Here is a 574,136-nt window from a genome sequence, read left to right as displayed (position 1 = left end):
TTTTGTAAGGCACTCAGAGAATCTGACAGGATAAGAAACTTGCTATATTGCAAGCTTAAAGCGTACTTGACAGCTTCTCTGATTGCAATGCATTCCGCTGTAAATACGGGTGCATTATTGTGCAATTTGTACAATCTTTGAGAGTCGTTGTTTTCACAATATATGGCCGCACTCGTCTGAGATGGCGAATCTGACCGAGATCTATCAGTGTAGATAATTTTCTAACCTATCCATCTTGACGACCGAATACGGTTGAATGTACACCGGGGCTGTAGGTGGCTTTCAACTCCGAATGTGAGTTCAATATTTGGGGCGTATATAGAAACATTAAATGGAAAATGATAAAGGGGAAGAAAGTCTTTAGGGTTAATGTTAAATTCAAAAGATTTGTAAAAATTAAAACTGTTGACTAGTAAAAGGGGCGGTTTATAGAACCAAAAGAATGGTGATGTCACACGGTCAGAGATGGGCAGAGTGGGGCATCAGAAACCTCTACCTGTAAAGCGTTAATTGGAGAGGACTTCATTGCTCCGATGACTAGTCATTATGAGACAAGTCTCATATCTCATACAACATGCAAATAATATTATTATATTGTATTGTATAATTGGGACGAGAACCCTTTTGTGTCCATGGTTCATTTCCCATTGTGCCCCCGGGGAGGGAACCAACACTTGTTTTTTTGTAGATAAATAAGTAAATAAACGTTCAAATAGACAAATAATGAAGTTATTCATTTCAAACTCTCACAAATTGCAATCGAAGTTTAGCTACCCCGTTTCGCCCCGGGTTCCCCTACTTCTTTTTATTTATTACGAAATCATAGACAGTAATCACGTGGAAAAATATTTTGATTTTGAACGAGGGCAATATGTGTAACAGAGATTTGCTTTACTATATAGATTATTTGATAGTTTGACGTGTGTATAATCTGTGGTTTGACGTTTGCGTTTGACGTTTATTGAAAATATTTTTCAAAACAAAGATTTACGCTGGTGGTTTAGATAGTTATTTTTCAATCATTTGTATCAATAGAACTCGTTTCACAATCCTTTAATACTATTAATATAAGATAAAATATTTTTCGAAAGGATATGGGTAATAATTGAGAAACACAATGGTTAAGATTATATTTCTTCATCCCGATCTCGGCATAGGTGGCGCAGAGAGACTCGTGGTAGATGCAGCGCTCGCATTCAAGAAAAAGGGACACGAAGTGAGTTTCTACACTAATCATCATGATAAAGGGCATTGCTTCGCGGAAACAAGAGATGGAACGTTTCCAGTGACAGTGGTCGGAGATTGGCTTCCTAGATCCGTTTTTGGAAGATTTCAAGCGCTTTGCGCTTACACGAGGATGGTTTATGCAGCGATATACTTAGCTTGGTACGTTATTCCAATTCTCGAACCGTCACTGATATTCTGCGATCTTATTTCGCTTTGCATACCATTGATAAAATGGGCGAAAGGAAATTTCAGAGTGGTTTATTACTGTCATCATCCAGATAAACTTCTAACAACTAAAGGTGGTTTCATGAAACAGTTGTATAGAATGCCACTGAACTGGCTAGAAGAAGTTAGCACTTCCAAAGCTGATAAGGTGCTCGTCAACAGTAAATACACTGCTCGGGTATACAGTGAAGCTTTTAAAAAGATTTCCGAAGTTCCCGATATCTGTTACCCTTCTATCAACACGGAATTTTTCGATAAGTCTACTGCGAAAAATATAGATAAAGTTTTGCGAGTTCAACCGGGGGCCATATTGCTGCTTTCCATAAACAGATACGAGAGGAAGAAAAATTTAGGACTCGCGTTGCATTCCCTGCATTCTCTTCAAGAGCTACTTTCCGAGGAAGACTGGAGGAAAGTGCATCTTGTAATGGCGGGTGGATACGATCCGATAAACAACGAGAACTTGGAACATTATGAAGAGCTGTGTGAATTAGCGTCGAAGCTCAAATTGAATGATAAAGTCACTTTTTTGAAGTCACCTTCTGATACAGACAAAATTTCTCTGTTGCATCACTGCAATATTCTAATCTACACACCTTCCAATGAACATTTTGGTATTGTGCCTTTAGAAGCCATGTATTTTGCCAAACCCGTTGTAGCTGTGAACTCCGGTGGTCCTACGGAGACGATAGTTCAGCAGGTAACTGGCTTCCTGTGTGAACCGGAACCTGCGAACTTCGCAGTAGCCATAAAGAAATTGGTCACCGATGCTGACCTCCGCGAAAGGATGGGTGAAGCCGGGAGGAAAAGATTTGAAATGAAATTCTCGTTTGACGCCTTCACCGACCAATTAGATGGAATACTCAAAAGACAACAACAGTGCTTAATTGCCGCCAAACTCGTAAAGAAGGAAAAAAAGAACCAGTAGAATAACTGTAAGGAAGAATTAACTTAAAAGTACTTCCAAATCACATTGGTATATTGCTCACTAGTAAAACACAAAAGAAGTCAAAAATACTCATTCTGCAGGAAACAGCTTTGGAGTTGGAAGAAATTCTGGCAAATAGGCAATATGTACATTTTGTATGATTTTTAGCAACTGATTTATTTTGAAAGGTCATTATACCACGGATAATTCATTATCATATGATTTTTTTTTTAATATGTAGTAACACAGCAAGTCTGGCGTTACAGAAATAATTTTATTAGACTCTTACAATGATGTCTTTTTCTTGTGAAAGTGTTTTCCTACGTGTGCGATATTTTGTGAAAATCATTAATTAATAGCAAACGTTCTATGCCTTAAATTACTGAATAATTTTGGTTTAAATTGAATGGTCTTCATGTTGAGTTTATCACTGTATTTCAGATGTAAATATTTTTTTTTTTAAACTCTCAAACTAACATAAATTGTTTATTGTAAATATAATATTATTAATTCAAGTAATTTAAGTCAAAGAACTTGTAATGGAGAAATCTTCCAAAAGTGTGGGACTCAAATGTAAATAACACCAAATTTACCTTTTTTATAATATGTATGTATTATTAAATGTGATATATTTGAAAGCATTTGTGATCATTTTACATATTAAAAAATATATTACCATTTATATGAAATATAGTAAAATTGTAAACACTAATTTAATCAATTTCCTTTGTTTTGTGTGGTTATAGTAAAAAAACTTGCCAAATTCCTTGTGTTTTATGTTATAAAATATTGTTTAATATTTTTCATAAACTGCATTTTTAAAAAAAGAAAATCATATTTGATACATACCTGTTTTCTTCTTTTTATTTGATGCCCTCAAGAATTTATATTTTTAGAGCTACATATTTTACTTTCTTAAAAAATGAGTGTTTTAAAATTAATTATATTCTGGTGTGTATATTGTTTTGGCCATGTCTTAATTTTATTGTATTTATAAGGAAAGTGTAAATATTTTTAACTAAAATTATGTACATGTTGCATTATTATTATTTATATTAGAATGCCCTTGTATTGTTTTTAATTAGATACCAGTAGTTCAATCACAAATAACTATCGACGTGCTAATAAGCGACGTGAAAACAATTTTTCACCATGGTTGTTTATCGTATTCGCGATCACAATGGAACATCCGTGAAAACCTTATATTAAATGTCAAAATATTTACGTTTCGCGACGTATAATCTGCTGCGCAATCACATATTTGAATTTCACCGGTGTAAATTTGGAAAATATTCCCAAACTGTTTTATTTATTTATTTTTAATCATGCTATTCATTGCACGTAGCCGGCGGTTGGCAAGCCAAATGTCAAGAAGAGCAGTCTCCATAGTAATTGTAATTTAATTTTCACTTTTTTGTGTTAGATACTCCTTACTATTTTGCAAATGCAATATCTTGTATATTTTTTTATTGTAAACGCCGATTTTTCGCCAATTAACTGTATTAATTTACGAGGAAAACAAAAAACAAACCGACACGAGCGTTGACTTATGACTGCGATAACTTAAGCATGTTCATTGTTCATTATTGTTCATTGTGATCGCTCAAATGCTTAGCACGATTTTAAGCACGGCGATAGTTATTTGTGATTGAGCTACAGACCAATAATAAGTTGCATTATGAGATTTACCTCAAATTAATAGATACATTCCATAATCATGTAGAAATCAATCTACATAAAAGTATATTCAGTGAAATCCTTGTTCAAAAAGAAAATAAAATTATCCTGGGACATAAAGGATCTTGCTTTTCTTAACAATGACAAGCATATTTATTCTAAATGTGAAAATATCTATGAACAAATTCAGAGAGAAACATCACCATTTTTATTTTTGTCGTCAGAAAATGTTTATTGTGATGTATTTTCTGTTGATGATATTAATAAATAATGATCAACAATTATTGTGTTTCTTTCTAAATACAAGTTTCCTGAAAATCTGTAAATAAAAAAAAATACGAAAGGAGACATTTCCTTAAACTTTAGTGGTATATTTAACTAAAAAATGCAGATTCACGACTTTAGCATTGGCACAACGATAAATACATATTTTTTTGGTGATTCCTACACTATTTAAATACATATAAATAAAAATATGAGATTTTTAACTAATTTAAAAAAAACTTTCATTGGCTCTTCTGTAAAATTGGCTACTTGTGAACTTTATTCTTTCCGTCAATACACATCGAAACACGTTTTTTGCATGATTAATATGATAAATGAAAGGGGTTTTTTTTTTTTTCATTTAATTTATTTTGTACAAAGGCATTTATTTATTTTGTTTATATTCAAATGTTAAAAATACAAAAACAATATTTTTCAAAATAAGATTTATAAATAATATAAAAACAAATCCAACACACAAGGAAGTTAAGCCCTACAGGAATTAGGATATAAAAAATGTATTTTCACATGCGGTAAAAGTTAGAGCATTAAATTGTAGGGTTTCTTGAATATGTATGAAAAAAATTAATGAAAATGAACTACTTTGCATGACGTCACTAATTCTTCTAAATTAACCAATGATAGAGAGTTGCGATAGATTTCTCAGTCATTTTTCTAGTCAACTGACGAATCAGCAGAACTCATTGAGAAAAAGGGGAATAAAATTTGAAACCTCGCATGCGAAGTAATTTAAAAAATATACAACTTTAAAAAAATCATAGCACTAATACGATAAATAAAAACTAAAAAAAACTGCATTGTGTTGTTGAACACATACAATGTACAATATTTATCTCTGCTCACATAGGTTGCGTACTGTGAACCAGTTTGTTTATAAAATAATTCAACGTGACATTGGCAAAAGCATACAATTTATTATGCAACGCCATTTTATTTAAAAAAAATAAAATAATTAAACATTCCAATTTTGTATAAATTTGGATTACTAGCATAATCTTATTCAAGATTTTAAAATAAAAAATACCTATAACCGATATCACCAATTCAAGAAGAATCCACAACTTTTGATAACATTGATTATATTAGCACGTGTACTTTGTTTTGTGGATTACTTTTAATAATGATTTTATGTACATAAGAAAAATAAATAAATGTGGCGTTAAATACAAACATTTACCTTTTATAAATTAGTCATATGTGTTTTGCGCACTTTTTTTATATTTTATACCAGTGATTGGGTTTCATCATCATTGACTTAAGACTAGTGGGAAGCTATTGTTCTTATGTATATACAAATTAAGGCAGGAGTTAACAACCATGATTTTAGAGTGATGACGTCGGATGCTACAAAACCTCTTTTGCTGCTCAATACAAAAAAGTGTTCAAAGCTTATATCACACATTTTTGTTTGAAAATTAAGGGTGCAAATCCATTAAAAAAATGACAGTAGTTCCTCAATTTCTATAGTGTTTGTTTATTTCTCAGCAGAGGGGATAAAGGAGATGAAAGACTGATCCCCAGGAATTGGCTCTATTACGTCCAGTTGGATATTGTATTGCTGATCAAGTCCCAAATAGCAATCACTCATGATGTACAGAGTAAGAATTGTGCGACCTGCAAAGAGACATTAATCTTTAAATTGTATTTTTTATTTTTTTTAAATCATCATCTTTGTTGAATAAAAATAATAAAATGGAGCGTATCTCGATCATCTGTTATTCTGCTTTTATTGAATCTTCTAAGAGCTTTTGTTTTTATGCCCCAATGCCTAGAATGTGTAGATTAGTCAATTCGTCACACAACTTGGAATTCTTTGGGATACATCTTCCGGCTTAAATATAGATGTTCAAACATAGGCTAAATGGTGAACGTTACACAGCGTGTGAAGTGGCCACGTAAACCAGCCAATGAGAGGTCATAAGCCCTGTAAATGCCTAGACTTCTATATTCCCTTCTATAAAATGTTCTTCATCTCTGTTGTAATATATAAAGATTATTACCTTGTTTAAATGGCGTGATGAAACTGATATGTTGCACAGAACGGGATCCTCGAATTGTGGCCCTTTTGAGCGCCAGCACTTCTTTGAACTCCACGGAGCCGAGGGTCAGGAACCAGCCCTCATCCTTCCCCCGCGGGAACTTGGGACAGTGCACAGCGCTGCTCTTACCGCCACTTCTAGTCAACTCCACAATCAGTGTGTAATCCTGGAATACATAAAAGGAAATTATAAATGTCGTAGTTTAGTTTTAAGGAGTTTTTGCTTATTGATGCAGGGACCTTCTACAACAATTGAAGATGACGTAAGAAAACGATGTTATCCTTCGATGTGCATTCATTCATCATCATTCCCTTTCCACACCTAATGGTGCATAGGGCACTGTATTGGTGCACCAATCGCAGCGTATCTTGATCATTTGTGTTACATGAAGGTAAGTTGATCAGTCTTACGCTTCAGGTACCAGTCTAGGGACTATGAAATATTCTAGTGTAAAAACACCCTTTTAAATAGTATTTCATATCAACCATGTAGGGAACCAAACCCGATACCTCTTGCATGGTAAGCAAATGCGCTGACTATGTTGAATAAAATAGAGTATTTGGCTATTAAGCGCGAGAGTAATGGCGATAACTGCATTGAACTGGTCTGAATTAAACTCTACTGAACTACTCGTGGTACCTAAGGGTGCTACTGCTTTTATTTCATTCCAAGTAGGAAATTGAGGTCATCTTCTATTTCCCTTATTGTCAGCAATTCGACATCTGTGCTAGGTAAATGAATGATGTTTTGATTATTTTGTTGTGTACGCACAGGAAATGCATAATACACCATCTGCACTGTCCTTAAAACGATATTAGGTCAAGCGACAGTGGGCAATAGTTTCCGGGTGAGTCCCATTTCATAGTTAAATATATCCCCTAAACATCACAAAAAATCAAAATTTCGGGTAGTAATAAACTTCATCTTGCTGATCGTATCGACCTATTTGTTAAGCTCTTAAAATAAATAAGTATAAATCATACCTGCTCGCTATGTACTCGTATCCAACTAGATCTATCCTGAGGTTGGACGACAGGGATATTCTTCTCCATTGGACTATCACTCCAAATCCCCCGTATGGCAAATTTCACCCTAAGAGTTGGCATATCACAGATAACCTGAAATAAATTTTATACATTCATTTGGTATTCTTTTGATGAAAAAGTGATCTAATATTGAAAATATCGTTTGAAATTTTCATACCATCATCATTATCCCCTTAACCATGCCTAATGGTGTATAGAGCACTGCTTCGATACTCAAATCACGAACATCGATAATCGTACTATGAAAATAGCTTTTTACATAGTAAAAATTTATGAACGTTTTTTTGTAGCTTACCTATAAAAAAAATACTGCTCGCCACTGTTTTCCTTATACAAGATTTTTGCCTGAGAGTAGCTACCGAGTAGAAAATACTCATTCAGAGTTCTGGACATATTTCACAAACATACATTTATTCAATATTTTGCTTGGACACTGATACTTACACAGGTTCAAATTACCTTGTAAATCTGCTCGATTTGATGGTCGTCGAATTCATTTCTCAGTGTCCCGGCCAGGGCTTCGTAGTTCCCGAGGCAGGCCATCTTGAGGCCGGCGGGAACGGTGCAGCACTTGGCTGTGGCGCGCGACATAGCCTTCATCAGGTACAGGTGGTGAGGCTCCACATGGGGGAGGGTGACAAGCGGCGAGTCCCCGACCCACCGAGCCTGAATTACCATCTGCATGACTTGCTGCGCGCACAGAGTGGCCGCCAGCCAGCCGCGCTCGGCGCATGTGTCGATAATAGCCTAGATGTAAATTGCGGTAATTAGAAAAGATTGTACCCAAAAAACTGAAAAGATCCATGAGAGCCTAATCTGCTTAATAGTTTTGTTACTCCTGCTATTGTACAGTTAACACCAAATTTTTCTTATATGTAATTGCTGATGTCGCACACCCCCAGAAGTACACTATCGTAAGTCTAAATTTGGCTATTTTGAGTTATGAATTCAGTTTAACCACTTTTTTTTTCGTTTTCTTAGGAGACTACTGACATTCTCTATGATTTTTATTTTAGGATATCACGCCCTCAGAAGAACACTGTGGTATGTCTAAATTGGCATTTTGAAGGAGAACAAAAACAAACATTTTAAAATTTGTTAATTCTCATAAATTAATGTATATTAAAGGTCAGATAAACTGTTTTGATCAGATGCCAGTCCCGAAACTATAAAAATTTGCAGCGAAAAAACACTTTTGTAAATATTTCACATCAACATTATTGGGAACTAAACCCAGAGCCTCATGCTTAGTAGTTAAACACGCTTACCGCTACACTTCGAGACAGATAAGGATTAAACTTGTCTTTTACATTAGAATATTATGAATGCAAATGAACACCTACTCTAGGAGCATCACATTATTTGAAAAAAATATATATGTGTTAATTAAATATACAATTGAATTTTGCAGCCGTTCTTCATGAGGCGATTTTTTTAGTCGTAGATAATTGAGAGTTAGCGTCAATAGCACGGCACATTAACCCATCTCATTAAACAAAGTTATAACTATGCGTTCAACCAATAAGTAGTATAAATATGTAATATAATTTACAGACCTGAAGTATCCTAATAGACTGATCTAAGACTGACTTCAGATCGGTCAAGTAATCTGTAGAAGGAAGATGTAGTCGGGAGAAATGTGCTTGGAGCAGCAGGAAGGTTTTAGTATGTGAAGAGTCGAGAGTTAGAGGATCTACATCCCACTTGCAAAGTTTAGCCAATTCACTGGAAACAAAAAATAGAATATTCACATGCACACTGATAATTCATTTTTACAATATTTCTTTTTAAAACTTTCAAAAATAAATAATCTACTCTCGGGGAACCTCGTTATCAAAATGCGTTAAACATAAAAAAGTGATCGTAGAGGTGGGTTGTACACAAATCGACTAATGAATAAAAACATCATCATCATCAAAGTCTTATACACACACAACGGTACATAGGGCACTGCATTGTAAAAATAAAATGCAGCGTATCTCGATCATCTGTTGCAGGAAAGCAGGGTGGTCAGTCTTATGCTTCAGGTGCCAGTCCAAGGGAAATTAAATACTTCAGTCTAAAACCACATTCGAAGACAAATATTTCATGCTAAGCTTCTCAGGAATCGAACCCGGGACCTCGAGCGAATGCGCCAACCTCCACATTACGAGGCGGACTTTTCTCCAATCGATTTCCTTATTCAGGATTTTTACCTGAAAGCAGTCATTGAGTCCAAAACACTCGTCCAGAGGACCGATTTTATTACACACACGGAACTGTTTTCATAATCCACCCAGACACAGACCATGAATGAAATAAGTACATAAAAAATCAATTGTATTAGGTACACTTATGCGAAAAAACAAAAGAAACGTAAAGAAAATAAAACAGTTTTAACAAGAAATGACTAATCCTTGCCAAGATTTCTATATCTGTGTAAATCTAGAACCTCAAAATATATATTAATGCTTTTTTTTGTGGTTTATAAAATAGCAAGTATTGATACCCGTTTAATCCATCTTCATTGTGTCTGACGGGAAGTGTGCTGTACTCGTGGGCATCACACAACACACGAAGCATGTCTTCCAGGCCGATGTCCGGGGATAGCTTGTCGCAGAAGTGGCGCATGGTCTGATGGGACAGGTAGTAGAAGGAAGAAATACGACCCACCCACGTACTACTGATGTTACGCTCATCCTAGTATACATACATATACAAGTCATTGATTGGTAGAGAATTAAAAGTAAATTTAGATCAAATATTTTAGTGCCTCTAGTCAGCCACTTTGAGAAATTTGTCAAGAAAACATGTTTGTCAGGCGTATGTCAAAACAGTGTTTGGCTATTATTTTTTCTTTCTTTTAATTCAAATCTACAGTCATTCACAATATCAACAAATTTTGAGTTCGTTCGAATTTGTTTTTATTTAGAGCTGAAACTTTTATTGATGCGGGTGAGATTTATCTGACTGAATAAGGAAGTTCAGTGCTATAGAAAATTGGATATAAAAATGTTTGAAAAAGTAATGAAAATACACTACTTTAAATGAATGTCACAAATTCTCCTAAATCAACCAATGATAGTGTTGTGATAGATTTCCGGTTTCCGGGAAGCTAACTCACCAAAGAGAACTAGTGATGTCACACACAGTACTTAAAAAATTACAAAACTTAAAATGTAGCGATATTATTACAATACATAAAAAAAAATTGATAGTCTATGAACAAAAAAAATTTAAAAAAACATTGAACTTTCTTATTATTTCATCGGACTGAAAATAAACAGTTGAAAGAATTGAAGAAATATAGATGTTCAAACATAGGCAGAATGATGATAATGTTACGCAGTGTGTAAATATTTAAATAAAAATATATAGATTCAAACTCGACACTGGCTAGAACACCCCAGTGGGAGGTGAACAAGCCATTTAAAAGAAAAAAGAAGTGGTCATAAACCCTGTAAATATCTAGACTTCCATATACCCTTCTCTAAAATGTTCTCCATCTCTGTTGTTACATGTTTGTTATATAGATAGATGAAGCCGGTCCATGGGCACAAGACTAGCAGCAACAGTTTTGTATTATTTTTATGCACAGTTATAGGAATAAATACATATGTAATAATAAAAATATATGAATTCATAGATTCATACCTCGTGTATTTCTATGCAGTTAGCTGATGCGAGGGTGTCGAGAGATGTCTGAATTAAATTGGACAAGTATCTATTCACATCCACAGCCTCTAAGGATTCTAGATTATAGTAAGACGGATTCTGTAACAGTCTCCTGAAGTAATATGTCCAGGTTAAATAATCTAACAAGTCTTGCTTGGTTTGTACAGTTCCTGAAAACATAAATCCTATTAATTCCGATAAAACATCATTTTATAATTTAAAATCACTTAATAGGATTAGTGTCAATACATTTTCATCACTAATTTTTACAAAACAATACTTCAAAAATCTAAAAACATCATCATGCTGTTTCTCCGTGGGGGTAAACAGAGAGCATAGAACGCCATATCACTCAGTCTTTGTTTACAGACTTCCTCTTTATTCATACATCTTCTAATGCACGCGCGACGGTTTTTTCAATTTGTCACGTCTCCAAGTATTTGTTGAATTTGGTCATGCCATGTCTTTCTAGGTCTACCTCCTTATTTGCATCCATCAACATTTGCATTGTAGTCACAGTCGTTTTTTTGTTGTCCATTTGCTCTATATGTCCAAACCAACGCAGTCCTTGATTTTGTCAATAATGCTTGTTTCAGCCTTACACAATGCATGGATCTCGACATTTCTGCACCTTTCATACATAGTTTTACGTGCGAAGCAGCAGCAAGACTTATTACGAGAGTAAAAAATATCCTCACATCTCACAACATCTTCGAGATTTGCACTTGTTAAAAAACCCAGAGTGTATTTAAATCCCTTAATGAAATGGCTCCAATATACTTATCGGACCTATGTATTAGGGAAAATACATGTGAAAGAAAATCTACTCTTAGGTCAGCATTTGATTCAGGCAAAGGAAAACTTGTCAAAATCCGGCGCTGCCCAAACACTAGGTTTGGAGATTGTAGTTTTGCCGTGGCCGTCCCCTCTGCCTGGAACCAATTGCCTTCAAACTTGCAAATCATCGACAGTCCCAGTCAGTTCAGATCTTATCTAAAATCTCAGTTTTTTAGTTTATCATACACTCAATTTTAAATCAGAAAATATAATATGTAACTTCATCTTAGTTAGAATGTAAGTTTACATATAAATTGTAAAGCGCCCTTGAGGAGATTTTTCTCAAAAATGGCGCTATGTAAATCAGCCTAATATTATTATTATTATTAGTTTTATCACACATTCGCCTGAGAGATCGCATTTCAACAGCTTTCAGCCTACTTTCATCCTTGTTTTTCCAATTCCATACTTTGCTCCATACCCATACACAAGGGTCGGCACTAGGACTCCATTGTGAACGGCTAATTTTGCCTTATCGGAAAATCTAATTACCAAGAATTAACAAATATTTTCATGCATTTAAAAATAATTTCATTATTAATATTTAACACATAATACAAAACGGCAGCCTTCGTGGTGTAGTGGTTAAGACACTTGACTCACGCACGGAAAGTTCTGAGTTCGATTCAAATGTGATTTTTCAAAAGCCTGGGTATTCGCACTGTAATTCACCACTGTAATAGGGTGTAATTTAAAAAATATTTATATAATAAAATCACTACTAGATTAAAGTAGCCATTTTTTTTTTCTTAGTATCATGGCCTGATATTTAGGTGCTGTTTATAAAACCTTTAACAAGAGAGTAGAACACGTCAAAGAAGCTGTAATTATCAAACTAAGCATTAAAAAAAAAAGCTTACAATTACATATATATTGATAATTTTTTTTTGGTATATCTTATCCTAATTGATTGTTTCTGTGCGTGGTAAAACTAACCTGCTACAATCTCAGCATTGAGGTGATCTGGGAGAACGGCAAGGATACTAGATTCAACAGGAAATGGTTCATAAAGGAACTTTTTGTAAAAGTTTTTCTTCACGTCATGCACCAAAACAACGGCAACTCCTTCCACATCGAACTGTAAATCAAACAAATCATTATAACTATCACTAAAATATAAGTTCTAACCACAGTATTATTTTTTTATGTGAAAATCCATGTAACATGGAAGTTTTTCGAGGTACATTAAATTTTTTTTTTTAACATTTAGCATTTGATTTCTGGTGTACAAACAACAAAAATATGTACCTGTGGTCTGCCAGCTCTTCCCATCATCTGCAAAACATCAGTAATTGGCATATCGACATATCTTTTTTGTTTCCCATCAAAATATTCTGTTCCCTTGATGACAACCAAATGGGCAGGAAAATTAACACCCCAGGCTAGTGTTGCCGTACAAATAAGAATCTGGAAAAATATCATAAACAATGAAATAACAAACAGCTTTTCCAAATTAAAAAATAAAGAAATTAAAACAATTAAGGCACTTACCTGAATTTTTTGGTTGACAAACAGTTCTTCAACTGTCTTTCTGTCTCTCTCTTGAAGACCAGCATGATGGATTCCAATTCCAAATGCTAAAGTGAGTTTAAGATTACTTTCCTTTATATTAAGAATTATTTGTTCCATTTCCTCTTCTTCCATATGCAAAAATTGCTTGGGATCATCTTCAGCTGCAAGATACGCTATTAAATCTAGAGCTGTCAATCTAAAATAACACAAAATTTTTAAATGTTACTATTAGCATTATTAAGTACATAGTACACAAGCAATAGTTCATACAGAATATGTTGGCACTTTGTAAGAATATTGTAAGTATATTAGATCACCGCCTCCTTTTCCCAACCATAAGACATTAGGACCAAACTCTTAAAGGCAGAAATTATTCTTCAGAGGAGTAACCATTTCTATTGGCCATCTCCAAACAATTTTCAACAACTTTAAAAAATATATTATAGAAAAGATTAATGATATTTCAATTCACAAATTTGGAATAACCAGAGACCAGTTTCATCGCTTTTATGACATCTTTGAGACTAGTATATTTAAGTGTTAGTCTCGAAGATGTTCGATAGCGGTGAAACCAGTCACTGGTTATTTCTAATTTGTGGATTCGCGTATCACTTGTTATACTTTTATTTCTATGAATAAATACAATGAACTTCCATCAAGAATTTTCACTAAGAAACTGGAGCTTTTTTAATAAGATTTTTTCAAGACTTACCTTGTTTGTCGCCTACTTGAAACAAATACTAATGCAGGAGAGTCTGGTGAGTGCTGTCGAATCGCTTGGAAAGTTGGTTTGTTCATTGACATCATACGAGGACAGTAATGTCTGCCAGGGTGTCCTGATATATGCACCTGGTATAAAGAAACACAAAATTGATAAATAAATAAACAGACATGCACAAAACATACAGCAATTTACAGTTTTCTGTAAATATATATTTTTTTAATTGCTTCTCATAATACTAAATTATTAATAACAATTAAATTTAAAATAAAATCTTTTGACGACAATTTGTTATAAAGTTATTTAAACCGTTATTATTCTTACCTCTAATGGAACCGGCCTTACAGAAGGTCTGAAGTTATATAGTCCCATTTCACCAATCCCTAACCAGTTGGCAAGATCTTTGGCATTTGCGAGAGCCGTTGATAGGCCGACAATACGAAGAGTTCGAGATGTGTGAGATGCAATGAAGTTTGTTCTAAAAAAGTAATCATAAAAACAATAATATTTTGTTAACTATTCAATATTTATGGCACTAATCTTGTCAATGTATAATATACATGATTGTATTTTTTTTTTGATGAGTGGACAACTGGTTTTCACCTATCAATAGTGATTAGCTTTACGTTACGAGATTCCGCAAAAGGGTTCAAACTGCAAATGGCTATGGACTTAAATCCTTTTGCCAGAATGTGTATGAGACCTACGCAATTGGTTTAAAACACATTTGAAATAATGAAACTGCTTTTCCCAAATAGTGGTTTGAAACCTATATCCTGAATATGATTAATAAGCTGTTTTATATTTTTTTTAAACTAACAATTGACAACTGTTGCTTTATATTTTTTTTAAATATCAAGTTAACATACTTTTTTACCGTTTTAAATAATTTAATTAGTGTGCTGCACTAAATTATATTTTTTTCAAATTTCAACGCACCTCGATACAATAACTTCCAAAACAGGTCCCCTGTCTTCTCCCAGGAGGTGTATTTCATCGATGATGATCAGAGCAACATCCTTCACATAATTCCTTGTCTGCCAAGAACGACTGATACCGTCCCACTTCTCAGGAGTTGTGACTATAACGTGAGACTCTTTGATGGCACGAATGTCGGGGGAAACGTCACCTAGTAATAATAAAAAACATGCATGATACTTGTTATCATCGTCATTCCCATATCTGCACCTTAAGTGCATAAAACACAGCATTTGAACACCAGACGTGGCATATTTTGATCGTTTGTTGCATGAAGGTAGTTTGATCAGTCTCATTGTCAGTTCAGGAACTATAAAGTATTGCAGTTAAAAAATACAATTTTTATTTTATCTATAAAAATATATTTATTTGTACAGAGACGCAATTGCCCGTTTCAGATTGCTGTTTCCATCATTTATCTGTCAACTCTATCAAGCGCTTTGTGCAGATCGACAAATACGCAGAAAAGCTATTGGTTTTTAGCAAGAAAGATTTCTGTCATGTTTCATAAAGCAAATATTTTATCCATACATCCTCTTCCATTCATAAAACCGAACTGTATATCCCACACTATCTTTGGTCAATTTTCTTACCCTCTCATTCAGTATTCTTTCATACATTTTTCCAAGAGCGCTTAAAAGGCTAATAGCTCTATAATTTTCGCACTCCACCCTAGAGTTTATTTCCTTGTATAGAGGGATAACAACAGCCCTTCATAAGTCTGGAGAAGTATATTCCTCTTCTAAACACTGGTTAAAAAGCTTATGCAGCCATAGAAGAAATAGTGGATACACTAAAACTTTAATATTTAATAAAATTTAAAACCCACCTGTTAGCTCAACAACTTTTTTTCTAAGTCTCTGTTCTAAACGAATTTTCCAATCATTTATTCTTTCTCGGACAAGAGCTTTCAGTGGGGCGATGTATACAACCTATAATAAATATTTTTTGTTAGCAAATGAACACATAATATAAGACGAGTTGTGGTTCCGCGGTAGTGTTGTGGATATATAGAGAAGAAGTCTGATGTTTGAACCCGCTGTACTACAATCTATTGCTCATTTTCTAACACAGTTATTTACAACTAACAGAAAATGGACTCAAATTTAAAATTTAGGTCAATCATCATCATAATCATACACCTGTCGATTCAGGATTTTTGCCTGGGAGTAGCCATCGATTTGAAAGCACCCATCCAGGATTCTATTTCACACACAGAATTGTATTCTTGAACCGCCTAGGTAAATCATGAGAACACAAATATTTATTTTGATAAATATAATATGTAAAGTTAGTAAAAAAACTTATTTTGGAATACTAATATTGTGAGTTAACTTGAAAAATTTTAGGATTTAAAACAGTCTAAAGTAGAAGTTTCTCTGTATATACGAGTATATCTAAAATGTTAATTTTGAAGTTACCTTAGCCTTGGGATACTGTTTAAATACTCTGAACATAGCTATTTCTGCGGCAATAGTTTTTCCTGAACCAGTTGGAGCTCCAAGAAGTACATTGTTATCTGTGTGGTACAGGCAATGGAAGATCTGTGTCTGTATTGGGTTGAAATGAGTAAAATTATACAGCATCTCAAACTGGGCTTCCTTCAGAGCGGTGACGGGAAGAGGTTGTAATCCCAATAAGTCTAAAAAATATAATTATTTCATATACATACCTACATAAAATAATTAAACAAAATTTTCAAAATGTTTTCCAGAGATTTTTATATGGCTGTATAGTGTAAATCCTCAAGATTGGTTTGCAGAAAACATCCGCATCTCCTCCATTCATCACGGTCCTCAACGACTCATTTCAACTGGCCATATGATGTATATCAGACATCCTTTGATTTCATCAAGTTACTCTTGGCGGGGTTTTCCTCTACCCTTTTAAAATATTTTCCAAAATGTGGCCAATCCTTAATTATTTTTTAACATGCCAACTTAGTTAATATTGTTTAAATCAGTTTGACATTGCTTTTGGTATTTATTTATTTATTCATATTTTTCGCTTACAAACTATAATTAATAATAAAAATAATGTGACCTCACTGGGGTTTCCCGTGCCGAGGACACTTAAAAATTTAATTTTTTAAAATTACATTTGAGAATAAACAAAGAAGACTAACTTAAAAAACAAACATAATTAACAAATATTCAGACAGTTTTAAAAACAAGGTATTTAGACAAAACAAGGTACATCTATATTATTTATATTACAAAACACACAATGAAAATAACAAAAACCTAACATAAGCTATACAGTTTTGGAGCAGTTGATTCAGCATTGGTATGGGCGAATGAGACAATCCATTAATAATGATGGAAAAGAGTAACCATAGAATAATTATTATTATTATAGAATTAAGAGTAGTATTTATTGATTGGTGCCCACTGCCCTAATGATTGTGTGACGCGATTTACTAACATTCACAGCTTTATACTGAGGAGGGTATAATTTATTAGTCGTTAATTTTTTTACCTGTATGTGGAGGGTGGCTTTCTGGTAAAATAAGATGCTGAAAACTAACAGGGAGACATGTTTGGGCACCTAACCATCTGTAACATAATTTTTATACATTAAGAAATTATCTTAACAATTTACATTTTATTTGCACAAATGTCATTTTAGTCAGAGATTTTTTTTTTCAATGCAATGGATATGTGTAGGAAAAAAAACTCTTTTTATATTCCTATATCTTTCCTACTCTTTTACATAAATCTGATAATTAATTTTGTCGTCGCTTCATCAAATGCATGTTTTTTATGTACTATATTAATATGTATTTTGCTATGTAAATAATATGAGATGATATTACCGATCCGAAATAGCCCGAATGTAGTACTGAGGAGGTAGTGGCTCTACAAGGGGTATTGTGATGACAAGCTCTTGAATTTCTCCAGAAAACACCTAAAAGATTTATTTATCCATATTAACGCCCAGTGGGCATTTGTAAGGATGATAATATTCTACATTGTAAAAAAATATTCAAGTTCCTTAAATAAAATATCTGCATTTTTATGTCATAAACTAACCAAAAAAATGTAATGGTTGTGTTGAATTTAGAATGACACTTTAACTTCATCTTGACTCTAGCCACTACTTCCCTACGTAGCAATAATATTTTTATTGGTCTTGTCTGGCGTGCCCTCAGAGTTATAATGCGCTACAGCTGTAGAGACGCTATTTCGCTCTATCGCATAAAACAACAGGGCTGCAATTTTTTGGTTTAACAACAGACATGTAATGGCTGGTTTCATCGCTGCATTTGTGATTCTCAACCGGAGTACCTATGGCGCATCGTTTTGCTCTAAACTATAGCTAATTTCGTGATTGATAATCCTAGAATGATTTTTGTCCGTATGCAGGGCTCTACAGCGGTAGCGCCTATTACTCAGAGGATGAGCCATTTACAGTAGATAAATAATTAAAATTTATTCAAAAGATTTGCTTACCTGTTTCCTTGTGAGAAGGAAATACTCAGAATGATATATGAAATTTGTTTCCGGATCATCAATCCAAATCCAGAAGGCTTCAGAAGTTTTACCATGGATTTTGTCATTCCACCTTTAATTTACATATTAAAATGCAAGATGACTGATTTAATATTTAATAACATCTATTAGATTTATATAAGTAATCTGATCAGCCTACCTAAAATTGGCCCTTATTTGCAGTTTGATCTTGAGAACAGTTCTGGTGATAGGATGGAGACTGGCGTCCATTTCAACAGTTGGGAATTGTTCTGCACATTGCTTTACTTGTATGCCCATCTTTGGATTGCGGAGTAATTCCCCTTAAATTACAAATAAAAGTTGTGATGAGCATCAATATTTTATTAAATCTGGACTAATAAAATTTTCTGCAATTTCTATTTACATCTTTCACTGGACACATCTATATTGAAAGAGTTGACAAATTTACATACTAAACACTTCATTCATATTTCTTAACAAACAATCATTATGTATTAACAAAATACAGCTACCAACAAAAACAAAATTGTTTGTAAGATGTATGTATCTGTAACAAACCTAATTCTCTAGAATCCATATCCCTTATCTTATCTACACTGATATTTCTATGTTCTAATTTTTCAATTATAGATATAGGGATGGTACGAAATTGCCTCAAATCATTCTGTTTTTCCCACTGCTGAAGTTCTAACATTTTCGACAACGCCAGAAAGCGAGCGGCCAATTGAGAATTGTTTTTTCTGAGCACTATTTCAAACAACGCACGAGTTATTCTTACAGCATTCTGCGGAAAAAAAAGGTTTCATTATTGAAAATGAGTAACAAAGTATTTTAATCATTTTTAAATATTATATTTGATAAGGATGTGTTTATTACCTGTGTTATGTAAGAGAGATCCGATATCAAAGAGAAGGATTTCACTTGCCCTCTGGATAAATGGGTCTGAATAAGAATATTGACTTTTCCGTGCAGATTTTCAGTACCTCCCTTCACATTTACTTCACAATTGTCTGAAGACAGTTCATCTAACTCATCCAGTTCATCATCTCGGACCTTCGGAGAAAAAAAAGTAAATCAATAAATACATTTTTGAACACTAAAAACTAATTAATAAAAATATATGATATCCATTTAAATATACAAAACTGTATTTATAATTTATAAGTCTTCATTCATGATTCGGGATATTATCTGAATATGAAAGTAAACATTTCCAGAATATCATCATCATTGGCTCTACAACCCGCTGCGTGTCGTGGCCCCCTCCAACATTCGTCGCCATATGCCTCTATCCTGGCATGTACTCCTCCAGTCCCTGGTGCTAACAGCATCCACATCCCGGTGCACTCCATTCAGCCATCGGAGTTAGGGTCAACACAACGTCTACCTTCGGGCTTAGTGTGAAATATCTTATTGGTCACTCTCTTTTCACTCGTTCTTTCTACACGCCATGCCCATCACAGCCGTTTTCTTGCACAGCTCTGAATATCTTTCATAGTATTTACTTCTCAAATATGAGGAGAGATGTCTCATCCTTTTTACTAAATACCTAGCATTGAGAGCCATACGTGAGTACTGGGCATAATAGCGTTTTGATGACTTTTGTTTTTCGCAACAACTCTCGAGATGCGAGAGTTCTTTTCACGTGGAAGAAGCATCTTTTTGCCATGAATATTCGGCATTTGATCTCGGTGGATTTTTAACGTGTTCTATTGTATATGAGCCTATGTTGATCATAGTTGGGGTCTGGTTATTAGTATTTAGTAAAGTCATCGCCAGATAATAATGCCTATCTTTTACACTGCGGTCATTATTTAAATACTAAATAAAACATAAATATGTACCTTCAATTGCTGGAACTCTTGAGCATGTGAAACCATGTTCAATATTTCATTTTCGTGCATAGTTGAATGCATCATTTCATTGAATACTTCCACAGTATCATACTTAATGTAGTAATGACTAGCTGTTCTGCCCAAATCTAAAATGAATACATAATATTACCTTTCTTTTAACATGCCTATAAAAATAGTTTCCTGTGACTTTTGATATAATATATGGGCATAAGAATAAACAGTGACATACAACATTAAAAGTTAGCGAAATTTTTGAGAATCCAAACCTGTGAAATGTATTCATGTAATAATTGTTTTTTTTTCTGTCCTAATAGTATATTAAATATGTATTTCATGCATATGTTATCCTACATAAAACGATTAACTACTTTTGAGACTTGATCACTAAATACTTTGAGAAAAGCTACAGAATTTATTCGGTCTGGCCATACAAAATATAAATCAGTTACATAATCAAAGTTTACCTGTGATGTGAAGACTGCCGACTCTCTCGTCATACCTGATCATACATGCCTTATCCAAGGCCAGTGCAGCAGTTCTAATTAAATCTCTTCTCTTCTTTTCCAATGATGGATCTTCTTGCACATCACCATAATTCATCCCATAAACCTAAGACAAAATAACAAATATTATTGAAGATAAATAATCACATAATTATTTAATTTGGAAGATATTAGAAAATATGTATGTTAAAGTAAAGGATGACCGTGGCACATTGTTATGTGTGTCATTTTGTTATGAGCTCTGCTGCTGTGTAAAGAAACTTCATGTTTTTATTTTTTTTAATACGATAGATTAATACATTTTAAAACAGCATAAAAACACAAATTACCTGTGGATTTATCTTCATTCTAACAAAGAGATAAGTATAACTTAGCCATTCTATCGCCTCTTCTATGTTGGAAATGGTTCCCAAAGCCACCTAATAAAATTCAAGATATTTGATTACAAAATAAGTCATTACACTTGTATAAAAGACAGATTAATTTAAACAGAATTCCGATGTTTTTAAATACCTCAGCATTGAGATTGTCAGCTAGGCAATTGATGAAATTACTCTCGATAGGAAACTGATTGGTAAGTAATGAGAGGTAATGTGATAATTTATCATGTCCGGTTATAATAATTCCCGTTCCTGATTTGTCAAACTGCGGCCTTCCAGCTCTTCCGAAGATCTGTAGAACATCTAGGATTCCTATATTGACAAAAGATCCTTGTTTGGCATCATATATTTCGGTCCCCTAAAAAATATACACACATAATATGAATGCTGAAAGAGAAATGATGTATAGTTTAAGAACTTTATAAAGCATACAATGATATTTTATTTACGTACATAATATAAATGATTTTATATAATAAATACCTTTATGATAACAGCATGAGCGGGTAAGTTAACACCCCAAGCTAAGGTAGATGTACAAACTAATACTTTGATATATCCTTGGGCAAAATATTTTTCCACCATGTTCCTATAAAATTTATTGTAACTATCAAAACATGTAATGAGAGGTGAAAAATATAACATTATACATTTAAAAATAAAAAAAAGTAATACAGAATACACATTTTTTTAAATAACAATATTCATACCTAGTGAAAAAAAAAAGCTTGTATTTAGAGAGGGACATTGTTTTGAAATACATATATTTTAAATTTGTTTCGGGCCTAAAAATTGATCAATAGTAAACATTTATTAAAATACCTGTCACTTCTCAACATTCCTGCATGATGACAGCTAAAGCCATAAGGGAAGAGATCAGCAAGTTGTCTATTTTTTCCACTAGCAATAGAGCGTTTAGCACTCAATAAGCCGACACTGTCTTCAGCTTCAAAAGACTTCATTTGTCCTTTGTTTTGTGCCATTTCCTTCAGTACCAGAGCAGTCCTGGCGGTCGCGTTCCTGGCATGAACAAACACCATCACTTGATGACCTTTCTGTACCATGTCGAAGACTTTGTCATAGCAAATTATGTCCATCTCATTCATCTAAAAGAAAGATGTCAAAAAAACAATATGAATTTACATTATTTCCTATATCAACAAGTCATTTCTCTACATAGATAAGCTTTGGGGGTTGATTTGTAATCAATGCTAGTTTTATGTCCATTTGAGGGGGTTAAAAGCAAAGACGCAACTGTCCATAATCACTGTTTTTGAGAAGACCAACAAAACCAATAGCGAAAAGACTATTTCCTTTAAGTTCAATGCGCAACATGTGTGTGGTATAACAAGTAGCGGAAAGACTATTCATTTTAAGTTCAATGTGCATATTGAACTTTAAACAAACTATTATTTTCACTACTGGTTTTGTTTGTCTTCCCAAAAACAGTGATCATGGACAGTGGCGTTTTTGCTTTTTTTTTCGTTTTTGCGTTTTTGCTTTTGCTCAGTGGCGTGCTTGCTTTTGGTTGATTTTTTTCCAAATTCAGCAAAAAAAAAAATATACAAAACTAATATTAAATACACATTTATGGAAATACACAAATAAACATTTTATTAATGATTCAATAAACCTTTTAAAAGTTTTAGTTTTTTACACAGTACCACAAATATAAAAATGAGTTAGGAGTTTAAAAAAAACACACAAAATAGAAATGTAAGCATATCAGTAGTAAAATAAATGTACATTTTTACCTGTTGTAATGGTTTAGTAGCTTTGACTCCGATGAAAGTTTGAGATAAAGGTACAGGACGAAAACGGGAATCAAAATAAAATAGACCAATATGAGGATTCACTCTTAAAAACCTGAAATATATCAATTAAAAATTGTTATTAGATGTTATGTTTTAATTAATACAGATGAATTTTACTAAAGGACAATTTACTGATGAAAAGAAGCACTACCTGGCAACATCAACATAATTGGGCAAAGTAGCAGACAGTCCAACAATGCGAATCATGCTCTGGGAGGACTCCACTAGACGAAGAGTTCTGGCTACAAGTGCCTCCACAGCGGGCCCTCGCTCTCCGTGCAGTAAATGGACTTCATCAATAATCAATAGTCGCACTAATGATGTCAATGCAATATCACCTGAAATTCAATGAAGTTCAATAAAAGGATAAGTTAAAAGACAAATTCTCATAAAAAGATATGTCCCTTTTCTAAGTCTTATACCCGTATGCAGAGGCAAAACTTAAGGTGAGGAAAGTACATTCTAATTTCAAATGCAGAGAATAACCCGAAGGTGAAGACAATAGAATGTACTCTCATCACCTTAAGGTTTGTCTCTGCATACGGGTATTAGTCATTAGTTGGGGTTAGGGTTTTCAAAAAAGCACCTTTAACTGTATACAATAAACATCCTATTATAATTTTAATATTAAAATCAAACACTGATTTGGTTTATTTTATTTTAAAAAAAACGAAAAATCCGACAATTGCGTACTTATGTATACGCCAAGCATGATGCCTTCAATTATTACTAAAGTACCTAGACTTGTATTATTTATTGTTCTAGCATTTACTTTGTGGAAAACGTTTAAAATATATTATAAATAAAACACTTAGCGGATATGTATATACCACACACGAGTTCAAAAATAGTTATAATATAACTAGTTTCAGGTATTCAGAATTACTGACATCAATCGACATTTGCATGTGTTGAAGGTTAATTCAGAATACTTGAAATTAGTTGTGTTATAACTAATATTAAACTCGTGTGATATATACATACAAAGTGTTTTATTTATAATATGCTTAGACTTGTATAATGGTATATAAGGACCTTCAGTCTACTTTATTTTCACATTCCCTAACAAGGCAAAACAATTAGTCGTGACGGATGTGCGAAAAATGCGACATTGTCTTTTTTTAATATTTGATCTTGAAAAGGTTTTTTAAAAGCTTTATATTCCAGATTTGAAAAAAATATATACATATATAACTAACCCGAGCATCAAAGGATGTACTTTTATACTTATCAAGGTGTGAGATAATGTATAAAAAAAAATTCAACCGCTCTCATGAAGAGTTGAAGAAAATCACAGGCGTCGCTGTTCTACGATCATGAGGAATTGTCCAATTTTGTTAATAAAAATAATAAAATTAGTAGACTTAAATAAATTTTAATATTAAAATTATATAGCAACCTACTGTGTTCTACAAATGTCTTCAACTGTTTAAAAACCTTAATTTTAGAGAATTACATACCTGTCCCTTTTCTAGTGACAACATCCCATTTTTCAGGAGTAGTCACTAGCATTTGTGTTTGCATTATCTCGGTTTTAGTAAGCTGCATGTCTCCTGTTAATTCCTTGACAACTATACCTAGCGGACTGAGTTTCCTACCAAAGTTTGCTGTCATTTCAGCCGCTAATGCTTTCATTGGAGCTATGTAAACAATCTGAAAAATAAAAAGTCATCTAATTTGAAATTAAGTTGAGTCACATTTCTAATTAAAACAGACCTTAGAAAAAAAATTCTTCTGAATTCCCTGAACTATAAATTACAATAATGCAATATACATAATATTATTATGTATGTACATACCTTGAATTTGTTTCTCATAATGACATCATTTTCAATGTGCTGATTTATTTGGTGTACAATGGTCAACATTGCAATATTGGTTTTACCAGCACCCGTAGGAGCACAGATGAGCAGGTTCTCGTTGGTATTATACGCTGTTTGATAAACCACAGATTGTATTCTGTTCAGGGATTCAGTTCCGTCAAACGCCACTCGGCCAATCTGAAAATATTAAGAGGAAACACATTACATTATAAAAAGCAATTTAGAAATTATTTCAAACTTCATAGAAAACAAATGAACATTGTATAAAAAGATCATAACATATATTATCTTTAATATTAATACTCGAGAATTGATTTTGTGTATCCCTTATACTCGCGCAAAAGAATTTGAGCCTTATTATCAAGGTATCAACGCTTAAAATTGGGGTCATTTTCGTCTGTTAAAATTGTATAATCTAAAGGAATAATAATAATAAATTATCTCTCTATATTTGTATTATTTATCTCAATTTATTAATAAAAAAAACACTACGATAATATATTTCTTTAACTATTATTTGGACTATGCCTATATTGCCTATAGGCAGAAAAACATTTGATATTGATATCGATCCTGCCAGGGAAAATATCCAGATTTTTTTACAAAGATTTGGATATACCCAAAATGTTATTAATTCAAAATACTTTACTTTACTTGCTTAATGCGGAAGTTCAGTGCTACGAGAATTTTCGAGAAAAATAAGAAGTTTCTCAAAAATGCATGAAAAAATATTAAAAATGAACTTCTTTAAAAAGTAACAGGTTCTGGTGAACAATAACCAATTAATTATAGTGTTAATATGTGTTGTGATAGATTTCTGGGTTTAGAGTAGCCATGTTTTTCAACGTTTAGTGTATTTTGACAGGTACAGGGTTCTCCCTTTAAAATATCAGGAAAACTCACCGACGAAGTGAAAATTCATGGCGACATAATTTCAAAATTACAAAACTTTAAAAAAATTAAAGCGATGATAATATGATGCATAAAAACATTTTTTTGTGGCTTAGTTTGATAGTCTATTAACAAATATAAAAAATAATCTCTGAACTTCCTCATTGGCATAAGTTAACTCTTTCACCGCATCTTTAGATCTAACCAGCTGCATCTGTACATGGAAATGTTTTTAATTAATATTTCTATGCCATGCCCACAGTAAACAGTGCTTGTAAGGTATGGCATTTAAATAAATAAAGCAAGTAAAAATACAACACCTACCTCATCTAGTGATGCGACAGGAACTAAATTTTTTCCAACTTCCAGTGGAGCGGGTTCACTCAAGGGAATTATAACTTCTTCATACATCTTGTTGTCTATTCTCTCCACTCCTTCTGGCAACATCATCTTTGTTCCACAGATAAAACCTACAAAATGGTGGACACAATTTAAAACAGTAAAAAAACTTTTTTTAAATACTACAATTGCCTGAAAAAATTTTTGAGACTAGGACTGTTTAACTTTTTCGCAGTGCCAGCTATAGCCGTCACAATTGTGTCTCTCGTTTAGGAAATGATGGCCATAGCCATCTGTCCAAAAGACGTAAGCGGTGAAATGGCGGCTGGTCTTTGTGAAACTGAAGTAATGATATGGCAAGAGATGTTGTCTATTCAATTCTGAACTATCCTAAATGCAAAAACATAAAATGTACTGGAAAGTGATTTTTTTTAAATTTGCAGACGGTACGTTCCAGAGTATTGTTAATGCCATTTTAATTGAAAACATTTTGAAAAATTGGCATTTAAGATAGTTCGGAATTAATAGACAATATTATGTCCCTATAAAAAACATCAACAAAAGTGTCTAAGTATATTAAGTCAAATAATATTTACTTCAAATCAATTTACGGTCTAATTGGAAGTGAAATATTTTTTTAAAATGAGAAAGTTATGATATGTGTCCATATGAGTGGATCCTATGAGAAAAATGTGTCCGCAAACAAGTTTTTTTTCAATTGGTTAATTAAGGCAACCCATTCTAATAAGGATGATTTGTGCCATATATTTACATGCTTGAAATATTTAGAAAAGAAAATGCTCAGATTAAAATTTTTTAAAACAATAAATTTGGACAAGTGCAAAACTACTTCTGGGGATAAGAATAACAAGACATGAGATGAATTTTGTACCAAATCGCAGCAAAGTTTTCAAATATCAATTTAATTAAAATCTTACCTGCCAAATGCTTAGCTTGAATCTGTGAATCATAGACATTGGGGTAGATAACTTTAGTAGGTAAAGCTCTTTGGCGTTCAAGTCTTGTACTGGGCATTGTAAGTAAATTATTTACAGGAGTAGTAAGAGCCATTTGCCTGAAAAACGAGAAATATTAGGTATGAAACTAAGGAGCGGACATGGAATGACAATGATAAAATTTATGCTAGCCAATGTGCACTTTTTGCAGAACTAAAATATTAGGTAAATCAATAAAAGATATAAATTCTTAAGAAGGGGCCTACGATAGGAGAGTTATTAAAGTCAAGTATGATTAATATATAAGCCATTTCAACTAACAATTAAAAATAATAAAAAATAACATTACCTTTTAGCTCGTAAAGCGGCAGGATTGAATTCTAGTTCATCATTATCATCATCATTGTTTCTGTTATTTTTTCCTGATTTCTTTCCATCTTTCCGCATCTGTTTTATTACGTTTTTTTCTTGTTCTGATTGGACTGTTACTTGGCAGAGATAGTTAGGATTTTTGTTTTGTACTATAAAAAAATTACATTATGAGCAAATAAGTGTTTCTGATAAAAGTGTTCTAAAATATTAGATTTTTTTAAACTATGTTGAAAGCAACTACATATGTTGAAAATAAGTGATATGATTTTGTTGCATTGAAAAAAAAACAATTCAACCATTTCGATTAGATGAAGGCAGTAGCATAGTAAATTTTACACATTTTATAAAATAGATGAGTAAAAAAATTAATTATTACCAAAAACGTCTATTTTCTAACATATTTAAAATTGTGTATTGTAATTTTTATTTTAGAAAATAGAAAAAAGAAAGAAATAGAAAATAAGAGAGTTCAATATCAAAAATTCGGTGGTGAACAGTAAAAACAAAATTATTTATTAGTTAGTACCTTCGGAACTTTTGGCTGCTGGTTTTATCAAAGTAGCTCTATGTTGTAGGAGTGTTTGGATGAATTCAAATCTATCAAATCCAAGTAAATCAAAAAGCTCATTTTGCAGTTCATCATTTGACTTTAAGGATTGTAGCATCTTCACAATAGAATTAAGGAATTCGGAACTAGACACTCCAGATGGGTTACTACTTGAATAATACTTTTGTAATTCATTTTCAAGCCATATTAAATCATACTGAAAATAATCAACATGAGAAGGAGATATAGAGTAATTTTAAAAATAGCCATTAATTCAGTAGTAGTAATGTTTTTTTCTAAATCTACAAAGCAGTAAAATAAATTATAGTGATCAATATGTATCTGTTTTGGGTAAACCTGTGTAAGTTAGATTCGTTTCGACATTTCGGCTACCATTGCAGGAGCCATTTTCAGGGTAACCTGTGATGAGATGGCTCCTGCAATGGTAACCAAAATGTCGGCATTAATCTAACTTACATTTATTAAAAAGATTATATTACGAAAAAAGTTTTCTTGCTGATAGTGATAATGGCCGATGTTTCAAAAAAATAAAACAGTTTTGGTAAAATTATTTTGACAGAACTCGGAACTACATATTTCATGTTTTTTGTATATAATTTTTAAGCAAAAACATACTTGTCATTTTAGATGTATTTTTAAATTGAAAATTTTATTGTAATGGAATTTTAAAATTATTTTTAAGTAACTTTTTATCATGTACGTGAGAATCAACCAACCTGAACATCGTACCCAGAAGTTCCAGGGAGTGATCTGCTGTTTGTCAGTCTAGTATCAGTCTTGTGAACCTCTTGAGAATTATCATACTTCATACTGAAACTGTTCATGGCTTTGTGGATTGCCGATGCTTTGGGCCTCATGTTCGAGAGGTGGGAAGTCGGGCGTGTGTAAGGAGTACTTGAAGGGAGGTTCACTTTTATATGTTCTCCCCATTCCTTTGAAGGTTCCCTAACTTCTATTACATTTTTCTCTATCATATTCTTACATTCATCAGAGATGTTCGATGATATTTCCTTGACAACCTAAAATCATATATGTATTACCTCAATTTATGTTATCATTATTGATGGAATTCTATTGTAATTGAATAATATTTTCATTTATTAACAATTAATGAGCAACACCCGTCACACACAAATAATTATATTACTTACACATATATAGATTCTCACTAATACACCCCTCATCAACCCAACATTCTCACAACTAAGCAAACAACTGTTATATTATATTTATTACTTATTTTTTCACTACTTTGCAGTGTTGCCAACTCGTCATGAGCAAATGTCGCTAAACGGAGGTTCAAAAGTCGCTAGATCTTAAGTCGTTAGAAGTCGTAGGACGGAGGGGGGTGTTGGAGAAGAGGGAGGGGGGGTTGCTGATGGGAGGAGGGGCAAGGATTTTTGGTGGCAGTTTGCATGATTACCTTCAAGTATAATTAATACTTTTAAGTAATTAAAAATAAGTTAAGGTTTTTATTTAATAGAAATTAAACACATAAAAGTAAGTTATGTCACAAGTAAAGGAAATTGAAGAAAAACGTGTATATTCTCGGTGCTACTGATAAAAATATAGTAAGAAGTAAATGATTCTTACCTTAATACTAATGAATAAAATATTTAATTATAATGAAATACTCTCAATTTAAAAAAACAGACACCATATATTATATTCTCCAAAAAACTTAAAAATACGGAACACTTTTTCTATGCAAAATAGAGAAAGAGCATCTCTATAGCCATGTGCATTATAACAAAACGGTATAAATACATAATATATTTTAATACCAGTGTAAAAATAAAACAAATATTTTTTCTTTTTATTAAAAGCAAGTAATGTCACTTAATATCAAAAAACAAAAATTACTTTATTCTTAGTGCCCCTGAATTAAATTTTTTAAGAAATTACATGTCAAATTTATGTCAAAAATATTTTAATTTCAATAAAATAAACTTGAAATGTCTGTCTTCCCATTCCTTCCTATATTTTTGGGAGTAAAATGTCTTCATCACAAGTGATTCCATTTTTAATATAACTTTTGACAGCTCGATTAAAATTCGCTAGAATTTATTTGTCGCTAAAAAAATTAAAAAGTCGTTTTCAATGTCAAATTGTCGCTTAATCTAGCGAGAAAGTCGCTAAATTGGCAACACTGCTTCTTTGTAAAAACTACATATTATAACAAGATAAATCTGTATTTGGCTTATTGATCATATTTTTAAATTAGACAAAATGAATACTAGGCAATAGGTTTTTTTTTATCAAAATAAACAGATAAGTTATAAATTAAAATACTTAGTATTCTTCCACTTTTACACGTGTCCACTTTTAAAGATGTCAACCTGTCCCGACTCGCTAGAAAATCTGTGTTGAGTCGGGGCACTTGCAATGCATTCATAAATATACATGCACATACATACACACACACACACTTATAATAATTTATACATAAATATTTAGTTTGTATATATCATACTACATTAATACTTATTAAGGATAAACATTTGGTTTTGTGTAAATGATTTTAACCCTTTAATTTTCATTTGTCTGAAGATGCCCATTAGAGATGAAAAAAAATGAGTAAAATAAATCAATGAAAGTGTAAGAGGAAATTAAACTGTAAAGTGTGGGTGTGTGCAAAATATTGTAATATAATTATTTATGTGTTAACATATTAAGTCAGTTCATAACATCTTAAGAACTTATTTCATTTTATAATAATACATCAAGAATATTTTTTTTAATTAAGAAGTTCAGTGCAGCGGGAAACTAGATATAAAATAATATTTCTAACACATGGTGAAAATTAGAGCATTTAATTGCATAGCAAAGTTTATCAAAAATTATTGAAAAAATTCATAAAAATGAACTGCTTTGAACGACATCACTAGTTCTCCAAAATCAACCAATGTCAGAGTGTTGTGATAAATTTCTGGGATGCCAACCCACCAATCAGGACAATTCGCCGAAGAGAACTTGAGACGCCACAGGCGGAGTAATATCAAAACTTTAAAAAATCACAGCGCTGATTATGATACATAAAAAAAAATTGGTTTTTTGAGTCAATTAACAAATAAAAAAATGAACACACAAAATGAACTCTGAACTTTATTATTGATTTGAAATATTTTAAGGCTTTCCATTTCTTTACTTATATGGGTTATATACACAAAGCACTAACAACCTATTTTTAAAATATTTTTTTCTGAGATGTAAATCTTTCTCGTAAAATTTCTAGTTACTAAACGCACATGATAAAATAAATTCTACGAGTTGCACTTTACCTCGCAAATTTCACTTGCTACAGAACTTGGAAACTGCCCGAACATTTGTTTCATTTTAGAAATATGTCGGAGTAGGACAATTTGTTCATTGAGAAAAAGTCTAAGTAAAAATATGCAAGTGTCATCTACAATTTGGGGAGCTTGGTCGTTTCCTGTAATCTTTTCTGTTAATTGCCTCAGTGTTTGCATTTTCTTTACAACATCTATTCCACATTCCGTATCCTTGTTTAAGTACATTAAAAGATCCTTCCATGATAATGTTCTGAAATTAAAAAAAACATAAAATATTGCCTAGAAATACTTCAATAATCACTATGTATACTATCAAAATTGCATTTTACGAGGTTTACAGGAGAGCAAAAAGAAAGTTTGAATATTTTTTTAAAAGCTATCAGATATTGTGGAATAGCTAAACATGTGTCTATTGTATTTTTATAGACGCTATCAAATTATCAAGCTTTTTACTAAATTTTATTAAATAATTGTAAGTAACCACTTACCAACTTTTCTGTCTACCGGTTTTGAGACGTACCCGTCTCTTCATCAGGACACCAATTAAAGCAACATGCTGAACCCACTATACACCTTCACCATAGTTGTTGCACAAAAATATAAAACCAGTACAATTTTTTAAATTTGTAAAAAATTGGTTACTGGGTTTAGGTCGAGAAAAATCGGAAAATTTACTCAAAATACATTCTTAAATGAGGAACTTCAGCCCAACGGGAAATTGGATAAAAAAAATATTTTCTTACGCGGGGTAAAAATTAGAGCATTAAATCGCATCGCATTAAATCGCATCGCATCGCAACAAATAATAAAAAATATTTTGATAAAAACGCACTACTTTAAATGACGTCACTGGTTCATGTGAATCAACCTATGATCTGAGAGCCATGGAAGATTTCCGGTCTGCTTGTCGCTTCTGGACCAATGGGAAGAACTGAATGAGAATAAGCGGAAATGAACCTCTGACGTTAAACGCGGAGTTATTTCAGAAACACAAAACTTTGAAAAATCGTAGCGCCGATAATACGATGTATAAAAATTTAAAAAAAAAAAAATTGATTTAGTTTAACAGTCTACTAACAAATAAAAAAAATTTTAAAAACCACTGAACTTCCTCATTATAAATGGTAAAAATTAATACTGTATAACTGTATAGTAAATTAACTAGTAGGTAGTAGTGTTATTGTTTATTTTTGCATAAAAATGTCTGCCTTAAAACAGGTTGCACCTAGTTAGGCAGACTAGACACAATCCAGAGAAATCTATTACCTAAGTATGTATGTAGTAGATAAAGTAATTGTCATTTTGTTAATAAACTATGATGATTATTATTATTATTATTATTAGTACGACATGCATATTAATAACCATATGCACTGATTAGGACAATCATGCACTGATTAGATTTTTTTTTAAAGGCTAAGCCTTTATTTTGAGGCTTGTCAGCAGGTGGGATAGAGGGGATATGGAAGGAGGTAATGAAAAATACACCACAACACCCAGACCAATTGAGAAAAAAATCTTTCTTGGATTTTTTTCTTGCAACTGGCGGGAATCGAACCCGTGACGTTAGTTTCACAGTTAGCCGTCTGAGCAACTGCGCCACGGCGTCTGTTATGAAAATATTTTATGTTATTTAAGAAATAGCTGAAAAAAAGAGGGAGAGTGGAAGGAGGAGCTTGAGTTTAATAGGTTTATGGTGACCATTACAATGGAACATCGTATAACAGGCTATATTGAAAGGTTGTTTGATTATTGATCAAAAGAAAATTCTTTTTTAAATCTGTCCTGATGTGAAATATTTCTATATTATTTACTTTTAACCCTCTATTATTATTTCATTTAAATTATTTATTGACAATTCTTGATGAAATTCCATTTTAATGATGTAATAACTTATATTTCCGTATAAGTTATTAATTTAAAAAATACTTGGTACACTTCCACTTATTTATTTTGACCAATTAGCTCTATTATTAGTATGTAAGATTTTAACTTCCGTAGTTTTATTAAAGTCATGATTAAAATTGATTAGGTGATTTGCGAATTCAGAGAAATTGTTATTGTGAAGACACCTCATATGTTCTTTAACACAAACATCAAAATTTCTTGATGTTCTTCCAACGTAAACAGGACAAGAATTGCATTTTTATTGCTAAACACTTAAATTATTTAATAAACTATGTCGTGTTGGTTTTATATTTTTGTGCAACAACTATTGTGAAGGTTAATAGTGAGTTTTACATGTTGGTTTAATTGGTGGTAATCTCCTGACGAAGAGACGGGTACGTCTCGAAACCGGTAGACATAGAAAAGTCGGTGAGTGGTTATTTACAAATATTTATAACATTTAGTAAAATGTTTGACCACAAAGTTTATGCTTTAAATATTAATAATATCAAGCTTTGTTTTTGCTTTACTGTCAACCTCAAAAAATGCAGTTTCAATAGTATACATTCTGTCAAATATATACCGGAACTGAGTAATTTAAAAGGCCAGCATAAAAAATGTACAATTATTGTGTGTACATTGATTGTTCTTTGTAATTCCAATTCTAATATGAATAAGTAGAAGATGCAGTGGTTAGCCAGATATATTATTTAACTCATTCCCCATGGCATGCCTTTAAAGCGCCCATGACAGCAGCACTACGGGGTGCTCACAGCACATGTGAGTAAATATTTTCTAAAAGGTTCGTCGCTTAAGTATTCATCAAATAAAGAGGTTATAAATTCTAAGAAAATAAGCATTTAAACTATAGTTCCTAAAATATAGCTTGATTAGAATGACAGTTGTCAGCAAAAGAGACAACATAACTTTGTAGTAACGTCTAAGGAGTGATTTATATTGACACACGAAAAATCATTAGTATCTGGCATGTTAATTTTTTTTTAAAATATAATGCTTGACATATAAATCAACATAAATATATAAAATCAGATTTAAAATTTAAAAAAAAAACGTTAGAGATGGACAAGCTGATCAATGTAAATTGATCAAATAAAAAGATAATTCATTTGATGTTGTTCATGAAAAAAGTATAAATGTCTAATTTTTTGGTGAATAATTGTCTTAAACACACTATAATAGGCTTGTTTTTGCGTTTTTATATCAATTTTCTGAAACAGAGTTTCGTGTTTGCATGAAAAAACTGATAAAATCGATTTGATCAGTACATGATCAGAAATCAGTAATTTCCCATAACTATTAACATTAGTTTGACAGCTGTCATTTTAATCAAGCTATATTTTAAGGACTATAATAGATGAAATATGTAAAATACGCGTTTAAACTAATAAATAAAATATCAATCCAAACGCGGTGAATGGGTTGGATACAATGTTTTTTTATTTTTTAAACAGAGTAAAATAACACTTAAGACCCTTCCACAATTGTGGATATGCCAATCAGGAAACTAATTGTCAATTTGATCAGTTGTTAATTTTGTAAATAAATTAAACATTATAAGTATAAAATTTTCTTTTAGTGGAAGCAATATGGAAAGAAAATCAATCGGAAATAAAAATATTTATTTTACATCCAGGTATGTGTATAATTTATTTATTTTTTGTAAATTCTAAAATAAATGCATATAAAATGATAAACAAAGTAAAATAATGGCTGAGGTTAGTAATAGAAACAGATATTTATATATTATCAATCAACGTCATCACTAACTTGTTTTCGAGGTTTGATCTATTTAGTATTTTCCTGAGTACATCTGTCGTCGGTTTTAACTGCCTGACAGGGGCCAGCGGAAGATGAGCTCTCAAAGCCCTAGAAATTCTTGGCAGTTCCATATTTCCAACAAACTTTGATTTGAAATGTAAACGAGCTTATCTTGTGATATTACACCAAATTGTGAAATACCAAAATAAATAGATTTTTAGTGAAAATGCGATCGCGTTTGCTTAAACACGTGAAGCAATAATATAACTGTATATTTTAAGTAATATAATTTATATCACACATTACTCCTGAACTTTTTGAAAGCACCGGAGTGGAGTTAGTAGAGTAGTTCTTTTTACTTTTTACACAGCAAACAGCAAGATTCGACCACAGATTATATGATTGGACCAACATTTGACACAATCTTGACAGTTCAACCACAGAAACGGAAAGAAAACTAAGAAGTGGTGAAAATCAAAATAAACAATTAATTTTATGCAAAACATGGCCAATTCGTCAATTGGTAGTTATTATTAAAAAAACATATTACCACAAGCTTCGCGTGTTATTAGCGAAAAATTATTTTATTTCGTCGTTTAACAATAATGTATTGTTTTGGGATAATAAGTAGCCCATATCAATTGCCGGTCCTGCCTTGCCTATCGCTTTAAAAAAATACGACGATCTCAGTCTATGGCATAGCATTGTTATTTTGTATCAATGTTAATTTATTTTTTGCTAAGAATTTTTCTTTTGATTACTATGAATAATTTTTCTCATGCCCAATAAAGAATGTCTAAATGGGTTATGGCCTAATGGGCCTCTCGGCCATAAAGTGTAATGGTCAGCAGACAACAGAGGCCTCAGGTTCGATTTCCGACATGGTTGATGTGAAATATTTATTTAAAAGGGTATTTTCACACTAAAACATTTCATAGTTTCTGGACTGGTGCCTGAAGCGTAAGAATAATCATCTTACCTTCATGTATTAAAAATGATCAACATAAGTTGCGATTGGTGTACCGATGCAGTGCTCTATGCACCATTAGGTGCGGAAAGGGAATGATGATGATGTTCTCTCCCAATCAACAATTATTTAAAATTTGATCTAAATATCTAGTTATAAATGGTATTAAGTTGTAATTACACAGTCATAAATGGTATCTGGGATAAAATATATATATGATATATCCGTATATATATATTTTAGAAATAGATAGAAATATATAAAAAGATAGCTATAAAAATGTAAAGTATATGCGAGATGAACCCAGCAATGCTTTGCTATTGCTAGATTTGCGTCATTTATTTATTTATTATGGATAACTTATATAGCGCCATTTTCGTAATAAAATACCTCAATGGCGCTTTACATGGTGATTCTATTGTTAAGTTAATTTAATTGAAGCTTTTAAATAAGTAATTAAATTAAAATAATTTATTTTGTTGTCACGTGCTACGGATTTATTCAAATGATTTAGAGAACAAGTGGGTTTTAAGTTTTTTCCGAAACATCACTTCACTTTCACAGCCTCGCAACTCTGCTGGGAGAGCATTCCATGCCATAGGGCCTGCGACCGCAAATGCGCGTTCACTAAATTTAGTGCGCTGTTTGCGTAGAGGTATAATAACTTTTCCTCTCACCGTAGACGTAGCTGATCTAAGCGTGAGACGCCTGTCAGCTAGTTCATCTGGAATGCATAGTTCCCTTAGATATTCCGGAGCCGAGTTGTGCAGTGACTTATACGTAAGCCAACAGAGTTTGTATTCGACCCTCTGTTGAAAACGTAGCCAGTGTAGTTCCCGAAGTAGTGGAGTGATATGACTGAACTTAGAGATTCCGAAAATAAGTCTCGCTGCGGCATTCAATACAGATTGCAGGCGAGTCATACTCGTATATTTATATTAAATTAACACAATCTAAAGTTTGATATAAATTAGGATTAAAAATTTGATATGTACATAATCATTATTATTTTTGTATTTCTGTGACGATATGCGGTGATGGGTAAATTTGATAAATAGGTAATTGAACAATATTTTCCTGTCACTGTCTTGAAGATGACTCCCCGATGCAATGCGGAAAAGACAACTGCATTTTATGCCTAACTAAAATAGGCGAAATCGACGTTTCTTTGTCCCATTTTTAGCACCTCAAAACTGAACCAATTTTGCGATTTTTAAAATACTGAGTATCAGAATAAAAAAAAAATGTATCGGTAGGTTTTGAGTTTCTCATAAATAGTTATCATATATTTGTATACCGTGCGCCCAAAGACCGCAGATAAAACTGGACGTTTTTATGGAGTTTTAAATGGTTTTAATTCCCATAATAAACTATTCATCATTAAAGCAAATTTATTGAGAGAAGCCGATGGTTGGTAGGAGGAATAATAAAGGAAAAATAAGCCTTTTAAGTCTTTGGAGAGATTATTTAAACTTTATCTTTGGGTTTTGAATAGCATAGAAAATTAGAATAGAATGAAAAAAATTCGTCGAGAAGCGGATCAAGTTTGTGGCAGTGTGTATTAATGGTTTTTTTTTTATGTTATGATAGTAAAATTAGCTTAAAAGGCCCATTTTTCCCTAGAAATGATGGCCCCGATCCCAAATACCAGGACCACTTCCAATAAGTGTTGCACGATATGCATCAAAGCTGTGAAATGGTTACCAGTATTATTTATAGTGACAATCATGGTATGGTCATATTACGCCTATGTGGTTCAGTTGTGTTTTCGTAAGTGCTTAAAATTGACAATTTAACTCGTTTTGTTAAATGAATTTTCCAACTTCATTCTACTGTGTTATATTTTTGTTTTAGTGACGGTACCGAGTAACTTCGAAAGGGCGATTTACTTGGTAATATACCATTTACTTTTCGCAATGTTTTGCTGGTCTTATTGGCAAACAATTTTCACGGATATCGGGCGTGTTCCATCCAAGGTAAAATTAATGATATATATTTTTTAATACAAACGTCGCATAGGAAAAAATATTCTCTAATATGTCAAGATTAACACGCGTCTAATGTTTACAGTTTAAAATTCCCGATTCCGAGATGGAAAAACTACTTGCAGCAGAGAATGAGGAAGCTCAAAGGAGATTACTGGAAATATTTGCCCAAGAATTACCAATTTATAACAGGTAAAAATTTATCCGTTTTATAGGCTCTTAAAATTATTTCTTGCATGTTGATTGTCTCCAGAATGTTTATCTAAATTACAGGATAACGTGATTAAATAGGGCTCATATTTTTCCACATCTTGATATAGGAATGAAGTGTTAAAATCTCTACAAATTTATATTGATAAATTAATAAAACTCAATGCATATTTTTGATAAATTAATAAAACTCAATGCATATGTAAAGATTAAATATAATTTTTTCCTTAAATTGTTTATAGAGTAAGCATAAAATACATGATTTTTATTTTATTTTTTACTTACGTTCTTCAATTTCCCCTCCCAATAAGAGTGGATGAGTCTATAGTTATTGTGCTAATTCAATGTATTTTTAAAATGTCTATCAAACATTTGTAGATGTGTAGACTGATGATTAGAAATTAAAGTAAAACATATCAATATTCTTTAACAGAATTATATTATTTATAACCTGCAGACAAGCATTTTTCTGTAAAAACTATACGCAATTTTGTGCATAAATTCATAATCGCGATGGGTTGTGATCCTTTGGCAGTGTCACAGATTCTGGATCAGGAAGTCCGAGATTCGAACCCAACCTACTGAACTACCACAGCAGGTTTCCCATTTTCTAACACGGTTATTTATAAGTAAAGAATGTGGCCCCAAAATGGAAATATTTGAGTAAATCATAAACACACACATGCTCCCCGGGAGTAACAGTAGTACAACTAAAAGCATTTTTCAAACTGGAATACGGTTCCTACGATACCTGCGCTATCAGAAAACTATCATTCATTTGCAAACACAAATGTACGTCTTACAGTTCACTCACTTGTGCCATCTAGTTTTTAAAGTTTTCAGAAATAATAATGGCATAATAATCATTGAACAATGTTTGATTATGTCCAAATGCTTGCAGACTGGCTGGATTTCCTCCCTAGAGAGTTGTTCATATTAAAATTTATTTCAACAGAGAGGGAAAACATTTTTGAGAAGGGAATATGGAAGTCTAGGCATGTACAGGGCTTATGACCTGTCATTGGCTGGTTTAAGTGGCCACTTTACACACTGTGTAACATTCACCATTCTGCCCATGTTTGAACATCCACATTTCCTCAACTCTTCCATCTGTTGACCTTTGTGAAGTAAAAAAGCTGAAACCTGTTGAGGAAATGTGGATGTTCAAACATGGGCAGAATGGTGAATGTTACACAGTGTGTAAAGTGGCCACTTAAACCAGCCAATGACAGGTCATAAGCCCTGTACATGCCTAGACTTCCATATTCCCTTCTCATAAATGTTTTCCCTCTCTGTTGAAATAAATTTAAATAATAATCATTGTTTCATTTTTATTGAACTAGAAATTTTTACTTTTAGAGCACCATACGAGTAAATATTTTTAAAAATATGCCATTTTTGAGCAGACAGAAAATATATTTAAGAACATTTTTGCATAATGTACTCCAAAATTCGAATTTTGGACTTATGCATCGCTCGGGTGCGATGCATATTAAAAATAGATAAAAACTATTCAGAGATTTATTTAAATCTTCAAGTACGAAGAATAATTACTTTGGCAGACTTATTGCTAAAAGCAATATCTTCCAGCCAATCCAAAATCAGGCTGGTCGAAAATTTGTACTAAAAAATGAAAATATATATCAAAAGATACATACATGAAAAAAAAACCTAATTAATTCAAAATAATGGCTGTTTTTTAATGGGGAGATAATGTTTGCACATATTAACTTAATCGAAAGTACATTATATATCTTAAAGTATGAGGAATGTGGATAATGAGTTTTGAAGGAGAGAGAAAGAGGAACCAAGGAAAGAAAAGGGATAAAAATATATATTTAAAAAACAGTAAAATACAGAGAGGTTAGGATTCTAAGGATATAGTAATGTTTCGGGCGTTTCTTGAACGTGGCTAGAGATTTAAATATGAGTTTTAATAATATTCTATTTTCTTGGGTGCAATTTTGTATAAAATTGTGGCCTAACTAAAGAAAACCTAAATAAATGTTATCAAAATCTACCTCCATGCTTTGATTAATAATTTTATGTATAAAAGTGTTTTTGTAAAAGTTCTCCATGATAGTCAAAATAAAACTCATTGTATTGTACTAGCCAGATGATTACTAATCAAATGATCGTAATTTATGATTTAACTGTTCATCAAAATTATTTATCAATGTTTGAGGGTGTTAAGCCGTACATGTTAAATGATAATAAGATTTTCAACATCAGAGCATTATCTTCATTATCAGTGGTTGAAATTATATTATAGTGCAATAAACCAAGAGAAAAAGTAACCATATATAAAATGAAAAATAAAATTTCTATCTTAATTAATACCTGTGTATTATTTAAAAATTTAATTTATTTATCTCTTCCACTAAGCCAAACATGTTTTACCTTTTCAAAGATACTTAACCTTTAATTTGGTATGCAATAATGTTGATTTATTAAATTCAAATGTTAGTTTGGTCAAGTCTTTTTGTGTTAAATTTTAATAATTTTTGTATTGATACTTTCATTACATCTTTTATATTTGGTTTTTAATATTTTCTGTGTTTTTTTTCTTTATCTTTTCATATCATAATTTATCAGTTTAATAAAAGCCTTTAAAGCCTATCTATGTATGTTGAAACTAAAATATTTTTTATAAAAATAAACTCTGCAAAACTAGTGTTACCTTAATATTATCACAAGAAGGATTTTTTGTTTGATTATGCACTATTCACTTCCTTTAACCATTTATTTATTATCTTTTAAATTTTAAAGATTTCTATGCTAAGCATTGTGGAATTAAATAATAATCATGGTTTTTTAACAAAAATTACAATTTCTTTATCTACTACATACATACTTAGGTAATAGATTTCTCTGGATTATGTCTAGTGTCTCTAAATAGGTACAACCTGTTTTAAGGCAGACATTTTTATGCAAAAATAAAGAATAACATGACTACCTACTAGTTAATTTATTATAAAGTTATACAATAAATATACCATTTATTATTTTAGAATGTTTTTTTAGTAAGTTTTCCGATTTTTCTCTTCTAATTGCCTTTTTTACACATATTTTTTGCAATGTTTCTTTAAGATTGAGCCAGTCAGGTATGAACCTATAATAATTTTGTAAAACGCTAAAAGTATTATCTACATAATATATTGATAAAATACTATGCGAGTTTTTATAATGTTCAATTAATTTGTGTAACTATCGTATCACATATATGAGTAATTTATTTCTGTTTCAATTTATTATAGATGAGCTGAACCCGACAATGTTTTGCTAGATTTGAGTACATACTTGTGTATATATATGTAAAATTTAATATAAATTATTGTATTTCGTTAAATTCGATATGTACATGATTATTTTTGTGTTTTGGATTACATAAATTGTGAGAATATGCGGTGATGGGAATTTTGAAAAATAGGTATTTGTACATTGTTTTCATGTCACTGTCTTGAAGATGCCTTCCCGATGCTATGCAGAAAACACAAATGCATTTCGGACCTTTTGCCTTATGCCTAACTAAAATAGATAAAATCGACGTTTCAATGTCCCATTTTCCGCACCTTAAAACTTAACTTATTTTGTTATTTTTTAAAATTACAAAATTGGTTCAGTTTCAGACTATCCGAATGGAATTTTCTGTCGGTACGTTTTGTGTTTTTCAAAAATAGTTATCATATTTTTAAAACTGGATGTTTTTTTTTTATATTGGTTTTTGGATGGTTCCAGTTCCCATAATAAACTATTAATCGATGCTTAATATTTATAGTGTCATAATCCAGGGTGAAAATACGTGAATACGTTTGCATAAAGAAAAGTCAGACCATGTTTCCTCTTTTTCCTTTCGACATTTAATTCGAAACCGAAATGCTTGGTTATTTCGTGAAAGTGTGTAAAAACCTTTTGAATAGACATAAAAAGATTGTTCAGCTTTTCATTGGTAAGTAGGTACCTAGGTACTTGTTTATGATTGAATTCTAGAACTTTAACGTCAAACTCTGCTCTTCCCACCAACAGGGGTGCACTTTATTTAGGAATGCGATTTTCAAAAATGTATTGAATGTCAGTCAATATTATTTCAGTATTACCAAAAATCCAGTAAAAAGAAATAAATAGGTAGAAAGTATATAAAAATAATCCATTTTGATGGGATGATGATGATAATTGGAATCCATAAAAAACGTATGTTGTTTGTAAACATTCAAAAACATTTTTTTTATAACTCAAAAAATAACAACTTTACAATTTTTTTTTTGTATATTCCTTCTCGGCAAATGCAGCCTTGGTGAACGATGAAAAAAACATTTAAGCTCCTAACTTTTTTTTTACTAACAAATCGAAGATTTTAAGACCTATAAATATGCTCATGGCAAAGATCTACATTTTCCTGAGAACCGCACTTAAATCGGTCCAGTAATTATTCAGTCTATCGAGGACACACATATGAACATGGCCTTTTATATATATAGATTAGAGGCATTATGTACTCTTCATAGTGAGCCAATTGCGATAATTTCATTTTTAAGTGATTTATCAAACAGTGTTTGCGAAAATAATTGGAAATTTTTGAATTTTACTAGTCGTCAATTACAGTATTTATTCCATTATCTAATAGTGAGTTATTTACAACTCGTTGAAAATGGCCACCAAAATTGAAATATTTGGGTAAATTATACAAACGCCAATATTTCTTTTTAAAAAAAAAATTGTTACCCAATGTTTCTCTGTGACAGCCATCGACAAATATAAATAATTAAGATAAATTAAGTGTGATAGTTATAGTGTCTTTTTTTTTTATTCAGTTAATAACATTTTGAAAGGCGAAGTGGTATCTTGTAAAACTATGTGATAATCTCTTTCGATTATCTTATAATAACAAGCTATATCTTGTGTCAATATATGATTGTTTACATAGTGCATATTGTATTATGCGGAGAACAGTGTTAGTATTACATGTCAAATGGATTGAATTTCACAAAAAGCTTGTATTTTTATTATCTATGTTATCCACACCTAATGATACATAGGACACTGAATTATTCTTATTTATAAAGCAATTCAGCATTTATTTATTTATATTTATTTATTATTTATTTATTAATTACATTATACATACATTTGTTAAGGACAGAGACACAGTTTATAGCGACACAATCAGGAACGACCCATGTCTGTGAACTTGCTCCGACTCGCTAGAAAATCCGTGTTGAGTCGGGGCACTTGTAATGCATTCTTAACCATACATTCATACACATATGTATTCGCACATACATATTTATATTATATTTTATACATATATATTAAGTTTATACACATCATTGATACTTTATACATTATTACATTTTACATTTAAATATACATATTAATCATTTACAAGTTAGCCCACATTTGATCGCAGAAATCCATTCCCGTTCGAGCAAACCAGTTACTCAAACCAGATTTGAATTTCGAAAATTACTCAGATTCCTTTTTTACCTGATCTAGTTAATTAAAAATTCTTAATTCACTATCTTCTTTATCATCATTTAATTCTAAATAAGAAAGATAAATATTTTTGTGCCTCATACAAGTCTGCAGAGCCAGACTTAAAAGTTTTGGCTGCACTTAATTAGAACATCCTGGCATAAATTGAAACAAATAACATTAAAAATAATCATATATGATATTCATATGACTATAGTATAAACAAGTATATACACATAGAATTAAGAAAAGTCCAGAAACCGCATACGCAGATCAAACAGAAGGTGACTAAACTACTCATAAATGAGTAGGTTTACGTTTTGCCCCATTAGTTTCTTTGTAGACGTCGCTCAGTACGAAACTCCCGATTTGAATTCAACTATGCCGTGTTGTGTCCTTTTAATGTGTAGAAATACTGCTAGGATCTTAAAGAAACATGATGCAATCACATTTCATGTGTAATTAGCAAATGAATGTGTATGTAACAAATGTATTAAGCCCATTTTATATTTGTCAGTAAATGGTACAAGATTTTGTGCAGAATTTGATCCAATAAATATTGTGTAGTTAATACACAGATTGTATGAAATATGTGGTCAAATTCCAAAAACATAAAACACGTCCTATTTTTCAAACAATATTTGAGCCAATATCTGCGCGCGCATCCCACTATAATATTGTTCAACTGTCATCTGTCAACTTCAATTTTCAAGGTGTATTAAATTATTTGTTGCTTGTGTAATTTTATTTATTTAATTTGAATTGGATACTAAGAAAGATTATTATAAAATAAACTATTTATTAAAAAAACAAAATAAGTATATAGATATCTATGAGTACCTACATAATGTTTTTTATGTTTTCTTGAATTGTATTATTTTCTAGATAGGTATGAATATAAATCAATGCTCGTGAGGGAAAAATTATCGAAAATTGTAAAAAGGCGATTAATACGGAGCATTCCTTTTGATTTTTTAAAACCGTAATCTAAAAACGCTGTGCCAAATAATACTATTCATCATCATTCCATATCTGATCCCTAGTTGGATCATATAGTGTCCATAAAGAGCCTCCGGGCATTTCTGTCAGCTCCCAAATTAGGTTCACGTCCTGTAGTTCTCAAAAGCTGCTAAGAGCAAATGTTCACAATCCATGTTAATTTAGAAGCCTTATGTTGGTTGTTGATCGCAAAAATAATAATATATTGTTAGTTGTCATTAACGGCGTCGTCACTAAATAGCTCAGTTTGCGAACTGTCAAATGTCAAACAGCCAGTAGTCTCTAATGGCGTCGATCACTACGTACTGCGCATGCTTATGCGCAAGAAACTGCCCAGTGTAAAACAGCTAATAAAATGGCCCCAGATTTGGCACAATAATTATTGTTCAAAAAACTGCGCAAGAACTTGTACAAGATCTTGTACCATTTTATGTTCAATATAAAACGGGCTTTACTTAAAAATTGAATTATTTTTCCATCTGTCAGATTTTCGAAGAAACAAAATGAACATTTCGCTAGTGTTGCCAGGGTAGTAATTTTTTTTACCGTACTTTGCTCATCTAATGAGAGAACTAATGAAAATTGGATCTCGGATTAAACAACTCTATCGTGGACATTTGACATTAGGTTTGGGGTTCTATAGAAAGATACTAATGTTCTAGACGTTTCATAAAACTACTTTAGGACGAAGCGCATCTAATGGAGAGAGGTAGGTCATTCCAAAGACGAACAGCTTGTACAGAAAAAAGTTACTAAAGAAAGATGTATTCAAAAAAAATAAAATATTACAGTAACAAATTGTTTCAGAACTATATATATTGTTATATAAGGTACTGCGACCCATGTGTTCATGTCAAGCCCAATAGGACACATCACTGCAGCGTGTGCGGAACAGGTGTACTAAAGATGGATCACTACTGCCCATGGGTTAACAACTGCGTCTCATTCTACAATTATATTGTTTCAGAACTATATCTGGTGCTATAAGGTACTGCGACCGATGTGTTCATGTCAAGCCCGATAGGACACATCACTGCAGCGTGTGTGGAACATGTGTACTAAAGATGGATCACCACTGCCCGTGGGTTAACAACTGCATCTCATTCTACAATTATATTGTTTCAGAACTATATCTGGTGCTATAAGGTACTGCGACCGATGTGTTCATGTCAAGCCCGATAGGACACATCACTGCAGCGTGTGTGGAACATGTGTACTAAAGATGGATCACCACTGCCCGTGGGTTAACAACTGCGTGTCATTCTACAATTATAAATATTTCATCCTTTTCCTGGGATATGCATTACTGTACTGCATATATATTGCTCTTACTAGCATGCAGTATTTTGTTATATTTTGGAAGGTAATCCATCTTTACTTATATTGTAATCATTTATGTCATTAAAAATATTTCATTCTACTGAACTTTATTCAACAATATTTTGAGTATGTCCAAATCTTTGTAGACAAATAATATATATTTTTTTAATCTCAGAATTTTATCTGTACATAAAAACAGAGAAGAATAAATTATTATATTCCCTTGTTTCTTTTATAATTTTTTATTTTTATTTTGTATCTTATTTTTCATTTTATTTTTTGACATTTCCTAATATGTCTGTTGAAATATTTACAAATTATTTTTATTACTTTATTTTCTAGCAATTTTTAATAAATTATATTTATACCAACATTTTTAGACACAAATCTCAAGTCTATGCATTTACAGGGCTGATGAACTGTTATTGGTGATTTTCATAATCACTTTATGCACATAGACATCCATATTGACTTTTTTTTTTTTTAATTGGCAATGTAGTTTTTTTTGTGAAGTAAGAGTTTTCTGAATGAACTGATTAAAAATATATCCATTTGTGTTGAGATATCTATTTATCCTGATAAAATTACCTTAAAATTAAATCTATTATTAGGCTAAGAAAATTGGACATACTATATAACAACACAGAGTGGAAAATAATAAATTAACGGTGCTGTTATTCTGGCTTTCCTCTTTATTAAATATGTACGAGGGCGGATTGAAAATGAAGCTACCTAAGTAGGAAAAAACTTTTTTTTTTTAAAAACCATTTATTTCTCAGCATAGTCTCCTTTTACTTCGACACACTTAGAAAGACGAAATTCCAAATTTTTTATACCATCTGAATAATACGATTTTGCGAACCTCTCAAAATACGCATTAGTTTCGGTAATCACTTCTTCATTTGAGCTGAATCTTTTTCCTGCGGGCCATTTTTTCAAGTTTGGAAACAGGAAAAAGTCACTAGGAGCTAAATCTGGACTATAAGGTAGATGATCAACCAATTCGAAGTGTATTTTTTAGTAATTTTAGCGTCATATCTAATGCTGTGTGAACCTTGCGTTGTATTGAAGAAAGAGCACCTTTTTCTTCTTTAAATGTGGTCGTTTTTCCTTGATTGCATCATTCAATTGATCCAATAATGCACGATAATACTTTCCTGTGATTGTGGATCCAAATAGGTAAAATGTGTGCACTGTTTATGAAATTTTTTCTATTGATCTATATAAATTGGTTATGTTTTTTATGAATATTTTAGTTTTTTATTGTTTATTATGTTAACTTTGTTAAATAGCTAATCTTAGGCATGTTTCACATTTTGTAAAATGTTTCCCTCGGCACAGGACACCCCACCCCAGTGAGGGAACATTATTCTGTTTAAAAAAAGAGAATACAAACGATGTAAAAGTATAAATAAATAAAAATTGATGAGCAATATTCCAAGTGCATCCCAAAATACAGTGGCCATAACCTTGCCAGCCGATTTCACTGCCTTTGCCTTCTTCGGAGCACTTCCACCAGCTTCCACCCATTGTTTCGATTGATTTTTGGTTTCAGGTGTATAGTGGTGCACCCACATTTCATCAACAGTTATTAATTGACACCAAAAATCAACAGGATTACGCTTTATCATGTCCAAACACTGCTGTGAAGTGGTCTCTCGAACTCGTTTTTGTTCGACACTGAGCAAACGCGGCACCCATATTGCCGATATCTTTTTCATATGCAAATGTTCTTGCAAAATGTTGAACACACATTCATATTAGATGTTTACCACTTCAACAATCTCACGCAACTTCACTCGGCGATCATTCATAATATTGAGGATTTTCTTGATATTTTCTTCAGTAACTTCAGCATTTTACATTTTAACAGCTGCCGTTTGACAGATTGCAATTTGGAAAAAATAAATATTTTTTGTGTTTGTGCTGCCATCTAGCGCTAGGTAGCTTCATTATCAATCCGCCCTCGTATATATAAATTATTATTTTTTGTCTATGATTTTATTAGCTTTTGCAGTTTGAGCTTTGTATCATATTTAAACCGCAACTCTGTTGCCATCAAAACAATTGAACTGTATAAGCTCAGGTTGCAAATTTTATTTGTTTTGAAGGTTCTAAGAGTTTTTTTTCTTTCTTTTAAAGGATGTGTCAATGTTTCAGGGCGAACTGGAAGGAATGGGACGGTTTCACATCCTTTTCCTTTTCTTCGTCTCATTAATGTTTGCCATTAGTCTTGTGTCATTCTTCGGCTACCACGTATATTTGGTCATGCAGAACAGATCTACCTTGGGTATGTATTCCTATCTTTATTTATTCAAAATATACTATGTATATAAATTATCATCATAATATATCCGTATAGAGTACTACGATAGTTCACCAATTGCAGCGTCTCTTAATAATTTGTTACTGAAGGCGGAATCAAATTTACACTTCAGTTGCCAGTCCGGGAACTGTGAAACATTGCAGTAAAATAAAATTTACATTTAGTTGTTTATTTTATGTCAACTTTGTCAGGAATCCAACCCAGAATCTTATGCATTATAGTTAAATGCTAACTATCAGGTCAGTCCATAAGTTTGTGCGCATTTATACCATATATGGGATTCCCTATGACTCCTACTTAGAACAATAGATTTTCAAACTTGTCGAATCTTGTCATCGATTGGTCAGTTTATCACCAACTTTTTTGAACATCAGATGAAAATAAGTAGCCATAGAAAATGAATATCGGTAATCAATACGAACGAACCAGATCTGCAGCTTTTTTTTCGAAGATTCGGTTAAAAATTTCAATATCTACGAACACACACAACGCAAAGATCTACATTTCGCTGAAAACCACACGTAAATCCGTTAAGCCGTTTAGGAGAAATTCAGTGATATCACGCGTACAGGCAAATTATATATATTTATGTATACGGCCTAACTAAGCCAATTACAACAATTACATGAAGAAACATGAATACAAGAAACTAAACAAAAAGAACATAAAACTATGTAGCAAAGACAAACAAGGGCAATACAATAATGGTATACAATATATTCATAAAAACAAAAGACTGTGTCATCATGATAATGCTTGGGCCGCACACGGCTCAGAAAATGCTAAAAAAATGACTAAATTTGATTGGGAGCTTTTGCTGTATCCTGCTTACTCCCCAGACATTGCTCCAAGTGATTTTCACCTATTTCGTTCCCTTCAAATTTTTTTCTCGGGAGAAAATTCCATTTTAAAGATGAAGTACATAAAGAACTTTCAAGTTTTTTTTTGCATCGAAACCAGAGTCTACACAAATGGAATAAAAAAGCCACCTATTAAAAGGCGAGAAATTGTAGATAGTTTAGGAAAATATATCATTGGTTAAAATAATAAATTGTGTTTTAATTACACTGTTTAAACATTTTTTTTAAATGCGCATGAACTTTTGGACTGACCTGATACTTTTATAAATATTTAAAGCATTAACATTGCCGAAAAACATTTCAATAAATGTTCACAAATATTTGTATACGATTGCTTACCGACTTTTCTATGTCTACTGGGTTTGAGACATACATATCTCTTCATCAGGATACCAATTGTTTTAACATGCTAATCTCAGAATAATATAAAAATGTCGGTAAATGGTTATGTACAAATATTTACTAACAACAACAAATTGAAAATTACATAAATTATTATTATATTTAATGTTCAAGGAACTTTAATATTCTATGCAGAATATAATATTACAAAATAAGGTTTTATCTCGTTTATAAAATAAATCGATGTATTTATTTAATAATTTATGTTTTTTTTTTCGTTTCGAAATTGTAGCTGTAAAAAATTCCTACTGGTATTATGATTTATAATTTATCGGCCTCCTGGACAATGGTTACGGCACTTGTCTGCGATGCACAAAGTCTCAGGTTTGATTCCCGATATGTTTGACATGAAATGTTGATTTGAAAAGGCGTTTTTACACTGCAATATTCCTTTGTCTCTGGACTGGTACCCGAAGCGTAAGACTGATAATCTTATCGCCATGCAACAAAAATTATATAAATGCGATACGATTCGTGTACAAATTTGGTGCCCCTTGCACCTCCAAAGTGCATACAATTGAGTGATGATGATATTATAATAACTATTGTCTATTATCGCTTATTTGCATAATAATCCTTATTTTAAATTCTAATTCATCTAATTCGTAATATATTATTTACAAATGAATTATAATTTGTATGTATTTAAAAAAAATGATATTCGAAATGTTGTAACAGTCTTTTAACTTTCTCAGAGGCATTCCGAGCCCCGATCTTCCGATCTGGGACAGATAAGAACGGCTTCTCATTAGGTCGATATAACAACTTTCAAGAGGTGTTTGGAGATAATCCTAAGACATGGCTGCTGCCCATATTTACAAGGTAAGTCTCTTTTATTTCCTTTATGTGACAATCTTATCTCTGTATTTGCACTAAACCGTACCAATTGATATCTGATTACGGGCCCATACATACCATTATCAACTTTACTTTCTTACGATAAATATCCAAGCGTTAATATGGCATACTAATGATTTAACATTTTACCATATTTTATTGGTCTATAATTATAATTTGGTAATACAGAAGCCACATGGTACGTCAGCTCGATTTTGAAATATTTTTTTCTAGATGTATTTTATTTGTTGAATTTTTAATAGAAATGATAGTTCACTGCCTAAAAATGAGGTACTTTGAAATTTTATTGTCAAATTGCTACTATCAAACTGCATTTTTCCTTTCAAATATTATTTGTAGCATTTCAAACTTAACTAGGTACTAAAAAGTGGTGTTTCTGTTTTTATATTCTTCAAGTAGTCTTTTTTTACAATATTTTTAGTGTGTCAAAATGTTAAAATGTTCTCCATCTTTGTTTATTTATTAATAATAGTATTTTTTATTTTTGAAATACTTGCCATTCTTTAAACCCACCTTGCTTTTTATTAGTTTATCGAAACCCCCAAGAGCCGCTTGGAATTTAAAAGTATAACTTTTACCATATTAACAATTATAAAAGATGATAGTATCACCATGCTCGTAAAAGTGTTGTTACATTTAAGAAGATAAAATCTCTAAATATAATTCTTAAGTAGGTAGTAAGAAGACTGACAAGGAATCGTTTGTTTTTTAGTTGCTAAGTTGATTAAGCAGCTAATTTGATATCGGGATGTCCCGGGTTCGAGACCCAAAGCAAACTGTTAATTTTCTAAAAACAATTAGTTTTGTTCTAATGTTTCCTCCTTTTTTAAATGCGTGCAGTTTTGAATCACTTTTATTCTATCTTGAATTTATAAAAAATAAGAGAAACAAGGACCATAGATCAAGTAATGTAAAATTTTTAAATAAAAAATGTTTAATTGATCAGATTGTTTTACAAAATTTACTCACTTTTGTGTGTAGATAATGAATCTTCATTTTATCGGATGAACGGTGATAATTATTGCTTAACATTTTTTGTGAAAGGTTTTTGAATGTATTCCCCTCGTTTCATTGACTTTTTAAAATTTTTAATTTTTTGGATTTTCACTCATATGACTTTATTTTCTATAAATAACAATGGTAAAAATGTTCATATTGATTTCATAAGATTGTTTATGTTTTCCAATATATTATAATATCATGTTTGTAAGGTGTAAGGTGAACCTTTATATTATTTTTTATGTACCTTGTAAAAAAATTCTTTACATATCTATATTTCAAAATATGCTTAGTGGTCAGATAAATAAGGCAAGTATTTTACCATAAAAATAATGAGGAAGTTTGGTCCTACTGGAAATTGATTATAAAAAATGTTTTCTTACTCGCGGTAAAAAAAAGAGCATTTAATTGTACGGAGAAGCATCTCCAAAATGTATGAAAAAATTAATAAAAATGAACTACTTTGAACTACATCACAGGTTCACTCATTTCACTGTGATAGATTTCCGGTTTTCGAGAAGTCAACTCATCAATCAGCAGAACTCTCCGACAAGAACTTGTGACGTCACATGTGGAGTAATTTCAAAATTACAACAATTATAAAAATCGTAGCGCTGATTATATGATACATAAAAATATATTTTTTTTTAATTTGGCTAAGTTTGATAGTTTATTAACAAATAAATAAAAAAATAAAAAACCACTGAACTTCCTCATTAGGTAAAATATTTTTTATACTAGAAATCTGATTTTATAAATTGCAGAAGAAATAGTAATACATGTTTAATGTATACCCAATGCAATCTATAAAATCAAAAATATTTTAAAACATTAAAATATGTTTAGGTATTTTTAAAGTTAAAAAAATGGTATTAGAAATTCTTTAATTAAGAAACACACAGTTCTTTGAATTTAGTTTCAACTTCTGGCTATATTTATATTCACGTAAATTTGATTCAAATTGCTGTTTTTATTAAAATATTAATTATTAACCCAATACTATTCACTTATAAGTAAATTTTACAGCTGTGATAGACATTTATTACCAAAATATCCAAATATGTATAAATTTAAACTTGTCTAACAATTCTGAAAAGTAGCATATTTAAGGTTGGTTGATTTATATTATCTGTCTAATAATTTCTGCTCTTATATTTATAACTTGTAAGGAATTTATATAGGCTCCCAAGATGCTTATTGGAGCCCTTAGGTTGTCATTTATCGGTCGGTTTTATCAAACTGTAGGTTTGGAGATCACACTTTTGCCGTCTCTGGTCCCTTTGTCCGGAACCAACTACCACGCCTCTTATACATACACATTACACTTGAAAGACATGATTTTGGAGTTCGTAGTGTAAAATAGTTTAGTAGGGAGTGCTAGATTTTCGTAGGTTAGTATAGTATGTTAGAGGTAAGGTAGTGTACATAGTTAGCTCTAATTATTATGGTAGTATATTTGTCTTAATATGAGTTGAAATAAATAGTTAAAACACTCTAAAGCAACTGTGAGGTGAGTTCTCACAAAAATGGCATTATAAATTAGCCAAATGTTATAACATGTTCAGTTTTAGAAGCATGTATAAAATTTCTTCTAACAGTTATGTGGACGTGTTCTGACAGCATAAATAAGTTTTATGAAGCAAACGTTCCCTTTTATCCTTTCACGCATCTGTACCAATACCACATATTTATTCTTAACAGTATTATATGAGGTTTATATTTGAAGTTGATTTCATTACCAGTTATAATATGTCTACCTGGACCATGTTGTATTTAGTATATTTTTCTAAATATTTGCATTGTTTATGCTGTTTAGGTTATGTTTCTTTTTTATTTTAGTCAATTATGAAAATGTACAGGGTTTTTTCCCCCCATCGATTACCGAAATATAAATAGTAGGGAACATGCATATGGGGCGATATCAGGCACCCGTCTCACGTTTGTTCTGTGTAGTCTGGGTGACGGTTCAGAGTTCCCGGTGAGTGGGATCCACCAGCAGCCCACATTGAGCCATTACGTGTCAGCAGGCGGCGCTACCGTCAACCAGAGAACCTACAACTCCACTGGCACCACGAGACCAAGGTCAGACATCTGAGGGAACCTCGCACGCCACTAATTGCATTACACTTAGCTTCTATTGGTATTTTGAAACATAAACCTGCAGCTTTTTTATGCGCTATTTCTCTCCTTGTAAACGTGTTCTGAATAATAGAAATTGTTAATTAATATGACTGTGTATTTACTCTATGTGAAATCACTAAAATAAATTTAATATGCCGACCGGTTTTAGAACATGACTGTTCCTTTGTCGAGGCTAAAAAAAAGAACACTAAATATTTTAAATCTTACCAAATAAACAAGTACCTAAATACATCATGTGACAACATGTGTTCAATTTTTTACGTCCAGGCTACAAATCCTCAAAAGAAATAAGGGGCAGGTAGTAGCTATCTGATTGGATGATATTTTTTTATGCATATTTTTATTTTATTAAAGAACTGTTATATAATAAGTCTTTATTATGTATTTGGGTATCTATGTATTTGTTATATGGTAAGATTTAAAATATTTTGTGTTAGTTTAATTTTTAAGCCTTGACAAAGGAACATTCATGTTGTGAAACCGGCTGGCATATAAAATATATTTTAGTGCTTTTGCACAAAGTAAATAAGTAGTTTTATTATGGAAAATCACAAAGTTAGTATTGCAAATATTAATTTTATTAATAGAAAATGTGACTGACATAAATAATGAACATTTTGCTATTTTAAGATGCATACACAATTATTTAAGAATTTAATACACAAGTTTCAGATATTCAATATTATCTATCATTACAAACTGTAATTTGTATAGGTGTGCTGATAAAAAATAAAATATACTGGTTTGATTCTTCTAACCAACAAGTAAATATTATGCTTTATAGTTGCAATATTACACATATTTGTATGAGTCTCATAGATATTCACAGGGTCTAAAGTGTTTTTCTATAAAAAAAAATACATTTCTAAAATATTTCTAGAAATGTGAAAGCGAAAGAGCTCATAAATGCCATTACGTTAAGACTTGTGTGCTAATATTCGCTTGTATTAAGTTTAAATTATTTGTGATATTTTAAATGAATTAACGCTGACCATTTGCACAGAAAATTAGGTAATATTATCTATATAACATACATTGAACACTTTTCCAAAGAGATAAATTGTCCACCTATATGTTGAAATCATGTTTTACAAAAAGCTAGTGGGTTTAAAATTTCTCTCTAAGGTTTCAAAGGTTCATCATTAGCGTGGTTCTTGGATATAATTGCATAAAAATGGTTGTGGATATTGTACAATAGATACTATATAATATGTATTTATGTTATTTATCTTTTATAAATACTTTGACAATACAATATCAAACGGATTGACATTGACTATTGAAAATCACACAATATGGACACCGGATCAACTACTTATAATTTGGTGATTTTTATTTAGTATTAACATTTTAGTGCATGGTTTTACTTCAGCAATTATGAAGATATGAGAAAATATAATGTTCATTTTATTTTAACTCACGATCAAAGTAAAAACATAGGCAGAATGGTGAATTTTACGGTGTGTAAATTGGCCACCCAAACCAACCATTGACAGGTCACAAGTCCTGTTACTGCCTAGATTTCCATATTACCTTTTTTCCCCGGTGTATTTGCATCTAGTTTTATTTTGTCAATTTCAGTGCTGCAGAACAGCGTTTATTTGGTATTTTTAGTAACATATTATAATTAATTACCCACTAAGTCTAAAGACTTTTCCGTTGGACACTTTATATTAAAGTTACATTCTTTCCAAAACATGTTAAAATACGCAGTATTTTACTAACTTCTCATGTTTTCATATTCCCTTACTAGGAGTGATTTCTGATAATTTAGATTAACACCATTTTAAACATGAACAAAGTTTCTAATGTTTTTATTGTAATTATTCTAATTATTTTGTCGTTAAAAACTGATACAATATAGGCAAACTGATGAGATCAAAAATCAGTATATATCTTGTGTACTTTCGCTTTAAACACAAGGGTTGAAATCATTCTTTAGAATCAATACAGATGTATCAGTCAAAAAAGTTACTTTGTACACATTATTTTTCTTTCACTTACATTTTCATTTAAAATTTGTTGTTCATATAATTCCTCATATGTTTGAATCTTATTAGTAACACAGTTTTTTCTGGAATTTTGTTATATTCATTGATTTACTGCAAATGAATGATTAGAACTTACATAATTTATTAATTTAATTAAATGTTCACATATTTAATCAATAATTTAGTATTTATTTCATGGTGCTCATACTAATGATACGCTTTAGCTTTTAAACTATTAAAAAAATAAAAAATAAAAAACTGACAGCAATATCAATGTGTATGTGTACATAATGTAATATTATACTGCTAAAAATTGGTACAGTAATGAAGAATTACAATTAATAAGATTGCTTGTGTTAAATATTTGAATAGTGTTTGGATTGTGTTTTTTCCCGCTAGTATTGAGCTGTGGTAGTTGCTGGGGTGATTAGCGTTTAAAACAAAACTGAAACAATTAGTGCCTTATATTAGATCGCATTCCCGCTGTAGGCATTGCTGTTAGAATCCGCTAGATTTATTGTGCCGAGCACTTCCCAAAGTCTTATTGACTTTGCGACTAGCCATGAGAAGAACAACCAAGAGCTGCGGGTGCTCCAAACTACGCCAGCCATGCAGGAGAAAGTTTCGTCTGAAAAATCACGATGGCAATATTCCAGAAGCTGCTTACAAATATGTATATTAATCCACATCGAAACAAATGTGACTTGTATAATATGCAGTTTGCTTTAAAATTTGACTTTAAAATTTTCCTAATGTATAGAATTAAATGTATTTGGAAAATGGCTTTTTAACAACGTGTACAAACTAGTGAGTAAATATTTTTTGTACAAAACCAACGCGTAGAATAATATAAATAGAAAATGTAATTAATAATAGTTTTCCAAGAATTTCGAGGGAAATAATACATTTTGGTGAATATTGGATTTTCACCTTTGGTGGTATTAATTTATAAGTAGTCGTGTAGCATTATATTATAATAAGGGTCCGAAACACCAATAAATTATGACTAATAGTTCTCTAGGTTGCTTTGCGGGAACATATATTATGTAATAACAGAATAACAGCTTTAATGAATATAGACACTAATAATACAGGCTTTGGAGAATTGTGGTGAAATGTATACAAAGTAGTAATAATTTGATTTATTTTACAACAGCTATCCAGACATACTAGAAAATGAATCGACAAGCCTATATCCGAAGCCGCCACCGTATACCAATCCTAAGATTGTATAAAAACAGTAATGTTGATCTTTTTTCATATTTTAATAGTTTCTAGGCAAATGAATTTATCTATGACTGATAATATTATTTAATAAATTTTAAATACCATAATTATTACCTTGTGTATAAAGAACTAGTTAGTGTCACCCCCCTTAATAAATTAATGGTGTCCTACTTTTGATTCTGAATATATATTAGTACTTTTCTTTCAAATGAGTAGTTTCAAATATATAGATATAATATAAAATAATCTTGTTTATTATTCGCATACCAGAACAGTAGATGCATCTAAACATGAATTACTACTTTCTGACTTATTCGTGTTTATTTCATGGGAAGAAGTATTATTATTTTTGTACCTTTAAGATTTTTTTCTGTGATTAATCATTACATTTAAAAAATACACAATATGTATTAAATTACGTCGTTAAACAAAATAATAATTCTGAAAAATGTAATTACAAATTAACAAATTACAACAGGGATGGAGGTTTTTAATTAGTATGTATTGTAAGGACTTTTATATAAGTTTTGTTATTATTAGCAGAAAAAATCACATTATTGTGTTATTTTGCGTAAAGTAGGTCTTTGTGTTTATTTATAAATGTTTTTTATGCTAATTCTAATAGCATTAAATTGATTTTCCTACATAATATTACTTACTAGAAAACTGACCAGAATTGAACACTGCCTTTGTCATACATATTTGTATTTTCTAATTATTTTTACTATAAACAAATCATTGGGGGGTGAACAATCAATCCAATCCGAATTCAATATGATAGAATTTTTTTAGTATTCCATTGTGAGTGCTCAATTGTATTTACTAGCTAGGGACATTCAGACAATTTGGTCTCCTGTAAATCGTATAATGGGAATCATGTTTTTACTTATTGTTTATTTTGATACAGAATTATAGAGCAATAATTTATTACTTATTAAATAAAGTCACAAAATATTAATGTTTTCCATTATCTGTATTTTTAGTCAGTTATTACTGAAAACATAGTTTATTTCCTCTATTCAAACCTTCTCATTAATTTAATGAATGTTAATTATGTTGAATATGTTCAGTTTAATCTTTTTTATGATTGCTTCGACATATTACTGTTATCGAATTAAATTTTAAAAATCAATCTTCTTTACCAAGCTTTATTTAGTAATAAGATTTTCATATATAATTGAAAGAAGAACATTGTTCTTTATTCTCTTCTCAAAGTTAAACAATTGCAATGAATTACTTTAGCTAGTGACAAATAAAAGTATTTTCTTCTTCTGTACAAGTTAATCTCGGAAAATTATCAAATTTTTGTTATTTTTAAGTATAATATTTTAGTAATTGTATGTGATACTTTTTTTAATTCAATAAAATCTTAATTAAAATCCGTTATAAACCTAGGATTACTGCGAATTATGTATAATTAAAAAAGGCGAAGAATTAGTTTGATTATAATAAATTTTCACCTGTCTATATTTACAATTATTTATGATTATCTTGGGCACATGTATTTTAATTTGTTAAGCTTATTGTTTAGAAGAAATGGTACGATACCTTAACAAACCTCGAAGTTAATTTTGTTGCGAGGATAAATATATTTATAGATACACTTATAATATAAGAAATCAAACACTGATTTGAGTCTACTGAACACTTTATTTTATTTTTACAAATATAAAAACAAACATTTAGTTTGAAAACATTTGTTTGAAAATGCCCTAACAAGGCGAAACAGTTGTCACGAAATTGTTGTTTTTATATTTGTAAAAATAAAATAAAATGTTCAGTAGACTCAAATCAGTGTTTGATTTCTTATATTATGAGTTTAAATTACAAAATAAACACCAAATCAATCAATATTTATGGATCTTAATTGGTATCTATCTATTCCAGAAATCACTATGACTCGACATTATGTACAATTGTTTCTAACCCCATTAAATATCTAAATAATTTTATGGTTAATATTTAAAATGTTCGATGTTTTATCCATTAACATTTTTACCATTGTTATTTGTTTAAATATATTTTGTTTTATTATTCTTTTTATACTTATAGTGAATACAAAAGAGTTATATATATAAATTATTTTGTTTTCATTAGATCCTGCATGCTCCTTGTGTGTGCCTCATGTGATAAAAACATGTTTGTGCGTGCGTGTGTGTGTATGTGTGTGTATGTATGTATGTATGTATGTATGTATGTATGTATGTATGTATGTATGTATGTATGTATGTTTGTTTAGGTATGTAGTCAGCCTAATATCCATATTTGTTTTTTTTTTATATTTTGAACACTTAATTTACATCTGATATATTTTGCCCTCAATTTGAAGCTGTTTTGAAATAAATCCTCTAATTAACCAGTAAAATATAAATTATATGTACTTCTTTCTAAGACACAGATTTTTTTAGCACCGCAAGAGCCCCAAATACAGTAGGTTCTAAATAAATAAATTTGTAATGTTTTAAATAAAATATATTTGGAATCTTTATAAATGCAATGTTCTGAACTGATTTTTTCTATTGTATTAGGTGTTGACACAAGTTTTGTCTATTTTTTTCCAAATAAAGAGAACACTTTTGTTTCCTTTTTCCTTTGACAACAAAAAAAATACAACAAATTAGTCAATAATGTATTCTCCTTCATCATTTTACAACAAATTAATTAAGAATTCATGGAATCTTCACCGTACATTGTGCAAATATCGCGAGCAGCTTTGGCAGCTTTTTTCCTTCGATTGAACGTGAACAGAAGGTGTTGAAAATGCTCACTTTTGTCTAGTTTCATTTTGAAGTTAAAAGCTAGTAATCAAATAAAATAATATATGTAACTTAAAAGCAAACAATTATGTTGCATTATGCAAACAAATATCTTGTAGAGCGAACACAGTATCTTTCGAATGATGTACCCTTACCATTTTTTTAAAAACTTTCGGTGTTTCTGTTTATAAATTTGGAAAAAAACGGATATAACTTATGTTGACACCCAATACATGACTTGTTACTAATTTGTTTAAACAACCATTCTTTATTCTTATTTCTAAAGATTAAAATAGCGGCTTTTTTGTCCCAAAATCATTTAATTTTGAGTGTATAATATAATTAGTGTTTGTTAAAGTGTGCATATGCTAGCCACATTTTTCCTATTTGTGTTGTGGCTTCCCAAGCTTGGCACCTATCCGCTTGACTAGTTGAGTCCAGCTTGACTCGAATTGTGTGATGATGTATGACGTGAAATAGCAGAACACAACACCAAAACACCACCAACCCGAACCGTGTCTAATTAAAAAATACAGAAAACTAATAAGACTATTGTATAGATGGAAATACCATAGCTGAATAATATGACAAAAAAGGTATGTCTTCAAATCGATAGCAAATACATCTTCTATTAGAAGAAAAAAAATAGAATTCTAGTTCTGTAGATTGATAGATATGTTTTTAGTTTCTTTATAATGCATTCCAGAAATTAAATTAATATTTAGTAATATGGTTATAAACTAAATATGTAGGTGTAGGTAAGTGATGTTTTTAAAAATATTTTTGACCTTAAATTATTAGATTTTTTTAAATCACACAATTTTCTTTAATTATTAAATTCATTATGAAGATAACACAGTTTTTGTCCATTGACTGTAAATATATTTTTAAAAAATAAAAAAATGAAAGACAATTGGATTTCAGGTACAGGGAAGCTTCTATATTCCTCAACCCCCCCCCCCCCATATTCGATAATCGTTACATTTTAATGTAAATTTTTCCCCCCCGTATTCGTCGTCTCTTCCACCGCCAGTACTGCCTCGCAACCCTATGATCTTATGAGATCAGAATTGGAATTACTATTGGCTATTTTATTAATTGATAGCAACTCTTGTTCTTCCTCAACTTATCTGTATGATAAAGTAGTTTTTTTTTTCAGGTACAGATTAATTGAATTTCAGTTATTTCTTATGGGGAAAAATTATTTTTACATATTCTATATTCGTTAGAACCCCAAGAACAGATCAATGACAAATATGGAGGTTCTGCTGTATTTAAAAAAATATATATATTTGAAAGGTAGATCTTATCTTTTAAATGGCATTTAAAATTAAAATAAATTTATAATGTATTATACGAACATAATAAATAAAAACATATTTTGCATTGGCATCAACGCTACTATTGTTTTAATAATAATAAATAAAATAATGCATTGCTTTATTTAATTCTTACTGTGTTATTATGAGAGTTTAATATTTAACAACGAGATGGAATTAAAATAAGGCACTGTTGAAAAAATATTTAAATGAACAGTTGTGGAATTTTCAATGTGAAGGATTTACCAAACACTTTGAGAATAGTATAGGGACAAAATTATCGAAGACTTATAAAACTATTTCATTATTGGGTAGTTAATACAGATCTAAACTAGCATGAATATCCTTAATGACCAAACATATTCTATAAACATTAAAACACAAGATGAAATTACATTCTCTGGCCATTGCTTTTAATATGTACAAGTAACTGATTGCAATTTTCTTGGTTATAAAGTGCCAAGCGTTGTCATGCTGCAAAATTACTTTGTCGGGTGCGAAATTCCAAACGTACGAAAAGATTAAAAGGTTTCACTGCATTTAAAAAGTGCTACAAGGAAGCGGTGTGATGGTTTGTTTTACTGTTTTGGTTTTATTAAAAAAATATTTTTACAGTGCCATAAAAATAATTCATAATTATTACCTCAAGGGTCTATATATACTATACATAACAACACAGTACTAATAATCCAAAAAAATTGCTATCATTTTTTTAATATGACTAACAATTGGGTTTCTCGAGATTTCAAAAAATTTTTTTTAATTTTTAATTTATTGTTTATAGAAACCTGCTATGGTTTTTTTAATATGAATACGTATCTTATATTTGTGTATTTACAAAAAAAAACTAAAAACTAAGAAAAATAACCTTTGCAAAGTAATTTATAAAGTAAATATTTAGTGATCCAAATACCGTCTAAAAAATAAGTACTTTGCTTACATATCATAAACAAAGGCTTTGAAAATTTCTTAGCGACAATATTTTTTTCCAATAAATTAAGAAATTATTTAATAATAAATGCAAAGGATATTTTTTTCAATATTAAAAAAAAACGTTTTTTAACAAACTTCAACAAATATGAAATCAGTCAGATCAAATTTTGTTATTTTGCTACAAAAAACAGCTAAATAAAATATTTTAAATAAGGTAAAATTATATAATTTTATCTGAATATTTCATAAATAATTTCACACTTTGAGTACCTAAACCTGATTAAAATACTTTATCAGATATAAAATTAGAGTCCAAATTGTTGTTTTCTGTCCCTTACTAATTTTTGGATGCTGACAGCATGGGCGATGGAATCACATACCCGCAGAGACACATCGAAGAAGATTCAGAACTCCTTCTAGGATCTGACCAGTGGGCTGATCATCCGCCATTTTCTTCGGCATCAGCATCTCTGCTATATGAAAATTAGGTAAGGTAAAATTTAAATTGAGGAATCCTAACCTCATCTGTGTGTGCAGACATTCCATAGTCAATAAACTCGTGAACTTGGTAGAAGAATGAATAGTATACATCTATGGACTTGTGAATCCAATAAATTCTATTTGTGTAAATACATATATCTGTAATAATCACTTTGCTAGCAAAAATAAAAAATATGACTGAGAATGTAACTAGAGCCTTAAAGTATTTTTTTAATTACTCGATGTTGATAGAGTAATATGCAATACTACATAATATTATATGTAATGTATGTAAAACTTTGTTCAAAGTGATTACTATAGACAACATAGAATCAATTCAATCCCAGTACTTAGTCAAATAATAGAATTGATGTACGGACTTGCAAATCTCGTGATTCATGTTTCATCAGCTTGAGCTTTTCACAGCACGCACAAACAACGCGTGTAAAATATTATTATTCTTGCCAGATGTTTAAGACAAGTTATAACACCATTTATAAAAGTTTTCCAGCATTGCAATATGTACTTATGCATTTTGTAAAAACTTAAATGATTCCTATTTGTTTCGCATTTTTATATTAAATCACTAGATATATCTTAATGTTAAGTTGTGAGCGAAAGTATTATAATATGTTCTCAAACATTCCAAAGGAGTCCTTTCTTTGCTATTAATATAAGGTTTTGAGCAAATCTGTAAATAGTTTGATTGTGGTATTATAATAATACGTTTTTCAAGAAGGCCAGAAAACTATATTTTTAAAAATAAGCATAATATTTTAAGTGTTGTATCCGCTTGTTTACTTGTATTTTTTATGACATTTATATATTTTTAATCTGTCGACTATATATTTTTTTGATTGGTCATTTTTGTAAAACAAAAACAAAGTATTTTATTTTCAACTATTGTCGCCTAAAATAGGCTTAACAAGAATAGGGAAATATCACTTTTTTAAAACATTTTTAAAGTAATAAAGGTCTATGAAATACTGTCCAGTAAAAAAAAATTTTTTTGCTAATTATTAGTAGCATGAAAAATACTTTTAAATTAGTAATTTTAAATTACTGCAAAAATGGTCATTCCATTGGCCACGCCCTAATTATGTCACGATTCATGTTCATTTGTTCCTGCCATTAAAATTTGTGTAGAACAATTCCATGAATCTTGGCGTCACAACAACCAACACGTTGCGTTTTTCTACTAACATATTTTTATTGAATTTCTTTTTTACATTTATGTATGAAAACATTTCTCTACAATATCCACAATAACTTTGAAATTACAATTAATTATTCTAAATCCATTTCATATATTTTTATCGGTAATCGTAGTATGTGATATTTCTTTATTCCTTGGCTTACGTTTACAATTTTAGCTAGTTTTGCATATCACTCCACAATATAATCTTTTCATAGATTTATAAAAGCAGTATCTATTATTTTAAACAATTTGAAGCTGGATGGATGGGTTTTTAGGCATCTCTAGTGATTAGATACTCTGTAGAAGAAATATTTATTTTAAGAAAATGTATTTATATGCTGAGAAATGATGTGTTAAATATCCATGGAATTGCATTAAACTGTATTTTATTATGATTTATCTATTTGTGTTGCTATATTTGGCTGGCCAAATGTTAAAGACAATATAAGTTTGTCCGTTGTATATTAAAGTTAAAGTTATCAAAATTTCCCAACCTTTTATGAGTGGTAAAAATACTGTTAAAAAACCTTATGACATACAACACTGATTGAAGAAAACACAAAAATCCCATTCATGAGTAATTGTCAAATGAGTTCAAGGTGTAATATACATGATAATATTTAGAATGTTCAAATATTTAATATGTGTTTATGTCGTGCATACTTATACTCAAATGCATAAGGCTCTAAATAAAAATTGGCTTTAATTCTGTTCCAAAATAATGGAAGAAATAGGTAAGTCAAGAAACTGTACTTTAATGAAGTAGACAGGTTGGGAACTCTTAATATTAAGATATTGGTGAAATTTTATTATTTTTATTTTGTAAAAGAAAGGAAAAATACTTTGCAATTTGCATAATTCGGTAGTGTGATGGTAAAAGGATCCGATACAAAGGTATCGGAAAAGTCCAAAACAAGCATTTTTACATAAAACACTCTAAAATCTGAATCTTTCATATGACAAAATCTATAGCTTCTTTTAAATTGACCATATTACAATATGGGGGTTCATCTGTTCTTTTCACATAGTAAGCTATGTAAATTATTTCCTTGTCCTGTATAGTTATATACATATATAAAATCGGTAGTAAATAATTTTAAATGCCGATATTTTTGCATTTCTCCCATGGTAACGCTTTAAAAATAGCAGTATTGAAATAAAACATTGTGAATAAATCAAATAATAATAAAACAAACCTTCAGAGGTTTGCTCAACACTATAAGTAGTGTTGCCAGTGGAAAAATCAGTTCTATCTAGTTCTGATTTTTACGCAGGAATTGCATTCAAGTTTCATATAGTTGTTAAAATTATGTTTGAAATTTATCTTAAAGAAATATTTTCTGTTTTTAAAAAAAGGAAAAATTTTTGCAACACAATTTTTTTAAGTATTGGACTCTTTTTAAAATAAGTTAGGTACTATCTTTGAACGAGGAATTCTTAATATAATTTATTCGCTCTAAACGTGTTATTATTGTAATGTGAAGAACATCTTCCAAAAGTTTTTTATGCTTTTAGCAGCGAGCATAATTTCTCTTGTGATATTAGGAGTTACGTTGGATTGTATTTACTAATAAAGTTTTTTAATTTTTACTGACAAATGTAGTCACTATAATATAGTCATTATATTTTAAATCATGTGAATGATTTATCAAATTGAGATTCTTATATTTGTATTAAAAAAATGTATTTATTCACTAGTGGAAAATCATTTTAAATTAATGGATTAAGAAAGAAAAGGTGTGTAAAATGAGATTGCCAGATTCTTTCCAGCCTAAATGTTTTCTCAAACGGTTATTTACTGAACATAAATATTTTATACATTCTTGTGTTCCTTGACAATATAAAATACAGTAAATGTATTTTCTTATTATTATTTTAAAAGCTACACTAAAATTTATTATAAAAAAAAAATAATAACTTGAAATTCACATATTGCCGCTGAATTTCTTGTGGCCGTTTTATTTTTAATTTTTTTGTTCAATTTATTAAATGAAAATAGAAATAGATAATGTATCGGCTTTATATATTAGTGTTTATTTTTTATTTTATCAATTTTCTGTATTAAAATATTTGGTTTTATTATAGACGTGAAAAATTATCACACTTTTCTCATGACATTTTTGTTCGAAATAATAACTGCACTAAGATTTTTTAAATTTACAAATTTTTAGTGCTAAAATATTATTGTACACTATTCAAAATCCATACACATTTTTGTACCATTTAAAATTCCTACACTTTTTTTGCATCACATTTTTAATACTAAAATATTATGTAACCTAAGATAAATCAAAAATCAATCATTCACTTTTTTTCTGCCATATTATTTGCTTATATTTCCAATGAATTATGTAAATCAAAATCTGTAACTCAAACATTGCTTATCAAAATTGTATTTTTAATAAACAACGAAATGTGTAAAATTAGATATAGATTATTAAAATGTGACACTGGTGTGTCCATTATGTGCAGTTTGTGTATTTTGAGAATAAAAAATATTCATTCACATTTAACTTATTTTACTATTGTAAATATCCTATTTGAATGCTTAAAATATTTCAAAGAAAATTTGGTCATTGTTTTTAATAGGAAATCATGCCTTGGAGCAGTAAAAATAAAAAACGAATGGCATAAAAAATATTTTTATTACAAATATTATTTTGTGAATACGAATATTGTGACGTGAAATATTTTAACACGATGAATTTATAATTCTTACTTAATAATACTACATATGAAAACGATTGTTAAGTTTTGTACTTTCAGTTTTTAATCTTAATACACAAATGTAAAATAATGGTTAAAATAATTGGTAACATACACAATTAAACATTACGGACTACATAAAATATAAAGCTGAATTTAATGACACAACACAGAGGAACTATTACTCGTGATAAAGATAAGTACTAAAATTATTACACAAAAAATTAACAGTGGTAAAAATTGTGGCAGTTAATTTACAATAAAATATTGACTTTAAATTACAATAAAACTGCAGGTAAATCTACTTATTTTAAAGTCAAATCAGAAGGTTACCAAAATACTATTATATCTGGTTCACACATAATACATTTTCATTGGTGTATTTGAAAAAATCTAAATGAAACCATAAATGCCAGATTTTTATTCTCTGCTTATTTAGTTTTCTGAAGTTATTAATAATGAAAATTGAGGTGATGATGTTAAATCAAGTAACTACAGAATAATTTTAACATGAAAAGTGAAAAACAAACCAATCCCATAGCGCATTAACTGCACAATTCCACCAATTTTCAAATCGTATACAAAAATATTACATTTCTTTTCTAAAATGTAACCACAAATATGAACAATAAATTCAAACAATCAGATCTTTGAGAAATAAATGATTTGATATAAAATCTCACAGTATCATATTTCTACACGAGTGCAAAAGCTCCCTCAAATTTTCTTCCTCATTTTTCGGCTTAGTCCCGCAGAGTTTCTTAAACATGGCTACAAGACTGGCTTCCTTTTCCATTTCAATTGAGACCTCGTGGGCTTTCCTGGTGATGGAACGGCCAATTCCCGCGAGACGAGCGGCATTAAACCCATAGGACTTTGGACACGCCCCAGCCGACAGTTTGTACATGAAGGTTACCGTTTCTTGAGTCACACTGTCGGCATTTTCAGGTGCAGATTCATCCGTTTCTACCATACAGGCCTAGAAATAGAGAGAATTATAAAATGGTAAAAGAAAATGAAGATGAAATAATTATTTAATCACCTAGTGCTATAAAATTGCGTTCATTTTTCTTTTAAAAATGTGACAGTTACATATTTTTTATTAATTGTACATAATGTACATGATAATTTGATATTTACCAAAACGGTTATTATTTTTTTTTGCAACACAAAAGTGGCGCATAAGGCACTGCAATTGAAACACACTTGTTGATAAAACCAGCTGGTCCAAGGAGAAGTATAAAAAATGAAAAATATTTTCAGGCATTGCCACTGCCAGCTGTTTAGAGTAGCCAATCAATAATGTGTTTTGATATATTTCCGGTTTCCAGGAAGACACGTTTAGCGTGTTTTTATACGTACGGGGTTCTCTTTTTAAATATCAGGACAACTCACCGATGACATTTAGGGCGGAGTAATTATAAAACTTAAAAAAATCATAATGATGATAGTATACATACTTTTTTTATTTTTCCTTAGTTTCTAGTCTTAAACAAATACATGTATTTTTTTAAAACCGCTGAACTACATACTAATGTAGGTGAAATAATTAAGTCAGATGAATTTTACCCGCATCAATAAAGATTTCAACTCTTTAACTTCACAAAAGTCAAAAGATGGAATAATTTAGGGAATATGGATGTTCGGACATAGGTAGAATGGTAAATGTTACAGTGCGTAAAATGGACACTTAAACCAGCCAATGACAGGTCAGAAGCCCTGTAAATGCTTAGACTTCCATATTACCATCTCTTAGATGTTCTTCACCTCTTTTGTAATATATAAATATAGGTATTAGTTATGTATTTTACAGTAATAATACTGACCATGTGCGCTAGAGACACCGCAGAAGAAGTTTTGAAAGATTCCACTAGCATGTGATAGTGGGTGGAGAATATGGTTCTACATCTCCTGTGACAAAGGTCATCCAGTACTGCTGCAGCAATGGCAGTTCCATCGTAAGTTGATGTACCGCGGCCTACAGAAGACAACATCTAGTATGATTTCCGTATTCAAGAATGTTGTGAATCCAAGATTTTAAAAATAATACTTCAAAAAATAATATCTGGACAAAAACATTTTTTTTTTATGTTTCCTATTATATTATATTTACCTGTATTGTTTTTGTTTCTATATTTATTTAAAACATAGATCATTGGATGTATTTATACGCATCAGTTTTAACGCTGGTAGGATATCTAATAATAATAATAATTAATAGGTTTTAAGTAAATCAAAGAAGTTATTATTTCATCATTTATATATATATATATTTTAATGTTCATTTGTATTCAAAAGCGTAATTTTTAAAAAAATACACAATGCGGAAGTTCAGTGCTACGCTAAGATACAAAAATTTAATCATGTTGTGGTCCCGTAGCTAGTGTCTAGGACTCACGGCTTAAAGGTCTATGGTTCGAATCCCACTCTACACCAACTTGATTCCCATTTTCTAATAGTGAGTTATTTACAACTCTCTGAAAATGGCCCTTAAAATAAAATATTTGTGGAAATCATAAGAACATGCGGTAAAAATTAGAGCATTCAATTGTACGATGAAGTTTCTCAAAAATGCATGAAAAAAGTGTTTTCTTACATGCGGTAAAAATTAGAGCATTCAATTGTACGATGAAGTTTCTCTAAAATGCATGAAAAATTTAAAAACTTTAAAACGTCACAATTTCTAGTGAGCAGCTGTTTAGAATAGCCAATCAATAATGTGTTTTGATATATTTCCGGTTTCCAGGAAGACATGTTCAGCGTGTTTTCATACGTACGAGGTTCTCTTTTTAAATGTCAGGACAACTCACCGATGACAATTAGAGACGTCACGGGCGGAGTAATTACAAAACTTAAAAAAATCATAACGATGATAATAGTATACATTTTTTTTCCTTAGTTTAATAGTCCATTAATAAATAAAAATAAAATGAAAAACCGCTGAACTCCTTCATTCAAAGACTATCATAAAATCAGTTAGTGGATATTTAAATTGATTGACACGTATTTTATTACAATAGTAATTAATCTCTAATAAAATATAAGTTCACAAGTAACGTTGCTCTGGAAATAGACAGATTGTTAGGTGCAAATCATCGGATCTTTTCCCTGCAAGGGGTATTTATATTAAGGAAAATATATGTAGATTCCTGATATATTAAAAATCATGGTTTATGGACTTACCTTTTAAATTATAAAGCCACCGAATTATTGTGATAAAACAAGATTTTGAATTGGAAATACAGTCGAACTTGTTTATAACGATCGCGGAAATAGCGACATCTCGGATATAATGAGGAAACATTAGTTGACATTTTAGTTAGTGGTTTTCTTCATACATTTATAACGAGCTACTTCTCGGACATACCGAACAAAAAGTTGAGCAAAAACTCTTCAATTGTTTAAAAATAAGAATCTATGTAATATGGGGGGATCCAACTTATTGCCGATGCCACTGGGTTTGGGATCGGTTTACGTTTTATGATACTATGAGTGTCTAAGTACTTAATTGGTGTTTTCGCCGACAACGTTGACAAAGTATCACACGTATGGTTAAAATTGCGTGTTAAAAATCCAATCTTTGTGAACTCAGTAAGCACAGGCTCGGCACCTCATTACAATTTATAACTTTTTTTAAAAATGTTCTATGGTCAATGCATAATGAACATTACGAGTGGTTTATGTCAGAAAAGGTAAAACCTAACCCTTGAATTATAAACATGCCTACGTTAGTAATAATAAGAGCTTGTCAAAGCAGAAGTGTTTCAATTTGCGAAGAATTAGTAATTATTTGTAAAATAGAATGTGGTGCGAAATATGTTGAAGTGTGCAAAAAGTTTTCTCTATCCTTTATCACATTGTCAACATTGTGAAAAAATACAAATGTTCATTTATCTGAATTTGAAATTTAGAAAGTGGTGTGTTTGTAAGCATTTATTATAATTTTCAACAATGACCATATGCAACGGCGATTGGATTTAAAAAAACCTTTCTTTCTTTCTCTGGTATAACGAGTAATGCTTTTAACGAGCAAATTCAGCCGGTCCCATCTTTCTCGTAATAACCAAGTTCGACTGTATGTAAATAATGTTTACCGAGTTCATCTATGAGAATTAAAGAATGTGGTGTGGCATGCTTTAGTATGGCGGCTGTTTCACTCAGTTCCACAAAGAACGTGGATTGTCCCGTCATGATATCATCATGGGCCCCCAGTCGGGTGAATATTCTGTCTACTATTGTGATGGAGCATTCGGAAGCAGGAACATGGCAACCCTACAAAGGATTTTAACGGTTGAGTTTTGTACTGACTACTAAAATGATTTTATTTTTTTACATAAAAATATCATTACACAAAAAAAAAAGATAAGTACATTCAGAAAATAGAAATTATTTAAACTAAATCCCACCAACTCACTTTTTATGGTGGAGATTTAAGAAAAAATACCTACTTTATAACATTAAACCCAAATAAAAAGCAATTGAACATAAAGAAAGTCTGCCTGGTGTGTAGTGTTAGCGCATTCACCTACCATACTTGAGGTTCTAAGTTCAATTCCTGCCAGGGTGGATGGGAAATATTGGTTTTAAAGGTAATTCAACACTGCACTATTTTATTATTCCTAGACACTTGAGGTGTAAGACTGATCACCTTATCTTCTATGTAACAAAAATGATCAAGATACGCTGCGATCGGAGTACCAGTACCCTGTGTACGAGTAGGAAAATGATAATGTAAGGACTATTTGTTTAATTATTTCGTCTTACATATTATAAAAAACATGTTTGACAATTTTTTTTCAACAATACTTTGAGTTTGTCCAAATTTTTGTAGACAAGAACTGGATTCAACTCCCTGGGGAGCTGTTAATATAGACTATAGCTGCCTTGACTTCTATATTACTTTCTTCATCTCTGTTGTAATATGTTCATTTTTTTTCATGTTCAGATATAGACAAGTACGTACTAGGTTTGAACTCTCAAGGGATTTATCAGTATTTCAACAGAAATAGTTTTTTTTATATGCGAGTTAACCTAAGGAAGAGTTAATGTTTAAGAGATCACTTAAACCAGTTACAGATTGTAGCCCTAAAATTGTCTAGAATTTTAAATATATTTAAGAAAAAAAAAAAAATTTTCTATGTTGTAAACTCATCACTGTAATTGGGCTTTTCGGCATGTTGTTGTGTAAAAAACAAATTTTTCAAACGTACCATTTGTGTCATGATAGTTAGCAATCCTAACTGCCTCATGAGGGTCGACTTTCCTCCCATGTTGGGCCCAGTCAAGAGGATCAGGGAAGCCTCGTCTCCAACACCGAGGTGTGTATCATTAGGAATATAATCATCCATTCCCTCACTTTCCTTAGATGCTATGCACGGGTGGCGCCCGTCTGTTATGGATATAAATGGCTAAAAAGTAACCAAATGATCTATGTAATTTTTATTAATACACTTTTTTTTTAACAAAATTAGTTTAAGAATCCTCCTCACTAGGGAAACCTGTTCTAAGGAGGAGTGTACAATATTTTTTTATTTTTTTTATATATTTCACATTTCATTAAAAAAAATATTTCTTCTATCCTATTTTCTTCAGCCAGTTTTTGAGATCTCTTTTGAAATATTGTTTGTTATCTGTTAACTTGATTTTTATGTAGAAGCATATTAAACAATTTGGCAACAAAAGAATCCTTGGACCTTTGTCCAAATGTTGTGTTAAAAAGGGAGGAATATTGACAATGATATTATTTCTTGCCCTTGTTATATATTCATGTTCATGAGCAGGGAAGATGATGATGTCCATCTCCAAATCTGTCTAGCAGAATAATTTTAGCATATATTAGGCATATCTCGGGCACATCAAGGGCTTAAAATTTTTCTGTAGATGGGGTTTTTATTGGGACCTCGAGAATAACTTAATGATACCTTTTTGTACTTTAATAATTTGTTTAAGATGTGTAGCTGCAGTGGATCCCCATCCTATTAGTCCATATTCTAAATGAGTAAATGGTATATTTTTTTCATATAATTTTTTGAATGTTTCTAATGTACATTAATTTATTCTTAAAAAAATACATTAGCTTTATGAATTTTGCTAGTCGCGTTATTAATATGAGTGTACCATATTAAGTTCTCATCTATTTCAAACCCTGACAAGCCGGTTTTGCGGTTTAGTGGGTTTCATTATTTTTCCTTTTATATTTTTCTGTTAACCTTCTTAAATAAAATATTTTGATTTTTCTTTGTGGCTGTTAGTGATTGATATTTCCTTAATGACTTGCCATATTTTTCTCGGATCATTATCGCATCTGTCCAATTCCTTTTTATAGTTATGATTCCTTTGGCTTCCGGAAAATACTTGTGGATATATTTCTATATTGTTTATAATATCTTAATTTGAAAATATTATGTGGGAAAAGTTTTACCTTTTCGTGAAGATCATCTTTTTTATCAGATCAGTGAAATAAGTCCAGGCTAAGTTAATACCTTCAATGTTAATTCTGTATAGTCAAAAGTTTTGTAAATCAACTTGTTTTTGAGTCCAGTTAGTTGTCGATTTATTGATTGTTCTCGCTTGATTAATTTTTTATTTTGGATTCCATTGACAGAATTGTTGAATAGTTATCAGTTATAGTAGATTTAAAGACTGCATTCTTTGTAACCATGTTAGTCTTACTCATTATGTGGTGTATACATGATTTTGTAGTATTTGAATCTTGCAGGAACATTGATTAGACTTCTTAGTCCACGGTAAGATAAGATTTGTATGTATTCATATTTATTTGGATGTCCAGTGTGTAATATGTTCATATTTATATCTCTTAGAATATTAATATTTTTTGTATTTTTATTTAAACAGAGCTCATTTTTAATGTTTCTAAGAATACGTGTATGTTTGTCACCGAGGCAGATCTATATATCGCCAATAGGGTGGTATAAGGAACAATATATATTTTGAGACAGTTAGTCTGATATATTACAATTTTTGAAACCACAACATTTCATTTATAATATATACAACAATACTATCATTTTGCCTTATATTTAATGAAGTGGAATGAGTTGTATATCCATTTATTTTCAATTTCATATATTTTTTATTTATCCAACATTCAGTAAGGATATCTAAGTTTATGTTTAAACTTTTAATAAAAATTAACAATTCTTGTTAATACCATGAATATTTTTATGAAGAATATTATTGTTAAATGTTGAAATTTCACAGGACAAAGATGTTACTATTGTATCATTTATGATGATGTTTTTAAAATATATACATACTTGGTTTGAATTATGAAGTTAACCCGATTACTTAATTTTGTTTCGATCATCACTGTGTTTTATATAACATATTGTTTTATCATTTTGGCTCTTCCTCACCATGACTTTCCCATCTTTGTACCAAACATATAATTTTTGTTTTTATTGGCAATTTGGTTGGTTTCCCAAATATTTTTTTTTATTAGCAAGTAGTCTCTTTTATTTTTCAACAAATTTGAATAGTAGCTTTGGGGATGCTTTTTCTCTTCTATCTGGAATCCTCTTAATTTCCGTAATGTCCTCTGATTTTATTACTCCCCGACTGAGGCATCTACCCTTTGAACAATTCCTTCAAACACTTTGCCATTTTTTTTGCGGGATCCTTACTATTTCTAGAAATTTTTCTCTTGCTAAAACTTCTATATCGGTCAGATGAATATCCGTTTTTAATTATTAGAGCTTCAGTTTTCGGTACTTTTATTTCAGTGACCATTTGATTATTTTCATCAAGAGTTTTATTAATTTTTTAATGATTTCAACATACTGTGAACTAATAAATTTATTCCCCTTCATTGTCTCCGACATTTGAGTATCAATTTTAGAAATTATTTCTGCTTTTTATCGTTAAGTAGAAATATTTTACGCATTTGTTCATCTTTTTCAGCTTACAATTTGCCTCTTGTATTAGACATATCGGCTGTCAGGACTGCACAAAAATTAAAGTCAGATTTTATGGACGAGAAACACAAAACAGATTGTAGATAATACTTGTGTATACAGAAAACTAATTCACTTTTGTTATTTTGCACTTAGTTTCACAAAAAAAACTACACAAACCATTAAATATTATCATTTTAAAGCACAAGCAAAATTTCAGATGTTTAAAGTTTGACATGTGATTGTTGCAATTTTCGCATGCTTTGCAATATAGCACAAGCAAAATTTCAGATGTTTAAAGTTTGACATGTGATTGTTGCAATTTTCGCATGCTTTGCAATATACATACATGTAGTTCTTTTTTTTTTTCATAAGGCAACCTATGATGAATAAAAAGTATAATAAAATGAAAATATAGATAGCATTAAGGACAGATAAGTCACAATTTTAATATCATATTTGCATTCTACACAAAATATTATTTACACAGAAATTGTTATATGTCAATCATGTAATACACAAAAAAAACACATGTTTTTAGATTTGTCCAAAAAATGATTTAATGTGGTCAAAGAAAAAAAAAGCTCATGAAAACAAAAACAAAATATACATCAGATATTAGAAATGTAAATGATTCAAGAATGTACATATAAAATAGATTTTATACTAAATTTGTCTGTATATCAGGGATTTCAAGGTATTTTTACTTGAAAGAACAGAACGACCTCTAAATAAATGTTACAAATATATCTAGTTATTTTGTCCAAATGAAAAAAAACAACATATTTCTATATTTAAAGCAGAAATAAGAATATTGAAAATGCAAAGGTTAGAGCCAAATTCATTTTACTCTAAATTATAAAAATAAATGTTTCCTAATTGAACTGTTCCATTAAGAATTATAAAACGTAAATTTAAATTTAAAAAAAACCTAGTAAAAAATTATTGTACCTTAACATCACCAGTGACTAACTTCGGTATGCACATGTCACAGGATTGCAGCCGGGTGTATTCAGCGAGGGAAATGATTACATCGAGTATTGCAATACATGATATAGCTTTATACCAGATTGTGTGAGACTGACTGAACTTCTCAAAAATGCGACGACTCAAATCTTTTAACACTGATTGAAGGTGATCTTCCGCTGCTATCATTCGAGCTAACAAATCCTGTAAGATTAAATTTATCCACGTCATATTTTACTCAAACAGAAAGCCTGCTTCATCTTGGGAAGAAAGAAAACGAATCCACACTATTCATCCGCAATATAATACTGATTTATTTAATTTTTTTTCAACAGAGAGGGAAAATTTTTCTGAGAAGGGAATATGGAAGTCTAGGCATTTACAGGGCTTATGACCTGTCATTGGCTGGTTTAAGTGGCCACTTTACACACTGTGTAACATTCACCATTCTGCCCATGTTTGAACATCCACATTTCCTAAACTCTTCCATCTGTTGACTTTTGTGAAGTAAAAGAGCTGAAACCTTTATCACGTGGGTGAGATTCATCCGGCTGAAATAAATTTAAATATGAACAACTCCCTAGGGAGGAAATCCAGCCAGTCTGCAAGCATTTGGACATAATCAAACATTGTTGAATTACTACCTGGTAAAAGAAGAAGTATAAAAATTGGAAAATTGTTTACAGGCGTTGCCTAGTAGGTGATTTGGTTCAGCCGGATGAATCTCACCCACGTGATAAAGGTTTCAGCTCTTTTACTTCACAAAAGTCAACAGATGGAAGAGTTTAGGAAATGTGGATGTTCAAACATGGGCAGAATGGTGAATGTTACACAGTGTGTAAAGTGGCCACTTAAACCAGCCAATGACAGGTCATAAGCCCTGTAAATGCCTGGACTTCCATATTCCCTTCTCAGAAAATTTTTCCCTCTCTGTTGAAATAAATTTAAATATGAACAACTCCCTAGGGAGGAAATCCAGCCAGTCTGCAAGCATTTGGACATAATCAAACATTGTTGATTTATTTATTTTAAACTTCAAGTACAAAAAATATATGCACTTTGGCGGGCTGATTGCTGAAAGTAATATCTTCCAGCCAACCAAAAAATAGATTGGTCAAAGTTTATACTTTTGATACTTGGTGTAATGAGGGAAACCTTAGAAATCATAATCAGAAATCGAATTTGGTGTATAAACGCATAGGGCACTACATTAGTACACCAAATTCAGTGTATCTCAATCATCCGTTACATCAAGGTAAGGTGATCAGTCTTAAGCTTCAAGTGCCAGGTAGGCAAACGCGCTGACCTTAATCGACCGTCCTGGATTCTGGTTCTATTTCACGCACAGAACTGTATTCTTCATCAAATTGAGCATGGACTACGAAAGGCAAGTCGATATCCATATATTTGAAAGTAAATGTCTTTAATAAACAGAGTGCATATATATATTTTTATATTTTGACCTCCAAAATCTCCAAAAATACCTTAGTTTCTGATGTGCTGAATCTCTTGAATCCTTTTCGCGTGCCTTCGAAGTTATAGGAGCTGCCTGCTTTAGAGCATTTGGATTCGGGGACTTCTAACTGAAATCGCTTTTTATCTGAGCCAAAGTAAGTAACCTGCAATTAATTTATTAGTGTTATATATTTTTTATTCCTGTACATACTTTGTATATAAGTTTGGGAGAATGGTAGAGTACATAGAAGGATGGGGGAGACTTGTCCAGGAGCATGGTGGTCACGATCCTCATAACCGAGGGGCCGACTAAGAAGAAGACATATTATGACTTTTCGCATACTTTTTAGATGCCTACAGTATCCAACAGATGTGAATTTTGTGTATTTTAATGTTTAAAATTTTGGATACCGTTTTGCAGTCATGTTTGAACAACACATTCACAAAAATCACACATAATACATTATAACCAGATAAAGTATACTGAAATAAAATTCAACACATTAGCAATTATCGCTAATGATAAAAAAAACACAACAAGCCAAAAGGATGACTGAAAATTTAATCAGCTTTAGAGACTGTCAACTAATTTAAAAACCGTTTCACAGTTAGTAGCATTAACAACAAATTATGGTGCAAGATTTTTTCAAAATAAAATTTTATACATTTACCAGCATCATCTTGCGCCAATTAAAAATGAAGAAAATTGAAAGAAAAATTTTAATTTTTACCTTGCAGTTGAAGTATTTTTCTTGTTTGTTGAGATATTTGTCTAGTTCCGATTTGATTTCGCTGATGTCTTGTACTGCAGTGTCATATTCAGAATCCACTCCTTTCTCCGGAAGGATAGTGCCTTCTTTCTCTGCCAGGGCGTGGTCAAATGCGCCCTTAATACACAACAGTAATAAGATTGAAGAAATTATAAACAATAATCCAATGGAAGGGAGATAAGTTTGATAGTTTAAGACGTTACCTTAAAGAAATTGAGAATTTCTGCATAGTCAGGATATTGTCCATCGGGAGAGTACTGAGTTATTCTCTTTAGTAGAGTGGAGTTGGTATTATTAAACCTCTTCATCACATTAATAGCGGCTTGGAAACCATTCAATATGGATATAAAGTCTATGACCTTCCTCTTGGAGTATGTTTTCATTTCATACAGTATAGCTTTTGAGTCAGGGTGGTTTTTCGATCGATTTAAGTTGCCCAAAGTGTGAATTCTAGAATTAAGTGTAGGAATACATAGATAAATATTATATATGTGTAGAATTTTCTAAAATTAAAAAAAAAAAACACATCAATTCGACAACAGCAGAACAGAAATGAAACGTGACCTTGTATAACCAATAACAAAACAAGACACTTATAATTTGGTATAGCCAGCTTGTTGTAGCTTTGAGCTTTGTTTTTCAATTTTTGACAAATTTTACATAGATATTAGGATAAATTTGACTCATTTACTGTATCTCTGACTAAACTACTGCATCTGCATGGAGAAATTTTTTAACTAATAATTCCACGGAATCTCTATATGCCCCCAGTTTTGCTCGGTGTGATATTTATACAAGCCATACGCAGAGAACTTTACTTTTTTTTTTTAAACAATGGCATACTTTGTGAGCAATCTCTCCATGTCTGGTAATGTGTTCAGTACAGCTCTCACATCCTGAACTGCCGACTGATCCTCGAGAAGAGAAGAAATGGCCTTCTGGCGTTCCATGATGACTTCAACATTGCAGCTCGGCGCACACACCCACTGTTGCAGCAATCTGGAAATAAAACTGTAAGCTTAACAATCCAGATCAAAATTATTTAATTTTTAAGCGGTAAAAATTGAATTTTAAAAATTAACCAAATTAAAACAAAATATTTTGATGTCAACAATATTTGTATGGATGTGAGTGGAAATGCTTAGAAAAGTACGACAGCATCTTTAAATAATAATCAGTAGAAATTCTACGAGCCTGGTGTTCCGGACGGGCGATAGTAGAAAGTCCTAGCCAGTGACCCCGGTATCTGTAAGCTAAGTTCTAGACTCTCTAGGTAGTATGACCCCCTTTACTCTGGGCCATTCGGCGCAGCGTAACGGCTAGCTCCACCGAGCCCGACGCGCGACGTTTTTATAATGTGTGTTTTGTGAATGAATTAATCAGTTGAGATCCAGTTTCTTGACCACATGGACCAGGTAGAAAGTCCTTTTCAGTGCTGTTGAGGTTGACTTGTAGTCGGTGCACCCGTGCCCCTACCTGTGCTCTAGTGGTTGGCACGTCTGCCTGCCATGCTTGAGGTCCTGGGTTCAATTCCTGACAAGAGTAGATGTGAAATATTGATTTCAAAGATGGTTCAACAGTGGAATATTTCATTGTTCCTAGACTGGCTCCTGAAGCATAAGACACCCAACGTCTTAGATCGCCTAACCCTCAAGTAATAAATTCTCGAGATACGCAGCATTTGATATTCCAATGCGGTTCTCTATGCGCCACTAGGTGCAAAAAGGGAAATGAGGATGGCGACGTTACAAATAATAAATTATTCACAATAAGTGTCAAAACACTACGTAAAAGTAAAACACTACAGTAAAAGTCAAAACACTACAGTAAAAGGCAATACGTGCCTTGTATATTGATAAATATTTTTTTTAAAAACAATTAAAAAAAAAAAAACCTTTCAATTAGTGACATAATTTTAATTGTTAGCTGTGTCTGTTGATGCCAAACATCTGAGTTTAAAAAAAAAGATACAGTTTTCAAAGTTCAAAATACAAAAAAACATTTTTTTTACAAACTGAATTTTCCAATGAATTTGAATAATATATAGTAAAACTTGTAAAACTGACAAGTCCACAATGGTCAAAAATGATATTTTGGTGTTTTCTGTTAGGATTTTAAATAATATATGTATGAATAAATAATATAATATATACTCAGAATAATAATTCTCTAGAGAAACCCTTAAGCTCTGTTACATGGAACAAAAGTGTTCCAAATTTTTGGTTTGGTTTTAGTTTGGTTTTTAGTTTAACAACAAACGTGTAATGGATGATCTCAGTTCGCACTCGCAATTCTCGAAGTACCTACGGCCCAGGCCCGTTGTGTTGCTGTAATATGGAGCTAAGTTCGTGGTCAATAATCATGGAATGGTTTTCATCCATATGGGCGAATCTATTAGGTTATTACTCTAAGAATATATACCTAGTACATAAATGAATTATTAAATTGGACGACGAAGTTATTAAAAAATTAAATTACAAATTATAAATATATGATCTTAATTTTGCTATACCATGTATTATAAATAACTTATATTGTTTGATACATATGTATTAATTTTTATTATGTATTTTGCATATTGATGTGTGTCGTAATATTTATAAATCTATCTTTGTTTTTATCAGTTTTTATCAGTTTTTCTTTACAGTTGATATAAGAGACCTGGACATAAGAGAAACCTGGTTACGTTTGTAGACCTCTGCAAAAGAAAGCATGGATATAAAGAGAGACCATTTATAAGAGAAAATGACCCGGTCCCTTGGGCTCTCTTATATCCAGGTTCAACTGCGTAAGAGTCCTGACTTAACATAGAATCTTTTAGTAAGTCGAGACATGAAAATTAATAATTGTGTTTTCATAAATAATAATAATATATATGTGTGTAAAACTTGTATATTAGTAGTGTTCGACTTTTTTTTAATGTTGAAAAAAACTTTGGCACTGAAGTTAAAACTGTTTTTACTCTCCCCTGAACAAAAGTAAGTTTGGGACTTACGAGTTTTACAAGTTAGGCCGGTGATATGTATAATCTTACCGTTTTCCCATTGGCGTTGTGCAGTTGTCTAATTTGGACAAAAGTGACGAGTCGCTTCCCAAAATGTGCAAATTTTCCAGAGTAAATGAGTCCAGCACCATGTTGGTCGGTGTATTAGGAGTCTTGCCAGTTTTGGGAGACTCTGTTTCCATATCAGGAGGGAAATACGCCTCAAATCTTGCCATTCCCATGACCTGTATGTCGAGGAGCGTGTCAGTGAGATAACTAACACAAGCGCCCAACGCTCTGATGGACAGGGTTTTCTTCTCTGCAGGAGTTAGACCCAACCTGTCAGCTGAAAGATTTAAATTAAGTGCTTTTTATGATGTTTCTTGTCAAAGACATATGTTTTAGTGTCACATTGGTATGAGACTTGCGGGCATAGAGTTAACAAGACAGTAGTAATGAGATGATTAACTTACTGTCACTCAGCATGGGCTTTAGTCCCTCCGGCCAATTGACTCCTTTGTCCTGCAGAAAGTATTTGTCAGCCAGCACCTTCAGGGTGTGTTGAGCACTCCAGAACTCCTTCTCCGGAGCCAGAGCTTCCTTTCTGGTCGTGGGACATATGTCCTTCAAGATGCTTTCCGTGGTTTTAGTAATATTACCACGTTCGTACAGTATCTGAGACAGAAATTAAGAAATACATTTTTGAGAACAATATATATTTCAAAAGTTAAGAGGTTAATAAAAAAATAATAAATCCGGTGCTTGTTTATAAAGATTAAGACATACTCAATTAAATTAATCTTTATTTTGAATTAATGTGGCTTCTTACAAATAATATGTTAAAATAGTAAACTATTCTTCACTGGCGCCCAATGAGGGGCCCTAATCATATTATAATCTAAGCCAACTTTCTACATAAATAATTTAACTTTGAGAAACAAAATAAAATATAATTTAAACACTAATTAAAGAATTACACTACTGTAGTTTCGGGAGATAATTAATTTTCATTGACATATTAAATACTAATTAAAATGTAAAAAAATAAATCTAACCACAACATAAATAAATTAGTCATAGAAACTAATGTTACAGTAAAAAAAAAAACTAATAACATACATTTTATTTCACAATAATTTATCATTACGTTTTAAAAAGCTATTTTTCATCAAAATTAGTCTTTAGTAAAAAAAGTCATTTGAATGTAAACGAAGGGTACAAGATATAAAGGATGGATGTCAATTTTTACATGCTTTAAACTAAGAATGGCATCTAACAGCAGTTTACATGATCTACATTTCTGTTTAATCAAATTTTAAATAAAGGCTCTACTTTCCGAGATAATTAAACAAAAAAATGCATACTCGGGATAAAAGGTGGATGGCAGTTAAATACTGGAAAAAAAGAGATAGTTTAATATGAATTAAAATCATTTTAGATGGTATAAAACAGTATAGGCTATTATTTACATTAAGCAGGTCCCTTTATAGTATAAGTTTACTTTAATGTTAAAGAAGTGTGAAAACTTAAATACGCCCTATCTTTAAACTTCCTTTTTTGACATTCACTCTTTATATCATGTATCCTTCATATGTTTTTATGAATAAGAGACTTAGAAGTTGCAGTTTGCATCTTACTAGAGCTGGAGGATGATGAGCCACGGTAGTGAGGAGTCTGGAAGAGAAGTTGTCATCATCAAACTGTCCGAGATGGAATACTCCGATGGATGTGTCAACGAAGCAAATCCCAAATGCACTACAACCTTCATTCAAGTGCTGAAAGCCATTTTATATTCAGTCATAAATATATATACACTAAATTAAAACTTGAGTTACCGAAGAGGTTAAAATTAATACTGTACTAGTGAGAATAATTTTTTATCAAATTTATTCATTTAATTATTATTTTTTTAAATTTTCTATACAAATTAATTACTACTAACAACAAATGAAATGAAAATAAAGAAAAAAATTCTCCTAAAAACTACTTAATCCACCAGCATAATAATTTTAACAAAATTACGCAATACGGGGAGATATGATATTTATTTATTTGTCAATTATGTTTTTTTTTTCAAATAATGAAAGTATAAATTCTCAGTAAATCCAAATACATTTTTATCAATAATAGTTTTTAATAATATCGCAGGGTAATTTCTACAACTAGGTAACTTCAAAATCAGTAAAATCGGTATTTGTATATCCTCTTCCATGAATGCTACAAATAGCAACAAATAGCTTCACTGGGGTTCGATATTAACTCATTTAATATTGTCCTGTTATTTTTGTCTTTAGAAATAGATGGTCGAGAAAAGTTTGGCTTGAAAATAGCATAGCTGCATTTAGTCCCTAACAAAGGAGTTACCGTGACGGACAAACAAACATACATGTGTGTTTTCTGTTTTTTAAAAGAAATACAAAATAAAAGAGTTAAAGTTGAGTTGTAAAATAAAAATGTTCACATCACCATTAACTGCAAAGTATATGGGTTCTAAATTTGAATTCAATGAATACGATTCTTCAAAGTCACCTTTAAGAGGATATGCGGTGGCTAAAAATTTTGATGAATAGGTATTTCAACATTGTTTTTTTTTGTCACTCTCTCGCAAATGTCTCCCGATACTGTGCAAAAAAGACAACTGCTTGTCGGACTATGCCTAACTAAAATCGACGTTTCGCTGTCCCATTTTTTGCACCCCAAAACTGAAACATCTATTCAAAACCTCAAAAGATCAGTCGTTCTTTCGAGATGGTATTCGTATACTGCCAGAAAGATGGGAGAAAATAGTCGCTAGCAATGGACAATACCTTCAATAACATGTTCTTAACTATTTTATAAAAATAAAGCATTAATTTTCACAAGAGAACTTATTCAAGTCCCCAATAGTATAATAATCATAATCATTCCATGTCCCCTTCCTACTTTTAGCATAATATGCTTGCATACACCATATTATGGTGTATGCAAACAGCCTTCAGGCCTCCTGATGTTGAGAATCCTCGTAAAGTAGGCAAGCGTGGTTTAGGCTCTCAGAAGGCATTCGGAGTATATGGCCCAGCCAACTGTATGGCCTCCGCTTGGTTGTCAGTTGTCAGAGATTTTCAAATGGCGTATAAATTATCTTATAGCTTGTGATGTTTCACCTCTAAGAGAGTGAGTTTTTGAGAGCAAAAGTAGCTGCTGCAGTTTGTTAAAAATGAAAGAAATATACATTTTTCTTCAAAATATTTACACCAATCATTCATAGATGACATTGCCATGTTCTTTTAATGAATAAATTCAATGGAAGATTTTAGACAAGAGACACCGTACAATGCATGTCCATACTCCTTTGTGAATAAATTATTTGAAACACACATGGTATTTTTTTGAAAATGCATTAGCTTTATAAATTTATAGAAAAATATTGTGAGTCAAGCAGATTTAAATTGATTTATTAAATAATGAAACTTACTTGTTCGGAGATGGCCATCATATAGCTAGCTGATGACTCTGGAGGTCCACTGTCTAGTAAACCAAACACTTCTATCCCCTTACAGGTCACTTGACAAATCTCTCTTCTCACAACTTTTTCTTTCCCGGACACTGAAATGAACAATATGTATCACTATAATAATATTAATCATTCGATGGTCAAATCACCGACATGATATGCCAACAAATACAACTGCACCAAAATTTGTAGAGATAAAGTGTGTTCAAACTCAACATTGTTTATTGTTCCTTGATTGACAAATTGAACTAACAGATTATAATTGTACATTTTTTTTGCACAGCAACAGGGCAGGAGGCCCAACTGCAGTGGTGAATTACAGCACAGAGCACCCAGGCTTGAGAAAAATCACATACAATTTTTGTGTTTTTACTAGAAATCAAATCCAGAAACTTCCATACAGGAGTTAAGCATCTTCTTAACCACTAAACCACAGAGGTCGCCTACCTAAAGATATGAAGCATCTTTTTAAAAGAGGAGTACATATCTATCAATTGAATAATTTTCAAGGTAAATCATCAGTGGCACTACAGCCCGTTGTGGGCCTTGGCCTCTTCCAGTCTCCATTCCCTCCTGCACCCCGCGGCTCTTCTCCAGTTCGTCAGGCCAATTGCTCTAATGTCACTTTCCACATTATCCAGCCATCTTAATTTTGGTCTGCCTCTCCTTCGTCTACCTTCCGGAGTGGTATAAAGAATCTTTTTTAGGATACGATTATCATTAATTCTGTGCACATGGCCCAACCATTGTAATCTTCTTATTTTTATGAATTGTGCAATGTTGGGTTCACCATACAATGCCTCTAATTCATGATTAAACTGTCTCCTCCACACTCCGTTTTGGTTGACAGCACCAAATATCTTCCATAATATTTATCTTTCAAATACTAATACCATGTTCTCATCTTTTTCGGACATAACCCAGCATTTGGCACCATATGAAATGATCGGTCTAAAGTTTCAAGGTAAAGAAAGGCGTATTAATTATGCCATTTCTAGCTTCTTCCATATTCATACAGTCATACACGCCCTTCGATTTTGTTTTCTTTTGACAGACTAAAAATATTGATTTATCTGATCATGCCACCTCTTTCTTAGTCATCTTCATCCTACGTTACTATTCTGTATCGCCATATACCTACACCAGGGGTTGACAAATAGTTTTGGCGGCGGGCCATATGAATATGTCAATTATTTTCAGGGGCCATGCGATCATCGACTTCACTCGAGCTCATGCGAGCAGAACACAACTGATTTAAAACGAACGTGCCCAATATGCAATTAGAGAATTGCTGACAAAATAATACGATTTTAAACTATATTTTAATACAAAACATGCCCAGTACAACACTCGTTACCCTGAAAATTTTAATTTACGAAAAAATTAACTGTAATCCTTGATTGACGGCCGAATTGCATGTACTACTGTGGTCCGTACAGAAACTGAAGAGGAACCCGCAGGGCCAGAGGAGAGAACTTCTCGGGCCGGATTTGACCGCCAACTGCGGTTCGCTGACCTATACCATCTGTTTTATCATGTTTTTGTCATCTGTTCGTTCAACATAACCAAATCATCTTAGTGATCCATTCATCTTATCAATTATATCTGTCATAGATTTGCATTCTTTAATATTTGCATTAATTTAATAGTTAGTTTGAAAAATAATTTATTGAAAGGGTTTGTGTATTTACAAGGCTTATGACCGGTCAATGTCTGGTTTCGGTCACTTCGATCAGTATAAATGCTATTTAGAAACAATACTTTGAGATATCCAAATCTATGTAGACTAATATTAGAATTTAACTCTCTTAGGATTTTATTTAAAGTGACCGATATCTCAACAGAGACAAAAGAAAAAAGATTAATAGACATCTAGTGTCGGTCAAGATATAGAATTATTTATAAAGTGTAATAAATATTAATTACATTTCTTAGTGCGTTCTTGCATCATATCAGGTGTCTCTGTTTGTTCCACTCGCGCTACTTTGTATCCCTTTTGTACAAGGGAGCTCGCCATCCTGGAATATGCTGTTTCCGGGAATCCAGAATGAGCAAATTCTCCCTTAAAATAATTTAATTCACATCAGAAACAATTCAGTGAAAGCACAAAATTGAGGATATTTTTTAATTGAAAAAATGAGCAAAAGAATACCTTCATGTATGAGAATCCGAGTTCGTTTACGCCAACAGCAGCATCCATATGATACAGTTCATAAAATTTACCAACTTTAAAGAATAAGACACAATCATAATGAGACGATTTGATATCCCACCATTGTTTATGGGCCTGTAAATTTAAATGGAAAATAAGTTAGACAGATTACTTATGGTAAACATAAAATTTGTTAAATGTATTAAGGCACATGGAAGGAATGCAGTAATGTGTTCTCACAGAGCCGGGTTGACTTTCGATAAAAATCGGCGCATCGATATTCAAGAATACAATATATAATGTCTCAAATTATGTATGTAAATAAATAAATATTTGAGAATATCAACCAGTTAATTTTTATCTAAACTCTAGCGGACAGCGTCGCAACACACTATTGCAAGTCTTCCGTGCGCCTTGAACATAGACCCCGACTGTATTTCATTTCCAATAAATAATAAATTATCTCCATTAAGCGTTGTGTTTTTATTTATCTGAGTATTTATTTAAATGTGTGGACTTTTTTATAACGCAAGACAAATTGCTTTAAAAACATATATCTACTCCTGAAATAGAAAAGTTACTTTGAAAATACCACAAAAAAAAAAAAAGGAAATAATGGCTTGCAACAGGTTCAAATTTAAGGGTTAAATTTAGCGCTTTAGGTTTGTTACATGGAAAAATTTGGAAGATGCCTATATCTAGCAGTGGAGATAAACAGGCTGATAAGAAAGAAAGAACCTTAAACTGGAAGAAATTATGATAAAATAATGGTTCAAGTCAAATACTTGAGTTGCCTGCTAGTTGTTATTTATTGTATCTTAATTTTATTTGAAAATATTACAAGATGTGCACATTTCCTTTAACATCATTTTCATCACTTTCTCTCAGTTATGCATTGTTAAATTAATGTTAGGAAAAAATCACCAGTTTTTTTGACACCATTAAAAAAAAAATCCTTGTAAAACTTGTTGTTTGATCGGGTTGTCATCCCGTGGCTAGTATCTTGGACTCACGTCTCAAAGGTCCGTGGTTCGGATCCCACTCTACCCCAACTTGATTCCATTTTCTAATAGTGAGTTATTTACAACTCGTTGAAAATGGCCCAAAAATCAAATATTTGGGTAAATCATAAGAACTCTGAAGTTCGCCTCACATATTTTTTATTGTAATAATATGTAGCTGTATATATTGGATAAGAACAGTTATGCTGGGAGTGAGGAACTGGAGAGGAAGGTCAGCCGACCGGTAAGAGTGGAGGAAACTCTTGGATTCAGCCGAGGCCCACCCAATGAAGAACAGATACATAAAAATTGAATTTGTGAACAGCCATAAAATAGTGCTATAAAAATGGTGTTAATTTATTATTATTATAAAGAAGGCTACGCGTTAGAACCTATACCACATTGCTAATTCTAAATAATAATAATCAGAATACTATTTTATCAGTAACATGCATAGAATTAAGAATAGTCCAGAAACCGCATACGCACATCAAACAGAAGGCGACTAAACTACTCATAAATGGGTAGTTTTACGTTTTGACCCATTAGTTTCTTTGTAGACGTCGCTCAGTACGCAACTCCCGATTTGAACTCAACTATGCCATGTTGGGTCGTTTTAAAGTGTAGAAATACTGCTAAGATCTTAAAGAAACAGGATGGGATCACATTTTATGTGTAATTAGCAAATGCATTACTTAAAGATTGAATTATTTTTACCCTACTTTGCTCATCTAATGAAAGAAGTAATGAAAATTAAACAATGCCGTGGTGGACATTTGAACAACATTATCTTTAAAGCATCAAACATTATTTAACATGATATAAAAATATCAGTTTTATGTAAAATAAAATTTGTTTTTTATTTTAAGTTCAAAGTTCATTAATTCAATTACTCTTATTAAATGACCCTTTACTTATCTACTCTGTTGTGTCAATCAATATTTCCGCGTGCACAATAAAATTGTAGAGAAATTAACAAATGACTTTTTTTTACCTTACATTTGTGTTATGATTATATCTTTTCCCATCTGGCAACATTACGCGGCGACTTCACGAATGCGCGTGGCGAAAGTGGAGCAAAGTGGGGGGATTTTTGGACAGAGTCCGATGTATTCAAATATGATTCTACGCTCCTTCTGGACTATTCTTAATTCTATGGTAACATGTTCACAAACCGGTGTTTGCTTGCTTTTAAAATCTTCAGGAACGTAAAGAGTTTTAGGATCATAATCAGGATCATCTGGCTTTCTTCTGGCAGCATCTCTGAGTTTTCCCGGCTTGAGCCAATCCAATTGGCAATGAATCCAATTGGAATCGGAGTCGATTGCATCTGAAGTTTTTGTTTCTGATAGACTCGCATCTTTCGAACTGAAGATAACAAACATTTTTAATTTATCAAATATTTACATAAAAATAAATCGGAAATGCTTAAGAAATTAAAATACTTAAAAATAAGATAATTATTTAAGAAGCGAGCAGTTTATTCCATTGTTTCTATTCCTTATTACCGATACCACGCTATATGGATATTCTTCAAACTTAACGTTTTCATCGAGTTTCGTGTTTCGGCGTCATGGGACTTCTGTTCTGTGTTAAGTTAGAACGAAGTCACATAAAACATGCTGTTAAGTTTACTATATTTTTATTGTTATTTTTTATTTGCTGATTTTTTTTATTTTTAAAAAGCTGAATTCTTAGACAACATTACACTTTTTATCATACTTTTTGATGTTTTACACAACATTATGCATGAGCTCAGATGGTGGATGCTGCAACATAATCTAAAATCATTTCTGAGGTTCGAAGAAACAAGAATAACCAGCAGCACAGTAATCCAGCAAAATGTATTCCTTGATTTCCCAGCGCGGAATACATTATACACAAATTATATTCTGTTTTGAACTGCGAAATACCTAATAAATTTAATTGAATTGAAACATTATCAGCAATAGAAACATAAAATGATATACCTAGTGTAGTGAAAATAAGAGACTTCAAGAAAAGCTTTAATCAGCAAAAATGATGCATGGTTCAGACATAATAGACATAATGGAAAACAAGAAAAATAAATGAACAACAAGCAATATTTGTATATGTTCTAAATATGAAAACATTTATCACACTTGGATAACTTACTTATGTAATAAAATTGTCTTATAAAATATTAAGGTACTTACTCATTCAACTTAGATTTGTTTTGATTTTTAGATTTGGCAACTGGAGAGGAAGCTGGAGAAGATGACTTTGCTTCAAATTTAAAACTATTTTCCAATTTATCCCTTACGCTTATATCTGTAGAATAAAGTAATGTATGTACATTTAAAACATTTCACCACTATTATATTGACCGATGGCCAACAACGGGCTGATAAAAGTTGGCAATCTATAATATGACATATCGGTTGCTGCCGAATGTAATCTACAAATAATAATGGTAAATTTATTTATAAACATGTACACCATACACAACATTACTCAATAAAACGCAGAGCAATATTTAAAAAAATATATTTTCCCATTTTGTGGTATAATGTTAGTGTACCCAGTAGCGTGCCTAGGGTTTACGAGTAAGGCAAGCCCATATATATATTTTTAAATCCACATGTGGTGTAATTCCCTGGCGGCCTCATAGTATAGTGGTCAGCGCATTTGCCTACCATGCAAAAGGTCTCGAGTTCGATTCCCGACATGGTTGATTTGAAATTTTTTTTTTTTTTTTAAAGGAATAACCCGCTAAGCCTCTATTTTGAGGCTTGTCAGCAGGTGGGATAGAGGAAATATGAAAGGGGGTAATGAAAAATACACCACAACACCCAGACGAATTGAGAAAAAAATCTTTCTTGGATTTTTTTCTTGCAACTGGCGGGAATCGAACCCGCGACGCCAGTTTCACAGTTGGCCATCTTACCAACTGCGCCACGGTGCCTGTCCAAAAAAAGGTGTTTTTACACTAGAATGTGTCATAGTCCCTGGACTGGTACTTGAAGCGTAAGACTGATCATCTTACCTTCATGTAGCAAAAAAGATTAAGATATACTGCGATTGCAGTGCTCTATGCACCATTAGGTGCGGAAAAGGAATGATGATGAATTCACTTTTGTGAAAACATGATGTATGCTTTCTTCACTACAGTTGTACAGTCTACAAAGCATCCAAAAAGTATATTATGACGAATAACAATATTTTATGAAAATATGCATAGGATAATCTTTCTGAGTTCGTTTAAATAAACGAAATAAAGAAAACACAATATTATTTTATATAAAGTAATTCCTCAGATATCAACCATTACCAATAAGTAATATTAATAAAATATAGCATGCGTAGAGTTGAATAATAGTCATCGGAACCCATAGATACATAAATATAATAAAGATAAATTATAATTGATATAGAATATTGGAAAAGGAAAAGGATAGTAGATAGGCAAATAAAAAAGAAACGTCGGCCATCTCCGAATTCTTTTTATATATGACGTTTGCACAAAATGAAGTAAATTATCATTAATCTTAACCAGTACGGGTTTTTAATCAATGAAGATAAAAATAACCGTTTAAAATTATCAAATTCCGCAAAAAAGAGCATAATAAACAATCGTAAAGTTTGTTCGATACGAAATACAAGATACGCTCTCTGCCAACTTTACCTTAAAGAAGCTGGCTTCAGATTCCCATATAAAACTCAACATATACAGACAAACATTTTATGAGTTTACTGTTTGTTTACATGCGAATTGCACCGTGAAATAAGCCCCATAAGAACCCCACGTGCGAGAGCGAGATAAGAAGACATAGTGTTGTTCGCGCACACGTATTTCATACGGTTCGGATCTCGGGATGCGTACAGTACCAACGTCGAACAGATCTCTAATTCTCATTTGGCGCGAAATTTAAACAACGAAATGAATTATTTTTAAGCGTTTGGTCCAGATTTGGTAATTTTGAAATAAAATTAATAGGCAAGCCCGGCTTATGGGCTTCTATGGAAATACCGCCACTGAGTGTACCATATAAATTTTTCATTTGACAAAAGATATTACAGCTTCAATGGCATAATAACCTCCTTTCCTTCATGTAACAAACTAAATAATGTAATCCCTACTATTAAAAGTGGTGTAAAAATACAGTTTTGGATCCATCATTAGATTCAAACAAGGGAAGAAGACAAAAACTGTATTTATTTTTAGTTTTATATTTCTCACCCGGTACATCAGAGTTTTCAGTGTCAGAGTCAGAATCTTCAGAAATTAGACGGATTCTCTTTCTTTTCCGAGTAACTTCAATTTCTGGAATTTCATCTTCTTCTTCCTCGCTCAGTTTGGGTTTTTTTTTGTTTGACTCGTTGTCTGACTCAACCGCAGACTCGTTAGAACTTTGTTCTTTGATTTTCTCTGCAAAAAAATGCTTAACGAATTAGACAATAGATAAATGGCGACAAATAAATAGGAAAATCTTCACAACTACAAAATTACTTCAATGGCAAACTTTTATTTAAACGATAAGTACGTCACAATAATGTGGACGATATTTTACGTGATTTTACGAGTATTTAATACTATGACAATCTCTGACTGACAGCAAAACATGAACGAGCACGTCACAATTTAAATGTAAATTAAAATTAGCCGAAAGCGGCAAATGAAAATAACTCAAAAGAATAATAGAAATATGTATAAAGAAAACAAAACGTGGTATTCTAAACACAAACCTTTATTCTTCCGTTTTACATTGCCGTTAGATACGGTTTGTAATGGGGAGACCTTTTCATTTTTATTTGTGTCGGCGGCGGACTTTTGAGGGGTCTTTGAAGCCGGCGATTTCACAAAATAATTGAATAAGGTGTTAGAAGAGCCGGATGAACTATTTCGTTTTGACATTGTGAAATAATTACAAGAATCTTCCTATACTTAAGTTCACCCAAACCAAGTAAAAGAGGAACGAGCCGAGTAAAGAATGGAATCCTCTGTGGAAAGGACGAATCTGTCAAAATTCATGCATTGTTCACAAATCGGCGCGAATAAAATCCATAGAAAAACAACAATCGATGATTAAAAATGTGTTGCGTTTTTTTTCTCTTGATAATCTTTCTTTTTTTTTTTATCATCTCACCTTCATGTAACAAAAATGATCAAGATACGCTGCGATTGGTGTACCAATGCAGTGTCCTATGCACCATTAGGTGCGGATAGGGAACGATGATGATGATGATGATCTTTCATTGTTTTATTTTTATTTTAGATTTTCAATTTTTATGTCGAATAAACAATGTAGTTGCAATAAATTTACAATGTTTGAAGTAAAAAAACTTACTAGCAAATTGTATTGGGTTACCAAAAAAAAATATTTACAAAAAATACATGTTTACAGATTCCATATTATTTATAAATTTACACGCATAAAAAATTATTTCAATAACAATGAAAACTATTTGATTTATGTTGACAAACCTGTTTCATAAAAACTGAGAAGTACAATTATTTCATGATGGAATTCAAAATAGTTGAAAGATTATGTACGGGTCGCAAATAGTGAAAAATAATAGTTGTAACAATACAAACGTGCTCCACCAAAATACCAGTAAAACTAGTCTTTAATTGTTTAGTCAGAAAGAAGTTTTAATATTTAACATTTTAGTTTAAATATTCTCTATGAGTATTCTCAGACATAAATAATTTAAATTGAAAACAGGAATCAATTTGTGGCAAAGTGGGGCTGGAACCTCAGACCTCCAATTAGAAGTAAAATATCACGAGATCAAAACTTGGTTCATATTTAAGTGTTGAAATCAAGGTTAAATTATATCTACTAGACACAACAGCTTCAAGAAAGTAATAGAGAATTACCAAAACTCTGCATCATTTATCAGTGGAATTTTTAAAAAAATACTACTTATTTGAATTGTAAATAAATAAATAAAAATGTTAGAACTCCTGATTTAGCCAACTCTCAAATAGTTCAAAGTTTTATGTTTCGTAAAAGGTAGGTTTATAATGTTTCCATGCAAAGGTGTAAAATATTAAAAACGGTTTGAAATAAAAGACTGAATAATTTCAATAAATTTTTAATTGCGTTAAAATTAAAATACATAAGTAAAATTCATATTTCATAGTCTGTAATATTGTTAGTTCAATAATAATAAAAAATCCATAATACAATAATGATTCAATCATTTATTGTTTAGTTCTTATCTATCTAAGGGATTAATAAATTTAGTATCTGTCTACAAATATTTGGACATATCCAAAACATTGGTGATTAAGTTTTTTGTATTAGGATTTCAATTCCCATTTTTTAGGCCAAAAAAAAAAACAAACACCCAAAAATGTATATAGTTGGAAAATATTGTAGACTCATTGACATTGAAAATGGTCAGTACGTTTGCCTACCATGCAAGAAGTCTCGGGTTCAATTCCTGACACGGTTGACATGAAATAATTATTTAAAAAGCTGTTACAACACAATAATATTTAATAGTCCCTGGACTGGCACCTGAAGCGTAATACTGATCATCTTACCTTAATGTAATAAGAATGATAAAGATACGCAGCGGTTGGTGTACCAATCGAGAGCCACGTGCACCATTGGATATGGAAAGGGAATGGATGATGATTAGCAATGAGACCGTACTGTGTGTAGTGCACAATGGGGAAATGTTACGTACTACAAATATCAATAAAAATATATTTAATGGAATGAGAATAATTGATTGTATTTTCAAAATCAATACAGATATTGTGGAGAAACGTTTTCATACATAACTTTAAAAAAGAAAATATAAAAAAACGCGACATGTTTGATAGTTGTGATGTCAAGATTCGTGACGATGTTCAATAAAATTTGAATGGTTTGGAACAAAGTTGAAAATGAACAGGAATTGTGACATATTACGGTGTGGCAAATGCAATGGCTGATTAGTGGGAATTCAAAACCACAAATTAAAAAATATTTTTTATGCTACTAATAAGTAGAAAATATTTTTTTTACTGGACAGTATTTCATAGGCCTTTATTACTTCAAAAGTAAATAAAAAAAAGTTATATTTCCCTATTGTAGTACTACAGTGTGTTTAAGTCAACGACATGCACACTTTTTACTTTGTGGATATTACAAAGATGTTTTGACACTTTTAAAACAGTGCATTTTCAGCCACACTCATAGTTTTGTGTGATAATAAATAATAATGTGATGAATTGGAGAAGAGAATTCGGCAGATCATTTTGTGGTTACTTTGTGAATTAAAACGTGTGTACTCGTACACCGAAATGTTGAAAAATCAATTTAATTAAAATACATAGAAAATCATTAATAATGAAGTAATATCGTCAGTGTAATTGCAAAAACACGAACTATGATTTTAACATAAAATTCCAATTTACTGTAAAATGGTACCTAGATGTAAAGGTGGTATCACTGATTACCACAATTAACACCTCGCAATAACTTCATACAGTACATTCTAGCTAACAACACCCTGAAGCTGACTTCACACAATACAATTTTAGTTAGTAAAACACCCGTTAACATTATACGTTTGTACTGCTCAATTGTGTTCATCCCTATCACTAATGGCGATTCTTTAGCATGGTGATTTAATTTGTAAGTTTTCTATGGATGTACATACTTAAACCATTCCTAAATTCATTATTACTTTAAAGAAGTCAATCTTTTACAATTATTTTTAAAAATCAACCCTAAAATATCAGACAAATAATTTTTAAAAAAATATTGATTAAAAAATACACCCAGTAATATTTATTTCTTAAAAGTTCGATAAATATTTACATTCATAATTTTAAAATACCTTAGTCTTAATAGTCATGTTGGTAACCATTTTCATTGTCTTTTTACTGCCTCTATGTAACACTTAGATCAACTTATTTTTAAGCTTATTTACAGATTTATGAAAATATGACAAATATTATACATTTAAAAAATAGCAATATCCCACAGAAGAAGTGTAAATAATTAAAATTGTTGGAAAATTGACGGAGAATAAACTTTACAAGCTCAGCAAAAATATTACACACAAAGAATTTAATCCATTAACCATGGTGCCCTTTGTCAGTATAATGCAACACAGATTTGGGTATACGTAAGTACATAAATACTTTCATAAGTCAATTAATGTTAGTTTAATTACTCAGCTTATAAAGTGTCAAGTCATTAAATTTTATTGAATATTTGGATTAGGGTATAATGAATTCCGGCACCATACTTTTTTAATGCAGACAAAGAGATTTAGTCCTAAGCAGACTTATTGTCTATGAGTTCTGATAAATATATGCAGGGTATACGGCTAACATGGACTCGTTGCATTTTTTTCAATTTATGAGATATTAATGTTAACCATACACTGCCCAATGTAAACGATCTGCTACATACCAATAATCAGAGTATAAAAGTAATTTCAAATATTTTTATCACTCATCATCTACGAGGGCGGATTGATAATGAAGCTACCTAGCGCTAGATGGCAGCACAAACACAAAAAAGATTTTTTTTTTCCAAATTGCGATCTGTCAAACAGCAGCTGTTAAAATGTCACCCAAATTAATTGATTAGTTTATTTGTTGTAGTCGTTTGAAGTAAACAACTTTTGTGTTTCTTGAAAAATGGAAAAAAGCGAATTTCGTGCAGTGATTAAACACTATTATTTGAAAGGGAAAACGGCGAAAGAGACAAAAGAAAAGCTCGATGAACATTACGGTGAGTCTGCTCCGTTAGATTACATGGTAAAATATTGGATTGCTAAATTTAAACGCGGCCCAAAAAGCACTGCAACATAACCATCAACAGGAAGGCCAAAAGAGGTGGTTACTGAAGAAAATATCAAGAAAATCCTCGATATAGTTATGAATGATCGCCGAGTGAAGTTGCGTGAGATTGTTGAAATGGTAAACATCTCATATGAACGTGTATTCAACATTTTGTATGAACATTTGCATATGAAAAAGCTATCGGCAAGATGGGTGCCGCGTTTGCTCAGTGTCGAACAAAAACGAGTTCGAGAGACCACTTCACAGCAGTGTTTGGACATGATAAAGCGTAATCCTGTTGATTTTTGGCGTCAATTAATAACTGTTGATGAAACGTGGGTGCACCATTATACATCTGAAACCAAAAATCAATCAAAACAATGGGTGGAAGCTGGTGGAAGTGCTCCGAAGAAGGCAAAGGCAGTGAAATCGGCTGGCAAGGTTATGGCCACTGTATTTTGGGATGCACTTGGAATATTGCTCATCGATTATCTTGAAAAAGGTTCCACAATCACAGGAAAGTATTATCGTGCATTATTGGATCAATTGAATGATGCAATCAAGGAAAAGCAACCACATTTAAAGAAGAAAAAGGTGCTCTTTCTTTAAGACAACGCACCAGTTCACACAGCATTAGATACGATGCTAAAATTACGTGAAATACATCTCGAATTGGTTGATCATCCACCGTATAGTCCAGATTTAGCTCCTAGTGACTTTTTACTGTTTCCAAACTTGAAAAAATGGCCCGCAGGAAAAAGATTCAGCTCAAACGAAGAAGTGATTACCGAAACTAACGCGTATTTTGAGAGGTTCCCGAAATCGTATTATGCAGATGGTATAAAAAAGTTGGAATATCGTCTTACTAAGTGTGTCAAAGTAAAAGGAGACTATGTTGAAAAATAAATGGTTTTTGAAAAAAAAAAATGTTTTTTTCCTACTTAGGTAGCTTCATTTTCAATCCGCCCTCGTATAAATTTCTTTGTATTTTTTTTTAATGATTTAAAGTTATAATTGTTTCCACAACTTTCACTTTTAGGTAAAAAGACGTTTATAAAAATATAATTTCTTATATTCTTGTATTTTTTAACTTTTTATGCCCGATGTAGCATATTGTTCACATACCTACATTGTATAAAAAGAAAACTGAATGTTGAAAAAAATATTTTCATTCATTTTCCTAGTATCTACATAAAAAAACAGACACAAATATAAATTTTTTGAAAGAATTAGAAAAATTGACCAGTAAAGGGTTAAGCGTTCTATAAAACGGAAAATTAAAAACCAACTAAATCAAAACGTAAAAAAATGATGTCTCATATTATCAGCGCTATGATTTTTTTAAGTTTTGTGATTTTGAAATTACTCCGCTTGTGACGTCACAATTTCTATTAGTTGAGTTCTGCTGATTGGTGAATTGGGTTCCCGTAAACTGGAAATCTATCACAACACTCTAATATTGGTTGATTCGGAAGAACTAGTGATATAATTTAAAGTAATTAAGTTTTTAATATATTCTTCATACAATTTCAAGAAATTGAACGCTTTAATTTTTAGCGCACGTAAGAAAACATTTTCATTAGGTCCGATTTTTTGTAGCACAGAACTTTCTCATGGTAGGAAATAAATATGAGGTTGTGACAGGCAAAAAATGACAAAATGCAAAAATATATTTTGCATTAAGGCGGTTCATCCAGCCAAACACAATTTCATTTTCGTTTTAAGACGGTAGTGAGTTTTAAAAAGAGACAGCAATATATTTGTCCGTGCGCGCGGGTGAGTCAAGCTTGGGTAAAGTTAAATACAGTATGCCCGCTAAGTACCCGCAAAAATGAGATTTTTTTTACCTGCATGGTCATGAATTTGAATTTGAGTTCCAATAGTTCCTTTTGAAAACTATAATTACTTTTGCAAGATAAATAATATGTATTATGTTACAGTACGGACTCACGGCTCAATTTATTTATTATATTTGGATTATAAATTTGTTCTCACCTATCATTAATTTTCGTATAAACTATTTTTTTTACATCGTTTTTGGAATATTATTTATTCCTTAGTCTTAATATATCAATGTGGTGGATTCGATTTAATGCATAAAAAGTATACAAAAAAAAACAATATTTTATCATCAGTAAATATTTTATTATTTATCCAGATACATATCCAATTACATTAACAAATATATTATTGCTGATAAAAAAGAAAGTAAAAAATACCATTTAATTATTAATAAAAGCACACATATTCTATCTAATACTTAACATATTTTTTGTTAAAGCTACACTTTATTCACAAACAACATAATAAAAGTAAAATATAATATACTTGTTATGTCTTTAAAAAAAAAACATTTATTGAAGTCAAAACACCGAAATTTGCATACAAGGAATATCTACCACCGATGTTAATTCCTCTAGATGAGAAAATCCGCTACCTATGCTCATAATTCCCGATACTATCGCGTGATTTATGTCAATTTTATTTGATTCATTACGATCTGAATGTATCGAAAATATTCTATTGCACATTTCACTTTTCACAACAAATGTGCTATAAAAACCTTTCCTAACTTCAGATCTAAACTTTAAATTTATAATAGAGCACTGTAAAGCATTGTCATGTTTTGCGATTTCTTGTAATTTTTCAAAAAAAAACCCTAAATCAATTATTCTTCGTCCACTAATACTAAAATGAGTATTGTCGTCTTCTTTTTTTTTTACGTTCAAACAATATCCAACATCTTCTTCAAGTATTGTTTCAGATACCTGTTGGAAAAATAAAAAAATATATATGGTATTTGCAATATCTAACAGTGCACAAGACAATAAAATAGGAAACATTATTTTATTATGTTCAAATTTTATTAACATAATTGAGTTTTCTAAGAAAAGAACCCTTAATGAGGAACGCAATTAGCTGTGGTTTTAATATGCATTTTCAATCACCAAAAAATCCGAGTTTGACTCAAATAAATATGTAGTTCCAAGAATCAACAGTGCTTATCATGGAGTGTGCATAAATGTTTCGGTGAATTCTATTTTCAATAAGCTAGTGATAATTAACTCAGTAGGTATATAAATTAAATGATTTATTTCATTTTTTGGTAATATTATTACTAAAAAAAAAAAACTTAAACCAGCACTGTATCCAGAATGCAAAGCTGAGATAAGATTTTTTTATTTTTTTTTATTTTCTTTTATTCAGGAAACATACAGTACAGTTACAAAGTTTAATATTTTACACAATTGGACTTAATTCTAATGGACCAGTGAAGTTTCCATATTAAAAAGCAATTGAATCTAATGTTAATTATAAAAGTATAAAAAAGAGAAGGAAAAAGAAAACATAAATAAAAGTTGTTTAAAAATTTAAATTTAAGTGAAAAAAAAATATATTTTAAGGTTTGTAGTTTGTAGTGAGTATTTACAAATGGAAATAATATTAAAAATGAAGAAAACTTGTAAGAGTAATTAAGAATTAAGAATGGAAATAAAGAATGAAAAACATACTCAGATGTAAAAATAAAATAAAATAGTAATAACATTTTTTTTTAAAAAAGGAAAAACATAAACACATATTTATTTTAAGGGATTCAAAGAAACGATGAGAAGAATCTTTAAGTGAAATATAAGACAGTAAATTTAAATTTAGGTCAATTTAAAAAACATCTTCAAAAGTTGTAGAACAAAATAAAAAAAAGTCTTTTATGATGGTTCGCTCATGCGGAACGAATAAATGATGGATGTAGAAGTCGATGAAGGTCGAGAAAGACGTGGCATGATCAAGTACAATAAATATTACGTTTATTGTTTAGGTGGGTAGAGGTATATATATATATATATTTTAAATGCACTAACAATCAACACAACATCAAGTATCCATCAAAGATGTTGCTACATTATCTCTGTTTAAATCACGTCTGAAGAAAAATCTCTTTTCTACTCCTTAATCTCTCCTCCTTCCCTCTTTTTTTCATTTTTCCCCTTGAGTAATAGTTTTGATCTAAGGTAATTTATAAACAAATACGTTTATTTCTATTTTTATATGTTCTGTAACTTGAATAAAAAAATAAAACTATTATTTTATTGGTTGGTTGGAAAAAAATGCCATTTGGCAATAAGCCCGCCAATGTACAAATAACATTATGTACAAAACGTTAAATAAATAAATATTTATTGGATAATTCAAGGCCTCAGAAAACAAATCAATCAGTTGGTAATGTCGTTTCAGTTTCTATGAAGCTCTGCGCCTCATATATAATATGCTAAAGAATACTCGATTCCGAAACACACTGTAGTTATACATGCGAAAATATAAAAAAAATTCTTACCTGTTTCTTTCTTCATTTATCTTGTCAAATCTTTTGGTCTTGTTACGATATTTATGTTTTCTTGTAAAACCTTTAGCTTTAATTGTTTTGGAACCCATTTTTAATTCAAAAACTTTAAAAAATCACAGAAGAAACGTCCCGAAAAATCCGACACAGAAAACACGTCCGTACTCGGTGAACGCCCGAGAGAACTGATACCAAACTGTACGTTTAATATATGATTGATTCTCAATGAAAATACATGATTTTATAATATTAATTACATTTATATTTTAGCATTTTTTGAAAAATAAAAAATATATGTAACTAGAAAAATGTGTGTTGTATAAAGAAATGTAAAAAAAAAAAACAATTTTAAAAGTAATATGCATAAGAAAGAGCCATTTAGTTTAAACAATTTAACCCAAAATGGACTCTGAAAGAATTGTATTTTACGAAAATTATATGCTTTTTTTCAAAAAACTAACTCATCATCGGCTTAGATAAATAATAGATCTTTCAATAACTACAATAAAACATATTACAATATATTATCTAAATATAGATAATTTGTGTTGAAAATGTTGAAAAAACGAAAAGTGCACTTTTCCTTGCAATTTTTTAGTCAAATAAAATTTTAAAAAGAAATTTTTACTTCATCAGTTTACTAGATAAATGTTTAATCTTTTATGTAGTTTTAAAAAAAAAATGTTATACCTTTTATTAGACTCTAAATTTTAGTTTGAAAACTGCCTTTTTTTGCTCCGCGCTGGATGGATCGCCTTAATCGAAAACATATTTTATTGAATAGGTGAACCCAGTGTCCAACAAATAGGGTTTTTATTCTTCTTTTTGCTTTCTTGCAAATTTTGTTATTTGTTAATGAGCTATTTTTTGTCGTGTACCCTTCATATATGTTTAAACAGAAAATCTATGCATTCATCCTAAAGAGAAACCAATTATATTTAGAATAAAATACATACATATTATCCAAAAAAGGCCTTAATTGGGTGTTAACATAATGATGCTCGCTTTCGGGTAGGTAAAACAACTCTTTGTGCTCATTTTACACATAGTATACAAAACAACAGGATTTGGGCAAAGATACGGGACACCATGTTTATGCGTGACATATTCTTCTTATTAAAATACAGCACAGTTGGCCAATGATGGCTTTATTCCCGGGTAACATATTAGCATAAATTGAAAACAATACGGCGATTGAGTTAATTTTTTATCTAGGGTTGTTATTATACAGGGCGATCCTATTCAGGGCACCAAGTTACTGCAGCCATCTTTCTATTGATTTCCTGTAGCAGCATTGAGCATCGCTGAAGCTTGGCGGGGTGGAGAGTCGGCTCTGGGGGCACACGATTGTTCTTCGCTTCTGGTCCAGGAGCCTTTAACTTTAGGGCTCTCCGTCTGGCTGCTCTCTGTGCTGTCGCTGAATAAAATATATATTTTTTAAAACTAAAGAGTTGCAATGCACACAATTTAATGAACCTGTTTTTTTTTATTGAAGTAAATAAAAGTAATCCTTTGGTAATGTATGGTCAAATTTTATTTATCTGTTTATCCCAAGTCTCACTGATTTGTATTATAAATATTACAATGTACTCTTATGTAAATTATTTTATCTAAAAAGCCAGTTGTTAACTTGTGAATATAAATGGATCAATTTAAATATTTTAATGAGAATGTTTGTGGTTCTCCTACATTATTTTATTTGTTGACAGACTATCAAACTAAGCCAAAAATTAAATTTTTATGTATCAAAATTACCCTATGATTTTTTAATGTTTCGTAATTAAAAAAAACCCCATCGTTACTTCAAAACTACACCACCCGTGAAATTGTGAGTTCAAATCAGTGAGTTTTTCTGTCATTTAAAAGTAGAACCCCATACCCGCCAAATGTCAAAACATCGACAAACATGGCTGGCCCGGACATCAGAAATATATCACAATATTATGCTATAACCTATAATTGATCAGTTATTGTAAACACGTATTCACATGAACTTGGGATGTTTCAAAGCAGTTAATTTATGTCAAAATCATTTTTATTAATTTTTTCATACATTTTTAAGAAACTTTTCGGTACAATTAAATGCTATAATTATCTTAATTTATTTTTAAGAAAACGTTTTTTAAATCCAAATTCCCGTAAGCACCGAACTTCTTTATTACTTAAATCTCCGTTCAATCTACATATTTTGAAAATATGTAGTAATTGGAGAACTTCTAAATTATTTTAAAAAATTCATTCTTACCGCTATCTTTGTTACTGTCTTTGGATCTGTCTCTAATTCTATCGTCGTCAAATGATCCCTGGGAAGCAGATCGTCTTTTGGGTGCCTGTAAAAAAAAAGAAAAAAAATTTATTCATATTCCTGATACGACCCGGCTAGAATTAGTTAAGAGTAATTTTCTCCGTTAACTTCTTTTTAGCACCACAATGGGCAACTTCACAATTAATAGGGGATAAAGATTTGATTTGTGATCTTACTAAAAATAAAACCAGTAACCCCTGTGCTAAGAGCGAGCAATTGGCTACTATCTTAGAATTTTCTACAGTATATCTCGTCAATGTGCTTATTATTAATTAAATTCACGGATATTTAAAGCGTAAAAAAATCAAACCTCAATATCGTGGGTATACTGGCTAAAAACATTAACTGGAAAATATGCAGATTAGACTTAATGATGCAGTTTTGTAAAGATTTTAACGCTCTACAAACTGGCAAAATACAATATGTCATATTAAATTTCATGTATCTGTAATTTTAAAAATAAATTTAAGGTTTAGTCGTATACCCGGTATTTTATTCAAGCTAAAAGGTTTAAATAACTTAATATTTACTTAATTTAAAATTAAGAAACGGAAAAATTAAAAACATGTTCTTAAATAAGCACTTAACATCCTACTATGTATATTTAAATATGAATATATATTTTTGCCCTAGCTTTCATTTTATTTAGTTGTATTTTATTTGATTAGTACCTATATTTATTATAAGAAATTGTATTTACCATCATTAGAATGGACTGCATAAGTCCGTCAAATAAATAAATAAATAATAAAATAAATAAAGATATAAAAGAGTAAAATTGGAACAAAACTTAAATGCTTGAATTCTCAAAACAGGGATTTGAGAGTTAAAGTTTTTTGCCAGTATACCCACGATATATAAGTCTATAAATATACACACTAGAATGTCCATAATTATTATTTACATTTGAGTCTGTGTCCAGGTGGATGGCGAGTACAGTTCTGTTAGTGGAACATAACTAGAACTTAAGACAAGTGTTTTCAAATCGATGACTTCTCTCAGGTGATCCTGAATCTTGAAAAGGAAAATCGAGTGGAAGGTGCATTCACCTACTATGCTTGAGGTCCGGGGTTGATTCCGGCTTTGACACCTTACTTTTATGTAACAAACGATCGAGATATACTGTATTTGGTGTTCCAATGCAGAGCTCTATGCACATCGGGTGCGTATAGCGGTATTATTTATATTATACAATATGCCAAAATTGTCTCAAATTGAACGGAAAAATTTGCCTAATGTACCGGTTCTTATTTGTACAGTGAAACCTGCATCATTCCTCAAATAATCGTTTTCCCAGCTGTGTTGGTTCTTTCTTCTAACTCTGAATTAATTTCATACAAAACACACAAAAATAGATCACATAAATCGTTACCCTATCCACCATTTTACCACATTAATTGTTTGAATTACGCTACATAATTTACATTGATGTCCCTAGTTTAAAGTATTGAAGCACCAAAAAGATGTATAAGATTGCAGTCTACCTTTGTTGTGGCGTCTAGTAAAAGGAATTATTTTATAGATTCTACATTTTTTCCATTATCTGTTTTTAAAGAAAAATTCTTATGGCAATAAAATCAAAGTAATTTACATTATTCGACTGCCGTAAAATTCATTCTGACTTTATCTATTTTGCTTACCTACACTTAAATAATCATCATCATCAACCGTCTCTTCTCCAATGGTGAACATAGGCCTCCACCTTAAGTTTCCACATTTCTCTATCCTGAGCTAACTGCATCCAACCACTTCCTGCAACCCGTCTTATGTTATCAGACCACCTTGTTTGAGGCCTGCCGACACTTTTTCTGCCTGTTCTGGGTCACCATACCAGGCCTTTTTAGTCTATCTAGAGTCTGAGGTTCTGGCTATATAAATATTACAAATAAATGTTTTGTCTAAATGTTTGACAGCACTCGCAACAATGCGTGGAAATTAGAGAGAGAGAGAGAGAATAACAGTTAGTCACTGGTACACTAATGTAGTGCCCTAAGCACCATTGGGTGCGGATACGATGATGGTAAAAAATTATAATCTTGTAAAATGAAAAAAATATTTGTAACTGGAGAGGTTTACACTGACCTTTCTTACCTTTTGGTAGTCCTGGCTGTCGTAGAAGTGGGGACGCGCGCGGCGAACGCGGCCGGTACGGCGGCGCCCTCCTTCTCCCGCGTGTGAGCCCCCCCCGCCTCCTGCCCCTATGGAGGGGCCCATGTCCCGAGTCAGCCGGCTCTTGGACGTGAAGAAGGAGTGCCCGCACTTGCAGATCTTGGTCGCTACGGCAACCTGAAAATAGTTTTATCATACAGCTTGCCCACTGCACACCGCATCTGAGGACTTGAGTTTATTTGGCAGTGCCCACCTACGAGGAAAAATTTCTTAAACGAACTTAATCCTTTCATAATCCCAGATAAAGTAAGTTAAATAATACTCTAAATTCATTAAAACCACTTCAAAGTAGTTAAATGTTGGAGTCACCTGTCTCCATACAAAATTGTATTTGAGTTTACCGCGGCGGCGCGCTGAAATAATTATGACAATATATTCATTCATTTGTCAGTTTGGAGAAATACTTTGAGCTACATGCACGTTGGGTGGGATGTGGGAGTGTGTAAATACATAAAATACCTAGAGTCAGTGAATCACTATTTTGTGTCTTGGCCTTTAATTGTATTTCAATGGCAGCGTTGTCTCAATCATTTTATTGTTACATGATATACCTATGAGCTATGCACCATTAGTTGCGAAAAGGGGAATGATGATGCATATCAGTAAAAGAAGAATAAAATGTGCAATAAACAAACCAAAAACCTAGAAGGCTGCTGATATATATGCATTATTTCTATAGAAATATGCGTTACAACTTATATTCATTTAAAAATTATCTCTCTTATAAAAATACATTATTTTTCAACCTCATAAGATCAGTAATCTATATATTTACAATAAAATCTATACGAAAGTAAATCTGAGATTTATTAAATCATTAAATTATAAAATATGTTAAGGTTTGAGGTTGGGTTTTAAGAATGTCGAGAATAAAAACAATAACGAACCTGTTGATCGCATTTTGGGCAGGATTTTGCTATCATTTTGTTTTTCCCCATGATAATATTATTAATTAGCTTCCACTAGACATTATAGGTGATTTTAACAATATGTAAACAACAAATTAATTATAAAATCAAGAATCTCATCTAATGTCACCTGTCACCGTGTAGATCACAGATTATATAGGTGTAAATCTAAAACCTTAAACCCACAGACTATATTCGTCATAGACTATAGATTTCCGTCATAGATTCTTCTTCTTTACTTATTGGCTCTTTCTCCTCCTTATTGGGGTGTTCTAGCCAGTGTCGAGTTTTAGATCAATTTACACATGTGTTGGTACTATATTACCAAGTTAGAGGGTTAGTATTTAATATTACGTCACGGAAGCTCTGGATGCAGGACATCAGGTAGACTGTTCATATAATGACTTCGCCAAGGCCTTTGATACTGTCGACCATGATGTCTTATTAAATAAGCTGTATGAGATCGGTTTCTCGGATGGTATGTTAAAATTAATGGCGAGCTACCTCCAAAACAGAAACCAATACGTCTCCTACGGTCTATTCGCGTCAGAGTGTTTCCATACTTTCTCGGGTGTCCCGCAAGGCTCTAACCTGGGTCCATTGTTGTTCTCAATTTTCATTAATAATATTAAAAATGTAATTTTGAACTCGCGTTTTCTGTTGTTTGCGGATGACTTAAAACTGTTTTTAAAGGTGACAACTTCTGACGATTTTCGTCTTCTCCGAGCGGATATATCTAATATATCTGAATGGGGAAGGCGAAACAAACTTGGGTTTAATGTTTCCAAGTGTTCGGTCACGTCCTTCACTAGGGCCCAAAAAACTCTTTTTTTTCGCTACAAAATGAATGACCAGAATCTGATACGAACATCGAATGTTAAGGATCTGGGCGTTAGATTTGTAAGCACTCTGACATTTCATGAACACATAGAGACAATCAGTGGTGATGCATTGAAGATGTTAGGATTTGTTCTGCGTACTGCCAGGGTTTTCGAAAATACCCGCGTACTGAGAACTCTTTACAACTCCTTGGTGCGAAGTAGACTCGAGAGTGGCTCGATGATTTGGGGGCCACATGAACTGAAGTACTCTCTTATGATAGAGAAAATCCAAAAGAAGTTTCTGAGATATCTCTACATGAGAGAGTGCGGGTATTATCCTTGGCTCTACCCGACCGAGTTTCTCCAGGGTATGCTTGGCTACAACAGTTTAGAGACTAGAAGGAATGTGTATTTGACCACACATTTTTATCGATTGTTGCGCGGTATGATCGATAATTCTGAAATTATGATGAGCATTGGTTTGTATGTTCCTGATAATTACCTAAGACAGCGTCAGCATAGATTGTTTCATATTCCGATATTCAGGACCAACCTGCCTATGGTTATGCCTGTTGGAAGAGCTACCGCTATGTTGAACAACATCGCTCTGGATATTGATCTGTTCCATGTATCCGAAGGGGTTTTCCGGAGCAGGATTCTTCGACTCCTTTGACATGAGTCTCTTTCGTGTATTTTTTTTCCTTTTTTATAATATGTACGTATTGAATATATTTTTGTAGTGTATATGTTATATTTAAAATAAATAAATTGAATTGAATTGAATTGAATTGAATTAAGTACACTGCACATATCAACATATTTACAAATTGATACAATTTATAACTAGATATTTACATAAAATGTTGAATACATGTTTATTGGGTAGAGACTAAACAAGTTAGAATATAAGTAGGAAATGGAGCATAGATATTAGAGAGGTCGGATTTGAATTCAGGATAACAATCATTTATTGGGCATAAAAAAACATGGTTTAAATTTTCTTCCCCAAGCTGACATTCGCACATGGCAGTCCCGTACATGGATTCTGAATAGGTGAGAACTATCACAGCAGTGCTCAATGCGCAAGGCTTTTCCATTACATTTGGTTTTAGTGGGAAAAAAGGTATTTCCTTGGCGTGGGAGGAGTCTACCGCATATTCTTGCCAAGTGTGAAGTTTCTTCTCCTTCATGCGGTGCGTTGAAGAGGTAGGTATTTACTTAATTGGCCAGAATAATACCAAAATTGTTGCAGTGCGAAATGAAGATGTAGGTATTTACTTAATTGGCCAGAATAATACCAAAATTGAGTAAAATAACCATCATCATCATTCCTGTACTCGCACATAAAGATGGATAATAGAGCACTGTATTGCTAAACCTACCAATCGCAACATATCGAGATCATTTTAGTTGCCTAAAGCTAATATGATCAATCTTTACAAAAGCAATGTCTTAACTCAATCGTTTTTCTTCGGATGTTGACATCTTTCATTTTAGTGAAAAAAAGTTCAGAGAGGATTTCCTTTAATTGCTGGGTATTTTTATTTTACTATCACTATTTTATTTTTTTGAGTATATATTTTTTCGTGTTATGTATGCCTTAAAACATTTTTGTAATGTTATGTACATTACAAAAAAGTTTTAATGTATAAAATATAAATTGTACAAAATAAAGAAATTGAAAATCTTACGCTTCCGTTGCCAATCGAAAAACTATGAAATATTTCAGTGCAAAAACACGTTTTCAGAAAAATATTTCACGTTGACCATGTCGAGATATCAAACTTGAGACCTCTTGCAAGGAAGGCAAATGCTCTGATCACTAGACCACGAGGCGGAAATTCAAAAAAAAAAATCACATAGGTACGAACGGTACAATATAGTGAGTAGATACTTTGCGTTTAATTTGTTCTCAAACATTCTTAGCATCTAACGCTAAAGTAAGGGCAGGTGATAAAAAAAACGTATTTTTAAATAAAATATTTTATTTACAAACATCACTGTTATTAATTTTGTGCTAGGTAACATAGAGATAAAATTATCATTAAATAATTTGTTTTATAATTAGATAAAGAACACAAATAATTACATATTGTAAGACTATTTTAAACATGAAGTAATTAATTTGATAAATGATAAAATCTATTTGGAGTTTGGTTTAACCTTAACAAATGCAGCATACAAAAATGTGATGGGCAGCATTAACGATTGCGTAAATATGTAACTTATTAAATATAAATACGGGTTTAAAAAATATTGTGCTTTAGAATTATGGGAATTAAATACGTAGCTGTTGATTTGATTTAAAATTAGGCCAGTTGAGTCAAATTTGAAACTCAATATTTTTTTTGTGAGTCAGATTTCAAATCAACATGGAAAGATAAATAATAAACAAAGTAGATACCTAAATTAAAATTAAAATAAATCAACTTTGTTTTTAACCACTTATTTTTTACCGACCGGTTTGGAAGCTACATAAGCTTCTTTATATACCTAGGTATTATATCTTGGTAAAGAGGGTTGTCTAGCTTCCAAATCAAAGTTTAAAAAAAAGTTGTTTAATTTTTATTTAAATTATAATTAATAACTTTAAAGTTAGCGCTTCAAATATATATTTTATAAGTAGATACCTATTATTTTGACAATGTTAAATACATTATATGTCAATAAAGTTACAATGTAAATCAGGTTTGGTATTTTTTCTTACGTATTTTCAGCAACTTGATTATTTTTTTGCGAGTAGTAAAACATAACGGATGAATAAAATTTCTCGAAAAAACACGAGAAATCGATTATCAATGCTACTTCTATCGTCTAGAAAACATAATGAAAATGACAAAAATACCCTAAGCGACATTTACCTAAATTTGATTTCGAAAAGGGAGGAACATCCAAAATAATGCGAAGTTAATAATTTTAGAAAACATTGAGTGCATGGCGCGTGAACTCAAACATATGGTAACAAGTGTAGTGTCCAGTGTCCATAGTGATCGCGCGGGCGCGGTAAGGCGCCGCGTACCGCGCTAGCGCCTCCGCAAAACGCTCGCCACTATGGCCAAGCACTGAAGGTCAATTAAAATAAAACGAAGTAACTATTTCTTTGAAATCTTATGCTATAACTTTTGTGCTATCACGTTTAGCAGTTTTTTGGGGGCACTAAATGTAAAAAAAATATGTTCCAGAACAGTATTCACATTAATTTGTTTATAAAAAAAGCATTAGCCATAAAAAGCGTCATTTTTTAAACCAAGGTAACATAATGTCACACAGTTTTTAAACCCTTTGCCTTAACACAATTTTGAGAATGCCCAAATGTTTGTAGATAAGGCTGGATTTGACTCTCTAGGGAGTTGAACCATTGAAAAAATGTGGATTTTTAAACACGGGCGGAAACACAGTGTGCGGAGTGGTCACTTTAACCGGTCAATGGCAGGTCTTAGACCTTATGAGGCTTATGCTTTGTGAATGCCTAGACTGAAATGTTGCAACAAATTTCAACCTTTTTATTTAGTTTATTTATTTATTTCTGAGCCAGAAAAAGTATGCTCTAATCCTTATGTTGTAATTGTATAAATTAGTATGCATTTAAATATGTTTCTTTTTTTGGGTGACACCGTTTCGTTTTCGTTTCGGCTAACATTGCAGGAGCCATCTTCAGGGTAAACTGAATGTTTTGTAGAAAAAAGTATGTGTTTAAGTACTAGTAATTTGTACCGTGTCGCAGTCGGCAGTAGGCTCATTTCTATTCGTTTCTGTAGTATGTAGTGCTGGGAACCATGTTGAGTTTAATTTAAGCCCGTCGTCTTTGTTTATATTATTTGGGTGTCTATGTATTTCAATTTCCCTTTTACTTATTCGTGCACTGTAATTACTAGGTTTATGTAAAATTTTCGGTTCGAAGGCGAAAAAATTTCCGGTGTGTATAAAGTGTTCCGCTATTGCAGATTTATCAGGGTGCCTAAGTTTACACGCTCTTTTGTGTTCGTCAATCCTTTTCTTTGCTGTGCGCCCTGTTTGTCCTATGTACACTTTATCACATCCTTGGAAACTTAGTTTATAAACAGCTTCCTTTTCCAGGGGATTCTTATTTTTTGGGTTTAATAAATGTTTTTTTATTTTTCCCACAGTCGCAAAAGTTGTTCCAATATCATGTTTCTTCAGTAACTGTCAGTAACATTCTGTGCATATGGTAGGTATGCAGTTCCTTTGGTAATATCCAACAAACACGGTATCACCCAAAAAAGAAACATATTGATAACAGTGACCGTGAAAACCTTCGCACCTATTTAATATGCATTTTATTTTAATAACTAATAATAAAGAAACTTGTAAAACTGAATATTTTCTTTAAGCTATAAATTAAAATAAATTAACAAACAATTTAAAAAATAACAATACATACTTTTTTGATGGAAATATATTTTAATTTAATAAGTTAAAACGAGCATTTTTATATTTGACTGTTTTTTCAAATTGACCAGTGACCTGGTTTCGTCGTAACCGACATCATCAGACTGATGGGAGGCTAATTTTTTTCCTGTTATATACAAATTACAAATTAAGGCAGTTGACAACCATGTTTATATTATATTGTATCCGTGGATTATAACGAATTTTAATTCAATACAATGACGTCGGTAATGATAAAACCCGATCATTGGAGAATATTCATAAAAAAGGTAACTTAAGCCAAAAATACGCGTGTTTATTTTAGTACAAACTTTTGTTTTTTTTTAAAGATTTTTGTCAATTTTAATAACGAATTTAGTGCTATGATAAACTAAAATTAAAATTTAAAATTACTACTTAATACTAGGTTTGTTACGTACTATTTTATAGATTTATCACACAATGAAATTGATATACAAAAATCTAAGTACTTTTGACTAGTCAACCAACATTTTCTCACAACGAAAATATCTGTCTTTTGATAAAAAAAATTATCCAAATCAACTTTTCTTTTGGGCCAAATAAATTGTTTGTTTTAAATTATAATGGTGACATTAACAATTCAGAACTATTATAATTTCGGTAACCGATATTTTTTTGTTGACGGTTATAAATATAAAGGAATGATAATTGGAATGATAGCTGTAAAACATTATTTGTACAGTTCAATACAAATAATTGTATTTGATTCACGATTAAATTTTCATGTAATTACTATTGTCAAAGTCATTGACGTCTAGTTGAAAAGACACGTTATTCAATGTTCAAGTATAGCCTGAAGAAAACGGCATTTCAATTCGTGGGTATTTGACTTCCGTGCATTTATTCTTTAAGGGCTTTATTCATCGACCAAATAATACACAGACATGCCCTGAGTTCTAAAAAATAATGACACTTAACTTATGCCACAACGCTCAGTGATGCCCAACGCGTATTTAGTTGTTATTCGACCGCCAGCCAGGTGTGACGTTTAGATTCGAAACCAAAATGCCTACTTGTGTCATGAAAGCGTGTAAAAACATTTCGGATAAACATTGTAAAAAGAATTGTTTAATTTTAATTATTATATATTTGTTGAGTGATTGCCAAAGTTTTTAATAATTCATATTAAAATAAAAATACGTTTTTTTGTAAACGTCAAACAACGCCTAGCGGCGCAATTGCGGAGCTCTTCTTATTTTTTAGGCGTACACTGATAGAAATACATTTTAAAAATATAATAAATATGAGTTAATATTATTTTTACATTCCCCAAAATCCAGTGAAAATAATTAAAGGGTCAAAATTATAAGGAATTTAATGAAATAATCTGATTGGGATCCACCAAAAATGAGCGTTGATTGTTAACATTAAAATACAACATTTTTTTTAAATACCAAAAATGAGTATCCTCCCCTTTTTGGTAACATATCCACGATCGTTGAATGCAGCCTCGGTATAAATAAACAAACTTCGTAACTATGTGTAAGTTTTCGTGTCACTACTTTTTAAAATATTTAACTCTATAAAGCGCGTCTATGTATTAATATGTCAACGAGGGCAACGCAATATTTGATATATTTTAGATTTTGCTAGCATTGGAGTAACGGGTCTATTGATTATAATACAGTGGTCAAAATAGCATTGATTTACATTAGATGATTTTCATTGCCTTTTTATTTTATAAATATATTACAGCAAAACTTCCTATTATCTGGGTAAATGCGTGCCAGGCGTTATCATATAAAAAACTTACAGTTTGTCCCGCAAAGTTATTGCTTTGACAAAGAAACGCGACGGCCGCTGACGCTCCTTTTTATTTGTTATTGTAACATCTTTTTTTATTTCATCCGGATAACTGGTCTTCGGATAAACGGAGTTCTATTGTACATGGAAAACCACAACTTATTAAAAACGAAAAATAAACAAAAGGTAAAATAAATGACTTTTCACATTTCTATTAGATTATTATTGATGCACACTTTTCGAACTTTTAATCATTGTCATATGTTGTTATTGCGATGCGGAAAATACGCTATACTTATGTAATATATTGAAACCATTTCCAGTCTTATACATATTAATACATAACTTATTGAATGAACATCTATATTTTTCGATAACAGTTGCTGGTTTTTAAATATTTTACAAAAGGTAATACATATTATTTGGTATATCGACTAGAAGTCACGAATGTTTAACGTAATTAAAATAGAATAGGGAAATATCACATATTACAAATACCGATTAAAATATATAAAAATGGATTTAGAAAATCGGGTTGCAGTCCCGTGGCTAGTGTTGCGGACTCACGGATCAGAGGTCCGAGGCTCGAACCCCACTCTACCCAAACTTGATTTCCATTTTCTAATAGTGAGTTATTTGGAACTCGTTGAAAATGGCCATCAAAGTTGAAATATTTGAGTAAATTATAAGAACGCTAATATTATTTTTTTTTAAATAAAAATAAATTATATTTTCGAAATCAATATGGATATTGTGGAGAAATGTTTTCATACATAACTTTAAAAAAGAAATTATTAAAAAAATATGTGCCTAGAAAAACGCGACATATTTGGCATTTGTAATTGTGACGTCAAGATTTGTGCTATGTTAATAGATATGTTCTATTAAAATTTGAACGGTTACAAAAAATAATAAAAATTAACATGAATCCTGAGGTATTAGTGACGCCGCCGACGCAATGACCGTTTTCGCGGGAATTCAAAATTATCAATCAAAAAATATTTTTCATGGTACTAATAAGTAGTTAAAGATTTTTTTACTCGACAGTATTTCATAGACCCTTATTGTATGAAAATGGTAAAAAAGAGATAATTTCCTATTTGTCTCTGTAATTTTGTTCCTAGGCAAAATAGAGAACACAAGTATGTTTTTACACGGTAAATTAACATGAAAATTGCCGCTAAACAACTTTAAGACATATTGTTAGACACTCTATATAAGTACACGATACATTTTATAATTTTACGGCTTTTCAGATGCTGATAGTTTTTTTGGGTACTTATGTTTTGTGTCACTGTCGTAACGTTAAGCGTCGCAACAGCAAAAGGTGCAAAAACATATTAAACCGAGGTTTTTGAAACATAATGTTCTCAGCGTACTTTGCGTTTCTTTTTTAATACATGAAAACATTTTAATCTGCTTCAACAGCGATAAAATAGTGATCACTAAATTTGACCGTTCATACCATAGAATCATATTATAATTCTATGGTTCATACATTAAAATACAATAAAGCAACGATGTCGTTATTCACAAAAAAGTTTTTTTTCATCATTGACCATTTTTAAATGAACTTGACGTCAAAAATCAAAGAATCAACGACATTACAGGATATTTTCTTTAAAATTATATTTTTTACAACAAATAAATAATAATGGTTTATTTTAAACGGAAAATTCAAACTTACAGACATGCGTATAAAATATTCAAATTGTACGCTCCGAAATCAGTAAACTGAAATTTCGAATAGGATCAAGATTTGTGTGATCAGTCACAGTTTTATTTTTTCAAGTGCCGATGCATGGTTTAGTTATATTTTTTCCTATTTGTAAATACATTTGTTGATTTTTTTACTAAAGAAATACATGCATGTACACAATATCGTTTCAGATTAGATAATGATGAGATAAGTAATTGGATTATTTAAAATTTAAAAAGGTTTTTAAACGAAATGCAATTTGTTTTTGAAATTAACAGTTTGAACCGTAAAATTGGTTAGTTAAAAAAAACATTTATAATTACTTTTTTGATAATTTTGTGTCACAAGTTAATAAATTCAAACACACGTAAGTAGATTTCTGAAGTAAATGTCCAGTTACAACTAAGCCAGTAGCTATTTTATTATTTAGACGTTTTCCAAAATAATATTAAAAATTGTGCATTATTTAAAATTTACGAAATAAAAAAAGAGTGCGTTTAGAAAAATGCCCTTAGATATGTAGAGAAAAATAGAATAGCACCAAAACTGGCATAGCTCTTTTGTACAACCGTAATTATTAAGTTATCTATGCGCTAAAATAAAAATAGCAATAGTGCGTGTTTCGAGTAATGTAAAGATGATTTTGTTTTGAGCTGCTAAGTTTTAACGTAATAATAAGTAATATTTTCTGACATATCATTATATATAAAGTTTAATGTAACTGGATTGTGTAAAGCAACTAGAGACTATTTTACCACAAATTTTAGATAAGAAATGAAAAAAACGTTTGGTTAAGTTAGTTATCTAAGAGTTTCACTAAAGCATAATGATAATCAACAACATCGTGCCCTACAATATAGAAAATAATTACAGTGCACTATAATACAAAATAGAAACAGTATCCTACATAGGTAGGTATGTCCAGGAAGTCAAGTCGAAAGAAATTTTCATCACAGTATAAAAAGAATTAATAAATAATGCTTTAACAATAAAATAATAAATACTCATAAAACAAAATTAAAATGATTGTACTTACAAACTGTTGTGTTCATACTAAGCACCTATGTAATTAACTGTCGATTTAGTGGGCGCTTATTTTGTACATAATTTGATTAAGCGTTTTGTACGCCGCGTTGACCACGTGTTAAAACTATAGGAAATGTTTGATTCAACATGGCACTATCACTTCCCATTCAAATATCGGAAAGCTACTGGCGTAAAACAGGCCAATTCACAATAAATTAAAAATTCACTAAATTGCCTCCAATTCACTATCGACTTTAAACACCTACACATGATTTAGCTTTCAAAAATACTATTTACAGCTTATCTTTTTCATGTCGTATTCTCTTTCTGAACCTATATTTGGTATAATCTGAGGTTAGTTCTCTTATCTCTTCGTATATTCTAGCTTTTTTGTTCCGCAATTAAAATCTGCCATCTTAGCTATTTTTGGTCTACTCGTTTTCGGAAGCTTCCTCTAGTTCTTGTTCGGAGTTGGCTTGACCTCTCTTTCTCCAAGATCCCGATGTGCAAATTCCGTTTCCTCTCCACCACTGGTTAATGTCACGGTAACTCTTGGGCTGGATATCGTCGTGTAACATTGCGCACACGCGACACCAGAAGTACGTGTTGATGAAGGTGCCCGTGCCCTGCGAAAAAATATTCAGATTGAGAAAAATATTATTGGAAAGCCTTCTAGATAAAGCCGAGTGAAACGAAAATCAGCAAAACTTCAAAATTATTTGTAGTTAAGAAAACTAATAAAGTATCGAGAGATCGTCGCATGAGATCCATCAAAACTGACCTTCCACTTGAAGTAAGTGTTGTAGAGATCATCGTCTTTGTCAAGTCGGTGGAGGTATTCAGCCAGTTCCCTCGGACTCTCGAACTCGTCGACATGAATGTAGGAGTTGTACGGAGCGGCCATCTCATAGTCTTCGGGACGGGCTCCCATCACAATTGGTAGAATATTCCGACTAAAACAAAAATAAACAAATAATAAGTGTTTCTAATGAAATAATAAGTGTTATTGATTCTCGAATTCAATAATTGAAAAATAATTGTTATTAATTCAGAGAATGCTCAGAAGCTATGTGTGGTCTGTACTCTTATGGAGTTAGTGGAGTTGAATCATGGACCCTCATAGTAAGTACCATGCACCGTTCAGAAGCGTTGGAAATGTGGGTACACCGAAGAATGCTACACATACAGTGAATGGATATGATCAGCAACACAAACGTTCTTCAGAGAGCTAGAGTGGATAGGGAGTTAATCTAGAGTTTCCTAGGACAGCAGTGCCCGTGTCTTAACGGCCGTAGTGAACGGTGATGCGGTAGACAGCCGTCGTAACGGTGACTAGAGAGTGGTTTCCTGGGAAAACGGTGTTGATAACACTGTTTTCCTAGGAAACCACTCTCTAGTCACCGTTACGACGGCTGTCCGCCGCATCACCGTTTTCTACGGACGTTAAGATACGGGCACCGCTGTCCTAGGAAACCCTAGCTTTACTAACAGACATCAAAGTCCAAAGTGTTCTACTAAGGCCATGTACTTAGAGGTAAAAATATGAGCTATTGCATCTTTTCATCAAGTGTGGGCCGAAGGCAGATATCCTGGCTTCGTAGTATTTGCCAATGGACGGGAATAAAAAGCATGGAGGAGCTATTCCATACTGCCCAGGACAGAAATGCATACTCCAGGGTTCCAGAGTGATAGTCAACGTTGGGGTGACCTAGCGAGACTCATTAAAAAGAAGAAAAATATGAATTCTCAGTGGAATCCCATTGTAACTAAGTAATAACTTATATTTTTATATAAGTTATAAATAAAAATGCTTGGCACACATCCATTTGGTAAACTTACACTTCCGTTATTTGAAACGCTAATATGAAGTTTTTGGGTACCTAACTTCAAATTGTTTTTTACCGATATAGTTGATTTTACGATGTAAATAAATAATAAAAACTCTTTTTCCGGCTTTAAACTTTTTACAATATATATCTACCATATTTTTTCAAAGCGATTTATTTTATTTTTTCATGGCGTAACGTAAGAATCCTATATTTTGACTCTGTTTTTTAATTTTAAAAAGTAATAGAAAAAAAAACATCAAACTTAAAGTGAATTTGTTTTATTTTAATATTTAATTCATTCTTTACAGTGGAATAATTGTGTGTAGAATCATCGAAACAGTTATTTTCAAATGCACACATATTTTTTATTTTCACCTCAATAACATCTCTCGGACAAAAAATGAACTTACCCCAAACCATTGACGAAGAATTTTTCCGTTATATAGTCTCGACAGTTGGAGTTTTCAAATGCCAGATAGAACTTGTAATCTTTGTCCAATATTTCGAAACACTTGTTGGCATCGTACCGTGGACACCTCATAGAACCACAAGCTCCATAGATATCCACCTGAATGTGTTTACTGAGCTCGTTGGCGTACTGGAGCCTGTGGTTACGTGCGCCACAATTGGATACGAACCAAGCTACCTAAAATTAAACATATTAACATTTATACCCAGAATAAAAACTACTACACCCGAAATTCTGACGGCCGGAATGAGAAACTTCAGCCCGACGGGAAATTAGATACAAACCAAGCTACCAAAAATTAAATATATTAACATTTATACCCAGAGTAAAAACTACTGCATCCGAAATTGTATATATTGACAATTATACCCAGAATAAATACTAATGCATCCGAAATTCCGACACGAAGAGACACTTCATCCCGACGGTAAATTGGATATAAAAAATCTTTTCTTACACGCTCGCGCGGTGAAAAATAGAGTATCAAATTATACGGCAAGGATTCTTAAAAAAATTTTTTTCAGTTCATATGAATCAATCAATTCTAAGAGAGACGTGAAAGATTTTCGGTTTAGTCATCATCAACGGACCAATTGGCAGAACTGACCGAGATGAAGCGGAAGAGAACTTGAGACGTCACACGCGGAGTGATTTAAAAAATTCGAAACTTTAAAAATTCAAAGCGTTGATAATACGATATATTTTTTTTTTTAAAAAAGGTTGGTTTAGTTTAATAGTCTATTAAGAAAAAAAACACACTGAGCTTCCTCATTTCGCTTTAGAGTTCGGTTCTATTTCATTCGGCTTATCAGTACTGGTTTCGGAAAGACAGGTTTTCAAGTACATTTTCTAGGAAGAGTTTTATTTGTACAGGTATACTATCCCTCTATCAGTTTTAATTTCTTAGAACCGTATGACGATTTTGAAGTTCTTGAGACGTAAACCTACCGTGATTAATAATTTCAATAACAACGCTCACTTAGTTTATTTTCGAACCTTATCACAATAAATGATTATTAAGAAGCCAAATATTCATTTTTCACTTATCAACAGATAAAAAGTTTGTTTGGATGCTAGTATTGAGTAAATATTATAATATTATAAAGATGCACACAAATTATCACTATACATATTATTAAAATCTTAAATTGCTAAATTAATATTTTAATCGAAATACGTATTACTGAAAAATACAGTTTTAACGCTTATTGTATTAATTTCACAGTATGGGTAGAAATAAAAGTTTTTTTTTAATTTACACTTTCCTTAACTGTTCTTTAATATACATGTATATATAAACATTTGTAATAGGCTTCCAAAGAAGGTCACATTGATTACTAGTAGCAACAGCTTCCGGGAGGGAATATGTACTAAAATAAATATATTATTCTAAATTATTGCGATACCTTTTTGGTTTTGTTGGTTGCGTAATTTCTGTCCATATTCTCATTCTGCGTAACGTGAGGGTTGTAATAGTACCACCTCTCATAGGGTGTCACTATATCACTATCCCTCCTGTATGTCGCTGTCCAGTTGAAGGCTTCTGGGTTCTTGATGTTTGGAGTATGATATGGACACTCCAGGTGGTACAGCATCCATATCTGAGAAAACAAACAAAACCTTTAAACAATGTCAAACTAAGTAAGATGTGAGAACGAGAGACAGGTTCATATTTTAAATTCTCCAGTGTTAAAAAAAGGCTGTCAAATAACATATTATACAGCTGCATTTTTCAATGGTCAATTTGAATAGACGAAATCGATAATCGAGTTATTTAAAGGATATACAAAAAATACATAGACTGCATTTAACTTGTAGCTCACCTGATTTTTTGGTCTCCCAAAATCTGGTTGGATAAAGTGATCTTTAAATATGATAGCATCAGCGTCTACTGCTTCTTCGTGGTCAGCTGTAATAGCGCATGTGCTTACAGGACACGAGTTCTGCTTGTAGAACACGTGTCTCCCCGCCATCACATTCCACGCGCCCAGTCCATTGGGTAAGAGGATCTTCTTCAACTTTGGTTTTTCCTGATTTGGTATGTACTCCGGCGGAACGAACATGAGCTGGTCCGGTATCCTGTCATCGGGAGATTCGGAAGGAAACAGTCGGGATATTCTTCTGTTTGTTTGCAGATCTCTTAAGGCACTCCCGGGTCTCCTGACGCCACCCTTGACGAACCACGGCCGCAAAGGAGGCTTGATGACAGTTTCTCCGATTGATCCATCAATGATATCGTACTCGGGAGCCTTTGTCACAACTTGTGCAGCCTAAATATGGTAACTTTTATAAGAAGCATTCCAGAAAATTCAGAAAATATTTTGGTTTGTCTATTAGTTGTACATAAAAAAATTGCGTCTGCTGAATAAATTAAAGAGCATATTACGTTTTTCGTGATTTCAAAATTACTTACATTTTCTATATTAACTACATTGAGCACAGGCCAAACATTGAGTTCTTCATCTGATGAAGGAACTATTGGAAGGATCAGATTGTTTTGCTTCCCGGAATTCCAACCGGAGAATATTGTATCCTAAAAAACATAATATTACAATTTCAATAAGAATCTTCGGGACAGTAAATTGTTGATTCTATAATGGTAAACAGGAATAAAATCGTTACCTGTAGAACGCTGATCCAGAAGAAACCGAATCCGAAGACCAGCATTAAAGCCAGGAATACCCGCCGAAGCGATACTCGTGGCCGCAGCATCGTGCATGACGGTCTTCACCCACACAACTCTTGTCCAACGAGGTTGATGATACAAATCAACCGGGTATCTTATTTCTGCCAATTTAGGAACGTTGCTGGATTTCTTACGCACATAACTAAGTTCTAAAAAAACAATTAGAAAAAAGGTGCTTTTCTGAAAAAAATCTGGTTGTTCTCTGTTGCCGATTCATTTACTCGTAATTCAATCGGATCCAAACATTATTTGATTGACGACTGGGTTATTTCTTTAATATTTATATGTTGTGAATCTCAAACATTCGATCATTCGTAGCATAAATATGCTTCTTGATCTTTAATTTATACAATTACTTATTGTCATTGATATGCCTTGATTTTCATTGGCTGATTTTCCAATTTCAAGTGTATGGTTCTTATTTTCCAAGGTTTGTGCTGGAGTTTCCAAAGGGAATCTGAAAAAAAGGTTAAATTAGTCTCATTCCTTTTCCATCCATTATGTTCTTATATCCTATATTGTGATTACAGAGGTGGGATTTTTTTCGATCAATATAAGTTCTCTATAAAACAGTTTTCTCAAATTAAGTTGAATCAAAAGACATATCAATTAGTAGGGTTATTAATTTATTTGTATAGCATAACGTTAAAAATAAGCAAAATGAAAAAAAAAGGTTTTATTTTTAGAAATTACGAGTACCTACATTACCATCCTATTATATATTTTTTAAAGCATATTTTTGTATAAACATTATTATTATATATTTAAAAAAAAAAAAAAATGAAAATTTATTTATAAACCCTTACGGATTATTACATTTATTTTACATAAAATAATATATACATTTTTCATTTATACTCTGTTGTTCAAAATAATATTTTTTACATCTTTTGAAAAGTTTGTCTGAGTCTTTTGTTTAGATTTGTCTGGTAGTTTATTGTATAATTTCAGTCCCTGGTTCATTAGTCTTGATTTTCCTTGTCTTGTTTTAGAAAGTTGTATATGGTATTTGTCTGATATTCTCGTATTATGTCCATGTTGCATACAATTTTTTACAAGTTTTAGTTCTTCGTCTACAATTACATTAGTGGCTAATTTATGGATAAATTTTAATGATTCTAGTTGAAAGAGTTCAGTTATATTTAATTGCTTAGTTTGTTTAAAAAGTTCTCTAGTTACAGTTAAATAAAATTATATGATTATTATTTTTATTTTTAAACAAATAATAAGTACGTTGACAAATTGATTGCGAAAAGCAATATCTTCCAGCCATCCAAAAAACCGACTGGTCAAAAGGAGAGTTAGTCCAAAATTTGTATTTAAAACGCTTGCTTTATGTAAAAATACAATCTAAAAATTTAAACATTAAAAAATTACATAAAGAATTAAAATGGTATGTTGTCATACTTCGTATTTAAACTAAGTACTTTTGCGGTTTAGTAAAGAAATTTGATGAAATACTTTTATTTTTAATGCAATGTGTCATAAGTTGACGCAAAATTTCGTTTTATAGAACGTATAAAATAAATGCCTGATAAAAAAGCACATAACTTAATTAGTCTTTTTTATTTTCTATTATGTTTTGTTTTGTGATTGTATGAACAAATAAATCAAATATATTTTACTATAATATGCGATAAACATTTTACAAAAAAATATTAATTATGTCTCGGAAATTTATGATATTTTGCTCTTTACGTAAAAAATAAATCAGTACGATATTGTTATTTATGTATAAAAACAAAAAAAAACAAATAGACCCATACGGCAAATAGGCTTTAAAAATATTTCAAATAAAGGTTAAGAAAAAATACGTAAAATATTTATTAAGTAAATATACGGGTACGGGTTAAAATAAATACAAATAAAGTGAGAAATAAACAATACGGTACTACATTAATATACCCACAGCGTATCTCGATTGCTATTGTTACATGAAGGTACCAGTCCGGGGACTATGAAATATTCTAGTTTAAAAACACCTTTTCAAAGAAATATTTAACGACAACCATGTCGGTAATCGAATCCGAGACCCTTTGCATGGTAAGAAAATGCGTTACCTATTTGAACAGGTGGCGGACGATAAAAAATAAGACTACATACAAAAATAGTTGCAGAAAAAATGAATGAAATATATTTTGGAACAAAAAGACTTGAAAGAATAAACAATATTGATTTAATCATAGAATTAAGAATAGTCTAGAAGGAGCGTAGAATCATATTTGAATACATCGGACTGTGTCCAATAATTCCCCCACTTAGACACACTTTCGCCACGCGCATACTTATGGTCACCGAGTAATATTGCCAGATCGCTAAGAATATAACCATAACACAAATGTAAGGTAAAAAAAAAACAATTTGTTAATTTTTCTAAAATTTTATTGCGCACTCGGAAACATTGATTGACACAACAGAGTAGATAAGTAAAGGGTCATTTAATAAGAGTAATTGAATTAATGAAGTTTGAACTTAAAATATACAACAAATTTTATTTGACATAAAACGGATATTTTTATATCATGTTAAATAATATTTTATGTTTTAAAGATAATGTCGGCCAAATGTCCACCACGGCGTTGTTTAATCCAAGGTTCAATTTTCATTATTCCTCTTATTATATGAGCAAAGTAGGGTAAAAAAATTAACTACTCTGGCAACACTAACGAAATTTCCATTTTGTTTCTTCGACAATTTGACAGATGCAAAAATAATTCAATTTTTAAGTAATGCATTTGTGACAAACACATTCATTTGATAATTACACATGAAATGTGATAGCATCCTGTTTCTTTAAGATCCTAACAGTATTTTTAAACTTTAAAAAGACACAACACGGCATGGTTAAATTCGAATCAGGAGATGCGTACTGAGCGACGTCTACAAAGAAACTAATTGGTCAAAACGTAAACCTACTCATTTATGAGTAGTTGAGTCGCCTTCTGGTTGATGTTCGTATGCGGTTTCTGAACTATTCTTAATTCTATGGAATAAATATAATAAAAAAGAAAAAGAAAAAGAAAAAAAAAATACGATTTAACCAAATATTCGAATTCCAACAATCCTTGAAAATGGCAATCAAGTTGCGATAAAGCAAATTTTCAGTTTTTTTTATTTCAAAGATTCTGGTTCTATTTTGCAGAAAGAACTGTAGTTTGCTGAGTTCATCTGCCTAGACACACACTTTAAAATTTTCAAATAAAATAAACACAAGAACCACTCACTACGCACTTGAACATGAAATACACTCTGTTTAAAGGCACTAATAAAACGTTTTTAGAAAATTCATTAAACTCCTTTCATATATGTAAAGAAACGAAAAATATAATACCATAATAAAAACATAAAACATAATTAGCATTATTTAAACTTTGACAGATTTTATTGCCATGTTTATTTTTATTAAAGATTTTCCTTATATTTTGAAATAAACACCTATTTATTAAAATAAGATGTCTACGTAAATAACAATCAACGACGTATATAAGGGCATAAGGGGCCGGGGCTTAGGGGGTACAAAGCCTTTCTATAGTTTACGCTAGATTTTTATGAATTTTTAAAACCCCATAGGCAACTGATACGAATTTTTGACTATTACCTTAATAATATGAGATACTTAAAAAACAAAGATCGATGAGAACATTAGTTTACAAAGTTATCATTATCATTCCTCTTTTAGCACCCAGTGGTGCATAGGATACTTCATTTGTAAACCAAATGCAGCGTACTTCAATCATCTGTTACATTAAAATACGGTGATCAGTCTTACGCTCCAAGTGCCAGTCTCCAAATAATAAAATATTTACAATCAATATTTCACATGCTAGGAATGAATACAGGACCTCAAGAATAGTAGGTGAACACATCAACCACTAAATTACGAGGCGGACTTATCTCCGCTCGATTCTCTTAGACATGATTTTTACCCGAGAGCAGTCATCGAGTCGAAAACACTTGTCCTATTTCATACACATAACTGTTTCTTCGTACGCCTGGACGCCCTGGACACAGAGAGGTTCCTATCGAGCCTTTTTTACTATTTTTCTAGAACCCCCAGCGAGGAAGCTATAAATACGCCCGTGATAACAACTAACTTTTTTTTACTAGATTGAAATAAATTCTGACAGTAAAAACCAAACGTCGTTATGGTACCTACGCTAGTACAAATGAACCACTCAGTTACTATGGATACTGGATACACAAAGAGTGTGTTTGTTTTGTTGTCCCGTGTTACCAAGATTTTTTTAAAAGTTCCTAAATAGGCATTGAAGATTATGTATCTTTTTTGGGTGATACCGTGTATGTTGGATTTGATCCGACGTTTCGGCTACCATTGCAGGAGCCATCTTCAGGGAAAACTGTGAAAACACAGTTTTCCCTGAAGATGGCTCCTGCAATGGTAGCCGAAACGTCGGATCAAATCCAACATACACGGTATCACCCAAAAAAGATACATAATATTGATAACAGTGACCGTGAAAACCTTCGCACCTATTTAGGCATTGAAGAGATTGCGGAAATTAAAAAAAATCTCTCGTCCATATTACCAAGATACAAAAATGCTTAAATAGCATTTTTGCTGGCCCCACCCCACGCAATTATACCATACTTAATCAGACTAAGTATCAGTACCTAAGTATTAGTACCTAAGTATTAATCTGTGTATATATTTTAATTTAGTTATATTTACACCTGAGGATGGGTAATACTGATTACCCGAAACTAGTCGTGTTATAATGTATTAAACTCGTGTGTGACAAATTTACAGTGTTTTTTTAAAAATAAATTCGAAATGTTTTTCCACAAAGTAAATGCTGAAACAATAAATAATAACTTAATTAGACTTTTACATTGTGAGAAATACACTTTTTCCGACGTTTTTTTTGTACAGAATGTTTCTTAGGGAGTTGAAAACTAACACAAGTTTTTAATTTTTTGTTGTTAAATTGTCGATTATGATACAAGCCTTGATATATTTCTCTTATTTTTTTTAAATGATGATGTTGTATTTTTTGTAATCTTCAAATGGACATTTTCACACCGGATTTAAAAAGTAAAATTTGCATAAATATGCAGGATTTTAAAACATTGAGGCGCGATGCAAAAGTCTACGCAAAAACCTATGCGACTTCGGATCGGTGATACTTCATAAAGAACTTTCACGAGAGGTAGTATCTTACATGGTCAAGTTAGTAGAGGAGATTGGTAAAATAAAACAAAGTAGGACTAAAAATGCCGCATACTCTTCTAGTGGAACGGAAGACCTGTCGATGATTGTCAACAGGCCGACTTTTTCTGAAGTGTTTTAAGTGGTTTTCTCTTCACTGGAGCACATGCTATAAAAATCCTGATTGGCCCACTATAGAATATCCCTCCTGATCCCAACACTTATTTCTTTTTTATAAGAAGAAGAAAAGTACTTATTAAAAAGTAGCTGTAGTACTCTCTTATGAGAGAGTGTGTGTATTATCCTTGGCTCTATCTGACCGAGATTCTCCAGGGTATGATTGGATACAACAGTTTAAAGACTAGAAGGAATGTGTATTTGACTACACATTTTAATCGATTGTTGCGCGTTATGGTCGATAATCCTGAGATAATGATGAACATTGGTTTGTATGTTCCTGAGACAGTGTCAGCATAGATTGTTTTATATTCCACTCACTCGTCTCATCTGCAAAGCATCAGTTAATTATTTGCATCCCTGCTCATGAGAAGGAATCATTTTTGTCATTTTTCGTATGTTGTCGTCTGTTTTTAAGGTCGATGAATGTCCCGACCGTTGATCGTCTTCAACCGACTCATTTCCGCTTTTAAATCGCTCATATGACTTATAGATGGTCTTCAGAATCTCCACATTTTTGCCATTCACTGATTTTAACATAATAATAATAATAATTTAATCATTTTAATTTCATAAGCTTCTCTGGCACTTTTTGCAACTTAAAACAAAATTTAGACACGGTAAACATGACCTCACTCACAAGTCACGTGTTCAAATTTGATACTGACTATCTCAACGGATCAGGCTATCGGGCCTATTACTTTAAATAGACGTAGCGTCAGCATTTGCTGCTATAAAAATTCTTTCACCATATTTTTTGATCAGTCCTTGTACGAGCATTTAAAATTGTTTTGACATTTTCTTAATTTGGAAATGAATATAAATATTTGAAATTATTGATGAATATTCTCTTGGTGAAAGAAAATTTATTTATTTATCATATCACGTTTTACATAAAACTTTAAAAAAAAATTGAATACCTCACTGGGCACAATCCGTGTCGAGGCATTCATTTACATGATTTTATATATTATACTTATAGTGTCTAAAAATATATATATCAAATACATATAAAATATTACATACTCACATTTAAATCCACACAGATAAATATACATATATAATCGTAAGAGAAAAAAAAATTAAAAAAGAGAAGAAAAAGAAAACAACATTATATTATTAGTACAACTCACACATTTAACTACTGTGAAATGAATGACTAGTGAGGAGCAAATTGTATTTATTTTAAATATAAGATTGGTAAAATATTATTTATTGACGGTAAAATCTAGTACATACTTGATCATAAAAAAATTGGAGATACAATCAAAATATTGTCTAATTAATATAAGCCTAGAAAGTATAAATACGAAATAAAGTGTAATCAAACGTCAAACATTATTCATAAGAAATAAATAAAGTAGAAAATTTAGTTAAAAATAATAAAGTATTATTAAAAATTTCGTTGAACACTAAGTATAAGGAGATACTCGAATATAGATAATACTGCTATTTTCATTAATTTACCTTTCTACCTATTCTAGTAAATATTTATATTTGTTACAGATGTAATATTTCTTTTTTGATATATAAATACTGTTAACCATTGTATACTATTCTCGATGTTTTTGTTCTTATTTAATATTAGTTTTTTTTTGTTGTATTTTTTTTCACGGGTTTTACTGTAATTATGTAAAAGGTTCATGAAACCGTAAATTAATAAATTAATAAATATATGTGTTATTATCAGTGTTAAGTGGATCTAATACATATAAAAATAAAAGTACTTATGGATGATAAATAAACGCAAACGTTATGTTTCAATCTGTCTGGTATGGACTGATATATATGTAAATATATATATATTTTTTAATATGTTTGCGGCAAGTGGAGATTAGTCGGTATTATGGTAAACTGTTTTAAAAAAAATATATATTAATGCTTTGATCAGTTAGTTCACAATATCTTAAGAACTAATATAAACTATTAAAAAGATTTTAAATATATCAAGGCTTTCCATTAATTTCTTTTATTTCTTCGGTATTATTTTTTTTTTAATTTGATTTAACCCCTGAATTATTTTATGAATAAAAATTGCTAAATGAAATTTGATTTGGTTAGTGCGTTTGCCTGCCATCAAATAAATATTAAAATATTGAAATAATAATACTGCAATTAAAATTAATCTACCCTATTTAATAAAATCGATCCATCTGGATTACCATCGGCATAATATAAAATGGGCCAATGGCACATTTTACACGTTTCGTCGAAATTCACACGGCACGGTAAAATTAGGGTTAATTGATATGTGTTATTTTATTTTGTATCTCTAAAAATTATTCAGCGGCTACTCAAAAGGTAAAAAATGTGCAAAAATAAATTGAGTAGAAGTTAGTCGTTAGTCATCAAATGGTGTACTGGTTATTGCATTTGACTGGCATTAATTAACTAAATATGTTTTTAAGTTTATATTTGAAGCACTAACTTTGTGGTTATTCATTATAATAAAATAAATAAAACAATTTTGTTTTTAACCACTAATTAGTTGCGTAAACCTTGACAAAGAAGCTTGTTTGCTTTGAAACCGGTCGGTGAAAAACTAAAAATAGTGGTTTAAAACAAAGTTGTTTTATTTATTTTGTTTAAATAATAAGAATACAATAATCCACCCTATGTTATTTTATCGTGCCTTGTAGATTTTTGCCATGGTGTGAAATGGGCCAATATCTGCTGAATGTTTAGATCATTGATCATTGATCACCTTTTATGTACTTTCTTTATAATTATGTACAGTGCGTTTGATAATGGCCTACATTTATGTGTTAGTGTCGAACCAAGTAAACATACAAATTTCGTTTGTGTTAGATCGCACATTAGAATATTTTAATTGAAAAATTTATATTTCGCACACATAAACAAAGGCCATTAAATATTTTAATGCACTAGTTACCATTTTATTTTATAAAAATAGTTTTTATTAAAATAAAACATTATTTTTAAAACACCACCATGTATATTTGTTGTAAAGTGATTCAGGATATAAAATAATTGGTTCTATGGTTACGATTTTACGAAATTATATCACACAATAAACACATGTTTATCATACTCATTATCAGGTTTACGTGTCGCTATAACGGGGCTCTGCTCTTTGTATTTTACCCAATCAGCGTAATGTTATTCAACGTTCACGTAGGTACGTACATGCTGTCTCCATTATTAGAGCTATTTCATGGGGGGACTTCAACAAAAGTTAAGTCTAACACCAAACCGACACTTAAAAAATAAAAAAATAACCTTGAATTACCGTAAAATGTATAATTTTTTTAGCGCTAACTACTAACCCATATTAAGTACTTACTTCGTGTCGGTTATTAATACTTGAAATATATGTCTATATAATATGACGGTTATAAAATTTATTTTGAAATCAGTTACAGACCTAGTCAAAAAGGTAGGTAACTGAGAAACTTAGTATTCCACAGATAAAATTATAAGAAATAAGTTGCAAAAAATGTAGTATATTTTTTTCTGTTACTAAATTCTTCTTCGAATCTTTCCTCTCGCGAGGTTGGACAAGGACTGAGTGCTTCAATGGAACCAGTCTCGCAAGTTCTTTAGCCAAAAGATGCGCCTTCTACCTGAACTGCGTCTTCCTTCAATCCTCCCTTGTAGAATGACTTGTAAAATGTTACATTTTTCGCGTCTCATCACAGGCCGAAATGCTCAAGTTTTCTTTTTTTTAAGGTCTTGAGTTCCTCTTTATCTTTTTTCATCCGTCGGAGAACGTCGTCGTTTCGGATTCTGTCCACCCAGGAAATTATAAATTTCCTCCTGTAGCATCACATTTCAAAGGCTTCTCTTCTTTTTTCAGTGGCTTAGGTGATTGTCCACGTTTCGACGCCGTAAAAAAGTCCCGAGAAGACGTAACATCGTACAATGCGCATTCGGAGGTCTGAATTAACGCATCTACTCCAAAGAAGGTCACGTTACTAAATAATTAAATAAATATACGTAATACGAACTTGAAAATGTTTTGTTTTCTAGGTAAATAATAGCACTATTTTTAAATATAATATTAATATTATTTTTAATCCCATTAAAAAAGCTGAACGTCTTTTATTTAAAAAAATAAAATAAAATGATATGATATGAAATAAAAAAGTATTTCTATTGATAAGTTTGCATGCGCGAACTCTATCTACCCACTGCAAAACAGCTATAATTTGAAAATTAATGTATTCATTATACTCGTATTCTGTACCTTAGAGAATAAAACACAGGAGTCCGCTTTTAGCCGTTTTGAAGTTGCAATGCAGAAATAAAATAAAAATGCAGAAATTATCGCAATAAGCTATTTTATTCTTCTTCTTCTTCTTATGGTTCCTCTCCCCGATGGAGGTTGGAAATCATCATTGCGATTCTTACTTTATTGGCAGCTGCCCTGAACAAGGACTGAGTGCTGCAATGGAACCAGTCGCGCAAGTTCTTAAGCCAAGAGATGCGCCTTCTACCTGCACTGCGTCTTCCTTCAATCCTTCCCTGTAGAATGACTGAAAATTTTTATATTTTTCGCCTCTCATCACATGCCCAAAGTACTCGAGTTTTCTTTTCTTTATGGTCTTCAGTACCTCTTTATCTTTTTCTATCCGTCGGAGAACATCATCGTTTCGGACTCTATCCACCCAGGAGATTGTTAATATCCTCCTTTAGCACCACATTTCAAAGGCTTCGATCTTTTTTGAAGTGTTTTGGGTGAGTGTCCACGTTTCGACGCCGTAAAAAAAGTACTGAGAAGACGTAACGTAGCTATTTTATACCTAAATAAAATACCAAAGTCTCCTTTCGCCATAAAAAACAATTTTTAAATTCAAATAAAAATATGAATTCCACTTTGTTTTAATGCAAAACAACATCAGTAATCCCAGATATGCTTTATTTATGTACTGTTATTATGAAACTAATCATTATTTTACATTGTAAGTTTTTTATAGATTGAAATGATCTAATTTGGTTAATAAGTTATGATATTTTGGAAATCGAACGATCATAAAGTCTTGTTTCCTGAACATTTCGTTTAATTAAATTCTCGCGGTTTATCCTTTACGGTACAGATATATATACACATTTACACGGCTTTTCAGGGCCAGACCGCGAAACTTCAGAGAAACATTCCTCATGTTAAGCTAAAAGATTTTTTTTTTTTTTTTTTTTATCATTCAGAAATTTTTCCAAAAAGTCTTAAAAAAATTAATAAATATATAATCTTAAAATGCAGTAAATCCTTAATTTCTCGGAAAAGCAGTCTCTCCACAAACATCTACCTCTCTTCTACCCAGCCGCTTCCCTTGTACACGTCTGGTGCGTATCGCTTTGTTGGTCAAATACGTTTTTATCTAAATTTTATTTTGTAGGAGAGAGGTGGGTTTGCGGAAGGGATGCTGGTCCAACAAATTTAAGATTTACTCCATTTTGAGATTATACATATACATATTTTTTTAATTTTTAAAATTACTTTTGGGAATTTTTTTATTAGTATTTTTTTTAAAGCTTACTGTGAGGAATGTTCCTCTAAAGTATCGGGGTCTGGCCCTGAAAACCCGTGTTTATGTACATATTTTGTTTTTAAAGTACAAATTTTGACCAATTTTTCTTTTAACCAGTTTGTGTTTTATTTAGCTAAAAGATATTGCTTCTAACATTTAGCCCTCCAAAGTAAAAATATTATTGGCACGTGAGGTTTTAAGTAAAAAATAACCTTAAAAACTAAAAAAACATTTGAAAAATATTCATAAGAAAATGAATACAACGTCAATAAAAAAAATTGCATGGAAAAATAAACAAATTCATAAATTTATACGGGGTTTAAAAAAAATAATACCTAAGTCTATAGCAAAGCGGTCTGATCATTATTTGTAGCCAACGTTTGAACAGGGTGAGGGGATCCTCTTTGCAGCGCATTATTGGGACTTTTTATAATAGAAAATTAATCAAATAATGTGTTGATGTTTATCTTATATAATATACACTTAACATATTTGTTTATTTTGTACGCCTTATCTTATCTGGCAGCAAACCCGACATAGATGTATTATTATTTTGAATGTCTTACTATCATAATATCTATCCTACGTCCTACATACGTCATCATATTATATGTCCCCAGACTCTACCGATTTGGAATAATAATTACGAGAAGGCAGATGATTGCAACTTGCGATATACACATTATTATGTAATATTCAGATTAAGTATGGTTTTTAATTAATATTTCATGCTGTTCATAATTTTTCATTTGTAACTTAAACACCGTTTTATATTTTTAAATTGCGTTTTTAATTCCGAATACTTTGTTTTATGTTTTTTTCTAGTGTAAAAGGCGATCAATGCCGTCAATGTAAACATAAATAAATACTAATTTGTATGGCAAAAGTCTCCGTTGTTTGAAAGTCTGATACTTTTTTATTCAAATGATCAAAAAACCAAACTTACGAAACGGGCTTCGGAGAGGTGTATATTTTATTTTTTAAAGGAGAGAAAATAAAATAAATAGTTAAAAGATTTTTAGATCTGAATGGTTTGTTTTATTGATAACGCAGACATTCGTATATAAAATTGTCGACGGAAATTTGAAAAGTTGTCATTGAAATTGTAAATCGTTGGACATAGTAGATTCAATTAAATATTTAGACATATATATAGATGGGAATTTAAGATGGAATAATCAAATCGAACATGTCAAAAATAAAATGAAAAAACAAATTTACTTTTTTAAAACTATAAGAAATATAATTAGCTTAAAAGAACTTGTAAACATATATTACGCAATAAGTCAATAAGTTTTGAAATATGGAATAATTGGATGGGGATGTACAAATGACACATTGATCAAACAAATAATCATTGCAGAAAAAGCTTTAATAAAAATTATCTTATGAGTCCCAATCAGAACTAGCTCCCTCGGTATATTCGTAAATCTTAATGTAACACCTGTAAAACAACTTTATTTAAAAGCTCTGTTACTGTACGCACGCAATCATTATTCCCTACCTTCCGTAACTCATTTCACAAATACAAGAGTTACTAGATACTCCTCTCTGATGCTGGAAAAACAATTAAAAATTAATACAACTTTCGATCAAAGAGAATTGGCCTACTACTCGGTTAAATTGTACAATCTACTTCCATTGTCCATAAGGACAATAAGAAAGTACTCACAATATAAAACTGCTATTAAGAAATGAATAGTGGAGGTGGGTTGTGCACGGATCGATGAGTGGATCAAGCCAAATAGGTAAAAATGTGTGTCCTGATTATGAAATTTTGTCTACAAGTCTATATAAATTTATTATGTTTTTTTAAATTATTTTAGTTTATGTTGCTTATTATGTATACGATGATAGATTAGATTAATTACGTTTTTATTTTCTTATTATGTTAACTATGTTAAATAACTGATTTAAGGCATGTTTCATTATACTTATTGTAAAATTCAACATTATTTTGTATAAAAAATATATTAAAAATTGTAAAATTATAAATAAATAAAGTATCGGACTCGAAAGTATCTCTTTGGATATCAACATCTTTCATGTTACTGAAAGAAAAGGAGATGATGGCTTCCTTTTACTCTGATGGTAATTACTGAGTATTTTCATTTTTTATTTTTTTTTACATTACAATTGTATTGTTATTTTTTTCGTGCTATGTATCCTTTGAAATATATATTTTGTAATGTACAAAAACTTTGTGTAAGACAACAAACAGTGGAAAGAAGGAGGCTGAATATTCGTTTGCGGGACAGAAAAAGAAACGAATGGGTTAGAGAAAAACTAGGGTTACAGACGTAGCGTATAAAACCGTCTCACTAAAGTGGAACTGGGCTGGCCATACTATTAGAACCATAGTTAATAGACGGACCAAAAGTACCCCGGAGTGGCGACCGAGAACCGGCTATAGAAATCCAGGTAGGCCACGAGCAAGATGGTCTGGTGGCAGGTCATCAATGGTTCAGACTGGCGATGGACAGATAACACTGAACGGGTAAAGACTGATGATGGTGATGACGAATGCACATAAGTGCATTTTATAAATAAATTAAAATTTAAGAAAAAAAAACTGAATTTTTAGTTTTTCTTAACATATAAATGGTTAGTATAATATTTTACAACAGACACTGCACACACCAGATTTAGATGTACTTTCCACACAAAAATGTGTTCTCATTAGTGTGATTTCATCTAAATGCCAAAAATTCAAGGATTTAAAAAAATATATTTAATACTTCGCCCGCTTTAAGTAAATTAAAAAAATATTTAAAGAACAACATAACAAGTTATTAGCAAAAACAATGTTTTAAATTTGATTGATGAATGTACTTTTCTATATCTGTTTATATAAATATGTGTGTGTATTTTTATTTTTTTTATTTCGGTATTAATTTACACTTGGTAACAATTAAATGGCATTTAAATATGTTAAATTATTGATGGAAGTTCATTGTAATTTATTATAGAAATAAAAGACGAGTGATACTCACGAAGGATGGGACACTAAAAATAAAACAAAATACTTAAAATTATTAAAAAAGCATTATAATATCAACTCATTAGTTAACCCGAATTTTTTTTATAGTGATCCCTTAGATAAAAATAACTTTATTTAATTTACTTTCATATCACTTTGAATTATCTATCCATACCTCTGTTTTGTATAAATACATTGAACTCCTTAATAAAGATACCAGTCTCGAAGATGTCGCGAAAGCGATGAAACCGGTCACTGGATATTCTAAATTTGTGGATTAAAGTATCACTCGTCTTTTATTTCTATAATAAATTAAATGGCATACTTTTAAATTACTTTTATTGTATCTTTTAAAACATATCTTTATTAACTTTACTGTTTAACCTATGTTTAGAAGGTATAACTGCTACCTATTATTTTTTGTACACCTTATTATTTATTTTGTAAGCAAATCTGTATTATAAAAGCCCTCTGGATGTTTTATGTATATAAAATTAAAATAAATCCAACGAAAATAGTTATTAAGATTTATTTCCTTTCTTTTTTGTTGTTGTTTAGAATTCAGAAGGATTTTGGATCGCCTAATATTCTATTTCAAAAAAATATCTAATTATGTAGATGCCCATGACATCCTCTCTCAAATTAACTGTAATTTACCTCACCGTAACTTGCGTACCAATTCTGTTATGCTGTAGGAAATTTTAGAACCAACGTTGGATTTTTTTCACCTCTGCCAAGTATCTACAAAACCGTTAACAAAATCTCACTAAACAGTACTGTCGATGTGTTTCTTTTAAATAGTTTCTAAGACTGTAAATATTGTTTAGGAATCAATATATTATATATTGTCGGCCTCGTGGTGTAATGGTCAGCGCGTTTGATTCGCGACGCCGGGTTTGATTCGCGACATGATTGAAAGGAAATATTGATTTAAAAGGGTGGTTTTAAACTAAAAATATTTCATAGTCCTTGGACTGGTACCTGAAGCGTGAGACTGATAATCTTACCTTCGTGGAACAAAAATGATCGGGGTACGCTGCGATTGGTGTGCCAATGCTGTGATTGTCTTTTTTTTATGTTCACCTTACAGCATTTAAACTTTCATTGTTCATAATAAAAAATTTATCTTTGTAATTTTATATGTGAGTTTTTATTTAAGTAAGCAAATTTGCAGCCATGTTCAAATAGAGTTACAGATAAAGAAAATTTGTCAAAACAGTAAAATTCCTTACCCGATAAAAGTTGAATACCCAAAATTATACCCAAAACATAAACATCACTTTATGTATTTTCACGAGAGAAATTTCACTATATTATGTACATATATTTTTATTTCACTAGACACTGTACAAAACGAACGTCATGAACCTTCAGAATAAAATATAAAATTGGAAGCGATATATTATGTCGCTTGTTGGGTCTGTTTCACTTTCTTATCTGTGTGATCATCAACGAATATGATATGATAAAATAATTCAACATTCAACAGTGTTTCGAGACAGGCTGGACAGGCTGGGGAGTTATTCAGATCTGATTTTGTTGCAACGGCAATGGAAAACATCCACATTTCCTCAACTCTTCCATCTGTTTAAACACGGGCAGAATGGTGAATGTTACACAGTGTGTAAAGTGGCCACTAAAACCAGCCAATGACAGATCATAAGCCCTGTAAATGCCAAGACTTCCATATTCCCTTCTCAAAAATGTTTTCCATCTCTGTTGCAAAAAATTAAGATCTGATAAAATAATATTTAGCTGTTTTAATATAGGAAAAGTAACCAATGTATGTGGTACAGCTTTCTAAATCGTAACATGTTCTGAAAAAAAAATTCCTTAAACAATATTTCTAGTACGTTCGAATATTTGTAGATTATTACCGGATTTTACCCCAAGGGAATATCAACATTCAACCTTCTTTAAATGACACAAATTAACGGCAAAATGAGTTTTATTTGCTGATCCTAAAGCTAGCAGTTGTTATTTTTAAGATGTGCGTCGAAGGTTGGTTTGATGAATAGGTATTTGAATATAGGGTTTCTGTCACTCCTTCAAGGATGCCTCCCCTAATACTGTGCACAAAAGATAACCGCACGTCGCGTCGGACTGATTATGCCGAACTAAAATCGTCAAATTTGAGGTCTCATATTTCCGTTTTCCGCACCCCAAAACTAAACTTTTTTTTAAAGAAAGAGTATTAGAAATATATTTTCTTTGTTTTTGTTTTTTTCATAAATAATCATTATATTTGAATACCGTACGTCCGAAAACGGCGAAAAAAACTAGACGCTTTAAAGGGGTTTTGGATAATCCTAGCTCCTACAAAAGACTATTTACTAAAAAAAAGAGTAGGGATACGCCAATGGTGGATATTTATAATAGTGTGTTAAGAATAATCGCTCTCATAATCCAGGAAGAAAATGCGAGAATACGTTTGTTGTAGAAAAAACCGACCACGCATCCAATTACGTGATACAATGAATTCATAGTGTGAATGTCATTTTTCTCTTTATTTAACTATATGGGCATTATCAATTATATCATCATTATCATCATTCCATGTCCGCTCCCTAGTTGGAACATTTGGTATCTACAAAGAGCCTCCATGCATCACTATCGGCTGTTAACTCCTTTGCGTCCTTCCATGTCAGGTTCTCGTCCCGATGTTCTGACATAAACTGCCGACAAACAGTCAGCAGTGGACGTCCAGAACGTCGAGAACCTGATGCTAAGCGTGGTTAAGGCTCTCAGGAGGCATCCGCAGTATATGGCCTAGCCAACCGTATCGCCTCCGCTTGACGACAGTTGTCACCGGAGTTTGCTGCGTCCGTTTTTTACAAACGAAGAGAACAAGATACACAACCACAAAAAAACACTACAGATTATATTCGAGTAAAATTGTATTTATAATATTTAATAATCATGTCGGAAATTCTGCAATGTGGCACGATTTAGGTTACTTACCATGTGTTTTTTTATCACCCAATTAACACATCAATAGATAACACCTTAGTAATACAGATATAGTATATGATAAGTCCTTAGTGATATAAAATTATAAAATATAATTTAATGTAGGGAAATATATAATATATTGTTGTTAAATTGTAACATTGTTACACATTTCATTAATAATAATATTTATTAATCCTGAACTAGATAACAGGTGATAAGACCTGTGAATGCCTAGATTTCCATATTTCTCAAAAATATTTTCCCTCTCTGTTGAAATAAATTTCAATCCTGAGAGTATGACATGTTATATATTACGTGTCAACATAAATTGTGTCCGTTTTGTCCAAATGAAGAGAACAAGAGACACAAAAAAAACAACAAATTAGCACTGAGGTATAATATATTATGTCAATGTAAATTAGTCAATAATTCACATCGAGGTATATTACTAGAGTAAACAAAAGCATTCGAAATATGTTCCCTCAACCTGCGGCCAATTGGTCTATGTTTTATAGAACGGACTTTAGTCTGTTGCGAGTGATCGCCAGCTACTTTTCTCCTCGAAATTAGTAAAATGCCTATATGTACGCTAAGATACTGCACAAATCGATCTGAAAAGCGATGGTATAACCTTTCACCGGCAAGTAATGTTTAGAATAGCTATTTTAATGTCAAAAATTTATTTATACGTACTTTAATGTCATGTCTCAGTTAGTTGGGCGTAAAGCGAATTGACAAACAAAGGTGACGCGTATGCGGAAGGGAGCGACTTACTAAATATAACTTACAGTAGACCGATGTAAAAAGTCCGTGCTTTTTACTGTACTACTTGTTTTGCTTGTCAAAGTCGACGTGACGATATTTGCTATCTCCGCTGGTCAATCCCTGTCCTTTGAGGACGACTTTTTAGCTCGGATTTGTGTATGGAGTAATATCTCTATATATTATATCTCAATGATAATTCATAAAATCTTCACCGTACACTACGCCAATATCGCGAGCAGCATTGGTAGCTTTATTTTCTAGATTGAAAGCGAACAGAAGATGTCAAAAATGCTCACTTTCGTCTACTTGACATTCCATTTTAAAGGCAAATAAAATAATACATGTAATGTAAAAGCAAACAGTCTACACAAATTTGAGTCTCAAGACGAGACCAAGTTTCGAAATTTTGAGACTTTTCGCGATTTCGAGTCAATTCGATACTACGTAACGATATAACAAAAAAGTGCATGTAGTTAACAAATCACATCATAGCATACTTTTAATTATAATTAATACTAAACATGTCCAGTATAAATTTTATATTTGAAGCACTAACGTTGTGGTTTTACATTATAAATAAAAACTACTCTGTTTTTAACCACTTATTTTTTAACACAATGCAACAGAGATGAAGAAAATTTTAGAGAAGGGAATATAGAAGTCCAGGCATCCACAAGCCTTATGACCTGTCATTGGCTGGTGAAAAAAAAGTGGTTAAAAACAAAGTTGTTTTTATTTATTTTACTAAACGTATCAACAAACTATCCCTATATCACCAAACAGATCAAAATAGCCTAGCTAAAATAACTAACAGAAAAATCTTCTTTAACCAACGAGTTAAGGGTGAAGTCGGATGGCCACCAGCAGCCATCATGCTCCGGACGCTAAGAGAGTATATCATTATTTTGTGCAGCTTCAGCAAAGGTACATTCGAGCAGTTCTGCTCGTTTGACCTGCGGTGCTATTCTGAACCGCTTTCGCAGCCGTAAAAAACACTTTTATCTCGCGTATTTTGTATGTAAATACGCGAGATACAAGCTTTTTCTACGGCCGCGAGAGCGTTTGAAATATCACCTCTGGCCGGCGAGTGTGTTTTTCGCTTTGGATTCTTAGTGTTGCCTGCGCTATAATTAGATTGTAAAGTTCTACTTTCATTTTCTTTATTATATGATATTGTCATGGTTTTATTTTTTAATGAGTATGTAAATTACTTGCTAGCGACGTGTTGTCTACTCTTAGAGAGCGTGTAGAATCATACTGCTGGTCTCGAAATTTCGATACTAGCGTCTCGAGTGTCGAGTCTCGAATGTAAGTCCTAAACACGATACATTATAGAGCAGAAATTTTTCTTTCGAATGAAGTTATCTTCACCATTTTGTTTTCATTTTGGTGCTCATTAATAAATCAGGAAAAAACAGACGCAAATTATGTTACTACCTTATATGTTTTATTAATAAATAAAAAGAATACCATGTTTTAGGCACTTGAAACGTGACTATAAAATAATATATACGTCATTGAATCAATCAAACAAAGATCACAAAAGATATATTTTATTTCATTATCTTATTGTCTATTATAAATCAATATTTAAAAAATACGCATATTTGAATAGTTGGGTACGTTAGTCAAGTTTTTGTAAGAATCTATGAATTTATTCATCGAGTATTTATAATATACGAGCTGAACCCGGAAATGCTTTGCTATTGCTAGATTTCAGTACATGCTCATTTATAGACTGAATGAACACAATCGAAAGTTCGATATCAAACATTGTTTTTCTCACCAACAGGGGTGCACTGTTTTTAAAATGCGGTTTTCAAAAACGTATCGAATGTCAATTGATACTATTTTCAAACATCCAGTAAAAATACATAAATAAGTGGAAATTATAAGGAATTTAAGGAAATCATCTGACTGGGATCCATAAAAAACAAATGTTGTTGTAGACATTCAAAAACAAACTTATTTACTCACTAAAAAATCACATCTTCCCATTTTTTTATTGTATGCATTCTCGTCGAATGCAACCCTGGTGATGGATAAAAAAGAACATTTACGCTCCTAATTTTTTTTCTACTTTATAAATTGAAGATTTTAATAGCTATAAATATGCTCGTGGCCAGGATCTATATTTCGCTTAAAACCGCACATAATTCAGTCCAGTAGATATTCAGCCTATCGAGGACACACATACGAATATTCCTTTTTGTATATAAAGATTAGTTTTATTGGAAATATAATTCACATCGTAAAACTTTTTCTGCAAAAAATGGTATAATTACCAATATTTTCCTTCTTCTTATTGAAATCATCTGATACATTAGGTTTTTAAGTGCATTTTTATTCCATTTCGGGGCCATTATGGGAGACAGTGTAGAGTGGGGTTCGAATCTCGGATCTGGAGTCCACAGCACTACCACTTATTACAAAGGAAATAAAACTTTGTACCCTAAAATGCTTCATTTTTACAATTTTACGTACATTCCCCCTTTCACCTACCCGCTAACGGGTTGCGTGACTTTAGATCTGTGTTATTCAACGTGTAGCAGCAAAAGGAGCGCGATGTCATATACCATCAAAAATGTATGACTTTCGCAGAAAACTTAAAACTTTTTTAAAGTCGTATTTAAAGCATTTTAGTTGAAGTATTCCTGGTACCTCCTCAGCAACTCGCCGTTTTTTTAACGCTCAGGCTAGGTCGGCTAGGAAAGGTTAAAAAATAAAACTCGAACTTCAAACATGGTAGGCAAATGCTCCAACCACTGAACTGCAAAGTGGATTACTGTATTTTGCGGACGATAAGACTCATCGGACCATAAGACGCACCTCAATTTTTGGTTGAAATTTCAAAGTAAAAAAGTACGTCTACGGTCCGCAAAATACGGTAATCTACACTCGATATCGTGTTTTAGGATTTTTACCTGAGAGTAGCCATCGAGTCGAAAATACACGTCCATGGTCCTGGTTCTATCTCACACACGGATTTTACTGATTTAGAATAGATTTAAATATTTTTTATGTATTTTTTTAATAAAAAGTGTAACGGTTCGTACTTAAAAAAATAATTATCCAAAATATCTGTACCTTGAAAGACAATCCACGGGAGTCACAATGAATGAAATGTTCAAGAAACGAGATTTTTTGATTGCGATTTTCAAAACCTTTTGAACCGAATGAGATAATTTGAATGTAAAACAATGATTATTTTGATAATAAGAGTACATTTAAAAAAAATGCATCTGGGACAACATTAAAACATACACATTTTTCGTTAAAACAAAGTGGACTTCAGATTTTTATCTTAACTATAAAAACCATTTATAAGACGAAAGTGGACTTCTGGTTTTATTCACGTAAAAATAGCTTATTGTGATAATTTATCAATTTTTAACTTCAAAATGGCAAAAAGTTGACTCCCGCATTTTACGCTCTGAGGTAAAGATATTATTTTATGTTCTACCACACTGTTAACAACTCTTTGTGCAAAAAAACCTTCTTAATAAGAAATTTAAACTGGGTACAAGTAGACACTCACAATAATATAGTTATGACATGCGAAGGAAACGTTAGTTCTGTGAAGTATTATTTGTTTACATACTTGTACAAGATATTAAAATTAAGAATGCACGACATTTTTGTGGAATGAAAAGGCCAGTACCGAATCGGTGTCGGTTGTAAAAATTAAATAACATTAAGATCTAAATTTGTTGCAATAGAGGGAAAACGTTTTTGAGAAGAGAATTTGAAAGCCTAGGCATTTACAAGACTTGTGACCTGTCATTGGCTGGTTTAACACTGTGTGACATTCACCATTCTGCCTATGTTTAAACATCCACATTTCCTTAACTCTTCCATCTGTTAACTTTTGTTATTATAATGGACATAGGCTATTAGATACAAGTAAATACAGTTTTTGCTACCATTCGTGTTTACAATATGGTCATGTGGATGAATGACCATATCCGACGAAGGCCCCCAATATAATTTGCCAAACTCACAGTGAAAGAAACAGTAAAAGCAGTATAGTTAAATTTAATAAAAATATCGGTAAATAAAATTGTACATTTTAAAAGACTAACTCGTTTATTGACAAAAAAAACATGGCTTTTTGTTTGAGAAAAACTGATAGAAAACCCACGGTCTTCAAAATGGTTTCTAGAGTTAAATTCAATAAAAATATTGATAAATAAAAATATATTTTTACTAAACTTTTTGTGCATAATGTTATTTATACATTAGCGGGCTTATTGCCAAATGGCAATTTCTTTCAACCAACCAATAAAATAATAGTTTTTTATTATAATTCAAGTTACAGACATACATATAAAGATTAAAAAGCTAAAGATACACAAAAATAGAAATAAACTTATTCGTTTATAAATTACCTTAAATCAAAACTATTAATCAATGGGAAAAGGAAAAAACAGGAAAGAGGAAAGGAGAAGAGATTAAGGAAGATTGTAGATTTTAAAAGAGTAACTCGTTTATTGACAAAAAAACATGGCTTTTTGTTTGAGAAAAACCGATAGAAAGACCCACGGTCTTCAAAACGGTTTCGGTTATGTGGAGGAATGTACTTTCACTCTTGACTTTTGTCATTCAGCCAGATGAATCTCATCAACATCAAAAAAGGTTTCAGCTCTTTTAATTCACAAAAGTCAATAAAGAGGAAGCGACGTCTGTATGCGAGATGTGGCGTTCTATCCTTTCTGTTTACCCACACGGGGAAATGGCGTGGTGATTCGTTGGTTTTAGATAAACAAATCATTAATTTATTTTATATGGATTTTTAATTATTTTTTTATTTACACGGGCACAGCCTAAAAAGCTTTAATAAATACGAGTATAATTTTGAATGAAAAAGTGAAATAAAATAAATCAATAAATATCAAACATTTTTAACTTTGTAGTATGACATTTTACATTTATTTGGTTATAAGTTTGGATAAACCACATTAATTTTTAGTTATACGTCTAACGGTTTTGAAGTTACTACTTCATCAAAATTAAAAATAATTAGAGCTGTAATAAAAAATTTCCCAAAACATAAAATGAGTTAACTTCGATTCCTCTTCTAAAATTATTCTCGCTATGATTAATAGCATCTTTTTTATCTCTTTTTTTAATTCTTCGGTTCTTTTCTGACTATATTTTAGTATCAATATAAATAGTAACGCTAGTGATTTAAAGTTAGTATAAATCCTGAAGATGATGTAGTAATCTCAAAACCGGTCGACGCATAACTAAAATTTAATGTAATTTATACAAATTATAATTATTAAGTGAAAAATGATTAAAATTATAGTAAAACAAGTATTTAGTATTCAATAACAAAACGAACACAACTAAATCAAAACTAAAAAAAAAAACAGAAAAAAGTAAATAAATAATGTGTGAAAATCACTAAAAAAGTGGGTCTCAGGCTTGTTTGTGTCTTAGAGAAAGCAGTTGGTATTTTCATGTGAAATCAAGACTTTACCTTTAAAAAGGTTTGTCTTCTCGATTTGTTAGAATAAAAAAATATTTTATATGAACTTGAAAACCAGTTAAATAATGGTTGCGTTTACATTTAAATTGACAAAATGTGTTTTATGAAAAAATGATGAACCCATTTCAACCCATTTTGAAAATGTAAACAGATCCGTGAAAATTTCAGCTGGATAAGGAAGTTCAGCGGTTTGATTTTTATTTATTTTTTATTTGTTAATAAACTATCAAACAAAGCCAAATTTTCATGTTATCTTTTCATAGTATCGTCGCTATGATTTTTAAATCTTTGTAATTTTGAAATTACTCCGCCTGTGACGTCACTAGTCATAGTCGGTGAGTTATCTTGAGTGGTAAGGTGGCTTCCCGGAAACCGGAAATATCCCACAACACTCTATCATTGGTTGATTCGGAAGAACTTGAGACAGTACTTTTTTTTCATACATTTTTGAAAAACTTCGCCGTACAATCAAATGCTCTAATTTTTATCGCGTGTAAATAAACATTTATTACATCAAAGAGAATGTTCAGCTCTACTGGAAATCGGATATAACAAATGTATTTTTACGCTCGGTAAAAATTAGAGCATTAAATTGTAAGGTGTAGTTTCTTGAAAATGTATGAAAAAAATAATAATAAAAAAGGTTTCGGCCTCGTGGTGTGATGGTCAGCGCGTTTGCCTACCATGCGAGAGGTCTCGGGTTCGATTCCCGGCATGGTTAATATGAAATTTTTATTTGGAAATGTGTTTTCTTACCAGAATATTTCATAGTCTCTGGACTGCTACCTGAAGCGTATAACACTGATCATCTTACATTCATGTAACAAAAATGATTAAGATACGCTGCGATTGATGTACCAATGCAGTGCCACGTGCACCATTAGGTGCGGAAAGAGAATGGTGATGATGAATAAAAACGAACTACTTTGCATAGCGTCACTATTTCTTTCGAATCAACTAAGGATAAGAAAGTTGTGATAGATTTTCGGTTTACGGTAAGTCAACAAATGAATCAGTAGATCTCAATGCCTCATAGAGTTAGGATACGTTATTATTTTTTTGTGAAATGTATCTTATATATATATAAATAAATAAATAAATGAAGGGGGAGATCGAGGGACCTAGAGGTGTCGGAAGAAAACAGCTTTCCTGGCTTCGAAACATCCGAGCATGGACCAGGATTAGAACTGTGGAGGAGCTGTTTCGCACTGTTCAGGATAGCGAAGCTTTCTCCCAAGTGGTCGTCAACGTCGGGGGGACCCGACATGACACGCGAAGAAGAAGAATACATTGCAATCGACTGTAGTTTCGGCCGTGGTTAGTTTTGGTTTCGGCCGTAAATTGTCTGACACCGAAAATCTTTTTCAGGCTGAATTCGAGAGCGAAACTTTGGTCGGTCGCTATACTTAATGCTAATGTTTGATAACTTTGTAAATTTTATATTTATAATGCTCTATTGAAAAATATTGTTTTTTTTTTCAATACAGTTGTGACGGGCATTAAGAGAGACTAGGGTAGAGAAATCGTGTATATTTTATAATTACTTCAGTCAAATGGTAAAACAAATATGTAAAAAGTTCATTCGTTAAAATGGCGTGGCTGACGTCCCCCAGGACTCTATAAAAGCTGAGTTTGGAGGTGGGTTTTCTCCCTTAAAAAAAATTACTTAATGCTTTAATATAAATACACCATTATCATTTTCGCAGATATTTTGTACTTCTTCTAAATATCTTCATCCAACCCTGGTAAACTAGTAAAAGGATCGGTCGTTTTGCGGTAGATAAGAATACCGCTATTGTAATAATGTAGGTATTTCATAGACGTATGTACATTCAACATACGAGTACTGCATTGACTTCATTCATTTATATGTTAAATTGTGCATACTAAAGAATAAAACTTCCATATTTTAAAAATAACGGAGCCACAAAACGCATTTTTTTAAAAGAGATATTTGCATTCTTACGATTAACACAAATATTTTAATTTTGAGGTCGTTTACAACGGTCATATATAACGAGTCGAGAGTAAATAATTTACTTATAGAAAATGGTTATCAAGTTCAGGTAGGAGTGGGGTTCGAACCAAGGACCTCTGATCCGTGAGTAGACCACAACCCGTTTCAATATTGTCTAGATATAGAAAATTATTATTTTATGTTTTTATTCCAATAAGGTTTTATTCAAATTTTTATGATTCTTTGAGGATAAACAGTTGAGGCTCCGATTACACGTATGCTTCTAGTATGTGGATAGACACGGTCAATAAAAAATATAATAAAAAGAAATTGGACTATTTAACGTCAAATTGTCTGGCCAGGTTTTGTAAGAGTTACGAACGATCTCTTTGGTGTTTATTCTTAGAGACTTCATGCCGCTCAACCTTTGAATCAAGGAACTTGGAAAGACCTATAAGGTCAAGAAGTCTCACTCTGCAAGACTTGCCAACTGACAGGTTCTATCAAAGAAACTGAAACTTTTTCTCACTCCCGCGGAGTGTTACCGGATGGACTTTGGTTTTAATTACAAAGTTCTGCCTGTCATGGAATGAATTGAGGATCTTCACTGATGCAGTTTCTTAAATGGCAAAATAGGTTTAGCATTTGCACCCTACGACGACGTGAGAGAAATAGCTGCCAGAAAGATTAAACTAGATCATTTCTGTTCTGTATTTCAAGCGAGACTATGTGCGATTCAAGAATTTTTCCTTTGTTTTTTTTTTAAACCGCCTAATAGACGGAAGCATAAATATAACGATTTTGACAGATTGCAAATTTGTAGTAATGCGATTGCGGATCGAAATTCGGTCAACCCTATTGTCATGAATATACGAACTTTACCATAAAAAACTATTACAAAATGCGTACATTATTTATTAATGTCATTTTATCCTTCAATTTTATTTTATTTATTCTATTATAAAGATACATATTACAAATATATATAACGTATCCCTAACTCTATGAGGCCAAGAGCCCTGTTTCGAGTTGGGATACAACAAAATAGAAAGTGGAAGCATGTATACTACAGACAACATAAATTTCAATAAAAATCTGGACAACACGCTTAATGGTACTATATATATCTCAACTAAGCAACTCTCAATTTCATGTGAAATAATTCAGTCAGATAAATCTCTTCACAACAATAAAGGTTTCAGCTCTTTAACTTCACTAAAATCAACAAATGGAAGAATTGAAGAAATATGGATGTTCGAACATAGGTAAAATGGTGAATGTTACACAGTGTGTAAAGTGGCCACTTAAACCAGCCAATGACTGGTCATAAGCCCTGTAAATGCCTTGACTTTCATATTCCCTTATTTAAGGTATTCTCCATCCCTGTTGTAATTTGTTAATCGTAATGACTCCCGAGGGAGTGAAATCCAGTCTTTTGTCTGCAAACATTTGGACAAACTCAAATATTGTAATGTCTACTGGGGTTTTAACAAAAACAAAAATACTTTTTATAGAAATTCTACATCCTAACTCATGTACTGGAAATCAACAATATAGATCCAAGCTTTCCCAATTTTCCACAAAAACGGTATGGCAACATATTGTGCGATAGGCATGTACGAAAGAGTTTATTTGTGTTGGGAATATAATACAAGTTTACTTCTGCGTGAAATATTTTTTTGTTATATTATACAGGGTGTTCTTTAAACCCTGTCACATCCGAAACCACGATGATCAGTATGGGCAAGAATACATATTAGCATATTTAAAACCATTTTTAAAACGCAGAAATTAAAAAAAACAAATGGTTGCTTACTTCTGCAGGGGAGAAGCGAGGGGGGCATAGCCATGTGGTTGACGGTGTATCAGACTCCCCCTCCCCTCTCCTCGCTTCTCCCTTGCAGAAGTAAGCAACCATTTGTTTTTTTTAATATTTTATTTTAAATTAAAAATTTATTTTGATGTTCCAATATGTCTTCTTGCCCATACTGATTATCGTGGTTTCGGATGTGACAGGGTTTAAAGAACACTCTGTATAACATGTCCACATATACCTATGGACAGGTGTGTTTTTTCTGAAATATTGTATTTGTTTATTTATTTATTTTAACACTTTATATAAATATATAGTTTACATACATTTGCAAAAGGGCGGGCATATTGGCTTAAGAAAATTTCTTCCTACCTACTCAAACCGTTTAATTGCAACAAGGAAGATCAGTGATTTTTTTTTATTTGTTAATAGACTATTAAACTAAGCAAAAAATTTTTTTCAATTTTTATATATCGTACTAGAAGCGTTACGATTTTTCAAAGTTTTGTATTTCTGAAATATCTCCGCGTGTGATGTCAGAGGTTCTCTTCCGCTTATTCTCGATAAGTTCTGCCCATTGGCCTATTCACGGCAAGCAAACCGGAAATCTTCCATAACTCTCTCACCATTGGTTAATTCATATGAACCAGTGACGTCGTTTAAAGTAGTTCGTTTTTATCAAAATGTTTAGTTCTTAATTTCCCGTGGGGCTGAAGTTCCTCATTGACATGTTCTGACAATTTCTTCCTACCTACTCAAACCGTTCAATTTGTAGGTATATTATAATATTTTCCGTGTAAAATAAAACGCTGATACATATATTACAAATTAATTTAATTGTGTAATCATACATATTTTCATATTGTTATACAATTAAATGATAATCCAATCCAACTCGAACCGAAGCAAATTCGCACATTGATCGTTTAGCTAAAATATTATTTTACCAATCGATAGACCTCATATATGTGCAATGTCATACATATGAAACTAGGGATAAAAAAAAAAGATTACCAAAGAGGAGAAAAACAGAGTTTCAAAACTCATTGTACAAGGGATTGAAGCTGTACAATGAGTTACCTGAAGAAATAAAAGGAATAGAAAGCATTGAAATATTTCAAATCAATTTGAAAAAAACATGTTCTTAAGAAATTGTCATAAAAATTTAAATGTTACTAAAAGCATATATTAGTTCTTAAGATGTTAATAAATAAATAGAAGAATCCATTTTCGTCAAAGAACATATTTTGTTTTTTTTTTGTAAATATTTCGCTTCGTGAAAACGGTCCGCAATCATTGTATTCGGCAAAAACGGGTCCATTAGCAAAAATATAGTTTTACAGGAGAGCAGATTTAAGAATAAAAACTAAATTTGTGGAATACTCCGTTAATTTTTTTGATAGGTTTTCCATTCATCTAAAATATATTTTTAATCGTTTGTTAGGTTTAATTTACTAATTGGTGAATTATGTTATAGAGATCTAATTTTTTTACATTTATAAGAGATTCAGTGAATCCTATGTAAAAAATAATATACTATTACTAATATATTCAATCACAGTAAAGAAACTAACAAAAACGTCTATATTCTCTAGATTTGAATAAATTTTAAAATCTCCTTCCTAGCTTAACTAGTTGTTTTGCTAGGGGTCACACCATTTTTTTTTCGTACAATTTATCAAAAAAGGAGCCACAGTTTGTTAGTTATAAATAATTTATTTTCCTGACCTCATTCAGGAAAAAAAATGGTTTAATATCTCGAAAGTTAAAAAAAATGCAAAAAGCCAGTTTATGGCGTGCACCCTTTAATTGATATGTACTTTAAAGCATATTTTTATACTTACATTGGAAAATCCAATAAGAATTCCAAGAAAATTAATCCTTCTTGCGCACTTTAAAACACATAACACGCTTAGAAATATCACAATTCGCCGCAAAATAGAAAGCACTAAAGAATCACTTCGGCGAGTCCATTTTCCAATTGACTATTTTTACAAATTGCTTGAACGTATTATTTACCGTTTAATTTAATTTTGTAGACTTGGTTACACTTTGAATTAGTATTATTGACATTGCTGGAATCGCAAAGGACATGGAGAGGGTGTGACATAAGAACATTTGGTTAGTCAGCATCCCGGTATAAAAATCCATAAGGAGAATGCGGGGCGGAGGGCGCATGCGTAAAGAAATCCCCTCCCCAAAGGAAAGAAATTCTACCCCATAAACCAAATTCTCATGAATACATTGCATTAGGTTGAATAAGATTTACTTTAAAAAAAAAATATTTACAGATTTCTGTAATCGGCGTGATTATTTTATGAATGTTATACTTATTGTTTTGTGTCGAGGCGGTTAAAGAATACAGTCCTGAACAATTGTTTTCGACTCGATAGCTGGTCTCAGTTAAAAATTCTAAAAAAAATCATGTGAAGAAAAGTCTCTTTCATGGTGTGTTAATTGTAGCGTTCGCTTACCATGCTTGTTGAGGTCCTAGGATCGATTCCTTTAGTCAAATATTTCATTTTTCAATAACTATTTTTAATTGGCTGGTTTATCTTTACACTTTGCGCACATTGTTTAACATTTACCTTCTTATTTAAACATCCACATTACCTGATTCGTCCGTCTGTTGACATTTAAGGAGTAAACGAACTGAAACCTTTATTGATATGCGGAATGTACATATTATTTTTTATTTTACAAAAGGAATCGCCTGAAATCACTTTATTATATTTTTTCTACTTAGCCCATTGGTTTAATCGAATATAAATACTGATTCATTAAATTTATTTTATTTTATCATACTTTTATTTGTTTATTTTAAGACCATCATATAGTTATTTATACATAATTCAAAATTAATTGTAATGAAATATTGTGTGAACCGATTACAGTATTTTTCATAATAATTATCATAAGCCCAAAAATATCAGATAGAAAATAAATCAAATGACTTAACAATATAATTTTTATATATTCATTTTTAAAAAATGTGTGTTAAAAAACCATTAAACCATTTATGAAATGATCCGATCACGTAGTATATAATTGATCTGGTAATGTCAAATTATAAGTCATGTAAATGACAGACTTGTACGGGGACCACGTAATGAGAAGAGCGATGGAATGGAAGGCTGGAAAAGAGGAATCAAAATTAGTGGTTGCCTAATCAACTACCTCAGATTTGCTGATGATACCACATTACTTGCTAAAGACGAGCTGGAAATGGCAGATAAATTGGCTCGGGTAGCAGAAGAAAGTCGCAAATTTGGGTACAAAATAAATAGAACTAAAACGAAGCTCATGATCGTTGACCGAGCTAATATGCTACAACCATCAAATAGACTCCAAGACCATGAAAAAGTGCTTAGTATATTTTTATTTTATTTAGGCTCATCCATCTCTGCGGGCAGTATATGCACATCAGAAATTAAAAGATACATCCTAATCGCAAAAAAAGCCATGACTCGACTCACTAAAATTTGGCAAGATCCCAAAGGAAACTAAAATGTTCATAGTGCGTACTCTCGTGTTCCTAATATTCTTAAATGGCGCAGAAACGTGGACAAATAAAACACGTGAGCAGGAGAGAATAGATGCCTTCGAGATGTGATGTTGGCATCGAACGCTGGGAATACCATGGACAGCCAGAAGAACATATATCTCCATACTGGAGGAACTCAATGTAAAAGTTCCCCTATCGGCCATATGCTGCCGATATATTCTGCAGCTCTTCGGACACATAAGAAGCAGGGGCAGAGCTGCAGCTCGATGGATCGATCAGGCGAAAACAACGCCACGGGCGAACCTATATGGAGCTGTGAAGAGGGTGAAGAGCCGTGAAGGGTGGAGACCCTTTGTCAATGGAATGGCTGGAGTGAGTACCAATGATCACGATCCTCAGAACTGAGGAACGACAGAGAAGAAGAAGAAATGACAGACTTCAATATAACCATTTCAAATAGTTGTTTCAATTTTTGTCTACCAACATTAAGATATATGTTTTTACTTTCATTCATATGCTTATCAAGTTAGTTCTAAAGTATCGTATTATCAGCGCCATGATTTTTTGAAAGTTTTGTAATACAGAAGTTTCTCCGCGTGTGACTTCACAAGTTCTCTTCAATGAGTTCTGCTGATTGGTGAATTGACTTCCCGTAGCCCTGAAATCTATCGCAACGATAAGAAACTTTAGCCCTACGGGATACAAAAAATGTTTTCTTGCACGCGGTAAAAATTAGATCATTAAATTAAAGAAAATATACGGAAAAATAGTAAAAAATATTTTAATAAACACGCACTACTTTAAACGACGTCACTAGTTCATATAAACCAACCAATGATATGAGAGCTGTGAAGGATATCCGGTTAGCTTACCGGAAACGAACCAATCGTAAGAACTGACAGAGAAGAACCTCTGACGTGACACGTGGAGTTATTTCAGAAATACAATACTTCAAAAAATCATTGCGATGATAATACGATATATATATATATTTATAATTAGCTTAGTTTAATAGTCAATTAACAAATAAATAAAAAATAAAAAAGACGCTGAACTTCCTCATTGGTTGATTCCGAAGAACTACTGACGTCGCGTCGGCGTCGTTCAAAGTAGATATTTTTTATTAAAATCATATTTTTTTTTTTCATACATTTTCAAGAAACTTCGCTTTGCAATTTAATGCTTTGATTTTCCCCTCGCGTAAGAAAACATTTTTGTATCTAATTTCCCGTAGCACGGAACTTCTTCACTATAAGAAAGATTTAAACATTGAATGAAAACGAGTGACGTCACGATTCAAGATGGCGGGGCGTCATGGCAACCCCGTCAAGGTCGAATAGCCGGGTACGGAAAAAGCTTTGAAAATAGTCTTTCCACCATTTTATAATACATCATAATTTATTATTGGATTGGATTGCCACTAAATAATTCCTAGTGTTTCCGACTACCCGTCAATAAATTGTTCACATTTCACCCAAGTTGTATTAAAATGGTAATTTTCTGCAAAGAAATTATTCACGAAAGGAGTGGAAGAAAAATGGTATATTTATTTATTCATTTATACATCAACGGTTCAAAGAACCTTTTACAACAAAAAAAATAATTTACAGAAATAATCACAGCAGTGCACAATAATCATGTAGTACATAGTATGAAATAATAGAATAACAGAAACCTATCACAACACTCTTATCATTGGTTGATTCGGAAGAACTAGTGAGGTCGTTTAAAGCAATTCGTTTTCATTCAAAGCCATTTTCCTTTTTTTTCTTACATTTTCAAGAAACTTCGTCCTAAAATTGAACGCTCTAATTTTTACCGCGCGTAAAAATACATGTTTTATATCTGATTTCCCGCAGGGCTGAACTTCCTCATTCAAATATCTACCCTTGTTTCTGATCCCAATCACGAAATGGTTTTATTTATTTCAAAAATGTTGTCAGTTAATTCTTTAAAAATTAAAAAAAAAAAAACTGTAATGTTTGTTATAATGATGGATACAGTTGAATTCCTATTATCCGAATTAATTGAGACCGGACCCCTTTCGGATAGTTGGATTTTTTCCAAAGAAGGGGTCTATTAGAATCAATTACTGTATGTATATATGTATGTTGAAAATTGGAAAAAAAAACTATTTTAAAGTAAATGAGCTTTCAATTATTATTATTATTCTTTTTTTAATATTTTTTGTTTGTTTATTTTTCCATACACATATTATTTACGTAGAAATATAATTACAAAAATACACTTTGGAAAAATACATCTTAAAATAAATTGAAAAAAAAATGCCTACAAAGACTACAGCGTCTAAGCGTGGGCTATTCCTAAGTTCATTCAAAAGTTCATAGCACATATATATGGTATGACATGACCACGAAAAGAAAAGAAAAGAAAAGAAAAGAAAAGAAAAGAAAAGAAAAGACAAGAAAAGAAAAGAAAAAGAAAAGAAAAACCAAATTAACATATGCTGAAATTACAAAAATATTATTTATTTGCAGTATGCATTTATTTTTAATTAAATGAAAAGGCAAGTGATGTACATTAGTTCAGTATGTACGTACTGTACTGTAAATGAAAATCATTGCTTGCTGAACATTTCAGTCAAAGTAAGCTGTTTAACTGTGATCATCCGTTCTCAGGCAGCCAAGTCGCACATCTCATCAATCAAAACGAACAGTTGTTAAGTAAAGGAGGACAATTCGCGGAGGAAAGGACAATAGCGCGCGTAGACAGAATCAATGTTTTGCGAATCGCAGTACGTTTCCATCTAAAAATTTTTTTCTAAAATTCTGAAAGCATTAAATATGCACAACACTCTTTCCTCTATCGTTCTTGCTCTAACTATAATGTATAACTTTTTTTTCATCTATTGATATATTTTACACGCCTCTTAATTTATTTTAAAATAAATTAAGACTCATTATTACTGGCTCCGATACGATCCCACTTACTATTTAATAATGCTCACACTTACACACACCTGAACACTTACTCCTATCTAATACACATAAACCCACATCTACACTTACGCTCATACAAATACACATAAACACACCCTTTTGTTGTAACGCAATTTAATAATATGTATGATTCTTATTTAGAAACTTTGCTGGTCTGTCTTTAAAGTGTATTTTTTTTAATGTTACTATATCATTTCGACTGTTTGTTTCTTTATAATAAATAAATAAATAAAGCGTTTCGGGTAATCAGTGATTCGGATGGTCTGAGTTCGGATAATTGGGGTTCTACTGTACTTTGTAATCGTGATAACTGATGTATATAATACCAATGTAACTAAACGTTTAACTTGACTCTGGCAAAAACATCTAGCTTTAGTGGATGATTGCCGTTTAAACAATAAAAAATAATGTATCCAAAAAACTTGATTTCTTTTTTGAAGCCATTTGTCGTTGATTTTGTTTGTTTGTAAACAATTTGATTTGAAAAAAGCTATTGCAAATTGAAATAAGGTGGCCACTGTGGTGTAATAGACGCTTACCCTACGCACAAATAAAATAGTAACAATTACATTAAATTAACCTATCAGTGATAACGATGAAGGAAAAGAAATCGCATTTCATGTTTTTTTATTATTTTTTAGCCAATCAACAGACTTAAGTAAGCCCTAATAGATTGGCATTAATTAGTATTACTTAATTTAAACATTCTTTAAATCTACTTAAATTAACAAAGTGTATAATTAACAAAATGTATGTATATAGCATAATCTAGGCGGAAATGGCAAGTGTGACATCGCGAGTCAGGAGAGACACACTGCTTGCTTCTTAAATGCCTGCCCTTGCTGTAGGAACACATCGACAGTACCGTTTAGTGAGATTTCGTTCACCGTTCTGAGGATCCTTGGCAGAGGGGAAAAGAATCCGATGTTAGTTTTATAATTTCCAACAGCAAAGACAGGATTGGTACGCAAGTTACGGTGAGGTACATTAAGGTTTATCTGAGCAAGGATATCATGGGCATCTGTACAGTTAGACATTAATTTGTGCAAGAATATCAAACCAGCCAAAATCCTTCTGAATTCTAAATTAAAGATAAAAAAGTACTCTAGACGAACATAATAGTTGATTATGAAAGTATTAGATCCTATTCTAAATATTAATGATTTTTAAAATTTCCGTTGCACCGATTCAATCCGCGTTATATGAATATTATAATTAGGAGACCATATTATATAATTAAATTCAAGCAAACTACGAACAAATGATTTATACAATGTAATTGCAATTTTCGGGCTTTTGAATGGCTTAGATATTCGCAAAATAAATCCACAGATTTTGGACGCTTTCTTTGAAATGTGGTCAATGTGATGGTTTATTTGAGTTTGTTATCAAAAAGTATCCCAAGATCTCGAATGTTATTATGTATCCAGTATATATAATAACAATAATAATATTTGACTGATTTATATAGCGCCATTTTTTGTGAAAAATCACTAAAAGGGCGCTTTACAATTGCATACTTAAACTTACATTCTAACTGAACTTAGAGACATATTATATTTTCTGATTTAAAATTGAGGGTATGATAAATAATCTAAAGAAGTGAGATTTTAGTTGGGATCTAAACTGACTGGGACTGTCGATGACTCGTAAGTTTGAAGGCAATTGGTTCCAGGCAGAGGGGCCGGCAACGGCAAAAGCGCAATCTCCAAATATAGTGTTTGGGGGGCGCCGGATTTTAACAAGTTTTCCTCTCCCTGAATCAAATGCTGACCTAAGAGTAGATTTTCTTTGACATGTATTTTCCCTAATACAAAGGTCCAATAGGTATCTTGGAGCCATTTCATAAAGGGATTTGAATACTGTCCAGCAAAACTTGTATTTTATTCTCTCTGGGCTTTTCAACCAGTGCAAATCTTGAAGATGTTGTAAGATGTGAGAATATTTTTTTACTCCCGTAATAAGCCTTGCTGCTGCATTGAAGTTGATATTTTGAGAGATCTGCGTATATTCCATTACAGTAATCTAGACGCGAAACGACATAAGCATTTACAAGAGCTTTAGTTGCGTCTGTAGAAATATTTCTCCACACGGAATATAGTCAAAAAGTGTTGGCATTCTTAAAATTTAATTATCAATATGTAAGCATAAAATAAATAAATTTTCAGGAGTATTTTACAGATTTGTAGTCATTGACATATTAATACATAGACATGCACTGAGCCCTCAAAAATGATTACTCTTAACTCATGCCTAAACGCTCAGTCATGTCCAACGCGTATTTAGTCGCTAGGCGTAACGTTTAGAATCGAAACAAAAATGCCTACTTGTGTCATGAGAACGTGTAAAAGCTTTCGGATAAACATTGTAAAAATAATTGTGTCACTTTTCATTGGTAAATATTTGTTTATGAGTGATTAACAAACCTTAAAACAATTAGTATTTAAATGTGAATATTATTTTTGTGAACGTCAAACTACGCCTAGCGGCGCAATTACGAATCTTTTTTTACTCATTGGGGGGGGTACATGAAGAGAATATATTTTTAAAATATAATAAATATGCGTTAATCATAGAATTAAGAATAGTCCAGAAACCGCATACGCACATCAAACAAAAGGCGACTCAACTACTCATAAATGAGTAGGTTTACGTTTACCATTAGATTCTTTGTAGACGTCGCCCAGTACGCAACTCCTGATTTGAATTCAACTATGCCGTGTTGTGTCCTTTTAAAGAGTAGAAATACTGCTAGGATCTTAAAGAAACAGGATGCAATCACATTTTATGTGTAATTAGCAAATGAATGTGCATGTAACAAATGCATTACTTAAAAATTGAATTATTTTTCCATCTGTCAGATTGTCGAAGAAACAAAATGAACATTTCGTTAGTGTTGCCAGGGTAGTAATTTTTTTCCCCACTTTGCTCATCTAATGAGAGAACTAATGAAATTTGGATTTTGGATTAAACAACTCTGTGGTGGACATTTGACTGACATTATCTTCAAAACATCAAACATTGTTAAACATGATATAAAAATATCCGTTTTATCTAAAATAAAATTTGTTTTATATTTTAAGTTTATAAATTCAATTACTCTTATTAAATGACCCTTTACTTATTTACTCTGTTGTGTCAATCAATATTTCCGCGTGCACAATAAAATTTTAGAGAAATTAACAGATTGCTTTTTTTTACCTTATATTTGTGTTATGATATTTTTTTTTCCCACCAAGCAACATTACGCTGCGACCTCACGAATGCGCGTGGCGAAAGTAGAGCATAGTGGGGGAATTATTGGACACAGTCCGATGTATTAAATTATGATTCTACGCTCCTTCTGGACTATTCTTAATTCTATGGCGATAATATTATTTTTACATTCCCCAAAATCCAGTGAAAAAAAAATGGGTCGAAATTATAAGGAATTTAAGGCAAGAACCTGATTGGGATCCAGCAAAAACTAATGTTAATTGTTAACGTCAAAACACAAACTTTTTTATGTATTAAAAATGAGTATCCTTTGATTTTTGGTAGCATATGCATCCTCGTTGAATGCAGCCCTGGTTAAACAGTACTTAGTAACTATGGGTACGTATTCACATTTTTTGAAATATTTTACTCTTTCGGGCGTGTCTATGTATTATATGTCAATGTTTGTAGTATTTCAATTTACAACTGTCAAAATAATTATGTCTATAAATCAGCAATCAATTATTTGTCTTATAAACCTACTGTATATAAATAAACCTTCATATCGAAAACAGATAATGCTATCCAAGTACTGATTTTATTAAAATACAGTTTATCATTTTTACACTTGCCAATTTAAGAATGTAATGTTCTCATTATGTACCATAATACGAGTATGTTCTTATTCTTAGAGGTGGGGGTCAGTGCTATGCAAGCTCCTGACGTCACTGCGACCTGCAAAGATCTATTTGACGGGTCCCCATGAATAGTTCTCACCCTCCAAGTCCAGGGCCCCGATTACAATGGGAAGTTAACAGAGTTATCTTCGACTGTCTATAAAGAAAAATCGATATTTGCGTGAGTATTTAAAGTATCTTCGTCGGTAACATGTTTAAAATAAAAAAACGTATGCATATTCTGCTTTTCATACATAAAACTTAATTTTACTTTGTAGATACAATTGAAGATAAATGTTAACTTCCCATTGTAATCGGGGACCTGGTTTATAAAGAGCCTGGCTACTGTGTGGAAGGCGAGAGTTTACATTTTGCTAAATCTATCCCGAGTATGTTAGATTTTTTAAAAATTCAAATAACGTTGAAAATATATAATATTTTTTAAGAGCCTTTTTTACGATTCTGATGATACCACTATCAATATATAAAAACTGGTTTTCATTCATAATTTTACGATTTAAAAACGAGCACATAAAAAACGGCCGGCATTTGACCGCGTCACGTTGACGTCACACGCAATGCCCGCCAAGTGCAATTCTAAAAACATTGCGGTAACGTAATAGGTGCCGTTTGTCTCATTGGGTGCGAAACGTCTGGTTTCCAATTAATTTGAAATATGCGTGTTTTAAACCATTGTATAAAATTTATCCGACATCGCACGGAAAAAAAATAGCCTATCTAAAAATATTTTTTTGAAAACGTGGAAACACCATATTATGCGTTGTTTTATTACATTACGATTATTTTTAAACAAGCATACGATATAATAACAAAAACTCACTGTTTTACAACTCCAAGAACTGCAGTATTGCAAATCCTTTATAAACAATACGTCTGTGAACATCCTTCCGCAAGGAAGTCCAAGAGGAAACTGAATTTTTTTAGGTTAGTAAATTATTTATTAATCCTTCGGATCTCGCATACGTAGCCTCGCTATATTCCATTATATCCATAGGACGTTGGTCCATAACCCAAAGGTTGTTTACAAGGAAAAAAATACATATTACTGTCACATACAGGATGTACAAAATGTGCCGAAGATATACAGAGGAACAAACATTAATTGATTTTTTAGGGTCATTAAATTCATTATGTATTTAATAACAATACGTTTTGTCCGCTTAGTAGCTTTTTTTTCACATTATTCTGGACAACATACAGTATAATTTACGTAATTTTAAAGTATACCAAATTTACTTATTTCTAATAGACCAGTGAAGTTTCCAGAATATATTACGTGCTAATGTATACATAATAATGAATTATCAATTAACTATATTTATTGTCTCTTTAGTCACAATTGGGTACAAGAATAATATTATAAGTGGAAAAAAACAATACTAAAAGTAATTTAAAAATGAAATTTAAAACATGATCAAGTAATTATAACAAAAAAACAATATTTAAAGGAACCCACAAATAATAAGTAGAAAAGTCGTATTAAAAGTTATCAAAATTTACATTTCTTTTTCTTCTTCTTCAGCCTATTGTCCTCCACTGCTGGATATAGGCCTCTTCCATATCCTTCCATTTTTTTCGGTCGGTTGCTGCTTGCAGCCAATTTTTACCCCCCACAGCAGCTATGTCGTCGGACCATCTTTTTTGAGATCTTCCGACGCCTCGTCAATTCTCCCAAGGTCTACATCTTAAAATTTTAGGGTTCCATCTTGTGGGGTCTTGTCTCGCATCATGTCCTGCCCATTGCCACTTCAGTCCTGCTACGCGATCCATGATATCCGCTATTCTGGTTCTGTTCCCAATTTCCTCATTTCTTATTCTGTCTCTTAGGCTTACAACAAGCATGGATCTTTCCATGGATCGCTGTGTGCATTTGAGCTTTACTACATTTCTTTTTGTAAGGACCATGGTCTCTAATGCATTAGTGAAAGTTTATTGGAAGGGGATATTAAAACTTAGTAAAAGTAATTTATAGGTAAGAACATAAGACATTCGCTCGTGCGAAAAGATTTTCAAAAAATAAGTATAACTTTTTAAGAATGTCAAGCAGCCAAAAGACTTTAGATTCAAATCTGGTTTGACTAATTGGTTTCTTCGAATAGGAATTGATAACTGTGATAGAATGTGGAATAACTGGTGATTGACCTGTATAGATATAGATTTATAATGTAAAAGAAATAAAAAGAATAAGTAATATACATGTTAGCAGTATGTTAATATGAAGGTGATTATTTGGGATATTTGCTGAATAAGTGGTTTATACTATGTATATGTGCCGCATGTAATGTATATGTTTGTGTATGTTTTATATGTGCGTTCATGTGTGTGTATGGATAGCTTGGAGTGTGCATTCGGTATTTTTATTTATTACCGATGATAACCTCCATGGAGAACGCCAATGTTAATAATTATTCTTTTCTCACTTGAGTTCTTATTTATTTATTTTTTTAGTCATATTGAATGTTTACATCTTTTGCATAATTTATGAATACTTAATTGGTCTTTTTGTGTTCGAAAATCGTTGTTTCTAATACTTATTTTGTATGACTGTATGTTTTCTGAATAAAATAAAATATATAAAAATAAAATATGTACACCTAATATTTTTGCATAAAATTTGTGTGTGTATATGCATTTTGCGTGTGTATGTGTGTGTGTATGTATGTGTTTATGAATGCATTTCAAGTGCCCCAACTCAACACGGATTTTTACAACAGCGAGTCGGGCAGGTTGAGTCACTATAAACTGTGTCTCTGTAATCAACTAGTGTATATATAATGTTTTTAATGAATAGTAAAAAAATAATCCATATATATAAAAGACAATGTTTGTATGTGTGTCCTCGATAGACTGAATTTGGCTGGCCTGATTTACGTGCGGTTTTCAGGAAAATGATGAGCTTTGCCATTGGCATGTTTATAGCTTTAAAATCTTCAATCTGTTCAGTAGAAAAAAGGAGCGTAATTGTTTTATTCATCATTCACCAGGGCTGCATTCGACGAGAATGCATATACAAAAAATGAAAAGATTTGTAAAAAACGTTTGTTTTTGAATTTTACAAACAACATTCGCTTTTTATGGATCCCAATCAGATTATTTCCTTAAATTCCTTATAATTTCTCCCTATTTATTTCTTTCTAATGGATTTTCAGTACTAATAAAATAATATTAACTGACATTTACATTTTTGAAAATCGCATTCCCACATGAAGTGCACCCCTGTTAATAGAAAACCAGAGTTTGGCTAACGCAAAAATAATTATTTATTTGAAAATGGGACAGCGATACGTTGATTTTTTCTATTTTAGTTAGGCATAAAAGGTCCGAAATGCAGTTGTCTTTTTCGCATAGCATCGGGGAGGCATCTTCGAGACGGTGATAGGAAAACAATGTTCAAACACCTTTTTATAAAAATTCCCTTTCACCGCATATCCTCAGAATTTATGTAATCCGAAACACAAAAATAATGTATCAGTATGTACATATCTGATTTGAACTGAACACAATAATTGGTATCAAACTTACGATTGTGTTCATTTATATATACGAGTATGTATGCAAATCTAGCAATAGCAAAGTATTGCCGTGTTCAGCTCGTATGTAATTAATTGCAACAGACAAAGGGGTAAGAACTTATTACAATAAGTGGTGTAGTAGTTGGTGCGCAGTTTTGATTCTTATTAAATTACAAATGTATTTTCCATCATAAATAGTATTAAAAAATATTGCAACAGAGAGGGAAACATTTTTGAAAAAGGAATGTGGAAGTTTAGGCATTTAAGGGGCTTATGACCTATCATTGTCTGGCGTAAGTGGTTATTTTACAGACTGTGACAGGCAGAATGATGAATGTTACACAGTGTGTAAAGTCACCACATAAACCAAATTTTAATCTTAATGACTCCCCAGGGACTGAAATCCAACCTTGTCTGCAAATATTTGGATTTATTTAAATTATTGTAGGCAAATTGTGTTTTTTTGTTTCATTGGGTTGTCATTTAAAGGGTCTACGTGAATATTATGTAGCTTTATTTTGATTTTCTACGACAAAGAGTAAGAGATCGAGAGAGAGTGAAAGATTAAGAGAGTTTAAGAGATCAAGAAAGCGAAGCGGCCTCCGTGGTGTAGTGGTCAAGACGCCTAACTCACACACGGAAGGTTCCGGGTTCGATTCCCGGTGAGAACACAAAAAATAAAATGTGATTTTTCTCAAGCCTGGGAGTTTTGTGATGTAATTCACCACTGTTATTGGGTGCAAAAAAATAAATAAATAAATAACCGAAAAAAAAAGACCAAGAAAGAGAAAGAACGAGTGATCAAGAGAGGGTAAGGTTTTTTTTTTTTTTTAAGGAATAACTCGTTAAGCCTCTATTTAGAAGCTTGTCAGCAGGTAGGAAAGAAGGAATAAGGTAGGAGGTTATAAAAAAATACATTTCAACACCCAAACCAATTGAGAGAAAATCTTTCTGGCGGAAATCAAATCCGCGGAGCCAGTTTCACAGTTGGCCGTCTAACCAATTGCGCCACGGCGCGGCGCCTGTCAATAATAGTAAGATCAAGAGAGAGTAAGATAACAAGAGAAAGAGTGAGATCAAGAGAGAGTAAGATATTATAATAAGAGGAAGATTAAGAGACCGAGAGAGTAAGGTTAGTATCTTATTCTCTCGGTCTCTTATCTTAGTCTTCAGTAAGAGAAGAATGAGAGATCAAGAGAGAGTAAGATAATAAGAGAAAGAGAGAGACCAAGATAGTGAATGATTGAAAGAAATGAAGATATAATGAGAGATTAATAGAGAGTGAGTGATACAGTTAGTAAAATACCAAATGAGGAAAAAAGCGTGGAGATAGTAAATTGTAATATTGTATTATCGCTTATTTAATGACAAATAAGATCAAGATAAATTTAATATTATTGTTTTTGTTTTGCACACCATGTTGCTAAAGCTCAACATTAGCGATTTGAGTATAATGGTTTGACGCACTAGGAAAACTACACTAATAATGATATTGAAATATAACATAAACAAACAGGGGGAATCCTAAAACTCAAACCATTTTATGGATCAGGATAACCCACGCTGTATCACAATGGACACATTTTAAACTATTTTCATCAGGTTATAAATAGGTTTTTACTACGTGACAAACTGATGATTCAATGACTAGCAGTGGATTTTTGAGTATGGAAAAATTGGCATTGGATTCGTGAAATCACTATAAAGTCAATAGCATTACCAACATTATGGTACCAAATATCGTAAATTAATATCACTTACGAAAAAACGAAAAGTATTGGATATTAACATATTATGTGGAGCTTGTTTTTTTCTAATTTAAAACCGAACACAAAAAGTAAAACAAAATGGTAATTAAAATTTGTTGCAACGGAGAGGGAAAACATTTTTGAGAAGGGAATATGGAAGTCTAGGCATTTACAGGGCTTATGACCTGTCATTGGCTGGTTAAGTGGCCACTTTAAACACCGTGTAACATTCACCATTCTGTCTATGTTTGAACATCCACATTTCCTCAACTCTTCCATCTTTATTGAGGGGAGATCCTTAAGCCTGTTATAGAGTTCTGGGCTACTCTCTGTCAACTGCGCATAGAGGAAAGTTATTATAAATATTCCTAAGGAATATAAACTCTATGCAGATTAAGGAGGAGGGAGGAGGATGTATGGACAGAGGCCAACACGTCGTCCCCACCCCTCAGGATCCCCTCAATGCCTCTGTTTTGTTTATTCAGAAATACGTATTTACACGAACAATTTACATAAATAAACGTATCTAAATATACAAAAACAATGACTTAAAACTATAGTAACACAACAAACATAACTAACACAACAAACATAAGTAAAACACGGATATTTACAATGAGAGAGCGGCCTTGAATAAAAAAGGACTCACTGGGTGGTCAGAGGCAGAGGATCCGAATACCACCCCCGTAAGGGGAGGACAAAACAAAAGAACGTGAAGTAAAAGAGCCGAGACCTTTATCATGTAGACAACGCCTGAACATTTTTTTTCCACATTCACAGTTTGTAAAGTAGCCACTTTAACCAGCATATGACAGCCCTGATAATGCCTAGACTTCCATATTCCCTTCTCAAAAATGTTTTCCCTCTCCATCGTAACAAATTTAAATATGAATAATTCCCTAGGGAGAAAATCCAGCCAGTCGGCAGACTCAAACTCATTCTCAAAACATTGGCCAAAATGATAATGGTTATACGTCATTCGAAAGAAAATTCTCTGCTCTACAAGAGATGTTACCATTTTGCTTCACTTTTGGTGTTAGTTTAGAAATGATGAAAAAGAAAATGAAACGAAATTTGATAGGCGCCGTTGTGCAGTTGGTTAAACGGCCAACTGTGAAACTGGCGTCGAGGGTTCGATTCCCGCTAGTTGCAAGGTCTGGGTGTGTGGTATTTTATTCATAACTTCTTTTCATATCCTTTTTTCCCACCTGCTGACAAGCCTCTAGAATAGAAGCTTAGCGAGTTATTCCTTAAAAAATAAACAATACCACACCAAAAATACAACCTCCAGTGATTGGTGTGGAAATAAGAATTTATTATATGTAATACATCTTAGTCATTTCTTATTGATACTTTCCTCTGGGTCCAGGAGGATCAAGAATACAGTTATGTGGTGAAATAGAACCAGAACCCTGGATAAGTGTTTTTAACTCGATGACTGCTCTCGGGTAAAAATCCTGTATATGAAAATCGAGTGGAGATAAGTCCGCCTCGTTTTGTAGTAGTTGGCGCGTTCGCCTACCATTCTTGAGGTCCTGGGTTCGATTACTGGCAGGGTGGAAGTGATATATTGATTTTAAAGGTTTTTTTTCAATTACAATATTTCATTATTCCTGGACTGAAAGTACATTACTCTACAAACCCGAAACCGTTTTAAAAACCGTGGGTCTTTGTATCATTTTCACTCATACAAAAAACCGATGTTTTTTTGTCAATAAATGAGTTACTTTTTAAAACGTAATAATTTTATACATCGCGATTTTCATTGAATTTAACTACTCTATAACTTCACAGTCCCTCTCACTATGGGTTTGGCAAATTAGATGAAGGGCCTTTGTCGGATATTGTCACCCGTCCTCACGCCCAGATTGTTTCTGGACTGGTACCTGTAGCATAGAATTGATTATTTTACCTTCGTGTAAAATGTTTATTGGTCGGAAAATATTGCCATTTGATAATATGTTCGCCAATGTACAAGTCATACTATGAACAAAAAGTTAAATAAATAAATAATAAATGATAATAATGGTTTTTTGTTACATGGTAAAATAGGCTCTGCACTATTTATAGCCTTTTTACTTGAATAAACATTTTTACTATTATAATCACCCAAAAATTCTGTCAAAAAAATGCCTCAATAATACATTATTAATAACATGTTTTTTAGAGCAATAAGAAAGCTTCAATTTTTCAAATAACATCATTATTTCATCAGTTGATTGGAAAAAGTTGCCATTTTGCAATAAATCCACCGATGTACCTACTAGTATTTATACTATGTACAAGTTAAAATAATTTTTAAAAATGTATCAAAGAAAACAAAGTTAAATTTAATAATAAATTTTAGAATAAATCCATTACTGTTTAAAAAAAATACCGAATGAGATTACATTTTAATTCATCAACACAATTTGTATTGAAAATATCGAATATTTGTTCACATTGATTTCCATACCTTTGTATCTTGGGTAAGTGCATTTCGAAGTTGGTTCGCGCATTGTTACACAAAGTACAAAAAGAGTTGCCGGTAAATAAATTTTAATTTTAATTTTAATATTATAAATACGGAATGATTTTACCGTGCCGTGTGGATTTCGACGATGCGTATGAAATGGGTCTTCCGCCATTTTAGTAAGAATTCATTTTTTCAGAATTTTGCATTTGGCAACGTGTTATTTATTAAGATAATCAGATATTTGTTTTGGAGTACTCGTAATGTGTTACTGTAAATAGAACCGAGTATTTTGTAAAAAAAGTTGGTTTCGCGTGAAGATAATATTATTTATACTATGATTAGTGATGTTTTGTAGTTGTACATTATATAAGCACATGCTAGAACTTTCATTGAAAATCGCAATACTTAGAATTATATTTAGTTTTTTTATATTCCAATATTTTTATAAAGTAGGGTTATTTACCATCACATACCTACTTTACTCACTAAAATATAAAATATGTACCTTATATGTGTATGCAAACCATACCTATAATTTTAGTGTTCTTTATTTATTTATTTTTGTTCAATTGCTAGTTTATATGGTTCAGATAAGTTGGAATTTGGGAGACAGATTTTAGACTTGATGTATCTTTATAATATAATTAATTGTAATATTGATAATACATTTTGTTTGAAAATGTACCCCTGAATATCTCCAGTCTGGCGATTGAGATCGTACACAACATTTTATCTTCCAACCTTCGATAATAATATGGCGCACTTTAATGCATTATCACGTATGTTAAGAGTATATAATTATGTGGAAAGTAATGCTGATATTGTTAAATAATTATAAAAGAACTGTAACGCAATTTATAAAATAAAATAGTCCCTTATGTTAGTTAGGTAAATTAATTTGCAATAACCCGTTAGTGTAATTTATTATAACTAACTAACTAACTAACTAACATCACGCCATTTCCCGGAGGGGTAGGCAGAGAGGATAGAACGCCACACCACTCTGTCCTGGCACACTTCTTTGCTTCCTTCACATTCATACATCTTCTCATGCACGCACGTCGATTATTCCGACTTTTCACATGACCACTTTCAAGAATTTGTACAATTATTATAGTAACTTTAATAATATTAATGGACTTTAATTAAGCTAGTCAATAAAAATATATATATATATTAGGTTGGGGAAAAGGTAATTTCGTATTTTTCGTTTTATTTCAATGCTTTATAAAAAGTGTTACAATCATCCGATTTAAGTCAAATGTGCGCCGTTCTGTTCGATAACTTGTTGCCAACGAGAATCCAACTTTGTCCCTATTGGCAAAAAACTTGGACAACCAATTTTCACAGCCTCTATTGAGGCCAAATTGTGCCCCCAAGCGCGTTGGCCATAGACAGGAACAGGTGGTAGTCACTTGGTGCCAGGTCCGACTATAGGGTGGATGCATAAGAACTTCCCATCCAAGTTCCCGGAGCTTCTGGCGCTACATCAAAGATGTGTGCGGCCTGGCGTTGTCCTGATGAAACACGATTCCTCTCCTATTCACCAATGGTGGCCGCTTTTGTTCGATCGCCAGCTTCAAACGGTCGAGTTGTTCACAGTAGAGGGCAGAATTAAGCGTTTGGCCATAGAGGAGCAGCTCATAGTCTGGCCGCTTTGTTGGCTTTCGACCAGGATCTCTGTCGCTTGACATTATCGTAAGTGACCCACTTTTCATCACCAGCCACCATCCGCTTCGGAAATGGGTCGATTTTGTTACGATTCAGCAGCGATTCGCAGGTGGAAATTCGGGTCTATGAGGTTTTTTTGCGTCAGCTCATGTGGCGCTCAAACCATCGAGTTTTTTTTTTCAATTCAACCTTCTGAAAATGGTTCGAAACGGTTTTAAAATCGATATTCAGCTCCTGGGCGATGCTACGACTACTAACATGATGGTCTACCTCGATATTTTCTATGATTTTATCGACATTTTCGACGACAGGCCTGCAGAGCGTTGTGCATCATTCACCTCCACTACACCAGAACGAAATCGCTTGAACCACTGTTGTGCAGCATGAACCGAAAGAGTATCGGCCCCGTATACAAAAAAAACGGCGATGTATACATCGCAATTTTTTTGGTCGCTTTCGACCGTTTTTCCCTTTCAGATAGTAAATGTAAAATATGTCGAATTTCTTCCTTTAAGACCCCCATACTCGACGCACGATAGTTCACGACTGAATCGACCAAGCGCAATACTGCCGAACAAGCGTTTGTAGTATACACTCACACCTTTACAACGCCGTATTGTATGATCCGATGTGACCAATACTGATCGAGATGACTTAGTTGAAAAAAAAGGGCGCGAAATACGAAATTACTTTTTTATATATTTTTTTTTTACTTATTTGTTCATGTTGTGTCTCACATATATTGATGAACAATAACTAAACATAACAAATTGGGATTATTTTACCAATGTCGTATGTATTGTTTATTGTTTGTGAACCACAACAAATAAAATAAAATAGAAAATACAGGCGCGTGGAGCAGTTGGTTAGACGGCCAACTGTGAAACTGGAGGCACGGGTTTGACTCTCGCCAGTTGCAAGAAAAAATCCAAGAAATATGATTTTCTCAATTGGTCTGGATGTTGTGGTGTATTTTCATAACCCCCTTTCTTATCTCCTCTTTCCCACCGGTTGACAATCCTCTGAAATAGAGGCTTAGCGGGTAAACCCTTAAATAATATATATATTTATAATTCATACTTTGTAATAAATAAAAATACAGGGAAGTCAAGAAATGAATGAACGGCCGACAGGTAAGCTCGCGTAACTATAACCAATAACAGAGATAATGTAGAACTATGACCAATAACTCCAGAGATAATGTAGAACTATTACTAGTTAATAACTCTCGTTGCGTCGAACGACAAGTGCAAAGTGTAAGCCCAATATACGACGAGCATCGGCTTTCGCACCAATCATGTGAAGCACCGGTACGGTTGACGTCACGTCCGCCTGACAAACATGACAAAATGCAAACAAATACACAGTTTAAGAATCCCCATAATGATAGTGAGAGAAAACTTGTTGCCATATGAATATATATTTCATTAATTTATTTGGTATGCCATAAAAAGAAAATAATGTTCTACGCAAAAAAATTTGTAAAAACAAAATGTTCGTATTTCCGGTAGATTAAAACCACGTCGTGGAATGCACAACTTTGGACAGCCCTGTTCTCAATCCTTGTTGCTATTGATTAATCTATTTGAAAGCTATGTATGGGATCTAGTATCAAATTTCATTGACTTCACAGGACCAATATAAATTTCCCAATTTTTCAATCCACCTTGACAATTTTATCGTGCCGTGTGGATTTTTACCATCGTAGCGTATGAAATGGACTATTTTAGTATGTAAAGTAAATGTTATTGCAAAATGACATTCATGTGAACTTTCGACATCACTTTTCGTCATCACGTAGAAGTAATAAAATCTTCGAGCTATTGAATGTCAACCAGTCAGTACACATAAGTCATGATTGATGAAATATAATTTATGAATAAATTAGCGGCTCATCTAAAAAAAAAGCAAGCTAAATAAAATAATGAATGCACCAATCATCAAATACGAGTGTAAAAGTTACAGTTCATTGGTTTGTAATTAGTTAAAATAAAGCATGTGCCATTTTTTTTTCTTTCAACAGAAATATCAATTTCATGTTTTACCCTGGATTAAACTGATCAGAAGCAATTGACCATTCTTCATAAGGAATAACGTTATGTTTTAAATTTAAAAAACAACCTACTATTTACAATATTTAATTATGAATTAAACTAGCCTGCTGAAAAGAGGTGTAATAAAAAATACAGATACCAATGTGGTACATTTTAAAACGCAATCGGTTAAATTAGTTTTTCTAATATTCACAACGATTAGTGAAGATTTATTAAAAAAAACAAATAATAGGTACTTGAATAAATAACAGGTTTATGCAGGTCTCCTGTCTGACGATGTCGCGAGAGCGATAAAATCAATAATAATAAAATGATCTACAAAATTACTAAACTGGATTAAACGTATCAAACGTATAAATGTATAAAAAAACTGGTAAAAATATTATGCTAGTACCTACTTACCGAAATGATGTTTTAAAACCAAAATGGAACATAGTGGACATGAAACGTTTTGATTGGCAACACTTAAAAAACCACCTAACACAATATTTTAAATCTTATTTAAAATATGTAAACAAAACACTTAGCACTCGTTCAAATCGTACACTGTGCAACTCGGGTCGCATTATAAAATTTACTGTAGATAATAACACTAGTAAAATAACTCGGTTAACTAAATGCATAATAGATAGCCATTAAAACGTCTAAATACACCGTGTTTACGCCCCTTTTCGACGTACATAAATAACAGGGTGACAATAAATTTATTGTATTACTGGTGCGAAATAATAATCTTAAATCTGAACCCGCGACACATGCGAATCACGTGTGACTTCGGACTGTTGTGATAAAATTGAAAATAATACTGAATAAACATTTTTTCCTGGCATTTTGATGCAATGTGGCCGTGAACTGGACTTTTGACTATTTACTTTACGAAATATTAACATCTGTAGAGAAAATAGTATTAGATGTTTGCTGGCCGCCAGCCGTTGCAACATAACGAGTATCGCTAAAAAAATGGGTATCTAATCAATGAGGCAGATTCTGAATCCCTACATTGAAAAATGATGAAAACCATTGGGAAATAAAGATTGCACGATTCAAAACTGTTGACATTTGAGTGGAAAATTAAATTTAGTGACGCGACGCAACACGACGTAATTTATTCAAATTCGTATAATTTAACGGTATTTTTATGGTGTATATCGATGTGATATTTTATTCTTTAATTTGGTATAATCACGGTATTATATCATCGTACTTTATATTATTATTAGAGTAGAAGGTACTCGCAATACCACTTGATGCAGTGCTGAGCTAAACATGTCTGGGTTTTATAAAATATTTTATGTTTGGTAATTTTTTTTTTCTAGACCAAAATCTCGCGAAACACATTCATTTCATTAAAGTCAAAGAGCATATTTTGAAAAATTAAAAAAACTTAAAAAGATTGAAGAAATTCAGAAAGGAAATTAAAAATCGCGAAAAATAATCGCAAAAACACCTAAAACGGTTGGTAACTGTGAACAGGGGGTGAGTAATTGAAGAATCTAAAACATAGCAATATATACTGTGAGTGTTTGAAATATAACAATTTCATTTATTTTCCGAGTGCTAAATCAATACTTTTCCACATAATTCGAATCGACAATAATAATTTAGATTACACTAGATTTTATTTATTTAGATTTTACTTCAAGGGTTTTGCCGATGTTAACCCTTTGAAACCTAAATTAAGACTGGAAATTGTAAAAAAATATTAGTTGCTTGATAACAGATAAGAAAAAAAAATTTAGTTTATTCTTTTATTTTTTATTTCTAATAGTTAAGTTATTCCAGTGTTCGTTTGAACACAAATTAGGTGTCAAAAGATTTTTTTTTAGTATGAAAAATAAATACAAATTGCAAATACATACTAAAAACCATTTTATCAATAAAAAAAACAGTTGTTATAAAAACATGCAATTTAAACATATTAACACTGTATGTCCAAATGCTTGTAGACAGGCTGGATTTCCTCCCTAGGGAGGTATTTAAATCTGCATTTGTTGCTGTCTCTGTTATAGAGGAGAAACATTTTCCAGGAGGGAATATGGATGTCTAGGCATTTACAGGGCTTGTGACTCCAGAGATCAAGTATTTTATCAATTTTGTCTTCCTTCTCCAGCTCAATGTTTGATATTTCGCCTTCTAATAGTAGAGCGATTTCGACTTGTATTTATCTGTAAGTTGTAAAAATATTCATATGATATCATTGTTTTGGCCATTCATGAATAAAATAAATAAAAGATTTAATATAATTCCTGCAAAAATTAGAGAGTTTCTAACGATAATAAAACATGAACAATCAGTCATACTTGCAAAAAAGTTACATTTGAGACCGAATGTTCGATTGAACGAACATTATGTTTCACTGTAAAATTCTAGTAAATAACTTTCAAAAATTGATGTTATGGCTTGTGGTATCGTAAGAATACGCCTTAAGGCAACAAAATAAATAATTATTGAATGAAAAAAATAGATTATATACCTTAAACAGTCAAAATAACAACGCAAGGAATTAGGTCATTAGGTGCTCTAACTAATGTCAATCTGTCAAAATTTGAATGCTGTTTTAAGTAAGATTGCGGATTGCAACCTAGCGGAAAAGATTTCCAGCAATTAGAAAATAAAAACCTGACATCATTTTTTAATTTATTATGGGATAAATAAAATCGCAAAGCTAATATGTTCGTTCGAACATACATACGGTCTCAAAGGGTCAAACAAACCAGAGATGGAAATCGTTTTTTTTTTTAACATTTAGCGTTTACGTGCTGAGGTATTTACATTAGCACGCCAATGAAAGGAAAACAATATTATTCGTTTCCATTACTAATATTAAGCTGTAGGACACTGTGAAACAGCATTTTGCCATAGTGCAAAAAAAGCAATATTTGGCAAATTCAGTGATTAGCATTTCACGAACTAAGTGCTAAGCTAATACCTATGCTTCGCATCCTAAAGAAATTAAATAAAAATAAATTTACAACTTTGTGGCCTTATGCTGTAACTAATTCGTTTCGTAAATAATTCAATCGTATCGTATAAGAGGGAACGAGAGCGAAATGTGGTTTTAACTGCGTTAGAATGAGATGGATATATGACGAACGAACTAACTTACGAAACGAAATTGTGACAGAATAAGCCTGCTGGTTAACACCTAAAATTTAAAATCTCCTATGTATACGTCAGAGATTTTAATTGTTTTAAGTTTAGTTCTTTTGTCCTTGATCTCTGTATCGTAAAAAATACAATTAAGCGACATTCGCGGATTGCGAAAACAATAATAAACGCCATGAATTGCATAGGTATGACTATGATATATGATAAAATAAACAGGTACCTACTTATAGATTTGTGATTTTGTGTAATGATCATCATAAAATGAAGAAAAAAAAAAACGATTTAACGTAAGACCACGGTGCACCAGCTTGCCCCACGCAAGGAGGGTTCAGAGTTCGATTCTTGGTGACATCACAATAATTCATTGTGGTTTTATTAAATCCTGGGTGTTATGATTAGAGTATTTTCAACAAACCGGGAATAACGTTGAAAATATATTAAATACCTAGAGCGGTTCTAATGATATAACTATCAATGTTTAAAAACAAATATATATTTTATTTACAAATTTCGGGTTTAAAAACATGCACCTACAAAACGGCTCGCAGTTGGCTTCGCGTCATATTCACTTGTACTATATCGAGGCTTTACTGACAGAATGCATTAAGTCATTAAAACAAGTTGCGGGATAATCGCATTTAAAGCTTTTTTATTATTTCAATGTATTATTTCTCTTATAATTATATAAATATTTTTTTTTTCAAAGCTTTAAAATAGTAATCTTTATTCCAGGCATAGCATAAAATTTGATATCAACAGCTTGCATCGATATTTAAAAATATTTGAAATTTATATAGACTGCATTCTGTCAGCACAGCCTCGACATATTTAAAATATACATAGGTGCAAGTTATTGGTGTTGATTTCAAATTTTATGCTATGCCTAGAATAAAGATTACTCATTTAAAGCTTTAAAAAAAATTGAATAAATTAAAATTATGGGAGAAATAATGCGCTGAAAGAATAAAAAAGCTCTAAAGGCGATTATCCCGAAACTTGTTTTAATGACTTCATGCATTCTGTCAGCAAACCCTCGATATAGTCAGTGGTCATTTTGACGCCATACGCCATACGTCGAGCCCGCTGAATCCGCTTCTAACATTGCGTAGGTACAAACATGGCACGGTAACCTTTAACCCCCAGGGCGCGAAACTTTTCCTTTTCAAGTAATTCAAAATATGCATATTTTAAACTACCTATTGTAGAAAATTAACCCAACAACGCGTCGCACGAAAAAATAGTACTGTTACTATCATACTTATTGTTTTGCTTATTTAAAAATAATAATTTAAAAACGTGAAAAGACCTTAGATGCCTCTTGTCAAGTTGTGGAGTTAAACAAATATTATAAAAAAATAAACGAAAACATGATAAAGGTTTCAGCTCTTTTACTTCACAAAAGTCAACAGATGGAAGAGTTGAGGAAATGTGGATGTTCAAATATAGGCAGAATGGTAAATGTTACACAGTGCGTAAAATGGCCACATAATCCAGCCAATGACAGGTCAAAAGCCCTGATCATGCCTGGATTTCCATATTCCTTTCTCAAAAATGTTTTTCTTCTCTGTTGCAACAAATTCAAAAGAATATATTTCAATTTAATTCATGTTATTTAGCTTAGTAAAAAATTTATCGTCATCATCATATCCCAATACCCCCCCGATGGTGCATAGGGCATTGCAAATGTAGTTTATCTTGATTATCTGATATAAGAAGGTAATGTGATTAAACTTACGCTTCAAGTGCCAGTCCAGGGACAATGAAATTTTGATGAGTAAAATCAGTTTTAAAACCAATATTTCATGTCGACTCCGCTAGGAATCCAACTCTGGTCTTCAAGCGTAGTAGGTGAACTCACTAATCACTGCGCTATGAGGTGTACTTAACTAAATGTTACACAATCTGTAAAGTAGTCACATAAACCAGTCAATGACAGGTCGTAAGCCCTGTAAATATCTAGGCATCCATGTTCCCTTCTCTAAAATATTCTTCCTCTCTGTTGTGATATGTTAACTTTGAGTTGGAAGAAAAACAGATTAAATTAATGGTTCTAAATAAAATTAGAACAAAAAAAATCGTTTTAATTCATACCCATCCATACATTAAAAACTGACAAAATCAAACCCTCAATAACAAACGGAAGATACAAGATTTATTGATATTTATTTGTGTCTTTAAACTGACAATTCAAAATTTTGGGTATTTATATTAGTAGCGTATATTCCAGCAAAATCAATTGAAAATACATATATTTATGTCAATAACTATGAAAATACGAGTTTACTATTTCGACAAAGATCGGTAAATCTCATTGTATTGAATATTTAGTTATATTCACGTATTGTGTATAACATAATAGAGATAACCTTGAAAATTAAAAAAGAAAACATCAATAGTATGAGAAGACAAACAATATATTGAGATGACATAAGACTCTTTAGACACGAACTGATATAATCACGACTCTTTCATTACCTACTCATTACAATTAGATTTTTTTTAAATATCCGTACTACTGGACAAATAGGTAAATAATATTGAATCGATTGATTGTCACAACATTCCCAGAGTCATATATATAAATATTGGATAGAAACTCTTCAAAAACAATTTTAACTCTTGTGTGGCTATGTCACATGAGTCTACATAGAATACAAGACTTGAAATTTATATCTCTTATTTCTTCGAATAATAAAGTTGTATTTTGCTGAAACAGGCCTAAATTAGATGTTCATACAATACATATTATATTTCAAAATATCTCGTCTTCTGCTTAATGTAACACGACATTTCAGCACTGTGTGCAGATTATTTTTTTAGCACAGTATTTTAAGAGTTAATGTGAAACAACAAGAATTAATATATACACTCAAAAGATGTACCTACCTAATGAGGACATCCAGTGGTTTTTCATATTTTTTTACTTGTTAATATACTATCAAACTAAGCCAAAAATGTTTATTTTTTAAAAATTTTATGTATCATATTATTAGCGCTGTGATTTTTTAAAGGTTTTTGATTTTGAAATCACTCCACCTGTGATGTAATAAGTTCTCTACAGTGAGTTCTCCTGATTGGTGGGTTAGCTTCCTGATAACCGAAAATGTGTCATATCACAACACTCTGTCATTGATGAGAACTAGTGACACCATTCAAAGTAGTCCATTTTTATGAATATTTTCATACGTTTTAGAGAAACTTCTTCATAAAATTAAATGTTCAAATTTTGACCATGCTTAGTAAAACATTTTTTATATCCAATTTACCGTTGCACTGAACTTCCTTGTTGTAATAAATCTATTTAATGGTCACGGGTGACTTTGAGACAAGATAAATGGATATTAAATATTACAATAACACATATAAAAAACAAATAAATTATTTAAACCTAGCAAATTTCAAAATGTATACTTAACGCAGGTTGTGATTTGTTGGTAGTATTTTGGTTTCCAGATCAGGGGTCCAATAAACACTGTAAAATAACTATATATTTTCTTTTAGCTTTTATTGTGTACATACTTATAATATTTTGAAAATAGGCCATAAATTTTAATATTTTTGGTGTGTCATGACAATCAATATTACACATATTATGATGTATTGTTTTACTACAGGTATAAAAACAAACTTTTACTCGCTTAAGATGTATTAAATGTGTATCATAAGCCAAATTTTTAATTGAAAAACAAGTTTTAAGAAACATCAAATAAATTAACATGGCAATTATAGAATAATATTATTGAAATATCCAGATTCTCGTGGTCTAAAAGATGAAAGAAAAATAAATAAAAGCGTATTTTTAACAAAAATATTTTAATTATTCCCATAAATACACACTTTGAGTCACATAAAATAACCTAAAAAATAAAAGTTAATTATTCTTAAGGGTAGTGGAAACTTAAACTATAAAAAATCTATGTTTTTATTTCTAGCCCCATATAAATAATACCCAAGTAATAGATAAAAACACTTACGATGACTGTTTCATTCATAACAATCCTAACTACAAAATGTTTCGTAAATATTGGCACCCAGCACCTTAAGCTTATCGTTCAACACTAACTGTTGCATGGCCGTACCCAGCACTCCGGAAAGGTCCCCTCCTAGGGGCTGAGATATCAACTTGTGGATAATAGGAATCAATTTGGCAAGTGACAATTCTACTTTATTCACGCTGACAAATGTATTCAGCTGAGACTTGTTAACAGAGCCATTGGATGTCCCTTCCTGGCTTCCTAATTCTACAATGGAAACCTTTCCATTAGTGTGAGTAGGCGGGTTGAAAAACTCCGCAATATGATCTACTACCAAAGCAAAACCACGGCTTACACTGGAAAGTCCTAACGATATAACTTCTTCACTCTCCAAGAGATCCATCGTTTCGTTCAATAATGTCTTCAATAATTCGTCATCGGATGTTTCGGTGTCTTCTATCAAATAAGAAATCATTTGTTTTAATGGATCAGAGTTGTCGATAAAGAGGGAGTTTTGGATTGACCAAAACATTTGTTCAATATCTTTAAGCGATACTTTTTTGTTCAAAGGGATCGGTTGTACGACGGGCTGTACTTTGCTTTCGATCTGTTTACATAACTTCTCAACACCTCCCGAGACAAAATAATGACAAAGTGATAAGTATTTTTGCTGGATGTTACTGTTAATTATAGGAGAAGAGTCTCTATTTGTCGAATCTTTATATAGATATCCACCAATGATATTTAATTGTATTCTTAAAGTAACAACGAGAATAGTAAATGCATAAATCATGGAGGAAATTCTAGCAAATGTCAGAATTTTCAGCTCGTCCCAGAGTTCTACCTTATTTTCTGGGTTGTTACGAAGAAGATCAAGAATTTCCTGTGTTTCCAGAGCTCTGTTGACCGCTTCACACACGGACGGGGCAAGCGACAATATTGTCTGATTACAAGTCCTTTCTGTACTCTCAAAATGGTTTTTCTTTCGGGTCATATCCATAAAGTTTCGTGTCTCTCTTTCTTGCCATTCTCTTAATTTCTTATGTGCATAGCTAATAGCCATCGCCGAACCACCTATAACAACACTTGTCACAATAAACTTTCTTTTATGTCTATTTAAAAAGCTTCTTAAACTTGAAAACATGTTAATGGATGAAGATGCAAATGAACAAAGGGGAAATACAAATAAATATTTTCAATATTCGATCACTTGGCCCCAACAAATGTCAAATACATTATCCTTTATATCACTTGAAGTTGTGTCATAATTCTCGTTAAAACTTGTAAAAGTCGTGGAACAATATCCATCAAATAGGTGCACAATATGATTCCAAGTAATTATCTGGATCTGGAAAGACAAAACAGCTAGATGTTTTATTACTATAATGTAAATCTTAAGAAATCAGCCCTGGTATCAAAAAAACACAACTAAAATTTTTACGCGATCACAAACACAGAATTCTAATATTTTATTTAAATACATAAATTACCTATAAATGTTTCGTATAAATAATAAATTTAGTTTCTCTAATGCCCGATCAATCAGTAACGAATCAATTAAGCTTAACACTACTTTGAACTTTCGGTTTGGGGAAAAGTACTGAAAAAATATAACTGTTCTTTTTCAGATCTTTGTATTAGGAATTATAACGACCACGATTAAGTCACCGCACTAAAGTTCAATTTTGTTCGAATTGCTTAAATTCCGACGATAACATTCTGTCATTTCTAATGTTTTTTTTATGTTGGCTGAACTGATTAGTGACAGATCGTGCAAACTTCGAAAAACATGGAGTGATATTAGGCACAAGTGACAAAAATTACAACCGGCTACAAGCAAGTTAGCATTTTTACACTATCTTCATGATAATAAAGCCAATAATCGCCATAATTCTACTTCGTTTACTCACGTGTTATTTGGCTTAAGAGTAAAAGAGAAAAACTTTCTGCCTAATTTCTGAATCATTCAGAATGTTAATGTTGGCAACCCGTAAACTGTTTATTTTGATATTTTGATTCGATATTGAAAATTGAAATAAGCTTCGTCATAAAGTTGACATAAAAAATTGCAAAAATTTTACTCAGTTCTTGCGTTCTGATTTATTTGTGTACTAGTTTTGTGTATCTAAGTAACGCCCTAGTTTTTTCGAACCTACCGAAAACACGATGTTGAAATTAAAACCCGACTTTGATTTTAATTTATACACTTTAATCATTCCATGTGTGTCCATTGGAAATGTTGGACAATTGACAGCTGATTTAGTGATATCATCCCTCCAAATGGAAAAAGTTGGCTCTGTGTGGCATCCAGCGATCGTTCCTATAATTGGAAGTGATCCTTATGACCTAACGTCGGGAGCTTTAATGGTTTCGTGTGAATTATATGCCAACATTACTAAAAAGATAGCAGTATTACAACTAAGATCCCCTTTAGCTAAGAAATATTCCCACGATTTTCTCACCAAAGTAGCAGAATTGGGAAAAGCACATTCTCTTCAGCAGATTGTAATACTGTCTAGTAGTTTTGCTTCTGAAAGACACAGTATTAGTACAGTTCCTTTCAGATACATTCATAACAAATATGTTATAAATCAAGATGTATTTAAGGCTTTAGAGTGGATAAATTTTTCTACTGATAAAGAAGATAATGAAATACATGGAGGGGGATTTGCTAAAAAGTTCTTAGAAATATGCACACAAGTCAAACTTCCTTGTCTTATTCTGTTTAAATATTGTTCTGAGGGAGATAACATACCTGATGCCGAAGAGATGTTGAATTATCTTAACAATTGGATGAGCCTTCTGAGTCTTTCTGGTAATCAGAAATATATCCATCCACCCTCATGGAGATTATTATTTGGAAATCCACCACCGCAAGATATATATTAATACATCGTCCATAAACCAATAATATGGAAGTCTGCAGAATATTTCAGGAATGGAAAAACTTGCTTTATCATTACCTCATGTTATTGGTACATTTTCAGCATAAAGTATTTTTATAAAGGATTTGCTTTTTATATTAAATTTTCAATAATATTTATAGTTTTAATTATTTTTTTCCATGCTTTATATTTAATGTGTGAAAAATATATCTAAATTTATTGCAACAGAGAAAAAAACATCTTGTAACCTGTCGTTGGTTGGGTTAAGTGGCCACTTTACACACTGCGTGACATTCACCATTCTGCCAATGTTTAAAAATCCACATTTCCTCAAATCTTTTGGCTGTTGACTTTTTGGATTAGATATGTCTAGCTGAATTATTTCACGCGATAGGTAAAACCTGAAAATAAATTTAAAAATTTATACCGGTTAGTTAAATTAACAATTTATTATTTCGAGTTGATCAAATGTTTGAAGACTGCAATAGAAAGGAAAAATGTTTTAATGACAGTCCTGCCAACAGCCCTGTAAATGCCTATATTTTTATATTCTCTCTTGGAAAATGTTTTTCCGCTTTTTTAATAAATTTCAATCTCAAGTGTTGAGTAAAATCGGGCCCTATCTACAAACATTTGGACATACTCAAAATATTGTTGAAAAATATATTTTCATCTTTTTTCATAAGAGAATACAACAGCCTATAATATTTTAGAGATACTTAAATACTATTAATTTTCTTTGTCATTTACAGTTTTCATCACATAAACATTTTTCAAGGGCTAAAAAAACTAAATAGGACATCCTAGGATTCTAGTAATTGTTATTTTTTTCTTAAGGGTGGAGGTCAGTGTTATACAAGCTCCCCACCTCACTGCGCCCTGTGAAGATCTATTGAGACGGGTGCCCTTAATAGTTCTTGCCCTCCAAGCCCAGGGTCTATAAAGAGCCTGGCTACTGTGTGGAAGGCGAGAGTTTTCATTTTGCTAAATCTCCCCCTCCATGCTCAGATCCGCAAAGTATCAGGCTATTAGGTAGGGGGTTAGCTCTTTAACATCCTCAGGTTTAACCAGTGATCCCCGAGGATAAGGCTCCTTTTATGATGTAAAAAATCACATTCACAAAGAATGTGTACAGGTATTTCCTCATTTGCACTTCAGAACCTAAATCTGGAACTTTCAGAAAGGTTCATTCTAGCAAGGTGTTTGTTTAATCTACAGTGCCCTGTGAGGGCTCTAGTGATAACTCTCACATGATTTCGGCTGATCTTTATTAGGTCGAAGGCAAATCTTTGCGAGTACCTCTTTATCAGTTCCTTTGCATGGTGCTGACCAGGTACTTATTGCAAAAGCATTACTCTCTGCCTCCTAGCCCATTACCTAAGCTCGTTCCGAGAAGCACATTTGGGCAACCCACGGTAGGGCTCAGGGCCTATTGGAGCTGTCTCCTAGTAAAGTTAGGATCCTAGTAAAGTACTTCTTTCAATTAAAAGTGTTTAAAGAGTTTTTTTGAAAGAAAACTTATAAATAATAAATATAACTTAATAACATAAAAACAAGTTTAATATATTACAATGTATGGGATTTTTTTAATTGCCTGCGTTTTTTCTTTTGTTCACAGTAAAAAAAAGGGAATAAAAATACCATTGGTACCTGATAGTAGGTACTATTCACACAATAATCAATATTTAGTTAAATTATTGTTCTACAAAGTGAAGCAAAATAATAATATGATCCAGAAGAAAAAAGATCTTTGTAGGTAGGTATAATAATATCTGGTTGAGCATACTCACTATTAAAATTTAGCAAAATAACTTACACCTGTGTAGGTGTTTATTTTGCTGAGAATTGCTCTAAATTTTGCCCAAGGAAATATAATAGTTGTTGACTAAGTATACACAAGTAGAGAGACCCCAGACCAAATGGTCCGACGATATCAGGAGGATTGCAGATACAAGGTGGCAAAGGGAAGTGGCTGACAAGGAATTGTGGATGTCTGAATGGGAGATATTTGTTCAACACTGGACTCAAGAAGAAGACTAAGCAAGTAGGTATATGCAAGCAAGACCTCTAGTGTATTCGCTTGGATATTTTGAGAGTTCTGAGTTAGTTCGTGATGACAAAAATCTGCTGAAAAGTGATTTATCTGGAGATTTTGTTATTCTTTTATACTTTTATCTTCTATCTATTTTCTTAAGCCTGAGTGTTCTGTGTCATAAATTCTCCTCATACTTTAGTAGGTATGTTTTAATATTTTTCTCTTACGATTAAACATAATTACGTAAACTTACAAAACTTTGATTAAAATCTTTAGTAAAAACCGTTAGGATAAACGAAAAAAAAAATTTTTTTGAACTTTTCATTGGTAAGTAGGTACCTACGTATTTGTTTATGATTGAATTCCAAATCTAAAAATAATGGACATTCAAAAATTTAATTTAAGTAGGTACCTAAGTACTTGTTTATGTTTGAATTCCAAAACATGAAATAATCTATTATTTTCAAATATAGAATTCTTTTAGCAAATGTCAAACTCTGCTCAGGGATGCACTTGAGTCAAGAATGCGATTTTCAAAAATGTATAGAATATCAGTTGATATTATTTTAGTATAACCAAAAATACAGAAAAAATAAATAAATGGGTAGATAATAAGGAATTCAACGAAATAATCTATTGGGATCCATAAAAAAACTAATGTTGTCTGTAAACATTTAAAAACAAACTTTTTAATACACAAAAAATAACATCCATCCATTTTTTTAGAAAACGCATTCTCGGCAAATGCAACCCTGGTGATGGATAAAAAAAAACACTTGGTATGCTCCTAACTTTTTTTCTACTCAATAAATTGAAGATTTTATGAGCTATAAACCTTCTCGGGGCAAAGATGTACATTTATCTGGGAACCGCGCGTAAATCGGTCCAGTAGTTATTCAGTCCATCGAAGACAACCATTTGAACATTGCCTTTTATATATATATATATATATATAGATCATAGAATATAGAATCTTAATTCTATGATATAGATATTGAAAAAGTTATATAAAGTACATAGAATTAAGACTATTTGAAATTCTATGATAAAGTAAATTTTTTCCAGGTCTGAAAAAGAACATATATATAAACATATATTTCACTTACTCACGTATCAAATGGTATACTTTTGCACTTATCAAGTTGTGAGTTGTGACATAGTGTCAAAAATAAATTCTAATCGCTCTCATGTAAATTTGAAGAAAATCACATGAGTCGTTGTTTTATAATCCCGATGATATGTGAATATGATAAATAATATTTCCTACTGTGCATGAGACTTGTCATCTCCATTACTAGTTAATACTACAAATATTTTTTATTTTTTTGGCAATTCACGAAGGATGATTTCTGCCATGCATGTGAATAATTTTATGTAGACTGGGATATTTACAGTGACGGATTTGCAGTCTCGGCCGATCTAGGCCGTGTAGTGTAGGTACCTAGTACCAGCCGCCCCTTTCAAGTGTAGTGATTCTGAGGTTTTCTAGATCATTCTTTTGCCGCATCTCTTCACCTGTATTAGTCTCACCAGGAAGTAGCTTACGCTTCCGAGTCGAAAATCTCTTTCATATTCCTGTGCATAGGACAGTTTTTTGGCTTTATTTTCGAAATCATCAAAGTTATCTCGTGTTTTGCCAATAAAATAGATTAGTACATCATAAAGTTTTTAAAGTTTAAAGTTGTACTTGTCAAGTTGATGCGATTCAGTAAAAATCCTCAAAAAACGCCGTTTCAAGACGTCCAGTTCCATACGTATACCTCTCTTTGCCTGTCATTTTCGATGGAGACTAATGCTCCATGGATTTCATTCCACGATTCGTGTAAACTTTTGCATGCATCTGCACGAGCTGACCAACGAGTCGTTGATAGACTTTTCACGGTAAAATGGGCTTGAAAGAGTTCCAAATGCTGAATTGACACTGCAAAAAAATGAATAACTCTTTCGAGTATGTAAAACGCCTTCCCTGCGTACGCCCATATTTTAATATTATAATATTTTTTTGTTACGTTTGGCCATCCCTAATATCTGGCTATCCTAGGCCTAGACCTACTTGGCCTTAGGGCAAATTCGCCACGGGATATTTAGAAGATCCAAGTAGGAATAACAGCCTCCTAAAAGTTTATACCATCTTACTCAGAAATTTTCCCATAAAAAAAATCATTTCAAAGGTTAAGAGAAGATAGAAGAGATGATATAGTGTGATGAATGTTTTCATATTTAGAACATAAAAAAATATTACTTGTTATTATAATTATAATTCAGTGCCTTATGCACTCTTGAGTATGGCTAAATAGATCACTATAATGATGACATAAGCATAAGGCATAGAATAAAAATAATTGAATGCCATAAGGCATATAATATTTTGAGTATGTCCAAACCTTAGTAGACAAATACTGGAATTTAACCATCTTAGGATTTTATTGAAAGCGATCGATATCTCAACAGAGAGGAAGGAAACAAATAACCAAGATGAAGGAAAAATTGAATTATTGGGGAATGTGGAAATAAGGTACCTACATATAATGTAAGTTTATATTTTTGTTTTTACTTCTAGAAGATAAAGGAGAAGAGAGGAAGAAAGGGGCAATTTTTAAAAGATGACAATATGACTACCATATTTCAACTAAATAATTTATAAAGAAGAATCAAATCTTTATCAAATCAATATTTACCGAGAGTGATAGCTTTGGCAAGCTAAGGAATTTTTTAATTCAGTAAAAAATAAAACGTAGGTACCTGATGATGGAATTTTAAAACTAAGTTTTCTGAATGAAAATAAATAATGATTGAATTATTGAAAATGTTAAAACCTTTTACATAGGTTTTGCCGATCAAACCATGATCAAACATTAATAAATATACCATCTCCGCCCACTCCTATCGAAATCAAAATAAAATTTAACAAATATTCCTATCGTAAAAGTACCTACTTTAAACTCCTTTACTTCCCTAAATCAACTAAAACCGTTTAAAACCTATAAAACGCATAAGTATTATATACTTATAAGTATGAGTATATACATGTTATAATTAATTGAATTATTTATCAATCAGACATAATTTAAGTTCAAGTTCAGCGTTTACGTGGCCTAGTAAATTCAAACGTCAAATCGTGGTCAATCCATAAATGGCCGACCAGTGACATTAGCTAACAAACAAGAAAGCTCAAAATAACTTAGTGAAATATAAGGCGTTTATTGTTTTGTGGAGTGAAAATGAGCGTTATTAAATGTCTTCATCCTTATATTGAGTTTTTCGGATAGTTAAATTATTCCATTATACATAAGGGTGTATTTATATTATTGAGTTTAGCGTCTTTTAACTTGTAACCTACGATTAGCAGGTACATTACCTTTTGACCTTATTTTACTCAAAAACGATCCTTATCTCATCAAAGTTCATTCGCGTAATTTGTGCGCTATTTTCTTATCTAGTTCAAATACTACTCATCATTACTCTGACAGTTTTATAATTTAATAAATTACATTTTTGTTTTGTTTACATTGTTGTCTACTCATAACTATCCTAAATATTTACATCCGCCTAACGTTGCAGTTATCGTAAAAATATTTTACATGTGGGAACTAGTTGACTTTTTTTGTTAATAGGCAAAAATAGTCTAGTGAAAATCTGGAAAATGGATTTATGTATAAATATATTCGCACTTGCTTTCTAGTATGTGCCAGTCGTGCCAGTGACACACATTAGTGCATACTTCTGAGAAATTAGATGGAGCTGAAGGTTTGGGTCGAAGGAATACAAAGGATAGTCTGTGGAGTTACAGAAGTCACAACCTGCCAGGTTTGTCAATTTGTTTATTTATTTTCAAGGTATCTGGTTTCAATTTTAACGAATGCAGAATCCTATTTTTAGGTTAGTGGAACATCAATGGAATTTTTCCTTTTACCACACAGTTTTAGCATTATATCTGTAATATTGTGGTGGCTATAGCATTCTATTAATCATAAATCTAATTTTTGATTAATAGAATGCTATAGCCACCTTTTCAAATTAGTACCTACCATTGTTAGTTATTTCAGTTGAATATTTTTTACTTCCTAACTCTCCTAATTAATTTTAGAAATCTATTTATTTACTGCTTATCATTGTTTACAGGATGTAGTGTTTGCTTTAGCTCACGCCACTGGTAAAGTTGGTCGCTTTACACTTATTGAGCGTTGGAGAAGTAATGAAAGACTTTTAGCACCTCATGAATTTCCGCTAAAGGTAAATTACAAAATGAATCTCTATATTTATTTATATTTTATTTCAGAGTATTGTTGCTGCTAAATGTTTTTTAAATGAGCAATATTGTATATTGTTTTTGTTTCGTTTCCAGATTTTAATGAAATGGGGAGAATATTCCAATGATGTCCAGTTTATTCTCCAACGATCCGATTCTATAAATACAAAGTCCAACCACCAACAGCAAGGCGGTATTGGCTCTCCAATTAATTACAGCAATTTAGGCTTAAAATCGCCTCCAGGAAATGCAACACGGTAAAATAAATTAATTATTATTTTAATTATATTTATTTTTACATAAATTGGGTAATGGGTAACTGGTTAATGTAATATATTTGCAAAGATGAAATTTTCTACGGTACTGCAAGCGTGTATAAAGTATTACAAACAGTGAGAAATCCTCCGTATAAAGTAAACTAACAATGTTTTGAGTATGTCCAAATGTTTATAGACAGGCTGGATTTCCTCCCTAGGGAGTTATTTGGAACTAAATTTGTTGAAACAGATAGGGAAAACATTTTTGAGAAGGGATTTTCAGGGCCTGTGGTGTGTAAAGTGGCCACTTAAACCAGCTAATGACAAGTCATAAGCCCTGTAAATGCCTAGACTTCCATATTCCCTTCTCAAAAATGTTTTCCATCTCTGTTGCAACAAATTTAGATCTAAGGTAAACTATTTTGCAAAAGTAACAATTTCATATTTTTAATGTTTGAAATTTAAATTTACGTTTGTATCTATAGGTAACGCAGCCTAAATTGAGGCGATCACAGTACCCTTACAAGTATAGATTTTAAATACAGAGTGATTCTTTTCTCTCCATATTATATTTTTTTCTTGAATATTTAATTTTAAATATTTTTTCTTTTATTTTAAATAAATGCACGAAGGCGATTTACAAAAAAAAATACAAAATGAAGTAAGCATACAAAAATATTAATGTGTTTATTTATTTAATTCAGAAGTATTCATGTTTATTTATTTATCTTATAAAATTTGTAATATGTAATACAATGAAACATTTTATAGTAACACGTCGGATACTATTTATCTTAATGTTAGGTTGTTTATTGGTATTGGTGGTTGATTATTGAATTCTTTGTAAGGATTAGGATTATTACCATAATGTTTGCCTCGTTATCAAAATCTAATAATACTGAATAGGCGGGAAAACCTTTAATTAACATTCGACGCATACGTCTAGTAATTAGTAATAAAAATTAGTATAATGTCATAATAAAGTAAACACCTATACCATAGCGAACGGATCATTCTCAAGCGTGCTCATAAGTTGAAACAGCGGGAAAAACTAATAGTTAATGATAAAGAGATTAGCAAATAGATAATTTGGACATACAAAACATATTTACTGCGTTTTCTGAAAAAACTAAATAAATATAAATTTGAAGCTAAATAAATGACAAATTAAAATCATCATTAGTAAAGCGTCTGTATACCTACTAAAAACAAAAGTATAAGATAAAAACCTTTGTTACTCATGAGATATCTATTAAAACTAATTTATTTACCCCAAAATGGTATAAAAATAATATGTTTAGTTTTCCAGCAGATAAAACGAAAAGCACCAAAATAATATATATAATACGGTATAGTGGTTAACGTGTTTGGTTGCCGTGCATGGGGTAAACGTGAAATATTTATTCAGAGTGATTTTACACAGCAATGTTTCGTGTTAATGCGGATATAATTAATGTGTATTCTTATATTTATTTATTATTTTGATTTTTATTCTATGTTTTATATTTATGATATTATATTTTTAATGCATACACCAAAATACTTAATTTTTTATTATTTACTATGAATCAGCACCAAAATAAAACTAGATCTACTTGTATTCACTGGAATTGCTACCGCAGCATAACCGTTCGCTATTATTACTATTTTATTTTATTATTATTTTGTCATTGTATCTCTCAGTAAATTATATGAAAAAAAGGGTTTTTTTTTTTTTAATAAATTCAAAAGTCATCCTGTACCTGAGTTACAATTACTCTAATCATGTCATAAATCATACCTGGAAATACGGGCCATTTCACACAGCTGTAAAATCCGCACAGTACAATAATATAACCAAAGGTGGGTTGATATTTATAGAATTCTGGTTATTTTTTTTAATTACATTTATTTATTTAATGTCAGGCAAACGCAATAAGGTGACTAATCTCCACTTGATTTACTTTTGCAGGATTTTCACCTAAGAGTAGCCCCTGAATTAATTTTAAATAAATACAACATAATATAATCAATCCATCCTAATTTTACTGTGCCGTGTGGATTTGGACGATTCGTGTTAATTGGGCCTACGCGTTCAATAAACTCACAATTGTATCCTTTGGAACCTGTAGAGACACACTAATACTTAGGCTGTTTGAGTGTATGGGATGGCCTCAACTAAGATTGAGTTACCTATACATCTCTTTATCATTTATAAGCCTTCTTTTAAAATAAAATAAGATAAATAAATAATTGCGATTAATACGCACGTAAAAAAAAGATATAACACACAATAAACCTGCTAGCAAGACTTCTTTTGCAATTAAAAATACATTATTATGAATGATTTTTTTTCGTGTATGTTAAAATCATTGGAGACAAATGCAGTGCAGTCAAAAATACTATATCATGGAATAAAATAAATAAAACAACTTTGTTTTTAACCACAATTTTTTTTCCACTGACCGATTTCAAAGCTAAAAAATTAAAAATTAGTGGTTAAAAACGAAGTTGTTTTATTTATTTTGTTAAAATGAATAACCACAAATTTACTGCTTTAAATATAAAATATTGGAGGCAAATTTAAAATCAACATTACAAAGCACATGGCGACTCTACACTAACTAAACGAGAAAACATGACTATGACCTTATATGTTTTTATAACCCTAACAGTTTAAACTCAAAACGCCGGACTTCTGAGTTTTGAGAGTAACTGCTTTAGGAGAATATTAGGCATAAGTGGGTTCGATTTCATAACTAACATTGAAGTCCGAGAACGTACGCAGCAACCTCATATAACGATGCGCACAGCGTAAAAAATAGGTATAATTTTAAGAAAATATGCCCATGTAGTTGTGATGTTGTTTTGTGAATATAAAAAAAAAAAGCTCTTATTTGACTATAGTTGTTTTTTATTTTTCCTCCTGACACCGATTTTCGGTAGATTGAGTTGGCAACCCTACTCACAAGTGATATCTTAAATCGGCCAATAACAGGTCATAAACACATCCATATTCCCCTTTCAAAAAGATTTAACTAACTAAAAATACAAATAATTAGTTATGGTGCATATAATTTGTACTCTGGGGTTTCTGAGCCATTTATTTTCTTCTTATTAATCAATTGCCCAATCTTGTTGTAACCTTGTGTAAACAAGACCCTGCTTACAGACTATAGAAGTGAAAGTAGAAACACAATTGTTTTCTGTTATGCTAACTATTTACTATTGAGATACAAATTGCATTCTTATGAATCATTGATATAAAAGGACACCTTATCTAGAAATACATTATTTACTATGCATTTAATATTTTTATAATCATAAAACTAATATACAACATACCTTACTTAAGGGTTTAAACCCTACAATTGAACTGAATGAAAAAAAAGCCAGTTGTGTAATGTAATGTATTTATTTAGATAGTTGTAAAAATAAACTTAAACAACTAGTTACAACTTACATTATAATTAATGTGTATTATACAACAATAATTTTACTTACTATATTACAAGTTAATCAATTCAGATACATTATGTTTCCTAATTTTTTCATATTTCTCATTCTTCTTCTGATTATTTTAGCAACTTTGTGTGAGTCATCTCACTGTTTTTTGAAGTTCACACAGGGGTTGTTTATACCATTATTTGTTAGTTTTCTTAAATATTATGTGTATTTTTTAGTTAAAAAAAAAAGAAATATATATTTACATAAATTGTGATGATAAAAATAGAAAATAAAATTGCACTCGTGAACATACAAGACGATGACATAACAGTAACCAAAAATACTGACACACAAATATAATACCAGACAATAACAACACTACCACATTAAAAAGCAAGGAGAAATGCAGGGCAATCAAAAATACTATACAATGGACATAAATACTACAATAACTTACCTAACTACTTTAAAAATAATACTGGAGACTATTTAAAAATCAGCATTAAGAACCACATGATGACTACACGAAGCAGATGAGACATAACATAATTTGACATGTATTAAAATAAGCTAATATAACCCTAACAGGTTTTTAAAAAAGTTACAAATAAAAAAAACAAATAAAAAATATGAATCACTAACTATTTTCGTTTAACGTAACTTTGTTTGGCAGACCTAAGATCGTCAATGTTAATTTCCACTGAAGCTGATGCTACACTTAAAGAGTTTTCTAATGCTAGAGAAGATAATATGAACTCAGATGCTTGATTTTTCAAATTATTTTTTATATGTTTTCCATTATGAATTCACGTCTAGTAACAGTTTGATAAGCCAGGCTTATTTGGGATAAATATTTCTCCTTTTCTGGACACGGTATTTCAGCTGCGCTCTCGAAATTTTCCTTTTAGCGGTTTAAGGTACACTAAAAGTAAAAATGTTTATTCATAATTATGATCCGGCTTCGTGGGCCCCAAGTTGATACCCGGCCCCGCGTTGGCCACCCATATTCTAGGTTTTAAAATTCAACAGTTTTCTACAAACGTAGTAAACTATTTAGGTGGGTAGAATGAAATTACCCTAAGACAATAAACCTGCTTTAATATAATATGTATAAATGAACTTTTATATATGTATAAAATAAAACATTTGGAGAAACTGGAAATATTCTTATTAAAAATACTTATTGAATTTCAGTTCTGGAAGCAGTCAATCAGGGGGCAGTAGTGATCTCGCGACACACGGGCTAGAGAGGTCCAAAGATGGACGGAAAAGTCTCACTCACAGGTATGGTATTAAAGAGTCGACTATTCCCTAACTGGTATCTTTATAATACATAATTTATTATGTTCAACCTCTTCACTATTTTATTTAATATTTATACAAGTATAGTAAAAACCTGATTAGAAAAGTACAAAAGTAACTACATAATAAATTTCTCTTTTCTACATTAAGTCAGTCTAGTTTGATTCAGTCTTCAACTAGTAATGTCGTTACTTTTATATTGTTACAAGCGTAATAAGATTATTTAATGTAAAGTGGGTTGTGATTGTGTTGGAGACTGTATCAGATGTCCTTTTGCTGAACACATTGGCCAAAAACTGTATTTGCATGAATCGTAGGAATACATTATGCGTTTTCTTGTGTTTTTTTTCCTGTCGATATGTCTGAAAAAATACGAATGGATTACATGGCGGTGATTCTTGTAGTTTACTTGTTGGTTGTGATATTGTTGGTTTATTGTTTCTTGTTTAATGTGTTTAACAGCAGTGCCAATGGTTGGCTCAATAACGGGCAAGACACGTTGGTACAGATGCAGAGTGACACTATGAACAACGCACAGCCAATGGTAATGGGAAGTGTGATACACTCCGGGAACCACCCGGTGGGTGTGGTCAGGGGTGTCCCCCAGAGTAAGACCTCTCCGGTTCACCAGAATAGAAAGGATGTGCCTCCCTACAGGTAAAAAATATTTAAATTTATCAATTTACAATGTTTTCAGTATGTCGAAGTTTATTTAGACACGATAAATGATTATATATATTTTTTTGTAATAAGTGTTACACAAGTTTATTCTGTAAAAAGAATTCCATCTTAATGTGACATTAAATTCTCCTTAACATTCTCTTGTCTGTATTGATCATGTTTCCTTACTCCTCCTCTAGACTCAGACCCATATATATGTCAACACAGTAGATAAGTGGAATACCAACCCACGAATCCTACTTTAGTTGTTTATTTTAGAGTTAGACTTTATGATTACATTTGAAAGAGTAGGTATTCTGTTTTCATAATGTTAGTTTTGTATCACCCGTCGATGAGAGGAGTGCTCTTCCCAAACTAAAGTTAGTTCTTTAAATAGATAAATATGTGTAACACTAATAACAAACTATTTATTTTGTATTATTTATTGTTTCAGCATTTACTTTGTTGAAAAACATTTTGAATTGATTTAAAATGAAACACTTTGTAATTTTTACCACATAAAATTTTAATATATTATAACACAACTTTCACTCAGGTATTCTGAATATAGTTTATATTTACACCTGATGATGGGTAATTCAATTCAAACTATTTTATAATAATTAATCACTTTACACACCGAGTAGCATTCATTGTTCTGCTCACGTTTTACCATCCGTTTTTTTTTTTTAATTCTTCATCGTATAGCAGGAATCAATTTTAAGAAGACAAAAACATGAAAATGAGAAAAGAAACTAAATAAAATTAAGAGGTCTAGACCCAGGCCTGTCAGACATGGAATCAATTTAGGAACCATAGTCAGGAAGTCCGTTGGATGGTAGCGTCTTGCTGGGCAATCCTTGACAATATGCTGATGGTTTGGCTTTCGGCACAACAGTTATAAACCGGTGAGGGTATTTTCCCCCGTTTGTGCATCATGTCCCCACATCTCCCAGTGCCGCACTTGACCCTGTTAAGGCAAAAGAAAATATTTAATTTGAATTACTTTTGTTTTCACAGGGACCCCCCTCCTCCATACCGTTCTCCCCCGCCAGCAAACATCAAGCCAGGGGTGGGTGCTCCTGGCCCAGGCAGTCCCCCGCCGGACACTATGAGCAGCGAGGCGGTGGCCTACAGCCAACAGTACCGAGATCTGGTGTCCCTCGTCAACTACCAGCGGGAGAAACTATCCAATCAACAGGCGGATCTAACAAAGGTAGGTAACTCACTTTTCAAATATGTATTTTTCTCACTTTTTCGGGCACAGTGGTTAGGGGGAAGCATATGTCATCAGGATCCGTCTTCCAAAGAAAGATGCTGCTTACTCCGATTCCTGGAAAGTTGAAACATTTGTCTTATGAACTATTCAGAAATAACCATTTCAATTAAGTTATCCTTAATAAGGTAGTTTAGTTTTTCTCACCAAGTGGATTACGAAAACAAATCTGGTATTTTAATTCAGCTCTGTTTTTTCTTAGTGTATGTACATAATCATAAAATATTAAATTAATATTGTAGCATCATATAACAAATTCTATAGTTTAGCCATTGTCACGTTTATCTTATTACATTAGTTTATTCTTTTTATTTACATTAGGGCAAGAAAATGTATTAATAATATTGCGTAGAAATAATGCTTTTATAAATTGTAATATAACTGTGCAATCTGTGTAAAAACTAAGTAAACCGTGTAATATAAATCTAATGCTTTTATAATATAAAATTGAATAGATTTTTTTTTTCTTTTTTAAAAAGTTAAAATCAAAAATTATGCCCTGTTGTCTTTCATACGAGGATGATTTTAGATAAGTAATATTTAAATAATGCTTAGTTAGATTTTGTAACAAAAGTAGCTTTACCCATAGAGAAATTTTAGTAATACACCAGACACCGTATTCTATTAAAATGCTCTCTTTTTAGTATGATGCGGAAATAGGGTTCTGGGAATCCAAAGGCAGAGAACAGCAGCACCAAGTGGAGATGATACAACAACAGATTAACTCCAGCGATACTCAGCTCAGGATAAGCACAGACCAGGTTCATTATCATTACATATATAACGTATTTATATTATTAGACCGAAAGAATATGGTATTTATTCTTTCTGATCGTGGTTTATCACTTGACTCTTGTCAGGAGATAACACTTTCCATTCCTCGACATACCACATCATTCTTCAGCAATTCTTTTTCTGTTCAAGGTGCCAGACTTTAGAATGAGCTACCTTTTCGTATAAAAAAATCACCTTGAACATTATTATAGCGAGCGATGATTGCCAAAACATCATAACATATATATTACATAATATTTTACAGGAGAATACTTCTTCGTTTCAATTAACAAGGAATACATTTTGAGAATCAAACTCTGGTTTAGCTATTGGTTTTATTGATATCAGTAAATTTAATATTCGAAACAAAACTTGGTTCTCCAAAGTATATTCCTTAATAATTAAGAAGAAAAAATATTCTTCCGCAAAATATTGCTCTTAGGTTACGATATTTTCCGGTCTCTTTTCTAACTGATTACCTGATTCCTCTTTCCTCATCATATAGATAATGTGTATTACATAAGTATTTTTACTAGCAAGTTAATATGTGCAAGCACTATCTGCCAACTAATAAACAGCTGTAATTTGAAATTAAATGTCTGTATATTTTTTTATGAACAAATTTTAGCGAATTTTTATTTTGGTTGGCTGGAAGATATTGCTCTGACAATAAGCCCGGCAAATATCACTTATTTTAGTATTAGAAGTTTTAAATAAATAAGATAGGGAAAAGACTATTCATTCCAGGTTCAATGTTCACATTGAACTTAAAAGAAATAGTCTTTTCGCTACTGGTTTTGTTGGTTTTCCCATAAACAAAACATGGACAGTGGCGTTTTTGCTTTTAACCCCTTCATTTTCTTTTTTATACAATTTTATCATAGAGCATAATTTTTTATTTTTGTTTATGTCCCGACTTGTTAGAAAATTCCGTGTTAAGTCGGGACTCTTCTATATATAAATCAAAATCATTTATTAACAAATTCAAACAATATACAAAATAATCAAATCATTATACAAAATAATAAAAGAAAAATAAAAATAATCAAAATTTATACATGTCGAAAAATGGAATGCAGAAAAGTTATATAATAATACATGGTAATATGTTATTAATAATATCATTGATTGTCTTTTTTTGAATCCACTATGCCTGATTGTCTCTTTAATTTGGTTTTTAGGTTCAATCCTTGGCTTATATTGAAGATGAAGCTGATATAGCGAAGCAAGCGGAGAAAACTCTTAAGTCTGAACTGACTCTATTGAGATCTAAACTTGCCAACTGCGAAACGGAACTTTTACAGTGTAAGAATAAAATTAGGAAACTGGTTGATGATATTCAGTTTGAACAAAGGGCAGTCAACAGGAATCAAGATGCCAGGTAATTTATTTACATAGCTGAATATTCACACATACTAGTCACTAACTCAACTAATTTTATCGGGGTTAAGAAAAATAAATTAAATCCATTAAATTGGATGAGAAAAATCACAATAATCAAATATTCATGTGATCTTAACTAGTAATCTCTAATAATTATGTAATTTTACTAGAAACCCCTTAAATTAATTGACAAAAAGATAAGATGATTAACTTCCAATCACGAGTTTTTTAAACAGTGGAAATTATGTTAGAGAAAATTTACTTTATAAAATCTAACTGACCATACTGCAGTTTCAATGCATGTAATACTAGAAGGCTATAAATGTAATACAAAGTTGTTGACTCATTAAGTTACAAATAATCTAAATCAAAGTTTTCCTCAGAACTTTTAGTCAGCTTGTCGCTAAACTTAAGGTGGTTCAGTAAATGCATTCACAGTTTGGTCTTTAAACGGAGGTATATATGAACTTGATTTAAGTAGGTACTTTAAACTATTAACTACAAACTAAACATCTTGATAATGCCCTAATGGGAGAAACAGCTGTCCCCTAAGGGATAATCATGTTAAATCAATTAGATGTGTATTTATAATACCTACTTATTTTTTGTGTTATATTGTATCGTGGGTATACTGGCAAAAAACGTTAACTCGAAAATATGCGGATTTAACTTAATGATGCAGTTTTGTAAAATTTTTAACGCTCTACAATCTGGAAAAATACACTAAGTCATATTAAATTTCATATATCTGTAGTTTTAAAATGAATTTAAGGTTAAGTCGTATACTGGTATTTTATTCAGGCTAAAAACTTTATATAACTAAATATTTACTTAATATAAAATTAAGAAACGGGAAAATTAAAAACGTGTTCTTAAATGAGCACTTAACATCTTACTATATTTAAATAAGATATAAAAGAGTAAAATTGGAACAAAACTTAAATGCTTGATTTCTCAAAACAGTGATTTGAGAGTTAAAGCTTTTTGCCAGTATACCCACGATATACAGTTGATCTTTAAAACTTCTCCACTTTACGTAGCAACAGAAGTTCAACGTTATTTTATTTCAGATGTAATTAGCACGAAATGGTTTCATTTTTCAGGCAACAATTGGAGCGTTCCCTGTTGGCTGAAGTAGAAAGATTGCAGAGTGAGATACAACAAGCTAAACATGCTACAGAAATGAATCATCTGACTGCCGATACATTAAAGAGAGAGGTGAACTAGAATTTATTTTTGTTTATTTATAAGTATGTACATTATAACAGTGGGTTTCTGGAACAAGTTGGTAGCTACAAATTTTCGAAAAGTGAGATCTCTTCATCAGTGGCATCAAATAATCATTGTTTAAAAGTAAATTGAAATATTTAGTATTTTTTACATAGAAAAAGGAATGTTTTATAATATTCTACTAGTGGTTTTTTAAAATTGTTATTTGGGATGAGCTTTTAACTTTAAAATTGCAATGTCTCTTTTCTTTCTTATTTTTCCACATCCGCTCTTAAGTGAAGCGTGTGGACATCACTAGATATCTCCAGGAGACCCTATTGCATCCTCCCGCGTCAATCCCGCGTCTCTTAGTTCCGCCGAGTAAAGCTGAAAGGAGAGAGAAAGAAATATATCGTAAATGTTTTTTTTAGAAAAATATTTTGTGTAAAAAATATCACATTTTAAATATTCAGGCTAATACGGGACATCTTTTTTGAGATACACTTTATTTGAAAATATTTATGTCAACAATTTCTTCATTCGAATAACAGAGATACATGCTATTTTGTATCGTGAAAAATATTAAATCATAATCTCAAATACAGAAAAAAATTACTCACTTTACATTCAAATTAAGGTGACTCTATTTATAATGTATTGTAAAATCTAATATGGATTTGAGTATGTACAACAGCGGCTAGAAGTGTTTTTCTATTTTCTCTGTAGCATAATATGAAGTTTCATTTTTATTTACCTTTAAATTATTATTTATTTAAAGAATAAAGAAGAAAATAAAAAAGAATGTTTCCACATTTTACATAATATTGTATAAGTACCTAATCATAATTGGTTTTATTTTAAAATCACTGCATGTTAATAATAAAAACATGAATAAAACTGATGCTCATAACAATTTTTTTATAGCAACTGGTTTCAAATTTTTATTTAATTTTTAATTGCAGTATTGAACAGGTTCAAAATTTTCATTCCATTTAAATAAATGTTATTTTGTCATAATTTCTTTATTTGTTTATTCTCATGTTTAGGTGGGTATGTTGGAAGCTGCGATATTAGACAAGAAGCGGCAGGTAGAACAGTTGGTGAACGAGATGAAGGAAGCTAACCTTCAAAGTCTATCCGGAACTACTGATGAAATACGTCACCTGCTGGAAGGTAATTTTTTACAATTCACGTGCTTTTAAAAATTGTTATAAGTTTTTTTTATGGGAAAAATACCAGGTTTAAGCATGTATCTATACCTACAAAATTCTGCCAAACACAATTTTTGTCCAGAATAGCACACCCGTTGATGTAAGTCCATAATACCAGGAAACCTCTCTTTTCAGGGTAATTTGCCTCTAATGGCAGTACAATTCTATAAGATACCTCTCTAAAAATTTTGAATATTTTTATTGAATTATCTTGTAATTGCAGGCTCGAGTAAGCCAGGAAGCACTAGAAGAATTATCGGATCTCCAAGACAACTGGAAAATGCTGTTCCGACAAATAAAAATCCTCACGGAGTTTGGGTCTGATCCCTCGGTGGTGGGAACAAAGTAACATATTTATTTTATTAACCCGTTATCTGATAGAGAGAAAATTAGATGTCCTAGAATCTATATTTCGAGAGCCATCTCTCCAATATATCGCATATATACCAATGAATATTTTTAGTTTTAGCATTAAACATATTATATCATTTAGAAATATGATTGTTAGATTTACCGCGCACTCCGTTAAAAAAAGAAACCGTTGATTTTGCTGTTCATAGTGGGATTATTATTGTACTTAACGAGTTGTAGGTATTTAGTGTTAATTAGCAGTGCCATTTTCTACTGTTTGAATAGTTATTTATAGATTTGTAATGAATCTAATTTTATGACTCATGAATTAAATACACATTAAAATATTCATGTACACATTACGTGTCATTTAAAAAAGTTAAGCTAGTAGATTTTGCTTTTTGTTCTGGCTGCATTAGTTTTTAAATTGACCAGTAAAAACGAAGACTTTATGGTTAATATTACAGAAATTATTAGATCTAAATAGAATTTAACAAATTGAAAAAATATATATTTCCACTTCTTCTATTTGTAAACTAAATTTCTGTGCGAATAAATATGATAAGATTATTTTATAATCTTCGATAAATGTGCCTACTTTACTTGAGTCTTAGGCTTGTGTAATCTTAATGCTTTTATCATTTATTTTAATAAATTTTAATGAGCATGTACCAATACTTAATATATATAACTTTTTATAGCAGAAACATTAAAAATGCATATCTTTATAAACTTACCTTCTAAGTAATATTGTATCAATTTAGTACAAATTCAAATTTATTTAATTTTTGATTAATGAACCTGCAGATTGACAATAGGCCTTACCCTACTAAATTTATGATCATCTTACTGATAATCACATCTTACGATTTGTAATCAAACAGTAGATTTATGTAAAGTTTATATAAACCGTGTCCATTCAAAAGATAACATCAATGATGAAAACTTTTAGGTGTACATATTTCTACAGGTATTTTAGACGAGAATACATATTCTATAGTTCCAGGACTGGCGACTGAAACGTAAAACTGATCATTTTACCTTCATAAAACAAAAATGGTTGACATATGTTGTGATTGATGTACCATGCAGTGCCCTATGCACTATTAGGTGCGGAAAAGGAATAGTGAAAATGAATGAATGTCATGAAAATATTTTCTACCTTTTCGTATAAAATACACTGCCTTTTTACTAAATTAAGAATGATGAAGTTCAGTGGCTTTTTTTATATATTTTTTTTCGATAATAGACTATCAAACTAACCCCAAAAAAAAAACTTTTATGCGTCGTATTATCATCGCCATGATATTTTAAATTTTGAAATTACACTACCCGTCATGAGTTCAAGTATGTGTTTTCCGTTTTGTGTTAAATGTTGAAAAACATGGATACGACGCTTTAATTGATTGGTTGTTGTTCACATGAACCTGTGATGTTTCAAAGTAATTGAATTTTCAAATTTTTTACTGCGCGTAAGAAAACATTTTTTGTATGCAATTTTCCATAGCGCTGAACTTCCTCATTTTTCTCATTCTTGATGCTATATTGTGGATGTTGCCAAATTTACATTCTTTTTCTATGCTCATTATGATACAAGTCTACTGTCAACTACATTATTATTTTCATTATCTCTGATACTTGTAATTTTAAATCTTCTTTAGTTATGTATAAATAGCGTAAATGTATTTATCTAGTCCAATTCCTACATATTGCCATTTTAACTGCTGCAAAAGCAATCTTTGAAGAGAAAGGTTTTTAAGACTGTATATTTGTGACATATTATTGGTAAATTATAGCATTATTTGTCTTTGACGAACAAACAAACATGCGTGCGTGTATATCTACAAATGTAATTATATTTTACGCATGCTATTAATTATTTTATCAGTTAATCTTGAATAATAGCACAAATGTTAACTATGAACTCTTTGAAATTGTAGAAGTATGTAATAGCACTGATTAAAAAATCCCGAGTAATTATGAAAATTATTTTCTACTCAGTTGAATTAAGATGATTCTGAATGAAAATATGAAACTAATTATTCATAAATAGCGTTTTTATAATTTTTTATTTAAAAATGCCATTTTTACGTTTATTTTCAATAGAAATTTTACAAAACTTGGTTTGTGGGAACTTTACACTGTGTTGATTGTAACAAATATCATAACAATATAATTTCGGTCCTTTTTTACAAAATGGTGTACGAAACAAAAAACAAGATAAGTTATTTTTATTTTGTTTTACAATATAGTGTAAAATTTCCGCAAACCAAGTTTTGTAAAATTTCCATTGGAAATAAACGTAAAAAGGGGCATTTTTCAATAAAAAATGATAAAAGCGCTATAATTAGTTTCATATTTTCCTTCAGAATCACCTTAATAATTTGGTTTTCTTCTGAAACCAAATGACGTAGGCAGCATAATACTATCCTACATAATAAATACATATTCTAAACATACAATCCGCGCATGTTATTTGAAATCTTTACATGTGTAGTACTTAGTTAAATGTAGTAATATTAATTTGTTCTTTGGAGATACCAATTAGTATCCACGATTTTATTTTATGTATTAAATGTTAGTAGAAAGCTGCAATTATAAATGTGTATTTGAAATGTATCTAACCCTTTCAGACCTTAATAAATTCCCGTGGAAAAAAATAATATTTTGTATGTACTAAAAGAGATATTAGAAAATCTTTGATATTTCAATTTTTTTTATTTTTATCTTTTGTGCTTAGAAATGATTTAATGTTTATTTTAAACGAAAACTGGGTTTCAAACTAATAATAAATTGACAAAATCACTGAAACATGAGTAATTACTATCTTCCGGTATATGTTTATTCAAGAAAATGAGTTTAATTTTAGTGCAATATTTTAAAAACTTGCCTTAAATATCATTTAGAAGGATGACCACCTAAAAACTAACTTTTCTATAAAATGGTGACTACAAACAAAAGAAGAAAAAACAGACATAATTAGGAATACCAGTAATTAAAAAATAATCTAGCTGCTTTTTAATTTTGGTAGGTACGTGAGTAAAAAATCTTAAATTTCGTGTAATATTTTAATGAATACCCGGGCTGAAAGGGTTAAAAATATGTAATAAAATTTATTGCCTAATGAGGCCGATCTATAGAATATATACCTAATGTACTTAATATCCAGTGCATGCAAGCTTTGGGTAGGGTTCAACCCATTATTTTAAGACTTAAATTTTAAAGTTCTCTGAATAAAAATGGTTATAGTATTCAATCGGACATTATTATGATCTATTCACCAGCGCCTCGTTATAGATCAAATGTCACGGAGTTCAAAATATAAATTATTATAAAATAAATACTTTGTTATTAGTATGGACATATTGCTACAGAGAGGGAGAACAGAGGCGGCCTCCGTGGTGTAGTGGTCAAGATGCTTGACTCACGCACGGAAGGTTCCGGGTTCGATTCCCGGTGAGAACGCAAAAAATTAAAATGTGATTTTTCTCAAGCCTGGGTGCTCTGTGATGTAATTCACCACTGTAATTAGGCCTCCTGACCTGTTGTGGTGCAAAAAAAATGTAATGTAATGTAAACAATTTTAAGGGAAAATGGAAGTCTTGTTTACAAAGCTTATGATCTGTCATTGGCTGGTTTAAATGATAACTTTACAAACTGTAACATTCCCTATTCTGCCCATGTTCAAACATCAAAATTTCCTCAACTCTTCTGTCTGTGAAGTAAAATAGTTACAAACATCTGCAATACTATTAACAATTAGTGTTTTTATTTTATAATGATTTATCATTAAGTATTATGAAGTGAATTTTAATTCAATCAAAGAAAATAATGCAATTGACCAATCATGTGTGATGAGGAAAAAATATTAGTGTAATTAACAGGGTTCCGGGATACACCTTTGTGTGAATGCACTTTTAAGCACTTTATTATTATCTTCACTAATCTCTCAAGTTAAAACACAAAATTTTCATGCATCAGTGATGTTACTTTAAAAAATTAATGATTTGTTGCTATTAATTTATATAAAATCCACCGAATTAATTATATCAAGGAGTACATCATGTCACTGCATAACCAACGGAAAAACTTATATTATCTTTAAAAATGTAATGTATTGTTCCGGCGTGCAATAATATTACATCGAGTTTTGCTGCATAAGATTGTGGTTAACTTAAATAAATGCACAGATAAATGTTTTTCTCTTTGGTGGCACTCGCACAGTTGTTTTATTTTTGCATGAATTTTTAAAACTACAATGAGATTAATTTGATTATTTATATATATATATCGAATGTATTATGTATTACCAATATCTAAGCAATGCTCTGTATTTCAGAAATATGATCTCTTATATTTAACGTTATTTCTATTAAATATATCTCTATTTTATGTTAATTAAATCAAATATTGTAATTGTGTAAAGTTTTTGCAGCTGAATACAATGAGTCTTATTATGTGAAATGTAAATGAAATATAAATCGCATATTATAAGTAAGTAGTGTACTTTATGTTACAGTTTAATAAAGCCATGGTGTTCGAACTAGTTTATTTTATTTTTCCTTCCCTTTCCTTTGTTTATAACATTTACATTATTAGACAAACAACTAAATGGAGAAACAAGGAGTCATTTTAAATGGCACCACATAGGGTTCAATACATTCAATTACTATACTTCACGCAACCCTGGACTGGGTACCCCCCACCTCACCTGTTTTTAACATTGGTTATTCCGTTTCATGCTGCTGCGGATATTATAATCAATCTTCTGAACACAGCCTGTGCTCTTGTCCCTTCTATGAATACCGAATGGAGCTTCTCACTACTATCTGTGGCTCTTTTATAGGTCCTGTCGGATATAAAGACCCAGTGGCTTCCAAAAATGAATTAAAGGTTTTTAACAAGTTTTGTAATAATTTTGGCAAATTAAATCAATTTAATCCCCCATGTACAATCAATTTAATCCCAGTTAGTGAAGAATGTTCTTCCCCCTTTTCCTCAATCCAATGAAGAACATAATATGAACTTCTGGATTACCTTCTTTTAACACAAATATGTCAAGGCTACCAGATTACAGAGAGCCCCTTCGCGCAGCTTTTCTCATTTGGCAACAAGCAATTTTTTCTAGTATGTGGGCACCACCAAGGAAACTCAAGTCCTCGGATGTGGTGGGCAAACTGGTACCTAGAATGTAAGTACATAGTAAGATATTACATTTCTTTGGTTTCTCTTCAAGATGTTATAACCAGTACTTTGAATTCTGATAGCTAAACCCAATGCACCATTAGGTAAATATACTGTGGGGTCAAAGTCCAGTTATCGATGACACATACATGCCAAATGATTTTACCTGAAATATTGAGCAACGACCCAAGAAGAAACTTAATATTTTCTATTGAATACAGTACATTATATTCTGCAAGATCAACAGTACTGCACATAAGACGTTAACTCGATAACTAAATCAGATGAAATATTTAGATCAATATCCTGGAGTACATTTCATTCTGGCCATGGATAAATGAAGAACAAAAGGACTCAGCCTATAAAAGAGACCACAGGGTGTGATAACATCAGTTAGGTCAGCCCAGTTGTGCAGGAAGTTAGTCAGTCAATTCCAACATGCAGTCCAGTTCAGTGAGTCAGTTATTATCGCCGTTACTTTTGCGCTTCACAACATGGTGTTGTATCTTATTCGGTATGTAATAAATATGTATACTAACACAAACATTTCTTCTGTCCACCTTCAATTGGGGAATCAAAATCTTACAACACCACTGATTTATAGACACAGTTTTAAAAATTTTAATGTTCTGCAAATTAATAAAATAACAAAATGTGCAATAGGTTTTATTTTTATTATTAGTCAGACTCTAATACAATAATTATACATATTTTGGTTGCGATAGGATTCCAATTATCTAGCGATATTGAAATTCAAGGAAGCTATTGTTACATACATGTACATACATATTTATTTACCGCAACCTAACCAAACCAAACCAAACCCAAATTTATAAATTACACAATTAAAAAAATCTCCAATGATCTGCGTTGAAGATAAAGAGTTTATATCCACTGAAGATAAAAAAAAAACAAAATGATTAAAAAAATATCAATCAAATCTAAATATTAAGGTGTATTAAAGTGTTACTTAAAAAAAAAATTCAGCGCTCCTACATACATAAGTTAAAAATTCGTTTTTTTTGGGTCTGATTAAAAAAAGTATGTGGCATTTGAAAAACACACAGTATAAATGCTGTAAAACAAAATTTACACGGATTTCAGTTTGCAAAATCTAAATATTTTGTTTAAATTATTATAAAATGTATAAATTTGAACAGTATACGTGTATTTAAAAAAATTCAATAAGATTAACAAATTTTGATTTGAATTGAATAAATAAACCTTCTGGTACAAAAACCAGACTATAAAAGATGAAAACATATGTTGTTAAAACGATTCACAATTTAAGAAAGAAACAATAGTATTTTAATACTATTTACACTGGTTATTAAAATATTTTTTTATGCAAATGTGTTTTATTTTAGAATTTTTACAGATTTTATTGATCAGCAAAAACACATTGATGGCAGTTGAGTAATTCCAGAGCTGGACTACAATACAGTATCTACTGTACAGTAGCAGTACTCAACGAATTAGGAAAACGACAAATTAATGACATAATAAGTGTTTTATTTTTTACACCTTGGTATCGCGCTTGTGCGACTGAAAAAATTTTTCTACTAATTATTTATACTCTAAATTTTTTCTCTGCGCAATTGGGAGAATTTTTAATATAACTCGAAGTTTTGTTGTGAGCAGTTGAGTGATTCAATGTATCTGAATCCTCTTATAAATTGTGACTAAAAACTAGTAAATTTTTTTTTTTGAAAATTGTGTTTCTTCGGAAACCAATCGGTGTAGACATTACGTATTTAAAAAAAAGAATACGAATTCATGTCTTTTGAAGACTAAACACTTAACTCCTAGCAAAATTGATAGAAATGAAAATGTTTCAGATGAAACTGTTGGGAAAATTAATCAAAATTTAAGAAAACAAAATTTTGCCAACAAGCAACGGGAGTCAAAATTGCAGTAAGTGAGGGACTACTTGCGCCTTTTAGATTCAGCGTTAAGTAATTCTAAGTATTTTTTTAATATTACATTAATTTCAACCTTTTTCTGGGGGCCAACTACAATCGGAAGAAAAGGAATCCATACCTTCACTAAGACGGTATAGTTGAAGATAAATTCTTCCGAGCGATATCAAAGAAACACTACCGACCCTGTATCTTTAAGTTTTGGGTAGATACATCGATATGTACCAAGAGAACGCATACCTCACGGAACACATATCCACGCACTAAAGTCATATATTTTCATTATGACGGTATAGTTGAAGATAAATTCTCCGGAATTATCACAAAGATATACTACCGACCCCGTTATCTTTAAGTTTGAAGTAAGTACATTGGTATATACCGAGGGCACAAGTATCCCACGGTACACATATCTACGCATTCAAAGTGACGAAAATTTAGTTTCACCAAGTACTTCTTGCTTTAATTATGATTAGTATAATTTTTTAATCATTTTGAGATGGCTACTTGTCATCTTAGAAGCCTATTGAAAATAGGAAAGAGAAATAAATCAAGTTTAATGTCATTTAATTACGAGAATCAATACAGAATCATTTAGCAGTAAATTTTAAAAACTCGGGGTAATTATAGTGCTTGCGTAAAACCACGTGACCTTTGAGATTTGGAAAAAAATGTTGCCACTATGAATTTTTTTTTCTCTGTATTCCTGAATGCTCTTATCGACATATCAATAGTGCCGGCTTTGTAATACCACAGTAGATAGAGATGGACGACAAGTTAACTGTAACGTCTTAGGAATTGTCAGATGTCAAATAAAAATCATGTTGAAGCCAGCACTTTTTGCTTTAATTGCGATTTATTTCAATTTTAAATTGTTTTGAAATGAACGCTTTTTATAACAGATTGAAATACGAAAGAGAAATAGATTAATTTAAATTTAGTATTGAACACAAAGTAAAATTTCAGCATCACCTTTTAGTTTGATTTGATCAAATGACGATTGATATGACATAATAAAACACATATCGACAAGTCTGTTAGTCAAGTTAAGTATACCCTCACAATATGTTCCAATGAAGATAGCATTTGTAATTGTAGCCTAGGACCGTTACCAGAAGTGAAGACTAATCACCTTATCTTACCTTTGTATAGTTAAAAACAAAAAAAAACACTGTTAATCATGTACCAATAAAGCATAAATATAAAATACACCAATAATAAAAAGAGTTTGAAAATATAGCACTCTGATTCCCGATCAGACTCGTTCTACCATTATATCTCAATATCAAATAAAGTGATATTCGATATGAGGTAACATAATTTGGGCATTCAAATTGTTATGCAGTGTAGATTGATAAATAATTAATTAAATAGCCATTAAATGTATATCACTTTCAAAACTGTTTGGATATATGTATTTTCATTGACAACTGCCAGCCATTTTGTAATATCACGGGGTAATAAATTTACTTCAAAATCAGGATTTTTGAGTTAACCACTAAATCACATATTTGTATTTTCCTCTCTAGTCATGATGCATTAAAATAATACAATGATGATTTGAATGCACAACTTGTCTGTTTGTAGTATTCACAGAGGATACAAAAATGTGTTTTTAATAGTTAACTCAAAAATGCTGATTTTGAGGTTACCTAGTTGTAGTAATTACCCCATCATAGGTTATTAAATCATTTTAAAAACGTAAGCAAAGACTAAGTTGAATGTTTTATGACCAACTCGACAACTCTCGTTGAAAGTAAACATTTCAAGGATGTTTTACAAAAACAAAAAAGTTAGCTATTCCTCCGTAACCTGAGTTGCAAAGATTCAAATGCATATTCATGTCAAGTAAAAAAAAACAAATTTCTATTTTTTATTTGGAAACATGAATAATGTATTAGTCCAATATATTTTTCTGAAGGAAGTGTTACTTGTAAATATTGTCAGTGATACTGCAATACCACGTAACCCGTTTTGTTATGAAAATATTTAATGAAATAAATTAGCTATAAGGACTAAGGCCCGGTTGTTTGATCGTTAGTAAAAGTAGAGTTTTACTATAGTTTAATTTACCAACGATTTTGGTTTTACTATCGTTCTACTATCAGTGTGTTGTTTCACCCGCATTTTTACTATAGCAAAATGTAACCACTGGTTTTTTGATTCCAAAGCTCAAAAATTGAATATTGTTCTTTATTATTTTTTTACAAATGGTTACACTGTGGAATGTGACTTTGAAAACGTCAAAACACCAAACAAATTAAACCAAGTGACAACATGGCATGGGTACTGAGTAAACGCAACAAAATAACATCGGTTAACATAATCTTTTTTTTTTTTTTTCAATTTAATGAAATAAAATCCGAGTTACAATAACAATATTATAATATCTTATTTGAAAGCAAGAATGATAAGAAAAATTAAATGACAACTAAAATACTGTCAATCCAACAAGATAGCAAATTTTAGCTCTGGAATATTATAATGTGGGAGTATAATATAATATTTATGTGTTCTTTGTTCATGCCATTTTTTATAATTGAAAAAAAAACCAAAACATTTTTTAAAACTTTAACCAAATTATTTTTAAAATGAAGACAAGATTTGACTGACACGAAATTGTCCGTCCGAGGTTTGGTGGAATAATACTGCCAAATTGTTTTCAAAATGTTTTCATTTTCTTGACAATAAGTACAAAATGTTATCATTGAAAGAACCCTCCGATTTATATTGATCATAATAAGCGTAATCCATTCCATATTTGTAAATAAAAGCAAAACTGAGAGACGTGAGCAAATAACGACACCCGGTAAACGTCAAAAAATGACGCCATCTTGATTATTCTACTATAGTAAAACATTGGCGGGTAAAATTTTTAACTAATGGTTAAAGACTTTTACTATCCACCGTTAGTTACTATGGATGAAACAACCCATTTTGTCAATTTTTTACTATTACTACGGATTTTTTACTATTACTAACGATCAAACAACCGGGCCTAAGAGTGTTAAGTTTTAAATTATTGCTATTTTTACTTTGAATAATGATAGTTATTCTGATGCTCCAGAGGTATTTTTGATGGATTAAAACCGTAAATAATATATTAACAGAACGCTTTTTAGGTTCCCTGCCAGTCAAAAAATTACATTGATAGTTACGCGGTATTGCAGTACCACCGACGAAATGTATATAAATATCATCGAGTTAATGCCAAAATCATAAAACAGCAAAAAATCGTTTTGATATACATATAAAGGTTTAAAATCTAATACTGATATTAAAAATCAATTTCTTATTTCTCTGTAGAATACTCTTTATTATAAAATTGGTATAACTAATAAACTGAATTGTGACTATGGCATTTACCTGAGGATATTTTATAATCTTTAAATATTTCAAAGACCTTGCGAGATAATTGGAACCCTGACGCAATTTACAAGTAATTAATACTACGCCTTTTCTTCTTTCTCCTTATTATATCTCTCTAGCTCTTTGAGGAATTGAGACTTGGGTTTCATCACATTTGGACGGTCCCCTCTACACTTGGGGCAGAACCATTTGCCCTTCGGTTTGGTAGTGAGAGAAACACACGAGAAATGGAACCATTCGATCGGGCACAGATCATTGTCACACAAAATCATTTCGCCGAAGGAGATTTGATCACAGAGACAATAGGTCGGTTCGTCGGGGTCTATTGGATCCGGGTCTTCCGGGGGAGGTGTCTCATCTCGCTGTGAGTTCTGAACTGATTGACGTGACTTGCGCTTCTTTTTCTTCCCAGTACCTAGAATAATATACATTTTAATAGTATATATAACCACAACAACTTATACAGAAACATCATTACCATCGCAAGCGCAGATGAATACAAAATAAAGTGCAATAATATGTTAAAGTACAAGATCTTGCGACAAAAGAAATGAAAAATGTAGAGCAAAAATAACTGCAAACTGTTCATTTTATTAAATTTATGATGCAATAAAATTTTTTTGTTATATTTATGTACTTCCTACAAAGAATTTTATAAATGCTAAAATACTACACATAAAAAAGTACTTTCCTAACTATGCATCAATGTTGACAAAATGATTCTTTCACGGCATCTCTGACTTCCAGTGCATAAATAAAAAATTTCGACATAACGAATATGCATAATTCAATGGCATTTTTCGACATGACCACAAAGTATTTGAATTGTCGATGGTGTAAATGTAACGGATTTTTAAATTGAAATATTAGCAAAAAAAATGAAGAGGAAAAAATTATAAAAAGCACTCGAACCTAGCTTCCCAGCCCCCGTTTTCTTACTAGTTCCGGTACTTTGGCTTCCCCTCTGTGGCGGGTCAGGGGGCGGAGGAGGGGGCGGTGGTGGCGGGGCAGGAGGTTCTCCCCTCAGCTCTCCGCCTCCTCGACCCTCTGCTGCCCCGTTGCCGCGATCATTGTCATTATTCGCTACTCCATCTGTGCGACTTCGCCGAGCACGTTTTGAAGCTCGTTCTCCTGAAATGAAATATGATCCGTTTGAAGCACTAACTGTCTAGTTATTCATTATATAATTAAAATAAAAACACTTTGCTTCTAATCACTAAATATTTATTTATTTATTGACTAGTTTCAAGGCTACATGTTTCCTTATCAAGGTATATAACCATATCACTCTGATATAGACCTGGCTTCCTCTACATTAATACATCTTCTTATAAACCCAAGCCGATTATTGTGACTTTTGACATGTCCATCTTCAAGCATTATAAAAACATAGATGGGATTTTGTCAGGACCATAACTACATTTTGATTCAAGTTGCAGTATGCTGTTTTTAATGTCTTTTAATTCAATATTAAGAATAGATAAATTTAAATTAGTATTACTTTTTTTCTGGTAAACAAGTATTCTCGGTATTATTGTCATAAACACTTTTTAAAAATTCACCGAAAAGGTGACTGTATTGCAGGGGCGAATCGTCAAAGTAAGCGATTATGCACAGCTTACCATTATATTTGACTTTTAATAATTATAATTTATAGTAACCAGTTTAATGGGTAAATAAATAAAGTAATTGTTATTTATTATAAATCACCGTTTATATCTTTCTACAAAAAAATATCCATGAAGTGCGCCCAGCCCATCTTACTGAACAGCTTACCATTATATTTGACTTTTAATAATTATAATTTATAGTAACCAGTTTTATGGGAAAATAAATAAAGTAATTGTTATTTATTATAAATCACCGTTTATATCTTTCTACAAAAAAATATCTATGAAGTGCGCCCAGCCCATCTTACTGAACGATGAAACTAGCCGATTACCTCAGCTTATTCTTCCATACAAAAAAGTACACTGTATTTTTCGTCTTTAACCCAAGTCGGCTTTTTTAGTACTAAAACAAACTTGCAGATTACAAATATTTTTAGAAGATTCTCTATTTGGAAACTCGTATTTCGAACATTATTTCCAAAGGACTATTTTTCTTTGATGGGATACCATTGACATATTATGTATCACATAGGACAGGTGACGTTCACAGTGGCCGTTTTAGGCATTATTCATTTTAAAAGAAATCGGCCAGTGCTCAAGTCTTGACAGTACTGTCAATGACAGATCATAATGGAAATATCTGCGGAAATGTCGTTGTGGTATTTGTTAATAAACTTTTGTACAAGTTTAGTATTCTATTAAAATAGTGTAGAATAAAGCTACATATATCGCGTGGTTAATAATATTTGTTGTTTGAGTTGATTTTCACAGATCCACAAAAAAAAATAGTCATTTATAATCACATTACTTACATGTTATGTAAGTACTTATATGTAGTACAAATCAATGAACATTTTTAATAGGTTACCTATAAAATAAATCACGGCTCGCCACTGCTGTATTGTTTCAGTTACTTCCAGATTTTGAGGCATAGTGCATAACATTTGGTAAGACGGTATTATCATTGCTATTTATGGAATTTTCAACGCTTCGTATATAACTTTCATGGCAAACACGAGAGCCCTTCTTACATTCTCTTCTGAACCACTGAAAATTTATGTAATCGGACAAAATTCTCGAATCTTTATATTTTGATGATATTAATGGATTAAACATCTTCCATATTTAAGAAACTCAAAAAGCTGTGAGTAATAATCTTCCTATAATTAATAACCAAAGGTCTGAGGTTCGAGCCCCACTTTACCACAACTTGATTACAATATTTTAATAGTGAGTTATTTACAACTCATTGAAAATGCCCCCTAAAATTAAAATATTTGGGTAAATCATAAGTGAACGCAAATGTTAAAAAAAATAAAAATATTGAAGATTTAAATACCAGTCCTTAAGTAAAAATGCTTAGTAATTACTTTATAAAAAATATTTAATTTAATCTGATCCTGCTACCTCATTCCTTTTCTGAGAATTTGCAGACTATACGAAAAACATAAAACTTTGGACACATGTAATTTACATACATTGTACATTTCTGCTACGTAAGTGTGATTTTTATTCTTAAAATGCCGAATAAAGATTATTATTATTACTATGCTAGAAAAAAAGATGTATTTTTAGGTATATACTTGTTATTTGGAGTTTTAAAATATTTACTGTTAATTTATTTAAAAAAACCTTGACAAAGAAACTGTCACAATCTGAAACCAGTTGGCAGATTAAATTTATTTAGTGATTTTACACAGAGAAAATACATAGTTACATCACTTAACACGGAAAGTTACAAAAAATGTGCTAGAAATATAAATTTTATGGTACTATTTTATCATAACAGGGAAAAAAACCAACCAGTTCTATCTTTGTCTCTGTCTCTCTCCCGGTCGTGGTTGTGTGGTGGGCTGGCGGGGGCTCGCGTGGCCGCCCCTGTCCCTCCGGTGCCGCCCCCCCCTGCCTGGGTGCTACCATTGCCCCCCGCGCCGGTGTTGCACAATTCCTTGGCTGATGCGGGAGGCTCCACGGACATGGACTCCTCCTTGACGTTGTTTCCATTGCCATAGTGAGATTCTAAAACAAACAAAAAAAATACTTTGTACAACTACCATACCAACTTTATTTATTGACTTTACCAGATGTATAAGACATGTATCAGGCCAGTCACGGCATATGGAGTAGATACAAGAGCTGATACAACCAGGACAAAGAATCCGCTTAGAACTTCGGAAATGAAAACTTTAAGGGCAATCACGGGTAGAACGCTTAGAGATCAGATTTATGCCAAAACAGATCAACAGACGATGCGGAAGAAGAATTCACCAGTTGTGGCTTGCAAATCAACAGTGATAATTAAGATTTGTTTTATACCTCGCTGTTGACCTTCAAATAAGTCACGTGTTCTAAAAAATAATCAATTGGAAATTTAAGGGTGTATAACAGGCAAACGAGGTATACTGTGGATATAACTATTGGTATTAAAATCTGTACGCTAAAAAAAGGAAGTAAAGTGTACTCTAAACACACTTCATGTAATAAGTGAACACAGAATCATACCTAAATATGGGTATAAATGCAAAAAAAATACAATGAAAAATGTAACAAACTCGTACTGCCATTTGCACACATAAACGCAAACCCTGGAACATACAAGTTTATTATATAAGTATTTTTTATGTCATTTTATTAAGTCATCTCTACAAAAAAAATATTTGGATATGAATATACAAAGCTCATCCAAAATGTCAAAGTTGTGATCAATCTATTAGAAACTTTTATTTTCTAGCGCCAATAAACTTTTATTTATTATTAGTTTACGTGATCTTGTTTACTTTTGAAAATAAATTTCATGAACAATATTTTTTAAAAAAATAAATCAGAAAGAATGAAAATTATGCACAATTTGTACAAATTAATAAATATTAATAATAAGAATGACTCACCAGAGAAACAATTTTTATTTTAGTATGTGACTTAAATTAGGTTATGAAAATATCTCTGAAAGTTAGAATTTTCTAATAATTATAAATAAAAAATCTCACATTAGTTTATAAAATTATTGGATAAATAAGAAAGTTAGTAAATTATAAAAAAGGAAATCAAAATATGTCCAGCATCTTGACGATGCTCAGATTTAGAGCCCATGTCTAAAAATAGAAAATCGTTTTGACTTACCCAAAGTTCTAAAATCGTGGTCCAACTGGCGAGATTTGTGATCGATGAGGTCTTGGATTAGTTGGACAACTTGTAGCTTCTCATCTCCTAATTCTTGGGCGGCTATCAACGATTGTTGTATCTTCATAATAGCGCGAGCTCTTTTGTTAGAGCGGGTTGTGTTTCCCTCATCTTTTGGTAACATACAATTATTTAGATTGTTCTCGACATCTCTTATGCACGCTGAAATATAGAAACCATATAAGAATCCGCGATAATCCTAATAATTAATGAGTATTGTGCAAATGAAATGTATGTTTACCTCTGTAACTGACATCTAGTTCTCGCATACGCGTCAAATGTCTTTGAAGATCGTCTGGTAAATTTTCGACACAATCGAGATAGTTTTCCACATAAGTGGCTGAAAACAATGCCTCTGTGGCCACTTGATTGAGCATTGTCAAATATTTTTACATATTTCTGTAATAATTGAGTTTTCTTAACACAAATACAAGTTGGTATAAACGAATACAAGCCGATCTGGTTGTTGACAGGTTTGATTAAATTTGTTAGGGCAACACTATCTTTATTACACAAAATAACAAGTAGTTGATTATCAGGGTTTATAGCATTGTAAATCATAATAATGAACGACACTTTTAGTAATTTAAAGAAGAAAAAATGCCTTAAACATGAAACAAACATTAAAATTTTATAAGTTATATTTTGTCAGGATGAATGCAGTTTTATAACAATTGGAAATATAGTGACATCCAAGAATGGCAACACTTCAGCGCATGTGTAGTGAGCCCTGTCGGTGAAATTTGAAAACAGTTTCTGACCAATAAAATTTCAATTTGTTGCGTGCATTGCATTTTGTTTGATTTTACGGTCGGTTCGCAGGTTTATTGTTCGGTGAATAAATAAATTTCTCGTCTTAATTTCCAAATATCTCATATATTTTTTAACAATTAAGATGACTTCAACAAATATTTACGTTGGATTGGCCGAAGGAGGCAAGAGCTGCATCAAGTAAGTAAAAATCACTATTTTCTAATATCTAATAGTGACAGTTTACTTTGTGATTGTTTATAATTAATCAAATATCTTAGCATAAATACGGTTAATTGGAGTAGATTGTAAAATAAATGTGTTTTTAATGTAAATCTTATCGCAAAAATATAACGGAAATCTCATTTAAAACCAGTGTCGTTGTTTTGAAATTCCGCATACTTACTCTACTTCTAATAAATTTAGTATGCGAGTTATCAAAAACGAAAAATAATGTTTATTTACTATCACTTGTACATTATAATTGGGATATATGCGCAATTTAACTAAGAATATTCCATAAATATATCTTTAGTTTGACGTTTCTTTCAAAATCGTTCATAGAATGTTCTACGTTGTTCCATTCGTTCGAATTATTATAAGATTTATCCGTTCATAATTTTTATAATACTTAATTTTAATACACAAACATTTTGTTTATTCATTATTTACATTCGTGTGTTTAAACTATTGGTTTAAAATTAAAGAGTGGCATTTATAAAAAAATCAAAACGAAACTAATAGCTCTCAAATTTGCATTTTTAGGTTTTAAACAACAATATCTTATCTAGCTTGATATTTTAGAAACACTATCAGTAAATAAATGTAATAATTTTAAATTATATGTTTACTTACTTAGGTACCTAAATATCGCATACAATGGTTTCGTTAACAATATATTTAAGAATTTATGTAGTATCTTATTTACTGTGATAATTACTTTTTTTTAAAATTGATCAATCCGTTTTGGACCTATTAATTTTTCCACTATAATTAGAATAATGTAAATCACATGAAATTACAATATTTTAAATAAACTTATCATATATATATTTCGATAAATGAAAATACTCGGTTTTATAGGCCTAAAAATGTTGAATTATTTTTTTACTGATAATATTTTATTGATTCCAAACATTCAACATTTCTTTCTTTTAAAAAACACGCACTTTCCTGGATTCAAACTAAAGATATGAACTCTTTTTTTCTATGATATATTTGTATGTTTTTTTTAAATATTTTTTATTTCCTTTTTTAATTATAAAAAATATTTAAAAAAAACATACAAAAATACCAAAAATACCTTTAAAAATACCATATAATCTTTTACAGAATATTTTATTTTCTCTTTCTTATGTTACACAAAAATATTATAACTGTCTATTTATTATAGGAGCAAAAATTCATTAACATTTTCTTGTATACCCATGAACATGCCGTGCCTTTGTGGGATTTTTTTGTTTACTATTTTTACTATTAATATGTATTTCATTGCTTTGTAATTATCTTTTTTTTAATACTCTGTTTAACCTCTTATGTATATTGTAAAAAAACAAAAAAATAAATAGTAAAAATTTAAAAAAAAAATAAAAAAACATTCATTATCTAGCAGGAAACGTCGGTAATCAATATTGAAAATCAATGGTTTTTAATTTATTCAAGGGCTGAAAATTTAAGAATAATTTATTTATATAAAGCAATCCGACAAACTAGCAATGATTTTCGATGTTGATAATAATATTTTTGTTTTTTAAATGTATAATAAATGAACACTTGGTATGAGACGTACGCTAAACACGAATTCAATACAAGTTTCGGATATTCAGAATGAGGAAGCTCAGTGGTTTTTTATTTGTTAATTGACTACCAAACTAACAAAAAAAAATGTGTATCGCATTATCAGCGCTATGATTTTTTAAAGTTACGTTACTCAGCGTGTGACGTCACAAGTTCTCTTCGGTAATTTCTGCTGATTGGTAAATTGGCTTCCTTTAAACCGGAAATTTACATACATTTTCAAGAAACTTCGCCGTACAACTTAATACTCTTATTTTTACCGCGCGTAAGAAAACGTTTTTATATCTTATTTCCTTTAGCACTAAACTTCTTAATCGGGTTCAAATATAAACTAAACCAAAATAATCCTACAGAATATTACTTAGGTAGAGTTGTGTGAAAATCGTAAGGCAGGTGGGTATTTTTATTGATTGGAAATATTTGAAGCAGGGGTAAGAATTTAGAAATACAATATTATTGAGTAAAAATTTGTCCGATTTTTTTGTTTGGATTTCTATATTTTCCAACTTACTATTTTTTTTTCTTCTAAGGAATAACCAGCTAAGCCTCTAGTTAGAGGCTTGTCAGCAGGCAGGAAAGAGGGAATATGGAAAGGAGGTAATGAAATGTACACCACAAAACCCAGATCAATGAGAACAAATATTTATCGGATTTTTTTTCTTGCAACTAGTGGGAATCGAACCCGCGACGCCTGTTTCACTGTTGGTCGTATAACGAACTGCGCCACGGCGCCTGTCGCCAAATGATTTATTTACATGTAACATAATGTAAAAGTTATGCTACCACAATATATACCAGAATGTAAAAGTAAAAAAAAATGCGTGGCGTAAAAATACGAAGCGTTTATTATTATTTTAGTATGTATATTAAAAATATTGTTCCACAAAGTAAATCCCTAAACAATTTTTTTTTAAAGTTTTTTTTATTTAAATGTGCGATATCTACGTGGATAATCTCTTTTATAACTAGACTCCTATCAAAATTAATAATGCAGCTAACAATTTTAATATTTATTAACGCTGTTTGAGTTTATTATTTATGCAGTTCTACTCTACTAATTCTCCGATGACGCTTTGGTGGTTTTTAAATCCCAATATATTTTTCAGCACAGTTTACGTGTATCCTCATTAGTAAAAACATGAGACCATTTCTAAATTTCAGTTCTCCTTTCTTATTTCGTATAAACATATTATGTTATGTAATGTGGACCAGATGGCGATACTTATTGTATTCTTCATAATGTTTACCCATTGGTGCACCGGTTGCAACTTGCAACGTTCTTTAATCGTAGTTATATCGAGGCAATATTATTATGGTCAATTTTGAGACGTTAAAATATTGTTGTGAATAATCGAAAATAGCTGACGTATATATATAAATTCGTAGTTTACATATTTATAAACATCAATTTATGATCATCATCATCATTCCCATTTCCTCATGCAGTGGTGCATAGGGCACTGCATAGGTAAACTAAATGCAGCGTGTTTCGACCATCTGTTACATTCTCAAGCTTTAGGAACTATTCATATGAAAAAATGTTTTCTTTCACTCGTTAAAAATTAGAGCATTTAATTGTACGGCGAAGCATCTCGAAAATGAATGAAAAATTCATAAAAATGAGCTTCTTTGAATAACGTCACAAGTTCTTCCGAATCAACCAATGATATAGTGTTGTGATAGATTTCCGGTTTCCGAAAGGCTAATCCACCAATCAGTCACCACCAATCAATCACTGACTAAAACTTGTGACGTTACTGGCGGAGGAATATCAAAATTACAAAGCTTTAAAAATCATAGCGCTGATAATACGATACATAAAAATACTTATTGCTCAGTTTGATAGTCTATTGGTAAATAATAGAAAAAAACATTGAACTTCCTCATTATTGCTCTATTCATATGTTCTTTTTTAAAACTTATGTTTGCTGTATTTTATAAGTTAATATTTCGATCGCTTTTATATATTTTTTCCATGTATTATTTAATATCTGTACACACTTAAAATATTTTTGTTAGTAAATTAGTCATCTTCAAATTATATTTTTTTATTAAAGTATAGTTTTTAAATCTTTTCGGGCTCTTGAATGTGAATAAATATAAAAAACTAGCTGACCCGACAGACGCTGTCCTGCCCGAACGTTGGCAAAAGACTTTTCATTGATAAGTAGGTACCTAGGTACTTGTTTGTGATTAAATTCCAAAACTAAAAATTGATGATATTCAAATATTTTATTTAAGTAGGTACCTAGGTACTTGTTTATAGTTGAATTCCGAAACATATTTTTTTTTTTCAAACATGGCGTTCTTTTTGCAAACGTCAAACTCCGGTCTTCTCGCCAACAGAGGGGTGTACTAATGTAGGAATACGATTTTTAAAAATGTATTGAATTAAATATTATTTTGGTATTGCCAAAAATCCAGTAAAAAGAAATAAATGGGTAGAAATTATAAGGAATTTAAGGAAATAATCTAATTAAGATCCACAAAAAACAAATACTGTTTGTAAACATTCAAAAACAAACTTTTTTTACACACAAAAAACATCTTTCAATTTTTTGTAAATGCATTCTCCTCGAATGCAAACCTGGTAGATCGGTGAATAAAACATTGCTCTTTACTTCTTTTTTACACATAAGATTGAAGATTTTAATATCTACGAACACGCACAGCGCAAAGATCTATATTTCTCTGAGAACCGCACGTAAATCGGTTAAGCCGTTTAGAAGGAGTTCGGTGACATCACACATACAGAAGAATTATATATATAAAGATATTACACTTGACGTTCATTTTATATATTTATGAAAAGGGATCCTTAAATTTGATACCATTTTGATACAAAATATAAAATTATGATTAAGTAATAAGTTATATTTAAATATAAGTTATTATTTAATTGAAATGGAATTCCATTAAGAATTGTCAGTAAATAACATAAATCGAAATGATGATTGTTTAGTTATATGGCTTTTCGTTGTGGCAACAGAATTATGCACATTAATGACTCAGATAAGGGATCAATATAGTGCACGGGGGATATATTCCCCCCAGGTGCAATTTGGATTCCTGTAATATTAATGGCGGGCATTGGGAACTGGGAACACGAGGGAGAGGGGATTCAACACGACAATATCTGGAAAATCGTTAATTTATGGGATCAATGTTGCGTTAGCGTTATGGCGAATTACTTTGTAAAATCAATACCCCTCGTAGCTCGCAGTATTCCCCCCCGCTCTTAAAATCCAACTTGATTACAAAAGAAAACTTATTTTCGGTATTGAAAGGGATGTCTAGGCATTTACATTGCTTATGACCTGTCATTGGCTGGTTTAAGTGGCTACTTTACCCACTGTAGCTGCGAGATACATATCGGACCTCTGTTTTAGGGAAAATACGCGCCAAAGAAAATCTACTCTTAGGTCAGCATTTGATTCAGGCAGAGGAAAACTTGTCGAAATCCGGCGCTGCCCGAACAGTGATCGGTGATCTTGCTTTTGCCGTTGGTGGCCCCTCTGCTTTGAACCAATTTATTGCCTTAACACTTGCGAATCATCGACAGTCCCAGTCAGTTCAGATCTTAACTGAAATCTCGCTTCTTTCGTTTATCATTCCGTCGATTCTGGAATCAGAAAATATAATATGTAATGTTAGCTTAGTTGGAATGTAAGTTTACGTATCAAATTATAAAGCGCCATTAACGTGGTTTTTCACAAAAACGACGATGTATAAATCAGCCAGATATTATTGAGTATCATTATCCATTCTATTTTTATGGGCAAGGTATCCAAAAATAAAAAATATTGGATTCAATTCTACTTTTATTTTTATAATATACCAGTGTATAATGTGACGCGTTCCTACTTTTTAATATCATTACAAAATACAAATACCTATCTCAAAATAAATGAAAAATATTGAATCCAAATTTTATTTTTATTTTGATTTTTGCATACCTCACCAATGATTAAAATGGAATTCTACCAAATAACTGTTTTCACAATAAATAATTGACTATTTTGGCTATGTTTGAACATTCACATTTCTTCAATTAAATACGCTACGGAAATGCAGTGCCCTTTAACCATTAGGCAGGGATAGGAGTTTGATGATGATTGATTGATTCATGCGTTCACAGCTTGAAATCTGTTGCCATTTTTTTCATTTTTCATATTAAATGAAAAACCTGCGATGCTTTGACCATTTTATCTTGATCGTTTGGTGTAATTTTCCTCCAATACCCGTCTTGATTTAATAATTTATTTTTACTTTTTAAATGCATTTTAAGTCCTGGTGACACATGGCTTTTGTCCATCTTGGCGCCATTGAGGAGATTAAATGTAGATAGTTCTGACACAACACGCAATGTTTTATGTATGCGCCATGCGCCATGCAGTTCTCCTCTGCAGGCTTTGACTGCTTGTAATGCGCCGTGCAGCGTCAATGATTCACTATCGCCATATTGGGAGGCGTCTGTAATCACTTGACTGATAATGCCCTTGGCGACAGTTCTTCAAACCTTCACTTTACCGCGTACATGTCGTATCAAACATCCTGAGAATGACGATTCGGCTATCAAATCGTGCCTGTAATAGGATCTTAATACAACACACAGAAGAAAAAATCGACAGAAATGTTTAGATTTTAACTCGCTTTTCCTACATATTAAAATCCACGTCGTAAAAGTCACAATTATATGCTTTTTATAACATCGAATAATTAAATTTATAGTCTTTTATCACACTAAATTACTTTGCATAGTATATGAATGCATTGCTAAAATGCCGTCACTCTTTATGCGTAGAGTGTGCCATATATTTTTTAAATGTGTAACTCCCCGATGAAATATAAACAATTGTTCATGTTTTTGTTTTCTTGTTATTATGTAATTCAGCAAAGATACATACTTAAAAAAAAAAACAATTTAAGATATTCGTCGTATTCGATACAATTCCACATGCATATAATATTTTCAACTACAGAATTGATGGAATTACATTTGACATTTAAGTGGTTTAATTTGACATTTAAGTGGTGTTGAGATTACTCGCAAAAACTGGGAAAGAATTATAAAATGTGTCTGTTTTGCTATTTCGGCAGTATGTTTCCGATACATGCAGGCCAAAGGTGTATGGTATGTTGCATTGCTTGAAAATGAAAGCAATTTGAATATATCCCTATGTCTGAGTGTTCTCAATCACTCATTTATATGTATTTTACTCTGACGGTTGATATAATATACATATATTATACTTAATATTTAATTATTTTGTAGATAAATTTGTAATGTATGGGTAGTATTATATGCACTTGGTGCAGCTCATTTCTTTAGATTGTATTTAATGTGATTTTTAGCCCAAAAAGATAACATACTTAAGTAAAGTACAGATAAACTAAACATTATTGTCTAAATTTGTTGTAACAGAGAGAAAACGTTTTTGAGAAGGGAATATGGAAGTCTAGGCATTTACAGGGCTTACCTATACTTCTATGTTCCCTTCTCAAAAATGTTTTCCCTCTGTTGCAACAAATTTAGATCTGAACCACCCCCTAGGGAGGAAATCCAGCTAGTCTGCAATCATTTGGACATACTCAAAACATTGTAGAAACATGATTGTTATTACGCTGAAACGAAATACCTTTTCTGCACTGCGCGCATATTATGCACACGTATGACTCATGAGTTATCGTAATCTTATATACCTGAATACATACCTATTATGATCAAAATGTTTACAATAATCCGGTATAAGCAGATAATCAAAGGTCATATTACTATCATTTTCTGTTGTTGTTGTGATTATAAATTTAAATATAAATAAAGTGAAACGCGTAATTTTTCCGCGTTATTAAAATGTAGTTTCGGTTCCGTCGAGAAGCATCTATTTGTTGTTGTTCCTCTCTTCTCTTCCCTTCCTCCCTCCGTTCCGCGAGGAAACCAGCTGGCGCGGTACTTAGTATCGTGTACCGTGGATGTGGATGTGGATGTAGCGTAATGTACGGTATACAATATACCGGCACCTACCCACGGTGGAATACCGGTTTTGCCGTCACACCTGATCGGGTGTCGACGACTTTTGTTCCGCTGTCCTTTCTGCATCAGGGAGTGTCCCGACTTGATGGCAACTGGCAACTACATTTGACTGGCACTAGTCGCTGACTGCTGGCTATCGCCTGCCTCGTAAGCCAACCTGGCGATCGGCCAACCTGCCTCTACATCACTCAGAGCCGATAGGGTTGTAAAACCTAACGGAACACTTTTTCCATTAGATCTCTTCTCGCTAATCTTCCGGTTTATTACTGCGGAACATTTTTTCCCGAGAAACGAGGTCGCCGCTATTACATTCGTTACGCGAATATTTTTACTATTTATGTTTTTCGCACGCCCACGAATCCGATCATATTTGGCTTTTTGATTACCTCGGTGTATATTCGTAAGGCTGTTGACAAATAATAATGGCGACTCGAATTATTTCTACATGGTCACAAGTCACAACGTCGTAACACGTGAACAGTTCGCGTTTTCCTTTTCACTCACGCCTTAGTGGTCTCGTCCCACGCCCTTCGCCAGTCCTTTTGCAACAAGTTGATCTGATCACTCGCGAGAATCGAAATTTATGCGGCCGTTTAGTTTTGTGATGCCGGCTGAGGATTAAGACTCGATTATATTTTGGTGTTTCTGAATATCTTGATTTCCTTTTAAAACATGTTACGCGCGTCGATCGCGGCTTGTACATTGCGAGAATGTTGACCGTAGCTTACTTGCATGATTCAGTTGTTGGCAATATGCAAAAACATTACTTTATCTTGTTGCAGCTGCCATAAATATGCCACCAGATATTTATTCCTTAAGCCGATATGATCACGAACCATGAACTAAACTCTCACTTATCGTTTCAGTGCATGACTCACTTGATTCAGATTTTGATAAGATTTCGCTTGACGTTTATAGTGTTACTCCATATCTTGATAAAGGGATTTCACGTTTTTCTCTGATAATAATTAATTTTAGCTAATCGTAAAAAAAATATCGCTATCAAATCAAGTAATCTAATTCAATCGATACAATTGGAACGACAGCAGCTGTTAGTCACCGAGGCCCTGAAAATACATAGTAGTTTAGTGATGCAAAAGCGCGAGAAAATATTATGTAGTTTTAAAAACAGAACATTACTCCGCTGCCGTGCAGAGCCTAAACCGCCGCAACTCGCATTTTGTCGTTTTTGAGTTATTTATTGATTCGTATTTAGCATTCAATTAGCTATACCAACTCTTTTTTCGCTACAACTGGGAGGTCGTAAATCAAATATCTACTCATGCAGCAACATAAAAATTTTAGCCCATTAATGATTAAAATACTAACTAAAATGCGGTTTTTAAAAATTATTTATAGCTCTATTACTGTTTTTTTTATAAAAAAACTTTTTACATTGTAATTTGATAAATAAACTATGTTTAAAAAAAAATGTGAGCTTTAATTCAAACTGCTTATACTCAAAAGAAGCATCTTTTTCCAAAACCAAGCAAAACACATTTATGAAACACTGCATTTTAGGTTAAAATAATCACCAAATGTATATTTTTTTCAAGTTTTAATACTGCATTTTAACTAGTTTTGGGCAACATTTTGTCTGCAGTAACTGTCGCGTGTTTAAAAAAACTTAATTTAAAAAAAGTATTAAATAACACCCTTTTTCGCACAATTAATCGTCATCGTAATAGCCTTATAATGAAATTAAAAAAATTGAAGTTTTTATCAATATAATTACGATTTACTTGTTTGCAAAGTTTTTTGCGTTTTTCAAGAAAGTGGATTTTTTAATTTACGGTAGTTTAAGGATTGCACGGCAGTACTATTCATTATCATCATACCACTGCATCTGTACACTAAACGCAGTGTATATCGATCACCTGTGTTGTAAAGATAATGTGATCGGCCTTACGCTTTAAGGTGCCAGTCCAGGAACATGAAATATTGCAGTGAAGAACCACCGTTCTAATCAATATTTTTTCATGTCGACCTTCCCGGGAATCGAACCAGGAGTCTCAAGCATGGCAGGGGAACGCGCCAACCACTACACTACGAGGCGAACTTATATCCACTCGATTTCCTTATTCAGGATTTTTACCTAGAAAGTAGTCATCGAGTCAAAGCCCCTCGTCCAGGATTCTGGTTTTATTTCATACACAGAGTTGTATTCACACAGAAAACTGTTATTAATATCTTTTAAATGTCGCTTTATAAAATTACAAAATAACACCAAATTTGGAATGTTTGGTCAGCTCAATGCCTTTCAGGCATTGTACACTGATAACTTAATTAGAATTAGAGTTTAGTGGACTGTATGGAAATTGTTACTCAATTTTAAAGTTCTTCCGATTGTTTCCTATATGGAGCACTTCACTATTGCTGTAACACGGACACCGGTATCGTGTAGATGATGATGAACTGTATAATTTAGCCTGTTTACAACACTAACTTCACTTTGTACGAAATATGCTGATCCAGGATATGATAAAGATTTATCAGAGTGACAACTTTTCACATGTGACTTGCTCACAGGACGGTAAAAGCACAAGAATTTCGAAATAGGAAGGATTTGGGAAGGAACGAGATATTTACAGTCTTATATTATTACAATATTTGAGTTTGTCCAAATGTTCGTAGACAAAAGACTGGATTTAACCCCCTCGGGAGTCATTAAGATTAACAAATTACAACAGGGATGGAGAATACCTTAAATAAGGGAATATGGAAGTCTAGGCATTTACAGGGCTTATGACCTGTCATTGGCTGGTTTAAGTGGCCACTTTACACACTGTGTAACATTCACCATTTTGCCTACGTTTGAATATCCATATTTCTTCATTTCTTCCATCTGTTGATTTTAGTGAAGTTAAAGAGCTTTGTCTACGAACATTTGGACAAACTCAAATACTGTAATGAAACTAACTGGTCCAAGAAGAAGTTTAAAATTTGGGAAATTGTTTTCAGGCGTTGCCTAGTATGTGAAATAATTCAGTCAGATGAATCTCTTCGCAACAATAAAGTTTTCAGCTCTTTAACTTCACTAAAATCAACAGATGGAAGAAATGAAGAAATATGGATGTTCAAACATAGGCAAAATGGTGAATGTTACACAGTGCGTAAAGTGGCCACTTAAACCATCCAATGACAGGTCATAAGCCCTCTAAATGCCTAGACTTCCATGTTCCCTTATTTAAGGTATTCTCCATCCCTGTTGTAATTTGTTAGTCTTGTATTAGTTGCCAGTATAGAAAATGTAAAATGTTTTAGGTATACATTCATGTAAAGTGGAATAAATAATGCACCACCTCGTTAATTTGTTCGTCTCTGCTTGATTGACAGGGTGTTTTTCAAATGATTGATTTTATAACTCATCTGTAAGATGTTGAAATATTCCCTTCCCTATCACACCGCTCCATCACTTCGTGGTAAACGTTAGATCATAATACTGCGTTGACAAACTGCTTCCAGTTTTTTGTCTCCTGTCAAATCTCTAGCCGTGTGCTCGAGGCGGTAGACATTTCAGTCAAAATGCACTCGTTATTTTCTTTAGCCTCTTAACCAAAATGATATCAAATAAACTTAAGTGTCTTGTCACTTTTCGTCGGGTTAAAGGTGCATATTATCGAGTCTTTAATGCATATCTACCTATTATGTATTTGGGTACCTACAGATAATTTATCACGTTTAATAATGTAAATAACGTCGAAATATTGGTATATTTATCAGTGTTTATGTGTGTTTTTACTATTTAACCAATTAATTCAAGAAAGATTTCCTTTTCAATTGGTCTGGGTGTTGTGGTGTATTTTTCATAACCTCCTTCCATATCTCTCCATTCCCACCCGCTGACAAGTCTCTAAAAAGAGGCTTTGCGGGTTATTCCTTTTTTAAAAATCCAAATCACTCATTAAAATGACAAATATTCACAGCACCAATAAAAAAGAGATAAGTTTATGTTTTTCAAGCCTTTCAAAAAAATAAGATGCAAATAAGTTTGCAAAGTAGTTATACAATTAACTTCCAGTGAAACCAGAAACAACTCACGCCTGTGAACTTGGTCCGACTCGCTTGAAACTCACTGAAAACTCTTTTTGAATTCAATAAAGGTGTCTCACTGTGTCCATAATAGAAACAACGAGACAGACACAGCTTATAGTGACACTATCAGGAATGACCAATGCCTGTGAAATTGCTCCGACTCGTTAGAAAATCCGTGTTGAATCGGGGCTAATATGCGTATTTAAAAGTATAACTATAATTTAGATATTTTTTCGGCCTCGTGGTGTAGTGGTCAGCGCGTTGCCTACCATGCAAGAGGTCTCGGGTTCGATTTCCGACATGGTTGACACGAAATATTTATTAAAAAAAAATTTTTTTTACGCTAGAATATTTCATAGTCCCTGGTCTGCCACCAAAAGCTTAAGATTGATCATCTTGCTTTTATGTAACAGAAATGATCAAGAAACGTTGCGATGTACCAATGCACCATTAGGTGCGAAAATGAAAATATGATGGTTGTTGTTGTTTTAATGTGTGGTAAAATAAATTTTGTAACATTACACTAGGGAAATATCACTTTTTTAATAACATTTTTAAAGTAATACTGTAGAGTAAAAAAAAATTTTTTGTTATTTATTAGTAGCAAAAAATATTTTTAAATTCTCGCAAAAACGGTCATTGCATTGGCCACGCCTCTAATACGTCACGATTCATGTTAATTTTAAACTTTGTCCCCAACCTTTCAAATTTTTATAGAACATCGTCACGAATCTTGACGTCACAATTATAAATGCCAAACATGTTGCGTTTTTCTAGTGGCACATTTTTTTTATAATTTCTTTTTAAAGTTATGTATGTAAAACGTTTCTCCACAATATTGATTTTGAAAATACAATTAATAATTCTAAATCCATTCCATATATTTTCATCGGTATTCGTAGTACGTGATATTTCCCTATTGTAAAAACAAACACGGATAGATAGATGTCTTCTTCGATAGGGCTTCAGCCCAAATCGAACCTTGGCCTCCTTCAGCTTTTGACCCCAACTCCGCCTGTCCTCAGCCGCCGTTTTCCAATTTGCAACTTGTAGAAGCTGTGCATCTTTTTTTACGTCATCCTTCCTCCTCAGCCTAGGTCTTCCAAACCTCCTTCCGCACCCTGGATGTCCAGTCACGATTTCCTTAGGTACCCCCGCATTTGGCATTCTTTGCACATGTCCAGCCCATCAACCCGAGCAGTCTTATTTATATGTGTTAAGATCCTAGGGGTTTAACAAATGCGATTACAATAAATTGATCATTTCGTCGTCTCCACTCTCCTTTGTAATTTTAATTAAATTGTTTTTAAATCATCCACTTTTTCGTAGAGTAGTAATAGTAAAATCATATTTTTTAAACACAGTTTTAGTTTTTCGTTTCGAATTCCTAATAATTTAATATTATTGTATATTGAATCTTGTGCTTACACGAGCCCATGAATTTTTGAAATTTCTCACATCGTAAAATATGTATTTATTATTTCTGTATGACATTTACAAGTTTAACGACTCTATTACCAACGTATGTGGCTGTGGTACACCTATATATTTTTTAGTATTTACTACGCACTCAATTCTGAGTTATTATCTCAGATTTTTTTATTCTTTTAAAATCCCAGAGATGACATATTTATATTTTATTTTTAGAGTCGGTTTTAAAATAAATTTTACTATTTTGTTTTTCTATCTATGTTTCGTGTTTATGCACTAGATAAATATTAAATAATACCATGTATGAAATTTAATCCTTCCATACATATATGTGATGACTTCTTACAAGTATACGGCGAAGAACGCCCTTAGTTTGTTTACCAGGAATCTTAACAAACGGCTCTCTTTGTTTTAAGTTCACAAGCCTTATTTATTCAGTATCAGTATCATATCGTATTAAAATTAAACAAAAATGCAATTTATTTTTTCGTTTTATGAAACTGGAGTCATAGTCAGACTAAATTTTGAACATATTTTGAATAACTTATATTTAAATATAATTTGTAAATTTAAAAACTAATGGGCATCTTCAGACTGGTAAGTATTATGCAGTGTAAGGTATCATTTATATAAAAATAAATATTATCTTTAGTTTAGGTACATTTAAAAAATAAGTCGAAAGAGATACAATAAATAATATTCAATGAAACAGAGTGGGACAAGTTTATTGAAAACATTTATTTATTTATTTATACATCAACGGTTCAAAGAACCTTTTACAAAAAATAATAATTTACAGAAATAATCACAGCAGTGCACAATAATCATGTAGTACATAGTATGAAATAATATAATAATTAAAACTAAACAATTAAGTAAACATATAATACAAAAAGTTAAAAAGAAACGTAACATTTCTAAATAAAGATAGCAATAACCATGAGAAAATCTTATGTACTAAACATAAATATAACACAGTAAAGTTGAGAATAACTAAATAATAATAATAAAAAAAATAATACAACATTAGTCCTTAAAAAAATAAAAGTTTTTGTCGCAAACATGTCGCACCCTTAGGACGAAAACGACTTAACTCTTAAAAAAAGCTTAAAATAAGACCATAAAACGACTTCAATGAACATTACCCATCTTTCTGCTTAAAAAAAACGCTACATTCGGGTGGGAATAGGACAAACCATTGCATCATTGTTAAATCAGTCATTTAAAAATCGGTGTGAAATAGGCCAATAATGGAATATCAAGCAGTGGAGTGGGCTCGTGGTTTGCACGTGCACAGCGGTCCAGTCTCCGTGAATGTACTTGAAATAGTTTCTTAACCTGTTAAAGAAATAAATATTGATGTCGTTGAAACTAACGTCCCCCGTTTTTCTAAAGACCTCTCTATAGTCGCCGCGCCGCGCCGGCCGCCGCCCACGTCCGCGTCCCGCCGAATTGAGAGCACGGACATTAGTGAACCACCCGATATCACGGAGGCGAACGCAACATATCAAGAACAGGTTCCTAGATAATATGGCTTACTAGTCCTATTTGGTGATACAATCGTAATAATAGGTGCAAGGCGCACCATTAGCTTGCCACTATGGAATTTGAGATTTGAGAAGTTTTCATTCTATCGTTTTGTCAGATTTCGCCGATATAATACGCCCTTTGAAAATCCTATCTTTTTTTAGGGATGCGTTTATAAAAACAGAAAACTTTCGTTTCTTTTAGGGATTGGCTCATTAAAGCAAGAAAAACCGTCTTATTCTTGGGTTGGGCTCAGAAAAGCAAGCATATTTTATTCTTGGGTTGGGCTGGGCTCATTGGGTTTACGAAAGCAGAAAAATTAATGTCCTGTCATCTCTTGGAACGGATTTTTAAAAGCATTTGTATTGTAAAGAACTTTTAGAAAAATATATTTTGTACTAAGCAGGTGGTGGCGTTGTGGTGGCGTTGAGCTTTTTTCGACAAATTCAAGGGCCCATATCACACGTATCGTCTAAATCCACGTCACGGTAAAATTCATCACTGGTCACTGCATTGGTACACCGATTGCTGCGTATCTTGATCATTTTTGTTACATGAAGTTCAGATTATCAGTCTTACGCTTCAGGTACCATTCCAGGGACTAAGAAATATTCTAGTTCAAAAACATCCTTTTAAATAAATAATTCGTATCGACCGTGTCGGGAATCGAACCCGAGACCTCTTGCATGGTAGGAAAACGCGCTGACCATTACACCACGAGGCCGACACGGTAAAATTAGGGTGGATTTACAATTATTACATTATGTTGCATTTATTTAAAATTTATTCAGCGTCTGGTAAAAATCCTGCTATAGGGAGTCGAGTGGAGATTAGTCGGCCTCATGGTGTACTTGTTAGTGCGTCTACCTGCTATTAAATAAATAACCATTTTTTTTTTAAAAACATAAACAATAATAAAAATAATGTGACCTCTTAACCTTAACCCTTCATATGTACTTTTTTTTTTACATGTGAGAATTATTACAAAGAAGAGAGAGAAATTACGAAATTTTGAGACTGTTTTAAACACTATGTATATTTTTTATTAATATCCCTACAGAGATGAGGTAGAATTTTTTCAAATTCAGGATTATGGATATTCGAGCGTTTACAGGGCTTATGACCTGTCATTGGCTGGGTTAAGTGGCCACTTTACGTACTACAACATTCCCCATTCCGCTTATTAGCGAATATCGACACAGGTAACATTTTTTAGATTTTTGTATATATGTTATTAAATGAGAAACCATTCACAAGCGTGTTGGAGCGCCATCTATTTGTGTATGTACAAAATACACGTACCAAAAATAACTATATATATTATTAGTCACGATATTTAAACATAAACAGTACCTTTTTAATGGCTTATATTAAATTCTTTATGTGTTGATTCGGGTTTATTTTGAAAATATTTCATTCTAACTGTTGATGAAATGCTATTCGCTAAATTTATAGTATGTAAACATAACTGTAGTTTCTAGTATTTAAATTTACTAACTCACATTTAATAAAAATTTGCATAATATGTGAATTTAAATGAAAATATGTTTCAACTGTTTTTTATTCAAAGGGGTATAATTTTTAAAAAAAACAGCAGTATTCAATAAAGAGAATTTTAAAAATGACGTGAAACTCAAAACCGAATTATGATTAAGTATGAAGTCATCTTTATAACTTAGACAAAAATACTTTAAACATACAGTTACTTCTAAACACTGTTCTATATTTTATTTATTTATATTGTATATTTAAAATTTATGTTGTTTATTTATGTTATATACTGACTATACTTCTAAATACTGTTCCTATCTTTTATTTCTTTATAATGTATTTTTTTAAATTTATGTTGTTTATATAATCATCTTCTTTTTTTATACCAACTTTACTTCTAAACACTGTTCTATCTTTTATTGCTTTATATTGTATTTTTTAAATTTTATGTTGTTTATATACTCATGTTTTTTATAACTTCCATGTTTGTAAAAGCCTTATGGTCGTGAAAAATTAATAAAATAAATAAAACAATACATTTTTAAAAAGTTGGTTGTAACTTTACTCTAAACATCAATAGTTTGCTTATTTTACCCCAATTATTTTTTTAAAGTTACAAACGAAAACAAATAACATTGAAAATCATAAAAAAATGTTTTAAAAAAAAACTATTTCCATTGATAATTTTTTTACAGCTCTTTATGAATTGATACCTGATAGTTATGTTATATTTCATATTGATACCGAACAAATAAGCGTAAATGATTTTCGGATCAGAAATTATAATAGTATTCGAAAATTCTAAGAAGGAAGATTCTTAATTACAACTATTGTAATCAATTGATGGTAACTATATTGATTCATTCTAACAATCATTGCTTCGTCGAGGTGCACGGCTGCGGTCGTTGCAATCAACTAATCTTGATCGACACTAAATCAATCATTCGAGCATGTACGCATTATATTTTATTATTTAATAAAATACGTATAAAAATAACAAAGTGGTAAAAATGTAATGTTCATGTCTTTAATCTATAAAAAATGATTCATGACGTGTATCGGTACATCAAATTATGTATTATTTACATATAATTACTCTAAATCAGTTTTCCTCATTTGTTTTGGCAACCGTTTTGGAACAAATGAATGTCGCGTATTAAATCTCATTCAGGCCGTGACGAGTTAAAGAAATAACAAGGTGTCGACGTTATTAACCCAACCGCTTATTATAATATTTTTTGTCATATTTAAAATCTCGTAATTTTTGCATTAATATTCATGTAGCCATGTAGCGAGTTCCTTGTCTTCTTGAGCTACATATGTCCGATCACGTAACGGGTATTTCGATATTAGCCCAAGTTCATGAACACATATTATTAAGCAATTTGCCTTTTTTCTTATCGTAAATTATACATGTAGATGTTTTTCAATTCAAAAGTACGGAGGAGATTATTTATCGCGTGTTTTAATGACTAGTTGTGTGTCTGACACGGAAATATGTTCTGGATCGTGACAATGTATGGGGTGAAATTCTCATCACGCGGGACCAGCTTTCTTCAGCCTGCAGTGTGTTGTCTATTGGCTGTGTCTGCCCCATATATGTACGTGTTGCTAGTTGCTATCAATCAATGTCTTATCGCTGTGATAAGAAAACGAGAACTCTTACGATGGGATTTGAAAATACATAGAATTCGCTGAAATTAAAAAAAAAAAATATTGCTTCTTTCACTTTTTTTCACCTAGTTCATTAATATATGGAACGAAATTTTTATCGCTTCTAGCTTAAGTCACAGCGATGTATGCATTTGTTTCCATTGGGACATTTTTATTAAAATTTATTAAACAGTATTATTTGTACGTTGAGAGTGTAAAAGAATAACTAAATTCCAGGAAAAAATATTGTAGATGTTTTTTTTGCATTGTAATAATGTAAAAAAATGTACATATGTTTTTATCGGCGGTTCCTTTATTTGTCATTACCTCATTCAACTCTCCAATACAATACAGTAAAGAATTCATATATAGTAAGAATACTACACTTACGGAGAAATGGAGTCAATGTTAAAAATCTCAAGTCTACAAAAACGTAGAAATAACATTGACTTCATATTTATGTTTAATTTTCTGAATGGTTTAATTGATGTACCATCGTTACTGGAACAAGTGGCATTCAATGTTCCAATCCGCCGGTTGCGAAATAATAATGTGCTGTTCCTCAATCAACACAGCACAAACTATAGCTTGCATGCACCAATGTCCCGATTGTGTCATTTTGTTTTCACATTTGCCCTCTTAAAATGTATAGTTAATATATTATGTAAAAATATCATAAATGTAATCGAGTTACACATCATAAAATATATTTTAATATTTTATTTTAAAATGTATTTTGTTTTTTATAGGAAAAAATAAAAATAAAATAAAAGTAGGACACAGCATGACCAACTGTGTTGTTTTTTTTCCATTGATGACTCTGTAAGCTTGATGCCTGGCTCTTGTTTATTTGAAAATCGAGCACACTGTGTGCATTTGGCTACGACAGGCTTTTTAATATCTCCTAGGTGTGGTCATCACAAAATTCTTCGCATTTCCTGTGAGCCGCTGCCGAGTAGTAACTTACATTAGCTATAATATAATCCCAGTTAGTGTGTTGGGTGACTGTTTAGTATTAAGCTCGTCTTATTGGTTGTTTTGCGGATTATTTCCGACTTTGAGTACGGAGTGGATAATAGTAGGCAGTGTAGGCATGTGCACATTATCCGCTGGAAATGGTCGCGAGTCGCGAGTGGACCTCACTATAATGTATAAATATTGTTGACATGCCGGGCAATGCACCCGCCCCCGACTATCATCTACCGTGGACAATCGATGGCATTGCATGATGTCGGGTCCGATGTCGATTAGCGCAAAAACTAATCGTACATTGCAAATCGACGCTTTTTTGTGAAGGTGCTTTAGGAATAGGAGGGAATATTCTTTATAATATAAAAATCCATCGATTACGATATATTTAGGAGTATTACCAAATTTCTGTGTTGATTTATAATCAATGGCTTTCAGCGCGTACGGCTATCATCAAATCGTCCACACGGCCAATATTTTCTCTAGCCTCTAATTCGTATCAAACTGCGATGCAATAAGTCTAGCGGCTAGTGTAATCGTAGTAATAAAAATCGGAGGATAGAGAACATTTGATTGGAGCGATTTTACACGTACTAAGCGCTCAATTTATACCCGTATCCACAAATATAAAAGTGAAAGCACTCCCTCCACATACCCTAAAATCACTTTAAAGACCAAAAGTCTTCCTTTCGGTTTCGCTCATACTAAAAAAAACTTTTTTTTTTTAAAATGGAGTAGCTTTATTTTAAATTTCATAAACAGCAATTTTGATTTCATTGAACTTTACTGCTTTCTACAAATCATATGGAGGACTTATGTCGGATATTGTCATTCTTTCTTATGACCAAATTGTAATGAAGAACTTTAGGCCTACGGGAAATTCGATGCAAAAAATGTTTTCTTGTGCGCGGTAAAAATGAGAGCATTAGTTGTACGGCAAATTTTCTTGAAAATGTACAATTTAAAAAAAAAAAAAAAAACGAAATACTTTGAATGACAACACTAGTTCATATGAATCGACCAATGATAAGAGAGTTGTGGAAGATTTCCGGTTTACTTAACGTCAAAGGATCAATCGGCAGAACTGACAGAGAAGAAGCGGACGAGAACTTAAGACGTCACACGCAGAGTAATTTCAGAAACACAATTTTAAAAAAAATCATAGCGCTGATAATACGATAGATACATATAAATATATGTTTTTTTGGTTAAGTTTAATATAGTATATTAACAAAAATAAAATAAATTAAAAAAACACTTAACAAACCAACAACACTAGCAAAAATCATGATTATTTTATTTATTTATTTATTTACGGACATTGTCCATTATACATATGGATAAATATTACAATACAAGAACAGTTGAAAATATTAAAAAATAGTAAAAGAAGCATTGACAAACATAAGGGGCATCAAGACAAAATCTGGACTATTTTTTTAGTGCTCGTTTAAACCGTTGAAGGATTACCTAACTCTACTGAAAGCCCTTCATAGAAATCACCACAAATATAGGGCGGAAACGATATATAGTCTACTGAATAGTAAATAAATTTATTCTGATGTATAAAGTAATAAATTATTAGCAATCAGAATCCAGCCACACGCCGCACAGGCTGTCAAATGAAGTACATATTAAAATAAATGTGTTTGCAAACATGCGGCTTCAAACTGTTTTTATTAAGTACAAGGTGCCAGACCACTCCAGTCAACATTCGCCCCATGTAATTATCGTTGACGCATACTTTTTAAACTCGTGCATCTTCTGTGTTTGTAAAACGTTTCTTACATTTTCTTCTCGGCTCATTTTCGAAGAACCGATTTATATCCACATAGATTATAGGCTAAAATGGGAAACACATATAGCTAAATTAACAGACAAAATCAGATATTTATCTTACGTTTTCCAAAGATTAAAAAATATTTTAACTTATGAAAAATTAAAAATGCTGTATTACGCTCTAATTCAGTCTTCTGTTACATACGGCATAATTGGATGGGGTGGAGTTTTGGACGCACATAGTCACCCTGTAGAAATCGCACAGAAGAGTATAGTTAAGATAATGTACAAAAAGCATAGACTATTTCCTAGTAACGAATTGTACATAGAGAGCGGACTCCTAAATTTAAAAAAGTTATATTTATTACAATCCTTAAAATATGTACACAAAAATAGGGAATTGTTTGGCAATAATTTAAATAGGACTAGTAGCAGATCAGAAAGTGTACTGTCGGTTCCAGGATGCAGAACTAAGTTCGCACAGAGACACTCTTTCCATGTTGGTCCAAGATCTTTTAATCTCCTACCCAAGGAAATACAAAATATAGAATCCCTTCCAAAGTTTAAAGCGGCTTTGAGGACTTGGATCAGCATGGAAAATACAGATATACACCTATTGTGAAAGAGTCGTACAACAGCATATTCTAAACTTTGATGTCTTAATTACATTGTTTATGTCATTTTCCTGTTATTTCTGTATGATTTTTAATGGCATTGTCATATTTGTGTTTGTATACCAAAAAATTCACCAAAAACAATAAAAAAGGAATGGCCCACGCTCAGACGTTTAAGTCTTTGTGGGCATTTTTTCCAAATTTAAGGCTATGTTTATTTTTAGAATATGTATTTTTTCTCTTTTTCTCTTCTAATGTTTAATAAATATAATGTATAAAATATGTAATTTAATACTTGCATAATATGTAACAGTATGGAAAAAAAAAAAAAAAAAAAATATTCCGAAGCGATCCGACATGATACGATGACTAATTTTATTATATTATTAGAGAACACGTTCCCGGGTGTAGATTTCTTCTAAATGATCCAAGACAGATTCGACTTGAGAAGAGGGTAGCCCACATGCATCGTCGCGTTATACAATAATTGATTATCGAAATTGACTGTAAAACCAGATAAAAAAAAAAAAAAAACGTTTTGTTTTATATCGTGCGGTCATGTCGGATCATTCAGATGCACTGAGACGTGTTTTAAGAACTATCGACTGATATCGTTATCAGTTTATAGTTCTGCAAATGTTATTTGGAACAACTAATCATACTTTTAAGAAATTATTAAGAGAATCTGAATGATAATACCACATCCGGTTTTCATCTTCTTGTTCACTACCGATAGGCTGTTTTTAATTCTTCAAGTAGTATCAAAAGTTATTCCAGACGTGATATGAATAATTAGTCATAATGAATCCCTTGTCTCTATAAATAAATTGCCGTGTCTACTCTAATGTCTACAGCGCAGCGCTCGCGGTTGCTGGACGATTTGTGTTTAGATAAATAAGCATTTGCTTGTCGCCGACCCGCTAACAAAAAAAAAATCTCTTCGCAGGAAATGAGAAACTCTCCGGGAATTTACGCAACTGAGAATGAGTGATATGGGTCTATATTTGGACCCAAAGTCACGAAGCGTGACATGTTTTTATATTGAGAATATAAATAAATAATATATCTGCATGCATCTGTAATAACGCACATTCTTAGTCAACATGAACATTCTACTAACTACTAATCACATCTGACTGTTTTTAAGTCAACAAAAGTTATAAATGAATAGTAAAGGTACGAGTATGATCCATCTGTGCCAGCGAATTTCTGAAGATAAATTGTTCAAGAATCGAATTTGCTCTTAATACAAATCAATCGCATATTTTTAAATCTGGTTTTACAGTAATTACTTCTATTTAATGGTTTTTATATTCAATTATTTTTTATTGTTTTACTCATCACATTATGTTTCTGGTACATTAACATTATTTTTTCTTTTCCTCACGAATCATGCTCCCAATACTGGACTCGACTAACTACAGTTTTTCTGTAAATATTATAAACAATTACTCACCCTTGTAAGCCGCTTTACATAATCGCCGTGCATAGTTCATGCATGCCCTTAAATATTGATAACTTGTCAAACCTTAACCTTTATTTAGTGTCTGTCGCCTCTCAGAAACAATATTGTTTGTCTTGTGAAGGAATATTTCTGTCGATCTATGGTACTCGTAGGTCACGAATAAATAGAAGGTTCGTTGACTGTTTTCTTTTCCACTGGTACAGTTTGTTTTCTGTTTGGAACCTGAGCTTAATATAAACAAGAACAACAGTTGGGAGCGTTCAATTATTTTTCTTGACTAGTTTTGTAAATAAGCTGTATCTGTTGTGACAACAATTCAATAGAGCTGCCATAGGTGGTTCAATTTGGAGAATTTTTATTCCCGCAGATTCGGTGCAAATCTTGTCTCATAAGCTTTTGCGTCCTTTACTGTTTTGTGTAAAAGCTTCTAAGAGAATAGCGTCGTGTCGGCATCACTTCGCTAGTTTCAATAGCCTATTTGCATCAATAATTTTTTGCTTTTAAGTTAGAGAAGTTGTCACAGCTGATATATAAACTATTAAAAAAATAAATTATTCTTACCAGACAACAGACACGTTAGCATCTATTTTCGAACTAAATATTATAGTCCGTGCTATTAAGCTTGTTTTTTATCCTTTCGGTACATTATTTAAACCGAATGTTAGCAGGAGGCGTACGTACTCGGCTGATGTTTGTGTATCCTCTGAGCGAGTACTTTCATCAGCGCCGAAGGACTAAACCCACGCGGGAACCCACTCCTGTCTACTAGTATCTTGTATGCATATACACTTTCTCTGGTATTGAATTCCAATAGTATCAAACGCAATGCTAATGCAGTTTCGCCATTATTGTATTGCAGCCATGTATGACCATCTACACTAAGTTTAAGTATATTTGAAACCTTAGTATTGGCATTGGTCGCTGATCTTAACTTACCTCTGTCTTTGCGTCCCACTATAGACCTCGCTGCTTGTATGACTCACCGCCCGCTCTTTGTTCTTTCATTTACTTACTGATGATACTGAAAGGCCGCTTACACGTGGACAGCAAAATATTGTTCAGTTCTGTTTCATTGTCCGCGTGTAAACAGCAATTTGTAGGACAGAACATGTTCCGAGACATTGTCACGGAGATAGACGGGTAGGCTATCTCCGTGGAATAATGACTACCTCCATTCACCGTATTATCCAGTATTATCGGCCATTGTGATAAAGAAGTTCCGGGGGGCGAAGCACCCATTTTTCTTCCGAAAATGCGGGCATAAAAAATCTTTTTTATTATTTAGTTCGTTCTTTAACAAATCCAATACATCTTGGTATAAAATAAATCATGTTTTTCGCGAGCTCGCTCGTAATAAACGCCGTCGTGTATTCATTTTCGCAGCGCTCACGTGTGAACTGCGGTCAAATTTTCGTATTTTCCCAGCGTTCTGTCTTGCAAGACAATATTGTCCTACCTATTATATTGTCCACGTACAAACGATACTTTACACAAATGCAGAATACAATAAATATCTTGTACCTTCATTACGGGCCAACGCAATTTTCTAAAGCTGTTTACTGCAACCTTTAAATGTTCTCGTCTACTTACAGTATTTGGAATTTAATATTAACCATTTGAAATTCTCCGGTCTTAAATATACAAAATAGGGAAACATTTTTCATAAAAGAAAGGATGATTTGTGTTAGTCGTGTATACAGGTTGTTCTTTAAACCCTGTCACATCCGAAACCTCAATGATCAGTATGGGCAAGAAGACATATTAACATATATTATTTTTTTTATTTAGAACGAAGAAATTTAAAAATATATATATATTAAAAAAACAAATAGTTGCTTACTGAGAAGCGAAGGGAGCGCGGCGCAGTATCAGACTCCTCCATCCCCCTCCTCGTTTCTCCCCTGCAGAAGTAAGCAACCTGAATGATGAAAAAAAGAACTGAAGTACTCTCTTATGATAGATAAAATCCAAAAGAAGTTTCTGAGATATCTCTACATGAGAGAGTGCGGGTATTATCCATATGACAGATCTCAGAGAGTAGAATTTTTTGAGCCGTATAACGCCGTTAAGCCGTATAGCCATCAGACAGGAGACATAAAGAAATAAAAAAAAAGAACAGTTTAGGTTGAACTTGCCAAAAAAGAGTCAGGCTCTTGTGTTTGGCGAGTGTACAAAATAATATAAAATGCATACCAAATAAATAATAAAAAATAACAAAATCTGTAAAATATAACACTAAAGAACCAAAATTAATTCATGTACGTACATAATATGCATATATTCCTACTTACACAGTACATACGTTAAAAAATACATTTAATGTTAACTATGGAAGAAAGTGAGTAAGCTAAATAGAATTCGGCTTTGAATTCTTGCTTCTGTGCGCTTTTTTTCCCCCCTCTTGTATTTGCATGTAGTTTAGCCGAGACCCTGCATTGAGTTGCTCCAGTATGTGCCTGGTCGTAAGCAACATGACGACAACAAGGTGAATAATCCCACGCTCTTAATACATTCATAATTTAAAATTATGTTTTGTATGCTTTTATTTCTTAGAAACTCCAGTACACACCCGCTTTATGTAAAAGTTGATCACGTCTAGTTCCGTACCATACGGTAGTAATTTCAATAATTGATTTATTCTTCTTGCGGTGCCTTATCGGGTCCCCCCGTCGTTGACGCTCACTACAGCGACAGCATCTCGGTCCTGCGCTACTCTTGTATTCCGCAGCCAGGACAACTGCTTATTGGATGCACTCGCCATAGTGATTCCTGGGAAAAGATGACCGGAGTGGTTTCCCGTTGCCGTGGATTTTTCTGTCGGGGTTACCTTCCCTTAGCTGGTTGGTTTTGAGGCGCCAGAAACTCGCCTGTCATCCTCGTTATCTGCTGTGATCACGCCGTTATGAGTGTGAACCCATTGCCCTGGGTTCGCGACGTGGACGCTAACGAGTTGGACTAGTCACTAGTGTTGCCGGTGGAATGCGACTGGGCGTTTGCAGCATTTTATAGATTCACACTCTCCAGCAAGATGTGACTCACTGCGACCCTACTGACAGTTCGAATCCCCTAAATAATATATTAATCTATTCTAATATACGTTCAGGAATGGTAATTACACTATTTGGATTATTGCTTTTATTATTCATGAGAAATAAGCTAGAAAAGTATTTCATATTTTGTCGATACATAAATATGTATGATCTATTATAGATTCATTGTTCTACTTGCTGCGATTGTTTAAGTTAAATAGTTCACTGATAGTTCTTTAGTTTTTTGATAAATTCCTCTCTATTTTCTTAATTCTAAATCACTTTTATCGCATAATTTTAAGAGAAACCTGTTATTTTCTTTACTTGGTCAACCCATCATATAGGAGACTGTTCCGTTGCTCGCTTTCCTTTGCCTGACCTCGTTGTTTTCCAGACTTTTATTGCCATTTCAAAAAAAAATACCTAAAATAAACCTGGTTTCCTGCATGTTTTTTTTTGTAATTATTGAGGTATTCGTTTAACAATATTATGAGATTTTCTTATTTTTTATTAAAATACATCCGCTACAACAGAGGAACTGACGGAGCAGGTTATTTGTTTATTTAACCATGGATTCTATTTTTTGTAAAAATATTAATTTAGCGAAAGAAATGAAATTTGAGTAAATGAATTCAAGTTTTAATTCAAACTACTCATTTGTATGTTACAAAAATTAGGCGAAAATCAGAACTGTTGATGTTTATAATATTCTAAACAAAACCGAATCTGTATTCAATTTTTAACAATATTTATTTCAACAACAACAAACCATCACGCCGTTTCCACGATCTCGCTTCCTCTACATTCATACGTCTTCTCATGCACGCGCGCCGATTATTCCGACTTTTGACATGTCCATCTTCAAGTATTTGTTGGATTCGGTCATTCCATGTCTTTCTCCGCCTTCGTCTATTTCTGCACGCATCAACATTCGTATCGTAAATCTTATTAGCCGTTCTTTCGCTGTTGTTCGCTAATTCGCTTTACATGTCCAAACCAGCGCAGAGCTCCTTTCTTGATTTTATCAATAATCTGAGCTTTGCATAATGCACGGATCTCAACATTTGTGCATGTATCGTGCATAGTTTTACCACTCATTCGCTCGAGAGATCACACTTCGTCAGCATTCAGCCTTTTATCCCTGTTTTTCCAACTCAAAATTCGGCCCCAGACTAGAATAGGATAGGCAAGGCAAAACTGCTAATTTTGCCACTTTTATTTCATATTTATAATTATTATTTTCTTGCTTTAATTTCATATAATTTTGTTTAGAATAGATCGCATTTCCCCGGTAACACTTTTTCTCCCGACTAAGTACGAAGTATCCCAGCGCGAATTCAACCACTTATTGCCATAGTCTCGCATTCCTCGCGTCTTCTTGTGCGATTCCAGTTAAATAATATCATAATTATGATGACTTTATTATTGAATTCAATATCATTCCTGCACCGACAGCCAGCGCAGCGTTATGGTGCTGGGAATTTATGTTTTTATCCGACCACCGATGTTTCTTTTCTGTGAATGGCTGTAGAATCCATTTGTAGTTGTACAGGGGCATGCACAATGAAAGCTGGCGTGCCCGCGCCGGTTTCAAGTTCCAAAGTATCTAATCTCGTAGAATACTTTTTATTCTTTTTTTATTTTTTAAATTTCGTTCTTTTTTTCAAAACAAACAAACATTCCTTAAAATATACATATATTTTTCCGTTTTGAAAATATTTCATTTTGAATTTGAGCATGTTTTTTTCTTTTTTTTTCTTTAAATTCTTACTTTGTTATTCTTAGTTTTTTTTTAAAATATTCTTTCCACTTATGTAAATACCGACTAGATAACATAACGTTTTTTTACTTTGATTTTAATTTTATTTTTAACTTCTTTCAATTGTGTTTTTTTCACCTTATAATATTATAGTACTCGAAAAAATAAAAATAATCTATAGATAATATTACCATGTAATATATATAATATTGAAACTTTACTGGTCCATTAGAATTAAGTCTAATTTTGTATACTGTAAAACTATGTAATTGTACTGTTTGTTTCGAAAGTTTAATTTTCTTGATGGTAAATTGTAATATTCGTTTTTACATATTGTGTGTTAAAAAATTGCACAGGCCACTTTTTTTTAACTGTAGGTGTGACTTTTTACACAACTAAGTTACCAATAAGAAAGTGGTGCCAAAGCGTTTCTAGACGATCTAACGCGTGTTTTAATATAGTATGTTATTTAAAAAATGGCATAAGAAATTGAAAATACAGATATTTTAAATTAATTTATAACATATTATTTGTTGTTGTTATTTAATTGTAAGTGAACCTCCATCCAGGATTGGGAAATATCAGCCAATTTTACGGTTCTTAACAGTTTTCTATGGTATAATTGTAAATGTGAAGTGTTTTCGAACAATTATTCAAAATCTTCTTTTTAATCAGATGTTTTACTTCAATTTTATTGAAATCAAATTTATTGTTGCAAAATACTTGTTGAAGTACATACTGAACTACATATATAATATTTTAGTGTTTTAAGAAAAAACCTATTTATATCAATTAAAAACTAGCGGAATATTTAAATAGGCTGATGGAACCAGCTAGTCTGCTTCCACTGTGTGGTGTTTGACTCTGTACGAGAACTGAGAAGTATGTAGCAAAACCGGACGTGAATGATAAGATAACTTGACTTGTCGGACGTTGGCCTCTCAACTCCCGCAAATACTGTAATACAATAATAAAAAATAAATAAATACACCGTTTCTAATTTACATTAAAATGACATTAATTTCAATCTAGCGACCGATTGGTTCTATGTATTTAGCGGGTTCTTGAGAAATCAAGCTTATGATCCGTCATATTGTTAAATTTTCGAAGCTGTTAGCGTTGTTTACTTTGTGGTCGAAATTTATTTGAGCATTTACAATATTTTATAAGTTATCATCACGGTAATTTTAATGTTATCCGCAGCCACTCTGAATCTAACTACATTTAGTGGAACCACTCTCAGATACATCCTCTTTTTACATTGCATTTTCTTTTCCTACTTTTTCATTAGCAATTTAATTATTTTTATACCACTATATTTTAGCAGTAATCGTTCTATTTAGCAATATTTAAATATTATTATTCTATTGTACCAATATAATTTTAGTAATTTAATTATATTTAGGAGTACTTTATATTTTTCTCCCCGCATACAATCTCCTAAGTACTTTGCGTTTTTTTCAAATGAGTTTAGGTTTTAGTACCTTATTCCGCACTGTAAATTATTATTATTATTACGGATAACTTATATAGCGCCATTTTATTAATAAAATACCTCAAGGGCGCTCAAAGCTAACTAACAATAAATTATCAATAAAAATTATATGCATATATTTAGGTCTTCTCATCCTAAAATCCAAAGGCTAATTGGCTGACATAGTGGTATAAATTCTGCATATTGAATGAATGAATAGGTGTTTGTGTGCTAAAGTATATACAGGGTGTTCATTAAACCCTGTCACATCCGAAATCACGATGATCAGTATGAGCAAGAAGACATATAGGCGCATTAAATTTTTTTTTTGAAAGAATAAAATTAAAAAAAATAAAATATCAATAAAAGCAAATGGTTGCTTACTTCTGCAAGGGAGAAACGAGGAGGGGGGAGGGGGAGTCTGATACTGCGCCGCGCTTCCCTCACTTTTCCCCTGCAGAAGTAAGCAACCATTTGTTATTTAAATATTTTATTTTTAAAAAAAATATTTGTTCTAAATATTTGTTCTAAATATGCTAATATGTCTTCTTGCCCATACTGATCATCGTAGTTTCGGATGTGACAGGGTTTAAAGAACACCTGTATATACATTTTAGGTTTTTTTTATTCAACTCGTAAATAACAGTAAGTTAAAATAAGCACCGAGGAAGTAGGAATCAAACCTCTAATCCGATTATATTGACAGTTTTGTGAAACTATTCAGCACACTAAAACATGTTGGATTTGATTATAAGTTTGTCGCTTGAATCATCGCTTTGATTGCCAAGGTCGGGTTCGATACCTGGTGGGTTGAAATATTAATTAGATTTACTGCTATGATTTCCGTATGTTTTTATGTGTCGACGATTGAAATTGATCCAACGTAAATCTCTCGATAGTTCATTGGAATATTTTGTGGCAGGTTTTATGGCTTACTGGAATAATATGTTGAATAATCAGCCGTGGGTTGTTGCTGGAAGTTAAAGCATCATTTGGGACAAGAAAAATAATCACGGAACATAATTCGTGGGTTAATTACTACAACTAGGTATCTTCAAAATCAGGATTTTTTATTTAACCACTAGAACGCATATTTGTATCTTCCACCATGAATTCTACAAATAGAGAAGTCGTGATGCATTTACATAATATTATGATGATTTGAATGCAAGGCTTGTCTATTTGTAGCATTCATGGAGGAGGTTACAAAAATGTGTTTTTAGTGGTTAACTCAAAAATGCTGATTATGAAGTTTCCTAGTTGTAGTAATTACCCCACGAATTCAGCGGCTTTTGTGGTGTAGTGGTTAAGATGCTTAACTCGCACGCGAAAGGTTCCGGGTTCGATTCCCGGTGGGAACACAAAAATGAAATGTGATCAAGTCTACGAGTTCCATGTTGTAATTTACCACTGTAAAAAGGCTTCTTGCCCTGTTGTGGTGTAAAAAATAAAAATAAAAATTAACTCTAAAAATAGCTTAAAGGTAAATTTTATATACTTTTTACATTCAAAAATTATTTTGTGTACATATCAATATAAAATGAATTTAGTTATTTCAAATTAAATTTGAGCTTTTGTACGCTTAAGGCACTGAAATTAAAACAATACATTTTTTTTATTGAAAAATATTTGCATATTATTTTATGGGGAAACAGTATCTGAGAGCTGTTAAATATGTTTTTATTTTTATTGCGTACTTTAGTACGAACTACTTTGATTCAAGCATGTATATTCATAGTTCATATTTCATATCTAGGTATTCGAGAGCAATTTTTTCTAATTTCATGATTTACGATGAGAATTAAGCCAAAGTAAGGGAGGAATAAATAAGCGATAAATTTAGTTTCATTTTTATATTCAATCCGATGGTATTTTTCACCTTCCTACGTCAGCACATCGGTTCTCGATTCTTTTGGAATCTATTGTTGATATGCAAATGTCTTCGGCGAATACTTTGCCCACGTCAAAACTATCAACTGTGCGTGTAATATATTAATTTTTTTTCAGGTGATAAGTAGCAAGAATTTTATTTAATTTATTTTCGTATTTAAATATAAAAAAATAAACCGAAATAGATGTAGGTAATAAATAATTTGTTTCATATAAGTTATATATATTATTAAATAATAAAGTAGACTCTTAACCTACTCTCCGAAATTAATCTTTATGTCCCCTTTCGCGTGACAAGAAAAAAGTATTTATTCCATCTGCGAATATGTACCACTAACTATGCACAACACTCTTTCCTCTATCGTTCTTGCTCTAAATATAATGCTTTTTTTTCATCAATTGATGTATTTAACACGCCCCTTAATTTATTTAAAAATAAATTTAGACTTATTCTTTCTGACTGCGATACGATCGCACTTGCTATTTAATGATGCTCACACTTACACAAACCTGAACACTTAATACCACACAAATACATACAAACACACCTCTACACTTACTCTCATACAAATACACATAAAAACACCCTTTTGTTGTACGACAATTTAATGTGCACAATTTTTATTTAGAAACTTCGCTGGTCTGTCTTTAAACCGTGTCTTTTTTATGTTATATCATTGTCGACTGTTTGTTTCTGTAAAATAAATAAATATATGAAAGACTCGGTTAGCGTAATTAGCGTTTTCACCCTCTAATAGGCTTTTTTCGACTAGTAAACATTATACAATTATCAAATAAATAAGTAGAAGTGGTGTACCAAGTATTTTAATTTGTGTGAATTTATATGTTATTGTCATACTGTATAAGTTTTTGTCGGCCTCGTGGTGTAATGGTCAGCGCGTTTGCCTACCATGCAGGAGGTCTCGGGTACGATTTCCGACATGGTTGATGTGAAATATTTATTTAAAGGGGTGTTTTTACACTAGAATATTTCGTAGTCCCTGGACTAGTACCTGAAGCGTATGACTTATAATCTTACCTTCATGTAACAAAGATGATCAAGATACGCTGCAGTTGGTGTACCGATTCAGTGCCCTATACACCATTAGGTGCGGAAAGGCAATGATGATAAGTTATTGTTATTACCTAGTTACAATGGAATTCCAATAATAAATTGTCAATAAATAAGATGAATCGAATAAAATATGTTTCAATAAATTTATTTTTGAACACATCTCGAATTCGCTTGCATGTTGATATTATTATATAATTCATATTTTTGTCACGACATTTTGTCAAACAGATGTTATTTCAATAAATTCTGTATTCTGAATTGCTTAGTAATAATATTGTTGTCAAGATAATATTTTTAACAGTCTGCCTTGTTTCAATAGGCACATAGTCTCTCATTTCCATATGTTTTAGGTGTTGTGCTGATTAATTATCATTTTTACGTGCATGCATCAGGCATTATTAAATTTCATGACTCAATATCGATTTTAAATATTTATTTATGTTTTATTTTGCTCCGCATCATCCATAATGTCCCGTAGTCAAATATAAAATGTAATTGTATCGGTCGTTCAAATAACAACATACAATTTGAAATGTTGATGCATTCATTTTCGTCCATTCAATTTTTTTTTTTTTTTTAAACTTTAAGTACATAGAAAAAGTACTTTGGCGGACTTATTGCTTAAAGCAATATCTTCCTGCCAACCAAAAAATAGGCTGGTCAATAGAAGAGATTGGTCAAAATTTTGTAATAAAAAAACATAAATATATATATCAAAAGATACATACATATAATTAAATAAAAAATTTAAAAAACCTAATCGATTAAAAAGTACATTATATACGTATTAAATGTTGATGAATGTGGGATCAGATAATGAGTTTGGAAGGAGAGAGAAAGGGGAACCAAGGAAAGAAAAAGGGATAAAAAATATATAGTTGAGAGAAAAAAAGCAGTAAATACTCCAGTAGTTCAGAATTCTGAAGATATAATAATGTTTCAGGCATTTATTGAAGGTGATTCTGGAAGTTAAAACAATTAATATAACATAATCATAAGTATAATTTCCCTATCCGCACCCAGTGCGTACTTACACTTACCTTATAATAACAAGGTTGTAAAGAAACAATTAACTAAATCACCTAGCAGTAATAATATATTTATAATCGTGGATTTTATTTTATAGAGAGCAATTTATACATTATAATTTCCTTATAATAAAAGAGAGGATAAAGAAGTAATGAAATTTTCAGATTTAAAAGTATAAATAGCATAAAAATTAGGGGAAAATGTTGAATTTCGTTTTAGCGGTGGTAACATATTGTTTTTTATATGTAGTATTTTATTGTGTGAATATTTAATCAATTTTATTTTATTTTACTTGGAAAAACTCTGCCTTTATTTATAACGCCTGCATATTATCTATTCTCTACGGATGCGAATTTTGTCACCCCACTAGAGCTAAAATAGCGAAATATTATGTTTTAAAAATTAGTGTCTATGAAGACTTTAGGGCGATCGGTAGTTTGGGGGAATGAATTAATAAGAGAACGGATGCAGCAAACTCCGGTGTCAACTGTTATGAAACGGAGGTTGTAAAGATGGCTTGGCCATATACTACGGAGAGCCTTAACCACGCTTATCTAATTCACAAGGTATCGGTCCTTGGCGTCCTGGACGTCAGATACTCAGGAATTGACAGCCAGCAGAGAAGCCTGGAGAGTTTTTGTGAAAAACTTTAATGAAAATGTTGTTTATCTATGTATATAATATGATGGCTCGCATGCCTTAATGCTCTAATTAATCGATATTTTATATCGTATGTAACATGGAGGAAGTAACCTCTTCAGTTCTATAATTGAAAGAATTGATTAAGTACGTTGTACTCGTAGTTCCCCGGGGATACTTAAAACAATATTATCCATTACTACTAATATATCCATCTTAGCGATTGGTTTCAATTCTCTAAGATGGATTTGTTTGCAGCGAAGCTCTTCACCTCCTCTGCCACTCCAGTCTGTCCTGTGCGGCCCTCTTTAGCTCCGCATATTACGATCTCTCTATCTAGGCAATGAAAAATTCTTTCCTGCTTTGGAACATCTTTTCAATAACGAACTCGACCGGATGTATAATACTAATGATATCTAATGATATATTAAAACACAATATCGTCGGTACACTGATAAAATAAAACCCTCTTAACAACAAAATGTGAAAAAAACAAGTTAAGAATGCAGTTGTATGTGGTTTTCCGAACTTTATCCACTGACAAAATCCTTTGAATCCTCTGCGGTTGACTTTCAAAGTTAACATGTAAAAAAAACACTAAAAGTACCTAATACTCTGCTGAAAACCATTAATTTCATTTACCAGATTTTTTTTTCAAATACCAACTGTTGAAACAATATAAATATAATTAAGACGGTTTTATGAGTAGGTATCTTGTCAAAAAGTAAATCCAAAAGGGAGATTGGAAAAGACTTATTGAGTCAAACATTCAAATCGATTTTTCTCAGTACAGGCGATTATGCATTTAGAGGGTTTTTTCGTCGTAATAATTCACTAGAGAAAAAAGTTCTTGCTCTAATAGCATTACAAATTTTTTGGTTTGGATTTTAGTTTGGTAACAAGCGGTTTCGGTTAGCGCTTGAAATTCTCGACCCGAGTACCTGCGGCCCGTTGTATTACTGTAATCTGTAGCTTACTTCGTGGTTAATAATCATAGAATGTCTTTTCTCCGTATGGCCTAATAGCCAGTGGCGTGTTATTACTTTATGGTTTTATCAGTATACCGACGATTACACATTAGTGACCCACCGAAACAATATTTTCAGCCGAAACCGAAACCGAATTTCGGCTTCGTTTCTTGTTTCGGCCGAAATCGAAACTTTTTTAAATGAGTTAAAAGTCACTTCAAAATGCCCAAAATTTGGCGATTTTACGCCAAAATCTTACGAGTTATAAAGGCATAAATTTAATTGGCAAAATTGTTTATTTTTAGCGCTTTTGCGTTCATTGTTATGTTTAACATATAGCTTATATGTAACAGTTCTTCAGTCTTATTAACTATAAAGGAATTATAACAAAAAAATTCAGAACTTCTAACTATCGTCAACAAATCACAAAATCAGTCTAGTTCCCAATTTTTATGTTAGACAATGGCAATCCAATAACTAATTATTTGAATGGATAACAATCCAATATTTCTAACTGTGGTAATTTTTCACCCGAGTAGGGCCGAACGTAATCCGACACATCCCGACCGTAGGTTTCGGCTGAGCCGAAGTTTCTACCAATTTTTGTCCGAAACCGGATAAAAATTTATTATTCATAATGACTTATTGTATTATTAATAAATATCCCAGATTTACGTAAAAGTAACCATGCCCATATATCGTGTGGGTTTAGTCCACAACGTGAAGAAATTATTAAAAATGCTAACCGGTCAATACCCAAATAAGATTTTGTATACGAAGGCCCATTTAAGGTAACATGGCACCATTCGGGGTGACCTTGCGGCAATTAATATTACTACAGCTCTAGTTGGGTTATTCAATGTTGAAAGATAATAAGATGAGGTGAATAGGGTATCACAAACGATGGGTATTGAAAATGGCGTACTTTTTAATTAATTTTCATCTTATAAAAACTCTACGTTTAAATATTTTTATTTATGAAATTAATTAGTTTAAAAGCATTGTTTTCTCAAATAACATATAACGAGATAGACACGTTTCAAGCGCGTAATAGATGGTATTTGGATTCGTGGGTATTTGCCTTCATTCACTAACGGACTTTCGTCTCATCGCTACGCAAAAAATACCGTCGAAGATGCTTTGTTAGCTTTATAACACCTTGTTATTGTTTTTTTGCAAACGTAATGATTAATTGTTATGAAACGACTCAAAGTTTATGTAAATAAATTTGCAAACAATGGTATGTTTTGTATGTATTTCGTCGGCATAAGTGATTTGTATTCAAAAACATTTAAAGCAACATGGACTTTCACAAGCATCAAACGAAAGCTGAAGACGATTTTAGGCTTTCTAAGGTGAGGCTGACTGGCACTCAAAACAGTCTGTTTTATAAACCAACAATGTTTTGAGTTTGTCCAAATTTTTGTAGACAAGGACTGGATTCAACCCCTTAGGGAGCTGTTAATATTAACATAATACAACAGAGATAAAGAACATTTTAGAAAATGGAATATAGAAGTCTAGACATCCACAGGGCTTATGACGTCTCCTACGGTCTATTCGCGTCAGAGTGTTTCCATACTTTCTCGGGTGTCCCGCAAGGCTCTAACCTGGGTCCATTGTTGTTCTCAATTTTCATTAATAATATTAAAAATGTAATTTTGAACTCGCGTTGTTGTTTGCGGATGACTTAAAACTGTTTTTAAAGGTGACAACTTCTGACGATTTTCGTCTTCTCCAAGCGGATATATCTAATATATCTGAATGGGGAAGGCGAAACAAACTTGGGTTTAATGTTTCCAAGTGTTCGGTCACGTCCTTCACTAGGGCCCAAAAAACTCTTTTTTTTCGCTACAAAATGAATGACCAGAATCTGATACGAACATCGAATGTTAAGGATCTGGGCGTTAGATTTGTAAGCACTCAGACATTTCATGAACACATAGAGACAATCAGTGGTGATGCATCGAAGATGTTAGGATTTGTTCTGCGTACTGCCAGGGTTTTCGAAAATACCCGCGTACTGAGAACTCTTTACAACTCCTTGGTGCGAAGTAGACTCGAGAGTGGCTCGATGATTTGGGGGCCACATGAACTGAAGTACTCTCTTATGATAGAGAAAATCCAAAAGAAGTTTCTGAGATATCTCTACACGAGAGAGTGCGGGTATTATCCTTGGCTCTACCCGACCGAGTTTCTCCAGGGTATGCTTGGCTACAACAGTTTAGAGACTAGAAGGAATGTGTATTTGACCACACATTTTTATCGATTGTTGCGCGGTATGATCGATAATTCTGAAATTATGATGAGCATTGGTTTGTATGTTCCTGATAATTACCTAAGACAGCGTCAGCATAGATTGTTTCATATTCCGATATTCAGGACCAACCTGCCTATGGTTATGCCTGTTGGAAGAGCTACCGCTATGTTGAACAACATCGCTCTGGATATTGATCTGTTTCATGTATCCGAAGGGGTTTTCCGGAGCAGGATTCTTCGACTCCTTTGACATGAGTCTCTTTCGTGTATTTTTTTTCCTTTTTTATAATATGTACGTATTGAATATATTTTTGTAATGTATATGTTATATTTAAAATAAATAAATTGAAATTGAAATTGAACAACCGATCCGATGACAAACTATTATTGAATAGTTTATCGGGACAAAATATATCTTAATACTTTGTTTTCTTTATAATGTATTATAATGTAATAATATGTATATATATATATATATATTTTTTTTTATTGAATAAAGAAATTGAAAATTGGCTAGTTTAAGTGGCCACTTTAGACACCGTGTACCATTCACCATTTTGCCTATATTTGAACATCTATATTCTTTCAACTCTTCCATATGTTGTCGTTTGTCTACAAAAATTTATACAAACTTAAAACATTGTTGATTAATCCATCTGGTTCAAGAAGAAGTATATAAATTAAAAAATATTTTTAGTTGCCTAGTAGGTATGTACTAGAGACGTAGAGACGTCTTTACATTTAGAAAAATATACTTATATCCTCATAGCCGCATAGTAATTACGCGCTACCAGGCGCGTTAATTGAATTTTAGAAATATTTAGTATTTTTACTATGTAACCACATTTTTCTAAAAATATTGTTATTTAATTAGTTTATTTTTTTATATTTTTAGTCGAGGAAGGCCGAGAAAGACATGGCATGATCAAGTACAACAAATTCTTGAAAGTGGTCATGTGAAAAGTCGGAATAATCGACGTGCGTGCATGAGAAGATGTATGAATGTGAAGGAAGCAAAGGAAGTGTGCCAGGACAGAGTGGTGTGGCGTTCTATCCTCTCTGCCTACCCCTCCGGGGAAATGGCGTGATGGTTAGTTAGTTAGTTAGTTAGTTAGAAGGACAATCAAAGTAACTTTTTATTAATGTGTAATTAATTTGATTTATTACTGATGCATAATATTCAATTTGATACAACTGTGATCCTTATGATAAAGTTAAGAGCCGATATTTATCTAATGGTCAGCGCGTTTGCATCGCGTATAATAATTTACCATGATTTTTTCGTCAGCATTACAATTTTTGTAATTTCGTAATCATTTTTCAGTAGTATTTTTGTCGCGTTGTTAGATCTATTGTTATCCCACGCGTCTATTAAAATTATAATTATCATTTGTATCATTATACGCAAATGAGTACGATCGTTTATAATTTGAACGGTTGGCGCCTTTGGTTGGTTTCCAAGTGGGTGGTAAATTACTTGCTATAGGGCAAGGTCTTAAGCTTTTGCGTACCCCGGTAGAAAAAATCTCAGCATACTTGTATTTCCTATACCATATTTGTATACCTACAAGACTCGTAATAGGTTCCTGTAGCTCAATCACAAATAACTATCGACGTGCTAATAAGCGACGCGACAACAATTTCTTAGCATGGTTGTTTATCGTATTCGCGATCACTCTGGAACATCCGTGAACACCTAATATTAAATGTCATAATATTTACGTTTCGCGACGTATAATCCTGCTGCGCAATCATATATTTGAATTTCACCGGTGTAAATATGGAAAATATTCCGAAACTGCTAATTTTATTTATTTATTTATTATCATGCTATTTAGTGCATTTAGCCGGCGGTTGGCAAGCCAAATATCAAGAAAAGCAGTCGCCATAGTATTTTTTATTTAATTTTCACATTTTTGTATTAGATACTCCTTACTATTTTGCAAATGCAATATATTGTATTATTGTTTATAGTAAACGCCGATTTTTTGCCAATAAACTTTATTCGAACGATCGAACCGAACCCGAGACCTCTTGCAAGGTAGGCAAACGCGCTGACCATTAGATAAATATCGGCTCTTAACTTTATCATAAGGATCACAGTTGTATCAAATTGAATATTATGCATCAGTAATATTTTTTTTTTATTATATTGAAAACATATTATACATAATTACATACAATATTCCCAAGGAGTTTTTTAAAAAAAAACTCATTTAGGGACATACAGATAATAATTTTTTTAGAGACGTTTTTAAATTTTAAACTATAATATTATTTAACAAAAGCAGAAAAATTAAAATTATGATATACTACAAATTAAAAAGGGTATGAAAAATACTTGAAAATAACAGAATAAACAGAATACTAGGCATGGAAATAAATTCAAAATAATGTTTACATTATGCAATCTGGGAAAGAAAATTGAAAAAGTTTAAAAATTACATGGATGTATATATACATACTGAACTAGTACAAAATAAAATATTTTTTTTTAATTAACAAAATATGCGCACACCCAATAAGTACAGGTTAATTTTTTTTTATCAAAAACGTTGAAAAAATTGAAATTATGTATACAAGCCAAAAAAAGTATATAAAAAGAAAAAAACACAAATAACATTTAAATAGTATTAAAAATTACATATACAAGCAAAAACGGTGAAATATTAAAAGGTATATGTTCAAGATGCACATTCTCTATAAACTAACATTATTTATTCAAAGTACTTCTGGAAAAAAAAATTCTTCAATTCGCACGTCCTGTTTCTATATTTTGAAATAGGTACTTTAAATTTTTGTGGCAATTTATTAAATTCCTTGAAACCTATGTATTGTAAAGATCTAGTACCAAACTTCGTAGACTTCACAGATCCAATATATATATTGTTTTTTGATCGAGTACTGTACCGATGGATGTCTCCAATGAAAGCTGGCTTTATGTTACTGTGCATTGAGTCGAGAGTAGTATTAATGACAGTGTCAGTTATCTCGAAATAGGAAAGCATGCTAAAAGGCATGATTTTTGTTTCAAAATAAATGTCCCTTACATGAGTATCATACGGTAGGTGAAACACATTTCTGATCGCTCTATTCTGAATAATCTGCACCTCAGAAATTTATTTATTTATTTATCTTCATTACATCTAGTACACAATTTTAACGAAGTACAAATTGGCTGTCGTTTATTAATTATATTTATTATACAATATAATCAAAGTAGAGCCCAATTATAATTATCAATTGCGCCTTCAGTATCCGTCTATTTGGTACTAGCTCCTTATAAGCCGATACACTAATTTATTGACAGGACAATATTCTAATATTACACACTAACCTTACTTTTAAAAGGATCTAACTAAAATTTTTGAATAAAAATACGAGGTAGGGATTGCGTATATTTTATAATCTAAATAGTTTCAAATCAAATCACTTGCAAACGAGTGGAGGCGTATAAAAAAATATATAGTTTTTATTATTTTTCGTTCGCAAAATATCAAAAATACAAGTTTATGATAAGGTTCTATTAGCCGATATTTGAGGGCATTGGAAGCAAAGATAGCAACCTCCTAAAAAAAAAATTTTTGTTATGTCAATCTGTAGTTTATCAACTTTATTTTTATAAAAATCATGAGTTGAGTTGCAAATGTAGTTTAAAATCATACTTCTGATGGTTTGGAAATAGTGTTTAGAAGAAAACATAGCAATATCCATCTGCCATTTTATTCGACCTATGATAGGCTTGAGATTTAAATTTTCAAAATGGCCGTGGCATACAAATATTAAAAAAGTTTTTTGAATTCGTATTTCTATTAAAGCTAATTTATTAGTATCTTAAAGTGTAAGTTCAGTGAAAATAACATTTCTAACATGAAGACTTTCTTTGGCATTAGTGTAACAGTTTTTGTTATTTTTCTCGAAAACACCAAAATGGAAGTTTGCTATCCTTGCTTCCAATGCCCTCATTTTAACGATAGCTCTAAAACGTTATATTTACGAATCCGTTAGATTTTTTTTATATTCAAAGTTTTTTGTTTTAAGTTTCACATCTCTATAGCCATTTAATGAATCATTTAAAAAATAATCATTACTTCTTTGGGGTTTAGGTAAAGAGGTACATGTCAATAAAATTTGGAAAATTCAGTTCCACTCTATAAGGTCTACGGAAGGTTGGGTAAAGAGAGACAAGTTGAGAAGAATGTATTCTTTTCAATATTGGTTAATGTTGTATAATTCAAAGTACATAGGTAAACAAGTACATGTAATGGTATCACAGTACTTTACCAACTTGCAAAAAAGTATTATAATATCAGAAGAAACAACACGACTTTGAGTACCTCTTTACCTATTTCATTCTTCAGTTTATTATGCCTTTAAAGTTTATCCTAAGATAGCACCTAAAATTGTATGTTAAAGATTAAAAAAAGTAATATAATAAAATGTTTCCGCTATATAATCAGCTAAAAGCGATTTGTACTTCTTTTCCTAAATGTCACCGCGATTGTCTCTTGTATCTGAGATAAGATTTGAATTGAAAGGATACAACATTGAAACAACTTTACCCCAGAAAACGTCGATAATTTTTTTTCGAAGTAATTATTTTAACTAGACTATTTCTGTTTGGTAGCCAGCTCATCACCGTACCACAAATATTTAATACCTACATTGTATTTTAATTACGTCCCAGATATTAATAAGCGCTCCGATTGACGAAGTTTTATTGAAAGTAATCAGTTTGAATAAGAGTCAATTGATACGAATTGGCTTAATTTATGCAATTTTTTTGTTTGCTTTTAAAGTGAGCCAATGCGAAATCCATCTTTCATGTAAATTTTTATTTTCATTCTTTGTTGTTCCGCCATATTGTCTTTACAAGAATGTCTAGCTTAAGATTTTAAAAGTACGCAGGTTTTGTCCGACAAACGGTAAAAAATGTGTATCCTATCATCAGGTAATAATAATGATTGCAATAACTAAGATGTATATTGTGTACTAAACTCAATGACATTGTTATTTTTTTTTAAATCATTGCTCATAAAATGTAAAGTTAAAATATTTAAAAAATATATTTGAAGCAATATATTTTTATACTTTTAATATTTCTCTTACGTCAAGGGGTTAAATTAAATAAAAATATAATAAAATTGAACCAACATTGCCATTATGAAATTTACTATGATGATCAGAAATATTCTTAAAACTCATTGTACAAGGTTTTAAATTGTACAATGTTAATTTATTTTAAGTAATATTTGTAATGAATAAAGAAAATGTCCTTAATAAATTTTAATATTAAATGAAATGTTAAATTTAAAACTTACCATTAGTTAATTTTTATGATTATTGAGATAATGATTATTATGGATAATTTATAAAGTGCCGTTTTTGTGAAATGCCCCTCATGGGCGCTAAACAATACGTACTGTATTTATCCCAACATTATGTTCATAATATCACCCTTTCGCTCCGAACTCAAGTGGCTTCCTTTTTATCAACGCATAAACTTTCAATCTCTATTAGTTCTTTATAGTATTCTTCACAACCCTAGCGCTCCAAAAATCTTGCTGAGAATTTCATTTACCTTTCTGATCATAGTCTTTCGCTTCGCTCAGGAGAGAACACTTTCCATTCCTCGACATAGCACATCGTTTTTCAGCTATTCCTTTTCTGTTCAAGGTGCTAGACTTTGGAAGGAGCTTCCTCTTCATATATTATTAAAAATGCACCTTCTCTTGCAACCTTCAAGAAACGCCTGAAACATTACTATATATCCTTAGAACTCTGACCGCCATTCATTTTATTGTATTTTCTTAATATATATTTTTATCCTTTTTCTTTCCTTGGTTCCTCTTTCTCTCACCTTCCAAACTCATTACCTGTTTCCACATTTCTCACCCGTTAATATGTATAGCTTAAAGTACTTTTATTTAAGCTAATATGTGCAAGCCTTATGTCCCCGATAAAAAACAGCTGTTATTTTTAATTAATTAGGTTTTTTTCATATATCTCTCTTGTGATATATATTTTGTTTTTTACTTCAATTTTTTTTGACCAACTCTCATTTTGACCAGTCCTTTTTTTGGTTGGCTGGAAGATATTGCTTTTAGCAATAAGTCAGCCAAATTACTTAATCTTTTTACTTGATGATTTAAATAAATAATATGTAATATGTTTGCTCTCAATATTAAATCAATTAAAATAATTACACTGGACTTCACTTGTATTGCAGAACATTTTCCCGATCCATTTACCTCAGTATAATATGCATATAAGAATAACTTGACCCACCCATGATTGTTATCATGAGTAGCGTAATCGTCGCTGATTGCGCCCGATCTTTAGTAATACAATAATCCGTCTTCAAATTAACATTGAATTTATGCGTTGTTTCGTAATAATAGAAATTGTTATCGTCTTGGGCGATTTCCACTTTAGGGCCACTGACAACATTTCTATATTTATGATTGAGTACCTTTCTGTAATTCCGCAAGTCATCATTCATCTTTTCATTTCGATTTTGACCCCTTTCACCGGAATGTCTGGTCAATAGAAACCGGTAAGGTAATAAATAGTTATGGGTATTTTTATACCGAAGACTTCGACTATAACGGATTTTGTAAAAACGAATAAAAACATAATAATATTATTTATTTTTTGTTACGTTAGGAATTATTTTAGATTTTTTTTTCTTACGGTAGCTTATATTACATACTATATAAACGAATATTTACACTTACTTTAATTACATATTATCTATTTATATCGTCTCCACAGTAAATATAACACTTCTTTTTAAATTTATTCAATTTCTTTTCATTCTTCATACATTCAGATATCTCTACACACATTGTTAAACCTTTATACATCATGCAATCTTAGAATTCTGTTTTGTTAAAACGACAGCCTTATTCTATTCTTATTTTTAATAATATACTCATGAAGTTTTTTATTCAACATTTTGTTATTAATGAAGTATTTGGACATTCGATTGTTTAAAAAAAATAATATAAAAATAAGCATATTACATACATCAGTCTCTTTTTTATTGGTATCCAATTTAGTTCTTCTCGCATTTTTTCTATTTTATTATATCTACATTTCTTCAGCCATGGCTCTGTTTTGAAGTACTTCCAGTTTATTTGAATTTCCGTCATTGGCTAAAAATAATACTGTAGAGCAGCAGATCTAAGCTTTTAAGCTATCGATCTCTAACCAAATGATATTTTATCAATGCTAACAAACATCTTCATTACACATTGTAATAAATAAATAAATAAGACATGCTGAGCCACGCACTAGCGTATTAATATTTTTTTCTTCAGCAGTGTGTATATTTTAGAATATCAATAAAAAAATAGTTATCGGACCAGACCAAACGCTATCTTTATCGGTACATATCGAGACGGTATAAAGTAAAATCGACATTTGTGTATGAAAATGTGTATATTTGTATGAAAATTTAAGATATCTTTATCGGTAACCTGTAACTGAACATATTTAGAAGAAAAAAATGTACATATTATATTTTTCGTACAGAAAATTTATTTTTACTTTGTAGATAAAATTTAAAATAAATGTTAGTTTCCCATCGGAATACGACCCAGTAGCTCGTATATCATATTCCTTTAATTATTTAGGGGCTGTATATTTATTTTTCTTTTAACTCTTAAAACTAAAACGCCTTTGCAAATGGTTCTGTTACATCGTGGCACGTTAATTAAAAGAAGAGATATTTATAAATACGGTTATTTAAAAACAAAAAAAATAGCATATATGTTTATACAGTCTATAATTTATTTTTTAAAAAAACTTATAATTTAGGCTTGTTCATAGCAAAATACGACTTCTTTCTGTAAATAAAATAAGAGAGATAGGTATGTATATCTAGTTTTGTATTTGTGTGACATCATAGCATCATTAAAAAAATAACTGTTATAAAACTTTAATGTTTTAAATACAAATCAAAGAGTTTTTATTAATATGTCTTTCATGCCATATTATTTGAATTGTTTCTGTTTCAAAAATCACTTTAGCCAGTCTATACATGTCTATATTTTGTTTTTATACCCTTTATTTCATTGTTCCATATTTTTATTACTCTGTCTTTATCATTTGATTGTCTATCAACAAGTAGGGACCCGTGTTATATTTCCGTGTGGGTAGGCGGTAAAGTAATGAAGACCTCTAACCAACACTTTATGTACTCATTTTCAAAGATTGGGCAACTTGACAACTTCTAATGAGTAGGTAGTAGGAGTATGATTCTGGCTTGACAAATCTAATACTAACCAAGTCCGATTATTATATAAAAGTCCTTGGTGCCAGTCGGCACAGATTCTGTTTAGGATAAATTGAAAAATTCGTAAAGAAATTTAGTAAATCGGCATAAAAAAGATATGACTAGCCAAGTACAGTCATCATTGTCTTTATATTTATTTTATTTTCCCGCTTCCAGCAAATGGTGTACCTAATGAGGTCAATCTTTTTTGCTTTTAAAGATCTTTTATAAGAAAGTAATAAATATATCATCAGGCTAACGCTTTAGTTGCAATTCTGCATTTCGACTAGTTTTTAAATATCACTAGCCCAAAGCAACCGTGAGATCATATTCTCAGATAATCGGATTTGGAAGTGTGCAAAAGGTCTGACTGTATTAAATTATTTAAAGTAGAATACTATATTTTCACATAGGTTAACTAACTTCAATATTTTATTATTTGAAAACATTCATTTATTTATTTTATTAAAATATCTGCGTGTGTATTTTAAAAGTGGGAGTACGCGGCCTCCGTGGTGTAATTTCCCGGCATGAACGCAGTAATCAAATGTGTTTTTTCTGAAGCCTGGGTGTCCTGTACGTTGATTCTCAACATTAATTGGGACTCCTGGCATGTATGTTGTGGTACGAATAAAAGAATTTTTTGAGTTTATCTCACTGTTGCTTTGGACTAGCAATATACTCAAATATATAAGTCAAAAAACGAAATTCTTTATTCTGTTCTTAATAAATACCGATCACAAAAAATAGTTTCAGTATAACTACTACTATTAAAATAGCCAATACGGGGTTGTATAAAAATGCCATATACATTGATAATTATATTATAAGGCTGTTTAAGCACAGTTTGAATATTTGTATTTTCCTAGTTTAAAACTTTTAGTATAAATGTTTAAAATACTTAATATCGTGATAATATTATATGTAGCCGATGACATGAATTGGACTTTGCGGCATCATTTTAGTAAATAGGGAAATATCACATTCTACGAATACCGATAAAAATATATGAAATAGATTTAGAAAAGTTATTTTTTTCAAAATCAATATGTATATTGTGTAGAAATGTTTAAATACACAACTTTAAAAAAGAAATGAAAAAAAATGTGACATGTGGTGACGTCAAGATTCGTGACGATGTTCTATTTAAATTTAAACGATCCCATTCAAAATTTGAAATTTACCCGAATTGTGACGTATTAGGGGCGTGACTAATGATATGGACTGTTTTTACGGGAATTCAAAATTATAAATTAAAAAAAAAAAATTTTGCTACTATTAAAAACTTTAAAAAAAGTTATTTTTTTACTTTGCAGTATTTCATAGACCCTTATTAATAAAAAAAACCCTAAAATTTCCCTATTACCATTTACACATTTAAAAATCAGTCACGGACAATCGAGTTTAACCAGGGGCCGAAATTATATTTATTTAAATTACAATTAATTAGAGACGCTTATGTACATTACAAAAAATATTTTTCGAGCATAAATAACCGCAGAAAAATTAACAATAGAATTTGAATGTGAAATATGGTAACGTGAGACGAGGACGACCAAGGAAGACGTGGCATGATCAGATAAACCAATATCTTAAGTCTGGTCATGTCAAAAGCAGACAGAACCGAAGGGCATGTATGACAAGATGTATGAATGTGGAAGAATCTATGAATGTATGCCAGGATAGACGTGTGTGGCGGTCCATTCTCTCTGCCTACCCCCACGAAGAAATGGCGTGATGGTAGTAGTAGTAGTAAAAATACCCAGCAATTAAGAGTTAAGGGAAGATATCCTCTCTGAACTTTTTTTAAATTTTATTTATTTATCAAAAGGAAACAAAAATTAACATATAAATTATCAAGTCCTACTGAACTACTTTTATGCAATGATAACTTGATAACTGAAGAACTGCAGTTCGTCAGCAGGTGCTTATAGTTACGTTTAAATATATATACATAATCTTATCTTATCTTATTTCTTTCATTGACATGAAAGATGTCGATATCTGAAAAGTTTGAGCAAAGACATCGCTCTTTTTACTGGCATTACCACTGGGAGGGGAGGCAGGTTCTGCCAGCGAGAAGATAAGATATTTATGGATTTTATTTACAACACAGTATCACAAGAGAAAAAGACGCGGCAAACTTTTCTCTAGTACCTATCAAATAGTAACAAAATAATATGGCAAAAATAACAGCGTTGTTTTAAGATACAAGATCTCCAGGACACTTGAAGAGGACTTCACATGTACTTTTTTATACATATTATGGATCTAAGAGTTTGATGTGTGTTAAAAAGGGATCAAAAAAGTAAAATAGATCAAATGAAAACATGCAAAAATAGGTTTTCATAACAAATAACCGGTTTAGGAAATAGTTTACTTATATTCAACAATACTAATATAAAAATGTGCACCATTTTTAGTGTGTTATTGGCCTTCGTTCCCCACGTGGGCTTATTACTAAAAAATGGTTCGTTGCAAGTGAAATAATAAATCACTCCGTCGACCTTACGAGGAACCGAATTGAGCGATTGAGCTATTAGCCGCATGAATCACTGCTGTAATGGTGTCACATTTTTTATATTATTTTCCATGACTATTTCAGCCTTCGCAGTTTTGGAGTGACTCCTTTGTGCGGGATTTCTCAGAATAGGTACTCTCTCAGACGCGGTTATTGTCCACATGGGTCGTTTACATGTGGACAATACATTGGATATGACGATATTGTCTCGTTCCAGCTCCGTGAACGGCCTCGACCGCGCGGGACTGAACGCTGGGACAGTACGAACATTCGGCCGCAGTTCTCACGTGAGCGCTGCGAAAATGAATACACGACGGCGTTTATTACGGGCCAGTTCACGAAAATTGCTATTTATTTTATACGAAGATGTAGTGGAATTGTTAAAGAACGAAGTAAATAGAAAAAATGTGCGGAAGCGACACGTTCACGTTCACGTCGAGGAAATAACTATTGTCACGAGGTCCTGCCCGTGGGTGTTCGCACGAGGACAATGCTGCGCGGGATTAGTAATCATTGTTCCGCGGAGATAGCCTGCCCGTCTCGACGGCGTGGTTGCGCTGTCTCTAGATAATTTTTCGTCCTTCAAATTGCTGTCTATACGTGGACAATGGTCGAGTCCTGGGACCAAACCATATTGTATTGTCCCGGTGTAAACGGTCTTTAAGAAATACTCCTGTTTCGTTCGAGATCTACAAATAAAGAAACGATGTGAGCCTTTATAAATATTGTTTTATAAGAGCATTCACTATTAATTAGAATTCGATTATATTCCTCATTATCATCCCCCTTCACGCACCCAGTAGTGCATAGGGTCCGTCCTGCATTGGGAAACTAAATGCAACATTGTTCGATCATATGTTACATGATGGTATGGTGATCAGTCTAGGAACAATGAAATATTGCAAAAAACCTTTAAAATCAATATTTAACGTCCACACTTCCAGGAATCGAACCCACGACCTCGAGAATGGTAGGTGAGCGCGTCAACTACACAACGAGACGGACTTACCTCCACTCGATTTCCTTATTCAGGATGTTCACCTGAGAGCAACCATCGAGTCGAAAACTCTCGTCCTGGGTTCTGGTTCTATTTCAATCACAGAACTGTATTTTTCATCCGCTTGGACACAGAGAAAATTAGCTACGTGATTTTATTTTTTATTTTATTAACATAAACGGCAAATCTGCCTTTTACAGACATTTATAATACTAACATATTTGGCTTAGTATATTTTTAAATGTAAATAACTATTGCCGAGTTCATGAAGTCTGTTTAATACGGCATTACAAGTATACACTGTCCGTGAATTGTTGCTACAAAACGGTGGCACCTGTCTAGTCATTCTTCCAGGCACCCTGAAGTTGAGAGATAATAATAGTTCCGGGCAATCCCATATTGAATTTACAATTTCGAATAAATTTAAAAGGTCTATAATTTTTCTTCTATCGTTAAGTTTTAACAAATTTAAAAATTCATGACTGATTCTAAGTTTGAAATTTATGTACCATAAGAATTTTTTTTGGACTCTTTCAAGAGAATTTTGGTGACAGTTGTAGTAAGGAGTCCATATTGTAGAGTTATGCTCTAACTGGCTTATAATAAGAGTAATAAAATAAATAAAACAACTTTGTTTTTAACCACTAATTTAACCACTAAATTAGTGGTTAAAAACAAAGTTGTTTTATTTATTTTATTATAATGAATAACCACAAAGTTAGTGCTTCAAATATAAACTTTATATAATAAGAGTGATCACAATAACTTACCCTTTGATTAGATATCATTGAGAACTAACTGAACTTAAGGGTAAAAATCCTGAAAATAAAATCCAGTGGAGATAAGTCCGCCCCGTGGTGTAGTGGTTGATGCATTCTTCCAACATGCTGCGGTCCTAGGTTTGATTCCTATCAGGATGGACGTGAAATATTGATTTTAATGCTGGTTTTACACTGCAATATTTTCATCAGATCAGTTTCCGTGAAATAAAAAATATCCGGATACGGTGCAATTGCAGTACTAATGCATTGCCCTATGTACTACTAAATGCGGACAGGGAAATTAGTTAGTCATCGATGCGTTTTCGGATGCGATTTCCACCTATGTCAAAATATACACCTGAACATTTACTCCTACACTAATACACATAAACACACCCTTTTGTTGTAACACAATTTAATAATATGTATGATTCTTATTTAGAAACTTTGCTAGTCTGCCTTTAAACTGTAATTTTTTTTAAATGTTACTTTATAATTGTCGACTGTTTGTTTCTTTAAAATAAAGAAAAAATATTTGATTACTTCTATCAGTGAGAATGAAAATACCTTACGGTGTAATATCATATTTGAAATTATTTCACTACGAATCCCTTTAATGATTGCATCGGATTTCAGATTAGTCCACTTTAATTACACTTGTATCATTAATTTACCTTTGTGTGGTTTTTGCCATTAATTATATACTCGTACATGCTCGCACAGTTTCATTGTGCTTAAGCTCAAGTACAAATCGCAGGATATGTTCTCTAAAGAATAATTAAATTAACAAAAAACATGTTTATCGTTGTAGCTAAATTTAGTACCCTTGATAACACAATTAATATTATTTTTGTTTAAAATTATAACACAATGAATTGTTATTTCATTGGTAAAAACAATTTCCTTTTATTGAGATTATAATACAATTATTTCAATTTACAAAATGAATGTTTGTATTAATTTTTAACTAAATGAAATAACTGAAACGAAACAAATTTTCAATGCCGTATAATTTGCATGTAAAATGTTAAATTTGTTCTTATTTTTTAAATCTATTCTGTAATAAGGGAACTCAAAATAATTTTTTCAATTCTCATCACTTAAAATAGGATCTAAATAAAATTGCGAAATTGACTTACACAAATTATTTTTTTTTTTTGTAAAAGATTTGTTTTACCTGATCTTTAAAATGCGTTTCTCTAAAAATCACCAAATTAAAAAAATAAAGTATGTAAATGAACATCAGATAAGAACAATAATTTTCTAAGGTATTTATTAAAAAGAGTATAAAACTAAAAATTTTCGACCGGCGATAATGCCGGGTTAAAAAAAAAACAGGTTTTGAAATCGTAAAATCATGATTTTCTTCATTTTTATCTGACTACCTACCTAGCCTTAACGTGCTGTTCTTGTAAAAGCTCGTGAATTTTTTTAGCAATAGAATTTTACAGTATACAACATGTATTTAAAATATATAAGTTTATTCCTTGTTATTAATTATAAAAAATAAAATAATTCAGTCAAGATACGAAATATTTATTTAAAAGGGTGTTTTTACACTAGAATATTTCATAGTCCCTCGACTGGCACCTGAACCGTATGACTGATCATCTTACCTTCATGTAACAAAAAATGATCAAGATATGCTGCGATTGATGCACCGACGCAGTGTCCTATGCACCATTAGGTGCGGAAAGGGAATGATGATGATAAAAAAGATTCATTAATATTTTGTCACTACGACATTTATTTGAATTATTAGCGCCATCACTGCGGAAAATTGATGCGAGGCTTCGCTTAACTACGAAGTATACATTCTTAGTTTTGTCTGAATTTTCCTGAGAAGTTCACTCGCCCGAACACAGATGGCGCTAATCCAAACTTTAATTAAGAGTTTTATACAAAATCTTTGAAGTTATATCCTATATAAAAGCGTTTATTTATTTACTAAAATAATAGATTACAACAAAAGTAAGAATTTTTCACGTAACGAAAATATTATACAATAATTTTTCAAAATATCAATTATTGTCAAATTATATATTTTTTTTATAACTTCCTTCCATATCTTTTCTTCCCACCTTCTGACAAGCCTCTAAAATGAAAGCTTAGCCGCTAATTCCTTTAAAAAATATATATATACTAAAAATAATAACTCTACTCCAAAAGGCAAGTGATAATATAATCATAATATTTTTATTCCAGCTCAAATGGGCGTGTAGTGATTACTGATACCCAACCATCCATATAACAAAGTATCCTTATATTAATTATTCATTGTATCGGTATGTAAAAAAAAAGGAGATATATTTTAACTTTAAAACTCTTTATTCTTTTTATTTTATTCGTTTACAAAACAGATTAAAAAAATAAACGGATAAAAATACATGCATTCAGGTTAAGAGCACACATGAATTATATCATTTAAAAAATATATATTATATCATTGCTAGTCTAATTAGGGCCAGTACCCCTTACTAAGACCGGCAAGTGTCATATCGTCGCTTCAGTTCGTTTTTGTTTAACAGTCCAAAACACTGCATATGCAGAAATAGACATTTAAAGTTTTTTAAAAACATGACCACAACTCAAGACAACATTCGTTAAAAAACACATTAAACAATAAAAAAAATTAAAAAAAATCATTTAATTTTATAAATAAATAATTTTTAGACCTCCTGTACTACCTCCTAACTCAATTTCGTTAAAAATAGTCTTATGGACAAAAACGAACTAAAGCGACGACATATGTATGTACAAGTATGTATGTTTCCTTTTTTTTTTAATTTCGCTTAAACAAAAGTACATTCTTTTTATATCTTCAATTTTAATGTTTTTTTTCAGCACATAATATTACTAGCTAATAAATTATAAATAATTGAATTGAAAAGTAACGAAAAATAATATAAATTAAAACGTACGTAACGATAATATCGTGGATTATTTTTTATCGTAAATTATTTGGCTTTTCGTCATCATCGTTTTAGGGTGATTTTTCAGATAAAATGTCATCACACAATCATAGGGTAATTGGTATTATGGATATTTCTTGATATTATTTTTTGCTTACGGAAATATTTTAATTAATTGTAATACAATATTTTTTAAACACGTGTTTCCAACATGGTAATTAGTGAGTTATTTTGTTATAAAGCACCGTGCTGACGACTTATGACTGGCTACTAGCGACTAGTGACCGCATCTGAACTGGTCTTGCAGTAAGTTGAGTTTATGATTCCTTTCGGTATTAAACTGATGATTTATTATTGGACATTCTCGGTCTGGTGAATCATTGCTACTGGATTTAAGGACCAACTCTTTGCCAGAATTGTGTTTTGTTTAAAAAAAAATCCAAAGTGCTTAAGCTAAGAGTACGTAAAAGAGTAGTTACAATTTTAATATATTTCGCACTCTTGGGAACTATATATTATCAAGTGGGGCGTAAGTATAGCCTGTGAGCTCGCCAATACATGACAGATGACATTAACATAACCATAGAAAAACATAGCAGTTGAGCTCTCAGAAGTAAAGCAACGTGAATGCAGCAATGCTTGAACTACATGTCAATAATATTCTAATAATAAATAATATTATTTGGCCATACGGAACTTTAAAGCACACCTTGGTTTAATTACTAATAGTATTTTATCGGTTAGGTAAGTGTATTTAAAAAAAATGTTGCGTACCTGAAAAAAGCACAAATAATTATGTTTTTGTAAATGATGTCAGTAGCGACACTCAGCTTTGTGACGTTTTGACATTTTTTATAAGAAATTCATGGCGTAGCCGAAATACTGTTATAAAAACGAGGATGTTTTTGTTGATTGACGTTAGCAGGCGCTACCCAGGGGCGACTTTGTGACGTGAAAAATTATTTAAAAAAAGAGATTCATGGCGTAGCCGAAATATTGTAATTAAAACGAGGATGTTTTTGTTGATTGACGTTAGCAGGCGCTACCCAGGGACGACTTTGTGACGTGAGAAATTATTTAAAAAAAGAGATTAATGGCGTAGCCGAAATATTGTAATTAAAACGAGGATGTTTTTGTTGATTGACGTTAGCAGGCGCTACCCAGGGGCGACTTCATGACGTGATGAAATTATTAATTTAATTTTTTTTTTCATTTTACATAGCGTAGCCGAGATAAGAAATTACGTGGTGTTTCGAAATTTAACCGTGTAGGTAGCCACCTAGTTACAATATTATTTTTGTATTTGTATAACTCCTGTTTTATAATGTTTATGTATTTATCGCTATAAGAATTAAACTAAAGATAGTTTTTACTTTTAATCGCTATCCGTTTTTTTAAATTATGTTTGTAACACTCAGTAATATTTATTTTTCAAGTATTCAATGTTATTTTTGCATTTTGATTAATATTGTTAATATAAAGCGTATTTTTATTTATTCGAATTTACTAGACTGTTTTAATTACAAAAAATAAAAATGCATATTTCTCTATGTATTTTTCTGTTATAAACAATCTATTAAAATAATACACATCAAATTTCCATTGTCTGTTGATTTTATTTGCAATCTTCTTTTTTTTCGATGGTTAAAACTCTAGGAAATTCAAAGACAATAAAAATTTTACTGTCATATATTGGCGAGCTCACACGCTATACATAGCCCTCAAGTGGTTATTTTTCAATCGTAATACTATTCAATTAACAGAAACGCTTGCAGTTATTATATTTCGATCAAAAATGGCATGTTCTTTAATTAATTAACTAAAAAAAACAACATATCAAAGTAACCGTTTATAACCGGGTTGTGGTCCCGTGGTAGTATTGAAGACTCACGGGCTAAAGGTACGATGTTCAAATCCCACTCTACCACAACTCGGTTTCCAATGTTCTAGCACAAGTTATTTACGACTTTAAGGAAATGTTCTGAAAATTTAAATATTTTAGTAAATAATAAAAGACTCAAGTATTTCTCTTTCTTTAAAAAAAAATCTACCTACTTACGTAAATTGATTTAGCATTTAAAAAAATCTCGTTAGCATAACCATTGGCGGGTCGGTCCTGTATATTAAAATGTTAAACAGTTGACGATGTCTTAGGTTTATCTGAAACATTAAAACGAATGCTAAGCATAATTTCTGAAAGAAATGCAAAGTTTTTTTTTTTTTACATTTTTTTTTTGCACCACAACAGGCCAGGAGGCCTAATTACAGTGGTGAATTACATCACAGAGCACCCAGGTTTGAGAATAATCACATTTTTAATTTTTGTGTTCTCACCGGGAATCGAACCCGGAACCTTCCGTGCGTGAGTCAAGCGTCTTGACCACTACACCACGGAGGCCGCCGAGTTAAATACACATCCCTTCTGGTCTTTAAACTGTTGTAACCATGCACCCCGGAGACGCTCAGCGGGATAGAGCTATGCATAATATCTGCACTCTATGAAGAGAAATGAAATATTTTTATTCTGAACCCTCTCTCATTAGAGAATACCCACTTTTAACTCACACGGTTCTCAAATCATCGAGCCACTCTGTCTTATAATTCGCACCAACAGTTTTAAAGAATTCTCAGTGTGCTTATATTACCAAAGATACTGACAGTACGCAGGACAAACACTAAAATCTTTTTAAAGAACCACTATCAACTGTTAGATATGATCATAAAATGTCAGGGAACTCACAAAAATAACCAATCGACCGTTGCGTTAGCTGTGTCTGTATAGCAGTAGTAGTAACTTTAATATCTTGTAATCTATTTCAATTTAGGTTAATGTCCCGGAAAAGTCATATTTAGTTACTGAAAAGACGATAATCTGCATGTTTATGGACATAATATTATGTGTAACATGTTGTTTGCTTCCCAGTTTGAATCCCATGAAACATTTGTCCCGTTCAGCTTCCAATCCCGTCGTTTTAAATTACAATATAATCTTCCTAATAGTATTAATATGTGACAAGTATTAATGTATACCCGCATATTGAATTTTCTAAGAAGGATTTTGTAAACTTTTCTGTTGCATTTTCACGGCTTCTTCTAACTTGCAACAAACCTCGGTTGCATTGGTAAGAAAAACGGATTTACGGTCAATTTTTATAAAAGTATTATTTCTCGCTTTTAAAAATACGCGTATTCAGTTATTCATTATAATATATTCGAAAGGCTCTAGAAATTAGTTTTCCATTGGAAGGGAAATTGGAATTTCTACAGGGAAACATTGATCTAGAAGACAAACGTATTATTACAGAATTGGTAATTTTTCAGGAGAGCCTTTTAAATATTATTTATGTTCAAAGCATTAACTTTGTGGTCAAACGTTTTAACTAATGCTATATTTTGGAACTAAATGAAGCTTCAAAAAGGATTGGTTTGTAAATAAATATTCATAAAACAAAGATTATGAGCCCAACAAAGAGTGAAATTTTCATTAACAATAATTAAATCGAAGTGGTTGATGAATATATCTAAGACATAAAGTCAAGCTTGGTAAAGATAATCAGATAGCGGAGTTGCCGATAATAATAGGGATTACTTTCGGCAAACTAAAATATATTTTATAAAGTTTATATTTGAAGCACTAGGTCGGCGGAAAATTAAATTATAAAAAATTAGTGGTTAAAAACAAAGTTCTTTTATTTATTTTATTAAAATATATTTTTTTTAATTAACAAAGCCCTGTATGCTTATGAATCGTTTGTATTGCCGGTGACGACAAACGAACTAGAAACCATGTTTGTAACATAGAAAAGCAGCCAGAAACTAAAATGCACGCAACGATTCACGGAAAGATGCTCGGTATATGTCTAAGAGACAGAATATAAAATGAAGAAATAAGGCGCCGAACCGGATTCGTGGATATCATGGATCGTGCAGCAAAATTAAAATGGCAGTCGGCAGGACGCTTAGCGAGGCAAAATGATGGTAGGGGGACGCCCAGAATAAGAAAGTGGAGACCACCGTCAAACAAAAGAAGTGTTAGAAGCCCACAGAAAAGATAGGTCGACGACATTGCCTCGATAGCCGGTAAAATATGGATGATAAAAGAGGATGGGAAGGAATAGAGTCGTTTGGAAGAGGTCTTTATCCAGCAGTGGAAAGAATAAGGCTGAAGAAGAAGAAGAAGAAGATCAAGTAAATATTAGTAAATAATTACTTAACGACTTTTGATGTCTACCGATTTCGAGACGTACCCGTCTCTTGGTCAGGACACTCACTAGTGCAGTTTAAGACTAGATCAGTTTGAAGTTTGATAAGTTCCTTGTTTGTCTTTGTTTTCATGTCACTTATTATGAATATGCAACTACGATTTGGGAAGAGATGAATGAAGTCTTCTAGTGAGTGCAAATGGTACGACATGCTCATTCAATTAATTAAGCGTTAAAATGTGAAAACTCATTTATTTTCGTACTTGGCGCGTTTGTCTTCTAGACCTTCGATATTAAGCATGTAGTACCTACCCACTATGTACGATGTATTGTTAAATATGCAATTATTCAATATTTACTCGCATGTCCTTTCCAAAGGTTCTACTCCACCGCTAAGGCTTCATGGTGTGCAAAACGGATATAATATGCACATGAGAATTCCTAATGATTATCATATTACCTATTCATTTTCTTATGTTTTTCCTTTAAACGGCTTCTTTTCGTATTCATTTAACCTACCGGATATTCTTACTAAATCAAAATTTATGGGAGGGAAAATCCATAATATATCTTTTTCCTTTTTATATTAAATATTACATATGTGAAAAAAAATTATATAGAGTTTATTTAAGAGTCCTCCTTCTTAGAACAGGACAACCAGACGAAGGACTGTAAAAATTTAGGGTTCATTTTTTACTTCCCCCACCTGTCACTCGAATTATATTTGAATGTACGAGGGCTGATCCCTATGCTCCACCCCTGACCTAGTTGCAGTTTAAATAAAAAAAAGTAAATTTCTTTTTTTGGAAGCTACATTCATGTCTTGGTCACTCCTGAATTTGCAAGCCCCAACCTGCATTCGTCTGGCTGTGGCTGACCATCGCACCGCTGCACGCACGCTCTCAGTGCCGCAATGGACCCCATGGTGTAGTGGTCAAGACGCTTGACTCACGCACGGAAGGTTCCGGGTTCGATTCCCGGTGAGAACTCAAAAATTAAAAATGTGATTTTTCTCAAGCCTGGGTGCTCTGTGATGTAATTCACCACTGTAATTAGGCTTCCTGGCCTGTTGTGGTGCAAAAAAAAAATGTAAAGAGCAAAAGTGCGTGATTAAGTATTTGTTAAAAAAGGGGTTAACCCAGACAGAAATCCATGCCGATTTAACAGCGACTTTAGAGGACTTTGTTGTATCGTATGACATAGTTAAGAGGTGGTGTCGCGAGTTTCAGTGTGGGAGAGAATCCTGTGAAGATGAACATGCCGGAGGTCCTGAAATACAAGTTACTACTGAAGAAAACATCCAAAAAGTACACAATTTAATTTTGCAAGATCAAAGGATTACTTTGCGTCGTATTGTTGAAGAAACAGGCTTTTCGTATCACTCAGTCCAAAATATAACATCTAATATTTTGGAGGTGAAAAAAATTACCGCAAGATGGGTCCCCCGAATGCTTTTGCCAGTTCAGAAGCGCGCCAGAATGGACATTTGTCGACAACTTTTGGACACCTTCCGAAAGAATAAAAATCTTTTTGTGATCGACATATCACAATGGATGAAACACGGGTTCATCACTACGATCCTGAGACCTACTGCAAAGTAAAGAGTGGCGGCATCCCGGTTCCCCACCTCCTCGCAAACATAAAGTTGTCCCGTCCGCCGGCAAGGTTATGGCTTCAGTGTTCTGGGATGCTCGAGGATTACTGCTCATTGACTACCTGGAAAAAGGAGCTACTATAACAGGCAACTACTATGCGCAACTTATAGTTAAGTTGCGCGAAGCTGTTAAACAGAAAAGACGGGAAAAGTTGAGGAAAGGTGTTCTCTTCCATCAGGACAACGCGCCAGTACACAAGTCCCTTGTTGCAATGACCGCCATTCATGCTGCACGCTTCCAAATTGTGGATCACCCACCATATTCGCCAGACTTAGCCCCTAGTGACTTCCGGTTGTTCCCAAAACTGAACGAAAATCTGAGGGGTAGAAAATTTTCAAGCAATGACGAAGTGATGTCCGCTATAAACGAGTGGTTTGACACTGTTGACAAAACATTTTTTTCCAATGCGATCGAAATGTTAGAGCACCGATGGGAAAAATGTATTAATCTTCAGGGGAACTACGTTGAAAAATAAAATAATCAAAATTAACATGTAACTATTTTTTCTGGGTCAGGAGTGGAGCATAGGGATCAGCCCTCGTACATTTTTTAAATTAATTAAAATCTAGAAAACACGTTTTCGTATTATATAATTTTCGATAACTTAAAATATAATTATATTTGTGATTTTTGCAAAGAAGTTAAATTTTAATTTTGGTCATCTACTATCTACATAATGTTTATTTACGTCTTAGTATACCAAGATACTTTTTTTAATAATTTATTTACGGTTCAATTAAACTTTTACAAAATCATTGTAATACCTGTGAATAAATTATAACGATAGCAACGGCATTAAAAAATATATACACACAAAAAAAATGTATGTGTTAGTAGAAATTATCTATATAAAAAATATATAACACCTGTAAAAAATACAAATATTTACCTGTATATTTTAAAGGTAAATAATTAAAGAAAATAACTGTTTCGAAGAATAAAAAAAACTAAGGTTTAAAAGGAAAGTTTAAAAGTTAATTTTTACTACAAAACAATTATGAAAAAAAAGTTTGAATAATTACAATTAACCTAGTAGTAAAAGTGCGAAAATTTTCAGGAATAATTCAGTATTTAGTAATAAATATTATGAAAGCGAACAAAAAAAAATGTTAGCCATTTTAGAAACAATTTACTTCCTTTATCTTCATAGTAAGGCGGCCTACGTGGTGTAGTGATTAAGACGCTTGACTTACACACGGATGGTTCCGAGTTCGATTCCCGGTTAGAACACAAAAAAAGGGTTTTTTCTCAAGTCTGGGTGTTCTGGGTTATGCTGTAATTGGGCCTCCAGGGCTTTTGTGGTGCAAAAAAAGTAGTCAAGTAGTTATTTATAAATAAATGGCCATAGGACATTTACATCATTACGCATTTTTCATGTTAATTGCTGTGAACAACATATCAATACAAAATATATGCACGGTGTAAGGTTAACTTATTCTTATTCACCTGAATATAGCATGGTCCGGTATTTTGTATTGATTAGCTCAATTTAAAACTAAGGCTTGTTACCGATAACAGTCTCGACAGAAAGACTTTCATTATAATGTGCCAAGATTATACACGTAGATATCTTCACGGTATCGAAGCTACATAATTACTAAACAACACAGCTTTAGTTTTTCCCCGTTCCTAGTAATTGCGCCTATTCGCAGTTTCCTTCCATACACTATACTATAAATGCTATTTTCTCCCTTCCAAGTGTTGTAGATAAACGATGTTAGTTTTTAAGAACTTTAGTTACGGAGAAAAAAAAATAAAAGCACCGCTTCTAACTTCTTAATCCACTCAATGCGCTTTTAATTTTCGAGTGACCGGAAGGCCTTCCGATTGGATTAAAATAAATCCAAATCCAATTAACTAATCGCTCGGAAAATATTTTAAAGTAGTCTGTAATAATAATCTTTTCGTTTATGGTACGTGTTGTCCTTTATTTTTTATATTCGTTAAGGTGTCGAATGTTTATACGTACGATACTATCTCAAAGGATTAGTGAAACGCGAATTTCACAGAATTTATCAAATCATACAGAAACAATTTAGGAAAAACATACACTTAACCTTTGATTAGCATAAACGATTGCGTCGATTCTTCTTACCAAACTTGAAACGCAGTTGTTTTTTTTTTAAATTTCGTTTTCCCACTGTTTTTATCGATTTTATTTTTTATTTTTTGGGAACAAATTAACCTTTCTCGTTAGCTCCTTTTTGCGTTGTTAAATGGGGTTATTGTGCGTACTGCGACAAAAAAACTGTGTTTCTGCTTTCTACTACTCTTCATTTGCATTGCTTATTTAATATCGCTTTATTTGTCTATTTGAGCCAAATTCAGTAATCCCATTAATCCGAAATGACAGACGTTGTGTGGACATCACTATCATTATCATACCCGTATCCCAATGTTTCTGGAATTAGGCAGAGCATTGGTTCACTAAATGCGGCGTATTTGGTATGTTTACACTTTACGAGTAGTAATCCATTTCAGGGACTGTAAAATAAAAATGAAGTTAAAATATTCCTTTTACATACATATTTTGTGGCGATCGTGCCCGAAATCTAACCTGAGAACTTAAGCATGGTAGGCAAACGCTCTATTCACTACACCGCACCGCCTTGTTACCACGTTCGAACAAGCCTTTTAAAATTTGCTTCTGTTTAGGGCCGTCCGCCCGCGTCGCGTCGTCTCAGTTCTCGGAACCGGATGCTGCGGACAGGCGTACTTATTATAATAAACATTAATTTAACAATTTTATAATCTAATTTGTATCACTGAATGCCCCCCGGGGCCCGCGGACTGACAGTGGCCGCAGCCAGCCGCCACAGGCCACTGGCGCCCGAGCGTTTTATTGCCACAGTATGAAGAAAGTCACGTTTATTTCTGCCATTGTGAGATGAATTAATACGTTGTACAGTTTTACCTGAATCAGAAATATTAAATCTATTTTTCAATTTAAATTAGCCAGTTTTTTGGTTGGATTAAAAAAAATATTAGGTATGCAGGAACTCGTGCGTTATAACTTTTGACTAACTAAGCTCTATTTCCAAAAGGCGCAGTATTTGAAAAAAACTTTTTTTTTAAAAAGATTTCAAATAATCAAGGCGGTATACAAACATAACCTTAAACTCTAAAGTAAAAATTGTATGCCTATTCTCTGATAATCTTCAGATAGTTCCGTATAATTTTGTCACTGTACAGTGTACTATGTTCCCATTTTTATATATTTTATGAAGATCAAGAAAAATTAGAAGATTTAAATCATTTTGAGTTGTTGTGTCGTCATTTTGAAGTCCCAGATTAAACGCCAATTAAATAAAAAATCAAAATACAAAATATTATTTATACTATTTTATATAATGTGTAAGTAATCTTGAGCATCTCACCTGAAGTGGTGTGGGCCGATAGTTTCATGTTACAAAATTATTAAGGCACTGAAATTGGTATGTAAATGAAAAGTCTTCTAGAAGGATAACAGTTATATTAATGCGAATAATTTATCAGAATGCTTAATTCAATAGAAACACCATTCACAAATTATTATTATTCACATATTCGGGTTTGTTTCTCACTCTTATGGATGATCAACAAATCTATTTTTACTACTCTCCTCAAGATATAAACCATTTGAAAAATCGTGTCTCAATGCATCTAAATCGTCAATAACTGGATGTCATCAAACATACTCAAACTCAATCCATCTAAAACTGAGCTTTTATTGACAGCCACAACACCTTTTAGACCAATCCCAATTTCAATCACTGGTTGTGATCTTACCCCTGGTATAAATGTTAATTTACTGGGTGTTCATTTAGATTCAGATCTTTCAATTCATTCTCAGGTCAATAAAACGGTAAGTGCTGGTTTCTTCCATCTCCGACAAATCAAATCCGTACGGAGAAATATTTCTATAAACGCAACTAAAGATCTCGTGAATGCTTATATCGTTTCGCGTGTAGATTACTGCAATGGAATATAGTAGATCTCTCAAAATATCAACTTCAATCCAGCAGCAAGGCTTATTACGGGAGTAAAAAAATATTCTCACATCTCACAACATTTTCGAGATTTGCGTTGGTCAAAAAGTCCAGAGATAATAAAATACAAGCTTTGCTGCACAGTATTCAAATCCTTTCACGAAATGACCCTAATATACCTATCGGACCTATAGTATTAGGGAAAATATATGTCAAAGAAAATATACTCTGACCTCTGAAATCTACGCTGACCCAAGTCAGCATTTGATTCAGGAAGAGGAAAACTTGTCGAAATCCGGCGCTGCCCAAACACTAGGTTCGTAGATCATGCTTTTGCCGTCTCCGGTCCCTCTGCCTGGTACCGATAGTCTTCTCACTTGCTAATCTTCGTCAGTCTCAGACATTTCAGATATCAACTAAAATCTCACTTCTTTCGTTTATCATACCCTAAATTTTAAATCAGAAAATAGAATATGTAATTTTAGCTTAATTAGTTTAGCGCCCTTGAGGTGTTTTTTTTTTTTACAACAATAGGGCTATACTTATAAATCTGCCAAATATTATTATTATTATTTTGTTAATGTTATTGTATCATCAAGTTCAAAATGTAAAACAGACCCAAAATAAGAAATGCTTACCGTATCATAAAAAATATCGTATACGAGGATATAATAGGTACCTACATAATATTTCAATTTTACTGCATTACCGTTTATCAATTTAATTCCACTTATTTTGGTTGTTGAACTAGAGCAAACGTGTGCATATGTACTTAGTATGTTACCAAGAACCTTTCTGGTACCGTATGCCTATAATTTCTGACCCTCAATTATTATTGATAGCAATATAACGCCATAAGCTATATTTATCAAGTCTTTATTTTACTTCCATCTAACTGCATTTCGGAATTCAATCTACGAGTATATTTGATACCATTGGAAATAACGCCAATAAAGTAATGTGCAGATAAACTGACATTTCTAATAGCGGAATTAGCTCAACTTCTTTCTTCATATTTAAAAAAAATAAATTATTATGAATGCACATAATATTTAACTATGTTATGTTACATACTTGAAAAAGATACCGGAGAAGCGAAACGAAGTCTTTAAAATTCATCTACTTTTTTCTCAAGTCATATGAAAAAATTCGGCATTTTAACGCATTGAAATTATATCTAGAAAACTAGAAAATTTAGTGCCTAAATAATTAGATGTATATAATTTTTAATGCCTAAATTATTTTTCTGAGGGTCGCGATCATTAGTACTGTTTTCTTCAGCCCAGATGTTTTCACAATGCGCCTCCACCCTTTACGGCTCTTAACTCCCTCGAAGGCGTCTATTTTGAAGAACATTCTGTGAATAGATGTAGTCATTATGTTTAATTAACGAACCAAAACCTCCCCTTTTGAAAAGTCAATATGACTAGACTAAGAATATTTACTGTACATTACTGGTAATTACGTCATTTTCAATTATTTCAGATGTGTTTTGATTAATTTAATATCTACGTCAATATGATTAAAACCGACGTTTCTCGTATGCACGTGAATTTTAATTACAGTTATAAGTTCAATAATTAAACTATGCTTCTGCGTGAAACTATTCCGCAACACTGTTGCACTTGTAATTGTATAGGATTAAATAAAATTATGAATGAAAGTAGACGCATGTACCTGTAGAAATCTCCAAAAATCCTTAGAAGATCAGTAGACACGTTTTGTAATCTACAACATTCACATGAACAGAGTTGCGATACACTGTTTACAACTAGGTAATTGAGAAATCGTGCCTTAATTATTGGCGTGCTTCATCTGTTTGTAAAACCTTTTTAATAGCTAGCAATTATATTCTACCCAATAAGAAATGATACATTGCCACAGGCCCTCTCCAAATACTATTTTTAAATTTCTTATACGTTTCGAGTGCGGTGATAATAATTATACCATTTAGGAATTAAGATCGTTATTCCTATGATTAGACCTGTCTCGTTCAATTGAATTCAAAGGTATAAAAAATGAAAATAAATAACTACCTATGGAACCTAGTGTATAGTTTATATATTTAAATACGTACATGCAAACAAATGCGAAAGTTTTGGGTTAATTTAAAAATAGAACTACAAAGTTATTCTCCGTAAAACATTTTTTTCCATGCGTGCATCATAATAACTGTTATGTTATTAAATATTATGCTGTATTGTTATAAAGATATGCACGCCCAAGGTACTTTTTTCAATTATTGTACGTTTTTGTTTTCTCCCAATTTTCATAAATTATTTTATATATAGTATATTTTCTATAACATTTTATTATTAATTCTACGTATGTTTGTTTTACTAACTAGGTATGAGTCACGCTTGAGCTTGTCGTTTATTTATAAAATTTTGAAACGTATAATAATATATATTATTAGTTATTTGTTTGTAAAATAATATTTTTATTGCAATTAACGACAATTAATGTAGATAAAAAGGCAATAAAAAAAAAACGCTTTTTTTTACGCATCATAAATATTTTTATTGTGTCGGTCGATATGTTGTTTTACACAAACACACTATAAAACACACCAGTTTTCCATAAAATATTTAACGAAAATTGGGATCATATAATTGTACACAAAATTGCACTGGAAAACATGATGAAAAAAAACGATGATGATGAAAAGACGATGACATAATATTAACCAAAAATGCTGACATAAACAAATGTAATACTAGACTACAACATCACTACCACATTAAAAAAAGTAAGTTGCCCAACACATACCGCACACCGCATCTGAGGTTATAAATCTTCTGGGCGGTGCCCACATACACGAAAAATTTGCTCGTTGCCGAAAGAGAAAAACTGCCTTAAGGAGCTCTCTGTAATCTGGTAGCCTTTGCATCTTTGTGCTGAAAGAAAGTTATCCAGAAGTACATAATATGCACTTCATTGGATTGAGAAAAGAGGGTTAAAAATGGAGAATTAAAAAAAAGCAAAGACAAAGGAAAAACATTAAAAAATACGATACAATGGACTTGAACATTACAATGACTTACTAACCTTACCACCAAATACACTGGAGAAAAATTTAAAAGCAACCTGAAAAAGCACATGAGGACGAGACCTTATAATACTTCTTATATCACTTAATAAATAAATAAAATAAAATCTTAATATAAATCATCATCATCATCGTTCCCTTTCCGCACACAATTCTGCATAGAGCAATGCATTTATTTATTTATTTATTCATTCATTCATTCAAAATTACACTAGTTCAAATATTAATGCTTTTTAGGCTATGCCCGTGTCAATCTACAATAAATAAAAATAAAAATACTTAGTAAAATTAATGAGATCAAATTATAATGACATAAAATAACAATCTAGAAAAAAAGGTTAATGTAATAAATAATAAAATTCCAAAGAATACAATGCAAAAAAAATAATCAGAAATAATTTTTAAAATATAAATTATACAAATTAAGAAGCACACGTAATCAAATATACAAAATAATGGTATCATTAAAATCAACAAAATAATAGTAAAATATAGCAGTATTAAAAAAAACAAAATAAGAGTAGATATCATTGAAATCAACAGAAAAAGTATATATATAAAAACATAATTGAGATATGTTTTCTAGAAACTCACTCAATACTATAGTAAGAAATGGGAGCAATAAATCATATGCCAAATAATACTCGTAGTACGTACTAAATTAAATTATACAAAAATACATAATGAAAAAAACATATAAACATTGGTACACCAATCGCAGCTTATCTTGATCATTTTTGTTATACGAAGGTAAGATGATCAGTCTTACGCTTCAGGTATCAGTCCAGGGACTATGAAATATTCTAGTGTGAAAACACCCTTTTGAATAAATATTTCGTATCAACCGTGTCGGGAATCGAACCCGAGACCTCTTGCATGATAGGCAAACGCGTTGACCTTTACACCACGAAGCCGACAATAATATAAAAACTGCGCGATATTTTGAATTATAGCGTAGCTGAAATTTATCAGGAACAATAATCGCGATACCGACTTCACTAAATCAATGTATTTACTGTAAAAAATGTAATGGCTTCATTGTTTAGACCGCGGATTATATGCACATCTTATTTATTGAACTAGTAATATAAAATGATCATAAATTAGCATGAACGTTGTGTGAAGAAATTTATGGACAAGTATTTCCCGCATCGCATCGGCGGGCGTGAGCGGAGCAGTTAGGGCAGTAGGTATCCATCCAGCAGGCTTATTCTGTCACAATTTCGTTTCGTAAGTTTGTTCGTTCGTCATATATCTATCTCATTCTAACTCAATCAAAATCGTATTTCGCTCTCGTTCCTTCTCATACGATTCTAATGAATTTACGAAACGAATTAGCTATAGAATAAGGCCACTCTATATTACGGTCGGCAGTCGGCACTCGGCCCGAGTTTATCACTATTAATTGCTTTATGTTCTATTGTGGATCATTCCTCTAATATATTAGTTTATTCTATCGGTTTCCTCCGCTCCTACCACTTACTTGAAACTCTTCCTTACTATTGAAAATAGTTCAAGCCTTCGAATCCATTTACTGCAGGGTACAGAGACAACATAATTCATTTGACATAATTATATATTTATTTACATACATAAGTTCATTGTACATTATTTGAGACATAAGTCCCAACTCTATGGGACTAAAAGTCCTGTGTTGAGATGGGACTAGCAATTAGTTGACCCAGACACATGAGTATATATATATGGCGCATCAATATGGTAAACAGTAAAACTAGAACATTCGGAAAATCATCAAGGAGTTTCCTACTCAAATCCCTCCCACTAAGGAAAATCCAGTCCTTAACTACTTTCTAAAAAATAGTTTTTTGTCCTTGAGAGCTTAATACGCTATTCCAAAATATTGAACACTCTCGGTGCAATAAATGAGAGATGTTTCTGAGCGAAAGTCATACGGGTTTTGGGTATGACATAACTCATGCTCTGGGAAAACCTCGTACGGACATCTTACTGAGACCTCTCTTGTTAATGACGCTTTCTGACAAATCATAATTTCCATAATTACAATATTTTGAGTTAGTCCAAATTTTTGTAGACAAGACTGGATAAACCAGTCAATGATAAGGCTAAAGCCCCGTAAATGCTTATACTTCCATATTCCCTTCTCTAAAATGTTCGCCATCCACGTTGTAATTTGTTAATTTCCATAGTTATTTATTTTTAAATTTGTTTCACAATTTCAAATCGACCCAAGTATTTTCGATAAATAAGATAAAAAATCGTATAGATTTATTCTCCTCCATATTTCTGTATCGTCTATTACATTATTGTGCTTTTTTTGAAATTTGCATTTTTATATTTTTGTAATGTGAAGCGCTCTGATAAAATAAAAACATCGCATCAGTTTCACATCCTCTTACACCGCTTCTCTCGCATGCAAATAATTAGATGCATTTTTCAAAGTTATTATTTGATTCAACCCTTTAATTATTTTTTACATTTTTATGGATGTTCACGTTAACAACATTAACATAACATTTTAGCCTTTTGCGGCCTCCATTTAGTCTTTTTTTATTTTTTTATTACATATAATATTTCGGATTAACACAAATTACGTTTTGTGATTTGTGCTGAATTATAAATAATACTTGTAGATAATTTAAAAAAATATTTATCGGGCGCTTATTAGCCATTTTTTCATACACCTACCTTGTAATATTATAACTCTTGAGCTTTTGTTGTTTCTTGAATTGTTCACTATCGCAGTAAACATACGTCTATCGTTCACGTAGTAAGTATTAAGTGTATTCGAATAACCTTTTCTTTTATCATTAGTATCCTCTGACTATGATGAGCATCATCTTCAGGTTAATAAACCTTGACGAATCTTAAAACATATACTTTAATTCGCTAAGCAGTTCGTCGCTCCAGACGTTTTGACTAATTAATGAATGCATTACATTCTTCCACAATCCACACATCTGGTATTCGTCCGGCAGGCCGGGCTCATAACTGAATTATCTCCGATGCGATGTCACCCCATTTAACCTCCGGGAACAATCACAAATGATTCAGAAAACGGTCCATTGAGCTTCATAAATACGCCTTTGAAATAACAGAATTATCGTGACCATTTTTGCCATAGAATAATTTACCTTTGTTCTCCCCTTCAGTGATCGCGGTGCACTACTTTATTCAAATTCCCATTCCCGATCAATTAATTTCTATTTGACTCCACCAATGGTAATAGTTCCACTTCGTTTATGGCAGATTGATCGAATATTGAGTCATTTTAAATGCCATAAAATATACATATCAAACAACGTGTTTGAATATTCAGGCTTCAAATGACTTGATTCGAAACTCATAATACCTTTATTTTACATGCATCGGACATAAATTAAGCTATTTTATGTTTTCATCTACCTACATGCTTCACATTTTGTTTTCTGTAATATTTGGTTATTGTTACACGGCTAGTGTCGTGGACTCGCAGTTCAGGGGTTCGAACTCCGCTTTTCTTGATTTCCATATTCTTATTTATTTATTTATTAACGGACGTTGAGGGTTTTAATATTACAATAAAAGAATTGTTAAAAACATTTTAAAACAGAAAAAGAAGCATTGACAAACATAAGGGACATCAAGACAAGATCTGGACAATTTTTTTAGTGCTCGTTTAAACCGTTGTAAACTTGAACCAAAAAAGTCCAGATCTTGTCTTGAGTTAACAATATGACAAAAACGGGTCATTGGAGAATTAAGACCATAGTTTGTTCTATGCTGATCGATGAACAGTACTTCATTGTTTCTCTACCTACGAGTCGGTATATGAAATTTTACTTCTCCCAGTAAAGATGGAACATCGACTATACCATTTAGTATGCCGAACATATATATGGAATCAATATTAGTTCTACGTTTTTGTAGACTATAAATATTTTATACGTATACAGTATTATGTCTGCACTATTTTTATTTGATTATTAATTAAAACTAACGTCTGAACAATCGATGACAAACTATTATTGAATAGTTTATCCGGACAAAATACATTTTAATACCTTGTTTTCTTTATAATGTATTAATAATGTAATAATGTGTATATGTTATTAAAAAAAGACTAAAAAAAAAAAAATCAACATTGACTCTAAATCAGCCTAAGAATAATTACCTCTCTCTGTCCGAGCATTTATGCTACTTTTCGAAGCAAGCAATGTTGGAATGATTCAATGTGATTTATGCGATTCACATAGAATGGAGACCAGACCACGGAGGCATATTCTAGTAGAGGGCGAACAGTTGAGCAATCAAAGAGTTTTGATTGTACGGACATGAGTAAAATCAAAGGATATTCTGTTAATGAAGCCAAGTAATTTCAGTGATTTATTTACTGTATTATCTATATGCCCGTTGTATGTCAGTTTACAGTCCAAAACAACTCCTAAGAATAATGGCGTTTCCGAGGGTGAGAATTTCCAAGATGAAGACATTGAGGATGAAAGCAGATAAATCTCTAAAGCTAGGGTTTTCTAGGACAGCGGTGCTCGTATTTTAACGGCCGTAGTGAACGGTGATGCAGTGGACAGCCGTCGTAAAGGTGATTAGAGAGTGGTTTCCTAGGAAAACGGTGTTAAATGGTGTTGATAACACCGTTTTCCTAGAAAACCACACTCTAGTCACCTTTACGACGGCTGTCCATTGCATCACCGTTCACTACGGCCGTTAAAATACGGGCACCGCTGTCCTAGGAAACCCTAGCTTAAGAGATCGCGTGAAGTAGACAGCGAAAAAGGGACTGGTGCGGTCATGCCCAAAGAATGGACACCGTTAGCCTCTCTTATATTACATTGCATATTCAGCCTCACGGGACTCGTCCTCGTGGACCTCCTAAAAGATAGGACATCTGGGAATCCACCTTACAGGAGGACCAACCCTGCAGACTACATAGTTTTATGTCTATGGCAAGGAAGAAGAAAAACGGTTATTTACAACTCGCTACAAATGCACCCCAACATTGAAATATTTGGGTAAATCATATACACGCAGATGTTTTTTTTTATTCAATTTCCTTCGATTTTGCGAATTAATGTACTATTGTTTATATACACATACACATACATATTTATACATACATATATTTACTTCCAGTGCATCATGCTATTATGAATCTTCTCGCGCGGGTAGGGAAGAAAGGAATTTATGGATTTTTTTTTGCATGCAATTACTCTTTATCATATATGGCCATACTGATGACAACATGTCAAATTAATATCGAACTATGAAATGTTAATTATAAACAGAAAAATATGAATGCGGTTTGGTCAATTCAACCTAATTAGGTGTTATGGATAACGTTTAAGCCCGCAATAATTCTAAATGAAAATCATCATGTTTGGTTTCACGTGTTCGTATTTTTTTACCTTTAATTATCAATGTGACCATATATACAGCAAAGTGTTGTCCCACACAAAAAAAATCCCCTAATTTTTTTCTTCTCTACCCCCCGATAAAATGAAAAATTGCACCCCAGTTCTGATATTCCAAAAGCAATTATAGCGCGATATAGCGCGTTTTTACGTACTAAATACGCGTTATTTATGTATTTATTAAGGAAATCATACAGTCTATATATTAATACAAGGTACAAAAAAACAATTTAAAAAAAGTAAGACCAATTACAGATTTCACACTAATTTATTATGAATGCAGGAGGAGAGGGGAAAAATAATTACATTCTAAAAAAGGAAAAAATAAATATTACAAAAAAATTACATAAAAGGGAGAAGACATTGTATAGCTCCAACTTTACTTTCCTCCCTCTCTCTCTGCTTCCATGAACATTTATATTTCTTAGTTAAAATACACAACCAACAATAATTAATTAGATGCAGGCAGTAGCTGTACCTACATATGAATAAATATAAATTAAGAGTTAAAATCAAATGTTAAAATTAAAAGTTTAAGTTAAAATTAAAATTAAAAGTTTCAATTAAAGTTAAAAGTTAAAATTACAATTTATAGTGCACTGTAAATGCGTTCGAAATACCAGCCTTAGGGTAGTATTCTGAATGCAAAAGCGCGCGTAGAAAACGCTTTTTTAACGCGTGTGTACGTGCTAAATATACGCTAGCAGAGCGATCTCTTTGCGCCCAATTCTATTCAGAATATCAGCTTCGGGGCGATATTCCAAACGCTCTCGCGGCCGTAGAAAACACTTTTATGCGCGAGATAATGGTATGCATGGGATTTAATAACGAATATAATATTTATATATCTGCCCGTTGACCGCTAGTCTACGTTCCCTTCTTGAGGTGCATAGAAATTTTCTTTCTGTTTTATAGCCAAAGATTTTATAGCTGTCTCTTTAATTTGGATGCGTCGCTGTCCATCTATTTTATCGCATAGAAATCAAGTACACATAAATCAATAACAACACCCTTCGGTCAGTGTTTGATGGTTTATTTCCTTACACGCCCTCGCCATTACCACGCCACTGCGCTCCACCCAGCAGAGCCTGTATTATAAAGAAACGATGAGAGGTTTTTCGACGTTTGTCGATGAAGTCGAATTTTCCATACGAAATCTCTATTTTTTTTTTATTTAAATTTTTTCATTGATAAACCCTTACGGGTTACATACATTTAACAACATATTTTTACTTTTTAAATTCACATTCTACTGTTAATAATAATATTTTAAACATATTTTGTAAAGGTTGTCCGAGTCTTTTGTTTTGTCTGGTAATTTATTGTATAATTTCAGACCATGGTTTATTATTTTCGATTGTCCTTTTCTCGTTTTAAAAAGTTGGATATGATATTTTTCTGATATTCTCGTATTGTGTTCATGTTTACTACAGTTTTAATAATTTTGTGACATTGCCAGTTTTCACAATTTGTATCGTGTAACCCTTTTATTTTTAATACCGTATCCAAAACACTGAACTTTTTATCTTATTATATTTTTAAACACTTTTTTCAAATTGGATTAAATGTGTTTTTACTAAATATGTATTTCGTTCAATCACAAATTTTTTCCTGTTTTAAAAAAATAATAATTTAATTTTATCTTTATTTTATACAGAACACATACAGTCATACATAATAAGTATTAAAAACAATGATTTTCTAACATAAAAAGAGTAATTCAGTTTCCATAAATTATGTCAAAGATATAAACATTAAATGTGACAAAAAAAACTTACGTGTGAAAAGCATAATCGTTAACATTTGCATTTTCCATGGAGGTTATTAGTAATAAATAAAAAATACCAAATGCGCACTCCGAGCCATCCCATGCACAATGCAAAAATATATAAACGCATGTATAAAACATACACAAACACATACATTACATGCGATACACACATATATTATAAATTATAACCCACTTAAAATGTACATTCATCCAAATAATCAACTTCATGAAGAAATTTTCTGTATAAATGTAACGTGCAGTCAAAAATGTCCACATTAATACTGAGTTCATTATAATTTTTACAGGTACGTCTAATAAATAAATGGTGTTTATATTTATTTATTTTAACTTTATCGTAAATCACTATTAGCACACAAATTCAATGAATTCTGTAACACAGCTTATTGTAAAAAAATCAGGAACAACCTATATCTGTGAACTGATATATTTATTAAATGCTGGTATTCCAAACGCTCTCGCGGCCGTATTATATCGTGTATTTACATACACAATACACGAGAAAAACTGTTTTCTCGTGCCGCAAGAGTGGTTCATAATAGCACCCCTGGGGTTAAAGTTTTGAACACAAGAACAATTATTGATAAAATTACACCTTCTTTCGCTCTCAAAATTGGATTCCTGCTACTTTTTGATGGCGTAGTTGGCTTTATGTAAAAGTGCTATACATAAAATCTTCATTAATGTATAAAAGTACAATTTTTAAATTTGCGACATAGTTCCCTCACCCACTTTTGTCTTCAATTATTTATATCAAATTTCTGAGATTTTTGAAACCATTCAGATGCAAAATGCGAAATTAATTTATCATATTTAAGGATTTAATTTATCTAACAAAATATTTTTTCTTTTTTAAATTCATATTCTATTACTAAATGTTGCTAAATATTTGTATATAAACCAACATGTAAAACCCACTATACACTATCACCATAGTTGTTACACAAAAATAAAAAAACTAATATGCTCTGCATTTTAATAAGCTGCCGTTACATGCACTGATTACGTTATGAAAATATTTTATGTTGTGGTAGAAATAGTTTAAAAAAGAGGGATGTTAGTTCAATTGGTGTCCTGGCGAAGAGATGGGTACGTCTCGAAACCGGTAGACTTAGAAAACTCGGCAAGTGGTTACAAATATTTAATAACCACAAAGTTAATTCTTTAAAAATTAATAATATAATAAGGAAATATCACTTTTTAATACATTTTAAAAGTAATAAAGGTCTATAAAATACTGTCCAGTAAAAAAAAAAATCCTTATTATTAGTAGCACAAAAGATAGTTTTAAATTTGTCATTTTGAATTCCCGCATAAACGGTCTCATTCCTTCGGCCACACTCCTAATACGTCATGATTCATGTTTATTTGTTCCTCGACATTGAATTTTGTTTCGAACATAATCACGAATCTTGACGTCGTAACAAACAATGCCAAACACGTCGCGTTTTCCTACGGACGTATTTTTATTAAATTTCTTTTTTACGTTTATGTATGAAAACATTTCTCCACAATATCCATATTGATTTTGTAAATACAATTAATTATTATAAATCCATTTCATATATTTTAATCGGTATTCGGAATGAATGTCTTTTCTAAGGTAATAGCAGGCAAACCAAAGTTTGGGCAGGACAACGTCTGTCGGGTCCGCTAGTGCATTATAAAATTCAATAAAAATTACGATACGAGGTACATTAATATGTCACTCATGCTGTTGAAAAACTGAAAAAAAAAATCCTTCGAGATTTGGATGTTATTTTTGTTTTTACTTCATTGGGTAGTCTATTACACGAAAACTGGGCGATATTAATTTTGGGATTGAAAACTTGAGTTAACTACGGCAAACATCGCTAAATCTCTTACCGTTTCTTTGTAATCGAATGCTAGACACCCGTGTCCGTTCGTCTGATTCAATTTATTGAACGTGTTGGGACTTTTTAGATGCCTCGAGAATTATTACAGGTAAACCCCTTATTTCTAGACTAGTTAAACGCCAGGCTTAGACGTGAGGTTACTGAGACTTATAATTTAAAGACCTTTCGTGTTTATTGATTGAATTGCTGTTTACATTATTATTTCGTAGTAACTTGATAATTATTGATGTTGAAAAAAACAACTCGATTGATTAAACTGCCTATCTACGTACCTACTTATGCTTTTATTATCAATTTATTCAAAGTACAAAGAATAAGTACTTTGGCGGACTTATTGCTAAAAGCACACTGCGCAATCAAACATTCTCCGCTTCATAAATTGTAAACTGCGTTTACCGCAAGAAAAAAAAACTGTAATCTTCTTTTACGTATATTGAATTTATTCTAATTTCTGACATGATTTTTTTCTATAAATTTGCAAATAATATTTTTGATGTTTCTTATTTGGTCAAATGTATCTATTTCAATGTGCCTAATTGACCAATGAGGCATCATTATATTTATTTTAGATACATTAATATCTCTAAGTCAAATCCACTCATTAATTCTCTGTTCCCAGAGAATTCACTCTCTCGCGGGCAAACACACAGTTGACCAAAAAATAGATGTGTTCGTTTCAACTAAAAATTATCAGAACCAATTATTCTTAATATTTTTAAATAATAATTGAGTTTCTAGTATTTAAAAAAAATTCATATTATATTTTTATATTTGTAAATCGTTTATAACCTGTGTAAGTATATGTAAAAGCCCCCTTTCAGCCATAAAAAAAATGGAATTCATTAAATTAAACGAAATCTGCAGTCCATGTGTTATTATTTTATATATGTATGTATAAAAAAACATGTGTGTTCCGTTCCTATGACCCAAATATTATTTTTATATTTTGGTGGGCATTTTTAACTATCTAACTGTAACTTTAAATAACTCACCTTAAGAAAATGAGAATCTAGTTGGAATTGAGTGGGGTTCAAGCCTTGGACCTCTGATCTGTGAGTCCGCGACACTTGCCACAGGACCTCAACCCGATTCGATAATATCTCTTAATAATTATCCTATAAAATACTGGCGCGTTAAAAAAAGACCGCATCCTGAATTTTTTTTCGTTTTGAGTAATACGCTATAATATCTACTTTAGTACCTACTTTTTTTTAGTAAGGATAATTTATTCTTTCAGTTAACAACTAATGAGTGATTTTTTAAAGAGTCCTAAGTAAAAAATTATTCATTTCAAAGTAAGAATCCCATTGTAATCTTAATCAAAAGCTACATAACCAGCAAAAAAAATCACTGTTCACTGTCACTAAATCCTTTACTATAGGGTTTTAAAATTTCACATTTCATCAAAATGCCCTCAAAAATCCTTACTTTAATAATAATGTTATGGTGATAAATTTCCAAAGCGTGTTTAAGTGTTCTGATTGCATGACTGAAGTCTAAAATCATTTTGAAATGTCCTATAAAAAAATCACTTGATTTGATGACAACGGAAAAAACACAAATAACTGTTTTTCTCTAAACGATCTTTTTTAACTTAGGTCACTTTAAAAAATCACTTTTCAATTGTTACCAAAAGATACATTTTTTTGCAATTCATTGGTAAATTATTGACTCATTTTAAATTAATAAACGGTTTTGATTGTCTTTTTGCTTTTGGTTCTGTAACGTAAAGGAGACCTAAATTGACTCGAAAATGTACAGGATGCTGTCATTTATGCTCCGAAATTTTTGCAATTGTCAATAGTATTTTTATTTCTCTATCCATCCCCATATCTTACTCATTTTAGATCAATTGTGGAGATTTCCGTCTTCGTTTTACGCACCTCAATTATTTAAAAATATTATTGTAAACATATTGTGTCCTTACAACCATTATGCGTTAAACAAACGTCATGGATCTGAAAGGAACGAAGGTCATTTGTTGTGTATTTGAGCAGTACTTTTAGTATGTAAAAAAGTTTAATATTTATTATCTATTATCGTTTCCTGTTTGTGGTTTTAATTTACCGCAGTTATGTGTTGATAACATTACTACTACTATAAAATATATAATAGGGACCCTGACCCACGCCACGTTCTATTGAATGTAAATAATAATGTACTTTCAACATTTGTATTATTATTTGGATTATATTTTTTTTAGCCGGCAATCCTTCCTCCTACCTGACTGATATAATTATTTTTTTATGTTGATTGTGTAACAAAAAAACGAAAACAAAAAAAGCTTAATTACTAAATACAATTTCATTCGTCCATTTGAATGTTTAAGATCAACCCTGTAATTGTGTAAAACTCTCAAAGAAGTATTAAATTATCTTAAGATAAGTTTTTGTTAACAAAAACTATGTTTTATAGAAGAAAAAAATCGTCGCGAAAAACGAAAATAAAGAATTTACTTGAAATTGGCGTTAGATTTAAATTGATTAAGCTAAACTTTTGTAGCTAAGATAAATTTATTGCCAACAGCGTCTAAAATATGTGTTTATGCGCCAAAATTCACATTGTAAATTAAGACTCTCGCAAAAACACTCATTATTCGTAACTTTAAAACCGTTTTAGGTATCCTTAAAGACAATAATATGATTGAGATCAATTGCTTGAATTTATTTAGATTTTTTTTAATTGAAATCGTTCGTAAAAAATCGATTTAAATATGTACCTTTTTTTACGTACAGCATGTACGAGTATTTATATACCTACTCATTTTGTTCATTTTTTTAAACAAACATTTATAATTTAATATTTTTTATATCTATCGTACTCTTTCATTATCCCTTAGTGACATTTTTGTAAATGTATACGCCAAATTTTTTTTCGTTTATGTTACAGTGTATTATTTGATACATTTATTGTAAAAAGAAAAATAATGCATATAAAATAATACTAAAATATCACCCATGATATGGAGATTGCAATAATGATCAATTAAGTAAAGATTAATTTTTTGATAAAAATATTGTTTCTAATATAATCAATAATTATTTTTTAAATTTGGGCTAACGTTTTTGAATCAATTCTTAAATATTATACATAATGCGATATGTTTATTTTTCAACAAACGTATTTATTTGATTTCTTAAAGAAAGATAGTAACACTCAAACCTACTTACGAGGAATTTATAAAACCATTGTACTGTTAATAATTTTGCTCATAAATTAAATGCACGTAATTAACGGTTTGTTTTATGCACGTAAATTCAACATGCTTTTCACTGCTTTACGGAGATCGAGTAGCTACACCAGTACCCGGTATAAATCACGTTGAAACCGATCCATCCTCTCGTTAGTCTGCTTATCCGAAGCGAGGATGCTGCAGGAAGTCTGTAAATCATCCGCACGTGATTATTTTGCGATTTCACGATTGTCAAATCCAATCAGAAAATACAGGTGCCATGGCGTACTGCGGGAACCTGTAAAGTTATACTGTAAGGTATACCCAGGTATTGATGCCTTACATCCGCGCTCATTTCCATCGACACTTTTATTTCGCAAGTTGCAACTTGTAAGAACTGGGGTCACTCGCGTGATTGAACTCCGTAGGGAGGGCAACGAGAAGTCATGCCCAAAGTATCCACCCGCCTTCTGAAATTACACAGTTCGCTTACAGAAAAAGCACAGAAGACCAATGTTATTTGTTTAACATATTACAACAGAGATGAAGAACATTTTAGAGAAGGTAATATAGAAGTCTATGCATCTACAGGGCTTATAAAGAGCTGAAACCTTTATTTATGAGGGTAAGATTCATCTAATTGAATTATTTTACCTACATACTAGGCAACGCCTAAAAAATTTGTATTTTTTTCCATTTCTATACTTCTTCATGGACCAGGTGGATTTATCAACAATATTTTGAATTTGTCCAAATTTTTCCAGTCCTATCTTCAGTCCAGTCTCCCCTCCAGTCCAATCCAGTCCTTGTCTACAAAAATTTGGACAAACTCAAAATATTGTTATTTGTTTAATTAAAAATTCTGCCGCTATATGAGGCGATCGTTTTTTTCCCATCAAGAATCTTGACTCGCGTGCATATTGTGTAATATGTCAATGCATCGTTGTGCACCATTAGTCATTTTTATCGTTCTCTTGGCTTACTGATGAAGTGTAATGTATACTGTGGTATTTTCGCAAATGTGTTTTATTTTACATATAATATTCTTATAAGATTAGAAATCAAACACTGATTTGAGTCTACTGAACACCTTATTTTATTTTTACAAATATAAAAACAAAATTTCCGTGACAATTGTTTCGCCTTGTTAGGGCATTTTCAAACGAATGTTTTTATATTTGTAAAAATAAAATAAAGTGTTTAGTAGACTCGAATAAGAGTTTGATTTATAATATTATAAGTTTAAATATGGAATTCTACAAAATAAACACCAGATCAATCAATATAATATTCTGGTCTGATTTTGCACAATAATGTTTTATCTAAAACGAATTATTAAATTTGAGCTTTTTAGCAGCGCGAAGCTTGCTAACCACTTCGATGATGAAGGACTATATGTTATTATTTTTCAAAATGGAAAATCGTTTTTTTTTTACAATACAAAGTCAATTAGCTAATTTTGTCCTTTATTTTCTGTTCTTTTTTTTTTATTCTACTATAATTTTTTTTATGAATTTCTCTAATATCATGACTTACTTAGTTTTAGTTGTTATTTTGCTCGCACGTGATACATTATATCTTTTTTCTTGTGAGTGTTATCGAATAATAGAATTTTGGTAAACGGATATTGTCAATTTAAATGCGCATGAGCGTAACCATTTCACGGGTGGTTCACCAACTTTGTTCTGATCTCTATACTAAATATCTAAAACCTGGGTGCAATGAAATGCTCATTGTCTAATTTATTTCAGTGCATCATTCGAGTCACATAATGGCTTTGTTGATCCCTTTATTTTGTAACGAAATGCGTTTGGTTTGCGGTGTAATCAACGATGACTATATATATTATTTTTTATACGATGACTATATATAGATATTTTCATTTTTGTGTACATGTGTATATTAATGGTTATGCCTAGTTTTTCATTGAATGAGTTTTATTTTTATCTTCTCTTTTTTGCAAGTCATAGTTTCAGGTCTAATTTAAACACAACAGAGTTTGTATAACTTTCACGGCATCTTGTATACAGAATAGTATGATTTAGATCGTGTAACCTCGATTGATTCCTTTGATTTGAAAATTTTAAATATATTCTGATTTAAATTTTATAATTTTTTACTTTTCATTCCCTTTTAAAAAAAATGATTTTCATAAAATAAATGTGTTGTGGATTAGTTTGGATAAACAAAAGTTTGAAACAATTTAAAACCACTAAGGAAAAACCACGCACAGGTTTTGTCTGTCGATCTTTTCAAATAATTAATTTTATTTGTTTTTTTTATTAATATTTGTAAATAAATCATGTACAGGAAAAATAAATTAAATAATAAAAGCAGTTTGCATAGGCGCGCATGATTTTTATAATGCATATTGTTTCGAGCATTTCTGACAGTTTTGACAACAGCTTATCTTGTTGAAAGAGCGCGGATTTATCCAAGATTTAACCTCTGACCGTTCCTAGCACAGTCATCTCATGCATCATTCAAATTGTTTATCTTATTCCATATTAGCTCGCGGTGAATATATTTGAAGCTTTATTTGCTTTCACATCTCTGCATCTCCTGAACTTTGTCAACTTCCGACAACATATTCCCAACCCGCAACAAATTAGCAGTTTAGCTGTGGTATGCAGATAGACCCGAGCTCGTATGTTAAATGCTTAGATCGATCGATCGTAAACTGCACTACTGTTCAAGACATTGTTCTGCGACTGTGAATGGACCCTTTGTTCGAGAAAGGGGCTTTGTTTATTGTTGTTTTTTGGTAAACGTATTGTTTTGTTCGCGTTTCCGGTAGTCGATTTGTACTACGGAAATATGACATTACCGTTTTACATTTTAACCCATTCAACTTTTACCATTGATTTAAATTGGAACAAATCATGTTTTATTAAACAGAATGTCGAATTGATAATTACAGTAAATAATTAACTTAATTTTACTATGATTTGTTTACAGTTTTTGTACTTCCAATCTGTATTTTATTTTATTTATTTTTTTATGGAAGTTTGATAAACAAAAATGCTCTTTGCTTCTTCGCTTAAATCATAACAATACGTTTTTTTTTTTTTTTCATTTGATAGAAACTGTTGATAACGTACTAGTATAATATTATTATATCGTGGGCTCAATGCTATAACTTCAAAATCAGTATTTTTGAGGTAACCACTAAAAACAAATCTTTGTATCCTTCTCCGTGAATACTACAAATATACTAGTTGTGATGCATTCAAATCATATTATGATAATGGCAAAACAGACAAACAAACGAGTAGTGCGTTAAAACTAAAATTTATTTAAAAATGTGTTTTTGCACTAGAATGTCCCATAGCCGGTAACAAAAAATATATCAAAATACCCCGTAGTTGGTGTACCAATGCAGTTCTTTATGCACCTCAGGTGCGGAAAGTGCATTAAAAAAAAAATGAATGATCGACTCTATTTTTTAATGCTTATTGCTTGTGTTGGTATGTTCTACTGTATTGAATTTCATAGATGCTGATTATGAAGTTTATTTTGCTTGTGCCAGGTGTCGTTAGTACCTACTTGACGACGCGGCGCGGCGCCCGACGTATCGGAAGCATTGCAATGTCTATCGTTTAGGCAGATGTAATTTGTGTAAATTTTGTATTTTCAACTTCGGCAAAAAGTGCTTACACATGCGGCAAAACACTACTCGTAAACATAACAAACAAAAAAGGTTATCAAAAGATTCACTAAATGCCAATCAACATATATTTTACCAAAGAAGGTACCTACTAGTTTGTTTTATAACCTTGAAATTATTGGATTTAACCGTTTTTTTTTATGAATATATGTACAATTTAAGATAACATTTTGCATACAGTAAAAGCCGGTTTGCATTCGATGTAATTCAAAAATAAACCCTGTCGTTTCGCAGGTATGCGCTGTAATCAAACAGTCTGTATGCAGGAGGAATAATATGCATCTATGTAGAAAGTTTGTCTTGATATTTTATATGCAACGTATGTAATGTACATATCTCATCCATTCACAATACAAATTTGCGTATTTCAGATATCTATGAACCATTACGCCGAGCCAGTGTTGTATACATTATCGTCACCTCGACTTGTAAAACTCGTAAATCCACAAATGGCCAAAAGTTATATTTTGCGTTTTCTGTTTCTGTTACTCCATGTTTGTTAAACTTGTATATCCGTACACTGTTACATTGTTTTAAAAAAAACTTCGCTAGTGAAGTAAAAACAGTTTTTACTCTCCCCTGAAAAAAGGTAAGTTCGGAATTGACCAGTTTTACAAGTTAGACGGACGTTATGCTTATTGTTATTGAATCGATAATTGTACACCTTGATACGATTCGTTTCGCAATTTTTACTATCCGCTGCACGTATTAAGTGCAAATTACTGCTATCTTTACTGCCGCTTTTCTGTGAAATGGATGCTATGTTATTTTCTTACTTTATGTTTAATCTTTACAGTTATCATTTTACTATTCACCAGAAGATTATTATAGGTATCTTCGTGAACTTTAAAACATGAAATACAGTCAGTTATAAATGATAACCAAATTAAGAAAATAAATCTTTTCATTTAGATTTCTCAAGATATTCGAGAATTTGGAGCACCGGAAAAAAAGCTCAGTGTAACAGCGGTTTTTTTCAGTGTTCACAGATTCTAAATCAGTAATTTTTAAACAAAATTGACAGATTTTAAATTATAAATATCTCTAAAATATACCAGGTAAATATTGCAGGTGAAGTGAACTATGATTTTTAATAAACTTATTTAAGGTGAAGTAAACTCATTGCTCGTATTGCATTTCTTTAATTAGTTAAATCCAAAAATCTTTTATAAACATCCGTGTAAATTAAAAATATCATATCAGTTTAGTTAACTAAATTCGGCAAATATCTCATAAAGTGAAAACGTTGAATATAAAAGTTTTTCCATATTGTACGTTGATTCACTTCACCCGCAATAGGATCATTTATAACTATGTCCCTTTTACTATTTTAATGTTTAAATTTGTTTAGTCTTTGCGGATTAATTACTATTTTCATTGCTTTCGCGGTGTCGCCTGGCTGAAGAGTAAATTAGGCGATTTTCTTTTATTCTATAGCTTCATCTTGCTGGTTCATTTTCGCTCCGCAATATTTAATTGCATCTGATGTGTAGAAAGCGGGTAATGTCGTACTTCCTCGTGTGATGCACTCGACTGATAATTGAGTTCGCATTTAACCCGACCACTATCAAATGGTCAGCATCCATTATTATTTCCGTGTGTTTGTTTTCTTGAGATAACGCTTCTCTGCTCCCCTCGGTCCTGATGCAAATGGGCTCTTCCTGAAGAGTGATTAATAATAGCATACCACGTGTTGGACAAACTTATGAGAAAATTCCACAAATTAGTCTACCTGGGAATGATACATCGAATTCGGCTTTTGACGATTATGTTTTTTGCAATGTTTAGGTCTTAGATAGTCCAAAAGTCCACAATGCTTAAGAATTATGTCAAATTTCGTCTAATATTCAATTCGAGTATTTTATAAGACAAAGTTCTTCTATTCGTTTTTTAAAGTTAGTTGTTTAGATTAAATGTGATAGCGCTTTATAACATTATTAGATTAAGAAGTGGCTAATGACCCACGATAGTGGCTTGTTTCTCGGCTTAATATCTGCACAGTACTCATATTTTTTGTTTATGTTATTACTATTATTTGTTTTTCTATTTATGCATGCATGTATTTATGTGTGTGTTTGTATATACATTATTGAGATGTATTATTGAATGAAATTATTTAATTGAATGTCTACACAGGTTATGTACAGTGAGGTGTTCATATTAAAAAACATAGATAAACTAACTGTATTACAAAATAAAGCCTTTAGAATCATTTTGAAAAAAAACAGATATACGAGGGTAAAGTCGATGGTAAAGTCGATGGTAAATGAAATGAAATTATTAACATATAAACAAAGAATATTTTACAATACAATGATATTTGTTCATAAAATTATAAACTCTAATAAAAAAACAGAATTTTGGAAAAAAATTGATCGGAACCAGCATGAACACGATCACAATACTAGAGAAAAGAACAAAATTAGACTTCCATTTAGGGAAAAGGCAAAGTCACAAAATTCAATTTTATTTAAAGCAATTAAAAAGTATTACGAAATGGAAAAAAATATTTATGAAGAAAAAAACATATCAAAATTTAAAATAATGGTCAAGACATATGTGATAAACAATTTATAAATTAAATATATTTTCAATGTTATTATTAGAACACACATAACAATATGTATGATATGTGTGCCCTACTTTAAGATTTAAATAAATAAATAAAAGAAAAAAGAAAAATATCATGCAAAATAAATACATTTATAATTTCGTGTTATACTCGTATATATTACAGGAGTGAAAAATTATTTATACCTGCTTTGTGTACATATTTATTTATTTTATGGAGGTGTTCTGTGAATAATTATATCACCTCTTCTTTAAATCGTTTACTTTCTATTTTTGTAATGAAAAATCTTAATTATATTCTTGTATTTTTTTAGTTAAAGCTGCTAGACAAAAATTCAAATAAATTAGTAAAGGTTCTCGGTAAATGATGTTTATTGTAATTATTTATTAAAAAGAAAAAAAAAATGTATTTTTAAAATGAATATGAATAACTAACGACAATTATTATTGTATTAAGGCACTCTGTTCTGACTTTTAAAATTACTACTTGCGTACATTATGTAGGTATGTAAATATTTAATCTCTTAATATTCTGATAATTATTTTAATGAAGTATTGTGCATGTGAAATGCTTTAATCAGCTACGAAGGTCTTTATCTACAGATATTTTCTGTGTAATTCTTTCATGTTAACGCATTACTTCGTTGATACAATTCGAAAGATGGTTTTGATAAGAGATTTCCATTAGAAACGGTTCTACAAATAATTACAAAGAGATTATCATTAACTGCACATTATATTTGTTAGGAAATGGAGAATTAAATAAATAATTTAGAGGCGTTTTAACATTCCCAACATTTTGAAAGTCGTGCCGGGAAGTTTCTATAGACAGAAAGGTAGTTCGGATTTCCGACTGAATGAACTTGGGCAACACTTTTCGTCTGGTGTACTTAACACTTCAGGTTCCCATCGAGACGGCCTCTATTTCTCACAAAAACATTTGCACCTATCACTGACAATAAGTTTCTTAAGATAAGATTCAACATTTATTAACAATAATATCAGTTGTGGTATAATTAATCATGTTTATCTGTGTAAAAATAATTATGGCTGGGTAAACATTCCACCCAAAGGCTTAGTGCTGAAATAAAAATTATTAATTCATTTATTTAAACGCCCATTGTGAAACTCTTGATGTTGTTATAAAAATAAATATTTATCGTTTAAGGTCAATTATCGGCGTAAACCATTCAATTAAAAGGTCGGCCGTACACAATATTTTTGAAAACCTCAGAGTAATCATTCGCTACCACGTAAAGAGAAGTCCTTTCGCTATATTGCATAGAATAAAAGCGTTCAAACTTTTTGGTTTTGTTTTCGGTTTAACGACAAACGTGTAACGGGCGCTTTTGGTTTGCGCTTGCAATTCTTGATCTAGTACGTACGGCCCGTTGTATTGCTGTAAACTGTAGCTAACTTCGTGGTTAATAATCATATAATAGTTTTGTCCCTTTGGGCGACTCTATTAGTGGCATATAATTACTCTAATTTCAAAACCGTATTTTAAAATATTTCGTAATGTAATAACAACTTATGTTTACCTTCTCCATTGAAATTGTATTGTTATCAAATATTAGCATTGTTATCGTCAACATGATAACAAAGCTTATAAAAATAAATAATGAATTTTTTTCTCTAATAATCACTAACTTATCTATTCATACAGGCGCCGTGGCGCAATTGGTTAGACGGACAGCTAAAAAAAATGGCGTCGCGGGTTCGATTCCCGCCAGTTTTTTTAATTGGTCTAAGAGTTGAGGTGAATTTTTCGTAACCTTGTTTCATATCTTATCTTTCCTACCCGCTGACAAAAATTTAAAATAGAGGCTTAGCTGGTTATTCCTTTAAAAAATAACACTAAACATTAAAATGCCTTAACCGTAAATGGCATTGTGAATATAATAGGCTCATTATTCGAATATTAATGTAAGCTCTAGGAACCCTACAACGTTTCATTTACTACATTGATTCGTTTAAGAGTAATGTAACATTTTTTAATCATATAAAATAAATGAATCAAAATGGATATAAATGATAAAAAATAAAAAAAAGTTTTATTTTTACAGATAGTGTTTTTCTGGGTTATTATGCCGTGTTTGTGGGCTTTGTATTGCCGACGTTTCGGAGCACATTGCAGTGTCCATCTTCAGGGCTGAATGTATGAGTGTAGTTTTTAGTGTGTTTAATTGTGAGGAATTTGTACCGTGTCGCAGTCGGGCAATGTATGTGGTTAAGTGTGTGGAGTTTGTACCGTGGGCTTTGGAAGCACCGGGTACCATGAGGTTCGTAGTCGTAACCCATCATCCCTGTTTATGTTATTAGGATGCTTGTATATTTCTATGGCTTCCTTTATTAAACGGGCTTGATGATTTTTGGGCTTTCCAAGGACATTTGGCTCAAATGAGAAATTATGCCCTGTTTCTATGTAGTGCTCTGCAAGAGCTGATTTATCCGGGTACCCCAACTTGCATGCACTCTTGTGCTCTTTTATTCTTGTCATTATGTTTCTGGCAGTCTGCCCTATGTAGACTGTTTCACAGCTTTTGCAATTTAATTTATATACTCCATCTGTTTCAAGTGGGTCCCGATCTTTTACTGATTTTAGTAAGTTTCTTACTTTTGAGGTCGTACCGAACACTGTCCTTATGTCCCGTTTCTTAAGCGTTTTTGCAATTCTATCCGTGACATTTTTGACATAGGGAAGGAACGCTATTCTTTTATCCGTATTAGCATCATCCATCTTGGAAATATTCTTTGGATTTGTTACCGACATTATTCTTCTTTTTATATCCTTCTTTTCATAGCCATTACTTTCTAATACTTTTGTCAGTATATTCAATTCCTCTTCTAGGTTACTTTCTTCACAAATACGTGTTGCCCTTCTGGCCAGCGTGTTTATGATGCCTAATTTTTGAGATGGGTGGTGATGTGAGGTAGCATGGAGATACCGGTTTGTATGTGTGGGTTTTCTATACACCGTATGTCCCAGTCTGCCATCTTCCTTTCTGCTTAATTTGACGTCTAGAAAAGATAGGCTTTTGTCCTCCTCTACTTCCATAGTAAATTGTATTGCCGGGTGGAGATTATTTAGGTGGTCTAAAAACACTGTTAATCTTTCTGCACCATGATTCCAAATAACAAATACGTCATCTACGTATCGAAGCCATACTTTGGGTGCATATGGAGCTGTGTCCAAGGCCGTTTCTTCAAATGTCTCCATGAAAAAGTTTGCTAGAACCGGCGATAAAGGATTGCCCATAGCCACTCCTTCTAACTGTTTAAAAATTTCATTTTCAAAAGAAAAGTATCCATTCGTTAAGCAGTACTCAAATAAAGCGCACATGTCTTCACTAAAAATCTCTCTTATAAGTACCATTGCGTCATTCAGGGGCACATTCGTGAAAAGTGACACTACGTCAAAACTGACTAATATATCATCCTTCTCAACTTTTAGCTCCTTTATTGTATCCACGAAATGTGAAGAATCTCTGACAAATGAAGTGGTTTTTCCCGTGTGTTTTTGAAGGAGACTTGCCAAGTATTGTGAGAGTTTGTATGTAGGAGCACCTATAGTGCTTACTATTGGCCTCAAAGGAGTGCCTTCTTTGTGTATTTTTGGTAGTCCGTATAGTGCTGGAGTTTTCGGAGCTTGTGTAAATATCTTCCAATGTAAGTCTTTAGGAATATTAGATTTCCTCACTAACTCCCTTATTCCTTTATCAATCTTATTGGTGGGATTTTTCTTTAGTTTTTCATATGTCTTGCTTTTTAATAGCTCACGCATCTTGTCAGAATATGTTTTTTGATCCAATACCACGGTTGCGTTTCCTTTGTCGGCTGGTAGAATTAAAATATCTTTATTGTCCCTTAGTTCTTTTAAGGCTATGCGTTCCTGTTTGGATATGTTAGATGGTGGTAATTTAGTTTTTCTTAATATCAGGCAAGTATCTTGTCGGATTTCTTCCGCAACTGCAATAGGGATCTTCTTACTTAGTGCCGCCTCAACTCCACATATTATGTCCTCAACCGGGATGGTCTTAGGCGTAACTGCAAAGTTGAGTCCTTTGCTGAGTACCGATATTGCATCTTTGCTCAGAGTTTGGCTAGATAGATTCATCACCACTTTCTGTGGATCCAGTTGAATTGTCTTTTCTTTCTTTCTCTTTTCCATTTCTTGGAATTTCTTTTTCTGTTTCTTCTCTACTGCTAGTTTACTTCTTTCAGCTTGGGTATGGGTTATGTCTTCAATGATGATGAATGTGATCTAAAAACTACACTCATACATTCAGCCCTGAAGATGGACACTGCAATGTGCTCCGAAACGTCGGCAATACAAAGCCCACAAACACGGCATAATAACCCAGAAAAACACTATCTGTATTCTGAAGGCCGTGAAAACCTACGAACCTTGAGTTTTATTTTTATTTTTATCTCGTTTTGATTGCATTTGAGCACCCACTACTTAAATATATTTTTTTAAAGTTTCAAATATAATATCATATATATATTCAAGTAGATGTTTATACTTTAATTTTTTTTTTGAAATCTCTATTTTTCTACTTTTGAAAAAATATTTTTAACCATTTTATTTAATTTTGTTGAGTTTTTTTTCTGAATATTATTTTTTCAAAGCATAAAAACAAAATAAATGGATGCTCATTATTTTATATGAGTACAATATTATGTCTATACTCTTTTATTTGAATCTGAATTAAAACTAATGTCTGAGTACCAGATGACAAACTATTATTTAATTAACTAAGTTTATCGGGACAAATGTGTCTTTATTCTTATAATGTATTAATATTTTAATTTAATGTGTATTTTATTGAATAAAGTCTCTTATAAAAATGAAATAAAAAAATGCAGGGTGTCATTTTTTACGGCAAATTGTTTAGAATTAAGAAATGTATAAAAAATATGAGTTTTAATACTACTCGTAACATAATAATTTTAACCATGTTTTTAAATAACTTATTGTTTTTTCATTTTAAAAAATGTTTTTAAAATGTGTATTTTATTATTGTTTGCATGTTGGTTATTGATGAAAAATATGGCATATTTTTTTATGTGAATATTTCTGTTTTTATTATTATTTTTAATTAATTCATGTTTTGAGTATGTCCAAATGTATGTAGACAGGCTGGATTTCCTCCCTAGGGAGTTATGTCTGCCAATGACAGGTCGTAAGCCCTGTAAATGCCTAGACTTCCATATTCCCTTCTCAAAAATATTTTCCATCTCTGCTGCAACAAAATTATTTTTAATTGTTTGTAAACCAAATAAAAAAATAAAAAATCTGGATCTGATGAAAGATTTATTTATCTACGTTTACCGCCCTGAAAGTGTTAAAACACTTGAAATTGTTTTAATTTTCACCTATTCCATCAACTGTTATTAAATTTATTTGTGTTTTCTTTTTTGCAGCAAGTAAGTACATTCCCGAGTCTATGTATCTTCCGCTTTCTTTTTCGAGTGACTTTGCCCTGTAATGTCCAGAACTCAGTACTGGGTAAGTACTTGAATAAATTAAAATAATATACTAGCTACTTAGGTCTTGTTTTCAATTTTTCGGCGGCATCTTATTGAGTCTTATGAATTTTCAATTAAGATTAACTTAAATGCTCCTGCGTATTGTGGCAAAAAATAATATTTAGTGCTGTGTAAAAAATCGTAGATCCCAGGTAAAACGATATTGAATTAGTTGATCGTATAAGGTTTTTTTGTTAATTAGTTGAGTGATTTTTACTGCGGTACAAAAAATTATATTACGCCTCATATTTTTCTAAGAAATACTACACGATTGACCATTAATTTTTTTATCGACTTCCAAAGATGTATCACGCTGAAATATATTAATTTCGTATGTATGTCCGAGTACATGGACACGAATTGGTGATTTCGTTACTAATTTTAAAGGCAAGTAGACACAAGACAGGGATGCCCACGTAATTAACTGTAATTAACATCGACATGCAAAACACCATTTACATACATATTCGTCCATCATTTTTTTATATTAAAAAAAATATTTTTTAATGTAAGTTTATGTAATTTTATGTAATTTTAATATTAATTACCGATTTTTTTCATTCCACTTAGATATTTAGCTAAACTTAAACCTACGCCTTATTCAAACACTTTTATTTGTTTTATTATAATGAATTACCGTAAAGTTAGTGCTTCAAATATAAAATTTATACGTTTATTTTATACCTTAAATTTTATCATATAGATATAAAAACATTCCATTAATTAACATAATTCTTGTCTAACTAAGCATCTATCTATATTCAATATTTTTCTCACTTATTTTTTACTAAAAATATTAACATTTGTTTTATTTTTAGTCCTTTGTACAATGTATACAGCAAACAATTTTTAGACATTGTGAATTTTTTTTTATCTTGGAAATATCTTGGTATTGGTATTTTAATAATTTTGATAATTTCTTAACCAACATTCTATTCAATTATCTTATCAATTGACGTAATATTAAAAAAAATTGTCATTGACTTAATTTTTGTTCGTCTACTGCATTTTAAAATTATACTCTTATACGCCACACATTTAAGGCAACAAAGAAAACACGGAAATTAAAAAATAAATATATATTTTTGAATTCTAATTTTTAGTAGACATGTCTGTATCATTTATATTTTGCGATTTAAAATCAATGGTAAGAAGTAAGCCGTAGAACCACCATAGACATCCTTTGTTTCACACTTAAACTTCGAATTTTACAGTAAACGTCAAATTATTTTATATGTATAGTGCTAATGCATAATTTATAATGCAAGTTGAATCCTGCAGTTTACCGAATATATTAATAATAATTAGATAAATTACCCAAAAATGTCAAAATTTACCACACCCACGCTTATTTTATATTTTTTTCAATGCACGGAGTTCTGCTTAGTAAAGTTACAATTTTTCTGGCAATGCTCATTTTAGGCAACTTAAAAATACCACTTAAAGTTTTATAGGTAAAATGTTGCTAACAGTAAAATATATATTTTTAATTGGTAAATTAATAATATTTAAACTCAATAAGTGGGCATCTATTTATAAATACCCGCAAAAAGATGCATAAAGAAGATGGATATAAAAAAGTACCGGAGCGCACCGCCATCGCCATGGTGAAGTGAGGGGGGACACATGTTTAGCCAGTTATCGGCAATAAATACGTTTGTTGTTATTTTGAATTGTTTAAGGAGATTTAAGTAAATATTTTTTTGAACCGTAATATTTGTTCCTGGCCAGAGCCGGAGCGCCGCTCCGCTCAGATAAAAAGTGCCGGAGCGCCGCTCCGGTGCGCTCCTTTTTATTAAATTTATATTTAAAGCACCATGCGCTTATTCATTATAATAAAATAAATACAAAACAACTTTGTTTTTTACCACTTATTTATATTTTTTCTACGGACTAATTAAAACATCACAAAGATAAAGTCACTAAATGGACCACCACACACGTCTATCCTGGCATACATTCCTAGCTTCTTCCGCATTCATACATCTTGTCATACATGCCCTTCAGCTCAGTTCAGTCTGTCTGCTTTTGACATGACCGGACTTAAGATTTTGGTTTATCTGATCATGCCACGTCTTCCTTGTCTCACGTTACCGTTCATTTTCGCCATAAATACTTGTTTTACCATTCTTTCGTCGTCCATTCGTTCTACGTGACCAAACCATCTCGGAGACTCTTTCTTAATCTTATCAATTATACTTGACTCTGATTTACACTCTCGTCTGATTTCATCATTCGTAACCCTGTCATACATTGATTTCCCACACATTCGTCTAAGAGATCGCATTTCAACCGCGTTCACTCGGCTTTCATCTTTTCTCTGCCAGTTCCATGTTTCACTTCCACACATAAATGTTGGGACTAAAACTCCGTTAAATAATAAAAAAAACCACTGAACTTCCCCATTTACGATTTACAAGGAACAATGCCATAAATGCGGCGCTAACCTTTTTAAACATTATTTTTTCAAATATATAAATCGCTTTCTTCGTGATTTTGTTGCTAATCTTTATTTTCCAAATTAAAAAGGTTTGCAACAACATCTCTTTAATTTATTGAAACAAAAGTTAACTTTAAACGGGATCGTCATAAAGCGTTTAATAAAGATTATAATAATTCTTCCTATTTCTTGACAAGTTTTTGGATCCCTGCCTACCTTTGAAATTCCAGAAGAAATTCCTCTTCCTCCTGAATAGAATAATTGTAAAAAATGCAACATAAAATGTGCGGTGCTTTATGCAGATAATTAATAATCCGTTTTTATTTGTGGCATCGCGGCGTGTATTTCTAATATACGAGTACCTGTATTCGTGACGTATTTTTGTAATCGATCTTCAGTGATTTTCGTAAAATATGTTTCCGTGTATTTCGATTAGAGTAAGTGCTTTGAAGCCTTTTTGATTGAGTGATGTGAAGTAAATCCACGCGTCTACCAGAATCCGAAGCACCTTCCTATTGGTTTCGTGATTTATTTTATGGGCTAAAGCAGCTACGAGTAATTCGAGAGTATTCGTATTGTCGATACTAGATCCTAGATACCAACAGTATGTTAACTAAATCAGATCCAGCGCAGCGGCTCTTAAACTTCACGAGAACAGGATGGTCTTAGTAAAACTTCTTAAAAGATACCAAGGAAATTTTTTTTTGCTTGAATACTTGATTTCGAAATTATTTTTATTAGTCGCTCATTTACCTGTTTAAATAATCAACTTTTCCGAGTAGAGTTATTTCTCATATTACTGTAGCTGTGGACAGTAATGAATAGCCTTGCTTCTCTGTAGAGATTTATTCTTGGAAGATTAAAATTTAGATCTTGGAAGGCAGTTCTGCTAGTGTACGGATGCGTAAAATGAGGACCGATGAACACGACTTTTGTTTCGGGAGCTAGGCAAGCAAGGCTGAAGCAAGAAAGAGAGCATATTTCGCTGCCTTATTTAGCTTATGTGGGTATAGCTCCGCATATGAAAAAAATATGCATCTACATAATGCACTGAAACCTACTCACAGAGAAACAGAAAATTTAGCATAAAATGAACTTTGTTTTTAACCACTATTTTTTTTTTTCCACCAACGGGCTTCAAAGCAAATAAGCCTCTTCGTCAAGGTTTACGTAACTAATGAATTAATTCCTATTTTATTTTAATCATGTTAACTAAATACTTCACGGGGACCCTATAAATCAAGTCTTTTTTTTCTTACAAGGGTGGTAATTTGATATCAATATTTTCGAAGCTAGACAGGAGAGGACTAAAAGAAATATTGTTAATTTGGCTATGAATATTTTTTTTCTTATTATAAATCGCTTTTTTAATTTCTAAGAATTATAAGTTGTCTTATTTTAATATTTTATTTTCAACATGAAGTACTTTTAATCCAGTATCTTTATTGAAGTTATGATTATTTTCTATCAGATTTGCTAATTCAGAAAAACTATTATTATGTTTTTCCAATGTAGATTGAAGACGCTTGTTTGCTTTGAAACCGGTCGGTGGAAAAAAAAAAAAATAAATTACTGGTTAAAAATAAAGTTGTTTTATTTATTTTATTATAATGAATAACCTCAAAGTTAGTGCTTCAAATATAAACTTGATAAAAAAATTAGCGTTTGCCTACCATGCAAGAGGTTTCGCTTTCGTTTCCCGACCTGGTTGACGTGATTTTTTAAAAGTGATGATTCACTAGGGACTAGCACCTGAAGCGTAAGAATGATCATTTTATAACATTAGGTGCGGAAAGGGAATGACGATGATATAAATATACTGAAATATCGGATTTTCGGAGGCGAACAGTTCAGAAAACTTTGAACTTGGTTTTAATGTTTCTATTTACTATCTGTGTACAATATCTTACTACTCTACTCGTGGGAGTATATTTTACAAGCCTTCAAATGAATTGACTACTTAATGTATCTATCCAAGTAAATTTACTCACCCATAATTATTATTTCTAATTTTTAACTGTTAGGTGAGTACTCATTTTATGTTAGATATCTTGTTTGAATTTTCTGAAATGTTTACAGAATTACATCGAAACAAACATGCATATCACACCTGTGTTTGTTGCTCTCCAGTGAAATCGGTACCGTTAACTGACGAGTCCACATATTAAATGCTAATTATTTCGTCTTATAAATACATAATGTGTTAGATATTTTTACTGTTTGATTATGATTAGAATAATTATTTTATAACGAAGTGATCGCAAATCTTAATCTCCTGAACGTTAATTATTATATCGTTATAGATGCGGAATTATAAGCATGCTGGTTTGTTTTTAGCTATATTTGAAGTTGTGAAAAATATTTCTCGATATTTTTCGCAAAAACGTACCCGCATAGTATTTTGAAATAATGAGTAATGGTCATCTGTTATTATTGTTTATTTTTTGTTTTCTCCACCTTTTCATTCATTTTTTATTTATTTTAATTGATGGGTTATTTATCACTGTTATTTCTAATTATCTTCATAATTATCAGCATTCCCTTTCGCACCTAATGATGCTTAGATACACCAGTCGCAGCGTATCTTGATAACAAAAATTACAGCGATGTAAAATAATCGGTCTTACGCTTCAGGTGCCAATCCATGGACTATGAAATATTCTACTGTAAAAACACCGCTTTAAATAAATATTTCATGTCAACTATATCGGGAATCGAACCCAAGACCTCTTGTATGATAGATAAACACGCTGATCATTACACCACAGACGGACAAATTATTTTAGTATCATTAATAACGTATTTTTTTACCTATGTGGCATGTAATGCATTTTGAAGCCAAACAGAAGTTACCCTAAATATTTTTTTTATAATTAACGCATAGGTATACAATATTTGTTATTGAACATTCAGAATTCACACGGTACGGAAGTGCGAATATTATCCGATAGCGCGACCGGTCCTTTGTCTGAATCAAAATGCAGAGTTGAAAGTTGAAAGGTGCTTTCTTTAAATTATTACTTGTGGGAACGTCTTACCTCCCCGGTAAACAAACTAGCAAAGTCAGCCCGGGCGCGAGGCATACCGTGTTTCCTTCAGATATTACCCGAAGATTAATGGTAATTTTTTCCTTTTGTAAATGCACATAAATCAATTCTTCACCTCTGAGCCAGGCAAGAGAAAGTTAGCCCGAATAAAGATTTTTACTATTCGTATTCTTCCTAATGCTTTTGAAGACTGTACTTATTACCTATCTTTGTTTGTCGTACTCACAAAAAGAAGGAATGTTGCAATCGTTTTGTGGCGTGTCCCTTAATGATCTTCGCCCTTTATATTTTTAAATGTGCTTTTTGTATCTTTTTCTAATGCTAATGATTTTTTCATCATAGTGTCAGAGCAACAATGCGAGCGGTTACCTACCGAGAGTTACGTAAACTGAGACATTTACTTGCGTACCTATTTCATGTTCGCTTCCTAGTTGAAGCATACGGTATCCAGTAACCACAAATAACAAATTTCTCTGCCGGTCGCCGTCAACTTCAGTGCGTCCTCTTGAGTCGGGTCCGCGTCCCGTAATTTAGTTTAGACAGGAACTGGTGACGAACTGTCAGCAGCGGACGTCCAGGATGTCAAGAGCCTGATGTCTTGTAAAGTAAGCAAGCGTGTGAAGGGTCTTGTGGAGCATTCGCAGCATGTTGTTATTTCAATCTTTTAAGGGCTACACTTATTGAAAAATATCTCAAATGACTTGCAGTTTTTTAAGGTCAATCCAATGGCATCGTTTAACTTTGAATTTACGAAACAGCTTATGTGATCTTAACTGCTAAGCTTCCACGTTAACCCACCCACACTTCTAAGCGTTTTGAAACAATAGTAAGGTTGGTCTTCTTGCGTCATGTCGATTCACATAGTTTAATAGCATTCCACTGATATCAATAACCCATCAATAATATACTATAATCGTAATAAGGTGTGCAAGCAATGGAACGGGTATAGTTTCAATATAAAATTCAAGGGCAATCTGAATTGATGTTAATTATAACATAATTCAAAATGCCTGTAGTAGCTAGCTACCTAAAATGTGTACCTTCATCAATTAAATGTAATATAAACTCAAGTAACGTGTATGAATTATTTTTCTTTATTCCCAACCACCACCAATATTTCTATCGGCTTGTAAACTGGTCCACTTACGTGTACTTATTTATCTTTTAATTTTTTTCTCTTCTCTGATACTCTAAATCAAATTTCTCATTAGAATACCTTTTTTTATACACTAATACCAAATAAGTAAAACGGGGCTAGTAAAATATCCATTCACCTGTAAACTCAATTGTGTCTATTATTACGATCAATTTGATTGATTTTCCTTATGTCCAGATGAAGCTCACATAGTTATTATGAATTGTTTCGCCTGTAGTTTTGAAGTTCAAGCGCATTTTTCGATGGCTTAATCTAGGCCGTTTCTCTATTATTGTTCTTGTTGTTTTTTCTCTAATTTTTATTCATAGCCTGAGTTTGGATCCAATACCCTCTGGCTAGCTTTGAGTTTCTGGTTTTGCTGATTTTGATTCGCAAACCGCCCTATCACTTTTTCCATTACCAGAGTATGTAATCAAATTCGCCAATTTGATTTGCATTCCATCACGACAGAAGATTTTTGCCATAAAAGACGACCGTCTATTACTAACAAAATTTCACTAAATAGGTTAAATATTATCTATGCTCTGGTAAAGGCAAGATACTCAATCAAATTCACGATAGTAAAAAGAACAGAATGGTAAAACATTTATGTATTCAATATTTTAACTCGGTGAGCTCTGCCTATTTTTGTTTCTTACTAAATTCTTGATACGTTTAATTAACATGGTTGTTTTGTACATAAGGATCCCAAAACAAAAGATATTTGGAATATCTGTAAAATTTAATATAAGTAGTGATTTTACTTCCCCTTGAAAATATCAGCTTGTTCACTTCACCTGCTTCTTCTTCGTTTTTTTTTTTACCTCTCAACTCGGGTGTTCTGACCAGTGTCGAGTTTTTTCGATTATTTATATATTTACACATGTGTTAGTTAGTATTTAATATTTTGAAAACTTAGCATATAATAATATGACTCATTTACATCTTAACACCATTTATATCTAGATATTTACATAGAATTTTCTATACATGTTTATTGGGTGAGGACAGGAGAGTAAGAATATGAATGGGATCACTTCACCTGCAATGGGCTCATATATCTTATTATTATGTTATTAACGATTGACGGAAATATGAATCATGAACATGGTCAAAATGCTTTAATTTTATTACTATCCAATCTCTTTTAAGACCTTGATTTGTATGATACTGCGATGCAACATCAAATGAAATAGTGTTTTTTAGGATGCACTTTATTTAATTAAAATATCTCAAAGTAGATAACATTCGTGGCTTGTTTTATTGCAGTGCAAATAAATCTCAACCATATTAAATTTGCCTTTTTTCAGGATAACTCTCATTGCTCTATTTTGGATACCATGTACTTATAAAAGATTGGCGTCTTTTTAGAATTTCTTAAACACCGTGTACTAAATAATTATTGTCAATTTTCCTGTCCTCTATGTCCATAATGTTTTCTGAAAATATAAGATGCTTGGCAGTAATTTACAATTAGTGGCCAGTACACTAATTGCGACTCATAGGTAATTGAACGACAATAAGTCCCGAGTACGTGTTTATATAACAGAACACACTATAGGTTAATTAAGACAATTCTGAAATCGGTACCTCCTAGCGCCGGAGTTAATTACAAATACTTGTAGGCGGATTGTATCACAACGAATAATTGAATGACTTTTTCTCAACAATAGCATCTACTCGCAAGGTTACAAGTTTAACAAATATTTTTCCTATTCGAGTTACACTATCAGAATTCTATGTTTTCTAGTTTTGATATTTTAAAATAAAAATATGTAATTTACCAGTTTAAAATGAGATCAACGTAGTAATGTTAACGGAAAATTAAAATGGTTAAAAATTAACTATTCCACTACGCCTGTCCTGTTTTTTAGAAACGATGCAGAGTTTTAAAAAAATTAAGTTACACAGAACATGGCAATGGAGAATAAAGAAACGAAGTCAATAAACAAAAAATAATTTTATGTTAGACATATCAAATATCCTGGATAGTAAAAAAAGAATTCTGTTCAATATTCTGATTGTTATTTACATGTTGAAAAATGGAATGCTTTACATGTTAAAAAAGTATTTATATCATTAGGGTTACCACTAGTGTGGAGCAAACATTCAGAAATTGATTTGTCCCAAATTTAAAAAAAGGTTTGTTTGTTTATTAAATTGATTTATTTATTATGTATATGGCCTAAACCAATTACAACAGCTATATGAAGAAACATATGTACAAGAAATTGAACAGAAAGAACATGAAACTTTATAGCAAAGACAAACAAGGGCAACAAAATAATGGTACTATACAATATATTCATAAACACGATCATTTAAGACTTTAAGCCAGTGACAGGTCATAAGCCCTGTAAATGTCGAGACTTTCATATTTCCTTCTCAAAAATGTTTTCTCTCTCTGCTGCAACAAATTTTGATCTTAATAACTCCCCAGGGAGGAAATCCAGCCTGTCTACAAACATTTGGACATACACTAAAACACTGTTGTAATACTTATATTCTGTAATATTATTTCGGTGTTATGTATTGTATTACTTTACCTTTTATTTAACTATGCTCAGTTCCAAAATAAGTTGCATGTTACTCTTGGCAGTACAATATTTTGTGTGATTATCAAATAAATTAAAATACAAATAAAAACAAATTCATGGAAAAAATACTACTAATAAACACGCCTTAAAATTATACACCTAAAATATTTTATTTGATTTTGACAACTTTTTAATTTGAAATTGTTCTCTAGTGGGTTTCGGAATATCATTTTCACTAATAGACACGGTTGGTCCTAAAATTCGAAAATTTAAGGGAAGAATGATTATTCATCAACGAGTATCAAAAACTTGTAAAATACGGACACTGACGAATTGAATATAAACACAAATCTGTCATTGTTGTCATTAAAAAGTATCGAATTAGGTGACACGACATTCTTTTCGAGAAAATCTCACAATTACAATTATTTTAATTCTGACGTGTCATTTTACGACAATTTGTTCTGGATAATGTTTGTACACAAAATTCTTCGAAGTGATTCAAAAGCATTCAAGTGGATACTGAAATTTAGACTATTGTTTTCTAGGAACGTGATGAATATTGAGTTGATTCAACTTTGATTACTCTCAGTACTTAGTCATTTATTATCATCATATTATTCACAATACCGTACTGAATATGAAAAGAGTGGAAATACATAAAAATTAACTTTTTTTTTTCAAAGGTTATTTACAAAATAATCTTAAAATTTAAGTCCTGTTGAATTGCAAGCATGCAATTCGTCAGCAGGTTCTTATTTTTTTCACTATTATGTATTTAACCTTCATTAATTGTAATTTTCTTTACATACAATTACATAAAAAACAGCTGTTATTTTTAATTAATTATGTTTTAGCTTATGTTGCTATTTTTAAGTACAAATTTTTGACCAATATGATTTTTGGTTGGCTGGAAGATATTGCTTTTAGCAATAAGTCCGCCAAAGTACTTATTATTTGTACTTGAAGATTTCAAATAAATTATACCATATTTTATCTAAAATTAAGACTATCATTAAAAAAAATATATATATATATATATTAGCCATGATTTGAGCATACGTCTCACTCATGTATTTAATTCATTATTATTAACGTTGTTTGGTAACATGTTACATATTTTAGATGTACTATATTGCAGTGTCCTTGGCATATTTATTACAATATTTAGGAACAGTTAGCCCAAAGATAGCTAGCAGCTAACTTTATTTAATATTTATTTGTAAAATATTTATATTTATAAGTAAAATATTAAGTAAATGTATGCGCATTCTAATTTACTTACAGTCCATTCAAAATTTCAATACCCCCTGCTTTATGTGTGCGTAGCATTAAGTTTTCATAGGAATCGTTCCAGTGTGCCTACCAACACAAACGAAATTTTTATGTTTACTCGGTTCACCGAGAGGCACTAATACATTACTATAGGCTTTTAAACAATCGAACGCACTATTTAAATGCCGCTTTAATTATTTTATGTGCGAAATTGCCATAATAATGTTTTGTTGCTGTCTAATAGATAGATGTATGTACATAAAATTATCATAGTGCATATCTACGGGACTATAAAATAAATAGCAAAGGTACACCTACAATGCGCATTATTCTAAAATTATCTACATGGTATTTCCTCTGCACGCTCTCCACACAATAACACCTCTTTCACTTTTCAATAATTATTCGTATCATATTGCATATACACGTGAACTTTGTATGGGACACTTTAATTGTCGGTTTTATCATCTGAGCTCCCGGTCTCACTGTTCGCACCATAAAACACCCGCTGATTTGATCGTAAAATGAAGTTATTTTTTTTACATTTTCGCGAACATTGTATTTTCACATATTATAACCGTTATTAATTTGTTAACATATGTTAGGCAGGGGATGGCAAACCATGGGTGTATGAAGATTAAGTAAGAGTTCTTAATGTTCTAAATGCTGTAGAATGGGGGAACAACTTAATAAATCCCAGCGCTAATCGACACCTCGTCTTGTGAATACTTGTGACATTTTACTGAGACCTCGAATAATCTACGGCATCTCCACAACATGGTAGATAGTCTTGAGTATTCATTGTATCAAGATCCTGTAATAGTACACTGCATTAACGAACGTCTCATGATGTGGGCGGAACGAGTGAAACAGCGAACACAGGGATATTAGGTCTCCAAAATGCTTCCTGGCAAGCCTCAAATCTCGGCATGTTTGTACAAGTTTCAAACTTCATTAGATGGATGAAATTGATATTCAGCCAACACAACATTGTTTCTAAAGTCTCATTAAAAATGGTCGCTTCCCGGTAACACGTTGCCAAAATTAAAGGAAAATATATAATTTATCGTTTCCTGAGAAATTTCTGTCAAATGAAAGGAAATGATTAAAAAATCAATTGATCTCCCGAAACAGGTAAATTTTTGTATATTTGCTGTTTTTGTTTATTTGCGATTCAGAAGCCTTTAATTAGAAAAAAAATAATTTTCTAGTCTTTTTACAAAAAATATACTATGTCCCGATAAACCGCTTTTCAACCAATTTGTTATTGAGTGCTCAAACATTCGATAAATTCAACATTTTACTTTAAAAGCAGAAAACGGATCCAAATACAAAGTCCAAAGCATACAGTAGTAAAAAAAATACAATCAGTAAGTTTAGTGTTTTTTTTTTATTTGTTAATAAACTATTAATCCAAGCCAACGTTTTTTTTTCAAATTTTATATATCGTATTATCGGCGCTATGATTTTTCTTAAAGTTTTGTATTTCTGAAATAACTGCGTGTGACGTCAGCGGTTCTTCTCCGTTTATTCTCTGTCAATTCTGCCAATTCACGGCAAGCAAACCGGAAATCTCCCATAACTCTCTTAGCATTGGTTGATTCATACGAATCAGTGACGTCCTTCAATTTCATTAAAATATTTTTTATAACTTTTTTCGTACATTTTCAAGAAACTTTGCCGTACAATTTGATGCTCTAATTTTTACCTCACTCAAGAAAACATTTTTTGTATCCATTTCCCGTAGGACTGAAGTTCCTCATTGTTAATAAATAATAATACATGAAAATATTCACCCGCAATCATATGTTCAAATAGATGGATTAACACCTCGGTACGAGTAGCAAAAAAACATTTATATTTTTATACTACAATAATATTATAATATGGAAAATATCTCTCTCCCAGCCAATTACGCAACGTATACATAACTTTATTTAACTTTTTTTATACGTTAATTCTCACGATAAATATAAAAAAAATACTAAACAAGAATCAACTATACAGCGGGTATTGCACAAGTGTCGAATTTGCATTGTATCATAATTTTATATCACTGCGGATTTTACAACGTAAAAAATAAGTTTAATGACCGCGGAAACCCATAACCACTTCTTCAATTTTACCTCTTAGAGTGGAGCATTTTTTTGGATCGCTCACAATGTTGATCATCTCTGATCAATCATCCATAATTCTTCCACAGCAATTTGTTCCCGCTTGTTCTAGCTCACAGTTCTCATGTACCTACCTCCGTGCATTGTGCGCGGTATGATATTATTTTCCACAGAATGGCCACGGGTGATATTATTTGTCCCATTGTGCGTCAGTACCAACCAACCTGACATTCCGATTGGAGTTCTTGTTCCGTCCGAACGCTTTCCCGTTCTTTGCACCGAACGAACGCAACGTAGAAAATGCGCTGTAGACATGGATTTTGGAATACACGGATAACATGTTGCACCCTTACCGATACTACCAATTAATAATAAACAGCAGGCTTATTCTGTAACAAATTTCGTTTCGTAAGTTCGTTCGTTTGACATATATCCATCTCATTCCTACGCAATCAAAACCATATTCCGCTCTCGTGCCTACTAACACAAACTAAATTTGTATTTGGTTCATCGACAGGCACTAACACAATAATAAAAAGTTATTTTACACTCGAACACACTGTATCTGTCTATATTCATAATTACGTTTTATAAAAGTGCAGTTTTAAAAAATATAATATGTAACGTAAATATTATCTCAATTTCAATGGCATTGAGTTCCCCGATTTATTGAGTTTGATATTAAAAGTAAAGTAATGGAACAATTATTGTTTAATGAATTTTAAAAAACCTAACATTCTATTTGAATAAAAGCGAAATTACAGCATATAAATACACGTGAATTACTCATGAAATAGTCGTATTGTACTGTGTTGAAATGTGTGAACTGGACTTTTTTGGTTTGAGTTTACCACGATTTAAACGAGCACTAAATAAATAGTCCAGATCTTGTATTGATGTCCCTTATGTTTGTCAATGCTTCTTTTCTTATTTTTTAATGTTTTATCTATTCTTATCTTTTAATATTAATGCCCTATGAATTGTATAAATGGACAATGTCCGCAAAAAAAAATAATTTCTTTTACATTTTTATACCACCTTTTTGTTTTATGTGTCTATGTCAGTGTTGCTAGTAGCTTTTATTGTTCTAAAAAAAACGTTATTATGATTTTCGTTTGATCAGCAAAGTACAAATTTTCACAGTAGTAGCCGCTCGATTGTGGAATAATCTACCCACTAATGTTAGAGACGCCCCTTCTTTATTTACATTTAAGTCAAGATTGAAATGTCACTATCTAAATATTTAAATTGTTCCTTTATCCTTCTTCTTTCCTTCCCATCCCCTCTCCTCTCTTCATAGTATAGTGTTATTTTAATATATATATTTATTTTTGTTAATCTTTGCTTTTAATTTTTGTATAAAATTGTAAGATTCAATATGTCCATGTATTTATAATTTTCTCAAACTGAACGGTTTGGGTAGGTAGGAAGAAATTGCCTTAAGGCAATATGCCCGTCCTTATATGTATATTTATTGTATATGTATATAAAGTGTCAAAAAAAATAAAAATAAATACAAATACACTGTACTCGATTTAAAATAATAAAACATTAATTCCTCTTCTATCATGTAATTTGTATTTTTTTCCTCGATATGTGGTACTGCGTTATTCTTTCATCCATGGATGTTTGAATAATGCCATTTCCGCGGCAATAGAAAATTATACGTTTGTTCTCTCGATAATTTAAGTTGTCGGCTGGGGACAATAATAATTATTTCCCATTTAACAGTTCACCATGGAATTCGTTTTTCATAATGGTGACTATTATTTCGTTTAATTTGAGTCATTTCAGATTTACACCTAGGCTAGCTGTTTATTATCCGTTATTGTTTATCAAAGTCGATAATTCGTAACATAAAATAAATGCATGTATGTATTATTATGGAATATCGACTTTTCAGTTTATTAGTTACAAGGCTGAAAAATTAGATTTAAGTTAAGTTTACAGTTTAATGTGAACTGCCACAAAAAAAAAACGCCGAAAACCTTCTACAGAATGGTGACAATGCTTGACTCATTTTCGAACTTTCATAAATGTTTCTCTAATAAGCCACTAAATCAACAGTGTATTATCTTATTACTATGAATAGCTTAAATAACATCATTTTCGTGATTTAATACCTTTAGTGATTCTTTGAATATTGATTTTCATTTCACTTCAAAATAATAAATGAAACTTTTCGATTTAATGCAGTGTTTCTCAGTATGTGGGTCGCGACCCCCAGGGGGGTTACAAAGGATTGCTTGGAGGGCAAGCTTTTTATGTCATACCATACAGTAAAAATAAAATAATTTCTGTGAGAATGCTGTGGCTATTTCGAATCGTGATTCTTTTTAAGACGCAAATAATCAAATTACTTTCTAATTGGAGTCGTATATCTCTTTATTTTTTATGTCCACTTTTGAAGAGAACGTTAGCTCACATAGGTAGGGTGTGGCAAATAGCACTAATAATTTTTCTAAAGCTTTCCTAGCCAGCTCTGGATTTTCTTATTTTCCTTTCGTCCAGATGACCTAAATTTTATGCTAAATTAGTTTCATTTTAAGAACGCCGTCAGTAGCAAGATCCACAAGATTTATAGATCTTGCTGCTTACGACCCGCTGCGCCCGCTCCCCACCATCTTGCCCCTGAATTTTGACTATAAAAATATGGTCTCAATAAAAAGAAAAATAAATAATAAATAAAATAATACGATTTTTTTTAAACAAAATAAGGGCTCAGGGCCGCGATTACAAACGCTGTCTTTATCTGTACACATCGGGACGGTAAAAAGTAAAATCAATATTGAGTACGACAAAGTGTATATTTGTATAAAAATAAAAGTATATTTGTCGGTAACCTGTATTTAAACATGTTTAGAAAAAAATGCATAAAAAAAAGAAATCTTTTATACTGAAAACTTCATTTTACTTTGTAAAAAAAATGAAGATAAATATTATCTCTCGGTTGTAATACTGGGCCTGGGGGATAGTAACAAAATGCTTTCATCAGTATATATCGAAGCGGTATAAAGTAAAATCAATATTTTTGTACGAAAATGTGTATATTTGTATGAAAACTTAAAGTGTCTTCGTCGGTGACCTCTAATTGAACATGTTTAGAAAAAAAATTGTGTCCATATTCTATGTGTAACAGACGAGGTGGGTCACTCTCTCCCGTAGCGATCGCGCCCGTCACAAGAACTGTATACTATATGTGCAGGTATCACCGCAGAATGGCCGGGCGTAGAGCAGCCGCGGCCGGCGACCGATAAGCTCCTGGGGAGGTATCGGTGCCTAGAGACCCTTGCGGGGTCGCTAGTAAGTAGCACTGGCGGCCGCAATCCTTAAGCAGGCAGCTGGTTTGTAAAGCCGGTATCGCTCCGTCGGCGGGAACGGCGTGTATATTCCGGGGAAGTAGCCAAGGGTCCAAGTTATCCCGGGTCCAAAATCCAATCCAGAGAGTATCCGTGTTCCAAGTCCAGGGGGTAGCGGCGGTCGAATCATAACTACTCTCGCGGCACGAGAAAACGGTTTTTCTCGTGTATTTTGTATATAAATACGCAAGATAATAAGCTTTTGGAATACCAGCCCTGGTGGGTTTTAAGTTTTCAACAAAACGTTTCTTCTTTCTCTCAGTTTTGCACTTCTGCTAGGAGAGTATTCCATGCCAAAGGCCCTGCGAACGCCGTGTAAATGCATTGCCTTATAAAGCTAGTAATATTAGGTGCTTATAAAATTAGCAAAGTAATATTACTATTTGATGATTTTAAAAAAAAAAATTTATTGAATGATTTGAATATAGGTGGGTACATAAAATCGATTCGTTTGAAATAACGTAGCCCTTGTAATTTCGGCAGGATGTCTTGCAATATTATTTGTTTTGTATTTTTCTATTATGTTCGATACGTTTCGTTCTCCGCTTTCTAATCAAACACGAAATTTGATTTCCGTCCGGTGAAATTAATAATTAATAAGGTAAGGCTTGCATTCTTTTAAATACCTATTACCTTTACAAATGCCCTACCGCGGGCGGTATTTTGTTCTGCATTCACGATACTAATCATTTACTATTCCGCGTGTGCCGTAAGCAACTTCCTCCTTTAGAGCTCCTAATTAATACGCATGTTACGAATCTAATGAAGAAGGCTAGCAAAAGTACCGAGGAAGTCGTCTTTTGAAAAGTACTTGATAATTATTGTAGGATTACAATCCAACATTGGTGATTTTCACTTAAATCGCAAAGATGAATTCGGACTTCTCCTCATCAATTCGAAATAACGACCTTATTTGGTTGGTTATGCAAAATGTATCAAGCCGCAAAATCGAAAAAAAGTGTCAGAATCTTGATCCGAAAGTGATATTCTTTCAATAGGTGCGTAGGTAGATAGTGCGTATAAAAAAGATAAATGGTGATATTCTTTTCCCAAAAAAGATAAATGGTGATATTCTTTCTTTGAAAAAATATTTTGATGAGTTCGAACGTACAAATTCTCTGTAATACCTCGATATGTTGGATTAAAAACAATGTAACGCTGATTTAAGACGCTTTATACATTGTTGTGTATTCAGATCAATATATGGCCAACGTGATAATAATATTGCAAAAATGTGTTAACCCAAAGACGCTTTCTTTGCCAAAATTGCCGACAAGTTTTCTTTGTCAACTAACTTTTTGTAATTTGGGGATTTATATTGGAAGTAAATCCCCAGGTATTTTTAATGTCAGGTTTAGAACATGAAGCTTTAATTTCAATTTTATTTATTCTTTTACTCAAAATTATCCATCACAATAAAATATACATTTTGATAATTTCGCGTTTAACAAAAGATAAAAATTTTAATTTTGTACTTTTTTTTTGGGAAGTAACATTAAGTTTAAAATATTTTTGCGTTTATTTTATTACAAACGTTTTGTAAAAATACATTATCCCGCATGGTTCATAAATCTTTATATTAAAAAAATAATAACCATTAAAATTTTATCACCGTTTTTGTTCTATTATGTATTTTTTATGTATCAATAGCCAAGCTAAATAATTAATCATGTTTTTTTTAAAAATGCGCCTGATAGGTAAGTACAATTATCTCAGTTGGAGGTTGGTGTTGCTTAATACATTTTTGCATAACACCATCCAGATTACATTATAAGACCTGTATCGAAATATTTCAGTTTAATTATAAGAACGCCAATATTTACACATAAAAAAATCCTATACTTTACCATTAGGTTCATGTTTCGGAAGGGTAGATATTAAATAACAGATAATCATTCCCCTTTCCGCGCCTAGTGGTGCATAGGGCACTACATTGGTAAACCAAATGTAGCGTATTTCGAGCTTATTTTACTTCAATGTAAAAATATCAATCCTTCACTTCAGATTTATTGTTAAATGACACAAAGCACGTTCATATGATTTTTTTAGATCCCTGCTTTACGGTAAATTACTTAAATATTAATGAGCATAACAAAAAAGTATTCTGTAATGGGTAACGATTCAATTCAGTGGTACATATATTTTTATGACGTGTAATTTGCTGTTATGCAAATTGGATAATTCAATTTATTCTCGATTACTACAATTACGTACACGCGCATCATCATTACTTAGCTAATGTGTCTTCATGGAGTCGCTACATCTAGCCAAGTGAATCAGAAAATCTCAGTTCCTATGGTCCTAATCTTATATGATAAATATGTACGTATTTTAAAGTTTATATTTGAAGCACCAACTTCGTGGTAATTTATTGTAATAAAAATAAAACAATTTTGTTTAGGTGTCTGCCACGATAGTAAATTGCTTCTCGATACCCATGTTGACAGCATCATAAAAAAGGCTTCACGTGCCCTTGGCTTGTGATGCGTAGCTCTACGTCGTTTAGCATGGCAAAGCACTCTAAATCATTTACTGCACATTAGTGCGAAGCAACTTGGAATATGCATCACAAATATGAAATCTCATGTACAATGTGCAGATACTTCATAAACTGAGCCTACTCCTAGTACAGGCAGAATTTACCAGAGTGTTTTTGTGCCATTTTTGTAACAATGTATGTATAAACTAATAAATATCAAGCATTGAAAATAAATTTGTCAAGTACGTGTGTTTCCGGTTGAAATTTGATTTTTAATCCGATTAATACATTCAAAAAAGGCAAAAACATCACCCATTACCTCTGCAAAAACGTCACGAAATAGCTATTATAATTTTTCTATAAAAAATTGCTTCTGGTTCGATTGACTGTCCTGAATTACTATGTAAACTCTCTTTATTGCCTCTGCAAAAATGTCGCAAAATAGCTGATATAATTTATCTATTAAAAATTGCTTCTGTTTCAATTGACTGTCCTGAATTACTATCTACACTCTCTATAAAAAAAATCTTAGAAATAACCTTTTTCTTCATACTCCTCTTGTCTCTTCCAATAATAGGCAAAATGTGTTTTCATTGCGAATTTTTAGTAATTTTAATGTAGTAACAAAATCATTAATCATAGATTTATTTGCTAATAATAATAACGACATGCGGTGTTTGCTTGCGAAATAATTTTGTAGTTTTTTTTTTATTTTGGATTTAGACCGTTGGTTATTTTATGTTTGAGAATATATTTTAACTTACGTAGTGCTACTTGTGAAAACCTAGCATTGATTTGTTATTTGTTTTGTTTTTTTAATATATGATAAATGTAGCTGTTGGTCATCCGAATAAAGAATAAAAAATAAATAATAAATTTTACCCTGCCGCGATGAGGCTCGCAACCCATCAGGTCGCTTCTCTCGGGGGGGCGCAAAGAGGAGGAATTCTCAGGAATGTAGAATTGCCACTTGGAATGTAAGAGGACGTATGACTGATAAGATGAATGAACTGTGTGATATAATGAAGAATAAATGTATAGATTTATTGTGTGTCTCTGAGACTTGGAAGAAAGGGAGTGGTTCGATGGAGCACGGTGATACTCTGGTTCTCTGGTCCGGTCTCCCTGAGACGGACAGAGCTTGCCGGGGTGTTGCTGCGTTTCTATCGCCAAGAATGATAGAGGGCATGAATGAATATGAATTTGTAAGTGAGAGACTCATGTTTGTCAGATTTAAGGTCGGACTGACAAGATTGCTTGTTATCATAGGATACGCTCCTGTCAACTCCGACTGTGAATCTGAGAAGGACGAGTTTTGGACGAGTCTAATGAATGTGATGAATGGGAAAAAAGATAGCGAAAGGATAGTTTTGGCTGGAGATCTTAATGGTTGGGTGGGAACAAGGAGAGATGGGCTGGAGTCAGCTCTAGGTATGTTTGGGGATGCAAGAGTGAATGACAATGGGAAAAGACTGCTAGAGGTATGCCTGGAATGGAACCTTTTTGTATCAAATACATTTTTCGAACATAAAGGAATCCACCAATACACATGGGAGAGAGGAAATGAAAGGTCGATTATCGATTATGTCATCATTGACTCTAGATTGAAGCCTGTAACTGTCGACACACGTGTGTACAGAGGGGCCGAGATGGAATCAGACCATTTTTTAGTGGTCTCAAGGGTGATTCTGTTTAAGGGATGGCGGTCCCAAACAAACAAAGTTCAGGCTCCTTCTAGAGTCAAAGTTGAAAAACTGCAAAATGCTGACATAAAAGATAATTTTGAAAGATCTGTGAGTCACAGACTGAACGAAAAAGATGTAGAATGTATGGGTATAAACGATATGTGGGAGTGTTTGAAAATAAGTATGTGCGAGGCGGCGAAAGAAGTGTGCGGTGTGACAACGCTAGGGAGAAAGAAAGGTGATGCGTGGTGGGACGACGAAGTCAAAAAACTCGTTAAAGAAAAGAAGGATGCGTGGATAAATTTGCTTGCTGTAAAAAAGAATACAATTGAATATGAATCGGCTAAACGCGTGTATGGTGAAAGTAAGAAAAAGGTTAAGCAGGGTGTATGTGAACGGAAGAAAAAATTGAAGGATGAAGAAGGAATGAAAATGACACACAATTTCCATGAAAACATTAAAGTTTTCTGGAAAGCTGTGAAAAACTCCAGGAGTAGCAGTGAAAGCGGAGGCATGACAGTTGTTAAAGATAAGGATGGAAAAATGGTGACTAGTGAGAGTGGAATAAAAGAGAGATGGAAGGAATACTTTGAGGAAGTTTATGAATCGCACACTGGTAACTCGGGCGGTGCCGATGTATCGACATTATCCGAGGTGTGTCTGAACGCAAATGATGAGGTAAGTCAGATTAGTATGAAAGAAATTATCAGCGTTGTCAAATGTATGCGGAATGGTAAAGCGCAAGGGTATGACTGTATTGCAGCAGAGTTTATTAAGTCGGGTGGCAAATTAATTCTCACATGGCTACATAAACTTTTTAACTTGTGTCTCAAGGAGGAAAGGACTCCACCTGATTGGAGGAGGGCAGTTGTTATGCCGTTATACAAGGGAAAGGGTTCTAAGGTGGAGTGTGGGAATTACAGAGCTATCAGTCTTCTGAGCGCTGTCGGCAAAATGTATGGAAGAATACTGATAGAAAGAGTAAGAAACGTGACCAAGGAGAAAGTATGGGATGTACAGAGTGGATTTATGAATGGTAGAGGATGTATGGATCAAATATTTGCATTACGCAATATGACAGAAAAGTTTTTGGCGAAAAACCAGAAGCTTTTTTGCGCTTTTGTTGATTTGCAAAAAGCATTTGATCGAGTTGATAGGAAAAAATTATGGATGGTTCTATCGGAGTATGGAGTGAGTGACAACCTTGTCCGCGCTATTGCTTCCTTGTACAAAGATAGTGTAGCGTGTGTAAGGGTAAATGGGTCATTAACTTCCTGGTTTGACATCCCTAAAGGAGTCAAACAGGGATGTGTAATGTCACCGTGGTTATTCAACATATACATGGATAAATGTATGAGAGAATTGAAAAGTATGGATGTGGGAGCGAAAATGAGTAATCTTACTGTCAGTTGCCTTCTGTACGCCGATGACGCAGTCCTCCTAGCTGACAGCGAAGAGGAACTGCAATCCTTGGTTACAAAGGTTTACGAAGTGTGCAAGGAGAGTGATCTGCTAATGAATGTGCAAAAGTCGAACGTCATGGTCTTTGAAAGAAATGTAACTATGACTGAATGTAAGATTGTAGTAAATGGAGATAGTTTGAAACAGGTCGAAGAATTTGTATATCTGGGTAGTATGTTTACTAGAGATGGAAATATGGACAAGGATATTGAAAGGAGGGTTAGTGCCGGTAACAGAGTTAATGGTGCCTTAAAGTCTGTCGTAGCAAATAAGTGTCTATCGCAAGAGGCTAAATTAGCAGTTCATAATGGAGTTCTGGTACCAACCCTAATGTATGGAAGCGAAGCATGGAGTTGGAAAAAAAGGGACGAAAGTAGACTGAATGCTGTTGAAATGCGATCCCTCAGGCGAATGTGCGGAAAAACAATGTATGATAGGTGCCCTAATGTCGAAATTAGAGCAGAATGCAAGGCTGAGTTAAGCATTATCGACAAAATTAAGAAAGGTCTTTTGCGATGGTTCGGTCATGTGGAGCGAATGAATGATGAAAGAACGGCTAAAAAGATTTATGATGCGAATGTGTCTGGTTGTAGAAGTCGAGGAAGGCCGAGAAAGACATGGCATGATCAAGTACAACAAATTCTTGAAAGTGGTCATGTGAAAAGTCGGAATAATCGACGTGCGTGCATGAGAAGATGTATGAATGTGAAGGAAGCAAAGGAAGTGTGCCAGGACAGAGTGGTGTGGCGTTCTATCCTCTCTGCCTACCCCTCTGGGGAAATGGCGTGATGGTTAGTTAGTTAGTTAGTTACCCTGATAAGGAAGCTTGTGTTTCTTTGAAACCGATAGGTAATATAATATTTTTCTTTTATTTTGAATACAAACAGATTTACAGGTTAAATTAATATAAATATAAATAGTAAAAAAAAACTAAAAAAACAAGTACCAAAACTAAAACCAATGAAATGTTTTCCACTAAGTATTATTTACAGTAATGGTATGTGAAAATAGATGTGTATTTATGTTATTTATTTTGTTAACGCCCATGGGGCATTTACAAAAAAGAATAAAATACATGCTAACATACTTAAAAATAAAACACAAAATAAACAGAAAAAAGATGATAAATTAGTTAGAAAAGTTAGATTTTAGAAAAACTTAGAAGAGGTATAATAAAGAAGTGATACAAGGTAAATGAAAAAAAATAATAATTAAGGTAAACAACAAGAAACAGCTAGCATATAAACAATAAATCCTAAGATATAAAATAAATGCTGAAAAGCAAACAAAGTAAATAAAGTGTTACGGTAATCAAGAAAGAATAATGTCAGTAAAATTAATAATTAGGCAAGCATAATTATCCCGAAAAAAGAAGAAATAAGAAAAATATATGGAATGCGTATTTGCCAATACTTAAGAGCAATCGAATATTATAGCAAAAAAGGGTATAGGGTAAAAACAATAATAAGTAATTTTATAAATTGTGGAATTGACGAGCGGCTACAGGTAAACTTGATATCGTGGATTTGGAAAATAGTAAAGTATTGGACAGAATGTCTGCAACCGTTCTATAAGTGTTTTAATTTAGTGTTCCTACGTGTAATTAAGTGTAAAAAGGTGCGTGTGTGATAGGGTATGTGTGAGGATGTGTTGCTTGCCAATATATGTATCTAAAAAAATGTGTTTAAATAAAAATATTTGTAATTTCATAACGATTAATTTTTGGTTTCTCTCATTCATTGTTAGCTCAAATTGTATCGACGTCACTTTAGAACACACATATTATAGACGATAATAATTTTAATGAAATATGAAAATAAAATAAAACAATTTATATAGGTATACATGTATTTTTACATATTATATTTTGTACATTTGCTTGACTATTAGCTTGTGCACACGGTATACTAAATACGTAATATATAACTAAATAAACAGGAAACTAAGTAGTATCTGTGTCGATTCGGTAAAAAGCTTCGTATTGGTTTGCTCTTCGTCAACAAATTTCATTCGATTCATTAATACACATTACTGGGACGATGTCATTATTCTAGAAACAATGCAGAATTACGGGGCATTACACGCTCCAACGGCCTCTCGCGGATACCGACTACAGACACTCGTTTAAAGTATATTGTTGACGGGATTTAGGCCTTCCGGTCCTGGTTATGTCGCTTAAGGCTCGCCCGTTACCCGTTACTGCTTCCTTGTGGAGTCACATTGTACAACTTTCAGGTGTCTTCCGTTTCACGGCGACCTTGGCACGCATTAGCCTGGTGCGAGTTGATGGCTTCAATCTTCAATAAGCTCGCCGACAGATGCCAGTCACTCGAATCGTTGTGCGTTAATCTCTATTAAATTATCATTAACGCAATTGTCCGCTGTTTGTATTAAAACTAATTGTTTTCTTTTCTTAAACAACGTAATTAACCCACTTTTATATATTTTTACTGATCACCAATGTATAGAATTTGACGGCTTTACCACGGCGGAATTAAATATTGAATGCAAATATGTTAAGGGTCAACGTAAGACTAATGATTGAAGTTATTTTGAAATGTATGTGAATAGATTTGAAACAGGTTTAGAAACACAGGCTTATTGATTCCATTTATTTTAAAAAAGGTATTTTATGGTAAAAATATAAAATAATGGCTCATTTATTGAGTGACGTCACGATGCACCCGGCCCGATAAAAATAGGGGGGGTGGACATTATTTATAATTTTATTTCTTGAGTTTCTACTCGCGGATGAAAATTTTGCGAATGGAAATCAAGTGCAGATTAGTCGGCCTCATTGTGTGTTAGTTGGTGCGTTTACCTGTCAATTAATAAATAAAAATATTTAAAAAAATATTGTGATACGATAAAAGTCAATCCATTCTAGGTTATTTTATCCGGCCGGGTGAATTTTTACTGTTTTAGTGTGAAAACGGCCTATGGATGCGCGATTTTAAACTGATTCGTCGCTTTGTTTGACTTTCAGCATATATTTTTTTGGATTACGCCTATTACCTATTGACGGACTACTAAGTGTACAAACAACGTGATTTTTGGAATAAAACTTTGGACTGGTCAAATTATTGTGATTTTTTTCAATCACAATCACCACTTAAATTATTTCCAGTAAATAAAAGCGAAAAGAAAGAATGTTACTCGTAAGAACTATTATAATTTTTCTTTGATGCGGTTTTGCTTGATTGGTAATACCAACTATCTTGTTTTTTAGAGGTTTTGAAAAAAAAAGAAACTAATAGTTCTTCATACTTTTAGTTAACATGAATATTGAGCATAGAATTATAATATACCAGAAGGCGCGTAGAATCAAATTTGCATTTGCAAAAAATAAATTTCTATAAAGATAAAATAAAAAAATATAAAGAAAAAAACAGTAACTTTAATTAGGCAAACGTAAAAAACCATAACATAATCATTTAGTAATTAAGTAAAATGAATACATTTTAATATTACACTTATTAATAGAAAGCCGGGTTAAAAATTCGACTACACTGGCAATGCTAGCAAAACGTCCGCCTTGTTTTATTTAACAATCTGACAGACGGTAAAAAAATCGAATTCTCAAATAATATTATTTTTGAATTCGCTACTTACACATGAAATGTAATCCCATCCTATTCCCTTTTAAACCCAGCAGTATTTTGACACTTAACAACGACACAACTCGGCGTAATTGTCTTCAGTTTGATGTGCGTACGCGGTTTCTTGACTGTTATAATTCTATGATATTGCATATATTGAATAGGCTCAGAACCAATAATAGATTTCCACAAATTGTACAAAATAAAGAAATAAAATGATTAAATTCACTCTCCAAGCACAAGAGGTAGTCTGTTTTTTTGGAGAGTTACAGTGATAACATTTACTAGATGTGTAAAAGTAGATATGTGTAGAATTTATAAAAAAACATAGTTTTGTGAAATTTATTAATAAAAAAAAAAATAAGATAAAAAGAAAAAATATATGTATAAGTAATTTGTAGTAAATGGGGCGAGATTATGACGAAAATTCATGTAGAGAGAATAATGAAGGGAAGTGTGAATTAGAAAATACACGTATTTAGTATTATAGTACCTGTCAAGTTGGATATTGAATTTTTAGTTTTAATTTCAGTGCTGACAGTGTGATGTTTGTATACTCTATAGTTAAATTAAGTAGTATTGTTTACTGAACAAAACCTACGGAGAAAAAAAAAATATTGACATAAAATGATGTTTTACTTATTGGTATTTGTACCAGGTGGTGCTGTCTTTTGGTATTTTTTTGTGTAGTTAGTACTGTTTTTGAACTTAAAAAGTACAACAATGGCGTCTGGTAGTCTTCGTGCGGTACTCAGCGCATTCTCCTCGAGTGTTGCAATGTTTTGGTCTTGTGTAAATATCTCCAACGGCAGAATGATAGCCGCGCTGCATTGAACTTGACCGCTCGCCACTCTGCGGTCCGCAGTCTCTTGCTCTAGAGTGTTCTAGTACAGGTAGGTATTATACTCTAGTCACTACGGGCGAGTATCACGTTTCTATATAGATTCAGATTGGGAAGTCACGACCGCGTGAAATTTGTCTTACTGTCCGTACACTAAAATAATATTATTTGATTTGTTATTTCTTGTACGGCGCCTTGAACTTGTTTATTAGCAGGTGAACCATTAGAAATCATATCGAATTACCAGCGGTTTTAGGGGTCTACTACTGTAACACAAATTATCTCCAGCTTTGATATCACTTAGTAAACCAGCACGGCACATTTCTCACTTATTTCTTCAGCAAAACTTAAATTTAATAAAACATTGAAAAAAAGCTGTCATCCATTCCGTGTCTAGGCGGACGATAAATACAGTTCTGTGTTTGAAATAGAACTTCTCCGGGTAGCGAATTGGAAGACGGCGGCTGTGGACAGATAGAGTTGAAGGCGAAACTTGCAGGAGGCCGAAACTTGATATGTATGGGCTTAAGCGCCATCGGAGAGAGCAAGATTGTGAAATAGAAGCAGAATCCTGGACGAGCGTTTTCGACTCGATGGCTACTCTCAGGTAAAACTCCTGAATAAGGAAATCGAATGGGGATAAGTCGACCTCGTAGTGTAGTGGTTGGCTAGAATATTTCATAGTCCCTGTACTGGTACCTGAAGCGTATGACTGATCATCATACCTTCATATAACAAAAAATGATCAAGATACGCTGTGATTGGTTTACCAATGCAGTGCCCTATGTACCATTACGTGTGGAAAGGGGATGATGATGATTATTTTCAATTTATTTGTTATTTTTAATATAGTATCATATGTAATTAGTATTATAAAAGTATTTAATGTTATTTCTTGTATTTGGATTTTTTTAAAAATGTTTATATTGTATCATATCATCGGGATCGTAGAACTACGACGCATGTGATTTTCTTCAACTTAACGTAAGAGCGGTTTTTTTTGTTGACATTTGTCACAAATTGATAAGTGCAAAGTATTCAATTTGATATTTGGGTAAGTTACATATATATATTTTTTTTCAAACCTGAAAAAAAAGACTATGTAACTTATTCAATAACAAATATACAAGAATGTCAATATCCCATTTTTTACACATCCGTCGCTGTCCCACGATCCCGACGATATGTTATTATGAATTATTTGATTTTATTTTATATTTTGTTATCGTCAATTATTATGGCTTAACACGGGCACAGCCTTAAAAGCCATTGTATGTTAGTGAATATGTATACAAATGTAATTTGAAATGAATAAGTAAATAAACAGGCTTTGTGTCTATCAGTTACCATTTCTTACTCTCGGCCCCCTTAAACTTCATTCTTGGTTCCCATACTCGACTCGCCCAATCTTCAAAATGTAATATAAATGTTAACTTTCTCTCATATTGTCATTAGTCATATTTTAAAGTCAAGCGTCGCGTTGACACTTCACAAAAGGGCTTTACACAGCTCATTAAACCCTTCTGATATGCAATCTCGCTAGTATTATATTATTATGTGTGTCAAGTACTTTAAAATGATTTCTACGCCTAAGTATAGGTATGTATCAGTGGCGAATGGTGATTTTATTTACAGGTAAGCTATAAAAAAGCATATATTTGTACATATATAGAAAGTACATAATATAATGTAAGTAATATATACTATAAATTGATATTTTTCTGTGGTTCTGTGGTTCTGTGTGATACAACAACTCTCATCCATGAAATCAACTCAAATGACGTAACCTCGTGATATATTATATAGATATAGTATCCATTACTTTAATATATAACTCATTAAAAAATAAATTAAAAAATAGCACTATGAATTAGTCGATATTAAGGATTCAATTGAAATGTCAACTGGCCGAATTGTTCTAGAAATTAATAGTGTTAAAAACGGCCGCGTCGAGCGCCATATGTCCTGCAATATGAAGCATAAAAGTAATTATGTCAAAAGTATCATATCAAATAAAAATAGCCCTTGAGAAATAATGTTTAAAATACTGTTTTCCAAATCAAGAATCTTCAAATAATTTGTGTAATCTGCAAGTTTAATCTAGGAGAAAAAACCCGCACTCGGGTTAAGACATTCAAAAGATAGAATGCTTTTAAAAAATAAGCTGGAATAATCGGCTAGTTTCTTGGCTCACCGCAGTCGCTGGGCGCGCTTTATTAATATTAATATTTATATTAGGAGAAAAATAAAAAACAATGGAAATGATTTAAAACAAATAGTAATTATTTATTTGTTTTTTTGTAAATAAAGTTACAGTAAAACATTATTATGGTCAGTCAAATATAATGGTAAGCTGCGCATAATCACTTCTAAACACGGTTCGCCCCTGGTATGTATTGTAGGTATATCCAAAGTGTTTCATTTAATCATCTATACGGAAGACATTTAACACGATCATTATCGGTATTAGTAATGATTTGTGGGTTCATTAAACCAGTCAATTTACCAAGAGTGATTGATTTTTTTCTCTACTCTTACTCGGCAGAGTTTGAAAATGAGATATCGTGCGAAAGGGAATAAAAAGCCTTAAAATGGCATAGCAAGAAGATTCATGTATCAATAAGTAGGAAAGAAATGAACCCACCTAAATCATAAACTTATTAGTACATTTTCAGAATCAGACATTGGGTGGGTGGTACAGTAATTGGACATGCTATAAAAATTGGACACTCTAAATACAGTTATCAAAAATAAGTAAACGTAATACGTTCATTTAAAGAAGGAACACACTGAAAAAGTGTTTTCTTATGGTGGAGATGAATTCTTACGATTGCTTATTTTTGAAGATAGTATTTAAAGTGTCCAATTTTTATGGCATGTCCAATTACTATAGCACCCACCTTACCTCATATTATAATATAATATGTTGGTATATTTAAATAGGTTTATATAAAGTCTTATACATTTTACCTTGTATTTTGTGTTTTTATATTATGGATAGGCATAGGAAATTCTTAAATTAAACTTCTCGTTCAAGTCTTGATGATGAGGATGTATGTTTAAAACCGGTCAACAGTTTAAGTGGTTTATACAAATTTATAAATAAATAAGTGTAAAAAAATAAGAAATGCAATTTTATTTTTATTTTATTTTATTTTATTGAAATAAATGGCACTTAGCGTCTTTTACATATAAGTTGCATATAATAAAATACAAACATGTAAGTGGAATAAGTTAAATATAGTATTTAAAAAAAAATATTACTAAATAGTTATTTACAAATTATGGAGTCAAAAAAAAAGATACACAGTTAAAAGATACAAATTATATTACTAGTTATAAAAATACTATTTTCAAAATTTAATATTTGGGCATAGAAATATTTTGAACCTGTAAAAAAAAATGTAAGAAAGCAACACATATTAATAAAAAGATTAAAACAATTTTGAATAACACTAAACGAAGATTTTTCTTTTTTAAATTACATGTATTATTATTTAAAACTACTACTTAGGAAACTAATATAAATACATCCTGATAAAAAAAAAATTGATAAGAGAAATATTTTGTACTTTTAAATAAAATCAAAAAAAGAAAAGAAAAAATAAACATTAATAAATAAATTTAAACCATTTTGAAGAATACTAAATGATAAAAAAATGTTATCTAGAACTATTAGGTACTAGCTTCTCTTACCCATGAAATACAGGTGAAGGGCCGTCCCATATAAACTAATTTGAACAAATTATTTAGTTTGAAAAATAATTTTTAGTTAACTTAAGTTATTTAAATAAATTATATATGTTAGGGACCGTCTTACCTTTTCTTTTGATTGGTCCGCTCCTAAAAAATGTTTGCCCACCTCTGTCCTTGTACGTATACGGAAAGTGTGGGACTATGGTCTGTTATTACTCCGTCCACGGTCTGGCGATCCGTCGGCTCATCTCTCCTAATGACAGGAATCCTCTCCACGCGTGTTGACATTGTTTGACGGCCGAAGGGAGTCGCCGTCATCATTACAGTGTGATATATGGTTTTTAATGACGTAATTGAGGGCATTTTTCGAACCCGGATGTAAAAACACCATCAAATTAGTTGGACTATTTTATTTCTGTTACAGACAAACGTTAAGATCGCAAAAATAGCTTTAAAAGTAAAACTAAATTCCCACAAGATTTTAAATAACCGCTTTTTATTACGTATATTATTTATAACTTTTCTCTCGAAGATTAAATAAAATTGTTCAAATTGACCGATAATTATCCGCAGCCATTTCGCAACGATTTTATCCTAAAAATAACGAGTGACTATTTATTTAATGATCCCAATTATTTACCGGCACTTATTCGAGAATCTACCGGATACCCGGCGATATCAGTAAGTCGTGCTCCTCCGTATTGTCTATATTACATTCGCAGTCTATTACAGTAATTTCCCTCGCGAATCAAGTCAGCGCCTGGTGAAATTATTGCGCGTAGAAAAGCGACTTAATTATTTATCGACCATACGCGTATCTACCGTGGCTAATATAATATATCGCCGGTGCTTTCGTTATATTGAAAAAAAAACAAATAATTACGTTGAATTGGTATTATTCTGAAAACCTTTCGGTTTGTGCTCTTATTCTCGCTTTGCTCATGAGAGAAAGTAGTGAGAAAATGTCTTGCCCTAAGTGTTGAAACCAAAACACACCCTTTTACTCGCGTATTGTATTTAATACTTTGATATATTTATGCATGCAAGTTCTCACGGTCGTTTCTTTGTAGCATCTAAATGTTTTCGTTTATGTAGAAAATGTGTTTTTGTCTAGTTGTACCTCTTGGGAACTTAAATTGAAATTCAATGATATATGTGATTGACTCTTTCCCTGGAAAATAAATCGAAACTCAATTCTACCAGCGAGTGTAATGCAGTGTGACCGATTAGATTGTCTCGAGCACGTCCGCACTCCGCGCTTTGATTGAGCTTTCATCGCGTCATTTGTTTTTTTATTGATTCAGTTTTCTCTGAAATTTTCTTTAACGTAAATATTTCGGTCGCTTTCTCCGACATCGTCTATTCAATTGCATTCCACAATCCTTCACGTTACGTTTCTCGAATCGATCTGTGATTCGAAGGTGCGTGCCTGTTGAGACCTTTATAATTATTTGTAATGATTTTCCATTTGAATAGTACAAAGGTTTGATTTTGTGGTCGTGCACGAAAATTTCTTTACCGTCTAGAAAGAGACGTGTTCGAAAGCCCGTCGACATTAAACGTAAATTAAGCGTTTTATGTAACCGAAAATAGATACGCCGCACATTAAAAAAAGAACGTTGTATTATATAATAATCTGAACGTCTAATGCACGATCATCATCATCATAAGCTCGACTACTCTGGGTGGGCCTTGACTGTTTCCAGGAGTCTTCTTCACTCTTGTCAGTCTGCTGCCCTTTCTCTTCAGTTCCACCCTTTCAACATTTCCGTGCCCGCGCTGTTGCACTCCATCCATCGCATTTTAGGTCTTCCTGGTCTTCATCGTCCATGCAACATAGAGATAGCTAAGAGTTTATGGCCGATGAGAATACGTAAATCTGAAGGAGGTTATTTTATTCATTTTTTGTTTCAAACTTCAAGTACAAATAATATATATTTTTATGCACTTATTTCGAAAGGCAATATCTTCCAGCCAACAAAAGAAGAATTAATTAAAATTTGTTACGTAATTATAAAAAAATATATAAATACACATATAAATATATATAAATAATATAAATACATAAATACATTTTTTCAAATTACATTTTTTTTAATGGGCAGATTTGATCTCTTAAACAATTTAATATCTGGAAAATTTTAATTGCACGTTGTTAATCATTGTTCTTTTGGTTTGGATCTTACGCTTCTTTGTTTTTTGGAAATATTAGCGTTCTTATAATTTACCCAAATAATTTAATTTTGGTGGCCATTTTTAACGAGTTTTAAATAACTCAGAATTAGAACTGAGTTTTGAGAGTAAGTGCTCGAGAAGAATATTAGGTATAAGGTGGTTCGATTTTATAACTAACATTGAAGAACGGACGCAGCAGCCTCCTATAACGAGCGTCTTGAGGATGCGGCGGTGAACCTGGCTTGGACACGTGCTGCGCATGCCTCAGGAGAACCTAAACCTAAGTTGCTTCTCCTTTGAACCTGCGGGACCACGCCGTCCTGGAAGGCCGTCAATGACAATCTTTAAACCTTATTCGGCGGAATTAAGGGGCGCTGGATTGACGTGGGAAGAGGTTTATAGAGAGAATGCTGGCTGGCGATAGTCTCCTGGAGACAACTGGTGATGTCCACATGCTCCACTTAGGAGCGGATGTGGATAAGAAGAAGAAGAACACTTTATTTATTTAAACGCCTTGTAGGCTTTTACATATTTTAAATAGATGTATACAAATAAAGACAGACGGATGTATTTTACACAGAAGAAGCAAAAAAAAATGGTTTTTAGAAGAAAAATAAATATATGGAAAATTCATAATTACATATTAGTAGAAAATGTATGAGTATACACCATAATACATACATATATTGCAGTGGAGAGTTATATTAAAAGAATCTTAAAACTAGAAAAAGTTAGAAAAATAATAATTCAGAATACAGATATAAGTAAAAAATGGAAATCAAGTTGAGGTAGATTAGAGTTCGAACCTCAGACCTATGATCCGTGAGTCCGCATCATTAGCCACGGGACCACAACCTGATTCTGCTTTAAACGGTTAATAAGTTGTTCTGAGTTTTTATGCGATGTAGTATATTTTGCACTCTTCGACGTTTTGAATCCCATTACAGCGTCCATAATCAGGGTTGATGTTCAATACCAATAAGCAAAATACCCAGATAAAGTCATTGTACATCTGAAGGACTGTGAAAATCTAAGAAATTGTATTAATATGTTGTTTAGGTTGAACCAAATTACATTTGGATGCACGGAAGACTTAAAAAAAGCGGCATTGGCACAAGTAGTGAAAAACGTCCAAAGCAATTCTCTTTTTCATCTTTTTACAGCAAATTTTATCGTATTCCCCTTGACGCCAAAATTGATTCGGCTTTTATGTTGTTTATTTATTCCCAGATAACATCAGTTCACTTTGATCAAATAAATTTAATGGGTGTAATTTGAAGAGCGATTCGTCGATTTATTTACCTCGCAGCGGTAGAAATTTTCCCAATTTCCGAAGAACGACGTTTTCCATTGATTCTTAATTGTCGGACGGTGACAAAGCATTTTTCTGAAGCATATTTTTTCAGTTTCCTGGAAACGTTTATAGAGCGTGTCTTTCGAAACTAGACGAGCTTTTTGTTCTCTCGACCTACTTAAATAAAACCCGGGAAAATACGTACAAGGTGGCCCGAGCGGTATGTAAACTTTATCTTTTAAGTGAACGGATTATTGTGGGAGATCATCACAGAACAAACATTTTGTCTATTCAAATTGTGTACTTAAATTACTTAGCTTGACTTCTTTTAACGAACATAACTTGTGCATTCTACTTTCAATGTTTTTGATTTGGCGGCATCTTTATCATTATTCTATTTATTCCACTGCTTTTTTGTTGACTATGTTTAAGTTGTTGGTTGCGGGTATTATTAAGTAAATAAATCTGAATGATTTATTTTCCCTGTCTTTAAAAAAAAGGTTTTTTTTTCTTTCTACTAGTCGCAAACTTTCACTCAGATAGATTTATCGCTTTCAACACTTGATTCTTGTTAGCAAAAAACCGACAATTACACTTGCGAATCCTGTCCCGTGACCTTCTTGAAGCCGTTTGAAGTTATGGTAATGATATCAATGCATCATTCACTATCTTTTACATATAAACGTCTCGTGTTATCCGATTGGTTTCGCACTTAGATTTCCGTTAATGTACGAAGGGTACGCAACATGTTGGATTTACAGCTTTCAATATGCCTATTAACATGAACAGGTCGTATAAGAAAACGTGTTGGGTCATATTTCGGCCGCCTTTCGTACTATGGATGAACCTGTTAGCTGTTTCCGGCTTGGTTATAAATGCATTGTTCCGGATATTTTCTTTTTGTTTTGAATGGGTATTTAGCTGTCTCACTTATAACCTGAAATTAAAAATGGCACCGCGACTAACTTCTTTTGATCTTTCTCAGGCACACCGCTTGAGCGGTAAATTTTTTGCCATGGGTCATTTTTCATTTGATTTGCCCATACTTACTACTTACTTACACATTTTTTTTCTTAATTGTTTTGCAATACTTGCTGTAGAAACAGCTTTCACGATTATTTGATTTCTAATATACCTATAGTTATAAGAATTTATCAGTGATTTATTTGGTATTTTTTAAATTTTTTTCTTGTCATCATCTTTCTCTATTTGTTTTTTACTTGGTATAAAATTGACAATAAAGCTATTTTTTATTGACCGCACTCAATTTTCAGGTACACATGGAAAGTTTTTTTATTATTATTATTAAACAGCTACATAAAACTAGACATACATGCGTACATTAGACCCGTCTCCCATTATACTTGTTTACAGCATGTAACGTTTAATAAAAGAAGAATGAAAACATTGAAAAAAAACAAAAAAACAATAAATAAAAATAAAAGAAAAAGATTTCAAAAAACATTTTTTAAGAAATATAAAATATTTTTTAAAAAGCGAAGGGAAAAAAATTACTAAAAAATAAATTATGAAAGCAGACGAATAGACAATAAATTACTTTTAAATTGATGTTTTTTGTTGATATTTCTTGATAAAACTCCATAGTTAATGATTATGATAAAATTATAAATAAACCTATGAATGAAACATCTTGGTTTAGTTTTACTTTTTATTATTTTGACCAACGAGCGCTTTCGCCTAAGTAGGCATCTTCAAGACTTCAAGTCTAAAAAACTAAACCAAGAGGTTTCATTGATACTTTTAAATTCCTTTATTATAATTATAAGGTACGTTAATAAGTAGATAAGTTAGGTAAATAATTAATATTAGTTTATGTATTTTTATTACTATTAATTAAGATTACCTAATAAAGCCATTTTCGGAGAATTAAGTGAATAATATCGCATACGTTACAAATTTCAACACATTTTTGATCTACAGAGGCGCATAGGCGGTTGTAATTCTAGCCCCTTTTTGCAGTCAAAAGTCATGATGTGACCATAAAATATTTTAATTATAAATTTAAATTATTCAAACAATAAAAATGGACCCCATCGAGGTAAACAAGCACTATTGAGACATAGTATGAACATCAGTTGATGTATTATTTGCTTCATATGAATTTTCATTCGTCGCGCATTTTTGTTACTTTTTGTCTCAAGTTTTTCTCCTCTCTATTCGCGGAAAGCACCCTGCCGGTATGGCGGACATTCATATCCATAGACCGACCGCATTACTCGAGATTTGCTGCATTTCATACTAATAATATAAACTAGTGATGGAAAATTATGGATTAAGATAATCGAATAGTGAAAAATTCCGAAAACGAAACGGTTTTGATAGCACATTAATATAAATTAATCATTGTAAGTTGGACTGGTCAGATTCATGTGAACAATCCATTTGTTACAACTGATTTAATCAATTAGTCTAACACTTATTCAGGTAAATAGCACCTGTTTTATCAAATTCTATATTTTTTCTCAACTTTTTAAAGTTCTTTTTCTGTGCCGTTGAAATCAGCGTTTATTTTGCAATTTAATGTTTTTTTTGTACCAATTTCTTAAAAATTTAACAAATAATATAATTTGGTTCGATTAAGTCATTTATAATGTCACTGGTGCCTGAAATATTTGATAACGACCTAAGATTAGGCAAAAGTATTCTTAATCGGAGTGAAAGCGAACGTTAGAAAATTCTATGACCTAAGGGATGACATATTATTAAATTTATAATAAGAGTCCTATAATACTAAACTCGTAGGAGAATTTTAATATTAATTGGCAACGCCTTTGAATGGAGTCACAACTGCAAGTTTAAAAAAAGATTAAAAACGATGTAAGATTTGAACCGTGTTTTATTTGTTAGGTTAGAATTATTCTTCCAATTAATCACCATTTCCCTGAATAAAATAATCAACAATTTATTCGTTGAATCGACGGTGGATTCGAATATTTTTTAAATAAATTATTCGAATCTTTAAATTGTGAAGAATTACTTTATTGGTCCTGCACATCGCTATCTACTATAATATGCTTTCTTCGTCGCTCTACGTCCGAGTCTTTTTAATCTCATTCCTGCTTAATTGCAGTGCCGTTTTAATAAAATATACAATCTTTTAATTACTCTGTCCGCATATGAGACTATGTCGGCCATTAGAGCGTCAGTAGGCAAACGTGCTCTTAGAGGGAAAGTAAGGCGGAATATCTTGTGGTTATCGATTATGTTCCTTGATTTATTGCGTACCTTAGAAATAATGAATTATATCATCTTGCCACTATTACCTTACCCAGTACTGATTAAAGAAAGTTGCCAATTAATAAATTCTCACCTAAGAAAGTCGAATGTGGTTATTATTATGTCACATCTTATATGAAATAAAAATATACTAAAATCTGATTCTGTAAAAAAGTCTATTTGAGTATTTAATATTTTGAGAAGTTTGTAAATACCCTTCTTTTATGTTCGTAGATTTGTATTCTGTTATACTTACACAAATCTTAAAGATCCTTAGGCTCGTTTCACGTGTATCGTGCCAATCCATCCGGCCCGGTAAAATTAGGGTGGGTGGACACTTATTTTTATTTTTTTTATCTTTATTTTATTAACATAAACGGCAAATCTGCCTTTTTTATAATATTAACATATTTGGCGTAATATATATATATTTTTTAAAACATGAATTTCCTTATACCTAAGATTTATATAAAAAAAATCAAACCAAAAATTATACAAGATTTATATTTAAAAAATTAACCTAAAAATTATACAGCATATTCAGTAGAAAGTTTAAATAATAAAACATTCTACAGTAAAACAACAAGAAAATCATAAGTACTGTTTCACACAGCTAGGAAAAGTGAACAAAAAACTATTTATATATATATATATTATAAAATGCATGAATAAATAAATTATTCATGCATTTCATAATAGCATATTTTAAATCTACTCCTACAATAAGCAGTTTTTAAATCTACACCATTTAGACTATATTTAAATTTGGTTTTTTTCGAGCCGATGCGATGTGAAGAACTCTAGATTTATTAACATTGAGTGTTCGAATATATTATTTTATTTTTATATATTTAGTTTCAAGTAGAAATTAATCGCCCTCATGATATACTGGTTAGTTAATTAATAAATAAATAAAAAATAAAAAAATAAAAGTAATTCATTATATGATAAAAATCATTCCACCCTATGTTATAATATTGGTCCGAGATTAATGGTCTCTACTATTTTGAAAATGTCATACTGTGTGATACATCATGATGGTAATCAAAAAGTGTGTTTCTTATTCATGCTACCGGATATTAATTATCGTTAAAACTAACGATAAACATGGATTCATAATATACAGCGTGTTGAGTAAACCCTGTCACATCCGAAACCACGATGATCGGTATGAGCATATTAAATAATTTAGAAGCGTTTGAAAAATTAACAAAAATAATAACAATTTAAAAAACCGAATGGTTGCTTCTGCAGGGGAAAAACAGGAGAGCAGAGGGGTAGCTAAATCTACTCTCTGCAGAAGTTAGAAACCGTATGTTTTTTTTAAATGTTTTTTTATTTATTTTAACGCTTCTAATTTATTTTTTTAAATGTCACTTGATCATACTTATCGATTATTGTGGTTTCGGATGTGACAGGGTTTACCATACACGCTGTATAGTGCCATAAGGAGAATAAAAAAAAGTGTTTGGTGTAATGAAAACAAATAATATAAAACTTTCAAATGAATTTTTTTCAATATTGTTATCCCGTAATATTCAGAAGACGGTCGAACTCCGCGAAGTATTTGCTAAAATGAGTCGCATAATTTAGAATTCATAATATTCACACAGTTATAATATATGTTAAGTGATCTGCTTTCATAACGATGATAGTAATTCAGTTACCCAGTTTACTGATTGCTCCGGGGTAGTTCCCAGTTAGCGCACCACCGCCACTAACAGACGGTAGCAACAGCTAATAATAATAACAACACAGCCTTACCGCGCGTGCCACGATCTTCGTGAGTGTGCCTATATAGTCTTGTAGAATTTCCGATAAAGGTTCTGAGGTGAGACTTCTTACCCTTCCACAAACGTAATGTTTTGGTTGTGCCTGTTGATTAACTGAAGGGCTGATGCATTTCCGAAAAATAAAGAAGTCACACCTGAGCGATAACAATGGCATAAGTCATAAATTAGCGTTTTTAGTTTAGTATGCAGAAATATTTCTGAATTTATCCGTATAGTTAGCGGTATTATTCTTAGAAATATTTTTGTGGCCTCGTGTCAATGTCAATTTTATATTATAGTGTTTAATTTAAATTCAATAATAAATAATGTGTAATATTTTAAAAATAAAATTATTATTAATGTAGGTTAAGTAGGTATAAACTTTGAAAAAAACGAACCTGCTGACTAAGTGTATGCCTGCAACTCAGCAGGACTTTGATTTAAAAATTATCATGCAAATATAAAAAAAATGCCGCTCCAATTATCATTATGCCATTGTTATTTCTTAAAACATTGAAAAGTAGATGGCACAAGTGAGTAAACATTAAGTTCTGAATTTGCCTTTGCGAATGAATTTTAGTTTGGGTAAAAAAATGCGTTTTTATTGTTGTGCCACTGTTATTCCATGTGTGCCAAGTAATTATCATAATCAACATATATATTGTTGACCTTTGTACAGAAAACCATTTTATCAAATCCATAGGAACAATCAAAGTGATAACGACAACACAAAAAAGTCACACAGAAAAGGATACCCTAGTAGGACTAGGACCTAGGAACTAGGAACTAGGACCTAGGAGGACTCTTAAATTAAATTTGGATTTAATATTCGTAATGTTTTTAATAAAAATACCATGTTTCCTACTTTTTAAAAGTAAATCTCGACTTCTTGGCGGACATGTCAAAAGTCGTAGTAATCGCCGCGCGTGCATGATAATATGTATGAATGTAGAGGAAGCGAGGGTTGTATGCAAAGACACAGTGATATGACGTTCTATCCTCTATGCCTGTCTCTGCGGGGAAGCGGCGTGATGGTTTATTTTGTTTGTTTGTTTGTTTGTTTGTTTGACCGATGAAACATAAGATTTATATCTTACCATCATCATTTTTACTTTCTTCTGTTCCGCACAATGTGTTTCTTCTATAATCCTTTTCTCTTTGTTCCGCTTCTGACCTTTCATCATCACCGTCCTCTGCGGTGGTCGCGCGTCTCCAGTTCTTCTCAGACTCCGATAACAATGGGACGGTAAAAGAGTAGAGACATCGAAGTTTATCGATGTAATGTTATTATTATTGTAAAACTCTCTACTCAAATAAGTCAATATTCACATAGAACATTATGAGAATCGAACCCGAGACTTTGTGCGTGTAATCGTGTACCAACAAATCGCGACTTTACTGACAGAATGGATTAAGTCACTAAAACAAGTTTCGAAATAATCGCATTTAAAGCTTTTTTATTCTTTCAACTCATTATTTCTCTCACAATTTTTTTTAAGCTTTGAAAGAGTAATCTTTAAAAAAAAATTGTAAAATTTGAAATCAACATCTTGCACCCATATTAAAAAAATATTTTAAATATATAAAGACTGTAGACTTCATGCATCCTCGAAATGTTCCAATTTCTAAATTAACTGTATCGACTAATATCGATAAATTTCTTATCGTATCCCTGTTATGCGGGTCCAGATCTTCTCTCCTCACTTCTTCCAATTTAGCCGGTGGTATTTCTCACGACGCCAACGAACCATACCTAATGTCGAGGGATAATGGCATTTTAAAGTATTAATATACCAACTGGTACGTAATTTCGGCCGGTGATTGGGTCCATTGTTTTGATCAGATTATTTGGCTACTGGATGTTTCGTTTTTTTTGTCGTTCTGTTCGTCAACGTCCATTGGATATGTCTGTTGTTTGGGCGATCATTCACAGGCTGCACAAGATGTTTTTTTTTAGGTATTCTTTTGATAAATAAATAACCCCGCTACAGAGTATTTCTTTGGAAAAAACTACCAAAACTCTGCAAGTACCTACCCAGTCATTGAAAATATTATGTTTACTCTTAAAAGACTGTGCTGAAAAATCATCCCTCCGCCAACAGTGCCGTAACGAGTAAGTAAATAATAAGCCGAAAACGAGATATCCCTTAATATACTGTTAAATAATATATTAAGTGTTATAGCAAAATACGACTTCATTATTTTTAAGAGAGATGATCTCAAGTCTTGTATTCTTGTGTGACTCTTGTGTGTAGACTGTAGATCCACACAAGAGTTAACACAACGAGGAAGTTTAGTAGTTTTTATTTTTAATTTAATAATTAATAAATTCTCAAACTAAGACAATTTTTTTAATAACATGTTTTTATGTATCGTATTCTCAGCTTATGATTTTTTGAAGTTTTGTGATTTTGAAATAACTCCGCCTGTGACGTCTCTATGGTGAGTTCTGATTGATGAATTAGCTTCCCGGTAACCGGAAATGTATCACAACACTCGTGTCATTGGTTAATTTCGGACAACTAGTGACGTCATTCAATGTTTTTTTTTTCATACATTTTCGAGAAACTTTGCCGTACGCTCTGATTTTTACCGAGCGTAGGAAAATATTTTTTATATCCTATATCCCGTTGTACCGAATTTCTTCATTATTACAACCCTTTATCAGAATATATAAATTATATTTGTATACTATATTTATAAAATTTAATCATTTTTTAAATATTGCTTTTGATTTTTAACTTGTGATTTAACAACCTGGCCTTTTTTTGTTTTTTTTTAAACAAATCTTCCAAGTTCCATGAGGTCGTTTGTTATTGGAACAGTGCGGTCAGAATTATTGCGACGTTCAGACGGTTTGCTTAAATTTTTTCAACGCTTAATCGATTAACACTTTAATTATAGTATATACCCTTTATTAATTGAATTCTGCGAATCGTCAGTTTAACTATTTTTATGTTTATATTTTATACAAAAACCCACTTTCAACAAATTGATCAAATAAATTATTTATAAACTAAACGATTGCATTTTTGCAGGGTACAAACCTGTGCTTAGGTCTTGCAGATGCCTTCTTAGGCAAAAGCACTCGTTGGTCAATAAACAAAATAATGAAACTAAACCAAGATGTTTTACTTATGTTTTTATCAAAATGCACATCATTTAAAAAAATATTTTTTATTTGAATGTCCTTTTTTGTTGGGAGAAAAAATATTAAGTATATTATTTTTGATTTTTTTTACACTGTCTTTGGAATTTTATTATTTATACCTTGTTTGTCTGGATTTTTATTCTATTGCATCACATGTCATTATAATTTAATTAAATTAATTTTACTATGGATTTTTTTTGTTAATTATTATGTCTTAACACGGGCACAGCCTTCTTCCTCTTCACGTGTCATGTCGGGTCCCCCCTACGTTGACTACCACTTGGGAGAAAGCTTCCCTATCCTGAGCAGTGAGAAACAGCTCCTCCATAGTTCTAATCCTGATCCATGCTCGGATGTTTCGAAGTCAGGAAAGCTATTTTCTTCCGACCCCTCTACATCCCTCGATCTTCCCCTTCGTGACAAGCTGAAGCATATTTATCACCTCTCAAACACATGGTCAAAATATGAAATTTTACGGAGCTTAACAGTGGTAAATAGTACTCTATTAGTATTGGCTCTGCGTAATACTTCATTGTTGGTTATCATATCGGTCCAAGATATTCCTTACATTCTACGGTGGATCCACATTTCAAATGCTTCAAGGCGCTTTATAATATTAACTTTAAGAGTCCACGCCTCTACACCGTACAGTCAGACAGACCATATTTAACATTTGACCATTCGTTGTCTCAGCTTAAGGTTTATATATTATCGTCACAAAGAAGATTTTTGATTTGGTTAAATCCTGTTCGGGTTGCTTCTATTCCGCATTTTATCTCAATGTCGCGGTCTAGATTTTCAGTGATGATACTGCCTAAGTACCTAAACTGTTCACTCTCTTCATATTGACACCTTTAATCTGGAGATTTACATTTAAATGACTCTTTCGGCTAAAAACCATAAGTTATATTTTGTTTTCATTAATATTTAAACCAAAACGTTCAAATCTTATCAAGCAGTTCTTGTACATTGTCTGCGATTAGAACGGTGTCATCTACATATCTAATATTATTGATGGGTTCACCGTTTACCTTCACACTGAGATTTGTACCAATCAGTGCTTCTTTAAAGACCAAGTGAGAGTACAGGTTTAACAAAGTAGGCGAGAGAACACAACCCTGTTGGACCCTTTGCTGAATGGGAATACCTAGTGAAGTATTTCCATTTTCCAGTTTAATAATAGCGCTCTGGTCCCAACCTTAAAGAGTGTGGATATTATCCTTGGCTCTTCCCAACTGACTTTTTACTGGGAATGCTAGGCTATCAGTCATTATGGAGGAGGAGGGACGTTCATTTGGGTGTTCACTTTTTCCAGGTGATCGGTGGTCGCATACATAACTCAGAAATTCTGATGGATGTAGGTCTGTTCGTACCTGATAACTATCTTCGACAAAGACAGCATCGATTGTTTTACCTACCGCGATGCAGAACCAACCTGCCAATGGTTATGCCGGTTGGTAGGGCAATCTTGCTACTTAATCGCATCGCCTCGGATGTCGACATATTTCACGACAGTGGGCCTTCCCTTAGGAAAGCACTTTCTAACATTTAATTTTTCTTTTTACATTTTGTTATATTATTTTAATAACATAATTATCTACTGTAATTTGTGATTTATTATTGTATTTAGAATGAATTGGGTCTTTTTCTGTAATGTTCTAAATATCTGAATAAAATAAATGAAATGAAATGAAACAGAGGGGCACAGCCTTAAAAGCCTTAATAAATTCATTAAATTTTAAACGAGTGTAATTTTGAATAAATAATAAACAAGAAAAACAGGGATGAAAGTAGGCGGAAATCTGTCGAAATGCCATCTCTCAGGCGAATGTGTTGTAAAACTATGTACGATAGATGCACAATTGTTGAGATCCATACATTATGTAAGGCGAGAAAGTACTATCGACAAAATCAAGAAAGGCGGTCTGCGTTGGTTTGGACATGTAAAGCGAATGGACAGCGAAAGAACGGCTAAAAATATTTAGATTGCGAATGTTGATGGATACAGAAATAGAGGAAGACCGAGAAAAACATGGCATGACTATATAAATACTTGAAGAATGGACATTTTAAAAGTCGGAGTAATCGGCGCGCGTGTATAAGAAGATGTATGAATGTGGAAGAATCGAGAGCTGTATGCAAAGATAAGAGAGATGTCGCGTTCTATTCTTTAAATTCTATTTTTAAATATTATTTATTATTATAAATAAGATAAACCTTTTGATCTACGAAACCAAATGATGGTGTACTATAAAAATAAAAAAATCTGTAGCTTGATTCACAACTAATACAAAGAAATATTACAAGAAAATAAATCTTTAAATAACAAATGTGCCAATGAAATAGACAACACAAGAATTTTCTTAATAAAATATCTGAATTTTACCAGAAAACGTTTGATGAGAAAAATGTGTAAAACCGATAATATTCATTTATTTATTTACGAGAATCCATTTCAATCAGTAAAATGTTTTTTTTTTTAATATACCACTTTTGCAATTTGTACTTGATCAAATGTATGTTGACAATTAAATGCGAAGAAGCTTTCAAGAAATGCGGTTGGCATTCACACTGCTGGCACTAAAATACATTTAAACAATATTTATGTGCATATTATGAGAAATTTATTGAATCCAGTTTTCAAAGTAGACAGTGATGGTATAACAGGTAACCCGCGAGGAGGTGTTGAGGTGTAAAGGCGTAAAGGCGTAAAGGCCTGTAACGGCGATTGCCCGGTCATCGGTTTCACGGCAGATTCTGGCTTATTGGTTATTGTATATTTTAACGGTTGAATGCGATGCCTGTCCGTGATTCGCTATGCCCGGTGTGCGGTTTGTTATAAAGTGCAATTTCTGACGTGTCGGCAACTATAATACATACACCTATCCTTACGTTGTATCTATTATTCTTTAGTGTTATTCTTTCGAGATTGTGTTGTTTTTTTTTTAAGTACTTCAATATTTTTTTCTTCTAAAGTCATCTTTGCTGCCCGATCATAAAAAAATATTTTAATTAAATCATGTATGTATAATACGAAAAACATGCGTAATATTCCTCGAAGTTCCACTCTATTCCATTTTCTAATAGTGAGTTATTTACAACTCGTTGAAAATGGCCCTCAAAATTAAATATTTAGGTAAATGAACGCAAATATTTATTTAAAAAAAAGTTATATTACATATTCTGAGACATGAATTAAGCATTTAAAACATAAATTCAACGTGATAATATGCAGACAATTCAGGACTAGAAGCTTCAAGGATACTTTTAAGATTTAAAAAATTAAATTCCCACCCAGTCCAGTCCGGTGGCCACTTAGTAATAAATTTTGTCAAAATATTTTTATTTACGATTCCTCTAATAATGATTTTCAGTGTATTTTTATAGTAAAAATACAAGCAATCAGTAATTATTTAATTGTAATCATAAAAATAGTACAAAGTAACTATCAAAGTAATTATTATTGTATACACTTAAAACACTTTATTGCTCTTTAGTTCGCCCTATTCTTGAATATGCATCTGTAATCTGGTCCCCTCATTATGCTGTTCATATCAAGCGCCTTGAATCAGTTCAACATCGTTTTATAAGAAAAATTGCATGGAAGATGGGATTGGAAAGAGGAGACTATTCATATTCTGATATGGAGAGGTTTTTAAGCATATCAAGTCTTGAAAAACGCAGATGCATTGCAGATATAATCTGCATGTATAAAATTATGAACTGTCTCATTGATGCCCCTGAAATTTTGCAAAAGATTCTTTTTAACGTTCCCACCCGTAGACTAAGAAATAATGAAATGCTTTTCCTCGGTCACTACAGGACCAATTATGGTGCACAGTCGCCTTTGCCCAGAATGATCAGGCGGGTGAACGATCATCAAGATCTTGATTATTATGGTGTAAGGATGTCTTTCTTTACAAATCAGCTAAAGAATCTGTATAGTTAGCCTATGCTTTTTACTTAATCTAAAAAATCTATCATCTGTCTTTGCTGCTTATTTCTGTTCCTTATATTTTTTTATTCCTTTGTAAAAATTTCTTTTAATTGTAATGTTTATAATGGACTTTGTCCGTAAATAAATAAATAAATAAATAAATAAATATACGAGATGTCGAGAGCCAGAAATTTAAACAGTTTTTGGCAAAATGGCTTTCAAATATTCATGACTTGTTTTTTTTATATAAAATGTTTAAGATTTTCGGTTCATGTGACGATTTTTGGTTGAATTAAATGAAAAGGAGACGTATTCTATAAAATCAGAACAACACAGAAGCTAAAATAGGTATCTATCTATTTCTCTAACAAAATTAGACTCTAGTTTCTATAGCATGCATAGTATTATATTTTTTTAAGCGGCACTTCTGATTTTCGGGTGCTTAAGTTTCTATAGCTTGCAATTAAATTGTGGTAGAAAAAAAGATTAATCTTTGTAAATTTATGACATTTGTTTTAGGTATGTGAATTGGTATCGTAATACGAAGCATTATACGTATAATTATAATACATCCCACAGTATATATATGTGTATATATAAGGTCCACAGGTCGAATCGCTAATTCAGAATAAATGAACTTTATAGGACAGAAATATATTGTTGATAAATTGGAAAAATTGACATGACATGCCTTTGTATATTTTCATATTGTTCTTAATTAAAAACACATTTTTGACAAAAATTAAAGATTCAAAATTTTCCCATGGACCTAACGACATTTTCCTCATTGGGAGGTTCCAGAAAAAATGAAAGCAAGGCACGACGTGTAAGTAAATGTTATGTCTATTCATACATTAATGTCGAATGGATTATTATATTGTGTCTTTAACTATCTGAAAACTGATTGCATGTCCGACAATGCCATTATGTTTTCTATATAATATGCACTTGTAAATATTTGATGCTTTGATTTTCTGAAATAGGTTTCTAAATCGATCTACTTTTATTTTCTTCAAACAACAACATTGTTATGATGTCTAATAACTATAATTTATGGCCTGCTGAGCAATCACAAAGCGAAGATTTGGCACTCCTATTTTATAGTACCTTCGGGATATAAACTTGTGCGTCAAATTTATAATTAAGCGACCTATTTTACTTTTATCTCTCGTACAGTTTTTTTTAAACATAAGAATTTAATGAAAAATATAAATTTAATTGTGTGTTTTTCTGTATCTGGACGGATGAAGAATAAAGGTGTGAGATAGTGGCTTTCGATTCGATGGCTACTGTCAGGAAAAAAATCTGAAATCGAAGGGAGATAAGTCCGCCTAGTATTGTGGTTCATCTACAATGTTTGAGGCCCTCGATTTCCGTAGGGTGGGCGTGAAATATTGATTTCAATGGTTCTACTCTCATTGTTTTGTAATTTCTGGCGGGACACCTGAAGCCTTAGATACGCTGCAATTTTAGTACTAATTCAGTGCCCTATGCAGGATAGGGAAATGATGATGATGACGATGTTAAGAATTAAACTGGTATGATTTTTAAGAACTTTAAATTATCTTATTTATTTAATTCACTTTTTTACAAAGTACTGAGGTACTTTGTTTCAGGTCCCGTCTAGCGAGGCATTTCCTGTGTTTATGCAGGATTTTTTTTGTCACATGTGTTTTTTTCATTTAATGATGCTAAAACAATTAAAATCAATACTAAAGATTCTAAAAAAATTAAACTCAAACATAAACTGCACGGTATATCAATAATTATAAAATTAAAAACATGAATATAAATTACAAAACATTTTTTTTTAAAATAAATATGTCTAAAAACGGTATCTAATCAAAATCAAAACATGCAAAGTATTATGTTAAATAAACAATTAACGATATATTAAAAGGTCTACTTTTTATCCACGGGTGTTTTTCAGAATGTATTTTTAATCTTTCTTAAACGCTTGATCAGTCTGAAGATGTTGCGAGAGCGATGAAACCGGTTATTGGCGTATCAAACTAAGCGGATAAAAACGTCTACTTGTTATTTATTAAAAAATGTTTTTTTGAACGACGCCGGACTTAAAGAGTGCGCTAAATTTTAAAATGTTTATAAAAACAAATTGGATACCTACTAAGGTAACATAACAAGTTTCAATACATCTTCGCCAACACAAAACAATTAGTTATTTTTTACTCTTTTCCATGTCTGATAAAAATAAAATTAAAATAAATGTTTATCTTATGCTTCAAGCAACAAAAAGAACTTCGTCACCTACTAGCAAAGATGCCGTCAATGGGTGAAAGCGTTTATTAGCCAAATAAAAAATAAGTGGAAGTAAGCCCCCATCTCAAATTTATTCATTCTTACATGAAAGTATAATACAATCCAATGTTTATCACTTTGTTTTTCCATCAAGAGTTTTGAATAAAATTATTTTGCCCATTATAATGTTCGCTCCTTTCAAATCTTAATAACTACTTCGTCATGCTTACAAACTCGAACCATTTAAATCAAATATAAATACACAGCCAAATAGTGTTTTTTTGTTTTTTTTTTTACTCTAAACCATCCTAGAATAGAAATGATAGCTAGGTATAGAAGTCAGTACAGAGTGAATATTTGTAAACATGGAATATAATTTTAGAAACCCTTAAATAACAATTATCTTAATTAGGTTATGATTTCCACTTCCATTCCTACCTAGTCCAATTAAACTTTCTCTCTTATATGTCTTTTTTTATTATATTTTAATATGTTTAATGTATATCGTTCTTTTGATTTTTCTCAGTGTTTCAGGCCAGACCGCAAAACTTCAGAGGAACGTTTCTCATTGTGAATTTTATAAATACTCTTAAATATTATTTTTCTTGAACTCATTTTTGTGTAAAATATTTATTATTTTAATAATAATGAAGACAATCCTCAATGTGTCGGGATAGCATCCCTTTCACAAATCCCTATTCCTCCCCGCCCAGCCACTTCCCTAGTCCGCGTCCAGTGCGTATCGCTTTGTCGGTCAAATGCGTTTTTAATCTCAATTTTTTTTAAAATAAAAAGTGTTACAAAAATTATTGTGATTTTTCAAAAAGTACTTTCATCATAAAAATGTTCTTTTGAAGTTTCGCGGTATGGTCCCGAAAAAGCATGTAAAAATAACTTATAATTTGACGTATCATATTTTAACTTTATTTTTTTATTTTTAATAAAACATAATAAATATAGTACATATCTCCCAGGAGTAAAAAAAAAACTCATTTGGGACCGTCCATATTAAGAAAACATTTTTGTGACAATACATAATATCATACATAGTTAATACATCCGAAATAGTAAGAAAACATAACATAAGAAACATAAAACACAGTACTATACACCATCTATATGAATTGAATTAATAACTATCACTATCAAAAAGATTTAAGTAATATTTTTTTATTGCGACACTTTTGGATTTGCTATTCGACTTTTCGTGTTTTAGCTCATCGGGTAGTTTATTAAATTCGGAATGGCCAATATTTTCCAGAGACCTTCTGCCGAACTTCGTTAAGCGAAACTTAGATACATGAAGATTCCCTGAGTAACGGATAATGTAGTTGTGAATATCATGACCAAATGTGTATTTTAAATTTGTGTCAGCAGAAAAGTTTATAAAATTCAAAATAGTATTGGTTATGTCATGCAGTGGCATCACTTTGAAAGGAAGTATTTCTATCTGTCGGTAGATATCCTTGACATGGGAATCCCATTTCAGTCCAGGAATGTTTCTCAGAGCTCTGTTCTGAAGAACTTGTATTTCCGAGATCTGATTTTTTAAGTTAAGTTTAAAAATTAAGTCTAATTAAGTTTATTTTCCATGTATGTACTTAGATAATATAATTTTTTTATGGTTCTGTTCACTTTTTAGTTTGCTGTAAGTTATTTTCTTCGCGTTGTTTGTAATTTAAGTAAATTAGTCTATTCGTAATTATTTTCCAATAGCGAGCTTTGCGTAACGAATTTTATGATCTAGATCTTACCTTCCAATAATGATTTTAAACTAGATGTTATTTACTATCGGAACTAACTTGTTAATTTTATAATGCTCATTTACGCTTTCACAAATCAATTAAATGATTATTTAAATATTTTCACTAATTGAAAAATTTGGTTAGTGTTGTTGTAGCACATACTATTAAATAAGTTATACCTTAACTCTTTGAGGCACAGTATTTTATTTTAATAAAAATTAATGAATCACTATTATTTCTTTGATTATTGAGTGTAAAAAATATATAATGTAAAGCGCTTTTCCAGAGCTCGTATTACAATGCGAAAGAAACGACTATCTTAAATTTTAACTAAAAAGTAAAATTTAGTTTTCTGTATGAAAAATATAATATGTATACATTTTTTTTCTATACATGTTAAAATTACAGGTCATCAACGAAAATGCTTTAATTTTGCATACAAATATACTATTTTCGTCCATTATCGTTTTCACTTCTCGATGTTTACCGATGAAGATAGCGTTTGCGATTGCGAGGCAGATTTATCTCCACTCGATTGAGAGTAGCCTTTAAGTTAAAAACTCTCGTCCAGGGTTTTGGTTCTATTTCACACACATAACTGTTTTCTTCGTCCGCTTGGACACATACATCACATGGCTCTATCCCACTGCATTTCCTCTTAAGCATACTTGAGACCAACAGTTAGGAACTTAGAAGGGCTGACCCATTTTTTAGACTCAGCCATTTTAAAGAGTATCGATTTTTATGTTTCTAATGGTTATCTCACACAGCGTCAGAACTTGCTGTTTAACCTCTCCTTCCAGAACCAATCTGCCTCTGGTTATTCCGGTTGTAAGAGCAGTCAGAGAGCTGAACATTATCACTTTGGAGAGAGACATCTTTCACATCAGTGACATTTTGTTTTAGAGTCAAATACTCTTGCAATTGGACAGTATTACACTTTAATAATATCGAACCATTGCTCAAGGTCTCCAGGTCGCATATGTTTTTTTTTTTTTAATATTTTTATTTATATCAAAATACATTACACGTATTCCCCATGAGTTACAATAACTCATTTTGGGCCTTAAGATAATAACATTTACTATAATATACATTCACGACAGAACACAATTATTATAAACACTAAAATATTATAATAAGCAAAATAAAGATCAAAATACAATCACACTAATATGTTAATTATTGTTGTCCCAGTACAACAACATAAATATTTTGTTTTATTTGTCATATTATTATTTTGGTAAAATAAATTAACATCATCAACTTGGGTGCCTTGAAGAATTACTAGACAGGTACCACCGTTTTATAGCAACAATTCACGGACAGTGTATACTTGTAATGCTGTAATAAATAGACTCCAGGAACTCGGCAATAGGTATTACCACGTATCGGATATATGATACGATATTAAGTGTAGGATATTGTTCTTATAGATCAAACCCATTGAACTTTTTCAAAGATGGTGAATGGTAATAAAGCCTTTAGAATAACTGTTATATGAAATAGTGCTTTATGATTTTCCTATTATTTATTTCATTTTACAATACGCCCAAGAGGCATTTACAAAAATTATACAGGTAAGTACAAACTTAGTAAGTAACAATTGTAAAAATAAACAATATTTAAAGTATATATAAGATAATAATATAAATATATGGTATACAAAAATATTTGATAAATTGATTTCAGAAAGAGATAAGATAATAATAATACACATCAAAAACAGAGAAAAAATTGCATGAAGAAGAAAAATTTTTGTTTCTAAATCTTAGTAATGTATGTTTTTTTTAAAAAAATAATAAAACCAAATTTGTTTACATTGCAAATTTGTAAAAGGCGATTTTGCCGTATATGTTAATAATTAAAAATAAAAAAAAACTTGAATTTGGATAAAGAGAAAAATAATAATTACAAAAATCATTGAATAAAGCGCTGAGACGAAATTTGTATTCATGATTTGACTTTCGTGTCTCCTTTTAAAAAGGAAATTGAAATAGCTCGCTTCACAGCTGGCATACGAGTGTTTGAATAACAGATCCACGAACACGAGAGCGCGCGAATCAGCAATCAGAGACGATAACAGATCAAACACGATCTCGGGACTAGTAAAAGGATTTGCGGGTGAAAGTGGTTGAAAGGGTGAAGGCAACAAGACAAGCGAGCGCTGTTGCTATCCATCGTCAGTCTCCGGCCAGAAGAAGCCCAGCGCAACTTTCTAGATGTCATTCGAGTCAATATGATCGCAATCGGTTATGACTGGTAACTTGTCAATAGTAGGGACTAGGGAGAGACGCATACAAAACATCGATTATCTAACAGTATCATAATAATAATTTAAATTTAAATAAAACCACTTTGTTTTGTCTTTTTTTAAAATAATTTATTACAGACCGGTTTTGAAGCTACACAAGCTTTACAAATGAAATAAATAAATCGATAAGGAAGCCTTTCTTTTGTATTTTTTTTTTTTTTCACTCGTACTGTTTGTTAAGTAAATAATAGCATTTATCGATACTATTCCTGGCCGATTACATTTCGTTCCCATCCTTTCTTTGACCCATCCTTATGGTACCTACCTAACATCAAGATAGAAGAAATTCAAAATTAGAAGATTCGGATTTAGAACAAAAACCAAACAACATTTTTGACTTCACACAAAATCGCATAAAAAGTGGTTGGATTCGTCGCGCGTCGTTAAAAACATTGTTACCTACATTTTATAGTTCATTTTGTCATCCAGTGCCCGAAATTGATGAACATTTACACCATAGTAAAGGTAGGTATCCATTCCATGTTCCTATCCTTTCTTCAAATTGTTCCCAATCACAAAACTGAATGAAATTCGTTTTTCATTTACAGTCCGCCTTTTCGTTAACACTGTTTTTAAATTGTACTTTTTTGTACATAACTTGTAATGCGTTATTTTTTTCTTTCTCTTATACTTAACGTGGAGTTTTTCTTTCTATTTACATTACAGCATGATTTTTTGGTTCTTACACAACTGAAAATATTTTTTTACGGAACTCTATCGGATATTTATCAGCCGATTCTATGTCTGCACTAACTGATTTGCCAATCATTTTAAGGCGATGCGACTGAGTCGACTCATTTTACCCTGAAGATGGCTCCTGCAATGGTATTCAAACCGTCGGAACAAATCCAACACACACGGTATCATCCAAAAAAGAAACATATTGATAACAGTGACCTTAAAAATCTTCGCACCTATTTATGTACTCAGCTGTTTTTTTTTAAATGCCCCGTGGGTGTATTGTGAAATTGAATAAATATATGTATTTTTTTAAATCAATAGTTTAAAAGTCATTGTATCATCCCTGGGTGTCATTCGTATCTTATGTCTCGTGTCATAAGATCGCTTTTGGTTATAACTTGTGTCAATGCACGAGTATTCAAATGACACACAAACAATTTTACATCAGCTTTATGCGATTAATTCAATTTGACAATAAGTACGTTTACCCTCTGAACCTGAATAAAATCTGGCAATTGTAAAAATATTTGTAATAAGATAAATATTTGATAGTTTTTGGTGTTTTTTTTTTCCTTATTGTTTGTAAAGTGGCCACTTAAACCAGTCAGTGACAGGTCATACACCCTGTAAATGTCTAGACTTCCATATTCCCTTCTCAAAAATGTTTCCCTCTCCGTTGCATCAAAATAATAATAAATATGTTTGAAAGAAATAGATTAATTGTAAAGAACCAATACAGTATGTTTATTGAGAAACTTTCTCATCACATAATTCTCGCTGCTTCATAACACAACATAGAGCCATTAGATTGAGAAATAGACTAACACAGGGTTATACGAGTGGATAAAATGTTTTTGCTGAAGTGATCTCGGAAGCATACAGATTAATGTAATCGTTTCCTTCACACGTCTTCGGATTTGATTTATACTCCCATGAATTCATTTATTACAAAACGCTGGCTGGTTTTAGCCATAGACTCGTGAATATCGTAAATCTTCCATCTCCCGTGCAACTACTGGTTTTCATACATAACTACTTGTTGCTGGAGGATAATATAATACCATTATGATTTGTCTGTTCCGGGAGTATTTTGATTGTCTTCATACACTTACCCGATGACAAAAAATCGAAGATACACGTTACAAACGCGTAAAATATAGCAATTTAATTCTTAGATCCTTGCATATCTTTCTTACATAAATCATTTGAATAAATCCGTAGCATGTGATAACAAAATTAATTTAAAAGCTTCAATTAAATTTCTTTATCTATGGAATCGCTTTGTAAAGCGCCCTTATATTACGAAAATGGCGCTATATAAGTTATCCATAATAATTCCAATAAACATTTACATGTAATTATATCGTGATTTGTTATTTAGTTGGTTCCCAGGAAATATAAAATTCCGTTTACATGTGGACAATAAAATATTGTTTTATCCCGGGACTCCATTTTCCACGTGTAAACAGCAAATTGTAGGACAAAAATTGTTCCGACTGAGATAGACGGGCAGGCTATCTCCGCGGGACAAAGATAAACCCCACCAGCGCGGCCGCGTTGTCCTCATGTGAAGACGCATGGGCAGAACCTGGTGACGATAGTGATTTGCTCGATGTGATCGTGTCGCTCCCCGCACATTTTTTCAGTCGAAAATTGAGGCAGAAAAAAAACCTTTTTTATTTAGTTCGTTCTTTAATAATTCCAATACATCATAATATAAAATAAAAAGTATTTTTCGTGAACTCGTTCGTAATAAACGCCGTCGTATATTCGTTTGGGTGTTTGTTTATACAATTTTTATAAATGTGACATGAATTTTGAAAAAAAAAATGATATTAAAACAACATGTAACCGACAGGTGCTAAAAAACGTTTGACTGATCATCATACATATGTTCAAACATAGGCAAAATGGTGAATGTTACACTGTATTTAAATAAGTTTTGGTTTCTGCCGAAACTAGAACAGAAGCTAAAAATTGGTTTAGGTTGAAAATCTTGTTTCGGTAGGTCACTAGTCGTGGCGTCTCAACATGAATATTGTATAGACAGAGCATTGCTAGAGAAATGCTATACTGTCCATACAATATCCATGTAAACGATGTCCCACTATAATAAAATACAATGTGATAAATACAAAAATAAAAAAAGGTATATATGGTTAAATGGCGGACTTATTGCCACTAGCAATTTGGTACAGCCTGATCAAAAACAAATAAAAAATACAACAATAAGAAATGATTTTGAAAGATAAAAAAATAGTATAAATGATAAAAAATAAAAAATAAACAAATTAAAAAGTTAAGAAAACACAAACATGAATTATTATTACATTTTAACACTTTTATATCCTGGCCTACTATGATGTCACAGTCTGTGCGCCATCGGAAACGATCGCTCCAGTTTCCTGAATGGCAATCGATCTCCTCCAGTGATCAATGCCATCGGTAATAACTTGGATAACTACGCAGGATCTACGCCTCATAAATTTACAATACTAATCCGGAAAGCGTCTACCGGGCAGACATTTATCTTTCTTCGCAAAAGTATGACCCTTCTTTTTTATCGTGCCTTACATTTTACGACTACTAATCTGATTCCGATATTAGGATATTACAAAAAATATTGGTTGAATTTACGTCATGATACCTCAATGAATTATCCCTTTTATCCCCCCTAAGAAGATATTTTTGGTTACCAAGCGCCATTTTTTTTCCTTGAATTTGATAAATATACTTTCAGCATTCAAACGCGGGAAGAATAAAATATATGCAATAATATTTTTTTTAGAAAAGAAATGTTTTACAATAATCTTCCTTCAACAATAGTTCTTTCGTTTGTATATTTACGTATGTACATACGTAATTATTTTTTTTTGTGGATTTGATAAATATATTTTTGGCATCCACACAGGAATAGTTAAATAAATGAAATATTTTTTTTTATTTTTAAGTACAGTTTTACAATCATGTGCCTGCTACAAATTGTCCTTCCCTTCGTCTTTATCCGTAATATATTTTTTTAAATATTTATGAATTTTTAAAATAATTATTTCACGTTCATTATGTATTTGTAAAAATCAGTTTCAGCCACTCAATTTTCAGACTATTGAAATTTGTTAAAAAAATATTTAGTATTTTTTTTTTTGGAAAATGTGCTAACGATTACACCACGATTCGGATTAGATGGGCGTTATGATTTTTCAAATACCCGTGTAGTCCGAATCGTATATTTAATATCATAACATTTACTATTATGCATGGAATGTGTATAAATGCAAAAGAAATTATCTCACCAGAACAAGTTTCCTTTAATGTTTCTTTTTCTGTTTATTGTTTCATCTTCTTGTATCTACACCTTTCTTGTTGACGACAACATTCATATGCGCGGCTCTTCTTATTACCAATTCGATCATTCCTTCATAATGATTCCGTCTTCCGTCCTCCGCTACGTAGTGATTTATGATCTAGAGACCCAGTCCAAAACAGATCTTCAATTGTTCGTCAACTGAACGTTTGTTTTACTTTAATAAAAAATAAAAAATGACGAAATATTTGAAGGCAAGTACTGTATTTATCAGAAATTGAGTTTTTTTAGAAGGAAATAATATGTGCTAAACTTACAGGTCTTATGAAATGTCATTGGCTGGTTTAAAAATCAACATGTTTAAAACTTGTACGAAATAATAGGTACATTAAACATTAAAAAAGTAATATTATTTATGTTTATAGCATTAACTGTGTGGTCAAACATTTTAATTCCAGCGCTGTTTTTTAATTAAAAATTAACCAATCGGGTAACCCCACCTCTACGCCCCCCCCTCTTCCTCACAACTCCCTACCAATTCATCAAATGAGTTTTTTTAAATTTTTATTAAGCTTAGTGCATTTTTAGACATGGTGGTGTTCGCGCATCTCTATAAATCTGCTTCTGATTGATGTATTTTTGTAAATACTATATATATACTACGCTAATGGTGAAGCTGGAGGTGTTTTTTAGTATTTGCATGTTGTTATTGGTGTAGTGAGTGTCCTGACAAAGAGACTGGTATGTCTCGAAACCAGTGGACCAAAAAAAGTCTGTAAGTGGTTATATACTAATATGTACTAATATTAGATAAAAAAGTCAATTATTTTTTTTAGCAGAGTAAAAAAAGGCAACATTATTTTCAATTATGTTCTCTCCATTTTAAGTCACGTTTGTTTTTCAGAAAGAAAATTTTAGTATACGAGTACTATAAAAATGCAAGAAACCCAAATAAATAAATCTGAGTCGGCACTTATTGGTCATTTAATATATTTGTCTTTTTTTGTAAAATATTTTGGTTGATACGAATGTTTGACGATAGTATATTGTTGCTGACGTGTACTAGACACCTATAATAAATCCTCCAGCTTACGGCCTTAGATTGGATATATGTATCTTTTTCATTTTTTGCTGCGACTTATAACACTACTGTCGGCATGCCTTATACATCATACTGTGAACACTTTCTTACATTGTCATTAATATTTTATGGATACTATAATTAGTTTATGCTGATAATATAACAGTCTTAAATCAAAATTTTATTGTATTCGTTATATTTATTTTATGATTGAAAAGTTTATAGTCACCGGTAATTTTAATACTTTGCCGAGGAGAATCATTAACCTTACAAACTTTTGGCTTTTTTACTTCCCTTAATTATACGAAAACGCGATAATGATTCAATTGATAATTTTGAATGTTGATGTTTTTGAAAAATATTTTATTATGTTTTCTGCCCCGTTTCTTGTCCTATGATTATCACATAAAATCGTACAATGTAATTTTATGTATGTAAAATTCTAAAACGGTAATAATCAACTTTCCGTATTATTATAAGATTCCGTAAATTTATAAAACATCTTACGATGAATATTCCGGTATTACAAATGATTTATGAAAACGAATTTAACCACCTTTATAATAATAAAAAATTGTGTGTACTTTACTCAGATATATTGTATAGATATATTTACATGTAAGAAAAAATATTAGATAAACACTCAACACTTTTTTTTAAATATCCACGGTAGTTTTATTTTGTAAAGCTTAAATAATTATTTGAAGTTATGAAACTGAAATATGGGCCTACGGTTGTTCAGAAAATACTTCGACGCAATAATCGATTTAGCCTACATTCAGCGCAGTTGCATAGCATCATTCTGCATCCCCATTTCCCTCTCTTACCTCCCCCCTTTCTTCTCGTACTTTTTATTTCTATCTCTCTCATACCCTTTCTCACTTTTTATTTCTATCTCTCTCGTACCCTTTACATCTCGACTTATATCTTGCATCTCCTTTCTTTTGAACCCAACACGTATTATATCTTATTTCTCCTACCACATACGACTTAATCGAAAAACGAAGAACATCGACCGATCTCACGACTTTATATAAAATAATAAAACTAATGTTTGATACCACTGATCTACTGAAGTTGATTTCATTATATGTACCACCTAGGTTAAGCAGAACATCTACAATATTTTATTGTCAAAATTCTGGAACGGTAGCTCAATATACCTCACCAATTTTTAGATTAAAGAATACTAGTAATAAATATGGATCATATTTTGATATATTTAATTTATCTCTGGCTAACTTAAAAAATAAAGTGACTAACATATTCTTATCAAAAAGAGCAAATCAACTTCAGGAGATCGGAAGGCGAAAATAGGTGGTTACTGAAGAAAATATCAAGAAAACCCTCGATATAGTTATGAATGATCGCCGAGTGAAGTTGCGTGAGATTGTTAAAATGGTAAACATCTCATATGAACGCGTGTTCAACATTTTGCATGAACATTTGCATATGAAAAAGCTATCGGCAAGATGGGTGCCGCGTTTGCTCAGTGTCGAACAAAAACGAGTTCGAGAGACCACTTCACAGCAGTGTTTGGACATGATAAAGCGTAATCCTGTTGATTTTTGGCGTCGATTAATAACTGTTGATGAAACGTGGGTGCATCACTTATACGCCTGAAACCAAAAATCAATCGAAGCAATGGGTACAAGCTGGTGGAAGTGCTCCGAAGAAGGCAAAGGCAGTAAAATCGGCTGGCAAGGTTAAGCCCACTGTATTTTGGGATGCACTCGGAATATTGCTCATCGATTATCTTGAAAAAGGATCCACAATCACAGGAAAGTATTATCGTGCATTATTGGATCAATTGAATGATGCAATCAAGGAAAAACGACCACATTTAAAGAAGAAAAGAAAAGTGCTCTTTCTTTAAGACAACGCACCGGGGTTCACACAGCATTAAATACGATGCTAAAATTACGTGAAATACACTTCGAATTGGTTGATCATCCACCTAATAGTCCAGATTAGCTCCTAGTGACTTTTTCCTGTTTCCAAACTTGAAAAAATGGCTCGCAGGAAAAAGATACTGCTCAAACGAAGAAGTGATTACCGAAACTAACGCGTATATTGAGAGGTTCCCGAAATCGTATTATTCAGATGGTATAATAAAGTTGGAATATCGTCTTACTAAGTGTGTCGAAGTAAAAAGAGACTATGTTAAGAAATAAATGGTTTTTGAAAAAAAATAAAAAATTCCTACTTAGGTAGCTTCATTTTCAATACGCTCTCGTATGTTTATGTTATATAAGGCTAAACTGTCGTTTAAGGTTTTTTAGATTTGTCCACTATAAAATTTGTTTGTATTGAATTGTAAACATATATATTAAATTTTTAAACATTTATTTTTTCTTAATAAAACCACAAAGTCGATGCTTTAAATATTAGTAATATTTATTTTTTTATTTAAATTTTATTTATAAACCCTTACGGATTACATTCATCTAACAAAATAATTGTTCTTTTTTATATTCATATTCTAATGTTAATGATAATATTTTTAACATCTTTTATAAAGGTTGTCTGAGTTTTTGTTTAATTTTGTCTGGTAGTTTATTGTATAATTTCAGTCCCTGGTTTATTAGTCTCGTTATAGAATGTTGTTTATGTTGACTCCAATTTTTTTTTTCAAGTTTAAGTTCTTCGTCTTTAATTACATCGGTGGCTAATTTATGAATAAATTTTAAGGATTCTAGTTGAATATATATCTGACTATGCCTCAATCTATTTAATCTTGACATAATGATTTTGCAAACTTACGGGACAACTATTTTGTCATGTGAATATTTTGTAGTTTTTGTTAAAATTTTAAAAAATAAAATAATTGTACGTTTATTAGATTTCTTATGCCTTTTCTCGTTTGCTATTCGATTACATTTCCGAGCTTTATTTCATGGGGTGGTCATGATTACAGGCAAGGGTGACGCGTCCTTGAATTGGGTAGGTCAGTTTCGCCACCCCTACAAAATAGGTTGCATCTTTTCATCCCGCAGTAGTAAGTACTGGTATTGGATTCTTGCACGGCGAATTCACAATAGCAATTGCGACTGGTAATCATAATTGCTAATTAGAATTATTATTTTACTCAATCATTGATTAATATCGTATTTTGGTACAGCGTACTAAATTACAATAGCTCTAATCTACAGAAAACATGGAAAACTGTCGGAACTCCAAACGATGCTCGGGGCTTTTAAACATTTTTGGGTTATAGGAACTCATGCCTTTAAGTAAATTCACGACGACTAGATAGCTGTAAACGAGCAAACCACTGCGTGATATCACGTGATTGGCTTATTTTACACCATGCAAAAATCCACACGGCTTTTTGTAATGTAATTTTTTTATTATATGTATTTATTTTGTTCTATGCTGTTATTTTTAAATTATTTAAAAATAACAGCATAGAACAAACTATAGCCTTAAATTGTTAATTTAAAACAAGATCTGGACTTTTTAAATTAAAGCATTAAATAAATAGTCCAGATCTTGTCTTGATGTCCCTTATGTTTGTCAATGCTTCTTTTCATCTTTTTTTAATGTTTTACATTTTTCTTTTATTGTAATATATAAACCCTATAAATTGTATACATGAACAATGTCCGTAATAAATAAATAAATAAATAATGCTAGTTAAACGCAATAACCAGTATACTGTGAGACCGACAGATCTTTACTCGATTTCCTTTTGCAGGATTTTTATCTAAGAGTAACCGCTGAACAAACATTAAATAAATACGAAAGAATATGATAAATGACAGTCAACCCCAATTTCACCGTGCCATTTGGATTTATACGATACGTGGGAAATAGGCCATTCTGTATCGGATATCACGGGGCTGGTTTTTTTTATTTTGAAATTCTTGTAATAATGAACTGACAGTAGCAGTGGGTATCGTGAAATAATAATAAAAATAGCTCAGTAATAGCATTTAACGCGCATAAATAATAAATTTCGCATGCTAATGAATCGAAATAGCAATAATTCACTACTGAGTATGTACTCTAGTCCGCATTCCGCATCCCTCGACCCCTCCCTCGTATACAGAGAGGAAATGTAGGGCGTGCCGAGGAAATAGAACAACAGATGTGATGGGGAGACAGCGTACAAATGTTTCAATTTTATCGCGGGGAGTTATCGACAATAAAATCAAATAGAGTACTCTATCGACACACAATATTTTTCAATTCCCCTTTAATTAATGAACTAATTACATTTTATTGCGTCGTTATCGACAGGCAGGGTGATATAATGTTTTTAAATCGATTTGACTTCTATTTAGATTATGTTTATTGAAACATCTAAATTAAGCAAACGAATGTTTATTATAAATTATTATGAAAACAAAACTTTGTTATTTGTTATTAGTGTAACACAAGTGTTACGAAGTGAATGCCGATTCAATTAATAATAATATAATGTTTATTATATTATTTATTACATTATATATTCTCATGAGTTACACAATGTGAATACTAAAATCATATTCACCATCACTACGGTATACTGTATGGGCCTTACTTATAGATCGGGTATAAAGTTAAGCTTGAGAATAGTGGTAGAATAATAATGGTATAGCAAAAAGTATTACTTTTAAACCTCGCATAGAGTTAAACTCTGTTTAAATCTGCGATAGCGACCATAGAAACTTATACCTGCACATTATGTGGTATAACGCTGGAATAAGCACGCGATCTGTCAAAAGTCATATTTTTCGGTAATTAAAATAGATAATTTTTTTTTTCAATTATAAACAATTTCGAAGTCCTACGACCTTCTCAATGCGATTCAAGCGATTTTTGATTATTTGTTTAAATAATATCTGAAATGTTATATGTTTGTGAAGTTAAAGAGGCTTCACAAACATCAACAGGTGAAAGAATTGAAGGAATATAGATGTTCAAATATAGGCAGAATGGTGAATGTTAAACAGTGTGTAAAGTGGCCACTTAAACCAGCCATTGACAGGTCATAAGCCCTGTAGATGCCTAGACTTCTATATTACCTTTTCTTAAATGTTCTTCATCTCTGTTGTAATATTTAACATTAACGTTATGTTCAACTTTTGATAGTGTACAATTTTAAGAAACTGATGGAATCCATTTCAATGTTTTTTTTTTGTGTTTCAGGTATGTATACATTTCTTGAGCCCCCTTTACACCGCAACTTGTAAGTTTTTGAAAATGTTTAACGTACCTTACACTATTATTACATTCAAACATGTTATCGATTTCTTATTTTATTTTACAATGTATCTTTCGGGCTGGTGAACGTCTCGGACTGAAGGCTCCAGTAGAAACAATCGACCCTACAATATGAACACCTGGATCACTAGACCAATCACAATAGATATAATGTACTTTCAGCAGGTGTTACAAAAATTTGATTTCTTATTAAAAATCTTTTGACTACACGTAAATTGTAAAGCGCGTAAATCTCAACAATGCGTAGTATGGTTGTATTTTTATCTTTAATCAGTAATACACATACCTACCTCTAATAAATTATTATATCAGATCTATCTATACTAAAATATAATTATAGTTAGATACTCTCATTATGTAATCATTTAAATAATTACACGACTATTTCTACACGTCGATACGACATCGTATACGACACATTGTATTGATTATTTATTTACTAGAAGATTTTATCATTTGTGAATAGTTCAATGACTTCCGAATATAATATCGCGTGGAAATTAGTGAAGCACTTTGATATTATTAATAAAATCGACATTCGCTTCGCAATAATTTACGAGGAAAAATGTAAACAATATCGCTCTAGTTGTCGTTTTTCGTTTTTAAAAAAATACTTTGCAAATAAAATTAATTATTTAAGATTGAAGGAATATTCTTTTGAGTCTATAGTAGTGTTAAAAATGTTGGATTGTTATCAGTTTAATTGTATTTTTATAATATAATACCTAAAAAATATGTATATTTATAATTCCCATTATATAATTTTATTGGTGGTATTTTTTACTTATAAATAATGTACAAAACGTTTGTGCCAGTACAAATGGACACAGTTATGTTTCCAGCACAGAGTAGGTAGTAAATAAAATATGAATGTATACAATTTACTACTCTTATTAGTTCTACATGCATTTTACAATACGCCTTGCAAGTACAAGCATGAATATTTTTTCCTCTGTGCATACTTTGTAGTTATTTTTCCGTCATTATTCCTACATAATCATTTTGAGCTATTTTCACTTGTAACAATGACTCTGGCAACGCCTTTCTAATGTTGGCCATACACTTTTAGTGTTAGTATTGTGCATGAACGTGACTTTGAGCCCGGGTTCTGTTTGGTGAAGCAATGCAAGATCATTGCTAGTCTCAAGGCCTCGGACCGACATTAGGCGGATATTATTATCTTTTTTTTTTTCAATAATAATAAAATAAATATTTGCGTTCTTATAATTTACCCAAATATTTCATTTTGAGGGACATTTTCAACGAGTTAAAAATAACTTACTCTGAGAAAATGGTAATCAAGTTAGGGTAGAGTGGAATTCGAACCACGGACCTTAGATCAGTGATTCCGAGACACAAGCCACGCGAACACATCCCGATTATTCTACATTATCATTTGTCGTTAAAAATCGAGTTATTTTTGTATTTCAAAACGTTCTTGCAACTTCCATTCACGTGTATTATTCAGATATCTGATAATTTTCCATTTTATGAATCCTACCTGTATTGATTATATTTATATAACGTGCATTTCTGATTCGATTTATGTTATTTACTGACAATTCTTGATTGAATCCTATTATAATGAGGTGATTGGTTATATTTTGATTAAAGTTATAACCAAGTATTTAAATTTATAATAAAACTTTAGTGTAGGTATGCCTTATTTAACTAAAAATGCCTCGTTAGTAAACTATAAGAAGGGTAATACGTAAAAAAGCGTATTTTTTTTGTGTATTGATATTATTTTATTTTTTTAATCCCACGGTATTATGCTAATTTATTATGGAAATAATAGTCTTTAACAAAATACAGGGTACAAAATAACAATTTCAAAAAAATAATTGCAATTACAAAATCATGTAATCCTTAAAATGACACAGTTATTTTATTTTATCGTAGTATAATATAGTTTGCAAAGTTAGTCACCACATCAATATAAATACATTATTATCTTAGAAAATGATTTTTTTAAATCAGTAAATTGTAAAAAAAATCATGGTTTCGCGTCAAGAAATTCCTTTGTTAACAAGAAATCCCAAAAATCCCAAAGTGTGAATAATTTATAATATTTATACAAATATATATATATATAGTAAATTGTCTTTTAATAATGTATAGATAATATCACATATTTAACACGTTTTGGTTAAGTATGCCATTAGTGATTCAACCTAAATTAAGTTAAAATTTCTCCATGACAAAACATAAAAGAAGACACTATTATGAATGTATTTATAGCCAAAGTAATTAATGGGTGATTGGTGATTGGTGATTAGTGATTAGCCTCAGACAGGTCGCCAATAGATCAAATTTTAAAGGCCCATTATTATAATACTTTCTACATTATATCGTATAGTCGGTTCTTTTGGAGAACATAAGGCATACGCGTATTTCAGTTCAAAGTTCTCATGTATGGTTAATTCAGAGACAAGGCAATAAACATATTCAATTATACTACATTGCTTGTCCGTTACTTTTGTTGACAGTGTCTTTTTGTTAATGTTAATTTTTGGATTACGGACTACGAGCTACCTGGTAACTACTATCTACGCTTTATTACGTAGACCAATAAACCTACAATTTGTTGAATTACTTACCCTAATCTATTATTTATGGGTTTATTTGTGTTCTCATTGAAAGTATATGCGATGACTGGGAATTTTAATGAATAGGTATTTGAACATTTTTTTCTGTCACTCTCTCGCAAATGCTTCCCCAATTATGTGCGAAAAAGACAACTGCACGTCGGACATATTATTATGCCTAACTAAAATCTAAGTTTAGTTGTCCCGTTTTCCGCCCCTCAAAACTGAGCCGACATTGTTGTTTTTTTTTTTAAGGATTTTTACTCCTGTTTTAGAATAAAATTTTCTGTGTCCGTACGTTTTGCGTTTTTTAAACATAGTTATCAAATTATACCGTGCGTTCCAAGACAGCAGATAAAACTGAGCGCTTTTAAGGCTTTTGGGTGGTTCTAGTTCCCATAGTAAACAATTTATCTCAAAAAACAAAACAATATCTACATTGTGTAAAAAAAAAATTACTCTAGTGCCATAATCCGGGGAGAAAATATTGGAATACGTTTGTATGAAGAAAAATGGGACCACGTATCCTCTTACCTCGTAAGGTATTAAACCTAAGCGTGATAATCAAACCCAGTATCAACAACATCGTGAGGCGTAAATTTATTTATTTATTTTGTTTTTACCTTCTGTTAACATACAAAAAATAACATTTTCATCTTCGAATTTGCTAGATCAAAACTAAAAATAATGTTTTTTTTGCAATACATGGTGTTTTTTTATATTTTTATATGAAGCGGAAGATTTTTTCAGGCGGGCATCGGAAGCATGAAGCCCGACCATTTACATCATTTTTACCGTGTAATCAATTATTATAAAACGCAGAAATACGTTTACTAGTCCATTCTCTAGTGCTGATGAGGGTAGAATGGCATTGTTAAAACTACGAGTTGTGAGAAATGGTCGCGTTTGAAAATGCACACCTAATCTGTTAGTTCGTTCTGTCCTGCAATTTCGCAAATCACGATTTCTCTAGTACTTCCTAACCTCGGCATGATAAATTTGAATAGTCTCCAATGATTAACTGTCTCCTGGCTTCGTGTAGCGCATCTCACTAACGAGATTACCCCCTGAAAAAGCATGCGAGAGAAATGAAATTACTCTTCTCTGAATTTCCGCGAGCAAATCATTATTTACCCACAATCACGATGCTAAATATTGCGAAACAATCATTCATATTCATCACTTCAATGAACTGTGCGCCTTCTAGTTATGCATCTAGGATTGCGCGACCAACAAAAAATGACCACAGTTTCATTAGTTATGCCCGCCAGATAATCAGCGCGCAAGATTCGCAAATAGCTGCCATCTTAAACCTAATAGCGTGCAATCAAAATGATGCATTTACAATTAATAGTTCCAGACTGGCCGATTCCTCTTAGATTCTTCTTAACCGTACAGGGCACTGCATTGGTAACTCGCACCAAATGTGGCGTATTTCGATTGATTGTCACAAGAAGGGAGGGTGATCAGTCTTGTGCTTCATTCAGATAGCAGTCTAACTCGTCGGGAAACGAATCCCGGGCATTATGCGTGGCCAAGTGCACTATATGCATAGTATCTACACTATAAGTTGATGTTATAAAACCTAGAGTAATAATTTTATTTATTTATTATAAGAAAACAAGAGCCATTGTAACAAAAACAAAAAAAAACAGTATTTACAAATAAACCAAAATTATTGGCCAGTTGTAGTTTTGTAAAAATATGTAAGTAAATATTATGCAAAAAAAAAAGAGAAAAAGCGTACTTGTGAAAAGCCACTCCATATAATTCCACTTGTAAAAAAATAAAATACAATAGTCATAATAATAAATCTTAATTAACCATAATGTACAATGTGATAAATACAAATATATTAACAAAGGTATACATGGTTAAATGGCGGACTTATTATTGCCACTAGCATTTTTTCTTTTTATAACACAATAATATCGAAAAAGAACATATGAATTTTTTTATTTTTTATTGTGACTTTCGTCAGCGGATGCACACGGAGTAACCCCAGATCAGCCGTCTATCCTTTCTTATTTCAAACGAGAAAATAAATATAATATAATATGAAAGTATTGAAAAAAAGCGTGTAAAACCTTTTTAAATAGGTACAGTTAGATTAGAGTATTATTATTATTTGCAATAAAGGTTCAAGCATTTTCTTTATAGTTGTTTAGAGAAATGAAATATATATCGATTTAAAAAAAATGTAATATATTACCAGTCTGAAGATGCCCATTAGAGGGTGAAAGCGCTAATTGGTCAAAATAAATAAGTGGAAGTGTACCAAGTATTTTTTAAATTAATAACTTATATGTAAATATAAGTTATTTCATCATTACGATGGAATTCCATCAAGAATTGTCAATAAATAATTTAAATGAAAAAAAAAGTAATATATTACATTATGAATAACACAGGCTGTAAGAGTTTACATAGCAAAATTAATTTTAATAACTTAATTCATAAACATCTTTGTCTCACATAAGACAAAAACCCGAGTGCATGTTAAAAAAAACTGTATGAATTTTTTCAACTAGGATATTTATATACGTAAATCTTAATAAATATCGTATGTATTTTTTCAATATTTATGGCAGTATGTAACACTGCAATAAATATTTAAAAAAATACATTTTAGGCGAGTCGAAATGACCAAAATAGGTTGTTGTGATTTTTTATTTCAAAAATTTTGGCCGTTGCATATTTGTTATTAGAGTATTCTTAAATAAAGTAACTCCCTAATTATATATTGATTAAAAAGGTTGTTCTACAGTGCAACATTTTATGTTCCAACCTGAAGCGTAAGGCTTTACTTTCATGCAATATATGATTGATATACGCTGCATTTAGTATACCACTGCATTGCCCTATGCACAGTCAGGTGCGGACAGGGGAGGGGTATAATGATGATTACGTATTTAGAAATCGAAACCAATAAACTTAGAAAGTATATTTTGCAATATAATAGTAGGTATATCACGTTAACAATTTATTTTCGTCTAGTAAAAAAGGCTTTTAATATATTGAGATTATGATCAGGGCACGTTCCGTCATGTTTACAGAAAACTAAGCACGCTAAAAACGACGTATTGAAATTAGTCGAGAACGAATTGGATCTAGTCGGCCAGACATTTACTTTTACTGTAAACTCAAACGTGAGATGAAGAAAACGCACCTGCATATCAGATCGCAGACGTTAATGACTTATTCAAAATGAGCTTTACGACAACTACTTACACTTAGTTATCAGAGCAAGTCGTGATTGTCATAGTGATAGCCATCGCCACGCTGAAGTTTCTAGTACAAAACCAAAAGAACCTCAAAAACTGCGAGGGAAGATATTATAACACTGGATTGTTAATTACACAGTAACAAAGGATTTTGATCAATGATATTTTAAACCGAAGATTGTTCATTACAGTATATCTATATATATATAAAAAGCAATGTTCGTATGTGTGTCCTCGATAGGCTAAATTATATCGATAAACTGGACCGATTTGCGGGGTTTTTCGCAAAATAATGAGCTTGCCATTGGAATTTTTATAGCTCCTAAAATCTTCAATCTGTTCAATAGAAAAAAGTTAGGAGCGTAAAAGTTTTATTCATCATTTTCCAGGGCTGCATTTGACGAGAATGCATGTATTAAACAATTGGGATACTAAAAATAGTACTATTTGATTTTTATTCATAGACACGGTGTTTCAGGGTCAGACCGCGAAATTTCAAAGGAACATTCCTCATGGTGAATCCATTTTTTTTTCCAAAAACTTATATTTTGTTTTTTTTTTTTATAATCTGAAAATACAGTAAATCTTTAATTTCTCAGACTACCCGTCCCCTACAAAAAAAATGAGAAAAAAAACGTATTTGACCAACGAAGCGATACGCACGATGGGTAGGGGAGGGGCAGGGGTTTGTGGAAGGAACACTAATCCGAGGAATTAAGGATTTACTGCACTTTAAAATTATAAATTATTTTACATTGGAAAAACAAAAATATCAGGATTTTTTAAAAGTTTACCGTGAGGAATGTTCCTCTGAAATTTTACTGTCTGGCCCTGAAACGCCGTGTAAATGTAAGGAACTATGGTAGAAATAGAAAGGTTCTATAACTATTTCGAAACACCAAAGTGATCTTCGTTTTCCCTTTAGTATACGATTTCCGAATTAAAGGAAGGCTATTGACTTATGTACCAAGAGTTAAGATATGCTAGTATTTACAACTTCCCCACGTTTTGTGATGCAAAGCGAAAGTTATCAATTAGGTATCGGATATTCACGTGATATGTCAGTCATATTACACTCGTATCTCATACACCGATAGAATTATATCGCAGTGCGTGAGAAATGTACAACTGTAACAAACCTTCGGTTTCTTCGTTCGATTCATAGCAGCGTTATTATCTATATATATATTTAGGTTCCGCATGTTTGTGGCCGCAGATCTCGGAAAGTAATCGATGGATTTCCTCATTTTTTTTACAGAACATTGAATTTTAGCAGAAGACTGTTTTTATATACTTTTTATTCAGAAGTTCTAACGGAACGGAACATTCTATGCGTTTTAAATTGACTCATAATTTGTCATAGTTAACAAGTACTGAATGACAGTTCTACACAGTGCTGCAATTTTATCAATTCTAGCCAAAGTTACAATTTTCTTTCCTTGTATTCTACAGAAAAAAATTATGAACAATATTTTTAGTATCAACAACCTCTATTTTTAATAAAAGCGCCATCTACGAACCGTGTATTTATTTTCGCAGTGCTCACGTGTGAACTGCGGCCGAATTTTTGTAATGTCCCAGCGTTCTGTCCTGAGTGGTCGAGGCTGTTCACGAAGCTGGGCTTAGACAACATTGTCTTATCTATTGTATTGTCCACGTGTAAATAATACTTAAGTTTTACTACTACTAGGCCCACAATTACAAAAGGATAAGGACGTTTATAGATTTTCGATATTTGTCGTTAAATTAGTTTTAAAAAAAAAAAGTATTTTTTGATGAAATGTTTAGTTCCATTCGTCGGTTACACGATCATCCTCCTAATAATATTTTACCACTCTTCAATTTCAATTGAATCATCTTTTTTGTTAAACTTATTTATATATTCATTTCATATTGTGACTTTTTAACTGTCGAATTTCTCGATTTGCCCTGTGAACAACAAGATTACCTTATCAACGTTGAAAGTTTTTAAAAATTTTAATGCCTAATAAAATAATAGAATTAGCATCAGACAGGTTCATGTTTGGAAAGCGTGTTTTCTTTTGCATAAATGTTTGCGAACTGATAAATAGTCATCAGCTTGTTATTTAATTAACAATTTTTACGAGTTTAGATTGTATTTTACGGGAGAAATTTTAACTTATTAATTCAATACGATTTTCTTTTTTATTTTCTCATAATATTCGCATGTTTTCTAATACTCGTTCAAACAAATTGTAAAGGATATGGTCTATTTATTTTAATTAATTTAACAATTTATAAGATTTTGTAAAATGTTTGTCTTGCTTCCATACTGTTGTAGGGCATCTGCATACTGCATCCTAATGAGGTCCGGTCCTAATCGATCCGTATAATTGGAGTTCTACTGTACTAATACGTTCCAGTGAATTTTTAATTGTTCAGTTAGGGTTTAATTTGATTTTTAGGGTTTAATTTTCCAATTCATCTTCATTCCCTTTCCGCACCTAATGGTACATAGTACATAGGGCACTGCATTGGTACACCAATCGCAGCATATCTTGATATTTTTTGTAACAAAGTAATATGAACAGTCTTGCGGTTCAGGTAACAGTCCAGGGACTATAAAATATCCTAGAGTAAAAACATCCTTTTAAATTTATTTTTTTTATATTTATTTATAAATCATATAACACAAAGTATAATGCATATGAATTACATTTCCAGGACCTGCTACAACTCAATTCGGGACTTAAATAATATTAACATTAAAAGAAAAATACATATTAAGAACAAAAAGAAACAAAGCAAGTTTAGCACCTTTATAACTAAATATAACTCAACAATATGTAAACTTAAAACCTTTGCTTACACAAGGAAAATAATTATATTTCATGTCAACCGTGTCGGGAATCAAACCCGAGACATCTTGCATCGTAGGCAAACGCGGTGACCACCACACCACGAGGGTTAGTAAAACATTATATTTCAATATTTGTGTTTTGTTTATTTATTTTTGTTAATTTTTTTATATTTTTATGATAATTGTGACTCACGTTCTGTAAAGTTATATATTACTGGCCCGGATCCTATATTTTGTTTAGTATGTGTAAGTGAATGTTATTAGTAATTTGTTATCGTTCCAAAAAATATTGTCCCCTTAGAGTCACATCGTTACGACGCTAATAGAATATTAGTTTGTTTCTCATGCTACATATATATCATCTGTAGCTCATAAATTTAATGTTTTTATCGATACAATATTGCCTTCGGTATTTGAAGATCAGCATAGCATATTATCATCAATCATAGTGTGTCCAACTATTCTCCTCGCTTGTTATTGTAATCACTTTGAAATGACTCCATAATTACGACACAAATCGTGGTTGCTGCATCGATATTGATCTGTTAGATTCTTAATTGCATTTGGTGAACTATTTGTGGTGCCTTTGCTACCGCTTTCTTTCACTCTACGTAATTGCGCGTTTAGACGGACAAGCGGAATAATGAAGAAAGTAATCTAAGGTAACAACTGGGTATTTCTTGTTTGGTGAAAGGGAAACACTACCTTTTTTTAGTACCACAATGCGGATGAGCTTTATCTTATTTAAGGGTCATTAAGTATAGTCGATTATGACGTATGCGTACTCTAGATGTAGATGGCAGGAAAGTACATTCAATCATCTAACTTAATTTCTTTCCAATCTCCGTTTTCATCTAAAGACAGCTTTATACGTTGGCCAATAAGTTCACCAGTACACTGGTAAATACGTAGCGGCAAATGTGTACAGGGTATTTGTGGCTGGCAGAGCTGGTACACACGCTGGTGCGTGCGCTCCCGCCCGACCGGAATATTGTCTGTATTTCAACACAGATCAAAGGGCGCTTGGTGAACGAATTGTCAAAGCATCCGCATGCAGGCCCAGTTGTTAGTACGCCACAAACTGCCGGAGAGTGTGGGAGCGTTTTTTGTCATTTTTCGCCTGTTTACATCTTGTTTTCGACAAGATGGCGGCCTAAATATGAGCAACAAAGAAACTTTGGAATCGATCGAGTTATACCATTGAGAAAACTTTTTATAAAAATACGCATGAAATATAACTAAAATCCCCTATTTCTATTTGCACATCTATGAGCGCTATATTTTAAAGATTTAATAAGTAAATTACTTAAACATTTTCATGTATTTCTTTTTTTTTTCTAGATCCCACGTAATTTTATTGTGGATAACGAAAATATTTTTACAAATACATTTATGTATACAAGATGTATCTACCCACAAATTAAATAATTGACCTATAATTTTGGTTTAGTTGTAAATATCATATTTTTTCTAGTAATAGCTGTTTTTTCTTTAAATAAATAAATAAGTTATTTAATACAGCCGTAATTAGAAAATATCAATTTTCCGGTTGGCTAGAATATATTTCTTTAAGCAGTGAATCCGCTAAAGTGCGTATATAAGTTTAAATAAAAAAAAACAATTTTAGAAACATAGCAGCTGCAACTGTTTCTATGTCCATCTAGGCACCTGTGCCCTGAGCTACGTGTTATTTGTTGGCGTTTGACCTACGCACCAGAGATAAAACATGTCCCCACATTGGCTCATATCGAGACATCGAGAGACACATAACGACCCTCGAACGTTTGGGGAGTGTAGCGATTTCGTTACCAATACGCGCACCAGCATACTGGTGAACGTATTGACCAACGTGTAGAGCTGTACTAAAACAGTTGCATTCGATTGTTCCTCTATTAGGTACAGTAATCTCTGAGCGCTTGCTCAGCTATTATCCAGTCAGTAAGTTATTTCTTGCATCGGCTGGGGTGACATCAGTCACTGAAGATGTCTTCTTTATTTAATCGGTGGAATAGTCATTTAATTATCTTGTTCTTGTCTGCTATTTTTGTCATTGGAATTAAATCATACCAGATAAAAAGGGCACGAATCCGTCAGTTATTTATCGTTTGTTAATATGTGTGTAGAAAACTGTTGTTTGATGCCTTGTGCAGATGGCGAGAACGAGCTTAACAGTTTTAATTCAAAACTTTATTTAAATTGAGCCGTCTAAATATTTATTATTCTCAGCTTGTATTAATTTGATCAGTCATTCTTCAACTCCATCATTAGAAACAATGTTGATTTTTTTTCTTATTACTCCGAAGATCACTCGAGGTAGGTATTATTTATCAGAGACAAATATGAAATTGAGCCACTTAGCAAACTTGCCATTGTCGATATGTTATGGCGGCCTCCGTGGTGTAGTGGTCAAGACACTTGACTCACACACGAAAGGTTCCGGGCTCGATTCCCGGTGAGAACACAAATATTAAAATGTGATTTTTTTAAGCCTGTGTGTTATGTGATGTGATTCACCACTGTAATTGGGCCTCCTGGCCTCCTGTGGTGCTAAAATAAATAAATAAATAAATAAGTAAGTACATCATGTAAAACAAAAACCCCTTTTTAAAATATGGTATTCATCATTCAAGGCATCCCCGTTTATGAGCTTCTAATCATAAATTATTATTATGAAGTTTCATTCGCGGCGTACCCCTGCTTCTGCATTTAAATAAAATTGTGAGCTGATTATCCATCTTTAATTTGACCAAAAACAAGGATATTGTGTTTCGTTTTGATTTAGCGCTCACAATGTTGCAAAAACATTTCAATTTCAATCGCCGTGGGAAGATGATACTACTGTCCCACTAAAGATGAATTACGACCAATCACTAAATAGTAACACGACTCCAGTGTATGGCGCTGCCCTCTGAGCATAAATTATGAGGCGTTTTAGAGTAAACGTCCGACTCGAGCGCGAGCCTTATACCGTTCCTGAAACCAAAGTGGAATTATAAATGGCGTTGTTGTTAATGTACTCGTATCTTCGATCCGTAGTCCGGAGTTATGAGATTATAGCTGCAAACGCATCCTCGCGCCTCGTGCCTGAATATCACGAGTGTTCTCTAGTGTACAGCGCATTCTTAGGCTCTCACGGGCCCTTTGTCTGACTACTAAATCGCCCATTCATCCTCTCTAATAGATGCCGTATAGCGCTCTGGAAAATTACACTTTTCTCTAATTTATTGGGAACTAATCGCGCATCGCTAGTGTTTTAAGTTCAGCGAAAGTCAAGCGTCTTGATGCCCGTATCGTGGGTCCATTATTATTGGTGCTTTTTTCTACGCCTAGGGCTTTATACAATTTTTGAGTTCTGTATCCGACTAAAATCCGTCATACGAACGCAATAAATCCGCTCGATTAAACGTTTTGTACGTCTTTCCATACTTTCTCTGTAGAATTTGACCTGTAGTGAGATTTATTATTCTCTTTTGTTGCAATAATAAAACGGTTATTTTTTAATACTGTTATTTGTTAGGAGTCGCATTTCCCGAGGCTTGTTTTAAATAACAATGAACAAGTGAAAACATTTCGTAATATTCCCTTCTTATAGTAAATAACAATTTGACCACTATCTAATAATCAGTAATCACTTGATGGCACACGACTGTTATTATTATTGTATATTGTATCTCTACTCAGTATAAAATGTTTGCCTATACTTACGTTCTTTTATATACCTATATATTCTATTACTATAATGAACTGTTGCTAAACATTTTTTATTCTTGCCCCTTTTTAATATTTTAATGGAATGCTATGTTTTTTATGTTACTCGCGTGGAACTATTTTTCCTGTATACGGTTGTAGGGTATTAAGTTATAATATCATTCATAATTATATACACACCCAGCCTCCGAGCGGGCTGGGTGTGAAATATAGTTCATCTCTGCAACTTTAGTTTAAAATACACAAATATGTGTTAAATTGTTATAAACATTGAGTTAAGTCGCTAAGGTGTGGACATGCTATAAACAAAGAGTGAGATAGTTAATTTAAAGCATTGTTTTATAAACGTTATTATATTCAACGCTTTGTTCTAACCAAAATATATTCGAACGCCACAACCTCTCGTGATTTTATAACTGTGCTTCTGTTAAAACTGTTTATAAAAGTGTTTATTTGTGAAGATCGAGTGCTAAAATTTAACTATTTATTATAAAACGATTTCTGTATAATATAGTGCTACCTATCTATGTTCATTTAAAAATACAAATGATACATTTTTCCTGTATCACGTAAAATTACTCGAATATCAAAAGTAATACACAAGTTTATCTGACATCTTAATCAAAGTAAAAAAATAATAATCAGAAATTTTAAGCGGGAAAAATGCTTATAATAATAACAAACAAAATTAACAAGAAGCGGATAAATTCCTTGGTACCTACACTCTACACTGCGCACCCAGATGCGTTTCTATCTCCCAGGGAACAGCCAAATGTGAACCAAATGTTTTTACAGTTATTTACTAGAAAAAAGACAATAGATCCTGTTTACTGCATACCAAAATAAAACAGGGACGAGTTTGACTGTCGTCTATTGTCTTGTTAACCTTAATAATAAGTTAAGGAATGCTATCTTTGTTTAGTTTTTTATATTTTACTTTTTGTGCTGTTACATGTTCACTTAATTGCCACACTTACCAGCTGTTTGCTCAATGTATTATTATTGCGTTTTTTAAAATTATTTTTTATTATTCACTTTTTAAAATCATTCTTATGTTGTTGAAATTCCATTTGTCGATGCGTTTTGAAGCTACAAGACTTTTTGTGATGTTAGCTATCATATAATTTTTATCATATTATGTAAATGTTATCAACTATCAAATATCTAAATTTAGTAAATGGGGTCTAGAATTTCAACTGTCCATGCGCTCAGTAGCTGCAAGACTTGTTGTTATCTAACTTCTTATTTTATAAATTTGCTTTTTATTTCGTTTTTAAAATATCACTTAAACTCTAAATTTAATTGTCAAATAAAAATTTTAAAAATGAAAATGTAAATAGGGGCTAGATTTCTTATTGCCCATGCGCTCTGTAGCTGCAAGACGTTCTGTTATCTAGCTCATATATATCATAATTGTAATATATCATAATTGGAGACGATGAACTAGAATCCCAACCGTCTATGCGCTCTGTAGCTGCAAGACGTGTTGGGATATTTATTTATTGTACAGCGCCCTTGAGGCGATTTTCACAAAAATGGCGCTATATAAATTATCCAAACATTATTATTATTAAGTATGTCTAAGAAATTGCTGATCGTATGAGGTTTTTAGTGTGAAAATTAATTAACTCGATTATAAAGATGTCCTTTTCGTTTCCTGTACGAGAATTTGAATTAAATTAATATTTGAGGTAATGCTTTGCAATTTTCCACGTTTAATAAAACAACGCGTATTTTTTACTCTGTGTAAAATCACATGATTGCTTCATTGTTATGGCTTAAAAATAAACTACCTCGAAATATTTTAAATCTTACCAAAAAGCAACTAGGTACCTAAATTACATAATATATTATATTAATACCTACATCATGATCATTTGTGTATTTATCAATTGTAATATATCGACGGTGGACTGGCAACATTTCCTAAGCGACGTGTAGCCAACTTTACAGAAGAGCCAATTATTTTTATTTCAATGAATAAAAAGTATCATGTTTTAGTTTTTTTTATTTTTAAGGAATCCTGCCAAAATAATTAGTATATGTGAGTTTTTTTTGTATTGATAAAAAAAGCTTCAATTAGCTCTTCTGTAAAGCTGCTACACGTTGCTTACCATATTTTTCCTTTCCACCGTCGATATATATAATCATGAAATTACAATTAAACACTTTAAACGGCGCAAACTCTAGTCACATTATACGAGGAAGTAAATATAATTTATTATATTCGTTCGCTTTTGATGTTGGGATGAATAACTTAAAAAATAGTTGATCATTTTCCGTCTTTCATGACATCGCCTTAGTCTCTTCCTGCGTGTTGCAACGATACGTTCTCGCGACGCATTATTGGAGCTAAGATTGCAGCCGTTTATAAAATAACTTTCGAGTGATTATCTCTCGACCTATAGCGTGCTATCCACTATCCGCCTCAGTTGATTTGTCAATCAAAAACACCAATAACTGTCGTTAAATTGCAATAATTAGAAAGTAGGCTGAATACAAGAGCAAACTAAACCTCTAATTACTAATACCCTTTCATGATGCTGCCAATGTCAGATTACATATATTAACCGTACTATGATGTCCAATACAGTTGATAATAATTACTTATTAAAAAGGTAATTTAAATCAAAATAGTGTTTTAATCGTATTTTCTTACATGTGAAAATTTATGAAATTAAGTATCAGCATAAGGACATACTCTAAATTTTAGGATTGGGAACTCAGGTTTTATCCAATATGTGCATGGATTTCACGATGAAATAACTTAAAATGAAGCTTTTATCGAGTAAGTTTGGAATGTCGGAGGCATTTAGTGATATATATATATATATATATATATATATATATATATATATACAATTAATATTATATTATTCAAATTTCAAATTCAAATTTGTTTATTCACAAAGTAACATAACAAATAACAAAGGATTTAAGACGTTAAATTGGAACTTTATATCAAACCAAGAACCCTTGAGCAATGGTTCGACATTATTAAGGTATAATACTCTCTAATAGCAAGAGTATTTGCCTCTTAAACATAGTTTCACTAATGTGAAAGATGTCGATCTCCAAAGTGATAATGTTCAGCTGCTTGACTGCTCTTCCAATCGGCATGACCAGAGTCAGGTTGGTTCTGGAAACCAGGAGGTAAAACAGTCTGTGCTGACGCTGTCGGAGATAGCCATCAGGAACATAAAAATTGATACACTCTAAAATGGCTGAGTTATCGATAAAACCCCTTAACAGTCTGAAAAAATGTCAGTGTAGGTCAGGTCAGTGTAGACCCATCCCTTCTAAGTTGTAAACTATTGGTCCCAAGCATACCCAAGAGGAACCCAGTGGGATAGAGCCACGGATAACTACCATACTCCCTCATGTAGAGATACCTCAGAATTTTTTTCTGAACCCCCTCCAACATGAGGTATAGGAGTATCTCGCTTCGTGCGGACTCCATATCACCGATGCACTCTCAAGCCTCGAGCGAACCAACGAGTTGTACAAAATTCTGAGTGTACGGGGATTCTCAAAAACCCTTCCAGTTCGGAGAACTATAGAGAATTATTTGTATGTGCGTAGTCTGTTTGAATTCGGTTCAATTTTATGGAATCCTGTTTATGATTTGATGTTTTTTGTTGATATTTCTTGATAAAACTCCATAGTTAATGATTATGATAAAATTATAAATAAACTTATTAATGAAACTTCTTGGTTTAGTCAAGACTGGTCCAGTCTTAAAGATGCCTACTTAGGCGAAAGCGCTCGTTGGTCAAAATAATAAAAAAGTAAAACTAAATCAAGAAGTTTCATTGATAAGTCTATCTATGATTGCCATACAAAACGAATTTATTGCACTTGAATTACAAGACAAATAATATTTTTCCAAATTATGTAGATTCAGACGAGCACAATCGAACCAGTTCTCTTAACGATCGAAGAATTGCTCAAGAACAAGGTTATTTATGCCACATCTTAAATAACGAAATTGATTCTGCTGAACTATTATTACTAATAAAATTAAGAATACCCAGATTCAATAGTAGAATAACTCATCAGTTTGTGAATCTGGAATTTCAGAATCTGGGTAAAAAATGAATACATTAATCGTGTATTCATACAATTAAAACTTAAGCATGACAGATCTTTTCAACAAAACAAAATATTACTTCAAAAAACACGTTAAAATTGCGATGGAGACGTTATAAGAGAAAAATCTTAAGTTTTATTTTTTATGAATCGGGTTGTGGTCCCGTGGCTAATGTCGTGGACTCATAGATCAAAGATCCGAAGATCGCACCCCACTCTTATCACAACTTGATTTCCATTTTCTAATAATAAGTTTTCTAACTAAAATTGAAATATTTGAGTAAATCGGCTAGAACAAAAGAATAAAAAAAGTTTTCCTTATTTTTATCATTAATTATATTGTATAATATATACAAGTAAATGTATATTTATTTTATTTGTTTTGTTTATCTTATTTATATGCTTTGCTTTCTCTTTCGACTGTTCCCGTTTTCTCTTCCTTTCCTGTTTTCCCATCCAACTTAATTTTACTCATAGCGAACTTTACCTTATGTTTTTTTATATTGTTCCCAAGTGAATCCCGTAATTGGTCTTATTATTTGTTGTTATTTTGTTTATATTGTTTTTTTTAATATGGTTGGTTCAGTAAATAAATAAATTGAATAAAAAATGCTATAACGAGGTATTTTTTACGAATGTGGAGCTAAAATATTAGTTTTATTTATTCAATCTACAATAGGTCAAAAAGTTCCATTACAATGATGTACACAGTGTTATATGGCAAAACAGTCAGGTATGAGAAAAATATATTGTTATCTATATTGGAATCGAAACTGGAACACCCGTGCGTAAGGCATACGTGTTGGCAATCACATAAGGGCTACCATTGACCCTTCATATAAACCGAGCTTAAAAAATAAACTCCAAATACATTTGGAGTTGGTCTTTTTCTTAGGTATTTTTATAAATCTCGAAGAATACATTTCTGCATGTAAATTGAACCAGAAACCTGGACGAGTGCTTTCGACTCGATGGCTGCTCTCAGGTAAAAATCCTGAGTAAGGAAATCGAGTGGAGATAAGTCTGCCTCGTTGTTTAGTGGTTGACCTGTTCGCCTACCGTTCTTGAGGTTTTGGGTTCGATTCCTGGCAGGGTGGACGTGAAATATTGATTTTAAAGGTTTTTTTAAAATGCAATATTGCATTGTTCTTGGACTGGCGCCTGAAATGTAAGACTGCTCACCTTGCCTTCACGTAATATATGATCGAACTACGCTGCATTTGGTTTAATAATGCAGTGCCCTATGCATCATTGGGTACGGAAAGTGATTGATAATATTTTTTGTAAATGTAATACAAAATAAAAATGAAGCCTATCAACCTAAATTTCTTTTAAACTTCAAATAGATTGATAGAATTTAAATAGAATTTTACTATATTAATTTGATATGCTAAAATTTTATATTATAATTTAATTTCTGATAGCTATCAACTTTATAACACAGTTAAATGTTAATATATTTATCTAATTTTTTTTTTATGTAGATATTTACATTTTTGTGATGATAGGTCGCATACGTACATATCGCTAGTTCAAAGCAACAATGAGATAAAATCGAAATTCCAATTTTCAGATATACATGCGGGTATGTTAATAAATTGACCAAATAAATGTTTTCAAATTTTAAAATACTGAAGTTAGATAGTTTACCCGTTTGAAAATATAGTATTCATAATGCATTCAGTCCGACCGTTTGCAGAATTTGTTTTTCAGAGATATTCCACTGTGCTTTTGGCTAGCGATATTTTTGTTTCTGCTATATAGAATCGTGTCGAGTGGTCGTGGATCATCTTCGCGGGGCGCGTGTGCCGCTAGGAAAAGCGTCAAATACCCAGTACCTGTAATAATATTCCGTGCATGTTAAATGAAGAAGACATCAGTTCGTGATGACGGATGATGTTCTTCTTGCCAGTTGGCGTTCCATTCTTCCTCGTAACAGATCGCTCGTGATTTCCTTTCACCACCACAAAATTGATCTCCGAACACCGCAAACTATGCACTTATTCAATATCGGATGTATTCCTCGCTTTTATGTGTGTGAGGAAGGAGATGATGGATTTGCGGTTTGTTTGGCTTAAAATGTATCTCAATCGTCTTGGTCGTCGCAGTAGCGCGTATAAAAATAAAACGCCCTACATTACCCCCCATAATTTATAAATTACAACAGTGATACTAAAAGTGAACTTATGTTTTTTGATAAATACATAATATTTTAGATACCTACCTTCGAATAAGATACAAAATGATAAATCAACCCTTAATGTAAAAAAGCGAATTGAACGGGAATGTTGCGTCTCATAAAACGAAACAATACCGACCAAAATGGACACCTAGTTGTTAGAACAATAGGCATCATCTCTCTGTAACTACACATGTGCATCGACCATCTTCCAGGAAATATCAAGCAGCCAGTAGTCCACATCGCGGCGGTATCTACCTACTATCTATAAAAGCTACTCTTCGGACATCTATCTTTATTTTGTCAACCGTAATGTTGAAACAGTGCTTTATTTATTAAAAAAAAAAATTGCATGAACTCTTGACTAATTTACTACTTTGTTTTATGTTTACGTTTATTTTTTGTAAATTTATTTATATCATTTTAAGTTGCTAGAATCCACTCGTCCATGCGCTTTGTAGCTGCATGACAATCAGTAATCTAGCTTCCATATGTAAATGTTATCAACTTTAAAAATACCAAAATTTTGTAAATGGGGTCTAGAATTCCAACCGTCCATGCACTTAGTAGCTACAAGACGTGTTGTAATCTTACTCCTTTTTATTATTAATACTATTATTTTTTTATTTATTTCATTAATACACTAAATTTCTTTGTCAATTTAAAAAATGTGTAAATCTGGGCTAGATTTCTTACCGACCATGCGCTTTGCAGCTGCAAGACGTGCTGTAATCAAGCTTCTATCTTCTTTAATTTAAATTGATCTTAATTAGAAACGAGTAACTAGAATCCTAACCGTCCATGCGCTCTGTAGCTGCAAGATGCGCTGGGATATGTATTTACTCTATAGCTCCCTTGAGGTGATTTTCACTAAGATGGCGCTATATATATTATCCACCTATATATAAATATTATTATATGATATTATTTCTTGACACGTGTCCAACATTTGTCAACTTATGTATAACCATTGAAAAAATATATTTTATTGTGTGTATCATTAAAAATCCTGACAAGGGAAACTGAGTGTAGTGTAGTGGTTGTCTACCATGTTTAAGGTCCTATGTTTAATTCCTGACCCGATTTATCGGTTTTAAAGGTAATGATAAATGGTACTATAAAAAAAAAAATGTTGATATAATGTATGTATGTAATGTATTTTTTTGCGAACTGTTTTGATAAACGAATAAATAAATAACGGTGAGGTTCTACATGGCAATATTTCGTTGTTTCTGGACTGGCACTTGAAGCGTTAGACTGGTTACCGTATTTTATCCATGGCGTTATCCCACTGAGTTCCTCCAGGGTATGCTTGGTTACAGAAGTTTGAAGACAAGAAGGAGTGTGTATTTAACTACGCACTTCTTTCGATTGTTGCGCGGTATTATTGACAATCCTGAAATTATGCGGAGCATTAGCTTTTATGTTCCGGATAAATCTTAGACAGTGTCAGCATATACTGTTTCCCATTCCAATATATAGGACCAACCTGCCAATGGTTATGCCTGTTGGAAGGGCTATCTCTATGTTGAACAATATTACTTTGGACGTTGACATTTTTCACGTCTCTGAGAGAGTTTTTCGTTACAAGATTCTCTTACTTTTTTAACATATTATTCCCTGGATATTATGTATACTTATATGTTTTTTTTTATATATACCTAATTTTACCTAATTATTTCTATATGTATGAATTAAGATATTGCATTTTGTAATGTACATATATATGAATAAATAAAATTGAATTTAAAGCTTCTCCAAAACAAAACTGATCCACACACGCTGCAATTAGAGTGCCAATTCAGTGCCCTATGCACCACCTAATGCGGATAGAAAAATAATTATGTTGTCAAATTATTTCATATTCGCGATACGACGTTCCTCTGATATAAAAAAAATATATTTTCGTTTTCATGATTTACCAAATATTTTAATTTTAGAGGCATTTTTAGTTTGTTGTATTAAAATATACTATAAAATAATAAAACAGTTTTAGAATTTATCCACGGGACTGATTGAGTAACATAAAGGAATACTTAACTATAATTACTTACTTTGCTTTCCTATGTCTGTATTCAATGATTAAAAATGCTAGTGCAGGGTAACTACCAGACGAGCCTCCCTAACTAGGCAGGTTGGAGCTAAACATTGATCAAAATTTAAGGTGGCCCATTTCTAATTGGGCTGGTTGAGTTGACCTCGGGGATTACATGGTGGTCGCCTGCAAATTTCAAGCCTCGCACGGTTGATTACGATATCCTCAAACATTGCTTTCGATACCTAATACCGTGCGTATTCGTAAATACCCGACGCGCTATTCATTCGGGATGTTTCGGAATCCACCCAAAGTGGCTTCGTAAATAGCAGATATATGTCGGATAATATTTGACGCGTTATCCATCTCAATAATAACAGAAAAAAACCTAAATCTTTTATAAGACATTTATGGCGTAGCTCGGTACAACAACGAAAATAATATTTTTATTGAGTGATGTTAGCAGGCGCTACTCAGAAGCGATTTTGTGGCGTTGAACAATGCTAGTTAATAATGAGCGTATTTCCGAGTGATACTGAAGTATTTTGAATGGATGACTTGTCGGGTATTTACGAAAATGCAACCCAGTTGTGTAAGCCTGGAGGTAATCTGTGGATGCCACCATGCTCTTTAGGGAAAAACTATGAAATTGTACGTGTTTTGTAAGCAGTGACCGTACCGTAAGGCAGACGAGCGTATCGTTTTACGCTTCCTTGATTTTTCTGCGACAATCTCTCATAATACTTGTATTAATTTCATGCGATATGTGTATACAATATACAAGTTTTATTTAATAATCCCGATTGCATATTCCACTAACCCTTTCTTGTCCGAGTATTTATTTGAAAAATAATTATCAAACATTTAATTATGTGTATTGGTGTGTATAGGCTCTAAGTACCTGATTGATGTTTTCGCCGGGAGCATTAACAAAGTATCACACATATGGTAAAATTGTCTGTAAAAAATCCAGGCTTTGTGAACTTAGTATGCACAGTCTTGGCACCTCATTACAATTTACAACTTCTTTTGTAGTTTATGAATGACTCCCTTGTTTCGGGGGTTTTGACTATGTTTTTTTAAAATGTTCTATAGTCAATGCATAATGAACATTACAAGTGGGTGATGCTAGATAAGTTAATAGTTAAAACCTAACCCTTGACTTGTAAACATGACTACTAACAAGCAGAAGTGTTTAAATTTTCGATAAAATGGCAATTATTTGTATAATATAACGTAGTGCGAAATAAGTTGAAGTGTGAAAAAAGATTTCTTTATCGTAAACACATTGTGAAAAAATATGAATGTTTACTTATCCCAATTTGAAATTTAGAAAGTTGTATGTTTGTAAGCATTTATTATAATTTTCAATGGTGACAATATGCAATGGCAATTGGATTTGAAAAAATATTTCTCTAGTATAACGAGTAATGCTTTCAACGAGCAAATTCAGTCGGTCCCGTCTTCCTTGTAATAACCGATTTTGACGTATATACAATTAATAATTTCAGTTTTTAAGGTGTTGTCAGTAAAAATAAATACCTACTCCTGATTTTGGACAGTAATAAGTTATTGATGCATTTATTTTACGGGACATCTTAGCATATAACAAAAACATAAAAAAGGGAGGGAAATTATTCGGAAAGATCTCACTTGCACCAATAAAGTTTCATTTTTTTTTATTTCATTGAAATCAATAAACGGAAAAATTCTTAATAATATTCAAACATAGGGCCAAATAATCAATAACGTTACTCGGTATGTTATGGGATCAGTGATCAGCCAATTAAATGCTATGTAATTGCCCGGGCATCCATATTCTCATCGCAAAATATTTCTCCACATCTGTTGAGATGTACCTATATTTGTTTCCAACTTGAATAAAAAATGTTTCTTTTGCAGAGTGTTATTATTTGAATTTCTAAATTTGTCGGTAGGTACTTTATTTTCAAAGGACAGTTCGGACAAAGATTTTAGATCATTAAATATTTCATTATTTCCGGTAAAACATTTTGAGTAGAAATGACAAAAAAATAGTGTATTGACAGTCTTAATGTTACAAGTTTTTTAGAAAGGAAGAGTGTCTTTGGTAATTAAGCTAACAAATTAGAAAACCATGTTAATTTCTTATAATATTCTTGAGCTCTGTGACATACTCGTTTATTTTAATGCCTGAGTTTGTTTAATTGATTGCTTTGGTTTGCTTCATTATAAAATAGTTTTTTATTTGGTTATTAGTAAATCATACAAATTTTGAAGTTCAATGTGAAGAGTGAATAATTAAAATTGAAATATTACAACAGAGATGGAAAACATTTTTGACTCACCGGGTTCGATTCTCGGTGAGAACTAAAAAAATAAATATGGTTTTTCTCAAGCCTGGATGTTCTGTGATGTAATTCACCAGTGTTATTGGACCTCCTGGCCTGTTGTGGTGCAAAAAATATAAAATATAAATGTCTAGGCTTATGGTCTGTTATAAGCTGATTTAAGATATACTTTTACTGCTTTTAATACATTTATTTTTTATTTTATTTTATTTTATTGAAATAAATGGCACTTAGTGCCTTTTACATATAAGTTGCATATAATAAAATACATATATGTAAGTGAAATAAGTAAAATATAGTATTTAAAAGAAATTATTACTAAACAGTTATTTGCAAATTAAGGAGTCAAAAAAGAAAAAAAGATACACGGTTTAAACATAATATTACTAGTTATAAAAATACTTGAAAAATTAAATATTTGGTGATAGATATATTTTTTTAACCTTTAAAAAAAGAAAAAAATTAAGAAAGCAACACATATTAATAAAAAAAATAATTTAAAAATTAAAACAATTTTGAATAACACTAAACGAAGATTTTTCTTTTTTAAATTACAAGTATTATTATTTAAATCTACTACTTAGGTAACTAATATAAATATACACATAATTACATAATGTTAAAAAAAATAATTGATAAGGAAAATATTTTGTACTTTTAAATAAAATCAAGATAAGAAAAGAAAGAAAAAAAAACATCAATAAAGAAATTTAAACAATTTTGAAGAATGAATACTAATATATTTTGTAAATCGTTATATTCTATATGTTGTAAATCATCTTCTGATTCTGCCACTATGGTCGTATTGTCTGCGTAGCATGTGATGTTAACGGCCTTATCTCCTTTAGCCCTAGATTTTAGTTGCAAAGACGTTAAACTTGCTTTGTTTCTTTGTTGTTCTGAATATGTGCTTTTTAAAATAATGTTAATATTATTTAATTCCTGAATTGAGCTGTAGCAACTCCTAGTAATGTAATTAATTTGTATTATATGATAAAAAAATCATAATTAATATTTATGTAGTTTTAACAGCTATCTATAATGTGCCACTTTATGATGTTTACATTTTATTCAGCCATAAAAAATCCTACAGTTAAAAAAATTCTAACTCTTTTATTCTTTTTTTTCATATTATTATGTATGTAATATTTTTAAACTAAAAAAAATTTAGAGTGCTCTTTACTAGGGAAACCTGTTCTAAGGAAAACTGTACAGTGTTCAAAATTTTACTTCCATTATTCATATGTCACTCCAATATACATTTTTTTCTATGCTTATTTGCTTTACTCATATTTTATTTTATTTTAAAAAAAATTTCTTGCTATCTGTTAACTTAATTTTATGTAGAAGCATATTAAACAGTTTAATTGATAAATATACCTTGCAATTTTGATTAAATTAAAATTAGTCGTTTCAAATCGTGTTTGATCAAATCCTTATTTTAATTAAAACGCTTTTTTTTTTTTCAGACAAAGCTTGTATTTTCATTTAATTTTCCAAATATAGAAACAGCAGAGATTCTAATGTACGATCCTTTTGATTTTTTAAATCATCGCTTGCGTGCATTTTAGTAAATTATTATTAGTCCTATCACAAAATAAGCACGACATTGACCGCTGTTCTTTCTCATAAAACGGATGCTTAGACTCTAAGTGGAGACTATTAGATAATACTCAGTCTACTAATTTTATTGTAAATGATTGATCGTATTAGTTTTATTTATGTTATAATTAATTCTATATCCATCGGAAATTGGCTAATTATAATTATTATTAAAATAATTATTATTTTATATTAAAAGTTCTTTATATATTAAAATTATCTTGTTCGGTTAAAAAGTTACAGTGTTTTGAAAATTGCACAATCACAAAACTCGTTTCACGAACATTTCTTTCAATGTGACTTCAGTGGTCTGTCCTTTAAGGTACATATATATTTAATTTTTTGTTTATTAAAAAATATATAAAAATACACATATACACACATTAACTGTTTTGATCATTTTATATAATGACTTAATTAAGATTTCAGGTCTAAATTTGTTGCAACTGAGAGGGGAAAAAAATAATGTGAAGGGAAATTAAAGTGTAGGCAATTACAGGGCTTATGAGCTTTCATCGGCCTGTTTAAGCGTTTGCTTTACAAACTGTGTAACATTAACCATTCTGCCTGTTTAAACATCCACATTTCCCCAACTCTTCCATCTGTTGACTTTTGTGAAGTAAAACAGCTGAAACGAGATGAATGAGTGATTATTATACCTACTAGACAACGCCTAAAAAACGTTTAGTTAATTCAGCAATTTTTTGAGTATGTCCTAACGTTTGTTGACAAACTGAATTTCCTCTTTAGGGAGTCTCAGATTCCTCTTTGTTGCAACAAATTTAGATCATAATAACTCCCCAGGGAAGAAAACCACCATGTCAACAAATACTTGCAAATACTAAAAACTTTTTAGATTTCAGATAGCTAAAGTCATTACAGCGTCGTTTCGCGTCAGCTAGTTATACAGCTGAAAGAAATGGGAAAGACACATTAAAATCATTAAGTGAAACCTGTATAAAGATGATGATTTATTAATATCCCGTACTTTTTGTAATTTGCGCTAGAAGAATTCGTGCAATTAAAAAGTACGTCGTGATTGTATTTAAAACGACATTAACCTTTGAAAGTAAAGGAAAACGTTACGAAGCTGAACCCAAGTTATAATACCAAAAATTAATTTTAAAAATGCAAATTACGTTATCATAACCGATGGTATCTCCGAGGCGCTTTGTTGTAAAAAGAAAAACATTTCATTATTGTTTATACAGACTTATTAATATTCGGCCGCAAAATGTTTACTTATCTTGTCGATCGTATGTATGAATATTTCTTCAGCGATACAGTTATTATGAAAGTTGTTACCGATCTCTCGGCATAGGTGATCGAATTAACTCCAAGTCAGGGAAAACTTATTCAGATATCAGAATATGTGGAAAAGTATTATAATTCACCGTTAATTAAGTCGTATGCATAACATCATGTTTTGAGTGCGCCATAGCGGTATCGTCCGCGGGGCAGCATTCGAGTACTACACGAGCTTGTTAAATTACCGAGCTTTCGGTACTTATAGTCCATAAAATATAGCTTGATTAGAATGACAGTTGTCAGCAAAAGTGACGACATAACTTTGTTGTAACGTCTAAGAAAAGATTTATATTGACACACGAAAAATCATTTGTATCTGGTATGTTAATTTATTTTTTTAATACAATGCTTGACATATAAATCCACATATATATATAAAATCAGCTTTAAAACAAGAAAAACAAAAAATCAACCTTATTACTAACAACGTTCTTACAAGGTTACATCATTTTGCAAAAACTTTAGAGACGGACAAATTGATCAATGTAAAATCGAATAAAAAAATAATTAATCTGATGTTGTTCATGAAAAAAGTATAAATGTCTTATTTTTTCGTGAATAATTGTCTTAAACACACGATAATAGGCTTGTTTTTGCGTTTTTATATCAATTTTCGGAAACAAAGTTTCATGTTTGCATGAAAAAACGAATAAAATCGATTTGATCGGTACACGATTAGTGATCAGTAATTTCCCATCACTATTGACATTAGTTTAGCAGCTGTCATGTTGATCAAGCTATATTTTAAGGACTATAGTAATGTATTTGTGTAGTTTACTCCAACTAATATAATGAAAACACACATTCTTATCATAGACGTTTGATAAATAGACATGTTAATAGCTACATCTAAGATATTGTAAATCACGATTCACATGCAAACATTCGTGTAAGGGATACGTATTTCCTTCATCTTCTTTTTCCACATCCGCTCGTAAGTTGAGCATGCGGACATAACATAATGACAGGTCATAAGCCCAGTAAATGCCTAGACTTCCATATTCCAACAACAACAACAGCAAAATCATCACGCTGTTTCCCCGTAAGGGTAGGCAGAGAGGATAGAACGCCAGATCACTCTATATTTGCATACAGATCTCGCTTCCTCTACGTCTGTTCATGCACGCGTGCCGATTATTCCGATTTTTAACATGTCCATCTTCAAGTATTTGTTGCATTTGGTCATGCCATGTCTTTCTCGGTCTTCCTCTATTTCTGCACCCATCAACATTCGCATCGTAAATATTTTTAGCCGTTCTTTCGCTGTCCATTCGCTCTGCATGTCCAAACTAACGCAGAGCTCCTTTTGTGATTTTGTCGATAATGCTTATCTCAGCCTTGCTTAATGTATGGATCTCAACATTTGTGCATCTATCGTACATAGTTTTACCACACATTCGCCCGAGAGCTCGTATTTCAACAGCATATAGCCTACTTTCATCCCTGTTTTTCCAAGTCCATACTTCGCTCTCATACATCAGGGTCGTGACCAGGACTCCATTGTGAACTGATAATTTTGCCTCTTGCGACAAACTTGCTCAAAAATGTTTTCCCATTTCCCAGTTGCAATGAATTAAAATTATAATAAAAATCAATCAACCTTTATTTTACCGCGTCGTGTGGATTTGTACGACCCGACATGTGTAATTTTTCTGGCTGGCAGTGTGCAATACTCCCATCTGTATACTGATTAAGATCATTTAATCTAAATAAACCGATGTTCCTCCTGTTCAGTATAAGATTAGTTTGTGTCCGCCTTTTGTTTATCCGAAGCATCATGAGGTGTGTTGTAGGAACTAGCTCACGAGAGATGGAGTGTTTTGGTTCCGCTTGTGGCTTATCTCGTGTATCTATTTTGACCTGCATGTGTTTGTATTACCTTTAAAAAGGAAACGCGGGTACTGTAGGTCTAAACGATAAATCAACAGATTGAATAATTGAAAATATATTGACTTCACTTTAAAAAAAACTAAAAAAATATGTAGTTTAGTTTTATTATGCTATATTTTTTAATTCAAAAAATAAAAATATTTTCATTTTTTTTGTTTACATTTTTTACAGTTTTTTATTGCATACAACACTTTATTATTAAAACACAGAAATCCCACATAGGCATGGCCTGTGTGTGGGTATATTAAATCTAGAATACTTCAAGAAATCTATGGTGTAGATGTAAATATAAATATGAAAAATAGAAACATAAAATTGAAATTGAAAGTTACATTTAGGTTTTTTTTATCCATGTAAGTGGAAAATAAGAAATAGAAAAAAACAAAAAAACGTGTAGAGAAAAAAAATATTAAATGAAAGTAGATTATTAAATTGAGAGAAATTATCTGGAAAAGAAAACATTGTCATTTATAGCTGTGACCCTGTTTACATATTATTAGAAGAAGAGAGGCTTAAATGATCATTTTCTGTTGTGTCTTTAAAGTAGGAGTTATACAGTTTAGCGGCGAGGACATTTGGATGTCTCTGTCCTAGAGTTGATTTGCAAAATTAACTAATGAATCTTATCCTATTTTATTTTCACAGTGTTTACTTAATTTTAAATCGAAACATATGGAGCTAAGTCTTTTTGTCACGTTGTTCTTGTAAAGATGGGAGGTGTGTAGTGAGATGGATACGATCTTCAAAACTAGACAAGAGTGGACTAAATGAAATATTGTAACCGGTCGGTAGAATAAATAAAAAATAAGTGGTGAAAAACAAAGTTGTTATATATTTATTGTTTTATAGCAACAAAGTTAGTGCTTCAAATAGATTTTTTTTTATATATGGATTATATTATTTATTTTTGGAATATTAACATATTTAAAAAATATATTTATACTAAATTACATGTTATTATGACACAACGAATTATTTTTATGTGCTTGCTATATACTCGTATATCCGTGTTAAGTAGGGACTATGTACACAATCATGAATCACAATAAAGTAATGTACATAGATACATTTATTTAATATTATACTTAAATACACACTTAAAATACAACAAATTAACAAACAATTTAAAAACAATTAAAATACAAATCAACAGTTTTATAATACAATGATTTCTTAATTTTTAGATCTCAAACTTAATAATTTAGTTTTTAAAACTTTAATGAATTTACGATCTAATTTTATTTTAATGTAAAACATAATTGAATAATGCAATGCTTTCTATAAAAACAATTTCTTATTTCAATTACACGGACGCATACACAAAATTGTTAATTATTTTTAAATTCTAGTAGTAAGGGGGTTAAATGATACGATTTGATATAAACTCGAAAATATAAAAAAGCAATGTCGATGTTTTGGACTATTTATAACTTCATAAACATGCTTTCACAGCCATAAACCAATAAAAATAATATTAATGTTTCATAATATTGTAGACGGTTGTTCATAATTAAAATAACAAACTCATTCATCCGGTTCTGAAGCGGAATACAAACGTAATATATGATACCATCGTTTTCTAAATAATGTTACTATTAATTTTATTTTAAGGGCCATTTTCAACAAGTTGTAAAAAACTCACTATTAGAAAATGGGAATCAAGTTGGGGTAAAGTGGGATTCGAACCATGGACCTTTGAGCCGTGAGTCCGAGACACTAGCCACGGGACCACAACCCGATTCAAACTGGTGTTTTTTTGTATAAATATGTAGTATGTATTAAATGGATATTGATATACATATTAGATATGCTAACATATATCACTGTCATTGATAGTTGATTGTTTAAAAATTGATGGGAGGCAGGCGCGCGTGGAAGTGAAGCTGTGAACATTAAAATAGGTAACGAAGAACGAATGGCTGAAGAATAATGTGCTATGTCGAGGAATGGTAAGTATTCTCTCCCGAGAAGAGCGATGTGATGATCAGAAAGGTAAAGGATATTTTCAGCAAGATATTTTGGTGCGCACAATTCAAACAAACAAAACAAAACTACGCACCAACTCTGCTAAATTAAATTTCTGTAATATGTAAGTAAATAATAAAAGGATATTTGTTAATTTAGCCTATTCGTTGATGTCTTGTTTGGGAGCTATGCACGTGCATACATAGATGCATCGGGACCGCTTCTCTCTAGAAGAGGACTGATACCGATTTAGAAACAGGAAGACGGTGTGGGCCGTGCGCAGCTTGCAGTCCCTGGAAAGGGAGTATTTTTGGCCGCGGAGACTAATAAACTAGTTCCAGCGGACCATCAAACGAAATCCGCCACGAGTGTTGACCGATAACTGCATACGCTACAGTTAGGGTTGCCAATTCAACTTGCCGAAAACCGGAAAGTAAAGGAAAAACTACTACCAAAACTCCATACTTCATGTCTAATAAAATTATCAATAAAAACGCTTCGGTTTAAATATTATTTGTTTATTTGAAAAAAAATTTAAATACTGGTGACCATTTTCAACTAGCTGTAAATAACTCACTATTAGAAAGTCAAGTTGGGGTAGAGTGGGGTTCGAACCTAGGACCTCTGATTTGTGAGTCCGCAACACTAGCCACGGGACCACAACCCGATTTAAATAATATAGTAATCATAACATAGGATTATACCCGTATGCAGAGACAAAACTTAAGGTGATGAAAGTACATTCTAATTTCAAATGCAAAGCATAACCCGAAGGTGAAGACAATAGAATGTACTTTCCTCACCTTAAGGTTTGTCTCTGCATACGGGTATTAGTGGGTGTCCAAACACCGAGAACCATTTCGATTTTTTAAATAAAAAAAAAAACAAAAAAAAACTGAGGAACTTTATTTTTTTCGATGAACCTGGCTGTGAAAATATAAAAATGGTAGCCACTCTTAAAGTAACGAAAAAAAAATTCACTCGTTTTACTATTTTTTTGTCATTAATAAGTTGTTTTTTATCGCAAGAAATCATTTTTTTTTAAAAATGTTTCAACGCCTAATTTTTTGCACCTGCATTTTTTTTAGCTGGCGCCGTATTCAACAGTAAGAAGGCTGTTTGGAGATCAGATATTTTCTCAGTGAAAACCAAATGCCGCTTATATAACTGCATAACACCTATTCTCTACGGATTTGAAGTGAATATGCGAAACAGTTTGGGGAAAGGGGGGGGAGGGCTTTCTCAGTCGGTCCCACCTTCCTCGTAATAATCAAGTTTGACTCTCCGTTATTTCTGTTCTAGGCATCTAATGTACCCGAAATACCCGAATTGTTCTACGACTGTTTTTTTCTGATTTTCAATCACCATGTCTTCATGGATGACTGAATCTTATCTCTTTTTTGCTTATAATTTTCCAAAACGTTTTTTTGTTGTTCGTAATTGAAAATTGTATCGAATGCAAAATTTATTTCATGGAACTTGCAAATTTCTGCGGTTTTCCGTCTATCCCTGTAATAAGAAATACAATTCAATAATATTTGCAAACAAAAAATATATACTTTACTTTTCTCATTAATATCATGCGTAACCACATTTTAGAATTAATTTGCACTGTAATATTTATGTCAAATAATTATCTTATTTTTTAAACCTTTCGTATTATTTTCCTCCATTCGCCCGTCAATTAATAAATGCCTTTGTATTGTCTTGTGTCGGTATTGTAATAGTTTCTACGCAGGGCCGCGATTATGAACGCTATCTTCATCGGTACTTATTGAGATTGTATAAACTAACATCGATATTTATGTACGAAAATGTGTATATTTGTATGAAAAATCAAAATGCCTTATTCGGTAACCTGTAATAGAACATATGAAGAAAAAATATAAACATATTATATTTTTTATACAGAAACAAAACTTAATTTTACATTGTAGATGGAATTAAAGATAAAGTCTAATTTCTATTAGAATACGGACCCTGGTGTACCAATGAATAAAATGACTCACCTGTAGTCTTTACTTATTTATGTAATCTCTTAAGTTCAGTCATATCACTCCACTGCTTCGGGAATTACACTGGCTACGTTTTCCACAGAAGATGGAATACAGACTCTTTTGGCTTGTGTACAAGTCTTACCCTTAGATCAGCTACATCTACAGCGATAGGAAAAGTAATTATTCATAAAGGCGTTTGCGGTAGCAGGATCTGTGGCATGGATCGCTCTCCCAGGAAAGGTTCGAAGCTGTGAAAGTGAATTGATGTTTCAAAATAAACTTAAAACCTATCCGGGCCTCGATTATGATGGGAAGATAAACACGTCATACATTCACCTTGACGGTATAGTTGAAGATAAATTCCCTCTAGCGATTATAAAGATATACTACCGACCCCCCACCTTCAAGTTTTGGGTAGGTACATCGATATGAAAAAAGTAGAAGCGTATGTCACGATACACATATCTACGCTTAGAAATGACATAGCTTCAGTGTGACGTCATAAGAGAAGATAAAAGTCTCCCGACCGATACCACCACCATCAAGTTTTGATGTAAGTACATCAGTTTATACCGACGGATCTAGAACCCCTCGATACGTTTATCTACGTATTAAAAGTGTCAAAAATTTTGTTCCACTGAGAAATTTTTTCTTTAATTATTATTTTTTTCAGTTTTAATCGTTTTAAGGTTGGCACTTTTTTTCTTAAAAGCCCATGAAAAATATGAGAGAGAAATAAGTTAATTTTGAAGTCGAATTAAATTCCGACAAAACTGTCTTTTTAATAAAACGAACGCCTAGATGTGAAAATAATGTCCCTAGATTTTGTCCTATTAGCAAATAAGAGTATTTAGGCGTTAGAAAGTTACCACTCTAAAAAAAATAAAAAGTTACTATATTTTTACCATCCGTTTTACTATCTTTCCGAGTGTATGTATCAAGACGTTTAAGTAGCCGGCTTTGTAGTCGATCGGTAGATACATACAAACGATCGTTAAGCGTACCGTCAAGGTGATTTCCAAAAGTCATTCAAAATTCTTGTTCAAGCGAGCATGTTTTTCTTGAATTGGGATTTACTAGTTTATAATATTTAGGTAAAACATACCGAGGTAAGATACAGATAGTACAGAAGTTAAGTATACCGTCTCGATATATACAGATGAAGATAGCGTTCATAATCGAGGCACTGTTCTCTAAATCATTTGAATGAATCCGTAGCATGTGAAGACAAAATAAATTGTTTTCCTTAAACTATGAATTTGAGGTTAACATTAAATTTATATAGTCACTTTGTAAAGCGTAAAAAGAATAATAATATAACGAATTTATCTGTTTTTCAGTTCTCCGTCTTACGGTTGCATCCTCAGAGAAATCATTCGCTACCGCTTAAAGAGAAGCCCTTTCGCTCTATCGCATAGAACAAAAGCGTTCTAAATTTTCGGTTCGGTTTTCAGTTTAACAACAAACGTGTAACGGGCGCTTTCGGTTTGCGCTTGCAGTTCTCGGCAACTGTAGCTAATTTCGTGGTTAATAATCATAGCACGGGTTTTGTCCTATTATTATATATTTATGCGTATTTTTACCGTTATTTAAATTAGGTAATAGTTTTACGACCGAAATTATGTTTTTCTTTCATAATTTCCTCGTAAGTTGTTTTGTGCTCAGTCAGTCATAAATAGGCTTCGCACGTACCTCTAGATTACCCCTAATCCCAGCGTTTTGGTAGCCTCGTTCGCTATGAAAATGTCACCGAGTAATGTGGACATGCATAGCCGGGCTAAGCTTGCTTTCCGCCAGCTATAAGTACGCTCTACAATAATAAATGCCAATAGGCTCGACACGTCCGAGGGCTCGCCTCGTGATATTTAGGCCTCCATTAACCTTTCTACCCGACTGATACTGTATTTACTCGAGGGGGAAATGTTTACAAACTGATGGGCTCGCGGTTACAATGCGACTCGTGGACTTAATAATACTCCGCGCCCCGCACTGCGCGCTGATTGAAACGAGAATTTAAATAGTCTGTTTTTAGTTTTACCCAGTACATACGAAAACGCAGCGACATGCAAGAGTCTAAAAGAAAATCGTGCGCGATTTGTTTTCTTAAAAGGTTACGTGTTCATTTGAGACAAAACCTTCATCGTCATTTATTTTGTTTTATTTTATTTTTTATTTTCTTTTATTCAGGAAACATACAGTACAGTTACAAAGTTTAATATTTTACACAATTAGACTTAATTCTAATGGACCAGTGAAGTTTCCATATTAAAAAGCAATTATATGTAAGGTTAATTATGAAAGTATAAAAAAGAGAAGGAAAAAGAAAACATAAATGAAAGTTGTTTAAAAATTAAAATTTAAGTGAAAAAAATATATTTTAAGGTTTGTAGTTTGTAGTGAGTATTTACAAATGGAAATAATATTAAAAATGAAGAAAATTTGTAAGAGTAATTAAAAATTAAGAATGGAAATAAAGAATGAAAAACATGCTCAGATGTAAAAATAAAATAAAATAGTAATAAGATTTTTTTTAAAAAAGGAAAAACATAAACACATTTATTTTAAGGGATTCAAAGAAACGATGAGAAGAATCTTTAAGTGAAATATAAGACAGTAAATTTAAATTTAGGTCAATTTAAAAAACATCTTCAATTCATTCATCATTCCCTTTCCGCACCTAATGGCGCATAGGGCACTGCAATGGTACACCATTCTCAGCGTATCTTGATCATTTTTGTTTCATGAAGGTAAAATGATCAGTCTTACGCTTCAGAGACTATGAAATGTTCTAGTGTGAAAGCATCCTTTTAAATAAATATTTCGTACCAACCATGTCGGGAATCGAACCCGAGACCTCTTGAAAGGTGGGCAAACACGCTGACCATTACACCATGAGGGTGAAACCTTATAGACAGAAATATAAGTAGTTTTATACAAATATTGCCATAAAAAAAATATTTTTAGGCGTAGTAGTTTAACTTACAAATATCTGCGCTGTTATTGTTTTAGCTGACGATAGAAAAGTTAGGCTAAATTAGCTTTTCAAATTTCATAATCGCTTCGTGAATCATGAATGAATATAACATTGATGTTAATATATGTATTTTTGTTGTAAAATATGTATTATCTAGGTTTTGGGTGTTTTTCTTAGTAATGTATATTATTATTGCGATTTTAGTTTTATTTCCTATTGTTATTATTTTAATTTTAAAAACTATTTTGTTCTGTGTTTTTTAAATTTGTTTAAGGTTAATCTTTTTTTTCTACCTTGTCCGTAATATTGTTTTGTTCCCATTTAACATTAATTTGTAAATACTGTTTGTTTCTAGCCAGTATTACCAAGAATGGTAAAAGTAAAAGCCATAATAAATTAAATAAAAAATGTTAGATTGTAGTATGCAGGAGAAGAATACATAATTTAATTTAAGTTGGAATAAAGGTTTTATCTAAATAATTCAACGTTATGTTTTTACGTTAAATTAATATCTAGACTTTTTTCCGTTTCTTCGTGAAATTTCATTCCGTCAGATGTGGTCGGTAATCCGGTCACTGGGCACGAATTAATTAAATAGCCGTGCATTTTTATTTTAATGCAATTATTTTTACTCTAGCAAATTGCTCGTCATCGTCAAGCTCTCAATGTGTTATTAAAAATGAGAACGAGAAAAAAATACACACTCAAAACGTCACCCCGAAAACAAAAATTATCCAATTATGAACCTTCTTCATTATATTTAATTGCACCTTTTAGCTGCTAAATCTCAGTCCTGTAAGAAGCACTTTCTAGTTTCTTTACAATTGACGTAAAAATCATCAGTTATGGCTGCAACCAGCGGCGTCTAAAATACCGACTTAAAGTATTCTGGTGTTCTGTAGATTACGATCAGTTCTGGGGAAGACTTTGTACTTTAAATATTGTATTTATTAGAACTGAATCCATCGAGATGCATCATGATACGACCTTTATTATTGTTCACTCCTACATCCTAGTGACGGGTTCAAAGACCCCACGCTGTGTTCTACTGACACTTCTAAAAATACCCGTGAACCATTAAAGATCACAGAATATAAATAATTTGGTCTAGAGATGAGTCTATGGTTAATAGTTTTTCTATGGCGCTGCGCTGGCGCCCTCGCCCTTCCAGCCATGTATTCATCCAATTACAAAAGTTTATTTCTGACTTGAGTTTTTAATTATGTACATATCTACATAAATGGGAACTTATTTTTATTTTCTATAATTGGTTTTTCATATTTTTTCTTAACAAAGAACCCATATGCATGCTTCCACTTTCCATTATGTTGTATTCCAACTCAACACAGGGCTCTTAGCCTCATGAAGTTAGAGATACGTTATTATTTTTTTTGGAATGTGTATATTTGCATATAATAAATCAATTAAATTATTTTTTTTACGAAACAAAAAGTTTTTTATGCATGTAAGTATTTCTTTATGTTTGTGTTTTTTTTAAGATTTGTTATTTCATATAATGGCTAATTTATGTAGATATTATTATGTTACAATAAAATAAATAAGACCGTGGATAGATTTTATCATGAACATCTTGAATTGATTTAAAAATGAATATTGTCTATCTAAAAATGTTACTTCTTACGGAGTATAGGTTACATTTTATTCAGTAGGCATATGATTATAAAATACTTAAGAATTAATATATGTCTAAATAACATATCAATTCTTAAGTAAATAAAAACATACTCCATAATATTATTGTTCCCGTTCTACTACCATTGAATTTTCTTAATTCAATTTTAATATTTTAGTTAAGTACCCATAAAAGTTAATTTTCAATAATCTTGTACTTTTACTACTATTCAAGTAAATTAATCACTGGAAATACCCGAAATTAGAGTATGGGAATTCACGTACTTGACGTAATTCATTTATGGGACACATTATATATTTATTTCTAAATATTAATAATTAATATAAATAACATGGTTGAATGTATTAAATTGAAAACTTTATTTTAAGACCACTTAAGTATAATAATAAAAACACCCGTAGATGGAAGGATCTCTGATTTCCGAAACTAGAAGTGCTTCAGAATAAACTGAAGTGGTCTTAAAACAAAGTGTTTAATTCAATACATTTGATGAATTTTGTTGCTTCGTAATGATAAAATACAATACCATGCAGGTATTGAATTTTATATCTGTTAAAATATATATCAATCTTCATTGATAATGCGTGTGACAGGTTGATCATAAGCCTTGTAAATGCCTAGACTTCCATATTCCCTGGAAATAAATATATATGCGCGTATGCAATAACTTTATAAAAAAATAAAATATGTGTGTAACAACAGTTTGAAAATGACTAAAGGTCCCTTCAAATTCGCTTAAAACATATCTGTGCGCACTGGGCTGTGCCACCGCGCAATAGTTAACCGCTGCAGACTTCGCCACGGAGATGATCTCTCCTCCGTCGGACAATGATCTTGCCTTTGAATGCACTCCTCACCAGATATCGGCTACCGGCCACCAGCCACTGACCGTCCAACTTTCCGCAAATGTAATATTATGCATCGCATTATAAATATGTACCGTAGCTACGTGAACCATTTCCCTGCGGTTGCTTCTTTGTCGTCGTCGCCACACTTCTCGAATCACCGCGACATATTGATTGAAACGTGTTTGTGTACTAATGTTTATTTCCTTCTTTTGCCCGATGTACCCTTATCATTATAAAAGTGTATGTATTTAACATAAAACATTTTATGACAAATATCTTTACATTACGATAGATGAAAAAAATTTGCTTAGAAAAGCGTCATGTTATAATGTAACATTATATTAAATTAAATGTTATTAAATATTTGTAAATAACCACTTACCAACTTTTCTACGTCTACCGGTTTCGAGACGTACCCGTCTCTTCGTCAGGACACCAATTAAACTAACATGCAAACCAACATGCAAAACCCACTATACACCTTCACCATAGTTGTTGCCCAAAAATATAAAACTAACGCGACATGCATTTTAATAAGCACATGCCTAGCACCCACCCTATAAAACCTATTAAGCTTATCCCCTCCCTCCATTCCCTCGTCTTTTTTCATTAATTCTCAAATAAGAGAATATTTTCATAATTTAATCAGCGCATGTTTGTCCTAATCAGTGCATGTGCTTATTAAAATGCATGTCGTGTTGGTTTTATATTTTTGTGCAACAACTATGGTGAAGGTGTATAGTGGGTTTTGCATGTTGGTTTGCATGTTGGTTTTATTGGTGTCCTGACGAAGAGACGGGTACGTCTCGCAACCGGTAGACATAGAAAAGTCAGTAAGTGGTTGTATAGAAATATTTAATAACATTTAGTAAAATGTTTGACCACAAAGTTAATGCTTCAAATAATAATAATATTATATTAAATGTTTTAGTAATTAGAAAATTAGACTTTAAAACTTAAAATATTTAAAATATATATATATGTTTTTCCATTTTAAATAATATCTAGTTTGCTTTTGCTCATATTTTCTTTGACGGTTTTACGAGGTTCTCAATAAAAAAATATTGCCTAAGGTTTTATGAAAGAATATCCGGACTGTGATGGTGGCATCGGTGTATCTTCGCATTACCCGTTTTCTCACGAATAGCGCCTATCCGGATTGGTTTCTCGTGGACCAGAGCCGATCACATTTTCACGCTTTTCTGCAGCCTTTAGACGGTAATCAATAACGGAATTCACTTTTGCCGTTTTGTTTTTAAAACAATACTCTGCCAATCAGCGCAAAACGTGACGGCACTCCGGTGTAAACGAATTTCATCAGTGCTCGGCAAATCGCAGCCTGTCATAGAAATGAACACGTATCACGAAGATTATTTTTTTATTCCGCGAAAAGACTCGGTCATTATACATTCTAGTACATCGCTTTCCGAAGAAATGACTGTCTTCTCTGATAATCTTCTTTAAACAAGTCTCATATCTCGTGTACCGGTATGCGTCCCATAACTGCTCGCGGCACTATTTTGTTTACCTACATGTGATGTAAAGAAAGAAGTTGATTGTAGTATAGTTGAGTTGTTTCCCGTCACCAGTCACCAGTCACCAGTCACCACCCCGCTAATTTCCTTTCGTCCACCGTTTCCGTTTTGTTCCGACAGTAAATGGCCATTGTTCTTGCACGCGGACAATGTTTCACAACGCTCGTTGCAAATAAGTTACCTACACAGTTAAAAGAATATTTTACAAATTCGCAGACGGATATGAATGTGTGTTATAATAATTATTCATATTTTATCAATTAAGAAATTCTTACATTTGATATGAAATATGTTATGTACTGTATGTATGGAATGTTTTCTGCAAAAACATTAAAAAAATAACGAGACTATTTACTATGTGATTCCTATACCCAGAGTTCAGTATCAATTAATCTTAGCCAGGCTTTATGTTTAATTGAAAATTACTCTCATTATTGACAGCAGACAACCGTTTAGAGAGTATGTAATTATTTTCCAATTAGAGTCATTGATTCTCTCTTTGTCTATTTCCGCCTTCGCTTCCATTGCCTAGTGGACTCACCGTTAGTCAAAGCAGTCGTGACTCTCCATGACAAGGGTTTGTATCCCCGCTTGACCAACTCTTTGGCCTTAGTGTCTCCCTTCAGTACTCGCAACGTTAGCCGCTATTTTATATTGCCATCCTCTGTTTCAATTGGACATTTCCACTGTAAAATACAGGCTAAACATGTAGTCTGCTTTACTTTATCGACTTAATAAAAAACCCGATCGCTGATCCTTTTCCGTTTACAATAATCGCCTTTAAATTTTTTTCCTTTGTCGAGGTTTGCGGAGGTTGTTTCGGTCATTTTAATTAATCTTCCATAAGAACTTCAAATTCAATTAAAACCAATTGACACAGTTATCCGAATGTTTTATTACTTTGTGTGCAGAAAAGTGTAGCAAGCGTATTTTTTATGTTGACAACCTAATTACCGCTGGAAAGAGAAGTGCTTTCCGCTTTGCGAATTCTAAATTTACATTAGAAAAGATTTTTTTATTTTAATTTGCGCTTTCTTGAATTCTTATTTTATGATGCTAAAATTATAATAACTAGTTCAATTGTTTCTTCTTCAAAATGATGCATCTATAAGCTTTATTTTTTATAAGCTCGGCTTAGCAGAACGGTAAGGTTTTAAAATAAACCGTTGGTTGTTTGATTGTAAAAATAGCTGTCATCTACGCGAAGAACCCCGAATTTCAATTGTTTTATTTGGTTGCATCACATTATCCGTTCTCTCATTTCTCGGTCCATGTGGATACATCGAGTTTTCCTAAACGAAAAAACACGCAGGCTATCTTTTAGTGTCGGCTGTCTGGCTAAGCGTCGTGCATCATGAAAATATTTGTCTGTTCCACCACCTAACTGAGAATGCCAATTGGCACTAGTCCAAAGGAGAATTCGTCGGCTGGATAAACTTATGACGTAATCTGTGAAGTCTCCTTGTCTACAAAATGTTTTTACTTTGTCTTTAAGAGAACCTTATTGAAACGATTTTCCAAATTCTTGTTTGCTTTCAGAATGTAGGTAGTGAGTAGGCAATAAAAGTTACTCTTAAAATTAGTTTAACAATCTATTTTCAGTGTTTAGTTTACCTAACGTCTCTTTTTTTCAATATAAAAATTTGTTGATAGTTAACACCGGAGATAGAACCTGGTTGCAGTCCCGTGGCCTAGTGTCGCGGACTCACGGATCAGATGTCCGAAGTTCAAACCTCACTCTACCACAACTTAATTCCCATTTTCTAATAGTGAGTTATTTACAACTCGTTGAAAATGGCCCCCAAAATTGAAATATTTGGGTTAATCATAAGAACGCAAATATTTCTTTTTTTTTTTTTAATAAAAAAAAACTTTTAAGAGGGGAATATGAAATTTGAGTTTTACAAGTTTTATGACCTGTACGCGCCATTAGCTGGTTTAGATGACTACTTTACACACTGTTTCATTCACCATTTTGCCTTAGTTTAAACACTTTTTTTTTCTACAAAACACTCAGTTTGCCCCGAATATGGCTCCTGCAGTAGTAGCCGAGAAGTCGGAACAAATCTAACTTCCACGGGATCACCCAAAGAAGATACATATTGTAAATACAATGTTTAAAGACTCTTCTTTGGGAATAACTTTATTCATTTATTATTTTTGGTTTGATACTACCGCTCTATTTCAATCGTGAATTCGTTTAAATTAAATTGTTTGCACCAACTCCCCTACACAGTAGGGAGTTTATTCTTCTTGGATTGTCGTGATTGTATTCTCCTGTCAATACCCCACCAAACCCCATTGTTCTATTCGCCAATCTTGTTTACTTCCTCTGCAATCTGCACGATTCGTATTTTGTTGGCGAGTTGGTTTTTTTGGCGAGTAATTTTCGAGGAACTTGTTCGTTGCCCGCCGGCAAGTATCTCTTTACACCTCGTTCAGTGTTTAATTGTACAAGTTTAGATTGTTTTAGGCTTATAGTAATGTGTTCTAAAACTCGACTAATTAATCCATTTTCTCATGGAGTTGCCTACTCATTCGTTACTTACGGTAGTTTAGAATTGTTTTCAGACATTGACATATAATACACGAAAACGTACATATAGTTTCTGTTTATTTATACCAGGGTTGCATTCAACTGTCATACATTCGCTACCTAAAATTGGAGGATACTAATTTTTGGTACATAAAAAAAAGTATTTTAATGTTAAAAATCAACATTCATTTTTAGTGGATCCTAATCCGGTTCTTTCTTTGAATTCCTTATAATTTCGGTCCTTCTTTTATTTGGTTTTTGGGGATGCAAAAATGACATTAACTCGCGTTCATCATATTTTAAAAACGTATTCCTATCAGTGCATCAATGTAACTAAGAAGAGCTTCGCGATTGCGCCGCTAGGCGTAGTTTGACATTTACAAAAAATAATATTTATATTGCAATATTCATTGTTTTAAACGTTGATCACCCATGAACTAATGTTTATCACTGAAAAGTTACACGATCCTTTTTATAATATTTATCCGAAAGGTTTTTACACGCTTTCATGACACAAGCAGGCATTTTGGTTTCGATTCTAAACGTCACGCCTGGCTGGCGGTCCAAGAACGCGTTGATCATGACTGAGCGTTTGGGCATAAGTTAAGTGTCAACATTTTTAAAGGCTCAGGGCATGTCTATGTGTATTAATATGTCATTGTTTTCAGACTATAATACATCGGGCCATGATCGTCAAAACATTGTAACCTACAGGAGCAATATTTTACGGAATAATATTTCTTCTTCTCAATTATTTATTTATTTATTTATCAAGGAATGCACTTTGAAATCCAAGTTTTGTTTCGAATATTTATTTTATTGATACGAATAAAATAAATAACTCCCTTTACGTTATCGTAGTAACTACCTAGGAAGTGAAATCCAGCCTTGTCTACAAACATTTAGAGAAGTACTTATTATTTACCCAAATATTTTAATTTTCAGATCATTTCCTAAATGTCGTAAATAACCTGTATTAAAAAAAATTGATTCAAGTTGTTGTTGAGTACGATTTGAACCTCAGACTACTGATCCGTGAGTCCACAACACTACCAATTCAATTGAAAAGTATTTTCAGGCGTTGCGTAGTAGGTGAAATAATTTAGCCAGATGAATCTCGCCCACATCAATAAAACGTTCAGCTGTTTGACTTCACAAAAGTCAACGGATGGGCAGTTGAGGAAATGTGGATATTAAAACACATACATAATGGTGAAGGTTAAATCATTCATCATTCCATGTCTGCTCCCTAGTTAGAGCGTATGATATCCGCGAAGAGCCTCCTTGCATCTTTATCGGCTGGGAGCTCCTAGCGTCCTCCCAAGTTAGGTTCGCGTCCCGTAGTTCTCACATGAACTGCCGACGAGCAGCCAACAGCAGGCGTCCAGGACGTCGAGAACCTGGGCCCCGATCACAATGAGAAGTTAACAATTATCTTAAATTTTATCTACAAAGTAAAATTAAGTTTTTTGTATGAAAAACAGAATATGCAAACATTTTTTTCTTCTAAACATGTTCAATTATAGATTGCCGTTGAAGATACTTTAAATGTACATGCAAAAACACTCATTTTCGTACACAACTATCGGTTTTTCTTTATAGACAGTTGAAGATAAGTCTGTTAACTTCCCATTGTAATCGGGGCCCCGATGTTTTGTAAAGTAGGCAAGCGTGGCAGTATGGGGCCCAGCCAACCGTATCGCTTGCGCGTGATGACAGTTGTCACCGGAGTTTGCTGCGCCCGTTCTCTTATTACTTCGTTTCTCTATAAGTCAAACCACCGCACACCCAAGATTTTTCTGAGACACCTATTCTCAAAACTTAGTATTTTGCTGTTCTGGGCCCAAATGACTTGCCACTATTTGCATCTGTAGAGGAGAATAGGAGTCATGCAGGCGTAAAATAGGCGGCATTCGGTTTTCACTGAGTAAAGTGAATGTTAAACTACACCCTCTCAAACATATTTCCTTATCTGTTACAATAAAATTTTAATTCGAATTGTTTGGTTTTTGGGTAAGCCTATTATTTAATAATTTATGTATTTGGATCTAGTCGTGTTCATTAAAATGCTACTTTTCATTCGACAGGCGCTACTCAGTCTGGGGGGTCGTATGAGATGTTTTGTATGTAACGGGGTTATATTGAGGGTGACTGCGAGCTGCGAGTATGCGTCATCTCGAATCTATAGTTTGGGCGGTGTATGTATATAATATATATTAGGATCATTTATATATCGCCATTTTTGTGTAAATCATGTCAAGGGCTCTGTACTATAAATCGGTAGTCAGATGGCGGAAGGGATCATCTGTATTTTTTTTAATGTTCAGGAGAGCTGAAAAAAAATACCTCGATTTAATCGTCAAACTAAAATATTTTAGTGTTTTGTCTAGTTTTCAATATTCGCTAACCTTTTTAAATGTTTTTTTACTGTGTATTTACTAATTTTTTTATTAAAACTGCTGGATACAAAAAACCGAAAAAAAACACGGATGGACCCTTCTGTTATCTGACTACTGAAATATCCCAACACGTCTTGCAGTTACAGAGCTCATGAAAGATTGAGATTCTAGTTCCTCAATTCAAATTACGATTGATTTAAAAAAAACAGATAGGATATACATTACAGCACGTCTTGTAACTACAGAGCACAATGGCGGTAAGAAATCTAGCCCCCATTTACATTTTTTTTTAAATTTACTGTGAAGAAGTAGCTAGATTACAAACAACACGTTGGACCCAATTTACAAAATGTAGATTTGAGATAATTTAATCGTAGAGTTAACAATAAATATACAAAGAAACAATACTATCACGCCGTTTTTCCGTAGGGATAAGCAGAGAGGATAAAACGCCACATTGTCGGTGATACTGCAATACCGCGTAACTTGTTTTTTTTTTTTAATGTTTTTAAAAAAATGTTTTAAATTCGTTATAAGAACTAAGAGCCGTTAGTTTTTAATTATTGCTATTTTTACTCTATAAAATGATAGTATTTCTGATACTCCAGCGGTATTTTTGGTTGCTTAGGTAAGCAATATAGTCAACAGAACGCTTTTTGGATCCCTTGCCAAAAATTCAACGAGGAAGTTCAGTGGTTATTTAAAAAAAAAAGTTAATTGACTATTTAACTAAGCCAAAAAAATATTTTCTAATTTTTATGTATCGCATTATCGCAGCGCTATGATTTTTTAAAGTTATGTATTTCTGAAATTACTCCGCGTGTGACGTCTCAAGTTCTCTTCCGCTTCTTTTCGATCAGTTCTGCCGATTGTAAACGTACACGGTAAGTAAACCGAAAATCTTTCACAGCTCTCGTATTATCGGTTTATTCATATGAATTAGTGACATCGTTCAAAGTAGTTTGTTTTTATTAAAATATTTTTGATTATTTTTTTTCGTACAATTTCAAGAAACTTTGCCGCATAATATAATGCTCTAATTGTTACCGCGCCTAAGAAAATATTTTTGATTAACTACCCAGCCGAAATACTTTTTAGTGAATAAGTGAAAATGGTCCTCATTTTGATGGCAACATGCAGTGCCTCATTCATTGTTGCTGGTATCAAGTACCTATCCCACTGCTATTTTTAATTGCGCGCGACACAATCTAAAACGTAGAAGAGAGGATTAAGGGGTTGGCGATAGTGGGTGAGCGAGACGCCTGCTGGGCTCATCATGGGCGTTCGGGAGGGGGAGGGAGAGGGAGAGGTACGTCACGCTCCAGGGAGGCAAAATACCCCCCTCCCCGCCGCAGCACGCCGCCCGACGTACTTTAGCTAGTGGCAGACGGGTGATTCAACCAGTCAGCTGTTCGCCATAGTCGTAGCCGGTCGCCGCAACACTCCCACAACCGATACTCGCGCATCTCCCACAACACGACGACTCGTGTTCCGAAAAAATAACTGACAGCCGAAACAAGAGACGATCGCTACATTTTTGCCCCAAAATCGAAAAATTAAAAGTGTAGACAGTTTAATCGTCAAAAATCAAAGTCACGTATTTCTCAGCTGTTATCTGAGGAATCAACAAGAACTGACATCCCCGTAGCGGCGAAGTGTGTGATTAGTATTTTCGAATTTTATTGATTCAGAGATGGCAACCTACGCAGCCTTCAAGCATGTCGAGCTACACAAAGTAGGCTACGGCAAGAACAGGTAAGAATCCTTCGAAAATCCTGTTACACTTGGTCACTATCGAATTTATCTAAAATTCATGCGCTGTACCAACTTTGTCCACCCAACCCTAAATGCAAATTTGTTTAATTATTTACCGTTTTCATTATATTACTAACTATTTTTAGGCACGATAAATTAACATAAAATCATTCTTTTTAACGTAATTGGATCCTATCCTCATATTTTTAGGAAAATTTTGGTAACTCGTTTCCTATTTCTAAATGTCCCGTACGAAAACAATCCCATTGTTTCGTTAAGCTCAAGAATCATTTCAAATTAATAATCGTCTCTCTGTATTTTTATTGCAAAATGTGAAATTTAATACACTTTTCTGCAATGAATTTCGTACTACATACTACATAAAATAAGGCTTGTGATAATATTTTTTGTCTTTTGTTTCTTTCTGATTAATAGCTTTTTTTAAAAGTTATCTATGCTATATATGTCCTTCTTTAAATTATACTTATAAAAACATAAGTATCGAAGACCTCCCCGGAAGATGGATCTATTTTAAAATATTTGAAATTTAAGACTTACCAAAAATAGTTTTATAGTCAATAATTAAAACAAAAATTATGATGCCGATACAAATCATAAAGTTTTTATTAGAATTAAACAATTGAAAAAATATTTAGATGTATACATACAAAAATTAAAAAATCATTAAAAAAATAACAACACACTTGGTGAAATAGGGATATAAATAATACAATTAAAAACACACATTGAATTGCAAACATAGTGCATTGTTGTCGAAATATCGTCCTCATTGTTGTCGTTTTCTTCATTTTCTATAAAATTTCCAATAAAATTTTCTATAAAATTTAAGATTAGCATATTGTTGATAGAATGTCATGTTATAATCTTATTTTAATAACTTAATAATAAAGTCATTTTTACTTTTAATCTAATTACTCAATGGTAGTCCATTGATATTCTTTCATATTTAAGTTGACATTTAGATAGCTACAGTTAAATAATTATTATGCGCGATATTTTAATGCCCATTTTTTTTTTACTTTCTGTATTATTTTGGTAATACTTTATTTACGAATTCAATAAAATAAAATGGTATTAATTTTTATAATACAATGAAACTGTTTTTGAGAATGAAAAAATTCGAGAAAATAGTATTTTTAAAGTGTTATAAATGCTTTGTAAAAAATAATCGATTTGAAACATAAACAATACGTTTTACTCATAATAGTAATTTATTGAAAAAAAAAACAATGCAAGACAAAATAAAAGTAAAATTGTATTGAGTATCAAACGATCTTTAGAAACTATTATAAATATCATAAAATGAAGGTATTTTTAAAAAGAGTTAGTTAAATTTCTTTTTGCAACTGTAAAAAGTTTTTGATCCGTTTTATATAAATTAGTGATAAATTTTGTCGTTTCAGAGTTATTTTCAGTTTTAGAATAAAAATTCGTTGGCAAATTACCATAATCATGTTAAAACTTTTCTGCCCTTCAAAATATTTTACCATCGATATAAATTTATTCGATCATTTCTACTGTGCACGAAGGTTCTGCTCAGCCTTCAAGTTATATTTTAATAATTTTAACCGAAGTTTTCAAAAGAAATAGTAAAATCAACTATCAATGTCTTTTCGTGTTTAGTAAACTTTTCATTGTTAGTGAACGCAATAACTGAACTTGTTCGATAAATAATGTTTTCGCTGCGCTGTCTCGTCTGAATAATTAAAAAACGTGTTTGATCGAGAACAATCGACAGGCAATTTAATGACAAATGTATCGAAATATTTTTTATTTTAAATCAAACAATAACAACACAGTGTGTAGTATTGACAGATATGTAGAACTCTTTCGAAGGTGATATGGAAGTCTGCGTTTACAAAGCGTTTACGTGAACTTTTCATGTAATGTGTTTGATGAACAACAAAATTTCTTAACTTCCATTTATTGATTTTTATCAAGTGTTTTTTTTTTTTTTTTAGTTTTTTTACATTTAGTATTAGTTCAATTTAATCAAGTAAAAGTCTCAGTTAAAATGTAAATAAAAATAATTAAGCCCATTGTAGGTGAAGTGTATTTGTATTCAAAGTTTTATCTCTGTAAATTTTTATTGACATGGGTGTTTTATACACTAAGACCTAAGAAAAAAGGTTTTTGGATTATGTCGGTAACAGAAATAATGTTATACAGGGTGTTCTTTAAACGCTGTCACATCCGAAACCACGATGATCAGTATGAGCAAGAAGACATATTGGCACATTAAAATATTTTTTTAGAACGAATAAAATTTACGAAAATAAAATATTAAAAAAAAACAATTGGTTGCTTACTTCTGCAAGGGAGAAGCGAGGAGAGGGAAGGGGGGAGTCTAATACACCGCCAACCACATGGCCACGCCCCCCTCGCTTTTCCCCTGCAGAAGTAAGCAACCATTTGTTTTTTTGAAAATATATATTTTTTTTTAATTTGCGTTATAAATATTTTTTTAAATTTGCTAATATGTCTTCTTGCCCATACTGATCATCGTGGTTTCGGATGTGACAGGGTTTAAAGAACACCATGTACAAGCAATGAGTTTACTCCACCTTTAAAATGACAGTTAGTTGACGCTGTTTTTGACGGACTGAAACAGCTGACTAACATCAGTTAGAGATGACTTTTTGTAATCTATACCTTTTCCCTTTGTATTTTTTATTAGTAATAACAATATAATTATGTTCTGTTATCAGAATCAGTGTATGTAGAATGAGTGTGGCTTCTCTTAATACATGCTCCATATTGTAATAACTACAGCCATAATCCGTGCATCCATCACCTGTCGGCCACCAGCTTGTAAAATAAACTTAACAATAGAAAACTACGTAGTCTTTCTTTAATCGATTCACATTGTGTCTGTTACTTATCCGAACCCTATTCCGACCAAAATACGACTAATAACTTCCGCGCTACTATCGAAACATTTCACCATTTCTCAAGTAATACATCATTCTTCTCTGACAGCTATCTGATCGTCTTGTTCTAGATACTCCGCAATTTGTCATTGTCGTATTAATTTGAATACAAGTTCAGATGACGAAAATATTCTTTTTTTCTTAAATAAAAACGGAATATTAGCGTCATTATAAATTACCCTAATACTATGTTTAACTTAACCGTGTTTTGTAATGGTAATCAAGGTGTAAATACTCGTAACTTTAAATTTATTAAAAACGTTGCCAAAATTTAGGCAAATTTCTCCATTTGTTCTCTGTTTCCAGTTTTAATCGTTTTTTAACCATAACAAATAATTATTAAGTTTTTCTACTGACATTTCTTGGTGGAACTGCATTTTTAATTATAATAATAAAAATACTTACCTATATAGTTTTATTCCACTTTTATTTATAAATTACCACCAGTCTTACGATGTCGGTCACGACGAAACCCGGTCACTGGTAAAAACTTATAAATAAAAGTAGAATAAAACTATATACGTATTTTTATTATTATAATTAAATAATTATTAGTTACAATTTTTTTTTAATTCTAAAATTGATAAAGTAACATTTTAGTTTTTATAACACTCGATTTTGATCGTGTTTATTCCTTGTGAAAAGTAAATAAACTCGTTTTAACAATTAAAAAATATTTTTGTGAATTATTTGGTAACGAAAACGAAAGAATTATTAATTCCGTATAGAAATGTTGGTCAGTTTCTATCGCTATAAGTTTTATAAGTGTATTTTTACGAATGATTTAATTGTTTTTGCAAATTACGGCATTGATCATTTAAATTTATATATGTTTTGTTTATATAATCAGATTTAATTTACATTTTTTTTAAAACTTCTGAATACAAAAAACCCCGTCTTTGATATTGCTTACCCTTTTCCGTGGGTTTTGTTCAATGCACAATACTAAATTTTACGATAGTAATATATTTTATTTAAATTATTTATTGACAATTCTTGATGAAATTCCATTGTAATGATGTAATAACTTAAATATAAATTACTAATTGTACACTTCCACTTATTTGTTTGGCCAATTAACGCTTTCACCCTCTTATGGGCATCTTTAGACTGGTGAAAATTATACGTAAGGATAATTGATATAAAACTAAATATATATTATCTAAAGTGTAGGTACATTTCAAAATGAGCTGAAAGAGATACAATACGCAATATTTCAATGAAAAAGAGTGGGACAAATTATTGAAACATGTGTTGGCGGTGTACTGTAAGAGAGAATTTTATTTTTTGAAAACATTTACTGTTTTATTATAATGTACAAAAACGTACTATTTTATTGCAATATAAACTATACTAATATTACTCTGCCAGATTATGATATATACCATTTACTTCAAGCATATTTATGTTTTTTTTCTTTACGTACATTATACAATTTGTGGGAACCTGTTATTGGTTCTGAGCTCATGTAATATTAAACTATAAATATGTAAAACTGTTAGTTTTCCAAATAAAATTAATAAATGCGTACCTACGTATATTCTACTGAATAAAGTGAACGCGTATAAAAGAAAACCTCTCTATACGCCTGACAAGTATTGATTGCATTCTACCATCATACGTACAACCGCAGTGTCGGATCTGCAATAGAAATACGATATGATAATACCATCTCTTTGCTATGTGATATGCATTCTCCGACAACCAGTTACTGTTCTAACGGTTAGGAGAAATAAAACCGACAACTAACTAGAAGTAATATTTACTTTGTTTTATTGAATGTTTTAAATGCTTATTACATATATTTCAGTCGGTTATCTTTCACCGAACATTTATGTATCATTAACAGTTAACAGCATACGTAGTGAAATAATACATATTTAATATGATATAATACAAAGTATAACTTTTTTGGAGAATGGAGGGTTGATAGGCTTATTTCTATGTATATTACAAAATATTGCATCTTAATTCTCACACATTATAATAAAAAAGTCTATAAAATTACATGTTATATGTAAAAATAACACATTAGTACATACATGGCGGCCTCCGTGGTGTAGTGGCCAAGACGCTTGACTCACAAATGGAAGTTTCCGGGTTCGATTCCCGGTATGAATACAAAAACTTTATGTAATTTTTTCAAGCCTGGGTGTTCTGTATTGTTTTGTTATTCACCGCTGTAATTGGGTCTTCTGGCTTGCTGTGGTGCAAAAAAAAATATATGTAATATCTTAGAAAATATAAAAAAAGCAGAGAATCTTGCATCAAAAAACTCCCCCGGAAACGTGAAAAATATCAACGTTTAGAGTAATATTGTTCAACATAGGGGTAGCCCTTCCAACTGGAAGTTAGTCCTGTATATTGGAATGTGGAACAGTCTATACTGACGCTGTTTAAGGTTTATCCGAAACATAAAAACTGCATTATGATATTGCATTTCTAACTTTTGTGACAAGTTTCGGTGGTGCATCTAGCCGTATGCCTTTATTTTATTCATCCAATAATATATCCAATAAATTCATTCAGATTCAATAACCCCAATCACACCCGTATTTATTTTATAATACTTTGGTTAAATTTAAAGTGTTTAAACATAGGGCCTATCACAGTTAAGAAACAATCATACATTGCGTTCTATACTATGTACATTCTAGTTTTTTTAATATTATAGATACGTTCTGAATAACTTATTGAAGGAATGTGGATTTTTAACTAATATTCACATTTATTTTTGAAAAAAAATATTGGCTATATTTGTATCTACGAGATTCCATATCCGTTATTTATCCATAGTTAATAATTTTACATTGATAAACCTACTAACGAATTATACTTAAGCTGTTTAGTACTTTGATTTAGGTGCTTTTTACGCGTGATAGATCGTAGTTGAAATAAAAGAAGCAAATATTTGTTGGAATAAGATTGTTTTTTTATTGTGTTCGAAAAAATACTAATTTATTTTTTGAAAATGATATCCGGCAAATATGTCTTCCGCGACTAGCAGTTACGTAACGTATTCTGTCGGTTCAATTTTTAGTCACTTTTTCCAACAAATCTGGCGTTATTTCCAAAATGCCTGTTATTTGGCTTCCAATTCTTGAAGAGTTATTGGTTTGTTTCCGTAGACCATGGACTTAACGGAACTTTATAGGATACAGGAATACATGTCAAAGAAAATCTACTTTTAGGCCAGCATTTGATTCAGGCAGAGAAAAACTTGTCGAAATCCGGCGCTGCCCAAACATTAGGTTCGGAGATCGTGCTTTTGCCGTTGCCGGCTCCTCTGCCTAGAACTAATTGCCTTCACATTTGCGAATCATCGACTGTCCCAGTCAGTTTAGATCTTAACCGAAATCTCACTTCTTTCAGATCATACCCACAATTTTAAAATCGGGAAATATATGAAGTGTTCGCTTAGTTAGAATGTAAGTTTACATTTTAAATTCTAAAGCGCCCTCGAGGTAATTTTTTACAAACATAGCTCTATATAAATCAGCCAAATATTATTAAATAATTTAATGTCATCAAATCACAGGATCGTGGAGACCAACAAACAGGTCCATTTCATGCTGTCCCCAAAGTTTTTTTTTTTATTATCATATTATACTACATACACAAAATTATAATTTATACAAAGTTGTTTTGACTATCTAACTAGGATTATTTACCCCGTTCTAAGACAGTCAAAAAAATAAATAAAACAGTAATCAATATATAGAAACCACCTTAAACCAGTTAATGACCGGTCATAAGCCCTGTAAATGCCTAGACTTCCGTATTCCCTTCTTTAAGGTATTCTCTATCCCTGTTGTAATTTCTTAATCTTGACTCCCGAGGGGGTGAAATCTAGTCTTTTGTCTACAAACATTTGAACAAACTCAAATATTGTAATATAGAACAGTAATAAAGGTAGTGGACAAAGGGAAAAACAAATTAAAAAATGAAGTAAAAACGTAAGAAAAAATGTAATAAAAACATAGTAATAATGTAGTAGAAACATAGTAAAAAAATAATTAAAATCATAGTAAAAACGTAGTAAAAACAAAGTGATAAATTTAGTGAAAACTTAGTAAAAAAAAACATAAAATAATATGTCATGCATTCATGGGTTCACGAAAAGCCTGGCACGTTGGCGAACTAATCACTGATATGAGTGTAAGGCGTTGTATTATTATCTATGTTTAGTTACGGAGAGAAAAAAATCTCATTATTGGTTTGACAAGATACAATATTCCCGATTGAAAGTTCTACCGCGATAAAAAATTAGAAGGAATAAATGCCTTATTTTCCAATGTTACGTACACGCACTAAGTTGACAACCAGGATGACCTTAGAGTATCTAAACTTTCACAGCCGATCGAATCGTGAGACGTCATTTAGCTAATCCCTTCGGAATGCATGCATAGGTCTTTCCGATTCTCTGGAGCAGTTATGTTCAATTAGGTACCCACTATTGCATGTCTTCGCTGTATAGAAATACTCAACTCAGGGAACTCAACCAAACGAGCCGACACTAGTTACGTAAGTGCTGGTATCACCCTATTGGTTACCGGCGAAGGAATGCTTTTATCGATGAAGATGCAGCTCGTACTAAGCTCTTATCTAGGCATTCCGGGAACACAACTTTCCCTTGTATAAACGCGTGTTTCACATTTTTGTCCCTATTGATATAACCGTCCTTAAATACTTGTTTATAAATACATTTTTTTTTCAATAATTGTAAGAAACGAGTCAACCATGTTTCTACTCTCGCAAAGTGATTCTGTAGATAAATAAATTTAATTGAAACATTTAAATTTGGAATTTGTGTAAAACAATTTATTTTGTTTTCACATGCTACGGATTTATTCAAATGATTTAGAGAACAAGCGGGTTTTTTTTTTCGAATCATCACTTCACTCTCACAGCCTCGCACCTCTGCTGGGAGAGCATTCCATGCCATAGGGCCTGCGTCCGCAAATGTGCGTTCACCGAATTTAGCGCGCTGTTTGCGTAGATGTTAAATAACTTTTCTTTTCGCTATAAACGTCGCTGATCTAAGCGTCAGACGCCTGCCAGCTAATTCATTTGGAATGCATAGTTCCCTTTGATACTCCGGAGCAGAGTTGTGAAGTGAATTACACATAAGCCAACAGAGTTTGTATTCCACCCTCTGTGGAAAACGTAGCCAGTGTAATTCCCGAAGTAGTGGAGTGATATGACTGAACTTAGAGATTCCGAAAATAAGTCTCCCAAACTGTAGGCGATTGGTAGACCTGGTCGAAGAACAACGATGGATGTCAGAAAAATGCAACATTGACTTGTCTTTTTTATTTGAGCTTGAAAAGGGTATATAATAGCCTGTTATTTCAGGTTGGAAAAAAATCAAATATACGAGTATATATATATATATATTGGTAACTAATCCAAGTATCAAATGATACATTTTTTTTCTTTCTTGAATGAAACAAAGATATACACGGTTCTTAACAAATTAAATACTAAAGTAAATAAATAAAAAATGAAGAAAATACAAAAAATTAAGCCGCTCTCATGTAAAATTAAATAAAAACCCGTTCGTCATTATCCTACGATTATGACGATATATTATTTGGTGGTTGAATTTTTCGTGTAGTAAATTCAACCCAAGAAAATCGTTTTAATTTGAGTAAATAACCGTATATCCAAACCGAATTGCATTTGTAAATTGTAATTGCAAACATACTAAATTAATTTGTTCGGTGTTACTTTTTATGTTAGATTGGTAGATAAGATATTTTTGATAATTTTTTTTAAATAATACATTTTAGAAAACATGTTTTATGTGAAATTAATACCCAGTTTTTCATAGCAAAGGAAGCCTGGAAGAAATTAGATTCGCATAAGCATGATTTGACTTGTGTAATTGTGTTGATTTAATATTGTAGTACATTATTATTTGCGTTTTGCATCCATTTGTCTTTTATACAGAATGTATAAGTTATCTTTGTACTTTTTTAAATTCGGATTTACCTTTAATGAATGACAATCATTTTCTCCAAACGTACAGTAATACCAAACGTTTCCTGATAAATTCAATAAAACACTTAAGAATCTGTTTAATAAATGTATAACGGAGATAACAAAAATCATCTCAATCAAAAACATTATTGCAGACTTGTTGCATATAAATTGTTAATTTTGAATAATGATTATTTATGCTCAATTAAAATGCACCATATATCACCATATTAAATTTATTGACGCCGTTCTAGAACTTTCATCTCTTTTATGAATGTATTTTCTTTGCTGCCCGCTGTGCGTAATATTAATTTGAAAACATTTCAAGTAAAAATGACTCACAAATATTATATGAGTATAACTTATCTCACATACGCTGTTGATCTAGATTTGCACGGTCTAATTGTTAGATATCTTCTATAAAGGCTGTAATTAAAACCGTTTTATTGTGATGAAAATGCGTGTTTTGTTAACTAATTAAACATTCAACGTGCTACATCTTGAAATTCGTCGCGTTTCACTTATAATCTGAACGGTCAGAGTAACGAGAGAAATGGAAAATTCATTAACCAAGCGTACATTGTGCCCAATATTCTATGCAGTTTAGTGCTCTAACTTGTAAAAATTGAGCCGTTTTTTATTTTATTTATTAAATTCTTTACGTTTCTATAGGCCAACAATATAATTCAAATAACTTGTACTTAAAACTCCGTTCGTAAAAATCCGTGATTCTAATATGTGACATTAGTGAGCCAAATCGTTATATAAATATATTACATTTTTATACTTTACGTCGCAATGCGATACATTTTGTTTGCTTTTTTTATGAAGCCAATAATACCGCCTAAAAAGTTGTAAAATATGATTGTCCTACTTATGTCAGGATTGTATAATATTTTCGTGTGAAAATCGTCAATTTCCACACGAAAAGTTCATAACTTTGCAACGCCCATAAAACGTGGTAGGTAAGTTTTCCTACCAGTTTTTCTGTCTTCACATACCAAGTGAAATTAAAACCACTGAGTTAAGCAAATACGCTAACACCGATTTGCTTAGTTAAATGTACAATATTCTCACACATATCAGCGTTTTTCCATTTAGAACCTTTATTTTATATTCATTCTTTTTTTTAAAAGGTTTTTTTTTAAATAAATAAAGTAAAGTATGATGTAACTTGATATGTATTTACTATTTTTTGTCCGCCCTTTACCTTGGCCTGGTGGCCAACGCGTTTGATTACTGTGCATAAGGTATAAGGGATTTATTTAAAAAAATGTTTTTTTTTTAAATATATATAATATGAGTACGTTTGGTAGTTCATTACTCAGAAAACATAGCATTCATCACAAATGTGTATAAAAAACAATGTATAGGAAATTTTAGAATATTAATTTCGTCCTTTCAAGTTCGAAAGTTTTCATCTACATTATTCCGTTTTGCCGCAAGACAGTAAAAACTGTACGCTGATAGGTTTAAGGGGGTGGGAGGTGGGGGATGCTTTCTAGATAGAGGGGGAGAGTTAAATATTTAAAATTTACACGCATAAGGATAATTTTCCATGCGGTTAAAAACTTTGTACCTACATTTGCTATTTTTTTCATACAATGAAATCTCGAATGACTCGACTAAACACGTTTCATGATTTTTGCCGATTAATTATTATTAAAATATTACAACAGAGATGAAAATCATTTTAGAGAAGGCAGTATATAAGTCAAGGCATCCCCAGGGCTTATGACCTGCCATTGGCTGGTTTAAGTGGCCACTTTACACACTGTGTAACAGTCACCATTCTGCCTGTATTTGAACATCTATTTTTCTTCGATTCTTCCATCTGTCGATGTTTGTGAAGTTAAATAACTGAAACTTTTTTTGCTGCTGGTGATATTCGTCTGATTGATTTGTTTCACCTACGTACGTTCAATTAGATGAATCTCACCCGCAACAATAAAGGTTTCAGATATTTAACTTCACAAACATCAACATATAGAAGAAGAATCGAAGGAATATAGATATTCGAAAAAGTTTTTACAACTGACTTAAATATTCTATACCCACATGAAAAATAAAAGTGTTGTATTTTTAAAGGGAAATACCTTAGTATTAAACACAAACCTTCCATTAAAAATTTAAGTTACCTTGTCGCAATTATTAATCACTTTTAACATTATAGGCGTCTCGAAAGCTTTGGTCACTAAATTCCCCCATTTATTAAATATGTATATTTTTACTTGAGAATAATATATTAGTTCGTTTCTCATATTGCGCGTAGTCGGTCAGCATGACACTATCTTTATCCTGATTTATCGTTGAAAAACATTTTCTTTTTTAAGACATTCAATTTACGATGCCTGTGCCGCACCACTTGTTTATCGTCTTTATCGATAACCTATTTCTTCCTATTTATGGCCCTACAAATACCTTAACCCTTAATTGCATGTGTATATTTAATTTGCTACATATTACAAGAAAGTATAAATACGACTAAAATAAGGATAGAAAAAAAATAACGTAATGGTCCGATGGGTCAGGTTCCTCCATCTAAAGTTCGCAAAGATGAAACGTGTCATTGGATGGTGTCCATATGACTCAACGAGGCAACGATGTAAATAACTTAAATGCAAATGTCAATATGCTGTCCAGTAAAAGTATGCACAGCAAAATATAAAAATTGCTTTCTCGCTTTCCATCAATAAGTGCATTTAAGATACACATGTTTTTTATCTTTAATATTTCCTCGAGTATAATAACCATTGCATGGAGTAGCAAATATGATACTCGTTTTTCCTAATGTTTTCTATCTAGGATTTTTAAAATTATGTTTTCAGTTTACCATGCAAAATATCATTTTTAATTTTGAAGATAACAAAAAAATATCACGCTATGAAGGGTTAAAACCCCCGCGTTGAAAAGTTAAACCTTTACACTTTACACCAAACGTACTACGGTTGCATTCTTGTCTACGGACACAATGTTCTGGAATTTTGTGGAAGTTCAACTTTTGTTGTTTTTGTATTTTTTTCGACCTGCGTGGAATTGGATTGTGGCGTGGCAGAATGGAGAAGTGAATGCCTTTTGATTGGAAATAATGCGTAGTCTGATACCACAATCTCGTCGTAATATCATTAATCAAATTATTAATTGTCGGTATAGCTATATAATGTTGAAAATAAGAGCACATAAAGGCGATTCGGCGCAGTTGCCCCGCGTCTATGGAAAAAGCTTTCTAAAAACACAATAAATAAAAGCAGCGTTGTAAAAAAGCGTTTGATGGTGTTGTTAATTTATTAAGAATAACAATGACTAGTTATTTATTTTAATATCATATTTTCGGTACTATTCATTCTTAATTCGTGGTTTAGTGGTCTATACTTTTCGGAACGAAAATATATTAAAATGTGTTCATTCCTAAACACTTGAACTTACCGAAAGTAAATTAGTTTAAACTTTTATTATTATTGATCGATTTTATTTGTTTAATATTCTCTACGCATTTTGTTTCCCTACAGTACAACTAAGTGGCGTTTATTTAGCCTGGTGGGATATTGCATTTATATTTTATACTCAAATTAAATAAAAAACATAGTCATCTTTGTATTTTGTAGATTAGTCATTTTGGAAGGTTTCTTTGTTGTGATTTATAGCATTCACTCCCTAAATATTTATAAACGCATCACATGTATAAGTAGTGCGAATTATTTTCGTATATTGTCCCTCCCCTGACTCAGAAAAAATAAAATGTATCGTTTTCTCAATTTTAACAAAGGATTTTGTTAGTTTTGCGCTAACAATGAAACTGAATCACCCACAATAACGTTCGTGAGTAAACCTTAGGAATTCTGTTTGTTTCATCATTGTAATTATTTTGTTTATCGGAATCGCATTCCTGTTGGTAGTCTGTAGTAGTTTGAACACGTCCATTTGGAATTTATTGTTGCACAAGTATTTGGCCAGTTTCTAGACATTTCATAGATAAGATAGTCAATATAAATATAACTGGCGTAGACTCCCTAATCGGATCGGGAATATTAGGTATCTTATGAAATATTAGGTTGGTGCATAATATATTTATAAACAATACTCCTGTATTGTATATAAATATTGTATTCAAATTAATTTCAAATTTTTAAAACACACAGACCGTACTGATTTCGTAATCTAGATAATTCGTTTACCGTATTTTTTTTGGTTATTTTAAAGGCAGTGTATTATACATGAACGAATGATATTTTTTACCGTATATATTTTAATGATAAATTAAAAAACATATCAAAAGTACCTTTTTATTTATTTTTGAAATCATGGACTTTGACAAAAAAATACAAGGTGTAAGATTGCAATTGAAAAAATGAAGACAAATTACAGAATTTTAAGTTGTACTTATGATGAATACAGAAGAAGGAAATAACGAAATAAAGTTAAACTGCAAAATAAATTTATTGAAAAATTAATGTGGAAGATCTTCAAATGAAACAAAAAAGAAATCTCTAGACTAAGTCGGGAACTAAAATAATATCCGACTCGTGGTGAGTGGTCAGCGTGTTTATCCACCATGCAAGAGGTTTTGGGCTCGGTTCCCGACATAGCTGACATGAAATATTGATTTAAAACGGTTTTTTACACTAGAATATTTTATAGTCCTCCCTAAACTGGCCACTGAAGCGTAAGATTGATTATCTTCTCTTCATGCAACAAAAATAATCAACATATGCTGCGATCGGTGTACCATTTATTGTCCAGTGTCCTATGCATAGTAATGCGTGGAAAAGGAATGACGATGAACTAAAATGATGTTACTAAATATTGTAATGAATAAACGAATTAAATAAAATAAATTAACAAATATTTAAATACGAGTAGTTTTTTAATTAAGGTTTGAAGACAAAGTATTTGGATTAGTATGAAAGATTTGCAAGCACCTACTTAACGTATGAAGCACTAATTCAATGATTTGGTGAAAATGAATTCATTCCTCCTTTTTGCCTTGCCGGCCTCGTGGTGTAGTGGTCAGCGCGGTCGCCTACCCTGCAAGAGGTCTCGTGTTCGATTTCCGACATGGTCGACAATTTAAAATGGTGTTTTTAAACTTGAATATTTCACAGTCCTTAGACTGGCACCTGAAGCGTTAGACTGATCATCTTACCTTTATGTTACAAAAATGATCAAGATACGCTGAGATTGATGTATCAATGCAGTGCCCTATGCACCATTAGGTGCGGAAATGGAATGATGACGATGATGATGCCTTGCCTGTGTTTTGAGACATATTTGATCAAATTCAGAAAAATTCTTATACGCCAAAGCTTAGTTTAATTCCCAATTCAATCCCTCTATATTATTTTGTATGAAATCTAGCGAAATTGTTTGGAAACGTGAAAAAAGTCAATTGAGGTCCTCTGCGGCCTTATGCTGTAACTAATTCGTTTCGTTAATTCATTCGTATCGTATGAGAGGGAACGAGAGCGGAATATGGTTTTGGTTGCGTTAGAATGAGATGGATATTGGAAGAATGGCGAACGAACGAACTTACGAAACGAAATTGTGACAGAATAAGCCTGAAGATGAACCGACATGACGGCTTGATCACGCACGCACATACACATCGCATAACCGTGTAATATATTACAACCAGCAAGACAGAAACGTTTTTTTTTAGTTTTCATTATTTCTCAGCGTTTATTTCCTTCAATGCACCGAGTTTCGTAATAAACAGAATTCCGCTTTATTATGTAAACGTTTATCACGCGTTGTGGAATTCACCTGTTTTATTTCCCGCCTGTGAGAAATGCTTTTTTTAAAATGATTTTTCTGTGGTTGTTGATTCCGCACTCCGCTTCGGCTTGATTTATCACCGTAACTCACAACACCATGTTACAGAGACAAAATTCTCACAACATGCAAATATTGACACGAATGATTCGTATAAAAGTTTAATTTATCACTTCGCCGGCGATCGATGTCAACATCATAGCGCGTTCCATTTCTTTGTTATTTATAACGATATAAAAATGCAGCGACTAATGCTTATATTATACATACAACATACATGCATCACACGCGTGGACATGCGTGCCTACTAGATTTAAATTTCATGCGTAGTTTTACATGAAATTACATCCCTTACATAACTTGGCGGTACAAAATATCATAGGATTTTATTATTTTCAACTGAAGAGAGACCATTTTGTCGCCAAGAGTCAAGAATAATTCAAATATAATATAATCTATTTAAGAAAGCAAATCAAATTATTGATTTAATAATGCTGGTTTGTTACATTAAAATTTGATAAACGTTGGTATTGAAATTTTTAATCAAGTTAATTTAAAAAATAAAAAATATTCGATTTCTTATGTTTTACTCACATATTTTTTTGGACTGGACGATTTTCAGTCATAACTGTGTTTTCCGGTATAAATTACATAAGTCCGAAATTTGTCAAAACGTTTCCGTACCTACATTGCGCCATTACTGCAAATGAATGCTTTGAGTAATATTCGTCATAAATTAAAGCCTCTGTCTCGTATGATGGATTAGTATCGTCGCGACTAATAAAATGAAACCCCGGGATTATCCCGGCTGTGTACTCTTGTATGAAGTATAGAGTATTGGAACTTGTGAAGTTCCGATCCCGTATATATCCGTGCCTGTTACGCGCTTTAGTTTTGTGCTTTTTTCCGCGTCATTTCAATTTGTAGGCTGATCTTATTAGGTCATGTCACGAAGAGCCGGTAACGCGGTAGTCAAGATGCGCAGGGTTGCCAAAACTATTGAACTAACTATTTTTTTTTTTAATACATGTATCTAGCAAATCTCTTTTGTAACGTAACCTCTTAAAAAATATCAAGCAATTTATGAGCGCTTAGAGAATTACCATTAAGCCTAATTTTCTTAAAATGATATCTGGGATCATGTGATGGAATGCAAAAAGTGGAGCGATATTCTTAAATAAAAACTATTTCAAATAATGTGTTTCATCGGGAAAATTATATATTTGCATAATATCATCATCGTCATCCCCCTTTCCTTACCCTGTGTTGCATAGGGCACTGCATCGGTTAACCAAATGCAGAATAGTTTGATCACCTGTTTTTGAAATGAATGTTTACGTTCAGCCTGCCGGAATCGAACTTTGAACCTCAAAAATGCGAGGCGAACGCGTCAACCATTATACGACGAGTTGGACAGAAAGCCTCTAGATTTCCTTATTTACGATTTTTACACCAGAGCAGCCATCGAGTCAAAAACACACGCCCAGTTCTATACACATATAACTGTGTTATTCATCCGCTTGGACACTAAATAAAATATTAACATAAAATATAGATATTTTATTTTGCGTACCTACCTAGATTTCTCTATGATTTCATGACTTATCTTTTTTCAATCATAATACTCTTTAATTTTCTGAAGCTTTGATTACTTTTTGTGCATTTGTACCTATTATAATAAAATGACGTTTTCATAAATTGCTTCAAAAAATATAATGAAAAGACAAGTTACTAGTGCAATTTTAAGATGGATCTCCCAAAAGTTGGAAGGACAGCCGAGAAATCCATCTCACAGGAGGAGGAACTCTCTGGAAAACAGACTACTTAGGTCTATAGCAAGGAAGTTGAAGAATTACTCATTATTCCATCTACTGAAAAACTTAGTCCGCTAATCAGATTCATTATATACTCGTATATTACATTCAAAAAATATTTTGTATGCAAATATATATTTTTTAAATTCTTCACTGTTGCCCTGAAGTTCGTTCCCTTCACATTTTTATGGCTTCTGAATCCATTTATATGAACTAATAAGCATAATTTTAATCGCCACCCCTTCGGATGACCTGGATTTGGATTATTTGTTCAATTTCACGGAAAAATATTCCGAATGCTTTCGATGCAGTTAATTTTATTAAACGGGGAACATTGTATGTACCCAACTCCTATTAAAGTCAAATCGGGTTGTAATCCCGTGTCTTGTGGTAGTGTTGCGGTCAGACTTTTCCTTCATATTATATATATACTGTAACCTATAGTCCTTAAAATATAGCTTGATTAGAATGACAGCCGTCAAACTAATTTCATTAGTGATGGGAAATTACTGATCACTGATCAAATCGATTTTATCAGTTATTTCATGCAATCATGAAACTCTGTTTCCGAAAGTTGATATAAAAAACGCAAAAACAAGCCTGTTATAGTGTGTTTAACACAATTTTCGGCATTTATACTTTTTTCATGAACAATATCAAATGAATTTTTAGTTTTAACGCTGATTTTAAACATTAATGTTGATTTATGTTTCAAGCATTGTATTAAAAAAATTAATTAACACGCCAGATACAAATGATTTTTTGTGTGTCAATATAAATAACTCTTTTGACGTTACTACAAAGCTATGTCGTCACTTTTTCTGACAGTTGTCATTCTAATCATGTTACATTTTAAGGACTATTACTTTAAATGTTTTTTTTATAGGTGTTGCTTGTTTTCTGCTACAAAGCTTATATTTACTGCATTAGGTATATTCTTTCTAACTCCTCTGACTGTTGTGCGAGGATCTGGCGGGGTAATCGGCTGTGCCCTTGTTAAGGAACTTCTCCGCGTTTGCTTAATGAAAAGGAAACCAAAGATAACTCTTCTAGGAGAAGATAGACTATTCACGGACATCAACATACCTTCAGCTTCACTCTGACTGTGTTCGCCATTCCGTTTCCTATTTCATTTATTTAAACAATGAGAAAGTTCAGTGGATTTTTAATTAATTTATTATTTATTAATAAATTATGAAACTAAGCCAAAAAAAGTTGTACCGTACTATCAGCGTTATAACTTTGAAAGTTTTGTATTTTTTAAATTACTCGTCTCAAATTCTCTCCCCTTTCTTCTCGGGGAGTTCTGCTTATTGATCAGTTATTTTTCCGTAAACTGGAAATTCGTCACAACTCTCTTATCAAAGGTTGATTCGCAAGAACTAGTGACGTCATTTAAAGTTTTTTCATACATTTTCAACAAACTTTGCAGTACAATTCAATGCTCTAAAAAATGTATGTTCCGCGCGTAAGAATACATTTTTTATATCCAATTTCCCGTAGGGCTGAATTTCTTTATTGCCTTTACTATTTTTGCCATGTATGATATTACCTCGTGTGTTAAGTCCTCATGACCTATTATGATTATGATATCTCCCAGGTTCTGATTCAGACTTCTACATCGTATCTTCAACTACATTCGCTCTAAGCTAAATAAGGGTCAATGCATCAGCAGATAAGGGACGTCTTGGGGTGTCATCAACACATGGACAGCTATTCATTTCTGAATGCTTTAAACGGCGAAGAGAGCTCATAAAACCACCATGGCCGGTGAGGATTTAAACAACAGTTCGTAGCCAACTTCAGTTCGTAACAACTTTAAATGTTCCACATTCCAATACTTACGAATTGTTTGATTAAAAGTGCACGAAAATACATTTGAATTTATTCAACTAAAATTTCATAATACTCTTTTATCGTGATTGTATGCATCAGTTAATGGAGTTTATTGATTCACAATAATTCAGATAATATATTATATTCAAGCAAAATCGTTTACTTTTATGAGAACTGGGATGATACAAAACGGTGAATTTAAATATGAAATAATTTATTACTTTATCCACATCCATTAATCAAGATATCACGAAATCTCAGAAAGAGTTTTTCCGTTACACGTCAAAATTTGACTTAAGTTAGGTAATTTAGCTGTCTCACAAAATAGCTATTTAAAGCGCTCCAATGCTTCCAATGTTCCTAATTCTGAACTTTAACCACAAAACTAAGCAATTAACAACTGTCGAATTCGGCGCGGCAATTTTTGTATAAAAGCATTCAAGTTTAAAAAAACAATGAACGCGGAAAAAATCCGAATTGCGCGCTTATTAGGTAGCTAAATAAAATCCAACTAGTATTTATTGAACCATCAAAAGATCACAGTCGATGAACACAAAATAAAAATAACGTAATTGTTATGGTTTTATAAATCCAGGCAAGATAAAAATAATCCAAGGGAAGTTCCAAATATGAACTTCGACATCAATAATTTAATTTGGATAATTTCAAATCTTAAAATAGGTGTTTTGAATTATATTTTAAGTTGGCGATCCAATAGAATTTTATGATTTATTATAGAAATAAATGACGAGTGATACATTAATAAATTTTGGAATAACCAGTGACCGGTTTTATCGCTTTCGCTACTGGTATCTATTTTAAAATTAAATTTATTTATACAAAAACATTGAGGGACAACAAATTTGTGGATTTAAGTAACGCTCGTCTTTTATTTCTATAATAAATCACATTGAACTTCCAACAAAAGTTTTCACTAACAAATTTGGACAATTTTATTCAAATGTTATGTTAAATGTTTTGGCAATATCCACTTTATAAATTGTCGTCAAACATTCCTTAACAAAAAGTTTAATATATAAGATTATTTTTAAAATACTCAAATGGTTGATATTTTTCCAAATAATTATTTCCTTTCTTATGATTTACAAGAATATAAAAAAAAGTGACTATTTTCAACAAGTTTTAAATAAATCACTGTGTGAAAATGATATCAATTTGTGGCAAAGTGGAGCTTGTGCCTCGCTGCTCTGATCCCTGAGTCTGCTACACCTAGCCACAGGACCACAACCCGCCACATTTTGCGAATAACTGTACGTACATTCAATCGGATTTTTAAAAATTGATTTAATTACGTCAGTAAAATTCGAAGTGGAGTTTCTTCGCTCCTAAAAGAACCAAAAACTGTATTTTAAGCTTAGAGTATATACATCTTATACTCTAAGATTTTAAGCAAATATTATGTATTTATTTTTAAGCATATTATCAGGTTTTTTATATTTATATTTATATTTTAAGGAGTATACGAAACTCTGTTTATTTCAATGTAAACATACACAGTAACTATTTATTTATTCATTTCAAGTTACATTTGTTAACATGCATTCTGTATATTTAAGGATTAAAGCGCACGAGTCACATTGAACGAATTTGTCAGGAAACAAGATTTTGTGATTTGCGATTTCCAAAACGTCATAACTTTTTAACAAAATGAGATAATTCCAATCTACAAAGAACTTTCATTGTAAAATAATGATTATTTTGATAATAACAATGCATATTAAAATAGCGTATCTAAAACTACTGATGTTCTTTGCATTTAAACAAAGTGGAATACAGATTTTTATTTCAGCTTGAAATAGCATTTTTTCGACGAAAGTGCACTTCGGTGTTTTATTCGCGTATAAAATGGCTTTATGTGCAGATTATCAACCTATCATACCTATTTTAGGCTGTGCCCGTGTTAAGCCATAATATGAAAATATTTCTAATACACTCGGTATTTACAACGTTTACGTGTTACATGTATGCATGATATTGTCACACGAACAATATCTCACTCATATCTCTCCACTTATTATTGTATTTCATATTATGATGTTCGATGGACTTTACACATTACACAAAACTGTACTTTCGTGCAGAAATATGTGTGTTTACATCAAATGAATGTTCACAATTATGTCCAGGTTTGACTGATGCGGTTCGCACTGCATTCGGGAGAGTTCAGTGATCTCGGCAACTATTATTTTAATGAGGAAGTTTGACTTTCTTAATCATCTTCGCCTCCCACGAACTAACTCACCACACATAATGCACTCATTATCCTCGAACATCATTTCGGTTTGTCACTACTTTATTGCAGACACCCAGAAAGCACTTAAACGCGAGTAATATTTAAATTTATTGCAACAGAGAGGGAAAACATTTTATAAAAGGGAATATGGAAGTCAGGGCATCAACAGGGCTTATGACCTTTCATCGACTGGTTTACGCACGTGTACCATTCATCATTCTGCCTGTGCTTAAACATCCACATTTCCTTTAAATTATTTATTGACAATTCTTGATGGAATTCGACGGAATAGCGATTGAATTTTAATAAATCAGCAGATAGAATTTAAAAACTCACCCTTATTAGCCCCCTTAGTTAGACCCTGTACATTGTAATAAAACAATAAATATTTTTCATAACATAGAATATCCTCTTAAAGTACACCGCCAACACATGTTCCGATCATTTGTCTCACTCTGTTCCATTGCAATATTGCGTATTGTATTTTTTTTTCAACTTATTTTTAAATGTACCTACACTTCAGATAATATTTAGTTTTATATAAATTATCCATACACTGTATAATATTCACCAGTCTGAAGATGCCCATTAGAGGGTGAAAGCGATAATTGGTCAAAATAAATAAGTGGAAGTGTACCAAGTATTTTTAAAATTAATAACTTGTATGTAAATATAAGTTATTACATCATCCACATTTCCATTTTCATTTCCATATGAAGAAAGAGAAGATGAAGAAGTAAAGTAAAAGAGCCGAAACCCTTACTGATGTGAGTGAGATTAATCTGGCTGAAAACACTTTAAAAATTTTACACTTCTTATACCAGTTATATCATATACGTCATGTTGGTCATGTACTATTTTTATTAAATGCAATGTCAAAAAAACAACAAACCAACAAATTATCACGGAGAGGATAGAACGCCATATCACTCTGTCTTTTCATACATATGTTGCTTCCTCTACATTCGTGCATTGTATTATGCACGCGCGCTGATTATTCCGAATTTTGATATGTTCATCTTCAGGTATTTGTGGGATTTGATCATGCCCTGTCTTTCTCAGTCTTCCTTGATTTCTCCATCCATCAACATTAGCATTGTAAATCTTTTTAGTCGATCTTTCGTTGTCCACTCCGCTCTACATGTCCAAACCAACGCAGATCTCATCCATTTATTTTATCGATAATGTTTGTTCGGGTCTCGACATTTGTAATATAAATGGCATTGTATATATGTAATTTTACTGTATCAATTTGTATCGATACATAAACTGCATTTTTCGTAAAGCAATTGCAGCGTATTTTGATAATCGGTTACATGAAGATAAGGTTATCAGTCTTACGCTCCAGCAACAATGAAATATTCCAATTGAGTGTGAAATGATGATGATTACATGAACACGAGGCATGATGGTTATTACAATTTAACCATATTAAATCATATTTTGTCTTTATATTCAATATTTTCACACTTAACTATTGCAAGATCCATTGTTTATTGACTTTTGGGTAAGATGTTAGGATACTATAAAAAGGTTATTTAGTCATCGAAACCAATGATTCAAATAAAACACGTTTTCGCTCTCTGATCAAAAGAAACAGTCTTATTGTGCGGCGCGTTTCGTCTAAGGGTGTGTCCAGGGTGCAGGCCTAGCGTCGTGGCGACGGCGGGCGCGAAATTCCAAACTTACGAAAACGTATGAAAAACGCCACATGTGGCCAGTGCCAAAAAAACGCCAGGCCTGTGGCGGACGCGCATTACATTTTCAAACATTTCGTCATGATCGTAGAACAACGGCGGATGTGCGAAACATGCGACTTTGGCTTTCTTTTATTTTTTGTCTTGAAAAAGTTTTATAAAGACTTTATAATCTAGGTTTGAATAAAAACAAAATATACATAACTAACCCACGTTTCAAATTATATACTATGGTACCTATCGAGTTGTGACATAAAGTGTCAAAAAATAATTTAAACCGCTGTCATGTGAAGTTGAATAAAATCACACGCGTCGTTGTTCTGCGATCATGACGATTTAAATAAAAAATAATTACAAAAACCGTAAATTGTCCATATTTCTTTATTATGCGCATTGCTCGATATTACGTCTTCTCAATACTTGTTTACGGCGTCGAAACTTGGACACTCACCCAAAACACTTCAAAAAAGATCGAAGCCTTTGAAATGTGGTGCTACAGGAGGATATTAACAATCTCCTGGGTGGATAGAGTCCGAAACGATGATGTTCTCCGACGGATGGAAAAAGTGATGTGATGAGAGGCGAAAAGTATATAATTTTATAAGTCGTTCTACAGGGAAGGATTGAAGGAAGACGCAGTGCAGGTAGAAGGCGCATCTCTTGGCTTAAAAACTTGCGCGACTGGTTCCATTGCAGTACTCAGTCCTTGTTCAGGACAGCTGCCAACAAAGTAAGAATCGCAACGATGATTTCCAACCTCCACCGGGGAGAGGAACCATAAGAAGAAGATATGTATCGTCATGATCACTCCCTTGAATAATCAAATATCTTCTAAAGCTTTCTATTTAAAGTATATAAGAATATTTCGTTTTAAGACTTTATTAAATACGTCATTTTTAGTCAATTTTCCGTAAACGAAATAAACATGTAGACTTCCTTTGCGTGTTAGATTCTTGTTAAAATTAAATTTAAATATAAAATTAGTATAACCCGAGAGTGAACTCATTAATCTGATTGTGTAGCGTGAAGTGCATAATTATTTATATTACTATTGCGCAATAAAAAGTGCCTCTTTCTTTTATTCCATAAGCGTGTAATTGCATTCATAATTGAAATCTTAATTTTTAAAATAATACTCGGCATTTATGCTTTAAGCAAGAACTCTATTATTGGATCCTACACTAAAGCACGTTAAACAAAAAATAAATGTTAATTTTATTTAACTTTTTGTACAATTTCTGCTTTTGTTTAATTCTACATTGGCGGGTTTATTGCCAAATGGCAATCTCTTCCAACCAACCAATAAAATGAAAGTTTTCTTTTTATCATTTAAGTTGCAAAACATATTCAATAGAAAATAAAATAAAAAGCTAAAGATATACAAAAATAGTAAAAAACTGTATTTGTATATAAATTACCTTAAATCCTATTACTGAATAGCAAAAAGCAATAAAGCGGAATGAGAAAAGGAGAGATTAAGGAAGGAAAAGGATATGTTTGATCAGACGTAATTTAAATAGGGATACTGTAGTAGCGTGTTTGATAGTAGATGGAAGATGATTTCACAGTCGAGCCGCATGGACACTATATGAGTAGAGAAGAAAGAGAAATTGTAAATAGGTATTAAGAGGGGTGCTTTGAGAATTAGAACGAAGAGGTAAACTATGTATTGATAAGCGTTGAAATTTTTCACGAAGGTATATAGGTGCGTTAGGACTACAGTGAAGTACAGTGAACAGAACAGTTTTTATTTTATTTTTTTGTGTTTAATACACTGATGAACTGTACATTATATAATTTCGCTCAGCATGAATTATTTTTAATTGCGCGGTGTTTTTGGTTTAAATGTTATAAATTTTACATCGGAACTGCGGTACATTTTATAAATAAACCGACAAATTTTTAATTTTGGAAACTCAGTTGCGGGAAATACCACCTAAAATCGTTAAAAGACGTGCAACGTTCCGATTGGCGAAGAATTGCAGCGAATTCCATTGTTTATCCGATGCCACGGCTGATTCGTTGCCCGGCCGATCAACTAGCTTTTACGCAAATTATTATTTTTGGTTTGCCATTTCACGGTCTAACTACTAGTACATTGCAATAATTATTGTAAAATATCGGCTTCCCGAAACTAAAAGCCAGATTGATTTTGTGCGAACTGTAGTTTTTTTTTGCAAAACCTTCTTTCTTACGAGAAAATAACTATCCATTCTTTAAAACGACTTTTCCGATATACATTCTGTTGAGTGATGAGGAAGTTTAGTGCTACGGGAAATTTGAAATTAAAAATGTTCTTACACGCTTAGAAATTAGAGCATTTAATTGTCGGGAGAAGTTTCTCGAATGTATTATATGAAATGATGAATAAAAATGAGCAACTTTTAACTACATCACAAGTTTACTCGGATAAACTAATTTATTTTATTTAATTTTACAATACGCCCAAGTGGCATTTACAAAAAATATACAGGTAAGTACAAACATAGTAAGTAATAATTTAAAAAATAAACAACGCTTTTTTGTATACATGTAGAAACAATAAAAAGCATACTGCTATGCAAAATAAAGTGAAACTTTACATAGTAAAAAAGAAAAAAAATATGTATATAAGAAAAGTGATTGAATAAAAAAGCAAATTGTAAATAACTTGTAAAGAATTTAAACAAAATATATATACGTATAAAAAAATGGTATTAACAAATTAATGTTAAAAACAAATAATGATAGTGTTGCAATAGATTTCCGGTTTCCGGGAAGTCAACTTACCAATCAGTAGAACTCTCCGACGAGTGACTTGTGACGTCACCTGCGGAGTAATTTCGAAATTACAAAAGGATGAAAAAAATCATAGCGCTGATAATACGATACATAAAAATATTTAAAAAACATTATTTGGCTTTGATTGATAGTATATTAACAAATAAAAAATATTTACAAAACCGCCAAACTTCCTTATTGTACATTATTCGTACGCTCCATTATATTTCCATTCAGCCCTTATCACGCTGGTGAGGTTAGCGCGCTCTCTATTTTATACAGATAACTTCGCTGTTGTAAATGCACACATGAAATTCATTAATGAAGCTTCGTGGTTATCTCCTTGAATCTCCACATCATTTATCGAGCGAGTGTTGGCACGCTTCCCGTTCTGGGTATCGCATTGTTTCCTTTTTCATTTAACTCCGCAGGTTATATTTTTACTCTATTCCCTGGATTATGTAGATGTGGACGTCAATGTAAAATGCAACCACATATTTGTAGACACAGGATTTCTAGAGTATTGTTATATTAATAATCGGCACATAATTATTATTGAATTCTAGCAGATTCGTTGTTTACTCCAATAAATTATGTTTTCCTTCCTTTCGCGTATGCGTACTGGCATTAAAACACTTTTTAATATACTTAGTTTGTATGTGAAAATTCTTGATGGAAGTTCATTGTAATTTATTATAGAAATAGAAGACGAAGGATGGAGCACTAAAAATAATATCTATACAATACTTAAACTCATTAAAATAGCATTATATCAACTCATTAGTTAACCCGAAAAATTTCGTTAATGATCCTTTAGACAAAAATAATTTTACTTAATTTACTTTCATATAATTTTGAATTCTCTATCCTTACCCCTGTTTCGTATAAATACATTGAACTTCTTAATAAAGATAACAGTCTCAAAGATGTCGCGAAAGCGATGAAACCGGTCACTGGATATTCCAAATTTGTGGATTTAAGTATCATTCGTCTTTAATTTATACTATAAAAAACTAATTAAAATTATGAGTTTTTAAAATATTTTTTGTTATTATTAATAAAACAAATAATACACGAACAGGGTATTGTACTCCTAGGAGTTATAAAAAAAACTCATTTGGGACCTTACATAAAAAGAAACCATTTTGGTGATAATACATAATATCAGTTAATACAATCCAAAACAGTAAGAAGAACAACAACAACAACCCATCACGCTGTTTCCCCGTAGGGGTAGGCAAAGAGGATAGAACGCTACATCACTCTATCTTTGCACACGGATCTCGCTTCCTCTACATTCATGCATCTTGTCATGCACGCGTGCCGATTATTCCTACTTTTAACATGTCCATCTTCAAGTATTTGTTGGATTTGGTCATGTCATGTCTTTTTCGGCCTTCCTCTATTTCTGCATCCATCAACATTCGCATTGTAAATATTCTTAGCCGTTCTTTCGCTGTCCATTCGCTCCACATGACCAAACCAGCGCGGAGCTCCTTTCTTGATTTTGTAGATAATGCTTGTCTCAGCCTTACATAATGTACTGATCTCAACATTTGTGCATCTATCGTACGTAGTTTTACCACACATTCAGTTAGAAAACATAATATAAAACACAGTATTATTCACAATCGATATAAATTAAAGTAATATATTTTTATTGCGACACCATTTTACTGTTTCCATCGACAATGTGAAATTGAGATGAAATCTGCACCTTAAAGGATAAACCACGGTATTTACGTGGAACGAAATGTTGGGTAAAGAAGATTTTGTGATTGTACGATTTCCAAAACATCCTAACTTTTGTGATTGTACGATTTCCAAAACATTCTAACTTTTGTGGTTGTACGATTTCCAAAACATCCTAACTTTTGAACCAAATGGGATAGTTTTCTTCTTCTTTTCCATATCTGCTCCTAAGTGAAGCATTTGACATCACCAGTTGCCTCCAGGAGACCTTATCGCCAGCCAGCACTCTCGCTTCATCCCATGTCAATCCAGCGCCCCTTAATTCGCCGAATAAAGTCTTAAGATCGCCATTGACGGCCTTCCAGGACGGCGTGATCCCGCAGGTTTAAAGAACAGGCAACTTGGGTTTAGGTTCTCCTGAGGCATGCGCAGCACGTGTCCAAGCCAGGTTCACCGCCGCATCCTCAAGACGCTCGTTATAGGATGCTGCTGCGTCCGCTCTCGGACTTCAATGTTAGCTATAAAATCGAACCACCTTATACCTAATATTCTTCTCAAGCACTTACTTTCAAAGCTCAGAAGTTTGGTGTTTTGAGCTTTGGTAAGGTGCTAAGATTCGCACCCATATAGGAGAACTGGCATTATACAAGAGTTGAATAATCGGCATTTCGTTTTGACCGAGTATAAACTTCAGTTCCAGACAACACCCCCCATGTTAAAAGTTGCTCCAGCAATTCCTAGGCGGGTTGCGAGCTCTTAATGCATGCTTCCATCCTCAGTTATGTGAACTCTCAAGTATTTAAAGCTGTCTTTCTCAATCCTCTGTCCATTATTATAGAGAGACTGATCAGGGTCGGGACAGGATTTGTTGCACATAATCTGAGTCTTTTTTGTATTTGGGATAGTTTTAATCTATAATAAACTTTCAAAGTAAAATAATTATCATTTTGGTAATAATTATACATACTAAAATATAGCATATATGGGACTACGGATTTTTTTTGCATGTAGCGGATACAAAGTGGACTTAAGATTTTTATTTCAACTGAATAAATCATATTTATGACGAAAGTGGACTTCGGTGTAAAAACGTGTACGCTAATTGCGATAATTTCTGCATTTTTAACTTCAAAACGGCAAAAAAGTTGATTCTCGCGTTTTATCTTCTAAGGTATAGAAATTAATCATCTTGATATAAATATGTTCATTTTAATTACGTTTTCAAATGGCATTTATGGAAGAATATATTATTGAAATATGAAACCTTAAGCAATAATGTTACTTATTGATATTTCATTCGCAAACAACGTATTAAATTATTAACGGTAATATTGTGTTTCAGCTGTAGCCATATAACGTTGCTAACTTGTTATGCTTTGCGAACACGATATTTTCACAAGCGATCAGTGTTGTGGATTAATTTTAACTTTACACACTTTATTGTAGTATGTTTAAAATAATTATTATCTATTTGTGATTGCGAGATATGCTTGTTATTGATACATATCAATCGGTTTACCCGTCAATCACATCCCATTATTACGTTTAGTTGAGTACCAGGAAGGTTATCCTATCTTTTCATTAGTTAATGAGTTAAATTTTCGATGGCGTTTTTAATCTTTGTAATGTTTTTTTGGGATTAAGACTCCCCATTTTAATTAAACGAAGCGAAGTCCTACGGCCAATTTGGTCCCTCTCGTGGTCCTTATTCCACCCCTCGATGAAGGCTATCGATTACATTCTAGAATTCCATTAGTGTACATTGATATTGCGTCATATGGTGCATCGAGTTATCCGATACCGTAACCGGGGATGGGAAGAGGAAATGAATGCCGGTAGTATCGGAAGCACTGGAAGTTGGCTTTCCATTTTCGGAACAAATCAAGTCTCGCGACAAATGCAAAAAAGTTGTCCAATAAAGTTAAATCTTATATCGTGATTGATGCATTTATTTTATAGCCCGGTGTCTTGTATTTATTATTTCTTTCGTTCCTCTGTCGTCCTCTCGTAGCGAGTAGCGAGTAGCAGATGAACAGCTGGGAGCACTTAACAATACAAATAGGGTTTAGTGCTATTAATTTATTAATGTACGCGGAGTTTCGGTTAATTATGTATGAGCGACATTCTTCCGTTCGTTAGTTGAATAATGTAAGAAGCCGCTTTGAAACTTTACACGCGTATTAGGCACCTCTTCTATGTACACACGACACACGAGCCACTCGGTAGAAAGTTGGGACTCGGGGTGAACTAACTTCGAATGTATTTTTACATTTCGTAAGTTTCTGCAGGGGTTGAGGAGATACTGTATTTTTAGACAATTACAATTTATCAGGCTTAATTTCAAGCGCTTCATCGCTAAAGTAAGCTATCGGTAATTGTTCGTGTCTTCTTCATCGTCTTATTCAATGCTGAGCGTCGCGGTGGTCAGAGACATCAGGCACTAGTGATGTGATACGGGCCAAGTTGAGGACAGCGTACGATGCTATCCCCGCTAATTCCTTTATTTAGTAGGACCATCTTGTAGGATACCGTCCTCTAGCTCGCTTACGCTCAACTGTCGACTGCCAGCTACCAGCTTCTCTTATCGTTCTTTCTTACAATATGTCAGGAATTACTTAAATACACGAAAATAAGTAAATAATCAACTATTTTATTAATTTTTACGGTTGGTCTTTTTAAAGTAATAATGCTACTGACTTTATATATCTTTCATTTCTGGCACTAAATTCTAGTTTTTTCCAGAAAAAGTTTTCTTCCTAGCTTGTCTCAAACTACCTTTCTTAACTGACCCAAGATGCTGTGTTTATATCAATCCAATCCGGCGTCTTTTACTTGAGAATCTTAAAACTATCTTTGGGGCTTCGATATTTAAAATTTTCTCTATTCTAGCGATCTGGTCATCTTCATTTAGTATAAATTTATTAAAAAGTGTCCCGCCTTATTTCCTGTAAGTGTACATGTGTAGAAGCTTCATGTAATTTTAGTAATTTTATCGAATCCTCCTCTGACATCTTGTGGGGTCTTTAAACCCACGTGTCCACTCGTTTACGTGATTCATTAATGACACTTTCCCCTAGTTCAACCCCAGCACCCCAAATAATAGTATATTAATGTGTATTACAAACGCGTGTTCTACTCACTATACACATATTAATTATGGTACCGCATTAGTTCTAGTTTTTCCGGTAATATTTTTCCAAAGTGCATTTTGATACGCTCTTTACGCGGTCTAATGTTTCGAGCACCCTTTTTGAAATAAGATTATAGTTTTGCCCTTTAATTTTGGCGTTTCATATCAAACTGCTTCGCTGATACCATTTCTAGGTTCACCATCAGATTAAATTTTTCGAACAATATTATTAAGTACAATTGTATTATTCTTTCAATTATTGATGATAATATCTGAAACTATTTTATACTGGACTGCTAGACCGGTGCTAAACGTTCATTATAAAATCAGGGTTTTACTGTTTCCAATCCGATACGCTCGGTTGAGCAGTTATCGCATTATGGATGCTCGAAAATAATGCTTTATAATGCTGTAACCATATCGTTTCTGATCGTTCTCTCTAGTGTTTAAACCGTAATTTTACTTTGATCTTTTAAAATGAGTTTTTACAAGAAAAAACATTTTTCAACCAGTTGTAAAAAAATAAACATGGTCCGAGAACAGACGCAGTAGCCTCTTATAACTCGAGTGTCTCGAAGGTGCGGCAGTGGATCTGGCTTAGACACATGTTGCGGATGCCCCGGGAGATCCTAGATCCATGTTGCCTTTTCTTCGCACCTTCCCTCACAAATTATTCGGTGGAACTTCGGGACAGGGGATCGGTTTTATGTGGGGTGAGGCGAGAGTGCTTTCTGGCGATAGGGTCTCCTGGAAGCATCTGGTGATGTTCGCATTCTCTACTTAGGAGCGGATGTTGAACAAAAGAGAAGAAACGTGGATAGTTACTTTTGAATCATCATTTTACGTCTATTATCATCATTGGTAAAACGGATTGTGGTCCTGTTGCTAGTTTCTCGGACTCACGGACCAAAGGTCCGTGGTTCGAATTCCACTCTACCCCAACTCGATTCCCATTTTCTAATAGTGAGTTATTTACAACTCGTTGAAAATGGCCCTCAAAATGAAATATTTGGGTCAATCATAAGAACGTATATATTAATTTTTTTATTTTTAAAGAAGATGGTCTTTTTTGACAAGTCAACAATTTCCTTTCTTAGTATCGCGAAGACTTTTCTTTATCTCTTATTAAAGAGGTAATTTTATATTTTAATATAATTTTTTTTTCAGATTTATAGATATACCCCTTAACAGATTTCCTATCCCTTTTATTTTCCATCACTAAAAGAGTAAGTACATTTCACCTAGGATGATCAAGCGGTAATTAATAATTTTTAATGCCGTCGTACAAATTTTATTCAATTCGAGTTATTTCTAAGATATTATAATTGGTAACAAGGTACTACAACATGAACGTTAAAAATGTTATTTTACTGATTAATTCGATTCGTATTTATTTAAAATATGATTACTCGTAAACTTCAATAAATTGTCATTATTTCTTCCGCGTAGAAGCCTTTCGTGTCGTTTGTTTCGTTTCGTGCAGTCTATTTTACCATTGCCAAATCGTTAATATTCGATTTTCCAATATTAGTCTAGTTTAGCCAGCGCTTAATTTTACGATTTATCTTTAGTTTTGTTTTTAAGGAACTATGACGGCACGCAATAATTTTATACTTTATAGCAATGTGACAACCAGACACGAAAGAGTCACAACAATCGAACCGACAAGTCCAGAATTTGAGGAGTTTTTCGCTCGCGTGTCGGACATTTCCGTTCATGGCTCCATTTTTGGCATAACTCTTATTTCGATTCGCCCAACGCGTCAGGGAAATTTAGGTTCTGTGCCAGTTACAGCTTGCTGCGACGTCTCTTTCGGCTTCTGCCCATTGCCCATGTGTGAAAGCCTCGATTGTTGTCGAGTATGACCCGATTTAACCACTCGGTTCTTATCGGAGGCGGTTCCTTAGTATGTGCATATGTGCAGTGCACTGCCAAGTAAAAATACGTGTAAAGAAGTTATTATTTTTATTGATATTAAAAATATGTCATAGGTACAAAGAAACAGGGATTCGTTGCAATATTATACTCGTAGATATCATAATATTCAATACTAGCGCCAAAAGATCTAGCGAGATTGACTCAAGGATTTTCTTATCTTTTCTACGCATGCGCTATCGTCCCCGTACATATTGTGTTTTGCAAAATTCTTTACCCTAAATTTGTATGAAATATACCATATCTCCTAAAATCGTCATTCGAGCAAGATAGACAACGCTTCATACCGCTGAATCGTGCGTTAGAGGGAAAAGATAATATACATACTCCGGGCATTGCCAACACATGCGCAGATTTGAAGTTCGTTTGTAATGTCACTTTGAACATGCGTTCTGACATGATATTAGTACGAATTTAGTTGATTTTTTATTTAGTTACCTACAACGTGCGTATAATAATAGGCGAATTTAGCGTTCCTGGTTCCGATGCGGGAGCTGTTATACTATTGCTCGTTTATCACGTCAGACCTGTCATATTGTTATAATATTATTGAACTTAATAATATACAAGTTGACAAAATGTAATGAAATGCACTGCCAATGTTTTCGGTCAGGAGCCGCCAGTGGCTCTTGTGTATTGCTTTCTTCACATTTTATTAACACACATTCATTTGTGTTTTCTACATTGTCGATATGCTCTTAGCATGTCATAAGTGCGCCGTTGTATCGCCAGTCGCGAGGTTGTAAGTGCAACGTCCTCCTGTATCCAGCCGTCTTTACTGCATAATCGATAAATACGCCCTTTGAGTAGCTGAAGCTCTTTTCGCTGCCTTTTGACAGGTTACTGTTAAGGTTCTAGATTTCGTTATGGTTTATCTTTGGTAGATTTTACCATTCGAAGTGTAGTTTATTATATTGTATCTTTTATACGACAGGTGCCGTGGCGCAGTTGGCCATACGTCGAACTGTGAAACTGGCGTCGCGGGTTTGATTCCCGCCAGTTGTCAGAAAAAAACCAAGGAAGATATTTTTCTCAATCGATCTGGGTGTCGTGGTGTATTTTTCATAACTTCCTTCCGTACCCTCTCTTTCCCGCCCGCTGACGAGCCTCTAAAATAGAAACTTAGCGTGTTATTCCTTTTATTAAAAATAAATTGCCTATAAGAAATTACTTTATACACTTCTAAACTATTACGAAATGAATTAAACAGTGTTTTATTAGATGGTGTGTTATATAATAATTATGAGGGTTTACGTCACGCTTCGGATGCCAGACATTTTCCGCCTCGGATAAACGTTCGCCTCATGTACATTCCCACACAGACTCCCAACTCTAGAACTGTCTTGAATATCTACCTGTGTGTGTTCTTATTTTGGCAGTGACTGTTATTTATTTGATTTCGTGTATTCATTGATATACCTTAGCATCCTTGTTTATTATAATACAATGCAAATTAACATAATACAAATTCAACCAAACGTCGTCGCATAATAAAGCTTCGTTTGCTAAAAGTAATACACGCATTTAAATTCACAAATTCGGTAAACTTTTGGCCTATTTTGCTACACTTCAAATGTGAAATGGACCTCGTACGGAAGTTCTGTTTTCTTATTCATAGCGTTTTACATTATTCTCGTTATCACATATAGCACCCGCTAACCACGTTTTGAAGTTTTGAATAAAATGTGTCATTTAGAAAAAGATTTACGTGCAACCAACCTCTCTTGCACAAATAAACGCAGTAGTTCATTTGTTTTTATGATGCCGTTTTGTTTTCTATTTTGATTATATAACCGAGCCCATCAAAAGGCTAAGTAGAATCTCTACGTGTATCTGAAGGAGTTGCTTGTGGCGAGGAATAATGATGGGTTATCACGGCACGAGGAAGTCTGCGGTTAACAAAGTGAAACTAACGCTGGGTTTTCTTTTTGACAGCTGTTTATTATATTATTCACGTACTTGGTCAAATAATAATACTATCAACGATACATTAGCCCAACGACAAAAACCATCAAGCCTAAATAATGTTTGTGTAACCTTCGATTCTTCATAAGCTACCTTTGATTTTGCAGTACTTTCTTCACGTATAATTATTTAAACTTTTAGTTAATCGATCGAATTATTTTTTTGCTTATGAAAATCTTGAATTAGAATAGGATTTAGTCGAATTGGTTATTTGTAGCTCAAATAATGCTGTTGGTATTATAACAATAATAATATTTTTTAATCCAGTAGAAAGGTTTAATTGTGTAGAACCAATTTTACCATATACCGTACACAAAAAAAACATACTTTAATTTCATAAAACAATATAGAAATAACTAACATGTACATAGAAATGTTTCTAAAATTTAATAGAAATAAACGAATGGCAAGGAAATGAAAAAAGATGAACGGATTATTACTGGAAATAAATAAAATAAAATCTTCAAATTTGATTTTCAACTCGAAGCCTCTCAAAAAAAACCGGCATAATCTTCGTAGGGAGACTTTTGATTCTTCGGTAGTTTACCACCTATTACTTTGAAATTCCATTCCACCCACTTAATTATTATAATTGATTAAACTCATTTGAGATAAATTCCGATACACTGAACGCATAATGATGTTTTCTTATGAGGGATCGGAAATTTGAGGGATTTTGTCAATGAGTCCCGCATTTTTCTTTAATCCAATTACGAACGCATCATCGGATCGTGAAAACCCTGCCGTTGGCCCGTTTTTATCCGGGCCGAGAGCCTTTTTCAGTTGTGTTGGCCATCGATCGAGCGTCCGTAACGCGTTCACAATCAAACTGCATAACGGTAGACCATTCCGGGAATATTCTGGACAGCACGATGGCCACTTACCTCTGCACGTGATCAAATTAAGATTTATTATTATTCATTGTCGATTGCCTTTTACTTGTCGAAATGTTAAATGGCGATATGATTAACCGCGCCCCTGCAGTTAGCACTTGGGAGTTCGCTATGAGTGACGGCACGTTTTCAGTAGGTACAGTTAACTTCGTTTTAACGGAGGTTTACTATACGTTATGATGGTCAATGAACAATGCATTGTTATTCTATTGTTATGGATAACTAAATCGTGTCGACGACGTGTTATTCTTATAATAAATTCAATAAAATTAGATTTATTTTGCCATGATTTATGACACCAAATTCACAAATAAGTTTATATTCTTCTATAGAGTTATCTCAGTTACGTTCTCCCCGCTGCGCTGTTTGGATAAAGTGCTGTAAAATAGTCCATCATTTAGTCATGGAATTAAGAAGAAGTTATTTTAGCATCATATTTAACGATTTATTTCTTACCTACGTACTTCCTCTTCTTCTTCCTGGCACTGTCCCGACTCGTTACCTAGGTAGGCTGTTGGGGTCGCTCTTCTTGTATTTTCTCGCCTGGTGTCGCTTTTATCTAGACCGTTTCTCTGCAGGATTTTGGAGCATCGAGCTATCCAGGAGTTCTTTGGTTTTCCGTTGGATGCCTGTCGAGGAAGATCCGCAGACATTGCCTCAATCACCGTATGGTCTGGCGGTCTCTGTCATATATTTATATTTCTTATTTATGTTCTTTTTTTATAGTTTTCTTACCGAACGTATTTTCGCAGATGTGTCATTGAGAATTCTATTTTACGTAATAATAAATATAAAATATATTTCAAAAAATTACGAAATGCCTTTCTTTACGCATGCCTTTTGAATGAAATTTAAATTTTGCTGCCGACTACGTTCTTAAAATAATGTTTGTTTTTTTTTTATCCAAGTCAGTGTCTATCTTTATAAAATGAACCGGGTCATCGTGGTACCGCGGTAGTGTCGTGGACTCGCGGATTAGAGGTTCGAGGTTCGAGGTTCGAACCCCGCTCTGCCACAAATTCATTTAAATTTCCTAATAGAATTTAAAACTCGTAGAAAATGATTACAAACATTGAAATATTTGAGTTAATCATGAGAACGAAAATGTTTCTTTAAAAATAAATATCTAAACAGTTCGTTGACATTTTTCAATACCGTTATTAGATTTTTTATGATGAAAAAAATAGTACCCGCAGATTAAGATATTTGAATCTTCATTGCGAGGCGAGGGTTCGCCAAATTCTTCAGGCGTCTGTTCCTGAAATTCGGGGTAATGAATTGCATACTGCATACTGCCATCACGAAGGTGGCTGTATAAATCCTCCGTTATTGTGAAGCCGTATTGCAGACGAAGCATGGCCAATCACGCTGTCAATTAAATGAACTTCTAGAGCGTACTGGCTTAACATATGCTCAGTGCTCGCTATACGTATTACATTGGTGTCTTATACACCTTCCTGCTTATTCTTGGCTTCTTTCAGCCGACTTCTATCTGGTGGCAAAGCGGATAAAACAAACTGCTTTACACTTTGTTCGTGATACGAGAGCGATGGATCATCGAGAGAGACGTTTTTGTATTAATATGTAATTACAGCCATTGAAAAATATCTTCAACGTCTTCTTGAACAAGCGACGCACTTGTTACACGCTTTTCTTGTGTAGTATGTTTTCAATTTAGCTTTTTAAGAGCATCTTTTGAATACGTCGTTGATAATATTATGTTACTATTAAATTTTTGTAGGCAGAGGTAGATAAGCACTGTTTTAAATATATCGCGATTACCTGGTTGATAATAATATATTAACGTCATTATACTTACTTTAATTTACCGCAAAATCACCGCGCAGATAATCGGAAAAACATGTACCCTATAGAGACATTTCCTATTAAGATTTTTCTTTGTTTTGTGATTTTTTACATAAGCTAAGTTCAGAGAATCACATAATTACCCCCTGTCCCTGTCCGGGGCACGGATTTCAAATTAACTCTTAATCAGCGGCCCTTGTCAAATTTTTTATAAATTTTAAAAACATTAAATTCAAATATATTTTTATTATAAAACTTCTACTGCAACTACTATCACGCCATTTCCCTGTAGGAGTAGGCAGAGAGGATGAACCGCCACACACGTTTATTCTGGAATACATTCCTAGCTTCTAACACATTTATACATCTTGTCATACATGCCATTCGGTTCTGTCTGCTTTTGATATGACCAGACTTAAGATTTTGGTTTATCTGATCACTCCACGTCTTCCTTATAAGATTGTATTTTTAATTACAGCTGTTTTTATTATATTCATTCAAGCAATTCGTAAATTCATATGATTATTATTACGTTTTACTTCAATTCGTTTAATTTGAACTCGTTTATTCTCATAATTATATAATATCATGATTGAAGACCCCCTAGGCCTCGATTATGACGGGAACATAATGACGTCATACCTTCACCACGCCGGTATAGTTGAAGATAAATTCTCTCCAGCGATTACGAAGATACACCACTGACCCCCCACCTTAAAGTTTTGGGTAGGTACATTGATATGAACCAAGGGGAAGCGTGTGTCACGGTACACATATCTAGACACTAAAATGGCATAGCTTCAGTATGACGTCAAAGTTGAAGATGAAATTCTCCTGACCGATTACGAAGATACACTACCGATCCCCCCACCATCAAGTTACGATGTAAGTACATCGGTTTGTATCGACGGATCTAGAACCCTTCGATACGTTTGTCTACGCATTAAAAGTGACAAAAAAAAATTCCGTTACAATTCAATCAATTACGATTTATTAAAAATTTTAATCGTCACTGGTGAAAATTATATATTCTTTTATTTCAAAAGTGGAATAAAACTAATGCAGTATTTTTATTATTATCATTAAACCTTGTATTTAAGAACTTTAACTTTGGCAACTGACAGATTTATCCTTATTCTACAAACTTTTGGTTGTTCCAATACCGGTCTAAATTTGATTTTAGTTTTATTTTCGTGTTTATTTTAAATGACATAAACTCAGATTATTTTTTGTTTATTGTATTACTGACATTAAAACTTATTGTTTCAGAGTCCCTAATGCTCCTCGCGGCTGCATCGGAGAGATCTTCGGCGACGGCGCCCACAATGGGGTGGTTGCTCCCTCGTCCTCCGGTCCGGAGACGAGCAGCCGCCCTCGCGACACGCACTCACGCCTGTTCGGGGGGCCGCAGGCCCGCGCCGCGCCGGCCCCGATCGCCAACGGCAACGGTAACAGCCACGGCCACGGCCACCACGAGGCGGCCCCCACCAACGGCCATCACGGCCACGCTAACCAGATCAATGGCCACGCCAAAGGTAATTGAAAACGATCATTAATCGTTCCCTGATTTCACACCCTGAGAAGTACACTGTCGTGAATTTTAATTTGGCTATTTTGAGCTCATAACTCATAATATTGTGAATATTTTTGATATTGAGAGGGATATCAAATTAGTGATGTCGCACCCCCAGAATTACACTTTGACGTAAGTCTAAATTTGACTGTTTTGAGTTATGAATGCAGTTTAACTACATTATTTTTTCCCTTAGAAGGAACACTCACGTTTTTCTACTTTTTTTTGACTGAGAGATACCACAAGCTGCAGTATTCTTTAAAATCAATTGAGTAAAATATTGAGGGCTTTACTTATATTATAAACTTGGTATGAAGTTACGCCATGGTATGTGGTAAAACAAGGATGATATTCCCATCCTTGTCTACCACTAATAATAAGGATGGTATTTCCATCCTTATTCTACCACTATGCCTAAGCGTAACTTTACACCAGGTTTATTAAGGCCCCGAGGATAACACTGCAGTAATGAAGAAGTTCAGTGCTCCGGGAAATTTTATATAAAAATGTTTTCTTACATGCGGTAAAAATTAGAGCATTTATTTGTATGGCGACGTTTCTCAAAAATGTATGAAAAAAATCATACAAATTTTATTTTAGTTTTACATAGATTTAAATGACCACGTGTCAATAAAAACCAATAAATTATAGCGTTGTTTTGTTGTTGTGGCAACTGGATACAAAATTCCGGTTTCTGGGGTAGCCATGTTTTTTAACGTCTATTTAACACTCACTGACTTGAACTCGCCAGTGTAATTTCAAAATTTGGGTGGGGATTTTTAAAATTACAAAACTTTAAAAAATCATAGTTATGATACGATACACAAAAATAAATGTTTTTTTTTGGGCTGAGTTTGATAGTCTTTTGACCCTACAATGCCCAATGTAGACGATCAGCTACACACCGATAATCAGTGTATAAAAATGATTTCAAACATGTTTATCACTCGGGGACTAGTTTATTATATTGCGTACATACTAGCCATTATAATTTATTTTAAAAAGTCGCCATTAGGGTAAAATTTTTTGATAAAATTTGAAACAAAAAGTCAGTTGCACGTATTCTATCATAAGTGTAATTTAGGTAATATTTAAAGGGTGATTTGTTAGTTTTTTTTTTTTAAGATTTGAAGTCATAATTATTTCCGCAGCTTTCATTTTTATATAAAAAGATGTTCGCAAGAATCGTTATTTCTTGTTTTCCTTACATTCTTGTATTTTTTAACCTTTTAATGCCCAATTTAGCATACTGTCCACATCAAGTAAAATATGTTATGAAAACTGACAAAATTAAACTTTTTTTTTTCCAGTGTTTTCCCAGTATTTGCATACAAAACATTCATAAAAATATGTTTTTAGTTAGAATTAAAGAAGTTAGGCATTGAAGGGTTAACAAATATCAATAAAATATACACAAAAAACATTGAACTTCCTCATTATGATGCTATAGTGTTCTCATATTTAACAGTCAAATGAGCAAACAAAACATAAATACTGGGCATTATAATGTCGATATGATAAGTTATGAGCATTAATGAATTAAAAAAAAATAAATTTTTTGCTCTCCAGAAAAATGGCCGATTTAGACATACCATAATGTACTTCTGGGGATGCGAATTATAAAGCTCGCTTCTTTTACCACTTTCCATAATATCGCCATTTTTAAACATAACAAGTTAACAAATCACTCGCTTTTGGATAAAAAATAATTTTTAATTGGCCTTTCGCATGTGCAGAATTGTCTAAGATTTAGACGATTCTGCACATGCTAAGGTCTATTGCCATATGACTCTAAATCGTCATTGTATCGCAACTTCATACAAAATAATGACAAAGAAAAGGATTAAGTGATTGGGCAATTGACAATTTCTCACAAGTGCTAATAGTTCAGTGTCTTAATATTTATAATTTTCTAATCAACATTAAAGAGGTTTTGTGGACTTCTTCAAGGTTCACTACTAGAACCACTTATTATTTGCAAGACTGAATTTTTATTTTGTTGTTAATCATTCTGTACCTATTTAAGATCAATAATATATTAAAAGATCTCCCATTCATTAAATTCCATTCAAAATAATGAATACTGCCAAAAATTATTCATATCATATGGAAGCCTACAAATTTTATTGGAAATGAAAAGAGACACAATATTCCAATTGGCTAGAAATTTGTTTTTTATTTTAGTTACATTTTCATTTTACTTATATTACATACTCGTACATGGGAAAATATCTAATTTGGCTTCTTAGGTTCATATTTAATTATGCAGATTAATACATTAATTTTTGAAATCCCCGCTTACTGTTTTAACTCAACCTCTCAAATAAATACCCCCTAACATAATGTTATAATTGTTTTTACATTTTGGGCCTTAAAATTTGTTTTAAATAAAGAAGCATTGCTGTCCCTAGATAGAACCATGTAAAAGCTATGTATGCAGTTAGAATTTAACTTTTGTATCAGAGCATTTCATTGGCATATTGCAGCGAAATGGATACGGAGGAATCCAGTAACCGGTGATGGAATCGGAGAACCAGAGAGAAGTATCTGGAGTACGCGCTTTCGCAGAGGTGCCCTACATCCTCTTCCTTCCTAATCATTCCTGCTTCATCATTTGCATTACTCGTATTACAATATAACCTCGTTCGATCTCTCCACAAATGTGTTTTTGGATAAATCTGGGTGGCAGCCATAGTTTAATGTCTAAGGTACTTTGCCTCACGCCGGTTTCAATTATCGCTGAGATCACAATATACAATTAAAATGTGACTTTTCTCAAGCCCATTTGCACATAAATTGATTTGTTCTCGTCTCTTTTCTTAATTAATGGATTAAGTGTCTGATGATCTTTCGAGGTTATTTTGTATAATATTTAGGTTTTAAAAGTCTTGGTGGCTGAGATTCATCATTATTACATAGTTCCACCTGTTGGCCATCATCATTATCATTGTGTCCATAATGTATAAGGATGTTCTTTAAAAATAATTTTGCATTTTTGTACAAATATGTAGGTGACAGTAGAAAATTAGCGGCATCATATGCATTAGACATAGTCTATGTCCAGTCTTATGTTGATTCCACAATCTGTTAATATTTTTTCCATCTCAATTGATAGTTGATGATGTAGAAATTTATTTTCACTTCTTAATTAAATAATAAATCCGTCATTCCCAACTAACCATTTTGATTAATAAAGGTATAAGGAATTGGTGCAGGTGTCTCTTGGATTAACTTTTATGGAATCATCTGTAATAATTGACCCGGAACTAAGAATAGTATATAAGATTTATATTTTAAAAACAATACTAGTATTTTTTAAACAAACCGAGTTTTGTAATTGATATACCTGGATAAATTTTTTGATAATATTTCAGGATTGATATTTTGGGAAATACTTATTTCCACAAACGAATGGTACAGGATATAAAGAATGGATGTCAATTTTTACCTGTTTTAAACTAATAATCTGATGGCAGTTTACGCGATCACATTTCTGTTAAATAAAATTTGACATTAAGACTGTACTTTCCAATATACCTGAACAATAAAAAATATGCATACGGGCATAAAGGATGGATGTCAGTTAAATACTGGAAATAAATCGATAATTTAATATTGATGAAAACCGTTTTGGATGATTTAAAACAGTGTAGGCTATTTACGTTAAGCGTGTTCCTATATTATTAAGTTTACTTAATTTTCTAAGAGATTTGAAAGCTTAAAAACGTTCTATCTCAAAACATCATTTTTTGACATTCATCCTTTATATACCCTTCAAATCATAAATCAATATTTGTATAGTTTTATCTCTCTTAATTAATTTAGGGTAAGAATGAAATATTATGTAGTACATAGAAAGGTACTTTTTATTAAATTGTAATGTTTGCATTCATATTATTTTTTCTTTACCTTTTGGAATTATTTTATCATAATATGCCTACTGAAGGAACTATGTTATTTTTTTAGATGCACCAAAATTAATCCTTTAAAATAGTTTTAGCAAAGAAATGTATTATTAATATACTTTAACTTGTTGCAATATTTTTCCCTTTTAATTTGTACATTTTATGCATAGTGGAATGTTATTCTTTTTCCTACAATTGTTTAAATGTTGCTTATGAAAAATTCAAATTAAAGCTTTACCAATTTACTGTCGTAATAAAATTATTTTATACAAAAATTATGATTCAATCGAATTCTTTTTTAAATATAAAAGTTGAGTAGTGAGAAAATGCTCTGTTTTGTTTGTGTTTCTTGTTATTAGATAGTTTGTTTAACAATTGTGTTTTGTAATGTTTCAGAGGGTAATCCGATCACAGGAGACGGCTACAAGTCCATGAATGGAGAGATAAACACGTATGTGGCGCCCCTGAATGGAAATGCAACTCCCATCAACCACAACCGTGTTCCCCCAGGTGGATATTCTTCCGGACTGTGGTAGATCCTGCTTCCCCTCTTATGTATCGCTATTTGCAATTCCCGGAACCAACCAAACGGACAAAAGCCAAACAAAATAACGTCGCTTCCGCTTCTACATTGGCGACTAGTTTTATCCAGTAACATTTGATTGAATGCAAACATTGTTCACATATCAACGCGAGACCGATTTGATTTGTAGCGTTTGATTTTTTGCCAATAAAACAAAATTATTCCAGTAGAAGTTTTTTTGGCAGTATTTTGGTATTTTGTAAAATTTTCTTACTCTGCCCAATATCTGGGTAATGTTATATAGCATACTTTTTCAAATGTTTTTCTATGAGTTTAACAGCTGAAATATTGTTGGATATACTTATATACATAGTTTTATATCGATGTATACCACATTATTTGAAATTAATATATTTTATACTGAATGTGCATCGTTAGACCGCAATCTTGATACTACTCTGCGTATTCTTGCGTGTAAGCTGCCTAAGACAACATATTATATCTTTATTTATTTGATGCTTTATTTTTTGTACTTTTCTTGATATTTTATCCCGTATACAATTATTCCCATATGCGTAATAGACATATTATTTCAGTTTTTTTTGGAAAACTAGACTTAATTTATTTAGGACTTAGGTTTTGAAGGCTAACAATTTTCTTATAAATTTTAGCAATACTAATTACTAAATATAACTTTTTTCGTTATTCGAGTAAATTTCATCAGATGTTATGTATCGTAATTTTAACTTTCTTTTGAATTATATTATAGTGGTGTTTAATGTAAGTTCTGCTCTGAGAATAAGTATTCAATGAACATTCGCATTATGAATCTGTAGAGAAAAGGAGATTTGTGTGAGAATAGGGTCCAGGGTTTGGTGCTATACGAGTGGTGTTTACGGCGGCGTAATATTTCCATCTTGTTAAACATTCTCAGAGGTAAGATAAGTAACGATCAGAATTTCTGACGCCAATCAGCTATGTCCAAAATTGTTAGTATAGTGTGCCTTTCTAGCATCCACGAGAGATTATAGACGTGTTAACCTAAAATTTATCAAAGATTATATTTCATTTAAGCCTCATATCTATGTTTGGAAGATTTACTTTTAAATAAAGCATTTTTATACTTTTTATACTTGCCTTGCATGTTTTGATTTTGTATTCGTCACATAGCACTGTTGGAATATTTAGTATCCGAGATCTCTGGATACATCCCTTAGATTTATGTTTCATTTATAAATGAAAATTTTCTTTGTATGTTTTTGAAATATTGAGGAAAACCAACTTATTCAGCACATCAATAATTTTCTCCTTGTTTGAAAATGTTGTATAATTACTTACAATTATAAGATACTAATTATGTTTATCCATGTAAGGTTTTTAGATATATCCATTAAATTAGTAAATAAAGATTTTTCCTAAACATGGTCTTATTATTTATATTATTTATTTATTCATTTTACTTATTATAAGGCACAAGTGCCATTGATGTGAATTCAGTTATACAGAAATAAAAAACAGTATTAAAACATGGATACATAAAAAGAAAAGCATAATGTTCGTTGTAAAATGCGAGGAGCGTAAATGTTTTATTCATCCATCACCGGGGTTGCATTCCACGAAAACGCACATACTAAAAAATTGGAGGATGTTATTTTTTAGCATACAAAAAAGTTTGTTTTGTAGTAAATAAACAATTTATTCATTGTAGTACTTTCACACCTATAGATTACGCAGACAGGACTATATAAGCTTAACCGAGTTGCATAATTTTGACTTGCGCTGTGTGAGCAGGTATTCTGGAAGGCATCACAGACTTTCCCATTGAGTTTTACAACATTCAACATTGCTTTCTGGAACCAAAAGAGAAGCCTTTTGCTCTTTTGATATGTGGCAAAACACAAAATCCTTTGTTCAGAACACTAAATTTATCTTTTTTAAAAATTATTATCATCTATTACCCTCGAAATATGGTAAGCCAAATAATTTTTTGACCGAAGAATAATAAAAAAGAAGTGAAATTCAAATATTAAATTTCTTCTTTAGCGGTTGTGGTAGGTACTTAGGGAAAGCAAGTAGGATTCAATCCATACTAATATTATAAATGCGAATGTGTTTGTTTGTGTTCCCTTCACATCTCAATGGGGCGACCGATTGACATATTTTTTTGACTAGGGAAAAGTAAAATAGGATACTTGTTTTTCATCCCGAATCAAAAAAATTACAATAAAAAAAGTGTATATCAACAATGAGCAACATTATTTGAAAATGAGAAGGTAACGTGGAATGTCAAAAATTTTCAATTTGAAATTTATTCTTTGAATTTCTATAGTTGACTTGCTTAATCTGTGGTTAGGTTGATTTGCTTTTCGTTTAGGTTTTGTAGTAGGATTTTGGATTTGTAAACAGAATAATGATGCCACGTCACCACAGACTAACGGATCATCGTATTTCTTTCATAGCGATATTTGAAAGACCAAGCTACTTTCAATCCCGATAAAATACATCATTCCATCGGGAAGTTTTTCATTGCTAAAGGACAAAACTAATTGATTTCCTAACTAATTTCACCCCAATACCACGAGAGCGAAACCATGGGTAAAAGCTAGTTAAATTATACAATGTATCCTGGTATGTGATAATTTGTGGATATAAAATTATTATGGCATGTGATCATAATTTTCTTTTGAATGAAATCATTTATCCATTTTTTGCAATAAAATATACTTATGTCTAACCAATATTTATTTATTTATTAAATCATACAAAATTTTTATATATTTTTTTTGTACTCCCAGGTTACAACAAACTCATTTTGGGACGGAATAATATTTACATAAAGGTATGGTAATTATAATAATATAGTAACAAGTAATAATATGTACATAAAACTGAAATAAGATAGCAAGCAAATATATAATACAAAGAAATTTAAACAATTCATAATAAAAATAAAAATTAAATATTTACATATTGTGAGAAATAAATATCCGAGGAAAAAGAAGAATTTAAAAATAAATTTCACCTTCCACGTACCTCCTCAAGTAGTAGTTTTTTAAATGAATACAGTCATTTTTTGGCGTTCTATAGGACTCCGGCAGCCTGTTGTACTCACTACAAGCAAGGTACAGCAGATACCTTAGACCATACATTGTCGTGCGTGATCCAGTGCAGCTAAAATTTCAGTATATTTAATTTCATTATTTGGCATCCTCCAGCGCTTGTTTGTGTTTTTTTCAAACTCAACAAAGAAATGGAAGTTATAACGAAACATGTGAAGAGCTTAACTTTGAAAAAGGTGTGTGAAACAACATGGTAGTAGAGATAACAGCTTGAAAGCAGTGTGATATCAGTAAGCCGAATCTAAAAGTGCCTTAGAAGAAGAGTATGGGCAGTCAACTGGTCCCGTGGCGAGTTCGGAAGATAAATCTCTTACAGCTATTTGAAGAAGTTTGGGTTTTCGCTGTCGTTAGTCATTTGGTACGGCATTTTATTCCACTAAAGTATTGTCAGCAAATCCATGTAATCAGAGCGCAGCGACCTGTCAGATGCTACACACACAACTTGTATATTTTAGGGGCAAACAAGGAGGGCCCCAGAATTGGATCTTGCTCCATTCTAAAACTTATTTCGGGCCGGCACTGGTCCCAGATACGCTATTTTAATATGTACTATTATTATCAAAATAATAATTATTTTACAATGAAAATTATTTATAAGCTGAAATTATCTCATTTGGTTCAAAAGTTAAAAATAAGCTAATATAGAAGTCTAGGCATCTACAGGACTTATGACCTGTCATTGGCTGGTTTAAGTGGCCACTTTACATACTGTGTAACATTCACCACTCTGCCCATATTTGAACATCTATATTCCTTCAATTCTTTCATCTGTTGATGTTCACGAAGTTAAAGAGCTGAAACCTTTATTTATGCGGGTAAGGAGATTCATCTAATTGAATTATTTCATCTATATACTAGGCAACGCCTGAAATTTTTGTTTTAAAAAAAATTCTTTACTTCTTCACGGACTAGGTGGAACAGTATTTTGAGTTTTTCCAATTTTTTGTAGACAAGACAATTTTTTAATATGTTTATTCAATAAAATTATTTTACTCTTACTGAACTGTGTTTAAAACTTGCCTTACATATCATTTATAAGGATGACAAGAATTCGCTCCAAAATAAACAAACCAGCCACTGTCAAATGTGTAATGTTGATTACCGACATATGCAAAAATAATAAAATAGAGACGTACTTAGAGGTTCCATTAATTAAAAAATGAACTAGTCACTCTTGAATTACGGTAGATAAGAGAGTAAAAAAAAATCATAAAATTCCTGTATATTTGGATGAACACCCTGGATGAAAGAACTAAAAATAATAATAATACAATTTCTACTAAATTAGGTGTGCACTGAAATCTACTTTAACAAACAAATGTCTATCGCAGGAGGCTAAACTAGCAGTTCACAACGGAGCTCTAGTGCCAACTCTAATGTATGGGAGCGAAGTATGGAATTGGAAAAATGATGATGAAAGTAGGTTAAATGCGGTCAAAATGCGATCCCTCAAGCGAATGTGTGGTAAAACGATGTGTGATAGGTGCACAAATGTCGAGATCCGTGAAGTGTGTAAGGCTAGACATGCATTATCGACAGAATCAAGAAAGGGGTGCTGCGTTGGTTTGGACATGTAGAGCGAATGGACAGTGAAAGAACGGCTAAAAGGATCTACGATGCGAATGTTGATGGATGCAGAAAACGAGGAAGACCGAGAAAGACATGGCACAATCAAGTCCATCAAATACTTGAAGATGGACATGTCAAAAGTAGGAATAATCGGCGTGCGTGCATGAGAAGATGTATAAATGTAGAGGAAGCGAGGTCTGTATGTCAAGATAGAGTGATATGGCGTTATATATATAGTTGGATAATTTATATAGCGCCATTTTTGTGAAAATCACCTCAAGGGCGTTCTATCCTCTCTGCCTACGGAAACGGCGTGATGGTTTGTTTGTACTAAATTATACATATTATCAATTAAGCAACATTTGGCAAAAATCTCTCCTCTTTGAATAACAGTTAGTAATCTTACTCTAGGCAATATTTCTTTTGAGAACAGCCTTGGATTTTCAGTGCTTGATACGTTCATCTAATGTGCACGTGTGTGCTGCATTAGGTTGGGACTTACATTAGTCTAATAAAAATAATTTGTTTGAAAATGGCTCAGTAAAAATCCTAATTTTCCTCATATGAGTATCCTAAGTATTCACTATCAACAAAAAAAAAACATGTGACAGCTTACAATTGTGTCAAAAGTATTTCTAATAAATAAAGTCGATTGGAAAAACCCAGAACAGCTTAAGGTGGAATTTCCCATCTTATCTAGAGTTGGTTCAAATATGTAATATATTAAATATAAGGTGTTACCATAAGTTTTGTCTGTTTATTTCCAAATTTAAAAATGAACTCCAAAATTTAAACAAAATATACAGTTATACGTCATCCAAAAGAAAATTTTCTGCTTTACAAGACATTGTGTTTGCTTTTATTTATTTATTATATATACGACCTAAGCCAATTACAACAGTTATATGAGGAAATATATGTACAAGAAACTGAACAGAAAGAACATAAAACTATGTAGCGAAGACAATCATCATCATTCCATTTCCGCACCTAATGGTGCATAGGGCACTGCATTAATACACCAATTGCAGCGTACCTTGATCATTTTTGTTAGATGAAAGTAAGATGACTAGTCTTACGTTTCAGGTACCAGTCCAGAAACTATGAAATATTCTGGTGTGAAAACACCCTTTTAAATAGATATTTCATATCAACCATGTCGGGAATTGAACCCGAGACTTCTTGCATGGCAGGCTAACGCGCTAACTATTACACCACGAGGCCGATAAGCAAAGACAAACAAAGGTAATAAAATAATGGTTCACAATATATTCAGAAACACGATCAATACATGTGTATAAGACTTCGAGCTAACCCATCCAACCCATCTTCATCCCACATTGTGTTAGTAGCAAAAAGATCTATAAAAGTCTGAAGATCTATCCCAAAGAATTCCAAGTTGTGTGAAGGACAGTAGGACGATTATGGATGGCGGTATATAGTCATGTGGCTACAATTTATTTGCTCAGCAAAATCTATGGTGGTTTAAAGGGGATCTTTTTGAAAAATATGGTTTAAGCGGTCCTCATTGAAGTCCACTGGTCGTCCGGAACTCCCCATGTCTTTCAGGTCGAAATTTCCATCTTTGAAACGCTAAAATCATTGATAAGCTGTCCTTTCATTCATAAATATTCACCGTATACTGTGCAAATATCACAAGCAGCAATGGCAGCTTTATTCCTTCGATTGAATGCAAATAGAAGGTATCGAAAACTCTCACTTTCTCCGACTAGTTTCATGTATTTTGAATTACCCAACATGAGGTGTAAATATTGTGCGATGTGCAATATATTTGTTTTTTTATTGTTATTATTAATGTTGTGTTTCTGATGCTATATAATATTTGTGATGATATACTCATGTGTCTGTGTCAACTAATTGCTAGTCCCATCTCAAAACAGGACTTTGAGTCCTATGGGGTTGGGACTTATGTCTCAAATAATGCGTAATAAACTGTCTTTAATTTAATAAATAAAATAAACAAATAAATGAATGTAAAAGTTAGTATTTTTTTTTGTTTCTCTATTGCGCGATGGAAATCTTGATTGATTGAGCCCATTGCGGATGTCACGCGGGTCTATTGAAATTTTCCCTTTTTTCTGTTATTATTAATTCATGAAAAGTTTGATCGTGAAACAAAAAGTGAAAAATGCCATCTGACGTCTCTTCCGCAAGACAAAGGACGCACAAAGCGGTCGTAATTAACATTATTCATTCCATTCTTCATACATTCTCATTCCATTTTGAAGGCTTGTGGGCAAATAAAATAATATATGTAACATAAAAGCAAACACAATATCACTAGGGCAGAACATTTTCTTTCGAATGACGTACAATTTTATTCTCATTTTTAAATTTGGAAAAAATCGACATAACTTACGTTAACACCCAATATAATTCCTAGCTCAAAAACTTGTATAAAACTTTATATTCCAATAATTTTCATGACTGGGTAAGGAAAAATAACCATTACTTATTATTGTTGGTATATTATTATTCAGTTTCATTATCACAAAGTTCACAATGAAACGTCCAACATTAAAATAAAAATTATGTATAAATTAATGACATACCTAAATAGATACATTAGCGCATAGTAGATGGCATTTCAAAGTGAGGGTAAATGTCATCATTTTCTTCATTCGCTAACGGACTATCAGTATGATTAGAAGAGATAATGTGGTTTTTATTTTATTGATTAAAATGTTTTCATTCTTTGATTACTGACATCTCTGGTTTATATCTGTAAACTGTTAAAAAGGTGCAGCATAATGTAGGAATATTAGATGCTTTAATTAATAACAAATTTTATTGAATATCTTCACAAGGAGCATTGTTTTTAGGAGATTCAATTTCTATAGTAACTGGACCATCATTCTGTATGTGTACTTGCATATAAGCTCCAAATACACCATCTAAAATGATAATAAGCAAGTATGAAAAAGTGTGCTGGTATGAAAAATTCATAATAAAAAAGTATTTGCATTCCTATGATAACAACATTTCAACTTCGGAGCCATTTTCAACGAGTTGTACATAACTCAATATTAGAAAATGGGAATCAATTGTGGTAGAGCAGGGTCGGAACTTCAACACTAGCGACTAGGGACCACACTCAGTTCTTTCTATTTCTAGTTTTTTTTTTTAAATCTACATCCTGCACCAGGACCCGTATTTAAATAGGAAGTTAACTTTTATCTTTAATTTTATCCAGCAAGAAGTTTTCTGCATGAAAAATACAATACAAGTACAATTTTTTTTCTAAACATGTTAAATTATAAGTTACCGACGAAGATACTTTAAATTTTCATACAAATATGCACATTTATTCATAATTTTTCCAGTATAAACTATGATTAATAATAAAATTAATGTTACCTCACTGGGGTAACCCGTGACGAGGACACTTATCAATATACTTTAAAAAAATATATTTTTACATTTGAGAATAAACAAAGAAGACATAATAAACAGAGATAATAGACAAAATGTTCAAACAGTTTTAAACACTACATATTTATGATTGTAATAAATTTATTTACATCTAAATTATTTATATTACAAAACGCACAATGAAAGAACAAAAACATAACATAAGCTATACATTTGTGGAGCAGTTGATTCAATATTGGTTTGGGCGAATGAGACAATCCATTTTACTTCTACCTAGCATATATAAAACATACATACATAAATATTGATTTTACTTTTTTCATTTCATTTTTTTTTGCACCACAACAGGCCAGGGGGCCCAATTACAGTGGTGAATTACATTACAGAACAACCAGGGTTGAGAAAAATCACATTTTTAATTTTCGTGTTCTCACCGGGAATCGAACCCGGAACCTTCCGTGCGTGAGTCAAGCGTCTTGACCACTACACCACGGAGGCCGCCTTTAAACTGTCTCGATATGTACCGATGAAGATAGTGTTTGCAATTGCGGCTAAAGTACCTCAGGTTTATTGAATTTGATTCCTATCTATACATATACCGCTTAGGTTGAGCAGAACACCTACTGTATTTTACTATCAAAATTCTCAAACTGTAGCTCAGTATAATTCACCTATTAATACAAAAAACTGGCAATGAATATGACTCACATTTGGATATATTTAATTTATCACTACCTAACTACAAAAATAAAGTTACCAATATATTCTTAGCAAAACGAGGAAATCAACATTAATAGATCGCGTTAAAATAGTTTATTTGTTGGTTATTTTATTTTATTAGCGATCATTATGTCTGAAACCGCTAAGTATATAATATGTAGGTTTTTGTTAATATATCTGTATGTATTAACATCTCATATTGTATTATTATTTTATAAATATTCTCTCAATAATATCGCACAGTGAATGAAAAAGTAAAGTAATTGAAAATGTCTCGTTTTTGAGGTTTAAATGCAAAACAATCACAATTGTCACAAGATTGAATGCGTAAGAGGGAATAAAGTTTAAATTAGAACATTAGCGCATAGAAAAAAATAATGTTTAAAAAACTCAGTTTTTCAAGCAAAGTGAAATTTTCAATCCCTTGTATCTCTAAACTGCACTATTTGCACATACTACGGTTTTACAATTAAGGTGTGATATGTTATGTAAATGACAGAAATGTCATGTACAAATAAATAAACAAAGTAAAACTTCAACAATGTTTGAGTATGTCCAAATGCTTGCAGACTGGCTGGATTTCTTCCTTGAAAGGTCATAAGCCCTGTAAATGCCTAGACTTCCATATTCCCCTTTCAAAAATGTTTTCCCTCTCTGTTGAAATAAAGTAAAACTTAACCAACTAATTTTATTGATATTTTTATCAAAATCATTAATTATGACGTTTTATCAAGAAACATATACAAAAAACATCAATGTTAAAAAATGCTAGTCAGAAGCCTCAATCAGTTCAGATTAATAAGGCTCTATTGTATTATTTTTAGTAGATGTTTGTTAAAAGTTACCTTTTATCTTTTCCTGTTTATAAAGTCGCCCTAACTCGGCCAAGAAGCCATTGTATAAGGATTGGGATTGTTCCCCACCCATAGCTTTATGAAAGTCGGGTTTCCTGCCCTTGAGAGAGCTATAAAGAGTGAATTGGCTGACACATAATACTTCCAACTGCTTATCAGTAATACTGTGGCTCCATCTCTTACCATCGTCATCATCAAATATTCTAAGGTTTAATATTTTCTTGGCTCTGAAACGGAAGTGTTTTAATTGGTAGAATATTTTATTCAACAATTTGTAGTGGGACCTAAAGCTCCGTAAGAAAAATATTGAGTAAACCCAAGTTAATTAAATAAGAAATCAGAAATAGTGTTGCAATTTGAAGAAAGTTAAGTAAAATTTAAGCAATACAAGTTATTCAAACAAACTATACGTCCATTTTGAAGTATTTGTTGGATTTGGTTATGCCATGTCTTTCTCGTTCAAACCGATGCAACACTCCTTTTTTGATTTTGTCGTTATTAGGTTATTCAATCCAGTTTATTTAATTACTTGTCTTTAAATAATCAAAAATAAAACTTACAGGTATTCATAATCTTGTTTTGTATCTTCCCGACAAATACCAACTAAAATGCATAATCCTTGTCCTATACTGCTTATTAATTCATCTCCAACTGAAAAAAAAAACTTATATTATAAGTTGCAAGCACATGGAACGAAAGTCATCACTTATATGAGACTATTGTTGATTATAATAATTTATTTTGCACTCTGACAATAAGCAGATGATGGCAATGACTTGGAGTAAATGTTACAATACATTGTCGTTTTAACCGCCAAAAAATTAATTTCCTAGAAAATATAAACTACATATTCCAAATAATTCAGCATATGTTTTATCATTTCAATTGTCAAAATCACACATTTGGAAAAGTTAAGGTGTTTTTCTTTTTAAGATTTACATTCAGTAAATTAGTTTTAGCTTTTATTTTATTTTATTTATTTAACTTTTTGTACATAATGTTTATTGTACATTGGCGAGCTTATTGCCAAATGACATTTTTTTCCAACCAACCAATTACAGCTTTTGGTAAAAATAAATTGCTATTAATTTAAATATACTGTTTTATCATGGGTAGAAGAAACATTTTTCCATGAATAGTTTTATTGGGAATACAACCTCATTTATAATAGCAAACCATAGAATTATAAATGGGCAGAACATACTATCAAGAGCTATTTGTCATAAAATAAACAGAATGGAGTTTAAGCACTTTAAAAAAAAAGTTTGAAAAGATACCTTTCAAAATCAGTTATGAAGCCAAGAGTCAAACAATTAAAAAAAAAAAAAATAAATTATAGTGAATATTAGTTGTCCTAAGTCATGATACAATATTTTTTTTTATTTTTTTAACAATTGTGTATCTATTTTTAAATAAAAGATTAAGAAAATTTTAACATCTTTTTAAATAAGTACTGATAGTAACTTTAACACTAAAGATAATAATGGTAATATTATGAAGTCCAACTGAATAGTCAAGTTGATGATTTTTTTCTTTTATTTATCTAATTACATAATATAAAGAAGTCATTTCCACTTGATCAAGGAATATCTATCTCCTCCCCCCAAAAAATCTGCGACCTAGAGTATGCCAATGATGCAGTTATAATTGACGATTCAGTCACGGGTCTTCAGGCCACTGTAGATAGCCTAAATAGGTACTCCGCATGCATGGGTTTAAAAATCAATATTACAAAAACCCATGTACTGTGAAACACTTCATGCCTTGATGCCCAAAATCCCCTGACTCTGTCAAACCAAATCATAGAAAGGGTCGAGAGTTTCAAATACCTGGGAGTATATGTTACAGAAAATGGCAGCTTTCAAAAAGAACTGGGAGTGCGGTTACGAATAACAGGCGCCACATTCAACAGTATGAAAGCTGTCTGGAGATCGGATATTTACTCAGTGAAAACCAAATGCCGCCTATATAACGCCTGCATAACACCCATTCTCTTCTATGGATGCAAATCGTGGCACCTCACTAGGGCCCAAAACAGCAAAATACTGAGTTTCGAGAATAGGTGTCTCAGAAAAATCTTGGGTGTGCGGTGGTTTGACTTTGTGCGAATGAAGTAATAAGAGAACTGACGCAGCAAACTCCGGTGACAACTGTCGTCAAGCGGAGGCGATACGGTTGACTTTGCCATGTACTGCGGATGCCTCCTGAGAGCCTTAACAACGCTTGCCTACTTTACAAGGCATCAGGTTTTCAACGTCCTGGGCGTCCAATGCTGACTGTTCGCGAACCTGACTTTGGAGGATGCACAGGAGCTGTCAGCTGACAGAGATGCCTGGAAAATCTTCGTGGACACCATATGCTCCAACTAGGGAATGATGATGATGATATATACATAAGATTATTATAGTAATATGAAGTCGCAGCCGTATATGTATAAAAAATAATGCATCGGGATAATCCAATCACTTCCACAACCCAGAAGAACCTCAGTTTGCGCAAGCGCGAATAGTAATATTTGTACGGAGATTCCTCCCTACTGGAAGCAAAATAAAAAACAACGGTAAAAATCTCGAATAAGGAAATCGAGTAAGGATAAATCCGCCGCGTTGCGTAATGGTTGACGCGTTCGCATATCATTCATGACTCATAGGTTTGATTCCTGGCAGGGTGGACTTGAAATATATATTTCTTAAAGGTTTTCTACAGTGAAATATTTTATTGTTCGTGGACTCGCACTTGAAGCGTAAGATTGATTACAATTGAGTGCCCTATGCACCACTGAGTGCGCGATGCAATTTATGATAAAGAGAACAACTATGAAACAGAAAGATTGTTATTTAACACATGAAATTAAAATGTTACTGGAAAGGATTAATCCCTTTTGCAAATTATTACATTAAAAAGCGAATATGACGAAAGCAGAAACACTTCAAATCATTTAATCACTGCACAACTTCCAATAAAAGAAGGTAAGAATAAAAATTTATATTCTCACAAATTATGGAAGGAGAACTTAACCTTAAAATTTACCTGCAACACTTGCTTTAGTGACACGTTGTATGATTGCTTTCATATTGTAGATACAATCAACATACTATATTCTAGGAGATAAATGAGGTAATTGATTTTAATTTAAAAAAATAACAATCAAACAAGCATCATAAATCGGAAAACGCTAAATGTCGCAAGTGAAGTTTAGTATGAAAGTGACAGATGACAGTAATTCCAATGTTGCTAGTAATAACCAATAATTTGATATACAAATTGATTGTTTAAAAAGTTATCTGTAAAATGGCGGCAAGGTTTTAGACAGAAACTGTGGAACCAAAAGGGCAAAGTAATTAAAAATCCCATATATATATATATACAATATCTACAAATTTTTAGTAATTACAGTATTTACTAAATAAATGTATCTCAGAATTAGCAAATATTGCGCTGCCCTCAACTACTGGAAAACAAAAGATCACAATAAACAAATCAGAGAAGAAAGGTGTAAGACGAATTGAAATATTATATTTTTACCCTAAACGTGTATCTATTTAATAATTATACGGTGGGTGCTATAGTAACTGGACATGCTACAGTAATTGGACATTCTAAATTGAACGATCAAAAATAAATAAATATAATGCCTTCATTTTAAGAAAATAAAACACAAAAATGTTTATATTTTATGTTTTATAAATTCTTACGTTTACTTATTTTTGACAGTCCAATTATTATAACATCCACCCAGCGTCATTGTCTTATACAAGTAATTTTTTTTGGATAATACTATTACAGATAAAATAAAATATCCACTAATTTTAAAGACTTCTTTATTTACATTTAATTCAAGAATCAAATGTTTGAGTTGTTCCATTCTCCCCCTTCTTTCGTTTCCATCACCTCTCCTCTCTTATCTTCATAGTAAAGTGTACATTTCCAGTTAATTTTTGTTTGAAATTTTTGAATAAAATTATAAGATTCTGCCCAATTATCTAAATAAGTTCATGTATTTGTAATTTTCTCAAACTGAACGGTGTAGGTATGCCCGCCCTTATATGTTATAAAGTGTTAAATAAAATATAATAATTCTCAGGTCAATTAAAGATAAAACATTTTTATAAGCATGTTTCTATTTCCGTCATTTTAAAAATAGAACTTTTCATACTAAATTGACCAATTGATTTATTGTTGCATTTGTGTATTGTTAATATGTCACCTAACAGGAAGTATCGGTTTGCTTCTTGGGTTATATTTTACGATAATAAGTATTACGTTCATTATTTAAGTTTTGTGGTCGAGAGTTTTTCCATTTTCAGTTACTATCTCGATTTAAAAAGAAGTTTGGGAAATACATAACGTCCAGAAGTGTACTTACGTAGGTACATGAGTCGTTCGCTTCCAGCCAATTCAAAGTCATGTTGACAAAACGAGTTCTTTTAGTAAATTCTCTGACGCCAATATGATACAGTATCATTGAACATTGAAACAGTCTGATCGCATCCGTACCGGTGGATGCTCAAGTTCATTATTTGTGTGGGCTTGATAATACACTACAAAAATACTGATTATCAAAAAGAGCAGAACAAATGACAATCTTGTTGCGGATTGTAGTGGATTGGCGCGTTGTGTTTTAATACATAATACTTTTAAAAAATAGTTCTCGCAAACAGTTTTCCGAATAATATTCTGCTACCTATTTTTAGGGTCAGTAGTGCTTCGAAATGAATTCGTTTTTCTTGTGTTTTGTTGGTAAGTGTGATAATATTTGATCTCTCATCTTTTTTACTTAGTGCAATATATTTTTTCAATATATAGCGAAATACTTGTAATAATTAGTCTATTAATGTTCATGTTTCATTTGGATGAATTTTGTCCTTGGTGGCTAAAAATATAATTATTGTGTTAATTAAAAATAAAATATTTAATACATTATTACCGGTTTTGCATTATAATCTTTATTTACCAGTAAGTATATAAAATACAAATATAAGTTCACGGGTTCAAGATTTTTCGTGCGTATTATTTAATTGGCATAATTCGTAAAATTATTTTACTTATCAAATAACATATAAAAACAATGACAGGTTGTGGTCTCGTGGTACTGTTGGGGGCTCCGTATTCTAAGTCAGCGATTCGATTCCAACGTAACGTAATAAATATAAAAAAAAATAAAAAACCACTCGAGTTATATTGCTCATAAAGTTCGTTCGGATAAATTATAAGAACGCATCATTTCCGTATCCGCTCCCAATGGTGCATAAAACACTGCACGGTACTCCAATCGTTATCTAGCCAGCCAGCCAGCCATTTGCCAGGACTCGAATCCGGGACCACTAGCATATTAAGAGAATGCGCAAACCACTACTTTAAAAGGTAGACCTTTCTCCTCTTAATTTCCTTTGCAGGTTTTTTTGCAGGAGCCACCGAGTCAAAAATATTATTTTTGGATTCTAATTATATATTTTATACGCATTAGTGTATTCTTAATCTGTTTTTCAACGTTTAAGTAGTATAAGTTATTAAAAATCATCTGTGTCTTTCTCCTTACTGCTAGGGCCGTGGCCATACTCTCTCTTAGTCTTCAAAACGTTATTTATTTATTTTTATTTATTTGGATAACCAACAGCTATAATTATATCATATTTATATAACAAAACAAATAACAAATAAGCCAATTACAGGTTTTCACAAGTAGCATCACAGTAAGTTAAAAAAGATTCTCGAACATAAAATGAATAGTAATTAAATGTAAATTTAAAAGAAAAGAAAAAAATACTACGAGTTATTTCGAAAGCAAACGCCGCACGTTATTAAGATTATTTTCAAATAAATCTATGTTAAATGATTTATTTATTACATTAAAATTATTAAAAGTTCGCCATAAATATGAATTTTGCCTATAATTAGATGAAACAAGAGGTATGTGAAGAAGAGGGTTATTTCTTAAAACTTTGGAAGGAACATTGATAGAAAGTTTGCAAAGTAGTTCAGGACAGTCAATTGAACCAGAGGCAATTTTAAGTAAATAAATTATATCCGCTATTTCACGACGTTTTTGCAGAGGCAGTAGGTGATGTTTGGATATACCAAATTCTAGACATAAACAGACTACAAAGACAACAAAATAAAATATTAAAGTTAGTATATGACCTTCCCTATCTAACTGCAACTAGTGAACTTTTTAAACAAACTAAGCAATTAAATAAAACTGAACTCTTTCAACTAGAATCATTAAAATTTATCCATAAATTAGCCACTAATGTAATTGTAGATGAAGAACTAAAATTTGTAAAATATTGTAGTCAACATGGACATAATACGAGATTATCAGAAAAATATCATATACAACTTTTTAAAACAAGACAAGGACAATCAAGACTAATAAACCAGGGACTGAAATTATACAATAAACTACCAGACAAAACTAAACAAAAGACTCAGACAAACCTTTCAAAAGATGTAAAAAATATTATTTTAAACAACAGAGTATGAATAAAAAATGTTTATATTATTTTTGTAAAATGAATGTAATAATCCGTAAGGGTTTATAAAAAAAATTTCAAATAAATAAAAAAATATATGAAAGATCTTAGAACTCGCGAGAACTTAGTTGCGAGTCATAATATGCACTTGAGTACGGCCGAATGTAATCCGACACATCCCGATTGCAGGTTTCGGAAACCTCCGCGAAACCGTGGCCGAAACTCGTTTTATTGGTCGAAACTAGCCGAAACGGGAACCAAACTTCGGTCGGTCACTACCTCAGAATAATAATGCGCTACTGCTGTAGAGATGCCATGTCGCTTTTTTGCATAGAACAAAAGCGTTGCACATTTTGCGTTTAACAGCAAACGTATAACGGACGGTTTCATCGCTGGGCTTGCGATTCTCGACCTGAGTACTTACGGCCCATTATTTAGTTGTAAACTATAGCTAGCTTCGTGATTGATAATCCTAGAATTATTTTTGTGCGTATGGGCGGCTACAATGGGAAGTTAACAGAGTTATCTTCGACTGTCTATAAAGAAAAACCGATATTTGTGTAAGAAAATGAGTATACTTGCACGAACATTTAAAGTATCTTCGTTGGTAAACTATAAATAAACATGTTTTGAAGAAAAATTTGTATGTATATTCTGCTTATCAGACAGAAAACTTAATTTTACTTTGTAGATAAAATTAATAAAATTGAAGATAAACGTTAACTTTCCATCGTAATCGGGGACCTGGGTCGCGATTATGAACGGGTATCTTCATCGGTATATACTGATACCGGTATATATGAAAGTGTGAATATTTGTATGAAAATTCAAAGTATCTTCGTCGGTAACAGGTAATTGAACATGTTTAGAAAAAAAAATTGTAAACATATTCTATTTTTCATACGGATAACTTAATTTTGCTTTGTAGATAAAATTTAAGATAAATTTCAACTTCCCATCCGAATACTTACCCAGGGCCTAGATTACAATATGAAGTTAACAGAGTTATCTTCGACTTTCTATAAAGAAAAATCGATATTTGTGTACGAAAATTAGTATATTTGCATAAACATTTAAAATAACTTCACCGGTAACCTGTAATTGAACATGTTTAAAAGAAAAAATGTATGCATATTCTGATTTTCACACAGAAAACTTGATTTTACTTTGTAGATAAAATTGAAGATAAATGTTAACTTTTTATTGTAATCGGGGCCCAGGGGGTACGAATTGTTAAATAAATAAATAAATAACTGCATTCATCTCTGTTATACGATTTTGAGAGAAAAGTTGGCATCCAAAGCTTGGATCATCGACACATCGTGAACCGAGTTTTATTGCTCAAGAAAAAGTCCAGTTCCAATCGATATATTTAATGACTTGCCTTAAGCCTGTATTTGAACGAAAATCCCTAAGTTTATTTGTAAACTGGATATTCCGGTTGCAAATTTGAGATTTTGTTGGCATTCTGCAACCATAATATGAACTAGAGTCCGACTGAATTTGTTATAGAGAAGTCCCATAAGTTGCCATTTTCTTCACAGTCGAAATCAACAATTGGAAAAATATGGATGTTCAAACATAAGCAGAATGGTGAATGTTATACAGTGTGTAAAGTGATCGCCTCAATGAGACCCACAGGTCTAATCCCTAGATTAAATGCCTAGATTCCTATTATATGTTTACTATGTTATAAAGAAGACAGTGTTGTAATAAGAAACTTCAGCCCTACGGGAAATTGGATAAAAAAAAATCCTTATTCGCCGTAAAAGTTAGAGCATTGAATTGTGCGGCAAAGTTTCTTGAAAATGTATGAAAAGAATAATAAAAAATATTTTAATAAAATCGAATTACTTTGAACGACGTCACTAGTTCATATAAATCAACGAATGATAAGAGATTTGTGTTAAGATTTCTGGTTTACTTACTGATTGGCAGAACTGACCGAGAAAAAGCGGAAGAGAACTTGAGACGTCACACGCGGAGTAATTTCAGAAATACAAAACAAAAAAAATTATAGCGCTGATAATACGATACTTAAATTAGATTTTTTTTTTTAATTGGCGTACTTAATTAGTCTTTTAACCTTAGAGTAATAATGCGCCAAGCTATAGAGGAGCCCAAACGTAGGAAAACCATTCTACGACTATTGAGTATTAAGTTAGCTACAGTTCGCAGCAAAACAATGGGCCGTACTCAGGTCGAGAATAGCCAAATGGATATTAATTTGCATTGTAAATATTTTTTAATATGTACCTGTGTATTTTTTAGTGCAGGGTTATTCCATTTTATTTTTCTGTAATTCGCCTATATTTATTTTATAAAACTGAAAATACATGTATGTGTTTATTTTTTTATTTATTTATTCATTTTATTCCCAATTTACTTATGTTACATTTATTGAGACATAAATCCCAACTCCATCGAACCAAAGTCCTGTCTTGAATTTGTTTGTTTATCCGTCACATCTCCGAAATGGCGAGTCGTAGCGGCCTAAAATTTGGACACGTCATTTTAGATGCGATTTCAAGTTAAACATTGCTATTTTCGAGTAAAATTTGAATCGGCCTCTACTCGATTAAAACTCAAACTTTATATGGATGCCTAGTGCGGCCCCGACATATTGCCCGTAATCAACTGTCATTATCATCAGTAAACGTACTTAAATTCACAAATTTATCTCCCAAATTGAGAAAAAATAGTATTTGAAGTAAATATGTTGATATAAGGAAAGTTTTGAGCAACATAATACACGTGTCGGGACAATAAATGCCAAAAATCAATGTAAATCTTGGGAAAATATTCTAAATCAATTACCTGTGAAAACTGACTCCTTTAACACCTTTGATGCTGGAAAAAATAACTTGTCAATTTATTGTTAATTTGTCCCAACTCAACACAGGACTTCGGTTTCATGGAGTTAGGATTTGTGTCTCAATTAAATGTAAGATCAATATATTGTTAATAAAATAAAACGAAATACATAAACGTTACCAATTTTTCTAACACAAATTATTTACGATTTTTATAAGACGGTCTGAGAATGGAAATATATAAATAATAAAAAATTTAAAAGAAAGTAGGCATCTCTCTTTAAAAAAGAAGAAATTACTAATATTTTTATAATTAGGTTAAATGGTAAATGTGTGAACTATAATTTATTAATGTGAGTAATTTCGCGTTTTCCAGAAACTTTTCTCAAAATTTTAGGTAGGTGTGATTAAATTTTTTTATTTATTTGAGGTTAAAACCGAATAATAACTGATATTGTGGTTCGTAAAATTATTTCAAACTAATACATAGAACAATACTCACTACATCCTGATGAGTGATCATAAAAACACAGGAATCTGTCCTCTGAGTAACCTTTACCTAAGTAACCTCAAAGTAACGCTACCCGCTTAAAGATGCGCCTTTCGCACTGTTGCGTTGCCTAGATTCTATGGCATAGAATAAAAGCGTTCCTAATTTTTAGTTTGGTTGTTAGTTTAATAAAAACGTTTAATGGATGGTTTCGGTTTGCGTTTGCAATTCTCGACCTGAGTACCTTCGGCCCGATGTGTTGCTGTAAACTGTAGCTAACTTCATGATTGATATTCATACTATGGTTTGAGTCCATATAGAATATAGACGACTCTATAAGCAGGTGGCGTATTATTACTCTGAGGATCTGTCGCTAACGATCCACCTTTAACACTGAAGTGCCGTTTATATGTGGACAATACAATAGATATGACAGTATTGTCTTGTCCCAGCTTCCTAAACAGCCTCTATCGCGCAGAACAGGACGCTGGGACAATACGAATTTTCGCGACATTGGCATTGTGTCGCTGGCGGCCGCTTGCGGTTGATAATTGCTCTGTGGAGATTGCCTCCGCGGAATCTCGGTGGCGATGTCTCGGGACAGCGTTTTGTCCTACACATTGCCGTTTACACGTGCACAATGGTGCCCAAATGCAGTGCCCTATGCACCATTAGGTGCTGAAAGGGGAATGATGATGATGACGATTAACAAATAAAAAAAACCCTGAACTCGTGCGTCATTTAATGAAAAACACATGTTACAAAGAAGGTTCTAGTCGGGACCTGAAATAAATAACCTGTGTGCATTATAAAACAGTGAAATAAATAGTCCTTGGACTGACAGCTGAAACGCAGGACTGATAATTTTCATGTAATAAATTATTGAGATACGCTGCATTTGATATGTCATGTATTGTCATGCATAATCGGTATTATTATCATTAAAAAGGTATGTGATGATCTGAAACAAGTCAGTACAATCTTTATATATATATATATATATATATGTAATTCCACTGAACGTGTGATGTCACTGAACTCCTCCTAAACGGCTTAACCGATTTACGTGTGGTTTTCAGAGAAATAAAGATCTTTGCGCTGTGCGTGTTCGCACATATTAAAATCTTCAATCTAATATGTAAAAAATAAGTAAGGAGCATAAATGTTTTATTCATCGATCTACCAGGGTTACATTCGAGGAGAATGCATTTACAAAAAAATGGAAAGATGTTTATTTATTTATTTATACATCAGCGGTTCAAAGAACCTTTTACAAAAAAATAATAATTTAACGAAATAACCATGAGAAAATTTTATGTACTAAATATAAATATAACACAGTAAAGTTGAGAATAACTAGATAATTATAATAAAATAATTAATACAACATTAGTACTTTAAAAAAAGAAAAGTTTTTTGTGCAATAAATGTTGTTTTTTTGTGAATTAAAAGTTTGTTTTTGAATGTTTACAAACAGCATTTGTTTTTTGTAGATCTTAATCAGATCATTCCCCTAAATTCCTTATAATTTCTACCAATTTATTTATTTTTACTGGATTTTTGGTAATACCAAAATAATATTAAATTCAACACATTTTTATAAATCGTTTTCCTACATAAATACACCCCTGTGTTGGTGAGAAGACCGGAGTTTGAAGTTTGCAAAAAGAATGCCATATTTGAAAAAAAAAAAATGTTTTAGAATTCAACCATAAGCAAGTACCTACTTAAATGCAATATTTGAATGTTAACAATTTTTAGTTTTGGAATTTAATCACAAACAAGTACCTAGGTACCTACTTTTCAATGAAAAGTATTTTTCCAAGCTAATAGCAGGTAAGCCAACGTTAGGGCAGGATAACGTCTGTCGGGTCCACTAGTATTAGAATAAAATTCAAATCGTGACTGAAATAAACGCAGTTTTTTAGTACAAATTTAACATAATTTTGCGTATGCAGTTCTAGACTTTATCTCGTTATCAGCTTTGTTATATTTATTGTTTCAGGGTGTGGAAAGGGAAACGTTATCAATCAGAACATCACATGGATAATAATTGCATTTATTAATTAATAAAAAAACTGCGTATATACTATCAATCCTTCGGCCTTGCTATGCTTTGGTTTCTATGGTATTTTGATTGACTTGTCGTGATTACGGAACGATTTGCATTGAATGGGAGATACTCAATACGAGTATGAAATTTCAATAGTGACTAACCGAGGCTTCGGTTTCGGTTTCGGCCTAAAATCGGCTGACACTTCGGCTTAGCCGAAACCTGCGGTCGGGATGTGTCAAATTACGTTCGGCTGTACTCGGGTGCATCGGGTGGGTCGTGCCTCCAAGTTTTCGTAGATCTTAGATCTTTCGTAATTTTATTTTTGTAATTCCTTTATAGATAAAATGTCAAATATATGCCTTTTATTTTATTTTGAATTTTACATAACAATTATTTTAATGAACTCGTAAGCTTTAACAATAAAAATCGCCTGATTTTGGGCGTTGCAAAGTGACTTTTTACTTATTTAAATATGTTTCGGTTTCGGCCGAAACTAGAACAAAAGCCGAAATTTGGTTTCGGTATCGGCTGAAAATCTTGTCTCGGTTGGTAACAAGATTTCAATAAGAAAGGTATTCTAATCTTTGTATGGGTATATAATTCTTTTGTACGTGTGATGTCACTGAACTATACGGCTTAACCGATTTACGTGCGGTTTTCAGTGAAATGTAGATATTTGCGCTGCGCGTGATATTAAAAATTTCAATCGAATCTTCAAAAAAGGTTAGAAGCATAAATCTTTTTTTCATCGACCTACCAGGGTCGCATTCTACGAGAATGCATATACAAAACAAATAAAAGGATGTTGTTTTTTGCGTTTAAAAAAATATTGTTTTGAATTTTTACAAATAACATTCGGTTTTTATGGATCTCAATCAGATTCTTTCCTTACATTCCTTATGATTTTTTCATATTTATTTATTTTTACTGGATTTTTGGTAATACTAAAATAATATTAAATTCAATGCATTTTTGAAAATTACATTCATGAATAAAGTGCACTTCTGTTGGTGAGAAAAGCCGAGTTTGACGTTTGCAAAAGAAATTCTATATTTAAAAAAGGAATTATTTTATGTTTTGGAATGCAACCATAAACAAGTACCTATGTACCTGTTTATCAATTGGCGGCCTCCGTGGTGTAGTGGTCAAGACGCTTGCTTCACACACGGAAGGTTCCGGGTTCGATTCCCGGTGAGAACACAAAAAATAAGTGATTTTCCTCAAGCCTGGGTGTTCTGTGATGTAAATCACATCTGTAATTGGGCCTCCTGGCCTGTTGTTGTGCAAAAAATAAAAATAAAATAAAAGTATTTTTCCAAGGTAATAGTAGCCAATGTTCGGGCAGGACAACGTTTGTCGGGTCTGCTAGTATCTAATACATTTACAAATTACAATATTTTTAGTTTGTCCAAATGTTTGCATACAAAAGACTAGCTTTCAACCCCAGAAAGTCATTAAGATTATCAAATTACAACAAGTTTGGAAGGGTCATTAACGGTAAAGTGGCCACTTAAACCAGGCAATTACAGGTCACAAACCTCGTAAATGCCTAGACTTCCGTATTTCCTTCTCTAAAATGTTATCCATCCCATTAAACTAATCGTTGACAAAGACTGGATTCAACCCCCTAGGGAGCTGTTAATTTTAACATATTACAACAGACACGAAGAACAGTTTACAGAAGGGAATATAGAGTTCTAGGCATCCACAGGGCTTATGAAAACATTTTCAGGCGTTACCTAGTATGCAGGCGAAATAATTCAATCAAATTAATCTCGCCCGCAACAATAAAGGTTTCAGCTCTACAAACGTCAACAGATAGAGGAACCGAAGGAATGTAGATGTTCAAATATAGGCAGAATGGTGAATGTTACACAGTGTGTAAAGTGGCCACTTAAACCAGCCAATGACAGGTCATGAGCCCTGTGAATACCTAGACTTTTATATTCCTTCTGTAAAATGTTCTTCATGTCTATTGTAACATATTAAATATTTTTTCCATTATTTCAATAATTTTCTGTACACCTACACTTATCCAAATATATTAAACAAATTTATTATTACTATATTTACACTTATAGTATATTATTTACATAACTTCTAGTAAATGTATTAAGATTTACATAGTTTTAATTTGAATAGATAAATTTTTTGGAAAAAAAAAGTTTTTTATAAATAGACCTTCATTACTTTAAAGATGTTTAAACAAGTGATATTTCCCTCATTGAGAAAAAATCATTCTTGAATTTTCTTCATACAACTGGCGGGAATCGAATCCGCGACGCCAGTTCCACAGTTGGCCGTCTAACCAACTGCGCCACGGCGCGGTGCCTGTCTCAAATTCAAACAGGAGGTTAATAAATATGTTTTAAATAATTTATAAATGAAATATATCTACAATAAATAGAGCAAACATAATAATATGTTTATGTGTGCCCTATTTCAAGATTAAAATAAAATACTTTAACCTCCAGTCTGATTATATAATATTATTATTGTTAAGTCATATTTATACGGGAATGATTAGTCAAAAGATATCCGTGTCTAATTAAAGTTCTATTTTAAAAACAATGTATAAGTACATGTATACTAATAATATTATATTTAATTTGCATATTAAATATATTAATAAATATATAAAAGGTGATGTAAAATCCTTCACTGACTGTTGTCAGATGCCCTATTTTAAGAAATTTATGATTAATGTATTTACTTGTCGGGCATATATATATTAAAAAACATAATATTAATTTCATTTTCCATTCCTAAACAATTTCTGGTAGTAGGTTTGATCAACTTAATTGATTATCTATTAGCAAATCACAAAGATACACTATAAGATATCAAAAGGTCTGTACAATTGTTTGCATTCATAAAAAAATATTCGAATACTATATATTTTTATATTACGATTTACACTTTTCATTGGTGAACGTAATCCTCTATATACTTTTTAAATTTTTTTATTTCATTTATTTATTCAGATATTTAGAACATTACAGAAAGAAAACTTAATTCATTCTAAATACAATAATAAATTACAAATTATAGTCGATAGTTATGTTATAAAATAATATAACAAAATGTAAAAGGAAAAATTAAAAGTTAGAAAGTGCTTTCCTAAGGGAAGGCCCATTGTCGTGAAATATGTCGACATCCGAGGCGATGCGATGAAGTAGCAAGATTGCTCTACTCTACCAACCGGCATAACCATTGGCAGGTTGGTTCTGCATCGTGGTATGTAGAACAATCGATGCTGTCTTTGTCGAAGATAGTTATCAGGTACGAACAGATCTACATCTATCAGAATTTCTGAGTTATGTATGCGACCACCAATCTCCTGGAAAAAGTACCCAAATGAACGTCCCTCCTCCTCCATAATGACTGGATAGCCTAGCATCCACTAAAAAGTATCGTATGTGTACATTTTGTTTTTTTTAGTTACACTGGTTTTCTTCTTCTTGCAATGCCTAGTCAGGCCCCCCGAAAGTGGCGATCACATCAGCGAAAGCATCTCGGTCATGCGCTTCTATAATATTCCGCAGCCAGGACAACTGCTTATTGAATGTACTCGCCATAGTGATTCCTAGGAAAAGATGACCAGAGTGGTTTCCCGTTGTCTTCTTGGTGGATTTTTCAGTCGGGGTTACCTTTCCTTAGCTGGTTGGTTTTAGTTTTCAGGCGCCAGAAACTCGCCTTTCGTGCCCTCGTTATCTGCTGTGATCACATCGTCACGAGTGTGGTCCTTTTTCCAGGCTTCGCGACGTGGAGGCTGGTCAGTAGTGTAGCCGGTGGAATGCAACTGGGCGTTTGCAGCATTTTATAGAATCACACCCTCCAGCAAGATGTGACTCACAGCGACCTTACTGACAGTTCGAACCCCTACTTCTTTTTTAGGGTCTTCTTATATTTCACGTTATTTAAAATTTTTCAGCAGTAACCGTATTTCGTCAAAACAAAAAATTCTTTAATTCATTAAGAAATGTCAGTAATAAAACTCATTCTATTAAATTAGTATCTTTGATTATCCGCAAAGAACTCATTTGTTTACAAGGGGCTTCCAAATTCACTATAAAGGGGCCTATTATTGAAAAATGAGTATGGGCTGGTATACGCGATTAAATTAATCCCAACAGAATGCCCCTCCGAGGTTTTCGCGAAACCTAAGTTAGTTAATACTGAGAACACGTACGATGTTTGCTCGGATACACTTTTCGTATATAGCCCTTAAAAGTGTTCAACGCTTGGATGAACACATGAAGTTCTCCAAAACAATGTCGATATTTAAGATAAATATTCATAACTGGATTTTGTCGAGGGGAAGAGACTATAAGATTGCTCCGGGAATTAATGTATAGTGGCAATGCTGTCTTCATTATTTTCCTTTAGTATAGATCAGTGATTCCCAAAGTGGTCTATATCGACCCCCAGGGGTCTATGACAACCTGCAGGGGGTCTACGTCAACGAAAAATAAATTAGGGGTCCATGAAATGAAAGTGGGGGTCCACGATAGTGGATCTCAACATACACTGATAGTACTTCTGTACTTCTGGCTGCAAAAAACATACCCGTTACTTATCCTGTATTATGGAATATAGCGAGCAAATTTTAAATTTCCTTTCCATCGTCATACTTAGTGGAAAGGGGGTTCAGCGCTGTTACCAATCTCGTAACGAAAAATAGAAACTGACTGCACATCATTGGTCGAGGAGATTTAAGATTAAACCTGACAAAATTGACGCCAAATGTTGATAATTTATTATTAAAGCATGAGGTTCATCCTTCCCACTTAAGACATTGACTTATTGCTTAGTTTATTTTATGTTTATTTTATGATACGTTTATTTTATATAACAGATACAAAATTTTATTTTGAGTAGTTTTAATTTAAATTCAATTAATAAAATTAAGGGGTATAAAACTTAACAATTGTTTTAACTTTAAGTTTTTAACACTAAATTTTACCATAGTTAGAAATTTATGAAAAATCAATATCAGGTAAGTAGGTCTACCAAAAACCGAAAAACATGGCAAGGGATCTACGACACAAAAAAGTTTGGGAACCTCTGATATGGATGTATTTAATTTTTGAATATATTTAATAGTGATCCTTAATAATTTGTAAATATGTATTTTAACTATTGCTAATCGAAACATACAATTATTTATTAATCTGTTTATTAAATTATATATTGTACCATATTGCTATTATTATTTGACTAAATTATTTTACTTTTATTTTTACTTTCAAAATGAATCACTAAATTAAATTATAAAGTTATTAAAGAAATAAATTGAAATTTGAGATACACGATCTTAACTTTGCTACACCATGTATCAACTTATCTGTATTGTATTTTTTGACATGTATAAATTTTTACTATGTATTGTGTCATTATATTTATAATTGTGTTGCTTTTGGTATAGAAGAGTCCCGACTTAACACGGAGTTTTCCAACAAGTCAGGACTAAAAAAATATAATGGTTCCATAGTAAAATTGTGTATTGAATTAAATATAACAAATAAATAATTTCATGTAGATTTAAATCGCAATGCGTTGAAAATTATTATATTAGAAAAAAACGATTTATTATTTTGGTAAGAAAAAATGTTTGCAGAGGGATTCTTTAGCACAACCTTTTAAGAGTTAGGGTAGTCATTTAATTAGGAACCCATGGAAAAATATTTTCAAATACGCCCAAGTCAACCGCTATACCACGTATCAAGCAGATTTTTTTTTACTTCTTTTCTCCATATTACTGTTGTTGTCAAGCATTCACATTATGAATGTCCTTAAAATTAGTCGCCTATTTTTTAGAGTTTTAAAGTCAGCACAAGCTAAAGCATCTAACAATTCGGATCACGATCTTGAATACTAATGCTCGTTGGTGAGAAACGTGTTTGTTGTTTTGAGTGTTGTTTTGCAATATTTGCGATCGTTTGTAATCTTGCGGTAAGTTGTCGCGGCCAGTTCGCAGGCGGAGGCAAGAGGTAACTAGCAACCGGTTCTGAGTTAGGTACTGGTAATGTCCACGAGCAGTCACTGCGGTCAAGAACAAAGATGACTATTCGCCGATGACGATTCGCCGTCCACGTTGTATCACGAAAATTACAAACATTATGTAGCCGCGCTTGGTGTCACTGTAAACGAAAAACGGACTGTATCATAAAACGAATTTCATTCAGTTTTGCAAAAGGTTTAAAAATATGAAGAAAGGAAAGGAACATGGAAATGGACCTACCTTTGATACGATGAGGATGTTTTTCGATTTTGGGCACTGGATGATGAAATTCACTATGAATTATGTAACGATTTTTACAACGAGTCGCGACGAATCCAGGAATTCTATGCAATGTTTGGTAATGTCAAAAATGTTGTTTGTTTTGTTCCAAATTCAAATCTTCTAATTATGTGTTTCTTCTATCTTGGTGTAAGGTATGAACCATAAGGATGGATCAAGGAAAGGATGGGAAAGAAAGGTAATCGGCCAGGAATAATATCGATAAATGCTGTTATTTACTAAACAGTCACCAAACGAACGGTCAACGAGTATCTTCTGCTTTCAAGCCCTGGGGGGCGATTACAACAGGAGGTTAGGAAGAAACGCCGCCTGACTTTTCTTTATACAAAAGTATGTTCGTATTTTTTTCCTGGATTATGGCACTGGAGCAATTATTTTTTTAAAAACTGTGGATATTTCTTTGATGGACGAACACAAGAGTATAACTGCAACAGTGCAACTTTTTGGGAGAGAAAAAAAAATGTTATTATGAACCCAATTTTTAAGTACAGAACTCATATTTTGCAAAATGGGTTATTATTTTCAGATAATTTCAATTGTGTAACAACATTCAAGTAATTTGTACAAATAACAAAAATGTTCCAGATATACTACTTGAACCATTAAAGATGGGACAGAAATCTTTTTATACTTCTAGAACTAACTAATACTATTTGTACTACTCAATGAATGATGGAAATTAGTCTACTTATATTACTGAGACCATCTTGTACTATTTGTGGCACTGACAATATGACACAAACATCCGTACTTATTTTATTAAAACCAAAGTTTAATGAACACAAAGTTCAACAATGTTTGAGTATGTCCAAATGCTTGCAGACTGGCTGGATTTCTGGAGTTATTCTCCCCCTCTCCGTTGAATTAAATTTAAATATGAATAACTCCCTAGGGAAGTCTGCAAGTATTTGGACATACTCAAACATTGTTGAATTACTACCTGGTAAAAGAATGAATTAAAAGTCAACAGATGGAAGAGCTGAGGAAATGTGGATGTTCAAACATGGGTGAATGGTGAATGTTACACAGTGTGTAAAGTGGCCACTTAAACCAGCCAATGGCAGGTCATTAGCCCTGTAAATGCCTAGACTTCCGTATTCCCTTCTCAAAAATGTTTTCCCTCTCTGTTGAAATAAATTTAAATATGAACACAAAGTTGTTTATTTATGTTTTGAGTAGTCATATAAGTGAACTGTTAATCCCATCGACGCAGGCATGTACAAGGAACATTTTCGCATATAAATCACAAAATGAACAAAAATGCATTTATACTCTTATGTCCGCCCATCAAAGATTTACCCATAGGGCGTGTCTTTATTGTGTTGGGTGTTTGATAAATTGTTTCTTATGGGAGCTAGGACTATCCAAAAACCCATAAAAGCACCCGGTTTTATCTGGCGTCTTTGGACGTATGGATTACAAAAATGATAAATAATTTTTAAAAACGAAAAAAGTACCGACACAGAATTTTGATAATTTGATATTAATTTTTTAAAAAAAGGCGAAATTGGTTCAGTTTTGGTGTGCGGAAATTTTGTATTTATTATGGTTCACAAACTATAAACAGTACATACGACATTGGTATAATACTCACAACTTATTATGTTTAGATATTGTTCATCAATTATATGTGAACACAACATGCATAAATATATTAAAAAAAGTATATTTTTATATATTTTTTTTTATTTATTTACAATTTTAAAAAACCCGTTAGGGTTACATTAGAAATTTAATATTGTCTAGTCATTTTATGTCTCGTCTAGTCTAGTTAGTTCAGTCATCATGTGCTTTTTCAGATTGATTTTAAATTTGTCTCCAGTAAAAGTTTTCAAGTAGTAAGGTAGGTAAGACAGGCGCCGTGGCGCAGTTGGTTAGACGGCTATCTGTGAAACTGGCGTCGCGGGTTCGATTCCCGCCAGTTGCAAGAAAAAAATCCAAGAAAGATTTTTTTCTCAATTGGTCTGGGTGTTGTGCTGTATTTTTCATTACCTTCTTCCATATCCCCTCTATCCCACCTGCTGACAAGACTCAAAATAGAGGCTTAGCGGGTTATTCCTTTAAAAAAAAAAAAAAAAAGGTCGTTGTAGTGTTTAAGCCCATTATATAGTATTTTTGACTGTCCTGTGTTTGTCTTTGCTTTTTCAATATGATAGTGTTGTTGTTGTCTGGTGTTATATTTGTGTATGTCAGCATTTTTTACTAATATTATGTCGTCGTCTTGTATGTTTCCCAGTGTTATTTTGTGCACAATTTTTAAGGTCTCAATTTTAGTCAAGTATTTTATGTAAAACTGGTGTGTTTTTTTGTACAGTTCAGTCGTAGAGGTCAGGTAGGGTAGGTTGTATGTTAGTTTAAGAATTTTATTTTATTGTCTTTGTATTCTTGTTATGTCTGTCTTGTTACCAGTTCCCCATAAGGGGATCATGTAACTCAATTTACTTTTGACATAGGCTTCGTACATCATAATTTTTTCCTTTCTTGGTATAAAATCTTTAATTTTGTAGGAGAGGCTATGTAGTGATGCCATTACTTTAGTGAGTCCGTCTATGTGTTTTGTCCATTTTAATTGTCGGTCCATTGTGAGTCCTAGGTAAGTCGCATGTTCTAGTTCTTTAAGAGTTTCGTTCTTTATTTTTATGTTCATGTTATGGTTCTTCTTTTGTGTTTCGAAATGTATTATATTACATTTCTTGGCATTTAGTGTTAAGAAGTTTTTGTTTGTCCATTTTAATAGTTTTTGCACGTCATTGTTGATGGTTTTAGTCGTTTCAATGTCATTTTTGTTTTCATATAAAATTCCTAAGTCGTCCGCATAGATTGTTTTTTTTTCCATTATGTCACTGTGTATAATGTCGTTAATGTATATTATATAAAACAATGGTCCTAATATTGACCCCTGAGGTACTCCGAATTGCATTTTCTAGCTTGATTAAATTATATAAATATTACGAAAGTTATAACAAAAAATTAAACTTACTGGTTATTACAAATTATGTTACCAAACTAACATGAGGGATTATATGCTTTTATAAATTGCGTTACAGTTCTCATATCATTATTTAATATCGTAACGTTAAATATATTAATATCAGTATTAATTTCTACATAATTACATAATCTAAATATACGTGATAATGCATTAAAGTGCGCCATATTTTGAAGGTTGGAAGATAAAATGTAGTGTTCGTACACTACATTTACGATTGAGATCGTTCTCAATCGCCGACTGGGGACATTCAGGGGCACATTCTCGAAACAAAATGTAGAATCAACATTTCAATTAATTATATAATAAAGATACATCTGTCTCTTAAATTGCAACTTATCAAGACCAAAATGTTCTAGGCGATGATCATAAGAAGGAACTCAAAACGTGATAGCTAAACCTTGATTTCGATTAGGCATAATTAGTCCGACGCGACGTGCAATTGTCTTTTTCGCATAGTATCGGGGAGTCATTTGCGAGAGAGTGACAGAAAAATAATTTTCCAATACATATTCATTTAACTTGTCTGACACCGCAAATCCTCTTAACAAAGTTACACTAGCCGACAGTAAGTAATAGAGATCAGGCTTATGAAAGAGACTGTCGGCCTTAATTGGCTAACTTCGGCTTTGTAGAGCGTCGTTCGTCTCTTTTTTAAAATATTATTTTTATTTTTTATTTCAATGTAGGTATAATTTACACGCTTATTGAAAGTCAATATATAAATGAATAAACAAAACGACACAAAGAGATAGTCAGGTTTCAATAAATAGCTACACATTCCAAAAATAATCAAATAAACCAACACAAATAAAATAATATTGTCAGTTCCATATACTGCTATGTTTCATGTACTCATTTAGTCCATAATAGGCCTTTTTTAGAAGTACGCTTTTTACAAAAATTTTGAATTTATTATCCGTCATATTAAGGACATTGTCGGGTATTCTATTGTAGAAGCGTACGCAGTGCCCCACAAACGATGTGCTTACCTTACTCAGCTTTAATTTCGGGATTACCAATTTGTCTTTACTTTTAGTATTGTGATTATGTTTGTCGCTATTTTTTTGAAAGAGAGATATATTTTTACGCACATACATAATATTCTCATAAATATGCTGACTATATACCGTCGAAATGTTTATTTCTTTAAAAATGCTTCTTAAAGAATCGCGAAAATTTAAGTTGTAAATGCCTATCACTGCCCTCTTTTGCAAAACAAAAACTGCGGAAATATCGGCAGTTTGACCCCACACTAAAATGCCAAAAGACATAATAGTGTGAAAGTAGCTAAAATAGACTACAATCTGTCGTACAAGTCCGGTATCTAGACATAGTTGGGCTGTTAAAGTTTTTGTAATATTTTTTTTTTATATCCTTACACAATATATATTTTTTATTATTGTTTTATTTAGAAACTTTCAATAGGAAAAAAAAAATGAGCGCATGTACCTAATACCGTAAAAATTTACGCATTGTCAGTCATGATAAAACCCGGACCGCAATGCGGTTTTTTCCAGTGCCGCGTCGTGGTAAATATATTACAAATGTATAATAAATACTAATTTTAATTATAGTTGTCTGCAACTTATTTCGAGGACGTTTAAAGTTTTATTAAGAATACACTTTTTCTAATAATTCGGTCAGCACCTTAATCAAGCAGTTACTATTAAGTGGGAATTATCAGGATTAATTATGCAGCCGATATTTGAAGGGAATTTCAAAAACATTTTGTAATATTTTGCAAACCAAGTATTTTAAGAGCTTTGACGTGAGAACGCTTGACAACACTGAAAAACGTTATAAGTGTATGAACGACAAAAACGACGCTCTACAAAGCGGAAGTTAGTCGATAATGGCTGACCGTTTCTTTCTTAAGCCGGTGTCTGCTACTTACTACCGGCTACTGTCTAGTGACTTGCGTTTAAAAGTTATATCGGTTTTAAGTATATAATATACCACCGAACACCCTGTATAATGAAATATCTCAAGACGCAAGCGGGGGAGGGGCGGAGAGTTTTGAGTATTAATTAAGTATCACATCTAGAACACATGTGCAAAAAATCAGCTGGTTATGAAACATTTGATGTTTAAAACCTAAAATTCCTGGGCTAAGGCCTGCCAATGCGCAAAAAATATTGTAGAAAAAGTCAAATAAATCATTTTTGTCCGCTAAATTTTGAAGTCTCAATCGTTTATTCCAACATAACATTTTAATTCATGTTTAAACAAAAGCGGAATGGTGAATATTAAACAGTGCGTTAAAATTCTTGAAATAATTATAAATCCGTGATTTTTTTGTTTCAGGTTTGTTGTTATCAGCGGATTTGGCATCGTGTCAGAAGTATGGCACCCAAAGTACAGAGGCAGATAATTTCTTCAAATGCGCCAATCTCGATACACAAAAAGAATACCACGATGATTTTGATTGGAACTTAATAGGGGTATGTATTTTTAATTTGTATTAACTCTGCGTAAAATGATTAGATGCATTTTTCAATGAGGTTACAAAGCTGATTATTTTTACAAAGCTCTCAAAATAAGTTATTGCATAGGACAGACGTGTGATAGCGAAAACATTATCTTTGAATTTTGTTGCAACAGAGAAGGAAAACATTTTTGAGACGGGAATATGGAATTCTAAACATTTACAGCAGGCCACTTTACAAGCTGTGAAACATTTACCATTCCAACAAAGCTAATGACCTGTCATAAGCCCTGTAAATGCCCAGACTTCCATATTCCGTTCTCGAAAATGTTTTGCCTCTCTGTTGCAACAAATTTAAAAATGACTCCCTAGGGAGAAAATCCAGCCAGTCTTCAAGCATTTGTACATTCTCAAAACATTCTTGAATAAACTAACTGGTAAAATACGAATATTGAATATTGGAAAATTGTTTTCAGGCGTTGCCTTGTGGGTAAAATGGTTCAGTCTCTAATGTGACTTATTCATCTTTTTTTACTATTGTTTAAATGGAACTTTGTGCTTTTGTAAATCATGTTTTTTGTAGATAACTAATTATATAATCTATGTACATTGTAATTGGCAGTAGTGCCGTATTGTATGTTTAAATAAATATAGATATATATATAAATATATATATTTTTAAATAAACTTAAATATTATTAAAAATATGTTATTCTTAGAAACAACCAGGACATGAGAGTAATTGAATTATTTCATCAATTATTCCTAATTAATTGACCATCATGAGTTTTAGAAGATTTTAACATATGTATATATTTATATATTACAACAGAGATGAAGAACATTTAAGAGAAGGTTATTTAGAAGTCTAGGCATCTACAGGGCTTATGACCTGTCAATGGCTGGTTTAAGTGGCCACTTTACACACTGTGTAACATTCACCATTCTGCCTATATTTGAATATCTATATTCCTTCAATTATTTCATCTGTTGATGTTTGCGTTGCCTAGTATGTAGGTGAATGTATGTAGGTGAAATAATTCAATTAGTTGAATCTCACCCGCATAAATAAAGGTTTCAGCTCTTTGACTTCACAAACATCAATAGATGAAATAATTGAAGGAATATAGATGTTCAAATATAGGCGGAATGGTGAATGTTACACAATGTGTAAAATGGCCACTTAAACCAGCCATTGACGGGTCATAAGCCCTGTAGATGCCTAGACTTCTAAATAACCTTCTCTTAAAGGTTCTTCATCTCTGTTGTAATATGTTAATATAAACAGCTCCCCAGGGAGTTGAATCCAGTCCTTGTCTACAAAAATTTGGACAAACTCAAAACATTGTTGATATATATATTTTTTAATACGTTACCTGATTTGATGTACGCACCATAAGATCTATTTAATAAATAACAAAAATTAATATTATTCCCACAATTTACCAACTTTTGGATATTTTGGGAACAAATATAACTTTTAACTACCAGCACATAATTTTACTAGAAAATGGGAACCAAGTTAAGGTATAGCGGGGTTCAAACCATAGAAATATTTATAACATTTTGTTTTTAGAAATTTAACCAGCAAAAAGAGAATACTCTCGTATCACCGATCAGCGTCAAGATAGCAATGGCTATCCTCTATTTAGGAAGTGGCAGTACTACCAAGGAACAATTGCAGCAGGTGATGGGATTCAAGGCTGATGAAAAAATGGTGGCGAGGGAGTTCAAAGCGATCAGAGATTGCTTGAAGGTTAGTGAAAATTAAGTTTCTGTAAAGGGATGGTGATTTTTTCGTATTTAATTAAAAAAACTGTACTGAATGCTCAAGCCACTTGAGTCAAGTGGCTTCGTTTTAACCAGCGCATCAACCTCCAATCTCTCTCACTTCTTCATTTAATAGAATAACTTAATCAAATTTAAATATAAATTCAATATTTGAAGCACTAACTTTGTGGTTATTCATTATAATACATCATCATTATCATCATTCCCTTTCTGCACATACAGGTTCATAGGGCATTGAATTGGTACACAAATCGCAGTGAATCTTGGTCATTTTAGTTACACGAAGGTAAGATGATCAGTCTTACGCTTCAGGCACCAGTCCACGGACAATGAAATATTCAAGTGTAAAAACACCTTTCTAAATAAATATTTTATTTGGCTGACCATTACACAACGAGGCCGCGGCTTCACTACAAATCTCAAAATATTCCCAAATACGCGATTTTTTATTGAATGTTGCTCTTACGTACAATTAACAAATAATAACTGATTACTAATAATAATTACTAATGAGGATTATTAGTAAAACAATGTGATGATATAATAAACAAAAAACACATGCGCAAAATAATCCACTCGCAAATGAAACAAATTCGACCGCCCGCCCCCCGTCGCGCGTCGCTGTCTCGCTGTCTCGCTGTCTCGCTGCGGTGCGTGTGGAGGCGACAAGACGCGTCGACAGGTCGTCACTCGTCACGCGCGAAATGCACGTCTTTTGCCGAACATTCGGCCGCCGAATATTTGGCGCTTCAGCCGAGAGCGTGACTGAATATTCAGTATTCGGCCCACTATTCATGGCATCTCCATGTATTACCTTTCTGATCATATTATCGCTTCGCTCTTCTCAGGAGAGCACACTTTTTATTCCTCGATATAACACATTATTTTCCAGTCATTATTTTTCCATTAAGTGTTAGATTTTAGAATTTTTTTTAAAAATCAAAAACTTTGTTCCAAAAAGTAATAAATTCAAATGTATGAAGCCTATGTAAAAACTAAAATATGTTATACGCAACTACTATGGGGAGCAGGATATCAAAATGACATAAACAGACTACAAAGACAACAAAATAAAATATTAAAGTTAGGATATGACCTTCCCTATCTAACTGCAATTAGAGAACTTTTTAAATAAACTAAGCAATTAAATATAACTGAACTCTTTCAACTAGAATCATTAAAACTTATCCATAAATTAGCTACTAATGTAATTGTAGACGAAGAACTAAAACTTGTAAAAAATTGTAGTCAACATGGACATAATACGAGAATATCAGACAAATACCATATACAACTTTCTAAAACCAGACAAGGATAATCAAGAATAATGAACCAGGGACTGAAGTTATACAATAAACTACCAGACAAAACTAAACAAAAGACTCAGACAAACTTTTCAAAAGCTGTAAAGAATATTATTTTGAACAACAGAGTATGAATGAAAAATGTTTATATTATTTTTTTGTAAAATGAATGTAATAATCCGTAAGGGTTCACAAATAAATTTTCAAATAAAAAAAATGAAAAATCGCTTTCTCTGGCTACCTTTGAGAAACGCCTGAAAAATATTATTTTCTATCATATGTTTTCTTATTTTTCTTACATCTTCTTCTCGTCTCCTTCCAAACTCGTTACTTGATCCCATATCCTATATATTATGAAATTTATCAAAAAACAAAAAAATTGTAACCAACAAAAATAAAATCAAAGCTATGACACTAAAAAAAAAATCGTCTTGCATTTTTAGAAGTGTTTTTGTTCTTTTTTCGGTATCTCTTTTTTTCTAATTCTTTTTTTTATTGTTGAGAAAAAAAATTGTTACCGTTTAAGGAAATCAAAATATAAATTAATTTTTAGCATTGTTATTATTAGCATTTTATTATGTTGCATTTTGTTTACAATAGTTGTTTCGTCGTTTTGGTTCTAGAACACGGCAATCGTAGTAAAAGTAGAAAAAACACTCGATTAAAATTTACATTATTTTTCTGATAGATTTAGAAGTACCGTAGTAATTTCTTCAGATGAGCGTAACAAACAGGGCGCAGGTGTCTAGAATAATGTAACTGGAAGTGAATTGTAAAGATAAGACGTTTGAAAGTAGAGGAAGCGTGGTCCGCATGCAAATACATAGTGAAACGGCGTTCTATCCTCTCCACCCACTTTCGCAGGGGAACGGCGTGACTAACACTCCCACAGATCTAACTGATGGACTGAGATTTTAATGTGTTCCCCATTTATACGGGTGTTCTTTAAAACCTGTCACATCCGAAACCATGATGATCAGTATGGGCAAGAAGACATATAAGCATATTTTTAAAAACATTTAAGTAGAGCAAAGAAAATTTTTAAAAATAAAATGTTAAAAAAAACCAATGGTTGCTTACTTCTGCAGGGGAGAAGTGAGGGGAGCGCGGCGCCGTGTCAGACTCCCCTCTTCCCCCTCCTCGTTTCACCCCTGCGGAAATAAGCAACCGTTTGCTTTTTTTGGTACTTTATTTTTCAAAAAATTATTCGTTCTAAAAAAATATTTTGATGTGCCAATATGTCTTCTTGTTTATACTGATCATCGTGGTTTCGGATGTGACAGGGTTTAAAGAACACCCTGTATAGGAGAACAATTGGTATGTTATGAATCAAATCCATGACACGCCTGCAAAATTTAAGCCCCCTAAACAAACTGCATACTTCCAAAACATGAAATAAGTATTTCCTTTATACGAAATATTATTGCGCAATAAATATAAACATTTAGAAGCTTTCTTATTCATTATACAACAGTCTAAACATAATATTTAAACAAAAGTTCATATTTACAGCTTCAAAACTAAAATACAAGTACAAAGCAAATGTTATTATCTTTATATATATATATATTCTCTGAACATGTGATGTCACTGAACTTCTCCTAAACGGCTCAACCGATTTACGTGCGGTTTTCAGAGAAATATAGATCTTTGCGCTGAGCGTGTTCGTAGGTATTAAAATCTTCAATCTAATTTGTAAAAAAAGAAATAAGGAGCATAAATGTTTTATTCATCGATCTACCAGGGTTGCATTTGAGGGGAATATATACAAAAAAATGAAGGGATGCTGTTTTTTAGTGTGTATTTTTTTTTGTTGTTGAATGTGTACAAACAGCATTAATTTTTTGTGGATCTCAATCAGATTCTTTCCTTAAATTTCTTACAATTTCATTTTTATTTTTATTTTATTGTATTTTTGGTAATACTAAAATAATATTAAATTCAATATATTTTTTTAAATCGTATTCTTACATAAGTTCACCCCTCTGTTGGTGAGAAGATCGAAGTTTGACGATTGTAAAAATAATGCCATATTCGAAAACATATTTATTTTATGTTTTGGAATTAAACCATAAACAAGTACCTATGTACTCACTTAAATTCAATATTTGAATATTAACCATTTTTAGTTTTGGAATTTAATTATAAACAAGTACCTAGGTACCTACTTATCAATGAAAAGTCTTTTGCCAGCGTTCGGGCAGGACAACGTCTGTCGGGTCCGTTAGTTAATTATGTAACACAAAAAATATCTACGCGCATTCGCGGTAAGACATTATCAGAATACTCTAGTAGGCCAAATATAAAATTAAAATATCTCAAGAAATCTGCTCATAAAAGGTCTAAACATTTGTGTTACATGCGGCATTCACATTTGTTTGCTGGGAAGTATAAATACGCCATGTTTTCTTTTCAAAATAAATTCAAAATCTCTTTTTGGATGATTGGAAGAAATTGTTTAAAACAATGAAGTCGTCGATAGCCAAAAACAAACTATTTTGAATTACCGAAATAAAATATTTTGTATTTTTAGAGCCCGGTATCGGACGAGTACACTCTGGACATTGCCAGCAGATTGTATGCTGATAAGATCATCAACATGAGGGGCAAATACAAGACGTCCCTGGAGTACAGCTTCGGCACCCAGGTCAAGTCCATGGATAGTCTCCGGCCGCTGGAGACGGTAGCTGATGCCAACCAGTGGGTCAAGGAAACCACAAGGGGAAACATTAACCAGCTACTGCAGGAGGGTAAGTAAAACCACGTGTTTTGAAAAATATTTTTTAATTTCAGTTCTTTATTGTTGTTGTTTGTATACAGGGTGTTTTTTAAACTCTGTCACATCTGAAACCACGATGATCAGTATGGGCAAGAAGATATATTAGCATATTAAAAAAAATATTTAGAACAAAGAAAAAAATTTAAAATAAAATATTAAACAAAACAAATGGTTGCTTACTTCCGCAGGGGAGAAGTGAGGGAAGCGTGGCGCAGTGTCAGACTCCCCCCTTTCCCCTTCTCGTTTCACCACTGCAGAAGTACGCAACTATTTGCTTTTTTTGATATTTAAATTTTTTAAAATCTTATTCGTTCTAAAAAAAAAATTTAATGTGCCATATGTCTTCTGGCTCATACCGATCATCGTGGTTTCAGATGTGACAGGTTTTAAAGAAAACCTGGAAATTTTTTGATAGAGAAATATTTGAGTTCTTAATGTTTACTCAAATATTTAAATTTTCAGACTATTTCCTAAAAGTCGTAAATAACTTGTGCCGGAAAAATGAACTACATACGTAGTGTTTAAAACTGTCTGCACATTTTGTTAATTATTTATTTTGTTTATTCGGAATTTTCGCAGTTATTACATAAAAAAATAGTAGACATGTATTAACAATATAAAAGCCGATTAAAAGAATCCACTGTTAATCTTATAATACAAACCTAATACATAAGAAAAGAGTTTACGAAATTTGTACGTTGTGAATGTATGAGAGTGCGTGTGTGTGGGTGCGTAAGTTTAAAAATAATATTTAAAACGTGTGTTTTTCTTGAAAAGGGAATAGGAGTAAGAGGTTTGACTATAAAGAAAATAAAATAAAAAATAATTTATACCTACTTTCGAAAACTTCTTAAAAATATTTTTATTCAGTAAGTTATAATGTTTTGATTGTATTTTTTAAAAGCAAAGTAAGTTTTAAAACCTTATTAAAAATAAAGCATTTTAATTCGTACATATTGAATGAATAATCTGCAATGAGTTCTATATAATACGGTAGGTAATCACGAAATGCTGTGCATATGATGTGTTGTCAACAATAAACAAGGTAGATATGAAAATACGCTTGCGTTGGTTCAAAACGAACATACATATTATATGACAACAATAATTATCTCTGTATATGTATATTCATCTATAGTCATCTATGTATATTCTCACATGTAATTTATTTTATATATATTGTTAAGTGTACGGGTAACATCTCAGTGAGGTCACATTAATTTTATTATTAATCATTGTTTATAATAGAAAAAAAAAATAATAATAAATATCAAGAATGTATACTGCCGTCATAAGAAAGAAGACGCATCTTACATTTTTTTCGAAAATGAGTTAAATACATATTCGGAATCAGGAAAAAAATACGCATCTGCTAAAAATAGATATATCTTCGTAAAATAACCACAACCCTATTATTTTAACTAATAAATGAAACTAAACTGCAAAAAGTCTTAAAAATTACCAAATGTAATAATATTATTAAAAGGCTGTTCTGACTTACATAATTATTAAAGACTCATTGAAATACTTATTTTTTCGTCTATTCCGTTTTAAAAACATCTGAAATGAATGTACCTAGTCGTTTTCAATAAAATTTAAGATCTGCTGGTAATTTCGAAGTTAATTTATTATTAGGTCGGCGTTACTAGTTTTAAAAACAGTAAATAGCCAGTAACGTCAATTTTATTTGGCTGAGTAGAATCAATTGGCATAATAACACAAAAAAAGAAAGACTTTTACTTAATTACTAAATGAAAAGGGCGTTTTTAGCTAGAAACGTCTTTTCATTGGAGTATAACATATTTTCTTGTATTTTTTTTTTCTAAAAAAAAGAGGAAAATGTTAATTTTTAAATATATAGCGTAAAATTAATATATATATTCCGTTAGGGCAAACCATAATACATACTGTCGCATAATAATATACTTAATTTTTGTAGTATTTTCCACACAGCGAATTTTTCAATCTCCGAGTTACAAAATATTTATTTTCTCCGTTATTTGTTTTATGTAGAAACATCCTTCTTTCTTATGACGGCAGTATATTTGTGTTACACCACAGCCACACAAGAGTTTAATAAAGAGCATTAAAATTACATTTTCTTTGCCGGTACTTTTTGCGTTCTTCAAAAATAGTTATCATATTTATATACTGTACGTCCGAAGACGGCAGATTAACCTGGCCGCCTTAAAGGGTTTTTGGTTGGTCCTAGTTACAATAATAAATCATTTATAAAAAAAAAAACAAAGCATCAGAGACACGCGAATGGTGAATATCTATAGTAAGTAAAAAATCACTGTTTTGGTGCCATAATCCAGCGAGAAATACGGGAATACGTTTGTATGAAAAAGTCAGACCGCGTTTAGTCTTAAAAATTGTTTCATGTTAGTATTTCAAGCACGAATAACAATAAGAATGCATCTTTTCCCAGAATTCTAAATAATTATAAAACGTTTTTTACTGAAATCGAAATATATTTCCTACCTTTAAACAAATAAAAAAAATGCTTTTACCCTATTTGAAAATAATCATTTTAACTAAATCTAAACTGTATCTACCTATTATTTTATTTTTTTGTTCACGTTAATATTGTTATTATTTTCTCTTGTTTGAAAGAAGAAAGGAGGGAGGGCTGATCTAGGGTTACTCCGTATGGATCCGCCGGCGAAAGGATTTTTAAGTCCGAGTAAACAAAAAACTTTTTCTTTTATTTTGTTATTATTTCATTATCATGTAATATTTAATTTATTTTTTACGAGTGGGATGGTGCGGAGTGGCTTTTTAAAGGTACGCTTTTCTGCTTCTTTTTTTTAAATTGTATGTAGTAATGTATGGAAAACTATAATTGGCCTATACTTTTGGTTTATTCGTAAATATTTTTTTTGTTATAATGGCGGTTGTTTTCTTTTGATAAATAAAATAAATTTAAAAAAAGAAATGTGTGTTTTTACCAAATGATGTAATTGATTCTACAACAAAGGTATTCAACCAAATTGGCAGTTTCAAGAAGTCAGTGTTTCGTGAACATCTTCGAGAGTTGTATTTTGTTTGTGACAAATTCTGATTTACCGCACGCGCCTTGAAATGATCAGAAAAAATATGATCTGGGAATTCCAACTTCTCTCGGCCAGTAATAATGAAGAGGTCAACGAGATAACATATCTGAGATATGGAAATTATCACTAATGGATGTTAAATACGGACAAACATGTATATATTCAGTAATTGCCGCTGGGACATAGTATAAACTTGTAAACAATTAATTGGAAATAGTGGAAAAGAAATTTCCTGCAAATAAAATATGCATGCAAAGTCAACGCCTGATTAAAATATATTTCGTAAATTAAAAAAAAAATGATTCGTTAACATATAATACATAGACGCGCCCCGTAGAGTAAAATATTTTTAAAAGTACGAAAACGTACCCATAGTTATTAAGTACTGTTTATTTACAACAGGGGTGCTATTCTAAACTGCTCTCGCGGCCGTAGAAAACACCTTATCTCGTGTTTTTTGTAAAAATGGTTTTTATATGAGATAAATGGTTTTTTTACGGCCGCGACAGCGTTTGGAATACCAGCCCTGGGCCCCGATTACTTACAATGGGAAGATAAAATTTATCTTCAATTTGATCTACAAAGTAAAAGTAAGTTTTCTGTATGAAAAGCAGAATATACGTACATTTTTTTCTTCTAAACGTGTTCAATTATATGTTACCGACGAAAATATCTTAAATATTAATGAAAATATACTCAATTTTGATAAATATCGGTTTTTCTTTATAGACAGTCGACGTAATTCACAGTAACTCTGTCAATTTCCAATTGTAATCGGGGCCTTAGGGTGCAATTATGAATATTCTCTATCCCCTAGAGAGTGGTTAATTCGGGGATATTTATTTTCCCATACCACTTATTTTTGCTTCATATATACCACACTGATAATTAAACGCCAAAAAACATGAACACGTGAAATCAAACCTGATGATTTTAATTTAGAACATTATTGCTTTTTTAAGCATTACCCAAAACACTTAATTAGGTTTAATTGACCAAACCGTATTGTTTTATTTTCGTTTTTGAAGCAGTTTTATGAGTATACACCATTTGACGTTTAATCATCAATATGGCCATTATATGAAGCAAAGTATCGTCGCATTAAAAAAATCTTCAAATTATACAAACTCTAGGGGGTAGCGAAGATCCAGAATACCGCTACAGGGTTCGTCTTTGGTACATAAAAAAGTGTTTATTATAATGTTACAATCAACATTAGTTTTTTATGGATTCCAATTAGGTTCTTTCCTTAAATTCCTTATAATTTCGACTCATTTAATTATTTTCACTGAATTTTTAGGAACGAAAAGTTAAAATTAACTCTGATTTATTATATTTCAAAAACGTATTCCCATCAGTGCATCACTCTAATTAAGCAATGCGCCCCCAGGCGTAGTTTGACGTTTACAAAAAATAATATTTATATATGAATAATAATTGTTTTAAGCTTTGTTAATCACTCAAAAACACGTATTTACTAATGAAAAGTTACGCAATTTTTAAAAAAATGTTTACCCGAAAAATTTTTACACGTTTTCATGACACAAATAGGTATTTTTGTTTTGATTCTAAGCGTCACGCCTAGTTGGTCAAAGGATGACTAAATACACGTTAGGCATGACTGTGCGTTTGGGCATGAGTGTCATTGTTTTTGAGGGCTCAGGGCATGTCTATGTATATATTAATATGTCAATGCCTTTAATCGATAAAAAAGAACAAACAACACAGAAATATTAAAAAACAAAATAAGTACAGTTTTGATTGGACTATCCAAAAATATTAAAAGGATGTGCGGGGCAAGACAGTTTTTTTAAGATTTTTTTTCCTGTCTCTCTCTCGCAAATGCTTCCCCGATCTGCGCGAAAAAGACAACTGCACATCGGACGAATTATGTCTAACTGAAAACGACAAAATTGACGTTTCGTTGTCCCGTTTTCCACACCCTAAAACTTTACCAAATTAGTTTTTTTTAGCAAGAGCATGATAATAGTTATTACGTCGTATATCGTTTGCTATTTTCCGACGTTTACAGCGTCCATACAGAGATGATGGGATGTGATTAAAGTCATCCACAAATAATAAAGAAACAAAAAGCGTAGACTGCGAAACCATACAGATTTCAGATTAACATGCTGCATTAGTATGCTGTAGTAACGATTGCGGCACGGTACAAATCTTAACATATACATTTTATATATTTACACAAATAACAACAGTAAACCACTAGATCACGAGGTGTGCCAATGTTTTAAATTATCATACTAATTATTAGCACCGAAAAGTGAACTGAGGACTGCATCGGTGCACCATAACTATAGTCCTTAAAATATATCTTGATTAGAATGACAGCTGTCAAACTAATTTCATTAGTGATGGAAAATTAATGATCACTGATCAAATCGATTTTATCAGTTATTTCATGCAATCATGAAACTCTGTTTCCGAAAATTGATATAAAAAAAACGAAAAAACAAGCCTATTATGGTGTATTTAACATAATTGAACTTAATTTTAAGAAAGAGCCAGTCCACAATTTTGGAAAAAGGAGATATTGATGTTATTGGGTGCAGTAAGGTTAATTCTATGTTCTGCTAAAAACAGCCTGACCGCTTTCATATAAAAAACTGTATTAATCACTTCCGGAAAAAGGTGTCAATGTATCTCGATACGTCCGGTACGTCTCGAAACCGGTAGACTAAATAAGTCGGTAAATGGTTATGTACTAATATTTACTAACATTTGTTAAAATGTTTGACCACAAAGATAATGCTTTAAACATAAATAATATTAACTAAATTAAGCTTAAATAAATAAATAACTCGAGTATTTATTTATTTTTTGGTAGACTTTGTGGTGTAATGGCTTAGACGCCTGACTCGTGGCATGGGAGATTCCAACACAAAATTAATAGTAATTTTTCGCAAGCATGGGTGTTCTGTGCCGTAATTCCCTATTGTGGTATAAAACAACAGAAAATGTATAAATAAATAAGTGCAAAAGAGATCAGTTTGTAGTTTCCAACAATTATATTAGAGCGAGATCTTGTGCACTGTTTTACGTACACAGAAGCCGTACGAATGCAATTCAGAATTCACCGATAATATAGACCTATTATTTTGTACATATCGGCAGTTTAGCAGCTATCTGCTTTCTTCTCATTAATTTGCCATTCGCAATATAATTCTACCCCTGTATACAGTTTGTATTACGTAATGGGTTAAACAACCCGTAAAGTCATGCAGACTACAATATTGGAAAATAAACACACAAATATAGCGCATTTTTGTAAAAATCAGCTCAAGGGCGCTGTATGATAAACATATCTTAGAGCGAAAGCGCACATCGTCGCTTCAGTTCATTTTTGTCCAACATACCAAAACACAAATCTGCGGAAATAGAGCTTGATGGTTTTTTTTTAGTTTAAAATTTATTTGTTACCCCTTTATTTATTCATTTTACGAAAATAATATATAATTTTTACTCATACTCTGTTGTTGATAAAAATATTTTTTACATCTTTTGAAAAGTTTGTCTAGGTCTTTTGTTTTGTTTTGTCTGGTAGTTTATTGTAAAATTTCAGTTCCTGGTTTATTAGTCTCGACTGTCCTTGTCTCGTTTTAGAAGGTTGCATATTTTTCTGATATTCTCGTATTGTGTCCATGTTTACTACAATTTTTTTCAAGTTTTAGTTTGTCGTCTACAATTCCATCAGTGGCTAATTTATGGACTAACTTTTATGGTTCTAGTTGAAAGAGTTCAGTTATATTTAATAGCTTAGTTTGTTTAAAAAGTTCTCTAGTTGCAGTTAAATAGGAAAGGTCATATACTAACTTTACTATTTTATTTTGTTGTCTTTTTTTTTTTAATTTGAAATCCCGATCTCCATAGTAGTTGCATATAACATATTTTAGTTTTTACATAGGCTTTATACATTAGATTTTTTCCGTTTTTGGAAGAATTTTTTTGATTTTTACTATAGTTGTATTATTTATATTTTTAATATAGTCGCCACTTTGCTAATTAAATTGCTGAAATGAATTTTCCATGTCAATTGTCTATCTATTGTTAGTCCTAAGTATTTAATATGTTGAATTTCAGTTTTTGCCAATCATCTTATAACGATAAATAATAACTACAATACAATAAAATTTTGTATATTTCTTTTGAATTTTATAAATAAAGGCTTCCTCAAAACTCCTTTACTCAATTTCGTTAAAAATGGTATGTTGGACAAAAACTAATTGAAGCGACGATATATTAAAATGTCGATCGATTTCGGCATACTTAAAATGTCGTAGAAATTAAAACATTTCTCTGTTCGATCAAAGTAAGATATTTAAAAAATAAGTCTTATTTATTTTCAAAATCTAAAATAATGTAGGTAATTTTTTTTTCGGCTGTAAAAAAACACTGGTATTTGTTTTATATCTTTTAGCTCTCTGACACTTTTGGATCTGAAATGACCCAACACGGCCGATAACTTAATCTATTTCATGCGGGTAGTATTTCTTCATGATTTACGCAATTCGATTATTTTTATATTACAGTTCGAAGAACTGTCGTCTGTCTGAGTTCGTTTACGAAAACGTTCTTGCGCCAGGGCCTCGATTACAATGAAAAGTTAACAGAGTTATCTTCAAGTGTCCATTAGATAAAATAGTTTTTTTTATGTGGAAATGTGTGATTTGTATACAAATTTTAAGTATCTTTATCAGTTACTTGTTATTGAACATGTTTTAAAAAATAATTGTGAACGTAAAAAAAAATTATACCGAAAATTTGCTTTTACTTTATACAGTCGAAGATAACTTTATGAACTTTCCATTTCAATTGAGGCCTTGGTGCACCGATAAAGAGCTAGTTGCACCACAAAAAATCAACTTTAATTAATTAATTTTTTTAAAGAATTATAAGCGTTCTTATAATTTACCTAAATATTTTGGTGGCCATTTTCAACGAGTTGTAAATAACTCACTATTAGAAAATGGAAATCAAGTTGGGGTAAAGTGGGTTTCCCCCCCCCCCCATCTTTATTGACACCGCCCTGCTTATGCAAGGCTTTCGCTCAAAATAAATACATTTTAACATTAAAAATACAGTAATTTACATTTATAGTGATAGTTTTTTGAAGAAGAAAAAAAAGGTGTTCAGTTGCATTACAGCACGCGCGTTGCAGACATAGAAAATAAGTAGTTTTTCTAGTTACATGTATTTAAAAAAAAAAAAAATTACAATATGAATAAAGACATAAATAGAAGAAGATATGTGTATAAATGCTGACAAAATCAATGAAGTGTTACAATCTACAATAGAACTTCTCCATCTGAAAACAATGATCATATATTTTTAAGGTAACAATTTGCATAATAAAATATTATGTAGAATTGCTTAGTTTTAAAATTTCAGCTATTATTTAAAATCACGACAAAATAGTACACTTTATAATAATAATCAAGATTATGTCTATATATTGAAAATAACTCGAAGAATATAAGAATCTTTTGCCTTCTTTCGGTGACTCATGGGATTAAATATAAATAAAACACATTAATAGTTAAGTAAAACTAAAGGTTCAATACTCAATGTTGCGTTACCGCTTTCTGACTTAGTTCTGGAAGGTCTACATAACAAAAATAATGAAAACATCAGTAATATAATTATTTGAAGGTAACACAATAAAGAAGAAATTAAATTTTGCATAGTATTCTAAGGATTAATAATTTAGAAAACGTAATACAAGGAAAAAGAAGACATATTTACGTTAGAGTAATCAGAGTTTTCTCTGATTTTAAATTACAAGTAAACACAAGTTAGCACAAAGAAGAAGTAATTACACTTTACATAGTATTCTTAGAAACAATAATTTAAAAAATGTAGAAAAAGGGAAAAGAAGACATATTTATGGAAGAGTAATCAGAGTTTTCCCTGTTTTCAAATTACGATTAGAATTACAGATAAAATGACAGTTAAATTTACAGTTTAAATTACAATTGAAGTAACAGAGTGGGGTTTCAAGACGATTGACTCAAGAATCGAGATTCAAGACTGATTCGATTCAACAAGAGTCAATCGAGACGATTGACTCTGATTTGAGATTCTTGAGTCAAGACGATTGACTCACACACGGAAGGTTCCGGGTTCAATTTCCGGTGAAAACACAAAAATCAGATGTAATTTTTCTCAAGCCTGGGTGTTCCGTGATGTAATTCACCACTGTAATTGGGCCTCCTGGCCTGTTGTGGTGCATAAAAGAACATTTAAAAAAAAGTTAAATAATTGTTGTTTTTTCGTTAAAATAAGCAAAATGAGTAATTTTATAGTATCTTACTTTTTCCACGCAACCTGTTTTATCTACTTTGATGAAAACGCCACAATTATTTAACTATGATATTTATTTGACGATGTACGCATCGGACTGACTACTTCAAAGGTTATCTATCAATTTTTACCTAGTAATAATCTAGAAAATTACACAAAAAACATTCTTATTTTATTACTGAAAAGTCGGTATAATACACATACGAGTACAACATAATGTCAGTAATGTAGAAATTCGAAGCACATTTTTTTGTAAAGCAACAAATAATACGTGCAGGAATTCTTCGAACTGGTCATGGCAGTTAAGGCCTTCACAATAGATATAAACAAAATAAAAATATTCACGCTTATTAATAAAATTCACAAAAGCTTTCAATGACCGGATTTGCAGCACCATGGATATACCGTGTCTGGATCTAATCATCAATCTATATATACATAAGGAAACGTTCGTATGTGTGTCCTCGATCTACTGAACCGAATGACGCGGGATTTTTCTCAAATTGATGATTTTTTCTCTGGTTATTTTTAGAACTCTTTAGGTGCGTAAATGTTAAATTCATCGATCTACAGGGCTGCGTTCGGCGAGAACATACATAGTTACCTTTCGGGTCCGGGCTTCAGACCTTGCCACTCCAATGTGCAGCGACAGATATCGCCTTGTCAGTGGTCATCCTCAAATCATCCTCTTTACAAGTTAACTGGATTTATGACACCGCAGCAAATGAAGTTCGTCCTGCACCTCTCCACAATAACAGTTCATGTCATCATCTATCTTCAGAAAACCCCACCTCTGTTGATTGTATTTGCACCCGACACCTCTACCATTAGTCTGTTGAGAACTTTCTACGTAGGGAAGTCCAAACTGTGGGCGGTGTTTGTGCTTTCGGATGGCATTATCCAGAGCCTATCGCCGAGTTCCTATCTCCACAGATCCTCCCTGCGTTTTTCTGCTGAGGTCTTCAAGTCAATTGTGATTTTGAGGAAACTCCTTCTCGATCCCAGTCTCGGAGGATCTGTTTGTGTCTCTCCGTGTCCGCTGCTACGTTTCTCCTGATGTTGGGTGGAGCGATTCCTATTATAGGACAAAGTTTGTGCACTGGTGTGGGTTTAAGGCAGCCGGACACCAATCGCGCCATGTCATTTACAGCAACATCCACTTGTTTGGCTTGTGCTGACTTTTGCCAAACGGGACAAGCGTACTCTGCTGGGGAGACACCCAAACCCAAGGCAGAAGTGCGGAGTACATGTGAAGATGCTCCCCAAGATGAACCGATGAGCTTTCGTAATATGTTATTCCTGGCGGAGACTTTCTGTTTAGTATTGGTGCAGTGCTGCCAACTAATCATAAAAATGTATTATTTTATGTATCGTTTTATCATTTTTAAAAGTATCGTAATTTTGAAACTACTCCTCCCGTGGCGTCGCTAGTTGTCCTCGGTGAGTTGAAACGATGAAAAAATGGCAACCCAAAAACAGCAAAACTATCACGACAAATAACAACGCTATTATTGATTGGTTTTTGTTCAAAAGAACCTGTAAAGTTCCAACGTAGCGGATTTTCGAGAAATTTTGCCTTACAATTCAATGCACTAATTTTTAAAAGCTATTGGTTTTATATCATATATTTTCGTTTGTAGGTGTATATTTGCTGTATTTCTGTTGATATACCAAATAAATAAATAAATAAATAATAAATCTCTTTTTCCAAGCCCAGGCCCAGGCCTAGAAGTTTCAGAAATGTTCATTTTAGCAAGTTGTTTATTCAATCTCCAGTGCCCTGTAAAGTCTTTAGTGATAACCCGCCCTTAGCACAACCAACTTACATATTATTTTTAATTTCAGATGACTTGAAAGATGTGGTGCTGCTTCTTCTATCAGCCATTTACTTCAAGGGAACTTGGGAAACTCCTTTCCCTGTAAAAGATACAAAGAACAGGAAGTTCTACATCAATGCTTCCAACATAGTCGACGTTCCGTTCATGACCCAAATTGAGAAGTTCAACTATACTGAATCCAGAGACCTTGACGCGAAAATATTGAGGATGCCATTCAAAGTATGTTTCTGAAGAAGTTTTTTTTTCTCATCTTTGTTATGACCATTGTTATACAAAATGTTCAAAACAAGAACCAACATTTCAGAATCTGAAACATACTGTTTTAAGCAGTTGCCCATCCTGCGTGACACAGCAAAATAATATAATTTTATGTTGTCGCCTAAATTTGAATTTGGAATACTTTTCAATTGAATTGATTATTTATTATTTTTCTAAATATTTTTTTGAGTATTTTTCACCATACATGTCAGTAGGTGGTCAGTAGTACAGTGTGCTTGAATAAAATACGGATAAGTCAAGAATATCTTAATTACAGAATATTTGCTAAATAATCCATTAAAGTTACATACAAAATTACTGATTTATGAAGTTTTTATTGTCTCCTGCATATAATTATCCTCAGAAATAATTAGTTTTACGCTTTGGCTATAATTTACTCTGTAGACGCCGCTTAAGCTAGGGTTTCCTAGGACAGCGGTGCCCGTATTTTAACGGCCGCAGTGAACAGTGATGCGGTTGACAGCCGTCGTAACGGTGACTAGAAAGTGGTTTCCTATAAAAATGGTGTTGATAACACCGATAAAAAATAAAACCACTCTCTATTCACTACTACGACGGCTGCCTACCGCATCACCGTTCACTACGGCCGTTAAGATACGGGCACCGCTATCCTAGGAAACCCTAGCTTTAGTACGCAACTGCCGATTAAAACTCAACTACGCCATGTTGTATCGTTTTTAAGTGACAAAATACTCCTGGGATTAAAAGGGAATAAGGTGGGATCACATGTGATGTATTTGCAGAGAATTCACAAATAATGTTATTTGAATATTCGATTATTTTACCGTCTGTCAGATTGTTAAATAAACCAAAGCGGACATTTTGTTAGTGTTGTCAGGGTAGTCGAACTTTTTACCTGGCTTTCTATTAATAAGCTTAAGTGTAATATTAAACGGAATTAATTTTACTTAATTACTATTTTTTTTTTACATTTGCCTGATAAAAGTACCAGGTTTTTTATTATAGTCCAGCTAGTAAAATATTTTTTTGGTAAAACAGAACACAAAATTATCTTACATTTGTGTTACGATATTATATTGTTCGCGGTTTGGCAACATTACGCGGCTACTTCACGCAGGTGGGATGTCATGCAGTAGAGGGTGCATTTGGCAATTTTGGACACTGTGCGATGTATGCAAACTTAATTCTACGCACCTTCTGGTGTATATTATAATTCTATAGTCTCCTGTAAAGTAATCACTTAGTGAATTGTGTTGTATTCGAATTAAAGTGACGATGTGTGATAAAAAAAAATATTTTAATTACAAGCATGTGGCGGTTCAAAACCCTAAATTTAAATAAACTCTTAAATAATTAAACTATCAAATAACTGTAAGATTATACAACGAAAAAGAAAAAAATAGACAAGAAAAAAGAGTTTTTGTGGACAAAAATATAACGACGTGTTAGTTAAAATATTCCCCAAATTTATGCAAAATATATAATTAGATTAAAAGATGTAATGTGATGTTAGTGGTAATCAAGTTTATTGTCTTTATTTATTTTGAAATTAGAGCAATATTATTTATTTTCAGGGACAATCAATCGTCATGACGATTCTGTTACCAAACAGCATCCAAGGTCTTCCGGAGATGAAGAAGAAACTGACGTCCTTCAACCTAAACCAGGAGATGAACTCTCTGAAGAACGTCAATGTTAAGGTCACCCTCCCCAAGTTCAAATATGTCTTCGAGTCCCACCTAGTTCCAGTATTAAGAGAGGTAATTTCAACCAAATCGAATAACTTTGTAAGAAAATATTTTGAACACATAGATTAACTCATTGGTAAAAAAAAACATTTTTTAATTTGAAATTAGTAGATACATTTGAAGATACAATTTCTGACTGACTGAGTTTTTCGTGTTTTTTCAAGAGAGTCCCATATATCTACAAAAATTTGGAAAAAATCAAAATATTGTTGATAAATCCACCTGGTCCACGAAAAAATATAGAAATTGAAAATTTTTCAGGCGTTGCCTAGTATGTAGGTGAAATAATTCAATTATATGAATTTCACCCGCATAAAAAAAGTTTTAGCTCTTTAACTTCACAAACATCAACGGATGAAACAATGAAAGGAATATAGATGTTTAAATATGGGCAGAATGATGAAAGTTACACAGTGTGTAAAGTGGCTACTTAAACCAGCCAATGACGGATCATAAGCCCTGTGGATGCCTAGACTTCATATTACCTTCTCTAAAACGTTCTTCATCTCTGTTGTAATATGTTGACATATCTTTTGTTACAAAAGTTTAGTATGGCTATGAAATACAGTGGAAGGAGTAAAAAAATATATCTTTGAACATTTGCGAGTTTTGTATTATTTCATGAGTTATTTTTGAGAAGTAAAAGATTTGAAACTTTTTTGTGCTTAATGGAAAAAGCTTGAAAATATTTTTGATATTTATGTTTCCATGAGGCCAGTTTTTATTAATCAACAATATTTTTAGTGTGTCGGAATATTTTCAGAACAGCAGACCATGATTGATACATTTTTGGCTACAATGTGTCCAATATGATTCTCCTAAGCTTATGATCTCTGCACGTTTTAAGTTAATTAACTATAAATTTATGAATTTTTTAGTTGGGTATCACGGAGCTCTTTGAGAATACCGCTCACCTGGGAGGAATAGCAGCCGGGGCAGGTCTCGAGAACAAGTTGGCCGTTAGTAATGTTCTGCAGAAGGCAGGAATTGAAATGAACGAAATCGGTACCACGGCATACGCCGCAACAGGTGAGAGATACTTGCATTAAAATATGTTTTACGTCAACGTAGGGAAGAAAATAATAAAAGTTATTATTATTTTGTTTATTAGGGAAAACAAAAGCACTATATATATATTTATATAATGTGGAGCCCACAATACATAACAAGCACAGAAAGGATAGAAAATATTCAACGAAAATTTTTTTAATGCCTAGATTATAAAAAGAATAAAACGCTTTGTACTGACAGCCAATCTGCCAAACAAAATGGATTTTTTACCCTTGAAAATAGACGCACTGTATCTGAATTATGCTATTTACATAAATTATTAAATAATAAGTAGATTCTTTTAAGCTACTATCCAAAATAATCTTAATGTCCCCTTTCGCGTGACAAGAAATAAGTATTTATTTCATCTGCCAGTCTGTAGCACTATGCACAACACTCTTTCCTCTATCGTTCTTGCTCTAAATTTTTTTATTTTTTTAAATCTATTAATATATTTTACATGCCCCTTAATTTATTTAAAAATAAATTAAGACTTTTTATTTCTGGCTGCGATACGATCCCACTAACTATTTAATGATGCACACACCTGAACACTTACTCCCACACTAATGCACATAAACACATCTACACTTACTCTCATATAAATACACATAAATACATTCTTTTGTTGTAACACAATTTAATAATATGGATGATTTTTATTTAGAAACTTCGCTGGCCTGTCTTTAAACTGTATTTAAAAAAATATTATTTCATTGTCGACTGTTTGTTTCTTTAAAACAAATAAATAACATTATGTGGAATCATAAAATAAAGCCAGTAAAGTTATCCACAGAAATACAATTTTCAAAATACTAATTGTACACAAAAATAAGCGTGTGAAAGTATAATCAATATTCAATATTCATGTGTAATTAGACATGCAACAGTAATGGACGTTCTAAATTTAATGGTAAAAAAAGATGGGTTCATTTAAAAAAAAACTCACAAAAAAGTGTAAATTTAAAGGTGGAGATAAATGCTTACCTTTAACTATTTTTGACCATTATTTTCAGTGTCCAATTATTATAGCATCCACCCTAGTTCAATGGGGAAGTTTGGTCCTATGGGAAATTGGATACAAAAAATGTTTTCTTGCGCGGGATAAGAATTAGAGCATTAAATTGTATGGCAAAATTTCTTGAAAATGTACGAAAAAAAGAATAAAAAATATTTTAATAAAAACGTACTACTTTTAATGACGTCACTGGTTCATATGAACCATCCAATGATATGGAAGCTTTGAAGGATATCCGGTTTGGTCACCGTAAACAAACCAACCGGAAGAACTGTCAGAGAACAACCTCTGACTTCACACGTGGAGTTATTTCAGAAATACAAAACATCATAGCGCTGATAATACGATATATAAAAAAAAATTGCTTTTAATATTCTATTTGAATAAAAAAAGAAAAGACACTGAACTTCCTCATTGATTATCGTAGTGGACATTTTTCCAGTTATGGGACATTATTGCGGAACGAATATTCGTTTCCATTGGTAATTCGACTACATATGTCAGGAGTGTGTTTTTTTTATCTGAATAGTAGTTAAGTCCGAGGTTCTAATTCCATGCATATTTAAGGAACAATCAAGTCCAAGGTCTTAGTGATATATTTTTCGACACATTTGAATGGTCCTAGGTGATTCATACCACTTTAAAAATAATTGGTTAAGTTACATTTTCATACTGTTTTTTTCCTTAGCTGTGTCCTTGGTGAACAAGTTCGGTATTGATGATGAAGTACCAGAAGACTTCCTCGCTGATAAACCATTCCTGTTTTTCATCGAAGATTACTCCACGAAGCAGGTCCTTTTCAGCGGAACTATCAACAACCCCACAGTCACTTCAGGAGTTCTGGAAGAAAAACCAGTTGATGGTATGTCATTAAATTGATCAGCTTATTAATCTACTAAACAGTATTGTGATTTGATGAATTTATTAATTCGGAATAATTTAAATCGGATTTTGTTGTATTTCATTATTGTAATGTCTAGTCATGTGTTCTGCCAATTATTGTGCCAATGAGTCTATTTGTCCAAACGTGACATCAATGAGTATTTATAAACAAAACCATCTAATAAAAATTTGTGTGCAGTTGTCACGAATAACTTAGGCTGTCGAGAATGAATCGACATGGTCAACGCGAATTATTAATATGAAAATTTGAATATTTCTATGAAATTTTGTCAGTGGCACAATTGGCAATTGAGGTGTTAGCAGCTATAAAATTGAATACAAACCATTACGTTTCTACAGAGAATTCGAGTTAATTATGCTATTTTATTTTTCGATAGTTAATAATGATTTATAATTGCGTGGCTGGGCCGCAATAATAGATATAACAAAACTATTTATCAAGTTAAATTGAGTTTAGTTTAAAAAATGATAAAAAAATTTTAGAAATATTTTAAATGTGTAATAAAAAAAAATCCCATACAAATATTTCAAGTAATAATTCTGTACCTTAGAGAATTAAACATGGGAGTAAATTTTTTTTCGTTTTGATGTTGAAAATGCAGAAATGATCGCAATAAGCTATTTTATACGTGAATATAACACCAAAGTCTCGTCGTAAAAATGCCTTTTTAAGTTGAAATAACATTTTGTAGCTCAATCACAAATAACTATCGACGTGCTTAAAAACATGCGAAGCATTTGAGCGATCACAACGAACAATAATAAACATGCTTAAGTTATCGCAGTCATAAGTCAACGCGTGTGTAATCTCTAAATCGACGCTGTGTCGCTTTGTTTTTTGTTTTCTTCGTAAATAAATACAGTTCACTGGCAAAAAATCGGCGTTTACTATAAAAATAATACAATATATATCATTTGCCAAATAGTAAGGAGTATTTAATACAAAAAAGTAAAAATTTAATTACAATTACTATGGCGACTGCTTTTCTTGAAATTTGGCTTGCCAACCACCGGCTAAATGCAGTAAAAAGCATGATAAATAATTTGAAAAAATAGAAGTTTTGGAATATTTCCCATATTTACACCGTGAAATTCAAATATGTGATTGCGCAGCAAGATTATGCGTCGCGAAACGTAAACATTTTGACATTTAATATTAGGTGTCCACGGATGTTCCATTGTGGTGGCGAATATGATAAACAGCCATGGTGAGAAATTGTTATCACGTCGCTTATTAGCATGTCGATAGTTATGATTAAGCTACTGAAGTCCATTTTGTTTTAATGCAAAAAACATCAGTAGCCACAGATTTGCTATTTTAATATGTAAAATTATTAACAAAAGAATCAATATTTTGTATTGAAAGTTTTTTGTAGATATAAATTACCTCAATTGGTTCAAAAAATATTTTAGAAATCGCACAAACGCAAAATCTTGTTCCCTGAACATTTCGTCCAATGTAACTTTGATAGCTTATCCTTTGATGTACTGAATTGCCGCATGATATATTGTGGTGGTGTGATGGCATATCTGTTAAGTATTTAAAAACTGTTTTTTTTGTACATAAAATATGCCAAAATCTTATAATCTAATATGCCAAAAGGATATACTTTGTATTTTTCTGTAGCTTCTTCCAAAATGGCATGTTAAAATTTGGAGTCTATTTGTTTGTTTCACTGTTTCAGCAAATTATTTGCTTGTCCAGTACAGTTAGAAAGTGACGGTTATATACCCTTTTGCCATCCTACTACCGATTTTTTTTGCTACTTTATAAGAAACAAATTTGAAAAAAAACGTTTAGTTTTAATTTGGTGAAGGTATATTGTTTATTCATTTTATTATTTGAATTTAGATTGCACGATTTCTTCTGTAGTACAAATCTGTATTTAAAATAATTGTTTATTTGTTAAAACGGAAAATAATCAATCAATATTCTTTTAAAAATTCACAGACATTGTGTGATTTTCATTTCAAGTTTTTATATCAAATATCATTACGTGATATTCTGTTTATAAATGTCAAATGAATAATTGAGAAATTTTAATTGCAATGATTTCAGGATTCGAATTGAATAAAGTAAGTTATAAAATAATCACAAGTACTAAAAAAATGTACGCATTCGCTGAATTATATCTCCAGATTTATAGGTTCATAATAAAAAACCCATTTAATATGAGTTTTGGGGTTTTCATCTGTTTCAACGAATTCGGAAAGGTTTCAACTTCTTCAAAAAATACTTTATAAAAATAGGTAATTTTCATTATGTTATCCATAGTTACATCCAATTTTTTAAGAGTAAATATTTCTAGCTTATTTATTCAAAAAAAGGGATTCGAAAATTTGTAGAATAGTATGAGGATATAAATTATATTCTCAATTTATTGCAACAGAAAGTGAAAAGATTTTTGAGAAGGGAATATAGGAGTCTTGGCATTTACAGGACTTATGACCTGTCGTTGGCTAGTTTACATGACTACTTTACACGCTGTGTAACTTTAATCATTTTACCTATGTTTAAACATCCACATTTTCCCAACTTTTTCATCCGTTGACTTTTGTAAAGTAAAAAAGATTATTAAGCCACATTCCCTTCGCAAAAATGTTTTAGCTCTCTGTTGCAATAAATTTTAATCTTAATAACTCCCTAGGGAGAAAATCCAGCCTGTCTACAAACGTTTGGGCATACTCAAGAGATTGTCGATAAATTATATTTTTTACATCTTTGGAATTGGACGCTAAGTGTAACAAAATGGAAATAAAACATTAGATCAGAGTAATCAATTCTTGAAGTTTGTTTTTGAATGAAATAGACTTTTAAAATATGGAGGTTAATATGTACGATATGACTGCGATAGCTTACGGCAATGGTCATGTGGTATTTTTTCGGACCCCTTTAAGAGAGATCCGGGGTTCGATTTATTATTTTTTGATATCCAGTTCTTAACACAATTTCAGCTGGGTGAAAATACCCCGAAAATTATAAAAATCATAATAAAGATATTGTATCCACAGTTTTTAAACCGATTCAACATGGCGATTTCCTCGACCAATCTAATCCAACCCCAAATCTTAATCGTCCCCTTGACGCGAAGATTGGTAGAGTTCCATTACAGAAGAATGAGGGTTCTATGTTCCGCAATGGCACTGGATACACTCTCTCTGGATAGTGAAGAAGTGAGGTAAACTCCTCAACAAATCTCGAGCACGTGCCTTGTGTTATGCTTATCGGGGTCAGTTGTATCAACATCATAATTTTTGGGGGTCAGTTGTACCAATTAAAAAAATATCACAAATTATTTGTGATGATACGAAACGATCGCGTATTTATGTGCAAAATAATTAACAATGTTTTTCCTGTAGTAATTCATGCATCCGTGTTTTTCAACCTGCGGGTTGCAACCTCCATGGGGGTCGCGGTCACAAACAAAGCAAAGGTCTAAAGAGCGAGGATTTTAGATCCAACCTTATCAAGTAAAAATGCCAAAAATTCAGTGAGAGCGCTGTCCTTTTATTTTTTAAAAGTGTTTTGAATAGTCGTTTCGTTTTGAGGACGCAGATGGCTAAATTATTGAGTTGGAGTCGATGTATTTTTGTTTTTTGTTTTTATGTTCACCATTGAAGAGAACGCTAGTTAATATAAGTAAGGATGTAGCACATGGCACTAAAAAAATGATTTTTGTATATTATAGATCTGCTGCTGACGCGTTCCGCTGGCTGTGCTCGTTTTACCTTGCATTTGATTTCTCAACTAAAAATTAATTATCTCGATGGGAAGATAACAAAATACGTCACCGTTTAAATCACTGACATTCGAGTGGAATAAAAAAAAGGTCTGCGGGGCCGCCAAATTTTTTTTAATCGTAAAGAGGTCACGTATTCAAAAAGGTTGAAAAACACAGTTGTATGTAATTGAGATTATTACAAGTCTTATATTTGATTGAAGTGATTAACATTAAATAAAAGGTAAAAGTGCCGTTCTAATAAAACCTGAGTAGGCATTCTTAAAACTATTTATGCTCCTACATAGGTATGCTGATACGATATTGCGATACAAAATCATTTTTAGAAACGGACCCCCAAAAATATGACTTACAGGTGTTTAATCACCAGAAGGCCTAAGCATGTGGTTCAATTGAATGTAGCACCATGCATGAGGTTCTGGGTTTTTCATCCAGTTGGGTCAGCACAAAATAAGCGATTTTATAAAATTACTACACGTTATCTTGAACTGACAACAAAAGTCTGAGATTCATCTTATAGTAATGTAGTTTTTAAATAAGATGTATGTAGTTCACAATAATTATGTTTACTATGCACTTGGTCTAATGCACTTGGTTTCGAATTGATGAAAATAGAAGAAAAAATGCATGTTACACAAAATCAAACAAAGAAGCATTCTAGTCGTGAACATTAACCTCAAATAAATTTATCGGAAAGGCTATTTAATTAATCAGCAGCCATTAATTTTTCCCGGGATTTGATATGAAGTAGTCTAAACTTTAACAGACGACCTCTAAGATAGCTTTTGTTTGTAGTGAACGTGTTTCAGCATAACTACGTTGCGTTACATTGAATGGTTCTTTAAAGATTTTATGTTTTGTCAATTCGTCAAGCCGACTCCGTTCTCAGCATCAACCCTTTAATCGTTCGCCTTTTATTTAGAGAAGATTTACAATGGATGCTAATATTTTAGAGATTTCTCTATTATAGAGGTGTTTTGCAAATGTGGTATGGTGTTTTTGCACTTTGATTAATTGCGATTTGTGCTCGTCACGCGTCTTAATGCTTTTGTTATAATTTTTGGTAAAATATTTATTTTTTGCAACAAGCAAACTAGATTTTCAACGGATTCGTTGCTTTGGTGTTTTTATCGTGTTTTATTACTTCATGAAGTGTTACTTTTCATCCATCGTTTCTCCATCTATATGTGTTGTGTTGCACCTGGAAAGCTTCAGTAAAGGTAGGCAAATACCATATTCATTCATAGTAGATAGTAGATACGCTATGTACAGGTAATATATCCTAGATGCAAAATATTGAAGGTTTTGATGATCACTAACGAACTGTATGAAGTATTGGAAGATATCTCAACAGACGAGTGAAATACTTCAAAAGGGAAGAAAAAAATCTAGTCATTGTTTATGAACTGGGGACGCGCCAACCCTTTGGTCCACAACACGGGGGACTTTGCTCCACTCAATTTTTTTTCGGGGTTTTTAGTAGCCATAGAGTCAAAAACGCGCGTTCAGGATTCTAGGCCGCAATTACACACCGAGACGCCAAATGAAACTTTTCTACTATTTGTACCTCCCTTGGTATGGCGAATTTCGATCTACCGACATGTCGATACGCGTTTTCATTAGGTCATCTCAGACGTAATATTATCGGATTCAAAAGTGACGCTGATACTTTACTCAGCGTTTAATTCTAAATTAAAAATTAAAGTGTTTCTTTTTCGTATTTTGAACAGGGTTTTACAAAAACGGCCACCTGAGAACGATTAAACATATAAATAAATCATAATTAAAGCAAAAATTGTTTAGTGGAACAAAAATTTTGACACTTTTGATGCGTAGATATGTGTACCGTGAGGTACTTTTAGCCCTCAGTATATACAGATAGACCTTTCTCAAAACTTGAAGAAACGCCGTCGGTGGCGCATCTCCGTAATCGCTCTGAAGAATTTATCTTCAACTATATCGCCATGGCCAAGGTATGACGTTCTTAACTTCTGATTGTAATTGCGGCCCTGGTTCTATTTTACACTCAAAATTGTATTATTTATCCTCCCGGACACAAAATATAATGATGATAAAAATCAATGATACGTTTGTTTTTCTGGTCAACTAGTTGATATAAAAAAACCTCCATCCAATCATTTTGTAACAGGTGTATTATATGTATATACTGTATAATATAGTGAATGTTGTTGTTACTAACGTTGTTATATGTATGTTAACATCACGCTTGCCTAATATAATCACTTGTAAACATACACCTAACCATAGTTCTTAAGAATAATGAATGTGACTAAAAGGATCTCTTCACTTTTTTGTGTTATTTTTTTAACCATTTCAGATCAGAATTAATTCTTGTGGATATAAATATATGTATGTATTCCGTGTGAGCTGAAGGAGTTCTTTGAAAATTTTTGGTGTTTTTATTGTTTTTTTATGTTTCAATTTAGAAATTATTTAATGGTAATTTTTTATAAACATTCCGTCTCAAACTCGTTATCAACTGACAAAGTTGGTTTAAAATGTGTTTTTATGTCACAATATATGTTTATTCCATCAAATTAATTTCATATTACTGAAATATGTTTAAAACGTGCCTAACACATTTATAAGGACGACAGAAATACTCTCGTAAGCAAAAAAACTACCCAGAAGCCAGCTGTCAAAAGTTAAAAACTATCTTTTCTGTGTAATGTCGATTACCGACGTAAACAAAAGACGTACTTAGGGATTCCAGTAATTGAAAACTCGCTTAAAATAGCTGAAAATCTTAAAATTCGTGTACATTTATTATTATTTTTTATTTATTTACAATTTTTTTGTTTACATTTGTTACTGCATAATAAACACGTTGGCGCAAAATGTTGCCACCCGATGTTTTCTGGCTGTAATTTTTTTTATGAATGAAAAATTTAGGTTTTACTTTTAAGTAGTGTTTATTTGATAGTGTGTCTTTATTTTTTTTCCATTAAGTCGAAAAAATGATATCGTCGCCTGAATTGATGACCGTACGAGCCCTATTTATGCCATTTTTCATCACTCTTTCTAGAACTTCGGGCGATAGGTACTCGCATTCTTGACATATATTCTCTTTGAGGTCTTCAAGAGTCTGAGGTTTGTTGATGTTGACTCGCGTCTTCAAAAAACCCCACAAAAAGAAGTCTGGAACGGTTAAATTGGGCGATCTTGCCGGCCAGTGCATATCACCAAAACGAGAGATTAGGCGACCCAAACATGCAGCCCTCAGAATATTGGTTGTTGGTCGTGCAGTATGCGCCGTTGCTCCATCCTGTTAGAATCCCATGTTTTTCAATTCTAATTTATCCATTTGAAAAAGGTAAAAGTTGTTGAGCGTGGCTCTGAACCGCTCGCCATTCACAGTAGTCGTTTGGCCAGCGGAGTTTTCGAAAAAATAAGCCACTATGACGTCTCCAGCGTAAACACCACGCCATGCAGTAACTTTGAGCGAGTGTAATGGCTCTTCGTGAGCCATACAAGGATTTTCAATGCCCCAAAAGTGATAATTCTGCTTATTCACATATCCACAGAGATGGAAATGGGCCTCGTCGCTCATGATGATTTTTGATAAAACGTTATCTTCCTCGTGGTCAAGATTCAGAATGGTTTGAGCGTAGGTTACACGTGCTTGGCGGTCAACGGCTAGCAACTGATGCACTGTCTGTACTTTGAAAAGGAACATCATCTAGTCTTTCACCAAAATTATCTGTTAAGACCGCCGATTGATGCCCAATTGCATAGTACGTCGTCTGGTCAATACTCCGGGGCCCTCTGCGACGTCTCAAGCCAGAGCCATGATATTCTCAGCAGAATGGCTGCTCCGGGGTCAGCCAGACCTAACAGCATCTCGTATATTTAATTAATTTATTTTTTATTAAAAAGAAATATTTACGTTCTTATGATTTACCCAAATTGGAAAATGGAAATCAAGTTGAGGTAAAGTGGGGTAAAGTTGGAGTAAAGTTGGGGTAAAGTTATCTTTGATCCGTGAGTCCGAGACACTAGCCTCGGAACCACAACCCGATTTAAAGTCTTTAAGTATTGTCCCATACTTTTCAAGACGAGCGTCTTTTTGCCATAGTGATTGCCCAGTTGGTATCGAACGACTTGAAAATCTACGTCTAAATTCACGCTGCGCAACACCACCGTAAAATTATTTCGCAATTTTTTTTAATCAATTTTTCCGCGTTCTTGAGGAGGACCGCGATTCATGTCTTGTTGACGTGCATTTTGTATCCATCTGTTTACTTCACAAATATCAAATCAGAACTGACATTTGCCGCCATTTGCAAAAATCATGACATCTTCCGATAGGGTGATGACTTTTGCGCCATCATGTATATAACTTAATTTACAAAAAAAATCCCACATAGGCATGGCCTGTGCGGGGGGAGGGGTATACTAAATATAGAATACATTTTGAAGACTATGGCGTAGATGGACTTATAAATTCATTAAAAAAAACAAATAAAATTAAAATTAAAAGTTACATTCTGGATTTTTTTAAATATGACAAAGTGGAAAATATGAAAAAGAAAAAAAAAGATTTAGAGTAAAAATTATTGAATTAAAGTTAGATAATTTAATTAAGAATAAATACTAGCAAATAAAAAGTTTACCTAAAAAGACATTGACAGTTACGTTATATTTTTGAGCCAGTTTGTAAATGAATTTTTTGGAGAAGAGAGGCTTAAATGACCATTTTCCGCTGTGTCTTTAAAGTAAAAGTTGTAAAGTTTAGGGGCAAGCACATTTGCATGCCTCTATCCTTGTGTTGTTTTACAAAATGGAATCGCCAACACTTGATTTCTTCTTTGAAAATAGCGGTTTGAGTGAACACCTGAGCTGAATGGGTTTTAAAGCAAAAAAAATTCAAACGGTATTATTTTTTTTTTCGTCACACGCCGGTCAAATTTTTTACAATGGTTTCACATACGCATATTTTAAATTATCTGAAAATGAGACGTCTCGCGTTATGTGGAACAAACAGCACATATTATGTACTACGTTATCGCATTATACTTGTACGATATGTTTGTTAGAAGCGCACTCAGCGGGCATGACGTATGACGTCAAAGTGACATGACGCCAACTGCGAGCCGTTTTGAATGTACGCGTTTTGAAACCCGAAAAGTATCGACGAGCTGGCTCTTGTCATTCACAGCGTCTTCACCGTAAACTACGCTAATATCGCTGGCAGCTTTATTCTCTTGATTGGACGCAAACAGAACAAGGTGTCGAAAATTCTTACTTTTGTCTACTTGACATTTCATTTAGAAGGCTTGTCATAAAATAAAATATGCATGGCATTAAAAATTACATAATTTTTTGTTTGTTGATATGTCTTGATAAAAGTCCATAGTTAATGATTTTGATAAAATTATAAATAAAGTTATCAATGAAACTTCTTGGTTAAGTTTTCCTTTTTTATTGATTTGACCAACGAACGCCTTTGCCTAAGTAGGCATCTTCAAGACTGGTAAATTGTTTGCAACGTTTACAGCTTTTATACTATTTCTAACATATTATAAACAAATTTTTTTTATTAATCATAAAATCAGTAAGAATTATACTAGGCTTTCACAAAAATTTAGGAAATGAGGGCATTGGAAGCAAAAATAGCAAACTCCCATTTTGGTGTTTTCGAGAAAAATAACAAAAATTACTATACTAATGCCAAAGAGAGTCTTCATGTTAGAAATGTTATTTTCACTGAACTTAAACTTTAAGATACTAATAAATTAGCTTTAATAGAAACACGAATTCAATTTTTTTTCTTGATATTTGTATTGCACGGCCATTTTGAAAATTTAAATCTCAAGCCTGTCATTGGTCGATGAAAATGGCTGATGAATATTGCTATGTTTTCTTATCACTATTTTCAAACCATCAGAAGTATGATTTTAAACTACATTTGCAACTCAACTCATGATTTAAAAAAAAAAAAACTTTATTAACTACAGAACGACATCATAACAAAAAAAAGGTTTTTTTTGGAGGTTGCTATCTTTGCTTCTAATGCCCTCATAATAAATTATTTTAAAAAGTTTGCACGAGTGTAAAATTTTTTTCTTATCATTTTTTTTATGTACTATAAATGAAAATTTGGAAAATGCAATTGAAAAAAATAAATAAAATAAATTTAAGCAATATACACCTTAATCTTGAATAATGTTTTTAAAACTTTTTTTTTTTTTTGTAATAATTTTTATTACTGTATTTATTATTTAGTTTTGGCTAGACTGTAAACAATTGCTAGTGGCAATAAGTAGGTACGGCATTTAACCATGTATACCTTTTTTATTATTTTTATATTGATCGCATTGTATATTATGGGTAAAAAGATTTATTATTGTCGACATTTTTAAGATTAGGAATAATCGGCGTGCATGCATAAATGTATAGGAAGCGAGGTCTGTATGCAAATACAGATATGGCGTTCTATTTTCTCTGCCTACCCCTACGGAGAAACGACGTGATAGGTGATTTGTATTGTTTTTTTAAAAGTCAATTCAGGCGTCTAATTGCATTTGATGTTATAAGTTTTTCATGTTGTAATGTAAAACACTGTATTGTCAGTGTCCAGTGTCTATGTTTTTTTCAGTTATAAAAACTGGCAGGTTTTTTGATAAAGCAATTCATATCGTCGGTGTACTGATAAAACCCCCTAAATGCGTTATTCTAAATGTGTCGGCCTCGAGTTGTAGTGGGTAGCGCGTGTGCCTACCATGCAAGAGGATTTCCGATATGGTTGACATGTAATATTTATATAAACTTATATACATTTATATACACATTATGTAAGGCTGAGACAGGCATTATCGACAAAATTAAGAAAGAAGCTCTGCGCTGGTTTGGACATGTAGAACGAATGGACAGCGAAAGAACGGCTAAGAATATTTACAATGCGAATGTTGACGGATGCAGAAATAGAGGAAGACCGAGAAAGACATGGCATGACCAAATACAACAAATACTTGAAAATGGACATGTCAAAAGTCGGAATAATCGGCGCGCGTGCATGAGAAGATGTATAAATGTAGAGGAAGCGAGATCTGTATGCAAATATAGAGTGTTGTGGCGTTCTATCCTCTCTGCCTACCCTTACGAAGAAACGGCGTGATGGTTTGTTTGTTTGTTTGTAATATTTATTTGAAGACGTGTTTTTACAGTAGAATATTTCATAGTCTGATCGTCTTATCTTCATATAACAGGAATGATCAAGAAACGCTGCGATTGGTGAGCCAATGCAGTGCCCTATGCACCATTTGCTGCGGAAAGGGAATTATGACGATGAAATCTTTCACTCAACTTGTCTTTGCCGGCCTTCCTCACTCATTTTTTGGACATGGTACTTGTAAAACCATCGTCTATTCATTGATACAAAAATTTCCAAACAAACAAACCAGCCGCGTGGTATCCGACGGAGAATAGCCTATTTCACACATATCATCTTAATCTAAACAGCACGGTAAAATAATAGTGGATTGACATTAATTTATTAGTCGGCCGCGTGGTGTAATGATCAGCGCGTTAGCCTGCCGAGCAAGAGGTCTCGGGTTCGATTCCCGACATGGTTGATATAAAATATTTATTTGAAGACGTGTTTTTACACTAGAATATTTCATAGTCCCTGGACTGGTACCTGAAGCGTAAGACTGATCATCTTACCTTAATGTAACATTTAAAAAAAATCAAGATATGCTGCGATTGGTGTACCGATGCAGTGCTCTATGCACCATTAGGTGCGGAAAGGGAACGATGACGATGACATTTATTAGATTCGTTTGCACCTATTTAAATTTGAAAGTATTTTTATTTTTCGTTTTTTTTTTTACAAAACTCCATAGTTAATTATTTTAATAAATATATCAATAAAAACGCCTCGGTTAATATATTATTTAAAAAAAAAAACAATGTTGTGGTCCCATGGCTAGTGTCTCGGACTCACGGATCAAAGGTCCGTGGTTCGAATCCCACTCTACCCTAACTTGATTCCCATTTTCTAATAGCGAGTTATTTACAACTCGTTGAAAATGGCCCTCAAAATTAAATAATTGCGTAAATTTAAAGAACGCAAATATTTCTTTTTAAAAAAATTTTAAAAAAAGAAATATAAGCGTTCTTACAATAATTTACCAAAATATTTCAATTTTGGGAGTTGTAAAAATAAATCACATTTCGAAAACGGAAATCAAGTTCGGGTAGAGTGGGGTTCGAACCTAGGACCTCTGATCTGTGAGTCCGCAACACTAGCCACGGGACCTCAACCCGATTCAGATAATATAGTAAAACTTAACAAAAGTTATCTCCGTGATAGTTTTATGAAAATCATTATTTAAATTTAGCTAGTTTAGGTAAACATCCTGCATAAGGAAATCGGCTGGAGATTAGTTGGTCGCATGGTGTAGGTACTGGTTATTGCGTTTCCGGGTATTAAATAAATAAACAATTGTAAAACAATAAATATCGATCCACCATATTGTATTTAATCATGCCGGGTAGATTTTTCTATGGTGTGAAATGGGCCAATCATGCGATATCACGCAGTGGGCTCGTGGTTTGCACGTGCACAACGGTCCAGTCTCCGTGAAGGCACGGTAGTTCTATTATATTGTTTCAAAATGGAATTAATGGTTTCACAATATTTTTTTTTGAAAAGTACTTCAAATGGGTTTTTATATATGCTAACTGTTTTTCAGTTGATAAAGCTCGCAAAATGACATATTAATTGTTTTCTCAATTTTTTTCATTTAGGTGGTTTTATCAATATACCGACGGTATATTGGTGTAAGAATATTTCTCTACAACGACAAGATTCCAGTTACATTAATGCTTTAAGTCGAAACGTTCGTAAGACTGTTTGTCGACGGCATCCGGCTGCATAATATATAAACAACATCCACCAACTGCTTTTTGCAAAGACAGAGTGATATGGCGTTCTATCCTGATGGTTATTTGTTTGCTTTTTGTTGTTTACTCGTTTGAGTTTTGAATGTGACCTCTGATCGGTAACCTATAACTCTCTTCACGCGATTATCACGTCTCTACCAAGAAGAGATTGCGTGGTAGTATGGCGTAGTCGAAATACTGCAATAAAACCGAAGATGTTTTTGTTGAGTGACGCAAGTAGGCGCAACTCAGGGGCAACTTCATTGTATCCATAAGCGCAGTTATTTTTGTTAGAAAAAATCCACCCCGAGAGCGTTCGCAATTCGTTTACCAATCGGAGGTCGCATTCAAAACTCTGTTGGTAAATTTTGCTTATGAACCATCCGGCTTTCGAAGTCATATGACCTGTCGGTTCAAAATAGTGACTCGCACATAAGGTATTCTATTGTCACAAAGTTCGACATCATGCAATATATGTTTATTGATATTTGAGGATTTCGCTAAAAAAATGTATACTTTGATTAATACAAACTACATGGATGTAAGTACCTTTGTGCGTGAAATACCTAATAGAAAGAGTAATAATACGCCACTGGCTAATAGTGTCGCCCATGTGGGCAAAAACTACTATGTAATGATCAACTACGAAATTAGCTACAATTTACAGCAGTACAGCGAGCTGTATGTACTCAGGTCGAGAATTGTAAACACATACCGAATCCGTCTGTTACACGTCTGTTGTTTAACTAAAAACCAAAAACCAAACCAAAAAATTGGAACGCTTTCGTTCTATGCAGTAGAGCTAAAGGGCTTCTCTTTAAGCGGGAGCGAATTATTACTCTAAGGAAACAAGAGTTTATTATTGTTTTATTGATGTTTTAATGGTTTACTAAACTATTTATTTATTGTTGGGTTGATTTGCATTTGTCTCTTGTACGAGTCAAGCTTGTTTTAAAATATACACACATTTGGTAAGCATTAAATATATATATATATATATTGATATATATACGTGACTCGACGCTAAGTATTTCTCCATTCACATGTAACTTTTTAATCGCTTACATTTGTTAGCAGTTAAATATTCCATTTTCCTTCCTGTTAGATTCAGTCTACTCATATATTGAATTTCGACCGACTTCACTTTAGCGTAGGACCGTCACACGTAGCATCCTTCAATTCGGTTTGGATTTCACAAAATTGTTAAAAGATTCCCACTTAGAAGCTTTCAGATCTCATCTGATCCATGTCAGCGTGAAAATTATATTATGCCCGGCCCGGAACTACGGTCAGGTCGTAAATTCTTAAATACCAGACATGTGACCCATTTAAGATGTTTCGGATGGAGAAACATGAGGAGGAATCCACTCCAGTAATAACTAAAACAAACCAATTTTTTTTATAATACGTTTTTAGTGTAGCCGAGATACTACAATGAAAACGAGAACGTTTATGTTAAGTGCCGTTAGCAGACGTTATCCAGGGGAGATTTTGTGGGGTTGCAAAATTGAACAGCGCTAATTAGTAAAAAACACTCGAGTGATTCTGTGGCCTAATGCTGTAACTATTTTTTTTCGTAAATTTATTAGTATCGTATGAGAGGGAACGAGAGCGAAATATGGTTTTGATTGCGTTAGGATGAGATGTATATATGACGAACGAACGAACTAACGAAAGAAAACTGTGATAGAATAAGCCTGCTGAAACAACCCGAACGAGAGACATATTTATTTATTTTTATTTGGGAAAAAAACAACAGTTTTTACATATATTGTATACAGAAAATAAGAATATATATAAACGAAAATTGTAAAAACAGTCAATATAAATTTTCCACAGTGGTGTAAGCTATTGATTAAGTACATTATCGGTCTCAAAATAAAAGCAATTTAACAAGTAAGAAATGTTAGGCACCTAGAAGTTACAAATAAAATAAAAATACATATATTTATATACAGTAACAAAAATAAAGTATCTAGAAACAATATCAATTTAAAATTAAAGAGTAAAAAAAGAAAAAAGTTTTAAAAAAAATGTCAAAGGTACAAAATATAATAATGAACATACAAGTACATACATAATTACTGACATCGTATAGCTAAACGGGTGTACTGTCTATGAGGAATCTTCTATATTTCATATAGGAGAGATGAAAAATGTCTGCGTGACCGGAGAGAACAGTATTATAATAATGACATGCTCTAAGGAAAAAGTAGTTTTTCCTTGAGTTAGTCCTAGGTGCTGGCGAATTAAATGTAGTATGGAGTCTTGTTCTGTTGGGTACAAGATATTCCAAAGAACTTGTAAGTAAAGGGCAGTCTACGACGTTGTTTACTAGTTTAAACAGGAATTTCCGAGTGATACCGAAGTATCTCAAATGGATAACGCGTCGGGAATTTACGGGAACATTCGACCACGTGACACGAGACGTACTTAAATGAGCGAAGAGTAATGTCTTTACTCAACTATATCTCTTCGGATATCGGCATCTTTCATATTAGTGAAAAAAAGTTCAGAGAGGATAGCATCCTTTTTCTATAATTGCTGGGTATTTTTATTTTACCATCTTTGTATATTTAAATTTTAGTATTAGTTTTTTCGTGTTACGTATGCATTGAAATATTTTTATAATGAACATAAACGTATTTAAAATAAATTGAAAATTGAACTTAAATGTCACTAGATTGATAGAATAGGAAAATTTGCTTCGATTTCGATTCGATTTTTTATGTAATGGCAATATTTAAAAATCGCTTCTGTTCGTAGTAATGAAATGCCGTAAGACGAAATATACTACGAGAACGTTCGAAGTATTTTCATGTCATATTTTTTAATAGTCTAATTTAGAATACGGATCTATGCTCGATTACCCTTTTTAACACTTATTGCATTGTTGTAATACTCACCGACGAATTTAACAATAAAACAACAATGCATGTTTACTTTGTCCCCTTTTTATTGTACGTACGGTGTTAGAATTATTATGTAGGTAGTTCACCCAATCAATTTATTAGAGGGCTTTGGCGTACAAAGTGTTATAACAATATAATCCATTGAAAATCATACAAATTATTGTACCTACGATAAAGGTAATTTGTAATTATTTTCAATATCAGAATACGGTGTTTTCACGTTTTTTTTTATTTTATTATTATTTTAAATAAGCATGAATATTATGAAGCATTCATTTGAAATATGTTTATGGTTTACGTTTTTTTTTTTATTTTAATAGATTTACGAACGAAAATAATTTTAAACATACCTATATTATAACGAAAACAATCACACGAGGTGTGTTCAGAAAATTACGGGAATTTTTTAATTTCGAGGGTTTGGAGGATCCAATTGTCATTTTTTTCAATTCATTATGTTGGTATACATGTCCTTGAAGTATGCTAAAATTTTCAGCTGTATTTATTGTTTACTTTGTCTGTGGCAGCCGCTAAGGTTAGACGTGTTCGGCGTGCTCGGTTCGTCTTGGCGATCCTGAATGCCTTCACTGAGACGATTGAGCCTAAGTTTCGACGTCATATCCGTAAACCCATGTTTAATCACCTTTTATGACACGTTTCAGTAATTCTGCATCGTTGTTGACTTCATTTAGCGTCACCTGAGCAACTTCCATTCGCCGTTATTTTTGTTCAAAATTTAAACAATTTGGAATAAATTTTCCTGCCACGCGTTTCAGGCCCAAAACATTCGAAAAAATTTCATGGCATGAGCCAATCGATTTGTTAACATCATCAGCGACTTCTCTATAGTGATTCGGCGATCGTTCAAAACCATTTCATGCGCTTTTCCATGTTTTCATCGGTTTTTGATGTGCTGGGGCGTCCGGGCCGATCGTCATCTTCAACGTCTTCACGGCCATCTTGGAAACGCTTATACCACTCGTAAACTCTTGTTTTACTCATGGCAGATGGATTTTGTTAACATTTTATTTACTTTGTTTCACTTTATTTATTTTTTTACACAAAATTTGATCCAATTTTTTAACAAACGTAAATCGCCAAGCTCATAAAAACACGTCTAACAAAACTAAACTAAAAAACAACGACAAATACATACGTATATTGGACAAACATTATACGATACAGGTTTATTATAGATATAAGGAATTTATTGAGGATTATTAATACTTTTTTAGTTCATTAGTAATGTTATTTCATTTACAATAAATATAATTCAGATCCTGATTTTCGTTAAAAAAATCTGATCATTCTGGAAAGAGGCGCTAATGATCGAGGAACAGAATTTCATTGTGATTAATTTTTAAAGCATTAACTTTGTGGTCAAAAATTTTACTAAATCTTATGATATATTTGTATAACCACTTACCGACTTTTCTAATTGTTATTTTTTTTATAATGTTTTTCTTTTAAGGCTGTACTCGCTGATAAAATGTTATAAACTTACAGTTAGAAAAATGATAAGTGGTTTCATACAAGTTTTTAATAACATTTTAGTAGAATTTCATTATTTCTGAGTCTACAAGAAGGAACATTAAGAGGTATTTGTTGGAGAATAGTTGGAACATCATATAAACCACTGAGTTTTTCAAAGACGCCAATTAAATCTGCATTTAATCGACGTTTTGAAAGACTCGATACATTTAGAAAAAGTTATTGACAATTAGTTAGTGACAATTCTCGATAAAAAAAGCAAAAGCGTTTGAGGTAGTTTTATCAATGATTTCTAAATTTAATAGATTTTATGTCATATTTTAATTAGAGCACATTTAAGCCTACTCAGTTGCTCATAATGTGTACTATTTCAAGAAAAAAAATAAAAAAATAAACAGAAATAATTCAGATTCAGATTTTTCATTGTAAGCCTTCACAGTTATAGATAAGCAGTCATGTCTTTACATAGCATTTAACCTACTTTCATCAAATATTTTTTCTCAATTCGCCTGGGTGTTGTGGTGTATTTTTCTCAACTTCCTTTCATCTCTAAAATAGAGGCTCAGCGGGTTATTACCTTTGAAATAAACAAAAAAAACCCGTAGGGGGGCGTTAATATCAACATATCTCAACAGAGATGAAGAACATTTTAGAGAAAGGAGTATAAGAAAATAAAAAGGGAATCCAGTCCTTGTCTCTAATAATTTGGACAAGCTCGAAACATTGGTGAGTCGATTAAGTTTCACAAATGAAAACTTCTCATTACGTACCTGTGTTTTTTGAATAGCAAGTACGTATTTAGCTTCGTCGGGAATTCGCAACTGTACAAAATCTTTGTTTTGCCAATATCCAACCACAGTATCACGGATGTAAGGCAACCCGTGCACAAATCGGTTACAAATCGGTTTTTGCAAATAAAAATGTTGTTTGTGAATAGAAAATGGAAAGAAATTCTATTGTCATACTAAGGAAAAAAGCTAACAAGATGCGGTCAGATCCGGTTTTAAATTCAGTTGAAACATTTCTGTCGATACTAAAATACATTTGTTTACCAAGTTCGGTGGTTTAAAATAAAATAAAAATAATAATTGTCTTTCATTGTACGCCTTCATACTTATAGATAAGCAGTTATGTCTATAGGGGTCTTTTTACGTTTTTCAAATAATTGTTTCTAAATAAGCAACACACTTTGATTTTTTTTTCGATTCGAAATTGGATAAATTCTCCTTAACGACAAATTTTTAATTACCAAAAAAACTAGACGTTTCGCGCTGTATGAGACAAATGGCACGTATTACATTACCGCTCCATACTGTACGCAATGTTTGTTATAAGTGACGTGTGACATCAAAATGACGTGACGCTAATGAGGCTTCAGTTCAAATAACTTCAGCCCTACGGGAGATTTGATACAATAAATGTTTATCTTACGCGCGGTAAAAATTGGAGCATTTAAAATGCAATTATTGTACGGCAAAGTTTCCTGAAAATGTACGAAAAAAATTATAAAAAATATTTCAATAAAAACGAACTACTTAGAACGACGTCAATAGTTCGTGAATCAACCAATGATAAAAAAGTTTGGACGATTTCCGGTTTGCTTGCTTCCAATAGACCAATGGGCAGAACTGACCGAGAATGAGCGGAAGAGGACCTCTGACATCACACGCTGAGTTATTTCAGAAATACAATTAATTGGCTTTCAAAGTAAGCTAAATAATTTAAAAAACGTATTATAATTTAATTATTAGCGTTATGATTTTTTAGAGCTTTGTAATTTTCCATTTATTCCGCGTCGGCCTCGTGGTGTAATGGTCAGCGCGTTTGCCTACTATGCAAGAGGTCTCGGGTTCGATTCTCGACATGGTTGATATGAAATATTTATTTAAAACGTTATTTTAACACTAGAATATTCCATAGTCTCTAGACTGGTAGCTGAATTGTAAGACTGATCATGTGATCATCTCACCTTCATGTAACAAAGAATGATCAAGATACGCTGCGACTGATGTACCAATGCAGTGCCCTGGGCACCATTAGGTGCGGAAAGGGAATGATGATAATTTCTGCTGATTGGTGAATTGGCCTATCGATCATTGGTTGATTCAAAAGTCCTAGTGACGTCGTTCAATATAGTTCGTTTTTATTTTTAAAAAAAAATTCAAACGTTTTGAAGAAGCTTTTATAAATTATGGAAACGGAATTATTTAAGGGTATGTTTTTATTTTTGTTATTCGTTTCAATTGTCTGAACTTCAGAATATTCTGTCTTTTGATTGAGGTAACAAGATGTTACATCATCGCATGTAAATAAATTTTATAGCACAGCCTTTTACGAGTTGACAGTTGACTGTCCAGCTTAAGAGGATATGCGGTGTCAGTGAAATTAAATGGATAGGTATTCGAACATATTTTTTTGTCACTCTCTCGCAGATGCCTCCCCGATATTGTGCGAAAAATATAACATCGGACTGAATAAACTTAACTAAAATATAACGTCGGACTGAATAAACCTAATAAAATATAACGTTGGACTGAATAAACCTAACTAAAATATAACGTCGGACTGAATAAACCTAACTAAAATAGAACGTCGGACTGAATAAACCTAACTAAAATAAATCGTCGGACTGAATAAACCTAACTAAAATAGAACGTCGGACTGAAGAAACCTAACTAAAATAAAACGTCGGACTGAATAAACCTAACTAAAATAGAACGTCAGACTGAATAAACATAACTAAAATAGAAATAGAAAGAGTATTAGAATGAAATTTCCGTTTTTCAAATTTTTAAAAATCATTTTTATTTATTTGATTTTTCATATTATTTTATTCGGAAAACATACAGTTTTACATATTAAGTATTGAAAACAAAAATTTTCTAACATAAAAAACCCAATTAGTTTTCACTAATAAAGTAAAAGATGTGAACATTAAAAGTGACAAAAAATAAATAACTTAAGTGAGAAAAGAATTAATCGTTAAAATTTGCGTTTTCTAGGGAGGTTATTATTGGTAATAAATAAAAATACCGAATTCTTTGACTGAGTCATCCAAGAGCATATATGTGAAAGTATACATATACACACATGCATACGCACATTTAAATGCATTTATAAAACATACACAAACACATACATTACATACGGTACATACACATATTATAAACCAATCAATATATACATTCAGAAACTATCCCAAACAATTAACTCCATGAAGAAATTATCTGTGTAAATGAAATGTGTAGTTAAAATGTCTACATTAATACTGAGTCCATTATATTTTTATACAGGTAAGTCTAATAAATGAATTTAAGGTATAATTGTTTTAACAAGTTGGTAGATAAAAAAGAGAATTTAATTTGATTTCGCGAAGACGACAACGGAAATCAATATTTGTCATATTTATATCATACGTCCGAAGACGGCAGATAAAACTTGGCGCTTTTTCAGGTATTTGTATTATCCTAGCTCCCATAAGAAATAATTTATTGAAAAAGCAAAACGATGGAAACGCTCTTGGTAAATATCTATATTGAGTGAAAATTCACTACTACTACGTTACCCTTATCCAGGGAGAAAATACGCGAATATGTTTTTATGATTGAAAGTCAGACCGCTTTCCTCTTAAGAACCGATTACAAAACCATTTGTAGGGGAAGGGGGGCTAGTTGTTGCAACAAAAAAAATGAATATATGACAACTGTTTATTTTGAGACACATCATATTGATTATATTTTAATGTACATATATTTAAATATAATAAAACAATTTACATGTGTTCAAACAAAGTCCACAGAAATAATTATAGCATTTCAAAAAAATACATTAAAACTGTAACAATGTGCCCCACACAGGGGCAAGTTGTTACAAGGTGGGGGCATGTTGTTACAAACTAAAACGAAAATCAAACATGTATGTAATTGTTAACTAATATGTAAATTAACATGTAATAGCATAAACTTATGTATGCTGTAAGCTCCTTTTTCCTGATCGACAGAAAATATTTGCTGAGGTTTGTTGTAACCCACCACGTTAGCTGTGGTTGGAACATTCTCTTGACCTTTTATGTAACGATGTGATGTGATAAAATTTACTTTGTATGCTTCGGCAGTTCTTCGAATATGTATTTTTTTATGTTACTTCTTTAGCTGCTCTTTTATTTATTCATTTGACTTTTTGTACATAATGTTATTTGTACGTTAGCGGGCTTATTGCCAAATGGCAATTTCTTCCAACCAACCAAACTCTTTTGTAGGTCTCCTCGGAAATTTCTCCTGTATTGTTTTTTTTTATATATGTCCGTATCATTGTTTTATAAAATCTCGAACAATAATAATAAATGGTTTAATAATTTTATGTAAATATGCCATTTGAAGTAAAAGGGAAACGTTGTTGAGCTAGTTGTTACAGTTACAACTTGCCCCCCATTGTTGTAACAACTAGCCCCCCTGACCCAAAATAAAAACAAATTGCTTTAGTATTAAAACGGAAAGTGTTATAATTTTTATATAGTATCCAAATTTTAGCAGAGACATGTAGAGTTTTACCAATTTACTTTAAATCAACTTACTTCTTATAGTTGGTGAACAATTAATCTTCAAAATCAATCAAAGAAAGTTACTTTCAGATACGAAATACACTATAATCGATTTTATTTAAATTACGCACGACTGGCAAGAGTGTCGTTCCGTCGATCATTGCAAACACGATGCCTAGACATACTGTGCGACACGTACGTCACATAACCTAGTGGTGGGGGAGTTATTTAGAATGTAACAACTTGCCCCTGTAACAACTAGCCCCGCCTTCCCCTACCCTTATTAGCTGGACAAAGTTTACGAAAAAATGTGTGTACGATCAAATGTAAAAATACATATTTTTTTAAATTAAAAAATATCCAACTAAAGAATTGATTACAAAATAATCGAATGATGCTTCAAAATTATGTGGATTTATGCAATTAAGTTACAGCTTGGGAATAATCCGGGAATTCCCCAGTCATAGGTAATTGATTACAGGTCGATCTCAGGTATGGCTACCCCTATTAGCACATAATCGGTTTTATATTGCTGAACTAATTTACTTTGCAAATAAACCATTATTGTGATAGTGTGAGTAGCTTGATGTGTGGTTTTTCCAGATAATTTGAACTGGAAATGTAATAAGGAAGTCGGAACAAAGTAATAAAATTATAATTATGTTTTGATGGACGGAATCACCTTGGTGGGGAAAAGACTCGAATTAAAAATACATATTACCGTTTTGTTTTATTTTTTTAATGTTTAATACACAATTTTTTAAATGTATACATACATAATTGAGAGAGTAAGAAAGGTGACAAAAGATACAGTGTGGGATGTGCAAGGAATTAGCGGACGTGTATGTGCAATTTTTTTTTGCGGTACGAATGCTAACGGTTAATTTTTTGGCAAAAAGTCGTACTAAACAAAACGGATTTTTTACCCTTGAAAATGGATGTACTATATCTGAATTATGCTATTTATATAAATAAATAAATAATAAAGTAGTCTATCTACCGGTAGAAACCGGTCGGTGAAAAATAAAAATTAGTGGTTAAAAACAAAGTTGTTTTATTTATTTTATTATAATGAATAACTACAAAGTTAGTGCTTCAAATATAAGCTTTATAATAAAGTAGTCTCTTTAAATCTACTCTCTAAAATTAATTTTAATGTTTATATATATATATATGCGAACGCGAATATTTAAAAATATTTTTATTTAGAAACTTCACTTGTCTGTCTTTCAACCGTATCTTTTTTATGTCATTTAATAATCGTTGACTGTATGTTTCTGAAAAATAAATAAATAAATAATATAGATGTTTTTTAAAAAAATAATACAGAATCTAGTATTTAAATTTTTATTTAATTATGTAGGAATCGCGATAAAATAATACGTACGTATGAATTTTTTTTATATTTATTAAAAAAACCTTCATGAGGAAATTCCGCTCTGCGGGAAATTTGATTCAAAAAATGAATTCTTGCGCGCGGTAAAAATGAAAGCATTACATTTTACCGCAAAGTTTCTAGAAAACGTACAAAAAAAAATTTTCTTTATGAAAACGCATTACTTTTAACGACATCTGCGGTTTATATGAACCAACTAATGCAATAAGAGCTGTGAAGGATATTCGGTTTACTTACCGTAAACGAACTAATTGGGAAAACTGACAAGAGAAGAACCTCTGAAGTCATACGTGGATTTATTTTAGAAATACAAAACTTTAAAAGATTATAGCGCTGATAATCCGATGTTTAAAAATAAAAATAATTTTTTTTTGGCTTAGTTTAACAATAAATAAAAAAGAATAAGAAAAGATACCTAACTTCCTTATAGGCTCTTTTGTAAAGTTGCTACATGTCGCTTGGTGACTTTTTCATTTCCAGCGTCATATATGTACCTATAAAATTTATACGATTTTCCTTATTGTTTTGCAATTGGATTATTGACAGTTAGTTCATAGTTTTGTTGGTGAATATCGATTTTTGCATAGCGCTAATGCCGCTAATTGAGCGTAGCTTTGCAGAAAGCTGCCAGTCCACAGTTTTAAAAAAATGAGATATTGGTGGGTGCTGTAAGGTCAAAAAAAGCCAGGGGCCTTATTCTTGTCTCGTTCGTCTTTAGAATCTTATGCGACTTCCGTAATTTGACGAGTGACATCATTTTCAAACCACCTATTAGGATGAAGTCAATTGAAAACCAATCGACTTTATCTCGAGTGCCACAAAGCACTCGACATTGACAATCGAGTGCGACATCGTAACTTCAGCTGTCAAACTTCCTTCTTGTAAAACGCTCGCCATTCATGTTTGAATGACGAGTAGGTGTTCTTATTGTATTTTAACTAAAAATTTACAACACTGATCAATGTTATGACGATAAAGTATCAACAAATGTGCAACAAATATTTCTGTACTTATTTTTAATCCATTATCAAATGAAGTTTCATTAGAAACGTGATTTAAAAATATGTTATCGCTCGTCATTGTCAAAATACGTATTTGAAATAAATATTATACAATATGTTTTTAAAATTCAAAATTTTTGCCGCATGGACACTATATGAGTTAGAAAAGAAAGAGGAATTGTGGATGGGTATTAAGAGAGTGCCTTGAGAATTAGAACGAAGAGGTAAACCATGAACTGATAAGCGTTGAAATTTTTCACGCAGGTATATAGGAGCGTTAGGACTATGAAGTACATTGAACAGAAGTGAGAGGCAGTGATAGTCTCTCCGCTGTCTAATTTTGAGCCATTTCAGTTGCCTACGATAATCAGAAATGTGGTCATTTTTTAAGACCAAAAATGTACCTTGTGCATGTATTCTGAAGTCGTTCAATTTATCTAGTTGCTCACAGCTTAAATCAGGCGGTCAGTCAGTTTAGACAGATTTAAAGAAATGTAATTGCAGAAAAATCCTCTTTTGAAATATTAACCTTATTTAATGCAAGGTAAAAAATAACGCAAGTCCCATATAAAAAAAAACTTACTTAAATATTTTGATTTTGGTGGCCATTTTCAACAAGTCGTAAATAACTCACTTTTAGAAAATGGAAATCAAGTTGCAGTAGAGTGAGGTTTGAACCTCGAACCTCTGTCCCGTGAGTCCGCAACACTAGCCTCGACACCACAACCCAATTCATTCTTTAGTTTTGTTATTATTTATTTTATTTTTATTTATTTATTCATATTTTTTGCTTATAAACTATAATAAATAATAAAAATAATGTGACCTCACTGGGGTTTCCCGTACCGAGGACACTTAACAATATACTTTTTTTAATTACATTTGAGAATAAACAAAGAAGACTAACTTAAAAAAACGAAGATAATTAACAAATATTTCGTCAGTTTTAAAAACAAGGTATTTATGTACATCTATATTACTTATATTACAAAACACACAATGAAAATAACAACATAACTTAACATAAGCTATTGTAGAGCAGTTGATTCAATATTGGTATCATTTGCCTAAAGCTAGGGTTTCCTAGGACAGCGGTGCCCGTATCTTAACGGCCGTAGTGAACGGTGATGCGGTAGGCAGCCGTCGTAGTGGTGAATAGAGATTGGTTTTATTTTTTAACGGTTTTATCAACACCATTTTCATAGGAAATCACTTTCTAGTCACCGTTACGATGGCTGTCAACCGCATCACTGTTCACTACGGCCGTTAAAATACGGGCACCGCTGTCCTAGGAAACCCAAGCTTAAGTCAAAAACATTTAAACTGTCGTGTAGATTTGATTATTTACTCTTTTCACAAAAGCGCTATCATCTCAGCTTCACTTTTCTATGGCTGGCTGCTTTCTGCATAATTACGTTCAATTATGTTCGTGATGACTCGAGTGGCTTTTGGCGCACGAAAATGCAATAGTCCGCGTTCCCAAGAAATTCTTTCGCTTCCGGTGGAATTCCGAGAAAAGAGAAATGCGTGCCGACCTGACCATCGCGGCACGGGTGCGGTGCTCTGGGAGAAACCAGACATTATTTTGTTATCATGGCCCATTTTAATTAATATGATGGTAGACGCAAATCGTACCTTCTAGTTCCAGTCGATTACACATTTCATTATCATATTTTAATAACGAGAAAATAATTTGCCTTTTTACAGTGCAAATTTAGATTTTCAAAACGTAACTTTAAAATAAAAACATGATTTATGCTAAATTTTATATCTGAACAGGAACTTTGTTGCTATTCATTTTAATAAAATAACCAAAAAAAAATTGTTTTTAACCACTTTTTTTTCTACCGACTGGTTTCAAAGCTATATAAGCTTCTTTATCAAGGTATACTTAACTAATGAATTCTATCAGTATTATGCTACACACATGGAACTAATCAATCATAATCACATAATACTGATTTAATAAAATAGAATAGAATTCATCAATTAAGTATACCTTGATAAAGAACCTTGTATAGCGTTGAAACCGGTCGGTGGGAAAAATAAAAAATAACTTAATTTTTTTTTTGTAACTAAAACTGGTTCTTATTTTGTTTTGTTTCATAGTTTTTTTTGTGATTTAGAAACAGCAAAAAAAAGCTATTGTTTTTTATTGCTGCTATTTTGCTCGTGACTATTTTATTCTAAATGTTAATTATTGTTTAAAGTATTTGCTATAATATTATGAACATGTCTGTTAATATTTTTATGCTGTACCTATATATCTATTTGTTGCATTTCTTTAAATTTTATTTACGTGTTAGCATATTACAACATATATGAATATGAATAACAGATATTTTATTTTTTTAACGTAAACGGCAAATCTGCCTTTTACAAATATTTTTTTTTCAAAAACGTGAATATTAAAAACAAGATTTATAAAAATAAAAAAAAATCACACCAAAAATTATACAAGATTTATATTAAAAAAAATAACCTAAACATTATACAGCATATTTAGTAGAAAGTTTAAAAAATAAAACATTCTACAGTAAAACAACAAGAAAATCATAAGTACTGTTTCACACAGCTAGGCAAAGTGAAAAAAAAATTGTGTGTGAAATGCATGAATAAATAAATATAATTACCATTCACCATCTTTGAAAAAGTTCAAAAAGTTTGTTCTATGGGAACAATATCCTACACTAAATATATCAAATACGTGGGAATAACTATTGCCGAGTTCATGAAGTCTATTTAATACTGCATTACAAGTATACACTGTCCGTGAATTGTTGCCACAAAACGGTGGCACCTGTCTAGTCATTCTTCCAGTCATTATATGAATAATATAGTATTACCTTCTCTAAAATGTTCTTCATCTCTGTTGTAAAATGTTAAAACAACAGCTCTCTAAGAAGTTGAATTCAGTCTTTGTCTACAAAAATTTGGACAAACTCAAAACATTGTTGATAAATCCACCTAGTCCATGAAGTATAGAAATTGAAAAAAATAAATTTTCAGGCGTTGCCTAGTATGCAGGTAAAATTAAATAATAGAATTTCACCCGCATAAATAAAAGTTTCAGCTCTTTAACTTAACAAAAATCAACAGATGAAAGAATTGAAGGAATAAAGATGTTCAAATATGGTCAGAATGGTGAATATTGCACAGTGTGTAAAGGGGCCACTTAAACCAGCCAATGACAGGTCATAAGCCTTGTAGATGCTTAGACTTCTATATTACCTTCTCTAAAACGTTTTTCATCTCTGTTGTAATATGTTAATATTAACAGCTCCCCAGGGAGTTGAATCCAGTGCTTGTCTACAAAAATTTGAACAAACTGAAAACATTGTTTATTTATTTGTTTTTTTTTGGTAAATCTATTTTTTTATTCGTATTATTTTATTTTTATACACAAAAGCAAAGAGAAGGCCCAATTATATGGCAGACTTTCAGAACAGAACATCCGGGCTTAACAAAAATTACATTTCATTATTGTGTTCTCACTGGAAATTGATCCCGGAGAATTCCGCGCGGGAGCGAACCATCTTAGACACGAAGGTCGCCATATAATTATTAAATTCGGTGATTGAAAAAAAATAATTATTTGTTAATAGACTGAACAAAGCCGATTATTTAAAAAAAAAAAAGATAATTTTTAAATTACTCCGAGTGTGACGTCACAAGGAGTCTTCGGTGATTTCTGATGATTGGTGAATTGGCTTTACGTAAACTGGAAAGCTATCACAACACTATCATTGGTTGATTCGGAAGAACTAGTGACGACGTTCAAAGCAGTTCGTTTTTATTGCAATCAATACCCAATACTAATTATTACCGCGCGTAAGAATTTTTAAAAATTCTTTGTATCAATTTCCCGTAGCGCTGAACTTCGCCATTATTCAGACATTTTTGATACTGTGTTTTCTTTAATATCTATCTACTGTATTACTTGAATGGTATCTTTTTATCTACTAACGTTTTATATAAATTACTAATGGACCCGACAGACGTTCGAACGTTCGCTTGCCTGCTATTAGCTGGTTCAGCAAACGCAAAATCTCTAAAAATTCGAATTTTCGATAAACTAAATACTAAGTGACATTGAGATCGCAACGCCACCTACCGGGCCCAATCGTACATCTAAACCATCCAGGGAACCTACTCAAACTCACAAAAAAATTGAAGCGCATTCTCGTCGAATGCAACCCTGGTATATATATATATATAATATCTACGAACACGCGCAGCGCAGAGATCTACATTTCACTGAAAACCGCACGTAAATCGGTTAAGCCGTTTAGGTGTTCAGTGACACCACACGTACAGAAGAATTATACGAGTATATAAAATAGGCAAAAGTCTTCTGAGCTTTTTTTAAATTGTCCACGATGAATTTTAAAATAATATATATTTTAAGCTATAAAACATGATGTGAAAAGGTCTATGTAAATTCATGTTTCTACTGCCTTTTAATTTTTATTTCGTCATCAATTATCTTTTTAAAAAAAGATATTCGAATATGTATTTTTATTTAATTTATTGAGGATAAAAACTTTCACCTATAATAATTTAATAATTTCAACTGTAATGCTGATTAAAAATATACAAAAACGAAGTATGCAGATAATTAAACCAATTACAGATATTCACAGAGATGCATGAAATACAAATCAGTTATGATTTTTCTTCGGGTGTGTGTTATCAATATGTGTTAGATATTGATAAGACGGTAAGAGGGTGAGTGTGCGGGTGTGACTGGCTGCTATAAAGTATATTACAATTAACATAAATATTATAACAAAACAAAATATTTAAAAGTTTTAACAGATCCCAATGAATACAATAACGCACATTTGTACATTATTCTAGCTTCAACAAAATGAGAGATTTCAAAACTTTTTAAAAAAGATCATGTTATAAAGACGTCATATAAGAATATAAGAATATGGTGAGCAGATGGATAAAATGTAGACTTTTTAATATCCTGTGAATAAGAAAGTTTACTGCTACGTGAAATTGAGTAATTTATTTTTCTTAGGCGTGGTAAAAATTAGAGCATTGAATTGTACAGCGAAATTTCTTGAAAATGTATGAAAAAAATAATAAAAACAAACTACTTTGAATGATGTTACCAGTTCCTCCAAATCAATCAGTGGCAGAATGTTGTGATAGCTTTCCGGTTTACGCCACACGCGGTGTAATTTCAAAATTAAAAAACCTTCATAGCGACCATAATACGTGATTTTTTTTTAATTTGGCATAGTTTGATAATCTATTAACAAAAAAAAAAACTGAATTTACTTATTCTGTAATATTTATGTTTAATTTTTATTATTATTAGTATCAAGAAAGAACACGCGTATCTTACCAAAAATAACCTGTCTAAATACAGAAAAATCCTAGCAAGTCAGGCCGTGAAACAAACAATTTCTGTGCGTTGTAAAAACAGTGAAATAAACAAAAAAATGTAAGTCTAGGCATTTACAGGGTGTGTGATCTGTCGTTCGTCGGTTTGTCACTTTAAACATTGCATAGCATTCACCATTCTGCCTAGAACACTTTCTCAAATCTTCCGAAATCTGTTGATTTTTGTAAAGTAAAAGAGATGTGTGTGTGTGTAGAATTTATTTATATCCACAAACAAACAGTAAAGTTGCCATAAAGCTTTAGAATTTAAAACTACTAAAAAAAATATGCAAATATCTATCCCCTATAGCACATTAGAAGTGTTTTTTTTTTTAATAAAGTTTAAAAAGTTAAATTATATCATTTTTTATATTTTCAGATCACGTACCAGCAAAAGAAAAAGTGGAGATGCAGATGGTCAAAAATGAGACACAGTAAAAAAAACAGACATGTGCAAATTGTTTTAAGGAAAACAAAAAATATCATATTTTAAATATTATAGTATGTACGAGTATACCTGAAGATTCAAAATATTCTCAATATAATTCTTTTATTTTAATTAACGTTTTTAAATAATAAAAAGTTTTATATATTTCATTGGATTGTTTTATTGTGCTTTTTGAACATGTTCAACGAAATTTTAAAAAAATATCTCGATGATAAATGTAATATAACGCTTTGCACTTACAGCCAATCTACTAGAAAAACTGGATTTTGTACCCTTGAAAATAGATACTCTGTAAGCCTACTCTCCAAAATAAATTTTAATATCATTTTTTGCGTGACACGAAATAAATATTTATTCCATCTGCCAGTCTGTAGTCTGTAGTACTAACTATGCACAACACTCTTTCCTCTATCGTCCTTGTTCAAATAACAATTATTTAAAAAATAAATAAATTACCACTTATTTATCTGGCTGCGATTCACTCCAACTCGCTTTTTGATGGTGTACACACCTACATAAATCTGAACACACTCTCATACAAATACAATTAAACACATCCTCTTACATTGAAATATATATATACGCACTTACACATTTAAGAATGCACCATAATTCAATATGTTTGATTATTATTTACAAACTTCGCTGGTCTGTCTTTACACTTTATCTTTATTTTGTATTTTAATCATTGTTGACTGTATGTTTCGATAAAATACAAATATACTTATCAATACATTTCTCATTTTATTTAACATATTTTCATCTGAGAAAATTTCCAAACATTTCCAATTTATTAAACACTCTTAAAATAGTATAAAGGTTAATTATAAAAGTAATTTTAAAAGAAACCTCCAACATTCAACGCGGAAAATCCATATAAATTATTTAAAGTTCATACAGTATACACTATTTACAAAATAAATTCTGTTATACAAATTTACAAAGAAAAATAAACGAATTTAAGATGAATAAGTCACTAGTATACTAAAATAATACCAAAGTTCTTAAATTCCACACAAGTCGTGATCAAAATAGTTTTGTTTTCAAAGGAAAAAAAATTACAATGATCTCCCCGATGAACTAAAAACTATTAAAACAAACATATCATTAAATGAATTCAAAGTAAATTTAAAGAAATTTTTTGAATCCGAGTAAAAAGAGCTTTCTATTTTAATTAATATTACTGTGTTATTTTTTTCTGTTTTTTTTTTATTTCGTATCATTTTACTAATTTTTTCTTGTGTATTCGAAATAAATAAATATAACAGTGTATGTCGCTCTCCAAGCACAAGAGCTAGTCTCTTTTTCAAAAAGTAACAGTTTTAACATTAAAAAATTATGAAAATATATTACTTTACAATAATGTAATTTTATTATTCAATATTTTTTTTATTTAAAAGCAGTAAATTAATATTTCTAAAAACCTTTATCAAAATTTTCTTTTTTTTTTTTCGATTTTCAATTTTATTTAATAATATATATGTACGTTACAAAATGGAATATCTTAATTCATACATATAGAAATAATTAAAATAATAAGGTAGAATTAGGTATATTAAAAAAAAAGCACATAAGTATACATATACAATAACTAAATGGCAAGAACGAAGAACATCGACCGATCTTATGACTTTATATAAAATAATAAAACCAATGTTTGATACCCCTGATCTACTGAAATTGATTTCATTCTATGTACCACCTAGATTAAGCAGAACATCTACAATATTTTATTGTCAAAATTCTCGAACGGTAGCTCAATATAACTCACCTATTGTTAAATTACAGAATACCGGGAATGAATATGCATCACATTTTGATATATTTAGTTTATCTCTGCCTAACTTAAAAAATAAAGTGACCAACATATTTTTATCAAAAAGAGCAAATCATCTTCAGAAGATTGGGTTGGAATAGTTATAATTTGATTGATTAATGTATTTTGTTATTGAATAATTTCTTTAAAATATGTATGTATTTCAAGTAATTAATAATGTGTATAGTACGAGTATATTAATATTTCATACTCGATTTTTTTTATTTTTAATATTTTTATTTCTAAGCACTCTTTATACCACATATATGTAAATGGCAGAAATGCCGTATATAAATAAATAAATAAATAAATAAATAAATAAATAAATAAATAAATAAATAAATAAATAAATAAATAAATAAATAAATAAATAAATAAATAAATAAATAAATAAATAAATAATATCCAGATAATAATATGTTAAAAAAGTAAGAGAATCTTATAACAAAAAACTCCCCCAGAGACGTGAAAAATGTCAATGTCTTAAGTAATATTATTCAACATAGAGATAGCCTTGTCGACAGGCATAACCATTGGCAGGTTGTTCCTGCATATTGGAATGTAAAACAGTCTATGATGACGCTGTCTAAGGTAACTATCCGGAATATAAAAGTTAATGCTCCGCATAATTTCAGGGTTGTCAATAATAATAATAACTAATTACTGTCGAGGGTGGTGCAACGCTTTATTTATTTAACAATAATAATTGTATTCAGCGTCGCTTTAGGGGTGTTTAACCCATTACGTGATGTGGACTGAATATCAGAGAGAATAACATTACGAATGACAAGATAGCTGCTAAACTGCCGATATGTACAGAAAAATATTTTTTATATTATTTTTTTTATTATCAATAAAAACATATCATACAAAAAGTACATATTATACTCCCAGGAGTTATTAAAGAAACTCGTTTGGGATCGTACTTAAGAAAAAACATTTTTTTGACCATACATAATATCATACAAATTAATACACCCGAAATAAAAAGAAAACATTATTGTATAAGAAACATAAAACACTATCTTATGTAAACTAAATTAATAATTATCACTATAAAGAAGTTTTAAGAAATATTTATTGATTGCGACCCTTCTGGATTTTTTATTCAATTTTTCGTGTCTCATCAGGCAGTTTATTATATTCGGAATGGCCAATATTTTCCAAGGACCTACTGCTAAACTTTGTTGAGCGAAACTTAGACACATGAAGATTCCCTGAATAACGCGTATTGTAATTATGAGTATTATGACCAAATGTGTATTTTAAATTTGAGTGAGCAGAAAAGTTTATGATATTTAAAATAGTGTTGGTTATGTCATATTATCTGCAGTCAATCAATATGCCGATATTATCTGCAGAAGGCGTATTTAGCAACTGAATAGCCCTATTAATGGTTGAGTTTCTGCCAATTCTTTCTTCTGGTTTACCATATTTACTCGTATATGGCTAAATCAAGAAAGGGTGCTTGGTAGGTTTATATGTGTATTGCGAATGAACAGTGAAAGAACGGCTAAACGGCTTAACGATGCAGATGTTTTTATTTATTTAACTTTTTGGTCATACATATTTGTATATCGGTGGGTTTTTTTATAAGGTTAAGGGTTAAACAATAAAATTAAATGCATTATTTAAATTATGTTTATATTTATATTATAAAAGTTTTAAAACGTATGCGTATGCGAGAAAAAAATGCGTTAAAAAATATAACTATTAATATTAACAAATTACAACAGGGATGGAGAATAAATAAGAGTAATAAATAATTGAATATGAAAGTCTAGGCATTTACAGGGCTTATGACATGTCATTGGCTGGTTTTCACACTGTGTAAATTCACCATTTTGCCTATGTTTGAATATCCATCTTTGTTCAATTCTCCATCCCTGTTGTAATTTGTTAATCTTAATGACTCCTGAGGGGGTGAAATCCAGTCTTTTGTCGACAAACATTTGGACAAACTCAAATATTGTAATGAAACCAACTGGTCCAAGAAGAAGTTTAAAAATTGGAAAATCGTTTTAAGGCGTTGCCTAGTATGTGAAACAATTCAGTCAGATGAATCTCTTCACAACAATAAAGGTTTCAGCTCTTTAACTTCACTAAAATCAACAAATGGAAGAATCGAAGAAATATGGATATTCAAACATAGGCAAAATGGTAAATGTTACACAGTGTGTAAAGTGGCCACTTAAACCAGCCAATGACAGATCATAATCCCTGTAAATGCCTAGACTTTCATATTCCCTTATTTAAGGTATTCTCCATCTTTGTTGTAATTTGTTAATCTTAATGACTCCCGAGGGGGTGAAATCCAGTCTTTTGTCTACGAACATTTGGATAAACTCAAATATTGCAAAAACTATTAATACTTGTATAATCGTATAAATTTAATTAATAACGATAGAATCTTCAATGTGAAAAGGGGAATAAAGGAAATGCAAATTGGCGGCCTCCTCGGTGTAGTGGTTAAGATGCTTGACTCACACGCGGAATGTTCCGGTTTCGATTCCCGGGGAGAACGCCATAAATAAAACGTGTTTTTTCCTATCTGTCTGTGCCTACTGCCTACCTCAACGGAGAAACGGCGTGATGGTTTGTTTGTTTGATGCATATGTGTATTTTGGTATCGTTAAAAAAACTGTAGGAAATTCTAAGACGGGGTTGTAAATACTTGGGGAAGCTTCGAATAACATACCTGCCCCCTGCATTTATGGGGGTTGATGTATAATAATTCCTCTGCTCGCAAGTGTTAACGGTGTTGCGGTTCTGGGAAATCACGGGATTAAAATATACATTATGCATAGGCCCATTTCACACGTATCGTCCCATTCCGCCCGGCGCGGCACAGTAAAATTAGGGTGCGTGGATGCTTTTTTTTTTTTTAATTTGAAAATTCATTTATAAACCTTTACGGAGTATTACATTCATTTTACAAAAATTAATATAAACATTTTTCATTCATACTCTGTTGTTCAAAATAATATTTTTTACAGCTTTTGAAAAGTTTGTCTGAGTCTTTTGTTTAGTTTTGTCTGGAAGTTAATTGTATAATTTCAGTCCCTGGTTCATTAGTCTTGATTGTCCTTCTCTTGTTTTAGAAAGTTGTATTTTTTACAAGTTTTAGTTCTTCGTCTACAATTACATTAGTGGCTAATTTATGGATAATTTTTAATGATTCTAGTTGAAAGAGTTCAGTTATATTTAATTGCTTAGTTTGTTTAAAAAGTTCTCTAGTTGCAGTTAAATAGGGAAGGTCATATACTTACTTTAACATTTTATTTTGTTGTCTTTGTAGTCTGTTTATGTCATTTTGATATCCTGCTCCTCATAGTAGTTGCGTATAACATATTTTAGTTTTTCATAGGCTTCATACATTAGATTTTTTTCCGTTTTTGGAACAAAGTTTTTGATTTTTAAAAAAAGCCACTTTGCTAATTAAATTGTTGATATTAATTGTCCATGTCAATTGTCTGTCTATTGTTAGTCCTAAGTATTCAACATGTTCAATTTTTCTTATTTGTTGGTCTCTTGGTGTACTGGTTAGTGCGCTTACTGAGGTGTGAAAACAACCGACTCATTTTAGACTATAGTAAAAATCTGAACAGCGCGGTAAGCTTCTTGAACGCGGTAAACGGTGTACTAAAATCAACCTTGGCAAATAAATGTTTGTCGCAAGAAGCGAAATTAGCCATTGAGTTGATTGATCACAATCGAGTCCTGCCGCCGACTCTTATTTTTGGAAGCGACGTATGGAATTAGAAAAACAAGGCTGAAAGTAGGCTGAATGCTATCGAAATGCGAATGAGTGGTAAAACTATGAACGGTAAGTGAGCAAACGCCAAGATCCGTGCAATATGTAAAGCTGAGATAAAAAAAAAAAATCAAGAAAGAAGTTCTGTGTTGGTTTGAACATGTAGAACGAATAAACGGCGAAAGAACGGCTAAAAAGATTTGCCGTTCGAATGTTGGTGATCAAATCCAACAAATAGTTAAAAATGGACACGTCAAAAGTCGGCATGAGAAGATTTATGAATGTGGAGTAGGCGAGTTCTGCATTAGAGATCTTTTTGTTTGGATTGATATTGACTGTAAAACAATTAATTTAAATAAATAGCAGGGAAACACATTAACCAGTACCTTCACCATAAGGCCGACTAATCACCGGGCGATTTCTTATTGGAGGATTTTTAGCTTAAAGTAGCCGCTGAATATATATTTTTAAAGAACGAAATAATACCCAGTCAATCCACCCTAATTTTACTGTGCGGTGTGGATTACGACAATACGTGTGAAAGGAGCCATATACGTACATTAACTAAGGTCGAATGGTATAATGGAGATAAGCCACAAAAGGATTTTCGCTATTTTTAGTCTACTGATCTGCGCTTTTGCCTACCATGCAAGAGGTCTCGGGTAGAATTTCTGACATGGTTAGTATCAAGTTTTCATTTAAAAGTTGTTTTTATACTGAGATATATCAAAGGCCCTGGACTGGCATCTAACGTGTAAGACTGGTCATCTTATCTTCATGTAGAAAGAATAACCAATGAACGCTGCGTTTAGTGAACCAATGTAGTCAATTGGTAAAATAAACCAAAGTAGGGAAGAAAATGCCGAACACTCCTCTAGTGGAACGGAAGGCCTGTTGACTGCTGCCAAAAGGCCGGCTTCTCCTGAAGAGTTTTAAGTGGTTTCCTCTCCACATGAGCAAATGCTGAGAAGTTCCTGATTAGCCCACATTAGTATATCCCTCCTGATTCCAACAGTTTAGATAAATTTAACTGCAGAAAAATCCACTTTTGAAATATAAACCTTGTATATTATATGCAAGGTAAATAATAAAGCAACTGCTATATAAAATATTTTAAAAAAGAACCAATGCAGTGCTATATGCATCGATAGGATAAAAAAATAAATAATTTTAATAATGATGTTATTAAAAATTTTAATGTAGAAACATATGCATGTTTCTTTTTGTCTGTAATATCTTTTTTCTTTGAAAAAAAGTTTTAATGCTCTGTTTATAAAATATTATTTTTATTATCTAATATTTTCTTCATGTATTAAACTATTTTCTTTTTGCGTTTCTTTTAAGTAATGTCAATTGTTTAATAGTAATTCATCAACGTATTATATTTGTAAAAGCCCTACGGGCTTGGAAAATAGACACCAACACTAGACGATAACAGGTCAAATGCGCATACATTCAATACCCTTCATTCAAAGATGTTCCCCGTCTCTGCTAGAAATAATAAGTTATGCTCAGGGCGTCGAAGTAAGGTAATTTTTATAAATAATGATAATAATAATCTAATTGATCCAATTAAATTGACAAAAATTTCCGAATTGGAAATATATACTTTTTACAGATTTTTTTATATTTGTGTAGATGCAATATGTTAATGGAAAAGAATGACAATATCCTACAAGAGCCCTTTATTTGATTTGACAAACTTACAGTAAAAGGGGCAATGAAAACAGTTGAGTTAAATTCAATTAAAATTGCGGTTTTTGAAATTGATATCGTCAAAGAGTAACTCGTTTATTAAAAAAAAAATCGAAGTATGTCGAAGGAATGCTTTACCTGGTGTTCATAATGTTTGTTAATATTTATTTGATAAAAATGTAATAAATTTATTTGATATCAACCCAGCTAAGCGTCTATGTAATATATATACAATATTTAGGACAGTATTTACGAGCATGTTTTTATGAAATCTACGTCATGAATGATTCACGCGGTACATTGGATTTCTGAAAAGTTTTTTTTATTGATTGCGCGTTTTTAAATGACACGGAAAATCCTCATGGAATAAAGACAGTCCCTAAAATTACCATTTTTATGAAAAGTACATTTATTATAGTCTTATCACATTATATAATTGAAGTATTTTGCTTTTTTATTATGCCGTTTCTCTTTAAAAAAGAGACAAGCTGTTCTCCTTGGAGAGGGACTTACACTGAGTTAATAGTAGTTATAAGTATGATAAGTATTTAATATAATAAAATATAATAATTATCATTTGACAGGCGCCGTGGCGCAGTTGTCTAGACAACCAACTGTGAAACTGGCATCGCGGGTTCGATTCCCGCCAGTTGCAAGAAAAAAATTGAAGATTTTTTTTTTCTCAATTGGTCTGGGTGTTGTGGTGGATATATTTATTTATTGACGGACTTATGCAGTCCATTCTAACAATGGAAAATACATTTTCTTATAATAAATACAGGTACTAATCAAATAAAATACAACCATATAATATTAAAGCTAGGACAAAAAAAAAATACTACCTCAAGACATGATCCGGTATCTTAGTGATTTTTAAATCTATAAAGAATTACACCAAAAAAATTATTATTCATTATCTCTTTCCATATCCCCTCAATCCCACCTGCTGACAAGCCTCTAAATCTCTAAATAAAGGCTAAGCGGGTTATTCCTTTTAAAATAAAAAAAAACATAATTTTCTTTCCGTCTCTAATGGTGCATAGGGCACTGCATTGGTACACCGATAGCAAAGTATCTTGATCATATATTTTTTTGTTACATTAATGTAAGAATATTAGTATTACGCTTTAGGTGTTAGGCAGGGAGTATTAAATATTCTAGGGTAAAACCACCTTTTTAAATAGATATTTCATGCCAACGATGTCGGGAATCGAACCTGAGACCTCTCTTCTATATTCGAGAGCATAATAATAATAATAAAAATAATGTATTTTTAAGTTTGCTGATACTCGATTATCTTTTTGCCATTTATCAGCATCCTTTGGCGTAAAATGTAATCCTGGCTCTCAGCTCTGTGTTTGATTTCGTAATTCTTCCCATAGCGTTTATATATATTAAATGTTATTTGGAATCACGCTTTTTACTCCGGGCAGAATAAGTAATCCAGTTCTCTGTGTGAAGTAGGACCGGAAACATTTACCAGTTTTTGACTTAAGGCCGTAGAATGTTATAAAGTAAGGAAATCCACCATTTGGTTTCATGAAACGCCGCTCTTTATAATTTGTATGTAATTCTTCTTCGGTTCCGTATTAGGTCCCTCCGACGTTGGCGATCACTACAGAGAAAGCATCTTGGTCTTGCGCTATTCCAAGACCAGGACGACTGCTTATTGGATGTACTGAACAAAGCGATTCCTGGGAAAAGATGACCGGAGTAGTTTCCCGTTGCCTTTTCTGGTGGTATTATGTAATAATAAAACAAATATAAGATAAAAACAATATTTTTCTAAGGTACTCCCGATAAAAAATATGCTTAAAAGTTTTATACAACTAAAATATATTTATTTTTAGACCAGCAGGTTTTGGTTTCCATAAAGAAAGAAAAATACACCATAAAAGGTAATTGAACTAAAATATACAAACAATTCTTTTAACTTTGATATATTAAAACATTAAAGTTTGTAAGTGAAAATTCTTGATGGAAGTTCATTGTAATTTATTATGGACTGGACCAGTCTCGAAGATGTCGCAAAAGCGATGAAACCGGTCACTGGATATTCCAAATTTGTGGATTAAAGTATCACTCGTGTTTTATTTATATAATACATTTGATATATTACATCAGAGATGGAGCACATTAAGGAGAAGGGAAATTTGTAGACAAGAATTGGATCAAACCCCCTAGGAAGCTGTTAAAATTAACATATTACAACAAAGATGGAAAACATTTTAGAGAACGAAATATAGAAATCTAGGCATCTACAGGGCTTATGACCTGTCATTGGCATTTTTTTTTATCAAATGTATATTTACTTTATTTTTTCAAATGATTTTGAGCACGATTTTGAAAGAAAAGGGTTTTAAAATGGAAAAATCGTATGCTTTCCTTACTTCTAAAAAAAGTTAAGCCTTAGCATAACAAAACTACACACAGAAGACATTTAAATGTAATATTCTAATGTAACTATGTCTTTTAAAGCGTTAAAAAAATCCGTTGATGGGTAATTGCGTTTTGAAGGAATAGACAATCTCTTAAAGCAGTAAAAAAACACGTTCGTAAAAATATTAAAATACATCACTCGCCTAAAATAATACCATAATGTCAATTTACGGGTTATACAAAGAATATGTTAGTTAAATGACAGAAGTTGGCATTGTATTCATAATGACAATCCCTACAGAATGGTGGTTAACCCAAACAAGGGATTATGGTAGTTTACCCTTCCGCAACCAGGATAAAACATGAAAGAGAAATATGAAAAAAATTATAGGTAATATTTTGAGTATGTCCCAATCTGGACGCTTTATATAAAAAAAGAAGTTGCATTGGAGAATTTTTACAATTTGACTATTTTTTTTTTGCACTGTAACAAGTCTTGAGGCTCAATAACAATGGTGAATACAATACCGTACACCCAGGCTTGAGAAAAATCATATTTAATTTTTGTGTTCTCACCGGGAATCGGACCTAGAACTTTTCATGCGTCATTCAAGTGTCTTAACCACTACACCACGGAGGCCGCTGGAGGATCACATGCTGAGGATGTGAGAGCTCATCCCCTAGCTAACGTATTATTTCATTAATGATTTCTTACTAATTTTGAAACGAATAATTTGTACTACTCGCGTTTAAATGCTCAGCGTGGTTTCTTACCATGCAAAAGGTCTTAAGTCCAATCGTCAAAATGGTGGATATGAAATATTTATTTAAAAAGGTGTTTTTCTAGAATATTTAATAATTTCTGGACTGGCACCTGAATCGTAAGACTGATTGCCTTACAAATGCAGTGCCATATGCGCCGTTAGGTGCAAAAAGGAAGATGATTAATTATTCAATAAATGGCTGGTGGGATTAAAATATATGGATGGGAAATATGACCACATTTCTGATTATAGTAGGCACTGAAATGGCTCAAAATTAGACAACGGAGAGACTATCACTCCCTCTCACTTCTGTTCAATGTACTTCATAGTTCTAACGCTCCTATATACCTGCGTGAAAAATTTCAACGCTTATCAGTTCATGGTTTACCTCTTCGTTCAAATTCTCAAGGCACTCTCTTAATACCCATCCACAATTCCTCTTTCTTCTCTAACTCATATAGTGTCCATGTGGCTCGACTGTGGAATCATCTCCCATCCACCATCAAAGATGTTACTACATTCTCTCTGTTTAAATCACGTCTGAAAAAACATCTCCTTTCTCTTCCTTCTCTCCCCTTTCCATTTTCCTCTTTTTTTCCCTTTTCCCATTGAGTAATAGTTTTGATTTAAGGTAATTTATAAACAAATACGTTAATTTTTATTTTTATATATCTTTAGCTTTTTAATCTTTTTTTTCTATTGAATATGTTTTGTAACATGAATTATAAAAATAAAACTTTTATTTTATTGGTTGGTTGGAAAAAATATCCATTTGGCAATAAGCCCGCCAATGTACAAATAACATTATGTACTAAAAGTTAAATAAATAAATATTGAGTTTGATTGACATACTATTATAAATTATTTTAAAACGTAGTAAATTTCAATTAACACGATATTTTTAATAAAAAACAAATAAAAATATAAGTCTGAGGGAAGTTTTTAGTGACCGACGAAAGTTTCGGGTTCGGTCAAAATTGGCCGAAACTTCGGCTCAGCCGAAACCTGTAGGGGATAGGTCGGATTACATTATCAGCATCCGCACGCGTCGGACAGGCGTTTTTGATTCTCCCCCTACAGATTTTATTATTTTTTACAAACATACTTTAAAAAAAATATTTTACCGAAGCACCTCAAATATGCATTCCTATTCATATATTTAAAAAAAATAGCACAATTGGGGATATTGGATTGTTGTCCATTCTAATAAATAGTTAATGACTTAGGTAAATAAAATAAAAACTTTACCTACTGATTTTGTGTTATGTTGACCATAGTTAATATTTTATATGTTTATAACAACGAACCAAAAGACGCTACAAATGAACAAAACGACTCGGAAAATTTATGCATTTTTAAAAAATTTTAAATAAACATTTATTTTAATAAACTCGCAAGGTTTAACAATAAAAACGCCTAATTTTTGTCATTTTGAAGTGACTTTTAACTTATTTAAGGACGTTTTGGTTTCAGTTTCGGCCGAAAGTAGAACAGAAGCCGAAGTTTAGCTGAAAATCTTGTTTCAGTTTGTCACTAGAAGTTTTACAAAAAGACCTACAAGACAAACATATGAAAAGGATATTACATATTGTTTTCGTTTTGTACGACACAGGTGAGAAAGGGTTATCTAAGTCCCTCGTGATTCGCCCCGTTGGGAATTTTTATTTCTTGGTAATCCGGAACAGATATTTCTCAGGGTACCTCCAAAGAAGCTTCTGTGCTTTTAACACTTTACTCTGCCTAAATTTCCCCCACCGATACATTTATTTCCCACAACGCCCTTTTGTCGTATCCGGCTTTGCTAATAATTTTAAAACAAAACATATTTTCTATGATTAATGTTAAATACTGGTTAAGACAAATGTTGCGAAAAAAAGTCATGCCTTTAAATTGTATCTGCTATGTCATTTTTTTATGTTTTTTATTACATATATTTTTTAATGACACTTTCAATTGTAAGCATAAGGTTAATTTTTTTAAGGCAGTTGAAAATAATAAAAAAATTTTTTGACTCGTTGGCTATTCTTAGGTAAAAATCCTGAAAAATGGAATCGTGTGGGGATAAGCCCGCCTCGTGGTGTAGTGGATGGCGCGCCACCACCCTTGAGGTCCTGGGTTCGATGCTTGGCAAGGTGGACTTGATATATCGGTTTCAAATGTAATTTTACACCACTATATTTCATTGTTCCTGGAATGACACCATGAGGTAAAAAAAACCTCTTTATTTATTCTACGACGGAATTATGATTTTTTTTCTTATCAACGTAAGAGTCTTTTTTTTAAAACTGTAATATTCCAAAATAACGTTTTTTTTTTCAATAAATCATTTCACTGTTTTTCCAATGTTCTATGCTTCAGATCCCAATAATGTCTAGCTAGGCTATAAATTTACAGTATTTAGGCTGAAGAATGATATTTAAACATTTAAAATTAGTACTAATAATATAAGGAATAGAAACATACACATACATTTCATAAATAACCTTTAATGTAAAAAATTAAAAATAAATTTTAATAAAAATTAAAACAAATATAAATAACAAAAAAAAACGAGACGTATTGAAAATTAATACAGACGAAATATTATGTCAATTAATCAAATTAATGTTAAAAGTATTCAATGACGTTCCTATTATTTATTCTTCATAATTATTTATCAATGATAATGCCAACCGCAAAGCCGCATATCACATTCAGACATTTACTGTATAATATATATTATGTTTATATATTCAACAATAAAAACAAGTATTTTATTTGTTGCATCTAATGAACGTATTTAAATTCCTAAGAAATTAGTTAAGGAAATTGGTTTCTCTAAAAGATTACACGGGAAAATAAACAAATCCCAAATAATATAATAATATTAGATTACACAAATTCTTGTAAATATTACTCTATTTTAAATATTTCCGTTCATCAGATCATAACAACATTTAAATAGGTGCGAAGATTTTCACGCTCACTGTTATTAATATTATGTATCTTTTTTGGGTCGGATCAAATCCAACATACACGGTATTACCCAAAAAAGATACATAATATTGATAACAACATTTGTTTGTGAAGATATTTATTATTATTTGGTTCATTGTATTTTGAAATTGCAACTTATTAATTCAACGAAGTAATATTTTTTTTAACTCGAGAGTGTTTCATAGACCATTGATTATTTTTTTAATCTGACATTTCCCTTATATGTTCTTCATTCGTAATCTTTAAAACAAACATCTGAATCATGTATTCTGTCGCATAGATCCTTTTTGTCTACCCTCTGACAAACCTCAAAAGCGTAATGGGTTATTCCCTCAACAATATCACGGTTTGATTATTAAGGTTATTCTTCAATCCACGGAATCGTCACAATTCCAATAATCTATCACTAGAATAAAATTAATGACGTCTGTACTGAATTCATATAATAATTAATATGTTAACGTAATTTTATTATTAAAAAAAAATAAAAAAATAGTTCTATGATAAACATAATCTAATATAAAATATTACTACAGAGATGAAGAACATTTCCGAGAAGGTAATATTCGGGTAATAGTCGGGTTGTGGTCCCGTGGCTAGTGTCTCGGACTCACAGACCAAAGGTCCGTGGTTCGAATCCCACTCTACCCCAACTTGATTCCATTTTCTAATAGTGAGTTATTTACAACTCGTTGAGAATGGCCCTCAAAATTAAATATTTGGGTAAATCATAAGAACGCAAATATTTCTTTTATAAAAAAAAATAAAAAAATATACAAGTATAGGCATCTACAGGGCTTATGACCTGTCATTAGCTGGTTTAAGTGGCCACTTTATACACTGTGTAATATTTATTTATTTATTATACATACGGCCTAAGCCAATTACAGCAGTTACATGAAGAAACATAAATGCAAGAAAGTCAACAAAAAGAACATAAAACTATGTAGCCAAGACAAAAAAAGGCAAAACAATAATGGTATACAATATATTCATAAAAACGAAAGACAAAGGACTTCAAGCTAAACCGTGCCAATCCAACTTCATCCCACACTGTTTAGTCGCGAAGAGGTCTATGAAAAGCCGGAAGATCTATCCCAAAGAATTCCAAGTCGTTTGATGAATTGACCAATTTACACATTCTGGACATTGGGGCATAAAAACAAAAGTTGTTCTTAGAAGATTTTATAAATAGCAGATTTTAACTTCTGGTGACGCGGTTGGAAACATGATAAGAAATTGATTGCAACAGAGATGGGACATCACTTAAAGCATTAAGTATTTTGAAAATGCATATAAGGTCCATCTCAGTTCTACGTCTCTCCAATGACGACAGATTAAGAGATTGCTCTATTTCAAAATAGGAATAATTACCCCTTTGTAATCCGAGCAACTATGCCACTTTTCTTAGAAAACGGTGTTGGACAGACTCAATATGGTCAATGTGAGTCCTGTAGAATGGAGACCAAATAGGAGAAGCGTATTCTAGATTGGGTCGAACTAGTGAGCAATAATTAGTTTTGATGGTATTATATTCACCATTCTACCCATATTTGAACATCTGCATTCCTTCAATTTTTCATATGTTGATGTTTGTGAAGTTACGGAGCTAAAACCTTGATTTATGCGGGTGAGATCCATCTGATTGTATTATTTCACCTGCATACTAGGCAATGCCTGAAAATATGTTTTCAATTTCTATACTTCTTCATGGACCAGGTGGATTTATCAACAATATTTTGGGTTTGTCTAAATTTTTGTAGACAAGGACTGGATTCAACTCCCTAGGAAGCTGTTTATAATAACATATTACAACAGAGATGTATAACATTTTAGAGAAGAATATAGAATTCCATATAACCTTCTCTAACATATTAAAAAAGTATCAGAATAAAACTTTCAGTGTCCGTTTGTTTTCCGTTTTTCAAAATTATTTATTATATTTGTTTATCTTTTGTCCGAAATCTGCCACATGGTGTAGTGGTCAGCGTATTTCCCTACCACGCAAGAGGTCTCGGGTTCGATTCCCGACATGGCAAACACGAAATATTTATTTAAATAGGTGTTTTTACACCAGAAAATTTCATAGTTCCTGGACTGGCACCTAAAATGTAAGACTGATCATCTTACCTTCATGTAACAAAAAATTATTTGTATCCCAATGTGGCATATGCACCATTATGTGCAGAGAGGAAATGATGATGATGATAAGTCCGAAGACGCCAGAAAAAAAAATGAAATTTCATTTTTTGAAAATGAATACCAATTGAGAATATTACAAACATTTTTTTGAATTTATGTTTTTAAAAAAATGTGTTTTCGATTGATTATTTATTTTTACATTTTTTTTTTTATTCATGCAAACACATATTTAGCAAAAAACAGTAATGACGTATTCCTAATTTTTTGAAGCCAAGAGCCCTGTGTTGAGTTGGGATACAATATGGAATCATGATTGCTCGTTAAGTAAAAAAAAACGGGTTAAATGAATATAAATTATTTACAAGATGTTGATTCAATTTTCCACTACGTTGGAATGCATTTTTGTTTAGTAGGTAGGTACTTGAATTAATCAATGATCAATATGTCGCCATATATCTCGAAATGTCGTTAATGTGTGAATGATTTAAATCAAAGTGGTATAATGATGTTGACTATTTTTTCTCCGTGGCATGCGTCATTTGAATATAGTAAGAAAGTTAAGTTTCTAAATCTGTGTACATAAAAATGAATGTTTGTTTGTTTGTCCGCGTTAGACTAAAAAACTACTGTACCAATTGATGCACGGTTTTTCGCAAAATGATCAACGTTGTCTTAGAAACGTTTATAGCTGTTCAAATCTTCAATCTGCTTAGTAAAAAAAAAACGTTAGTGGGTTAATTAATATTAAGTGCACGGTTGTTTGATCATTAGTGATAGTTAAAAATTGAAAGTAGTTTATTAAAATATTTTATTTTTAATAATATTTTTTGTATGGAAAAAGTGTATGAACCTGGCCTGTTTTTATGGTTAAGTTTAGAGATTTGAATTAAATCGGAAATGTACTGCTGTTGGACAATAATTGGATTTATTTACATTAGATTAGATAAGATTTTTTTTATTTATTAAAAATACAACATTTTGAACTTTATATATGTACATTACATATTTTATTTGTTCGAAATATTCCCAATCAGCAAAAGCGCTGGTATGTGGAGATATAATATAAATATATTTTTATATTTTTTTATTTTCTTTTATTCAGGAAACATATAGTACAGTTGCAAAGTTTAATATTTTACACAATTAGACTTAATTCTAATGGACCAGTAAAGTTTCCATATTATAAAGCAATTATATGTAAGGTTAATTATGAAAGTATAAAAAAGAGAAGGAAAAAGAAAAACAAAAATTAAAGTTCTTTAAAAATTAAAATTTAAGTAAAAAAAAAGATATTTTAAAGTTTGTAGTTTGTAGTGAGTATTTACAAATGGAAATAATATTAAAGATGAAGAAAATTTGTAAGAGTAATTAAAAATTAAGAATTGAAATAAAGAATGAAAAACATGCTCAGATGTAAAAATAAAATAAAATAGTAATAACTTTTTTAAAAAAAAGGAAAAACATAAATATACACATATTTATTTTAAGGGATTCAAAGAAACGATGAGAAGAATCTTTAAGTGAAATATAAGACAATAAAATTTAGGTCAATTTAAAAAACATCTTCAAAATTAATGACACATTATAGTAAGAGCAGCAATATATTGACTTTATTTACATATATAAAATAAGTAATTAAAAGTAGTTTAAAAGTATAAAAACATGCCAATGCAGCGGAGAAAAAAAATAAATAAATAAGGAATAACAAGTATAGCAAGTAATCTTTAAAATTTGAAAAAGCAATATAAGGAGAAGATTTTAAACCAAGAGAAGTCGATAAAATTTCATTAAAGCGATTTTAGTAGTAATACAAATTTCAAAAGAAATTATGACACAATAGTTTTTATAAAAGTTAATAAAATATTACATTATTATATTTGATCAACTTTTATTAAACATTACATATCACTCGTCACAAGGGCTGTAAGAACTGTTATATTTAGGTGTTTTTTAAGTGGCGGCCTCCGTGGTGTAGTGGTCAAGACGCTTGACTGACGCACGGGAGGTTCCAGGTTCGATTCCCGGTGAGAACACAAAAATTAAAATGTGATTTTTCTCAAGCCTGGGTGCTCTGTGATGTAATTCACCACTGTAATTAGGCCTCCTGGCCTGCTGTGGTGCAAAAAAAAAAATGTAAAAAATGTAAAATGTAAAAAGTACGTACGAGTATGTGTTTTGTATATTTTTTAGGTCATTAGAAGATGAATTGTAGAATTTTATTGCTGTATACACAAAACTAACATTCTGACATACATTAAATTTTGTGAAGTTCAGGAATGTTCAGTTTTTTCGTATTTTGAAGGTTTTATCATGTTCAATATTAGTTTAGACGATACGAGGACGATGATTCAGGACGTTCAAGATTTATTGATGGAAGATGAAATTGGCGAAACAGGTTTGCTGGAAATGGGTTAAGACGTTCAAATCGATTTCAAGGATGAACAGAGATGAATATTGTGAAATAAACTTGTGTAATAAAGTTACAAGAAAGCCAAGGAGAAAATATGAATATTTATTTTAAAGTGAAGGACTATTTGCTGAATTCAAATGGAAGCTATAAAATAACCTGTTTCCGTACCAAAAACTCATTTTAAGTAACAGCAAGCAAACCAAAATATCAAATTTTTAAAAAATGCGGAAAGCGCAAATGATAAAAATAATCGACTAAAGATGATGATTTTATCATTCTACCAAAAAAACTTTTGCGTTTAGTAGAATCGAGCAGCGATGAGGAAGAAAATTATTAAATGAATATTTAACTCATTGAAAAGTATTTTTTACTATTTTGGCACAGATAATATTTTTCGTAATAAAAAAATTGCTCAGAAAATCAACACATAAACATTCAATTGTGTTAATTTGAGCTATATAATGTACGTACACTTAATTTCGATTTCAATTTATTTATTTTATATTCGTTTATGTACGTTACAAAAATATTTCAAAGCACCCATAACACGAAAAATTTTATGCTAAAATTTAAATATACAAAAATGGTAAAATAAAAATACCCAGCAATTAAGGAAAAAGGATGCTATACTCTCTGAACTTTTTTTAAACTAATTTGAAAGATGTAAATATCCGAAGAGATGCGGTTGAGTAAAGACATTGCTCTTCCACTGGCATTACCATCGGCAAGTTGGTTCTGCAAGCAGGAAGATTAAAAAGCTTAAGCTGCCTATGTCTAATATAATCATTAGGAACATTAAAAAAATACTCTCCATTACACCTATGTTGATCGTAAAGCCACTGATTAATCTGAAAAAATATATGAGCAAGTATGAATTTTTTCTTTTCTCTAAACTATTGTAGCCAAGCATTAGTATTCGTACTCCCTTAAGTAAAAATACCTCAGAAATTTCTTCTGAACTATCTCCAGCATAACAGAGTACTTCAATTCGTGGGGCGCCCAGATCAGAGATCCACACTCAAGTCTGCTTTGCACCAATGAGTTATAAAGAAGCCTAAGGACACGAGTATCTAAGAACACCTTTCGGAGAACAAATCCTAACATTTTGCGCGCACTGTCACAGACAGTGCCTATGTGAGTATGAAATTTCAGCTTAGCATCAAACATAACTCTCGGGTCTTTGACAGTAGCAGTTCGCTTAAGTAAATACACTCCCATACAGTACTGCATATAAATAGTTTTGAAAGTCCTTGTATATGACAAAACATAACATTTAGAAACATTAAAATTTAGTTGGTTCTGAGTTCCCCAATCAAGTATCTAGCAATAGCAAAGCATTGCCAAGTTCAGCTAGTTATTTATAAAAATCATAGTGAAATACAGCAAAAAACTATTATTCCTTCAAGGGTAAATATTTTTATACATTACATAGTGAAAAAAATACATAAGGGAATAAAGCTTAACTAAGGAAATGCACAAAACCATACAGTGTTCATTAATTATTGTTATGAAGTATACTAGCAGATTACATTTTGAGAAATTCGGCCCTTCGGGCCTCAGTTAATCTAACCTTTGAGCCTGGTAATTTTAGAAGTATGTTTAAATTTGATGTAATATTATTGTGTGGCATTATACATCCCGTTTTTTAGAACGCTGCGTTAAAACGATCAATGGCCCTCGTATCAAAAATAAAGTTTCTATTCGTTATACAACGTACATTAAATTTCGTCATACCACATCTACAACTCATTACGATTTTAAAATAAATAATAAAAATAATTTTGAAAAAAAAATGTATATGGAGAACGTATGTAGGTACTGTACTCTTATAGTTGCTTCTTGAAATAAAATGTTTGTCATAATTATTATTGCGAAACACGTTTGTTGCTTGCCCGCTCGTTAAGTCGACTTGATTTGGGAAATTGATACCTGAGATTCATCAAAATTGTCTGGAACCGCATATCCTCCTAAATAATATACACGTTTCTGGTATCAGTTTCCCTAATCAAGTCGATTTAACAAGCGGGCAAGTAACAAACCTATTTCGCAATAATAATGACAATAACAAACATTTTATTTTAAAAAGCAACTATGGAAGTACAATAAGTATAATTACCATAATAATTTTTTTTTTAATAAATATGTTTTCATATTAATTTTAAAATTTAATGAGTTGGAGATACGGAATGACGATGTTCAATATATTTATTTATTATCGTCCAAACCAACCCTTTTACGTATACAGATAATATAACCCATTCACAAATATTTAAAAGATATTTAAAATCGCGGCCTCCGTGGTGTAGTAGTCAAGACGCTTGCCTCAAGCATTAAAATTGCCGGGTTCGATTTCCGGTGAGAACACAAAAAAGAATGTGATTTTTTTCAAACCTGGGTGTTCTGTGTTATAATTCACCACTGTAATTGGGCGTCCTTGCCTGTTGTGGTGCAAAAAAAAAGAAAATAACAAGCAAAAATTATTAATATTAATAATATTCAAATTAAATATGACCGGTTTATAAAATTTGTTAGTTGTAACAAATATATTTTCTTCCTATCTTATAATCCTTCCTTTTTTGCACCTAATAGTGCATAGGCCACTGCATTGGTAGACCAATAGCAGGGTATCTTGATCATTTTAGTTTCATTAAGGTAAGATGATCAGCCTTACGCTTTAGGTACCAGTCCAGGCATTATGAAATATTCTAGTGTAGAAACACACTTTTGAATCAATATTCTATATCTACCATGTTGAGAATCGAACCTAAGACCTCTTGCATGGTAGGCTAACGCGCTGACCATTACACCACGAGGCCGACATGTACATAAATACTATTAAGTAATAACAAAAACATGTTTTCTTTTAAATGCACTATGTTTAATGTTAAGTCCACAAAAACATTAGTAAACAAATGCATATAAATAAATAAATACATTTGTTGTATAATCAATTAAAACACGATTTTAATTAAGAGATTGATCGTTTGAACGCAGCGTTTTCAAAAAAATGATTTATGATACCACTAAATAATAATATTATAGATCGAATTAAAAAATATTTCTCAAATATACCGAGCTTGAAGGGTAAGATTTCCTAACATGTAATCTGCTAGTATATTTTATTATAAGTATCCACGAATACCGTAAGGAAGTTAGAATGTGGTGGGTTTAATGCGTTTTTATAGTTTGGGTCTATTCTCTTATATTTTTAATTCAGTAGGTAATGGATGAAAATTATTTTTTACCACCAAGGAATAATGGTTCTTTGCTGGACATGCCTTGCAATATGGTTTTTATAAATAATTTAGAAACATACTTTCCTAATCTGTTTAGATAATCAAATGACGCATGCATCGGAGAAATAGTCAACGTCAATAATGACAAATCATTGCACTTAAATCATTCACACATTAATGAAATATCGAGATACATGGTGACATATTAATTATTGATTAATTCAAGTACCTACCAAACACAAATATGTTCCAAAGTATCGAAATTTTATATTAATATCTAGTAAATAATTTATATTCCTTAAACCAGTTTTTTTAAACTTAACAACCAGCCATGATGAGATTGAATGAAATAAATCCATCTACGGAAAACACATTGACTTTTTTTACATATATTCAAATACTCATTTTAAATATTCTCAATGAGTTTTCATTTTAAACTCTACTGTCTTCGAACGTACAGTATAAAAATATGATAAATCATTTAGAAAACACAGATAATTTAAGTCTAATACTTTTCCTTAAAAAAAAATCGGTTCAATTTTAAGGTGTGGAAATCGGGAATACGAGATCTCGATTCTGCCGAATATGCATCACTGGATGCGGATAGCGAAATTATGATGACGCATTCATTGCTTCATGCAGGTTTTCAATCAACTCAGATGATGGACGTTGTAATGTGATGCAAAACGTCAGAAAAGCGTTCAAAGGACGCACGGGATAATAACCCAGAAAAACTCATTGTATGGTTGGCATTTACCATATCGTTGGTATCGTAGAACAACGACGGATGTGCGAATAATGAAACATTGACTTTCGTTTTTATTTGATATTAAGAAAGTTATGTAAAGTTTTTTTTTCCAGACTTGAAAATATACATATATATATATGTTTATATATGAATAGCTTATCAAAGTATCAAATGGTATACTTTTGCACATTTCAAGTTGTGACATTAAAAAAATAAACCACTCTCTTAAATTGAAGAAAATCAAATGCGTCCTTCCTCTACGATCTTGATGGTATAATTTTATTTGAGATTTAATTTTTATTTTACTAACGTATACGGCTAAATTGCCTTTTACAAAACCTATATACGCATATTTGGTTTCATTATTTAAGAAAAAACATGAATTACTTTTTGCCCAAGATTCAAAAACAAAAATTATACCCAAAAGTTTTATAATATATTCAGTTATGGTCTATTGTCTGGAAATATATATATATATATATAAATCGTCGTTACGCTGGGAATCTCTGTTAAGTAACAATGTAAAAGCTGTGACGGAAGATTTAATAAAATAATCAAAGACAAAATAGACTTCTCGTAGTCCCGTTTTTCACACCCTAACACTGAACCGATTTTGTTTTTTTTTTTACATAAGCATTTTTTTGAACATTCATTTATTTCTCGCCAAACGCAGTTATTTGCAGGGATTTCTCTCTTTAAATATTTTAGTAACATAATGTTCACATCAAAAAATCGTAAATAAATCAACAAAATAATGTCAAAAAATAAAATATAAGTAAAATACAGTCTTTTTTGATACCGAAACATATAAAAAAAATAAACGAACAACACTTTTGTGAACACTGTTTAAAATTGTTTGGTTTTATTTTTTTCTTACTTTTTTTACACACTTAACTTAGAATTTTAGAATAAAAAAAAATTTTTGCTTTTCGTCTGGGAGTCTATTAACTATGCGTGGGAGTATTTACGCCCTGGTCCTCTATTCATACGCATTTAGAGCTCTTTTTTCTGTGAAATTAAAAGCATGATAATTAAATTTTCTTTATTCTTACTTTTTGTGATTTTCCAAAACAGTTATCAAATTTGCATACCGTTCGTACAAAGACGGCAGATAAAACTGTGTGCTTTATTGGCTTTTAGGTGATCCAGGTTCCCATAGCAGACTATTTATCAACAAAAAAAATCGAAATGACGCGCCAATGATAAATATCTATAATGTGTAAAAAAATCACTGATCTAATTCCATGATCCAGGGAGAAAATATGGATTACGTTGGAATGAATAAAGTCAGACTGCGTCTCCTTCTAACAGATATTGCCGCGCACAACAAAGATTTAAAAAATATTACAAATATATATAACTTTTTAGTGTATAGTTTATTAATATTAATAATAATTTTATCGTGGGTATACTGGCAAAAAGCTTTAACTCTCAACCCCCTGTTTTGATAAATCAAGCATTTAAGTTTGGTTCCAATTTTAATCTTTTATATCTTATTTCAATACACTACGATGTTAAGTGCTCATTTAAGAACATGTTTTTTAATTTAATAATTTTATATCGAGTAAATATTAAGTTACTTAAAGATTTAAGAATGAATAAAATACCCGGTATAGGACTTTTTTTTAAAGAAATAACCCGCTAACCCTCTATTTTGAGGCTTGTCAGCAGGTGGGATAGAGGGGATATGGAAGGAGGTAATGAAAAATACACCACAACACCCAGACCAATTGAGAAAAAAAATTTCTTTGATTTTTTTCTTGCAACTGGCGGGAATCAAACCCGCGACGCCAATTTTACAGATAGCCGTCTAACCAACTGCGCCACGGCACCTGTCAAAACTTATTTTTTTTAAACTACAGACACATGAAATTTAATATGACTTCGTGTATTTTGCCAGTTTGTAGAGCGTTAAAAACTTTACGAAACTGCATCATTAAGTCAAATCCGCATATTTTCGAGTTAACGTTTTTGGCCAGTCTACCCACGATATCATCATCATCATTAATCCCTTTCCGCACCTAATGGTGCATAGGCCGCTGCATTGGCACACCAATCGCAGCATATCTTGAGCATTTTTGGTATATGAAGGTATGATGATCAGTCTTACGCTTCAGGTGCCAGTCCAGGGATTACGAAATATTCTGGTATAAAAACACATTTCGAAATAAATATTTCATGTCACCCATGTCGGGAATTGAATCCGAGACCTCTTGCATGGAAGTTTTGATCACTACATTACAAGGCCGACAGTATATATAGACTACTTCATTTGAACTATGTCAAATAAATGCAATGTTTCTTAAATTATTATTATTTTTATTTTTTTTAAATGATGTTAAAATCGTAACTGTTTTTTTAAAAGTGTTTAAAAGGTAACATCTTTTCTACCATAAGTATTAAAAAGATATAAATAAATTTCAAGTATGATAAATTCATACATTTTACGTTTTACAAAAATATTTTGGTTAATCGCTAATAAAGCTTTGAAAATTTTATTTTTCAGTCCCTTGGTAATTTTATAATTTCTGTAACACTACTTTTTACACCAAAAGGCCTTAAAAAGTACATAGAAATCAGGCAATACTAAACAAATAGAGGACATTTGACAATGAATAAATGATTTAATCTTTTTTTAAATAGAGCTGCTAAACACCCCCCCGAGTATTCTCAATTAATTTACCAGTATATCACAAGGCAAAAATAATATGTAGTTCAAATGATAATTAGATTTAAGATATTTAAAAATGAAATAAATGAGAAAAAAATATACTATTTTTATCGGCGCAGTGTCCTACGAAAAACGAGTATTATTTTTCTATTACCAGTCAATCGGTTAGCATAGGACAAAATCGTTGGATTTTCCGTTCCCCCTCTCTATTTTTCTAATTGCAAATGGCTGCCATGATTAATGGCCGTGAATGAGGCTCTTTGCTTCAATGTCCTCCGAACTGACGGAGAGAGAGGTTGTGCTAGAGTGCTTTACGAATCGACATTTACGAAAAATTAGCTTTATTTTTATTTACGAAACCTGTAAACAGAAGACTGATAAACAAATTTGACGTGTGTGTGTGTATAACATTAGTGCTGTGTTGAAATTTTATGTATTCTTCAAACATGGCTGCCAAATTGGTGATTTATTACATAGCTGGTAAATATATATAAATATTTATTACATAGTTAAATAATTATATTGTACTGATATGTTGCTTGTGTCCGGCGGATGTCCAGTTATGTGAGTGAAATTGATTCAGAACTCTGGATGTGTGTTTTCGACTCGATGGCTGCTCTAGTGGAGAAAAGTCAGTTAATCTTCTTTGAGTAGTCGTTGACGCGTCCACCTATTATTTTTTGAGTACTGGGTTCGATTTCCGGCAGAGTAGACGCATAATATTTATTTTAAAGGTCTTTTCAAACTTTAATATTACACTGTTTCTGGACTGGGACCTGAAGCGTAAAATGGATCACATTACCCTTTTGATAATATGTGATATAATGAATAAGCATCTTGTGACAGATAGGTTTTATGAGATGTGCAATTACGATTCATTATTATGTTCAATATTTAATAAGGCTAAATCTGTCTCAATTATAATTCGTATGATTTTAAAAAAGAAATAAAAATAAACGGTATATCTAAACGCTTGTAGACAAACACTGGATTGATATTTCTAAATGAAGATAGAAAACCTTGAAAAATAAAAAAACATTAAAACTCAAAATATTATTGATTAAAACAACTGGTGTAAATAACATAAATATTAGGTACTTTTTCAAAAGTGATGAATCTGTAGTATTGCATTTCTAGGCATTTAAAGAGCTTATGATCTATCATTTGCTGTGTTAAGTAATCATTTTACACATTATAAAATAGACATACTTAAAAAAATAAATATTGGCGTTCTTATAATGTACTCTAATATTTTAATTTTTGTTGCCATTTTCAACGACTTTATAAATAACTCACTATTAGAAAATGGAAATCAAGTTACGCTAGATGCCAGCCCAGGACTAAACTATGAAATATTCTCGTGTAAAAAAACATTTTTAAGCTAAAATTTAATATCGATCATGTCGGTAATCGAACCCGAGATCTCTTGCATGGTAGGCAAATGCGCTGACCACTGCACCACAAGGCGGACGTTACACATAAAATAATATTTTTCAAATAATCCCGATGTAAAATATTGTACGTCATTCATACATTATATGCTCTAGGTATTTTATGAAGTATAATATAGTATGTCATTCACACGATATTTTGTTTAACACTTTTTCCGATGCATAATATCGTATGTCCATTTTTTTAATTGGTCCATATTGTAAAATTGCATTTTGTAGGTAAGTCAATTTACCAAAGCCGCTTTATGTTGATAGTTCTATTCTGTAATAACTCTAATTAATTATATTTTTAACGACACAACAAATATCAATAAATACAATAATATTTATATAAGTCCATATAAATAGATGGATCGAATAAGGAAGAAAGAAATAAGTTAATAATTATATTGAATTTTTTTTTTATATGGCATTCATTGAAAATCTTCAACATTTTTGTAATTTTACTAAGCGAAAATAGAAGAGACATTATTGTGAGACGTCTCTCTCCATTATGGTAGATATGATTATTTTTTACGATATGGGAAACGGTTAAATACATCAATATTAAATTAGTAAAAAATGGTATTGCAATGAAATATTTTTTTTCCAAATGAAACTATATTTATATAAAACTACATTGAGTGAAATCCATGAAATCGTTTGGGGAATCCACCCCATAATCCTCGTTTAGTAAAGGCTTACCGGGTTATTCCCGAAGTAAGGAGGTTTATTCATTGTTCATTGTTATGACACTGTAAACAATTAACTGACCTTAATTAAAACGTGTCATCCATCTGCATAAATTGACTATTTTTTTGAGGCCCAGTTTATTTGCCGTATGGTGTCTGATTCGCCATTCCGCTTCCGCACCCAATAGTGCATATGGTACTGCATTGGTAAACCAAATGCAGCGTATTTCGATAATTTGTTACTAAAGATAAGATGATCAGTCTTTCGCTTCAGGTGCCAATCAAGAAGCAATGAAATATTGCAGTTTAAACAAACATTATTAGATATATTTCACACCCACTCTGCCAGGAATCATACCCAGGACCATAACAATGGTAGACGGAAGGCCAACCACTCTACAACGAGGCGGACCTATCTCCATTCGATTTCCATATTCAGGATTTTTACCTGCGAGTAGCTATCGAGTCAAAAGCACTCGTTCAAGATTCTGGTTCTATTTCACACACAGAGCTGTATTCTTAATCTGTTCAGACAAAGAACACAAGATTTTTTTATTTATTGGGGATATCAACAGTAATACATATAAAAAAAATATAACAAATAAAATATACAGTGAATAAAACCAATGACAGATATCCACAGAAATACATGAAATACTCGTACAATACATGTTTGTGTGAGTGAAAGTGTAAGTGTGTGAGAGGGTGGGTGAGTGGGTGTTATAATGGGATGAGGGTGGACATGCGTGTAAATATTATTGCACAAGTGTCCAAAATAGATGAAATATTAAGAATATTAAGATTTTATAGTTTTGTTAATTTAAATCTAATATTCTGAAGCAACGATGTCTTTTACAGTTGTGTAATGTCTGTTGAAAACACGGGTAATTGCATTTTGAAGGAATTATAGACAGTCTACACAACGAGGTAAACTTGTCTCCAGTCGATTTCCTTATTCAGGGTATTTTTACCTGCGAGCAGCCCTCGAGTCGAAAACACTCGTTCAGAAATCTGGCTTTATTTCATACACAGAACTGTATTTTTCAAGTAATAACTCGTCTTATAGCATGAGAAATATTTATTATGTGTTAGTAAGAAGAGAAACTTACACATTTTAATCGTGTTTAAAATGATAACCTTGCTACGGGCTAAAATGATAACAAATGGCCTTCGAGGTCTCAAGTCATTGATTAATGTAGGTGTCATTTAAAACTAAAACCATATTGTAATATTGTTCTTGAAACAAAAGTACAAAAACAGACAATATGTGCTCAAAATATGGCTTAAGTAAATAATGATTTGTTTACGGATCATACAGTTCGTTTGGTTGCTTATTTCTTAATTTATTAAATATAAGACCTTAGCCAATTACAACAATTATATAAAGAAACATTTAACAAATTACAACAGGGATGGAGAATACCTTAAATAAGGGAATATGGGAACAGGGCTTATGACCTGTCATTGGCTGGTGTAAGTGGCCACTTTACACACTGTGCAACATTCACCATTTTGCCCATGTTTGAACGTCCATATTTCTTCAATTCTTCCACTGTCTTCTGTCTACGAACATTTGGACAAACTCAAATATTGTAAAGAAACATTTGTACAAGAAACTCAATAAAAATAATATAAAACTATGTAGCAAAGACAAACAAGGGTAATACAATGCGGAAAAGTTCCTTAACAAGGCCACAGACGATTATTCCATCAGATCCTCACACTATAGTCAGAGTAATTAGAAGAAACATACCTTTTGCAGTTAATACAACCCTTGTACATAATAAGCAAGGCGAAAAATAAGCAAATCCCAAATTAAAAAAATATTTTAAAAAAGGTAATAAAATAATGTTATACAATATATTCAAAAACACGATGAACATACAATAAAACTTCGAGTTAACCCATGCCAATCCGTATTCATTCCACTCAAAATCAAAAGCCGGAAGATCTATCCCAAAGAATTCCAAGTTGTCTGACGAATTGACCAATCTAAACATTCTGGACTTTGGGACATAAAAACAAAAGCGGATCTTAGAAGATTTAAATAGCAGATTTTGACTTCTGGTAACGCGGTTGGGAACATGAAAATAAATTGATGACAAGAGAGATGGGACATCACTTATAGCATTAAGTATTTTAAATATGCATACAGTTCATCACCATTCTACGTTTCTCCAATGAAGACAGATTCAGAGATGGCTTTATTTAAAAATAGGAATAATTACACCTTTGCAATCCGAGTAACCATGCCACTTTTCTTAGAAAACTGTGTTGGACAGACTTTTCTTCTTCTTCGTTTTTTAATGGCCTTTTCACCCCTCAACTCGGGTGTTCTGGCCATTGGACAGACTCAAAATGGTCAATATGAGTCCTATAGAATAGGGACCAAATTGGAGAAGCATATTCTAGATATGGTCAAATTACTGAGAAGTAAAGAGCTGTGATGGTATTAATATTTTTGAAGTCCGTCGTCATTCTATTGATTAGTTACAAAAAAATAAAGTATTTTAACGCACACAAAAGTGATTTAAAAAAAATCTAACGTTATGTTGTTTTAGTATCTTATTTTATTTAATAATCATACCTCCAGGAGTTATATAAACCTCCTTTCGGGACAGAACATATTAATACAAGAGGTTTTGTAATACAGTACACAATAACATATTTACACACACAAAATCGGGTTGTAGTCCCGTGGCTAGTGTCTCGGACTCACGGACCAAAGGTCCGTGGTTCGAATCCCACTCTACCCCTACTTGATTCCATTTTCTAATAGTGAGTTATTTACAACTCGTTGAAAATGGCCCACAAAATGAAATATTTGGGTAAATCATAAGAACGCAAATATTTTTATTTTTTTTAAATAATAAAAAAAAAACAGATTTACGTTTATTTAATGTATTTCTGTGGATATCTGTCATTGGTTTTGTTCTTTGTGCATTTTGCTTTTTATATTTTTTTAACCTGTATTACTGTCGATATCCAATGAATAAAAAATACGTTTTAAAAAATAACACTGAAATAAATAGTGAACATCTGAAGTTTCGTCTTCGGCTTATTTTTTGCCTTTCTTATTATGTACAAGGGTTGTATTAACAGCATAAGGTATGTTCCTTCTTATTACTCTGACTGTAGTATGAGGATCTGGCGGGATAGTCGGCTGTGGCCATGTCAAGGAATTTCTACGCATTTACTTAATTTAAAGTAATTAAAAAGAGAAAACCACAGAAAACTCATTCAGGAAAAGCCGGACGATGACAGAAAACCAACATTTCGTTCCACTTAGACAGTGTTTGGCATTTTGTATCCTTTTTTTGTTTATTTCAACAATGAGGTTGTTCAGGTTATCGGAAATTGGATATAATTTTTTTTCTTAAACGCGGTAAAAATTAGAGCAACGGCGAAGATTCGCGAAAATGTATGTACTTTAAAACTTTTACTTACTTCAAGTTCTAATGCACAGCAGGCTTATTCTGTCTCTATTTCGTTTCGTAAGTTCGTTCGCGCGTCATTTATCTATCTCACTCTAACGCAATCAAAATCGTATTTCGCTCTCGTTCCCTCTCATACGATACAAACGAATTTACGAAACGAATAAGTCACTGAATAAGGCCACAGCTGTTCAGAATAGCCGCCACTCAATTGTGTGTTTTGATGTATTTCCGGTTTCCGGGAAGTTATGTTTAGCGAGTTTTCATACGTACGGGTTCTCATTTTAAATATCAGGACAACGCATCGGAGGATTCAAAATTACAAAACTTTCAAAAATCGTAATTCTCTTCTGTGAGTTCTATAGGCGAAATGGCTTCCCGTGCACCGGAAATCTATCTCAACATTCTATCATTGGTTGATTCGGAAGAACTTGCGGCGTAGCTCATTTTTTTTTTTTTTCATACATTTTCGAGAAACTTCGCTGTACAATTTAATGCTCTAATTTTTACCGCGTCTAACAAAACATTTTTATGACCAATTTCCCGTAGCACTAAACTTCCTGGTTGTGTTTACAGTTGCGATTTATTTCATGGTTAAGGAAATAAACTGCATAAAGCCCCATTTTACGAACTCACAGCGCTTTAAATTCCGTCGTCCAGCCTTTTTTGAAATTTTTACAGATTAATATTTGATTTGTGTGTGCGTGCACAATCCGAGTGAAATAAATGAATAAAGTGTATTTAAAATTGCATTCTTGTAGCAAGGTGTGTACACCTATACGATGCAATATCTAATCAGTTTTGGTATTCAAACAATATAAATTTTGCGAATGTTGAATGGTAAAATAACGATTGTATTGTTTTCGTACAATTTATTGTTTCTATATTTGGCAGACCACTTGATGGTCTGTTGCCTTTTGTCCATCGGCCTTGGGCATTCATTATTCTTGTGAAAACCCGAATTGATAAAGCAATCAACATTAATGGCTTCCTGAACCGCGCGAAGAACAATTACTATTATTAACACAAAATAATAACAACTTTTTCCATCAAAATCATTAGGCAGGTATCAAATTAAAAAAAGAAAAATTGAGTTTAAATGTCAAAACTCGCGAAAAACTACTCTAGGCCTAAATGAATATTTTAATTAATATTTTTCTTCTTCTTCTTCCAAATCGGTCCCTCAATGCTGAGGATCGTGATCACCATGAACACTTCTGATTAGTCTGTTCCACTCCAGTCTGTCCTCAGCCCAACGAACCGACACATCAAATTTTAGTCCCGTGGCCTCCTTTATTTGGTCAGTCTATCTATATGGGATTTTACCCCGGCTTTTCCTACCTTCAACTCGGCCAGACATTATTGCTTTTTCTAGATTTCGGTTCACGTCTAGCAATATGTCTACAGAAAGACAGAGTCCTCCTCAACACACCACTGACGGGCGAGTTGTAATATGGAGCTCTTTCAGTATAAATGCATTCGTCCTTCTGGCTGTCCAAGGCACACACAGCAGCCTTCTCCAACACCACATCTCGAATGCATCGACCTTCTTCCTTTCGTAGGCACGCATTGTCCACGTTTCAGCCCCATATAGGAAAACGGAGAATGCCAGGGCTTCCATCATCCGCTTTTTTGTGTTTATTGATATATTTTTTTATCAATATTCCTACAGAGATGAGGTAGAATTTTTTCAAATTCAGGATTATCGATATTCGAGCGTTTACAGGGCTTATGACCTGTCATTGGCTGGGTTGAGTGGCCACTTTACGTTTTACAACATTCCCCATTCCGCTTATTAGCGAATATCGACACAGGTACCATTTTGATTCTTGTATATATCTTATTAAATGAGAAACCATTGATATACCTCGATCTCTCCAAATCTTCTCCGAATGGTTCATGGCTTCTTTGGCCATTTGAATCCTGCGACCAATCTTAATATATACGGAACGAAATAAAATATACTTAAATTAAAAGAAAAAATAAATAGTACACACATGAATTATATATTATCATAACTCATCAGTTTCGTACAGAAAACATGCTTACAGATATTGACCTATTAATATACATAAATGCGCCCCGAGTCTTCAAAAGCGATGACACTTAACTCGTGTAGAAATGCTCAGTCGTGCTGAACGCGTATTTTGTCGTTTTTCAACCGCGACGTGAGCTTAATGTTAAGGATCGAAACCAGAATGCCTGCTTGTGTCGTGAAAGCGTGTAAAAACCGTTCGGATAAACATTGTAAAAACGATGGTGTAACTTTTTGTCAGTAAATATTTGTTATGAGTGAATAACAAATCATAATACAGTAATAGTATTTAAATATAAGTATTCTTTCTTGTAAATGTGAAACTACGCCTAGCGTCATAATAGCGAACCTTTTTATATCTAACACGGGTGTACTGGTTTATGTTTCAAAATATAATAAACGATCCCCAAAATAAATAAATTGATAAAATTGTAAGACATTATGTGAATGAATCTGATTGGGATCCATAAAAACGAATGTTGTTTGTAAATATTAAAATACAAACTTTTTTATATGTACCAAAAAAGGAAGGATACCCATTTTTTATAGTATATAATAATATACAAGTTTACGCAATATACATTCTCGTCGAATGCAGCCCTGAGGTGTTATGCTAAACGCTCTCACGGCCGTAAATAACACTTTTATAGCACGTATTTACGTACAAAATACGCTTAAGTAAAAGCGTTCTCTATGGCCCCGAGAGCATTCAGAATAGCAGCCCTAGTGTAAATAAACGAACTCGGTAACTATGAGTACGTTTTCGTGTCACTAGTTTTTTCAGTATTTTACTCTATAGGGCGCGTCGATGTGTTTTAATATGTCGATGCTTACAGATAATAAAAAACGTTCATAAAAAAGTTTTTAAAAAAGGACAAGTAGTATTCCATTTTACGTACACTTTTTCCAATTTTAAAGTCATCATCATCATACCCCTTTCTGCGCCCAGTGGTGTATAGGGCACTGCATTGGTAAACCAAATGCATCGTAGATCGATTATCTGTTAAATGAAGGTAAGGTGATCAGTCTTGCTCTCTTAAATTTTAGAAAAGGTAGGTACATAAATAATAACACTGCCAGCTACTGTCGGTAACGATTGCATGAGTATCGTGGTTTCCTCTTTTTGATTAAAAAAATTTTGATCTATCTTCGATGTAGTTAGTTTGGGAGTAACGTCTTAACTATAAGTTTGTAAAACTACCAAAATGGATTAAAAAAAATGATTTAAGTAAACGATATTTATGACCAAAATAAATGTTCAAAATACATAATTTACTGCCTTAGAACGAGGAAACTATCCCTAGTAAGGCAGTTTAGATGACTCACCAGCAAAAAAAAGTGTCTGTTTACTATACACATGTGGTTAAAAAGATCATAAACAAAAAATATCTTAATAATATAATATGTATTTCTTTTTTGTTTATTTCTAGTTGCTGCCACTATAAATGAACTATTCCCAGTACACGCACTGCCCCAGCGACCTCTGCACTCCCTCAACCCAAGTTGGAATCAGCGTAAGGAACCAACCAACACACGTTTCCACTACTTCGACCAGGAGCTGATGGAAGTCGCAACTCAGGAGATCAAAGGAAACTTTATGATCTCTCCAGCGAGTATAAAGGCCACTCTCGCAATGCTTTACGAGGGGGCCGATGGCCCCTGTGCGGTGGAGTTACAAAAGATTTTAAGACTCCCACTGGATCACCATGCAGCTCGCGATTTATTCACAAAATATTTGAGTTCTTTAAAGGTAATTGATTATTGTATTATTATTACCTCTACTTTTGATAATACAGCTATGTGTGTGAAATAGAATCAGAATCCTAGAAGGGTGTTTTTGACTCGGTGACTACTGTTAGATAAAAACCCCGAAAGGAAAAATCAAAGAGTGGTTTTAAACTGCAAAAATTCAGCATCCCTGCAATGTCTTCATGTAATGGGTGATCGAGATATGCTGTCTTTGGTTACCGATGTAATGTTTTATGCATCATTAGATACAAATGGGGGGTATGGTGACGACGATCATGTCTATCTGTCAGAATTTTCTTCCCAGAGAATATATCGACGGTCCCTACGTATACTATCGAATTTGTATTTTGCGAGGTTTACAGGAGCGCAAAAACAAAGCTTGATAATTATTTAAGAAGCTATCAGATACTGTATGTAAAATTGCCAAACATGTCTCTATTGAAATACAATAGAAACACTTGATACATATGATATGTAGATAAAAGGGCGGGCATACTGCCTTGAGCCGATATCTTCCTACCTTCCCAAACAGTTAGATTTAATGAACGCATTGTAGGTATATTAGAATCCTTTAATTTTAATTTTATTGATATGAGTAAAAATCCATAGTATACTATGAAGGGATGTGGTGGTAAAAGAGGGAAAGGAAGAATGAGGAGAAAGGAAAAATTCAAATATTTAGATAGTGACGTAGAGCTAGTCATTTTTAAAATGTCTAATTTTTTGAGGTATTATTAACCCACAAAGAAAGGAAAATCTATGAATCTGAAAAGTGTTGTATGGAGAGTCGGACCTAATTTAGGTTCAGTTGGCACGAAGCACCAGACACTTGTTTACAAGAGATGGGAGAATAATATGCTTGTATTAATTTACAAACTTGTATATTCTCGTCCCTTTTTAGTTTGTGGCGAGGCGCTAGATTCCGTTAAATCCGGCACTGGTTGTATGCAAAGTATTAAATCAAAATACTCATTTAAAAATGAGATGTTAGTAAAATTGATGTTTAGGAAGATATTTATATGTTTTATTTAACTTTTTTTAGAATCATTTAATAAACACAAATTACTTCCTTTTTCAAGGTTGAATTGATAGTTTAGATGTTTATTTAACAAACACTTTATTCCTGAATAGAGACTCATTTTTTGTCATCTTGGATTTCAAAAGTTGATATGTTATTATGCTCATCTATACAAGACAGCTTTTTTGGTATCAAATTAATGCTCAAACATTTGCTACTTCATTAATAATGCTATTAGCACACAGAGATGCGGAAGTGAATTAAAAACAGACTGTACCTTACGGTTCAATTTTGTAACGCCTATGTGAACGGTAGAGGACCAAATCCAAATAATTTTGATGTTGGACAATACACTGTACTGTCATGAACAACCATTTAGTTTACAAACTATATTGTGAGTTATAAGATAAAATATCACGGCATGTATAGTGAGAATGGTGCTGATATCGAATAACATTGGTATTCAACAATGACAATATTTCTGAAAATGAAGAAGATACTTCAATGAAAATGTAGCACTTAGGTCCATGATATTAATAAAATAAGGAAAAATCATGGAGAATACGCGAATTTATCTGCAGAACTGATGTTCTATGATGACAAATTTTATAGATAAATTTTGTACTGATGTATTTATAGAAAATATACAATTGGAAGAATAAATCATGAGACATTCACTGGTTACTTGTCATCTTCAATAAATTAATGTTCCTTTAGAGTTTACACAAATTTTTCAGTGAAACTGTCTATTTTAAAAACACGAGCGAACCAACAGAAATCTGTCGACACATATGAACTTGAGTCGGCAGTTCGGCAGAGTGATTCCAGTTCACTTTTATGTGGCAGAGAGAGTTTCGCTATTCACTATTAGTTCGTTCCAGTGTGCTTCCATTTCGCTATCGGTATTTTTTTCGGGTGTGCTCAAGGCGTAAAGATACTCAGAACTCAGAACCATCATTACAGCGGCATAAAAGAATATCTTATAAGTTATAAGCCTCTGCTGTTTTATTCATCTCCTTTTCCTTCAATAGTATAGTGTATAACAATGATATCTTGCTAATTTTAATGTTTTTAAATGTTTATTTCAGTCTAATTCAAATGGAGTAGTATTGGAAAGTGCTAACCGGATATTCCTTAACAACAAGTATACACCGAGGCAACATTTCCAACAAATTTTAAGGAGTAATTATCATTCGGAGATTAATTCAGTTGATTTTAAGTATCCCGATGCTGCAGCTCAAACAGTCAATGGCTGGATAAGCGACGCTACTCACAACCTTATACAGAACTTCGTTTCCCCAAGTGAGTTGAAATTGATACTCCACAATAAATTTTACTTAATTTGTTAATAACAATTGTTTTAATATATACAAAAGAGTTTAGTTGTTTAGTTTTTATTTAAATATTTTCTGTATATCACTTGTAGTTAAAATGATATTTATTGGATTTATTACAACAGAAGAATAAATATGACAAATGTTTGGAAAAATTACTAGGCACAATTTAAATTATGAAATTTTACCATTTGAGTCACTTTCATTATTTTATCAATATATGCTGAACTATTATATGGTATCACAGGAGGATCCTGACCAAAACCACTGGCAGTGCATTTCTTTACATTTTGTAATCTTGTAATATAAAGTTTGATAATATATGGTATAAAAGTCTGATGCGATGTTGTAAGCGAGCAATAATATGTGCAATGGACAGCCCGCGCATCCAAATCAGATTGGAATGATAAATCTGACATTGTTTTAGTTTACACATTGTTTTAGTTTACATATTGTTTTGTATGTTTAAAGTGATGTTACACATGTTTAAAGTGACGTTACAAGTGAACTACATATCTACACATGCGTGGGCACTGCATGGATTATGTATATTGTCTTCTCACTTAAACGCATGATTTTCCGCCATGAAGCATAGTTTATCTTGTTTAAACCACAGTTTCACAGATCCGGTATTTTTCATAGAAGTTAAAAATATTTTTCCATTTTGCTTCGATAATGGGTTAAGAAGATACTTTACTATTTTGGTATATTTTTTGTATTCTTTACTAAATTGCGTACAATGTTATTATATGTATATTATTATATAAAATACACAAAAAATAAAAATCAAAGATTATTAAAACCTCAGAGCAATAATTTCTAATAGTGAGTTATTTACAACTCGTTTAAAATGGCCCTAAAAATGAAATATTTGGGGAAATCATAAGAACGCAAATATATATTTTTATTTCAAATATGAAAATTCGCTCTCGCTTAAA

The 574,136-nt window shown here is 32.0% G+C and overlaps 13 protein-coding genes and 1 long non-coding RNA gene across 24 annotated transcripts; 6 read left to right on the top strand and 8 right to left on the bottom strand.

Annotated features, from left to right (window-relative positions):
• The first annotated feature begins 915 nt into the window (after positions 1–915).
• Alg2 (alpha-1,3/1,6-mannosyltransferase Alg2) lies at positions 916–4,338 on the top strand. The gene has a single exon (XM_088237673.1). The coding sequence runs from the start codon at positions 1,118–1,120 to the stop codon at positions 2,378–2,380; it is 1,263 nt and encodes a 420-aa protein (XP_088093799.1). The 5' UTR covers positions 916–1,117; the 3' UTR covers positions 2,381–4,338.
• Positions 4,339–4,666: 328 nt separating this feature from the next.
• Positions 4,667–35,516, bottom strand: obe (activating signal cointegrator 1 complex subunit obelus). The gene is made up of 38 exons (XM_088237640.1): positions 35,073–35,516; positions 31,386–31,647; positions 28,821–29,123; positions 28,063–28,300; positions 27,514–27,685; positions 27,147–27,283; positions 26,194–26,339; positions 24,955–25,155; positions 24,616–24,808; positions 23,307–23,493; positions 23,096–23,207; positions 22,164–22,447; positions 21,825–21,930; positions 21,475–21,699; positions 21,291–21,380; positions 20,923–21,067; positions 20,447–20,583; positions 19,479–19,655; positions 19,161–19,386; positions 18,781–18,922; positions 18,582–18,693; positions 17,945–18,036; positions 17,608–17,684; positions 16,551–16,771; positions 15,959–16,061; positions 15,091–15,280; positions 14,476–14,629; positions 14,143–14,279; positions 13,410–13,626; positions 13,167–13,325; positions 12,855–12,996; positions 11,061–11,251; positions 9,916–10,106; positions 8,984–9,152; positions 7,887–8,174; positions 7,365–7,499; positions 6,343–6,547; positions 4,667–5,956 (listed from the first exon to the last, which is right to left on the bottom strand). The coding sequence occupies exons 1-38, from the start codon at positions 35,192–35,194 to the stop codon at positions 5,817–5,819; spliced, it is 6,528 nt and encodes a 2,175-aa protein (XP_088093766.1). The 5' UTR covers positions 35,195–35,516; the 3' UTR covers positions 4,667–5,816.
• A 2,020-nt stretch (positions 35,517–37,536) lies between these two features.
• On the top strand, positions 37,537–62,959 carry LOC148274077 (palmitoyltransferase ZDHHC20-B-like). Of its 6 annotated transcripts, none has more exons than XM_088237665.1 (8): positions 37,537–37,800; positions 37,885–38,006; positions 38,101–38,207; positions 45,822–46,059; positions 48,159–48,306; positions 50,300–50,426; positions 53,415–53,543; positions 62,188–62,959. In XM_088237665.1, the coding sequence occupies exons 1-8, from the start codon at positions 37,656–37,658 to the stop codon at positions 62,315–62,317; spliced, it is 1,146 nt and encodes a 381-aa protein (XP_088093791.1). In that variant the 5' UTR covers positions 37,537–37,655; the 3' UTR covers positions 62,318–62,959. The 6 variants fall into 6 exon arrangements, with proteins under 6 accessions (XP_088093791.1, XP_088093790.1, XP_088093794.1 ...); XM_088237664.1 differs by lacking the exon at positions 62,188–62,959 and adding an exon at positions 56,751–57,064; XM_088237667.1 differs by lacking the exon at positions 62,188–62,959 and adding an exon at positions 56,751–57,064 and having other exon boundaries at positions 37,542–37,800; positions 48,177–48,306.
• A 3,177-nt stretch (positions 62,960–66,136) lies between these two features.
• Msh6 (DNA mismatch repair protein Msh6) lies at positions 66,137–91,964 on the bottom strand. Its single transcript, XM_088237679.1, has 19 exons — positions 91,654–91,964; positions 91,148–91,336; positions 89,124–89,238; positions 88,122–88,314; positions 85,946–86,080; positions 85,720–85,855; positions 83,755–83,885; positions 81,938–82,075; positions 80,774–80,975; positions 80,352–80,646; positions 78,161–78,316; positions 77,521–77,767; positions 77,279–77,434; positions 76,577–76,711; positions 75,078–75,296; positions 71,424–71,621; positions 70,308–70,485; positions 68,040–68,191; positions 66,137–67,192 (listed from the first exon to the last, which is right to left on the bottom strand). The coding sequence occupies exons 1-19, from the start codon at positions 91,820–91,822 to the stop codon at positions 66,893–66,895; spliced, it is 3,444 nt and encodes a 1,147-aa protein (XP_088093805.1). The 5' UTR covers positions 91,823–91,964; the 3' UTR covers positions 66,137–66,892.
• Positions 91,965–100,793: 8,829 nt separating this feature from the next.
• LOC148274075 (uncharacterized) lies at positions 100,794–105,592 on the bottom strand. Of its 3 annotated transcripts, none has more exons than XM_088237676.1 (4): positions 105,402–105,592; positions 104,428–104,631; positions 102,286–102,370; positions 100,794–101,457 (listed from the first exon to the last, which is right to left on the bottom strand). In XM_088237676.1, exons 1-4 carry the CDS (start codon positions 105,450–105,452, stop codon positions 101,279–101,281), a joined length of 519 nt encoding a protein of 172 aa, XP_088093802.1. In that variant the 5' UTR covers positions 105,453–105,592; the 3' UTR covers positions 100,794–101,278. The 3 variants fall into 3 exon arrangements, with proteins under 3 accessions (XP_088093802.1, XP_088093803.1, XP_088093804.1); XM_088237677.1 differs by having other exon boundaries at positions 104,437–104,631; positions 105,402–105,580; XM_088237678.1 differs by having other exon boundaries at positions 101,143–101,457; positions 104,428–104,621; positions 105,402–105,563.
• An 8,483-nt stretch (positions 105,593–114,075) lies between these two features.
• Positions 114,076–149,058, bottom strand: FucTA (glycoprotein 3-alpha-L-fucosyltransferase A). Its single transcript, XM_088237643.1, has 8 exons — positions 148,762–149,058; positions 120,063–120,583; positions 119,854–119,973; positions 119,264–119,710; positions 118,847–119,041; positions 117,382–117,617; positions 115,924–116,095; positions 114,076–115,768 (listed from the first exon to the last, which is right to left on the bottom strand). The coding sequence occupies exons 2-8, from the start codon at positions 120,150–120,152 to the stop codon at positions 115,574–115,576; spliced, it is 1,455 nt and encodes a 484-aa protein (XP_088093769.1). The 5' UTR covers positions 120,153–120,583; positions 148,762–149,058; the 3' UTR covers positions 114,076–115,573.
• Positions 149,059–175,619: 26,561 nt separating this feature from the next.
• Positions 175,620–177,087, bottom strand: Pex3 (peroxisomal biogenesis factor 3). The gene has a single exon (XM_088237674.1). The coding sequence runs from the start codon at positions 176,939–176,941 to the stop codon at positions 175,823–175,825; it is 1,119 nt and encodes a 372-aa protein (XP_088093800.1). The 5' UTR covers positions 176,942–177,087; the 3' UTR covers positions 175,620–175,822.
• A 735-nt stretch (positions 177,088–177,822) lies between these two features.
• On the top strand, positions 177,823–178,836 carry LOC148274072 (proteasome assembly chaperone 2). Its single transcript, XM_088237675.1, has one exon. The coding sequence runs from the start codon at positions 177,964–177,966 to the stop codon at positions 178,684–178,686; it is 723 nt and encodes a 240-aa protein (XP_088093801.1). The 5' UTR covers positions 177,823–177,963; the 3' UTR covers positions 178,687–178,836.
• A 1,537-nt stretch (positions 178,837–180,373) lies between these two features.
• LOC148274070 (ras association domain-containing protein 8-like) lies at positions 180,374–197,002 on the top strand. 2 transcript variants are annotated; one of them, XM_088237642.1, is made up of 12 exons: positions 180,374–180,438; positions 184,400–184,524; positions 184,840–184,950; positions 185,063–185,223; positions 189,844–189,933; positions 190,414–190,608; positions 191,632–191,827; positions 192,532–192,648; positions 193,843–194,042; positions 195,148–195,262; positions 196,300–196,426; positions 196,688–197,002. In XM_088237642.1, exons 2-12 carry the CDS (start codon positions 184,453–184,455, stop codon positions 196,786–196,788), a joined length of 1,485 nt encoding a protein of 494 aa, XP_088093768.1. In that variant the 5' UTR covers positions 180,374–180,438; positions 184,400–184,452; the 3' UTR covers positions 196,789–197,002. The 2 variants fall into 2 exon arrangements, with proteins under 2 accessions (XP_088093768.1, XP_088093767.1); XM_088237641.1 differs by lacking the exon at positions 180,374–180,438 and adding an exon at positions 183,842–184,066.
• LOC148274071 (uncharacterized) lies at positions 191,471–192,582 on the bottom strand. Its single transcript, XR_015824383.1, has 3 exons — positions 192,471–192,582; positions 191,841–191,944; positions 191,471–191,581 (listed from the first exon to the last, which is right to left on the bottom strand). It is a non-coding gene; the product is annotated as an uncharacterized LOC148274071 (long non-coding RNA).
• Positions 197,003–207,229: 10,227 nt separating the features above from the next.
• Positions 207,230–212,571, bottom strand: LOC148274069 (inhibitor of growth protein 1-like). Its single transcript, XM_088237644.1, has 5 exons — positions 212,319–212,571; positions 212,018–212,239; positions 210,701–210,916; positions 208,200–208,418; positions 207,230–207,702 (listed from the first exon to the last, which is right to left on the bottom strand). Exons 1-5 carry the CDS (start codon positions 212,452–212,454, stop codon positions 207,368–207,370), a joined length of 1,128 nt encoding a protein of 375 aa, XP_088093770.1. The 5' UTR covers positions 212,455–212,571; the 3' UTR covers positions 207,230–207,367.
• A 55-nt stretch (positions 212,572–212,626) lies between these two features.
• On the top strand, positions 212,627–453,250 carry Jupiter (microtubule-associated protein Jupiter). Of its 2 annotated transcripts, none has more exons than XM_088237649.1 (3): positions 212,627–213,032; positions 447,099–447,364; positions 451,704–453,250. In XM_088237649.1, exons 2-3 carry the CDS (start codon positions 447,107–447,109, stop codon positions 451,740–451,742), a joined length of 297 nt encoding a protein of 98 aa, XP_088093775.1. In that variant the 5' UTR covers positions 212,627–213,032; positions 447,099–447,106; the 3' UTR covers positions 451,743–453,250. The 2 variants fall into 2 exon arrangements, with proteins under 2 accessions (XP_088093775.1, XP_088093774.1); XM_088237648.1 differs by lacking the exon at positions 212,627–213,032 and adding an exon at positions 408,809–409,345.
• Positions 453,251–458,987: 5,737 nt separating this feature from the next.
• Dtd (D-aminoacyl-tRNA deacylase) lies at positions 458,988–464,727 on the bottom strand. Of its 2 annotated transcripts, XM_088237645.1 has the most exons (4): positions 464,516–464,727; positions 462,046–462,136; positions 461,477–461,712; positions 458,988–459,433 (listed from the first exon to the last, which is right to left on the bottom strand). In XM_088237645.1, exons 1-4 carry the CDS (start codon positions 464,556–464,558, stop codon positions 459,327–459,329), a joined length of 477 nt encoding a protein of 158 aa, XP_088093771.1. In that variant the 5' UTR covers positions 464,559–464,727; the 3' UTR covers positions 458,988–459,326. The 2 variants fall into 2 exon arrangements, with proteins under 2 accessions (XP_088093771.1, XP_088093773.1); XM_088237647.1 differs by lacking the exons at positions 458,988–459,433; positions 461,477–461,712 and having other exon boundaries at positions 462,042–462,136; positions 464,516–464,706.
• Positions 464,728–465,964: 1,237 nt separating this feature from the next.
• On the top strand, positions 465,965–573,213 carry LOC148274066 (serine protease inhibitor 27A-like). The gene is made up of 10 exons (XM_088237672.1): positions 465,965–466,225; positions 484,918–485,054; positions 486,615–486,794; positions 490,667–490,883; positions 502,132–502,343; positions 503,939–504,124; positions 504,991–505,141; positions 506,869–507,042; positions 570,528–570,847; positions 572,953–573,213. The coding sequence occupies exons 1-10, from the start codon at positions 466,198–466,200 to the stop codon at positions 573,211–573,213; spliced, it is 1,866 nt and encodes a 621-aa protein (XP_088093798.1). The 5' UTR covers positions 465,965–466,197.
• The last annotated feature ends 923 nt before the right edge of the window (positions 573,214–574,136 follow it).

Source organism: Micrasema longulum, unplaced genomic scaffold (genome assembly GCF_059751315.1).
Source record: "Micrasema longulum isolate JH-2025_06_02 unplaced genomic scaffold, ASM5975131v1 h1tg001764l, whole genome shotgun sequence".
NCBI lineage: Eukaryota > Metazoa > Arthropoda > Insecta > Trichoptera > Brachycentridae > Micrasema > Micrasema longulum.
This window is presented reverse-complemented; position numbering and strand designations above follow the sequence as displayed.

Excerpts from the sequence above, each read along its gene's own strand:
- Alg2 (XM_088237673.1), top strand. The coding sequence starts at position 1,118 with ATGGTTAAGATTATATTTCTTCATCCCGATCTCGGCATAGGTGGCGCA.
- obe (XM_088237640.1), bottom strand. The coding sequence starts at position 35,194 with ATGGAACTGCCAAGAATTTCTAGGGCTTTGAGAGCTCATCTTCCGCTG. Across the intron at positions 28,301-28,820 it reads CTTCTGGGTACGATGTTCAG|TATGATTTAATATGGCTTGA; the intron begins GTTGGTTGATTC and ends GATTATTTTCAG. Across the intron at positions 5,957-6,342 it reads CATCACGCCATTTAAACAAG|GTCGCACAATTCTTACTCTG; the intron begins GTAATAATCTTT and ends GTCTCTTTGCAG.
- LOC148274077 (XM_088237665.1), top strand. The coding sequence starts at position 37,656 with ATGATGGCCCCGATCCCAAATACCAGGACCACTTCCAATAAGTGTTGC. Across the intron at positions 38,007-38,100 it reads TCGGGCGTGTTCCATCCAAG|TTTAAAATTCCCGATTCCGA; the intron begins GTAAAATTAATG and ends TAATGTTTACAG. Across the intron at positions 50,427-53,414 it reads CTGCTGCCCATATTTACAAG|TCTGGGTGACGGTTCAGAGT; the intron begins GTAAGTCTCTTT and ends TGTTCTGTGTAG.
- Msh6 (XM_088237679.1), bottom strand. The coding sequence starts at position 91,822 with ATGTCAAAACGAAATAGTTCATCCGGCTCTTCTAACACCTTATTCAAT. Across the intron at positions 86,081-88,121 it reads TTAAAAGCAAGCAAACACCG|GCCCATAAACAATGGTGGGA; the intron begins GTTTGTGAACAT and ends TTAAATTTACAG. Across the intron at positions 77,435-77,520 it reads AAATTCTCAATTTCTTTAAG|GGCGCATTTGACCACGCCCT; the intron begins GTAACGTCTTAA and ends TTGTGTATTAAG.
- LOC148274075 (XM_088237676.1), bottom strand. The coding sequence starts at position 105,452 with ATGGGGAAAAACAAAATGATAGCAAAATCCTGCCCAAAATGCGATCAA. Across the intron at positions 102,371-104,427 it reads ACTACCAAAAGGTAAGAAAG|GCACCCAAAAGACGATCTGC; the intron begins GTCAGTGTAAAC and ends TTTTTTTTACAG. Across the intron at positions 101,458-102,285 it reads AGACAGTAACAAAGATAGCG|CGACAGCACAGAGAGCAGCC; the intron begins GTAAGAATGAAT and ends TATTTTATTCAG.
- FucTA (XM_088237643.1), bottom strand. The coding sequence starts at position 120,152 with ATGCTGCGGCCACGAGTATCGCTTCGGCGGGTATTCCTGGCTTTAATG. Across the intron at positions 119,711-119,853 it reads ATGTAGTTAATATAGAAAAT|GCTGCACAAGTTGTGACAAA; the intron begins GTAAGTAATTTT and ends TACCATATTTAG. Across the intron at positions 117,618-118,846 it reads CAACCAACAAAACCAAAAAG|GTAGCTTGGTTCGTATCCAA; the intron begins GTATCGCAATAA and ends GTTTAATTTTAG.
- Pex3 (XM_088237674.1), bottom strand. The coding sequence starts at position 176,941 with ATGTTTTCAAGTTTAAGAAGCTTTTTAAATAGACATAAAAGAAAGTTT.
- LOC148274072 (XM_088237675.1), top strand. The coding sequence starts at position 177,964 with ATGTTGAAATTAAAACCCGACTTTGATTTTAATTTATACACTTTAATC.
- LOC148274070 (XM_088237642.1), top strand. The coding sequence starts at position 184,453 with ATGGAGCTGAAGGTTTGGGTCGAAGGAATACAAAGGATAGTCTGTGGA. Across the intron at positions 191,828-192,531 it reads AACAGGCGGATCTAACAAAG|TATGATGCGGAAATAGGGTT; the intron begins GTAGGTAACTCA and ends CTCTCTTTTTAG. Across the intron at positions 195,263-196,299 it reads CCGATACATTAAAGAGAGAG|GTGGGTATGTTGGAAGCTGC; the intron begins GTGAACTAGAAT and ends TCTCATGTTTAG.
- LOC148274069 (XM_088237644.1), bottom strand. The coding sequence starts at position 212,454 with ATGCTCAATCAAGTGGCCACAGAGGCATTGTTTTCAGCCACTTATGTG. Across the intron at positions 212,240-212,318 it reads ACTAGATGTCAGTTACAGAG|CGTGCATAAGAGATGTCGAG; the intron begins GTAAACATACAT and ends TCTATATTTCAG. Across the intron at positions 210,917-212,017 it reads CCACGATTTTAGAACTTTGG|AATCTCACTATGGCAATGGA; the intron begins GTAAGTCAAAAC and ends TGTTTGTTTTAG.
- Jupiter (XM_088237648.1), top strand. The coding sequence starts at position 409,284 with ATGGCAACCTACGCAGCCTTCAAGCATGTCGAGCTACACAAAGTAGGC. Across the intron at positions 409,346-447,098 it reads GTAGGCTACGGCAAGAACAG|AGTCCCTAATGCTCCTCGCG; the intron begins GTAAGAATCCTT and ends TTATTGTTTCAG. Across the intron at positions 447,365-451,703 it reads GATCAATGGCCACGCCAAAG|AGGGTAATCCGATCACAGGA; the intron begins GTAATTGAAAAC and ends GTAATGTTTCAG.
- Dtd (XM_088237645.1), bottom strand. The coding sequence starts at position 464,558 with ATGAAAGCAATCATACAACGTGTCACTAAAGCAAGTGTTGCAG. Across the intron at positions 462,137-464,515 it reads CACTAAAGCAAGTGTTGCAG|TTGGAGATGAATTAATAAGC; the intron begins GTAAATTTTAAG and ends TTTTTTTTTCAG. Across the intron at positions 461,713-462,045 it reads AAACAAGATTATGAATACCT|AGCCAAGAAAATATTAAACC; the intron begins GTAAGTTTTATT and ends CTTCCGTTTCAG.
- LOC148274066 (XM_088237672.1), top strand. The coding sequence starts at position 466,198 with ATGAATTCGTTTTTCTTGTGTTTTGTTG. Across the intron at positions 485,055-486,614 it reads TTGATTGGAACTTAATAGGG|AAATTTAACCAGCAAAAAGA; the intron begins GTATGTATTTTT and ends TTTTGTTTTTAG. Across the intron at positions 507,043-570,527 it reads GGAAGAAAAACCAGTTGATG|TTGCTGCCACTATAAATGAA; the intron begins GTATGTCATTAA and ends GTTTATTTCTAG.